This window comes from Lagenorhynchus albirostris, chromosome 11 (assembly GCF_949774975.1).
Source record: "Lagenorhynchus albirostris chromosome 11, mLagAlb1.1, whole genome shotgun sequence".
Taxonomy (NCBI): domain Eukaryota; kingdom Metazoa; phylum Chordata; class Mammalia; order Artiodactyla; family Delphinidae; genus Lagenorhynchus; species Lagenorhynchus albirostris.
This window is the reverse complement of record NC_083105.1, coordinates 47,078,559-47,591,550: the sequence shown is the minus strand read 5'-3', so window position 1 is coordinate 47,591,550 and position 512,992 is coordinate 47,078,559. Positions and strand designations below refer to the sequence as shown.

Below are 512,992 nucleotides of genomic sequence, written 5' to 3'. Positions count from 1 at the left end.
TGCGCGGGCTTTCTCTAGTTGCAGCGAGCAAGGGCTACTCTGTCGCAGTGCACGGGCTTCTCATTGCGGTGGCTTCTCTTGTTGTGGAGCACAAGCTCAAGGCACACAGGATTTAGTAGTTTCAGCACGCGGGCTCAGTAGTTGTGGCTCGTGGGCTGTAGAGCGCAGGCTCAGTAGTTGTGGTGTATGGACTTAGTTGCTCTGTGGCATGTGAGATCTTCCCGGACCAGGGCTCCAACCTGTGTCCCCTGCATTGGCAGGTGGATTCTTAATCACTGCACCACCAGGGAAGCCCTATATTTCTATATACTAGCAATGAACTGGAAGTAAAATTAAGAAAACAATTCCATTTATAATAGCATCAAAAAGGATAAAATACTTAGGAATATGACACCTAAAGCTCAAGTAACTAAAGAAAAATATAGATAAATTGGACTGTATCATTAAAAACTTTTATATTTCAAAGGACACTATCAAGATTGTAAAAAGACAACCCACAGAATGGGAGAAAAATACTTGCAAACTATATATCTTACAAAAGCAACCAATTAAAAATTGGGCAAAATATTTGAATAGACATTTCTCCAAAGAAGAAATATAAATGGCCAATAAGCACATGAAAAGGTGCTCAAAATCATTTGTCACTATGGAAATCAGAACCCGCTAGGATCACTGTAATAAAAGACTCAGACAATAACAAGTGTTTACAAGGATGTGAGGATGTGAGGAAATTGAAACTCTCATATGTTGCTGGTGAGAATGTAAAATGGTACAGCTGCTAAAGAAAACATTTGGGAGTTCCAGAAAAGTTAAACATAGAGTTACTACATGACCTAGCAGTTCTACTCCTAGCTATATACCTAAGAGAATTGTAAACAAAGGTCCACACAAAAACTTGAACCTGAATATTTATAGCAGCATGATTCATAATAACCAAGAGTGGAAACAACACAAATGTTCATCAGCTGATGAATGGATAAATCAAATGTGGTATATCAATACAATGGGTTATTATTCAGAATAAAAATGAATGAAATGCAGAAATCTTCTACAATATGGGTGAATCTTGTAAACATTATGCTAGATGGAAGATGCCAGGTACAAAAGCCACATATTGTATTGTCCACTTATGTGAAGTGTCCGTAATAGGCAAATCCACAGAGGTAGAAAGTGATTGGGGTTACCAGGGGATAGGTGTATGGGAGGTGGGGAGTGATGAGGAAACCATTTCTTCTGGGGGGTGATGAAAGTGTTCTGGCGTTAGATAGTGGTGATTGTTGCACAACCTTGTGAATATACTAAAACTTGTATGCCTTATGGTGTGTGAATTATATCTCAATTTAAAAAATAATAATGCTAAGTGTTACCATTTACTGAAGACTTAATGGCCCCACACTTAGCTAAAGGTAACCCAGTGAATGCATGTTATTATCCCTACTTAACAAATAAGAAAACCTAGGTTCAAGGAGATTAAATGCTTTGCCCATAGTCACATATACAAGGAAGCATTTGAGCTGAGACTCAGGTCTAACTCCAAAGCCCCAACATTTAATCACTCCCAGCACCAAGCTTCCCCGATCAAAAATTGTTAATAGTTCCCATTACATATCTGTTAATACTCAAATAAAATATTTATGTGTGTATATATAAACACTACTTCAATATATATGCTATAGTAATATATAGAAAATATGTAGTAATATAGATGGAGTATTGTATATATATGCAGTAATATGTATACTATTATATATACTATATAATATGAAATATATAAGTAGTATATAATATAGGTTATATAATAATATATGTATTACCCACAAATCAATAAAAAAGGTTAAGTCAACGCAATAGAAAAATGGGCAAAAAATATAATTAAGTAATTCAGAAAAGGAAAAATCAAATGGTGGCCAAACCTTTGAAAAGATGTGTGAAGTCAGCAGTATTCAGAGAAATGCAAATTAATACAAGACCATTTCTCATTCATTATAATGACAAAATTTAAAGATTTCTAATACACAGTGTCACAGAGAGTGAAGGGGAATTGGTACTCATACATTGCTGGTGTGCAGTAAGATTAACAGCAATTTATAAGAATTTTACGTTTATCATTTAATCAAATAATTTCACTGCTAGGAAATACTCTCATGTGTACATAAAGATATTCATTGTTTTTGATAGTGAAAACTTGGATGTAAACTAAATGCCTACAGATACGTACACAATTTTATGTAAATTTTTAGAAAGGTTATTAACAGGAGTTACTTTTGAGGAAAGCACTGAAATTGGATTGGGCGTTGGGGAAGATGGGTAAAATGTTAACAAAACCTTTCCCCTTCCTGCTTGATAATTAGACCCTTGGTTAACTTTCTAGTTCTGTTTCTCAGGCAACTTGATAAGGATAATGTGTCAACCATGCTGCTAGGCAACACTGCACATAGGATAAATGACCCCTGTTTGGTAAAATACATCTGGAGTGAGAGAACTTCTCCATCCCTAGCAGGAAGTCCTATCTTTGGATTTCCCTGAATGCTGTGACTCTAGTAATTAGAAACCTGGAAGCTATGCCTATGAAGTTGTTACAAGAGATATCAGCTCCTGTAGGGAGTGATGCCTGTAAACCAAGGCAGCTTCCATGCTTGCAGGATGGTTGCCTTGCTTCCCTGAGTCTAAGCTGCACTGCTCAGGGGTCTACCACCAGGAATCCTGGGGGTGCTCACCCACACCCTGGCAGACATCTGTGGTTCCTGCTCTGTACCCTTTGGAGTATCCAAGTGTGGTCTACACTCGAGTTGTGAGTCAATGTGTAGTTGAACCTAAGAAGACTGCCCCCACCCCAACCTGTGATGGGCATGGTTGGAAGGGCCTTTATGACAAAGTGAAAATAAATCTGTAAGTTAAAAAATTAGTCTATACACACCCTCCTTTTCAACGAGTAGAATCTGCATGCTGTTCCTTAAATGTACCCTGCACTCTCCTGTTTCACACCCTCCATCTTCCTTTGTTAAAATATTTCCTTTCTTCCAGGCTTAAATTTCCCTTTCCCACTCCCAAGTAAGTTCATCTTCCTCTGAAGTACCATGGCATCTTGCTTCCTTCTCTTTTGTGTTGTAGTTCACATACCTCAAAAGGGTAAACTGGAATTGATGAACTCCTGGTTCCCGCTTGGAAACTATACATATATATATAAATATGTGGAAACTGATGTTAACCCTATACTTGTATTACCAGCCTTCAGACTTTTCACTCTTGGTAAAGAGCAGGGAGTTAGTTTTGTTTGTCTTGATAATAGAATGTAAAGCACTTGGCATGCCTACCATACAGGAAGTGCTCAATAAATGGTCGCTGTCATTTTATTGTTCTCTGCCACTTAACTTCCAGCACCTGCACCGGGATCTATTCCACACCAAGGCACAAGTCTAGTTGCAGATCTTGGCTTTCCCTTCATCTACTCTAGCCTGTCCCAGTGCTAGGCACAGAGTCTTGCCCAGCTCTGTCTCCAGATATCACAAAGAAGCACAAATAAGTCAGGTGGAAACACTTGGATTTGGCCTAAAATGGAGGCATTTATGTGGGTCTAATTATGCTGGGTTTGTTCCTATACTTAAGATTTTCAGAGATTAGACAGATTTATAGTTTGTTTTTTACTGAGGTTTCGTGACCAGAACTAAGCTATTTTTATATCTCTAAAAGGCAACCTAAAGTCCCAGGACCACCCTCTCCACTCTTCTAGAGTAGGGGTCCACAAATGTTTTCAGAAAAGGACTAGATGGTAAATATTTTAGGCTTTGCAGGCTATACATCCTCTGTCACTGCTACTCAGCTCTGCTATTGTAGCATGAAAGTAGCCATACTGAAACAAATGAGCACTGTCTTTTAATGAAAATGTCTTTAATGACACTGAAATTTGAATGTTCCTTCATTGTTTTTCATCATTGAAAAATGATGAAAAACATCCTTAGTTCACAGGCCATACAAAAACAGGCAGAGGGCCAGATGCAGCCCCAGGGCCACAGTTTGCTGATCCTTTTAGTATTTCTAAGACTAGGAATATACAAGAGTGGCCAACCCCAAGAGGGAGCTCTAGGATTTTTTCTGCAAATTCGGAATAAAAACCTGAGATTGGGCCTTAAATGTCCCCATGGCCTGTAATGTCCCCAGTTGACTAGGTTAGTCCAAGTTACTCTATACAAAGCAGATTTGCTGAAGAACTGTGATGCAAAAGCACACGGACTTATTCCTTCCATTTAATTTCACCAAGGCTTGTCACCTTGCTGTCTCATGGGTGACTACAAAAGCATTAAATCATGAGGAATTCACTTCCTAACCTCCTAAACTCATTGCAGTTTTGTGTTTTCCTTCACTTTGATGCCCCTCATCAGAGACCTTGGGGCCATATCCAACTGGGCGGTTTTCCGGGTTTATCTTATTTAGTAGAAGTCACCACTTTCTTTTCCTTGAAACTTCTCTCTTTCCTCTTTCCATGTTATTTTTTCTGTGTTGTTTCTTTTTTTATATACCAGTCCTTTGGTCAATTTTCCTTAGTTTCTTTTAGTGTTTCCTCTTCCTCTGTTTATTCTATATTTTTTAGTCTCTAGAATTGTATCTTGAACCAGCAATTTTTTTCTCATGTACCCATGGCTTCAAATACAGTTTTTATGCTGACCGTCTGAAGCCTGGATTTCTAGTCCAAATTCCCATGCTGAACTCCAGACTTTACATTCATTTACTTCCTAAACAATATATTTGGATGTTCTGTGGGCATCTCAGTTGAACATGTCCAAAACTTAAGTTATCATCTTCCATCCCTATCCTCTCCCCATCATGAATTCCCTCCTTTGATAGCATCAGAACCAATCCAGTTTTCCATGTTGTCAAGGGTAGACAGTCTTTTCCCAACCTAGGCTCCTCTGGTGAGAACTGCAGTCGCTACTCACAGAGGTGAGTCCTGTGGCCCTTCCCCCTGGCTAGAGATGATTGGATTTGGGTGGATGCTTAGCCCAGTCTGAATCAGATTATCTCCTGGGATTATCTTCAACCATCACTGATGCTTGAACTAAAACTGGTGCAGCTATGTGCATGGAGAGGAATTTGAAAGTTGTGTACAGAGAGAAATTGAAGTTGATACACAAGGAAAAGCAGAAAGAGTAGAAGAAATGGCCTTAGATAGAGTAATCTTGATTCTGCCCTCTCAACTCTCCACCTGCCTGTGCCTTGCCTGCAGGGCTGCCTGTGTCTCTGGATCACCACCTTCTAGATATAAAATAATTAGCCTCTAAACTTTTGAGATTAATTCCTATGTTAAATTCCCTCTGTTGCATTGTCTGACATGACTTTTATGCTCCTGGCTGGACCTTAACTAATGTAAGTGTCTTTGTCATAGAGATCTACATCATTTACTTTGAGAGCTGCCTATGTTTCACTTTTTTGAATGTTCCACCATATATTTAATCATTTGGCTATTGATGAACATTTAACTTGTTTCCAAGTTTTTTGCTGCTACAGTTAGTGCTATAATGAACATCTCTGCATATATATGTATTTCTATAGGACAAAGTAAAATTGCTAGAAGTAATATTGCTAGGTCCAAAAAGGGTGTATGTATTTTTTTTTTTAATCACTTTAAAGCAATTTATTTTTTGGCCACACCACGCAGCATGGGGGATCTAAGTTCCCCAACCAGGGATCGAACCCATGCCCCCTGCAGTGGAAATGCAGAATCCTAACCACTGGACCTCCAGGGAATACCCTGGGTATATGTATTTTTAAATTTTAGTGATAGTGCCAAATTTCTCCCAAAAGTTTGTACCAATTTATACTTTCTACAACTGTGCATTAGAGTGTTTCCCTACTCTCTGGCCAACTCTTCATCAGTCTTAGGTGAAAAATATTTCATTGTTTTGAATTACATTTCTTTCAATTCTGAGTGAGAATGAATATCTTTTCATATACTTATTGGCCATTTGAGTTTCTTTTTTTGTGAACTGCCATGCAACTGGTCTGATTTCTTTCTTTTTTCACTTAATATTATATAGCATGAACTTTATCTAGAACAATAATAAAAAGCAACACCGTAAGTAAGGACTGCACATTATTCCATTCTATGACTGTACCATATTCTTTTACTATTGGATACTTAGATTAGATTGTTTCCAGTTTTTTTCTTAACAGTTATATATTCTTAGATGAGGAATTATCAGGACATAAAGGGGTGTGGATGTGTGTGCGTGTGCATGTGTGTGTGTGTGTTTAAGGCTTTTGATACATGTTGTCAGGTTGCTCAAGAAAACTTCTCCCCAGTTTGCACTTGCACCAGCAGACTATGAGGGTGCCCATTTCCCCATACAAAGGAATTCAGCTGAGAGGTGACTTCTGGAGTTTGTATCAAGAATTTCACATGCAAGACAATCGACTTGCAGCCCAAGTCATCTCCAGAATTTCAGGCTGGAGGCAGCTCAGGTCTCCAGCATAGCATATTTCTTTGTCCATCACTGACATTAAAACTACAGACCAGCCCCTTTCAATATATTCTCATTCATTCCACAACTATTTATTGAGCATCTATTGTGTGCTAAGAAGCTTTTTCTTGCCCTAGAGCTCTCCCATCCCAAATGGTGAGAGCCACAGTTACACATAATTAGAAATACCATAATATTTAGAAATGACTTGGGTTTTGGAGAAAGCCCAATATGGACTGTGTGAACTGGGACGGGTGCTTAATTTCTCTGAGCCTCAGTATTCTCTTGCATAACTGAAATTATAAAACTGATTTCAGGGGAATGATTTAAAGGGCCTGACTGCCCAGCACATTTGGGTGTTACCATAAGGATTAAAAGTGCTGGCTCTGAAGTCGGACTACGAGGTTTGAATCTTTGAATCATGGCTCCATTGCTTACTGGTTTTGTGATCACAGGCAAATTATTTACTTCTCTGTGTCTTACTTTACTCATGTTTAAAGTGGGCATAATTATACTTACCTCATAGTGTTATTGAGAAGATCAAATGAGATGATATATATAAAATACTTAGCATAGTACCTAGAACCTAATAAGTGCTCAATTGATATATTTTAAAAACAGCTTTATTGAAGTATAATTTACATATTGTTATGGGCTGAATTGTGTCCCCCACTTCACCCCTCAAATTCATAGGTTAAAGTCCTAACCCCCAGTACCTCAGAATGGAACTGTATCCACAGATAAGGTCTTTGTTTGTTTGTTTATTTTTGCGGTACGTGGGCCTCTCACTGCTGTGGCCTCTCCCGTTGCAGAGCACAGGCTCCGGACACACAGGCTCAGCGGCCATGGCTCGCGGGCCCAGCCGCTCCGTGGCATGTGGGATCTTCCCGGACCGAGGCACGAACTCGCGTCCCCTGCATCAGCAGGCGGATTCTCAACCACTGTGCCACCAGGGAAGCCCCACAGATAAGGTCTTTAAAGATGTAATTAGATTAAAATGAGGTCATTACCGTAGACCCTAACCAATATGACTGGTGTCCTTATAACAAGGGGACATTTGGCGACAGATGTACAGAGGGAAGATGATGTAACGAGACTTCCCTGGTGGTGCAGTGGTTAAGAATCTGCCTGCCAACACAGGGGACATGGGTTCAAGCCCTGGTCCAGGAAGATCCCACATGCCATGGAGCAACTAAGCCGGTGAGCCACAACTACTGAGGCCACGTGCCAAGAGCCCGTGCTCTGCAGCAAGAGAAGCCACAGCAATGAGAAGCCCACGCACTGCAACAGAGAGTAGCCCCCGCTCACTGCACTAGAGAGAGCCCGCGTGTGGCAACAAAGACCCAACGCAGCCAAAAATAATAATTAATGTTTTTAAAAAAGGGAAAAAAAAGATGACGTAAAGATAAAGGGAGAAGATGGCCATCTGCAAGTCAAGCAGAGAGGCCTGGAACAGCTCCTTCCATTATAGCCCTCACAAGGAATCCATTCTGCTGACACCTTGATCTCAGACTTCAGCTTCCAGAATTGTCAGAAAATAAATGTCTATTGTTTAAGCCACCCAGTCTGTGATATTTTGTCCTAGCAAACTAAGACACATGCCATAAAATTCACCCATTTTAGTGTATAATTCATTGATTTTTAGTAAATTAACAGAGTAGTACGATATAATATTATTTTCATCACTCCTCAAAGAAACATTGTCCGTACTTTCAGTCACTCCCCATTCCCACCTTTGGCCCCAGGCACCTGCTAGTTTCCTCTCTGTCTCTATAGATTTGCCTTTCTGGACATTTCATATAAATAATCTCCAATGATTAGGAAATTTTTTATATTGAGTCAGCCCATTCTATAGCTTGATAATCTGTTTATTAAATCTTCGTATATTGAACCCAGATCTGTCCTGTAAACTGAATATGACATACTGAATATAATATATTCATGACATACTGACATTCATGACATACTGAATATACTGAATATAACATAATATAACATATAACATATAACATATAACATGTTATACAGTAACATATTCCTGATATAGTTTATTTCCAATATAAGTAAGACAAAAATTATTATATATACCACAGAATAGTTGGAATAGGGCTGAAATATTCAGTCAAAATTAGCACTGTAGTCATAAATTAAGAAATTATAAGTTTGTTTTTAGCAATCAATAGGGGAAAAGTTTGACAAAAGAGACTATGAGGGAGAGTGCTTTTTTGAGCTGCAGAAGGATCGAGACAGTCCAAGGAGGATTTCAGTCGAACTGCTAGTGAGAAACTATTTTTTCTTTGGTGAGACCTGAACAGACAAGCTCGTCCCCAGAGCCGCTCAGGCACATCTGATAACTAATTGGGACATTCTATCAGGCCCACGTGTGCGGGGCCACGCCTAGGCGGCAGAGCATCCAAACTGCCAAAGACAATGTTGAGGCTGCACAGAGATGGGGCTTTGTATCACGCCCCTTCTGTTGAAAAGATCCACTTAGATGAAATCTAGCTAGGGCATTATGTCAAAACTGCAAGTGAAGAGGTCTTTGCTTTTCTCACCTGGAAGACTTGGTTTCCTGTTAACTTTACCATCCCGTAGTAACTGCAAACTAAAACTATGCACAGCTGTACATATGCATGCATATGGAACCATTTATTCAAGAATACTTATTAATTGTATGTGCCACATGGTACTGTTCTAAGCACTTGGGAATATATCAGTGAATAAACAAGGGTCCCTGTGCTTGTGGCATTAGCATTCTAAAAGAGAAAGTCAGAAAATAAACAGTAAACATAATAATAATAAATAAGTTAAAGCTTCAAGTCAGAAGGTGTTAAGTTAAAGAAAATCAGAGCAAGGTAAGGGGGTTAGGATTGCTGGGGGTGACCATAGACGAGGTTGCAATTTTATTTTTTTGCTTTTGAAAAAAAAACTATTGAGGTATAATTGACATACAAAAAGCTGTACATATTTAAATATAAAGCTTGATGAGGGACTTCCCTGGTGGTCCAGTGGTTAAGAATCCCCCTTCCAATGCAGGGGACTGGGGTTGGATCCCTGGTTGGGAACTAAGATCCCACATGCCACGAAGCAACTAAGCCTGCGTGATGCAGCTACTGAGCATGTGGGGCACAACTACAGAGCCCACATGCTCTGGAGCCCACACAGCACAGCTGGAGAGAAACCCAAGCACCACAACAAAGATCTGTGTGCCACAACTAAGACCTGACGCAGCCAAAAATAAAATAAATAAATAAATAAATATTAAAAAAGAAAACAACTCGATGAGTTTGGAGATATGTATAGATCAGTGAAACCATCACCAATCTCGATACCATAAATGTATCTATCATCTCCAAAAGTTTCTTCCTGCCCTCTATGCTTTCCTTTTTATTTATTTATTTATTATTTTTTTGACTGTGTCAGGTCTTAGTTGTGGTACGCGGGATCTTCGTTGTGGCATACGGGATATTTTGTTGCAGCACGTGGGCTTCTCTCTGGTTGTGGCGTTCAGGTTTTCTCTCTCTAGTTGTGGTGCGTGGGCTCTGTAGTTTGTAGCACGCACTCTCTAATTGAGGCGCCAGGGCTTAGTTGCCCAGGGGCATGTGGGATCTTAGTTCCCTGACCAGGGATCGAACCTGCATCCCCTGCATTGGAAGGCAGATTCTTTACCACTGGACCACCAGGGAAGTCCCTGCTTTTCTTTTCTTTTCTCTTATCTTCTCTTTCTTCTTTTCTTTTCTTCTCTTCTCTTTTCTTTTTCTTTTCTTTTCTTTTCTTCTTTCTTTCTTGTGATGAGGTTACAATTTTAAATAGGTGATCTATGTAGGCCTTACTGAGAAGGTGGCCTTAGAACAAGACATGAAGGAGGGGATAGACTTAGCAATTATCTCTGGAAACAGTGGTAGAAGGAACAGCTATAGTAAACTCCCTAAAGAAAAAGCATTCCTGCTGTGTTCGAGGAGTATCACAGAGGACAGTGTGGCTAGAGCCGAGTGGGCAAGGGTAGAGGAGTGGAAGATGAGCTTAGGTGGATAATAGGAAGCCAAGCCACGTAGGGTCTTCATGTACCTTGCAAGGACTTTAGTTGTTATTCCAAGGGAGATGGGGACCAGACGAGCAACATGACCTGACGTAAGTTTGGAAAAGACCCCTCTGGCTGGACTGGAGGGGAGGAAGGATAGAAGCAGGAACGTTGGTTGGGACCCTATTTCAGAATCCAGACAAGAGATGATGATGGTCGGGGTTGGGAGCTGGGGATGAGCTATGTTTGTGCAACTGGAGATTCATATTACCCAGTGAATATTCATAGGCACTGTGCTATGTGCCAGGATGCTGTGGTGGCCAGCCTAGTGACACTGCCTCTCCTATCACTATAAACAGCTCATGGTAATGATTAACATGGACAGAGGGCTTGCTGCAAAGCCAGGTCAGCTTGAAGCACTTGACAGGTATCTTCTCAGTTAATATGGACCTATCTCGAGAGCTCAGGTACCACTATAGTCCCCATTTAAAGGTGAGGAAAGTCAAACATCAAGAGGGTTAGTGAATAGCCCAAACTTGCACAATCAGGCAAAGTCAGAATTCAGGTGCAGGGGGTTGGGCTGCAGAGTGCCTTCCTTAGAGTTGGGGGGTGTGATGAGGGTTATAATAGGATGATATGGGACGGAGGAGATGACACTGAAGCTGATTCAGTTTGTTAAGGGTGGGATGCATTGTAAAGTTAGGTAGATCAAGTTTTCCTATCAGTCTTCTTTTCCAGCTATTCCTGCACATTAGTAAACAAGTTATCTGTGCAGTTTCTTTAATACCTTATCCATAGAGAAATGACAGTACATCCAGATGTGATCCCTGCTATGCTATCTCATTTAAACTGTAGTGCTCATCCCCCATCCAGTTCACATCTGAGCATGTAGTCCTTTCCATGATTATCACCCAAATGGAGTCACTTCACAAGTCAAAAAAAAAAAATCTAAACAACAATGGCATATCTGATAAAGAGTGCATTTTTGATTATACTACAAATTGGACAAATGTTTTAGTCTTAAGTGATACTGGAATAGAAAAAAGATTCAAATTTTTTTTGTTTTTTTTTGAGGTACGCGGGCCTCTCACTGTTGTGGCCTCTCCCGTCGCGGGGCACAGGCTCCGGACGCGCAGGCTCAGCGGCCATAGCTCACGGGCCCAGCCGCTCCGCGGCATGTGGGATCTTCCCGGACCGGGGCGCGAACCCGTGTCCCCTGCATCGGCAGGCGGATTCTCAACCACTGCACCACCAGGGAAGCCCAGATTCAAATATTTGACATCCACAAACTCGATCCACTTCTGTCCAGAACTTTCTATTTAGTTTACTTCAAAATAAGATGGGAATTTCTTGGCATATGATGTCTAGAAGTAGGAGAATGCACTGACTTCTTAAACAGAGAATCCCCTGGACTTCCAGGGTCAGAGCCAGCTTGGCCCACTGAGAGGTGACCAGACCTTGAAGCCAACTGACTTGGGATTAACCAGGGTGATGTAGTTGATTGCTCATCAGTGGCATTGGGAATGAATTTGCACTGCCTTGCGTTTACGTGACTTTCTTTCTCAGGGACAATGTTGCCATAAGTTGTTTTGTGAGATATCAACAACTTGGCAAGGAAAAAAGTCTTTGACAAAGTACTGTAGCTATTGGAAGGGCAAAACTTTGGGAAATCCCACCCAAATTCCTGCAGGATGCAGACAGGTGTCCACAAAGAGCATAAGCAGAGCAATTCACAACCCCTAGAATCATGCATGGTTCAAGCCCGTATCACGTGCACAAGGAGCAGTACTTTGCCCTCAGAGCCAGGGGCCCTGAAGGCAGTAAGAGAGGAACACGAGAACTTGTTTCCCCAGTTGGCCTTTGTACCCTTCTATTCCAGTATTTCTAACTTAAGTCATTAAGTGGACAAAAGTCCAGTGTACTCAGTGGTTCCAAGCCAACATTTAGTGTCACAAAAGTATTTAGAGCTAGTAATGGACCCAGTGACAGTGACGGTTTCAAAGCAAAATTGGGAGGGAAGTGGCCTGAATGCTTGATGAAAGGTGGTACATCTATAAAAGCCAAGGCCATAAGTATGGGGGGACAGGTGGGGGAAAAGCATGTGTGCAGGGACATGACCACATGTGAAACGGACTGGGAGGGGAAAGATGTCTGAAAGTCAATACAGGAAGGGAGGGGTGGGAGGAGAAGAGGGTGGGTGACTGGCTGGGGGCTCCAGGCAGGAACTGCAGCCTTTCTTTAAATGTCATATGGGTCACTGTCCGAAGGTGGCATCTCTCACTCTGAAGGATTCCTATGAAGATTAAGAAACCTTGAAATACATTTTTTGTGGAAGGTCAGTTCACATCTGTTTTCTATTTGTCATGTTCTGTCAGCACTTCTCTGAAAACAGAGCCATTACACCAGCCCTAGAAGCCAAAGGCAGCTGGATCCTCTAGGCCTGGCACCTTCCAGGCCCTCAGTCCCACCTCAGTGGAAGAACAGTGAACCCAGCTCCATGCCCTCTTACGGACACCACCGCTAACCCTCACCTGTACGCTGTGCTTCAAAGAGCAAACAGGGACAAATACTTCAACCCGGCTCATGAGCTGTTCTCCTGCCTGTAAAACAACATAACAAGAAACAGTTTCAAGGCTTTTCAATCCTCTGATGTGTTTAATTTGTTATCTAGCAAGCAATAAAAAAGAAAAAGAAATTCTCCTGATTTTTATATTTACAGTCCGCTAGCTAGTGAACTGGAGTTTGCCCAAGAGGCTTATTGCAAAGTGATTGGTCGCAGGGAAAGACCCAGAACTCAGTAATACTCACCGTGGCCTTGTGATGTTTATCAGAATGGTGAAGATTTCCAAATGGTGCTTATCAGTATGTGAAGGCACTTATCACAAGTAAGGAAAGATCTCCATTGATTTGGTTCAAAGGGCAGTCCAATACGCACAGTGGGTCATGTTCCCTGCCCACCTCCCTGCAACCCTCCCACCACCATCAGATGACCTAGGTTGGCTTCACCAAGGTCTGGGTTTGATATTACAAGGCACCTAGGACAGTCCACTTTCCTCTCAGGTCCATGTGTAGCGACTGACTTCCAATGCTTAATTTTGATGTTAAGAATACACTCGGTGGGAGATGGATGGTTAGTTCCCAGTTTGGTCAGGGCTGAATTATAAGATCTTGGCTGAATACCTTTGAGGCTTTGGAGCAGATGAGAAAGGATGACCAACTGCTAATGCATAAGGGCTACGTGGGTGGGAGGCTAAAACTCCTGTGACTAAATCCTTTGTTTTTCAAGTCTAATTATCTGTGTTCTCCACTAGGAATTCTGTGATGTTTTAGGACTAGCTTTAAAGTGGAGAAATATTTAATTTTATCAATCACTATCCATGTGCTGTGTTTCCAGGACTGTTTATTTATTGGTGTCTCTGTAAAAATAACAGCAACCACTTGTCATTATGGAAAGAGTCCCAGTGGAAATCAGTAGCGCTTAGTTTGATGTTGGCACTTTTGTTGCATGCCTCCCCAGAAATGCTTTACTTAATATTTTTACAGTAGAAAAAAAAGTAATCAAAGCTTTTGAAGCCAGATGTCCCTTTAAAAAACTGCTGATAGGGTATCTTTTCTCAAATAGAAAGAGATTTCAGTTAAGATGATCAAATAAAATCAGTTATATTTAAGTTACTGGCTTGTTTATCTTTGTCAAATAAAGCTGTGTATTCTAGCACAGAAATCAAAGGTCATTGTTCTGACAAGGATTCTGGTGATTGTCTTGTTTTAGGGAAGCCATTTTAGCAGTGACTTCAGCCTTGGCAGGTGATAATGCTGTTCTAGTCCTGTTCGGAGGTTGGAAGAGTTCCAAAATCTAAGTCAATTTTGGACTGCAGATACTCTGCTTGCAATTTGTATAAGGCACTTTTTACCTGTTTTCTGATCTGCACCAAATCTTTTTTTTTTTTTTTTTTTTTTGCGGTATGTGGGCCTCTCACTGTTGGGGCCTCTCCTGTCGCGGAGCACTGGCTCCAGATACGCAGGCTCAGCGGCCATGGCTCATGGGCCCAGCCGCTCCGTGGCATGTGGGATCTTCCCAGACCGGGGCACAAACCCTTGTCCCCTGCATCGGCAGGCGGACTCTCAACCATTGTGCCATCACGGAAGCCCCTGCACCAAATCTTGATTGACAACTCTCTATCCCTCTTTTTCAAAGGTCGATAATAGGGAATTCCCTGGCGGTCCAGCCGTTAGGACTCCGAGCTCTCACTACCAAGAGCCCAGGTTCGATCCCTGGTCAGGGAACAAAGATCCTGCGTGCCTCGCAGTGCAGCCAAAAAAATAAAATAAGACGTCAATAATAAATAAATGCTGCTCTAAAACATTTACCTGTCAACAAAGTGATGTATGTGTCGGAGGGAGTAAACAACCAAGAATCAGAGTGACTTCAGTTGGTTTTTCCTCTATGTATTTCCCTTGGTAGAATCCATCCTCGTGTGATACTTAACTCTTGTTTATCTGTTTCATATCAAAGTACAACCTACATAATCTAAATATATTTGGGCTAATCCTTCAGCCTTGCTACCTCCTCATCATCAATATTGCCATTAAGTTGTAAATATGGTTGGCCTAAGTTTCACTGCAAACATTTCTCCTGCCCACCTCTCCAACCATTCTTTCCTTGGGACCCAATTCAAGTGTCACATCCTCTGAGGCCTCGCTTTCTCATTCTCAATCATCCCTCCATGAATAGATCCTCCCTTACTTAGCATACACCTCTACTGTGCTCATCCTAGTTTATAGTCATGTGTTTATGTGTCATTCTCACTGGTTCGAATGAGAACCCCATCAGAGCCAGGGCTGTGCCTCGTCCACCTTTGTATGCCAGCATCTGGCTCAGTGTCTGCCATTATAGAAGGCTTGTCTAAATGCTTGTTGATCGAAAGGGTGCCACGTGCTGGGCACTCCAACGGGATGAAGGATGGAGAAGGAGTCTGTCTCTACTCCCAAGGAGCGTAGAATGTAGTGGATCACAGAAGACCTAGCCATAAATACAATATAAGAATGTGTGTGACAGGTGGCATTATCAGTGAAACATTTGAGATGGGCCTGGAAGGATGTGGGAAGAAGCTTACAAGCAATGGACCTGCATGAGCAAAGGGAGAAAACATGAGGTAACTTCACGTTGTCTGGTGAATTTCAAGTTGTCCAGGTTACAGTAGGTCAGTGTCCAAAAGCAGTGGGAGATAAGGCTGGAAACCTAATTGAGCCTGGATGGCTGAAAGTCATAAGTTTTGGATTATCTTTTTCAAATAATGGAGAACTACTAAAAGTCTCTGATCTACCAAGAACAGTGTGGGGAGGATGGATTGTCATTGCTTTGAGGTTTAAATATAACTGGATTGCTGAGAAGAACATGGATAGGAACCTTGACTAACTGCATGTTTCATTCTTTCAGCTACCAAACGTCGAGCAGTAGAAGGGCATAATCACAGCAGTGTTTTAGAAGAATAATTTTCTGAGGTATAAGGAATGAGATATGAATGATGCGTAGGAGGCAGGGAGGCTAGTTGGGAGGCCAGGAGTTTTGAGGATCTGAAGAAATGCTTTGGATGTCAAAGGAAAGGGGTGAAGTGATTTGCAAACTGCGTTGCTGTGAAATCTCCATCAACAGTTAACTAGTCAGGCACCTGGATGGTAGGGGGGAGGGGGTGGAAGGCAAGATGATGAGTTGTGTTTCAGATGTATTAAATCTGAGGTGCTGGAAATACATCCAGGAGGATATTTCCAGCAGATCATTGGAGATATGTGAAAAGAACACGAGGAAGAGACATTAGAGACTGAGAGATATTTGGCAGCTCTTCACATAAAGGGATGGATGGCAAAAGCCACATGACTTGGTGAGCCCATGGAGGTGAATGGGGACTAGAAAGAAAATTCCAGGAATTTTAGGAAAAGCTTTCATTTAGGGAGCAGAAGTAAAACAGCCAGCAACATTGGCATTAAGGATCTAATAGTACCAGGAGCATAAGGTGCTAAGGAAGCCAAGCTGGATGTGGTCTCTACAGAGGTGATAGAGAGAGGCATAAAGTTCAAGGACAATGAGGATGGAGCACACACCTGTGTATCTCATAACTGGAAAATCACCAGGGACTTTCAAGAGGAAACTTGCAGGTGAAAGATAGGGACAAAACCAAACACTAGCAAGGGATTGCAAACTCAGATGCTTATAAGGACCTGACAGGTGATAGAAGTGAGCAAAGAGGGTCAGAGGAGACTGTGATGACCTACTGATCACAGGCCCCACCCACAGCTGCTGTACCCAGACCACTGTTGCCACGTGGAAAGGGTGGCCCAGGGCAGCCAGCTGTCTGATCTTTACAGAGAATACCCAAATCCTTAATTTTTAAGTGAAATTTCCCAAATGAAAAAACTCTGTGGGAGTCAAGTGAAACTCTTATCAATTGTATCTGGTTTTTGAGCCACCAGTTCTAGCAACCTCTGCTAGTTTTGAAGGCATTGATGACAGGACAGGAATCTTTTGTATATAAGGCAGTGCAAGAGTAACCAGTCTGATGGGTGTTTTAGAGACTGGAGTGCTAGCTGGTGTCAAAGGGAAGATGAAAGATTCTGGGGCAAGAGGTCCAAGGAGCAGGTGAGAGGCATGAGATCCTGAGGGAGAAGAGACACCTTTTCCTTTCAGATGAGAAGTATGAAGAGAGTGAAAAACAGAGAAATGTTAAATGTTGGGAATGGGGGTTGAGGTAAATGAGGGAAGTTTAAAGACTGTGAACTTAATGTCATCAATGGACTCTAAGAAGTAGAGATTACCTGCTGAGGATGAGGAACGTGAAGACTGCACTTGGGCCTTGGGAGGGTGAGGAGTGTTTGCAACAGTCCCCAGGGTCAGGATTCACCAAGTGACAAATTAAACAAATAAAGACCTGGTTGAGATTGATAGCATACATCTACAGGGATTTTCCATTTAATCAGCACTTTTTAAGTGGCTTCTGCATTCTGGGCAGTGAGCTAAGCCCTGGGATTTCTGATCAGGTTAAGCGGGTAGATGAAGAAATAAGTAATTACCACAAGGCTGTAAATGTCATAAAAGGGGTATAATCAGGGTGCTATTGAGAAAACAGGAGAAACATCCTGGAAGGCTTTCTGAGGAGGGGGCATTTAAGCCTATGTTTGAAAGTTAAGTTGTAGTTGCTATGAAGACAATGGGGAAAGTCAGAAGAGGCATTATATAGAAAATGCTAGAGGTAACAACAAGCATGGTGTGCTCTGGGAATTTCAGCTAATGCCACGTGTCTGAAACACAGTGCCCTTTGCAGAGTGGGAGGGGATGAAAGTGATGAGTTAACATGAAGAAATACGAATGGTCATGGAACCTGGACTTGTCCTATAGATGAGGAAAAGCCCTGGAAGGATGTCAAGCATGACAGTGACATCATCAGCTTGTTTGTTAGAAAGAGCATGCAGGCTAGAAGCAAGAAGGTCAAGAAGGAGACCAATTTCAATGTGCAATTATGTGCAAAAAAAATTCAGCCACGGAGGATATATCTTGATTGATTGAAGTTAATAATGGCAATCTCAATCTCTTCATCCACTGATTGATCTAGGGTTGGGACATGCAGCCCACTTTAGGTTAATAGGGTATAAAAGGATGTATATAAGGAGCCTCTGGGAAGCAGTTCTTTGAAAAGAAGGAAATGCTTGAGAAGCAAGTTTCTCTTGTCCCTTTCCTTCCTCTGCTTCTGGATGTTGCTCTTTGGAGATATAATGTTTGGAGCTGCAGCAATCATTTTGAAGTCTGTGAGATCTATTTTCATCAAAGAAAGACAGGAGCCAGCGCTTCTTTCCCTTTCCCCTTCCTCCTTGATGGACCACTCTGGGCACCATGATTCCATAGGGCTTGACCAAGCAACTCACTGTTTTCTCATGAAACCAGAGCCGATTCCCTAATGCACCACTTTACCTTTACTATTTCTCCATTCCTGACTGACTTCCTTTTTACTCACTCATACTGCTCTGGAATTGTATTCCCTTCTTTTTTATATATAAATTAATTAATTAGTTAATTAATTTTTGGCTGCGTTGGGTCTTTGTTGCTGTGCACGCACTTTCTCTAGTTGCGGCTAGTAGGGGCTACTCTTCGTTGTGGTGCACGGGCTTCTCATTATGGTGGTTTCTCTTGTTGCGGAGCACGGGCTCTAGGCATGCAGGCATCAATAGTTGTGGCACGTGGGCTCAGTAGTTGTGGTTCCCGGGCTTAGTTGCTCGCGCATATGGGATCTTCCTGGACCAGGGCTCAAACCCATGTCTCCTGAATTGGGAGGCGGATTCTTAACCACTGTGCCACCAGGGAAGTCCCCGGAGGAGAATTTTAAGAAGACAGTGACTCAAATATTGCCACAAGAATGAGAAGAATAAGGAAAAGCCTTTGGAATTACTTAGAAGCAGTCACTGGTGTTCTTTAAAAGAACAGTTTCAGACACTCCAGCTGCTAGCCAGAATAAAGTAATTGCAACCGGGGTTAAACTTGAACAACTAGAAAACTGGATAAAATATATGAAACAACTGTTTTCAGACTTTGGACAACAGGTAGTATGGAACTGTGATCCCTGAGAAAAGGTGGCCCTAAGATGGCCCTGGCTTTCTGCCCTGAGACACACGCCTGGCCATGGAGCAGGAAAGTGGGTCCCATGTAAACCCCAATGATTGTATTGAATTGCGGAGACAAAGATCAGAGTTCAGGACACCTGAAGCTGCTGCAAGCTGTAGGGCAGAGTTGCAGGGAGGAGGAAACTACTTAGAAAGAGAGTTCCACAAATCTGTATGGGCTCATTTTGAGTCTTTGCTGAATACAGTGAAACTCCACAGTTTGGGTAAAGAGGTTGGGGAGCTGTGAGCTGAACAGTCCCTGAGCTTACACAGGGCAGGATTGCTCAAGTTCTGACTAGCCAGAGAGGCTAGTCTGGAATTGTATTCCCTTCTTTTTTATATATAAATTAATTACTTAGTTAATTAATTTAACTAATGATCACTAGGAACATTCAAATAGAGACCCGAGAAAGGCCATGCTTTAGTGGTGTTACTTAACTAGTTCTAGAATAAAGGCTACTTTATGTCTGCCCTAAAAAGGCTTAAAAACAAGCCCCCAATGGATCAAGTACCCTTTACTGTCCGTCACAACAAAACACAACAGTCTTTAAAGAAAGGCAACAAAATCTAGACACTCAACAATGTAAAATGCAAAATGTCCAGTAAAAAATTACTAAAAATGCCAAGAAGCAGAAATATGTGACCTATAACCAGAAGAAAAATTACTCAAAGGAAACAGACTCAGGAATGATAGAGGTGCATAGAATTTGCAGACAAGAATGTTAAAGCAGTATTATAACTATGTTTGACTATTTAAATGAAAACATGATCAATGAGGAGATAAATGGAGGACATTAAAAAAAAAGTGAAGTTTCAACAGAGCTGTGGAGAGGGATGAAAGACTGAAAACAGGGAGGGGATGAGGAGGGCAAAATGAGGGTAGTGGGCAAACACCAGTTACTTCAGAAGTAGGACTTCAGTAGGGACTTCTCTGGTGGCGCAGTGGATAAGACTCCATGCTACCAATGCAGGGGGCCCGGGTTTGATCCCTGATCAGGGAACTAGATCCCACATGCATGCCACAACTAAGAATTCACATGCCACAACTAAGGAAACTGCCTGCTGCAACTAAGACCTGGTGCAACCAAATAAATAAATATTTAAAAAAAGAAGAAGTAGGACTACAAAGACAGAAAGGGACAGCAGGGCCTATCAAAGTCTTGGGTTATTGGTTTATCTTTTCTTTCTTTTCCCTAGAAAGAAACTGAGAAGCTAAAAATGAAAACTAAAGAGAAGGAGGTTGTTGGGAAGGAAATGTTTAATTTGGTTAGAAAGAAGAAATTGTGTGAGGTTAATGGCTTTAGGAAGCTTTAGGAGAGAAAACTTTTATCTCTAAAGAGAAGAGGAATGATTTTTCCCTGAGGTAATGGAAAGAAGGTGGATATAAAATAGAGACAGAAAGTTCAAGGGAATTAAACAAGGCCAAGGTAATGAACGGAGTTTCAGTGAACAGTAGGCAAAATCATTCACTAAGAGGCCAATGAGAAGAGGTCAAGGGAATCCAGTGAGTGAGCAAATGAGAAGAGGGAGCCTGAACCGGTAACTGTGGGAAACAAGCCTCAGAGAAAATATAAGATGAATAAAAGGATTACAAATGTGTATCCCCAAAACAGCCACATTTCCCCAAACACTGTGAATTGATTGGACACCAGAGTCAGTAAGAAGGGAACCCTAGAATGCATAGGAGGAGGGATTTGAGTTTAAATGTTAAAAGGAAAATGATTTCCCTTTTTCTTTTAGTATACTAAATCCTAGTGAAAACTTTCTGGGAGAATAATGATGTGGAGGAGTTTAGAACTGTGAAGAAACTGTGGACTGGGAAAGAAGAAGGAAAATGAGATGTGGGGAAAACTTTGGATGAGCTGGACAAGAGTAGAAGGGCTGTGAGCATCAGACTAATAATTTTTTTTTTTTTTTGCCGTACGCGGGCCTCTCACCGTTGTGGCCTCTGCCGTTGCAGAGCACAGGCTCCGGATGCGCAGGCTCAGCGGCCATGGCTCACGGGCCCAGCCGCTCCGTGGCATGTGGGATCTTCCCGGACCGGGGCACGAACCCGTGTCCCCTGCATCGGCAGGTGGACTCTCAACCACTGCGCCACCAGGGAAGCCCTAAATTTTTGTTTTTGAAAGCACATTCGTAAACTTGGGTAATAACTTTGCGTAAGCGACATTTGGTTGCAGTAAAAACTACAGTTACATTTCTGTATTGTGTGGCGAGGTGGAAGCGTCAGGCCAAGAGTCAGAAGGCTTAATGTTGTGTCTGGTCTCTGACACTGACCATCTCTATGGGCTAGTAGTCTCATCTCTCTGCGTCTGTTTCTGCATTTGTAAAATGGGCAGAATGCCAATTATGCCTATTCCAGATGTATTTGCACAAATCAGATTTGAGTACATGAAAACACTTTGTATGCTGTTAAATGCTATGAAACACAAGATAAGTGTAGACTATTTTGTGCTTTCTACCCAGCTCACAATGACTCATCTTTCTCTGAGGGTTGCCTTTCCATCCACTAGTATGACTCCAGGTCCCCAGCTGGATTTACTACATCACCCCACTCACCTACCCACAATTGATTGGACCAGGACTGAACACCTAATCCTAGATGGACCAATCAGGTTCTCTCTTCTGAGAATTTAGAATTGGGACCAAGACTATCCAGTTTGAACTGAGCATTTGAACAGAAATGTAAACTCTGGAGCAATGGATTGGCCATCTGCTGCCTGCTGAGGGCATGGAGATGCGGAGAAAGCCGGTCTAGGGAGAGAATGAAGCTGATAGACAGGAAGAGTTTGAGATGAGAGGAAGAGAGAGAGGTTAATACTTCTGATAGCTGCACAGTTCTGGGTTCTTCCTCCCGAGGCCTGACTACTTTGCTGTTTCCATAAAACACTCCTGTGTCCTATACATAAAATCCTTTGTTGTTTTCTTTCTTTGTTTGTTGTTGTTGTTTTGCATAATATGGCTCAAGTGTTTTTCTGTAATTTTCAACTAAAGAATCTTAACTAAAGCAATATAGTGGGTTGAATAGTGCCCCTCTCCAATAAAAATCATATTTACCCAGAACTTCGGAATGTGACCTTATCTCCTATTTGGAGATAGGATCTTGGCAGATATAATTAATTAAGATGAGGTTATTATACTAGATTACAGTGGGTTTTAATCCCATGACTTATGTTCTTACGACAATACAAGAGGACACAAGAAATACACACAGAGAAGAAGTCCATTTGAGGATGAAGGTAGGCAGAAATTAGAGTTATGCTGCCACAGGCTAAGGAATGCTTGAGGCCAACAGAAGTTTGAAAAGACAAGGTAGGATTCTTCCTTAGATCCTTCAGAGGGAGCATGGCCCTGCTGACACCTTGATTTCAGACTTCTGGTCTCCAGAATAGTGAGAGAATAAATGTATGTTGTTTTAAGCCACTCAGTTTGTCGTGGTTCATTATAGCAGCCCTAGAAAACCATACAAGTATTATAGGACAGCTTACCTCAGAATTACTGTTTTCAAGCTCTGTTATAGAAAGGGTCAGACTCTACACTAAGGAGAAACCCTTGAAGCTCTACAGCCCCCTTCTGAGAAACAGGCCCCTTGTGGTCTGTTCTGCATAAAGCTGTTCTATTTCTTGCCATGTGAAACCAACCCTACTACTCCAGCTACACTTGGTTGGAGCCAGAGTCCCATGGGAATGAGCTAGTCAGAAGGAGGCCAAAAAAAGCTTGGTGTCAGACTGCCTAATAAGGACACTGTGTATTGGACAGTGACAAATGGAGTCAACCAGGAAATGTAAATACTAAATAAAAGAGTAGGCAATAATCCAAACCATGCTGAGCCTTTGTTTCATTTCTCCATGAGCCTACAGATCATCCCTGTCTAGGAAGCTCTGTGACCAAGAATGGCTGCCCAGGTAACAGAGGGCACCTCATGCTGCTCCGTAAATCCCAGCACTAAACCCCCGCTATCAGAGTTCATCTGGGCATGCTTTCTGCTTCAACCTGTCTTAGTCTGCTCAGGCTGCCGCAACAAAATACTATAGACTATGTGACTTAAACATCAAAAATTTATTTCTCACAACTCTGGAGGCTGGGAAATCCAAGACCAAGGTGTGGGACAATTAAGTGCCTAGTGAGAGCTCTTGTCCTGGCTTGCAGATGACCACTTTCTTGCTGTGTCCGCACAAGGACTTTGGGTGCACAAAGAGAGACATTTCTCTCCCTCTTCTTTCTTTCTTTTTAATTTATTTATTTTTGGCTGCGCTGGGTCTTCATTGCTGTGCGGGCTTTCTCTAGTTGTGGCGAGCAAGGGCTACTCTTTGTTGTTGCGGTGACTTCTCTTGTTGTGGAGCACGGGCACTAGGCGTGCGGGATCCAGTAGTTGCGGCATGCGGGCTCAGTAGTTATGGCTCGTGGGCTCTAGAGCACAGGCTCAGTAGTTGTGGCATACGGGCCGAGTTGCTCCGTGGCATGTGGGATCTTCCCAGGCCAGGGCTCGAACCCATGTCCCCTGCATTGGCAGGAGGATTCTTAACCACTGCACCACCAGGGAAGCCCTCTCCCTCTTCTTATTAGACCACAATCCTATCAGATTAGGACCCCAACCTATGACCTCATTTAACCTTAATTACCTCCCAAAAGCCCTGTCTCCAAGTGTAATCACACTGGGGGCTTAGGGCTTCAACATATGGATGGGGGTGGGACACAATTTATTCAATAGCGAACCTTAAAGGATCTAACTAATATAGGCTAAGCTTACAGTACTCAAGTATGAATATGATGATCACAAAGATTTAATATGCATTTTGGGGGATGGGGAGGAAGCAAATGAAAAACTTATCCCAAACTTTGCAACTACTTCCCCTCCTTCACACCCTGGTGATGTCACACAAAAATCCCTAGTCCTCTGAGGTCTCCCTTCCAGGATGTCTTCTGGAGAGCTTATTTCACAGGATTGGCCCAGCCCTGCTGGAAGGCAAAAAGCATTCTGGTATACACAGGGTCAAATTGATTTTTCTCCTTACCATTTTGTTAGAATCTTTTCACCAAACAGCTGGTTCATTCTGATTCCAATGCAGGGGTCACACTGAGAGACAATCTTGGATAATTTCTGTCACCTTGCCAAGTCACAAAGGGCTTCTAGGTTACAAAAATGAGGATATACACACACATATATATATATGTACATATACGTATATACACATATATGAATATATATTTATACTACATATCTATCTATATATCTATATTTATATCTATATCTATTCATACTTCCTGTGTGCCTGGTATTGTACTAAGTGATCTATATATATATCAATTCATTTTATCCTTTCAACACTTTCATGAGGCAGGTAGTGTTAGTATGCTCATTTAACATTGCAGAAAATCAAGACACAAAGAGTTTGAATAACTTGCCCAGGCTCATACATCTAGTGTTAATGCGAGGACTTGACCCACACAATCTGGCTTCAGAGTTCATGCCCTTAACTACTATACTTTGCTGCCAAATTAATAAACCATAGTCCCAGCTATGAGAAACTGCTAGTGTAGTGGATGAGCAAAACATATAGGTAAGAAGATTGGAATCAGAAAATTATTATAGGAAACATGCTATTTTGAATGAACCATCTCTCAGCCTACTAATTTCTATAGACTTTGATGGCCATGTAGTAACTGCCAGTTCCAGAAGTAAACACAGCTTGCCTTGGAATAAGGTTATATCAGTAAAGGGCTCTGTGTGTTAACATTATCTGTCTCTGGACAGTGGGCAAACCATCTGGTATATGTGGAAAGAGATGTAAAGTCTTTCTCATCAGAGTCCGTGTGTCCTGAGCAAAGAGTTGGTTGTCTGAAGTCTTGTCCCCAGGACAGAAAGGAAAGAAGATTGTACTCCTTCCCATAGCTCATACTAATCAAGTGCCCCTGTGTGCTCCAACAAGAGGTTCTTCTTAGTTGGATGAATGGATGTGTAGAGAGGCAAGAAGCCAGGACTTATGGGCTCAAGAATGTGTAAGATTTATTGGAGCTGCTGGTTAGAACACTGCTGCTTTCGTGAACTGGACCAAAATGCTCTCACACCAAGCTTTCACCAATAAAATAAATAGCCTCAGGTGTCTATCGACCTAAGAGGACCTGCTTGTAGTTGATATAATTGCCAAACCACTCACTGGGAACTTGACAGATGAGTCCTTTAGATTCCAATCCAAGATGAGGATTTGCAAGAAAAAACTAAGACTAATGCTTTTTAAAGAGAAATAGAAATACCCATTTTCTAAATCATTCATTCATTCAGCAAATATTTATTGAGTGCCTACTGTGTGATAGGCCCTGTTCTTGGAGATTGAAATACATCAGTGAGAAAAACAGACATTCATGCCCACATGGGACTTGTACTCTAGTGTGGGGAGATAGATGATTAGCAATGGACATAATAAATAAGTAAATTATATGGTGTATATGAGGAGGTTTTCAGTGTTATGGGAAAAAAAAGAAGTAGAGCAGAATAAGAGGGATTGAAAGTGTTTGGGGATAGTTGCAATTTCAAGTAGAATAGTTAGGGTAGATGTTATTGTGAAGGTAACATTTGAGCAAAGACTTGAAGGAATTGAAAGGATCAGCCAAGTGGACATCTGGGGAAAGGGCACACCAGGCAAAGGAAACAGCAAGGTGGGAGTGTGCCTGGTATGTTTGAGGAATAGTAGAAAGCTAGGGTGGCTAGAGTAGTGGGTGAAGGATGGCAGGGGCGGGGGACCATGGAAGATCAGGAGAGGTAGCAAGGACCTGATCATGTGCTGGCTCATAGGCCACTGTCGGGGCTTCTACTTTTACACTGTAGAACTTTTACTCTGAATGAGATGGGATTCCATTAGAAGAGCTTTGAGCAAAGGAGTGACAAGTTCTCTCTTATGTTATAACCAGATCACTTCGACTGCTGTGTTGCAAGTTGATTGCAAGAGTGGAAATGAGAAAACCAGAGAGAATGCAATTTCAGTTATCAAGAAGAGAGAGGATGCTAGCACAGACCAGATTGTAACGGTGGAGGTGGTGAGAAGTACTCAGATTTTGGGTAGAATTTGAGGGTAGGGCCAGTTGGAGTTGCTGTGGATTGGATGTGGTGTGTAAGAAAGAAAGAAAGAAAAAGATGAGTCAGATGACTATAACCATCAAGATGGAGAAGACTGCATGTGGGGCAAGTTGTTGGATATACAAGTCTGGAGGTCGGAGGAAAAGTCTGGTCTGGAGATAAATGGAGGTAAATGTGGAGTTGTTGGCATACAGATGATATTTAAAGCCAAAGGCTGGTTGTGACCACGAAGGAAGTGAGTTTGTATAGAGAAGAGGTCCAGGTAGTATGACTTCAATCTTAATACCCCAACATTAAGGGATTGTGAGAAAAAGAGGATTCGAAAAAGGAGACCAAGATGGAATAACCAGAGGTAGGAGGGCCACCTAAATGCTAAATTCTGGAAACCAAGTGAAGAAAGTATGTCCTGGAGGAGGTGGGTATCAACAATGTCAAATGCTGTTGAAAAGTCAAGTAAGATGAGGACCGAGAATGATCATTGGATTTACCAACATGGAGCTCATTGGTGATTTTGTTAACAAACATTTTACTGGAGTGGTGGGGAAAATCCAGATTGGAATATATATATATATGTATATGAATGAATGGGTGCATTTTATTATGTATAAATTATACCTCAATAAAGTTAACTTAAAAGCACAAGAAGAGAGGAAGTATGAAATAGGATAACCAAAACTTAGAAATTCCACAAATACCCATCAATATTCAAATGGGTAGATAAATTATAGCATATTCATTCAAGGGAATACTATAGACTAAGCAGGGGTCAGCAAGCTACAGCCCGAGAGTCAAATCCAGCACAGGGCCTATTTTCAACAAATTGCACTGGGACATAGACACAACCATTTGTTTACATAATATCCATGGCTGCTTTAGTGGGCTACAGCAGCAGAGTTGAGTAGTTGTGCTAACGTCCTATGGCCACAAGCCTCAAATATTTATCATCTGGTCCTTTATAGAAAAAGTTTGCCCATCTCTGGACTAGAGCAATCAGAATGAGTAGATTATTGCTATTCATAACAACATGGACTAATTTTCAAAATACAGTGTTCAGGGAAAGAAGCCAGATACAAAGCAGTACACACTGCATGATTCTATTTGTCTTAAGTTCAAGAACAGGAAAACTAATCAACGGTGCTAGAAGTAAGTACGCTGGTTACCTTGGGGTTACTGACTGGGAGGGGTCAGGTGGTGAGTTTCAAGTGTGTTGATGATCTTCTAATTCTTGATCTGGGTGTTGGTTACCAGGATTGTTCACTTGGCGAAAATTAACTGAGCACTTAGGATTTTCTGCACACTTCTGAATGTCTAAAGTAAAGTTTCCTAAAAATTAAAAATGGTAAGAGAGGAACTGGAAACAAGGGTTATAGCAACTCCTTCATGAAGTTTTGCTGCAAAGGGGAGGAAAGATATGAGGGGTAGTTTACAGAGGAAGGAGGGTTAAAGAAGGGTTTTTTTAAGCTGAGAGAAATAATAGCATGTTTATATGTTGATGGGAGGAGAAAACTGAACGTTTTAGAAGGGAAAGGGGAAAATGCTAGATTGATGTCCTTGACTAGGTGAGAGAGGATGCAGTCTGGTATGTACAAGTAGAGGGATTGCCTTTGGACAAGCACAGAGGGAGTTCATCTATGCTAACAGCACATTTTGGATAATTGAAGGCACCTACAATCTGGTGCCTATCTTTATACATAGTGAATAATAAGTCCTGGCTACCAAGGAATTCCTTTATGATTTTCCCAAAGCAGTTCCCAGTTGGCCACTTGGTAAATAATAACATCACTAACAGTCAATACTTCACAGGTGCTTTCACACAGATCTCATTCAACACTCATCTTCTAATGAACACAGCCTATTTTCTGTCTTTCTGATGAGATGGCACAGCCCAGCCCAGAGTAGCTGAAGTAATAGCCTAGTTGCTGTGACTAAGCCAGGAACGTAACCAAGGTCTGGGTATTCATTTGCTAGAGCTGCCATGATAAAGTACCACAAACTGAGTGGCTTAACAAAACTCTATTGTCTTATAGTTCTGGAAGCTAGAAGAGTGAGATTAAGATGTTGGCAGGGAGACAGAATCTGTTCCGTGCTTCTCTCCTAGCACCTGGTGGCAATCTTTGGCTTTCCCTGACTTGTAGATACATCACCCTGATCTCTGCCTTCATGTTCACATAGTGTTTTCTCTGTGTGCTCTGTCTGTTTGGGTCTAAATTTCCCCTTTTTATAAAGACACCAGTCATATAGTGTTGGAGGCCCACCCTACTCCAGTACGACCTCCTCTTAACCAATCACATCTGTAAAGACCTTGTTTTTAAATAAGTTCATATGAATATTTTGAGATACTGGGGGATTAGGGCTTCAACATATAAATTTAGGGTTGAGGGGGACACAATTCAATCCATGACAGTCTTGAAATGTCACATTTAGTGTCAACCTTAATGGTAGTAGGGTAAGCAATTGCAGATGAGGTAGGACTGAGAATCAGTGGGATTAAAAAGGCCTTCTTTATGCATCTAATACCTGCCAATCCCATCATTTGAACCTGTTGTCTTTGATATGATTCTGATGTGACTGTTTTGACCTGTTCTAGAGGGCAGAACCTTGAAAAATAAGAGGTAGTGACTAGAAGGTGAAGGTAGTTGCAGGGGAGGTGTTCCTCTAAGGCAGCGACCATTTGTATTGAATACATATTTGTCTTTTATGAAATAAAAGCAGCTTCCCCAGGCTTTACCCCTAAGATCCTTATTCTGCAGGCATGGAGCCCATGAATCTGCATTTTTAGCATGCTTTAAGGTGATTGGGATGCCACAGTCTGACAAAGATTTTCTTAAAGAGCCAGTGGTTCATGGTGTGGGGAAATTGCAGCAACAAGACACTGGGCCTTGGCATCTAGAGAGAGTGGACAGAACCATAGAACCCCTGAGGTCAGAGCTCCAAATGCCAGACGACATCCTTTAAGTTCACCTCCTTATTTTCCAGATGAGAAAATAGAGCCCAGAGATGGTGAAGCCAGGAAATTTTGAGCATTTAAGAAAAGAGAGAGACACAAAAACAGGACTTAAATATAATAAGAGGATTACAATGGATAAAATGAAAAGAGAGAAGAGAAATGTGAGGCGCTGTCCCTTAAGCCGGTGTCTAGACTAGATAATGTCTCCTTTCTCTTTGTCAGGTCACAGGAGTTGTCATGCTTCAGAGTGGGCCACCTCCATGCTTTTGAGGCAGGCCTGGGTTCCTAAAGCAGGTATTTGCCCACAGGATAAAGGATGGGTCGATTTTGAATATTTATTTGTTGGGATTCACTGCTTCTCATGGCACGGCATTATCCTTAGCATGCAAAGATAAAATAAGAACCCAAGAAAAACACTTTGAATGTGGGATTAAATTAATCAATAATCTTCAGTTAACTATGATTAGACTTTGGTAGATAGACTTGCTGCCCAGATTCTGAGTATAATAATCTGTATCTGCAGAGTTTCTTTACTGGTCTTTCACCTTCTTGTCCTTATCTTAATGCTCACAGTAACCCTGTGGTAGGTACTACCCTCACTGGACAGATACTTTAAAGATGAAAACCTGATCATACCCTTTCCCTGCTTATAATCCTTCAGTGATTCCTCACTGCCCCCCCATTGGCTCATTAATCCTTCCTTGAGGAAACGTGTTATAAGTTAATAACCTAAAAAGAAGAAAAGGAGGGGCTTCCCTGGTGGCGCAGTGGTTGGGAGTCCACCTGCCGATGCAGGGGACACGGGTTCGTGCCCCGGTCCAGGAGGATCCCACATGCCGCGGAGCGGCTGGGCCCGTGAGCCATGGCCACCAAGCCTGGGCGTCCGGAGCCTGTGCTCCGCAACGGGAGAGGCCGCAACAGTGAGAGGCCCGCGTACCGCAAAAAAAAAAAAAAAAAAAAAAAGAAGAAGAAAAGGACAACTTGTACAAGGATGTATGTAGTAGCTTTATTCACAATATTAAAAAACTGGAAACAAACCAAAACCCAACAATAAAGGGCAGGGCTAAGCAAGACCTGCTCTATCAATACACTGGAATACTCAGTACCTACTTTAAACGACAAGAATCTGGTCTGTGTTGAGGCATGAGCATGTGTCTAAAGGTGGGAAATGTGAAATAAACTTAACAAACAGGATGATGAACACCCTGCTTTCACCTCTGTAAATATACACATGTACATACTGACAAAGACTAGATAGTAATAAAAAGTAATAAAATGTTTGGTATTGTATGTGAATCAGATTTTCTGTTTAAGCGTGACATAAAAATTTAAACAGGGAAAATAATGCCCTTGGAATTTTCTGCTGGGGGCACTCACATGGGATTTTATACAATGAAGAGAAAACTAGAAGCAGAACTTAAAAACTTAAGACCCCAGTACAACAGGTTGGGCTAAGGACACGGTGACAGATTTTTTTATGTTGGGATGTCAGTGTTTGCATCAATTCAAGTCAGGATGGGGATGGGGCAGGCAGCCCACAGCCTATGGCTGTACTTAGTGTGCTCGTAGATGCACATACACCCTTGGCCCGTGGTCACATTAGGGACTGCTGAGCAGTAGCTCAAAACCACTGAGAAGTCACAGAGCAGGAAAAGAACTGCCCTATTAACTGAGAGAAACTGGTCAGACTCGATCAAGCAGAACATTAGTGTGTGATGTCAAACTGACCTTATGTACAAAGAGGGTCCAGGAACATTTCACCGAGTTCTCTTCTCTTTATTGGTATTTGTCACCGTCAAAGGCATAAAAGCATGGTGCTGAAGGCCCACTATTAGTGCACCCACGTGGCTGAAGTACCCAAAGTTTAGTATCTGTTCAAATGTGTTCATTAGGTCTCTTCCTAGTTCTCTTTCAGGACTCTTCCCCTGACCCTAAATCTTACAGTATGTGCTGTTCGTGTCCTTCATTAAACAATATTATCACTAATTGAATCTTCTTTAGGTTTATCGTTTCACTGTGTACAGGTGAGGAGTGGGTTGATGGTCAAAATGTTGCCCTTCTAGATTCTCTGGGTTTTCTGTCTTTGTAAATCTGGATCCTCAATCTTGGCTTACCCTGGATTGGTAAGGACCTAAGAAAAACTGACTCATGCATCCCAAATTCAGGTGAATCTGATTTGTATCAGAAAATCAGTTTAATCATTTACAATGAGAAATGTAGAGGCCAAGTGGGGTGATATTTATGTTGGCCCGTTTGTGAGTTCTCTTCCCACAAAGGAAACCAAACAAAGACTAGAAGTCTGTTGCTGTGTAAATTATTGGTACGAGGAAGGGGGTCTCAGAGAGATTTGTTTATAAATTGACCTGCCTAGAATTCCCTGATTCCCTTTAACAATGTCTATTCCTCTAAGGGTCCAGTTCACACCTTACTTATTCTGTGAAACTTCTTCTATCCCTGGGCCCTTGGGAAAAATTAATCACTCACCCAGCCAGCTTAGCATAACTTTTATACCTATTATAGCACCAATCACTCGTATTCTAGTAGTTCTTGATATACCTGTCTCCCCTGCTGTTTAGATAGTTGGGACAGGGACAGGGTCCCTGTCCGCTTTTGTTTCCTCAATGCCTAGCACATAAGTGCTCAGTGCAGAGTTGCTAAGTGAATGAAGGAATGAGTGAATGAATGAAGTTCTTTCTCCCTCTACCCTAATGACCTTCTATATCAGGTTTTATTAAATGGATGTAGATAGATATTAAGAGCAACTGTATATCTGTGTGTGTGTGTGTGTGTGTGAGAGAGAGAGAGAGAGAGAGAGAGAGAGAGAGAGAGAGAGAGAGAGAGAGAAGAATGAATCCCATTCCCTAACAGGGAGAGACCTATCAAACATTATACCATGGGGAACCCAGAAAAGCCAGTCGTACGCAATACTTGATGCTTTACGTTTTCTCACAGACTGATCTACTCATTTGATCCTTCTGTTATTCTCTGGCCTCATCTTAGGCCCTGGCTTCTGTATGCTTTAGCCTGCTTCCTTGTTTTATTGAACAGTTTGACCCCCTACACAAGCATATTGATTTGGACTCTCCTGACTCACCTTTTCCCCATACTGCTATCAGAAAATCAGTATCTCTGCTGATCCTTTAGATCCCTACTTCTCAAAGGACTAACAGCATTAACATCACCTGTGAACCTGTTAGAACTATAGACCCTCAGGTGCCAGAACTACTGAATCAGAATCGGAATTCTAACAAGACTCTCAAGTGATTTGTGTACACATCAGAGTTGGAGAAGCTCTGCTTTACATCCTTATGATGACCGCTGCTCGTGGCAAACAGTTTTCCTTTCTATCTTGTCTCCTGTTATCCGTAAGATATCAATACCCGTTGTATTAGTTATCTATGACTGCATATAAAATCATCCCAACTTACTGGCTTAAAATAACAGACATTTACTATCTCACAGTTTCTGTGCATCAGGAATCTGGTTAAGACTTATCTGGATCTTGTAGCTCAGGGTCTCTCATAAGGCTGCAATCGAGGTGTCAGCTGGCGCTGTAGTCATCTAAGGCTGGGCTGGGGAGGAGCCACTCCAAGCTCACTCGTGTGACTTATGGTGGGCCTCGTGTCTTCACGGGCTGTTACTTGCCTGGTTGGTCTCTCCATTGGGCAGCTCACAATATGACTTCATAGAGCGAACAAGTGAAAAAGTAAGAAAGGGGAGGCAAGATGGAAGCCAGAGTCTTTCTGTAATCTCAGGAATGACAGTCCATTATTTTTGCCTTATTTTATTTGTTGGACGTAAGTCACTAAATCCAATCTACACTCAAGGGGAGGGATTACACAAGGGTGCAAGTAGCAGGAGGATGTTCGGGGGCGATCTTAGAGGCTGCCAACTACATCCAAGTGCATTTTCCTCTAATAACTTGGCTGACTAGTTTTCTTTTTTTTAAAATATTTATTTATTTATTTTGGCTGCGTTGGGTGTTAGTTGCAGCACGTGGGATCTTTCTGTTGTGGCGTGCAGGCTCTTTGTTGCAGCACGCAGGCTTCTCTCCAGTTGTGGTGCGTGGGCTCCAGAACAGGTGAGCTCAGTAGTTGTGGTGTGCAGTTGCCCCGCGGCACGTGGGATCTTAGTTCCCTGACCAGGGATCAAACCAGTGTCCTCTGCATTGCAAGACAGATTCTTAACCACTGGACCACAGGGAAGTCCCTTGGCTGACTAGTTTCTACTTCAGTCATGAATTGGTATGGCCATACCTGAGACCTCAACACCACTTGGAATTTTGTTCTTCAAACGTTCACCCTCTCTGCTCTCTGTCATGACTACTACTTGTCATTCCCTCTACTTGTCCCACAACTTCACTCACAGCAGACATGACTTCCTAGCCTCTTCATCCCTTCTTGTGCTAGTCTATTAATATCCTTCCTGTCTTTGTGGGGACTCAAAGCCCCACACAGGGTGTTTCCTATGAGCGGCTAGTTATGTACAGGCTTATTAAAAACCTAGGAACACCTACACTCACCTATTTGATTTGTGGGATTGTCACCTTCCCTTCTTCCACTTCAGGAAAGAGCTAGCATTCTCTGGTTTTTCTTCCATTTCCAGGTTGAGGAGCATGCCTGAAGGAAATTATAAAATCATGCAGACTGGGTGTACTATAAATAGATGCTATCTAACATCATCTGGGTAACACCTCTCTTCAGAAGTGCATCCCTACAGAATTTACCCAGCAGCATTTCCAGAACTTTCTCATTCTCCTCAAGTTCCCAAATCTACCTTCACTATTCTTAGTTTGCCTTTAGCTTTCCCCCAGTGGAAGGCCATTCCCCACTTTGGCTATCTCCGCTTGAGAAAGTTCTCATCTCTTCACTCATTATTTTTTTCTCCCTCTTGTCTCCGAGGAATAGGTGTTGATCTTCCTTTCTGGGTCTAAACTCTTCACGTGTCCTTATATTCCATCCTATCCCATTTCTTCTTTGGCTTTGCTCCATCTGTTCCTCTCTCTCTCTCTGTATTTCCTCCTTCCCTTTTGCTTGCAAACATGTCCACAGTAAAAGCAACCTGGACTCAGTTATTGCCTCAAGCTACTACTTCATCACTTTCTTTTTACCACTAAGTTTATTTTAATTTTCAAGCATACAGAAAAGTAGAATACCATAATAGATACCTATATTCTTGCACCCAGATTTAACAATTGACCATATTTTCTTCATCTTTCCTCTCCTGAAATATTAAATCAAATGATAGACATCTTGACATTTCACCCCTAAAAACTTTAGAATGCATCTCTTAAAAATATCATCATAGGTTAGGGTATGGTAACGGGTTAGGGTTAGGGTACGGGTTAGGAGTAGGGTATGGTTTAGGGTACGGGATAGTGTTAGGGTGAGGGTTACAGTACGGGTTAGGTTTAGCGTACAGAAAAAAAAATATCATCATCACAATTAGCAAAACTAATAATAAAGCCTTCATTTTATATAACACATCATATTTAAATTTTCCCAGTGATCTCAAAAAATGTGTTTTACAGCTGTCTTTTTCAAGTAAAATTCAATTAAAGACGATGCATTGCTTAGGATGGCTTAATTCTCTTTTGATTTCAACAGTGCTTCCCACCCTCTTTTTATGTCATTGAGTTGTTGAAGAGACTGGGCCCATTGTCCCTATTTAATGTCCCACTTTCTGGATTTGTCTGATTGTTTGGTGTCATTAGATGTTCATCTACCCCTGTATTTTCTGTAAAATGGAGATGAGATATAAAGGCTGATTTCAAGTTAAATATTTTTGTTGGGAATATTCATAGTTAGTGCTGTGTGCTTTATATTGCATCACATTTTATGCACATCACTTCTAACTGTCTCACTTTTAGTGATGCTAATGTTAATTACTGATTTAAGGAGGCAACAGCCAGATCTTCCCACTGTTAAGTTATGATACACTTTTTTTCCAATCAGTAAATAACCAATGCCTGGAGTGATACTTTGGCCCCATGTAATGCCAAGAAGTTTTTAAGACTCTCATATTGCTGCCTTTTACCCTATTCCCTAATTCTTCTTCCCCCCGCCACCGAACGAAACTCTTCAGTAGGTCACTAGTGACTTCCTTACCACGAAAACCAAGAGCCTTTGGCTTTTCAGGAAGATGGTGCCGAAAGCAAAGACGGAAGTCCCTGCTCTTTACCCTCCTAAAGCCAAAGGCTTTGAAGGCGAGGAAGGCAGTGATGAAAGACATCCACAGCCACAATAAAAGAGAAGAAGGGAATGTCATCCAACTTCCAACAGCCTAGGACACTGCAGCTCAAAAAGCAGCCCAAATACCCTCAGATGAGCACACCCAGGAGAAACAAGCTTGACCATTACGCCATCATCAAGGTCACCCTGACCACTGAGTCAGCCATAAGGAAGATAGAAGATAACACACGCTTGTGTTCATTGTGGATGTCAAGGTCAACAAGCACCAGATCAAACAGGCTGTGAAGAAGCTCTGTGACACTGATGTGGCCAAGGTCAACACTCTCATCAGGCCTAAAGGAAAGAAGAAGGCATATGTTCCACTGGCTCCTGACTATGGTGCCTTGAATATTGCCAACAAAATTGGGATCATCTAAACTGAGTCCAGATGGCTAATTCTAAATATACCTTTTCACCCATATTTAAAAAATAAAGAATAGGGCTTCCCTGGTGGCGCAGTGGTTGAGAGTCCGCCTGCCGATGCAGGGGACACGGATTCCGTGCCCCCATCCGGGAAGATCCCACATGCCGCGGAGCGGCTGGGCCCGTGAGCCATGGCCGCTGAGCCTGCGCGTCCAGAGCTTGTGCTCCGCAACGGGAGAGGCCACAACAGTGAGAGGACCGCGTACCGCAAAAAAATAATAATAATAAAAATAAAGAATAAAAAACAAAACCAAGAGACTTTGTTCATCTTCCTTGAGCTTTCTGAAATATTTTATATTATTACACCTTTTTCAAGAATGTCTTTTCCCCTTTCTTCCATAAAGTTTCTTATTTCAAGTACCTCTCCCTCTAACTGCTTATTTACATCTTTATTGAATGCTTTCATTGGACTGTAAAGAGGTCTGCTGTTTGTCTTCAACTTGGTCTCTACACTGTCCGCTTTAGTAATCTTACCCACATTCACAGCTCAAGCAGATTGCTAAAAAAATGTGTACCTCTAGCTTGACATCCTATAGCTTTTTGACATTTCCACCTGGAGTCCCATCAGGTATAACTTAAACTCAACCAGCATAAAAGAGAAGTCATCTTTCTCTGTACTTCTATCCTCTCAATATAGGAGTTTTGATTATTTCAATGTTCATGTTTACATTGTTATGTTCATGTAAATACTGTTCACTGCTGAGACACAGTGTATTTTAATTACACTTACTTTTATATAATAATAACTATAATAAAAATTACCTTGTTTTTTAAAATTTTATTTATTTATTTTTAACTGCGTTGGGTCTTCGTTGCTGCACACGGGCTTTCTCTAGTTGCTGCGAGCGGGGGCTACTCTTCATTGAGGTGCTCAAGCTTCTCACTGCAGTGACTTCTCTTGTTGCGGAGCAGGGGCTCTAGGTGCATGGGCTTCAGTAGTTGTGGCACGTGGGCTCAGTTGTTGCGGTTCGCGGGCTCTAGATCACTGGCTCAGTAGTTGTGGTGCACAGGCTTAGTTGCTCTGCAGCATGTGGGATCTTCCCGGACCAGGGGTCGAACCCATGTCCCCTTCATTGGCAGGAGGATTCTTAACCAATGGACCACCAGGGAATTCCCATGAAGTAATTAACATAATCTCTTTTTCTTAATAAACATATTTGCTTTCAGACAGGCTTTTCCAAGCTAATCTGCATTATTACTGCCAGTTTATTTCTCCATAACATTTTTGACCAAATTATTCCGATGTCAAAACCTGTTATTGAAGTTAAAACTCCTTAGCATCCCTTTCAAATTCTTCGATATACAGTTTCAACCTTCCTTTTTACCCTTCTCTCCCTATTCTTCCCTACATTTGTGCTGTCTTTCAATCCACCCCTGTTGGATGCCCTTTTCTGAACCTCCCTTATGTTCTCTACCATCATGAGTTATTATTATTCATGAGCTTTTCCCCATGTGTGCCCACAGGAACCTTAGCCATTTTCTAAAATATATCTGAAATTCGACTCTCTCCTCGAAATCTCCCTGTCTACCTCAGTCAGAAGCAATCTCTTTCTGGCCTAAGTTCCCAGGATACTTAGTATACTACCTTATGATAACATTTCTTTAATGAGCAAATGAATGTGGCACTTCAGCATCAGTATTACCTTTAAAACTAGATTCTAGGGGGAATTCCCTGGCGGTCCAGTGGTTAGAACTCTGCGCTCTCACTTCGGAGGGCCTGGGATCTATACCTGCTCAGGGAACTAGGATCCCACAAGCTGCTCTGTCACCGCCCCCCACAAAATAAAACCTAGATTCTAAACTCCCAGAGGACAGAGTTCACATCTTATACTTCCTTCTAGTCTCTATAGCACCCAATGTACTATCTGATAAATGAAGAAGTGACCGTTGGAGTGGGTGAATAGAGGAGGTAAAGAGTGGACAGGGAAATATATTGTAGAATGACAAAGTGGATAAATGAAAAATAACTCCAGGAACTTATTCTGGATTGTCTGGAAATGGGCTGACTGGACCACACACCCATCTGTCTCACCAGGAAGAGGAGCTGCACTCAAACCCAACTTCCCATGTGTGCCTGTCAGTTTCCTGTTTGCTCTCAGAACCATCTCCCATCCTTTCCCTGCTCCGTGCTGTATCACAGGGAACTACGTTGTCCAGGATGTCACACTTTGGCTTTTTGGTTGTTTCAGGTAGTTTTCATATTGTTGTTTGGCTATAGTTCACTCACTTTCATTGTTGTACAATATTCCACTGTGTGCACGTACCAAATTTATGTATTTATTCAACTATTAATGGGCATTTAAATTTCTCATTTGGGGCTATTATTAGTAATGCTAACATGAACATTCTGTTACATGTCTCTTGTAAAAATATATGTTAGCACTTATTTCTTGGGTTTATATCCAGGACTGGAATTGCTGGGTGAAGGGCATGTGTATATCTAGTATTTACTCGATATTTCAAATATCCAAAGTTGTTCCAGCAGTGCATGAGAGTTCCTGATGCTCTAGTCCTTACCAAGGCTTGGTATTGTTAGATTTTAAAACTTTTTGCAAATCTGATGGTTATGAAAGGAGAGCTCATTCTGCTTAATTCACTGATTACTAGGGAGGTTGAGTCCCTTTTCTTAGGTTTATTGATTATGTATTTCTTCTTTGAAGTCATTATTCATATCCTTGGCTAGTTTTTCAGTTGGTTTTATGTTTCCTTTGATGTGTAGTAGTACTTTACATATTCTGGATATTACACTTCGTTAGTTATACTGATTCTCTCAACACATATTTATTGGGCATTTACTATGCTCAAAGGATACAGCAGTGAACAATACAGACCAAAAAACCACTCTTAGTTTATGAAGCTTACATTCTAGTATAGGGAGAGAAACAATAAACACAATAAATAAGTAAAGCGAAGGTATATTAAATTTTACATACTCTATGATAAAAGCTATAGAGAGAAATAAAGCAGGGAAGGGGGTTAGGGAATTCTGGGGAAGGGTTGCAGTTTGAAATAAAGTGGTCAAGGGAATTCCCTGGCAGTCCAGAGGATGGGACTCTGTGCTTCCACTGCAGCGGAACTAATATCCTGCAAGCGGCGTGATGCAGCAAATAAATAAGTTAATTAATTAAATAGTTGTCAAGGAAGGCGACTTTTGAGTATAACCCTGAAGGAGGTCAGGAAACAGTCCATAGAGGAGTTTGGGGGAAGAGCATCTTAGATAGAATAGTAAACGCAAAGGCCCTGCAGGTAGAACATAAATGGTGTGTTCAAGGAACAGCAAGGAGGCCAGTGTGGCCAAAGCTGAATAGGGAAAATGAGTCATAAGACATGAGATTTGATTTTTTGTTTTGGGTTTTTGTTTTTGGTAAGAACACATTTAAAAAAATTTTTTTTATTGGAGTTGATTTACAATGTTGTATTAGTTTCAGGTGTACAGCAAAGTGAATCTGTTATACATCTACATATATCCACTTTTTTTTTTTAGATTCTTTTCCCATATAGACCATTACAGAGTATTGAGTAGAGTTCCCTGTGCTATACAGCAGGTTCTTATTAGTTATCTATTTTATGTAGAGTACTGTTTATATGTCAATCCCAATCTCCCAATTTATCCCTCCCTGCCCCCCTTATCCCCGGTAACCATAAGTTTGTTTTCTACATCTGTGACTCTACTTCTGTTTTGTAAATAAGTTCATTTGTACCCTTTTTTTAGATTCCACATATAAGCAATATCATATGATATTTGTCTTTCTGTGTCTGACTTACTTCACTCAGTATGACAATCTCTAGACCCGTCCATGTTGCTGCAAATGGCATTATTTTGTTCTTTCTTATGGCTGAGTAATATTCCATTGTATATATATATACCACATCTTCTTTATCCATTCCTCTGTTGATGGACATTTAGGTTGCTTCCATGTCCTGGCTATTGTAAATAGTGCTGCAATGAACATAGGAGTGCATGTATCTTTTCGAATTATGGTTTACTCCAGGAATATGCCCAGGAGTGAGATTGCTGGGTCATATGGTAGTTCTATTTTTAGTTTTTTAAGGAACCTCCATACTCTTCTCCAAGACACGAGATTTGAACAGCAAGGTGGAGAAGGTATGTGTGCAGAATGTAAAGGATGTTTGTAGACCATTATAAGGACTTGACTTTTACTCTTGGTGAGGTGGGAAGCCTTTTGAGAAAAGGAAAGATTTGAGCAAAGGAGTGACACAATCTGACTTACTGCTTTAAAAGGCCCATTCTGGGGACAAGGGGAGGAGTAAACTGAGTGGCTTTCAGAATGATCCAGGTGGGGCTTCCCTGGTGGCGCAGTGGTTAAGAATCCACCTGCCAATGCAGGAGACGTGGATTCGAGTCCTGGTCCGGGAAGATCTCACATGCCGCGGAGCAACTAAGCCCCTGCTCCACAACTACTGAGCCTGTGCTCTAGACCCCGCGAGCCACTACTGAAGCCCGCGTACTACAACTACTGAAGCCACGCGCCTAGAGCCCCTGCTCCGCAACAAGAGAAGCCACCGCAATGAGAAGCCTACCACTGCAGCGAAGAGTAGCCCCCGCTCACTGCAACTAGAGAAAGCCCACGCACAGCAACGAAGAGCCAACGCAGCCAAATATTAAAATTAAAATTAAAAAAAAAAGAATAATTCAGGTGAAAGATAATGGTGGCTTGCGCTAAGGTGATACTGAGGTGGTAAAAAGTGATTAGAGAAAACTAAAAGATAATCCATGAGTAATTATGACCATGTTGATGTTGGGTGGCATTTGTTGGGTAGTTATTGGTTAATTTTTGTTTTCTTACGCTAGAAGAAATTTCTCTACTAATGTTTAGGAGCTGGGACTCTGGATGGAGAAAACAAAAATGACCAAGACATTGGTGGTGATTGGTATGACTGTAACAGTAAATACACAAAAATGGTAATGGCTTGGGCTAAGGTGGTCCCAGTGAAGTTTGCAGAATCTGGATTTATTTTGAGAGTGTAACTAACAAGATTTGTTGATAAATTGGGCATGGAATGTAAGCAAAAGTGAGAAATCAGGAGTTACTTTAGTGTTTTTTTGGTTCTAAAAGGTTAGAGTTTCCATAAGTTGGTAGTGAAAAAGCTTCAAGAAGACCAGATTTGGTAGAGAAGATCAGGAGCTCATTTATGGACTATTGAGTTTGAGCTGCCTTTTTGATATTCAGGAGGAGATGCCCAGCTGGCAACTGGATATATGAGCTTGGCATTCAGGAGAATTTAAAGGGAGTTTTATTAGTCACCATTTTTGATGTAATAAACAACTCTGAAATCTCAGTGGATTACAGCAACAAACATTTATTTCTTGCTCTTGTCACATGTGGGTGACAGGTTGATTACAGTTCTGCTCTAGGCTGTGGGCCAGCTATGTGTCTCATTAGAGTGTATTCTAATTTGGGGCCTAAACTGAATAAACAGCCACTGTCCAGCACATGCCATACTCACGACAAAGGGCAGAATCAACAGGGGCTAAACTAAGCAATGCAATTCACTTTAAAGCTTCTCTTTGCATGTGGCTATATCACTTGCTTCCATTCCATTCCATTAGCTAAAGAAAGTCACATAGCCCAGCCCTGCATTGGGACAAGGATGTATATTGTGCACAGAAAAGGCAATTCAAATGGTATGTATGTACAATTCTCATAGAAGGGAGGGAGCAAATAGTTGTAAACCATAATTCAATCTCCCACTATGTGAGTACATTGAAGAGAAGAAATCCAAAGACAGGTATTCCAATGTGCAGAGGTCAGAAAGACAAGGAAAAACCCACAAAGGAGACTGAGAAGGAGCAAATAGTAAGGTAGGGGGAAAACCAGATTAGAAGTCAAGTAAAGAAAGTGTCTCAAGAAGGTAGGAGGGATTAACTACGTCACATGTTGCTAATAGGTCAAGCAAGGTGAGGACAGATATTGACCATTAGATTTAGTCATGTGGAAATCTTTGGTCATCTTGACAAGAGAATTAATGACATGGTGGGACCAAAACCTGATCAATGCAGATTCAAGAAAGAGTGGGAGGAGAGAAGTTAGAGATAGTGGATATAGGCAGACTACTCTTTCAAGGACTTTTGCTAAAAGGGGAAGGAAGGAAATGGATGAGTAATTGGAGGGAAAAGTGAGGTCAACAGTAGTCTTTTTTTTTAAGATGGGAGAAATAAAACCATGGTTTCATGATGATAAGAGAGATCCAGTAAAGAGGGGGAAAACTGATGATGCCAGAGAGAAAGTAGAGAATTACTGTACTGAACAGGCTAGAGGGGATGGGCTCTAGTGCTCCATGGAGGACTGGTCTTCATCAGGAGCATAGACAGTCTATTCAGAGTAACAGGTGAGAAGGCAGACCATATTGTCACAAGTGCAGGTAGGTGAGTAGATATGATTATGGAAGCATAGGAAAATTCTCTTTCGATTGTTTCTAGTTTTCAGCTAAGTAAGATGCAAGTCATCAACTGAGAGTGAAGATAGGGAGAAGTTGTGAGACGTTTGAAACTTAGAGAAAAGTATGAGTAGTCTAGAGGAATGGGAGATTGAATGCACTAGGGAACAATATTGATTGGTAGTAGAATTAAGGGCCTATGTGAGGTTAGTGATGATTGTGTGGGTTTTTTTCTCCCACCACAGTCAGCTGCAGAGGTGTGGGTGCAGAGTGAAATGGAGAATTAGGTGTGTCCAGGTGACAAACAGGCAGAAATTTAGATTTAATCAGAATCTGTCAAGTTAAAAAAGAAAAGCAAGAGAGACACGTGTATGCAAGGGAAGTTTCATCACAATGGTTGGTCATGTAAGTCAGATAATAATGGAAGTAGAACATGGCACAGATTAGGGGTAATAAAATGATGGAAGAATCATGGATTATAGGTCTAGGTATATTTGACAAATTTTTGGAGACAGGAATAAGCTTAAAAAGTAGAAAGTCTTGGTCAGAGTGTGATGCTTAATACTGACACTGGAGGAGTTGCATTTACGGGTAAATGACAAGATCTAGAGCAGCACTATTTAATAGGACTTCTTCTGATGATGGGGATGTTCTCTATCCACTGTCTAATATGCCACTGGTGGCTACCAGTCACTGGAAATGGGCTGACTAAGGAAATAAAATTTAAATTTTATTTAAGTTTAATAAATTCAAAATTAAGAGCAACATGAAGCTAGAAGCTACCATATTAGACAGTGCAATTCTAGAGATTATGACCATGTTAGTGAGTAGCTAAAATGGAAGACAATGTTATTGGAGAAGAGGAGGCCAAAAACTTAGCAGCTAAGTTATTGGAAAGACCACATCAGTAAGTGGATATCGAAATCTGTAAGAATTATGACAAGAATAGTACTGAAGTGACAGTGAACCACCAGCTGAAATCTTCAAGGAAAGATAAGTGTCTTAGGATGGGAGGACAGGTATAACAAAGAGTAAAGTGAGTGCTATAGTCAGATACCATGTTAATCAAAACTGAGGGTTGGGCTTTCCTGGTGACACAATGGTTAAGAATCCGCCTGCCAATGCAGAGGACACGGATTTCAGCCCTGGTGCGGGAAGGTCCCACATGCCGTGGAGCAACTAAGCCCGTGCGCCACAACTACTGAGCTACTGAGCCTGTGCTCTACAGCCCACAAGCCACAACTACTGAGCCCCTGTGCCACAACTACTGAAGCCCATGGCAAAGAGTAGCCCCTGCTCACCGCAACCAGAGGAAAGCCCGCACGCAGCAACGAAGACCCAACACAGCCAAAAGTAAAATAAGTAAAATAAAATAAATTAACTAAAAAAAAAACTGAGGGTTTTATGGAGGAAAGAAGCAGAAAAGTTTAGAACCAGCAATGCAAGGCAGACACCTACCCCTTGTCTAGGTTCAATGGCATAATATATGCTTTGAAAATATCTTTGTCCATCGCAGAAGAGAAGTTTGTGGATTGTCTTATCACATTTATTTATTTATTTATTTAAATTAATCAATTTATTTATATTTTATTTTTGGCCGTGTTGGGTCTTCATTGCTGCGCGCAACCTTTCTCTACTTGCGGCAAGCGGGGGTTATCACTTATTTATGATGGATTTTATTGAATGACAGTTTTCCTTCTTTTTTTTTTTTTTTTTTTGCAGTATGCGAGCCTCTCCCTGCTGTGGCCTCTCCCGTTGCGGAGCACAGGCTCCAGACGCGCAGGCTCAGCGGCCATGGCTCACGGGCCCAGCCGCTCCGCGGCATGTGGGATCTTCCCGGACCGGGTCACGAACCCACGAGAGAGTCTGGCAAGCAGACTCTCAACCACTGCGCCACCAGGGAAGCCCAAAAGTTTTCCTTCTTAAATTTGAAAAACTATTCATCATTTTTATTATTCTCATTTTTATATCTTAATTAAGATATCCTTCTGGGAGTTCCCTGGCAGTCTAGTGGTTAGGACTCTGCGCTCTCACTGCTGAGGGCCTGGGTTCAATCCCTGGTGGGGGAACTAAGATCCCACAAGCCGTGCAGTGTGGCCTAAATAAATAAATAAAAGAAATCCTTCTCTACTCCAAGGTCATAAACGTATTATCTTATGTTTTCTTTTAAAAGTTACAGGTTTGTATTTAACGTTAAATTTTTAATTCCTCTTAAGTTTATTTTTATGTATGGTATGTGACAGAAAACAAATTTTATTTTTTTCATATAATCTATTGATATTTTCTGAAGCACAGCTGTTGAAGTCTACTGTTTCTTACAGTATTACTGCCATCATATTACTTTCTCTAATAGCTTTTGAAATTAGCTCTTTATCCCAGATGATGTTCATTTTATTATAATGTACATAGTTGGAGATTTATACTGATACATCCTGCATAGTACTCAGTGTGTATGTGTGTGTCAATTCTACAATTACTTGGTTATTATTTCTTCAAATATTGTTTCTTCTCCGTTCCCTCCATTCTTCTGGAATTTTTATTGAATGAATTTTTTTTCAATCTGGTTTCCGTATTTCCTAATTAACTGCTCTTTCAAAAAATATTTTTATCTCTTTGGTTCCCTGTGCTATTTCTAGATGAATCTCTCAGCATTGTCTTCCAGTGCAGTAAAGTCAGTCTTCAACTGTGTCTAGTCTAGAGTTTATCCTGTCTATTAAATTTTTAATGGTCATAAAAATTTATAAATTCTAATAGTCTCTTGTTGCCTCTTTTTTATATCCAGATGTTTTAAATTTTATTTATACTTATTTTCATAAATCCTTATTAATATTAATAGAAGTTATTCCTTTATATCTTTTAGTATCCTAAATATATTTGTTTAAAAATAATTTTCAGACTGATCTATACAATTGGAGTGAGTTCATGCAACAATTGTTTACTTTATGTACTTTTTTCCCCAGTGTTTTGTTTTCACGTGTTTTGGAATTTAGATTTTCAGACTCATTTTAAGTAAGAGGGATTTTTTTTTTGTTTGTCTTGTTGTTGTTTATTTGTTTGCTTATTTTCTTCTTCTACTTCTGTGCTCACACCTCCTTATCTAGCAGTTTTGTGGCTGCCTCCAGTCAGACTCTGTTTCCTCCATCCAAAATCACGTCCTGTATTAGCCCTTCAAAGTTGCTGTAATAACTATGGGACATCAGGGATGTTGCAGATGCAATCACTGAGACAGTGGTCAACTTTGTTCAGTTCGTAGTTGCTGTGTCTTGTCTTTCTACCTCCTCAGGTTCACAGCTCTATATAATGCCATAACCTCAGGAAGAGGGTTGGCATCAGCTTTGTTTTTTAGCCTCTTCTCATAAGTGGGTGAACTGTAGATTTGGAAGAGATGGGGTGCATCAAAGCTTCATCTTGACCAAGAAGTCTTCTGATAGTTTTTTTTTTTTTTTTTTTTTGCTGTACGCGGGCCTCTCACTGTTGTGGCCTCTCCCGTTGTGGAGCACAGGCTCTGGACGCGCAGGCTCAGCGGCCATGGCTCAAGAGCCCAGCCACTCCGCGGCATGTGGGATCTTCCCAGACCAGGGCACGAACCCGTGTCCCCTGCATCGGCAGGCGGACTCTCAACCACTGCGCCACCAGGGAAGCCCTCTGATAGTTTTATTATTTTATTTTATTTTATTATTTTTGCGGTACGCGGACCTCTCACCGCTGTGGCCTCTCCCGCTGCGGAGCACAGGCTCTGGACGCACAGGCTCAGCGGCCATGGCTCACGGGCAGAGCCACTCCGCGGCCTGTGGGATCCTCCCGGACCGGGGCACGAACCCGTGTCCCCTGCATTGGCAGGCGGACTCTCAACCACTGCATCACCAGGGAAGCCCCTATAATTTTATTTTTGTAACATTTAAATCTTTAATTGATCTGGGGTTTATTTTGACATAGTTTTTGAAGTAAGGATCTCCTTTCCTCCAAATAACCATTTATCCCTACATCATTTATCAAATTATGTATTGAATTGCTAATTTCTGCCACTGCTACCTTTTAAATAGCCTTCAAATCTGTCTTACTCTTTATCTTCCCATTGGTACTGCCCTAGTTTAGGTCACTATCATCCTTCCAACTTTCACCTAGATTGCTTCCATAGCCTCCTGACTCTTTCTTGGTCTTCAATCCCTTATACATACTGCAGTCAAAATGACCTTTGTGTAACACAAAACTGCTCATGTTACTCCCTGCAGAAAGCCTTCCAGTGACCATGCCATTCCTTTAAGATGAAGTACAAACCATTATATCAGCTTATTTCTATAGCTTCATCTCTCACCATCCATCCTCCGCACCCTCATCTCTACTCTCCACCCTAAGGCCCCTGAATGTACCATGCTCTGCTTCATTTCCAGGCACATGTTGTTCTTTGCCTCTGCTCTACCCCACTACATCTTTGATGACTAACCTCGTCTATCTTGCAGGTTTCACTATGGTGTTACGTCTTTCCATAAGCCTTTTGTGATCTTCCTTGAGCCCAGATTAGGGGCTTCTCCTATATGATATTTTCCCAATTATACTTTTCTCATTATAGTACTAATCATGCAGAATGCAATTTCTTATTTACCTTCCTATTTATTACTCTTCTAGATTATAAGCCAGTTGAGGGAATTTCGTGTTCTTCTGAATCCCTAGCACCTAACATATGGTAAATTTCTACAGATATTTTTCGAATTCATCAACTACATGGTAGATAGCAGGCACTGTGCTAGGCTATGGAAATACAAGAGAACACAAGAAAGACAAGATTACTCCCCTCACGTAACTTACACTCTAGTGAGAGAGATAGACAGTGAACCAAACAAATAAACAAAATAATTGCTGCTTGTGTTAGGAAGACAGTAAACAGTTGCTTTAGTAAGGAAGAGTAGAGGACCCTACTTGAATAGGTTGGCCAAGGAATTCTGCTTTGAGGAATTGACATTTAAGCTAAGAACTAAAGAATGAGAAGGAGCCAATCATGTGAAAGCCAGAAGAAGGACATTATAAGCAGAAAGAAGAGCAGATGCAAAAATCCCAAAACAGAAAAAATCTTGGTGTATTCTAGGAACTTTGGCTGCAGAGGACACTTTGATTGCAGAGTTGTAACTGGTGGGATAAGGTACATGGTATAAATTTGGAGGCCTGAAGCAGGTGGCCAGTCATGCAGGGTCTTTTTGGCCATAGCCAGGGACTTGGATTTGTTCCAACAGGCTGGAAAATCACAGAAGAGTTTTAAAGAGGAGAATTGGCATGCTCCAATTACATTTTCAGAGTTCACTCTGGCTGTGTTGATAATGGAATGCAAGGAGGTTACCATGGAAGTGCAGGGACCAGTTAGAAAGCTACTGCAGTAATCCAGGAGAGGGAGAATGGTGGCTTACACTAGCATAGTCACAAGTGGAGATGGGTAAAAGTGAATGACTTCGGGCTTCCCTGGTGGCGCAGTGGTTGAGAGTCCGCCTGCCGATGCAGGGGACACGGGTTCGTGCCCCGGTCCGGGAAGATCCCACATGCCGCGGAGCGGCTGGGCCCGTGAGCCATGGCCGCTGAGCCTGCGCGTCCGGAGCCTGTGCTCCACAACGGGAGAGGCCACAACAGTGAGAGGCCCACGTACCGCAAAAAAAAAAAAAAAAAAAAAGTGAATGACTTCAAGATGTATTTTGGGGGTAGAACAATTTAGACTTGCTGATGGATTGACTATGAAGGATAAGGGAAAGGGAGGAGACTAGAACAATTCCCAGTTTTCTGACTCCAGACTCCAGTGGCTGAGTGAATGAAGTCACTATTTATAGAAATAGGGACAATGGGGAGGAATGGCTTAGGGAGGACACAAGGAAATCAAACATTCTATTTTGACTATGTTAAGATTGAAATTTTTGTGAGGTAACAAAGTAGAGATGTCAAATTACTAGTTTGAATATATTAATCTGGGGCTTAGATGAAAGGTCTAGCTTTGACATACTAATGTAGGCTTCCTCAGCATGAAGCCTTAGGAAATGGATGAGCTCCCCAAAGGACAAAGTTTAGGTGGCGAAGAAGGTGGTATTTAGAAACCAAGAGCTAGAATTCCCTGGAGGTCCAGTGGTTAGGACTCAGCGCTCTCACTGCTGGGGCCGGGTTTGATCTCTGGTCAGGACACTAAATTCCCACAAGCCTCGTGGCCAAAAAAAAGAAACCAAGCACTAGATCAGTTACTAGGGGTGTCCCTTCTAGGCGGTCTTACTAGACTGAGCCAGGAATATACATATATTCACACATACATTTACATCTGTGTTTGTTTCTGTATCTACCTATATTGAAAATGGTGAGTTCACTCTGAGTTCATGTTCCATTTCAGTCCATTACCACAGAGCTCATTCTAGCTTTCCTCCTTCCATATTTATACCTCTCTTCTCTCACAGTGAAAAGCTTGACTGTCATTATCCTCAGTATTCTGCTAGTTTGCTTGATCACCCTGTGTGTGGCCAATCTCCTGACACCTTTAGGCTGCCACCTTGACAGAATGCTCTCTTTGTGCAGGCCTGGCCTTTGGGCAGTTCTTCTGGTCAGGAAGGAAGGAAAGTTCATTTCCTTTATTGAGGTTCTGCACATGTTTTATTATATATATTCTTTGGTATTTTATTTGTTTGGTTGCTATTTTTAAAACGCACTTCAAAAATATTACATTTTCTGTTTATTGCTTATATTTGAAAAGTCTACAATATATAGTTTCATTTTTTATATTTGCCAATCTGAGGTTAGAAAGTTTTTATTTCATAGCTTTTATTGGTTACTAGTAACACTGAACAGTTTTCAAATGTTTATTAGCCATATTAATTTATGTTTCTGTGAATTGTATGCATCATTTGTTTCTTCTCTGAGAATCTTTGTGGTTTTTTAAAAATCAACTTTCTTGAGTTCTTTATAAATTCAGGAGAATAATTTCCTGTTTGTTTCAAATATTTTCCAACTTAATTGGTTGGAATCTTTAAAATTTTTTTTTTTAATTTACAGAATTGAAAATTTTTATATGGTCTAATTTTTTTCTTTTGGTCTGCGTTGGGTCTTCATTGCTGCGCATGGGCTTTCTCTAGTTGTGGTGAGTGGGGGCTACTCTTTATTGCGCTGAGCGGGCTCCTCACTGCAGTGACTTCTCTTGTTGTGGAGCATGGGCTCTAGGCACACAGGCTTCAGTAGTCGTGGCACATGGGCTCAGTAGTTGTGGCTTGTGGGCTCTAGAGCGCAGGCTCAGTAGTTGTGGCACACGGGCTTAGTTGCTCAGAGGCATGTGGGATCTTCCCAGACCAGGACTTGAACCCAGGTCCCCTGCCTCCGCAGGCAGACTCTTAACCACTGTGCCACCAGGGAAGCCCTGGCCTAATGCTTTGATTTTTTCCTAGTTACCTTTTTTTTTTTTTTTTTTGCGGTATGCGGCCTCTCACTGCTGTGGCCTCTCCCGTCGTGGAGCACAGGCTCCGGACGCGCAGGTCCAGCAGCCACGGCTCACGGGCCCAGCCGCTCCGTGGCATGTGGGATCCTCCTGGACCGGGGCACAAACCCGCGTCCCCCGGATCGGCAGGCGGACTCTCAACCACTGTGCCACCAGGGAAGCCCCCTAGTTATCTTTAAGATTCGAATTTCCTTCCCTCTCCAGAGGTCAGATATTCACCTATACTTTATTTTTGTTAAAGATTTTAAGAAACTTACATTTTAAGAAATGTTAAATATTTTTCTTAAACATTTTTATTTTTGTTAAATATTTTTAGAAATTTTGTTAAACATTTCTCTACCCATCTGGAACTTACTTTGTTATATTTTTAGCTAGTCTGTAGAAAATTCTAATATTAACAGTATTAATCCTTTACCCATCAGAGTTGTCACCAATATTTTCCCTGGATTTTTATTTGCCATTTAAATCTTATTTTGATTTTTGACATGTAGAATTGTTCATTTTTTGTAGTTAGATTTACTAATCTTTACTCTAGTGACTTCTTCTCTTTCTTCTAAGCTTAGAAAGAGACCTCCCCTATGCAGAGATTTAATAAATGTACACTTATATTTTCTTTTCTCTCTTCCTTGCCTTCCTTCTCCCTCTCTCTCTCCTCCTCTTTTTCTTCTCCTTCTTTTTTAGGGTTTGCCTCAAGTCCAGCTTTAAGTGAAATGAGTCACTAAGAAAGCCCCAATGACTTTGGTCTCTTGGGGGTCTTATAGACCAAAAAAACCACAACAAAACCTATGGGATTGGGATGGATTTCTCTGCAACACAACTCCCTCCCTTCCCCTCTTACATAAAAAACAGCTCAGTGTCAAGCTCCCCAATACGTGTATGTACATCTGACAATCCATAAACTGCTGAAGTGAAAGGTGGCCTTTAAATATTCTGTATATAAATTTAGCCATTTATACAGAGAGAATGAAAAAAAAATGGCCCGATTCTGCTCAGATGCTGCTTGTTTCTCCTTACACCATGGGGTTCTGTTCTATGTCCTTTCCTTTGAAGTCAGAGGGAGCTCTGTGCAGGACGGCAACTCGAACACCGGCCTCTATACATGAAGGTGAGAACTGCCATTACGATAAACTACTCGGCGATGTGGTGGAGGGAACATTGGTCTAACGCACTTGGTGGCTGCCCTGCAGATCCCACTGTCTGTAAGAGCTTTGTTCAACTGGAGCAAACAAGAACGTTTTGAATCTTGACATACAAGGGCTCATTCAGCAGAGCATCCCCCGTTATGAGAGGAAGTGCTGGGCAGACATTGCAGTTTTTAGCCAGCACACTGAGGGCATTTCTCTCACATTCTCTCCATCTGTAAAGAGACTGTTTTCAAGACCCCAAAATGGTTTTCTATAGATTGGAGAGATGTATAAGCATTTTTACTTGTTTGTACTCACATATAATGGGGGGCAGACCACAGTCATATCAAAGTAGCCCAGTCTTTTCAATACAGAAAGCAAGAATTCTTCGCAGATTTTAGCTGAGGGTGTTATTTGGTGAAAAGCACAACTTGGAGTAGAAACAATGAGAGAAACTTTGACATGGAGAAGGTATTGGAAATGAAGAATCAGGTACATTTGCTTTCTATCTCAGGAGAATTATTTTGTTAATTAGCCCACAGAGACTTTCCTACCCCTTTCACAATGAGTTATGTACCATTTTTTAGGACTCCAAATCAAATGATGGTTTCATGTTGTTATTCTGTAAACATTGGAATGAATAGAGGTCAAAGAGCAAATTGCCTCAATTTATGGGTAATTTTTCCACGCATCCCATGCCCTGACTTTGAGAAGTGATGCCCCCTTACTGATTCCTTCATCATATCCTTTTGCTTCTGTCTGCAGACCCTTGCTTAAGCTGTAGCATACAGCTTCAAGGCCCCTGACTTCCAAGGACCCCTCTCAGAGCAGAACACCAGCATTTTGTATTTATAATTTCTCCTGTTGGATAGCATTGGAGTGGAACAGGGATTTTTTACTTACAGTTTTGAATTCTTTTTCATAAAACTTGTATCCACTTCTGCATATAGAATACCCTTTCTTTCCACAGGCCATCAGGTGGTTAGCATATAGGCAATATTTAAATCCTTGAGACTGGATAAGATCATTAAGGGAAGAAATGTAAATGGAGGGAAAAGGACTGAGTTCTGGAGCACTCCAAGTTTAAGAAACTGGGAGAAGAGAAAATATATCTGGGAGATCACACTGAAATAATACACAGGGAGCAGCATCATTCTTTGAAATAATTGTTATGTTGTAATATAATAGTCATAAACTATTCTAGTTTGTGAATATGCCTAATTTGTATAAGCAGTCCTCTACCAAAAGCTTCTTAACAGTTACACCTGCTCTCAGTTTATCCTTACTCCAATCCATTCAACATACTGCTTAGGTTAACTTTGGATTTATTTTAGTTATTTGTGCCTGGATGAAACAGAAAAAATTGGGTAAGTACCACGTATTACATTTATATGATGAAATACAGTGCAGTTACAATTTTAATAAGAAAATATTTGCAAAATAATGTTGAGTGAATTGAGCATAATCTCAACTTACGCACACACACACACACACACACACACACACACACGCAGATATATAACCAGAAAAAATGCTATAAGTTTATCCATCAAAAGCATAGCATATTTCTGAATGGTGGGTTTCCAGGTGACTTTTATTTTATTTTTCTGCTTTTCTGTGTTTTGCAAATTTCCTTCATGAAAAAAAATTAACCGTGTTCTTTAATTTTGTTGCTTCACAGTCAGGAAAACAGCTTTGATTTTTTTTTAATTGAATAAATTTGATGTGTAAGTTTAAGGTGTACAGCATGTTACTTTGATACATTTATATATTGTAATATGATTGCCAATGTAGTGATATTTATCACATTACTTAATTACAGTGCAATATCTTTGTCTATATTCTTTGTCTATATTCTTTGTCTATATTGTGCCCCCGGTACACAATGTTTTACTCTGTTTTTTACAGGTTTAACTTTTTTTTTTTTGGCTGTGCTGTGCAGCTTGTGGGATTTTAGTTCCCTGACAAGGGATTGAACTTGGGCCCACAGCAGTGAAAATGCTGAGTCCTAACCACTGGACCACCACGGAATTCCGAGGTTGAACTTATTTAGATTCCATTTATAAGTGATATCGTCCAGTACTTGTCTTTCTCTGACTTATCTTGCTTAGCATAAAGTGTGCAAGGTTTGTCCATGTTGTTGCCAATGGGAGGATATCTTCCTTTCTCATGGCTGAATAATATTCCATTGTGTATCTATACCACATCTTTTTTTTCATCCATTCATTCATTAATGGACATTTGGGTTGTTTTCATGTCTTGGCTATTGTGAATAATGCTGTGATAAACATGGGAGTGCATACCTTGTTGAAATCCTGTTTTCATTTCCTTTGGGTATATACCCAGAAATGGAATTACAGCTTTGATTCTTTACTGCCTAAAAAGATAATATTCAAGTATCTTAATTTAGTAGTCAGACCCTTCAGACGAGAGGCCCAACCTACTTACCCAAACTCTTTTTTTCAGTTAAAAGGTCAAGGTCTTCTGGATGTGCTCTGTACTTTCCTACCTCTATACTTTTTTGAGAGCTGAGATCCTTTTTATTTCCCTCCTTTTCCTATAATTTCTACAAGTCCTTTAAGATACTATTTAAGTTCTGCCTCTTACTTGGTCCCACGACCATTAACGATGGAAGAGGTTTCAAAGATTAGTGGCTCTGTTATTTAGCATTTACCACAGGATGCTTGGCATTATATGGTTCTATGAGTCCACAACTTAGCTCCCCAACTGGCATTTTGATTCTTAGAGGACAGGTTCTGTGACTTAGAGTTCTTGGTATCCCTTGACACCCCTGTGTCTTGTTCACAGTAAATGTGTAATAAGCATTTGCAATAGTTTAGATCCAAGGTTATTTCAAATATATACCTATGTATATATACACATATATTAATATGTATACAAATATATACATTTAAATTTTGAAATAACTGGATATCTCTCTTTGCATATATGTTTGTATCCTCAGAATGCATTGAGCTTATTCAACAGTTAATTTACTATAAGGGGAACATTTTAAATACTTGTAGTTTTAAACTATTGCTTAAGCATTCTTTCTTCCCTCACAGAAGGTCATTGGTCTTCTCTTCAGGGAATGTTCCCTTCTTACTGTCTACTAAAATACAATGTAGCTTTACTTTTCTTCTTTATTCCCTGGTCCCAAATATAATCTCCACATGTCCTCTATCTTTTTTTTTTTTTGCGGTACACGGGCCTCTCACCGTTGCGGCCTCTCCCCTTGCAGAGTACAGGCTCCAGACGCGCAGGCTCAGCGGCCATGGCTCACGGGCCCAGCCTCTCCGCGCCATGTGGGATCCTCCCAGACCGGGACAACGAACCCGCGTCCTCTGCATCGGCAGGCGGACTCCCAACCACTGAGCCACCAGGGAAGACCTGTGCTCTATCTTTGTAGGTGAAATACGTCCTGTCTCAGTGAAATCCAGCCCCGAATGAATTTCCGTTGGTTTAGAGAGCAACTTGAGGATTCTACATTTTGGCACCATTCAATTTCCTTGGCATCTCTCCATAGTCACCATTTAGAAAACTCCTGGTCGGCAGGATTTCAATCCATCATATGCTCTGTGGAGATTAAAAAAGGATTGAATTACATTGGCTTGAAAATGTGATGGAAGATGAAATTTGCTTTACAAGGAAAGGAAGGTTTTTGAAACTCAAATTGTTCCAATAGGACCCTTATACAGAGATCGTTCTTGAAGTAAAATGGCATGTATGTTGAAAGTTCTTTTTTATTTAGGTTGCCACTATGTAAATATCACAATATTTAAAATCACACAAATGGAGAAAGTTGCAAAACAATATGATTATATTTATGGTCTTAAAAATATGGGCGTATAGGGCTTCCCTGGTGGCGCAGTGGTTGAGAGTCCGCCTGCCGATGGAGGGGACGCGGGTTCGTGCCCCGGTCCAGGAAGATCCCACATGCCGCGGAGCCGCTAGGCCCGTGAGCCATGGCCGCTGAGCCTGCGCGTCCGGAGCCTGTAGCAAGCTTGGATTAAGATATTAAGAAAAGCCCTAAGCGCTGCAGAGCTTATGATGCATATGAAATAGTATCCTATTATTTACTTTAAGATTAAAACCATCTTAAAATGAAATAAATATAAAGGAAGTCCCAACAAGTTCTGATTTTTTATATCAATGCATTTGTAAAGACATCAAATTCTTTACAAAATTTTTTTTTTGGGTTCTGGTTTGCTGGTGCCTTAAGTACATACTTCATCTGCCTCTTGGGTAATTCTGTTTATATAAATGTAAATGCACAAAAATAGGTCTGGAAAGGAGCATGCCAAATCATTAACAGTGGTTCCACCTGAGGAGAGGAGTGGGCTGGGGAATAGGGAGCATTGTATTTTTTTATTTTACTCTATTTTTCCCCCTAATCATCTATAGTCATTTACTTCATGCACAGTCATTAAAAACAAACAAATTAACACACTGGGAGAGTAAAACGCCTCACCTTTTTCTTTCTATCAAAATTTCATATTAATATGCTTATATTTGATAAATGTGAATGTAATCTAGAGGCAGCTGAAATCATCCTCCAAGTTGAGTGTATTGATTCTTCTTTCTCTTTCATCCAATAACATGGTTAGACAGCTGCTCACTATTAGTTGTTTGTTTTTTGGGTTTTTTTTCCAGATAATGCAGCTAGTCATCATCACCACTGACATCCATTGAGCTCTTCCAGTCTGCCAAGCACTGGTACAGAGCGCTCCATGTATTAATTTGTTGAACTGTCACAATAATCCTGTGAGGTAGGTATTATTATTAATGTCATTTTACCGTTGAAGAAATAGAGGCTGGTGAGGTTTAACTATCTTGTGCAAGCTGGGTCACACAGCTAGCAAGTGATGGAACTGAGCTATGTCTCTGGCCATCTGACTTCAGATTCTGCATAGGAAAGAGGAAGGGAGTGGAACTAGTTCGTGGTTTAAGGTTTTTACTTTATTTCATAGTTGGCATATACACTTTTGTCTAATTGAAAGGTGACTAAAGGCATCTGGGTCTGGTTGATGTGTTGGTTGAAAATTACTATTATTACGAGGATGATTATTATAGTATTTAGTAGTTATGCAGTGCTTTATACTTCAAAGAGCTGTTCTTTATAATCATTTATTAGCTATGTCTCACAACGTCTCTACAATATAAAGATGCACTTATCATGCATTTTTGCAGATGGAGAAACTGAGGCAGAGTAAGATAGGCTATATCTTCATAAGAAAGTGTGAAGGTAGTATGCAACTCAAATTCCTGAGACTCCATTCATGGTTCTTTCTCAACTGACTCAAGGATAACTGTGGAATCTTAGCTTAGGTTCTCTAGGAATCAGACCCTGAGACAAGGATGTGAATGAAAATGGTTTGTTTGGGAACTGCAGCTAACATCCTTAAGGAAATGGGATAGTTGTAAAGGAAGTAAAGTCAGTCAATTAAGAGTATGCTGTTGATTTACAATGTTGTGTTAGTTTTGGGTGTACAGCAAAGTGAATCAGTTATACATATACATATATCCATTCTTTTCCAGATTCTTTTCCCATATAGGTTATTACAGAATATTGTAAATCAATCTTATTTCAATAAAAATTTAAAAAAAAAATTCCTGAGACTTGCTAAACAGCTCATTTTAGACAACAACAGAAGTTTAATTCTTTAAAACTCTTAAAGGAAAATGTAAGTTCCAAAATTTTTTCCCAGTTTTAATTAAATGTAAAATATGCTGATGACATATTTGAATGTTGATGGAATGTTGATTGACATTCCTCTATTTTTGAGCTTTTACTGCATTTGTGTCAATGTGACATTTTTGCTCAAATTCAGCCTTGCTATCTCCCATTTCTCCACACAAGCATAATTTGACTACAGATATTGGTTTCCACTGTCAATATTATATTGCTTCAAAGTGCTTCCATTGTCTTTAAAAGATGCCTTTTGTTCACCAAATGCATAAGACTCTTCATGATAATTTGCAATAAAAACAAACTCTGTGAAAGAATTATATTGGAATTAAAGGAAGTCTTAGACATCTGGCACTTTGTACACTTCAAAACTGAAGATTATAAACATGTCAGTATGACTTGGGTTGGGAGGGGGAGAGAGATGAGAAGGATCTGTGTGGGTTTAATATAGCAGCCTATAAAAGGCTTGGAAGAGATACATGCACTCTTCTATAAATCTGGTAGTCTCTTTGAGTTGGGAGGCAGTCATGGCCATAGCACATGGGAGAGGCTCAATAAATATTAATTTAGTGGTTAAGACCATGTCTCCGGAGACAGACTGCCTGGGTTCTAATCCTGGCTCCATTACTTGCTTGCTACCTGAACTAGCTGTGCTTGTGTTTCTCCATACAGGAAAAAAAAAAAAAATCACAATCCATAAAGTTAGTTTATCATGAAGCTTATTCAACTATTTGTTATTATTTGTCATTTCTGTTTCCAAGGCAGTTGACAAATAACATTAGCTACAATGCCTGTAGAATGTTGGTGGTAATCATATTTATAATGTGATGTCTGCACTTGCTTGGCTTGTTTAGAAATGGCACAAGATGGTACCCCATGATTTTCTACCTCAGAAAAACAATTTAAAATTACCTCAGAATACACTGAACTAAATCATTAAGAACACATGTAAAATCTACAAGGCAAAATTCTATACTTGTTTCTCTAAAACATCCATATGATCCCACACACCAGTGGCTCCAAACTCAGCACTTGACATGAAGATTTCACACATGAGTGGAGCCAACTCATTGTACGACCTGAATGGAGAGTTGCACCTGAGCTAAAGATGCCAACACCTTGTGGGATGCATGCCCAGTTTGCTGGTGTCCAAATTTTCAAGAGATGCCAGAAATTGGGATTTTTATTTTATGTGACATTTCTCATTTTAAAATTTTTGGATCAGTTTATTTCTTGATACAGAACTCTGTGGGTCAAACAGCACATTTGAGGCCATTTGTCAAATCTCTGCCAACTATACTAGTACATATCTATGAGTACACTGTGCTGTTATTCAAATTAGCAAGTGTTTTTTAAGCACTTGTGCCAAGACATGAATAAAAGGTAAAGAAGACAAAATATGACAAAGCCTTCATGAAACTCACAAGTCTAGCAGGGAGATGGGCAATAATGTCACAGAAGAGAGTGAAAAATAGTAGAGTGTGGAACCCAGGACTTAAGCCTGGTGATTTAAGTATTTGATCAGTCCTACGTTAAAACAAACAAAAAACACAAAGAACCCCATTATTTGAAAGGTTGGCAAACTGGTGGACACCCAAGTAGATGGTTCTTTTGTTTAACAAAACACCTTAATGGATTTTTGGGGCGGGAGCTATGCATAGACAGGGCTACAGCCTTGCACAGTTCCAGGGGGACCATTCCTATTGTCGCCTGTGCAATTGGCACCCCCTCGAGCACCATTCAGGTTGTATTCTTTGTGAATGGTACCCCCTGGAATTGTGCAACTTGGCGACTCTGTCAACAAAGATAGGCCTGGAGTCTGGTCTGAGAGGAGGATTGAGAGCTAAATCCTTCTACATAATAAAGTGGGAGGAATTTTAAGTCTTTGCCTAGTGGGTGGAGGCAGGAGGGTGGAGGGGTGCTTGTTATGGGGAGAAGAAAGGGTTTGGAGAAAAGATCTCTAGGATGTGGATGGGCCAACAGTTTGGCAACAACCTGGAGCCTATGAACCTGTTGAGAGATTTCTTGTAATTTTTAAGAGAAACACATATAATCCTCTGTCATCCTCTTTAACCTCCAGTAGATGCTGACAAATTAAGTCAAAAGGCTTTTTCTTTGGCATCAGCTATAATTTTTGAACCTCTTATGTATGAATCAGGAGATAACCAGGAAAGATTCAATGCTCAGGCTCACATAGTAACACTTGGCTAAACATATTAACATATTAAACATATTATACATATTATGTATAATATGTTTAATATATAACATATTAAACATATTATAATAACTTGTCTTTTTACTGTTTTTCTTAAAAAACTCAGAGCACTTACACTTTTATTTCTTCATTTGTTCTAATGTTCCAGTGTGGGAGGGGCAGATTTATGATAACATTATTTATAGATGGAGAAATTGACATAGAGATTAAATTGCTTACTGAATGTTGCATAGTTGTGGTGGTGAAGCCCACAGTGGAATTTGGTTCTCCAAGCTCCTGCTATGAGGTGGAGCGATCATGAGTTTTGGAATTAGAGGGATCTTTGTTTGAACAACCCTGATTTCTGCCCCTTAATAAGAATGTGGCCTTAAGTCAATTACTTCACCTAAGCCTCAGTTTTTCTCTTCTGTACAATTAAGGCCATGAAACCTCATGGTAGTGCAGTGAAGATCAATTTAGAAAATGCATGTTAAGCCCTGGCACAGAGAAGTTCCCAAGTGAGATTAGTTCCACCCCCAACCCAGTATTATCTGGTTAAATTTCAGTACAAATTGAAAGTAATCAAAAAAGAATCCTCCATTAATTTTTTTTCTAGCCTCCTCTCCCACTGAGAGCAAAACATGAATAAAAATGCTTCAATACATCATTTAATTCATTGGGAAGAACTTTTGCTTCAGTAGAGTTATTTCTGTTGGGGATAATTAGAAAAAAAAAAAAGAGGGTTATGTGGAAGACAAGATAGTAGAGTGCAGAGGTTCTAAAACTGGAGAATGTTTTAGAATCACTAGGAAGGCCTGTCTGAACACAGATGGCAGGACCCCACGCCAGACTTTCCGATTCACAAGTTCTGGAGTGAGGCCTAATAATTTGCATTTGTAACAAGTTCAAAGATGATGTTGATGATACTAGTCCAGGGACTACACCTCAGAGAAGCACCAGTATGGTTAAGTGAAATTCTGGGGGTGAGGTTCAGCACTCTGTGTTTTAACATGACCTTCAGGTGATTCTGATGCACTCTCAAGATTGAGAACTGTTGGCACAGTGGTGAAGAGCAGCTGAGGAGAAAGACTCACATTCAAATCCTGGCTGCACCATTTACTAGTTAGATGACCAGATTCAGTAACAAACCTTTAGCACTCCTGCGTCCAGCAGGGAGCCTGACAATGTCTGTGATTCAGGATTCCCTCTCACTATCCCTCTAAGCCCTTGGTGGAAAGAGAAGTTAGTGAGTCCTGCCAACCCAGGCTCTGTTTTTTACTTCTTCACACTCCAAGGCACGAAAGGCTGGTAAATTTGGGTATTACAGAAGTATTTACAAACACTTCTGTGATCACACACACAAAAATAACACAGCGCTGTAATAAAAGCCAAAAGCAAAGGCATTGTTTGCATCTTAAATTTGTAATAACGGGTTCTGAACTATTTCTATTTCCCCTGCCTTGCTTAGTGACAATTTTGAAAAATCTTCCTCTTCCTCCCCCTCAGTTTTTAGAGATGTTTTGCAGATAGTATGCATGCTAAACACCCCCATACCCCCCCAAAATCTGGACTCAGATACAGAAACTACCTCAGATGTTCGGTGCCTTCCTGATTTTGTGGCTGAGGAATCCCTTTTTCTTTTTCCCCCTCCTTTCCCTGCCTGGCATCTGACTCTGGGTCCTCAAACTGTCTCAGCTCACAGCGTCACAAGTATCCAGGCTGGCCCCAGGACATTCTTTGTCTCACCTACCTTCATTTTTCCCATTGCAAAAACCTCTACTCTTTATTTCCTTAACTAACCTTTTCTATTGTCTATTGCTAACCCATATTTTTTCAAATTACCCCCTGCTAGAGTGACTCCACTGGAGGAAAAACTGTTCCTGTTAATGATGAGGCATGAGAATTGTTGATTTTTACTCAGTCGTACTTTGGTACTAGGTACACCACTGTTTATCAAGCATTTTTATTTTGAATTCCCGTAACAATCCAGAGATGATTATATATGTGCATACACACAAACACACATCAAATATATCAAATATATTACAAATGAGGAAACAGGCTTGGAGAGGTCAAGCAACTTGCCCACGCTGAAAAAGTAAAAGTATTAAATAACAGGATCCAGGTAGTAAGATTCCAGAGTCTCCCAGCTCTTGGCCTCAAGTGATGATGGAATATAGGAATATAATTTGGTTCCTGCCCTTGAAGAACTTAAAAATCGTGTTAGGGATAGGTGAAATTTATACACACAACATGAGTGAAAATAAAATCAAGAACCGAAGTTTGTGGTGTTGGGTTTGGTATCTTTGACCGGTTTCCTCCTCTGCAAGACGTAGATAATAGCACCAACCTCAAGGGATTTGAGGACGATTAACTGAGTTAAGCACCGAAGCGCTTAATACAGTGTATCACGCAGTTAGTGGTCAATAAATGTTAACTATCATTATTTTTAAAGGAGGTAGATTGGAGTGGTAAGAATACTGGAAGAGTCGGAGGGCAGGGTGTAGGCGCTGGATCCTTGCACCTAAATTTTCTGAGACCCGGGTTTCCTCCTCTGTACAATCAGGTGGTCTGAGTGGAACATGTCGAAGAGTGGTAAAGGATACAGCCAGAGTTTGGGGAAACGAGGGGCCACGGGGCAGAAAGAGTCAGCGACCAGCCCGGGGGCGGACTTGCGGGATCCCTCGGAGAAGCCCAGCCCCTCCCCGCCCCGCCCCACTTCGCTCCGCCCCGCCCCGCCCCGCCTCGGAGGCCCTGGCAGCTCCAGCCCGGGAGCAGTTCCGGTGCCAAAACCCTTCCCTCCCCCGCTCCCCCGGAAGTGCTTTTCCAGGGTTCGGGCCGGAGAGAGGCCTTGTAGGTACAGACGCTGAGGCTCGGTCGGCTCCGAGGAGGGCCTCTTTCCCGGGTGGGAGTCCGGGGTTCCGCGCCCGCCAACCCGCGCCTTGCCCCCTCCCAGCTCCCGGGCCGACGGTGAGTGGCCGGCGGAGTGAACTGCGACGGCCGCGGGCCGCGTCGGGGCTGGCGCTCTCGGGCCCCCGCTGCCCGCTCCGGGCTGCGGGCTGGGCTGTCGGGGTTCGAGAAAGGGGGTTGTTGACCGTCGCGGTCTTCGCCCAGCCCTCGGGGCGGGAAGGAGCGGGCGGTGGGGCCGTGGGGTGGGCGGGGCGGAGCCGGGGAGGGGGTTCCCGGAGCTGTTGTTGCTGTTGGGACTTGAAAGTAAGAATGGGCTGGGCCTCCGTCCATCCAACCCCCTCATTTCTGCTCCCCCAAATCGTCGCGCTGCCTCTCGGATTTGGTTTTCTCTGTCCGACCCGGGTCTGGGAATCTGGACGTCAGACCCAGTCTTGGGCTCTAGTTCCCGACTGCCGCGACCTCTGGGTCTGTCCTCGGGCTCAGTAATTAGCTGGGGTCCCAGAGGTGGTGTCTCCTTGGTCCCAGGGCGGGGCGAAGCGTGTGTAGATACCGGAGATCTTTTGCAAGGCTTTACATCTAGACCCGCTTAGGTGTTGCCTACGGTCGATTTGGACTGCGCTTGGGACGGGTTCTGGATACGTAGGTCAGTGTGGCACCACCGTGCCTCCGATGATCTTTACTCACTCGAAAGCTTACTCAAGCTGTTGTTGAAGTCACTTCTTAAAAAAACAACTTGCTTGAGGAAAATCGGGACCTCAGGTAAATTCCCTTATTTTCTTGGCAGACGTAAAAAATGATGCTTTCTCTAATCTACATTCCTAATTCTGTGGCTCTCAGAAGTCACAGTTGGTTGATGAGCTTAGTCTGCGTTTGTTGCACAAATTGACTGCAAAGGGTTGGAGAATTATTATGCCCCCTCCTTCCCGAATTTTGTATACTTGGAATTGTCATTTTCCTTAACAGTTCATATTTGGAATTGTCATTTTCCTTAACTTTTAAAGAAAAATTGTTCTCTGTAACTCCAAGGAGGTTCCTTAGACTGTTTCAGCTGTTCCTGCAATGCAGAGGTTCACACAGGTGGGCAGAGGTGTTTTGTTTTTTGTCTTTAGTTGTTGTTGTTTTTTAATTTATAGTATGAGGTGTTTACTTTGGATAAATCGAGCATTTCCTAGAGGAGAAAGTGATGTAGGTAGTTGTTTTTAGTGAACAGATTTTAGGTAATAAACTACTCCTGAAAGGTTTGTAGGAATTAGGATTTTCCACATTTAATGGTGATTTTTAAATTATGATCATAAGGGAATGCAGTTACTGCAGATTTTGACTACCAGTAGATGACCATTGTTTTTGCAGTGTAAAGTATATGCACACCATCTTTGTGAAACCAGTGACACTTGCCTGCACTTCTCATCTTGTGCTTATATTAGGACTTATGCTGTAGTTTTTTGGGGGTACTTATCTCATTTTCTCACCTCCCACAACTGGAAGGGGAGGTAGTCTCATGAATTAGGGAAAATAGACTGAAGTGACAAGTTCAGGGAACTCTCTTATGCAAAAGAAGATTTATTTCAGGGTTGTTGATCTTCAACAGGCAAAGGGTGGATGATTTTTAAAGTCCCTGGAAAAAATTGTGGAGTGAAGATTAGTTGCTCAACTTTTAGATTTAGATGAAAACTGTAGATTCTTAGCTATTTGAAATGCTCTAATTGTTTAGAGCCTATGGTTGGAATATTGGAATTGAGAGAATCTGGAAACGGAGTCAAGTTAGATACGGTTGTGGATCTGTACTGAAGGTATGATAGTTAATGTGTTTTGAAGGGAGGGATTTCAAGAATTGTAAGAACAGAAAAAGGTAATTGGGGAGAATCAGAAACCCTTAGTAAATTTAATTATGTTTAGTTCAACAGATACTGAACATTTACATTGGAGATTATATCATTCAAGTCAATTCAACAGATATTGCTATGTTAGGCATCAGGCTATGTTAGGCAACCATGTAGGAGCAAGTAAAGATACAGCCCTTACAGCTAAGCTTCATGTTTTTGGCAATAATTTTTTTAACGTTTGTCAGAAATCATGGAGAGCATATTAAATATTTAGGCATATTAAAATATTTTTCTAATTGGAGGTGAGTTCTTTGTGCTTCATGAAAATCACTGCTAGGCATTATAGGATGCAAAGATTAAATCTTGGGTCTTTAGGAATTTGAAATCTAGAAGGGGATGTCAGATATTTGTATAAAAATTTACAGCATATAGAAATATACGTTAATACTACATGAGTGGTTTGATCTAAAGTTTGGAGTTGTACGAAAGGAAAATGGATTCATTCTTAGCTAGAGTAACATGGAAAGTGGTGGAGGTATAGGTATATTATAAATATATATATAATACTTATAAAGTTAGCTCTGAAGCTCTTATTTATTGAGCATTTAGTGTATACCAGGCTCTATGCTAGTTGCTTTACATACATTTTCTAAGCCTCATAACAACATCTAAGCATATTTCTTAATAATGAGGGCACTGATACCCTGATACCTGGGTAACTTATCCAGGCTATGTAGCTAGCAGGTAACTGAGCCCCAATTTGAATCCAGGTCTGCCTGGTGCGAAAGCCTGTGTGTTTTCGCTACAGCATGCTACCTTGCAATAAACCAGCAGCTTGAGTTCAACACTGCAGAAGGTAAGACTTTTCTAAGCCAAAAGTTTAGGGGCTGGGAGTAGGTGGATGAAGAAAGCTTTTTAAATAAAGGTTATGATGTGAGCACAAATGTGGAGGTGGGAGAGTTCATTGTGTCCTCAGAGGAAAGTTAGTGGACCAGATTACCTAGAATATAGGGTTCATTTTTGGGAATAAGCGATGAGGTTTGAAATTTAAATTGGGGCTGGATTGTGGAACATGTTTAAATGCTGTATTTAGGAGTATTTGGGAAGTAATGAGAAACTACCAAGGTCTAATAGTGTAGTGTGTAGAATGATTTGTTGTAGACAGCTGACTTTCAATAGAGTATAAATAATAGGCAAGGGCAGTGGTATTGGTATGATTTACTAGGTGGATGGGAGGAGGGATTGTTGGGAATGGTTTGGAGGAAGTGGAGGTTGAAGATTACACTCATTTTAAGTGTGGGTGATGGCAATGGTGGTACTATTACTAGAAATATGGACAAGAAGGTGCATAATGAGATCAGTTTTGAATATGGTGAGTTTTTTATATACTTGCCAAACACTGGAAATGCTCAGAGATTTTTGGAAATATGGGTTTGTAGTTCATGAGAGAGGTCAGTGCTAGGCATACATTAAACGTGTGTAGAGAATAATATAAACAGATGTATTAGTTGAATCTGTATATGAAGATGAAAGAGCCAAGGGAGAGTTTAGATGGAAAGAAAGAAAAAAAACCTTTATTTTAGATGGCATTTATTTAAAACAGAAGGAAAAGACACTAAATAGATAATTTTATTCAGTGGGTAAAAACTTGATAGTCTGTGTACTGCTCACTCACACTGCAGATTCAGATGGAGTAGAAAAGAATCCGATCATTGAAAATCTAATTGGGAAACAAAACTTTCTTGCCGTTAATAGTAAGAATACTGTGCTATCATTACTCTATTTCAGAGAGGAAGAACTATTTCAGACTCATTTGGTTCAGGGTGTTAGTCTTTGGTTACTGTAGAGCTGTTTGTTCCTTTTGGACATTTGTTGGCAAGTGATATGGAAGCAATTCTCTGATACTGCTTTTTATTCTCTTTATTTTCTTTAAGTATTCTCTTTATTTATATGTATGACTTTCAATTTTGGTTTCAATATCAAGAACTTCTGATTATTCAAAGATAATTTTTGTACCTTCTGTTACTACTGGCTGCTAATAGTGCTTTTCATAGAAAATGGTATTTACATATTTTTCTTTCAACTCTCTTTTATAAGTACTTTTGATTAACATAAGTAGTTTTGTCTCTAATGTTTGGACTATCCTAGAGAGATAGAATGATAAGACACTTTTTATCCATCATATAATGATATGTATATAAAAACTATATATTTTAATTTGGAAACTAAGAACTATAGATTTATAGAACTTGGTGTGGTTTTCTGTTTAGATATTTAATTTAAGGGAACCTGTGTATCAATGTGTAAAAGATTGTAATTATTTGCAGAATGAGGCTTAGAGTTGTAACTTTTTGAGGGCAAGTTGATTATTTTTAGACTGAGTTACCATGGAAGTGTTTATTTCCTTCTTGATCATTCATACATTCCTTTTGTTTTTAGGAATATGGCTTTCACTCTGTGAAAGCCAGGCACTTGGGAACACGGAGGAGTCCTGTGTCAGTGTTGTCGGAGGCAGGGGTTTGTGTGTGCTTTGTCTGGGCTGGTTAGCTTAGTTGCCTTGAGCCTGCTATTCATGAGGCAAAGGTCAGGAGTTCCATTTAGCTTCAGTCTGAGTGATGGCCAGGGAGTACACCTCTCACTCCTGCCAGCTGTCTTGGAAATTCCTCGGTTGTCCTTGGTCACAAAGGTGACTGGGTTGGGATGGATCTTTTTACCACTGGAAGAATATTAGAGGAAATTTAGCATGATGGTTAGGAACTCTGACTCTGGAATCAGACAGACCCGTGTCAAAATTCTTGGTCTGTGACCTTGGGAGAGTCCCTAAACCCCTCCAAGCCTCGATTTCCTCGTTATTGAATAGGTTAATATTTGGTTTGGGCCTGTGCTACCATTGCTTTCTTTTTCCAAGTGGGAGTTAGCTGCTTTGACCCGTGGTTCCCAAATGTTGGACTGTGGAGCGGTGTCAGTCCATGATAAAGTTTTCACTTGTCTGAAGTGAAATGAGAATGAGTGAACTTCTCATAAACCTACACTTATTTAATTTAGAAGATAATTTTTTTTTCTAAAATTATCTCTTACCATTTTTGGTATAAGCATATTAGGTTTTTTTTTAATGAAATAATGGTGATAGTAATTGGTAGTTATTTTCTTTTTAAATGTCTTTGGCAGAATAAAAGTTGGCAACTCTGTGTTCGTTCCCCCCGCCTCCCACCTTTTTTGTCACCTAAAGATTACGACTTTGTGAAATCTGAAAATCTTGGTTTAAACAGAGCCAGGGGCTTCCCTGGTGGCGCAGCGGTTGAGAGTCGCCTGCCGATGCAGGGGACACGGGTTCGTGCCCCGGTCCGGGAAGATCCCACATGCCGCGGAGCGGCTGGGCCCGTGAGCCATGGCCGCTGAGCCTGCGCGTCCGGAGCCTGTGCTCCGCAACGGGAGAGGCCACGACAGTGAGAGGCCCGCGTACCGCAAGAAACAAAAACAAAAAAAACCAAAAAAGAAAAAACAAACAAACAGAGCCAGGAGATTTGGGGGAGAGTACTCATCCAACATATTTATGCATATTCAAGTTAGGTTTGGGGTACATTCTACCCTTCGACTACGCTACAGGGGCTGTATTGTGATTCTCACCTCCATTGCATCTAATTTTGTAAAGTTTTACATTAATACTTATGGCACATTTCAAGGAGCAGTTCAGATTGTTTTCAGTTGAGTTCAAACAAGTTGCTCCAAATTATTTGTTTAAAGCTGTGTTTCTCAACCGGAGTCCCACGAGGAGACCAACGAACCGTGGGGGCCGCTGCTGTAAGTCATCCTCTGTTGATGAGCCAGGGAGACAAATACCTCGCCTTTGACATAGTGAAGTAGCAGAAAGTGGCTTTCCTTTTCACCTCTCCTGCAGGATCGTTGAAGCTAGAGTGAGAAAATCTTCGTTTAATATAGCATGTAAACCTTGTACACATATTGGTATTCAGAATGCTTTCTAGAGAAAGAGAATGGTTCAGTACTTTGCATAATGGGTTATGTAAGTGAAGCCCCAGAAATCCTCCTGGGGACACAAAACAATTATTAGCATAAGTGTTTATTGAAATTGCATTCAGCTGTTTAGATGAGAAGCTTATTGACCCCCTGGTTCACTTAGAGTTGGGGGAAAACTTAAATTGCAAACCTAGCCTAAGTGACTGTTAAATTAAGGCTTAATATTTGTTTCCTTCGAATGTTTTTGGTTAGGTAGTTTAAAAAATTCGAGTGCTATAGAAATACTTAATTTGTGTTAGAATGCCTAAAGCAAAATGTTCAGGTTCAGCTGAAACAGCTTAGGCCCTCTGTTCTTTGATTTTAAAGACAGTGGACGTTTGCTGCGTTAGGTATTAAGGATGCTATTGTTTTATAGAGTTTTGTTGTACATCATTGTTTCTGTTAAATAAAAAAATCATGTAGAATTCATTTATTTTAAGAATGCTTAAATTTCTCCTCCGAAGTGCTGCTGATGGCAGAAATGAATGGTATGTTCAGAAGTCTGGAGGTACGGCCCAGAGTGTCCCGCTATAAGTAGAAAATTTCATGATGCCTATAGCGTTTTGTTTTTAAAAATTCATATGAATTTTGCATTTTGCTATTTTATATGTATGTAAACAGTATTTTAAAGTACTGCCAACTAAAGTTGGTGCCCCCAAGAAGGGTCATGTGTTCATCCTGTGGATTTTTGTATCCTTTTGATGTGGCTTGTATTACAATTTAGTAGCACTGTGTTTAACTATTTAATTTTAGCTCATTAAAAAAAAAATCCTGTGTTCTGATGACTTTGGTGAGACATGGGAGATGGTGAAGAGGTCCTCACACTTTCTACATATTTCTTAACAAACAGCAAACTATTTTAAAATACTACTAAGGAGCTGTAGTTTCATAGAAATAAAATGACTTTGAAAGGAGATTTAATAATTATAAAAGTAAGAACATCTGAAAATTTAAGATTATTCAATTATCAGTATATTTCTAATGTTATGAAAATATAGCAGCATTGTCTAAAACACTTACTGCAGTGATGGAAATATTCTGTATCTGCATTATTTAATATAGTGGACCTCAAATGGCTACTGAGCACTTAAAGTGTGTCTAGTGTTACAGAGGAACTGAATTTTAAATTTTATTTAATTTTAATTAACTTTAAGTGTGAACAGCCCCTTGTGGCTACTGTATTAGTGCCACTCTCTAGGGTTAGGAAGACAAGAGGGGGAAGAGAGGTTAGGAATCTTCATGCCTCCCCTCAGCTCAGTTATAGGCAACGATTAGGCACTCAATAGGTAGTTGTTAAATAAAATAATGAATCTTTTTTAATTCTTTCAATTTTAAATACCAAGGTCTGGGACATATTCTAGATTTTTAGGGAATGATGACTAACCTTTCAGTTTTTTTCTTGTGTTGATTTTTAAGATTTACTTTTATTACAAAAGCATATAGGATAATAAATGTACAACTTAAATAATTATAAAATGAACTACCATGTACCACTAACTAGCTTAAACAGTAGAACACTGCCTCTTTGAAGCCCCTTTGTACTTCTCACCACTTGTGTTCTCTGACATGGTTCCTAAGTAACCACCGTCTGAATTTTGTGTTAATCATTCCCTTGCTTTTCTTTTTAATTTTGGTGAATGTATTTTTAAAAAATCCATTTTCTTCTCTCTTCACATTTGGAAGATAAATTCTGTGTAGTTTTCCTTTATCTTAGTTCTCCCTGACTCCCAACAAATTAGATATTATTGTTGTTTTAAACTGTTGCTTTGATTTGCCTATATATTTACAAGTGTCTTTGCTCCTTTCCATTTGCATCTCAGACTTCCTGTCTGGGATCTGGGATCAGATCATTTTCTCTCTGCCTGAATATGCTTTAGAGGGTCTGTTGTTGAAAAACTTTTTATTTGTTTGAAAGTACCTTAGTCTTATTCCTGAAGGTAGCTTTTCTGAGTGTGCATTCAATGCTAGCAGTGTTTTTTTTCTTTATTATAGATCTTATTCCATTCTCTTCTGGCTTTTATTGCTGTTGAAAAATTGGTAATTCAAATGTAATTTGTCATTCCTTTAGAGATACAGTTGGCCCTCCGTATCTGCAGGTTCTGCATCCTTGGATTCAACCACCTATGGGTTGAAATATTCGGAAAAAAATTCTAGAGAGTTCCAAAAAGCAAAACTTGAATTTGTTGCATGTTGGCAACTATCTATATAGCATTTCCACTGTATTAAGTATTAGAAGAACTCTAGAGTATACACGAGGACATGCACGGGTTATATGCGAATACTCACAATTTTATATAAGGCATTTGAACATCGGAGGGGTATCCTGTGGCATCGTGGAACCGTTTCCATTTGGATAACCGAGAGACGACTGTATCTGTTTCATTGTAGCTAGTTTTAGAATCTTTTCTTTGTCCTTGGTGTTCTGCACTTTCATTTTGATATGTCTAGAAGACGGTTTCTTTTATTTATCGTGCTTGGTATTCAGTAGGCTTTGAAATCTGAAGATTGGTGTCTTTCAACAATTTTGGAGAACGGTTGGCCATTTTCTCCTCAGATTCATTTTCTATACTTTCTATCTGAAACTTGTATTTGAAGTATGTTATATCTTTTTACTCTATCCACCAGGCCTCTTAACCTGTTTTTTATATTTTCCATTTCTGTATTTTTCTGTATTGTGTTCTGGATAATTAGTATCTCTTCTTCCCAGTTAGCTAATTCTAACTTCAGGTTTGTTCACCTGTTTTATTGCATTTTTTCACTTTATTTTAACAATTATATCAATTTTTTTTTATTGTGGTAAAATATACATAAATAGAATTTACCATTTTAACCATTTTAAAGGTACAGGTCAGTGACATTAAGTATATTCACATTGTTGTGCAATTATCACCACTGTCCATCTCCAGGACTTTTTTCATCATCATAAACTTCATGAAGTCGGTACCCATTCAACGATAAGTCCCTGTTCCCTCTTCACCCAGCCCCTGGCAACAACTATTTTACTTCCATGAATTTAACTATTCTAGGTACCTCATATACGTGGATCATACAATATTTGTCCTTTTGTCTGACTCATTTCACTCAGCATAATGTCTTTAGGGTTCATCTGTGTTGTACCATGTTTACTGAGTTTCTAAAAATTTCATTTACTATGTTGTCTTTATCTCTAGAAGTTCCATTCAGTTCCTTTTTAAGACTGTTTATCCTTTTTTTGTAGTTATTCCTTTTTTAGTCATGTTCTCAAGATATCTTTTATTTCTTAAAAATCTATTAAATATACTTATTTTATATTTGTCTGATAATTCCAGTATCTGAAGTCTTTTTTATTTTTTTATGAAACTTATTTATTTTTTATTTTTGGCTGCATTGGATCTTTGTTGCCATGTGCGGGCTTTTTCTAGTTGCGGCGAGTGGGGGCTGTTCTTTATTGCGGTGCGCAGGCTTCTCATTGCGGTGGCTTCTCTTGTTGCGGAGCACGGGCTCTAGGCACGCAGGCTTCAGTAGTTGTGGCACGTGGACTCAGTAGTTGTGGCTTGTGGGCTATAGAGCGCAGGCTCAGTAGTTGTGGTGCATGGGCTTAGTTGCTCTGTGGCACATGGGATCTTCCCAGCCCAGGGCTCAAACCCTTGTCCCCTGCATTGGCAGGCGGATTCTTAACCACTGTGCCACCAGGGAATACAGTATCTGAAGTCTTTGCAGATGTGATTCTGCTGTTTGTTTCGCTGGCTCTTGCTCATGGTGCTGTGTTTTTCTAATTTGTTTTGTAATTGGACTGTGAAGTTCCTTAGAACTTTCTCTCTATTAATTTTGCAGAGTGATTTTTAAAATATAGTGTATAGCTTAGAGCTTATAAGTAACCCCCTGGAGATTAGTATCCTGTGTTCTTAGAACTTTTTATTTTGAAATAATTTCTAACTTACAGTAAAGTTGCAGGAGTGATATAGTAGACTCTTACACCCTTTACCCGTATTTACCAATTTTTAACATTTTGCCATATTTGTCTTACGGCACACACACACATTATTATTTATTTTTGTGAACCATTGAAGAGTATGTTGCATACCTTTTTTACTTCTTAATACCCCAGGGTGTATTTTCTAAGGATAAGGCATTCTCTTATATAATCACAGTACTGTTATCAAATTCCAAAGTTTAACATTGATAAATACTTTAGTCTGCATACACTTTATATTCCAATTCTGTAGATTTGATCATATCTTGTATTTGGTTGTCCTTTCTTTTTAGTCTCCTTTAAAGTGGAAGAGTTCCTTAGCTTCTCTTTGTCTTTTATGCAGTTAAAGAATATAGGTAAGTTATTTTATAGGAAGTTTTTCAATTTGGATTTGCCTGATTTGCCTCATGATTTCAGGTTATTTATTTTCAGCCAGGTATGCAAAAGGTATGTGTCCCTCTCAGGATGTCACGTGGGGATATACATATGTCCGTTTGCCCCTCATTAGCGATTTTAATTTTGGTCAGGGTGTTGACTGGTTTATTCACTTTATAGTTACTGTTTTTCCCCTTACAGTTAGTAAGCAACCTGCAGGGAGATCCTAGTGTTGTGTTTTTCTTTTTTTTTTTTTTAATTAATTTATTTTTAGCTGCTTTGGATCTTCATTGCTGCACGTGGGCTTTTTTTTTTTTTTTTTTTTTTTTTTTTTTTTTTTTTGCGGTACGCAGGCCTCTCACTGTTGTGGCCTCTCCCGTTGCGGAGCACAGGCTCCAGACGCGCAGGCTCAGTGGCCATGGTTCACGGGCCTAGCCGCTCCGTGGCATGTGGGATCTTCCCGGACCGGGGCACGAACCCGTGTCCCCTGCATCGGCAGGCGGACTCTCAACCACTGCGCCACCAGGGAAGCCCCTTGTTTGCTTTTTTAAACTTAACATTGTATTAAGTATTTCCTGTGCTATCATCATACTTAATTTTTGCTATTAAAAGAAACGTTGCAGAAAACACCCAAGAGTATATATTTTTTCATATTTTTAGTTATTTCCTTATAGCAGATTCCCAGGTGTGTGATACTGAGCCAGAGGATCTGAAGGTTTATTAATCCTGAGACATTCAGTCAAATTGCTTTTCAAAAGGGGACAGTATTACTAGTACTGTTTCACTGTATCTTTGTTAGATTGGATATTAGCGTTACTTTTCGCCCCCTAACTTAATAAGGTGAAAAGGTACTTCATTGTTCTAATTTTAGAGTGCATTTCTTTATGTAACAGTTTTTCCATGAAGAGTAAAATTGATTGTAATGTCAAAATGACATGAACTTTTAAAAAGGTGATTTTGCTTTTAAGTAATTTGGAAAAGCATTTTAATATCTGTGCCAGTGTTCAGCGGTTCTGAGCAGGAAGTTGAATCACCAGATCCTTCTCTTTACCTTGCCTGTAACCTCTTCAGTTTATAGGTTTGTTACCTACAGAATGCTTACCAGTTTCTGCTTTGCTTCCTCTCTTGTTTCTGCGGTTCACCTCCTAGTTACTCTCCTCAATCTGGGTCCTTGACCTTTTCCTCTGTTTGTTCCCTCTTCAGAGAGCTGTTGCTCCCTCCACTGGCACCACACCAGCATCTCATTGACTTTTCCTACTTTCTTGTCAGCTTTAGGTGCCAGGTCACTCTGATATGTTAATACATTACCTGCATTACTGTAATGTTATCCTTACAGCGTAACCCTGGGAGCCTGCAGTCTCAGTAGTATTGGACGTCTTCACTTTTTTTATGGCCACCACAGAGTTATATGGTTAATCATGTATGGAGTATGTATAGTGTACCCAAATAAAAAAATAACAGAATAACAAGGAAATTGTGTGCCTTTTACTTTTCTGTTTTGGAAGAAAGCATTACTGTATTCTTAGAGTAGTAGTCAGACCATCAGGGTATTAACAAAACCCTTACAGTAAAACAGAAATTTTAAATTGAATGTCATTAAGTGCCAGCACTGTGCTTAATTTTATTTAGTCGTCATAATATTCTTGTAAATTTTTGAGGTAGCTACATGTGAAGATCTCATATGCGATGTTGAGTAGAAAGTTGGAAAAGTTGATTAGCAGGGTATCATAAAAAATGATATATATTTTTAATTTTAACTCGAATATACATTCCTTCACCGTTTTTTTCCCGCTATAGGCTCAGGGCTTTTCTTTATGGATGGGTCCTTTCATTAGAGTTCTGAGTTGTCTTTTTAGCATAATCCATACCCATGAGGCATTTATCTATTAAGTATTGCTGTCTAATAGAACAGAGAATTTATTTTATTTTATTTTATCTTTTTAGTTTTTTTTATTGGAGTATAGTTGCTTTACAATATTGTGTTTATGGTACAGCATGGTGAATCAGCTATACGTATACATATATCCCTCCCTTTTTGGATTTCCTTCCCATTTAGGCCACCACAGAGCATTGAGTAGAGTTCCCTGTGCTATACAGTAGATTCTCATTAGTTATCTATTTTATACATAGTATCAATAATGTATATATGTCAATGCCAGTCTCCCAATTCATTCCCCCGCCACCCCACCCCGGTATCCATATGTTTTAGAACAAAGAATTTTAATGTATTAAATAAAATCCTTCTACAGTTTTATGCTTTTTCCGCTATTCTCTTAAAGTTGTTTTACATACATACAACTATAATAACTTCCAAAAAATAAGTAGCCTTTGAATCTTCTTGAATTTTTCAACATAATTTTCGGAGAAACAACCCCTTTCACGCTCATAATTCATCAGTTTACATAATCTTAAATTACATAATTACAGTAACAAGTGCAGTTGGCATACATGGGTTTGGGAACAAACAGCTGGCTCTTGTTAAGCCTCCAGCTCATTTGGTGAGAGTAGAAGGGTGAGGACACAGTAAGAAAGTGGTTGACTTAGAGGACTACCAGGTGCAAGTGGTCAGCCTGTGATGGACATCAGGAAGTGATTTATGGAGGAATTTAAGCTCTTTATTTCTCTAAGCTGATAAAGTAGAGGTCCTGTTAGATGAGTTTCTATTGAATTATTATTCTCATTTCTGTTTTATAGAGGAGAGCACTGAGGCTTCAGAGTTAAGTAAGACTCCCAAGGTCAGGCAGGTAATAAATGATGGAGCCCTAGGACTTATGAACAAATTGGACTTAGGAACGTGCTCTCGGAATGGAACTCGTTCGTATGGAGGGGACTTACTGTACTGTAATAGGTTTATAATACTTTTTCCAAATTAATACATAAAAAACAAAAAATAAAACATTTTTAATCTTACAGTACACTACCTTGAAAAGTACAGTAGTACAGTACAACAGCTGGTATACAGGGGCTGGCATCGAGTGAACAGGTAAAAAAGAGTTACTGACTGGAGAGGGAGATGAGGAGGGAGATGGTAGAGCTGAAGGATCGTCAGCAATAGGAGACAGAGGGCAAGCTGCAATTTCACTCACATCCTGGGCTTGAAATACAGATACTGTACTACTGTACCCTGTATAGTAAAGTACACAAAAACACAACCACTTGTAGAGGATGCACGTACGTGACAATGTACGCACATGACAGTGTACGCCAGTTACATGAACTAACTTATGTGATTGGACGTGTGAACGCATGTTCATATCTTTGAACGTTTGGAGCTTGAAGGTTCGTATGTAGGGGACTTACTGGATTTGTATCTAGATCTGTATAAGGCTCAAATATAGCATGTCCTTTTGCCTCCTGTGCAGGTGCTAGATGCCTTTTAGGTCATCTTATTTACCCAGCCATTAAGTACTCTCGAGTGGTCTTTAGGTATGTTTGGGGTTGTGTTTTTGCAGTTATCCCACATCTTGGGCCCTTCTTTCATTTTCCTCCTTAGTGTTTCTTTTGTACTAACTATGTAAAGAATGAGGGTGCATCCCAAGGTGAAAATTAGGCTTACAATCATTTGTTTTTATTTTATATTGGCTATGTATATGTGAGAACAAGACTAAGATCTTGCAGTGTTTTAACTGCAAGATTGTGAAATAAAAGAATGTAAAGGGGAAAAATGGAGTGGGGAACAGACATAAACTTTGCTCTTCCTTCTGTTAAATTTCCTTCTTAGTTTGGAATCTGATCAATCTTTATCTGTCCATTACTTGTTATTTCATGAAGCATCGGTTGAGCCATTAGGATCTAAAGAAATGGATATGTATACAGTTAGTGTAAAAAGTTATATTTCAGACAGTATGTGAGGCTTTTAGGCTATTTAAATCTTGAAAATAGCTTAAAGAATTCTCAGTTCTACCTTAGGTGGTACTCGACTCAGGATTGAAAACCATTGATATGAATTTAAATGTTCATTTGTGTGGTTGTTAATCTGTAACTTTGGTATGATTATAATTAATATTATGATTAGTATTACTCTTTAGTTAAGTTTATCAAGTACCTTGGACACTCTTGAGCCATAGTAAATGGTTTACTAGTAAATATAAAATAAAATAGAATAAAAATGAAACTTATCAGTTGGTAACATTCTTCTCCTTTCCCTTTGTAAATATCAAGATATATGAACTCCACATATTAATTCTAAGGCACTTTTTCCTCCTACTTTCTTTTTTTTTTAAAATAAATTTATTTATTTATTTTTGGCTGAGTTGGGTCTTTGTTGCTGCGCGTGGACTTTCTCTAGTTGTGCCGAGCGGGGGCTACTGTTCATTGCGGTGCGCGGGCTTCTCATTGAGGTGGCTTCTCTTGTTGCAGAGCATGGGCTCTAGGTGCGCAGGCTTCAGTAGTTGTGGCTCGTGGGCTCTAGAGCACAGGCTCAGTAGTTGTGGCTCACGGGCTGTAGAGCGCAGACTCAGTAGTTGTGGCGCCCGGGCTTAGTTGCTCCGTGGGTGGGACCTTCCTGGACTAGGGCTCAAACCTGTGTTCCCTGCATTGGTAGGCGGATTCTTAAGCACTGTGCCACCAGGGAAGCCCTCCTCCTGCTTTCTTAAGTGTAACTTTATTTCGTGATTTTTATTTCTTTTTCTTTTTTGACATTAGTCCAGGTGAATCTGGCAAAGGAATATACTAATTTTTTTTGATATGCCAGCTAGCATCTTTCACTTACTGAGATATATTCTAGCCTTCAGAATACTGTAATCGGTTATGACAACAAACCTTTGAGCTACATTTTTTAAACAAGTCATTAAGTCTGTAAAATTTAAATTGTACATAGTGATATAGCTGTGTGATTAGAGGCTAAGTCATAAATGTCATAGTGTTGTTAACAAGAGACCCCAGGGCTTCCCTGGTGGTGCAGTGGTTGAGAGTCCGCCTGCCGATGCAGGGGACGCGGGTTCGTGCCCCGGTCCGGGAAGATCCCACATGCCGCGGAGCGGCTGGGCCCGTGAGCCATGGCCGCTGAGCCTGTGCGTCCGGAGCCTGTGCTCCGCAACGGGAGAGGCCACAGCAGTGAGAGGCCCGCGTACCGAAGAAAAAAAAAAAAAAAAAAAAAAAGAGACCCCCAAAATGGTATTGTTTTTCACAAAAAATAAATACGATCCTCTTCCTAAATGTTACCATGTTATGTACCCCCCCGTCAAGATTTTTTTTCCCCTATTTTCCTGGTTTTATAATTGGACTCGAATCAGCGGAAGAGGGAACCAGATTAGTATTAGCTGCTGTTATATTAATTGTTCTCTTTAGCAGCAAAACCAAAAATCATATGAAATAGTAACATTTAAAAATAAGCTTGAAAAAGAGTTTGAATTGTTTCTTTCAATTGCTTGAGTTTTAATTACTGAGGGACTGCTACGTTCAATCTTACTTGGAATTTAAGAGATAAAGAGAAAAATTCTGATAGAAAAATATCATAAACGTTCTTTTGACATTTGAAACATTGCCCATGACTTTGTCCTCCCCCTTCCCCTTGTTTTCTAGCCTTTTGGATTTGAATGATTTTGGCCCTTCTTAGGTTCTTTACAAAACATTTCTGGTGCATGTACCCATTTGAGATCTAGAACCTAACCAGAAATTCCAGCCAGATAGTTTTGTTTCCTTTTGGCGAAGCACGGTTTTCAGAGTGCTGACAAAATTATACTGCATCCAATTTTATTTCTGTAATAAAGGTTGCTTTGGGTAAGATAAATTCTTCACCTCTTTCTTCGCATATTATACTTTGTTTTGATTGATGCAGAGTTGCCATAGTTGTACCTCTTCTTACTAAAGAGGAAATGAGCCCTCTACCCTGTATATTGGTTATTGGTAACCTCTAGTAGCCCAGATTCTCAGTCCTGATTAACGTTGCCTACAGATGAGGAAAGTAGAACTGTTTATGCATCAGAGGATTGGAGAGAATTGTCTAAATTCTTTAACAAATTTTTAGCTTACTCATTTTTAATAAAACGGTAATATGTGTACATGATTCAAAATTCAAAGGTGCAAAAGGGTATATTGTGAAAACAAGTCTCATTTCCCATCTCCCTGTCTACTGGGTCCTCTTCCCTGAGGCAACTGCTGTTTGTAGCAAGTTTCTTCCTACATTTACAACCATATCCACTCTTTTTATTGGTTACATAGTATTCATTGTATTGAATATACTATACATTCCATTTTTGGTTGATATGTAGGTTTTTTCTTATCTTTTCCTTTTATAAATAATGCAGCAGTGAGTATTGTATACATATATCACACCTGTGTAAATGTATCAGTACTTTGAATTTTAGAAGTGGAATCTCTGTGCCAATAGATATATGCATTAAAAATTTTAATAGGTATTACCAAATTATTCTTCATGGTATATTCATTTCTAAAGTTAGAATATTGGTGTTATAATATATTCTTTGCAAAAGTGTGATCGCTGGTTGGTAATATGCTGTTTATAACCAGATTTATTTTCTTTCCTTTTATTAATTATGTGGTTGTAAGCTCGGTTCACTCATGTTGCACAAGCTACTGGCATTCACTTGTTTACTTTGTCACAAATCTATTGTTTTAATCACTAGCAGTCATTGTAATTTGACTCTTTTATATAGGTAGTCTCTATCTTGTAAATGAATTTTTTTTTTTAATGAATTGTTTTAAAAAAGATTGTGGCTAGAGGCTTGGGATGGGGGAAATGGGGAATTAAAAAAAAAGGAATTTGGGATTAGGAGCCTGTTTTTCCAATAAGTCATAAAAATGGTATTTAGCTTATTACTAGGTCAGGCAGTAAAAAATGTTGTAACTCATTATATAACAATATATTCGAATCACCCTTTATAAGACTGGTGGAAATTCATTCATCTTGTTGCATTCCTCTCTTAGGGAACTGGGTCTACCCAAAATCTAGGCCCTTGTTTGTGACTTCCATTACCTGGGACAGGAGAGTAGGGGTTAGATAGGGTGATGCTTGGGGAGCAGTGAATGAGTTAGGGCTAAAAGAAGGAGAAATAGCAATAGAATGAGCTTAAGGTGCTTTTATTCCTTCCATTTGTTGCTACTCTGCAGTGCTGGGCCAAGATAAGGGAGGGAGCCAGGAAATGGGAAAGATGGGATTTTTTTCCCTTTCTTTCGAGTATCAGTACTTTCCTCTTTTACTAGTCCCATTCACAGGATCCTGATACCTGGGATTCAGGTGAGTTGAGATGAATTATAATTTGACAGAGGTGATGGAGAGGGATGAAAGTGAAAATACCTGTACTTGTCAGGAAGGTTTATAGAGTCTGAGAATAGGGATACAGAATGTAAAAGAAGGTTTCTAGTGATAAGACAAAGAACCATCTGTATGTCAAGTATTTATAGCTTGTTTTTTTCTTTCTTTTTTTTTTTTGGAGGCAAGTGGGTGGGCAGTGTTGAGGGCATTTTAAGCATTGTTTTTGGGGGAGAGGCTCGTAACATCTTGGCTCCATGTGTATTTTTTTAAAGAGTATTCTAACCATTTTTCCCTAAAGTGAAAACATACACAAAGGCTCTGATTTAAAGAGAATGTTCTATTATATCTCAGTTGGTTTAAAGGTATCTGTGCTGGTCTCACTTGAAGTGGTAGCAATAATTCTCTTTCTATTCAGTTCCATGGTGGGGCAAACCAGAGTTGACTATACAGCTGTTGTCCTTAAGACATGTCTAAATTTCTCGGTCTATTTATGAGCATCAACAAACACTTTGTGCATACTTTGTGCCATGGGTTGAATGGGTTTATTTTCCTTTAATTTAGCTTAAAACTAGTAATGGAATTCCTGAGGTTTTGAGAGGAACAGTGTTAGCAAACTTAGTTTTGAAACTAAAGGCAAATTAAGATACCAAGCAAAACAGAAGGAGACTATTGCTTTAGAAAGGGATCTTAAAACTCTGCTGACACTTGCAAACCCAGTGTCTTATATTTATATAAGCTTTAGATAGGAACTGCTGTTTTTCTAAAATTGTTGGTTTAAAAATAATTGTTACATTAGTGCATTTAAAAAGTTGCTTCTAACACACTTTTGGTATGCTTGAGCTCAGCCTTTTCAGCAGTGTATTTCAGACATTTGAGCATCAGCCTTTTTGGTCTTATTCTGTCTCAGACCATTTAAAATAATTAAGACGGATTGTGGATGTCAGGAATTTGATAAGCTTCCATTAAAATCTAATGTATTTTTAAAAATTGCTTAAAATGGCCTTTGAACCTGTTAAAATATGCTACCATCATCTGAATTATGAAATTTAGCTGAGTACTGCTAAAATGACAAATGATAGCACTTGACATTTTGATGTTTGTTCTTTAAGTGTACTGTTTCATTGCCTTTGGAAGATATTAGCAGCATGTACTCTGAAGGATTATAGTAATTAAAAATAGGACTTTCCCTGATTAAATCTATATAATTCTAACTTTTTTTGTGCATCCCACTAATATTCATTTGTGACCTCAGCTCTTCATGTGAATTTTACCCATGAGATTTTTTTGAGTGCCTGCTATGTGTTAAATCTCTCTGCATATTTTGTTTTGTTGTTAGATACCTCTTACTATTTTAAAACTTCTCCAGGACAAGAGTTACATTTTCTTACATTCTTTGGTAATTCTGTACTGTGCAATGCGATGACTGCTTTGTTATGGTGGGTAGATACTTAGAGCTTATTTGCTCATTTGGCCATTTAACAGATGGTATCCTCAGCCTCTACAACTCAGTGCTTCCTTTGTTGTAGAGGCTGAGGATACCAAGTCCAATAAGAACCTGCCTTCAAGTTGGTTAGACTTTGATAGGAGATTCAGAAAATAAATCAGAGTACCATGTGTCATTCATAGTTTGAAGTTATCTTTGAGAGGTCCACAGCTCTACCTCTGATAGAGAAGATTTTTGTACTCACTCTGAAGAATGGAAACTAACATTTGTAAAGTGTCTAAAGGTTTCTATATCAATTTATACTCCTAAATCCTTCAACATGAGCATGCCATCCATTTTAAACATGAGGAAACTTAGAGAAGTTGCATAATTTGTTGAAAGTCATTTAGATAATAAGTTGTAAAGGTGGGATTCTAACTTAGTGTTCTTTCTTTTATACCAGGGTTTCTTAACTTTAGCACTATTGACATTTTGGGCCAGGTTATTCTTTGTTGTGGGGGACTGTCCTATGCATTATAGGATGTTCAGCAGTATTCCTGGCTGAACTCCGGGCCGGGAGTAGGGTAAAGAAAGGAGGCATCTGGAGCACAAAATTTAAGGAATCACTCACTCTCAGGATCTTTTAAGTGCTGACTCAGCATTTAATCCTCACAACATTTGAGAACGTTCTCCCATACCAGCCTGTTGATTCTAGGTTTTCATTCAGTATTCTCTGGTAAGGACATGAGGACTAAATGGCATTTAGATGTTCCTTGGGAGGTGAAGAGCAGTGATGAGCTGGGGCTTTTTGCCTAATTTGTCTCTCTCATCCCAGAACATATACTCTTGGGCAAAAATGACTAATAAGAAATGGCATTCATAAGTGCTAAGTAAACACCTTCTAAGTAGTACAGAGCTTAGAATCTTTAGGTGATATGTTACAGAACAAAGAACCTAGTTGCTTCAAACTAATGAAAACTTAGAGCAAAAATTGTACATTGAATACACTCAGTCTAATTAATTTGGTCCTGGTGGTCTAGCACTTACCTGCTGGTATTGATTTTATACTGTTAGAAATTGTGTTAATTATTTTCTTATGCCTCTGCTTCAGTATAAGTATATTCTTGTTGTATGGATACATCCATTAATACCTTTTGATTAACTGAACTGTAGCTTGCATGCTAAACAATCTTGGTAGTTTGTGTAGTTCTCTAGAATGGAGTCTTTCAAAACTGAAGGATGTAATAAAAACTTGAATTTTAGGAGAACTGAGCAATAGTGCCTAACAGAATTATTAATAGTATCTAGATTTGGAGTCTTAAGTAGTTAGTTTTAACTTACATTTAACTTTCTGTTAAGCATGACTATTTGACCCATGATAATACTATTTTTTTCTTTTCTGTTTCTTTTTTGTCTGCGTTGGGTCTTGCTGTGCATGGGCTCTCTCTAGTTGCAGCAAGCGGGGGCTACTCTTCGTTGCGGTGCACGGGCTTCTCATTGCGGTGGCTTCTCTTGTTGTGGAGCACGAGCTCTAGGTGCATGGGCCTAAGTAGTTGTGGCATGCAGGCTCAGTAGATGTGCAGTGCGGGCTCTAGAGCGCAGGCTCAGTAGTTGTGGCACATGGGCTTAGTCGCTCCGTGGCATGTGGGATCTTCCCGGACCAGGGCTTGAACCTGTATCCCCTGCATTGGCAGGCGGATTCTTAAACCACTGTGCCACCAGGGAAGCCCATCTTTTCTTTTTATATTGGTAAGACTGGGGCTAGATTACAGAAGTCCTTAAAAAGCTGGTAGAGTAGGCAGCTCTTGCTATTGGGTTGGCCAGAAAGTTTGTTCAGGTTTTTTGGTGCAAGGTTAGGAACTTTTTGGCCAGCGCAGTATTATAGGCAATAGAGAGCCATTAAAAATTGTCTCTTATTTCTAGACCCAAATTTAAAGGGCTTACGTGGTTAGTTCAGGCCCACTTGGATAATTGTCCGTCATAAGTCAACTTTCTTAAAGTTAACCTAATCATGGGAGTGAAATCCCATCATACTTGCAGTCCCAAGGATTATGCAGGGTAATACACCAGGGAGCAGGGATCTTGGGTCTTTGAATTCTGCCTACCGCCGACAGTCCTCATTGTATAGCTGACAGTAAGTATTGCAGTTGCCTCTGTTGTGTCAGTCCTCCTTAATACATTTATCAGTGGCCACAGATGGTGAGCTTCTGCAGCAGTGGTAATAGATTTCCCTTTGGGCTCCTAAGAGGAGTTTGGGCAGATGTAGTTAGCAGGAAGTAGCCAAGTGGTGGAGCAGTGTCTCTACATTTTCCTTTTCAGTGCTAGGAGGGAGATGGGTAATGGTGGCTCAGATGTATTATATCAGTCATGAGCAATGTATCCCATAAGTTTTAATTTATATTTTAAAATATACAGGTAGTCTAGTTACATCTTAACAAGAATACCACTTAAAAAACTTGTAGTGGAGCATAAAAGTTATTAGACATGGAGCTACGTTTCTGCCAATAACTCGACATTTTGAGGACAGATAGCATCCCTATTCCAATTTGAGATTGGGTACAAAAATATCCTAGGGCTGAGAATAGGCATAGTAAATTGCACCAACAAAAACCTTTTGTGAATTTAAAGTGGAGGAAAAGTCTTCATTGAGTGTGCATGGAAAAATGTAATATAAACTCTTCATGCTTTAGTATAGTAGGTGGGACCTCATATTTTATATTAATTACTCTATATAATTAATTTTCAATGCAGATTCCAAAAGTGTTTTTGCACATGAGTTACTTACCTTTTTTTTTTCCTGTTATCTTCATCTTTGGTTACTTAGAATCCTCCTCCCCCTTCTGTTCCAGAAGTGTTGCATTAGTTTTTCTTTTCTTATTTTTATCTTCATATTTACTTTGATTAATGCTTTTACTTTAACCTTAAAATTTCTCCTAGTGCTTTAAAAAAAATTATGAGACAGTAACGTTATCTTCAGATGTCTCTTATTTTCACTCTAGCACTGTTTGAGTTGGCCTTTAAGACATGCTTATTTTGCATAAGTTTCTCTTCATGGAGAAGAATCACTTTATAGCATTAACATTTCTAGGAATTGTTTCAAAATTTAGTTTATTGTCTTAATAAGACTTCCAGAAGTCTGTTTTTTGTCCTATATCCCCAAAGAATATATTTGATTTTGTTGTTTTACTTGAGTTCTGTAGCATTTGGTTTGATCCCAGATATTTCAAAAAATTATAATTACCTTTTAGTCTTCTTTCTAGTTTATCCAGTAATTTAGAATAGTACTGCAAATACAATTATGCTGATAAGTTGGGAAAGTACTGATATGTATTCTTCAGTGGAAATAATTTTAATAAGATATTAATACTGTTAACTACTAAATATATTTAAGGAGATTGCTTAATAAATGTTAATACTGTATTCAGCTACTAGATAAAACTTTGTGGTGGAAGCAATAAAACATTGTATGAGTTAATTTTTGGTAAGTTATAGAAATTTGTATAGCCTTTTATACAGTCACCAGTGAAATGTAACTGAAGTTAATTAGTGTCTAACCCTGACTATTAGAGTATACAATTTTGATGGTCAAATATTTAACTAGTGTGATCTATAATCATTGAAACAAACTAATAATACATAAAAGTCGATGTTGTGTGTGTGTATGAACTGATACATTTTCAGAGAATTAAAAATAATAGATTCCTGAATGGCTAATAAAGTACTTTAGTGATTGTTACTATTCATTATTGATTTTCTGAATATTATTGATAAAACACTGATCCCAATTTCTGTTTTACTCTTGATATCCACTACAATTATTTCCTTGGTGATAGGCTTGTATAATTAAATGTTAATCTAAGGCATAATCAAAGATGTGTGCTAAAGATCACATAACATATCCAAAGGTAAGTAGAAATAGTGATCCATCTACAAATACGTGGCTGCTTAGTGAAGTGGTTTAAGAGCCATGGATATTATCAAAGACTCTACTGAGCTGGACATGGCAGGCTGAATTGCTAAGTGAAAGAGGTCATTCAACTAAGAAATGGTTAAATGGCAGAGCTGGGCTTAAGACCCTGATCCTGCACTTCAGGTACATTGCTTTTGTACTGTGCCACAGCTGCCTTAGAGGGCTAAAGGTAGCTTTCGGCTCTTTTGTGCCTCCATTTAGAACTCCTTTTCCCTCCTCCTCTCGGTCACACATGAAAACACAGGAAAAAATATTGAAATAAAACTTGGTTACACCCTTCTGTATACTGGATAAATTGGATCAATTAAGTTGTGGATCCTCATGGAAGGGGGAGGGAGCGCCTGGCTACTGCTCAGGGGTTTTAGATGGGAGTGTAATGGGAGAGCATGAGAGTGTTCTGTCTTTGGGTGTGGGAAAAGAGAAAGAAGTGAGAGAGGATGTAAGGAACCATGACTCTCAGGTGCTGGACCAATGAGTGTTTTTCAATTTGTGATGAATATTAATTTAGATTGGGGTACACTAGTGAACATAGTTACCATTTGTAGATGTATAAAAACTAATAGGATCTTACCAATTTAGAGAAGGAAAATTTTAGGTTAGGTGTAAAAAGTAATATAATTCCTGAGAAAGCTTATAATAAGTTTGTGACTAATAACTATATGGCATAATGACTTGTGCATTCCATGATTGTGTTTATTTTGTAGTGTTTCATTTAGATATATTATTTTTCTTTGATTTTCCATCTCTATTTAGGTAGCGATCAGCATACAATCAAAATAATTTAGATAAAACAATGAAAAATTTCTATATATGAATTCCTTGGAACCGTGACTTTAGCTTTGAAATTTGTTGCTTGGGCAGTACCCTCCCATTAGAATGGCCTATTGGCTAAAGGAATAGTCCTGGAATAGTAACATATCTCAGTTTAGTGGGAAGGCCATGGTTCTGGCTGTAAAAGTTCTGTGGTCTTAACTGAGACCCATTTGGCCGTTGTGTATTATAGCATACTTACTTTAAGATGGGCATCTTTTTTTATAGCATCCTAATGTTTTTGGTTATAGGAAATTGAGGTTGATAATGAAGTGCAGTGTAAAATACTTAATACATAAAATAGTGTATAGTGTAGTAATGCATAGATTATAGGACTGGGAATCAGAAAGTCTCAGCTGTCCTTATGTAGTTTATGTCCTTATGTAGTTTAAGTATACAGCAATATTGAGAGAGAGAACAAGAGAGAGACAGGCAGAGACAGAGACATTGATCTTTCTCCTTTATTTCTTCAAATGTTTCTCTACTTCTTTGAGACCCAGTTCAATGCCTTCTTCCTCTCTCAAGGCAATTGTTATCTTCCTCTTCTCTAAATTTACCCTTTATATTTTGTAGTTTAGTACTTAGTCATTTAGTTTTTTATATTTTTCATGAATTGTTTTCATGTCTTGGTCTTGGCAACCCCACCACACACACTTCTTACCTCTCCTCTTGCACTGCTAAATCTCAAACTCTTTGAGTGCAGGAGTCTTGTCACATAGGAATTTCTCCGTCATGTTCTCTGACACGTGGGCACTCAGTGGCAAATACTTGAGGTTTTCTTTGGTTGCTCTATCTCTGACTCTATTTCTTGTTTGATTATATGAGTGTGCAGTATAAACAGTATAACACATATGATTTTAATGCTCTTAAACCTTTGTGATAGTTATTTAAGTATTTATAAATTTGTTATGTAGTTGATACATGAAAATGAACAACTATATGTTGTAGATCAGCATAGGCCATTAGTACTGCTGGAAAAACAAACCAAGGCTCATAGTTTTTATATGAAAAGAACTTTATTAATTAAAAAAAATTCAGTAGATTCTGATGTAGTTGCTCATGGTTTTAATCTTGTGCTTTGAAGTATTTTCTTTTTCTGGAATGAAGTTCTTGGTTGCGACTGTGTAGAAGAAGTATGTTAATTAGATTATATTTAGTTGGTGAATTTGTGCCCACAAGAATGTGACTTTTAAAAAGTTGTAAGTTGTGCTGGGTTTGGCAGCACATATACTAAAAAGTTGCAAGTTGTACAGTTCTTGCAGATAAGATTGTTTCCTGTTTTCTTTTGCATGTTTAGTACTTTTATATATTTTTCCATGAGTAGCCTTTCAGTTTGTCCATTTGTATCATTTGACACTCAGACTTTATTTAAGTTCAGCTCTACCATCACTGGGGCTTACAAATGTTAGTCGTTTGAAATGTCAAAATTTGGATTTGATCCAAGAGTTACAAATAATATAAGCCTTTATATAAATATATCCAAATATATATTCTTAGGGGGGAAAGGAATAAATAAAATACTGTGTTTATAGAGTGGTTTTAAACAGTTAGGCTTTAGAATTGCTATACGCCCAAAGTATTTCTCCAGTGAATTGCATACTGTATCAGTTCATGAATTGTGCTATAAGAAAGGTGTTTTTTTTTAAAGTGACAACTAGATTTAATAAATTAATATACGTTTTGTTTAAAGATGTACAGTGCACATTCTGTTTAATCCAGGGTTTTAGGGTATCCAGAAACTTCTGTTTACGCATATACAGACCTCAGACAGCAGTGATGTCAGAAGATGCAGGAAGGGCAGCAGAGCCTTGCACTGCTGTTCTCTGAATGCTGAGAACACAAGTCAGATACATTTAACTTAAAAATAATACTGAGAGATCACTGGGGAAAACCTCCGAAGAGAGAAGTCCACAAAAAAGGACACATAAAGGCAAGGGGAAGCTCAAGGTAGTTGATACAACCACTTTATTCTTGGGATGAATGTGGAGGTGGTGGAGACGTGCTTTGTTTGCCAGATTTCCATTCATAGTTCATGAGGCGTTGGCCCACAGGGTACTTGTCATTTTTAATATGTTCATAAAGGGACTTAAACTGGCAGACCTGGAAGGACAAGATTCCTGTCGATACCACGACTATCAGTAAAAGTGGAAAACCCCGCCAGTGGACCAAGTTTTGCATTTCCGCAGTTAACACCTAGTAAAGGAATGGTGCCGGATGTGATGATGTAAGGTACACGTTAGGAAAGCAAGAGCACAGAGATCACTGGCGCTGCCAGTTTCCGAATGATATAGTGAAGGTCAGTGTTCCGGATGCCATCTGCCTAAACCTGCTCAATTACAGTTTTAAACCACCACTGAGGATCCATCAGTGTTATATAGCTACAGATTCTCACATGCAGGATTCCAGGTGCCCAGTCCTGTGATGGGAAAAAAAGAGGAGTTTGATCCAAGGGAACCCTCAGGGGAGCAGCAATAACCAGCTCAAACAGGAGCCACAGAAGAAGCAGGACGACTCCAGCCAGCAGCACTGCAACTATCGAAGTCTTCATTATCATGCAGGACTACCCTTTAACCTTCTGAAGATCATTCTGCATCCCTGTTGCCAGCACCGTCCCTGCCTTTATGGTTAGCCAGCAAACGTAGAAACCATAAGCAGCTGTGTAGAGCTCATGGATTTTGGCAGTCCCTGTCCAAAATGACATTAACCCACGGCTGGCAAATACTGGTAGAGTAAGGCAGATGAGCCTGGCCATCAGTAAGGTTCTTGCACGTGAAGAAAATCAACAAAAATATCCTGAGTGGAAAAATTAAAGGCCGACGGTAAGGCTGAAAGCCAGCAGGCCCTCCCTGCTGAAGTATGGCTTGGTGGGCTGCATACACACCTTCCCCCACCACAGGAATAGCGTTACTATTTCAAACAGGCTGGTTATTGTTCACTGGTTGGTTTGCACTGTTCTCATTTTCTTCCTGGTCTTCCACCAAATAGGAATGAAGATCCAGCAAGTTTCCAGCAGTAATGGTCCCTGCTCACACAAGCTCCTTCAGCCACTGCTGTGTGTGTCCCTGTTCAAGTAACACTGGTAAGATAACCTGAAGCAGAAGCAGCTCAAGGGACAGTTCACTCAGTGGAGCATCACTGCGGAGCGTGACGCTGTACGGAAGAAAATTAGGCAGGAGACTCTTAATTACGCGAATAGGTAGACAAAGCACCAGGAGCACGATGGAGCCAAAGAGAACCACTGACAAAATAAATCTTGGGAGATGCTTATAAATAGTCAAGTGAATCATTTCTTGTACTGGATTTTTAGAAATCTGGATCATTCAGATTCCTTAGAAACCAAAATACACCAGGTTGAAGTACCTGTCTCAGTAACAGAATGGAGGCAAAGTAGAAAACAGACACCATTCCTACTAGTTAATGCAGAAACATGATCTTTCAGAGAAGCAACAGACATTTCCAGGGAACAGATATCCAGTCACCGGCCACAAATGAGAGGGAACACTTATTTCTACCACCACTAACAAAGAGACCTTTAACAACAATATAGCAGACTCCCAGCTAGTGACGAGACCTGTGAAATTTAACAAGAGTTGCCAAGCCATGATAAATTATCAGTGTTATTGCTAAAAGTACATACCCTACTATGGTTGTGATTAGGCCTTCAAAATGAGATGCTTGGAGGTGTTCTTCAAATCCAAAATGAACAAGGGAGAAATGACCAGTGTGGTCAGGGTAAAATGCAAAACCAAGAAAGAACGGTATGTATAAAGACACCACCCAGATGACATGTTCTGGAAACACTAGTCATCCATCAAGTCCTAGCATTCTTCCCCATGTAAACTCTTTGTAGCTCTGTCCCATTCTAAAGCATTGCAGTTCATGTGACATCAGCTGCATTTTCCCCACCTGTGTTTTCTTCCTCCTTGTTCTCCTCCTCCTCCTGTTCCACCTGCTCATCCTGGGCATCAGGGTTTTCTGGCATCAGTGCGTTCTTGGCTGGTGGCTTAGCATGCTGGTCGGCGGCAACATTTTCAGCACCATTTCCTCCCGCTGGAGCCTCATTTTGGTGATGCCTGACAGCACTGAAGGGCAGAGCAGCAAGTAGCATGTTGACCTCAATACTACTGAAAATCCTAAGAATTACAGAAAGCTAACACAATAGTTTGGGGGAAAAAAGGCGTATACTCAGTTTAGACAATTTCAGATCGTTTTAACAATTTGACAATTTTCTGTTTTGCCTCTGTACATTTTAATTTATTTTAAAATTAAAGTGATATTTGTACATATGTAGTTTTAAAAATCAAATAATATTCAAGGCTTATAAAAATGGCAGGGCACCATCTCTTCTCATGTCCAATTCCCAGCCTTTAGGGGCAGTCAGTTTCAGTTCCTTCAGCTGTTCTGATGTGTCTTTATTTTTCTAAGTCAGTTCTGTTTTTTGTTGGCTTTTCATTTTAGACAATAGCTACTCACTTTCCTTCTAAGAAAAATGAGGATTAGTCATCTTAATCTCTCTGCCGCCTGCAAACATTTATACATATTTCCCTTTCTCTCATCTTCCTTTTACAGGATATCAGGTTTTGGGGGTAAATTCTTTAGTATATAAATTATTATAACTATGCAAATATTTTTCACAGCCTTGTCACAAAATTCACTGTGATCGTATTTCCTTTCTTGTCCAACTTAATGTTTTCTGGAATAATTATCTGAGTTTGAAATTTTATGTACTTTGTGCCTATTAATTAATTTGCAATTCTCTGACAAATATAAAATACAATATGGTTGGACACATCAGATAATCTGTCAGTTCCTTTTTCTTCTTGGAGACAGCCTTCTGCCTCCTATTTAGAATGCAGACTTTCAAATAATTCTCCTGTTTTTCTCTAATTATTTTGTCTTGCTTTCAGTGTTGACCTGTGTTCCAAAGATCAGGGTCTGTGGTACACCCTCTCCAGGGATGAGGAGAAGATTGGTTTTGGGGTGAGGCCACTTAAATGAACTTTCAACCACTCATCTCGTTTCCAGCCGCACCCTGCATTTTTGTCTTCATTATGCTACCAATACCTGAATCTCTTCAGCATGAGTCAGCTTGCTGCTTTTTTTTTTAATTGTGGTAAAATATACATAACTCAAAATTTACCATTGTAACCATTTTAAAGTGTGCAGTTCAGTGGCATTAAGTGTATTTACATTGTTGTGTAACCATTACCACTGTCCGTCAATCTCCAGAACTTTTACATCATCCCTAACTGAAACTCTGTACTTATTAAACAGTAACTGCTTATTTATCCCAGCCCCAGGCCACCATTATTCTACTTTCTGTGCTTATCAGCTTGATGGCTTCTTCCGTTCAGGTTTAGGTTTCGGCTTTCTTGGTCTAGTTAGTTTAGTTACCTCTTTTTTCCTAGCTTCCGAAATATTGTGCCTTCTCTTATTTGCTGTTGTCTTTCCCCATTCTCTTATCCTTATGGATTTTTTTTTTGCGGTACGTGGGCCTCTCACTGTCGTGGCCTCTCCCGTTGCGGAGCGCAGGCTCCGGACGCGCAGGCTCAGCGGCCATGGCTCACGGGCCCAGCTGCTCCGCGGCATGTGGGATCTTCCCGGACCGGGGCACGAACCCGTGTCCCCTGCATCGGCAGGCAGACTCTCAACCGCTGCGCCACCAGGGAAGCCCCTTATGGATTTTATACTTCTAAAAATTCCTTTAATTTTTTAAGGTGAGGTTTCAGGAAGGGGTCAGGGCCAGTCATGATTAACCGAAGGTCTACTACTCCCCACCTCCATTCCTTATTATTAGTTTTAAAATTTAGGTTTTTCTAAATTAGAAATTTAAATGTAGGTATGTCAAACAAATAAAGGCAGTTTTGTAGCTATACTGGCTATAAAATTAAGCTGGATAGATAGTCCGCTTCTTATTGCTGGTTCCCATTGTGTTGACGGCGGGTTTGATCACTCAGACCTATTGCAGCCCCATACTCTTCCTCCAGCAAAGCTAAGATGGTTCCGCAGTGCTGAGACATGTTTTGAGCTACTGCAGCAGTTTCACAGCAGTGACCCTTCTGTGGGGAGATAGACTGTTAGCTACAAATTTCTGTACAAGTCTGTTATTCAAGGTGTAGTTGAGGTATTTCCTCCTCTGTGCAGCTTCTCTGAGTGCCCTAGCCAGAGTTAATAATGCCTTCTGTGCCATAGCACTTGTAAAAATTCTGTTTTATTCTAGCGAGGTTAGATCTGTCTACACTAGATATCTATCTTATGATGGTCTGTCTCCACCTTTCTTAGACCTAGTATTTCTCAAGGTTAGGAGAATACTCCCAATTTTGATACAGTTTTTGATCCATAATAAATAATTATTTACCTAATGAGTAAATAATCCACCTGGATTGGTTGAATTTCCTATTTTCTGGAACACATACTCTCATTGTGTCCTGTGTCACCAATGTCCACGGAAAGCTGTTCAGTGCTTTTTGCTTGATGCTGCGGGTCAGTTCTGTGTAGTGATTAGAAGTGTGGCTGCCAGAATACCTAGGTTCAAAAAAACAAGCAAGTTTCTTTTTTTTCCGGCTGCACTCGCGTGGCACGCGGGATCTTAGTTTCCAACCAGGGATCGAACCTGTGTCGCCTGCAGTGGAAGCGCAGAGTCTAAACCACTGGACCGCCAGGGAAGTCCCAAAACAAGCAGGTTTCTAATCTCTCTCTGTTTCAGTTTCTTTACCTATAAAATAGAGAGATTAATAATCGTAATATCATGTAATGTCGTAAAGATTAAATTAATACATCTAAAGTGCTGGATCAGTGCCTGCTGATACAATGTTTTGTAGTCAATCTTTTTCATCTTTATGGGGACATTGCCTGGTATGATATCATTAGAACTTGATGGAAATAGATGATATGCAAAATCAAAGTAAAATAGCAACTCTAGTTACTATTAAAATATTTAGCTCTGAATTTTCTATATGAACGTGTTCTGAAATGATTTCCATGGACAATAGTAGATTAAGGCATATAGATAATAAACTGGGAGAAGTAATGTCTTCAGTGTGTTATATACCTACTAAAATACTGTATTCTTTAAATGTACTATAAAATAACCAAACACATGGAAATATATTTTAAACACATGGAAATACATTGAATGGTAATGTTAACGTTCATGTTCTTCTCTCCCTAAGAAGAGTTTTATGCAGCCCACTAATGAATTCGATATGTGGCATAACTGTTGTCTTCTAATTTGGGAGCCTGCTCTGTTTATTTTTCTCTTCTCGAAGTCTCTGACTGTGTGCTAAGGGGAGAGAACCCTCCATTCATTCAGCAGTCATGAGACTTGCTTATGTGCCTAGGCATTGTGGGTAAGGGAGAATAAGGCACAATTGTTTTTCTTAAGGAACCATAATCTCTTCATCAATTCAGTAATATTAAAATCAGATGTTCTGGCAGAATATATTCACACTGTTTGACCAGAATTCCATTTATAATATTTTATAAATGGAATAAAAATGTGCACAGAGATTTATGTACAAGGTGTTCATTAAAATACTAATTATAAAAGCAATAAAAAAGATAGGACTTTTGGTACATCCATTATATTTTCCAGACTTTCAATTAGAAACATGCTAATACTTAAATAATTAAACTTTTACTTAAAAAAAATCTGTCCTGGTGGATTTACATGGGAGGATGGAAAGAGGGTTAGGTCAGTTGAATTGCCCGATCCATTAAAAGGAGTGGTAAAGTGCTCAGGTCCATGTTAGAGCTCCAGTACCACCACTAGTGTATGTATGACTCTGGCAAGTTGGTTGTTTAAAATTCTGTAAACCTCGGTGTTTTTCCTGTCTGTATAGTGGGTGTAATAGTAGTTTTGAAGTTTGTCGTGAGGACTAAATGAAACAGTGTATGTAACCTTAAAAATAAAACAAATAGTTCAGTAAATATTTGTGGCTTACTGTTATTGTTTTTCCTTACACTCCTTTCCTCCTTAATAGTTTTTCTGAGTAACATTCTTCCAGTCAGTCTAAACAAGGAATGGCAATATTTTGCTTGGTCTGATAATTTCCATTGCTTTGTAATAGCCATCTAGAGGTTTTTGAGGCCTTTGCTAACCTCTACAGAGCTGTCACCTGTTACTTGCGTAGGCCAGTTTTGAAGAAGGGGAAATAGCAGTACATGTGCCTTGGGTTTGCCATTTTTGCGGTAAACCTTCTTTGTCTCTTTATACACATACTTATTCCCTGTTCTCTTCTGGGTATCATGTACTTTTTGTTCTTGCACTTTATTTTGATGGGGAGTCTGTTGGCTTCCTTTTTTTTTTTTTTTTTTAATGTTTTGGCTGTTAACGGTAGTTTCATAGCATAAGTTACTCTTCATAACAGGGTAGTCATCCAAAGCTAGCCTTAGTTCTTTTTTAGACCTGCTTCTCCGAGGCCTCTCATGAAACATAAATATAGCTAGTTTGTGCGACTGACTTGGACATGCCTCATTTAAAGAAGAGTTTGATTTTTTGTGAACTTTTTCTTCTTACTCTCCTGAGTACAGAGCTCCTTCTGTGTTTAATATAATGTGACCAAATACAAAGGAACTTTTCCATGAGGGATTATGGTGTCTTTTTAGAGCAGGTAGATTATGACCAGAAAATTCTTTTTTGTTGTTGTTAAATGGCATAAATTTAAATACGTGGTGTTTAGTATAAGTTATGTTCCGACAGAATCCGGGAAATAACAGCCAATAAATTATGACTGGTGATTAATGGAATAGCCCTCAGCACTTAGGCAAAAATGATTTTACACACCTTGGGAGTTATGGATACTATGAAAAGTTTTTACATTTCTTGATGATTTTTTCTACATTGATAAGTCCAGGGTATTTATAAATTATCGTAAGTCAGAACTTTATATTAAAAAGAGTATTAACAGTTGAGTTTTGAAATTACTTGCCTTGGATTTAGTACTTTTTGTCATTTTAAATCCAGGAATTAATACCATATGGTGTGCAATGTGCAATTAACTTTATTTTGAATCTGTTTGAAGAACAAGCTGAAGGTGTTTTAATGACATCACTCAGCTAAATCAGAAGATAGGTTCCTTGGGTAAGTTGCTTAACTCTCAAGGTCCTGTAACATAGCTCTAACGTATTATTGTCATGAGCCCTACAATTTTGTGGCCTTTTTAATTTTCTTTCACAAATCTCTGTCGAAATTCAGTTTTTTTCTTACTGAGTTTTTAATATGATAGCTATAGATTAGATGTCAATATACATTTCTAAATGCTTGATTCTTTTTTTTAAAATTTTAATCTGAAAAGACTATCACTTTTTAAAGACTGCTCTTTTGTTTAGATTGCTCTTTTATTCATTAAAACATTCAACTCTATATGGTAACTGGCTCCTGGGGTTAAAAAAGTACATATTTAACCCGCCATTTTCACACTCCCCACAAACCTTATATTACATTTATATTGACAAGTAATAAAATGAACAGATTTGAGTTTTAACATTCTAAACAGTGGAAAAAGCATTACTGAACTATAAAATGGCCATGCAGAGAAATCTGGCAGAGGGAGAGGAGTGTATTTTACATACTGAAAAATCAGCCTGTGGCAATCAGGCACTGACTTGCTCTGCACTGTTTTAACAGAGAATTGAATGGTTTTGTTATACAAATATTTTAGAGTTATTTGCTAAAACAAAATAGGAATGTTTAAGGCCTTTTGATGATAATTAAAATTTTTTGGACCTTAAAATAACCCTTAAGAGGAGGAGGGACTCCTTGGTTATAGAACCCCAAGTGAAAAGCTCCTGCTGGGAAGAAGGCGCTTGGGAATACAGTGAGGTTGATTTCAGGCATGTTGGGATAATTTCTCTTAACCTTAATGATACTTACTCCTTGCACATACGTATTTTCCTGTGTCATCACTTCTCCTTGTCTGTGTTCCTTTGAAATAAATCTAAAACTGATTAGACATTTCTCATATTCCAAATTAGGAAAATTATTATCCAAAATTTATAGAAATAAGGTTTCCAAAACTTCACAGAATAAATCCGTTGGTTGAAAGTGAACATTACTTTTGTGTTTCTTTGGAGAGATTAAAAACAGAATCTTTTTCCCCTGTGGGGGTGGGGTAGGTGAGAATGGATGTTCCCCCTGCCTGATTGTTTCCGTCACAATTCTTGGTGGCAGTAAAAACCAGTAAAAGCGTATCGTGTATTTTAAAAGGATATTGGATAGAGCTCAGTGGCTCATCAAATTGTTTTGAGAGTTAGAGAACCAGATTCAGGGCTGAGCAGCCAGAAACAGTGCCCGAAATCACATTGCACAACGATTCCCATGAGGTTGCCAGTGCCATCTAGAGACAGACTGACAGACGCCACAGCCTGCCCCAGTGACAGGGCTAGCACTGGTTGACTATAAGTGCTGTCACCTCTGCCCCAGACTTGACCTTCCTGCAGTTGCTCCACCATTAGTGTGAGAGAGAGTTCTTTCTGGTCTCTTATTGTCCTGCTTGTTAGTTGCCCATTTCTTCTCTGGGCTGGGCATGTGTGTTTGGCATAGCCCGTGTCGTGGCCGTGTAGGACATGCGGAAAAGTGTCTCATCTTCTGAAATCATGAGATGGTGTGAAGTTCTTAAATTTAAGATGTGGAAAACTCTTTGATCTTCTGAAAACATAAGGTGGGGAAGTTCCCAGACTTAAGAAGGGAAGTTCAGATGCTAGGCAGACAAAAAGAGTGATAAACGTTGACTGCATGTTTTAGATGTAATGTGTGCTGAGCCCTCACTATGTGCTAGGTACCACGCAAACTGTCTTGCAGGTGTTATCACAGGCCATCCTCACAACATTAGAAATGAGGTAATAGGCTGAGAGAGTAAGTAACCTGCCCAAGATCATACAGTTAGTGTCGAGCTAGGACACGAACTCAAAGCTGATTCCAAAGCCAGTGCTCATAACTGTTGTATTAAACTAACTCTTTTAATACCCCCTCTCCCCATATATTTAGCTCAAAATCCTGTAAATAAATCTGCTAGATAAACTCTACTAAGTTTATTAAAGTCATATGTATGGTATATCTATGTATTTAGGCATTTTAAAGGAAATGAAAATTTGTGGCTTTAATTTTATCTATTTTCAACTAATTGAATGATTTTTTTTTTCATTTTGTGGCTATTTTTCTAATTCACTTTGCCACAGGCTACAATCTGATAAAATGCTTGCTTTCTGAATATCAGTGCTTAGAAGCCAGTTAAGAGAGTGTAATAGAAGTCAGCAAGAAGGAGAGGGGACATAGAGTGACCAAAATAGAGGCAGGGAGGAAGAAACATCACACACATATACACACACACAGCCCTGGGAGAGGGAGAGACAGAGACAAATATATATGGAAGGAATGGGGGGACACATGCATGTTATTCTATATAAATATTCTATATAAAGCAGCATCCTTTATAGCCTTTTTTATTTGCATTGGTAGGTTGAAAACAATGAAATTCCTCCTCTGCTTTAGGAAAGTCATTAAGGCCTTTTTTTTTAAAGTTAGAATCAGTGCTTTCTTTAAACAATAAGTTTTAAGCCTTTATACCAGTTTGCATTTTAAATTGACTTACGTACTTCTATTTTAAAGCTAAAAAAAGTGATATCTAGGAGTGAAACAGGAGCTGTTATTTAACTTGGGACATATCCAACTTGGTTTGGGGGGAAAATCATAAAGGCACACTCTCGTAGTTACCATGATGTCACCGAAGCTAGAGTATTTCTTCATGAACCACAGCTCTTGTTAATTATTCCTTTAGTATGAGTCTGTCTGTTCTGCATATTTTTCTTTGCTACCAAGACAGCACTTTATAATAATGTTATTTTGTTCACTTGTGCCTTTGGGACTAAATGGGAGGCTGTAATTTTTGTGAAATTGAGTAGATCAAATGCCCTTCCACATACATACTGTTGTAAACAGTCTAAATGTGAGTTGGGTGATAGAGAAATACTTAATGTAAGGTAAATGTCCATGATGTTGAAAGTGATTTTTATTCTCTAAGTATTATATTTTTAATATTGAATATACTATGCTTTTTGTCCTTACCCTAATCTGATCTTTCCTAGAATATAGATTTAAATTTGAGAACTCTTATTTCTCTGTGAATTTTTTTATTTTTGGTCCAGTGCAGGCTGTATACAATGGGTTTTTGTATAAATGCAATTGATGTTATATATATACTCTGCTATTCCACTACTTAACTTTGAGATTTATTCCTCTTTTATGAACTGGTTTAGTGGACCAGCAATCGTCAAATGGGCAGTAGTCCTTTTATTAAGCTACCAGGTTGAAAACAGGATATTGGCATATACTTTCTTATCTTTATGAACATTAGCTAATGGTGCATTTAATTAGTCATCTAAGTAAGAAATGCCATAATGGGCCAGAGCAGTGATCCATCCGGCACAGACTGTCCTAAAAAGCTGCACCAAGGAATCAGGTTACTTATTGGAATTCTGTCATCACTAAAGGATATATAGGCCATTTCTAATTTCCCTTAATTTATATACTGTACTCAGAATTCATGCATTCATTTAAACTCTTCAACATTGCGATCCGTTCTGATTACATATGCTATGTATGTATTAAGCTAAAACACCTATTTTAGATCTGTTGGAATTGGTAATTCTAGGGTAGAATACCATTTATAATATGAACTTCAGTTCTTTCCTTGCTCATATGCTTCTTCAAGTTTCTTCACCTATAAAATATAAAATGATTTCAGTTTTTTTTCCCAGTCTCAAAATCTGTTATTTCTAATATGGCCAAATTATAAGATTTTTCACCCTCCTTCTTACCATTTTTTCTTTCTACGTGCAATTTAAATATAGAATATTAGGCAAGTTCTTTATGTATAATGAAGGAGGACCAAGTTATAGAGGGCCACTGAATTCCTTTGAATTATCTGATGTGGATTTTAGGAGAAACAATATTTCATAGTTGTAGTTCAGAGAAAACAGGTGTAGCTTATATTGATTGCTTTGTGATATGGATTTATTGAAAATTCTTTCATGAGACATGAATTCTACTTTTAATTTTGCTGGAAACTAATTTCCAGTTTGAAGGCATTGGTCATTCTTTCTTTCATTGTTCTTTGTGCAGTGCTTACCATGAGAAATTAGAGTTTGAGTGTGGCGAAAAATTGTATCTGTTACATTGCTGAAAAATATTTAGAGTCTATCAGAACTACTAAAGAATGAAGATAGTATTTTCCTCCTAGCAGATAAAGGAGGAATTTAGGGAAAAAAATGTAACTCTTCTAGGTTGACTTCTATTTTTGAAGTTATTGGTTATCCCCTAGAAAATGAAAGGGCTGAAGTGAGCTTTATAAAAGTTGTTTCCACTTTTGAGGAAGTTAATGCAGTTGGGTAACAGTTTGTGGGGCACATACATATTACAGCATCTTCAAGAAGAGACTATCAAGTACTGAAGTCTTTTGGTGTTCAAGTAACTCAACCCCCTGGAATAGAGTCAAAGTAAATCTGCTTTAATACCAAGTTCCTCTCCATAGTGAATATTTTATTGTGTGTGGTATTAAAATTCATGAAAAACAGTAAAGCCACAGGTTCTGTGTTATTTATTTGTATATATCTCTTCATTACGTATAATGTTGAACACATAGAAGAAAACTAACCCAGGAGATATTTACCTTAATGTTCTACATAGACTCATATGTTAAGAGGCTTTTTTTTTTTTAACTAAGAAGTATATTTTATTGTCATAGCCAGAATGTGAGTAGCATGTTTATATATAAAACAAAGTTTAAAAAAGTAACAGTTATTCATATTGTGTGCAAGAGGAAGGAAGGGAAGGAGAGAGAGAAAGAGACAAACACTATAGGGAGAGGAGGTGTGTATGATAAAGTTTCAAGAAACAATACATACTCCATATGCTGTGTACTTCCATTTTGTTAAAATGCAAAACAAAACAGCAAACACCATAGGTGAAGGTTGCATTATTTATAATTGGTATCCTGGAAGAGTGTGTCCTTACCTTCCCTCCCCTTTCCTTCATCATTCTTAACCATTAGTGCAATGATTTGAGATTGTGAGGGAGGTTTTTTTTGTGTGTTAATTTATGCTGAAAATTCCCAGGACACAATCAAGTATTTAGAAGACTAGCATAATGTATTTAGGTCTTTGGGGAACTTTTAATCATGAATCTGTTGAGTCTCTGCTCTGTGTAAAGCAGTAAATTATTTAAATGGCGTGTCTTTTAGTCAATAGGGATAATTTGTTCCAAGCAGTCTTCACTTTCTCCAAATAACTGAAGACATTAGTATAGTAAGGCCACAGTTCCTGGGTAATGTGTCTTTTTTTAAAAAAAAAATTTATTTAGGCTGTGCCGGGTCTTAGTTGTGGCACGTGGGATCTTCATTGCGGCATGGGGGATCTTTAGTTGTGGCATGTGGGATATTTAGTTGCAGCATATGGACACTTAGTTGTGGCATGCATGCGGGATCCAGTTCCCCGACCAGGGATTGAACCTGGGCCCCCTGCATTGGGAGCATGGAGTCTTACCCACTGGACCACCAGGGAAGTCCCAGGGTAATGCGTCTTGACAGTTAGGTAATCACCTTGATTTTTTATTTTGGAATAGGTATGTTACTTTCATTGTACGATAAGCAGTGGGTGCATCTAGTAACAAATTAAATGTACAGTTTAGAAAGAAAATATTCCTACAAAATATTTTCTGATTAATGACATGTTAAAAAATCAGATTCTGTTGAGTATAAAGAACTGAAGCCAATAAGTGTTATCTCATAGTGTCAGGAACTATGTTCTCTCATGTTCTACATGAGAGAATTTTCCGGAAAAGGAAAATTAGGAATTATAACTAATAATTTTTTTGTAAATTTTAAGAAGTTAATGAAAAACTTTAATGTATGTATGTGTATGTATATATCTATACATCAGGAGAGAAAGAGAAGTATTTCAGACATCCAGAAAACTACAGAAACTATTTTGGTAAATATCTGTTACCCACTGTATTAAGTCTTAACATTTCTTCCCTGACTTCTCAGCGCATATGGAATAGCCATCAGTCACTTAGAGTTGAGTCAGGTTAATCATTATGAATGAATACTAATTAGTGAGCTATGCTGTGCCTCACTTACTCTTACTCAGTTCCCTTAGAGCTAAATGTAGCATATTCTTCTGATTCATCCCTAATGCTACATGTTTCTTATTAATGTACAACAGTGAACCTTCCTCTTTTGTCCTCTTATTTAAAACAGCTGTGGAAGAATGGAACAAATTTCTCAAATGAGCAGCCTGGATTTACATGTTACTCCTATGGGGCAAATGTGGTATTTGTGACTAATAGTTTTATTCCAGTTTACTGCAGATTATAACAGTGAAAAAGAAAGACTGAGATTTTGCATTTTGGAGCTGTCTTTTTCTGGTTTGGACAAGTTATTTAACCACTCTGTTTTGTCAATACCTTTCCCATAGGGAAGCTCTGAGAATTAAGCAAGCTAATGTAAATTTCTGGCATACAGAAGTTGCTCAGTAAAAGGTTGCTTTAATATCACTAGCCTTTTTTCAAGTGGTTGAACTTGCTGAAAGTCTGATTTCCAGATGAATGGGGTCATTTCTGCACAACAATATTCAAGAGTTCTCTTCACGTCCCTCCCCCAAAAAGCAGATTTAACATTAGATTCATCATCTAACTCTTAGAACCCCAGCTGATTGTTTTCATAATACTTCTGGTTTATTTTTTTACGTAAGGTCTGATAGGCACATAACAAATGCTTTGTGAGCCTTAAACTAAGTGAAAATAGATTGTTCAGATGAAAGGTATGTGGATAAGTCAGTTTTGGGGCAATTCTAGAGAACTCTTGCCAGAACTGGTATCTTTGTTTTGGTCTTCAGAGACTATTAAATATGATCACTGAGTCATACTTGCTGTTTTCTCTGTCCCCTGGCTATTTCTCTTAAGACCCTGAAGCTTGGCCACCACACGCAGGATGTTTAAAAGGCAGCGTAGGCCTTAGCCCAGGAGGAGTTTGTTTATTTAAAGAAAAATAATTAAGTTCAAACATCCCTACCATGTCATAGCTAGTCTAGTCATGTTACAGTTAGTGAGTTCTTTTGATTCTCTCTGGTGGTCATGGTGCCTAAAAGGTAACAGATAAATGTGGAAGTAGTTAAACTTTTTCTGAGATTACTTGGAATTTTATAATGTAATCTCAAACAAATCCCTAAAGGAGTGGGAGGAAAGGGAATGCCATTTATTTTGCTAGTTGTTTTTTAATGGGACTCATATAATTCAAGTCTTTCACCACTTCTTTCTAGGGTTATGATACAGATGATTTAAAAACAAAAGAAAAACTGAAAAAAAAAAAGCCACGCACACTATGGTAGCTATATCTTCATTAATTCTTTGAAGTTTGGACCATAAGAATCTTTTAAAAGAAACAGTATAACTTCATAGATATTTAGATACAAAGATACGAAAATTGATTACATTTGTGTTTCAAATGATTATCATCTCCAAAATTTATTACTGACGTATCCTTACATATTCTCTGCCAGATGAGGAAATCCGAGGCAGATATTTTGGGCTTGCCTGGGGTACCAGGGTGTATCTCTTTAATTAGATAACTTTTAAAAACCAAGTCCTAAAGGAAGTGAAGGAGGAATTAGTACAAGTCCTGAGGCACTGAAGTGAGAACATGCTTGATGTGTTTAAGGAAAGAGGTCAATGTGCCTAAAATGGAGTGAACAAGAGGGAGAGTGGTAGGAGATAAGATTAGAGTTGAGGAAGGTAAAATCAGATCGTGGTCCTTATGGTCTTTGTAAGGATTTTGGCTTTGAAACTGGTGAGATGTACTCAATTAGAGGGTCTGAGCAGAAGAATGACATGATCTGATTTTCTTTTGAAAAGGACTATTCTGACTGATTTGTTGAGGTGAGCAAGGGAAGAAGCTAGGAGATCAGATGGAGAACTATTACAGTAATGCAGATGAGAAATAAGGTGGCTTGGACCATCATACGAGTGGAGGTGGTAAAAGTGGTCATATTATGGATATCTTTTGAAATTGGAGCTCCCAGGATAAATACCTAATGAATAGTGATGAATACTTCTGCGCATGAACTCTGGTTGATCCTTTTTTAATGATGTTAAGGTTAATCACTGGGTTCAGGTTTTGTAGCCTGATTATCCATTATAAAGTTTCCCATCAACCTTTTATCTAATGGTTTTAGCAACCATTGATCAATTTTTAGATTTATTATTTCATTAACTATTACAAAATGGGTATTCTCTAATTCTGTCATTCCTTCTACATTTATTTTTTGGAATCCTATAAAAGAGGGCTTTCACTTACTGACTGCCTGGTTACTCTGGGGGTACCTTTCATATAAGAAAGGCTGGATAAATACTTGATTCTTTTCTATTATCAATTTTCAGGATAATTAGTTCTTGCTCTAGTGACAACCAAAGATGATGGATTTTTTAAAAAATACATTTAATGTTTCAGTCAGTGGTAGTCATTATCATTTTGATGTTCAAAATGTCATTATCGTTTGATGTTCATTTGACTTTAAAACGTGTCTTCAAAGTAGAAACTATGAAACAAGATATATTCTGAGGAGTCTAACTTGCATGCCTGTCCTTTCCAACTTGCTTTCTCTTTTCTCTGTAGACAACCATTTAAAAATGATTTTGGTTTATTCTTCCACCGCTTGTTGAAAGGAAGAAAAGCAGTTCTGTAATAATATTCGTATTCCTCCCCCCAATTTTTTTTACTAAAAGAGCAGCATTTTGTGGAATATTAATTCAGCTACAGGATGGGAAGTAGGGGGTACTACTGGGTTGCTTGAGGGTTATTGTTGAGATCAACTTTTCACTCCTTATAATAGATTTATTCTTATATTCCTAGCTGTCTCCTCAAAGAACATACATGTTTGCAAAAGAAAAAGACCCTCACCCACACTATTTGGCAATATTTAGGAAGATCACACGTCCAGCAATTCCCCTTCTAGGAGTCTTTCCCAGAGGTTGCACTAATAAAATTACAAAGTAATAGATGCCTTTATTCTGTTCCTTGAAGTTCGGGGACCATGTCTTGATTGTCATTTATTTATTTATTTTTTTGTGGTACGCAGGCCTCCCACTGTTGTGGCCTCTCCCGTTGCGGAGCACAGGCTCCAGACGCACAGGCCCAGCGGCCATGGCTCACGGGCCCAGCTACTCCGCGGCATGTGGGATCTTCCCGGACCGGGGCACGAACCGTGTCCCCTGCATCGGCAGGCGGACTCTCAACCACTGCGCCACCAGGGAAACCCTTGATTGTCTTTTAATTATGGGCTTTGTTTGTTGGCGAAAAGAAACAATACTGATGATGTAGTTGGCATTAACATTAATGGTGTATGTGTGGAAGAAATGGCATTTTGAGACTGCCATTTTGACATACTGTCAGGTTAAATATTTCATCAATTAACATTAAATCATTCATAAAGTTATTCATTCTTTCGATGAATATTTACTGAACACTTAGGGCATGGCAGTCATTGTCTTAGGTGCTCGAGAGATACCAGCAAATAAGACAGAAAAAAATCTCCTTTGGAGCTTAGATTTCTTATAGATGTGAGGGAGAAGCAGACAAGCATAATAAATAAGCAATTAACTTACTGTTTTCAAATGTGCAATTTTAGGGAATTCCCTGTCAGTCCAGTGGTTAGGACTCGGCGCTTTCACTACGTGGGCCTGGGTTCCGTCCCTGGTTGGGGAACTAAGATCCCGAAAGCTGCACGGTGCAGCCAGAAAAACAAAAAACAAAAACAAAAAGCCAAATATGCAATTTTAGGGTTCCTTTTCTATGTCTTCCTTTCCTCTTTTTCCGGTCTGTAAGTGGCATCCTTAGGAATTGCAAGAGTGTGATGGGTGAAAGGGATTGAGGACTGAAGCGGTTGTAGATTTTTATACTGAGAATGTGTAGCATAACTGTATAATTGTGGTCCCTCCCACCTCATTCTCAGCCCAGTTAATGTTTTTTATTAGAAGGTTGCTTAAGAACTGTTTTGATAGTTCCCTCTAGTCACTAATATTTAGATAATTGTCCTTAAAGATTTTATATTTTTGTTATAATATGTTCTTAATTACATCTTTATTTCAGAAATGACCATTAAGAAGTAGATGCCCAGATGCCAAAGTAATGAAACAGTCAATTTGTCATAAAGTAAGATGCAGCTGTGGCTTTTCAACCAGATTAGTAAGTGTGGCCAAATTTTTTTTTTAACTTTATACTTACTTTATCTACTTTGAAAAACATTTAATAAAAAATATAGTGGACTTTTAAAAAAGTGTCAACTTGTATTTCTGTTTTTCCTTTGGGTTGTAGAACAAATTCTAGCATATATCTCTAGAAAATGTATGTTTTTGCTTTACTTTTTTAAGAACTATAAAGTTAATATTATAAAATTTTAGTTTTGAGGAAATATATGAAAAAGAGTCACTATAATAATGCTCTCCAAATACAGCCACTCTTACAGTTTTTGGATATTTGTTTTCCCTTCTGGTCTTTGTTCTACACATTTTAAAAAAAAACAAATTATGATCATAGTGTTGTAAAGAGTATGCTTCTTGTATATCTTTTAAAATTAAATTTGTTAAGATGTTTCTTCCTGGGAATAAAAATACCCTTCAGAATAGTGTTATTGGAGTGATGAAAATGTTCTAGAATTAGGTGGTGGTGATGGTTGTGTAACTGAATTTTACACTTTAAAGGGATGACTTTTATGACATGTAGAATAGCTAAAAAAAAAGGTACCCTTCAGAATATCAAATCTTGGCAAGAGTAAAACCCAATTAAGTACTAATGTCTTAGAATATGAAAATGTGCCACTCATTATTATGTACTTAGCAAAAATGATTTGATAGTAGAGTATTTTTATAATACAATAATACATTTTATAATAAATATTTTAATGAAGATAATAACATACTTTTATTATTTGAGACTTAATATTTCTTAAGCTTTGTTAATACCAAATGTCATAATAATCTAAATGTACTATGCTAGCATTTTGTAACTTTTCATTTTCAAAAGGCTTTCTATTTGAAACTAACATTTCAACTTTTCTACCTGAAATTTTTTTAGGGACAAAATTGTATCTATTTTTCTCAGAAGAGAATTCCACAAGGTAAGACATTGTTAATATAGTAATAAAACAAATATGGTTGAATATAGGCTTAATTGCTCTGGCTTTTTTTTTCTTTTTATCCTTTTCCCTTACTTATTTCATAGCTTTTCTGGATTATTACAAGATTCTCACAATTTGTTAGCTATTCCTTTACAACCTCAGAATTTGCTAGCAAGACACAAGTCATCTTATTTGAAGTTAGGATTAAAAGGGTATGATTAAAGTAGTCACCTTGAAACTCAAATACTGCTTTTCATAGTCACAGCTTATTCCTAGCATCCTTAGGAGTGGGTTTGTCCATTTTGAGAAAAAAGTTCTTTTCTTTCATTGGGGCCCATTTACCTTTTACTTCAATGGATAGTACTATCTAAGTGACATTAGGGAGTAGTGGGTTCATAGAAGCTCTCTTAGAGGCTTTAAGTTAAAGGAGATTATTTTGCAATGCTTCCACCTATGGAAATTTTGTAGCTCCTATATTTAGTTTAAAAAGTGGAATGCTTCCTACCAGCTAGATAATAAGAGATTGAGTAACAGGTAGTATTAAAGAAAAAAATCCTGAATGATCACCTTGACAATGGATTTTAAATCATCATTGATGTACATTATCATTCTCTTTAGACTTCTGAAGGATGAAATGTTCAAATGAGTAGATAGTAAAATTTCCTTATCAGTGTGCCTACCCTATGCCAGATACTTAAAATCAATTGCTTGGCAGCATTAAGAGCTTACTTTGGTTAAGTTTTCTCAGGAACTTTTGGCATAGGTAGTAGTGGTCCTTGCAGAGTAATTCAATCTGTCAACTGGAAATGCTTATAAAGTGAATTATTCAGATCAATAACTTTCTCATTTTTTCTCCTTTTTCAGTATCCTATGTCTTGAGGGTAACATTCACCCTCAAACACAATTTTTCCACCTGCTTTTGAAACTGCCACAGATTTAGTTAATCAAGTCAGTTTTTATCCTGATAACTGAAAATAAAGCGTTAAAATAAAGGGGACCCACTAGCTGATAAGGAGGAAGGGAGAGCAAATTTCCAAGTTTTCATTTACAAGTTTCTTGTGAAACTCTTTTGCCCTATTTTTTTCTTCTACTTAACAGGGGGTTAAGGGAGGGGATCCTAGAACCTGTGTATAGCACTATCTGATCTTCCAGGGCACTACTCAAAGGCATTACTTCAGGAGAAATCCAGATCCTTCTTTTCCTGGACCACAATGCTTAAAGTAAAAACAAAAACTTCAAAAAATTTAATCTTAGTGAACTTGATCTGTTACATCTTTGTCACTGTTCTTTTGGCAAATAAAATGTAAATCTCAGACATCAGTACAATGTATGTTATGATACAATGATGATGAATTATATTGTCTGTACCCTTAGGGTTCCCCTGTACCTGTTCAATAAATATATATTTTTGTACATACCAGGTGCTTTCATAATTTTTTTAGAGTAGAAAATAATCTAAAAAAGATTATTCACGTTTATATAGTATTACCCTGCTACACAGTTAAAGGTATTAAAGGGACAGTGACAACTTAAATTATTGTTAACCCTACACTTAAAAATGGCTGAAATGGTAAATTTTATGTTATGTATATTTTATCACAATTTTAAAAATTACTGTTTAGAATTTGGGGCAGCTTTGTTTGTTATGAAAGAGGATGGCTTTGTCTGAAGTACCAGTTTGTTGTTGTTGTTTTTGCCTCTGTCAAGAGGCCCTCTCCTGCCACTATTCTTCTAGGTCCCAGTAGCCACACTTCCCTTTACCCTTTGGACTGTGAGGTGGTAACAGCTCTAGCTCTCCACTGTTGCTAAGCTGGGGGAATTCCCCCTTAACCCTACCATAGTTGTGTAATACAGGTTTAACTTCTGGTATCCACTATTGACAGTTCAAAGACAAAGGAGTAAAGAAATGCAGAGAATTTCATGTTAACTAGTCCAAAATTGTATCTCAAAACATGTTGCTGCTTATGAGACACAATGTAATTTAGATGCATGCAGAATTTAAAATGCACAAAAATTTGCATCTTTTTATACTAGCTATTGTACCTTGTTTTGGAGTGCCATTTAAAAAGAAAAATATCAAGCTGAGAGTTGAAGAAAAAGTAATCCTTACAAAATACTACTATACTCAAATGGGAACATGGCCTGAAGTGTCAGGGTGATGATAAGGTCCCACAGACAACCATGGATTTAAATAAAGCAGTAAGAATTCCATAGACGGGAGAAAGGCCAGGTATCTAAACAGTCACATGATTATCTTCTCCAATATTGAAGTACCAGTTTTTAACCTCAAGTACAGGAGTATTGAGTTAATGATATTCCTCAGTTTGTGTCATACCCATTTATCACTGGTTCGTTAAAGGACTGTTCTTCCATTTTCTTTTATAACTAGTCCCTATACAAATGACCTTTAAATGTGTTTGGTGTGTATTGTTTTGTTTATATCTTATAAAAGGTTTTATTATTTTATGTGCCTGTGTTTTAATTATACATTAGGTCTTAATCTAATTCTTATAGTCCCCTCCACCCTCCTCCGTCTTATTTTTTTCTAAGATCTGACCATGTTGCTGAGTGTTCTTCTAATTTGTTTTGTCCATCTGGTACACTGTATTCCAGGTTGTCTATTAAAACGAAGCTATTAAATGTAAAATTTCTTAAATGTGTAAGGCACATAAAATGAGCATTTACGAAAAGGTCAATTTGTGCTTATTTCTTAATATTAGAATTGAAGTTGAGGAATGCGAATTAGATCCTGTGGAAGATTAGAGGAAATATAAACATCTGTTTAGAAGGCTGTCTATCTAGGAGTCCGTTAGAACAGTCAAAGAAAAGAACTGTAGGGCCTAACAAAAACATAATTTTTGTCTAGAAACAATATATTAAAATGCTTAGGTCTCAGTGTTAGCTGGTAAAAAGCCTTATGGTTGAAAGATAATACCAGTAATGTTAATAGAACCTCCCCATTATCTGTTGCTTGTTATTTTCTCCATTAAATTATATATGAACGTTCATCTTATTTCTTTCTATTACTTCACTGAAGCAGAATCATGTTCTGTGAATTTCCATCACTGAATCTAACACAGAGTAAGAACAGTACAAATGCAAGATTCTAAATTTGGGATGCAGAAAGACAGTTTCATCTATGGTAAGCACAGTATCAGCAGAAGTAACTTCTCTCGGATCCCCTAACTAGAAATTGTCAGAAAGTGGGAAGTTTAGAATGTCCAAGTCTGTGGTGATGATATGCCTTGTAGTCGAGAAGAGGGGAGAGGGGAAAACTCCTAGGAGAGGATAAAGTGGGCCCTGACATTACATTAAGGAGGATAATGACAGCACTGATCAGATCAGGGATGGGCTTCTATCAGGTCGAAAAAGCTAACAAGGTACCTTCTGGGAGCACTTTCTTTTTGTGAAAGGGGGATCTTAGGGGCACTTAGTTCTGGAGGCCAGGCAGAAATGTGGAACTGATTCAGTAGTAGTGGAATGGAAAAGGGTAAGGGAATTCACATTTGCTAAAAGCCAGTGTTGAGGCTTTTTGAAAGAAGTAGTTATTTACATGTCAACACTTAAGTATTTGTAAAATCTTTGCTGGGAAGACTGGACCCTCTTGATATTGATTTGGTATCCCATGCATTGTTGAATACTCCCCACTCTTTTTAAAAAATAACAATTCAGGTAACATAGTCCCTTTCTCTGATTTCTTAAATTTTTGAGTATTTTGTATGGCATAATAATTTCATGATTTTTACTTTGTTATGTTAACACATGCCGTAAGTAGGACAGATAGTATTATCATTTTACAAATGAGGAAACCAGTAGCAGAATTAGCTTTAGATTCTTTTTACTAATCTACACTGCCACCCTATCAATGGATATTTTGCTCCATATAGAAGGTGTAATTACAAGGATAGTTTTAACATGAAAGAAATGTTTCTAACCAAAAAGAACCTCATAGCCTGAGAAGTTTAAAAAACACACATATACAAACAAAAATAAAACCAATAAGTAATGTAGATGGTATTCACTTAACCTTAACATTCACTGAAACAGCACTTAATAAATTAATATGGATTTTGTCCATCAGTTATATAGAAAATTATTTCATAAACTTTCCAACTTATAACAAATACCATAAATTTAAATTTTTTTAGTTTTGAACATGCCTGTTAACTATACTTAAAAATTAGGTGTTTAATTTTAACAAGTGGGGATTAGAATCCTTTTGTGGGTATGGAACAAGCAGTTTGATCTCACATTATTTCAGAATACGGTAATCCCTCCCTCCCAAATAATTTGTTTGCAGTATGAAAATCAGGCAAACTGTATTATAAACCTGTATCTTTTATCCTGAGAGACTTACTTTGGTTCAGACCCAGCTTTAGTGGTACAAGCACAGATCAAGATTGGTTTTGAGTAATCCAGTGCTATCCTAGGTCATTCTAAGTCTGGAGGGTCCTCAGATATACTAATCATTTGGTCTCAATACCTAGTTTACTTTAGAGCCTGTGGAAAGATTTCACATGTAGATGGTGGGATAAAGGGATACAGATCAACTCATAATCTATTAAATAGATTGGAGTCATAGCACTTCGAAGCTTAGCAATGTTTTTGTTGTTCAGAAATAGGCTATGACAGGTCTTCTGACTGATTTCTTATTATATATTAAGGCTTCAGATGTTACAGTTCAATTTAAGTAAATTTTAACTTTCAAAAATGTGGATAGCTTCATCATTTTATAAAAGAATACAGTTATTTCAGATACATTTTTGTTTCATGTTCCATTCTTCCTTAGAATTCCATATGAGCTTCCTTGATTTTATTTTTTAGCCATTTGCTTTTAGATTAAAAAAAAAATAAAAGAAAGAAAACCTCAAAATAGGTTGAAACTCGACACAAATTGCTGCCACAGAACAAAAGTGCTGATCAAGTTAAATCAACCCCTGCAATGTGTATTGAAAGGAAAACCTCTCCTCTCTCCCCCAATTTGAAGAACAAGCATATTCCCTGCCAAGAAGGGCTGACTTTAAATGGAGCAGCTGTCCATATTAGGAGCATAGGGTTGCTAAGGTGACCATGGCTGTTTGGAGAAGAATGCAGCTGAGAGGGCAAGTTCTTGATGTGTGAGCTGAGGGAAGGAATGTGGTGTGATTGTGCATCATTCCTCGTAATCACATGCTCACAAAGTGCTGTGTGGGCAGCATGTAGAAACTACAAGTCTGAGTGCTGGAGCTTGTGTGTGGTTAAAATCGTTTTGTTTTCATGTGAGCCAGAGACTTACAGTTTAGGTTGAAAACATTTATCTTGTATATATATGTGTGTGTTTTGGGTAAAGGGAAGGATGTTTTTGATGGTGGATGAAATGGGAATGGATTTATTTTCCTTGATGGACATATACCTTCATATTGTTAAAAAAATTTATCTTGGGATAAATGTTCTTTCCAACTCATTCCTTTCAGTCATATATACAGTGTTAATAGTTTCCCAAGTACATGAGGTGTTCCTTGTAATTGCGTTTATTTCTTTTCCATTTTTAATTTCAGAATTATTTGGAAGTCCTAAGAATATGTTGTCTATTTGCTCCATTTCTTCTTCTTTTTTAAAAGTCCTTACTATTTCTCCAAGGGATATATTATCTTAATATATTAACTGTTTCTTCCCTAAAGCATCCAAAGATAGGTTCTGGATTTTGGTAAAAAATATGATTGAAGGAGCAGTGGGAAAGGTCAAAGAAACATCCCACTTACCTGAAACACTATTTAGATTTTACCACGGGCATCATTGCTAATATTTGCAATGAGATACAGACACAAATGTTGATGCAGACACTTACTGAACCATGAGAGTGTGTTTTTTAAAATTCTTGTTTCCAAGTCCCTACAATAACGTGTTGATCTTAAGTGACACTATAAATATAATATTTAAGATGTGAAGTAGTTGGAACATTGACAGCTCTGTGTTACATTAGCATTATATTATTTTGTTCATATAGTCTACTGGCTTTGACATGATTGCTCAATTGAATTATTTTTAAAATATGGAGGGAAGTTAAAAGATTAAAACATTTGATCTTTGGATTCAGTTGGTTAGTTGACATATTTCATGTATATCTTGATAACTTTTGATGACATTCTCTATAAGCTGTATCCTTTTCTCCCAAACACAGTAGAATATAATTGGTTTACATATATACCTCATAATAGTCCTTAACTTTAATATAGTTAAATATATGTTTTTTTTCTTTATAGTTTATCTTAATCTTTCCTTAACTTTAATATAGTTAAATATATGGTTTTTTTCTTTATAGTTTATCTTAATCTTTTCCTATTCAGAGGTCATAAAGATATTCTTCTCTATCAACTAAAAGCTTTATGGTTATACTTTTTACATTTAATTCTTTTTTTTTTGTGGTACGCGGGCCTCTCACTGCTGTGGCCTCTCCCGTTGCGGAGCACAGGCTCCGGACGCGCAGGCTCAGCGGCCATGGCTTACGGGCCCAGCCGCTCCACGGCATGTGGGACCTTCCCGGACCAGGACACGAACCTGCGTCCCCTGCATCGGCAGGTGGACTCTCAACCACTGCGCCACCAAGGAAGCCCTACATTTAATTCTTTAATCTCTCAATAATTGATTTTTGTGAGAGGTATGGATTATGAATTGATTCTTTCTGTATGGATAATTGGTTATTCCAGCACTGTTTATTGAAATAGTTCTTCATTTCCTTCCTGATATGCAAAATTCTCTGTTTCATAAATCAAGTTTTCATATATGGGTGGTTTCCTTTCTGTACTCTTTCTTCTGTATCTTTGGTCTGTTTGTCTACCTCTGAATTATTACTGTACTTTCTTAGATATCTTCAGATACTCATGGTTTTGTTTCCTGTCTTGTTTCTGATCTCAAAGGAAATGCTTTCAAATGTTACCATTTATAATTACACTTGTAGATTCAATAACAAAAAAAACAACCCAATCGAAAAATGGGCAAAAGACCTAAATAGACATTTTTCCAAAGAAGACATGCACACGGCCAGTAGGCACATGAAGAGATGCTCAGCATTGCTAATTATTAGAAAAATGCAAATCAGAACTACAATGAGGTACCACCTCACACCAGTCAGAATGGCCATCATTAAAAAGTCTACAAATAACAAATGCTGGAGAGGATGTGGAGAAAAGGGAACCCTCTTACACTGTTGGTGGGAATGTAAATTGGTATAGCCACTGTAGAAAACAGTATGGAGGTTCCTCAAAAAACGAAAAATAGAGTTGCCAGATGATCCAGCAATCCCACTCCTGGGCATATACCCAGACAAAGCTATAATTCGAAAAGATACATGAACCTCTGTGTTCATAGCAGCACTGTTTACGGTAGCCAAGACATGGAAACAACCTAAATGTCCAACAGATGAATGGATGAGAAGTGATGTATATATATATACACAATGGAATACTACTCAGCCATACAAAAGAAGGAAATAATGCCATTTGCAGCAGCATGGATGGAACTAATGATTATCATACTAAGTGGAATAAGTCAAAAAAAGAAAGACAAATACTGCAGTAATGTAAAATATTACATAGATGAACTCATCTACGAAACTGAAACAGACTCAGATACAGAGGACAGACTTGTGGTTGCCAGTAGGGAGAGCAGGTGGGAGAGGGAAGGAGTGGGAGTTTGGGATTAGCAGATGCAAACTATTATATATAGGATGGATAAACAGCAAGGTCCTACTGTATATATTGCACAGGGAACTATATTCAATATCCTGGGATAAAGCATAATGGAAGAAAATATAAAAAAGAATATAACTCAGTCACTTTGCTGTATAGCAGAAATTAACACAACGTTATAAGTCGACTATATTTCAATAAAATTAAAATCAAATTACACTTGTAGTTTTTTTTTTTTTAAGAGAAAAAACCCTCCTTTATCAAGTTAAGGAGGTTTCATTGTATTCTTAGCTTGTTAAGGGTTGTATTTTGATTGTTTTAAATCATGAATAGATGTTAAGCTGTATTGATAGGCTTTTCTGTAACTCAGAATGATCAAATGTTTTTCCCCTTAACCTGTTAATGTGGTCAGTTACCTTGATTTTCAAATTAGGCTAACTAAGCATTCCTGGGATAAACCCAATTTAGTCACGCTGGATTATCTTTTTTATAAATTACTGGATTGATTTGCTTATGCTTTGTATAGGATTGTTTTTTACATCAGTGTACATGAGTCTAGCCTGTAATTTTCTTTTTTCATATTGTCCTGGTTGGATTTTTTAAAAAATCTCTTTTTTAATGATTATAATTTTTTTAAAATTGTAGTAAAATACACCTTACATAAAATTTACATTCTTAATCATTTTAAAGTAGTTAGTGTTAAGTATATTTACATTGTTCAGCCAGTCTGCAGAACTTTTTGCAAAACTGAAACTCTGTGCCCAATAAAAAACTCTTCCACATTTCCCCCTCCCCATGTCCCCTGACAAACACCAGTCTACTTTTCTTTTTATGTGTCTGGCTGCTCTAGTTACCTCTTATAAATGAAACCATACAGTATTTTTATTATCTTTTTGTGCCTGGCTTATTTCACTTAGTTCATCCAAGTTCATTCATGTTGTAGCATGTGTCCAAAATTTCCTTTTTAAGGCTGAATAATATACCACTGTATGTATAATACATTTTGTTATCCATTCTTCTGTCAATGGAAAGTTATGTTGCTTTCACCTTTTGACTATTCTGAATAATGCTGCTACGAACTTGGACGGGACGTGCATATATCTCTTTGAGACTCTGCTTCAGTTCTTCTGGATATATAACCAGAAGCAGTATTGCTGGATCAAATGGTAATTTTATTTTTAATTTTTTGAGGAACCATCTTCCTGTTTTTCACAGCAGCTGTACCATTTACCTTATACCAGCAATGCACAAGGGTTCCAGTTTCTCCACATCCTTGCCAACACTTCGTGTTTTTTTTCCCCCCAATTTCCTGTTTTTTTGATAGTAGCCATCCTAAGGGTGAGAAGTAATAGCTCATTGTAGTTTTGATTTGCATTTCCCTAGGGACTAGTGATGTCGAATATCTTTTCATGTTCTTGTTGGCCATTTATACATTTTCTTTGGAGAGATGTCTAATCAAGTCCCTTGCCCATTTTTAAATTGGGTTATTTGTTTTTGTTGTTGTTACGTTGAGTTGTAGGAGTTCTTTATGTAGTCTGGATATTAACCCCTTATCAGAGATACGATTTGCAAGGATCTTCTCCCATTCCATAGGCTACCTTTTCATTCTGTGTTTCCTTTGATGCACAGAAGGTTTTAATTTTGATGTAGTCCAGTTTATCTGTTTTTACTTTTGTTGTCTGTGGCTTTGATGTTATGTCCAGGAAATCCTTGCCAAATGCAATGTCATGAAGCTTTTTTTCTGTTTTCTTCAAAAAATTTTGTAGTTTTTAGGTCTTATGTTTAGGTCTTTAATCCATTTTGAGTTAATTTCTATATACGGTGTAAGATAAGGGTCCAAGTTTATTCTTTTGTGTGTGGATATACAGTTTTCCCAGCACCATTTGTTGAAAAGACTGTTTCTTCCCCCACTGAATGGTCTTGGCACCCTTTGTCCTGTTTGGATTTTGATATGATTTAGAAAGTGTTATCCTTTTTTACTGTTCTCTAGAAGAATTTGTTTAAGGTTGTAATTATTTGTTGTTCCTTGACTATTTGGTAGAACTTACCCATAAGAAAATCTGGGCTTGATACTTTTTTAGTGGAAAGATTTTAAACTATGGCTGCTTAATTTTTTTTTTTTTTTTTTTTTTTTGCGGTACGCGGGCCTCTCACTGTTGTGGCCTCTCCCGTTGCGGAGCACAGGCTCTGGACGCGCAGGCTGCGCGGCATGTGGGATCTTCCCGGACCGGGGCACGAACCCGTGTCCCCTGCATCGGCAGGCGGACTCTCAACCACTGCGCCACCAGGGAAGCCCAGCTGCTTAATTTTTTTAATGATTATTCATCTATTCAGGTTCTCTCTTTTATTTTATTTATTTATTTAATTTTCTATTTCTTTCTTTATTTTATTTAATTTATTTATTTGGCTGTGTTGGGTCCTCGCTGCTGCGTGTGGGCTTTCTCTAGCTGTGGCGAGCGGGGGCCACTCTTCGTTGCAGAGTGCGGGCTTCTTATTGCGGTGGCTTCTCTTGTGGAGCACGGGCTCTAGGTGCACAGGCTTCAGCAGTTGCAGCACGCAGGTTCAGTAGTTGTGGCTTGCAGGCTCCAGAGCGCAAGCTCAACAGTTGTGGCGCACAGGCTTAGTTGCTCTGCGGCGTGTGGGATCCTACCGGACCAGGGCAAGAACCTGTGTCCCCTGCATTGGCAGGCTGATTCCCAACCACTGCGCCACCAGGGAAGCCCAGGTTCTCTCTTTTAAATGGTCAGTTGATTTGTCTTTTAAAAATTGATATATAATTCATATACCGTAAAATTCACCCCTTTAAAGTGTAAAATTCAGGGTTTTTTTCCTAAAGAATAATCACAAAGTTTTATAACTGTCACCACTATTTCCAGAACATTTCCATCATCCCAAAAAGAAACCCCATACCCATTAGCAGTCACTCCCCATTCTCCCTTCCCTCATCCTCTGACAACCAGTAATCTGCTTTCTGTCTCTATAGAGTTTTCTGTTCTGGGCATTTCCTATAAATGGAGTCATATATGGCCTTTTTTGCCTGGTATCTTTCACTTAGTGTCATGTTTTCAAAGTTCATACATGTTGTCACTAGTGTTAGCACTTCATTCCTTTTTATGATGGAATACAGTTCCATTGTGTGGATATACCACATTTTGTTTATACATTAATCAGTTGATGCATATTTGTATGGTTTCCATTTTTTGGCTGTTATGAATAATGATGTTGTGAACCTCCATGTACAAGTTCTGTGTGCACATATGTTTTCAAATTTTGGGGGTGTATACATAGGAGTGGGCCTCCTGGGTCATATGGTAGTGCTATTATGTTTAACCTTTTTAGGATCTACCTACCTGTTTTCCAACTCAGTTACATCATTTTATAGTCCCACAAGCAGTTTATGAGGGTGTTTCTCCACATCCTTGCCAATGTTTACTGTTGTCTGTGTTTTTGATTATAGCCATCTTAAAGGGTGTGAAGTGGAATCTTATTGTGGTTTTGATTTGCATTTTCCTAATGACTAATGATGTTGAGCATCTTTTCAGTTCTTTTGGCCATTTGTTTATCTTCTTTGGAGAAATGTCTATTCAAATATTTTGTCTATTTTAAAATTGTATATATATATATTTTTTTAATTTTTGGCGGCGTTGGGTCTTCATTGCTGCGTGCAGGCTTTCTCTAGTTGCGGCGAGCAGGGGCCACTCTTTATTGTGGTGTGTGGGCTTTTCATTGTGGTGGCTTCTCTTGTTGCCAAGCATGGGCTCTAGGTGCATGGGCTTCAGTAGTTGTGGCTCATGGGCTCTAGAGTGCAGGCTCGGTAGTTGTGCCACATGGGCTTAGTTGTTCCGCGGCATGTGGGATATTCCCGGACCAGGGCTCGAACCCATGACCCCTGCATTGGCAGGCTGATTCTTAACCACTGCCCCACCAGGGAAGGCCCTGGATTTTTTTTATTGTTGAGCTGTAAGATTTCATTATATATTCTGGATGTTAGACTCTTTTCAGATATATGATTTTCAAATATTTTTTCCCATTCTTTGGATTGTCCTTCCACTTTTTTGATAATGTCCTTTGAAGCACAAAAGCTTTTTATTTTGATGAAGTGCAGCTTGTCTGTTTTTTCTCTCGTTGCTTGTGATTTTTTTCTTTTTTTTTTTTTTGCGGTACGCGGACCTCTCGCTGTTGTGGCCTCTCCCGTTGCGGAGCACAGGCTCCGGACGCGCAGGCTCAGCGGCCATGGCTCACGGGCCCAGCTGCTCCGCGGCATGTGGGATCTTCCCGGACCGGGGCACGAACTCGTGTCCCCTGCATCGGCAGGCAGACTCTCAACCACTGCGACACCAGGGAAGCCCTTGTGATTTTTTTTTTTAATTTATATTTTTATTTTTGGCTGCATTGGGTCTTTGTTGCTGTGCGGGGGCTACTCTTTGTTGCCGTGCGCGGGCTTCTCATTGGGTGGCTTCTTTTGTTGCAGAGCATGGGCTCGAGGTGCACGGGCTTCAGTAGTTGTGGCACTCGGGCTCAGTAGTTGTGGCTCACGAACTCTAGAGCGCAGGCTCAGTAGTTGTGGTGCACAGGCTTAGTTGCTCTGTCGCATGTGGTATCTTCCCGGACCAGGGCTCAAACCCATGTCCCCTGCATTGGCAGGTGGATTCTTAACCACTGCGCCACTGTGGAAGCCCTGCTTGTGATTTTGGTATCATGTGAAAGAAACTTTTGCCTAATTTAAAGTCATATGATTCCTAACTCTTAAATATAGGTCCTTTATCCATTTTGAGTTAATTTTTGTGTATAGTGAGGCAGAGGTCCCACCTCATTATTTTATAGTTGGAAATCCAGTTGTCCCAGCACCAGTTGTTGAAGAGACTATGCTTTCCACATTGAGTTGTCTAGGCAACTCATTGAGCTGTTTCTTGTTGAAAATCAGTTGACTAAAAATGTATGGGTTTATTTCTAGATTCTCAATTCTGTTCCATTTGATCTCTATGTCAGTACCACACTTGCTTATTTGATGCTTGATGATGGTAGCTTTGTAGTAGTAAGTTTTTTTGTTTTTTTTTTTGCGGTACGCTGGCCTCTCACTGCTGTGGCCTCTCCTGTTGCGGAGCACAGGCTCCGGACGCGCAGGCCTAGCGGCCATGGCTCACGGGCCCAGCCACTCCGCGGCATGTGGGATCTTCCCCGACTGGGGCACGAACCCGTGTCCCCTGCATCGGCAGGCGGACTCCCAACCACTGCGCCACCAGGGAAGCCCTTGTAAGTTTTGAAATCAGAAAGTATGAGTCATTTCTTTTTGAATCATTTTTAACAGATTGTATTTTCTATATTTTTTCAAAATATTCCTAATTCAAATTTATTGCTGTAAAATTGTCCATAATATCCTCTTATCAGTTGAATCTCTGTAGCATCTGTAATGATGTTCCCCTTTTTTTTTAGTTTGTTTTTTTTTTACTCAAATAGTTTTTTCAGAGGATTATCATATTAATCATTGTTTTAAAGAATGAGCTTTTGACTCTGTTGATCATCTTTTTTGTAAATGTTTTCATACTTCTAAGTCCTGCTGTTTATTATTTCTTTCCACTTTCTCTGAATTTTTAGGGTTGTTTTTTGCTGACCTTTTAAAAAAGACTTTTAAATTTGCATTTTTAGTCTGTAAATTTGCCTTTAAGTAAATTTGCCTTCTTACCTGCTTCCCCACATGTTTTGATATATAATATTCTTGGTTTTGTTCATTTAAAAAAATTCTTATTTGCTCCATGAATTATTTAGAAGTGTATACTTAATTTCAAAATATATAACTTTTAAAATGAAAACTTTTATTATACAGTTCTAAGTTGATTTCATTATGGTCAGAGACCATAATAAAATTTGAGAGACTAATTTTAAGACCTAGTATATAGCTAGTTTTCATAAATGTTCCATGTGCATTTGGAAAGAATGTGAATTCTCCAGTTTTTTATTACAATACTATGTAATATGTCCATGAGCTTATTAATTGTTCAATTCACATCTTTAATGTTTGTCTATATTTTGTTTTGGATTTTGGTTTGGTTTTATTTTGGAACTTTTCTATCAGTTTCTCTACTGAGAAAGACATGTTAATGTCTCTCACATAGTAGTAGGTTTGTCAGTTTCTCTTTGTTGTAGATATGTTAATTTTTATTTTATTTATTTTGAGGCTATGTTATTAAGTACTTACAGATTTAGAATTGTTCTTTTTGTTGAATTGAACTTTTTTATCATTATGAAAAGGCTTTCTGCGTAAAGACATTTTTAGCCTTATGGCTTTATTACTGTTGTTGGCTATTTGCTTGGATTAATATAGCTATTCTAGCTTCCTTTTGATTGTTAGTATTTTCCATTCGTTAGTTTTTCATTGGTTCTGAGTTTTGGTTTGTATTTTGTAAATAGGGTATGGTTGACTTGTGTTTTGGTTCTGATTGATAATCTTTATTTTTTTACTGGAGAATTTCAGTCTTTTGTGATTGCTCTTAGATTTGGATTTATTTCTGTCTTTGCCTGTAGTTCTTATGTTTGTCCTACTCCCCCTTTCTCCCATTCTTCCGGTTTTTTGTGTTGAGCTATGTGTGTAATGCCTTCATTGAGCATGCTTTCTTCTCATTCCATCCCACCCCACAGCATCTTGCACACATGCATGCTTATTTATAAGTTAATATATTCTTTATTCTTTTAGTGTTTTTATCTGTATATTTTAACATGTATCCTTTTTTTTAAGGAAAAGTCTAAATCAGTATCTTTAACCTGTTCCTGAATAACATAATTTTAAAATGTTGATTGTCCTCCCAACCTGGAACACCATCCTCTATTGTTATAGTTTTGGAATATTTCTCTCCTGCATACATACATATTTATAGACAAATTATTGTTTTAGGTAGTCAATCTTTGTTTAAATTTATTTACTCTTTTCTTGGTTCATTATCCCTTTTTGTATTTGAGACCTTCCCTATGAGGTAATTTTTTTCTACCTGAAGTACATCCTTTAGAATTTTCTTTAGTGAAAGTCTTTTAGTGAAAAGGACACTTTTTTGTTTGTTATCTGAAGATGTCTTTATATCGAAATATCCCCGTTCTTGAAAGATAATTTCTCTGATGTCTCTGTGTGTAGAATTCTAAGTTTTCTCATTACATTGAGGTCGTTATTCATGTCTTTTGACTGTCAGTGTCACTGTTGAGAAGTATAATTGCCCTTTCTTTGCATATCTCTTTTATTTATTTTTATTTATTTATTTATTTTTGATTGCATTGGCTCTTCGTTGCTGCGTGCAGGCTTCCTCCAGTTGCAGCAAGTGGGGGTTACCCTTCTTTGAGGTGCATGGGCTTCTCATTGCGGCGGCTTCTCTTGTTGTGGAGCACGGGCTCTAGGCACGTGGGCTTCAGTAGTTATGGCACGTGGGCTCAATAGTTGAGGCTCACGGGCTGTAGAGCGCAGGCTCAGTAGTTGTGGCGCACGGGCTTAGTTGCTCCACAGCATGTGGGATCTTCCCAGACCAGGGCTTGAACCCTGGGATATATACAGGGAAGTCCCTGTATATATCTTTTATTTGACTGTTTTCAAGCCTTTTTGCCCCCCTTTGGTGTTCTGCAGTTTTATATAATGTATTGAGATGTTCTTTTCTTCTACTTCATTATTTTATTTTATTATTTATAATCCTACATGGGATTCTTTGGGCTTCCTGGATCTGAGGATATCTTTGAATAATTATGTTAAATTCTTGACCTTTATCTCTTTGAGTAATGCCTACTATTTTCTTTATTTTTGCCTTCTACAACTGTTTTAAAAGGTATAATTTTCTCTTTTTTTCCCCCAAAGGACAGGTTTTCTTCAGTCCTTAAGGATTCAGCTCCTTACATGGGCTTTGGCAGAGGTCATGAGGCAGCATCTGTAAGTCTAAATCAGGATGGGGTTTATGGTTTTTCTGGGCTTTATTAGAATGACTCTTGACTTCCCTGTTGTCAGTTATACAACTCACACAGCAGTGTAGTTTCACATACAGTTTGGAAACCATGTAGGTATTATAGACTCTCACTTCATAAATGTCTCTCATACCTCTTCTTTTTTTTTTTTTAATGTTTCATTTTATTTATTTATTTAAAAATTTTATTTATTCATTTATTTATTTTTGGCTGCATTGGGTCTTTGTTGCTGCGTGCGGGCTTTCTCTAGTTATGGTGAGCGGGAGCTATTCTTTGTTGTGGTGCGTGGGTTTCTTATTGCAGTTGGCCTCTCTTGTTGCGGAGCACGAGCTGTAGGCATGGGCTTCAGTAGTTGTGACGCGTGGGCTCAGTAGTTGTGGCTCCAAAGTGCAGGCTCAGTAGTTGTGGCGCATGAGCTTAGTTGCTCCGCAGCATGTGAGGTCTTCCTGGACCAGGGCTCGAACCTGTGTCCCCTGCATTGGCAGGTGATTCTTTTTTTTGTTTTTTTTTTGTTTTGTTTTGTTTTGTTTTGTTTTTGCGGTACGCGGGCCTCTAACTGTTGTGGCCTCTCCCGTTGCGGAGCACAGGCTCCGGACGCGCAGGCTCAGCGGCCATGGCTCTTGGGCCCAGCCGCTCCGCGGCATGTGGGATCCTCCCGGACTGGGGCACGAACCCGTGTCCCCTGCATCGGCAGGCGGACTCTCAATCACTGCGCCACCAGGGAAGCCCTGGCAGGTGATTCTTAACCACTGTGTCACCAGGGAAGCCCCTCTCATGCCTCTTCTATATTTCCAGTGATCAGCTTCTTAATGGCCTTGTCCTTGGGTACATATCTGGTGCAGTTAGTACAGTGAATATGCTGCAAGAGGCAGCAGCCCTTTTTGGCATGACCATTGTTCCTTCTTTCCTTGGTCATTGGAGATGAGGAGTTTATAATTCCAGTTAGACATACATTAGACCTTTAATTTGTTTTCCATGTTTCTCACCCCTTTTCATCTTTTTCCTTCTCCACAAACTCATATAAGAACTGGCTTGTAGTTACAAATTCTCACAGGAGATTTTTCTTCTTCCTTTTACCAGCACTAAGATTAAAGAAGGCAAGTTTGCTTCTGCCAGATAGGTTTACTGCTCATTCAGTTGTATGCCTTTTGGATTTTCAGCTAAATGCAAGGTTCTTTGATTACATCTCCATATTCGGAGTCTCAGAATATGTATCCTGTCTCCAGCACTCTGTAGTTTTCAAAGCGTTGCTGTGAGGTAACATTAAAGTCAAGAGCCACCTTCCATAGTGTCTGTATGTTTGTGCCAAATTAAGAAGTTTAAAAATATTAAAAAAAAAATTTATACAGCATTTTTTTTTTAATAAATGTATTTATTTATTTATTTATTTTTGGCTGTGTTGGATTTTTGTTTCTGTGTGCAGGCTTTCTCTAGTTGCGGCGAGCGGGGGCTACTCTTCATCGCGGTGCACGGGCTTCTCATTGTCATGGCTTCTCTTATTGCGGAGCACAGGCTCTAGATGCACAGGCTCAGTAGTTGTGCCTCACAGGCTTAGTTGCTCTGCGGCATGTGGGATCTTCCCAGACCAGGGCTCGAACCCATGTCCCCTGCATTGACAGGCAGATTCTTAACCACTGCACCACCAGGGAAGCCCTATACAGCATTTTAGATTCAGACAGTCCGGGCACCTAATCTACCATGTTGCCCGAAATGGAAATCCTTGATCCATTTGAAATAAATATACATTTTAGATAAGGTTTATGTAAGAAATATGGCATTCCAATCATCAAGCCTCCATTAAAAAAAAATCCTTGGCACTAAGTTTGGATAATTCATCCCCTTTTACTTGCTCAAGCTAAAATAAAATGTTTAAGGGGTGTGTGTTTGTGTGTGTGTGTGTGTGTGTGTGTGTGTGTGTATGTGTAAGTAATAGTCATATATATGATACTTAACATATTTATTTTTAACATTTTTATTGGAGTATAATTGCTTTACAGTGGTATGTTAGTTTCTGCTTTATAACGAAGTGAATCAGCTATACATATACATATATCCCCATATCTCCTCCCTCTTGCTTCTCCCTCCCACCCTCCCTATCCCACCCCTCTAGGGTGGTCACAAAGCACTGAGCTGATCTCCCTGTGCTATGCGGCTGCTTCCCACTAGCTATCTATTTTACATTTGGTAGTGTATATATGTCCATGCTGCCACTCTTTCACTTTGTCCCAGCTTACCCTTCCCCCTCCCCGTGTCCTCAAGTCCATTCTCTATGTCTGCATCTTTATTCCTGTCCTGCCCCTAAGTTCTTCTAGGTTTTGTTTTGTTTTTTTAGATTCCATATATATGTGATAGCATACAGTATTTTTCTCTTTCTGACTTACTTTACTCTATTTGACAGACTCTATGTCCCTCCACCTCACCATATTATATAATATATTTATATTATATAATGTTAAAATATAAAATAATGTGTATATTTGATTTCCTGATTTAACCAACTACAGCTAACCTCAGGTCTGTTTTGATTTAGATAAGATGGTTTCTGCTAGGCTTGCTTAATAACTGTGCCAGTGGAAACAGTAGTACTTATTTTAGGTTGGGAGCCCTGCTCAGGTAGTAGTGAGGTAGGGGAAAAGGTAATTATACCCAGGTATTCTGAATTATGATAAAAGAATAGTTTTTCCATTCATCTCCTTTTTAATGCAAATGATTAAGTGGTGGGGAGGGGGAGGGGGGCGTTGGAGGGTGGGCAGGGCAACATTATAGGCCACCTTTGTCTTACAGATTGATTTTACAAGAAGTTTGTTAGTGGACTGTCAGAACAGCTGTATGAGGACACATCAACCATGGCTGCATTTGATATGAAACATAAAAACTTGGTTAGGATTCTTCACCTTAAGTTTTTTCTTTTGGGAAAGGTGATACTGGTAGCACCTTTGTCTTACAGAGGCTTCTGCTTTCCTTGAGTATTGCAGCTTGCTTTGTCCTTGAATCCACGGAGCTGAGTCTCCCAAAACAGCCTTATAGCTTTCCTTTTCTGTTGAGAAAAACCTCTGAAAAGATTCCTCTTCTCTGAATCTGTTAACAACGATATGATTTTTTTCTTCTTTTGTTTATTAATATGGAGAATTACTTCATTTTTCCTAACATTAGACCAACCTTTGATACCTTATGTTACCGGACTCAGTTTGCTAATATTTTAAGAATTTTGCGCTAATATTCATGAAGGATATCAGCCTATAATTTTTTTTTTAATACAGGCTCTGCTCTTTTTTGGATTTTAGTGTCAAGGTTATACTAGTATCAGAATGAGTCAGAGAGTCTGTCATACACAGTGAAGTAAGTCAGAAAGAAAAAGACAAATACCGTATGCTAACACATATATATGGAATTTAAGAAAAAAAAATGGCATGAAGAACCTAGGGGTAAGGCAGGAATAAAGACGCAGACCTCCTAGAGAACGGACTTGAGGTTATGGGGAGGGGGAAGGGTGAGCTGTGACGGGGCGAGAGAGAGTCATGGACATATACACACTAACAAACGTAGTAAGGTAGATAGCTAGTGGGAAGCAGCCGCATGGCACGGGGATATTGGCTCGGTGCTTTGTGACAGCCTGGAGGGGTGGGATAGGGAGGGTGGGAGGGAGGGAGACGCAAGAGGGAAGAGATATGGGAACATATGTATATGTATAACTGATTCACTTTGTTGTAAAGCAGAAAGTAACACACCATTGTAAAGCAATTATACCCCAATAAAGATGTTAAAAAAAAAAAAAAGAATGAGTCAGAGAGGGTATCTTCTTTAACTGTTCTTTGGAATACATCATGGAAAATTATTTTTCTTGAACATTTGACAGAATTCATCTGTTTAAGCCATCCAGGCCTAGAATTTCTTTACTGGAGGATTTTTTGATTCCTGATAGTTTTTTTTTTAAGATTATAATACTATTCATATTTTTATTTCTTCTTGAATCATATTTGGTAAGTTATTTTTTTCTAATTTAACATGTTTTGTTACAGTTTTGCTTGTAATATTTTCTTATCTTTGGAATCTAATTTGGAGCAGTTTTCAAAGTATGTTCTGTAGACCTTTGTGGGTCCCTGCGACTGGGTAGTCTGGGAGGTCAAAACTATTTTCATAATACAGATTTTTTTGTATTTTTTCACTTTGTTGACATTTGCAGTGATGCTGCAAAAGCAGTGGTGGATAAAACTGCTAACACCTTAGCAATGTTAAGGCAGTGATACCAAAGTGAACAATTATATTCTTCATTGCCATGTATTCGTAGTTTGTTGTTGTTTTTTTTAATCCAGTTTCATTTAAGAATGTCTTTGATGAAGCAGTAAAAATATTAATTTCATTTCATTTTGCCTTTGAGTACACATCTTTTTAATATTATGTGTGATGAAACGGGAAGAATTCATAAAGCACTTCTCCATACTGAAGCAAGATAGTCGTCTTCAGAAGAAGTTCCTGTTCAGTTGAGTTTTGAACTTAACTACCTACTTTTTTCTGTAACACCCCTTTTGTTCTTGGAAGAACAGAATAGGAAGACTTTGGTTATTCGAACTTATGTATTTGACATTTGTTTTTCTCAAAAACGAACTTAAGTGAGCCTAACATTTCAAGAAAAATAGCTGTATTTGTAGCCAATGGTTAAAAAAACAATCAAACTTTCAAATGGAATTTGCAAGTATGGAAAACTTGTATCTAACACCATGAGCTTGACAGCTTCCCGATACTTAAAGACCTTCTGGTGAGATGGATAATGATATTAAAGAGTGTGATTTTTTTTTTTTCCCACCTTGATGTTGTATTCTGACTTGTGTCAAAAATCTGAAAACCAGTTATTTTCCAAATGACCAATGTATGATGATACAAAGTCACATATGCGTAAAAGATCCATTAAAAGTGCAAGATAAACCAGTGGATTTTAATGTAACAGAGTGCGAAAAGTTCATTTATATAGTTTTAGCAACCACATTGTAATTAACCTTTAAGAAGGTTATTTGTTGAGTTTAGGTATAATATCAAAAATATCAACAGTTACGTGATTTTTTAAAAGTTATTAAATATTCTTTTTTCTGATTATATATCTGTGTGAGGCTAGATTTTCTTTATATGCTTATATACCTTAACCAAAACAGCATATCACAGAATCAGTCATAAGAATCCACCTGTCTTCTCTAAAGGCAGACATTAAAAATATTTGCAAAAGTATAAAATAATGTCACTTGCCCTACTAAATTTCTTGGAAAATAGGTTTTTTAAAGTTATTTTTTAATAAAATATGTTTGTTAATGTGTAATAGGCTTATTCTTTTAGATAAACTAATATTTTAAACATTTTCATATTTAATTTCTAATTTGGTAAATATTAATAGATACAACACAGCTAAACAAAACCTGTTTTTGAAAAATCCTCAAATAATTTTTAAAACTGTAGAGGGTCCACAGACCAAAAAGCTGGTGAACTGCTTGATGACCTGTATACAGAATACGTAATGATGTTTCTTTTTTATTTCTGATATTTTACATTTGTCTCTCTTTCCTTAAAATAAAAAGGGAACAAAAGAAGATGGCATGTCCCAATTGTGTATTTAAAAAAAACTGTCTCCCTTACATTTTTCAGATTGTTTTTCAAAACATCTGTAAAAAGTGATGATAAATACATCTACCATCGTGTTGATTAATTTTAAAATGTCATAGGCCTACTCTAGTCTCTGCATGAATTTATTTCTATATTTTGTTATGCAAATCCCTACAAAATAACATATAAATTTCTTTTAAAAACTAAGGCCCTCTTGGGACTTCGCTGGTGGCACAGTGGTTAAGAACCCACCTTCCAGTGCAGGGAACACGGGTTCAAACCCTGGTCCGGGAACATCCCACATGCCGCAGAGCAACTAAGCCTGTGTGCCACAACTACTGAGCCTGTGCTCTAGAGTTTGCGAGCCACAACTGCTGAGCCCATGTGCCACACTACTGAAGCCCACACGCCCTGAGCCTGTGCTCCGCAACAAGAGAAGCCACCGCAATGAGAAGCCCGCGCACCGCAACGAAGAGCAGCCCCCCTTTCGCCACAACTAGAGAAAGGCCACATGCAGCAATGAAGACCCAATGCAGACAAAAATAAATTAATTAATAAAAAAACTAAGGCCCTCTTAGAAACAATGACAGCCCAATAAGCAGCACACCTGATGCCCAGATTTTGGTTTCTAATACAGTTCTCCAGTGAAGGGAACCAGGGTTTCTTGGAGAAATGTCTGCTTCTACGACTGGGGCAAGAAATACATAAGACCAGGCTGGGGACTTCCCTGGCAGTCCAGTGGTTAAGACTCTGTGCTTCCAATTTGGGGGTCGTGAGTTCAATCACTAGTTGGGGAACTAAGATCCCACATGCTGCTTGGCCAAAAAAAGAAAAAAAAATCAACTTGGAGCATCTTGTAGTGTCAGAAAGTAAGAAGGTGCTTCAACAAACAAACCCACGGTAATGGGAACATGACAGAGGGCTGAAAGAGCTCTCAGTGGCCAAAGTTGGAATAATTTGAGCAAGAAAATAAGTATAAAGTAGTATTGGATTATAACCTAAAGTATAAAGTCAGTATCCTTGGTTCCATACTAATATAAATAAATGATTGAATAAAGAAGTGGAAAAGAGAAAATCTGTGCAGAAGACCTCTAAATAATTTAGGTTGATCGTTTATCTTCAACAGGGTAGAAAATAACTCCCCACTCCTTAAGTGTGGGCTAATGACTTTCAAAGAGTACACTAATGAAAGGATCTTGGGAGAAGTAATTTTACAGTGGAGAAACGGCAAACACTACCTCAGCCAGGTGATCAGGATCAATATCAATAGTGATAAGTCATAGTGATAGGATACTTCCAGGAATATGATATGATGAAAATGGTACTTTATCTCTGTGTTCTTCTCCCCTAAACCCCATAACTCTTCATCTAATCATGAGAAAAACATTATACAAATCCCAGGAGAGGGCCTTTCTACAAAATACTTGACCAGTATTCCCCAAAACTGTCAAGGTCTTGCCATAAACCCTACCCTCAGTGTGATATTCTACAAGTGGGAGGGAACTCAAAAACCAGAGCCTCGCCCTGAGGAGTGAAGGTTTCAAATCCAACATCAGGCATCCCAGCTTTTAAGAGATACATTTGAGAGATGAGACCCGAAAACATCTAACTTTGAAAACCAAGAGGGCTCATGTCCAGAGACCCACAAGACTGTAGCAGTCTGAGAAACTGCTGTTAAAGAGCTTGTGCACTCGGACTCACCTACTTCAGGAGCCAGCTCAGAGGCAGCTGACTTGTGCCCAGACTTGCTAATATTAAAGTGCTGGCCTGAGAGGCAGGCATCTAATTTAATGCACACACCTAGGAGCCTGCTGGAATGTTCTCTGAGGACAGAGACTGGCAGGTGCCATCTTCATGCTCTCCCTTTGTTATGCTCTAGAGCACCAGTATTTCCCAGAAAGGAGCATTCACATGCTGGTGCCTCGATTTTTGTGGCCACTGCCTTGGGGATTCCTCTTGATCGCCTGGCTCTAGAGGACAGGGGAGCTTGTGTCCCTGGTCCCATGAGACTGTAATAATGTGTCTCCCAGAAACCCCTGTCTGTTACTCAAACTTTTGTAGCTGCTGCCAGGGGACACCTCTACATTATGTGGCACTGGTGGCCAGTGGAGCTTATGTTCATGAGTCTCACAGGACTGTAAGCAACGGAGAAAGAGTTCTTAAACAGTTCCAGGGCACAGCAAGAATTCAGAGCATAGCAAGAGGCAGCAGACCCAGGAGCTCATCAGTCTTTCTGTGAAGGAGACCTATTAGCTAGTCATCATGACTGTGGCCTGAAGGGTGGGTCTCTAATTAAACACACATCTTGGGACTGGCTGTAATCCTTTCCAGACACCTCGGAGGGTGGATACTACCTTTGAGCTCATCCTCTGCCATATTCCAGAGCACCAGTGTCTCTTGGAGGAGAGCTTTACACGTCTGGTGCCCTGGTTTTCGGAGCTGCTGCCCAGAGGACACCTTTTGATCACCTGGCTCTGGTAGCTGGGGGATGGGATGGGGAAGCTTTCATTCCTGGGTCCCACAGGACTGTGGTATTAGGAAAGATGGTTTTTGGCAGGCTGCCAGCCACTCCCAGAGCACTGCAGAAACAGTGGATTGAGACACATACACACCCATCTCCCTGACCCTGGCTTTCTGTGAAGGAAGCCTCTTGTCCTGGAGCTTTGGCCTGAGGGGCAGGCTTCAGATTTGCTACACATTTAGTGGCCTGTGGAGTGGCCTGTGGTCTGTACTCTCAAGGAACGTATGCTGTAGTTGCCATCTTTGTGCTCTTTCTCTGCCTTGCTCCAACTCACTAGTATCACTGAGTAAAGAACATCTACCCTGTCCTGGAGCTTGAATTTCTGCAACTGTAACCCAGCAGACACCTCCAGATCGCCTGGTTCTGGTGGCCAGCAGGTGTTATGCTTGTAGTCCCACAGGATTGCATAGGTATTCATACTTTTAAAAGCTGATGCCCAAGTTTCTGACTTCAAGTCAGCCTGAGTCTAGGTGCTGAAATCCTCCCCTTTGGGATGCTGGCAGGTCTTGGTACATCTTCTACTACTGGGAGCTATTAAAAATACGATAGGCTTCTTAGAGAAGCACAGAGGTTTGAGGGACAACCAAGAGCCGAGGCACAGTTGAACAACAAGTTTCATCTCCTACACAGGGCCATTCCTTCAAGACTGGGAGAAGTGGTTATTTCATCTGCTGTATAGAAACCAACACAGAGAGTCAAGCAAAATGAAGAAACAGAGGAATTTGTTCTAAATGGGAAAATAAGATAAAACCTCAGGAAAAAACCTTAATGAAATGAAGATAAGTAATTTACCTGATAAATTATTCAAAGTAATGATTATAAAGATGCTTACTGACCTGGGGAGAAGAATGGATGAACACAGAATGTTAAAGAGATGGAAAATATAAGAAAGTACCAAATAGAAGTCACAGAGCTGAAGAATACAATAATCAAACTGAAAAATACACTAGAGGGATTCAACAGCAGACTAGATGAAGTAAAAGAAAGGATCAACTAACTCAAAAACAAGGCAATAGAACTCACCCAGTCAGAGCAGCAAAAAGAAAAAAAGAATGAAAAAATGAGGATGACTTAAGGGATTGATGAGACAACATCAAATGGACTAATATTCACATCACAGGGCTCACAGAAGGAGAAGAGAGAGAAAGGGGCAGAAGTCTTAAGAAACAATGGCTGTAAACGTCCCTAACCTGGAGAGGGAAACAGACATCCAGATCTAAGATGCTCAAAGAATTATTAAAAAAAAAAAAAAAGATCCTAAGGAGACAGACCCTAAGACACATTATAATTAAGATGTCAAAAAGTTAAAGAGAGGGAATTCCCTGGCAGTCCAGTGGTTAGGACTCCACACTTCCACTGCAGGGGGAATGGCGTTTGATCCCTGTTCGGGATACTAAGATCCCCTATGCTGCAAGCCGTGACCAAAAAAAAAAAAAAAAGAGGGACTCTTAAAAACAGGAGGAGAAAAACAACTTGTATGCAGGGAAACCCTAATAAGACTACCAACAGATTTTTCAGCATAAACTTTGCAGGACAGAAGGGAGTGGCATATATTCAAAGTGCTGAAAGAAAAAAAAATATGCCAACCAAGAATATTCTACCCAGTTATCATTCAGAACTAAAGGAGAGATAGTTTTCCAGATAAGCAAAAGCTAAAGGAGTTCATCACCATTAAACCAGCCTTACAAGAAATGTTAAAGGACTTCTTTAAGCTGAAAAGGGGCACCAATTAGTAGCAAAAAAAGAAAGAATGAAAGAAAGGTAAACATATAGTAGCGGTAATAGATTAATCATTCACAAAGGTAGTGGAAAGTTTAAAAAACAAAAGTAATAATAACTGATTACAATAATTAAGGGATATATAAGATAAAAAGATGTTAAATGTTGGGACTTCCCTGGTGATGCAGTGGTTGAGAGTCCGCCTGCCGATGCAGGGGACACGGGTTCGTGCCCCGGTCTGGGAGGATCCCACATGCCATGGAGCGGCTGGGCCCGTGAGCCATGGCTGCTGAGCCTGCGCGTCCGGAGCCTGTGCTCCGCAACGGGAGAGGCCACAACAGTGAGAGGCCCACATACTGCAAAAAAAAAAAAAAAAGATGTTAAATGTGACATCAAAAGCATAAAATGGGGTGGGGGTAATAATACTGAGCTTTACAATGGGATCAAATTTAACCATCTTAAAGTTGATTGTTATAGATATAAGTTGTTATATGTAAGCCTCATGTTAACCACAAACCAAAAATCTATGGTAAATATTCAAGAAAAAGAGAAATAAGTATACCACTAAAGAAAGTCACCCAACCACAAAGGAACAGAGCAATAGAAGAAAGGAATAGAGAGGAACAACAAAAACAGCTGGAAAACAATTAACAAAATGGCATTAAATCATACATTTATCAAGAATTACTTTAAATGTAAATGGACTAAATTCTCCAATCAAAAGACACACAGTGGCTGGAACAAGACCCCTCTCTCTATAAGCTGCCTACAAGAGATTCAGTTTAGGTGTAAGAACGTACACAGGCTGAAAGTGAAAGGATGGAAAAAGACATTCCATGCAAATGGAAACCAAAAGAAAGCTGTAGTAGCTCTACTTATATCAGACAAATAGACTTTAAAACAGAAGACTAGTAAGAGACAAAAAGGGAAAAGGACGTTACATAATCATAAAGGGGTCAATCCAACAAGAATAGTAACATTTGTAAATATTTATGCACCCAACATAGGAGCACCTAAATATATAAAGCTAATATTAACAAACCTAAAGGGAGAAATAGACAGCAATACAATGATAGATGGAACTTTTAATATCCCACTGAAACCAATGGATACATCATCCAAACAGAAAATCAGTAAGGAAACATCATCCTTAAAATACATATTAGACCAGATGAACTTAAATATTATTTATAGAACACTCTATCCAGAAGCTATAAAGTACACATTCTTCTCAAATGCATATGGAATATTTTTTCAAGATAGATCATATGTTAGGTCACAAACTAGTCTTAATAAATTTAAGAGGATTGAAATACTAAGCATCTTTTCTGACCCCAGTGGTATGAAACTGGAAATTAATTATACTAAGAAAACTGGAAATATCACAAATATGTGGGGATTAAGCAACATGCTACTGAACAACCAATGGGTGAAAGAAGAAATCAAAAGAAAAGTCAAAAATACTTTGAGACAAATGAAAATGGAACATACCAACATTTACGGGATGTAGCAAAAGCAGTTCTAAGAGGGAAGTTTGTAGTGATAAATGCCTACTTCAAGAAGTGAGAAAAGTCTCAAACAACCTAACTTTACACCTCAAGGAACTAGGAAAAGGAGAACAAATGAAGCCTAAAGTTAAAAGGGAGGAAATAACAAAGGTTAGAGCAGAGATAAATTAGAGACTAAAAAGACAATAGAAAAGTTCCATGAAACCAAGAGCTCGTTCTTTGAAAAGATAAAATTCACAAACCTGTAGTTAGACTCACCAAGAAAAAAAAGAGAGGACTCAAAAAAATAAAATCAGAAATGAAAGAGGAGATGTTACAACTGATAACTACAGTAATACAAAGGATCATAAGAGACTACTTTGAATAATTGTCACTAACAAACTGGACAACTTAAAAGAAATGGATAAATCCTTAGAAACATACAGTTTGCCAAGACTGAATCATGATGACATAGAAAATCTGAACAGACTGATTACAAGTAAGGAGATTAAATCAGTAATCAAAAACTTCCTAACAGACAGAAGTTTAGGACCAGACAGCTTCACTAGTGAATTCTACCAAACAGTCAAAGAAGAATTAATACTAATTCCTCTCAAACTCTTCCATACTTATTTTATGAGGCTAACATTAGCCTGATACCAAAACCAGACAAGGATGCCTCAAGAAAAGAAAATTACAGGCTAGTATTTCTGATGAAAATTGATGTAAAAATCCTGAACAAAATATTAGCAAAACAAATTCAACAACATACAGACCATGATCAAGTGAGATTTATTTCAGGGATTCAAGGATGGCTCAACATCTGCAAATCAGTCAGTGTGATACGTCACATTAACAAAATGAAGGATAAAAATCATATGATCGGGGCTTCCCTGGTGGCGCAGTGGTTGAGAGTCCGCCTGCTGATGCAGGGGACATGGGTTCGTGCCCCAGTCTGGGAAGATCCCACATGCCGCGGAGTGGCTGGGCCTATGAGCCATGGCCACTGGGCCTGTGCGTCCGGAGCCTGTGCTCTGCAACGGGAGAGGCCACAACAGTGAGAGGCCCGCGTACCGCAAAAAAAAAAAAAAAAATCATATGATCATCTCAATAGATGCAGGAAAAGCATTTGACAATTATGAAAAGCAAATGAAAAGCATTTAACATCCATTTAGGATAAAACCTATCAAAGGGGCTTCCCTGGTGGCGCAGTGGTTGGGAGTCCACCTGCAGGTGCAGGGGACGCGGGTTCGTGTCCTGGTCTGGGAGGATCCCACATGCCGCAGAGCTGCTGGGCCCGTGAGCCATGGCCGCTGGGCCTGCACTTCCGGTGCCTGTGCTCCGCAACGGGAGAGGCCGCGACAGTGAGAGGCCCGCATACGGCAAAAAACAAAAACAAAAACAAAAAACAACAGCAAAAAAAACCTACCAAAGCAGGTATAGTGGGAACATACCTCAACATAATAAATGCCATATATGACAAGCCCACAGCTAACATCATAGTCAACCATGGAAAGTTGAAAGCTTTTCCTCTGAGATCAGGAATGAGATGAGGATGTCCATTCTTACTACTTTTATTGAATATAGTATTAGAAGTCCTTGCCAGAGCAGTTATGGAAGAAAAAGAAATAAAAGCATCGTAATTGGAAAGGAAGAAGTAAAACTGTCACTATTTGCAGATGACATGATATTATATGTAGAAAACCCATAAGACTCCATCAGACTGTTAGTAAAAAAACAAAAATAGAATTCAGTGAAGTTGCAGAATATGGAATCAATACACAAAAATCATTGTGTTTCTGTACACTAGTAATGAACTGTCGAAAAGAGATAAAACAGTCCTATTTACAATTGCATAAAAAAATAAAATACCTAGGAATAAATTTAACCATGGAGATAAAATATCTTTATACTGAAAATTACAAGAGATTAATAAAAGAAACTGAAGACGACACAAATAAATGGGATATTTAGTGCTCATAGATTGGAAGAATTAATATTGTTAAAATGTTCATATTATCCAATATACATGTTCAGTTCAATTCCTATCAAAATTCTAATGGCATTTTTTCACAGTAATAGAACAAACAATTCTAAGATTTCTGTGGAACCATAAAAAACCCCAAATAGCCAAAGCAATTTTGAGAAAGAAGAACAAAGAGGGAGGCATCATGTGCCCTTGTCTAAAACTACATTATAAAGCTATAGTAATTAAGACAGTGTGATATTGGCATAAAAACAGACACATAGATCAATGAATGGAATGGAATACAGAGCCCAGAAATAAACCCACACATATATGGTCAATTATTTTACAACAAAGGAGCCAAGAATATACAATGGGAAAAGGACAGTCTCTTTAATAAATGGTGTTGGGAAAATTGGACAGCCACATGCAAAAGAAGGAAACTGGATTGCTATCTTATGCCATACTTGAGAAGTAACTAAAAATGGATTAAAGACTTGAACATAAGACCTGGAAGCATTAAAACTCCTAGAAGAAAACATAGATGGGAATCTCCCCAACATAGGTCTTGGTGATGATTTTTTGAATCTGACACTGAAAGCAAAAGCAACAAAAACAAATAAATAACTGGGATTACATCAAACTAAAAACTTCTGCATAACAAAGGAAGCCATCAACAAAAAGAAAAGGCAACCTACTGCGTGGGAGAAAATATTTGCAAATCATGTATCTGATAAGGGGTTAATATCCAAAATATATGAAGAACTCATGTAATTCCATAGCAAAAAACCAATCTGATTAAAAAATTGGCAGAAAATCTGAATAGACATTTTCCCAAGGAAGACATACAGGTGGCCAACAGGTACATGAAAAGATTCTCTACATCATTAATCATCAGGGAAATGCAAATTAAAACCACAGTGAGATATCACCTCACACCTGTTAGAATGACTCTTATGAATAAGACTAGAAATAAATAATGTTGGTGAGGATGTGGAGGAAAGGGGACCCTTGTGCAGTGTTGGTGGGAGTGTAAATTGTTGTAGCCACTATGAAAAACAGTATGGAGGGTCCTCAAATTAAAACTAGAACTACCATATGATCCAGCAGTTTCACTTTGGGATATTTATCTGAAGAAAATAAAAACACGAGCTCAAAAAGGTATACTCCCCCCACCCCCCATGTTCATTGCAGCATTATTTGTAATAGCCAAGATATGGAAACAATGTAAGTGTCCATCGATGAGTGGTTAAAGAATAAGTGGTATTTATATACAATGGAATATTATTCAGCCACAAAAAAGAAGGAAATCTTGACATTTGTAACATGGATTGACCTGAGGGCATTATGCTAAGTAAAATGAGGCAGAAACAGACACATCAGTAAAAGATCTTTCTTATATGTGGAATCTAAAAACAAACCAATCACCCCCCGACCCCCAGCTCATAGGTAGAACAGAGTAGTGGTTGCTAGAGGAAGGGGGTGGGGGGGGAGAAATGGACGAACTGTTTTTGTTCTTTTTAGTTTAAATAAATTGAATTTTTAAAAAAGGAAAAACAGACAAATCCTATTGGAGGGCCATTCAACAAAATACTTGACCGGGATTCCCCAAGACTGTTGGGGTCATCAAAAACAAGGAAAACCTGAGAAACTGTATAGCCAAGAGGGGCCTACAAAGGATATGACAATTAAATATAATGTGATATCTTGGATAGGATCCTGAAACGAAAAGACATTATGTAAAAACTAAGAAAATTTAAATAAAATATGGACTTTAGTTAATAATACTATGTTTATATTAGTTTATTACTTGTAACAGAGGTTTCATACTAATGTAAAATGTTAATAGGTAACACTGGGTGTGGGGTATATAGGAACCCTACTGTCTTCTCAGTTTTTCTCTGAAATTGTTCTAAAAAAGTTTATTTTTATTTTTAAACATCTTTATTGGAGTATAACTGCTTTACAGTGGTATGTTAGTTTCTGCTGTAGAATAAAGTGAAACAGCTATGCATATACCTATATCCCCATATCCCCACCCTTTTGCATCTCCCTCCCACACTCCCTATCCCACCCCTCTAGGTGGTCGCAAAGCACCGAACTGATCTCCCTGTGCTATGTGGCTGCTTCCCAGTAGCTATCTATTTTACATTTGGTAGTGTACATATGTCAGTGCCACTCTCTCACTTCGTCCCAGCTTACCCATCTCCCTCCCCATGTCCTCAAGTCCATTCTCTACGTCTGCATCTTTATTCCTGTCCTGCCCCTAGGTTCTTCAGAACCTTTTTTTTTTTTTTTTTTAGATTCCATATATATGCGTTAGCATACGGTACTTATTTTTCTCTTTCCGACTTACTCCACTCTGTATGACAGACTCTGGGTCCATCCACCTCACTACAAATAACTCAATTTCGTTTCATTTATGGCTGAGTAATATTCCATTGTATATATGTGCCACATCTTCTTTATCCATTCATCTGTCGATAGACACTTAGGTTGCTTCCATGTCCTGGCTATTGTAAATAGTGCTGCAATGAACATTGTGATACATGACTGTTTTTGAATTAATGGTTTTCTCAGGGTATAGGCCCAGTAGTGGGATTGCTGGGTCATATGGTAGTTCTATATTTAGTTTTTTAAGGAACCTCCATACTGTTCTCCTTAGTGGCTGTATCAATTTACATTCCCACCAACAGTGCTAGAGGGTTCCCTTTTCTCCACACCCTCTCCAGCATTTATTGCTTGTAGGTTTTTTGATGAGGGCCATTCTGACCTGTGTGAGGTGATACCTCATTGTAGTTTTGATTTGCATTTCTCTAATGATTACTGATGTTGAGCATCTTTTCATGTGTTTTGTTGGCAGTCTGCATATCTTCTTTGGAGAAATGTCTATTTAGGTCTTCTGCCCATTTTGGATTGGGTTGTTTGTTTTTTTGATATTGAGCTGCATGAGCTGCTTGTATATTTTGGAGATTAATCCTTTGTCAGTTGCTTCATTTGCAAATATTTTCTCCCATTCTGAGGGTTGTCTTTTCATCTTGTTTATGGTTTCCTTTGCTGTGCAAAAGCTTTTAAGTTTCATTAGGTCCCATTTGTTTATTTTTGTTTTTATTTCTGTTACTCTAGGAGGTGGGTCAGAAAAGATCTTGCTGTGGTTTATGTCAAAGAGTGTTTTTCCTATGTTTTCCTCTAAAAGTTTTATAGTGTCTGGTCTTACATTTAAGTCTGTAATCCATTTGGAGTTTATTTTTGTGTATGGTGTTAGGTAGTGTTCTAATTTCATTCTTTTACATGTAGCTGTCCAGTTTTCCCAGCACCACTTATTGAAGAGGCTGACTTTTCTCGACTGTATGTTTTTGCCCCCTTTGTCGTAAATTAGGTGCCCATATGTGCATGGGTTTATCTCTGGGCATTGTGCCCTGTACCATTGATCTATGTTTCTGTTTTTGTGCCAGTACCATGCTGTCTTCATTACTGTAGCTTTGCGATATAGTTTGAAGTCAGTGAGCCTGATTCCTCCAACTCAGTTTTTCTTTCTCAGGATTGCTTTGGCTATTCGTGGTCTTTAGTGTTTCCATACAAATTGTAAGATTTTTTGTTCTAATTCTGTGAAGAATGCCATTGGTAGTTTGATGGCAGATCTACAGATTTCATTGAATCTGTAGATTGCTTTGGGTAGTATAGTCATTTTCACAATACTGATTCTTCCAATCCAAGAACATGGTATATTTCTCCATCTGTTTATGTCATGTTTGATTTCTTTCAGCAGTGTTTTATAGTTTTCTGAGTACAAGTCTTTCGCCTCCTTAGGCAGGTTTATTCCTAGGTATTTTATTCTTTTTGTTGCAGTGGTAAATGGGAGTGTTTCCTTAATTTCTCTTTCTGATTTTTCGTTGTTGGTGTATAGGAATGCCAGAGATTTCTGTGCATTAATTTTGTATCCTGCACAACCTTACCAAATTTATTGATTAGTTCTAGTTGTTTTCTGGTGGCATCTTTAGGATTTTCTATGTACAGTATCATGTCATCAGCAAATAGTGAAAGTTTTAATTCTTCTTTTCCAACTTGTATTCCTTTTATTTCTTTTTCTTCTCTAATTGCTGTGGCTAGGACTTCCAAAACTGTTGAATAAGAGTGGCGAGAGTGGACATCCTTGTCTTGTTCCTGATCCTACTGGAAATGCTTTCAGTTTTTCACCATTGAATATGTGGGTTTGTCATATATGGCCTTTATTATGTTGAGGTAGTTTCCCTCTATGCCCATTTTCTGGAGAGTTTTTATCATAAATGAGTGTTGAATTTTGTCAAAAGGTTTTTCTGCATCTATTGAGATTATCATATGGTTTTTATTCCTTAATTTGTTATTGTGGTGTATCATATTGATTGATTTGCGTATATTGAAGAATCCTTGCATCCCTGGGATAAACGGTGTATGATCCTTTAAATGTTTTGTTGGATTCTGTTTGCTAGTATTTTGTTCAGGATTTTTGCATCTATGTTCATCAGTGATATTGGTCTATAATTTTCTTTTTTTGTGATATCTTTTTCTGGCTCTGGTATCAGGGTAATGATGGCTTTGTAGAATGAATTTGGGAGTGTTTCTCCCTCTGCAATTTTTTGTAAGAGTTTGAGAAGGATTGGTGTTAGCTTTTCTCTAAATGTTTGATAGAATTTGCCTGTGAAGCCATCTGGTCATGGACTTTAGTTTGTTAGGAAGATTTAAAATTATGGTTTCAATTTCATTACTTCTGATATGTCTATTTATATTTTCTAATTCTTCCTGGTTCAGTCTTGGAAAATTGTAGCTTTCCAAGAATTTGTCCATTTCTTCGTGGTTGTCCATTTTATTGGCATATAGTTGTTTGTAGTAGTCTCTCATAATCCTTTGTATTTCTGCAGTGTCAGTTGTGATTTCTCCTTTTTCATTTTATTGATTTGCATCATCTCCCTTTTTTTTTTGATGAGTGTGGCTAAGGGTTTATCAATTTTGTTTATCTTCTCAAAGAAGCAACTTTTAGTTCTATTGATCTTTGCTATTGTTTTCTTTATTTCTGGTTCATTTATTTCTGTTCTGATCTTTATGATTTCTTTCCTCCTGCTGACTTTGGGTTTTATTTGTTCTTCTTTCTCTAGTTGTTTTAAGTGTAGGGTTAAATTGTTTATTTGAGATTTTTCTTGTTTCTTGAGGTGAGATTGAATTGCTATAAACTTCCCTCTTAGAACTGCTTTTGCTGCATCCCATAGGTTTCGGGTCATCATGTTTTCATTGTCGTTTGTTTCTATGTATTTTTTAATTTCTTCTTTGATTTCTTCAGTGATCTCTTGGTTGCTTACTAGCGCGCTGTTTAGCCTCCATCTATTTGTGTTTTTTACAGTTTTTATCTTGTAATTGATTTTCAGTCTCATACCGTTGTGGTCAGAAAAGATGCTTGGTATGATTTCAATTTTCTAAATTTTCCAAGGCTTGATTTGTGACCCAAGTTGTGATCTGTCATGGAGAATGTTCCATGTGCACTTGAGAAGAAAGTGTATTCTGCCACTTTTGGGTGGAATGTTCTATAAATATCAATTAGATCTGTCTGGTCTGTTGTGTCATTTAAAGCTTGTGTTTCCTTATTTATTTTCTGTTTGGATGATCTGTCCATTGGTGTAAGTGGGGTGTTAAAGTCCCCTACTATTATTGTGTTACTGTTGATTTCTCCTTTCATGGTTGTTAGCATTTGCCTTATGTATTGAGGTGCTCCTATGTTGGGTGCATAAACATTTATAATTGTTATATCTTCTTCTTGGATTGATCCTTTGATCATTATGTAGTGTCCCTCCTTATCTCTTGTAACAGTCTTTATTTGAAAGTCTATTTTATCTGATATGAGTATTCCTCCTCCAGCTTTCTTTTGATTTCCATTTGCATGGAATATCTTTTTCCATCCCTTCACTTTCAGTCTTTATGTGTCCCTAGGTCAGAAGTGGGTCTCCTGTAGACAACATATATGTGGGTCTTGTTTTTATATCCATTCAGCCAGTCTGTGTCTTTTGGTTGGGGCATTTATTCCTTTTACATTCAAGGTTAGTATCGATATGTATGTTCCCATTACCATTTTCTTAATTGTTTTGCATTTGTTTTTGTGGCTCTTTCTTCTTTTGTGTTTCCCGCTTAAAGAAGTTTCTTTAGCATTTGGTGTAAAGCTGGTTTGGTGATGCTGAATTCTCTTAGCTTTTGTTTGTCTGAAAGACTTTTGACTTCTCCATAGAATCTGAATGAGATCCTTGCTGGGTAAAGTAATCTTGGTTGTAGGTTTTTCTCTTTCATCACTTTAAGCATATCCTACCACTTCATTCTGGCCTGCAGAGTTTCCACTGAAAAATCAGCTGATAACCTTATGGAGATTCCTTTGTATGTTATTTTTCCCTTGCTGCTTTTAATACTTTTTGTTTGAATTTAATTTTTGTTTTTTTTGATTAATATGTGTCTTGGTATCTTTTTCCTAGGGTTTATCCTGGGACTTTCTGTGCTTCCTGGACTTGGGTGACTATTTCCTTTCCCATGTTAGGGAAGTTTTCCACTGTAATTTCTTCAAATATTTTCTCAGACCCTTTCTTTTTCTCTTCTTCTTCTGGGACCCATATAATTCGAATGTTGGTGTGGTTAGTGTTGTCCCAGAGGTCTCTGAGATTGTCTTCAACTCTTTTCGTTCTTTTTTTTTTATTCTGCTCCTTGACAGTTACTTCCACGATTTTGCCTTCCAGCTCACTTATTCATTCTTTTGCCTCCATTATTCTGTTATTGATTCCTTCTAGTGTGTTTTTCATTTCAGTTAATGTGTTGTTCATGTCTGTTTGTTTGTTCTTTAGTTCTTCTAGATCGTTGTTAAACATTCCTTGCAGTTTCTCAATCCGTGCTTCCATTCTATTTCCAAGATTCTGGATCATCTTTACTATCATTACTCTGAATTCTTTTTCAGGTAGATTGCCTATTTCCTCTTCATTTATTTGGTGGTGTTGGTTTTTACCTTGCTCCTTCATCTGTGACATATTGTTTTCCATCTCTTTTTTTTTGATGATGATTTGGATTGTGTTCCTGTTTTACTTGTTGTTTGGCCTGAGGCTTCCAACACTGGAGTTTGTAGGCTGTTGGGTAGAGCTGGGTTTTGGTGCTGAGATGAGGAACTCTGTGAGACTTTACTCCGATGAATATTCCCTGAGGTCTGAGGTTCTGTGTTAGTCCAGTGGTTCAGATTCGGAGCTCCCACCGCAGGAGCTTCTGCCCGACCCTGTGCTTGCAAATTAAGATCCCACAAGCCATGTGGGGTGGTAAAAAAAAACAATAACAAAGCTAAAAATAAAATTAGACTAGGAAACTAACAGATATGTTAGAAAGGACTTAAAAATAAAAATATAGATGACTCAACAACCAGAAGGTAAGTCAGTACCACAATAGTAAAAAGAGGAGGAGACAAAAGAAAAAAACAAGGAAGAAAAAAGGAGTGGGGGAAAGACCTTGTCTTTGGAGAGCGGGACCTAAGCAAGGGTGAGGTTTAGGCTTAGGCTCAAGGAACAGAAGGGGCCCTGGCATGCCCCCCACCCCTGGTATCAGAGGGCAGGGGACCTCCTCACTTGGGAGCCCAACAGGCTTCCTGGGTTTGAGTGGGTGGGGCAAACACCCTCCTCTCCTCTCCTGTTCCTCCGGTTTACAGTCTGGGAGCACCCCTCCCGCCTGCCTGTCCTGATCTCCCGGCCTCCCTCCTGTGTCCCCAGGACCAATGCAGGGGTCAGAGGGTCCTTGGAGGGCAGGGAACCAGCCTGCAAGCTCAGCAGGCTCCCTGTGTCCGAATGGGTGGGGCAGTCAACCTCTGCTCCTCTCCTGCTTCTCCCAGAGGGCCCCTCTCCTATTCTCCCCTTGGCCTCCTTCCTATGCCCCGAAGGACCCATCTGACCTGGAGGGGGCTTTGGAGGGCAGGGAACCGGCCTGGGAGCTCAGCAGGCTTCCTGAGCCCGAGTGAGCAGGGCAAGCACCCTCCATTCCTCTCCCACTCCTCCTGGATGGCCTGTCCCGTCTGCCACTCCTGATCTCACTGGCCTCCCTCCTGTGCCCCCAGGATCCATGCAGCCTGGATAGGGCTTTGGAGTGGGGGGAACCAGCTTGGGAGCTCAGCAGGCTCCCCATCCCCAGTGGGCCAGGCGATCACCCTCCGCTCCTCTTCCGCTCTTCCCAGAGTCCCTCCCCACTGCCTCTCCTGATCTCCCCCACCTCAGGGATGCCGATCTTGCCTGGCCTCCACTTCTCCTCCACTGTCAGTCCCCCAGCATCCTACCAGTTTACTCTGGGGTTCCTCCCATCTGCTTGGGGGTTAGAGTCCCCCACCAGCGGCCTGCACGCGCCCTAGTTGTGGGGAGACGCTAACTCCGCATCTTCCCACACCGCCATCTTTCTTTTTTTTTTGCTGTACGCGGGCCTCTCACTGTTGTGGCCTCTTCCGTTGTGGAGCACAGGCTCCGGACGCACAGGCTCAGCGGCGATGGCTCATGGGCCCAGCCGCTCTGAGGCATGTGGGATCTTCCTGGACCAGGCCTGAACCCATGTCCCCTGCGTCGGCAGGCGGACTCTCAACCACTGCGCCACCAGGGACGCCCCCGCCATCTTTCTTAACACATTTTTAGTAATTTAAATAGAGATGTTGATTTCAAATAAGTATTTTTTTTCTATTTTCAGAAAAATTTTGCCTTGGACACTTGAATGATTATTTGGTTATTTTTTTTTATTACTAAAGCAAGTGTCACCGGGGCCATATGTTAGGAAAACAGCATTTATTGCCTCCAATCCAGATATTTTATTGGCTGGCAACAAGGAGGGGTAATATGTTATGAATACTTTCCCTTACTAACAGTCATACTTAGTTGTGACAAATAAACATATTATTTTGTAGCAGTTTAATTAAAGTGAAAAATGTGTATGGTAGCAAACCCAAGCTTAAACAATTTCAGCCTTATCAATAGGAGGAATTTAAAGCCTTACTTTTTTAGCTTTATTTTTGGCTTATTTATAGACGAAGGGAAAAAAATGAGCTCTTTATTCTTTGAATTTTTAGACAGATTTTTGGATGAACTAGTGTAAAGAAAGAAAATATTTGGAGAAACTAATATGTTGTTAATAGCTAAACCATTATTTCGGTAGCCTGTGATTTTCCAAACTTGTGTTTTCCACTTATGTAACCACATTCCTCTTTTAGCTGAAATAACTCCCAAGTAACTAAATCATAGAAATGTCAAATAATTAGACCAAAGATGTTGGTTTTGGAATTTCACACAGCAGGTAGTTCAAGTGATAGTCAAAGATAATAGTAGTTAATATTAGGAACCTTTTAAGGTTAAAAATTAATAGCTTAGGGAGCGGTTTAGGATCAGAAACTCAATATAAACAGTAGTCTTGGTCCTCGAGTATTCTCCTTCAAGTAGGCCCATACCAAGACTGCAGGAACTTCAAGTAGTGACCTAGCTTGGGGGAATACAGCTTGGATGGTGACTTTTAGGCAATTGGCTTGCCCAGATAGACTCTTTAGGCATCACATCTATAATAACTACAATCTAGATGGCAGTCTTTGAACCTGTGTAGGATGAAAAGGAAGATATCTGATGCCACGTAAATCTTGTGAGTATACTTGCCCACTTTGACAGCCACATGATAGCATTGCTTCTCAGAGAAATCTTCTGGTATTATATGCTAAAATTCAAAGCGTTTTTCCTGAAATAGCTGTCAGTGTTTACGCAAATCTAAGTGATAATTTTAAGCTCTATTTTAAAGAATGAAGGTAGCCAAAATGTACAAACTTTCAGTTAGAAGATAAGTACTAGGGATGTAATGTACAATGTGATAAATGTAATTAACACTGCTGAATGTCATTCGTGAAAGTTAAAGAGAGTAAATCCTAAGAGTTCTTATTTCAAGGAGAAAAAAAATCTTTTTTCTTCTATTTGTATCTATGTGAGAAGGTGGATGTTCTCTAAATTTATTGTGGTAATCATTTCATGATACAAATCAAATCGTTACGCCATACATTTTAAACTTATACATGCTGCGGTCATTTATATCTCAATAAAACTGGTAGAAAAAAGACAAAAAAATCTATTAAGTAATGTAGTAACTAGTGGAAGTATGAGATTATTTGTTTGTAGTTTTAGTGATATGTTTTAATATTGTAGGAATTCAGGGGCAAAATGTATCAGTATGTATGTGCTAATTTGAAACATCATCCAGTAATATGGTATTTATTCATTCAACTAAAACTATTTGAGCATTTAACATAGGCACTCTCTAGACATTGGGGATACAGCAGTGAAGACAACATAGAGTTTATAGTTTGTTCTGGCTTTGGCGTAGAGACAGGGAATCAATAACTTAATATATAGCATGCCAGCTGATAATAAGTCATTTGGAAAATAACATGGCAGTGTAGAGGAAAAGGGGTTACCATTGTGGGGTAAAAGTTTATGTGTTTTCTGTAGAGTGCTCAGGGAAGTCCTCTAAAAATTGATTTGTGAGCAAAGACTTGAAACAAATGAGGGAGCAAGCTGTGTGGGTATTTGGCAGAAGAGTTGTCCAGATAGAACAACGATTGCAAAGGCCTTGAGGTTTAGTGTATGCAGAAACAGCCAGGGGGCCAGTGTGGCTGGAGCCAAGTGTGAAGTACCTGTGATCACCACTGGAGCCAGAAGGGTAGAAAACAATAACAAAGTATTTAGGACCTTGTAGGCCAGCCATTAAAAAGTCTTTAATTTTAACTTTCAGGGGAATAGGGGGAGCCATGCAAGATTTTGTAAGGAAAAATTATAAACGACTTTGAAATGGGCAAAAAATGATGAGTGGGCTTCCTGTCTTGCTCATTCATTGGGTTCATCTCTGTCTCATTTTCCTTCCTTTATCTTGTCTATGTATTTTACTTAGAATTATTTGAATATGGTTTTTAAAATTTCATAGAACCATTACTTTATATTTCTAAGTATTTAAAAGCTTTTTTTCTTATGTCTTTCCCTTTGTTCTTCTTAATGCAAAGTATTTCAGATTTAGTTTAGTTCTTGAAATTTACTTCAATTGAAAGAAACTCAAGTCATCTCATCCAGCTTCTCATCCAGTTGAACATGGGTAGTGATTGAGAACTCAGCATTTAAAGGGAAATCAATTCTTTGTTAGATGGAAATCTATTTTATTCTCGTAGATGTCTGTGGTTCGGTCCAGCTCAAGTCCATTATTCCATAAAACAGAAAATTTAAGACAGCTGACTTACTCTTCCTTACTGCCAAATATTATCTTCTCCAAACTAACTTACCATGGTTTCTGCAGTCTTACCTTATTGATATTAGACTGTTCTTTGTATCCCATCTCACCTTGAATCATTGTCTTCTCTAGGCCCCTGTGATACCACACTCTTGGTGATTTTCTTCCTGTTTCTTGGACAGTACCTCTCCAGTCTCCTTTGTGGGCTTCTCTTCCTTTTCAGTTTCCTTAAATGTTGGTGTTTCTGAGTTTCTCTAGGTCTTTTCTTCTCACTGGGCAATCTCATCTTGTCCTGTGCCTTGCATCCATAAGCTGATGACTCCTAGATCCTTATCTCCAATTCAGATCTTTCTTCCACTTCCATACTTGTATTTCTGTTTGTCTTTTGAGCATTTATACTTGGATATCTGACAGGCATCACAGTACGTTCAAAATTGAGCTTATGTGCTTCTCTAAACCTTGTGTCCTTCTTATGTTTTCTAGCTCTGTGAATGGACTGTTACCTAAATGGAAAATGTAGGTATGCTCCTTGACTTCTGCTTTTCTTCCCAGTCTAATCAGTTATCAGGTGTTACTGATGCTTACTTCTGAGTATTGCTCTAATCCATCTTTCTTTCTCCATCTTCATTGCTCACTACTCTAATTCGGACCCCAGATTTCTTCAACCGCCTCCAAACCTGTAACAGTAATATGAGGTAGGTGGTGGTGTTTTTAACTTGCCTATGGGGAAACATAGATTCAGAGATGTTAAGAACTCAGCTCTGTCTGGTTCTAAAGCTCATGATATTTTTACTGTATCATGCTGCCTTGCTGGCATTATCAGAGATTGATACTGCCTTCTACTGGAGGAATTTAGAGTGATTAAAATGAAGCATTATTTTAGATTCTAATGTGGTATTTTAAAATGCATTTAGATAGCAGAGCTGTTGTAGGCCATCTATCCATTACATGAAGGTGAAAATCTTGTCTTAGTCACATTCTACCTTCTATTTAGCAGGGTTAATAGTTAGAGAGAATTCAAATTTGGAATTTGCATATGCAAAATTAAAAATTTTAAGGCTTTAACAAGAATATGAGACTAATATTCTTTGTAGCTAACTGCTGAATTAAGTTCATTGTTTTCTTTGGGGGGGCGGGTGGGAGTTTGGTTTGTTTGTGTTTTATTTTTTATTTATTTATTTGGTTGTGTCAGGTCTTAGTTGCAGCTTGCCGGCTCCTTAGTTGTGGTATGCAAGCTCTTGGTTGTGGCATGTAAGCGGGATCTAGTTCCCTGACCAGGGATCGAACCTGGGCCCCCTGCATTGGGAGCACGAGTCTTAACCACTGTGCCACCAGGGAAGTCCCTGCTTGTTTTTTAAAGAGAGTTTAAGGTTGATAGCTTTTCAGCCAGCTTTCATGCTGATGAAGAAACATTTGAAAGTGGTACAGAGTAAAACATCTTAGAAATTCTGGCTGTTTTCTGTAGAGATTTGTTTTCTCCACATGTGTCTTAAAAAATGAAAGGAGATATTCTCATCATTGCTTTCAAATTCTATTTCATCATACGTTTTGCTTAGAGGGAATAGCCCCAGTGACCTTAGCTGTACTTTTGAATATAGCTCTTCAGAATTTCCTTTACCATGGATGTTTGATATCCTGAGTTTAAGATCAAGGTAAATCTGAAGGAAAACAAACCATGAAACCTTTAGGGATAGAGTTCATATTATCTTTGTTAAAGTTGTATATAGGGACACTAAGAATTCTAAATTTGGCTTCCAGTAAAATCTTGATTAATTTTTTTCCTTAATTTCCCCATTCGAAGATGGAGAAAATAGTTCCCAGCAGTCTGCAATACGATTGTTCTCTAGACAAATATTTATCATGGTTCAAAAGAATATTGGGTCTTGGACACTCAAATCCTGTTACTTGATTGTAACTGTCTTCTAGTGTATAGGAAGGAGCAAAGAAAAGATATTTTAAACATCCTTTCATTACTGTTATTTGTAATAAGTTGATAGTCTTCGTTGACTATATTTCATTGATTTTCCAATTTTAGTCACTGAAATTTGGGTGTATCTTACAGTCAGTGGCATCTCGTAGTTTAATTAACCACTTCTGTTTCTTGGTGGGATATAAAATATCAAGTCTTAAAATGAGTTGTGTCTCGGTTTTGATGAAAACAGTTTATATCTTCATTGGTATTAGAAGTAATAACAGTGATAATATTATAGTCTCCATTCCTGAGAATCACTATTTTGGTAGCCTCTACTTTCTTAAACATGACCAAGAACTGGAAAGTAAGCAGAAGAGGCTTCTGATGTTTACAGTTGCTGTTAAGAAGCTCATGAAGTAAAGACCATGTTCTTGAACGTAAAATATTCTGTGATCTCAGTAGAGGGCCTCATTTTGCACCTGTTCTTAATAGGCATGGGTATCTGATTACAGAGTCCAGGATTCAAAAGAATAAACTAAAAAAAAAAAAAGCACGTACATATTTATTAAGTGACAACTCTAGGACCTGCTATCAACTGAGAATGAGGGTGACCATAAATAAAGTAAAAATTCAAATCTATCTTTAAAAAACAACACAAACCCCAGAACAGGCCACATAGCACTGTTTCAGGAGGGTTAGACAGCCCGACACACACAAATCACCCTGATTACAGCTTGGAAGAGGTTCTTTTTTTTTTAAGATTTTTTTTTTTGATGTGGACCATTTTTAAAGTCTTTATTGAATTTGTTACAATATTACTTCTGTTTTATGTTTCGTTTTGTTTTGTTTTTCTGGCTGCAAGGTATGTGGGATCTTAGCTCCCCAACCAGGGATCGAACCCACATCCCCTGCATTGGAAGGCGAAGTCTTAACTACTGGACTGCCAGGGAAGTCCCTTCGAAGAGGTTCTTTATCAAAATTCATTCTGTCTGATTCCACTGGCGCTATCTTTAAGGGACAAATGTATTTTATTTTTTTATTTTGATTGTGGAAACATTTGTTGTTGATTAAATTTTCCCCTCTTATGGTTGAATGAGGTTGTCAGCATATTTTGCCCTGAAAGTATTGAAAAACTTTTGTGATACTCACCTGTCAGACGTCTGAAATAGTATTTGATTCTCTTGTTCTAATGGTCTCTACTCCTGTTGCTAAATGACATCAGAGTACCATTTTTGGTCTTTGGGCTAAAGACTGGGCATGGGCATAGGTTGTAGGGAGGTGTTAGAGAAGAAAAAAGTAGAAAAATTTAGAGAACACACTGTCATCCTGATGTATTTCTAGAAGCTCTCATTGGGCAGTTGTGCATGTCTAGCTGCATTATTTTTGTTTGGAATAAACCCAGGGTACGTATCCCATAAATTCCTAGTGTTAGGGGGACTTTTGGGACATTCCCCTAAGTCATGAATTCTGAACATAACATTGCTGACTGTGAGCACCTTTAGCCTAAGAGTAGATGTTCGTGTATCATCAGGTTTCCAGCATTTACTAATTAGGTTTTGCCTACTTAGGTTCTCCTGGCAGTTTCTCTTGGCCACTGTGTTCTTCACACTCTGCCCTAACCTGTTTTATATGTTGTCTGCCTTTGGGCTCTGCTTAGACATTTATAGCTTTTCTTTCTGAAGAAGGCTTTAACAAAGTATTGATTTGTATATTCTTTAGTTAACGATGTATTGTTGATTATAAAAGCAATTCACACTATAGAAAATATGAAGAGAAAAGTGCTTTTCATCCTACTACCGAGTGAACCACTGTTAACATTTTAATGTGTTTTCATCTAGTCTTTTTCTAGGCTTATGTATTTTGTTTAGGAGTGGGAGAGAGAAAAGTAAGTGTGTTATTTTTTAAAATGAGAATCTTCTCAAACTTGCTACTGGGCATGCAAAGTAATTTTTAAAATAAAATTTTTTTTCAGAACAATTTTAGAATCACAGTAAAGTTGCAAAGGTAGTACAGAGATTCTCATATATCCATTATTCAGCTTTCCCTAATATTAATCTTATATAACTAGAGTATACTTGTCAAAACTAAGAAATTAACACTGGTATAATTTTATTAAATAACTACAGACTTTATTTGGATTTTTCCAGTTTTTCCACTAATGTCCTTTTCTGTTCCAGGATCCAATCCTGAATACCATATTGCATTTTAAAAGAACAGTTTTGTCTTTTTTTTCTGCTTAACTTTTTATACCATGAACATTTTTCTTTGTCATTAAATATTCTTTAAGCAGTGCTTATTAATGGCCCCAAACAGTTCATCAAATATTTACTCTGATGTAAATATTTCTGCTTAACTCTTTTTTTCTTGTATTTTGTGAGGGTGGGGGATGTTAGAAAACACACACATCAAACATTTTTATTAGTGGGGTACTTGAGTTAGCTGAGTTTAATGCTAGATTGTAGCAGTAATTTTGAACGCATTGCTCTAAAAGTAGAAAATAAATTATCAAGCTTATATTCCTTAGAGAATTTAAGAGCATTTTAGATTGAGACAAGTGCAGAAAGTCATGAGTGACCTATTCATGAAGCAGTTTGTTTTGAGGATTTTTTTTAGAGTTGCTTGGCATTTGGCTTAGTGTATTTTGAGCAAATTGAATGTGTATGTACATTTTATATATACACAGTCAATATTTAGACTGTTAATAAGAGTCTAGTAACTAGCATGATAACCACCTGAGTTTGAAAATGCAGGTTTATGGTATATTCTTCTCATACACCGGTATATTCAGTTTTGAAAATTAATCTTTTTATTTACTTTTCTGTTATTCTTCATTAATATTTATTTAGCTCTAGGCTAAGCGTATTATATAAAAAGTGAAGTTGCCTGGAGATTTTCTTGTATGTCTTGTAGTGTTTTATTGATGTTTATAGTTGGATTGATATTGAATAATTTGTATATTCATTTAACATGAAATTGAAGTTCAAATGGTTTGCATTTAGTGTTTTGTTGTTTTGTTTTTTTTGCGGTACGTGGGCCTCTCACTGTTGTGGCCTCTCCAGTTGCGGAGCACAGGCTCCGGACACGCAGGCTTAGCGGCCGTGGCTCACGGGCCCAGACGCTCCACGGCATGTGGGATCTTCCTGGACCGGGGCACGAACCCATGTCCCCCGCATCGGGAGGCGGACTCTCAACCACTGTGCCACCAGGGAAGCCCAGTGTTTTGTTGTTTTAAAGAATAAAGCCATAAAGCCAAATTCTTTTTAAGAACTATTAGGTGTATCATACTAAGAAAAACATTGTAAAATTCATATTTGGATTTTACCTTTTATTGTTAGTCAGGTTAGTAAAACCTCATAAGTTAAATAGTTATTATGCTAGGGTTCAGTGCCTGCTAGGGGACTAGTGTCTATTAGTAAATTTATAAACTAGAGGTTTATTATGAGGGTTAAGCAATCATTGGTTTAATTTGACACAGTTGTAAGAATAATATGTAGAAATAATAACCGAGTTGAAAAATACAAACCTGGAATTCTGATGTATAATACTTAGAGAAAACTGAATGCACTGTCTCCATAAGATCAAATATATGTATTCCAGTTTTCAGAGTTAATGATAAATGCTTTCTGGAGAATGCATATACTTTATTACTGCTACCTTACAATCATGTGTCGTCTTTTTGTGGTGCAATCTGTGAATTTTTAGTAGAGAGAGCTACATGATCTGTCATATAGATTGTTCACCCTTTGATGTTGCTGGAGGACAGTACTTGATTTTCTTGTACATATTTTTATATTGCAACATAGAGCACTTAAACTAAGACTTTCTTTGGGAGTTCCCAAGGCTGATGATATTTTTTCCTGTAATTTAAGGTGCTGGGATTGTTGCCATTGGTACTGATTACATTATTCAATTAGCTAAGGCAGAATGTAACTCATCTGCTGGGTTAGCACATCTGTGTGTCTGTTTTTATATCTTAGGGCAGAGATTATGGGCACCCAGATTTAACTGTGTAAATTTCATCACCAGTGTTTCTGGGTATGAGTATGTTCCAAGATTATAGGTGATTCCAGGATTGAATTATGACTGGTGTTATTAAAGGTAAAAGTTGTGTTTTGTATCATAAGCCATTTTAGTACCATTTTCTCAGTATTTGCTAAACACACACACACGCACACACACACACTTCTTGATTGATAGAAATATAGATGGTAGATAAAGATATACATACAGATTCTCGGATTTCTGTTCTAAAAACCCAAATGCATGATTGAAAGTGACTTTGTCAGATTCAGTGTGAAATATGAGGTTAAAGTGGGTAACATTTTCCAGAAATGAAAGAAGGGAATCCGAGGTTCAGGTCATCATTTTACAGTGACACTCACTGCAGGTCTGGATACTGTTGGGAGAATGTTTATGTTTATAGATAGATGCTGTGACTTATAGGTTAGACTTTAGGCATCATAGTAAAACACCATTAATTTTATTCTTAGGAATTAGATGTTCTCCATGTATATATTCTAGACTTCATGCTTCTATAGGAAAGTATTTTGGTAGGACATTAGTGGTGTCTTTAAGATTGTAAGGGAAAATGTGAACTGTCCTCAGCAGTGCAAACTGGCGCTTCATGAAATGGCATGAACCTACCTTCCTGCCTATCTTCTATTATTTTCCCATGCATACCGTACATTCCAACTAAAAGGAACTATTTGGTTCTGGAGGCTGCCATGTTTTTTTAGGTTTCTGTGCTTTAGTATGCACTCTTTTTCATTTGGATTGCCCTTGCCCTAGAAAACTCCCATCTGTCTTTCAGGACTTGACTTAGTGGTCACCTTTCCTAGGAAGGCTCCTTGATCACTTCCCTTTCCTTCTGCTCTGAGTTACATGTTCTGATGGCACTGGCACATGGATACATGGATCTGTAACTCTGCCATGTATTCCTTTGCTTGTCTGCCTCCCTCACTAAACAGTAAGCTCCGTAGAATCAGAGAATGTGTATGTCCTCTTTATTTCTTTAACATTTAACTCAGTGCCTGGCAAAGAGAGTTGATACTCAGAAAATAGTTGTTGCATGCTTTAATGTATATATGGAGAAATGAATGAACTCATTTTTTATTCTCTCCTTAATATTGATAGCTGTTTACAATCATTTTTATTTACTAAGTAAGCTTTTGTTAGCTTAATTCAAAAACTGTGTCTAAAATAAAGAAATGTTTCTTTATTAATATTTTAGATTTATCCATAGGAAAATGAATTGATGGCAGTTTAAATATACATAAGCATGTGCTTAATCTTTCTTGATTATCCTGGTTTAACTTGTCTCTTACAGAAAAAACAAAAATGAGAGGAATCTGGTTTAAATTGCAGTACAAGGAATTTAGATTAGACATAAAGAGTTTCCAGAAAATAAAGTACCAGATATTGAAGTGATTTGTAAGTAATGTAATTGATTTTTTTGAGAGTTAAAAAAAGGGGGAGTTCATAGAGGGTTGTGAATTGCAAAGTGGTTCACCAACATTGCCTTTAGTAGAATAAAAAACTTAAAGGAAGAAAATCTATTTAGAGGTATGCAGATACAACCATATTCATGGATAGATGCTTAAAAATACTTGGGTACTTTTTTGGTTTACTGTGTACATATATATTTTTAAATTTCAGCTAACCAAGGAAACTATGTTGCATGTATCCTTACTTTTTTACAGAATGGCTCTCGTTTAGTGACTAGCAGAATATACTAGAATCTCCCTCCTTAGCCTTTTTTTTTAACTTCTCTTTCTTAGAGTAATATAAATAATAAAAAATCCTTAGCAGTGTTAAAAATAAACAGAAAACTAAGGTATATCAATTAAAAAAAAGACCTACCCACATAGTTTAAAAACAATCAACTAGACCACTTACACAAAGAACAAGGTTTTTGAATGCTATCCTCTTGATTGTCTTAATGAAATTAAATACAGCAGTTAGCTGTGCCCAAAATATAGAGTTATATTGCTATGCTTCTAACTATAGATATTCTGTCCTGGCTGTATTTGAACAGAACTACTGTAGTATAAGCCAAATTCACCCTCCGTGCTAGTGAACTGAAAGAGCAAATATACCTTCCTGAGCAACAGATTTATAGTCATGCTAGTGAATAGAGTTCAGTGTTCTCTTTGCTTGTCATTCTGCAAGAATCATATTGGAATAATTTAGGACAGCTTTACTAAATTTATTAATGTAACTCTTGTTATGAAGATGGTGTTTAAATTGTAGGCTTTTGTACTTGCAGTGCAAAAGCCTTCTTTGTGATATAAGAGACAGGATTTTACATGTAGTGGTGATAATGCCTGTCTTTCTAAACACTGTATATTTTTCTAAATGCCTTTATAGCCAGAATTTATTTTTCACAATAACTCTGTGAAATAGGTGTCCTAATCTTATAAATGAGAAATTTTAGGCATAGAAATTTTGACTGAGTGCCAAAGGCATACAGTATTGTTTTATAATAAAGTATTGTTACCATTTCAATAGCTTGCATTTACTATATGCTGAGCTCTGTTTTAAGCTTTTTACATATATTAATTAATAAGAACTTGGGCTTTGTAGTCGGATCTGGATTTAATTCTGGCATCGTGCCATCACTGCCATTTGCAGCATCGTGGATGAACCTAGAGATAATCATACTAAGTGATATTTCCTCTTCTTAACCTTGGAAAATTTACCTAACCTCTTCAAGCCTTGGTTTCCTCATTTGCTACAAAGAAATAATGATAGTACCTGCCTCATAGGGTGGTTGTATGGATTTAGATAATCCAAGTGAATCTATGTCTGGTATAAAGTAGGGGCTTTAAAATCAGTTTGCTATAATAAATAGAGTGTTAGTAGACTGTATTTACTGTAATTTTTAGCTTTTGGTAATTTTCCTGGTAAAATTGTATTGCTCTTGAGTGTAAACTCATAGTTGATTATATATATATATATATATATATATATATACCTGTTTTATAGAAAAACATCCATGTTAGAACAAGATTATAGCTCTATATAGTGGCTATAACTACCTCTTCCCTCTCACTACCTCCCAATCACCTTTCAGTTCTAAGCCTTCCACTAGTCCGAAGAAACCAAAGTGGATACCTGAGGCTTTCATGTTCCAAAGTCAAGACAAGATATCCTCAGTCCATTGGGTTGTGTTCGTTCCAGGAGTGCTGTGGTATATCAGTTGTTTGGAACTCAGAATGTATTTTCTTAGAGAAAGTATCCTTTTAAATAAGGCACATAAATTCTTGTAATTCCTGATATAACTGATATGTGTATATTTGCACTGAAAGCAGTAAAAAGCAAGCAAAAACATGACAGCACTCTGGCAGTGCTAATAAAGTAATTTAAAACAATGAAACTGAATATATACTGATCCCCAAAAACAGGCCTGGAGAGAATTCTGGGAAGATGGAGTAGGAGGCATCAGGAGTCTGCCTCCCCACCTAGATAACAAATACAGTGGCAGAATCTGATGTAACTATTTTGGAACTATGGAGCTGTTGAAGACTTGCAACTGTCAGGAAAAGGCTCAGATGTAAAATTGCAGCCATTCTCTGCTGCCACCTTTGTGCAGCTCTCACACAGCTTTTGGAGCCAGTGGAGGCAGAAAGTACCCTCTTCTCCAAATATCAAGGATCTGTACCTGGATCAGAGATGCTGCTTCTGGTCAGAGAGGTGCAGACAAAGAGGTGGGCAGCTATTGTTTTTGCACATACCCTATTGTTGCAAGCCCCTCCCCCACCTGCTAAAGTGACTTCCAGGAAATTTAAAAGACGGGCACCCTTATATGATCCAGCAATCTCACTCCTGGCTGCATATCCAGAGAAAACTCTAATTCAAAAAGATACATGAACCCCAATGTTCAGAGCAGCACTATTTACAATAACCAAGATGTGTAAGCAACCTAAATGTCCATCGACAGATGAATAGATAAAGAAGGTGTGGTATATATAAACAATGGCATACTACTGAGCCATAAAAAAGAATGACATAACGCCATTTGCAGCATCGTGGATGAACCTAGAGATTATCATACTAAGTGAAGTAAATCAAAAAGAGAAAGATAAATCCCATATGATACCACTTATATGTGGAATCTAAAATATGGAACCACCTCAACATATTGAAAGCTGTATATTGTGGGAGTCCTAGAAAGAGAAGAGAGAGAGAGAAAGGAGCAGAGAGAACTTTTGAAGAAATAATGGTTTAAAACTTCCCAAATTTGATGAAAAACATGAACATAAACATCCAAGGAGCTCATTGCACTCCAAGTAAGATTAAGTCAAAGAGACATAGAGCAAGACACATTATAATCAACCTTCCAAAAGACAAAGACCAGGAATCTTGAAAGCAGCAAGAAGAAAGCTAATCATCACATACACGGGATTCTCAGTAAGATTATTAGCATATTGCTCATCAGAAACTTCAGAGGCCAGGTGGCAGTGGGCTGCTATATTCAAAGTGCTAAAAGAAGAAAAGTCTGTCCATCAAGAATCCTGTTATCTGGCAAAACTATCCTTCAAAAGTAAGTGAGAAATTAAGACATCCCCAGGTAAACAAAAGCTGAGGGAGTTCATTACCACTAGACCTGCCCTGCAAGAAATGCGCAAGAGAGTTCTGCAAGGTGAAACGAAAGGACTCTAGACGGTAACTAGAAGTTATGTGGAGAAATAAAGATCTCAATAAAGGTAAATACAGCAGGAATTATAAAAGCTAGTACTATTGTAACAAAGATTTATAATTTTTTATTTTCTACATGACTTAAAAGATTAATACATTTAAAGGAAAAAAAATTATTAGTATAAAAGCTCATGTTGTTGTAACATTTTCTGGGATAGAACATATGTTAGGCCACAAATTAAGTCTCAAAAGATTTTAAAAGATAGATAGCATACAAAGTATCATCTCCAGCTACAAGAGGATGAAGTTAGAAATCAACAACAGAAGGAAAACTGGAAAATTCACAAAACTGTGGGAATTAAACAACATACTTTTTTTTTTAACATCTTTATTGGAGTATATAATTGGTTTACAATGGTGTGTTAGTTTCTGCTTTATAACAAAGTGAATCAGTTATACATATGTTCCCGTATCTCTTCCCTCTTGTGTCTCCCTCCCTCCCACCCTCCCTATCCCACCCCTCTAGGTGGTCACAAAGCACCGAGCCGATCTCCTTATGCTATGCGGCCGCTTCCCACTAGCTATCTGTTTTACATTTTGTAGTGTATATATGTCCATGCCACTCTCTCACTTTGTCACAGCTTACCCTTCCCCCTCCCCATATCCTCAAGTCCATTCTCTAGTAGTCTGTAAACAACATACTTTTAAACAACCAATCAAAGAAGAAATCACAAGGGAAATTAGAAAATACTTAGAGACCAAAGAAAATGAAAACACAGCACGCCAAAACTTATAGGACACAATGAAAGCAGTTCTAAGGGGATTTTTGTAGTTATAAATGCTTATGTTAAAAAAATAAGAAAGATCTCTAGCTTTATAATTTAAGGAACTAGAAAAAAACAAACTAAAACCAAAGCTAGCGGAAGGAAATAATACAGGTTAAAGGAGAGAGAAAGGAAATAGAGAATAGAAAAACAAAGTCAGTGAACCAAAAGTTTGTTCTTTGAAAACATCAACAAAATTGACAAATTTTTGGCTAGGTAGACTAAGAAAATAGGAGGAAAGACTCAAATTACTAAAATCAGAAGTGAAAGTGGTGACATCACTATCAAGTCTACTGAAATAAAAAGGATTATAAGAGAGTACTGTGAACAATTGTATGCCAACAAATTGAAGAACCTAGATGAAATGGACAAATTCCTAGAAATACAAAACCTACCAAGACTAAATCACAATAGACCTATAAGGTAAGGAGATTGAATCAGTAATAAAAAAATCTCTTGAGTAGAAAAGCCCTGGCTTGGGACCTCACTGGTGGTCCAGTGGCTAAGACTCCACGCTCCCAATGCAGGGGGCCCGGGTTCAATCCCTTGTCAGGGAACTGGATCCCACATGCCGCAACTAAGAGTCTCCATGTCACAACTAAGAGTTCACATGCCGCAACTAAAAAAGATCCCACATGCCATAACTAAAAGATCCCATGTGCTGCAGCTAAGATGCAGTACAGCCAAATAAATAAATAAATATTTTTTAAAAAAAGAAAGAAAGAAGGAAAAGAAAAGACCTGGCTTCACCAGTGAATTCTGCTAGTTAAAGAACTACTATCAGTCCCTGTCAAACTTTTCCAAAATATTGAAGAGGAGAGAACACTTCCTAATTCATTCTATGAGGCCAGCATTACCCTGATAACAAAGTCAGACAAAGACATTACAAGAAAAGAAAACTACAGACCAATATCTCTTGTAAACATTGATTCCAAAATCTTCAACAAAATGCTAGCAAACTGAATTCATCCACATAATAAGGGGATTATATACCATGGTAAAGTGGGATTTCTTTTTGGAATGCAAGGATGGTACAACATGAAAATTGATCAGTGTAATACACCACATTAACAGAATGAAGGAAAAAAACACAATCATCTCAATTGATGCAGAAAAAGCATTTGACAAAGTTCAACACCTTTTCAAGATAAAAGCATTAAAAAAAACTAGGCATATATGGAAACCACCTCAATATAATGAAAGCTATATATGAAAAACCCACAGCAGACATCATTCTCAATAGTAAAAAACTGAAAGCTTTTCCCCTAAGATCAGGAACAAGGCAAGGATGCCCACTTTCACGACTTTTATTTAACAGGGTAGTGGAAGTTCTAGCCAGAGCACTTAGGTAAGAAAAAGAAATAAAAGTTATCCAAATTGAGAAGAAAGAAGTAAAATAATCTGTTTGCAGGTAAGATGATCTTATATGTGGGAAACCCTAATGATTCCACAGAAAAAATACTTTCAGAACTAATAAATGGATTCAACTAAGTAGCAGGATACAAACTCAAAATGTAAACGTTAGTTGCATTTCTGTACATCACAATGAACAATCTGAAAAGGAAATTACAAAAACAGTTCCTTTTACAGTGGCATCAAAAGGAATAGAATACTTAGGAATTAAAAAATATATACAATGAAAACTGCAAAATACTGCTGAAGAAATTGAAGACATAAATAAACACATCTGATATTCATGGATTAGAAGATACAATATTATTAAAATATCAGTGCTGTCCAAAGAGGTTTACAGATTCATTGCAATACCTGTCAAAATTCCAATGATGTTTTTTTCAAAAACAGGAAAACCTATCCTGAAATTCATATAGAATCTCAGGACCCTGGATAGGCAAAACAGTCTTAAAACTGGATTACTCACAATTCTTGATTTCAAAACTTACAACAAAGCCACATAATCAAAACAGTGTGGTACTGGCATAAATACAGACATATAGACCAGTGGAATAGAACAGAGAACCCAGAAATAAACCCTCACATATGTGGTAAAATAAGTTTTGAAAAGGGTACGAAGACCATTCAGTGGGGAAACAAGTCTTCAACAAATGCTTCTGGAACAACTCAGTATCTGCATGCAAAAGATTAACTTGGACCTTTACCTAACACCATATACAAACATTAACTCAAATTGGATCAAAGACCTAAATATAAGACAAAAAACAGTGAGATTCTTAGGAGAAAACATAGGGCAAAAGCTTCACAACATGGATTTGGCAGTGCTTTCTTGGATGTGACACCAAAAGCACAGGCATCAGGGCAAAAGTAGACAAATTGGACTTAATGAAAAAAAAATTTTTTACTTCAAAAGATACTATCAACAGAGTGAAAGAGGCAACCACAGAATGGGAGAAAATATTTGCAAATCATATATTTGATAACGGATTAATATCCAGAATATATAGAGAACTTATGCTAAAAGTCAACATCAAAAGGACAGCCTGATTCAAAAATGGGCAAAGGACTTGAATAGACATTTCTCTAAAAAAGATATACTGTGGAAAACAGTATGGAAGTTTCTCAAAAAATTAATAAAGTAGAACCACCATATGATTCAGCAGTACCACTTCTGGGTATGTATCCAAAATAATTGAAAGCAGGGTCTCGGAGAGATATTTGCTCATCCATGTTCATAGCAGCATTATTCCAATAGCCAGAACATAGATAAATGTCCATTGACAGACGGATGGATTAGCAAGTGTTGGTATATATTCAGTGGAATATTTTTCAGTCTTAAAAAGGAAAGGAATTCTGACACATGTTACAGCATGGATGAACTGTGAAGACATTATGCTAAGTGAGTTAAGACAGGCACAAACTGATAAATAGTGTACAATCTCAGTTATACGAGGTATTTAGAATAGTCAAACTCATGAAAACAGAAAGTAGAATGGTGGTTGCCAGAATTTGGGCAGAGGGGAAATGAGTTGTTATTTAATGGGTATACAGTTTCATTTCTGCAAAATGAAAAAGTCCTTGAGATTGGTTGCACAATATTGAATATATTTAACACTACTAAACTGTATGCTTAAAAATGGGTAAGATTGGGCTTCCCTGGTGGTGCAGTGGTTGAGAGTCTGCCTGCCAATGCAGGGGACATGGGTTCGTGCCCCAGTCCGGGAAGATCCCACATGCCGCGGAGCGGCTGGGCCCGTGAGCCACGGCCACTGAGCCTGCGCATCCAGAGCCTGTGCTCCGCAACGGGAGAGGCCACAACAGTGAGAGGCCTGCATACCGCAAAAAAAAAAAAAAAAAAAAAAAAGGATAAGATGGTAAATTTTATATGTATTTTACCACAATTTTAAAAATTAGAAAAAAGAAAAAGAAGATCTGAAGGTGAGAAAGAGTTTCTAACAGGATTTTTAATATTTTCAAGAGCTTTATAGGTTGGCACACTGATTCTTTTGTATGTTTAACTTCATTTCAAAGCTTTTCCTTGATATAGGATTATAGATGGATTACTCTCACTTCTCTTAATCACATTTACTATGAATAAACTCATTTTAGGATAGGGGTTGTGGGATGCTTACAAGAGGAACAAATAAAAAGAGGAAGAGAGATTTTTCTTAGTCAATTGGCTAAAATCTCTTGAGAGAGCTAGACGAACATCACATAAGAGAAATGATTTATGGTAGAATTACCTGGACAGTTTTATAAGCCAGAGACAAAGCATGATGTATGCTTCTGGAGAAAAAAAAAAAGCTGTGCTAAGGAAAAGGCAGTGGGTTGCTGCCCACCCTAATATGGGGTGTAGCAGCAGCTCACAAGGGGTGTAAGCAAACACCTGGCTGAACCGCTGATTTTATATACAGGTTATATAAGTCCAGAACGAAAAATTTTGTTTGTGTGTGGGTTCATGGTTTTGGAAATGTTCATTTTGGGTATCAGTCATATTTGTTAACTCAAGTTAATATATAGATTAAAATGAGACTATTTGGAGGTCAGACAGCAGAAGCAAGAAGAACTACAATCCTGCAGCCTGTGGAACAAGAACCACATTCACAGAAAGAGAGACAAGATGAAAAGGCAGAGGACTATGTACCAGATGAAGGCAGAGGGCTATGTACCAGATGAAGGAACAAGATAAAACCCCAGAAAAACAACTAAATGAAGTGGAGATAGGCAACCTTCCAGAAAAAGAATTCAGAACAATGATAGTGAAGGTGATCCAGGACCTCAGAAAAACAATGGAGGCTAAGATCGAGAAGATGCAAGAAATGTTTAACAAAGACCTAGAAGAATTAAAGAACAAACAAACAGATGAAGAATACAATAACTGAAATGAAAACTACACTAGAAGGAATCAATAGCAGAATAACTGAGGCAGAAGAACGGATAAGTGACCTGGAAGACAGAATAGTGGAATTCACTGCTGTGGAACAGAATAAAGAAAAAAGAATGAAAAGAAATGAAGACAGCCTAAGAGACCTCTGGGACAACATTAAACGCAACAACATTCACATTATAGGGGTCCCAGAAGGAGAAGAGAGAGAGAAAGGACCCAAGAAAATATTTGAAGAGATTACAGCCGAAAACTTCCCTAACATGGGAAAGGAAATAGCCACCCAAGTGCAGGAAGCGCAGAGAGTCCCATACAGGATAAACCCAAGGATAAACACGCCTAGACACATAGTAATCAAATTGGCAAAAATTAAAGACAAAGAAAAATTATTGAAAGCAGCAAGGGAAAAATGACAAATAACATACAAGGGAACTCCCATAAGGTTAACAGCTGATTTCTCAGCAGAAACTCTACAAGGCCGAAGGGAGTGGCATGATGAAAGGGAAGAACCTACAACCAAGAGTACTCTACCCAGCAAGGATCTCATTCAGATTCGATGGAGAAATCAAAAGCTTTACAGACAAGCAAAAGCTAAGAGAATTCAGCACCACCAAACCAGCTCTACAACAAATGCTAAAGGAACTTCTCTAAGTGGGAAACACAAGAGAAGAAAAGGACCTACAAAAACAAACCCAAAACAATTAAGAAAATGGTCATAGGAACATACATATCGATAATTACCTTAAACGTGAATGGATCAAATGCTCCAACCAAAAGCCACAGGCTTGCTGAATGGATACAAAAACATGACCCATATATATGCTGTCTACAAGAGACCCACTTCAGACCTAGTGACACATTCAGACTGAAAGTGAGGGGATGGAAAAACATATTCCATGCAAATGGAAATCAAAGCTGGAGTAGCAATAGTCATATCAGATAAAATAGACCTTAAAATAAAGAATGTTACAAGAGACAAGGATGGACACTACATAATGATCAAGGGATCAATCCAAGAAGAAGATATAACAATTATAAATATATATGCACCCAACATAGGAGCATCTGAATACATAAGGCAACTGCTAACAGCTGTAAAAGAGGAAATCGACAGTAACACAGTAATAGTGGGAGACTTTAACACCTCACTTACACCAATGGACACATCATCCAAAATGAAAATAAATAAGGAAACACAAGCTTTAAATGACACAATAGAGTAGACAGATTTAATTGATATTTATAGGACATTCCATCCAAAAACAGCAGATTACACTTTCTTCTCAAGTGCGCACGGAACATTCTCCAGGATAGATCACATCTTGGGTCACAAATCAAGCCTCAGTAAATTTAAGAAAATTGAAATCATATCAAGCATCTTTTCTGGCCAACGCTATGAGCTTAGAAATGAATTACAGGGAAAAAAACATAGAAAACACAAACACATGGAGGCCGAACAATACATTACTAAATAACCAGTAGATCACTGGAGAAATCAAAGAGGAAATCAAAAAATACCCAGAGACAAATGACAATGAAAACACGATGATCCAAAACCTATGGGATGCAGCAAAAGCAGTTCTAAGAGGGAAGTTTATAGCTATATAAGCGTAGCTCAAGGAACAAGAAAAATCTCAAATAAACAATGTAACCTTACACCTACAGGAACTAGAGAAAGAAGAACAAAGAAAACCCAAAGTCAGTAGGAGGAAAGAAATCATAAAGATGAGAGCAGAAATAAATGACATAAAAGCAAAGAAAACAGTAGCAAAGATCAATAAAACTAAAAGCTGGTTCTTTGAGAAAATAAACAAAATTGATAAACTATTAGCCTGACTCATCAAGAAAAAGAGGTAGAGGACTCAAATCAATACAATCAGAAATGAAAAAGAAGTTACAACAGACACCACAGAAATACAAAGCATCCTAAGAGACTACTACAAGCAACTCTATGCCAATAAAATGGACAACCTGGAAGAAATGGACATATTCTTAGAAAGGTGTAACCTTCCAAGACTGAACCAGGAAGAAATAGAAAACATGAACAGACCAATCACAAGTAATGAAATTGAAACTGTGATTAAAAATCTTCCAACAAACAAAAGTCCAGGACCAGATAGCATCACAGGTGAATTCTATCAAACGTTTAGAGAAGAGCTAACACCCATCCTTCTCAAACTCTTCCAAAAAATGGCAGAGGAAGGAACACTCCCAAACTCATTCTATGAGGCCACCATCACCCTGATACCAAAACCAGACAAAGATACTACAAAAAAAGAAAATTGCAGACCAATATCACTGATGAATATAGATGCAAAAATCCTCAACAAAATACTAGCAAACAGAATCCAACAAAACATTTAAAGGATCATACACCATGATCAAGTGGGATTTATCCCAGGGATGCAAGGATTCTTCAATATATGCAAATCAATCAATGTGATACAGCATGTTAACAAATTGAAGAATAAAAACCATATGATCATCTCAATAGATGCAGAAAACGCTTTTGACAAAATTCAACACCCATTTATGATAAAAACTCTCCAGAAAGTGGGCATAGAGGGAACCTACCTCAACATAATGAAGGCCATATATGACAAACCCACAGCAAACATCATTCTCAATGGTGAAAAACAAAGCATTTCCTCTAAGATCAGGAACAAGACAAGGATGTCCAATCTCGCCACTGTTATTCAACACAGTTTTGGAAGTCCTAGCCATGGCAATCAGAGAGGAAAAAGAAGTAAAAGAAATACAAATTGCAAAAGAAGAAGTAAAACTGTCACTGTTTGCAGATGACATGATACTATACACAGAGAATCCGAAAAATGCCACCAGAAAACTACTAGAGCTAATCAATGAATTTGGTAAAGTTTCAGGATACAAAATTAATGCACAGAAATCTCTTGCATTCCTATACACTAATGATGAAGAATCTGAAAGAGAAATTAAGGAAACACTCCCATTTACCATTGCAACAAAAAGAATAAAATACCTAGGAATAAACCTACCTAGGGAGACCAAAGGTCTGTATGCAGAAAATTATAAGACACTGATGAAAGTAATTAAAGATGATACCAACAGATGGAGAGATATACCATGTTCTTGGATTGGAAGAATCAATAGTGGGAAAATGACTATACTACCCAAGCAGTCTACAGATTGAATGCAATCCCTATCAAATTACCAATGGCATGTTTTATGGAACTAGAACAAAAAATCTTAAAATTTGTATGGAGACGCAAAAGACCCCAAATAGCCAAAGCAGTCTTGAGGGGAAGAAACGGAGCTGGAGGAATCAGACTACCTGACTTCAGACTATACTATAAAGCTACAGTAATCAAGACAATATGGTACTGGCACAAAAACAGAAACATAGATCAATGGAACAAGATAGAAAGCCCAGAAATAAACCCACGCACCTATGGTCAACTAATCTGTGACAAAGGAGGCAAGGATATACAGTGGAGAAAAGACAGTCTCTTCAATAAGTGGTGCTGGGAAAACTGGACAGCTACATGTAAAAGAATGAAATTAGAACACTCCCTAACACCATACACGCACAAAAAAAACTCAAAATGCTTTAGAGACCTAAATGTAAGACCAGACACTCTAAAACTCTTACAGGAAAGCATAGGAAAAACACTCTTTGACATAAATCACAGCAAGATCTTATTTGATCCACCTCCTAGAGTAATGGAAATAAAAACAAAAATAAACAAATGGGACCTAATGAAACTTCAAAGCTTTTGCACAGCAAAGGAAACCATAAACAAGATGAAAAGACAACCCTCAGAATGGGAGAAAATATTTGCAAACGAATCAACAAAGTATTAATCTCCAAAATATATTAACGGTTCATGCAGCTCAATATTAAAAAAACAAACAACCGAATCCAAAAATGGGCACAAGACCTAAATAGACATTTCTCCAAAGAACACATACAGATGGCCAAGAAGCACATGAAAAGCTGCTCAACATCACTAATTATTAGAGAAATGCAAATCAAAACTACAATGAGGTATCACCTCACACCAGTTAGAATGGGCAACATCAGAAAGTCTACAAACAACAAATGCTGGAGAGGGTGTGGAGAAAAGAGAACCCTCTAGCACTGTTGGTGGGAATGTAAATTGATACAGCCACTATGGAGAACAGTGTGGAGGTTCCTTAAAAAACTAAAAATAGAACTACCATACGACCCAGCAATCCCACTACTTGGCATATACCCAGAGGAAACCGTAATTCAAAACAACACATGTGGGCTTCCCTGGTGGCGCAGTGGTTGAGCGTCCACTTGCCGATGCAGGGGACATGGGTTCATGCTCCGGTCCTGGAAGATCCCACATGCTGTGGAGCGGCTAGGCCGGTGAGCCATGGCTGCAGGGCCTGCACGTCTGGAGCCTGTGCTCCACAACGGGAGAGGCCACGACAGTGAGAGGCCCGCGTACCGCAAAAAAAAAAAAAAAAAAAGACACATGCACCCCAATGTTCATTGCAGCACTATTTACAATAGCCAGCTCATGGAAGCAACATAAATGCCCATCAACAGATGAATGGATAAAGAAGATTTTGTACATATATACAATGGAATGTTACTGAGCCATAAAATGGAATGAAATTGGGTCATTTGTTGAGACGTGGATGTATCTCAAGACTGTCATACAGAGTGAAGTAAGTCAGAAAGAGAAAAATATCGTATATTAATTCATATATGTGGAACCTAGAAAAATGGTACAGATGAACCAGTTTGCAGGGCAGACAAAGAGACACAGATGTAGAGAACAAACGTATGGACACCAAGGGGGGAAAGTGGCGGTGGGATGGGGGTGGTGGTGGGATGTATTGGGCGATTGGGAGTGACATGTATCCCCTGATGTGTATAAAATTGATGACTAATAAGAACCTGCTGTACAAGAAAATAAAATAAAATTCAAGAATTAAAAAAAAAATTTTAAACTAAAATAAATAAATAAACTGCTCTGACTTTCTGAGCACTCCTTAAGTTTTTTGGTTGGCACCACTCATACAGCTTTTATTACTGTCTCTTTTTTTCTCAATAAAAGAAATTCATTTCATTAAAAAATAAAATAAAATGAGACTCTGTAAAACCCCTAACATAACGCCTACTGTAGTATAGCTATTTAGTAAATGCTAGTGCTCGTGCTTCAGTGAATTTGATTTTTTTTCTGTGTTGTAGAAAGTGAATAAATTAACCAGAAAATTTTCAGAAGTATATTGAAATCTCTTAAAACTCTAGATTGTAATTTATTGCTGTAATTTATATCATTATTCTGTGACTATGGCATGCTAGTTCATACTGTTTTCTCATGACTGACTCTTCTGATTTGATTCTGGGGGTGTCTTGTGGATTAGAAGATACAGAGGGTGGATTCTAAAGACAGTCCACTCTTCGGCAGAGGGACAGTGAGGTTTAAGAGATGTGACTGGATATGGAGAATTAGCCTGCCCTTGGGTAAAATGGGGTTTTAGAGCTGGAAAGGAACCTTGGAGGTAGTTTAGTCTAACCTTTCATTTTATGGCTGTGGAGATAAATATAGAGAAGTGTGTTGTCTAATGTCATAGCTGTAGTGGAGAAGCTAAAATCAATGGCTTCTAAAGGTCCTGATATCCAGACATCATGAAACGTAAGCTACTGCATTTTTACTTTTCTTTTGAAAAGGCTGTATTGATGGTACCATGTACACATTATATTAATTTTTAGAATAGATCTTATAAATTATATATATTTTAATCAAAAATTCAGTCTTTTTAGTTTGTTTAAATAGATGAACTGAACTAACAGTGCTGCCAGAAGTCTCATAAGGAAAACTGTTTTTAAAGAAATAACAAATTCTTGACTTTTTCTTGCTAATTGTAGGTTAAGTCAGCAAACAAAGAAAACATGGTGTTTTGAAGTATGATTAAACTCCTGATGCTGCAGCAGAGGCTAAGACTATTAATGGCCAGATCTAGGTAAGTTGAAGTTTACTTTTAAAAAAGTCATTAAGTGCACCAATTACATTTTTTAAACTAGAGATTTTAATAGTGTTTTCTTGAATGCAGTTTTTTTTTGCCTCCTTATATGTTGTCACCTCCCACTTCCCAAAAATTAGGACAATTGGCTTTAATTAAACATGACAGTGTTTACTAATTTAAAATACCCAGCACACTTGTTGCAATATTGATCTTCCCAAACAGAAGCTACCTTTTGTTCTTGAATGTACCCTTATTACTTTCCTATGTGGCTTTCTTGAGGGAGTATAGTACGTCTTTTTGTGTTTTTGCTGAGTTATAAACTTGATGATGAGATCACGTGGTTTCTCATCAAGTGTTTACAGGTATTTGTACATATTATTGGGTGTTACATAACTCAGACACTCTCCAGGTATTAATCTGATTGTCATAAATGCAGACTATCTAGTGTCTTGCCTTTCCCCCTGCCTGGGAATTCATGCTTCAGGAGGAGGAGTCAGAGATGTGGGTGAAAACTTCACATTAAAAATCTCCTTCTGTGCTGGAAGATTGACTACAACTGCCTGTAGTCCCAGCTGTTTCACAGTCTTACTCCTACTAAGCCTATTCTTCAGCCTTACTGAGGCCTCCTGTTCCTTTTTGCCTCCCTCCGTTTCTCCCATTTCATCAGCCCTCTTCTTTCTTGCTTCTTTCCTGACCAGACCTGATGGCCCATTACTTCAAACCCCTATATTGCCAATATCCTTTAATTTCCTTGTCTTTTTACCTTCTGACCCTGGGTCAGTTGAACTGTCTACCCTCTGGACTGCTGAGTACAGCTAGAAAAATAGCATAATCTTACTCTCCAGCTTCTGCTAAGTCTCAGCATAGCCTACTTAATAATCCTGCTACCTTTCTTGGGTAGCTTCTCAGAGAATAATCCTCAAGTCCTTCATTGTGCAAACTTGGCTTCTATTTTACCAAAGAAATTTAGGATGATAGGTGTTACCTATTTCTGCTTCTCTACTGTGTTCCACCCATCCTTATTTTCTGCTCTCTCTCGTCAGAGGACAAGGCACTCCTTCTGTGGGCAGACTTCTTAATCTGGGCCCCGGAACTCATCTTCTCTAGCCTCCCCGCTTCGTCTTGATCCATCCTGTAGCCGTCTATGTCCTTTGTTTTTTTCCTATATTCTTTAACCTTTACTGACATACTGATTACTAACCTGCATAAATCTATGTCACCTTAAAACAATAAGTAACTCAAGCAACATATTTTCTTTTGAAACCATGTCCAACCATACCCTATCACTTTAGGCTTGCCTTTCCAACTGTGTTCTTGAAAGAGCCTTTTCTATTCTTTGGAGGACTACTTCCTTATCTTCCATTTGCTCACTGCTGAATGGCTTCTGCCTCTACCTAACACTCCACTATGGATAGAACCTTCCTTCTTGACACTTTCTTTTCTTAGTTTGTACTATTCTGATTGTTTCTCTTCTCCTTCACTTGTTTTTCTCTACTCCAGTATTTGCGCATTTGTGTTCCCCAGAATTTTAACTGCAGACTGCTCTTTATACTGTCCTTGATCAGGGTCTTCTGTTTTACAGTTTCAAATACCGTGTGTCCCAATATTTTACCTCTTTCCTCAAACCCATTCTGATGTACTTACCTCTCTATTGCAAGTCTTCCTTTGGTAGTTCTCTGGAATCTCAATTTAACATGTCTAAAACTGAACTAACCACCATCACTTCCTCTCGAAGACCTGAGAAAGTTTTTCCTATTTCAAGTAATGGAACCAGCACCCTTCATCTGCCGCCCTGAAAACTGCCTCTTACTTCCTGTATACCTAGCCAGACACTCAGTGCTGCAGACTTGTCTTCCTAAGTATTTTTAAAATTCATTATTTTCATCTTTATTCCTACTATTGCTGCTCTGGTTTTAAGTCTTTGGCATATTCCATTTTTCAGTAGTCTCTCACTGGCTTCCCTTCCTCTGAGCTAAACTTCCACTTAAAATTACCCTGCAGATGGAGGTATCTAAAATGAATTCCTGACCACCTCACTTTCCTGCTTAAAATACTTCATTGGCTTTTCACCTTGTGTAGGATGAAATTCATTCTCTTTGGAGTGGCATACAAGGATTTTGTGTCACATGGTAGGCTTTTCATTAACTATTTTTGTACTGAACTGAAGCATTCAATGTGAATAGAGCCCCCAGGTAGGTTGTACCACCATTCATATATCCCTGACAAAATCGGAGGTGCTGCCTTAACAGGTCGCCTGTGAAGGTGTCAAGTGGAAGAATGCTTTTTCTACTTCTTTTGAGAAATAGTTGAAAAATACTTACTTGAGGCATTATTTTTTCAGGCAAAAGCCACACTGTAGTAACCATTTAGCTCTTTGTATTCAGTGGTGAGGCTGGATAAGTAATTTCAAGAAGACTTTTTGTTTCTATCAATTATCTGTCTGCTTTAAAATTTTTTTTGAAATATTCTTTTGGCCTCCTCATCTTCTAATTTATTAAACATTTACTAATTTTTAAAAATTAAACATTTATTGAATATCTGCTATGTCAAACAGTATGCTTATTGCCTTAGAAAATTCAGAAGACACAGTTCCTATCTTCTTGGAGATCACAGTGAAGTGGGTGGTGAGACAGGTCAACATTACAGTAAAATGTGATAAGTGCCATGATAGAGTCATGTCCATTTGACTACAGGGGCATTGGAAGCAGGCTAGCTTCAAGTTAGTTGGAGTCCCAGATCCCTAGGTTGTTGTTCAGGATGCTTTATGGTTTGTCTCATGCTTGTGTTACAGCCTACCCTGCACTCTAGTCGTACTAGATGCCTCACTTTCTCCTGAATACATTGCCACCTTTCATGACTTTTATCGTTGCACCTAATTTTTTATCTTGTCTCAAGTGCCTATTTCTGTTTTTTGTCTAGCACACTGTTTCTGCTCACCTTTTAAAGTACCAGCTCAAATGGTGCTTCCTGCCCTTCCTAACCCAGAAAGTTAGTTGCTTCTTTCTCTGTGCCCACGGAACTCTTCTTATATTCTGATATGAGGTTTATCATAATGCATTATCTGTTGACATCTGTCTTTCCCTTTAGATTCATGGCTCTTCAGAGGTACATCCTGTGACTTAGTCATCTTTATACCATGATACTTAACTGGCATATTAAGACACCAAATATGAATCTTGTTTTTCTTTTATGTAACAAGATTTTATTTATCCTTATGTCATCACACATTTTCCCTATATAAATTTATTTGTTTACGTTTTTAATTGAAGTATAGTTGATTTACAATGTTGTGTTAGTTTGTGGTGTACAGCAAAGTGATTCAGTTATATATGTATATATATATAATTTTTCATAGTCTTTTCCATTATGTTTTATTACAAGATATTGAATATAGTTCCCTGTGCTAAACAGCAGAACCTTGTTGTTTATCTATGCTATTTATAGTAGTGTGTATCTGCTAATCCCAAACTCCTAATTTATCCCTCCCCTACCTCTTTTCCCCTTTGGTAACCATAAGTTTGATGCTATGTCTGTGAGTCTGTTTCTGTTTTGTAAATAAGTTCATTTATATCATATTTTAGATTCCACATATAAGTGATACCATGTGGTATTTATCTTTCTTTGTCTGACTTACCTCATTTAGTGTGATAATCTCTAGGTCCATCCATGTTGCTGCAAATGCCATTATTTCATTCTTTTTTATGGCTGAGTAGTATTCCATTGTATATGTATATATACCACATCTTCTTTATCCATTCATCTGTCAGTGGACATTTAGGTTGCTTCCATGTCTTGGCTGTTGTAAATAGAGCTGCTATGAACATTGGGGTACATGTATCTTTTCAAATTAGAGTTTTCTCTGGATATATGCCCAGGAGTGGGATTGCTGGATCTTACGGCAATTCTCTTTTTAGTTTTTTAAGGAACTTCCATACTGTTTTCCATAGCGGCTGCGCCAAGTTATGTTCCCAACAGTGTAATAGGGTCCCCTTTTCTCCACACCCTCTTCAGCATTTATTATTTGTAGGCTTTTTAATGATGGCCATTCTCACCAGTGCAAGGACACCACCAAATATGAGTCTTAATTTAACTTTACTATTTTACTTATCACTTCTTTTGGTTTATACACTAGTATCCTTTTTTATCTGCTTGATCCTTACACCTGCCAGCATTCTTTATCTTCCTTTAGTGCAGTTCGTTCAGCTCACAAGAGACTTAGAGCACCTCCTGTGTGCTAGGTATTGTGTTAGGCACAGGGAATGCAAGAATGAATAAAGTCCATCCCTGCTGGGAAGGAGCTCAAAGTGGAGGGAAGTAGATAGATAGGTAAACAGTCTATCACAGTTTTTACTGAGTAAACAGTGTGAAAGATGCTGTGATACTGGGAAGCTCAGGGTGCTTTGGGGGTACACAAGGAATATAACTTGCCCAGTTGGTGGGAGTCAGAGAAGGCTTCCTGAAGGCACTGTACTCTGAAGTTGAATCTTGAGAAAGGAGCAGCATGGAAGGGTGTGAGAGAACAAGATGCTCTGGGGAAACTGTTTAGTATGGCTGGGTAGGACTCAAAGCAGAGAGGAGGGAAGAGGTTAGACTGTCTTTGTAGACAGAGACCAAATTGTGAAGGACCATGTGTCATACTGATGAGCTTTGCATTTTTTCCTGAAGGTAGTGAAGATCTGCTGAAGAATTTTAGGCAAATTTTAATCAGATTTATGTTTTTAATGTTTAATAGCTTCTTATGCTTCCTTCTTTCCCCCTTTTTTCAAATACTGTCACATCCATTCTCATTCTTTCTCTTGTTTGTAAGTGAAGTTTTGAATTTTTCCTTTGTTCACTTGCAGTATTCTTCAACACTTAATGTCACTGTAACCACTTATCTCTAACCTTCTGTGGGAAGGGATTAGATAGACACACTCTTTCAGTTTTGCCAGTATTCTCTGTGTTAAGTTACAGCTTGAATTTTGAGTTGTCTTTCTCTCTTAATGAACTATTCCAGATTTGTTTTTGTGTCTTATTAACCAATTTTGTCTGTTGGGATACGTAAAGAATACTACAATGCATGGTATGAATCAAAATACTTGCCAAGCCAGAAGTCTAGCATCCTTTTGGAAATTTATTAATAAAGAGGGACTGAAATTCCTAATAAGCCATAAACGGTTAATTCCATGAATGACTTTATTTTAATAGTGTTATGTGTGAGAACTTAAATTGGTTTCTTTTAGATAATTTTAAAATAGGCAGACCTTTGCAAATTAAATTTGAGATTTCTGTGAAGTCTCCCTCACAGAATTATTCTTCTTGTTGCTGAGTAAAATTCTCCAGCTAGTTGTGTGAAATCTAGCTCTAGCCATTTATTTCCTTAGGCTTAGTTTTCCTCATCAAAATAACGCAGGGCTTATGTTAGATGATTTCTAGTGTCTTTTTCTGTTTTTTGACCTTTGTATCTTACATCTAATAATTTTTTGCAAATTATCTTTCATGTAGTGCTCACATGGTCTTCTGAAGAAGCCATGGGTAGCTGTTGTAGCTGTCCAGATAAAGACACTGTCCCAGATAACCATCGGAACAAGTTTAAGGTCAGTAAAAACTGGTTGAGATGTAGCTCTCACTGCCTACCTGCATGCTCTTCTTTTACTTCACTTAATTAACATGTCTTATTATTTCCTCACTTTTGTATTCAGATCCTTATATTTTCCTTTTTTGTCCATTCTGCCTTTTCTTGTTTTAACAAATGATGACAACATTTCTTACTGACAGTGTGAAATCCTCTTTTCCTTTTCCTTTGGTCTTCCATATCCAGTTAGAGCCACACAATTCTGATAATACTGTCTTTTTTTTTTTTTAACTTGGAAGACATTTACGTTTATTTTTACCTTTCGACATCACCAATCATGGATATGAGTGCCTAAATCTTGTATCTCCGTCAGGAAAACATAGCACTAATGAGTGACTGTTACATCCTCTGAAGAACTCAATCTTTGGTCACAGTGATAAGAGCCCCTGGATTCGGTCCCATCAGCCCTCTTTGAAATGACCTACTGATAATATTGTCTTTAAAATGCCACTTTGTAGGTGCCTCTTCAGTCCTGTCACTAGCTCCCAGTCATTGTTTAATGCTTGGACAATTTCATAACTGAACTCCATCTTCAGTCACCTCTGTGATGCATCCTGCAGTTGACATCAAATTAATCTTCCTCCTTCATCATTCTAAAACTTCAGTGGTATTCTGTTACTTAGATGCTAAGTGCTCCATTCCTTACTCATCCACAGTCATTAATCTCTCATATTGTGACCTCATTCTGCTGTAAATCATAGCCACTGGATCACACAAACCTAGGTATAAGTCACAGCCCTCTTGCTTCATAGCTTTGTTACCTTTGGCAGGTTACATTATCACTAAGTCTTTGTTGATTTGTGTGCAGTGGAGAAAATACTGTTACCTGCAGTTTAGGATCAGTATTAAATGACAAAAACACAAGTAAAGCACTTTGCCCAACCCAGGGGTATAGTGAATTCTCCCTAAGTGTTATCTGTTCTTTATAGTCTCTGGCCATTTTCTGAAACTGAGCAGTGCAAAGCCTTCCCTTACATGAACTCAATGCCAGTCCTGTCCTGATCTCTCTGAAACATACCTTCTTTGTCTCTGCTGTAGCACTGCATCTTCAGGATGTGCCCCCTAACTCCTGACCCACCAGTTCTCCCTCTTAACTTTATTTCCTGTCTAAATTTAATTATACCCAAGGCCCAGCTAAAGTCCCTCCTCTTTTTATGTGACGGCTTCTCCAACAACCCTCCGCCACAGTTCCTGCATTTCGCAGCCTCTGTTGCACTCATTTGTTAGTTAAGCATTTACAGTTTTGTGGTGTTTTTCGTGTTTGTATATCTTATCTCCTCAGTGGGAATGTGAGTTCTTTGTGGATATGAACTGGGTATTACACTGCTACATAATCCATGCCCTAAACACACAATTGGTTGTTGAATGAACTAACAAAGGAACCAATAACTGAACCAATAAGCAATAGTACATTTTCCTGACAAATTAGTGAAATATGTGCATAACTGTCAAGTGGGAGCATTAAGTTAGCACTAATTAAACTTTATTTTTTAGGTCATTAATGTGGATGATGATGGGAATGAGTTAGGTTCTGGCATAATGGAACTTACAGACACGGAACTGATTTTATACACTCGCAAACGTGACTCGGTAAAATGGCACTACCTCTGCCTCCGACGCTATGGCTATGATTCGAATCTCTTTTCTTTTGAAAGTGGTCGAAGGTGTCAAACTGGACAAGGTAGGTAGAGCCTTTATTTTTTTTTTCTCCAAACATTATCATATTTGAAATAGCATTCTATAATTCAGTTATTCTATATGTAATGTTTAATATTTTACTTTTATCCAGAATAAAAAAATTCTCAAATAAGTGGATTATTTAAAAAAGAGACATCGGGCTTCCCTGGTGGCACAATGGTTGAGAGTCCGCCTGCCGATATAGGGGACACAGGTTCGTGCCCCAGTCCGGGAAGATCCCACATGCCGCGGAGCGGCTGGGCCCATGAGCCATGGCCGCTGAGCCTGGAAGTCCGGAGCCTGTGCTCCGCAACGGGAGAGGCCACAGCAGTGAGAGGCCCGCGTACTGCAAAAAAAAAAAAAAAAGAAAAAAAAAGAGACATAGTACACTATGTATTCATTTATCAAGCATTTATTAAGCATGTTTTCTATGTCCAGAATTTTGGCTTATATTAAATTTAAGATTTGCAGTAAGTAAATGATTAGTCCCAGTAAATTGCCTCTATGTCTTTACTGTTGTAACTCTGGGAAAAGAACCTAAACTTTGGAGTCAAACAGAACGTACTTTTATTTTTTGCTACCTACTTCTTGAAAGTCCTTGGGCAAGTTGCATGACCTCTGACGCATCAAATTTCTTCTGTATCAGAGGGCAACGGTAATCCAATAATTAAACAAGGTAATGATTGTAAACCACAGAGCAAGGGCCTGTCAAGTGATAAGGAATTCCCTTGGTAATGGTAAGTTGGGCTCCCCCTGCTGTTAAAAAGCAGACTAGAGTAAGTTTGCAAATCTTGTTTTTGTCTTCCTTATTTTGAGCCATCACCCATGGACAAATGAAAATTATTCTGTGAACTTTGGGTTTATGTTTTGAAACAGGGAATATAATTAATTTATCAGACATTTATATTAAAGCCTTTTCTTGCTATTGGTGCATGGAATGCTTACTTTACAAGTTTGTTCTTCGACAGGTGCTCCTGTGTCTTTTTTAAAGATGCAGTGACCATTTTTTTCTTCTGGTTTGTATTTGTAGGAATCTTTGCCTTTAAGTGTGCTCGTGCAGAAGAATTATTTAATATGTTGCAAGAGATTATGCAGAATAATAGTATAAATGTAGTGGAGGAGCCAGTTGTTGAAAGGAATAATCATCAGACAGAATTGGAAGTCCCCAGAACACCTCGAACACCTACAAGTAAGTGTCCATTTTCCTTCTTCTATTATAAACTATAGATTATGGTTTTTTAATCTATAAATTGTTAGGAATTACCATTGGCTAACGTAAGTATAGTGGTTGTGAGTTTTAAAAAACTTAGCTATAATTATAAACATTTTAAATATTTTAAATATGAAAACATTAAATGTTTCATATTATTTAAAATGTGAGTGGAAAGTTAGAGTGGAGGTGGTATGCTGTTTTGCTCTGGTTTCTCATATGTCTTGCCAGAAACACCTTCCTTAAACCTCTCAGTGCTGATTGTATTCTCATTCATTTTTATTCTCTGTGCCCTACCCCTGTATCCTTTCTTAAACCAATAAACAAACAAAAACTCAGCTCCAGGGTTTGCTGCTCAGAACTTACCTAATGGATATCCCCGATACCCCTCATTTGGAGACGCTTCATCCCATCCTTCAAGCAGACATCCTTCTGTGGGAAGTGCACGCCTGCCTTCAGTAGGTGAAGAGTCTACACATCCCTTGCTTGTGGCTGAGGAACAAGTAAGCATGTCCTACTGTCTAACATATTGTGTGGGGTTAGAGTGTTATTGTGCCAACACTTGAAGGTTTTAGTTTGAATTTTAGCTGTCGCTATTTGTTTATGACTTTTGTAGTGAAGACTCAGAGGAAATAGCATGTATTTTCTGTCATATACCCAAATATATATAGGTGTTGAGGGAAACTTAGCATTACAGTAAGTTTGTGGGTTCACAGGAGAGGTGCATCTATAGATAAAGACGGACATAACCAATGGCCAATTCAGTTACAGTAACCTCCAATGAAAGCTTTTTATGTTACAGTTTTTATAGTTAGTGGACTACTAGCAATAAGGCAGATTTTGTTGTGTTTTAACAGAGCAATTTAATATTCCTGACTATTATATTTTCATTTTAGGAATGAAGTTAGCTGGTTAACATTGTCTATGTATTACTTAGTTATACTTATCTTTTGTCAACAATATGGTTGTTTATCATGAAGAAATTTTTACTGTTTTGAAATCCATTTGGTTGTGTTCTTTACTTGTTAAATGAGTTCTTATTTACTATAATTAAATTTCCCTTAGTTTTGAATTTTATTTTTGAGGTTTTCAAATGTTATGTATAGACTTCTGAACTTTTTTTATATTGTCCCCCCCGCAAAATACCACAAACTTTTCTAAGTAGCATTAATTTCCTGGTATCTATTTTATATCTATGCATTTTACAGAACTCTTATTGAATCTAGTAGGGTCTGTTTCTTTGTATAGTCAGATCATCTATAAATTATGATAAATTTCTCTCTTCCTTTTTAATACTTGTTATTTCCTATTTCTAAATCAGGTTTTAATGCATTGATGAGAATTTTAAAACAACATCAAAGTAATAATCCCCATTTGTTCCTGAGTTTTTATTTTTTCTACAGAATGCTTATCATGTTTCACCATCACATGTATTTTGTTTTGTTTTGTTTTGTTTTGTTTTTGTGGTACACGGGCCTCTCACTGTTGTGGTCTCTCCCGTTGCGGAGTACAGGCTCCGGACGTGCAGGCTCAGAGGCCATGGCTCATGGGCCCAGCTGCTCCGCAGCATGTGGGATCTTCCCGGACCGGGGCACGAACCCCTGTCCCCTGCATTGGCAGGCGGACTCTCAACCACTGTGCCACCAGGGAAGCCCCATCACATGTATTTTAAAGCAGTTATTCTTTTATCAAGCTAGGAAGACATTTCTACATTTCTCCCACCTCCTCCCAACCTTTTTGTTGGTTAAAAAAACAGGTACAAAAGCTTTGAAGTAAGAATATACTTAGAAAGTTAATAAAATTAATAGATATAGTCAGGCAAATTTTTTTTCTTTTTAAAGCAAGTTTACTGATTCACTTTCCTCTTTTGTTTTAGGTACATACCTATGTCAACACTACAGGTGTACAAGAAGAACGGAAAAACCGCGCAAGTGTGCATGTCCCATTGGAGGCGAGGGTTTCTAATGCTGAAAGCAACACACCAAAAGAAGAACCAAGTAATATTGAGGACAGGGACCCTCAGATTCTTCTTGAACCTGAAGGAGTCAAGTTTGTCTTAGGACCAACCCCAGTTCAAAAGCAATTAATGGAAAAAGAGAAACTGGAACAACTTGGAAGAGATCAAGTCAGTGGAAGTGGTGCGAATAACACGGAATGGGACACTGGCTATGACAGTGATGAACGAAGAGACGCGCCCTCTGTTAACAAACTGGTGTATGAAAATCTAAATGGGCTATCTCTCCCCAGTGCGTCAGGGCTCAGGAGAGGTCGTCTGCCGTCCACCAGTACCTCAGATACCCAGAATATCAACAACTCAGCTCAGAGAAGAACTGCATTGTTAAACTACGAAAATCTACCATCTTTGCCTCCCGTTTGGGAAGCCCGCAAGCTAAGTAGGGATGAAGATGACAATTTAGGACCAAAGACCCCATCTCTAAATGGCTACCATAATAATCTTGATCCAATGCATAACTATGTAAATACAGAGAATGTAACAGTGCCGGCAAGTGCTCACAAAATAGAATATTCAAGGCGTCGGGACTGTACACCGACAGTCTTTAACTTTGATATCAGACGCCCAAGTTTAGAACACAGGCAGCTCAATTACATACAGGTTGACTTGGAAGGTGGCAGTGACTCTGACAACCCTCAGACTCCAAAAACGCCTACCACTCCCCTTCCACAGACCCCTACCAGACGCACAGAGCTGTATGCTGTGATAGACATCGAGAGAACTGCTGCTATGTCAAATCTGCAGAAAGCACTGCCACGAGACGATGGTACATCTAGGAAAACTAGACACAATAGTACTGATCTGCCCATGTGAGCCCAGAAACCATTACATTGTTTGCACCTTTGTGAAGTTTTAAAAAATGAAGATGCAAGTGCTTCATTTTTATTTCTAAACACTAACTCCTTTTATAGACTGATAAAAAATTTTTTTCTGACTATTTCATGTGCTTCTTTAAAGGGAAATTAAAATGTAGAGCAGGTACTCATAAAAGAACACTAATTTCATTCTATACTACTCATTACTGTACAGCAGCATTCCCATTTTCACAGTGCCTATTTAAAATGAGAATTGAAGTGAGTGACATGCTGGTCAATTTTTATTAAGATTCTGGACTCATGCATATCATTCACGTCTAAGTCATGGTTGGCATTTAAAGCATATTATAAAGCCTCTTGATAATGTGCATTGCTAACAGATAACTCTAGGCTTTGAAAGTACTATTTGTAGATTTACTATTCATGGTATGTGACCTCCAGCATGTAACATGAGGAATCCTTTATTTCATTAATTGTAGGCTTTTTGACTTGAGCCAGGACATATGTATGGAAATAGAAGTACCACACCTCCTATGTACCAGTCAGTTCCTTAGCCTTCAGCGTTTCTAGAAAGAGCCCTACGTTCATGAACATGGTTTGCTGTTGGTGTGTTGAAAGGCAGGAAAGAGACGAGGTTTTCTCTTTACTCATCTCATGGTGTCATTTGAAAGGCATGCCCAGATATCTTAGTCAGAATTACACATAGGCTCAAGAATCAGTCTCAGGTCACTTTATCCAAAAACATTTGAAAATCTGAACCATGATCTCTTGAAAGTTTCTCTCCTACAGATTATTAACAGTAACATTGTTTTCTGGAGGCATTTGTGCCATTAGATTGCCATTTACCTTCAAGTTTTTCCTTTGGTGTTTGGGATGTCTAATTTTGTTGCTTCATGTCTTTTTCAATTTAGGATGTTTGAGTTTGTATATAGTTTTGAAATTGGATTATGTGTTCATTTTTGTTTAGTTTGCATTTTTGTCAAATTGTGGTTTTGAAGGTTCATTTGGAACTTACTGTTATTCTGTAACAGGGTTGCCCTTGTCCAGTATTTATTTATATGCCGTTTACTTTTCAAGTTGATAAAAGCATTCTCACAATTTTAAATTTCACTTGTGTTCATAGGTGATCTCTTAAGCAGCTGAGAAGAAAAAAAAAAGGAAGCTACTTTTAACATGCAAATTTCCCTAAAGGTACTGTGTTTTCTCTGTGGGCACTCTCCCAGCACTTTAGCAGTGATCCCCTCAGTCACACGGCTGCAGCTGTACTTTGCCCACTGTCGTGCTCCTCAGCTCTGCTGTCCTTTCACTCATAGCTGGATCTTGGGTTATCCCTTTATTTTAATAGAATGTTAAAATTGTTGCCAGCATAGCAGGTACAGTGGAAGTCTTATAGCAATGACATTGTGTCATAATTTAGGATTGAAAATGAATTGAAGTTTATATAAACTGATGAGGGTCCATATGTCTAGCTCTTGGAAAATCAAGAAGTTTCCAGTTTCCCAAATCCTAGAGTAGATAAGAGCAGGTAGAGTGGAAAGAAGGTTAGATATCCTTGCAAAATACGTCGCTGTCTCCTCTAAATATGAGGAAATTTGAGATTTTGGTCTGGATCTACCAGATGTAACTAAGGTTAATTTAGCATGAAAAATTTCAGTCATATAGCATCCAATCTGTTCCATAAATGACCTAATTATAGGACAGTGAATGGATTAGCAAAATAATACGGTGGGACCATTATAAAGAAAATAAATTATTAAAGATGTCTTTATCATTTTTAGTGCCACTGGTTTATGTGCATAGCAGAATCTTCTTTCTTTTCTGTGAATTTGGTGCTTACCGAAGTGTTCACTGTTCTCTAAAAAGAGAGCAGTGGTATAGGTATGCAGTTTCCATTTTAATGTATTGTTCCATTTATGCTTTATTCTGAGTAGATTGCTAATTGTGCCAAATTTATGTGATGATTTTTGTAATGTGGAATAAGAGTTATGATGGAACCAGTGCACATGGTTTTCTCCGAAACAAGCAGTCAAGACAGAACGTTAACCTCCAAACAAAAGGGCTGACCTATTTACTCATTTTGGAGGTTGGATACTTTCTTTTCTTACTTTTCCTCAGCCTTTTCATTTTTCCTTCCAGATTCTGATTAGTTTTTATATTTTTTAAGCAACTATAATATAACCATTGCAATTTATTCTTTCAATACTGTGTGCTTTAAAAATGAAAATAGGACCAATTTGTCTGCTAAGAATTTGAGTTTTAGGTACTACGAGTATTAGGGAAGATGTATACAACTGGTATTAATTTCTAAATGTCTCTGGAAATCACCTGTGTTCCTATTTAATTAAAAATAACATAGAACACTATTTGTCCTCTGCAGTAGTCTAGTAATGGGCATTAAGCTCTGTCCTGGAAGAATTGTACCAATTACTGGGTGCATTTTAGAATGAGATATTTTATTGGGATATAATTGTGGCCATATGTTTCAGATTTTCTGAGACAGACCTAATTTTAGATATTCTGTTCTGTTGATAGATCATGTGATCCCACTTTTTGGTTTTGGAAATATAGTCATTGATCATATGCTTTTCCCCTAATAGAATCCTGTTTTATCCATATAGATCGTAACAGCTTTTATCCCAGACCAGGGCTGGAAACTGATATGGGTATTACATGTGTTTTTTCTTAGTGTGTTTTATTTCCCAGGTTCATCTTCCTTTCAAAATGAAAATATGGTGCCTTCCCTCCCTCCAGGAAGATTGGCAAATAGTTCCTTTTATTTACTGCTGCTGTGGAGTGATGAGATATGCACTTTACTTTTGAAGACTCAGCAAAAAGCTTTTCACTTCTCAGTATATCCAGAATAGATCACATTTTGGACTTCAGAAAATTTGCCAAGCAGTCTTTGTTTTTACAGATATTAATGTTGACCCCACAGTTCAGTGTTGTGAGTCAAGCTAGTGTTTGTGTATCCCTCCCCCACCAAAAAAAATCCGTGGCGCAAAGTATAAAAATGTACCTCAATAATGTTCTATTAAAAATGGGACAGGGGCCTTATGTTTTCGTAATTTCCCAATAATGTGCCACCATATTTTTGCCTCAAGGTAAAGGTCTTAACAAGCTAAAAAATACATCCCATTTCCCCTTGTGCTGTTCCTAACCCATAATGTCCAAGTGTTTTGTGCAATGTGTAGTGTGTGTGTATAAATATATATATGTATATTTGTATATACATATATATATATCTATATATATATATATCTATATCCTTGAAATAGACATACCATCAGAGACAACATTCAGAAGTAACTGATGTATTGGCATCTCTTTCTAATCTCTGATATGTGAGGTATATGGTACTAAATTACCTTTTCCCTGATGTTTGCCAAATTTGAATAAAGGCATTGGTACAAAATCACAGAATGTATAGGAAATGTTTTTGGCTTGAAAAATTAACAAATATTTTATGACATACCACAATATACACTGCCCAAACCAGCACCCTATTTTTCCTGTTCTTTACGTCCCTTTTCCCCATCCCTACATCCTCTTTTTTTTCTTTTTTGGTGTAACACAATTCTTTTGTAGCATCATTACAATTGCAGTTCTATGACAATTGGACAATAGCAGCATGGAAACGGACTGGCATTAATAGTACAGTAGTCACCAGTGTGCCACATTTGCATTGGTAAATGCAAAATACACATTTTATAAAGGACAAATTTTGTGTTATGTTTTTATTTTCATTACATTGTATAATATTGTAAGATTATGTATGTCCTAATTTGCATTATAAATGTTTTTTTCCTACGTACAGGCATAAATATAGCAACTTTGTATAAAGGTAGCTTATTAGATTTTTAATTTTGTCTTTTATAAAAAATTGTCTAACAGTGGGACTAAAAAATTGTCTAACATTGCCAAATTGTAAATGAAATATGAATTTTACCCCCTATAGTTAATTTCGTTTATAAGCATTCCATATTTCTCTAATAAAAGACATAAGTGATACAGTACTATGCATAAATTGTATTTTAATGCTGTTTCATATCAGCATTTTAAATTTTGGTTTGCATTTTTAATATTGGCAAAATTTACCACTGTTGATTAAACCTTGTTGTATATGTAACAACATCTTTTGCCCTCTAGCCCTCCCCACCCTTGTTCTCTATTTCTCCCTGTCAGTGCCAACTTCATACATTTTGTAGCATGGCAATAAAATATAACTTTTACACTGAGGCCAAGTGTGGCTTTTTGGAGGATGTGGACATGGGAGGATTACCCTCTAGTTGTTCTTTGCATATGACTTTTTGCCATATAAGCCATGTTTCCAGGCATGAGGAAGTTATCTCGTATATGATGTGAATGTACTTTTAAGGACAAGTGTGAATGTGCTTTTAAGCTTAATTTTTGTCCTAACAAATAAGAACTAATTTTTTATTTTTGGAAAAGTCAGAGTTCTTGAAGTACAATCAAACCTTTATTAACTGGAGTACTTAAAGAATAAGCTAATAATTGAATTTAGTTCAACAACGGCTAAGCAACACTTTTTAAAAATCCTTATTTATTGTAGAGTATTAATATACCATCCTAAAAATTATATATAAAATATGGTTTAATTTTAGATGATTTAGCTTCTTGCAATGACTTACTGTTGTCATTCTGGCATAAATCTCCATGACGAGGTACTCAAGTTGATACTGGAAGCTGAGCTGACTATACACTAACCTTAAGCATTAGCGAAAAACTGCTTTGTTGAATAAAATCTGATCGGAGTTCTTATGGTTACTTCCCCCCTTATTGCCTAAAGTAGATTGCAATAAAACCCCAATAAAGGGCTTCCCTGGTGGCACAGTGGTTGAGAGTCCGCCTGCCGATGCAGGGGACACGGGTTCGTGCCCCGGTCTGGGAAGATCCCACATGCCGCGGAGCGGCTGGGCCCGTGAGCCATGGCCGCTGAGCCTGCGCGTCCGGAGCCTGTGCTCCGCAACGGGAGAGGCCACAACAGTGAGAGGCCCGCGTAATGCAAAAAAAAAAAAAAAAAAACCCCAATAAAAGTTTGGTTGGATGCCTATTTAAAGTTTCACTGTATTTATACCTCACACATTTCTTGAAACTTTATAAGAGGTTTTATTCCTTAGTCTCATATCACTGCCTCCATTTTCAAAGTTCAAAGTGAAATGAAATTTTACGTATTTGACAGACTCTCACAGTTTTTATCTTCTTGGTCATTTAAACTAGTAGTACTCAGGGCTGGGACTCCAGACCTGTTTTTTGTCACTGAGTGGCACTGCAAAGCCTATTTCGGTATAGCTCAAGATGGAGATTATTTAAACAGTAAAGGGAATAGACAAGTCCACAAATGATTGGGTGCTTACTGTGTACCAGATACCATGGAACACAGAAATTGGTTAAGATGTGACAGAGACCACATCTTGCAAAACTTAGGTGTGTGTTCTCAGAAATTAAAACCTTTTTTTGGATTATTTCTGTATTTTTCCTTTGAGCTCCGTTGAAGACAGTAACTGTTCACATATTCTTATTTAATGAATGAGCACAAACTAGGTCCTGTGCTAGTAATAAAGATAGTAATTCTTGTTCTCAAAAGAATTTGTAGTTTAGAACAGCCCTTCTAACTGAGGGCAGTGCCCTTCCTCCCCCCAGAGGACTAAGCCCTAAGATATAAATTAGGTATAAGGAATTACCATCTCTGTGATACCTCTAGAATAGTAGTAGCTATATACTTAGGAGAATTGAAAAAAATTATTCCAGTGCTGAATATGTGATGTGATAAAGGCACATACAAAGGAAGGGCATCTAACTCAGCCTGAGAATGGAGATTTTCGAGAAGGGCTTACAGGAGGTAATCCCTGAGGTGTTTGATGAGGGCAGGAGGGGAGAGGATATCTTAGGGAGAAGAAATACCATGTGCAAAGGCACAGAGGTGTAGAAAGATCACGATGTTCAGTGGTGGCCAAGGTTCCATATGCCTGGAGCATAGGATGCAAAGGCAGTCTGGGGGGATAGAGAAGGGAGAAATGAGAGACATCACATAGGTATAGAATGCGAACGAGTTTCTGTTTTACTCAAAATGAGGTGAGACAATTTGAAGGGTTTAAACATTGGAGAAATAACATTTTATAAAGATGACTGAAATCAATATGGAGGATAAAATAGAGGACATGGCATTTTAATAAGGCAGGGAGACTAAAATGGAAGCAAAACTGGATAAATGCTTTTTCAAAGGCATTGTTAAAGGAGTGTTTAGGTTATCTGTTGCTGTGCAACAAGCCACCTAAAAACTTGGTGTCTTAAAACAAATCATTTTGTTATTTCTCACATTGCTATAGATCACAGTAGGCAGGCTTATGGAACCCACCCCAAATTACAAAACTAATACATGGAAGAGTTGAAATCCAAACCCGCGCAGTCTGGTTCCTGAAGCTGTTTAGCCTCTGGCATACAAGAGTGACACCAAATGACACAGGAAAGGAGGAAAAGTCCAAAACACACGCAATAGAGAAAGGACAGATTGCTGGGAGCTCCCTCATAGGGGGCTCCTCCTGGCTGTCTCTGGCCTCTGCTCCACAGGTGGCAGAGCCTGCCTCCCAGTTCCCATCCAAGAGCCCCTGGCTATGCTTCTCCCCACCGCCACTCCAAAGACCAGCAGGGAGGGGGCGCTGGCTTCTCCATCACCCATAGTCTCAGACTTGCCTGCCAGAGGACATATTTCCACATGTGATTTTGCCTACAATAAAAACATATGTTTTCAATATTGTGCAGGTATCTTAGCGCCTTGTTATTGTGACTTCTCATTACACTGCGATTTGAGATCTGCCGGTTGAGGTACATTTCCTGAAAAAAGAGCAAGTTTTCCCACAGAGAACACAAAACTCTTGATAGATTTATAATAATTTGTCCAATCTGAACACCCCTTTTCATGATGGACCCTGCAAATAGTGTAAACTGGGGTCAGCAAACTTTGTCCGTAAAGGATCAGATAGTAAATATTTTAGGCTTTATGGGCTATAGAGTCTGTCACAGCTACTCAACTCTTCCATTGTATAACTCTGTATTGTATTGCCCAGTATAAAAACGAGTTTGCTTGTGTTACAACCAAGCTTCATGGATGTCAAAATATAAATTTCATATAATTTTAATGTATCACAAAAGTTTTTATGTTTTCAATCACTTAAAAATATAAAAATCACTCTTAACTCTCCGGCCATACAAAATCAGGTGGCAGGTTGGATTTGGCGCCTCATGGTTTGTCAATCCCTGGTGTAAACTAACCCTCTTAGCATATATCTGAAGGGTAGAACAATTAAAAATTGAAAATATCAGGACTTCCCTGGTGGTCCAGTGGCTGGGACTCTGCCCTCCCAATGCAGGGGGCCCAGGTTTGATCCCTGGTCAGGGAACTAGATCCCACATGCCGCAACTAAGAGTTCGCATGCTCCAACTAAAGATCCCACATGTGGCAACGAAGATCCCGCATGCTGCAACTAAGACCAGGCGCAGCCAAATAAATATTTTTTTTAATTGAAAACACCCACCAATGTTAACAATTGCCACAATCCAAGAGCTTGCTAAGAGATCAGTTACTCAAAGGGAGAAAAAGGTATCAGATGCAAAGCTAAACATTTTTTTTAAGTACAAAAATTTTGCTTTAAATGTCCTAGGGGTCAACTTAGAGAAAGTAGAAACTGTTCTTAACAAACGGAAATATTTGGGATTGATTTTGCTCTTTACAAAGACATTATGTAAGAGGATATTAGTCATCTCTACAACTGTGTGTTGGGGGGAGGGGAGAATGAGTGAAATGCAAAACCTCCTGAAAGTGAGCAAGCCGGACAAAGTAAAAGTCTCCATCAGAGCTCACAAAGACCTTGTCCTGGACAGCCCAATTGAGAACAGCGTTTTACAATCCAGTAAAAGAAATATGTCTTCCTCCATCTTAATAAATAATGTTTAAAATTAAAATAGCAATAAAATATTATTTAGGAATATAATGGTAAATGTTTAAAAAGCTCAAAAAGTTGAGAGTGGTTGCTTCTGAGGAGAGGAATTAATGTGGTTGGTGAATTATGTTTTCCATTATTAGTGTTATTGAGCCCAAGCTCGCGCTGCTTGCTGCACAACAGGCCAATAAATCTGGGGGCGAGTTGTTGGGGCAGGAAATAATGACTTTAATCGCAAAGCTAGCGGACCTTGAAAGGGGTGGGCGTGGGGGGGGTCCCCTGCGACGTCAACCAATGGCTGAGCGGGACTGCTACCAGCGGCTCTCTAACAGCCACGTGCCTGCCCCACCTCTATTACATTAGTATACAACACTTTAAACTCTGTACATGTAGTACTTTAAAGCAACCTTTTTTAAAGGTTAAATATAAGAAAAAAATTAAACGTGCGAGAAAGAACTCCGTTGCTATGGCAACACCCACAGCGCAGCGTCCCTCCCACCTTGGTGAGTTCTACTCCAAACCTCCGGGCCTCACGCAAAATCTCCAACCCTTCCCTTCCTGGTCCCCAGCGGGTGCCTCCAAAGGGAGCGGAGCGCCAGCCGAGGCCCCGCCCCTCCAGCGGGACGCGCAGCTTTCCCGAACCGCTGGGCTCCCCTCAAACGCTGTGCCCTCCCTTCCCCCAAGGGCGGTGCCAGGGCGAGCGGCGCGCCGGCCGGGGCTCCGCCCCCTGCGGCAGAGCGTGTGGCGTCACTTCCGGTCTCTCTTACTTCCGGCCTCTCTTTCCTTCGGCCTGGGGCGCGAGCTGGTGAGGAGTTGTCGTGTGTCCTGAACTCCTCGGAACCATGGTGAGTCTGGCCCTGTAGGCCCTTGCCCAGGGCCCGCCGTCCTCGGCCGTCCTCGGCCGTCCCCCGCCGTCTGCTGCCTTATCTGTATCCCAGCGCCGCGGGCTCCCTGTGTCTGTCCCCGGGCCCGCCGCACGTGGCGCAGGCCGCGGCGTGTGGCCTGCGCCGGGCCCACAGGGGAGGCATGGGCCTGAAGGCCAGCACCTTGTTGTGACTCGGCCTCTCCACAGCCCCAGAACCTCGAGGCTCGGAGCTCACCCCAAGCGAAGAAATTTCTAGTGCACCGGGCGGGTCGGCGAGACGGGCTTCCCCCTCCCTCTCGGGGCGGGGCCTGGAGCGGCCAGAGGGCGAAGATGGCAGCGAGGCCGCAGCGTCCCCTCGTCCTCCTGGCGGTCGTTGTCGCGCGAGTGGCCTACCACCCCTGCCTGCCTTATCCTTAGTTTAAAATCATCTTTGCCATCTTTGGTCTCGCCATACTTACAGTCGATCTCTTTGGGGTAGAATTTTTATTCCTGAAGCGCTTAGAGATCCAAAATGCAATGTCACCTAAGTCCCTCCTTCCGCTTTAAATAAATGACTGCTCCGATGATGGATAGCTTCATTTGTTTAAAAAAGTACCCTGTACTGTAAATTAATTTTCTCTTAGGTATCTACTTGTAAGTCTAGTGGAAGGCATCTAAGTATATGTGTTAAAGAATACTGGTATTCAAACTGAGTCTTGGTTTTCTTTTTTAGGCGTCCCTTTCCCTTGCACCTGTTAATATCTTCAAGGCTGGAGCTGATGAAGAGAGAGCAGAGACAGCTCGTCTGGTAAGACTTTATCTCATTCTTATAAAGATACAGTAGTTTTTTGGGTTTTTTAAAAATTTTAAGACTGTGAAGTTGATTTTGACCATCTCTGATGTTTATTCCAGTCTTCTTTTGTTGGTGCCATTGCTATTGGAGACTTGGTAAAGAGCACGTTGGGACCCAAGGGCATGGTAAGAAAAACAGGCAATTTAAATTTTTTAATGTTGTTTTAGAGCCGTTAGAGATATAAAAACTTCTTTTGGATGCTTTGTTGTCTTTAAAACTTAACTGTTAATTGTAAAAGTTAAGATATGGATATATACTCCTTACTGAAAAGCAGAACAGAACCCATATGGCTAAAGTCCCCTTCGATCACTATCCCCAGTGCCACTCACCTCCCCAGTGACAAACACTGTTACCATTTGGATATAAATCTAACCAATGTCTTTATTTTTATGTAGATGTACAGGTATTTTATGTATTATAAGATATTATTTTATGTATTCTCCCTGTAATAGATAACATTGTTTTGTTACGTGATAGATATTATTTGTATGTACTTTCGCTGTAGCTTGGCTTTTTTAATTCCTTTCAGTATAAATAGATATACTGCCTCCTCTCACTGTCAAATAGTATTCTGTATCTTGCTTCTTTTATAGTTTGTATTTATTACTGTATTGTGAGGGACCCTTAGTTTGCGTTCATTGCTTTTGCTATTACAGTATCGGAACAGCCTTGTTCATGTCTCTCTGTTCTTCTGCTGTCTTTAGGGATAGACAAAGGTTAGGACACCAAGGTTTGCTTTTGGGGGGAGTGTATGCAATGAAAAAATTTAAATGTATTCTGCCAAATAACCATCCAGAGTATTTACACATTAGCAATATATGAGAGTACTCATGAATCTGTGCGTTCTTCCAGATGTACTTATATCTTAACTTGAACCAAATATGTTCCTTTTAGGACAAAATTCTGTTAAGCAGTGGACGAGATGCTTCTCTTATGGTAACCAATGATGGTGCAACTATTTTAAAAAACATTGGTGTGGACAATCCAGCTGCTAAAGTTTTAGTTGGTGAGTCTGAGGATGACATTTTGTTAACATTTGGAAACAATTTTAAATAGGCTGTGTTGACTGTCCTTTCTATTCATTGATTATTTACTTTTTAATTGATTATTATCGTTATTAAAATGCAAGCTTCTCGATGTGGTATATATACACAATGGAATATTTCTCAGCCATAAAAAAGAATGAAATAATGCCATTTTCAGCAACATGGATGGACCTAGAGATTATCGTACAAAGTGAAGTAAGTCAGAGAAAGACAAATACCATATACTATCACTTATATGTGGAATCAAATATGACACAAATGAACCTGTCTATGAAACAGGAACAGACTCACATACAGAACAGACTTGTGGTTGTCAAGGGTGGAGGGGGAGGGATGGATTGGGAGTTTGGGATTAGCAGATGCAAACTATTACATATAGAATGGATAAACAACAAGGTCCTACTGTGTAGCATAGAGAATTATATTCAGTATTCTGTGTTAAACCATAATGGAAAAGAATATGAAAAAGAATATATATATGTGTACAACTGAACCACTTTGCTGTACAGCAAAAATTAGCACAGCATTGTAAGTCAGTTATATTTCAGTAAAATTTTTTTTTAAATACAGTCTTCTGGAGTGCCATGTACTTACTGATGGTAAAACTACTGTATTTCAGGCTGAAAAGTTCAAAGAATTTGTCAGGTGAGGAAACCTAGATAAGTGAGGTTTAGATTGGTAGTGGATATATTTGGAGAATTAGGTAAGCTACCAAGAAGTAATTTAAAAAGCAGAATCAAATGTAAGTGAGTTAATAACTAGCTTTTTTTCCCCCCAAGATATGTCAAGGGTTCAAGACGATGAAGTTGGTGATGGCACTACCTCTGTTACTGTTTTAGCAGCAGAATTACTAAGGGTAAGAATATCTGAGCAACTTCAACTTCGTCTTATTGGGGGTTTTTTGCTACTGTGGTTTTGAGTATCAGAAGTAATCAACTTCTTACTACAGATTTAGTATTCATGCTTGTCTTCCACTGTTTATTAATAGGAAGCAGAATCTTTAATTGCAAAAAAGATTCATCCACAGACCATTATTGCGGGTTGGAGAGAAGCCACAAAGGCGGCAAGACAGGCTCTGTTGAATTCTGCAGTCGATCATGGGTCGGTATACCAAAACACTACTGTTTCAAACATTTAATGTTTAAATGTTCTTTTCGAAATACAGTCAATGCAGGAAGTCTAGAGAGCAGTGAAAAGCATACACAAACATGATTCTATTGGCTCATCCTGCCTCAATAAAACCCAGAAAAACCCCACCTTACCCCCCAGAGGTAGTAACTAAAGTTAAAGTTTGGGTTTCCAGGGGTTTTTTTGCACGTATAATCACAATAAATAGTATCATTGTATAGAGGGTTTTTTAGCCTCTTTAACCTAGTTGAATAACTAGAAAAGTTTCGAGGTGTCATTGTTCTCTGTAATATTAGTTTTAGTAGAGGTATGCATTTGATTTTGTGACTGCTGTAATTCATCTATCTATAATTGGAGATTTGTGTTTCGACAGTTTTTAGCTTTATAGTGTTGTGACAGACTTGTTATTTTAAAAAGTAAGTATAATTGCTGTGTCCAAAGATATGTATGTATTTAAAGGCAATTTTATTTACCTTACAAGTAGTGCTCTAGAAAAAATTCATTAATTTACAGTCCCACTAGCTGTATAACAATGCCTCGTTTCCCATGTTCTTGAAATTTTTGTTTGCTTGTGTTTCTCTTTTGGTAGTTTGCCAGCTTGGTGGGGAAAATAGTATCCTTTAATTTGTATTTCTTGATTACTGATAAGGTTTAATTTTTTTCATGGGACTTAGAGCCCTGACTGGTTGAGGTGAAAGTCTATTGACAAAAAAGTATCTGGATAGATTTTGAAAAGTAAAACAGGGTTGATAACTTCAGAGAAGCATTTTAAGAACCGGCCTGAGTTTTTTTGTTTGTTTTTTGTTTTGTTTTGCTTTTTTAGTTCTGACGAAGTTAAATTCCGTCAAGATTTAATGAACATTGCAGGAACAACATTATCCTCAAAACTTCTTACTCATCACAAAGACCACTTTACTAAGTTAGCTGTGGAAGCCGTTCTCAGACTGAAAGGCTCTGGTAATCTGGAGGCAATTCATGTCATCAAGAAGCTAGGAGGAAGTATGGTAGATTCCTATTTAGATGAAGGTATGTACATATTGAATATGGGAAAGGAAGCCTTGACCAGTTGTTGAAAGCTAAGTACTGAGTGAATCCACTTTTAGTTAGTCCGGACTAGTGACACTTTGCAAAGCCAGAAAACTTATCTTTAAGGACACAAATCATATTGCAACCATTTTTGTCATCTTAATTCATTTGTTATATTGACAGTGTGCTTGATCTTCTCAAACTATCCCAGCATTTCTTTCGATAATCTCTAGGTTTTACTTTATACCATGAAGTAAGTTAGTCTCTAATAAAGAGAAGTAGTTGGTTTTGTTTTTGTTTTTTTGTTCTGTTTTGTTTTGTTTTGTTTTTGCGGCACACGGGCCTCTCACTGTTGTGGCCTCTCCCGTTGCGGAGCACAGGCTCCGGACTTCCAGGCTCAGTGGCCATGGCTCACGGGCCCAGCCGCTCCACGGCATGTGGGATCTTCCCGGACCGGGGCACGAACCCGTGTTCCCTGCATCGGCAGGCGGACTCTCAACCACTGCGCCACCAGGGAAGCTCCGAGTAGTTTGTTTGTTTTTTTTTTTTACTAGAAGTCAGCTATTGTCAAATGGCACTTTTTCCAGGATTACATGTATTCTCTAGGAAGGGTTTGGGTAGGTCATACCAATTAGTTGGCAGGTGTTGAGAATATAGTTTCTGGTGTTCTTGAAGAGTGATAAATGAGTTAGCAGCTGCAATTTCCTTAATAATAGTATGTTTTGTTCTTAGAGTGTGGGTTTTTCAAAGCGTCTTCACAGTGTATTCACAAAACAAACGGTAGAAAGTGTAGGCATTTTATTCTACAGAGAAGGAAAAAATGGGGTAAATTGTGCTTTACAGTTTCTGCTCTACCAGTTCGTGATTTGGAGTCTGGGTTTTGTTGCAAAAATGCATGTTGTTTGTCTCTGTTTCACAGGAGTAACAATTCTGAAAATATTCTTGATTGAATTTATATGTAAGGGCTGTATAGCATTTCTAAAAGACTAATTTGATAAAGCAGATTACCTTAAAAGATTTATTAACACAGCCTTGAAATATTTAATACAATACTATCCTTATATTGTAGGCTTTCTGTTGGATAAAAAAATTGGAGTAAATCAACCAAAGCGAATTGAAAATGCTAAAATTCTTATTGCAAATACTGGTATGGATACAGACAAAATTAAGGTACGTTAAACTACATTTCTTGGAATTCTAATTGCTAGCTGCTGTAAACTTGGGCTGGTAATCAGTTGCACTAATAAAAACCCTTATAGGGTTTATATACATTTGAATGTATATTCTTATATAGTTTCTTAGTTTCTGATTTTATATATATAAATATATGTTTATATTGTACACATACATACACACATGCACACATAGTTTTTGGTGTATTTACATTAAAAAGTTTAAATATGCTATGAAACTTGCGAGTAAGGAAAGTGATGCTATTTTTTATGATTTCCTTTGTCTTAGATATTTGGTTCCCGGGTAAGAGTTGATTCTACAGCAAAAGTTGCCGAAATAGAACATGCAGAAAAGGAAAAAATGAAGGAGAAAGTTGAACGTATTCTTAAGCATGGGATAAATTGCTTTATTAACAGGTCTGTGTATGCTTGTGCTGACAATATTTATAATAATCCAAGAAAGGATTGTTTTCTGCAAAGATATAGGAAAATTCTTTTATATTGAATTTAGTTATTTAGGAAGTGTTTTTTTCCAAATGTAAATAAAATTGTACAGCAAGGCATTTGCCTTACAATGATTTTAGTGAAAATGTATGTTAATATACTTTATTAAACCTTTTTGTGTCAACAATAACAGTTTTCTGTTTTGGCAGTTACATTATTAGTTTGGGCTGTAGTATACCTGTATTTGGAAGAGAGATTTAATTCCACATTAAATGATGGGGGTTTGAAGTAGGAAAAAGCTAATGGTAGCATAGGAATAAAACAAGGATGAAGAGGTGAAAGGTATTAAGGGTTTTAGGGCTTATCTTTAATTTGTGTGAAGAAAATATGTGTAAACCTTCCCCATGTATTCTTAATATTCAGTATCTAAGGTTTTTATGGATTATTATTTTTTTTTTATGGATTATTTTGAATGGAGAAAAATACCAAGAGAAACAGGGCATTTCAGTGAAAAGGCAGTAGTTAACTTTGAGAGAGATTTACCATTTGATGGAAAATAATTGTTTTAAGCCAAATGTATGTGGGCTTTTAGAAGTTAGTTACTAGGGACTTCCCTGGTGGTACAGTGGTTGGGAATCCGCCTGCCAATGCAGGGAACAGGGGTTTGAGCCCTGGTCTGGGAAGATCCCACATGCGGCGGAGCAGCTAAGCCCGTGTGGCACAACTACTGAGCCTGCGCTCTAGAGCCCACGACCCACAACTACTGAGCCCATGCGCCTAGAGCCCGTGCTCCGCAACAAAAGAAGGCACCACAATGAGAAGCCTGTGCACTGCAATGAAGAGTAGCTGCTGCTCGCCGCAACTAGAGAAAGCCTGCGTGCAGCAACAAGACCCAACGCAGCCAAAAATAAATTAAATAAATAAATTAAAAAAAGAAAAAAAGCTAGTTTCTAAACTTCTGTGAGATCTATGATTCTGATAAGGCACATTTTGCTTAGCAGTGCTTTATACTAGTTATGAAATTTTTTTCTTTGGCTTTTTTTAAGTTACAAACTTTTAAACAGATGTCCTTTTTACTCCTGTTGTATGAGTAACATTTGCTCATTTTGGGACGTTTGAAAGTATAAAGAAGGAACAGAATTCTCCCAGAAATTCTTTTATTAAATTGATTCGTGGTGTGTGTGTATGTTGTTTCAATTCTTCATTTAGTTGTGATCATATGGTATAAACTTTTATAACATGCTTTTTTAACCTAACAGTATATATATTTTACTTAAAATTACAAATTTTTCATAATTGGTAAGTTGAGATTTACACAAATACTCTCTTCACAGACATTGGAATGTTTTCTACATAAAAATTCTTACATATATCTTCATTTAATTAATATCTGAATTTTCTTGCTGTAGATTCTCAGGAGTAGAATCAAAGCATATAAACATAGATAAGAGTTTTGGTTTTTGGTTTTTTACTAAATTTATTTTTTTAATTTATTTATTTTTGGCTGCGTTGGGTCTTGTTGCTGCGCGCGGGCTTTATGTAGTTGCGGCGAGCGGGGGCTACTCTTCGTTGCGGTGCGCGGGCTTCTCATTGTGGTGGCTTCTCTTGTGGAGCACAGGCTCTAGGCGTGCGGGCTTCAGTAGTTGTGGCTTGTGGGCTCTAGAGCACAGGCTCACCAGTTGTGGCACATGGGCTTAGTTGTTCTGCGTCATGTCGGATTGTCCTGGACCAGGGCTTGAACCCGTGTCCCCTGCATTGGCAGGCGGATTCTTAACCACTGAGCCACCAGGGGAGCCCATAGATACGGGTTTTGATGCACTACTGCTAAATTGCTTTTCAGAATTATTGGTTCATTTTATACTGTTAATGGCAATATATAAAACAATACCCATTTTCAGTACTAACATGGATGCACTAGTATAATTTATAAAGTATTATACAATAATAAGTAAGAAATGTTATCTTGTTCTAATTTGCATTTCTTCGATTACTGGTGAGATGAAAATATTTTCATGTCTTTTAGTCTAATGTATTTTATCTTGTGAAGTAACCACTTTGAACAATATTTTTTTATATTTTATTTATAGGCAATTAATTTATAATTATCCTGAACAGCTCTTTGGTGCTGCTGGTGTTATGGCTATTGAGCATGCAGATTTTGCAGGTGTGGAACGCCTCGCTCTTGTCACAGGTATGGGAAAAAGGCATTAATTTCTAACATAATAATTACTCTTGGATTTACTGAGTGTTAGTGTATTTAACTCATTGCTAAGAGGACAAAGAGATTCAAGGATCCTAGAATTTAAAGTTATTCTGAAATCTGACATACTTTTTGATATCTTTACATTATTTTTATTTATTTATTTTTTTTTTTGCGGTACGTGCGCCTCTCACTGCTGTGGCCTCTCCCGTTGCGGAGCACAGGCTCCGGACGCGCAGGCTCAGTGGCCATGGCTCACGGGCCCAGCCGCTCCGCAGCATGTGGGATCTTCCCGGACCGGGGCACGAACCCGCGTCCCCTGCAATGGCAGGCGGACTCTCAACCACTGTGCCACCAGGGTAGCCCCTGTGTTGTTTTAAAGATACTGTCTTTTCTCACAAACCCACAGGACCACTGTTCTAAACATAGTCTAAATAAACTGAAGCTTAAAAAAAGGAGTCTTGGGCTTCCCTGGTGGCGCAGTGGTTGAGAGTCCGCCTGCCGATGCAGGGGACACGGGTTCGTGCCCCGGTCCGGGAAGATCCCACATGCCGCGGAGCGGCTGGGCCCGTGAGCCATGGCCGCTGAGCCTGCGCGTCCGGAGCCTGTGCTCCACAACAGGAGAGGCCACAACAGTGAGAGGCCCGCGTACCACAAAAAAAAAAAAAAAAAAAATAGGAGTCTTTTTTTTGTTTTTTGTTTCTTTGGCTGTGTCGGGTCTTAGTTGCGGTATGCTGGATCTTTTTTGCGGCACGCGGGCTTCTCTTCATTAATGGAGTGCAGTTTAGTTGATCCGCAGCATGTGGGATCTTAGTTCCCCGACCACGGAACGAGCCCACGTCCCCTGTGTTGAAAGGCGGGTTCTTAACCACTGAACCACCAGGGAAGTCCCAAAAAAAGGAGTCTTAAGTCTTACCTAGTTTATTCATTTAATTTTAGTGCTAAGTGAGTAGTTGAATGCTTTGTGCCCTGTGTGATAGTGCAGTTGGAATAGTAACCTTTATTGAACATTTAACTATATGCCAGACAGTGGGTCAAATACTTAAGCATTACTTCTGTTAATTTTTAAAAATTTATGAAAGTAATAAACGTTGAATAAGTGTGAAACATTCCAGCAACGTATGATGAAAAGTAGTTTACTCCAGTATCCTTCAGTAGAGGTATATGAGTTTTATAATCCCAGTATAGACTAGGAAGTGTGTCTACAGGTATGTGTACATCAAAGAGACATAGAGTGCAGCTGTTCACTTAAATTTGTTCTAGTAATGGTTTTTAAAGTAACCTCTATAAACAGCCCTTGAAAACTAAGTATAACAGTCTTTATCCTCTAACTTTCAGGCGCTTGAAAATGAATGAATAGGCTGGAAAGTTGGCTTGCTATCTGGCAGTGAGAATTAAGGAGAGTGGGGTTTTAGACGTAAAGCCACTAGGAACATCAGATTCAGTTCAGAACTGCTCTGTGTATTAGAAGAAATTAAATTATACTAAGTAGATGGTAGGATTGGTCTCATTTCAAAATAACTTCTTAAGCCATTTTTAATAATTTGAGAAGTATAGTGTTCTGACCTAAAAAGAGACATTTTACTTTCATTAATTATTTGGAAATGGGTTTACCTGATTTAAAAGTTATTACATACTTGATGTTTAAGGTAATAAAACTTATGATGCTCATGTTTACTTAATTCTTCCCTTAATGCAACAGAATTAAAGACATGACATAAGAACTGTGAATGATACAGCACATTCATGGGATAAGTTGATAACATAAGGACTTGATAACATGAAATTGCCACATACACTCAGGAGAAAATTAACTGCACCAAGCACACCAAACTGTATGGCTGTGAAGTAGACTCCATGGTGGCTCCCATCCTTAGTAACATCTGTTGTCAAGATGTGTGAAATTGCTTCTTGCAAATGTCTAGAAATATTTTGTAAGCAGATGCACATGAATGAGTATAGGATAAGTGAAAATTCTCATAAGCCAAATTGGTCTCATTTGGGGGATATGATGTCCCGAACATCTATTGTGTCTCACATCTAGATACAAAGCAGTCTCAGGAATTTGCCAACCACAAGTAAGAAGAGCTTCAGCTATACAGATTATGAGTATAAATTAGTGGAGTTGGGAAGACCAGAGTCCCTTTTATAAATTAATTGTAAAATAGAAATAAAGCATCAGTTATTCAGCAGATTTATCAGTAAGGTGTAGGGAAAGGGGTTGGTTGATGATTGAGGGAATCTATTAAAAGAGAGAGTAATGAACTAGAGAAAAGGATTTAATTTTATTTATATATTTTTTGGCCAAGCCGCGTGGCATAAGTTACCCAATCAGGGATTGAACCCATACCCCCTGCAGTGGAATTGCAGAGTCTTAACCACTGGACTGCCAGGGAAGTCTGAGAAAAGGATTTTAAAATTGAAACCTAACTTTTGCTTAATTAAGAACCAGGAAAGGAAGTGTTTATAGCATGGAAGATGGAGGGAAAATAGGAATAAAAATAATACCTAAGGAATAAAATGAATTTAGTTTTTTTTTTGTGGTACGCGGGCCTCTCGCTGTTGTGGCCTCTCCCTTTGCGGAGCACAGGCTCTGGACGCGCAGGCCCAGCGGCCATGGCTCACGGGCCTAGCCGCTCCGCGGCATGTGGGATCTTCCCGGACCAGGGCACGAACCCATGTCCCCTGCATCGGCAGGCGGACTCTCAACCACTGCGCCACCAGGGAAGCCCGAATTTAGTTTTTTGACTTCTCCTTAAGTTTGCTCTGGGAAATCCTCAGTATACATTTCCCCTTTTTTCTAGGCCCAAGTGCTCACTATTTTAAGCAGTTCCTAGCGTCAGTACATCTGTTGATATAATAAGATTAGTTAAATATTTTCATGTTTTGTTTCGGGATATTGGATCATAAGAGTACTGGTCTCCTATATTGAATTCAGAAGAGAATCTGAATTTAAATTCAGGCTTAAAGGTAAATGTCAGAATCTCAATTGAGGTGGTATTATTACACAGTGTGTCTGTCCATATAGGTCTGAAGCCAGATTGCTTGTATTTGAATTTCAGCTTCATATTTGTTCAAACTATGTAACCTTGGATAAGAAACTAAACATTTCTTTGCCTCAGTTTTACCACTTCTAAATGGGGTGATGATAAATGAAGCCTGTCTTATTAGGGTTGTTGTGAAGATTAAATAATTAGTTTGTATGAATTTCTTCAGAGTGCTTGGTGTATAGTAAGCAGTCAACTTAAATATTGTGTTTTCTGTTCATTACTGCTTGTTAGAAAACAAATTTTAAACCTGTTATGCATTTAATTAATGTATATTTTTGTTCATAGGTGGTGAAATTGCATCTACCTTTGACCACCCAGAACTAGTGAAGCTTGGAAGTTGCAAACTTATTGAGGAAGTCATGATTGGAGAAGACAAACTGATTCACTTTTCTGGGGTAGCCCTTGGTGAGGGATTATGTAGATCCTGGTTTAGGTTCCTAAATCTTTAGTAGGCTCTTTTGAAGTGAAAGAAACAATTACTCGTTACTATAGTTACTAGAATGTATGTCTTAGTTCCTGAGAAATTCTAATTTCAATCTCTTGAGGGCAGCCTCATGTTAACTTTGTGAACAGTACATATTCAATATAGTTGTTTTAGATAGCTTAGAACTGTTAGGAATGTGGATTGTTAGCAAAGAGAAGGTAGCAATGGAAGACATGTCAGCTTTCAAAACCGAGTATAACCTATATAAGTAATAGAAGGCAAACTTTTATGTGTTATAACTAAGTGTTCACTATGACATAAGAATATTATTATTTTTTTAACTTTAGGTGAGGCTTGCACCATTGTTCTGCGTGGTGCCACTCAACAAATTTTAGATGAAGCAGAAAGATCTCTGCATGATGCTCTTTGTGTTCTTGCCCAAACTGTGAAAGATTCTAGAACAGTTTATGGAGGAGGTAAGCATTTGAAAAATATTGAACATATTTTATTTCTTGAAGTGTAGTAGTGGCTTTGGCTTTAATGTTTCTTATAGGAACTTCATATTGTTTTCGCACTTAATAGTTAATGCTTAATATATCTTAAGGGAAGTCTAATTTAGTGTCTGGGAGACAGCTAAGCATAATGATATGTTCTTGGATTTTTAATCTGTAGGCTGTTCTGAGATGCTGATGGCTCATGCTGTGACACAGCTTGCAAGTAGAACACCAGGCAAAGAAGCCGTTGCAATGGAGTCTTATGCTAAAGCACTGAGAATGGTAAGTTAATGAAAAAGAGAGCCTTGAATTTAAATTTTGTAGGCATTGATGGTTTTTAAATGAATCCATTCTTCTCTCTTGGGCAGAAAATACTTAACTTTCTTGGCTTTAAGAATTGGTTCACACTGCTTAAATTTGATTTTGGAGTTTATCCTCTTTATGAGCAGTAATTAAAAGGAAGCAGGTTTTACGTTGTCTCTAAATGTATAATTTTAGAAAGCTTTTCTTATAGTTAGTAAATTAATTTTCTTTTAGTAGAATAGTTACCATGTCTTCTTCACTTCATAGTTGCCAACTATCATAGCTGACAATGCAGGCTATGACAGTGCAGATCTGGTGGCACAGCTTCGAGCAGCCCATAGTGAAGGCAATACAACTGCTGGACTGGGTAAGAAATTAATTGGGACCATGTGGTCTTTTGTTTTTTTTTTTGGCTGCGTTGGGTCTATGTTGCTGTGCGTGGGCTTACTCTAGTTGCAGAAAGTGAGGGCTACCTTTTGTTGATGTGCACAGGCTTCTCTTGTTGCAGAGCACAGGCTTAGGCACATGGGCTCAGTAGTTATGGCACACAGGCTTAGTTGCTCTGTGACATGTGGGATCTTCCTGGACCAGGGCTCGAACCCGTGTCCGCTGCGTTGGCAGGTGGATTCTTCACCACTGCGCCACCAGGGAAGCTCCTGTGGTAGTTGTTCAGAGTAACTCTTGACCAGGTTCTTTTTTTTTTATTTTTTAAAAATGATGAATTCTCATAACCATATAAAAGATTCCTGTGACCTTTGCCTTTATAGCCGTTATACATTCTAGAAAAACGTTTAACTTCATAATCTCTACACTGTCAAAATTTTATTATTCTCTAAGGGGGGGGTGTAACATTAGTTAGAAGATTTTTAACTTGTTTGTTATGTAATGACCGTAGGATTTAAGTATATAAAAACAGTACTTACGTTCTCAAATGAGTGTAAACGTTACTGTATCTCTTATAATCAGTATTAACTCCTAATCTCACAGTAAACTTATTCTGAGACATTCTTTTTTTTTTATTGTGGTACGCGGGCCTCTCACTGCTGTGGCCTCTCCCGTTGCGGAGCACAGGCTCCAGACGCGCAGGCTCAGCGGCCATGGCTCACAGGCCCAGCCGCTCCACGGCATGTGGGATCCTCCTGGACCAGGGCAAGAACCCGTGTCCCCGGCATCAGCAGGTGGACTCTCAAGCACTGTGCCACCAGGGAAGCCCTATTCTGAGACATTCTTGAGAGTAGATCTCTGTTACATAACATAAAAATGGCCAAAAAGAGGACTTAATTCAGATTGGAAAATTTCGCAGCAAAATGTCTAGGACATATAAAAGGAACAATTTTAGAGGGTAGATAGTCTTGCCACTGGACAAGAGAGAGGTTAAGGAATAATCTGTCAGAAAATGAAGGGGCATTCTAATAAGAAAAGTAGATGACTTCTAAATTCTCTTCCAGTTCTTAAGAATCCATGGTGTGTTCAGTGATGAGCAAATTTTCTGCAGTTTTATTTGTAGATAGAGAAAGATGGGTGATACAGTGTTGTGTATAAATTTTTCATTATTTGACATAGTTACTCTCCGTTGATACAGATGATCAGTAGTTGACCTTCCAGTTTTCTAAAAGGCTTTCCTTGAGTGATAGTCTGATGCGAATGCTCTAACTAAATTGAGTAGTTAGTTGTAATCTTATTTTTTATAAGTCAGGATTAATTTTGTGACATCATTAGGTATGTTTTGTAACATCATTAGATATGTTAAGATTAGTTGTTTATTTAGTAAATACTTTCCAGATATGAAGGAAGGTACCATTGGAGATATGGCAATGCTGGGTATAACAGAAAGTTTCCAAGTGAAGCGACAAGTTCTTTTAAGTGCAGCTGAAGCAGCAGAGGTGATTCTACGTGTGGACAACATCATCAAGGCAGCACCAAGGTATCGTAACACTTTAAAGAACATTTCTTAGGAAAAATTAACATGGAAACAAAAAATAGGTATATTTTTGATAATTGTAGTTGATGGCAAGTGGAGCCATTTTGTTTAGATAACAGTGTTTTGCAAGGTATTTAAAATATGTAATCACACAACTCTTAGATTTAAGCCAGAAAAGCTTAGGTGGGGAGAAGGGTGTGGGTAACACAGGGTAGCCCTCAAGATTGAAAGGGCACATAAAGAGCCAGGCTTGGGAAGGTCAAAAACCAGAGAACTTGGGGGTGGGCGTGTAGTAGTAAGAACTGATGTCTGTTTACCAGGATGAGTTGGGTTCAGTCATCTTCTGTCCTGGGTACACTTTTTCATATATACATTCTTAAGCACATAATATGCAGAGTTCCCTACATGTTCCTATTCCAGCAGCATTTTTTTTTTCTTTTTTCTTTTGGCCGTGCCGTGTGGCATGCGGGATCTTAGTTCCTTGAGGCTTTGCCCTCTGCAGTGGAAGCGTGGAGTCTTAACCACTGGACCGCCAGGGAAGTCCCTCCAGCAGCTTTTCTGAGATGAAAATTCTTTTAAAAACTCATTCACACAAAAATGATTGGCCAGAGAAATCTTAACATTTGAAGATTCAGTTAATAATTTTAATTAATTAAATTAACTACTAATTGCTAATTAGTAGTTACGAAAACCATTTATTTTACCTGTTAGTGGAAGTTCAGGGAGAGGGAAGGGGATGGTGGCTTGGACCAGTAGATAGAGGTGAAGGTGGTGAGAAGGGATTGATAATAGATGTATTTTTGAAGGTAGAGCCGGCAGAATTTGATGATGGGTTGGATATAAGGTCTGTGATGAAAGGGATTGGATAATTCAAGGGTGTTTGGGGCGGGGGGAGTGTCTTATAAGGTTTTTATTCAGAGCGCCTTAATAATTGCCACATTTCTCCAATACGTTAAACACACTTCCATTTCTTCAAGGGTAGAAAGAAAAAAAGAACAATTCTAAATAAATTTCATCAGAAAAATCTGAATTGTGGTTTTTTTTTTTTTGCGGTACGCGGGCCTCTCACTGTCGTGGCCTCTCCCGTTGCGGAGCACAGGCTCCGGACACGTAGGCTCAGCGGCCATGGCTCACGGGCCCAGCCACTCCACGGCATGTGGGATCTTCCCGGACCGGGGCACGAACCTGTGTCCCCTGCATCGGCAGGTGGACTCTCAACCACTGCGCCACCAGGGAAGCCCTGAATTGTGTTTTAACATGACAGTATTAAACATTTTTAGTTCAGGAATAAAACATGGAAATTCCCAGCAAACAAAACAACAGTTACAAACAAAAAAAAAGAAAAAAGAGTACTGGGGCCCGTAATTCAAGGTTTTTGTTGAGAAAAATAAGTGTTTCTCTTAGGTGGAGGAAGGCTTTGGGAGGGAAGATGGGGGTTTTCCGTTTTTGGACATTTGAGATGTCTGTTGAGAAAGCGGTTAGTTGGATAGTTGAGTCTGTAGTTCAGGGGAGAAGTTTGAGCTGTAGTTACAAATTTAGGAGTTGTCAGCCTGTACGTGTTATATAAGGCCATGAGACTGATTGAGTCCCCAAGAGAGTGAACGTAGCTAAAGAAGGGAAAGGGTTTTTTTTAGGACTGAGTGCTTGAGAATTCCAGTAATAGGTTTGGGAAGATTCAGAGCAACCATCAAGGGTCACTAAGAAGGATTGTGAAGTATAGGTAATTATTAAACTGGATGATGGATACATGAGGATTCATTATACAACCAATTATACATACTTTTGAAATTTTATACTTTTATACATACTTTCGAAATTTCCCATAATACAAAATGCTAAGGGAGCGGGGTGCCACTGAGATAGGAGGAAAACCAAGGGAATGTGTGTTCCAGAAGCCAAATTAAGGAAGTATTTGGGGAGGAGGAGTGGTCAACTGCCAAGATGATGCAAATAGGTCGAGTAAGATAAGGACTGAAAATTGATCCTAAAAATTCGATTTAGCAACAGAGGTCGGTGGTAGTCTTAACGAGCAGTTTTAGTGGAATAGAGGGGGCAGAAGTCTGAAGTAAATTCGATAGAGGCTGGGAAAAGAGGAGTTGGAGGAAATGTACGTAGACTGCTTCTTCGGGGAGTGTATTGTGAATGGGAGTCGAGAAGTGGGATAGTAGCTAGAGGAGGTATGGGTCATTACTGTGACAATTCAGTGTGTGTAAGTGGGAGCAGTTTCATAGATAGGAATGATCGATGCAGAAGAGGCGTGCAGTCCACCAGCAGCTGCTGGATCTGGAGAACAGAGGAGGACAGGAGGGAAGTAGGAATGTTATTAGGAAAGTATGCCCTAAGTGGACTAAGTTCTTTGTGCAGAATCCTGCAGCACTCCTTTCACTGGCTCTCTTCTATGAATGGCAACTATCCTCTTACTATTAAAGGAAGGAAAGAGTAGAAAATAATGATTTGGATGTGGAGAGAAAGGCTGAAACGCTATTCAAATCTGTCGTGAGTGGAAAGGACTGGGCTGAAAAATCTAGATTCTCTGCTCCTGGTATTGGGAGGATAGGGTAATAAGGAGCACTCATACTTTGAAATGGAAAAGTAGTGAGAGAAGGAAAAATTGACACAGTTTTCCTGGAAGCAGTGCCGCCAAAGGTGGTTAAATACAGTTACAGTGTCTGATGTCTTCTAGCAGAATGATAGCAAAAGGAAACTGAGTTCTATAAGTAAAATTTTCTGACTTGGGAGCAAGGTCACATAGCTGCACCCACCCTCAGAAATCTTTGTTATACCTTAGTACCTTCAACCACATTTGAAATATAAACTATAGTACCTCGTTTGATCTGATATCACTGTTTTCAAAGTTTAAGTGTCTCTTTTAAATATATTAGAAATTTGCGTAATTTGCAGTAAAGAGACATGAGTAATTTTGTTTAACTCAGCCTTCCCAAATGTACTGGGCTATGCACTTCTTTTCAAACTCATTATTAACCTCCAGGGAATTAATTTTTCAGATCAGTGCTTTGTGACAGCTGCTTGATAACTTCTTCTATATTGACATTCTTGGGTCATACTCCTATAAGCTACCGAGGTTGGAAGGTTTATACTGTATGATCCCAGTATGCTGTACTCTCTGGATCTGTTTTTATGCCTTTTCTTCTTCTCAAGTGTTGTGCTTGCCTCTGGAAGCAGTGTTTCCACAGTCATTAAGTAAAAAATTTCGCTAGTATCCCTACCACGTCCCCTTCCTGATTCACTATGTATGGTCACCAGAAAATAAAAGTTTTAACATCACAGATGTGAGAGGTACTGTTGGCATACTTTAGTGAATTACCTAACCCCATCACCAGCTTATCTATTGGCATTTGTTTTTGTTCATTTAGAATAGTGATCCAGAGGTTTTAATGTAGAAACCCCAAAACCTTGTCATTTTACAACTTCTGATTGAGAGAACCATCTTTGACTAATTTAGTAAAATTCACTAACATATTGGTTAAAAACATGAATTAACCATTTTCTGGAGAATACATATTTGGTAAGTAGGTTGTTTGGATAAGAAGCTGAGAACTGCTGAATACCTACAGGCCTTCACATTCCACAGATTTTTCCTGTCCTCTTACTAATACAATAATTAAGGGATGTTAATTGTGAGGTAGAAACATTCTGTTTATACATTTAAAATTGGTTTTAGTAAAAGTAGGATTATAGCTGTGTTTGTATTTAATATAGACCTTTGGTTACAATCATGCTTTTCATTGTCACCGTTGCCTTTGTTTTCTTAACTGTACGTTTTATGATTCTTGCAGGAAACGTGTCCCTGATCACCTCCCCTGTTAAGCATTCCCATATACTCTTGAGCTCTGGAGCAGTTCATAGTAAAGTTGTGTTTGAAAGACCTTGACCTCCTGAAAGAAGACTATAGAATTGAAGTTTACCTGTGGCTGTTATATCCTTAAGATTTGGACATTTAACTGACCTTCTATTTTAACATGGGTCTAATTTATTTGCTATTTCATTTTCCATAAGATTCAGTTGATTTAAGAGTTCATTTCTCATACTGTGCATCAAAATAAAAATTTGAACAGTTATCTAGTTCTTACCTGACTTTAGTGATTTGTATCCCGTTTTAACTCTGCTTAATGGGAGTGAATGATTATAGTTTCAGTGTAGAGTTTCCAGCTTAACTAATGATTGATGTTACACATTTTTGAAAAAAATTATCCTGATTAATGTAAGTCCAAGTGAGATGTGATAAACTTACATTAATCTTTTTTTTTTTTTTGCGGTACGTGGGCCTCTCACTGTCATGGCCTCTCCCGCCGCGGAGCACAGGCTCCGGACGCGCAGGCTCAGCGGCCATGGCTGACGGGCCCAGCCACTCCGCAGCATGTGGGATCTTCCCAGACTGGGGCACGAACCCGTGTCCCCTGCATCGGCGGGCGGACTCTCAACCACTGCGCCACCAGGGAAGCCCACATTAATCTTTTGATTCTCAATCATACATAACATTTATTAACCATTTTGTTTTGTGAAAGTACCATATACTTTAGTACCCTTCTACTTTTCTATAGTCTAAGTACTGTCTCTTACATAGGAAAAAATTTATGGTGGCTTCTGTTACTTCAAGGTGAAAGATATTTTAAATGTTGGTAGCTACAAGCTGCTTCAGGCACCTCTTTTTATAGGGTATGGATATAGTTAGACGTAAGCATTGTTGTTTGTTGTTTTGTTAGGGTTTCTTGTTTTTGTTTTTGGCAAATGGATCCTAGATAGAGTGTAAGTATGTGCCGAGTTTGATGGTTTAAATGTGAATTTAGATTTGGAGGTTATTGATTTGTCAGTATACAGCAGAATGCACAAGAAATTAAACAAACACCCAGCAGTAGTTTTTACTGAGTATCTCTGCTAGCATCATGGAGAGAGATTTTATTTGCACAGAGGAGTGAAAGTGTTTTCAAAGAAACACTGATAAACCAGCCTGTTCTGTTTTTGTCCAAAAGTGTGTCTCAGCATTTTAATACTACTTTGTATAAGCTATGAAAACTGGAAAAATTTATTTTTTGTTGTGATAATAGCTTATATCCTCCAACGTTCACATAAAGGAGAAACTTCTGAGATCATCAGAGAATTATACAGATTTTTACTTTTTTCACTTTTAGAAACATAGCAGTATGTTTGCTATGTAATTTTTTAAAGTACTTTATCACACATCATAACATCAGTGTTCAGCCCACAACTCAGGTAGGTGGAACAGTTGAGCGTATCATGATCTAGAAAATGTGCAGAGGTTTCAGTGGGAGAGGTAAGTGGCTTAAACATTTATCCTGAGGGACCAGGTAGCTTGGAGTAGGATTTTAATCTAAAGTGTATTTGGGCTCATTTTCTACAAAGGTCTTAAAAAGGATACACCAGTAAGTATTAAAGTTAATCTAAAAAGAGGTAGAAATGTTGGAGCTTAATTGTATATCCAAGAATACACCCATGCTGCTTTTCCTCTGAATTCATATCCTTTGAAGCCTTTATAGATCTTTACATCATAGGCCTAGAATATCCCGAGTTCACAAATGACAAAGTTTTTTCCATTTCAGAGATAAAGTACCAACCTAGGGCCCTCTAATTCCTGTAAGAGTTTTAAGATGGAGTTTTTTTAAACTCAAACAGTTATGTAAGCAGTAAGTTTTTATTTTTGCAGTAAGTTATTATTTTGCGACATAGAAATGGAGATTTTTGTAATGTACATTAACAGTTAACTGTGTAGAAATTGTCTAAGTGCTTAGAATTTTAAAATCCATTTCAGTAGCCTTCTGTTTTTCTTTGAAGAAGGATAATATGTGTGCTGGTTTTTCTTTTACTCTCCTCAAGTCAGAATCCATTCTTTGCCTGCTTGGAGGCCATGGGACTTATCCCTGCTAACTGCCTCACAGCTCCCTGTGGACTGGTTTCCTGTGGTTTAATTCAGGAGGCACTGGTAGGATTTGGGGAGAGGGAATTGGTATTTTCTTCCTGGTTTTGCTCTTTGTCTCTGGAATTGGCTGCATCCCTGTGAGACCTACCAGTATAGCTCTCTGGGCAAGCCCTCTTTTCATGACTCAGCTCTTACTGCATTTTGGTAACATTTCTGTTCCCACTTTCACTCAGCCTTATGGGTGGGGCTGGCGGCTGCTGTGACTCATGCCAAATACAATCACTTGTATTACCCTGATCTTTCTCCCCTTAATTCTGTTTAGTAACAGTTCCTTTGTGAAAAGTCTCTTTGTAAATCGTTTGAGGTGAATGCATTTTCTTGTCAGGACCCTGACTCATAGAAGTCAATAGGATACTTTGTATGAAATTCTTTTCCGAAGTCTGCCTTGTCTTGTACCTACTCTGGTGTTTTAGAGTATTACTAGAGCAGAAATGTAAAGAGGACTTAACCTTTTTTTAATCATAGTATTATTGTAGAACGTTGTTGATTCCCAATATGAATAAAGAGTAAAGATTTTAAAATTCTGAGTGGTACATAACACCTCTTTCAAAGAGGTATTGAAAAGACTATATGAATAAATCTACACAAGACCCTGAGGATAGTGCCTGACCTACAGTAGTGCTCCGTAAGTGTCAGTGTGTCCCCCTGTCCTGTGGCCTTGGTGCAGGATAAAATCTCCAAAATTCAGGGCTTCCCTGGTGGCGCAGTGGTTGGGGGTCCGCCTGCCAATGCGGGGGACGCGGGTTCGTGCCCCGGTGATTCCACATGCTGCGGAGCGGCTGGGCCCGTGAGCCGTGGCCGCTGGGCCTGCGCGTCTGGAGCCTGTGCTCCTCAACGGGAGAGGCCACAACAGTGAGAGGCCCCCGTATTGCAAAAAAAAAAAAAAATCTCCAAAATTCAAGTAATGTGGTCGAATTATACCAGCCACTGGGGATTCAAAGATAAATATCACCTGTTTCATGTTCTCAGAAGTGGACAGTCCAGAAAGGGGGAAAAGCATGTAAACTTGTTTTTTAATGGCATTAATATTCTTTCTAAGATAGAGTACAAGGTGTATCTTTTTTGTTACAGTGGCAAAGGCAGTAAATTATCTAGCATGACACACACCCGTGTCTTCAGTCTCATGTCTCTTGCCCTCATGACACGAATGGGTTTAGTGCCAAGGAATAGTCTCACATTTTCATGTACTTTGGTGATTTTGCAAATTCTAGCATAACAGGCAGAGGGCAAAGTATATTCGTTTAGATGTTTAAAAAAATGAATCCTTGGTAATCTTATCTGTGTTTTACTGTATATGTAAACCAGAAGTGTTTGACCACTTTGCAGTTATATTTCTTATATTCAAGACTGGAGATAATATTGAAAATTCTACTGAGAAAAAGCTTTTTTTGTTTAATTGCTACTTACATTTTTTTCCTTCAAACAAGGAGTTATACTGATTGTACGGTAAATATAAGTATTGTACTGCCATGGTATAACACTTAGTAAAAGAACATGTTAAGTAAACATTAGCCATCACCTGGCAATCACTGTTCCATGCACTTCATACACAGTAATTTGTTTAAACCTAACGGGGCCCTGAGAGACAGAAACTGTTACCACCTTACTGATGAGAAAACTGAGGCACACAGGTAGGTAACTGACCAGTAAATATACAAAGGTAGAATGTGATCTCAGGTAGTTTGAAGCGTCATGCTCTTAACCATCGTAGTACACTGCCTCCAGGTTACTGTGTGTAAGATATGGGCTTTTAGTTAAAGTTGAGTAGTTGATTTTTAGAGTACCAGCTGACTTTTCAAGTGTGAAATTGCAAACTTAGTATTGTTTTAGGACAAAAACCTTGGGAATGTCCTTAGAATCCACGTTAAAGATTTTAGTTGGCATCATTCATTTTTTTTTATATATATATATATAACTCCTTTAGATTATTGGAGCACTTTTTTATTATTTTTGGCTGTGTTGGGTCTTCGTTTCTGTGCGAGGGCTTTCTCTAGTTGCGGCAAGCAGGGTCCACTCTTCATTGCGGTGCGCAGGCCTCTCACTGTCGCAGTCCCCCGTTGCGGACCACAGGCTCCAGACACGCATGCTCAGTAGCTGTGGCTCACGGGTCTAGTTGCTCCGCAGCATGTGGGATCCTCCCAGACCAGGGCTCGAACCAGTGTCCCCTGCATTGGCAGGAAGATTCTCAACCACTGGGCCACCAGGGAAGCCCCGGCATCATTCATATTTGTGGAAGCTAAAATCCTACATAAACTTCTGGAAGAGATTTTCCTCTGATGCACTTTGGGTTTCAGAACTTTTAAAAGTAAAAATGTTGGGGATTCCCTGGTGGTCCAGTGGTTAAGACTCGGCGCTATCACTGCCATGGCCCGGGTTCAATCCCTGGTTGGGGAACTAAGATTTTCGCAGGTCGTGTGGTGCACCAAATAAAAGAAGTTAACTTTTGGTGCTTCAGCATTTTTCCCTTTTTAAGTTTATAATTACGTTAGAATTTCAAGAAAACATCAGAGGGTTATGGAAATGTAAATATGCACTTACGTAGTCAATTTATAAAATTGATTGAAATCCTATAGTGAAAACTTGGACAGCAAAATTCATGGTGAACACTTAACCATGTTGTTTAAGAAGTGTTTATTTGTTGTGTATTGATTATTTTAGAACAAAACAGTTTAATTTTGTGTCAGAATGTTTATAATTTGATATCTGTTTCAGACTAGTTAGCTCATTAGATGAAAATTCTGTAGGTCAATAGCTACAGCTTATGGCTTCCTTGGAAAAGGTGGGCCCCGTAATCTTAGGAGGGGGAAGAGAGGGTCAAAAGAAAATCATAGCCATTGTGAAGGATGAGCTGTGATTCAGCTCAGGAGGCAGTCTTGTTGGCAGAAAGTTTCTAGTATCAACTGAGTATAGTGTAATTGCAGTCATTAGGAGTGAGTAAATAGACTGAATCCTAGCTGTCTAATAGAAATCTGGACTCATTATTAAAGGAGTTAAGTATTTGACAATTTAGTGATTAAAAGGACCCTTTAGCAGTCTGATCAATGGGTTGTAGATACTCTACAGACTGGGAGGTGGTGACAGGAAGAGATTATGTGAAACCATGAAACTTTTTCTTCCTCAGGTTTAGCGAGAAATAATTGTGGTAGGAAAACATGAAAATAGTCTGCTGTATAATGTCATTTTAGAACCAAACTTTGCTGGGTTAAGATGCTTTTATGGGAAAAGTACTTTTTAAAAGCTAAATTCAGTATGTTTTAGTTAAGATGACACTTTTGTGTCCTTGACTACTGAAAGGGTTCAAGAACATAAAGGATTGTGTTATTAAACTACCCACTGACAGCAGTTTGTTTAAAATTGATGTATTCATGGGGAGAAGAAAAGGTCATGATTAACATCCTTCAGAGAAATAGCGGCCTGACTACCTAGGTTTATACACCGACCATCAAAAGATTTTATCTACAAAAATCAAACCAGAGCAAGGGCAGAGATACTGAGGCTGAAGAGGCAGACACTTCCTATATATACCACAACCTGCAATTCCAATTTCCAAATGGTTGTTGCAAGCGAACAGATTTCTCACCTACAACTTTTAACCTAATATGATTCTGGAAATGCCCTGCATGGCAAGAGATTCAATTCAATTCTGGTTCATTATGTGAGTAAACAGGAGGGCTCTGCTCCACAGAGGCAGCCATTCACAACAAGGCTTGATTTTGATGTGACCTCACTGCCAAGGAGAGATTCTGTTTTCTAGATGACTTTCAGCATTGCCCGTGACAGTCTACAGGTGGGTCAAGGAAAATGAGCGAAATCAGCATGAACCACTGTCAAGTTTTAAAGTGGCAGCTGGATTCCACCAGGGGGCATTCCCAGCCGGGGTGTCTTCTCAGCAGCCACTAAATTTCAGGGGAAAAGCTTCATCTTGAGCCTTCGCAACAACGAAGAGTCTGAATCGGACTGACTAGGTAGACATGTCATTTTTAAGTGGCCTGAATCGGTAATGTCTTCTTACCATTATGGTCATTCATAGTAAGAAAATACATCCTGCAAAGGGGTGGAGACAGGCCCCCTGAACTTTTAGATGAGCTCTGTAACAAATACCTTGTTTGAGGGGCTCATTGGCCTCATGACCAGCCACTCCTGGAGACTGGAGGAGGCCAAAGGGTCCCAGCCTTTCTTGCTCTTAAGTGTTTCAAAATACCTGCTCAGAGGTTGATTTTCTTGCAAAGAAGTTGTCATGCCACCTATAGCACACAATTTCTTCTGGGAGAGATGTTGGCTTTGAGTATTTTCTTCTTGGTGTGAGGTAGGCATTTCATTTGACTATTCCATTTTCCACTGGCAGAGCTGCCCCACCTGTCCTGCAGCAGTCCTTTGCATTCTAATGGAGAGGTCTCCAGAAGATGCTGGAGTTGGGTCCTTGGCATTGAACTACACCTGAAGCTTCTCAGGAGTTGCTAGGCGGAAGTAGAGGAGGCAGGGCAGGCACTTGTGCCTCCTGGCTTTCCTGCCTGGCCAGTGCGTAGCGCCTGGCTTTTCTGGGGTCAGGCTCTGGGGTCTCCTCCGCCCATCTTCCCACGCGACGCACCCCTTTGGCCACCTTGGGCGCATTCCTGCAAGGATTGTGGTCATAGATGACCAGCTTCAGGCTTGACAGGTGGGCCAGGCTGGGGAAGTAGCGGATGCTGTTCCAGTCCACATCGATCACCTCCAGGGAAGGCATGTGAAGCAGCACAGGGGGGAAGTCTGTCAGCAGGTTGCCTGAGAGCCAGATGGTCCTCAGCTCCCGGAGGCGCCGGAGCCGGCCTGGCAGCAGACGCAGGGCGTTGGAGCCAGCATGCAGAGTCTTAAGGAGACTCAGCTCACACACCACATCTGGCAGCTGGGTGAGGTAATTGGCCTCGACCCACAGGGTCTGGAGATTCTGGAGCAGGCTCAGCTCACCGGGGAGGTCGCAGAGTTTGTTGTTGCCCAGGTAGAGGATGCAGAGCTGTTTCAAGGTACATACTACCTGGGGCAGAGCCTTGAAGTTGTTGAAATCCAGGGCCAGGATCTGCAGATTTTGCAGCTGCCCCAGCTCCGGAGGCAGGCTGTTGAGGCGATTGTCACTCAGGTAGAGCTTGGCCAGCTGCTGGAAGGAGCACACGTGCACGGGGAAGCGACGGAGCATGTTCCCGCTCAGATCCACTGTCTTGTCCAGCGGCATCTCCTGGAGGTCTCTGACCATGTAGTTCTGGCAGCGGTCAGCCGGGACGAAGGCCGCGAGGGCCCTGATGGTGTTCCCCATGGCAAGCCACAGCCCGCCGACCCTGGGGCTGCTGCCTCTGCCCTGAGGCCTGTCCTCCCCTCTCTTTATAACCTGGGGATTGCGTGACAGAAGCCAGTCACTGCAACAGAGAGAAGTGCTCCTGATAGCAACTTGAGTGTTGGGTGACAGGCAGGGTCCTGGAGGCGGGGTCTCACATACTTGCTTTCAGTCACCTAAGCCCCAGTCCTCTTTATCTACATTTTTTTGTTTGTTTGTTTCAAACGGAAAATAGCTTCACTGTTTTTTCTAATGATAAAACGTTGAGACATTACATAAAGGTGGAAAAGAAGAAAGTGAGAACAACCATAGTTACACCCACCAGTGATAAACACTGTAAACGTTTTATTTAACAGATGTCCTCCAGCCTTTTGCTACACATAATCAATTTGTTTAAAAAAAACATACACTGTTTAGGAGTCTTGTTTTTTATCAGAACATATGGACATATTTTTATGTTTGCAGGTATCCATGCAATTATTTTAAACACCTGCAAAGCATTCCATTATATGGATGCACTGTAATTTAAACAGGTCTGTTGTTGGGCATCTAGGTTGCTTACAATGTGTCGCTATTATAAATATCCTTGTACATACAGCGTGAGCAGTTATCCACTAATTTCTTTAGGAAATGTCCTTAGAAGTGTTACTGGGTCAAAGATATGCATTCTTTAAAGGCTTTTCATTGGTAGTGTCTCCCCCCTAACCCCACCAGATCTGAACGAGTGTATATGCTCCACAAGTGTCCGTTTTCTTATTTCTTCATTCTTACCAGTTAGTAGTTTTCTACACTTAAAAAAATTTGCCTTTGACAAAAGACAAGTAGAAAAACAAGAAAGAGAAGAGGAAAATCAGCCTTCTAAAGCTTAAGTAAATGAGGGTGTATTCCTACAATGTGTCTGTGTGGGATGTGGCTCACTGCCTCAAAGGTTTGAGCTTCCTTCCATGGAGCTGAGTTACTGTGGGAAGAAGCTGTCCATCTGGGACATTTCCTAGTACTAGTCTAGGGCAGTCAGGCTAGTTCTGGCCAATGGAAAGTGAGCAGAAGTGGTATAAAACATTTCTAGGCCTGGTTCATTTAGAACAAACCTCACCTTCCTCCACACACTTTCCCTATCTAATACCCAGGGTGACCTTAGAAGCCACCAAGTACGTGGAAGTCATATGTTGAAGTCCTGGGTATCCTGGATCTCTGAATAAGTGCTAGGGTCAGAACACCTCCCCTCCCACACACACTACCACCAGTTGGATTGAGGTAAATGAGAAACTTCAATTGTGTTAAGCGTGGAGATCTGGGGGCTTATCTCTTAACTTATCTTAATGAATAGAGTAGTTGTTAAAAATAAGGAGATAAATCCTTATATACTGATGTGCAAAGATATTAAGGATAAATAAAGGGCAAAAAAACAAGTTTCAGAACTCTTTACCATTCCATCTGGGGAAAAATACACATTCTTGCATGTGCCTAAAAGTATCTGTAAGACAAAACAGTGATTATCTCTGGGAAATCTGCCTGAAGGTTTGGGGGTGATAGGAATGCTGACTCTTCCATTTACACCCTCTTGTATTGTTTGATTTTTTTTTTAACTATATACATATATTACTTTCAAAAACTCTATTCCAAAAGAAACGAATTGTTCCCATTTCCAGAAGAAATGGGTTTCCATTTCTAGCAGCCTGCCTGCTGTCTGGATAGAGTGCCAGGTTTGAGGGGAAGGCTTCATGCACCGTTTAGCCTCCTCCAGTGCCTTTACTGCTAAATTGCTTATAATAGACTGAACAGAGCAATACAGGAGCATTCCATGTGAATGACCATTCTACAGAGCTATTTGGCAGTGCGGCATCACTACCCACCTTCTTTCTTCTCAGTCATGACTAAAGCCAGTGTCCTTGGACTTTCTAAACATTAAACGTCAAGGGCTTATCTTAAGCCCTCTCTTTGCTTTGCTGATTTGTCCTGTAATAACTAGCCTCTCAACAGGTACTGTGCTTTGGCTCTATATTTAGCATGGTCAGTGGTGACCACAAATGGTCATGAAGCTGCTGCCCTGATGTCCCTAAAAATGATAACAATAATAATGATTGCTACCCATTATTATTTATAACTAAGTGCTAAGCACTGAACTTGTGCTTTACATACACTGTCTTTTCTCAAAACTCCTGCCAGGTAAATATTTTTTATCCTCAATTTTCAGATGAGAAAACTGAGGCTTAGAGAGGTTTAAGAATAACATCAAATATCTATTGAGCACCTGTTGTGTTCTAGATGCAGGGAATCTGGTGGCTAACAAGATAGATAGGATCCTGATCTCACAGAGTATACAGTTCTATCAGAGTGGAGTTAGGTCACACCAGTTGACAAACTACCCTCACACACACTTCCACTCAGCACTTTAATGCCAACCCCTAAATATGAGCAGGTGGCTAAGGATAACCACACATGAGACAAGCTGCCTCCGTGAGAGGTGGAGATTGAAATAAGCAGAGTAAAAGAAATCAAACAAAAACGATGGACAGAGCAGAGGAAATTCTTAACTAATTTTACTACAGTATCTTCAGAGAGTTAACTCTAACACTTGTGTGCTGCTTACAGTATTATTAGCTCACTTAATTCTTACAACCCTAAAATGTAGGCACTTGTGAGATAATAGAAAATATATATATTGGTTTCTACCCCTGTTTCCTGGTACAGAGCTCGTAAAACCCTTGTGATTTCCTGTGTGATAAGACCACTAGGAGCATCCCTTGTTCTAATATTTGGTCTTTGAACCCATCCAGACACAGCTCTCCTAAAACCCTTGTAAATTCCTAAGTGATAAGAACACTAGGATCATATTTGTTCTAATGAGCAACTCGGGGTGGGCTCCCGGGTGACTACTGGATAGGGGCTGGTCACTGGAAAGACCAAGTCATGATTAGAAGCTTGGAATGTTCATTCCCGCTCCGCCATCCTCCAGAGAAGGCAGAGGGGCTGGAAATAGAGTTAATGATGGTTCATGCCTACGTGAGGGAAGTCTCATAAAATCCCAGTACTAGGGGGCTCCGGGAACTTCCAAGTGGGTGAACACATCCACACTGGGAGGATAACACACCCCAATGCCACGGGAACAGAGGATCCTGTGTTCAGGACCCTTCCAGACCTCGCTCAATGTTTCTTTTCATCTGATTTTTCATCTATATCCTTTATCATATTCTTTAACAAACTGGTAAACCTAAGTGTTTCCCGGAGTTCTGTGAGCCGCTGGCAGGAGGGTGCATTGCTGTGCCAGGGGAGGGTGGAGGGTCCCAAAAGAACCTCCAGGAACCAGCCAGCATTTGAATATCTGCCATGACAGAAGGCCAGTTTCCACCAAAGGAGAACTAAAACTGTGCATCTGGAGTGAAGGAAATCACCTCTCTCTCCTGCTGGACCCAACCCCCAGGGGATCTAGGGGGAGGGGAGGGGAGGGGGAGCCTAGGGAGTAAAAGAAAAGACTGTGTATCCTACCTCCAGTGCCAACTGCTTTCTCTTTGTCGGTCCTCAAGCCACAGGCCAGGCCTCAGCTGGGCAGAAATAAGTTTGAAATTGGATGAGATGTTAAAATGTTGAGGTAGACTTGACTAAACTTTTAACTATCTGAAAGTGTCAAGAAAGCTGTAGGATCTGCCCAAGCTGCTCTCCAGGGCTTGGGGTAGGAATACGCAAGGAGTGTGTGTGAGATAGGAAGAATATGGCTGATCTTCACTACACTCTACTGGATTCAGTACCCATGGTAAGCTGGTATAAAATTAGCAAAGTGGCCCCTAGAAGAACAGCCTATATCAAAAGGAGAACACACTCTCGTGCACAGATATACACATCCCAATGAAAAGACAATCCATGTTGCAAGAGACATCCAGAAAACTCTTGAAAACAGAAAACATAAAGTGAATTGTGTTCCAGTAATTAGCTTTGAGGTACAGCTGGCTTTTCCTTTGTTAAAATTCATGGGGACCATGGTGCCGGATGCTGAGAAGGGTGTCCACTGCCAGAGTCCTGGGCCTTCAAGAAGAGTGATCCAGAAGCAAGCTTATCCTCCTCAAGCCTGAAACCAAGCCTAGACTCCTGCCTGACCATGGGCACCTGTTGGTTTTGACTCCAGACTCCTCCACTGGGGTGTCTGCACAAAAATTTTGTCTAGAACTAAGCGATGTCGGGTCTTCGGAGGCTTCCAGGTTCAGTTCTAGTATTAGGGTTCTTAATTGCAATGCAATAAAAAAAAAAACATCTTTGGATGATTCAGTGAACAGGAATTTATGACAAGGTGTTAGGATGCTCACAGACTCCCTGGGTGCCCTGAGGAACCTGGCTTGGATGCTGCAGCCAGGATCATGTCCTAACTCAGTGCAGAACTGGCACCCCTGGGCTCAGCCCCTCTGCTTCTCCCTTTGACTCCCTGGTGCTGAACGCTACCCCTAAACCTGAATGTAGCCACGTTCCCCCTGACCCCCCGAAGGGATTTTTCATAGGCCCTGCTTCTTTGCATCACTGGCAGTTGAATCTGATGGAGAGATCTCACTGGCCACATGCACACCCTAACGTAAGAGAGGCTAAGGTTGAGGTTTTGGATTTTGTGATGGGGGGTGGCCTTTTTCCACCACCAAGATTCCTAAGGTGAGAAATTCCCCAAACACAGGAAGGTGAGTTGTATACTGACAGCCGAAAAGAATCACAGATACCCATCACAACTAGCCTGTAGTTTTAACTCTGACCCTCCCGTGGCTGTCTGACCTTGCACAGTTAATTTTTCTTCCTATATCTACAGGACTATTGGAGCAGTTTATTAAAGCAGACTTACTTAATATGGAATATATGTGGATTTCCCAGAGCTGGAACATGGCTAGTTTCCTAAACAATTGTGTAATGTTAAAAGACTGAATGGAAGCATTATAATCTTAAGGCCTTCAAAAGAATCCAGGAACATTCAGCATGACAGCTGTATCAGCAGATGACAATACTACTTGGGGAAAATGGTATGTCAATTAAACATTAATGGGTAAGAACTGTTTCCGTCAGTTACTAGTAAACGTTTATTGAAATGAAATGAAAGCAATCTATCAAAACAGGACTCCTACTAGGTAGCATTTTGTTAGCCTGGTTCTGTTATGTACTTAAAAGGAAAAAAGAAAAGATTTCATATTACTATAATCTATAATGTAGATTTATGATTAATTCTGACTTTTACTATCTTATTATGGTTTATGAGATGGCAGTACAGTTTAGTATTAAAAGCAAAAAGGTTTTGGCATTAAAGAGACCTTGTACAGTTTGAACCTGGACTCTGTTATTTATTAGTTTGGGGGCTTTGGGCAAAGTTTCTGTGCCTTGGTCTCCTCATCTTGGGAATGAGGAGAATTCCCATGAGGAGAAATGGGAATCACCTTGGGCTCCACCTCATTGAGTTACTGCGAGGATTAAATAAGATAATGTACTTAAAGTAATTAGCACAGCATCTGACTTACTAACCATGAGCAGGTATTATTGCTGTGCTTTCTTAAGACACTGTGCTGGGCTCATTGAAGAGTGAGTGAGCTGCAAATGTGTCCTCTGCCTACAAGCTGCCTACAACCTGAGCGAGTGCATGGCTTAGCGACCCCCTGTCAGCTGAAGTAGAGCTGGGGTTTTGGAAGACTTCTGGGAATGTTTGCCCAGCATCTTGAACAGGACAGACACACAGTTGGCACTTGGTAAGTGTATGTGAATTACCGGAATGGATAGACTAAGTATCTGATGAGAGGCAATTGTATGCTTACACAATAAAGCCAAGGTAACCTGGGACCCTGTTTTCACATGGTGTTGCATCAAAAAAAAAAAGTCATACAGCATCCCAAAATAATGAAACCCAATTTAAATCTTTATCATAGTCACTTGGGAAACTGACAGAGGACAGATCACTTTCACGATGCCCAGCATTTCTTCTTAAGACTCCCTCTGCCTGCCTTTCCCTCCTCCATCTCCCACCGAGGCGCTCTCCCTGAGCACTGCCTCCATACTGTTCCAGGGGCTACGGGAGATGGTGCGGCCACCCTGCCTCAGCTCCCCGCCGTTTTCCTATTCCCACTCCCTGGCAGGCTGTCCTGTCTCACTTTCTCCTCGCTCTCTTTGTAGCCATTCTTTTTCTCCCCCAAACAGCTGTCAGCAGCCCTGTGAGGGCTGTCTCCAGATTGCATTTTCTCAATTTGCACAGTAAAGACCCAAAGCAGATGGGAAACCTCATTTGGGCACTTCCTGGGGGGCAGCCCAGACCGAAAATACCAGGCAGATCTGAATATCCCATTGCTTGTGTGGTTCTTGTTGCTCTGCAGATGGTTCCCCTTTCCAGGAGCCCTGTTCTCCCTCCCCTCTCCTTCCACTGGATTTCAACACCAGGATTCCCCAGAAAGCCGGTTTCCAAGGCAGAAAGGATCCCATCCTTCTTACTGACAAAGCAGAAGGGCAGTCCCGGAGACCCCTTCCCACTGAGGCTCCGCCTGTGGGAGTTGAAATCATTTAACCCTTTCTAGTGGATTTTTTCTGCTGTCTGGGTTTGTCCTGCCCTTGTTACCAAACTGAACTTCGGTCCGCTTGCCCTCCCTGCAGCAAAGCCAACCTACTGACACCAAGTTGTGGTGAAGGAACGTAAGTGCTTACTGCAGGACCAAGCAAGGAGAATGGGCAGTTCATGCTCAAAAGACCCAAACTCCCTGATAACTTTCAGGGAAGGGTTTTTAAAGATAACATTTGGGGTGAGGGCTGCAGGTTCCCTTGAACCAAAGGGTGTATGTTTGTGTGTGTGTATATGCGCATATCTGTATGTGTGTGTATTTATGTGGGTATGTATGTATGAATGTATTGCACATGTATGTATAGGTGTGTGTATGTGTGCATCCCTGCAAGTGTGTATGTGTATTTATATGTATATATGTGGTTTGCATGTATGTAGTGTGTGTGTGTGTGTGTGTGTATGTATGTGTGTTCCCTTGAAAATCTTTTCAGGCCAGCTCCTGTTCTTCAGGTCTCAGCTTAATGGGTATTTTCTCAAAGAGGATCTCCCTGACCACCTTATTTGAGCTGGCTGCTTCCACTCCCCAGTTTCTCTCCACTTAGCTCTTACCACAATTTGTGATTGTTTTATTTACTTCTTAGTTCTCTTTTTTTTTTTTTTTGTGGTACGCGGGCCTCTCACTGTTGTGGCCTCTCCCATTGCGGAGCACAGGCTCCGGACGCGCAGGCTCAGCAGCCATGGCTCACGGGCCCAGCCGCTCTGCGGCATGTGGGATCCTCCCGGACCGGAGCACGAACCCATGTCCCCTGCATCGGCAGGCGGACTGTCAACCACTGCGCCACCAGGGAAGCCCTACTTCTTAGTTCTCTTGCTGCAGGAGACCTGCCTGAAGGCAGGGCTTGTGCCAATCCTATTCACTGTTGAATGCTTAGCACTAACGACAGCACCTCAAACAAAGTGGGCATTAATTTACTCAACAAATAAGGACAGAATTCCCTGCCTTCCTGGAGCATTTGAATGAAAGAATGAGTAATGTATTACTCTCAGTTTGATAATGTAAACTCAAATTGCTGGTAGCCAATGACTTAATATATTTATGAATCCATAGATTTTTTTCCCTTACCATCGATGATCACTGAGGTAAAAGAGAGTGGCTCTGAGAAAGACTCAGAATTTATTGAGAATAGTTAACAAGATATACACAGGGTTGGAAAAACCTGGAAAGGAGCTCATATTTGCTTGGCAACCTGTAGGATAAACTCCAATTTTGTGCTTTCCTAGAGCACAATGCTGGGATGAAGACGAAGATTTCCCCTGAGAGTTCAGCCTACCACTATGAAATGTGCCTGCTCTGTGGACTTGCCCACAGCTGCATTCCAGAGAAGTCTCCCAAAGTACTCTGTGAAGTTGATTAGATTCTCACTCAATGTCGAACTGCTGGAACCTGTTCAGTAGCATTGCTGAGCTAAGACAATTATTCTGAGAAAGGGGGCTTCAGAAGTGAGCAGTGAAGTGAAACACAAACCCTGAAGGAGTTCCATCAACTCGATTCACAACTCATGGGTGGAGAGCCAGGGGGAAATGAACAGAAGTAGGAAAGGCAGCCTTTTTATAGCCTGTGTGTGAGTGAAAGGAACCAAAGCCAGGAAGATGGACCTTGAGGGGACTCAATCCCTACGAACCAGCAATGAGGGATACGCTCTCTGAAGCTGTGTTTCTTGACGGCCCTGGATAACGAACGGGCCTTACTGGTGATTACAGCCTAAGGCCATTTCAGTGACCATCTGCCCCCTGCTTTACGGAGTAGGATTTGCTATCAGAACATGGCTCAGTCCTTCTTACTTCATTGGCATGTTTCCTGGCTCTATAAGGCTTAATGCAGCCCTTTGAGTAAATAGGTCCTTCTAGTTTATCAGCCTTTGCCAGTGGTTTTTAACTAGTGGTGGGCTTGCCCTTCAGGAGACAGCTGGCGATGTCTGAAGACAGTTCTGGTTGTCACAGCTGAGAGAGTGCTCCTGGCATCTGACAGGTAGAGGCCAAGGACCCTGCTAAACATTCTCCAATGCACAGGACAGCACCCACAGCAAAGAGTTATCTGGCCCAAAATGTCAATAGTGCCAAGGTTACCCTGGGTTATCCTAAAGCCGGAAGTTTTCTTGCAGGGAAATGCATCACTGTAACTGGAAAATGGGTACAACAGCTAGTATTTCATCTTCTTGACTAGAATACATTTTTTTTTCAGTTGTAGGGAAGATTTTCTTTCAATTTAATAAAGAGAGGTAAGATTGACTAGAAATACCCCATATTTAAGTATATTTTCAGGAATGTCCTTTGGCATTTTTGATACTCCTAGATCTTCCTGATAAGTAAAGGGCTGGTAATAGGAAAGCAGCTTTGGGTTTGGACCTGTGAAATTTGAATTAACTTAAACCTTATAAAGGAATCACGAAGTCTCTTGGAAGCTGTGTTTTGTTTTCTCAGGGAATGGGGGGTAGGAGAGTAGCAGGTGTATAGATCTTTTAATGCATTTTCCAGTAGAAATTATGCTATAAATGGTGATATCCCAGGTTAATCTCTAAGGGTTGTCTTAACCCACAGAACAGAAGTATGCTGGTGATGCAGTGATGGCAGTCTTACTGACTATTGTGTGTAAGATGGTTTCTGAGGAAACGGATTCTGAGCTGCAGCTCAAGCGTCCGTCCAGTAGCTAGAGGTGATTTCAGAGGATGGTAGATGCTACTAAACTCTGGGGCCACCTGGAGCTGGGCACATTGCTGCCTCAATGCAACCAGGATTCTGTCAACAAGGAAGAAAGGAGAGGTTAGGTAGGAAACCAGCATTGCCTGCCATGGGGACGTCTGGTGTGTGTGGGTTGGCAGTTAGGTTTGGAATTTTAGTTCGACCGTTTCCTGTCTTTCTAGCCTTGGGGAACTTGCTGAACCTCTTTGAAAGTCTTTCTACATTTATCAACTGGAGATGATAGTAATATCATGGTGGAGATTAAATGACAGTAAATACCAGGAACACAGAAGCTTAATACATGTCAACTTTCCCCCCTCCGACTGCAAACTTTCTTATCAATACTTGGTTGATACCACCTCACATCTTTAAGGCATGTCAGTATTTGCCCAAGTTTGTGGTCAGCTCTAGCCACATGGTTAAAACTACTGCCAATGTAGAACCTTCTAGGATTAATGGAACAAGCTCATAACTTTGGGAACCAGTGAGCTATCAAAAAGCCTGGAGCGTTGCAAGCAACCACTGAACAAGGACAATGAAACTGGTCCTGGTGGCTCTGGTGTCTTTAAGGTCATCATGGCATGGAGAGCTAAGGGAAGCTTGGCGCAGCTGGAGGCTGTGACATCGTCTCTCCATGACTGACACCAACCATCCTCCACACACTGCTGAGTTGATGTTGAAAGAGATGAACTGAAACAGGGTGGGACTGACACCACGAGCTCACTCATCCTTCTCTATCTTTTCAGGATTTCTTTGATCCAAATTAAGTCCAGCAGACATCATCTTGGAGAAGCAGGGACCTTGGAGGAGTTCATGGAAGGCCACCAATCGTAAGTTTTTGCTTGTAGACATCTGTGATGCTTCCCTCAGGAAGTCTATTTATAGGAGAGAATGACAGAAGAGCAGTTATGTGATTACAAGACTATATTATGTGAGTAGATTGGGGATCTGGAGACATCTGGCTCTGAAAGGCCACAAACCAACCTGGACTCCCCAGAGGCTGTGTTTTTCTCTTGTTGGAGAGTTTCTTTCTTTAATTAAAAAAAGGTGTTTTTTTGGCCCTACCAGGGATCGAACCCAGGCCCTCAGTGGGGAAAGTGCGGAGTCCTAACCACTGGACCACCAGGGACTTCCCTCTCCCATTTACTTTTGGAAGGAACAGTGGCATGGGCTCAATATTGCTCCATCTCAGGTGTCTTTGAGACGGGAGGGCTTAGTCTGAGTCCTGGTCAGTTAGGATCGTATTGATGGGATGGGGTTGATACTGCGGGAGGGGCTCCAGACTTGGACTCTGCAGATCTGTGTTTGCATTACTCTATGGCCTTGGGCAAGTTGTTGAACTTCTTGCTCTTCTTTCCCTCATCTGGAGACAAGAGGGTTGGACCAGGTGGTCCGTAAGGTCCCCATCAAGCTTGGCAACAGGGACTTCCCACTGCATCACTTTGGAGTCATCAGACATGTATCACTCAGCTGCAAATGCAGGGAAGTGTGGGGTAAATGGAGTGGGGACTGTGCTTAGAAAAACATCGTTGTTTTTGCTTCAGTTTAAATTCTGGGACACTAAGTTAAAATGGCAAAGAGCTTGACCCAGTCTCCTTTTGTGTAACCCCCTCCGAGACAGTTAGGGGGGCCAGCATGACAAATGAAAAGAAGATGTATAGGGTTTGGAGTCAGAAAAATTTGAGTTTGCATATCAGGTCTACCATTCAGTGGGCAGAAGGTAAACAAATTCTCTGAGCCTTAGTTCACTTACCTGCAAAATTGGAATAATAACACCTGCAGCATGGGATTGTCCCCAAGTCAATACAATAATGTGTTTAAAGTATTTTGCACACAGGAGATGCTTGAAAAGGGTTAATATTATTATCCTCTTATTATTAATGTTATTATTAGCTGTTGGGTTATGTTTATTCTGAGGAGTTCTAATAGATGCCCAAGTGAGCTGAGCCCTGAGCCAGCTCTGGGGCTGTTTCTCTCAATTCCTGGGCCCTACCTGGCTTCCTGGTTTGGTGTTGGGAAGACCTAAAACTGACCGGGCCAACTCTACATCCTTTTGCTTCACTATCTACTCTCCCAACTCCTCCCACCATGATGATTAAAACATAAATTAATCCTACGGTCTCTCAAGCAGATATTTGCTTCCTTACAGCAAAAAAAAAAAAAAAAAAAAATCCCTTTATCGGCCTTAAATGGTATTCTTTGAAATGTTGGCAAGATGCTATTGTTTGAATAGTCTTATGTCCTCCTTATGTACAATGTCTTATGCCTCCCTTCCTGGGGCAGAAAGCAATATCACATCGGCTTCTCTCAGCTGGGGAATGAGCTGGCGTTTTACAAGTCCTTTGATTAAAAGTTTTCGATGGTGGTCCACAAACCTGCAGAAAATGAGCCCTAAGGCAAACCAGTGGAAGTGGCTTGTTGTTCAGCGGCTATACCTTGGGACAGAGCTGGCTTGCTCCTTTGTCAGAAGAACAGCCCTGAAAAGAATGCCTTTCTCTAAAAATAGGACAGTTGGAGGCATAGCTGCACCAGCAGATAGTCTTCCTAGCGGCTTTGGGACAGGCCAGCTGATAAAGCTTTCTGCTCCGGGTGCCCCAGATTACTCACAGCTGTTTTCTAGACCAAAGGGCGCTGGGGATGCTGGCCTCACGCCACACGTCAGGTGCTCTTCATCACACACACCCGGGAGGCAGCCGTCGGCTTCATCAGCTATGGAGCCTTGCCCGCCCTCTAGAAGGGATGAGGGAGGGTTGGCAACCTGAACAGCAGGCACATTCCAAAACCCAGCAACCCCTCTGTTTTACTTTATATGTACATATTTTTTTCTTTTTTACTTCAATCAAAAGTTGGGTTGCCCTTCCATTAGAAGTTGGGAGATGGTATAATGCGGTGGTTAAAGGGGTGCGCTCTGGAACCAAACTCCTGGATTTGAAGCCTGTGTTTTATTTGGTTTTCTAATTAATACACTGTATTTTTAAGAGCCGTTTTAGGTTCACAGAAAAATTGAGCAGAAAGTACAGAGAGTTCTTATCTACCCTGCCGCCCGCAACCTCCCCCATTATGGACATCCTACACCACAGTGTATATTTGTTACAATCAATGGACTCACATTCACACATCATTCTCACCCAAAGTCCATAGTCCAACTGGGGTTCACTCTTGGTGTTGTACATTCTTTGGGTTTGGACAATGTATAACGACATGTATCTCCTGCTGTAGCATCGTACAGAATAGTTGCACTGCCCTAAAATCCTCTGAGTTCTGCCTATTCATTTCTCCTTCTCGTATAATAGGCAACCACTGATCTTTTTATTGTCTCCGTAGTTTTGCCTTTTATGTCATATAGTTGGAATCATGCAGTATGTAGCCTTTTCAGATTGTCTTCTTTCACTTAATAATATGCTGTTAAGTTTCTTCCATGTCTTGTCATGGCTTGATAGCTCATTTCTCTTTAGCGCCGACTAATACTCTATTGTCTGCACGTACCACAATTTACCCATTCACCTACTGAAGGACATCTTGGTTACTTCCAAGTTTGGGCAGTTATTTATAAATATCTGTGTGCAGGTTTTTGTGTGTATATAGGTTTGAGTAAACATCAGGGAACATGATTGCTGGACTACATGGGAAGAAAATGCTTAGTTTTGTCAAAAACTACCAAACTGTCTTCTAAAGTAGCAATAACATTTTGCATTCTCACTAGCAATGAATGAGAGTTCCTGTTTCTCCACATCCTTGCCAGCATTTGGTATTGTCACTGTTGTGGATTTTTGAAGGCTTAGATGACCTGAGGCAAGTTACTAAACCTCTCTGCCTTGGTTTCCTAATTTGTGAAACCCGGAAAACAGTAGCACCTCCATTATTGGGTTTTCGTGAGGATTAATTAAAGTAACCCATGTAAGGCATGTAGGACTGGGCTGGCCTATGTAAATTCTCAATAACCATTAGCTGTGTTGTTTGGATTAGGTTGGATTTCTGTTCTAAAAAGCACTTGAGATTCTTGGGCACAAAATGATGTTTAGGTTAGGGGTGGATTCCACAAAGCTATTTTAATAATAAGAGTCAACCGCATGCCATTCACCATGCTGAGGACTTCATATACCATTTCATTTGAATATTACAGAGTAGATACCAGCATTGCTGTCCATTTTCAGATGTGGAAATTACCACCTAGAGAGGTTGAATTAACTTAGCTAAGGTCACCCAGCTCAGAAGTAGAGTTGGGACTTGAACCTGAGTTTATGCAGTACCAAAATCCAGCACTTAGCCCCTTGCGACACTGTCCCTAACCTGGCGTCCCTGCCACCTTGCACCTTTGGTTTGGAAATTTAGATTTACAGGGTTACAGTCTTCCCAAACCATTCTCTAGTTAAGCAATAAGCCAGGCCCACGTGTTAGAATTAATTGCACCCCAAACTTGACACATTAACATGATTATATTGAAGTCCAGGTCAACTGTTTTGTTCTCCTGAGGGCTCAGCCAATCTCTGGTCTTTGCACATGCTGCTCCGTGCTTCCCCCACCTCTTCATCTGGCTAGCTTCCACTCTACCCTCAGGTCTTGTCTTAGACATTACTTCCTACAGTGAGACTTCTGGGTTAGGTGCACTCCTTTGCTGCCTTAGCACCCTCTCTTTTCCGTATTGTAGCTCTTGTCACCCTGTATTATAGTTTTATGTCTGGCTCCACGAGTGCAGATACCCTATGGGTCTTGCTCACTGACGTATGCCCAGCCCACAGGACGTGGACTTAATGAGTATTAGTGGAATGAAAGACTGAATGAATGCAAGGGGCTGGTGTTGGGCTGCAATATGAGTTTGGTGTATTCTTCTTACAGGCCCAGTCTCTGGGGTTGTCAGCCTTGACACCCAACTGCAGAAATTCACAATGGTGTTTGACTTAGGATCATCCAGCTTCTGGGTCCCTTGGTCCTATTGCTTCAGCAAGGCATGCAGTAAGGAATGACATGGATAGGGGAGTTGTAGCACTTGAGTAGACTCTTGGGCAATGAAGTCCTTTTCCCCAACTCACTTACTCTGCAACAAGGCATGGGCCCCAGATGGGCTTAACACAGTCTCTGGTCTCTATGTTCTTCAGGGGTGTCCCACAATGACCTTCCCAGGGTCTCACCTCGGGGTAAATCAGTTGGTACTTGATGGTTTGGCCATATTGGTTGTTAAAATGTAAACTGATATTTCCATATCAGCTGGTAAAGAACCCTTTCCCAGAGGCTGCTAAGTATTCTTTCCATTGCTCCAGTTTCCCTGCCCCTGTCCTAGGACCCCTCACCTCCCCACAATCCAGGAAACAAGGTGGTAACACCTGGTACAACAGGAAGCTCCCAAGACCCTGTTTCAGCTCCATGGCTGGCACCATATTGCTTCAGTCTGAGTCTTTACATAATTTGAGTATTACCCCTGATATGGTCCATCTTTATTCTTGGGAAATGGCACAGGAAGGAGGGGAGAGAGGTGAGGGGAGCAAGAGAGAACTCAGGCAGTGTCTCTGCTCCCCTGGCACTTGCACAGAGCTAAGAGGATGTAGGAATTTGGACATGCCAGGTGAATGACTAGTTGTTTACATGTGGTGTCCAGCTACCCACTGCACAGACAGCTGCTCTACACCCTCCTTCACTAGCTCTCTGTAGAAGGTTTCGAGAACAACAGCCACCATACACTGAGGTCTTTCTGTGTGCTCAGCACTCAACTAAATGGCTATTTACTTTTCCTGACAACTCTGTGAGTATGAACAATTATTATCCTCATTTTCCAGATGAGGAAACAGGTCTGAGAGGTTAAGTTGGCACCCAGGTCACGGAGCTAGTAAGTGACAAAGTTGGGAGTCTGACTCTGGAGGCCCCGCAGGGACTGCATTCGTAGGGAGTATCTTAGTTCTAAGGTAGAGGCCCAGAGGCTTCTGGTGAGGGGAAGGCGCTTTTCAAGAAACAGTGCAGAAAAATGGAACAGGTTCATGAGAAGGCTGCCACAGAGCCATGTCACTACGGTGGCCAGAGGAAAACTTCCCAAGAATCCTAGGTCCTGTGGATGGCTGCCCTGGGGCTCTCCATGGTCTGAGCCTCTGTGCTGACAGAAGTGAGTCAGCTACAGTCCCCAGAGTTCCCTCTGGGACACCTCCCCTGAGGGCAGTGCGTTCAGAAGACTGAACCTGTGACCTGTCCTGAGGTTTCATGCTACCTCAGTCTCCATAGCAACCCTGGCTCTCTGGGTAGTGCCCCAGGGCAGGCTAGGGTATTACAGAGCTCCTGGCTGGGAGCTCTCGGTCAGACTCTTGCTGGATGTCCAAGTAAATACCTGTTGCTTTGAGTAAAAAATGTGAAACTCACATCTAAGAACAGAAAATTCTTGAAGGAAAAAAAATCTTGAAGAATATTCTTCAGGGAATTCCCTGGAAGTCCAGTGGTTACGACTCAGCACTTTCACTGCAGGGGCCTGGGTTCCATGCCTTGTTGGGGAGCTAAGGTCCTGCAAGCTCTGCAGCACGGCCAAAAAACAAAAACAAAAATTCAAACCTTTTGGGACTTCCCTGGTGGCACAGTGGTTAAGAATCTGCCTGCCAATGCAGGGGACACGGGTTTGATCCCTGGTCCAGGAAGATCCCACATGCTGCGGAGCAACTAAGCCCGTACACCACAATTACTGAGCCTGTGCTCTAGAGCCTGCGAGCCACAACTACTGAGCCTGTGTGCCGCAACTACTGAGGCTGCGTGCTGCAACTACTGAAGCCTGCATACCTAGAGCCCGTGCTCCGCAACAAGAGAAGCCACCGCAGTGAGAAGGCTGCGCACTGCAACGAAGAGTAGCCCCTGCTCACCGCGACTAGGGAGAAATCCCGCATGCAGCAACGAAGGCCCAACGCAGCCAAAAAATAAATAAATAAATGTTAAAAAAAAGAATATTCTTCAATGAAGAATTTATATTATACCTTGCTCATAATTAAGGGAAAAAAAGATGAAAAGGAGAAAAAAAAAGACTGAAAGAAAGCATTTTTAAAGTGCTGATATGGTTTTTATAATAGGCAATTTATTTTTCTTTCCAATTTTTCCAAAATATGTAATGTGTTTACTTTTAAATGAAAAACATAGATATTTAAATTCCCCCTTAAGTTCTAGGATGGCTTATGTCTTTCTTTAGGAGTTAGAAAGGGATAGATGCCCAGGAGGAGACCAGCCAACCTCCTCCGCCCTTGGTGACTTTTAGTAAATCACCTGATTGCTTTGATCAATTTCTCCTTTGTAAAACGGGGAAAACAGTAGAATAGTAGGACTTCATAAGATTAGGATGAGCAGGGAATGGGTTAATCTGGGTAATTTTTATTAGGTCTGGCTCATGGTAAATGCTCCTGGTAAGTGTCAGTTATTCTGATCACTGGCTAACTAGCGCATGGTGTTAGTTATTCTCATAATCGTCAGTGTTATTATGACCACCAGAGGGCACTCCTGGCTCTGGGAGTCTGCCTGGGGATACGGTGTTTCATGGGACACCAGGATTCCAGTGTTGTGTGCCTGTCCTAGGTAGGTAGATGTGAGAAGAAAGCACACAGATGCCCCTTCCTCCCTTGTTGATCTCTAAGTTTCCGGCCATGTGCTGAGAAAGAAATCAGCTTTAGAGTTGGAAGGGCTGACCTTCTCTAGCAGTGGTGGAAATTGACTATGTCGTCACTCCCAGCAATGCACGTGGCATTCAGATCTTTCCTCTGGAGTTCCCACAGACAAGGAGGGCAGACGTTTTCCCTTCAGTACCTGACAGGGACCTCCTGGGGATGGTGAGGGTGGATGGCGGGAAGGTGAGCGGGCCTGACAGAGGGAAGTTAGGTGTGGTGGACAGAGGAGAGGCCCATATTCTGTTTTACTGGTCGCTGGCTCTGGGAGGCCACATGGTAAGAGGGTAGAATCCCGGATTAGTTAAATTCCTAGCAATTTCATGCAATAACGTGGCTTCATTCTCTGTGAGTTGGTGACTCCACGACCTCTCTCCAGCCCTGAGCTCTCTTCTAAGCTCCAGACTTGTCTGTCTATCCAGTTGTCTATTTGATTGTCTTCTTGGATGGGGTTTAATATACATGAAATAAAACTGTTCCTCCTGACTATTAACAGCAAGTACCAACTACTACTGCAACAAAAACAAAACAAAGAGTGAGCCTGTATTCTCAAAATGTCATTCATTTACTAAACAAATACTCCTTGAGTGTCCACCCAGTGCCAGACAGTGGACTCATCTCTGGGGGGTGTGGGCGGGTAGAGCAGTGAACACAACAGACGCAACCCCCCCATCACCGGGCTACATGAAGAGAAGCCGAATGTCTATGGCAAGGAAGCTGACTATGCTGCTCTGCTGTGCACTGGTGAAGAGCAAAACACACAAAAATATGAGGAGTGTTGTGCTCGCTTCTGGGCACACATTTGAGTAGAGCCATTGTGAAATTATGACACATCCAGCAGAGAGAGATCAGGATGTGAAGGGACTCAAGATCATGAGATGCAAAGAACAATTTGGGTCTTGGTTTGACAAGATTTGGTCTCAAGAAAACACTGTGTGTGTGTGTGTGTGTGTGTGTGTGTGTGTGTGTGCGCACGTGCACGCACATGCGCGTGCTCTGGGAGCTTGTATAGATGCACCATAATGGCATTCTTCAAATGTCTGAGGCTAGTCCCGAGTGTGGAGAAGGATGGACTACTTAGGTATGGACCCAGAGGCAGACTGAGAACCAGTGGGATCTGGTTGCAGCTTTCCTTCCAGGGTGGAGAAGGCCATTTCCCGAGTGTGACGTTCCAGCGTACAGTGGCTCGCTTTGCGGAGGTGAATTGTCTTTTCCTTGAGGGATTCGGCTAGATGAATCTTGGCAGGGATATTATAGGGAGAATGCTATCACACAATGGGGCACCGAACTAGGTGATGCCAAAATTTCCTTTCCACCCCAAGGTTCTGGGAACTGGCAGATCAATGGCATAGAGACCCAACACGAATGCATTCACTGTCACCAGCCTGGTGCCAGCGGGCTGTCAGCAGCCTCTGAGGTCTGTTCCTTGGTGTCCTGCAGATGAAGAGACTCTCTATTCAATAATGTCCCATTGATTCAAAAAGAGAGGAGCAGCTAGATCTGAGGGGCCCCAAGATATGATGACGCTGAAGCCCCCAGCTCGGCTCAGACTGGGGCATTAGGCTTCTTTTGCTGCAGCCTTGCCTTCTCTGTCCCCATCCTGATCTACCTCCCTCACCTGGCTAACATCCCCAGGCACCGGCTCACCTCGGACTGGAAGGAGCTTGTTCAGTCACCTCCTTGATCTCAGATAACACACTCATCTTTATTGCATTTTCCCTCCTGATAAGCCTCTTAGCTGCCGATTTCTTGGTTGTTCTCTTTGGTAAACAACCTATTTGGGGCTTCCCTGGTGGAGCAGTGGTTGAGAGTCCACCTGCCAATGCAGGGGACACGGATTCGAGCTCTGGTCTGGGAAGATCCCACATGCTGCAGAGCAACTAAGCCCGTGAGCCACAACTGGTGAGCCTGCACTCTAGAGCCCACGAGCCACAACTACTGAGCCCGTGCACCACAATTACTGAAGCCCACGCGCCTAGTGCCTGTGCTCCGCAACAAGAGAAGCCACCGCAATGAAAAGCTCATGCACTGCAACAAAGAGTAGCCCCCGCTCGCCGCAAGTAGAGAAAGCCCACACGCAGCAATGAAGACCAAATGCAGCCAATAAATAAATAAATAACAAAAAAACCAACCTATATGGAAGAGATTTTAAATGTTAACAGAGATTTTAAGAAATAAGTGTGTGAGACGGGCTGTCCTCAGCCCCAGTCTGGTGACGCCCCTGGGATTACCGAGGCTGTGTGGGCCTGCTGTTCAGTGTAAGGAGGGTCCAGGCCACCCACAGCCCTGGGGGTACCGGGTGGGCCTGGGAGGTTGTATGGGACACCCTTTCCCCATTTTGGGCTGCTAGGGAATGCCCCCGCTTTCATCCCTCTCTGTGGCCTTTGCCTTTGCAAGTGGAGTTTGCTATATGCTGTTTTATCAAATGGGCTTAAGGCAGAAAATTTAAGAAATTATGTACCTAGATCTTTGACTCAGCAAGAGTCATTTTTTGCTTCGGGGAAGAAACCTTAAACATTCTCAAATCTTACTTTTGTTCTAAAGTCAAGCCCATTTCTTTAAATAACAATATAGTTAACAATTATTGGGCCATAACTTTGCACCAGACCCTGAATTAATTGCTTTAAATAAAGTATTTCATTTAATTGTAAAAACAACCCGATGAGGAAGGTACTGGCATGAATGTCATTTAACAATTGATGAAATTAGGGCTAAGGCACATTGAGTAGCTTGGCCAGGTTGCACAGTTAGTAAGTGTCTGAGCCTGACTAGAACCCGCTACCCCAGTTCTTAATCACCATGCTATTTAATAACATGATGATGTAATAATGAGAGCAAACATTCATCAAGTGCTTACTATATGATAGGCAATGTACCATGAGTTTTGTATGTACTAACTCATTTAATACTCACAATAATAGGGATTACTATTATCCCCATTTTATCTGTGAGGAAACCAAGTCACAACAAGGTTAGGTAACTTCACAGATAGTGGTGGATCTGGGATTTGAACCCATGTAATCTGAGTCCAGAAGCTCACATTCTTACTCTCTATGTTCTCTTCTTAACACAGGTTGATTAGGCCACATTTGAAGTTTAGTTTTATCAGTGGAACATAAAGTAAAAACAAGAGCTCACTCTGTTTTCTGCACCCTTGGTATAGTGTGGACCACAAAAGACGAATAACTTACTTAACCTTTACCACTGACCAACAGAAGTGCACCCTGTCTACTGAACACCACATCAGAAAGGTGTGAGCGTGGTACCCAGCCAGCCTCGTGTTGTGGATGCAGGGTGGCTGTGATACCCACATGACCCACGTCTGCTCTTTTTGATTCCAGGAGGCCCTGAGGGATGGGATTGTGTGTATCCGCAGCTTTCAAGTTCTAGATGTCACCACCAAGTCTGGATGGCTCTGGATCGTAGGAGCTGTGTTTATATCAGAATTGTACTACATGTTTGATGGGGTACCAACAGGGTGGGGTTTGCAAGAGCTGTGCATGGGGGTGGCATCGACCCCCTTGGCCTTGGGTAGTGGGTGAGGAAGCTTCCAGAACCGCCCTGGTGGCTGTGGGGCTGACCCCCATAAAGGCTGATGGGACAGAGGGAGAGGGTCACTTCTAATCTGACGCTGGGCTTTCTACTCTTTGTTCTCAAACTCCTCAGGGCTCCTCCCGCAGACTCTCTGAGTATCCCTTAGAGTATATTCTGAGGAAAGCGACCCTGGACTTGGTGTTGGCTAAAACACAAGCCAATGCCCTTCTGGGAAAGCACTACGAACAGGGGAGTGTTCTTCTCTCTTGTATTTGGTGCTTCTCCGGACATCCGGTCTTTTATGTTTCCTTTATGGCTTTTAGAGGTTTTATTTCCCAGGCAGTGAGTGGGTTTGATCTACTTCCCCGCCATCACTTGCCCCTACTCCAGCAGGCTTTACCAACTATGGCTTAGCTGTTTCTTCTTCTCCCACTTACTGACTTGCCCTTTTCCCTAGGAGAGTGAAGTCGGCTTTTAAAAATTACACATCCTCTCCCCTCCCCTCCCTGTGGAGCAGCCCCTGTTATTCAGTGCTCCGTGCCACTTGCTCTGGAGCTGACCTCAGAGTGACTGATGGGTCCTGAGGTCGATGGCTGGAAATAGCACGAGGGCTCCAGGCTGCCTCTGCCCATAGACAGTGACAACCAGCCTGCTGGTGACTATGACCAGCAGCTGCAGCTACGCAAACCCCAGTGGAGAGGCTCAGGTTTCTCCAGTGGGAATGACACAGAAATGACATGCTGTTCTTGGGTCATCTGGGATGTGACAGCCCTACAAGGCCTGCTGCCAGTGGGGCTGTCAAGCAAGGTTGGTTAGTGTCATGAGTCCCTGTATCTCGAATGATCTGCACTGTTGTTGAGCCAGGGAGAATACTGAGACTGTACAGTTCTCCCGGAGACACAGGTCAGAAAAGAAATGAATGCAGGTTTAACATGTCTGATTGGCAGCGTGGGGCTGCTGGGGTCTATAGCAATCCATAGAAAGATGCTCTGAGATTATTGGCTTTGCATCTTCTTATTCTTTCCCTCTTTGCACAGTTTAGGGAACTCACAGTGGTTGAGGTCTCCATGGAGCTGGTGATGCTTTAGTAAAAGAGTTGCACTCTCAACTTACCCACCAGGGCCAAATAGGCAACGCAACTGATTGAAGTGGGCCTAGCATAGGGCAATGGGGAGTGGTGGAGACTGTGGTAAATTGGAGAATCCTGGCCAAGCAAGAGCTATCCGAAAGTCAGACTCAGACCACCAACCACCACTTTCCCACCACAGACCAAAGCTGTGAGTCTAATTTTGTCTCAGACTGCTAAGTAAAGGAGCTTATTAGTAAACATTATTCCACTTAATGTAAAAAAAAAAAAAAAGACAAAAAACCAGATTCAATAAAATTACTTTGTTTCTACTGGTGCACTTTCTCTTCATGGAAACTTCCAGGATGCCCCAGTATAAACACTTGGGTAATGAACATGTCACGTGACCTTACACAGAGTTTAGGCCCTAAAGTCAGCAAACAGGGAGAACGCTGGTATAGTGAAAATTACCATTGAAAATCTCTTAAGAAGGTTACACGGCAGGCACTTTATTAGTACTTTTTCAGCAAGTCCACATGCCTGGATGCTAAACGTTGGAAGTCTTTCTGTTGAACAGCAGATGAAAGGGTTGGCTTGTGTTTAGGAGCCAAGTTGTTTGGGAAATTCTAGTGCTGTGCCTTTAAGCACCGGAGTCACTCTCAGCACATTGGAATTGGGGCTGATCGAGTGGGCTTTACATCTTGCATTTCGCACTCGCTCTGAGGGCTGTGTTCCCTGGGGAGAGGGTGAAAGTAAGGGGGGTCTTTCCTTTATGTGTGTACACAGTGCTTCTCTTTCCTTTGCCAAGCTCACTTGGTTGAATTCATATGGGTCACACACATTCAATATGATTTCAGCATTCGGAAGGATACACATGTACACCTCACATGTGCGCAGAGAAGAAGGAATTGGCAGTCTTGCACTGTATCCATACACTTGTTTCAGGCTTTGACTAGTGGCAAAATACAATCCTAGATTGTAGACAAGAGTTTAAGCTTGTTTCAGTGAAGGCAGGGATCATGCAGGCAGGTTTGATTGCAGGGAAGGTGTTTACAGAGAAATAGGCTCTGGGGTTGGGCTATTCTTTAGGGAAACAATGTATTTGCCTCATAGTTTATGTACAGACCTGATTTTGCATCCTTCCTCTGCCCATTAACAGCTCTGTGACACGAGTACACTATTTCACTTCCCTGGACCTCAGTTACCTTATCTGTAAAACGAGCATAGTGACACCTCACAGTTTGTTAAGAGAACTAGATATGATAATGTACGTACAGCATTTAAACCATAGCATTTGGCGCATAATAGGTGTTCAATAAAAGCTGGCTCCCAAGGTTCCCCACTAGTCTCTGAAGGCTGTCAGTGGGGCTGCTCGAGTGGTTATGGCAACTGACTGCTCAACTACATACAGAAATTTCTGTCCTCCCCTAGTTCATTGTTTTTTGGATGCAGAATAGGGTAGTAGAATCAGCAATGCACCTTAGAGACCTGGGTTGAAATCCCAGATTGAAATTTTAACTGTTGTGAAACCCTTGGCAAGTTATTTAACTTCTCTATTTCTTCCTACACAATGGGTAGTAGTACCTTGTGAGGGTTGATTGAAATGATGCATGTGAAACACGAGGCGCACCCCAAGTACCCAACAGGTGTTAATTCTCCTCTCGCTCGCCCCACCCCCCTTTTTGTTTCTTTCTGCCGCTTGGGTCCATTTTCTTAATATTCATCGTGAACGTCTCTTCCTTCCTCCCTGTGTATAGAATCTTCAGAAATGTTATTGGAACCAGCCTTTGAGAGGGACCTTAAATCACTTAGTCCAACCACTCATTTCAGAGCTGAACAGGATGAAGTCCCAAGGTCTGAGTAACTTGATTGAGTCCACACAGCTAAGGTTGTGGTTGCATTTGACTGAGATTTTCAGTTTTCCTGACTTTAGATCCAGGTCTAATTTGGTTTATTCATTCATTCATTTTTTTCCTTTATTTCAAGCATTCATTCAGCTAAGGTTTTTTTGTTTTGTTTTGTTTTGTTTGAGTCATTTCAGACACTGTTGTAAGCACGGGGATACACTGGTTGAATAAGACAGTGAATGGAGCTTACATCCCAGTGGGCAGGGCATGGCTGCCTCCTAGGACAGGTCAGCATACGCCCCGTTTCCACTCTGCCTACGAGACTGACCTCTCACAGCTAAACCTGAACCTTCTTCCTTGGTATATAGCCTCTGAACGGGGACCAGGGGAGGCAAACTTATGTTGAAGGCAGGTGAATGTGTCATTTAGGAACTGGCCTGTGTTCTCACATTCTTTCATGATGAAAGTAATCAGAATCCACTTTTACTGGCAAAAAATATGACTGATCCTTTGTTCGAAGGTGTTTTCTAATCTTGAAAAGTGCTTTTCCCTTTGGAGTTTGTAGGGTCCCCTGACCATGTGTATGAATAACAAACTTATCATTAGTGTCAAGGATGCTGCCCATTTTGGAAAGCTTTGTTTCTTGAGGAATAATGAGAAGGTGAAATTAGTTCTTTTCTGAAACCATCTGCAACTGTCTCAAGCATGGCAGCTGATTCCTAAGGACAGGGCCTGGGTAGCAGTAAATACCTGACATCCACCATCTTTGAGCACAGCCTGTTACAGGAGAGTAAAGACAGACTGTGGGAAAGTCCCAAAGGCCCAGGGCAGTCTCAGCCAGTGAGACAAGTGACGCTGGCCTCCTAGCATAGGCCCTCCTCCTCTCCGATCCCGGGCCCTAAATATAGTTTGGTCGTGGACTCCACCACTGTGGATTCGATCCTGCCTCCTTCTGAGTGTGGAAGGGTTCCAGACTATCCCTGTGACACCATCACCTTTTCTTCTTTAACAAGAGCACCTTATGTATCAAGCTTTACTCTTGCAGTTTAATCTCAGCCTGATCAAAGAGATGGCTTATTTTTAGTGGGCTTTTGTGCAGAGGTGTGTCGGAAGAGTTTACACACTCCAGGCACCAAAGGGGAAAAATCACCAGTTGAAAGGTAACAAGAGGGGGATGCATTTAGGAGAAAACTTTATTTAGTGGGGAGGAGCATGAGTTTTATGAGGCTAAGGGTCGGCTTTCTTTTTTCCCATTCATACCACTCTGTCTTTCAGTTCTCTCCATTGCTATTTTGTTTCAAACCAGTGCCTCTGATTTACAGGAAATATGTAGAACTTATTAGATGTGATTGTTTAGTAGGGAGTATTGGGGGGAAATTGGCTCACTCTATGGAGAAAAATAAACCAGATCCCTACCTAAAAGATAACAGAGGGCTTCCCTGGTGGCACAGTGGTTGAGAGTCCGCCTGTCGATGCAGGGGACACCGGTTCATGCCCCGGGCCGGGCAGATCCCACATGCCGCAGAGCCTGCGCGTCCGGAGCCTGTGCTCCGCAACAGGAGAGGCCACAGCAGTGAGAGGCCCGCTTACCGCAAAAAAAGATAACAGAAAAAAGGGTGGGAGAATATTGTGACATGATGTGGAGAAAGATTTCAAACAACTTTCAAAAACGTAAAACAGAAAAAAGGATGAACTTGATTATATCAAAGTTAAGGATTTCACAGCAAACAATACCATGGACGCTTTTAACAGACACACAAAAAACTGGAAAAGACTATTGCAACGTCCAAAATTAACAAGGGTCTGCTGTCGTTCTGGAATATAAAAGGGACTCCCAAAAACAAACAAGAAAGATATAGAATCCCCGTTAGATAAAAGGGCAAAGAATTTGAAAAGGCAGTTTTCAGAAGAGGAGTCCCCAAAGAATGAACAAGTATATGAAGAGATACTTGATGTCATTAATAAATCAAATAACTGTCATGCAGTAACCAGTAATGTATAATTGGCAGGTAAATGTCAGTTAAACAGCAAGTAGGTGCCACTTTACACTTGTTAGACTGGAAAAATTAGAAACCTAGGTGATGCCAGGCTTGTGGTGGGGAAGGGGCAGTGGAGGTACGATGTGCATGGTGGGGGTGCCACTCGGTGCCGTTATTCTGGAGCGCCATCTGGCAATAGCGGTCAGGTTAAATATATTCCCACCCTGTGACCCAGTGACCCTGCTCATGGGTTTACACCCCAAAGAAACTCCTACGGGGCCATAAAGGAACGCCTCTGAGGTGCTTACTGTGGGGGGTGGGGGGTGGAGGCAACCTGGGGAGTGGATAAGTCAGCTCCCAGACATCTTAGACCGTGCCGGACTTAGAAGCAATGGATGAGACGTACACAGGGAACTTGGGAGGACCTTAAAACATGGTATGGAGTGAAAAACAAACCAACAAAGAAACAGATGAAGCCTACAGTATAAACATTTACAGAAGTTAAGAACCCTTGCACATAAAACAGTAACACACCTTTTGTAAGACTGCAAATAAAGGGCTTTACATTAAACAAACTAAAATGGTTGGGAGGGGGAACAAGATTGGGGATGAAAGGAAGCAAACAGACATACAAACAAGCAAACCAGCTGAACTTCAGAGGGCCTTTTGATATTTACCTAGACCTGCAGAAGAGAGTGACAGATGGGTGAGGAGGGTGAGAGGGACGGATCGCCCACCCACCCAGTTTTAGCTGAAACTGTAGTTGCTAATGTTTCATGAATGATTATGAATAAAAGTCCAACTGGTGACATCATCCAGAACTGCACTAGCCCTCTGATGTTAGCCTCCTGGAAGTGCTGGAGAATGCATGAGGTGGAGGAATCCGTGAGTTTGCTTGGCCCATGGGGAGCAGGTATACTGATCCTACCCATTTTAACTATTTTCTACTGAAAAATAAAGTACCAGATTATCCATCTAGAAGATACGGTTTATTTCTTTGGTCCTAAGTAAGACATATATAAAGGCCAAAGCTGGATCAGGTGTCTATCCATGGTCTAGCAGTTTATTGGCACAAACCCTTGCATAATATTTGGCAAAATCTATTGTCACCCTTTATATAAGCTACATTCTCAGAAAATTATAGTCATGCTAGCAATGGTGTTCAATTAATCTTACTGGTAAGAGCCATCCAAGGAATTCTCTAAGGGTGAAACTCAGGGTTTCCATCCAGTTTTTCGGGATTTGACATATCAGATCCTTTAGCATCGAGGGAGGAATGGTGATTAGTTCATAGCTTGTACACAGAATAAGAATTTCACCAGTTGCTGGGTTCATCTGTTCTCTTTTAGTTCTATTTCTTTCTCTGGATTATCTCTCTTCATTAATCTCCTTGGTGGTTGTCTCATTTACACCTTCCTGTTGGCCTAAGTCAGATTTCCCAATCTGATTATTTTTGGGCTCCACAGTTGTTGTGCCTGTCTGTCCTGTGCATTGCAGGATGTTTAGCAACATCCCTGACCTCTTTCCACTAGATGCCAGTAATGCTCCCCAGTGTGACAACCCAGAATGTCTCCAGACATTGCCAAATGTTTCCTGGGTACAAAAGTGCCTCAGGTTAATAACCATTAACTAGACAAAGAACTTGGAACACATCAGCATTTCTGTACAAAAGGTATTTTAGAAATGTTCTTATCCTCTTTCAGGAGACAAGATACAGCATTCCTTTTGCTGCTTCTGTTATGTAAATATCTAAAACTAGAAGTTCAGAAAAGATGGTTCCAGGGAACCATCTGGCCAAATCTACTTGTGGTGAAAGGAAGAGTTGGGCCCATTTTCTGAACTAATTCAGAAACAAAACACAAAAACTGACTCTCCACACATTGTTAACAGGGTACTTAGGGCAAACGTGTTTTTTGTGCCTCTGTTTTCCAGGGTAATTGCTTCCGTTTTCTTTTTGCCACATCTAGAGTTCTCTAAGATTTGCAATAGGAGAACAATTCTGGTATTCTTGAATTGGTTCCTTTTACTCAATAGCCACTGCCATAAATACTGTCTTAAAAATTAGGGTTCACAGAAAGCATGCGAGGGGACTTCCCTGGTGACACAGCGGTTAAGAATCCACCTGCCAATGCAGGGGACATGGGTTCGAACTCTGGTCCGGGAAGATCCCACATGCCGCGGAGCAACTAAGCCCGTGCATCACAACTACTGAGCCTGTGCTCTAGAGCCTGTGAACCACAACTACTGAGCCCACGAGCCACAACTACTGAGCCCGCGTACCACAAATACTGAAACCTGGGCTCCTAGAGCCTGTGCTCCGCAACAAGAGAAGCCACCACATGAGAAGCCCACACACTGCAACGAAGAGTAGCCCCCGCTTGCTGCAACTAGAGAAACCCCGCGCGCAGCAACGAAGACACAACACAGCCAAAAATAAAGAAATAAATAAATTTATGAAAAAAGGAAAGAAAGCATGTGAAAGGATTGAGGATCTACCTGAGAGTATTCCATAAGACAAAATGAGGAAGATCCTTGCTTATTCCTATTGATACCACAGCACTTCAGAAAATGACTGATGTTGATCAGATAGATGATGATTGTGAAGAGGAAAAGGAATTAGATTCTAAACTGGCTCCTGCTTAGGAATTTTTTACAGTTGTAGTTATTATTCCCCCTTAACTGATATAGGACCAGGTTTAGGGAGATTAGATGCCCTAAGAGGGTCCTCCAACTGCAAACCAGAGGTGCTAAATCCTCTAGAATTATAGTGGAAAGAACAAAGGCAATTGATTTTTTTTCTAGTTCCATATTTTGATTGAGGAGATTAATACGTAAAATGGGTAAGGAGCAGAATTTATCACCATGATGATGAGGCCGGCTTTTGTGGGGAGTGAAGGTTTGAGAAAAACGCTGGAGAAAAGGAAGATGTGGTAGACATTGGGAAGCATATGAAACAAAACAAAAATAGACGCCCAAAGAGAAGTGGCAAGCTGTCTGAATGAAAGAGCTCAGCAGCCTGGAGAACAGGGGATCCCGATAAGCAAATTACTCAAGTGGAAAGGGAGAAAAGGATGCCTTTTCTCTGCAGTTCGTGGTGAATCCACGGGGGCATCAATTCCCAGTCGGGCCAGTCACCCACACAGTGCTGCCTGGGGCTCCCCGCCTTTTCACATAAACTCCCTCAGCTCCTCACGCGGCCAGTGAGGTGGGGCAGAGAAGAGCCCATTTCACAGATAAGGATAGGAGAGATAGAGGAGGGGGCCTTGTTCAAGTTCACAAAGCCACTCAGAGGGAAGTCACACACCGGGTTTCTCATCCTCATTCCATCACACCACATGGTTGCCTGGGCTCAGCAGACTTTATGATGAGAAGGTCTTAGAACAATGAATGAGGATTGAATTAATTTCTCTGGAGAAGGAGGAAGCTAGAGGGGAAACAGTAAATAAGAGGGGTGTATAGTTGAGTGAGTCTTTTCTTTAAACTAATGGTAAATTATATATTTCTCCATTCTATTGAAAATATGTTTTCCAAAGCTTAGCTGAACTGGGCTGCAATGGATGCCTGGAGCTGTGGAGGCGATGCCCCAAGAAATAGACGGTACCGTTAAAGAGGGGAGAGAGTAACCTTCTTTGTTCTGGAGGGGCAGTCATCCCTAAATTCTTGGATGACAGAGAAAAAGCTCCTGGGCTTTTATCTTTGCTGACCTGGGGATCCTGGCATCAGGGCAGAGTCATCATCTCTGGAGAACAGAGAGAGAATGCAGTAAGTAGGGCTTGGCCTCATTGCACCTCTGGCTTGTGGATTACGTTTAATGCAGAGCAGAGATGAGCCTGTTCTTGGAATGGATGAGCCCAAACGACTAAGCCGCTGGACGTTGTGACCATTCATCCAGCGGGTGGAAGTTTCCAGAGCTCAGGAGAAGATGGGCTAGGCAGGCAATACAATCAGTCACAGGAGAAGAAATCATTTTGTTTTTGCAACTTCAGTCTGCATTGGGTAAAAACTCATGTAAGAGTGAAGAGAGAATTTCTTCATCTGATCTGGGCAACTGCTGGCTTGAATTTATAGCTGAATTCAACCACCTGGGCTCATTGAATGAGCCATTATTCAGTTTTCAGTGCAAGGAGGAAATAGAGGCCACCTCAAATTTTGATGAAATATTGAGGAAATTAAATAATTCTTTGGACAAAGATGCATAAGGGATGGAGGGAAGCAGAGATAAATGAACTCTCCTGGTCCTCCACAAAATGTATGATTCTATTTGTGTATAATATCTCACTTTGGATTTAGGAACACAAATTGATTATATTTCAAAAGCAGCTAAGTAGAAACTTATTTGAATTTGAGCAATAGATAAAGCCAAAGAGAAGAGAATAGAAGATTTCAGTTGAAACATCCAAGAAAATAGTGTTAGGAGGCTGGGAGAAGGTTAGGGTTCCTGCGTTTTAGCAGTGTTGCATTGGGGCCTGATTGCATAGTCCATATATAATGCTCCAGGAACATGGGTGCTAACACTATTGACCAACACAGAGAACCATCAACGTAGAGCATTTCTTCCAACATTATTACCTTTTAGTCCTTTGAGAAAAATTAGTTCAAGAAAATGTCATTGCTGTCATGTAGCTGGGATGGCCCAGTTGGATGCAATGTCTTGTAAAAATGTGCTAATGTTATAGCACATGATAACATTGCATAATGAGAGGAGCTGGGGAAGGAAGGAGAGGGTTCTGCTAACTTTCATCTGTCAGAAAAATGAAGAGGACCATGGCTAGGCTTCAAGTTGGAGCACTGCCCTCCTGTACACATGCATATAAGGTCCAGGTGGACTTAAGCAGGGAGGACCCAGAAAGGCCTCCAAGGCTGGAGAGACTTAGGCCTGGCTCCCGTGGGGCATCCTCCGGAATTCTGGGCAAATTGCTGGTAGATTCAGGGCCCTACAGAGAGCACAGCATTGTCGAAGTGCACTGGACAAGAGTGTGGGCTCTTGAGTCAGATAAACCTGGGCTTGAACCCAAGCCCTGCCACTTCCTAGCTATGTGATTTTAGTCAAATTACTTCTCTAAAGCCTCTGTTTTCTTCATCTTTAAAATGGAGATAGGGACTTCCCCGGTGGTCCAGTGGTTAAGACTCTGCGCTTCCACTGCAGGGGGGTGTGGGTTTGATCCCAGTTGGGGAACTAAGATCCCACCTGCCGCGCGGCCAAAAAGAAAAATAATAATAATAAAGAAAGCATTGGTCTGCTAAGGTATGTTATTTGGATAAAAGAATAACAACTAACATTGAGAAATGAAAGACTCTTTTAAAAAATAATAAAGTAAAATAGAGATAATAGTATATCAATTCATAGGGTTCCTGCGAGGATTAGTGGGATTATCTGTTTTTACATGCTATTGTGAACACTCAATAAGTGGTAGCAATTAGGGCTATTTTGTTTTTGAGCTCGTAGTCAAGCTTCATCATATGACAGAAATAGTGAGGGCAGCACTCATTAGCATGGCCTTCCAGTTAAAGTTGTGAGCTGCCAACAAACAGCCACCCAGGAGCTCCTTGGAGGAAGTTAGTCAATGTCCCATCCCCATCATACAGTCCTGGACCCCCTTAACCTCCCAGCTCCAATACCCTACTTCATCCCAAACAACCTGGCAGACACAGTAACTGGTCCCATGTCATGACACGATGGGGATTTTTCTTTAAGAGTCTGAGTGGAACAGTTTGTTATTTGGTTATTGGTTATTTGTTATTTGGAAACCTTGTTATTTGGTTCCATAGCATTTGGTTATGCAGGTCTCATGCCCTCGTGGCTTCTCCGGTGTTCAAGACCTAAGAGTGGAGGCAGAGAGAGACGGCCACGGCTGAGAGGGCATGGGGGACACAGCAGGTCCCATGCCCCTTTCCTCGAGGCTGGGAGGAGCCCGGCTGCATTTACTGACACTTTGATCGCTCTGTAGGAGGCTTTGCCAATGCCTCGTGCTTTTAAAACTGTGGCAAGAAGTAAGCAACAGAGTTGGCAGAAGAAAATGTTACAGCCTGAAAGGTGGGACGGATGAGAATCACCGGAGAAGGAGCAAGACTAGGGGGACGAGAAGAACAATAGGATGAGGGAATAAAGGGGGAAGAGAGAAAAATGAAGTCCGGGAGGTCGGAGGTCGGAAAGGAAATTGAAGGGAGATGGAGCTTCCTGATGCTGATGAGGCTTAAGAATTAGGAAAGATAAGAGTTATAGAAAGTGGAGTGAGATGGTTAGAAAGCCTCAAACAAGGAATCAGCATTAGGAAGGGGCTTTTGAGGCATCGTATGATCCATCTGCCTGTCTTTATAACTGAAGGAAAGAAGAAAGGGAAAAAAAAAAGGGAAGAGAGAATCCTTTGTTTCTCTATTGGCAAAACTAGGGGATTGGACCATGATCTATAAAGCCCTTTGCAAAGCTAACAATCTATGAATTTATAAGGCGTATATATTTATATATTTAAGGTTCCTTATTTGGTTAAGATACCTCACTGTGGTCTGCGTAACTTCCATGAAAGTCACTTTGTAGTGGGTGGCGTGAATGTGTTTGATTTTCTCAGGTCTCAGAAAGTCAGGATCATAATGCCCTTCAAAGTTTTAAGTAGCTTATACGGTATGATCATTTAAAAAAAAATTGACCAGCCCCCAGGGATGTTCTGGAACTAATACTTGAACTTTTGGGAAAGTAAGAATCTGGGCTAGAGCCAGGTCCTAGAACTTTCTGGCCTTCCTTTGGGTGACTCCTCCGTTTGCTCGTGGTTAAACTCTATGATATCCGTTTCCTTGGTGTCCAGGTTTTCTATTAAATACAGCACATCAGGAGAGACTCGAGAACCAGCCACAATGTTGATTCCACCGGTCTCTGAGGATGTTTCTGTGTCAAGTAAAGGAACTGGCTCAGGGCTCACGGGATCCGGACTTAGGCCTGCCAGGGAGGTGCGGCTGGACTCCACCAACCTCGGGAGGCTCCACCTTTCTGGGGACTTGTCACTCTCATGAGGGTCCTCCTCAGAGGCAAACTGGAGGAGGTTTCTCTCAGCTTTGGCTGGAACAGTCTGGGAACTGGGGTCCCTAGAAGGTGCCCCTTTCTCTGAGGGGAACGGGACTGACCCCACAGGGTCCTCCTGCTGCCCAGTCCTGCTCGGCTGAACCCCAGTGAAGTCAGAGCTCTGGATAGAGGCAGTGGAGTCGTGGTGGTCATCCTCTGCCCTGGACACTGCCGCTTCGGCTGCTGTGACCAGTACCTCAGGGACCCGCGGCGGTTTGGTGGGGTAGCCCCTCACACTGGACGGTGGAGTCAGGCTGGCCTGTCGGAGGGTGGGCAGCTCTCCCAGGCTGGCGTGCAGCTTGGGGCTCCCCTCTGGGGTGCAGGGGTGCTTCCAGGTGGTTGAGGCATGGTGGGGACTTCTCGAGGGCACGTGCAGCAGGTCCCTGGCTGGGCTGAGGTCGCCCGGGGGTAAGAACGTGGAGCTGTCGCTGGCCTGTCTCCTGTAGCTTCTCCTCCTGGGGCTGGAGGCGCGTTCGTGGGTGCTCAGGAACCTCTTGACTCTTCCAATCATGGAGCGGCGATGGCCATGCTTCTCGTAATCCCACAGCCAGTCCTCGCCAGGCAGGTCGGACCCCGACAGCCTGAAACACACAAGGACAAAATACAGGCAGAGCAGCTTCAGGGGCCTAACTTTGTGTTGGGGCCAGAGGCTCAAAGGTAAGGACTGAGTTCGGTATTTTCACATTACAGATTTTGAAAGGGAGGAGGGAGGGGGACTTTAACTGGAGATAATCTAGCAGAGGTTCTCAAACTTTTGGGTCACTGGACCCTTTTAAACTTCTAAAAAATTACTGAGTACCTTGGCGAGATTTGTTTATGTGGTTATAGCTATTGCTATTTACTGTGTGAGAAATGATGACTGAGGAATATGAAAAAGCACAAGAATGTGCAAGCACTCATTCCATTAACTAAGTGATGACATCACTACATGGCCTCTGGAAAATTCTACCGTACCCTCACAAAAGGACAAGAGTGAAAAAGGCAGATAAGTTTTATGTTACTATGAAAATAGTTTTGGCCTTAAGGACTTGGGTCTTGGGGTCTTGGTTCTTGGGGATTTCCAGAGGTCCCCAGCCCATATTTTGAGAATCACTGATCTAGAGACTTAGACGTTAAAAAAAAAAAAAGATATAGTATGTGTTCTTTCTCCCTTGTTACAGGTGAACTAAAGTCATGTTTTCCCAGGACCCATATAACCCCCCAAAACAATGGATCACAGCTAAATTCAAGACAGTCCAAACAACAGCTAACATTTACCGACTATGCACCTTCCATGTATTAATTCATTCAATTATCACAGTAATCGTGTATGTTAGTATCATTATTATTCACATTCTGCAGGTGAGGAAACTGAGGCCCTGAGAGATTCATTAAGGCCATGTAGCTAGTGAGGGCTAAACCCAGAAGTCTGATTCCAGAGCCTTTGTTCTTAATCTCTTCTATATAAAGTCTGCTACGTAGGTGTCAAGAGATGAGGTAGAGCCCGGGGGCAAAATAATGTGTAAAATACAGTCCTTGCCCAGAGGTCATTTGCTGACATTCCTGGTCCATGCTTTGCACTTCTGTACTTGTGGGAAAGAGTACATCCATGAAGGGGATGTGGACTCACAATGCACTTGGGCTCCGCTGGTGATTAAGTCTGATGGATTTGTTGTTGCTAAGAATATCCTGCTGAATTTTTAACATTTGAGACATAAAACAAATAATCCTTCCATTTTTAATCTTCTCCTTCAAGGCTGAGATAAAAGGATAACTGAGAAAACAGTAAGGGATGTTGGTTAGTAAGGCAGGCTCCTGCCTCAGATTCTGTGGTTATTTGTCTCACATCTCTGTGGATGTACAGTCTTAACGAAGTTCCAGGAGAAAATGCTTAAAGCCCTGCCCGTGATCAGGCCAGCCTAGTCCAGTGTTCGCACTGACATCCATGGTGACAAGATGCTTTAACCAGGTGCATTTTATGGGACATAAAGGGAAAACTTGGAACAGCATAATATTGGTGTAACCTGAAAGGGCAAAGTGAGCAGCCAAAGAAAACGTTGTTCCTCCATGTTTATGAATAAAAGATGGATGATTGAGATGATTAACTGGCTAAATGTCCCGGGATAGCATTCGGTTACAACCTTGTGCTGTTATTCTAAAGCCTCGGCAGTGCCCTTGGCTACCAGATAGCCTTCTGGCCCACCTTCCACTGTTCACGGCTCGGATTCTGTTACATTGACTTGAGAAACGCAGACTCATGCTTCAGCAGCCTTGGTGACGCTGCTTGTTGCATTTCATTAGGTCAGATCTCCAGTCACACTTCAGGAACCCATTTCGTTACGGAGGACACCAGAGCAGTTGGTCACTAAGATTGCTGCGCCAGATGTGCTCTGGGAATCCGAGGTGGAGCTGGCAGTGTCTCTTTATAGGACAGGCCTCTGTCCTCCATTTGGGATCTTCACGTTTTATTTGCCTTCCTTAATTACTCTTTAAGCCACACAACCTTGTAAGAATGACAAAATCTTCTAGGAAAAAAATGTTTGTATTACGGTTACTTCAAAACTTCGTGAACCCTAAGGAAAAAACTTTCTAACTATGCACTGATGTAGTGGATATGTACACTCAACTGAGGCAAAGGATTAAGGCCTTGGGTCACACACTGGAGAAAAACAAACCAGTTGCAGAGAGCAAACAGGCCAGTGCTCTTGCTGATGTTCTACTGATTCACCCACCGACGTCGGGCAGGACTGCCCATGAGGTCCTATTGCACCTTCCTGCCTCTGAGACTGTGGTGTGGACGCGTGAGATTTATCCACATAGCCAGCTAAATGCATTGAGCATCTGCCATGAACACATTTGTTGCATTAAGTTCTGTATAACATAGTTTAGAAGGAGGAAGAAGGCATGTATATAAATAGCTAAACTGGGGGCAAAGTAAGTTGTTGAGCTGGTCTTTGACACTGCAAAGGAAACAGATAAGCAGAGAAGGGACAGAATATTGCAGGTGGAAGAAGTGACTTGAGAAAATTAGACAGCAGGGAACTTCAGGTGTTTGTGAGGAATGGGAAATACTTGGATTAGTGTACAGAATAGTGTCAGGCATAAAACTGGTAGCCTTGGACTGCGTCATGAAGAGTCTTATATACCAGGTAGAGGGATTAGGGCTTTCCCCCAGAGGCAGTGGGCAGCTGTGGGTTGTCTTTGCGAGTGGAGGGCATAACTAGAATTGTGTCATTTGGTAGTCGTGTCCAAGTGGGAAAAGCTACATGGAAAGCAACACTGTTGAATGTTCTCATCCAGAAATGCTTTGGATAAGAAACATGACTTGGGAACTTTCTTTCTTTCTTTTTTTTAAATAAATAAATAAATAAATTTATTTATTTTAAAAAAAACAAGAAAACTGGGAAAGGCAAAGGAGAGAATTAAGAGACAAGAGACAGGTCTTGGCAGGGTGAACATTTTTAAAGGATTATTAAGAAATAAGGCAAATAAAATGAATATTGATAGGAATGAAGCAAAGAGGAAAATGAGAGGAGAGAAGGACTTCCCTGGCGGTCCAGTGGCCAAGACTCTGCTGTTCCACTGCAGGGGGCATGGGCTCAATCCTTGGTCGGGATCCCGCATCCCACATCCCACATGACGTGTGGCACGGCAAAAAAACAAAACAAAACAAAAATCGGGGCTAGCAACCTGGGAGAAGGCGAACGTGAGTCCCAGAACCAGCTCTGGAGATGCTGCTTGGCCATGAAAGTTTTTAAAGGGGAAAAAGGGGAGGTAATCTCAATGACTTGGGAACTTTCCACACCATTAGTCAGAAAGACCCATTAGTGGGTCTTTGGAAGAACACTTGGTGGTCTGTGATCTTGGGGGGCAGTTTTCTGAATCTCATGCTGGAGTGATGAAGGAAGTCCTCCAGCTCTTCACGCTATCAAAGTGCAGAAGTGAAACTCCCCAGCGTGACAGACCTAATGACCTTTCTTCCAAATGTTTCTGTGATGGAGGTTTCATTGCCAACACACAAGACCCATCTCCTTTCTCTGGTTCCCAATATGACAGCAGAAACTGAGGTTTGAGGACAAAATGGTTTAAGGCTGAAAACATGCAGAATAGAATACATTAAAGATTATTTTTTTCCCAGTTGAAAGGATGTACCTTTTAGGTCCTTTGAGACTTTCTGCTCCTCCTTATTTGATTTCTATTTTATTTTATTATATTTTAAAGGGAACTTTATTATTTTTATTTATTTATTTTTGGCTGCATTGGGTCTTCATTGCTGCACATGGGCTTCTCTAGTTGCAGCAAGCAGGGGCCACTCTTCGTTGTGGTGCGCGGGCTTCTCATTGCAGTGGCTTCTCTTGTTGCGGAGCACGGGCTCTAGGCGCGCGGGCTTTAGTAGTTGTGGCACGAGGGCTCAGTAGTTGTGCACGGGCTTAGTTGCTCTGTGGCATGTGGGATCTTCCCGGGCCAGGGATTGAACCCGTGTCCTCTGCATTGGCAGGTGGGTTCTTAACCACTGTGCCACCAGGGAAGCCCCTTATTTGATTTTTAAAGACCTTTAGTATAGGATTAGTACAATCCTGAGGTCCAAATATAACACCACTTAAAATGCCCCAAAACAATTATAGCAGAAACATTGTATGATAGAATGTAAGCACCCTCATTATATTGCTATATTTTAGAGAAGATCAGCTGAAAAACCTAGGTCTGATGTTCTGGAATTCACTCAGACTGAGATAGGCAGGTAATTAGAGACCGGAGGATGTGCATGGAAAGTGCCATGCAGCCATTAGTGTCCAGCAGGTGGAATTTGAGAATTGCCTCTGTGGTGAGGAGAATGATTTATTTCGGGGGCTTGCAGAGCCAGGTTTACTGCTGCCTAGGCTGACCCCAGCTGTATGACCTTCGGAGAGTCACTTAACCTCCCTGTGGCTTAGCATCATACTTGAGTACAACAATACTTACTTTACCTGCTTTGCAAGGGTGTTTGGAAGTTCAAAAGGAATAATATACATGGAAACGCTTTGAAAAGTAGACGATATAAAAAGGACTCTGTCAATGACTGGCACACTTTCAGAGATGGTTTCCAAATCATCATCGACTACGCATGGTTAGAGGAAATAATAGTGTCTGTCCAAAAGTCACTCCCTTTTCTCCTTCAAGCGTGTCCTTTAAAAATGCTGCTACACCTCGAAGCTGCCACCTAACAATTAACATGTTGGAAGGGATGACTCCAACAGTTGTTTATTGATGAGACTAGGGTACTGAGTAGGTGGAGGGGAAATATAGGATGGGAGGAAGCTGGGTTTTTTGAGAGAAAGAAGATAAGACCAGTCAGGTGGTGGCACAATATACATCATCAATGCAGAAAAAGTGAGAATGAGAAAGGTTGTGGCACGTATTGGGCTATTTGTGAAAGGGAGGAGAAGTGTACGTGGCGGGAGAGAGAATAGATCACGTTAAGCTCGGCGGGCTAGTTGGTTCTAGTTGAGTCTGGAAGGAGGCAGAGCATGCATTATTTCTACAGGTCAAATCGATGTCAGGATTGGGATGTGTTCTGATTTCAATCTCAAGTGTTAAAAAAAGACCCCCAATTTTCAAGATGCCTATTGAGCACCTACAAACCGTCAACCCCTCAGTCTCCCTTGCCAATGACTAATGTCTGAGGGCTCCAGCAGCTGTGATTTAATTAAGGCCTCTTGAAAAGATGCTTGGATGCTCAGGGGTGCAGAAGAATACTTGTCACCTCCTGTTACCATAACAAAGAGGCAGGACACAGGACTGTGGAAGATGGCTGTAATGTATTTTTTTCAAAGCAAGCTTTTTGCAAAGGAAACCCCTTCTCTTTAGTGTGATCAAGTAACTATAGAGCTTCAAAGACTGAAGAATAAAACTAGATGATCCTTGTCTTTCCTTCTCTGTGGCCACTTTTAAAGTGGAATTTTGACAATTTAAATTCCAATGATAGGTCATTTTAACAGAACTGAAATGAGGAATTTAGGAAAATGATACTTAATACGATGAATTCTACTTCTCACATCAGATTTATTGTTTTCAAATTGTTTGTGTACTCAAAGTCAGGCGGCTGCCTTGGAGGAAGCCAGTAATTGCCAGAAAATCCGTCGGGGCAGAGGCACATGTGCAGGAGCCTTTATTCATGGACAAAGCAAAATGTACTCTTCAAACCCATTAGAGGCACACACTGTAATTTTTAACCTTCTGCACTACAGAATCACCGTCAAAGCTGTAGCCAGGGATTTATAAAATGAGTAAATTACCCTCATGCTAAGCTGGGAGGGGCGGGCTGAGTGTTGTGAGAAAACTCCAGTGGACAGAACGTTGTATCCACCCAGCAACACTCCCCGCCGAGCCCCTTCCCCCAGCGCCCTGCCCCACCGGCTAGGAAAGAGTTTCAAGCTGTGGAGCATCAGTGGAGGTTGTTGAGGCCAGAGAGCTGGACACCACCTACCCGCTGCCTCTCTGTTGCCTTTCTGATAGTTTGGACCAAGGATTATGGCAAATCTGGTTAAAGAACAAGCATATCTAGCCTCACATTACCATTAGTCTCACCTGGCCTCCATTGGCTGTCACAAAAAGAAATTGTGGCCCAAAGTTAAAGTCCCCACCTTTCCGTACTCTTGTATCCTATGAGAGTTTTGTTAGAAAAGTAAAGTAAGCCATCTATACCTCTCATACCACTTAGAAGGTGAAAACTAAGCACCAGTGGTGACCCCATGCCGGTAAATGAAAGAATCCCTGAGCAAGTTCTAAAATTATGAACTTAATGCACATTCATCTCCTTGGGAGTTTCCATCTCTCCTTTCCCTTCTGGTACATTAAGTGAAAATCAATGTTCCAAGAATACGTTTTTGTAGAAGTTAGTGATTCAGAATTTGAGATATTTTTGGCTGTTTATGGCACAAGCATGCAATAGTGTGTGTGTGTGTGTGTGTGTTTGTGTGTGTGTGTATATATAATCAGACTATGTTTTTTCTTGTAAAGTTAAAATATTTGAATATAGTTGGCTAAGAAGGGATTACTGAATAAAATATCAGTAATATTTTAATATCAGTATATTAAAAATATCAGTATATTTCTAGAAATATATTTAACCACACTTTAATAAAGTCTTTGCTTGCTTGAAAATGTATTTTGATATATTTGAAGTATTATATCACTAAGAATACTTCTGACTGTACTGTAAACTCCTAAATGCTTTGTGCACATTAAATACATGTACGTTTCACTGCAAAAAAAGTACTGTACTATTTCTACATATTCTTAGGACCGTGGGAATGAAGATAGATACGTAAAAGTCATTATTTCTGGGTATGTGGTTGTAGTTTCACAGAACCAAATAAATCTTAACTTCCTCAACCCCTAACCAGGAGGAACTCTTACAAAAATTTGAATATTACTCCTCTTTGTTAAGTGGATCCTTAATTCACATACCCATTCCTTAAGATCACTACCAATGTGAGGAAATTTTGACATATTTGAACCATGGCAGAAAGGCCAATAATACAACAGTGTTTTATGAACTGGACTGCAGTCAGCAGTTTAGGTTGCCAGGCTGAGAGCCTGCCTTTAGATTAGCAGGGCAGAGTGAGCACAGTCCCACGAAGACACCCCTCACGACACACTCAAGTGATCTATTTCATAAGCAGCTGCAGACTCTCTCCTCCAGAATTTCGAATCCTTTACCTGTTATGGATGGATATTTCGTTAGGGTTTTTCCTATGCCTTTAAGGAATTATTGCTGTTTGGATTTCCAAGACAGGATTTAAAGGGAGTTATGAGACTTCAGGTCTTTAATTTCCATGTGTTCCATTCCTCAGAGCCTTAAAAATCTGTGCTAATGGATAATCCCAAGTATTTAAAAAATAATAAGAATTTTGGAGAGAACTCATGATATTATAATGTGAAGACAAGCATTCTACCTCAAGCTAGCTGTGGTAGGCTGGGCTGGGACCTCATTTTAAAAAAAATTATTTTCAGCAATGTTGGCTTGCATTTGAGCATTCTGGGTTTGTTTTGGTTAAGTGAGGTTTATCAAGCATAAGTGTCCACCGTTTCCCAAAGAAGACCTTTTTCATTTTAGGGCTTGTGCATGTTTTCCTGATAGGCAACTTCTGGACAACTCTTCTTCTGGCTGCTTATGAGTGTTTTCTTAATCTTGGTTACTAGTGTCTCCATGGTTAAGCTAATGAAAAGATTCCTTAATTAAAATAGCAGATCAGAAAGCATTCTATATTATGACAAAGAACAAACTAAAGAGCTTCAACTGAAATTATCTCAGGTGTGGTAATGGGAACAGAGTTCAAATAGGAAAGATTCTTTTTCATTGTTCAGTTAATTCATAGGATGGTTTATTAAGTGGAGATTAGTAGTTTATTACAATAATTAACATGGTTTATTAAATGCTTAAGACAAGTATATCTATGAAAGCATTTCTATTCTGGGTGCTCAGTTCAGATTTTCAACTGGCCTTTTTTCATTCAAAGTGGTCATTCTGAAGCTGATTTTGTCTAATTGAGTGCTTTTTATTTATTTATTTTGGCCACACCATGTGGCACGTGGGATCTTAGTTCCCCCATCAGGGATTGAACCCATGCCAGCTGCAGTGGAAGGACGAAGTCCTAACCACTGGACCGCCAGGGAATTCCCTGAAGTTGATTTTTAACATGCCACATACAAAGATTGGGAGATGGAACTTCAGCATTGGTTTGGTGTTAGAAATGATAAAATGCTGTTTTAAAACAGAAGCTTTTGGTCTTAGATTCAACAGACAAAGATGGGCTTTGTTAGTTATAAATTCCTTCGGATTAAGACATGATGATGCTTGGATGTGGTGAGAACATTGGTTCCTGCTTCACTAGCTGAACAGGCACCATCTCCCCATCGCCCTTTACAACATCCATCTTCAGCTCCCTCCCTCCAGCTCAGGCTCTGAGGCCTCCTCTCTCCCTGCCGCCCCTGCCCCATGTCTTCTTTAGGCCCTTCTCTGTCAATTCCTCTGGCTCCTGTGTCTTCCCTCTCCTCCAGGGAGCTCCTTTCACTCTGCCTGTCCTTTTTTGTTCCTTTCTCAGAGCAACAAGAGTTATCAATTTATTTCTTTATTACATCTTGCTTCATCTTATAAAGGATTTGAGGTAGCTTATACAAATAAACACAATGCAATAATATATAAAGTTAGGCTAAGATGATAGAGCTAGAATAAGGAACACTAACAAGATGAGACCAAAAGAAACATGCCAAAAAATCTCACAGACTGACTAAAGGTGGTCTACAACTTGGGTTTTCAGCTTTCAGCAGCCAAAATGAAAAGACCCTCCTCAATTATAAAATTCACAGTCTGTAAGAGAAATAGTGTAAGAGTTACCCAGAAGAGGCAAAACTTTCTTTTTTCCCACAGATGTCTGAGATAAATTTTCCCCCGTAGGACCTCTGATAAAAGGGATGCTAAGTCATACAGTGGACAGAACTACAGTAAATACCACAGGGAGTCTTAATGGGTCTGTCCAGACAAGACCGGGGCATAACGGTAAAGTGAAATTCAGTAGAGATGGTTAAAGTAATTCCAAGGATTGGTGGTGGGGTGGGGAGGGCAGGTTCCTCTTTCCCTCTAAACATGCTTAAGGTGTTCCCATCCTAAAATGTTATAAAACAAATAAAAAATATGACATTACCCTCAACTATGTCTCATTGGATACTGTCTGGTCTATTTCTTCCCCCCAGTCCAGACTTCTCAAAAAAATAGTACATGGATAGTTAATGAGTTAAGGAATTATTGTGACTTTTTGGTCTTTTTTTTTTTTTTAGGCATGAAAATGGTATTGTGCTTATATTTGCTTCACAGTGGTTCAGTGGTGGGTACTGTAAAGGTGGGTGGGAAGATGGGTGACACCAGGTTGGCCATGACTTGATAGTTGAAAGTGGGTGATGGCTACGTGAGGTTCATTATAGTTTGTCCTCTACTTCTGTATATGTTTGAATTTTTCCATTATAAAATTATTTTGAAAACAGTTTTCGTTGGCAATCTTGATCTCCTTGCCTCCCAGTTTAGCTTCTGCTCAGCACTCTCACTTAAGTCTCCAATGACCTTAAAATGCAAACTCCTATGGTGTTTTACAGACTTTATGTTGAAACTTCCACCCTCGGTCTCCATGACAGGGCATTCTCTGGGTTATTCTCCTGCACCTGTAGTGATCATTCGTGCTCTCTGTCAAGGACTCCTTTTCCTCTGACCACCCTTTAAGTGACAGTGTTCTACCCTTTGTATTTTGTCCTACTCACTTGACACAGTTCCTGGGTGCTCCCACTCACTCTTTTTTTTGCGGTACGCGGGCCTCTCACTGTCGTGGCCTCTCCCGTTGCGGAGCACAGGCTCCAGACGCACAGGCTCAGCGGCCATGGCTCACGGGCCCAGCCGCTCCACAGCATGTGGGATCCTCCCGGACCGGAGCACGAACCCGTGTCCCCTGCATCGGCAGGTGGACTCTCAACCACTGTACCACCAGGGAAGCCCGCACCCACTCTTTAGGTTGTAACACACCCATGTACTGATAGCAGTCAAATGCATCCCCCTGCCTAGACTTTGTCTCTGTGCACCCTGCCCGCTGGCCACCTCCATGTGAATTGCCCACAGATGGCTCAAAGGCAACCCACGCAAAAGGAAGCTCATCATCTTTCCCTTTCAGCAGCTCCTCCTTGCTACTCTTTATCATCCTTGGTTCATTACCAACCACCCCATCATACTTCACTCCTTCTCCTTTCTCGAATCTGTCCCTTCTGCCATCTCCACTGTCCGCATCCCTGGAAGCGCCACCCTAGTCTGGCCCTTATCCTCTCCCGTCTAAACTATACTAAGGACATGCTCACTGGCTCTCTGGCTCTGGTCTTATCCCCAGGCATCCATCTTTCAGCCAGCTGCTAGGACAACCTGCCTAAAACACAAATGTGACCATGTCATTTAATAGCTTTGGAAAAAGGCTGAAACTCTTTACTCAGGCTGTAAAGTCCCCCATAATCCCCCCTTACCTCCCCCTCCAGATTCATTTCTTGGCTTTTCTGCTTGCATATCAAATTGTTACTCTAATAGAAGCACAGAGTAGAAAGACAGTTGCCAGGGGCTAGGAGGTTGGGGGAAATAGGGAGAAAATAGGTAAAAAGGTACAAACTTTCAGCTATAAGATGAATAGGGTTTGAGAAACTAATTAAAACATGGTGATTATAGTTGATAACACTATTGCATAATTGGAATTTGCTAAAAGAGAACTTAAATGTTCTCACCAAAAAAAAAAAAAAAGATAAATATGTAAGGTGATGGGTGTGTTAATTAACTAGATGGGGGAATCCTTTCACAATGTATACATATATCAAATCACCACAATGTGTACTTTAATTATCTTATAATTTTATATGTCAACTATACCTCAAAAAAGCTGAAAATTTAAAAAATTGTCACTTTGAATACACTATCATTCCTTTCTGTCTTTGCTCATATGGCCTGGAATGTACCTTCTGCTGAATCCCCTCACTCTTGTGTGCTAGCTCTAAATTCATTCTTTTTTTTTTTTTTTTTTTTTTTTGCGGTACACGGGCCTCTCACTGCTGTGGCTTCTCCCGTCGCGGAGCACAGGCTCCGGACGTGCAGGCTCAGCGGCCATGGCTCACAGGCCCAGGCACTCCGTGGCATGCGGTATCTTCCCGGACCGGGGCAGGAACCCATGTCCCCTGCATCGACAGGTGGACTCTCAACCACTGCGCCACCAGGGAAGCCCCTAAATTCATTCTTAAAGATGCACATTAGACTCCCCAACTCTAAGGGCCTTCTTTGATTCACCAGACCCTGTGAAGTGTACCTTCACTGTGTTCCCATAAGACTCTCAGCGTTTCTCTATTGCTGCATTTACCACATTGTATTGTGACTTGTCTCCTCATTATGTCTGTGAGCTTAAAAGGTGTGTTTTTTTGTTCGTTTGTTTTTGCCTGTCTGTAGCATCTGGCATAGAACCTACCATATACTAGGCCCTAAAAGAAAATATTGCCTGAATAAATGAATGAGTACGTTCCACATGTGAAGATACAAGGAAAAACGTGATAATTTAAATTTGCACTTGAGATAAAAATGAGAGGGGGGAATTACTTTATTTCAGTAATGTATATTTGGTAAATGTGTAGAAAATAGGGCAATATTTTGGCCATGTTCCTGAATATAGAGAACAAAAGAATTGTCTCCAAGGAATTCCCTTTTTATATGGAAATGAGTAGTGTGCTGAATGTGAAAGAATGTAGGAGGCAGCCTAATTTCTCAGGTTGCCCTTGGATAGTACTTTTGCTCAGTTATTGAAGGGCATTGCCTCGATTTTGGAATTTCTGGGTCATGGGAATTGTGATTACAAACCTGAAACATTGATATGAAAAGATGAGGCAAATCTGATTTCTGAATTAAATATGCTGGGAACATATGTTCTAAATAGAATAAGAAAAAAAAAAACTCATCCAGGAAAGGATTTTTCATGTGCATCAAGCAGCAAACACTGAAATGTTTGCATCCATACCATGTTGACACTAGTCTTCATCCTAATGCAAAGAACTCATTGGCTCAGTCATCATCAACCACCTGTGCTACAGTAATCCTTACTTCTACCTTCCCTTTTCCCTGAGCCTCTTTCAGATTGTTTACTTGGTATTGATGTTGTATTTGAGTGAACAATTCAATGCTTAGGGAATTAGCTTTTAAGATTTTAGAGGACATCTATTGTTTCTGCCAGGCCAGAAAACCATTCACCCTTCTCCTGGTAATAGCACCGTGATTTTTCTTAAGGTATCATTTACTCCGTATGGCTGGTTGGGGCTGACCACACTCCTTGGTCCAAAGATGGATGCACGAACCAACCTTAGCTAATCAAAATATTGTGTCTTCCTGTTGATAGTTATTGGTTCAGGAATGGGCATGTTAGCCAAGTCCAGCCAATCATAATAAATCCAGTACTTTAGTTTTAAGAGTTAGAAAGGAGGTGTGCTCTTTCCATAGGATTTGCTGAGAAGATAGGTTGGACATCTGGAGCTGCCGGCTGCCATCTTGCCTTTCTGCTGTCAGGAGGGGAGAGCCTCCTGAAACCTGAGCCAGTGGAGAGAAAAGTAGAACTGAGGGACAGGGAGGGCAATGCGGGTCTTGGTGACATATCTGAGCCTCTGGATCCAGTCACACCCAAAGCTAGACTACTTTCTGAATGTGACCCAAGAAACCCCTTGTTGCTTAAGTTAGTTTGAGTTGGTTTTCTGTCATAGGCAACCAGAAACATCTTGTCTAATAGCACAATCATTGAAAGAATCGACACTGATGGATCAGAGGGCATTCCTGTGAATGCTGGCTTCCAAAAGCCTGAATTCCTGCAGTGACCTTTCCTGGACTGTGAGGCTCCCCTTTAGGGTCCTCATTCATGCAGAAAGTCAAGATCAAGTGAGCTTTTGCCTAGTTGTTTCTTTAATCAATTGGTTCTAGCAGTGTCCAGTTAAACGTCTCAGAAAAGCCTCCCCTAATAGACCCTGGCCTTTGCCTGTGCCTGGTCCATCCTGCTAGTAAATAGGCCATCTTAACTACAGGATTCTCTCTGACAACTGGTAACTTTTTGCTCCATTCTTTTTTTTTTTTTTTAAAGTAGGTGATGAGTCTTTATTTATTTTTAAAAATCATAGACCTGTTTATTTTCACTAACATTTTGTGACTCTAGAACTAGAACATTTACTTCTTTTTTTAAAATTTATTTATTTTGGCTGCGTTGGGTCTTCGTTGCAGTGCGCGGGCTTTTCATTGCAGTGACTTCTCTTGTTGCAGAGTACGGGCTCTAGGCGTGCAGGCTTCAGTAGTTGTGGCACACAGGCTCAGGAGTTGTGGCTCGCGGGCTCTAGAGCTCAGGCTCAGTAGTTGTGGCACACGGGCTTAGTTGCTCCGCGACATGTGGGATCTTTCCGGACCAGGGCTAGAACCCGTGTCCCCTACATTAGCAGGAGGATTCTTAACCACTGTGCCACCAGGAAAGTCCCTTCTTTCTTTTTAAATAATTTTTATTTTTTAGGCCGTGCCGTGCACATGTGGGATCCTGGTTCCCTGACCGGGGATCAAACCCGTGCCCCCTGCATTGGAAACGTGGAGTCTCAACCACTGGCCCACCCGGAAAGTCCCTTTTGCTCCATTCTTAAACACCCTACCTCCTGGTTTCCTCTCAAGCATTTTATTTTCTTTCCCAAATTTCCAAGGTTAGTTTAATATGAAAAATAGCTTAGATTTGTTTAATCTTTCTGTGCCTCAGTTTGACATCCACAAATAAGAAATCTGTACTAGTTGATAATAATGCTGTACATTTATATCTAGAGTGTTTTTATGCTTACCATCTAGTTTAATCTTCCCAGTAATCATTTGGGTTATATATTTTCTCCAAGGTCTTGTAAATTCCTAATGCATGTTTCTGTATTTAGAAATAGGAGAAATATGTATTTTAATTCTTTCTAAAGAACATGGACACTTGCAAAGGAATGTAAAATTATGATGATTAGGATGAATATGTAGATCAAGATAAAAATCTTGAGGACCAAAATAAATTATCATTTTAACCATCATGCAAAAACAATTCAATGGACATTAGAAATGGAGAACAAGTGGTACTTGCAGTCCAAATAGAGTCATTACAATGATTCCCCGGCCCTATCAATGGTGCTGGTCTCTTTTCTTTTACAAGGCAGATCTTCAGATACTTTGCATTAATTAATGATGGGAGTGGAGGGGAAGTTTAAAGCTTACTCAGTGATCTAAAAACAAACTCACAGAAAAACCTCTCCTATTAATTTTCAAAATTGAGAGGGTTGCCAGATATCCATGAAACTGCCACTGCAGAATATATTGGGTTGGTCAAAAAGTTCCTTTGGTTTTTAAGTAAAAATAAAAGACACATTTTTCATTTTCACCAAGATCTTTATTGGACAACGTATTCACCCTTTTATTCCGCTACCTTCTGCCATTTTTCACGTAACTTCATAATTCCATCTTCCCCAAACTTTTTATCTTTTTGAGCATAGAACTGTTCCAGGTGCCTTTTACAGTCTTCCAGGGTATTGAAATTTTTTCCATTAAGAGAATTTTGTAAAGACCAAAATAAATGGAAATCCGAAGGTGCAATGTCTGGTGAATACGGTGGATGAATCAGAACTTCCCAGCCCAGCTGTAACAGTTTTTGCCTGGTCATCAAAGAAACATGCGGTCTTGCATTATCCTGATGGAAGATTATGCGTTTTCTGTTGACTAATTCCTGATGCTTTTTGTCGAGTGCCACTTTCAGTTGGTCTAATTGGGAGCAGTACTTGTTGGAATTAATCATTTGGTTTTCCGGAAGGAGCTCATAATAGAGGGCTCCCTCCCAATCCCACTATATACACAGCGTCACCTTCTTGGGATGAAGACCGGCCTTTGGTGTGGTTGTTGGTGGTTCATTTCACCTGCCCCACGATGTCTTCTGTTCCACATTATTGTACAGTATCCATTTTTCATCGCCCGTCACAATTTGTTTTAAAAATGGAACATTTTCGTTACATTTAAGTAGAGAATCACACACGGAAATACGGTCAAGAGGTTTTTTTCGCTTAACTTATGTGGGACCCAAACATCAAAGCGATTAACAACCAAGCTGGTGCAAATGATTTTCAACACTTGATTTGGATAATTTGAGTATGTGGGCTATCTCCCGCGTGGTATAACATCGATTCCTCTCAGTTAGTGTCTCGATTTGATTGCTATCAACTTCAACTGGTTTACCCGACTGTGGAGCATCGTCCAGTGAGAAATCTCCAGCACGAAACTTCGCAAACCACTTTTGACACGTTTGATCAGTCACAGCACCTTCTCCATACACTGCACAAATCTTTTTTTGCGTTTCAGTTACGTTTTTGCCTTTCTTGAAATAATAAAGCATAATATTCCGAAAACGCTGCTTTTTTCCTTCCATCTTCAATATTAAAATGGCTATACAAAATTTCACCAATTTCGGTATTTTTTAAATGCACACTGATATGACAGCTGTCACAATACAACCTAACAAAATTGTTTTGAATGAGGACTAAAGACAACTAAGCGCTACTAGAGCCATCTTACGGAAAAAACCGAACGAATGTTTTTGCCAACCCAATATTACAAAAGGCTGAGAAGTGCACAGCAGGAAGTTACTGTTTATGGAGACTGAGCAGTCTGCTGGGGTGGGGATGAGTACCTTGGTCTGGAGGAGGTCCTGGACAGGAGGGCCCAGGCTTAGCAGGCATCTAGAAGCCGAAGCAAGGAGTAGGCAACCTTCACCAAGCTGTGCTTTGAGGGCAGCAAGGTGAGCGTCCCGGCTCCTGCATCATCTCATTATTTGCCACAATTCCTGAGATTCCACTTTCAGTCATCTTTTTCTTTGGGTCTTGAAGAGGTTTCAGCCTCAGAGGTTATTTTGGAGGAGCACCCCAAACCATTATTTTTGAGGATTAGGAGACATTGAGCTAAAAATAAAGCCTTATAGGGATAGGATTGAAGCTAGATATTCTCATACTGGTATTAAAAACAAGACAACAGGCCCAAAATAGAGTCACTTATGCTAAGCCCCATGTCACCAAACGGAGACATGGTTTCGGTTCTTCCAGAAATGGAATCTTAAACCAATCAATCAGGATTTGCCTGATCAGCACTGCTTAGGTAGTCTGCCTTCTAGACCCCTGCCATCTCCTATAGGAAAGTGACCTTGTAATAACTAACCCACTTTTTTGCCTGGTGTAACAGCGTTTTTCCTGCCCCCTTCTGCCTACACAAGTCTTTCGCTTGTATGGCCCCTTGAAGCTCCTTTCTCTTTGCTAGATTGGATGCTGCCCAATTCATGAATTGTTGAATAAAGCAGTAAGATCTTTAAAATTTACTCAGTTGAATTTTGATTTTTAACAGTAGAGAAAGAGGAGGGCTGAACTGTATTGGGGGAAGAGAAAGAAGGTCACAGGTGGCAACTTTAGACACGATCTCACTTCACAAATCTGCTTAGAACTGACCTCAGGGAAGAACGAACCATAGTTTTGCCGAAAAGTTATAAGAAAAACTCCGTAGAAGTTTTTCTTTTTTCTGTAATTTTTTGGAGGGGCTCTTTTTACTTTTCTAAATTTGTCCATACTCTTCTCTTTAAGTTACTTGGAAACTGTAGCATCTGCCTTCAGCAAATATACTTGAACTTCCCCCACATTCACACATTTCTCCAAAATCAGATACATTATCAGATTTAATAAAATTATTCAAGAACTGTGCATGATTTACTGCAGGCCTCAGCCCCTTTATTTAAAGCTCATAGTACGTAGGGACAGATTGTTATGTTAAAACAACTGAACAGACACTGGCTTGTGTACTAAACAAGTCAGTTTGATCAAAATATAATCTTAGAGAACACTTTTGATAAAATTTATCTTAAGGCTTGCTTGTCTCAGAATAGTCTAACACAGTGCCTACACATGGTATATACTCAACAAATACTCGTTAAGATGCATTTCATTATGATAGTCATAATTGAATAATAAACAACTGTATAATTAAAATAGTAAACTACTCTTCAAGTTGGAAGGAAAGACAGAGGATAGTTTCACAACTACTGGAGAATTTGCTGTGGTATAAGAGCAAGGTACAATGCAAATTACCTCAAAACACACATACACACACACCATATTTAAATCAGAAACTACAGTCTCTTTAATTTCTCACTCTCTTGGACATATTAATTATGTCTGAAAATTTGAAAAGGCTACCATTGTAAGATATTAATAATTGAGAGTTCTTATGAAAGTAACTTCAGGACCACATCACGAAAAATCAGAACAGTGACTTCTCTTCTAAATATTGATGATTTTAAAAAATGCACTTACCCCATTTCAACTGTTGACCCCAGAAATGAGGGTATGCAGTAGTCAGCAGCTGCCAGTGTATACGGTGGTCGAGCAGCAGAATCGTCCCAGTAAATGTCCTTCTTCATTTTGGGTAAGCTCATGTGCATTTCATCCACGGCTAAAAGGGAGACCTAAAATCATCATTATAGTGTTAGAATAATTCAGATGTGAATTGTATTTATAAAGAAAGAATAAGTTTAGTGGGTGCTGGGGTTTGGAATGGGATAGAACACAGTGTGAATGAGTGAATATACCAATGTCTCTAGTTCATATTTGCTTCAACCAGTGCTGCTACAGAGAGTTATACATGTCGTTCACTGCATAAGAGCACTTGGCAATGGGGATAAGTGGACCCATAAAACTGCCCAGACTAGATTCATCAAGCCGCGTACCCCAGAGTGGAGTGCATCTTATCTGGAGGCAGGAGAGACACCTTTTTCTTCTTTGCTCAAAGTTTTCTAATTGTCTAGTGGCTCTCCTGACAGCAACCACATAATCCCAGATATTGCAGGAAGCCAAAGATTTCAATATCCCATTTCATTGATTCCATAAACATATTTATACTTGATATCATTTCTTATGTGCCCTGAATTTTTGTTTGTTTGTTTAGAAAAATATATCAACAAGCCTATACTGTTTAGGGTTATAGTGGTCTTCTCCTTTTGACTTTGACAAACTGATGCATGAATAAATTATTAATCCTCTGGAAATCTAATTTTTACAAAGAGTGAGTGGTGTAGGCATTACACTTCCTCCTCAACAGGCTGACAATGTGATTGTTAGAGGTCAATACAGAGGTCGTGACCTGCCAGTTGACCTGTGAGCTGGACGAGAGTAATCGGAGGCTCCTCTCCCCTGTCCTTGGAATGTACATTCTGCCCACTGTTCCCACAGTGGGAGCTGTTTCAAGGACACAACCTTGAGAGAGTAATGTGCTGTTGAGACCATCTGGACTGAATACATGACTGAACCCCAGTAAGGCCTCTATATCAAATTTTAGGATTCTGGCAGGTAGATGTGGAGGTCTACTCATCTTGTATCCACTGAAGACAAGCCTCTTAATTAAGTTCCTAGCTTGTTAAACCTGCCATCTACCAATCTGCCATCTACCAATCTGGAGCGGTCTGCCTTGCCCTGTGTGTACTGGGGCCAGTTTGTGAACCAACGCAAAATGTTTTAACTTGTGTAAGAACTGAGTAAGGGCTTGAAACAGATGAGCAAGTTGAAGCCCTTTTCTCAGCCTGTAGTTCTCTGGGAAGAGAATGGGTTGAGGAGTCTTGCCTAAAAGCAAAATTCTCTCATGCTGCGTCTTCATGAAAAATCTCTCTGAAATAATGCTTCAGGGTAAAGGCTCTGGGGTCCATTTGGCGTGATTGAGGGAGATTTGAGACACAGGCTGGTGTGACCCATGTTTCCAGTGTCCAGCTGCTGGACATCTGACTGCAGGGACCTACACGATGTGAGTTGGGAACTGTGTGGCTGCCACTTTATGTCATTGTTAATTTTTTTAGGTGGCAATAGGAAACAGATTAAAGAATGAATTAAAATATTGGTCTGTACTGAGATGGAAGTGGCTATGTAAAGTTAGTAAAGAAACCTACAAAGAAAACTGGCTTGAAATTGTATTTAAAAGGGACTAAATTGGGCTTCCCTGGTGGCGCAGTTGGTGAGAGTCCGCCTGCCAATGCAGGGGACATGGGTTCATGCCCCGGTCCGGGAAGATCCCACATGCCACGGAGCGGCTAGGCCCATGAGCCATGGCCGCTGAGCCTGCGTGTCCGGAGCCTGTGCTCCGCAATGGGAGAGGCCACAACAGTGAGAGGCCCACGTACTGCAAAAAAAAAAAAAAAAAGGGACTAAATTTTACTGGAACTGAGATCCAGGACCCGTGACCTCAAAACAACATACTGAATAACCAAACCTCTTTTGTTTGTGGCTAAAGCACTCAAGTTCAGGGGCCGGCATTCAGAGTCTGTTTAGATTATTAATGTTTGTAAAGGAAAGAAAAACTCCTCTAACCTGCAGATTTCTGTCAATGCACCAGTTAGTTTCAAAGTCATCATCATCTTCTCCAAAAGGGTTGATAAGTTGCTCAGCTACCTGCAATTGAGAACATAGAATAAGTCCACTGTGATGCTGTGAAGACTAAGAGTGAAGGTTGAAGAGGATTCCTGTTTCACTGTCTGCTTTCTTGGGTCACCTTTCATAATAGGAAGCCTAGAGTGGAGTGGGTTGTTCTGCAGATGCAGATATTTATCAGCCAGTGAGAATGGACTCAGACCGTGAGTCACGCACCTGCAGAGTCTGCTCTCCAAAGACTCTGTCTATTCAGCTGGTGACAATGCAGGCCCCAACTAGGAGAAGCCATGGGCTGTTTAGGAGCCAAATGACTGATTCTCAGGTACAAATCAGCCAGCAGATATCAAAAAAGCATTGTGATAGGCACTGTGCTAGGCACTTTGAGGGGTACGTAGCCTGTGCTCTGAAAGAATTTACAAAGGGCCAGGTGATGAGATAAAATGTAAATGTGGGCAAGGTTAAAGAGCAAAGAAAGACTTCACAAAATAATACAAGGAGATTTCATAATTATTGGACATGACTGCTAAATGAATGAGTCACAGAGCTAGTAAGTCATAAAGCTGGAATTTTTCTTACTTAGTTTTACCTTAAAGGCTTTATGGCTATCTAGTAAGTTACTTTGAAGTTAAGTAACTTCTTATCATATATCTTCTAACAGTTGGTAAGTATTAGATGTTCTTACCATGTTCCTGAATTGAATACCTTTCTTGATGAGAGATTTATATGCTAAATATGTCTCACCTGTTAGTCTCTATTTTCATTAATTCCCTTTGATTTTTATTACCTGGACACGTGTGTGTGTGTGTGTGTGTGTGTGTGTGTGTGTGTGTGTGTGTGTGTGGTTTTACATTGGGCCTAGATGTAAAAAACTTACAAGTGTATAAAACAAAGGCGCCATTGATTAGTTGAGTTCCTAGATTCTGAGACTATTTGGTAGAAAATCTACCTACTTTTTTTTAGGATTTAAGTCTAACCACTACATCAAAATCACCTGGAGAGCTTTTAAAGAAAATTGATGCCTGGGTCCGCACCCCACCCCCCTCCGAGATTCTGATTTAATGGGTGTGAGGTTGAGCCCAGGCATCATTATTGAGTAGAGCTCCCAGGAGTTTTTGATGTGTGGCCATTGTTGACAACCACTGACTTAGAGAAGGACATCCCTTTGTTCTAAGGGACAGCCTGTGGCAGGGCCCATGCTCCTGGATCAGTCACAGCAATATCCATTGTCAGAGTCCTTCATTGCAAGTTCCAAGGGGCTGTCTACCTTTCTTGTCGGGGGTTTTCCTTAAATTAAATGGGCCACTGGATGGGTCCTGAAAATATTTTTGTTACATCCAGAATTTCACTTTTATGGGATCCATCCTGCATATAGTATTAGAGTCTACATTTAACTACAAAAATGATATCCATGTTTCTGAATTGACTGTGTCACAAAAGTATCCTTTACTCACTTGGAGGCTCCATTTCCAGCAAACAACTGAGTAATACACCATTCATAAGATTAAGATGGGTTTTCACACTTTGAAAAGATTTATAAATATTAGAATTGTCAAGACAAAACTGTTTAGAAACTGAGATCCAGCCCACTGGGTGGGAAAACTCCCTTCTCTTAGGGTTACCTGTCTCTTAATAGGGCTAAGATTGTCTTTTCATATTTTGCCTTCAAAATATTTTATAAAGGAAAAGACTGTTAATATTTTAGAGAGCACTTCAGAAGGCAGGAACTGCTGGCTCTTCCTTCCAGGCTGGCCAAACATCTCATGTGGACAGAAAGTGAAAAATAAAAAGCTCAGCACAACTCAGGGGAAAGGACAATAGAAGACCAGAGTGATTGAGTGTTTGGGCCAATTGTGGTGAGTTTGTGTTTATAGAAGTAGAGTCTACTTTTTTCTCTAATGGGAAATGAGAGCTATTAGTTTCTATTACTCTTTCTCTGTCTTAAATGGGTAAAAATAATTGAATCACTGTCATCTGGTTAAAACTGTTTTTGCCATTTGTAAAGGAAATGCCTTTACTCTTTGGAGGATAACTTGAAGTACCAACATATTTATTTTTCCTGGTTAAAATTCAAACCAATGAAAGTAAAGGCATCTGCAGAGAAAATGCTTCCACAACCTGGAAGGCCTCGACGATGCACTGTGGCAGTTTGGAAGGTCAAACATTTGAAATTCTATTTTATTAAAATTATCTTCAAACTGTCTTTAGATTTCAGTTAACTTAATGAAGCCATTGTCTTTGATCTTTTTCTGTCACATACAAAAGAGATGGAAGAATCAGGCCTCTGACACCTTTACATACATCTGGGGTTGGGGGAAGATGGTAGTGGGAACAAATAAAATTCTACACTGATGATTGGACTAGTTGTTTTCACTGCTCTGACCTGTTTTTAATTTCCTGGCAAACCAAATATTGTCATTAATCCTGGGGTTTCTGGCTTTGATTCCGATGAATTCCTTTGAATCTCAGTTCTGGTTTTGAAAATGGAATGCATTTAATGTCGTGGCACAGCTAGTGGGATTTCAGGGGATAGAAGCTAACTATCTACAGAGCTGAGCAGAACCAAGATAATAATATAATATTAATGCTTAAGTCTGAGATACAAGGCTTCTTATTTACTCTCTTTTACTCTGCTTAGTTGCTTGTTGTGGTATAAAGTATCAGTGCAGGTACACTCATTACTTTAATTACATTATTGTAATCCTAATGCGAGCACACAAAGACTTAAAACAATCAGTGGCCATAAAAGAGTAGCGTCTGCATAAATGAGCTGCTTCAGACCCCTACAGTACAGTACTCACCACATCCCTGCCACTTTAATGCCTGGTTGAAAAGTAATAACATCTCCGAGCTATTAAGTGTTAAATCTACCTTTGACTCACTCATGAATGAGTGATTCAGTAAGGGATCAGTGTGCAGGGTCTGGAACATGACAGAGATTACAGAGCAGGTCTCAGGCACTAAGACTGTTGGCTACCTTGAGCCATCCTGCATAGAAGAAGAATTGTAGGAGCGTAAAGATCGGAATGTAAAGATCTAAGTCATGCCCTGAGTAGCCTTTGGTGGGATCCAAAAACTGGCGTCCAATCAGGCACGCAAAGAAGAAGGTGTAGACAGCTAGCGTGACAACCTGAAACAGAGAGAAACCCGAGTGAGAGCACAGCGCTGGCTGCCCGAGATAGACAGCATGCCAAAGTGGGCAAGTAGAAAGAAAAATCACGTGCCAAGGATTTGATACCTGGGTGTAGACCAGCGGAATCCCAACCCAGTCATAACCAAATAAGAGGCTGCACCAGGAGCGAAATCGGTTCATTTCCTAAGCCAGAAACAAATTAAACACGATTTACTAAGGTGATGGGTGTGGTAATAAATATTTACTGGGATTCAGAATATGGCCATGACTTTTAGGAATACACCTGTAAAATGAAGAGAGAGACTTTGAAAGGCTAGAAACTGGTTCTGAAATCCACTCCAAAAGGAAAATTTTGAAAATGACAAGCTATCAACATAATTCAACAATGTGCAAAAGGGATTAAGTATAGTTGGACATATAAAAAAATATTAAGATAAATCAGGACTATATAGAAATATCCCCTACTCTGTTGAATTCATAATTTCCAACATATATATTGGCCCCAAGTGGTGGTAGGAAGGCAGTGGTTAATATTTTAAATAAATCATTTCTAAATTATGTGGAGAGCAGATTATTTTTTGTTTCCTCGATTGCTTTTGAAAACATGCTTACTGTAGATCTTAGAAAAAAGAACTAAATACATCCTAAACCGTTCCCCCAACAAATGAAGACTTTAGAATGCTTCATTGACAGAAAATCTATCCCTGTTTAAAGCAGGAAGGACTGGGATCCATTGATTTCTTTTTTCTCTATTGAACACAAGTTATTATTTAAGACTGGGAGAAAGAGTATACGTTAAATTGGGAGCTATTTTTAAATCATTCACTCCTTTTAGCCTAATCGAGGCAGGAGACTGTCATGACACAAATCTCTCTAGCCCTTCTATAAATTCGTTTCTCAAATGAATTCAGGATTATTTCATTTAGTGAAAACATGGTTTTGTTTCCTGGAGCATCTGGAAAGCTGGGTTAACCTTGGGATATTCCTATTTTGGGGAACTGACTTGGGGGGGGTTATTTCTACTCCAGATTTGGTCTGGGATCCTGGAGCTAGGGATGGCAAATATGCCTTGAGGGCGCCAGATCCTTCCGAGCCCTGGCAGACATTGCTGATCAATCAAAGAACATTTTCTTACAGAGCCTATTACAAAGCCTACTTCTGGTTAAAACAGAGCCTCTAAGCAACCACCTGCAATCAATCTGAGTTAAACTGGGTACTATTCTCCTCCTGCATTTGAGGGTTCTGATACTAGCCCAGTCTTTCTGGTTCCTTTGGAACCAGGATTGAACAAATTGGACTCGTCCAGGTCCAACCTGTTGCATCCAGGTCCCTGTTGGTCTCTGATTAGCATCTTTTACTGACAGTTTACTATGTACTTACAGTCATCAATGATTGCAGATCAACACTGTCTCTGATTCTACCTTCCTTCCGGGCTTTAGCTGCAAGATTTCCAAACCAGATGAATGGAACCCAGTATTTCAGATGAGGAGATTTGAGGTGTTCAAATAATTTTCTTTCATCTGCTGTCATAAAACCTTTACACAAAATAAAAATAGCTAGATTATACAGACTTGGTTTAGCGCTAGTATATTACCCTATATATTTCAGTGTCTACTATGTGAGCAAATAATGGGGGATATTCAAGAAATACAAAGGTTCCTGTCTCAAGTAGTTTTTACTTGTATCAGAGATAAGGAATATGTACTCACGAGCGCACGTGCACACATGCACACACACACACAAGTTATATATCGGTATAGGAGGCAATGCATGTGAGCAATCCCTAACAGAGGCGGCCAGTAGGAAGTGAGGTGACATTAAATGTGGACTAGGACATCTGGGGAAGGTCTCTTCTTTAGGTTTTGGTTTATTCATCTAAAATTGGGAACAAGAATACTTAGAATTGTTTGGATTAAAAGAATAAAACGTGATAACGTATACAAAGCACTTAGTACAGTGCCGAACATGTGAATCGCATAACATTTCATCCTGACCCCTCCTTTCAAACTCCTAATTAACCAGGACCTCTTCTTTGAAGCCTTCCTTGATTCCTTCCTTCTCCTTCCCCGGGGATTTCTCCCCTTCAAAGCTCCACCACGGTGCTTTCTCTTGCCTTGTATTATGATAATGTTAGACACAAATGTTTCCCCTGCTAAGACCCTTTGGAAGGGCAAAGAGCATATTATCTTCGTAGTCCCCACAGCATTTCGCATATACTTTTTACAAATTTTATTATTTATTTTATTTTTGGCTGCATTGGTCTTTGTTGCTGTGCGCGGGCTTTCTCTAGTTGCAGTGAGCGGGGACTACTCTTCATTGCGGTGCGCGGGCTTCTCATTGCGGTGGCTTCTCTTGCTGTGGAGCACGGGCTCTATGCACGCCAGCTTCAGTAGTTGTGGCACATGGGCTTCAGTAGTTGTGGCTCGCAGGCTCTAGAGCACAGGCTCAGTAGCTGTGGCACATGGGCTTAGTTGCTCTGTGGCACATGGGATCTTCCTGGACCAGGACTCGAACCCATGTTTCCTGCATTGGCAGGCGGATTCTTAACCACTGGGCCACCAGGCAAGTCCCATTCTTTCTAATGGCTGCATTCTAGTTAACTGTGTACAGTATTTTATATAAGTAGTTCTCTTTTGAATAGAGTTTTAAGTTGTTTTAATTTTCTTGCTACTAAAAATAATGCTGCAGTGACTATCCTTGTACTTACCACCTTGACTTTTTTTTTTTAAGGATTATATAGGGGCATGAGGAATCATTTTCTTTTATTTATTTTTTGGCTTCATCGGGTCAGTTGTGGCACGCGGGATCTTTCATTGTGGCACACAGGTTCAGTAGTTGCGGCGCGAGGGCTTAGTTGCCCCACGGCATGTGAGATCTTAGTTCCCTGACCAGGGATTGGACCCGTATCCCCTGCATTGGAAGGCAGATTCTTAACCACTGGACCACCAGGAAAGTCCCCCCACCTTGACTTTTTAAGTGGAATTTAAATGTTCAGTATGATTTAGTATAAATGTTTTCTGAATTAAAGCTTGTTTCTAAAACTGATTTTTGTTAGATATGAATTTTGAGTTACTTTTGATTGAGAAATGCAATCATTTGCTTATGAAATTCTAACACATTCAGATGAAAATCAACTTTTGCCCTAATGTGACACAGTTTGTATCCTTAACCATCTGTAATCGGTTTATGAATCTGGTTTTCCTGCTTAAAGTAATCCTCCCTCCTTACCATGCAGACTGAGTTTTATTTAAGAGGTGTTGCTATAACAGAAAAGAACTCAAAGGAGAAGTGAGATATGCCATTTTGAAAGTCACTGACCCATAGAGCTTTGGAGTTACCTAGATCCTTGATGTGATCCAGGCCAGTGCTTTGAGAATATGGTCCACAGGTCGTGGGTGTCTGAATCACTTGTGACACCTATTATATATGGAGAGGGCTAGGCTCTACCATCACCTGCTAAACCAGACTCAATCGGGCAGGAATTCTTGACCTAGTGTTGCACCTTTGCCTTATCCTGAGTGCCTTTTAGAAAATATCAGTGCCTTCACCTTATCCCTTGAGATTCTGATGCAATTGGTCTAGAGTGAGGTCCAGGTGTAAGCATCCTTTTAATCTTCCTGGGTAATTTAATGAAATTGGGTCCAGGCGTTTACATGTTTACCAAGCTCTGCAGGAAATTCTGACCTACAGCAATGTTCAAAAATCACTGCCCCACTGAATGAAGATTCTGTTTATTCAGTATTTGAAATAAACAGAGTAACAACTACAGAGCCAATATTTACCAACAAGAGGCTAGTTTTAGATAAAACTCAGGTTATTTATATTAGCTTTGAAGGGGTCTGCCCATGCCTGGGGAATTGGACTCTCTCTGGTGGTCAAAGAATGAGTCTGAGAATTCTTGTCTTGTTTCTCAGTGCATTTCAAAGTTGTTGCATGATCTAGATAATCTGTTTGGTTTTTTTTTAAGACTTGCAGAGTATGATTAAATCTGATGATAAGAAGTTAATAGATGAACTTGACCTGTCTTGGCTCTGTGCTTGAAGACTTGCAACACTTCACCTTTTCCCTGGAAGACTATTCTCAGACATTTCATATCAATTGTCTAACAGTTATAGTCTTGGGATTCATAGTGCAGTTTCCAAAAATGCCTGCATTTATATACTGGCTGCAATCTCTGTCATTTGACCAAAGAATAACTTTACCTCTGGTTATTTTTTATTCAGGAATATGGATCAACTTATGCTGGCAAGTCCTTTCTTGGCTTCTTAGCAAAAAGCAAATATGCAGAGTGAGGGTTAATTTAATGCGAACCCTAAAGCGAGAGTTAGGTAACCTCCCCCCAGTCCCTGCTGTGTAGCACACCCACTGATTGGAAAGGGACATGTAGAGCTAGGAAAGCAGGTGGGGGGGGTTAAAATGTTCAGCCCAAATTTATCGCGTACTTTACTAGGTGCTGTGAAAGATGAACTAGACATTATTGTATCCTCCAAGAGTGTACAGGCAGAATAATTTTTTTTTTTTTTGGATATGCGGGCCTCTCACTGTTGTGGGGTCTCCCAGTGCAGTGCACAGGCTCCGGACGCGCAGGCTCAGCGGCCATGGCTCACGGGCCCAGCCGCTCCGCGGTATGTGGGATCTTCCCGGACCGGGGCACGAACCCGTATCCCCTGCATCGGCAGGCGGACTCTCAACCACTGCGCCACCAGGGAAGCCCGGCAGAATAATTTTTGTTATTTCCTGCAGGGTTACACATCTTATCCAAAGTAACCCCATCTTTGGAAATTGAGTTGTTGGTCCATTGAAAGAAAAGTCTAGATTGTTAATCAAATCAATTCAAAGAGCATTTGTTATTACATGGAATGTTATCCTCATCAGCGCCTCAGGCCATTTTAACCAGAGACTGATGATATATTCAGAATGTGGTCATTATCCTCATCTCTAAGGCTGTGTTAACCACAGGTATTGATTTGCTACAGTTTGGCTGTACCATCAGTTGGCTGGTCCTCACACTACCCTGTCTCCTTCACATGTCTGTCTTCATGCCACGCTCCCTCAGACCCTATCCACACCCTGACGTTGCTATTTTATTCAATATCTTGCCATTACATTTGCCTTGAATTTCTCTTGCTATCTTTTTTCCTTCTGGTTTTCTGGCTAGTTCAGCTCTGCTCAGCAATTTTCATATTGCATATCCCGAAGAACCCTTTCTAATATTTCAAATCAGAGTAAAAAAAAATATATATATATATATATATATATACACAAACACACACACACACATATATGTTTGTATTTACTTGTGTCTTGAATTGTGGCTTGATGGAGTAGGATCTGCTACTTTAAGGCAAAATTTTATTGCCTTCAAACCGAAGGACCAATCAAGTCCATTAATAAACAATATTCCGGTAATCGCAGATTCAGTTGAAACTGAGGCAGATGTCTTTTGCCTTTAAAGCAGAGTGCGTACATGAGGCTCTGTTAGGAGAAGAGCTAAAAGCTCTGCTTCTCAAAACTTTTAGGCAGGATGGGTTTATTGCCAGTTCTTTCTGAAAGAGAGAGTTGTGCATTCAGCATCTGAGCCCTTCTCAGAGAGGACTCTTTCAGGCACATTGCAACAAGCCTGGCTCATTTTCCTCTCTGTACTTTCCAAATGAATGGAATGAAGCCACCAGATTCAACTGCAGCCACTCTTTAAATTCAGTGGTAGACATTTAGAAATCCCTGTCAACCGGGAAAATCAAAGTGAGGCAAAATGGGATTCAGAGAGAGATGGAATCACACTGTGAAGGCATTGTGGAGGGCAGCATTGAGCTACATATATATTTTTTTAACCATGAACTATAGTAAGATATATTTGTGGTTCCCAAAACAATTCTTGGCTCTTCCGTGTGAGGTACTCTCTGATATTTTCTGTTCTGTTCCATTCCATTCCATAAAAAATGCTGGCTCAAAGCCATTAAAATGATTTAAGAGCCCAATAATAAGTTACAACCCACAGTTTGAGAAGCTTGAAGTAGGATATGGTTGATTAAAATCAGTTTCTGGGTTAGCAATGCTGAACGGAGACAGAGAAACTCCTCTATTTTCCTAATGAGTCAAACACGAGTGAAACATCTCTAGTCAGCCGTATTCCTGTCTCTAAATTAGTATCCTGTTTGGTAGTTCACTGCCTTCTACACATGACGCACAGGAAATATCATTCACAAAATCAGTGCTCTTAACTCCTGGCCTGTCCAGGTGGCCCAGAATTCCATTTGCTTTGGATAAATAGATCTGAGGCAATTTGCAGATAAAGTTGGAGGAGTTAATAGATGCACTGTGGTGCAGTGGTTCCTAGACTTTGCTGCACATTAGGATGGTCTGAGGAGCTTAAAAACTCCTGATGCCCAGGTTGCACTGTACACCTGTTGAATCCTAATGTCTGGGGGGTGTGAGCCACCATCAGTATTTTTAAAAGATCCCTAGCGACTCCATCTTGTAACAAAGTTTGGGAACAACTGCACCTAGTACAGAGTCACACAGCAAGCTGGCCATTTTAGCATCCTTGTTCTGGCTCAAACATAGTGTTCTGGGAAGCTTGTTTAGAAGTGGATTTCTGGGTCCCAAGCCCCAGAGGTTCAGATTTCATAGGCTGTCTGGGAACCTGCAATTTAAATAAACACCCTGATAATTCAATGAATGTGGTGGTCTACGATCATCCTTTGAGAAGCATTGATTGGCAAGCCATGATTTAACTCCTAAAACAGAGCTGTGGTGAACCTTCAAACAGTGGGCGGAGACTGCCCATCCATGGCACTAATGCAAGGAGGTGTGTACTTTCTCTCCCATGAAGAGCCAGCGCGCATAGGTGAGTCAAGTTGCACTCACAAGACGACATTCAGTCTGTTCTGGGCTCATCACGTGAGACTATAGGGTAACTGACTCAGCCTGTGAAAGTTCAGCCAACAGGAAAAACTGGCACAGCCATGAATACCACCATCCCCTTGATCATCTCTCCTGTAACACAGAGCAGTGAGAGATTTCAGAGACCAGGGAACCCCAGTAGCACAGAATGCATCAGGAAAAACGTGAACAGCAGATCACAGGGCAGAAAGTCAATATTATACAAAATCCATTCGATTTTACTTAGCGAGAGAAGATTAGAGATTAAATGATCTAAGTGTGGGGCTAGCCTTCCAGACAGTGCATCTAAAGTTAGAACTTTTATCTCAACAGTCACTTGACAATTGGGAGCTCGTTCGGTTGTATTTATGCCTGTTAACTGTATGTCACTAAGAATCCTGATGGGGTCTCCACAGGCTCTCTCTCGTCAGGGCAGAAGCTCAAGGAACTTCATGTTAAGATTCCAGGCCTTTAAGAAAACAAAACAGTGTCCTTTCCTTAAAATTTACTGTCTTTTAACCACTCTTACAGGCTACCAGGCACAGAAGGAAACTATTTTAGAGAAATAGAAATGCAATGGAGTGATGTGAAGTTCAGCTGTAAATATATTTATGCTTGTCTCTGAAAGTGATTCATAGAAGGAAACACTTGTAGTAATCTTTACTGATCCTCGAGGACAGGGACCTCGCTTTCAGCTGTGCTCCAGTGCTCAGCACAATGCCTAGCGTACCGTATACACTCAGTAAATCTTTGTTAAATGAGCAAAAGCATGACAGATTTAGTAACAGATTTAGTAACGTTTCTTTTAGAGGAATGCATATAATTTCCCATTTCCTTTTTTTGTGCTTCTGGTGAAAGATTTTGAAGGAAAATGTTTTCTCTCCTGATCACTGTGAAACCCCAGATAAAATGTTTTGATTCAGTCTCATACCATAACGTAAGCACCCAATTAAGGCCATCACTTAAATTGGCAAAGATCTGGAATTGTGCACATGACTTGACTTAGAATGAGTGACATCTTCCAAGGCAGGTGATTGAAACGACTGGCATTTTCCAGGGCAGGCTTGTAGCCAAGAGGGAAAATAACAGAGACTCCTGGGTTACAGCTCCTCTGCGAAGTAACTGTTTGATAACAGACCAGTTCAGGGAATTTCCAGCAGAATACACATTATTTTGCATTTAGCTGTTACATTTCTATTTTCATGGGAGCATAAATAAAGAAATTTTAATTTGAGAAATGTAACCTGTAACATCAAAGCATATGTATTTCCCAGAATAATGTAACTTGAGTGTCCAGCTTAACAGCAAGGAATGTCAGGGACCGGCGGGTAACTGACCTAGCTCACCAGCTGTAGTCAAGCAATGGCCAGATGCTTCAGAAGGAGGTGCTGACCTTCATTCTCTCCATCCTCTCACTGTTTTTGTCCTGCTAGTCCTGAATCTTTGTGACAGGGACCCTCCCTGAAGCAATACAAAGAGCTTGGAGGGCAACTCCCATTGCCTTAAAGCCCCCTGTTTCTCAGAGTGTGATCCAGGGACCCCCTTCCTCAAAGTCTCCAGGGGCTTGTTAAACACACTCATTCCTGGACCCCAGCCTAGACCTACTGAATCAGAATCTCTGGGGGTGGTGTCTTCGGATCTGCGTTTTTAGCAGTATTGATTTTTTTTTTTTTTTTTGCGGTACGCGGGCCTCTCACTGTTGTGGCCTCTCCCGTTGTGGAGCACAGGCTCCGGACGCGCAGGCTCAGCGGCCATGGCTCACGGGCCCAGGCGCTCCGCGGCATGTGGGATCTTCCCGGACCGGGGCGTGAACCTGTGTCCCCTGCATCGGCAGGCGGACTCTCAACCACTGTGCCACCAGGGAAGCCCCTAGCAGTATTGAGTTTTTAACACTATCTAAAGTGCACTGAAGTTTGAGAACAGGTACTTTCCCAGACAGGTGGGTTTATGTAGGGAGTCACCTGACAAGAGGTTTTTTTTGCGCCCTCAGCATTGCCTCCTGCCTTTGCCCCTACAGTTTTGGGGCCCCTGTGCTTTACCACCAGCCCTCTCTGCCCTCAGGCAGAGCAGGTGCCCTGGCTCTGGGCTCAGGGCACCTGCCAAACATTTTCCGCCATCCCTGAACTTCCTGTTCTTCCCAGAAACGTTGGCACAGGCCAAGGACAGACAGAGAGAGGTGGAGACACGTACCCAGTTGGGAGAGCTTGGAAACTGACCCCACGTGCAGAATGAATCAGCCTTCTCTGCTGGGGAGCGGGAAGTCTGGTAAGTCTGTGCGGCCAGCCGACAGAGAGTCTGCCCATCCATGTGGGTGGCCATGAGGCAGACCAGGAAGGACCCTGCCTGTGAATCATGGCCCCCAGCTTGGAAGGCAGTGGCTCATAACCTTTGTCCCACCACCTAGCATGCAAACCTTGTGTTTCTGTTGGGCACGTGCTGGTCCACTACCCCTTCTTCTGCCTTTCGAGAAAACACTTAGGGGTGAAAGAGAGTAGTAGAGACCTTTACACTGCAGTCATCAGTGATGGCCCCAGAGGGCACCTGCCAAGGCTTCAGCCCCCTCCTGTCGCCCTCAGTACTCTTCCTCCTTCAGACGCGGCACAAAACCTGACCACAAACTTGAAGTGAGAGCGATGCTCGTTGTGTCCAGGCAGGTCTAATTCAAGTCCCCTAGATGGTAGTCTCTGAGCAGACTGCTCAGAGGCCACCATCCAGAGCAATTCTGGAGCCTCCAGCATGGTCGAAACCTTGAATTCACCCTTTTCTTAACTGTTGCAGTTTTGTTATTAGTAATGAATTATTTGACGAATGCCAAAACCTTTTACCCCGGGGGTAAGAAAAAGTGTTCAAAAAATAAGCATCCCAGAAAAGACTCCTTACTTCTCAAACTGCAGTATATAAAAAGAGCAACATAAGATCATGTTTAAATGCAGGTTTTCCAGGCCTTACATACAATGGTTCTGATTCAGTAGGTCTGACGTGGGGCTCAGGAGTATGCATTTTATTTTATTATATTTATTTATTTATTAATAAACTTTATTTATTTATTTGTGGCTGCATTGGGTGTTCATTGCTGTGCACGGGCTTTCTCTAGTTGTGGTGAGCGGAGGTACTCTTTGTTGCAGTGCGTTGGCTTCTCATTGCGGTGGCTTAGGCTCTAGGCACTTGGGCTTCAGTAGTTGTGGCTCGCGGGCTCCAGAGTGCAGGCTCAGTAGTTGTGGTGCATGGGCTTAGTTGCTCCACGGCATGTGGGATCTTCCCGGACCAGGGCTCGAACCCATGTCCTCTGCATTGGCAGGCAGATTCTTAACCACTGCGCCACCAGGGAAGTCCCAGGAGTATGCATTTTAAATAAACAACTCAAGTTATTCAAGATGTAAAGGGCGCATGGGTTTGTGGATCACACCTTGATACATACTCAAGTAAATGCACCTCAAGGAGCAAATGATTCTCCTATGCCCTTGGAATGGTTGGGGGTACTGGTGGTACGGGAGAGAGGAGTACTTGAGTGTTCCAAATGCCTTGGAAAGGGGGAAGTGTCGATGCAAGTACTGACCGGTGTTTGTGTAAGTTTGATAGAGAGTGAGTGTCGGTATTATGAAAAGTGCACCTAAAGGAAATGAACTCAGATCATTCCCCCATTCATCTCGCCGTTTCTACTTGCCCCTCAGACCTGAGCACAACTCAGGCCTTGCTGAGCTCACGTCTAACCAGAGGCCCTAAAGGCCTCTCTGTCACCAGCCACCCCCTCTGCTTTTAATATGATGGTGATGCTGAGAGGATAGATTCGCTCTGAGAATTGGGCCTGGAGTCTGATTGCTGTCAGAATGCGCTTTCTTCTTTCCAAGAATGTGTCAGGACTACAGAAATGTCACCTTTCTTCATCCAAGTAAACTTTAGCTGTCACTCATCCATTTGGAATGGGCCAAACGTTTCTCGTTTGTTTTTATGACTTTTTTCATAGGTCGAAATGCTTATCACATTTGATCCTTTAGACATTAGGGTAAGCAAAATAAATTATCAAGTGGCATTTTAAACTTGGTCATTCTGATGCAGTATTCCACTTTTAAATTTGGAGGAAGGGTGGCAGTTAATTTTATCTTAAGTTCCGACTGGTTTTACATCATAATATACCTGTACATTTGCCAAGCCCTTTGTACCCTTCATCTGAATCTGTAACCGACTCCTTGCTCCCCATTACTTTCTCACATCTTGCTCTGTAGCCCTAACAACGGCCTCTACACTCCTCCTTCCTTACTTCCACCTTACCTTTCACAGTCTCCTGGTCATAGGGGATCAAGAAGACCTAGGATGTCATATCAAATGAGTCTTCTAAAGTGACCAAAGGACTATGTTATGCTGTTGTACTAGATGATTTCATTATTAATAGCAAGAACTCATGTCACACCATGTGCCGGGTACTGCTCTAGACACTGCAAGTATTAACTTATTTAATCATCACAACAAGCCTATGAGGTATATGAGGTAAAAGGTATTATAAATCACTCTAAACTCACTCTATGAATGAGGGAACTGAAGCATTAGAAAGGTAAAGTAACTCAGACAAGGTCATGTAGCCGGTACGCGATAGAGAAGGATTTGAACTCTTACTCTGTGTTCTGAGTCACTCTCTATGTCGCCATCTGAGAAGACAAAACCAAATCAAACAAAAGCCCCCAAACCTCCCAAAACAAACAAAACATGCTACTCTTAAATATATATATATATATTTTCAAGGACATTTCAGAAAAGGAGACTGGATAAAGCAACCTAATTCGAGACTGTACTCAATATAAAGGGAGAATCATCTCATGGTTCCTATATCTACTATATATTCATTTATACATTCCAGCATACTCTCAGTTGGATCAAAGACAATCCAGCACAAAACCCCATATTTATTCTGTACGTGCCAACAATGATCTCATTTAATCCTCGTCCCCTTGAAGGCTGGTTTAACAGCTTCTTTGCTAAGTATTAACACACCAAAGAGCACCATTCTTCAAACGTGATTTGTCCTCAGCATCCTGTGTCCAGAAGCCCAGGTACAAAACTGCATCTACTCTGAGGAACAGGAGAGACAACAGAGCCCCACTAAAGCAGCCTTTTACTGCCACCTCTCAGGCTCTGCCTAGATGAAAAGCCGCATTTCTGGTTCCTACCAGAATCTTCTGTGTTTGGTAGGTGCTGGGGGAAGGATTAAGTTAGGAGTTCTGAGCCTGAATTGAAATTTTGGCTCTCCCACTAATGAGCTATGTGATCCAGGACAGGTCATAACCTCTCTGAATCTCTCATGGTTTTTTTGAGGTCCATATGAAATAATATTTATGAAAGTGCATAAACTGTAAAGTGCTAGAAAATGTAAGATGATATTACAGAAGGTTTGAATAAATATGATAATTATTATATTATGGGCCATGTGACTGTTTACAACTTAATTTGAGGTTGACTGTCTGCTGTTTGCTCTGCCCCCCAAGTAAACTTCTTGAGGGCAGGAACCATGACATTCATTTTTACCTCTTAAGACTGTTTCTTGCACATGATAGGTAATCAGTAAATGTTTCTTGAATGAATGAATAAATAAAAGGCATTTTCCAAGGAACTTTGAAAGTTCTGATCGAGGTCAAGAGGAGACACATGGAAGGAAACGTCATTTACAATACCTGCTTCAACCACATGGTCCATCGTCGGAAACCTCTTGTACACAGCCGTGCTCACCGAGCGGAAGATGAGCAGGGACGTGAGGTTGACGTAGCGCATCAGTGTCCTCCTAAGCAGGCGCCCGTGCTCGTCACTTCCGTGAACACTGCTGGAGATGAGGAACATCAGCCTGTCTGGCCAGGGCAGATTCACAAACTGGTTCCACCATCGGTTCACCACCAGAGTGACATAAAACCCTGTAGAATAACAGGAAATTGTAAAGCAATTTCTTACTGTAGACATATTGTTGACACTGATGCTTTCAGTAGAATTTTAGTTTTTTTAGGGATCGGGGTGTAAAAAATATGTTGTTATCCATATCTGATGATTTTGCCCTCCAGAAAAAAAATGTAATTTGTGCCTCGCAATGCTGTAGCACCCAGTAAGTGGGTATTAGAACTCAAATACTGACGGCAAAAATGGAGAGTTAGTGAAAAGAAAGCCGAATTGTCCAAGAGCAGATTATTACCTCAAACTTGTTGGTGGTTAATTTAGCGAAAGCAGCCTTGAAGGTAAACCTTATGGATGATTCTGGTTCTATTGCAAGCAGTGACTTTTCAGGCATGCCTCTCAGCTTGGAAACACTCCCATGCAGAGTCATTGGTGTTATCCTAACGGAGACAGCTGTGTGGCTGCATTCTGCATGTGACCTATACTTACCAAGCACAAAGGTTACTGGAATTTGTTCAGCATATCTGTCACAGTAAATTGATAATTTTTCAAAGTAACGTTTTTGGGCTCCTGTAAGTAACAATCTGGAGCAAAAATAAAATGCACAGCCCTTTATGATATTATACTTCCGCACCTGCTTTGCAAGTGACATTCAGTGCAAACAATTAAGCGAAAATAACCTCAATTTTTTTTTTTTAAGGAGCAATAACTTTTTCTTTTCTACCTAAGCTGATGTATCTCAAAACCTTTTTAACTGCTGAATGTTTTAAGTACTAACGTTTTTAGTACATAAATGTTGTTGGTCATTACACAGTGGGACATAATAACCATTTTATTTTTAAATACTTCATATTTAAAAATTTTTTATATGATTAATGCATTGGATTTAGAGCAAAATACTTCATAAAAGAGTCCATTTTCCAATTATTCATCATATGTACTTAAAAAAAGAGTGCCTTAAGTGGATGACACTTATTAAGTAATTATTGAATAATAACCCTGGATTCGACATCCTGATCTTACTTTTTCATGAATATGCTACTTAGTACATTCTTAATTATACATGTTGTACTTCAAGGGATGTTATAACTGTTTTTTTTTTGTTTTTTTTTGTTTTTTTTGCGGTACGCGGGCCTCTCACTGCTGTGGCCCCTCCCGTTGTGGAGCAGAGGCTCTGGACGCGCAGGCTCAGCGGCCATGGCTCACGGGCCCAGCCGCTCCGCGGCATGTGGGATCTTCCCGGACCAGGGCACGAACCCGTGTCCCCTGCATCGGCAGGCGGACTCTCAACCACTGCGCCACCAGGGAAGCCCTATAACTGTTTATTTTAAAGCCTACAGTTATTTAAGGGACTTCCCTGGTGGTCAAGTGGTTGAGATTTTGCCTTGTAATGCATGGGATATGGGGTCGATCCCTGGTCAGGGAGCTAAGATCCCACATGCCTTGGGGCCAAAACACCAAAACATAAAACAGAAGCAATATTGTAACAAATTCAATAAAGACTTTAAAAATGGTCCACATCAAAAAAAAAAATCTTAAAAAACATTTTCAAAATAAAAAAATTAAAAATATACATTTAAAATATAAAACAACACAGATTTAACAATTAGTAGTGAAATTTTTATAATTATGTTTGGTGGGTTTTTATTTCTATAGTATACATATAAAAATTTATATTATGGATCTGACACAAACCCATTTTCTGGTATTGTTAAACATAAATCCATTTAATGAAGCTATTGTATTTATGTTGCAAGGAGGAGATTCAGAATCAGAAGAACAATCTCAAGGCAGGTTAATAATAATGATCAAAATCCAGAAAAAAAAACAGATCAATTTGAATAAATGAATGAATGCAGCTTTTCCAAGGAAGGAAGGAACCCCTTGGAAACACTCATCATAGCATGTGTCAGAGGCCTATTTGGGTCAGTAGAACTTTGAAGAAGGACACAGAGAGATAATGAGGTGACAGTGAGCCACTGACCAGACTGCAGATGAAGACCTGGGAGCTGGTGCTGACCAAGAAGGTGTGTGGGTGCAGGGTGGGCTTGGAGTTCCTGCCTCAGCTTGGAAGAGGTGTCAGAAATTCTGAAATCAAGAAAAGCTGACAAGAGAGGCATCACCTGGTGGACAGGCCTATCAAGGTCATGCTGATGAAAAGTTACAGCTAGAATGGTTTCTGGTACTCAAATAAAAATGATCAGAGAGAATTTAAACGTGGAGAGCACAGACCGTAGGGTTTAACAGAGCCAGGTTTGAATCCCAGATCTGCCACTTAACAGATTTGGATTTGGAGCATATTTTTAAATCTCTCTGAGTCTCAGTTTTCTCATTTGTAAATGGGGATAATTAATACCTATTGATATGTATCAGGAATGTTATGAGGATTAAAGAATATATGATATATGAAACCACTTAGCATATGTTGTCACCCTTAATCAATAATAAAGTGGTTGTTACTATTAATAGTTGGCCAAAGGAAAAAATATTTAGCTGATAGACACATAGAAATTTTACTAGCTAGAAAGTACCACAGCGAGTATTTTGTCAAATCCATCCCCAAATAAAAAGAGGTATAGGGCTTCCCTGGTGGCGCAGTGGTTGGGAGTCCGCCTGCCGATGCGGGGGACACGGGTTCATGCCCCGGTCCGGGAGGATCCCACATGCGGAGCGGCTGGGCCCGTGGGCCATGGCCGCTGGGCCTGCGCGTCCGGAGCCTGTGCTCCGCAACGGGAGAGGCCACAGCAGTGGGAGGCCCGCGTACCGCAAAAAAAAAGAGGTATAATCAAACTAGTGAATTCTTGTTCTGTCTTATGTTTTTTTTGCTAGGTATAACTATTTGCTTATAACAGGATTAAAAAACTTAGCATCATTAGTAGACATGAGAATGAAACTATGTCTGTATTTGTCTACAGATATGTCTGACTTTCTCGACAGATTCAACCTGTAGTTCTTGGTAGAGCTTTGATCAACATATAAGGGTCTATTTTAAAAAACTTTTACATTTGAACTTTAAAAAATGAAAAATGGCTTGAACTAATGATTATTGTTATAAATGTAAGCCCTCTTTGGTCTTTAGAAAACATATGTGCATACAATTTTGTGGGGTATAAATAAGATATTGGAGTCAAAGTTAAGGCCCCATGGAGCATTTCTGGCTACAGTGCAACTGTTCTAAGAGCTATTCTATTCTAAGAGGCAGTAGCAGCAATAAATTCACATTAGTAAAAATAAACTAATTATCCTGAAACGTCATGTGTCTTCCACCATTTCGTATTCTGAAGGAGTAGGTGACACATAAAATAAATCATCAAAATAATACCGTATTTAGAAGACAAATCTGAAAAATTATTAGAGGTTTTTAATAAAACTTTCCTTGTAAAGATATTTTGCCAAAATGTATACCAATATATACAGTTGTTTGGAACTGTAGTTTTGATATGGAGCAAAGTAACTCTTCCTATTCTACTTTTGGTCATTATCAGCTATAGCCAAATTAAGGTCCCTCTTCTTCACATGGTGTCCTGTCGCTGCAAGGAAGAATGTAGGTGAAAACAATGATACACAAATTTATCCATTGTATGCAGAAGAAAAAGAACAAACTGATGAACACAGTAAAGGTGGAAATACAGCCTCAAAAACCTTTAGCTTTTCTATTTTAAGTTTTAACTTTCCCCAGAGAAGAAATGTATGCAATCAATATTAATTAAAAAAACTAATAAAACTTCCCTTTTATAATACTGATAAAATTTTATTAAGACTATAATTTTTAGTTATAAAAGTATTTCTTGGACATGATGTTACTCATATTTCCTGTCAATCTGACAGGCAAAGTTTGTGAGGTTATAAAGAATAAACGTCTTTTATGAATATAATGTGCCCTGAACTCAGAAGATATAAAGAAAATAAATTAGTTTTCAGGCCTTTTCTTTAATTGAGATATTGGTAAAGTTGGGGGCACCAACTTGGATAAGATTTCGTCATTCCAGGAAAGAGGAAGGAAAGTTGCCTGATACACACTATTCACGAACATGTTAACTATGTAGGTAGTCGCTGCAAGCCGTCAAATCAGAAACTCAAACTATGAATAACATAGTTCAGAGAAGCACAAATAATTATTTGTCTGTGGACTTTGCCATTCAAAATCATAACTTAGTGAGGTTCTAGGTATAAATCTTTCATTTTACGCCTATAGCAAAATTCTTGAAGCACAACTAATACCTCATCATGACCAATTAAAGTGGGGCTGGAATGAGAGCCACCTGAACATGACGGTTAGAGTCTATTTAACATCCTAAAAATGGTTAGGTGTGGATTAAAATACCCAGTCCTGGGGAGAAGTAGGCAACAGAGGATCATGCAAAGGAGGAGGTTACATAATGCAAAAGTCAGCGGCAGCAAAAAGGGCTTGGATTTTTGAGACTGTATTCATATATGCTATCTAATGGCCATTTAAGGACACATGCAAAGGAAAGTACCTGTACATAAAACTTATTGCTGTGTAAAGTACAGCAAAAACAATAAATTCCCTGTATAGTAGTTTGTAGATGCTGCCTCTCCACTTGAGGAGTAACCTATGAAATCCAAAAAAAGTCGCATTTGCTACTTTACTGGAGTAAGTGACAGTCATCTTGGATAGTTTTTCTTTTTTTTTCTAGAAGAGCAAGAAGACAACACACAAGTAAAAAGCAATGTTTAAGACAGCGCATAAATCTGTATCTCAAAAGAAACCCTAACCAGCAGCCAGTCAACCATCTCTACTTTTTGCCTTTCTCAGCTTGAACAATTTGGAATTTGGAGATAACCACCAACTCAGTGCTAAATCTTTTAGTAGAAAAAGGGAAGAAAGGAGTGTCTGGAAAAAGAAATATTAGAAATCTTAAGCTTGCCTTCATTTCTAAATATTTTGAGATTATATAGCCATTACTCAATAAATATTTGAATGACTAAACAAGATATATGAGAGATGGTGTATTATGATCTGTCATATATTTTCTGAATCCATGGGAAGATCTAAGGTATTGATATGCTATATTAATTGACCTTTTCAAAAGCAGTGGTCAAACTTATTGTTTGGGGCTTTATTTGCTAAAATGTGTAAAGAGGTATTTACTTCACCCTTAAATTTCCTAAAAGAAAGTTATGGCTCTCTTAGAAATCAGGAGAAGCCAGCCCCTTGTGGGAATTTAATTGATGCGTTACTTTTGGTTGTTTTAATTTAATTGTCTCTCTAGTGGAGCTCTGAGTGCATAGTTAGCAATCTGTGCACTTCACAAGGTAGACAAAACGTCGGGCCACAGTGATACTAAGTAAGGTGCATTTTCCCATTGAAAAGTCCCACATAAAATGCTTAGGGATGGGGCACCTTCTGTTTGGAGCTGAAAAAATGAGGCCATTATTTAGGACTCTTTCCACCTGGACTGTTCCATGGATGTGGGTGGGTTGAGAACTGGGCCCCAAAGCCTAGTTTTTAGTGGATTCTCTGGAATTCCATTGCTCTTCACCAAGACACTAAACATTCAGGTTTTGAGAAGATGCCCCAAAGCTAATCTTTGTTTGAAAATCCTGCTTCACAGCTTTCTAACACAAAGCATACACGGAGAACATGAAATTTCTTTGAAACCTTTTGCTTTCAAAAGGATCTATGAGGAGTCTTACAGAGCTACTTAGACTGAAATGATCGAGTTTTTAGGTAGAACTGTACTAGACATAAGTAATAAATCCTATAGCAGATTTCTTATACAAAGTAGCCTACAGCACACATTTTATCATAAACAAGGACATTTTCTGTCTTTATTTAGAGGTAGAGGAAAAACCCAATTCTCATTTGCCTAGTTTCCCTAAAAAAAAAAGAAAAGAAAAGAAAAAAAAGTGAAACTCTGCAACTATATTCTGGAGCGGTATTTTTTTTTTTTCTAATCACCAGCCTAAGGCTTCAACTACTGATGTTAACAAAGAAACCAGAGATTTTTTTGGCAAAAGTAGGTATCATTACGAAAGGTTGGGACTCAGGCCACAAAAGCAGTTTCATTTTTCCATTTTCACTTTGTCTCTTTGTCTCTTTGTCTAATGTGAATACAGCCAAAACTGGGAGAGGAGCATAATAAATTAAACCATTTCATAATTTGTTCTCACGGGCACTGGACTTTTGAATAACAGTCCTTAAATAACTCTCTTTCCTTTAACAGTTCACCCTTCTGGTACAGCTCTGTCAGAAAAACCAAGATCACATCGAGTAGAGGTCAGAGGTAAAACGCATAGGTATACTCTGTGCACTAACCTATTTGTTTGGTTTGGAGTCTCCGACAGGAAAGACAATCTCCAGGCTCCCCCTGCAGAGGTGCCTTCGGGTCGGTGTTGTACTCTCGGCTCACCCTTCGCTCATGCGGAGTCTGGAGAACTGTTTATGCCAATTTGTCCACTGGTGACGGTGATAGCCGGGAACAAACAGGAGCAACAGCTGCTGATGTGGTTTTTTTCTCATCTATAATTATAACTCCACCTGTCGCCCAAAGCACCACTTTGAATGAGAAGTCGGAGGTAATGTGAAGGAGCTTGGGTCACCTAAGTCTGTTATTTTCATTTTGACTCTCCCCTGGGATCAAGGGAGAAAGAGCCATTTGCCCCTAAAGTGCTCTGAAGAGGCTCCGCCAGCCAAAAACAGGGAATTGGGACAGTCTGTGTGTGCTTAAAACAAGAATAAATTCTTGTGAAGCCTTAAACTGGGGCAGACAAGAACATAAACAGGATTTTCATTCATTTGAGAGGTACTGAGAATGCTCTACCATTAAAAACAATAAGCGTGAGAAAAAACCCAGGCCCAACTGGAAAGGACCCAGAGAAAGGATCACTGAAGAGTCTTAAGGCCAGGAGAGTGCCATCATAGTGCTGACCACTAGGGACTCACCATTTCTCAGTTTCTGCCTCATTGGCTCCTTATTAACCAGGATGGCTGAGAAGTTAGAGGCCTGCAATGTGAGTCACAAGAGAGTCTAGAATGGGCTTTCTGCTGAGATGGAAGTAGGCTCGTGCAGCAGTCCCAGAAGACTTGCACAAGAAGAGTTTCAGACAACAGAAAATAATCCTAAGCGACTGTGCAGTGGGTTTCCATTGAAAGTGATTTTTGCTGGATTTGGAGGACGTAAAGTTGTAAGCATTGAATCTTTGAATGAGATTCATCCATCTGAAGATGGCAGAGGAGTAAGACATGGAGATCACTTTCCTCCCCACAAATACATCAAAAATACATCTACACTCCTACTGAATGCTGGCAGAAGACCTCAGACTTCCCAAAAGGCAAGAAACTCCCCACGTACCTGTCCGAGTGGCTGACAGCGTCTTGGTGCTCTGGCCAGGTGTCAGGCCTGAGCCTCTGAGGTGGGAGAGCCGAGTTCAGGACACTGGTCCACCAGAGACCTCCCGGCTCCATGTAATATCAAATGGCAAGAAGTCTCCCAGAGATCTCCATCTCAACACTAAGACCCAGATCCACTCAACGGCCATCAAGCCCCAGTGCTGGACACCCCATACCAAACAACTAGCAAGACAGGAACACAACCCCACTCATTAGCAGAGAGGGTGCCTAAAATCATACTAAGTTCACAGACACCCCAAAACACACCACTAGACGTGATCCTGTCCACCAGAAAGACAAGATACAGCCTCATCCATCAGAAAACAGGCACCAGTCCCCTCCAACAGGAAGCCTACACAACCCACTGAACCAACCTTACTCACTGGGGGCAGACACCAAAAAAAATGGGAAGTACAAACCTGCAGCCTGTGAAAAGGAAACCCCAAACACAGTAAATTAAGCAAAATGAGAAGACAGAGAAATATGCAGCAGATGAAGCAGCAAGGTTAAAACCCACCAGACCAAACAAATGAAGAGGAAATAGGCAGTCTACCTGAAAAAGAATTCAGAGTAATGATAGTAAAGATGATCCCAAATCTTGGAAATAGAATGGAGAAAATACAAGAAACGTTTAACAAGGACCTAGAAAAACTAAAGAGCAAACAAACAGTGATGAACAACACAGTAAATGAAATTAAAAAATTCTCTAGAAGGAATCAATAGCAGAATAACTGAGGCAGAAGAAAGGATAAGTGACCTGTAAGATAAAATAGTGGAGATAACTACCACAGAGCAGAATAAAGAAAAAAGAATGAAAAGAATTGAGGACAGTCTCAGAGACCTCTGGGACAACATTAAATGCACTAACATTCAAACTATAGGGGTCTCAGAAGAAGAAGAGTAAAAGAAAGGGACTGAGAAAATATTTGAAGAGATTATAGTTGAAAACTTCCCTAATATGGAAAAGGAAATAGTCAATCAAGTCCAGGTCTTCCAAAATATAACAGAGGGAGGAACACTCCCAAACTCATTCTATGAGGCCACCATCACCCTGATACCAAAACCAGACAAAGGTGTCACAAAAAAAGAAAACTACAAGCCAATATCACTGATGAACACAGATGAAAAAATCCTCAACACAATACTAGCAAACAGAATCCAATAGCACAATAAAAGGATCATACACCATGATCAAGTAGGGTTTATCCCAGGAATGCAAGGATTCTTCAGTATATCAAATCAGTCAGTGTGATACAACATATTAACAAATTGAAGGAGAAAAACCATATGATCATCTGAATAGATGCAGGAAAAACTTTTGACAAAATTCAACACCCATTTATGATAAAAATCCTCCAGAAAGGAGGCATAGAGGGAACTTACCTCAACGTAATAAAGGCCGTATATGACAAACCCACAGCCAACATTGTTCTCAGTTGTGAAAAACTGAAACCATTTCCACTAAGATTAGGAACAAGACAAGGTTGCCCAGTCTCACCCCTATTATTCAACATAGTTTTGGAAGCTTTAGCCACAGCAGTCAGAGAAGAAAAAGAAATAAAAGGAATCCAAATTGGAAAAGAAGAAGTAAAACTGTCACTCTTTGCAGATGTCATGATATTATACATAGAGAATCCTAGAGATGCTACCAGAAAACTACTAGAGCTAATCAATGAATTTGGTAAAGTAGCAGGATACAAAATTAATGCAGAGAAATCTCTTGCATTTCTATACACTAATGATGAAAAGTCTGAAAGAGAAATTAAAGAAACACTCCCATTTACCATTGCAACAAAAAGAATAAAATACCTAGGAATAAACCTACCTAAAGAGACAAAAGACCTGTATGCAGAAAACTATAAGACACTGATGAAAGAAATTAAAGATGATATAAACAGATGGAGAGATATACCATGTTCTTGGATGGGAAGAATGAACACTGTGAAAATGACTGCAGCAGTCTACAGATTCAATGGAATCCCTATCAAACTACCAATGGCATTTTTCACAGAATTAGAACAAAAAATTTCACAATTTGTATGGAAACACAAAAGACGCTGAATAGCCAAAGCAATCTTGAGAAAGAAAAACAGAGCTGGAGGAATCAGGCTCTCTGACTTCAGACTATACTACAAAGCTACAGTAATCAAGACAGTATGGTACTGGCACAAAAACAGAAATACAGATCAATGGAACAGAAGAGAAAGCCCAGAGATAAACCCATGCACATATGGTCAACTTATCTTTGATAAAGGAGACAAGAATATACAATGGAGAAACGACAGCCTCTTCAACAAGTGGTGCTGGGAAAACTGGACAGCTACATGTAAAAGAATGAAATTAGAACACTTCCTAATACCATATATAAAAATAAACTCAAAATGGATTAAAGACATAAATGTAAGGCCACACAATATAAAACTCTTAGAGGAAAACATAGGAAGAACACTCTACAACATAAATTACAGCAAGATCCTTTTTGACCCACCTCCTAGGGAAATGGAAATAAAAACAAAAATAAACAAATGGGACCTAATGAAACTTAAAATCTTTTGCACAGCAAAGGAAACCATAAACAAGACGAAAAGACAACCCTCAAGATGGGAGAAAATATTTGCAAATGAAGCAACTGATAAAGGATTAATCTCCAAAATATATAAGCAGCACATGCAGCTCAATATCAAAGAAACAAACAACGTAATAAAAAAAAATGGGCAGAAGACCTAAATAGACATTTCTCCAAAGAAGATATACAGATTGCCAACAAACACATGAAAGGATGCTCAACATCACTAATCAGTAGAGAAATGCAAATCAAAACTACAATGAGATATCACCTCACACCGGTCAGAATGGCCATCATCAAAAAGTCTACAGACAATAAATGCTGGAGAGGGTCTGGAGATAAGGGAACCCTTATCTTGCACTGTTGGTGGGAATGTAAATAGATAGAGCCACTATGGAGAACAGTATGGAGTTCCTTAAAAAACTAAAAATAGAACTACCATATGAGCCAGCAATCTCACTACTAGGCATATACCCTGAGAAAACCATAATTCAAAAAGAGTCATGTATCACAATGTTCTTTGCAGCACTATTCACAATAGCCAGGAGATAGAAGCAGCCTAAGTGTCCTTTGACAGATGAATGGATAAAGAAGATGTGGCACATATATACAATGGAATATTACTTAGCCATAAAGAGAAATGAAATTGATTTATTTGTGGTGAGGTGGATGGACCTCGAGTCAGTCATACAGAGTGAAGTAAGTCAGAAAGAGGAAAACAAATACAATATGCTAACACATATATAAGGAATCAAAAAAAAATGTTCTGAAGAACATAGGGACTGGACAGGAATAAAGATGCAGACGTAGAGAATGGACTTGGGGACAAGGGGACGGGGAAGGGTAAGATGGGATGGAGTGAGAGAGTGGTAAGGACATATATACACTACCAAATGTAAAATAGATAGCTAGTGGGAAGCACCTAGAGGCATGGGATAGGGCTGGTGGGAGGGAGATGCAAGAGGGAGGGGATATGGGGATATACATATATGTATAGCTGATTCACTTTGTGATACAGCAGAAACTAACACACCATTGTAAAGCAATTATACTCCAATAAATACGTTAAAAAACAGCAACAAGCATGTATGTTTGATTGCGGTGTGTGTGTGTGCTTGTGTGTATGTGAAGAAGAGCATAGACAATTACTACATGTGATGGCATACAGTAGTGGAAACTGATAACACACTGATTCGTTACATGTGTCATCCTTCCACGGTCAGCTAGAAACATGCTTAGTTATTCAAAACGTTTTCTCTTAGTTTTATTGTGCTTCCATACTTTCCTTCTTGAAAGAGAGAGTTCATCAGCATTCTTTAAATAATGCAGTAAATAATTTCGGGGTCAATTCCCAGAAGATTTCCAACCTTCTAAAGTAACGTGTGCGCTAAGTGCTGTGCCTTAAGCTTAAATAAAGTGACTATTAAAAATAAGAAAAAAGATGCTTATTCTAAAATTGAAAGTAAATACATTTGAAATTTTTTCTGTAGTATCTTAAGTTTTATATGTACTTGACTGGTTTCTTTATCAAACTATAAGTACCTTAGAGCAAAAATAGAGTTGTTGGTGTCTGATTTCTTGCCCTTATCCCTGTACATAGCTCCAGCACAGAGCCCTGTGCATACTGGATATTGAATATCTATTTCTCATCTGATTATCACCTTGTCACTATGATACTTCTGTTAGTACCTTTGGGGGAGTTTGTGAACATTTTAAAAGTGTATCTACACTGCTGCACGTTTTATATTTGGGTTGCCATGAGAAGTGGCTGGATAGACCCAATGTTACATTTAGAAAGGTTTGCAAGGCTGATCAATGCTGTAGAGTTTGAGCAAATCTAAACCCAAGTGCTTATGAAATAGAAATGTTGGAGCTATTTAAAAACAATCTTGCTCTTGGGTGTCTTACTGGATGTGTGGTGGCCCTGAAACGTGGCATGATTCCCGGCAGTTATGACTGCATACCTGGGGGAATCAGCTTCCTCTATGGGGCTCCGTTGGCTGGTCCCACTTTTAAGCAGGGTTAATTACATTCATCTTTCCTATTGGACAGTTTTGAGGAATGACTAAGTAATAGTTGAATTAGCATTCTAAAATGCAAATTAGTCGATAATGATTGGATTGAATGAACAAACTCCCATTGCTGGGCTCTGAGTCTGTTGGCTATTTCTAATAGGTACTGAGATGCCATTCAGAAATTAATTCATTAGAGGGGACAAGCCAGTACAGCCAATTTCAAGTATCCGACAAATACCAAATTTCAAAGTTAACTGTTCATATGAATTTTTGAAGAAAACTTTAATTTCTTGTTTAAAATAGACATCTTTTTTTCCCCAGATTCTAAAGGTAATGTGTATTAAAAAATAAAATGTAAAACAACATATAAAGAACAGAGTGGTACTGTATCATGCCACCCTAGAGAGGTGATACTCATTTAGCATAAAGTTCATCTTTTTAGGCTTTTGTAGAAGATATTTTAAATCCTATAATTAATAGCAAACAATATAAGAGACACGCAATGTCAGGGCTCTATGAAATAACTATACCAGCCGTATTTTCTTTTGAAAGCAAGTATCAAGTTTTCCAGTCCTGGCCACTATGATTTTCAACAGCCCTGATAAACACATTTGTCTTTGATTCCAGTAAACCTCCAGTGACAGGACAATTCACAAAAAAGAGTAACTGATCATTTCTAAGTGATGGAAATGCTGATATTCATCCATAGATGTCAAGATAAATCACCCTTTGTTCCTTAAGGAAACAAAAAGCAAGTTTAGGTAGGCAACACCACTTCCTAAAGGAGAGCCAGCTATTCATTTCCATTGATGTGAAAAATCTTTTGCCAAATTTCTCTTGAGCACTTGGTTGAACATAGTCTTGTGTATGTGAAACTTTGCATTCAAATAGTAAGCAAATGGTAGAAATTGTTTTATTTTGGAGGCTTTGATTCTGACTCTAAGACTTTTGGACATTACTAAATGGGGAATAAGAAATCAGTAAACATTTTTGAACAGGCAAAGGGCTTGACAAAAATCTGTGTTGCAGAAAGGTGAGTCTATGAGATGGGAATGTGCTGGATTTGAGTGGGCGGGGATTATAGGAAGGGAATCAGTTTGAAGGTTATTATGGTTGTTCTGGTATGAACTGGGGTGGTTGGCAAGTGGAATGCAGAGGAAGGATGGTATGAGAGAACCCAGAGGCAAACTACCACTGGAGGAGAAGGAAAGGAGGGAGATGGGGGAGGGAGAGGAGGAGGAGGAAAGAGAAGTCTGATATGACTCTTGCTTTGTCCTTTGAGCCCATTTGCACATGAAGAGCAAAACCTACAGAATATGATTTCAGATTTGTTCAGGTGACATGGTTCTTTGCAGGACACCATGTAATTTTGATGTGTTTTATTTGATCTTGCAAATAAGAACATTTTTATCAGCAAAAATGGATGGAAACTAAAATCACAAGTAGGAGCTCATGTGTCTATAAAAATCAAGTTGAATTGAATGTGATTGGCTGAGCCTCAGTTTTTCTGCTATTGCTTCTGGTACTTATTCACTTTGCTATGTGCTGGATCTGTCTAGAAAAAGACAGTGGTTAGTGCTAAAGATTCAAGAAAAATTCATAGAGCAAGCTTTCAATTGAGAACATTCATTCATCAGTTTTTTTCAACAGCAGAATACCTTGGTTCAGTTGGCTTGAGAATCATTCACAGTGATATTTTTTTCCCTAAAACTAAATTTTTATTGGCTTAGTGGAACTGTGAGCTTCTTGAGAACTCGTGCCTTACTCTTTCTTATTTTTTTCCTATTTACTGGATACCATGATGGATGCAATAGCTGCATAACAGGCAGCTGCTTGGGATAAACCATGTGTCAATCTAGGTGCGGAGGTTTCTGATACATGTTCTTGGAGACAGAACTCTGCCAAAAAATCAAACTGAAGTGGGTTTGATTTGTTTTTCTTTTTCAATTAATTTTTTTTCTCTTTGATTTCAGGGAAGAAACAGTGAACTCCTAAGACTAGAAAGACTATTGAGTTTTATTACAGATGAAGATCTAAACTCATACACTGGTTATTTTAGGAGTCATCATTACTTTCCTTACACAGAGTAATTGCCAACTCAACAAAACAGAAATGCATTAGTTCACATTCTGAAGGTTATCTTTTCCTAATGGAAGGTACAGAAACTGTTCTATTTTAGGGATGAAAGCCTAGAGTCTAGAGAATTGCTACTACAGTGCTTAAAGTGTATCCTGTACTTTATAATCAATGATATTTCTCAAATGGATGGTACCGCTTAGCTCAGGCACATTCCAGATGGATAAAGAAAAAATTGCAAGATAAGACCAATTAAAAATCAGTTTAATTTCATAAGAAAAGGCATGCAAATCCAAGTATATTGTTTATTCCAAACAGCTGTGAAATTCTGTTACTTCGCCACCATAATGGTGGAAGATGGCCATTCTGGAAATTATATTACTGTGTAAGTAAAGGGAAGATATAGAGATATGGGGAAACAACTATGCATAAATGCTTAAACAATTATAAAGCACCTTTGCTTGTGTGATAAAATGCATGTGAAACTGAAAAACAACTGTTGGTTCTGGTTCTCCAATATGGCAGATTGTACGTTCTGAAGACATTTTTCGTTTCTTAACACATACTAGCTCCTTAATAATGTTACTGCTGGAAAAGGTCGTAGATTTGGAGTAAGAGAGTGAAGGAGAAACTCAGCTTTTGCTCCACATAATTTTGTCTTGTTAGAACAACATCCATGTTTTCATATTTAATCATATGCAATAAAAAATCTTATGTGATGCCACTTCCAAATTTATACCTCCAGCCCAAATTTTCACCCAGCTCCAGACCTATTCTTGATACTCTCCTAAGCATCTTAAGCCCAACATGCCCAAAGCTGACCTCCTCATTTCTTCCCTAAAACACGCTCCTCCTGCCACCTTTTATCTCAACTGGTGAAAATTTCTTCCTTCCAAAAGGTCAAAAGCCTTGGAGTCGTCCTCAGCTCCTCCCTTTCTTCATACCATAGTCCACTCTGTCAGTAAGTCCCGTTGGCTGCACCTTCCAAAACTACTCAGCATCTGTCACCTCACTCTCTCCTCTCACATCCCTGTCTCCACTCCTCTCACCTCATCAGGGCAGCAGATCCTTCTCCCATCTTATTCTAGCAGGAGGTCTCCTCGCCTCTCTATTTGCCCCCTTCAGTCTCTTCTGACAAAAAGGTGGAGTGAAAGGCAAGTCAGGTGAATCATGTCACACCTCTGCTAAAACCCCTCCCTGGCTCCCTCCTTCTCTCAGCTTAAAGCCCAAGTTCTTAAGCAGTCCAAGGTCTGTCACGACTTGCTCCCATTTGCTCTCTGATCTCGTTTCCTATTACTCTCACCTCTCCTATGGACCCTCTCCAGCCACACTTGCCTCCTCTCCTTCCTTGAACACACCAGGCATGGTCCCACCTGAAAGCCTTAGTCACGGCTGGTCTTCCTCCAGGTATCTGAGGGAATGGCTCCCGCACCTCTTCCAAGTCTTTGGTCAAACATCGTCTCAGGGTGCTGATCTCTCTACTAAAAGCTGTATCCTGGCCCTGCACACCTCCCTCCCTCCTGATCCCCCTTCTTACCCTGCTCAACTATTGCTTTTTATCCACACCACTTACCTCCCTTGACTATACCATATAATTCACACATTTATTGTGTTTATTGTCTATCTATCCCTACTAAACCGAAGGTTTCATGAGGGCATGAAGCTGTATTATTTACTGATGATAATAAAGTGCCACCAGTAGTCCTAGTTCAATTAATATTTATTGAATGAATAAATTTAAAAAGAGGCTAGACAGTATTCCACTTTTTCTCGCAATTGTAAATGTCATGAGGACAGATTCCATGACTATTTAAAAACATTTTTTTAATTGATGTATAGTTAATTTACAATGTTGTGTCAGTTATATATATATATATATATATATATATAATTCTCCAGTATGGTTTATTATTGGATATAGTTCCCTGTGCTATAGGGTAGGACCTTATTGTTTATCTATTTTATATATAGTAGTTTGTATCTGCTAATCGCAAACTCCTAATTTATCCCTTTCCCCCTTTGTTAACCATAAGTTTATTTTCTATGTCTGTGAATCTGTTTCTGTTTTGTAAATAAGCTCATTTGTATCATATTTTAGATTATACATATAAGTGATATCATATGATATTTGTCTTTCTCTTTCTGACTTACTTCACTTAATATGATAATCTCTAGGTCCATCCATGTTGCTGCAGATGGCATTATTTCATTTTTTTTTTAACATCTTTATTGGAGTATAATTGCTTTATAATGTTGTGTTAGTTTCTGCTGTATAACAAAGTGAATCAGCAATATGTATACATATATCCCCATATCTCCTCCATCTTGTGTATCCCTCCCACCCTCCGTTATCCCACCCCTCTAGGTCACAAAGTACCGAGCTGATCTCCCTGTGGAATGCAGCCGCTTCCCACTAGCTGTCTGTTTTACATTTTGTACTGTATATATTTCAATGCTACTCTCTCAGTTCGTCCCAGCTTACCCTTGCCCCTCCCTGTGTGCTCAAGTCCATTCTCTACATCTGCATCTTTATTTCTGTCCTACCCCAGGTTCATCAAACCATTTTTCCTTTTTTTTTTTTAGATTCCATATATATGTGTTAGCATATGGTATTTGTTTTTCTCTTTCTGACTTACTTCACTCTGTATGACTGACTCAAGGTCCATCCACCTCACTACAAATAACTCAATTTCATTTCTATCTATGGCTGAGTAATATTCCATTGTATATATGTGCCACATCTTCTTTATCCATTCATCTGTTGATGGACACTTAGGCTGTTTCCATGTCCTGGCTATTGTAAATAGAGCTGCAATGAACATTGTGGTACATGACTCTTTTTGAATTATGGTTTTCTCAGGGTATATGCCCAGTAGTGGGATTGCTGGGTCGTATGGTAGTTCTATTTTTAGTTTTTTAAGGACCCTCCATACTGTTCTCCACAGTGGCTGTATCAATTTACATTCCCACCAACAGTGCAAGAGGGTTCCCTTTTCTCCACAGCCTCTCCAGCATTTATTGTCTGTAGACTTTTTGATGATGGCTGTTCTGACCGGTGTGAGGTGATATCTCATTGTAGTTTTGATTTGCATTTCTCTACTGATTAGTGATGTTGAGCATCCTTTTGTTTGTTTGCTGGCAATTTGTATATCTTCTTTGGAGAAATGTCTATTTAGGTCTTCTGCCCATTTTTTTTATTAGGTTGTTTGTTTCTTTGATATTGAGCTGCATGTGCTGCTTATATATTTTGGAGATTAATCCTTTGTCGGTTGCTTCATTTGCAAATATTTTCTCCTATCCTGAGGGTTGTCTTTTCGTCTTGTTTATGGTTTCCTTTGCTGTGCAAAAGCTTTTAAGTTTCATTAGGTCCCATTTGTTTATTTTTGTTTTTATTTCCATTTCTCTAGGAGGTGGGTCAAAAAGGTTCTTGCTGTGATTTATGTTGTAGAGTGTTCTTCCTATGTTTTCCTCTAAGAGTTTTATATTGTGTGGCCTTACATTTATGTCTTTAATCCATTTTGAGTTTATTTTTGTGTATGGTATTAGGAAGTGTTCTAATTTCATTCTTTTACATGTAGCTGTCCAGTTTTCCCAGCACCACTTGTTGAAGAGGCTGTCTTTTCTCCATTGTATATTCTTGTCTCTTTTATCAAAGATAAGTTGACCATATGTGCGTGGGTTTATCTCTGGGTTTTCCCTTCTGTTCCATTGATCTATATTTCTGTTTTTGTGCCAGTATCATACTGTCTTGATTACTGTAGCTTTGTAGTATAGTCTGAAGTCAGGGAGCCTGATTCCTCCAGCTCTGTTTTTCTTTCTCAAGATTGCTTTGGCTATTCGGCGTCTTTTGTGTTTCCATACAAATTGTGAAATTTTTTGTTCTAATTCTGTGAAAAATGCCATTGATAGTTTGATAGGGATTCCATTGAATCTGTAGATTGCTTTGGGTATTATAGTCATTTTCATAATGTTGATTCTTCCCATCCAAGAACATGATACATCTCTCCATCTGTTTGTATCATCTTTAATTTCTTTCATCAGTGTCTTACAGTTTTCTGCATACAGGTCTTTTGCCTCCTTAGGTAGGTTTATTCCTAGGTATTTTATTCTTTTTGTTGCAATGGTAAATGGGAGTGTTTCCGTAATTTCTCTTTCAGATTTTTCATCATTAGTGTATAGGAATGCAAGAGATTTCTCTGCATTAATTTTGTATCCTGCTATTTTACCAAATTCATTGATTAGCTCTAGTAATTTTCTAGTAGCATCTTTAGGAATCTCTATGTATAGTATCATGTCAGCTGCAAACAGTGGCAGCTTTACTTCTTTTCCAATTTGGATTCCTTTTATTTCTTTTACTTCTCTGACTGCTGTGGCTAAAGCTTCCAAAACTATGTTGAATAATAGGGGTGAGAGTGGGCAACCTTGTCTTGTTCCTGATCTTAATGGAAATGGTTTCAGTTTTTCACCATTGTGAACAATGTTGGCTGTGGGTTTGTCATATATGGTCTTTATTAAGTTGAGGTAAGTTTCCTCTATGCCTCCTTTCTGGAGGATTTTTATCATAAATGGGTGTTGAATTTTGTCCAAAGCTTTTTCTGCATCTATTGAGATGATCATATGGTTTTTATCCTTCAGTTTGTTAATATGGTGTATCACATTGATTGATTTGTGTATATTGAAGAATCCTTGCATTCCTTGGATAAACCCCAGTTGATCATGGTGTATGATCCTTTTATTGTGCTGTTGGATTCTGTTTGCTAGTATTTTGTTGAGGATTTTTTCATCTGTGTTCATCAGTGATATTGGCCTGTAGTTTTCTTTTTTTGTGACATCTTTGTCTGGTTTTGGTATCAGGGTGATGGTGGCCTCATAGAATGAGTTTGGGAGTGTTCCTCCCTCTACTATATTTTGGAAGAGTTTGAGAAGGATAGGTGTTATCTCTTCTCTAAATGTTTGATAGAATTTGCCTGTGAAGCCATCTGGTCCTGGGCTTTTGTTTTTTGGAAGATTTTTAATCACAGTTTCAATTTCAGTGCTTGTGACTGGTCTGTTTATATTTTCTATTTCTCCCTGGTTCAGTCTCAGAAGGTTGTGCTTTTCTAAGAATTTGTCCATTTCTTCCAGGTTGTCCATTTTATTGGCATATACTTGCTTGTAGTAATTTCTCATGATCCTTTGTATTTCTGCAGTGTCAGTTGTTACTTCTCCTTTTTCATTTCTAATTCTGTTGATTTAAGTCTTCTCCCCTTTTTTCTTCATGATTCTGGCTAATAGTTTATCAATTTTGTTTATCTTCTCAAAAACCAGCTTTTAGTTTTATTGATCTTTGCTATCGTTTCCTTCATTTCTTTTTCATTTATTTCTGATCTGATCTTTATGATTTCTTTCCTTCTGCTAACTTTGGGTTTTTTTTGTTCTTCTTTCTCTAATTGCTTTAGGTTTAAGGTTAGGTTGTTTATTTGAGAGATTTCTTGTTTCTCGAGGTAGGATTATATTGCTATATACTTCCCTCTTAGAACTACTTTTGCTGCATCCCATAGGTTTTGGGTCATCGTGTTTTCATTGTCATTTGTTTCTAGGTATTTTTTGATTTCCTCTTTGATTTCTTCAGTGATCTCTTGGTTATTTAGTAGTGTATTGTTTAGCCTGCATGTGTTTGTATTTTTCACAGATTTTTTCCTGTAATTGATATCTAGTCTCATAGAGCTGTGGTCGGAAAAGATAGTTGATACGATTTCAATTTTCTTAAATATACCAAGGCTTGATTTGTGACCCAAGATATGATCTATCCTGGAGAATGTTCCATTAGCACTTGAGAAGTATGTGTATTCTGTTGTTTTTGTATGGAATGACCTATAAATATTAATTAAGTCCATCTTGTTTAATGTGTCATTTAAAGCTTGTGTTTCCTTATTTATTTTCATTTTAGATGATCTGTCCATTGGTGAAAGTGGGGTGTTAAAGCCCCCTACTATGATTGTATTACTGTCGATTTCCCCTTTTATGGCTGTTAGCATTTGCCTTATGTATTAAGGTGCTCCTATGTTGGGTGCATAAATATTTATAATTGTTATATCTCCTTCTTGGATTGATCCCTTGATCATTATGTAGTGTCCTTCTTTGTGTCTTGTAATAGTCTTTATTTTAAAGTCTATTTTGTCTGATATAATAATTGCTACTCCAGCTTTCTTTTGATTTCCATTTGCATGGAATATCTTTTTCCATCCCCTCACTTTCAGTCTGTATGTGTCCCTAGGTCTGAAGTCTCTTGTAGACAGCATATATATGGGTCTTGTTTTTGTATCCATTCAGCCATTCTACGTCTTTTGGTTGGTGCATTTAATCCATTTACATTTAAGGTAATTATTGATACACATGTTCCTGTTACCATTTTCTTAATTGTTTTGGGTTTGTTTTTGTAGGTCTTTTCCTTCTCTTGTGTTTCCTGCCTAGAGAAGTTCCTTTAGCATTGGTTGTAAAGCTGGTTTGGTGGTGCTGAATTCTCTTAACTTTTGATTGTCTGTAAAGGTTTTAATTTCTCTGTCAAATCTGAATGAGATCCTTACTGGGTAGAGTAATCTTGGTTGTAGGTTTTTCCCTTTCATCACTTTAAATATGTCCTGCCACTCCCTCCTGGTTTGCAGAGTTTCTGCTGAAAGATCAGCTGTTAACGTTATGGGGATTCTGTTGTATGTTATTTGTTGCCTTTCCCTTGCTGCTTTTAATATTTTTTCTTTGTATTTAATTTTTGATAGTTTGATTAATCTGTGTCTTGGCATGTTTTTCCTGGAATTTATCCTGTATGGGACTCTCTGTGCTTCTCGGACTTGATTGACTATTTCCTTTCCCATGTTAAGGAAGGTTTCAACTATAATCTCTTCAAATATTTTCTCAGACCCTTTCTTTTCCTCTTCTTCTGGGACCCCTATAATTCGAATGTTGGTGCGTTTAATGTTGTCCCAGACATCTCTGAGACTGTCCTCAATTCTTTTCATTCTTTTTTCTTTATTCTGCTCTGTGGTAGTTATTTCCACTATTTTATCTTCCAGGTCACTTATCCGTTCTTCTACCTCAGTTATTCTGCTATTGATTCATTCCAGAGAATTTTTAATTTCATTTATTGTGTTGTTCATCACTGTTTGTTTGCTCTTTAGTTCTTCTAGGTCCTTGTTAAACGTTTCTTGCATTTTCTCCATTCTATTTCCAAGATTTTGGATCATCTTTACTATCATTACTCTGAATTCTTTTTCAGGTAGACTGCCTATTTCCTCTTCATTTGTTTGGTCTCGTGGGTTTTAACCTTGCTGCTTCATCTGCTGCATATTTCTCTGTCTTCCCATTTTGCATAACTTACTGTGTTTGGGGTCTCCTTTTCGCAGGCTGCAGGTTCATAGTTCCCATTTTTTTTGGTGTCTGCACCCAGTGGGTAAGGTTGGCTCAGCCGCTTGTGTAGGCTTCCTGGTGGAGGGGACTGGTGCCTGTGTTCTGGTGGGTGGGGCTGCATCTTGTCTTTGGTGGGCAGGGCTGCATCCAATGGTGTGTTTTGGGGGGTCTGTGAACTTAGTATGATTTTAAGCAGCCTCTCTCCTAATGGGTGGGGTTGTGTTCCTGTCTTGCTAATTGTTTGGCATGGGGTGTCCAGCAGTGGAGCTTGCTGGCCATTGGGTGGAGCTGGGTCTTAGCAATGAGATGCAGATCTCTGGGAGAGCTCTCATCAATTGTTATAGATCAGGCTGGGAGTTCTCTGGTGGTCCAATGCCCTGAACTCTGCTCTCCCACCTCAGGGGCTCAGGCCTGACATCAGGCCGGAGCACCAAGACCCTGTCAGCCACATGGCTCAGAAGAAAAGGGAGAAAAAAAAGAAAGAAAATAAATACAAATAAAGTGAAATAATTAAAATTTTAAAAATTATTAAAATAAAATAAAATGAAAAAGTAATTAAAAAAAAGAAGAGAGCAACCCAACCAATAAACAAATCCACCAATGATAACAAGCGCTAAAATCTATACTAAGATAAACATAAAAATCAGAAACAAGTCAGTCTCAGACAGCAAACCCCAAGTCTACAGTTGCTCCCAAAATCCACTGCCTCAATTTTGGGTTGATTCGTTGTCTATTCAGGTATTCCACAGATGCAGGGTACCTCAAGTTGCCTGTGGGGATTTAATCCACTACTCCTGAGGCTGCATGGAGAAATTTCCCTTTCTCTTCTTTGTTCACAGAGCTCTTGGGGTTCAGCTTTGGTTTTTGCCCCACCTCTGCCTGTAGGTTGCCCTCAGGCTTCTGTTCCCACCCAGACAGGATGGGGTTAAAGCATCAGCTGATTAGGGGGCTCTCACTCACTCAGGCTGTGGGGGGAGAGGAGTATGGAATGTGGGGTGAGCCTGTGGCGGCAGAGGCCAGCCTGACCTTGCAACAGCCTGCGGCACGCCATGCATTCTCCCAGGGAAGTTGTCCCTGGATCACAGGACCGTGGCAGTGGCGGGCTGCACAGGCTCCCGGGGTGGGGGGTAGGGGTCACGTGTGGACAGTGACCCGTGCTCGCACACAGGCCTGTTGGTGGCTGCAGCAGCAGCGTTAGTGTCTCAGGCCCGTCTCTGGGGTCCGAGGTGATAGCTGTGGCTCGCGCCCGTCTCTGGAGCTCATTTAGGTGGTGCTCTGAATCCCCTCTCCTTGCTCACCCCGAAACAATAGTCTCTTCCCTCTTAGGCAGGTCCAGAGTTTTTCCCGGACTCCCTCCCGGCTAGCTGTGGTGCACTAGCCCCCTTCAGGCTGTGTTCACGGAGCCAACCCCAGTCCTCTCCCTGGGATCTGACCTCTGAGGCCGGAGCCCAGGTGAGCAGACAAGCCTCTCGGGCTGGTGAGTGCTGGTTGGCACCGATCCTCTGTGTGGGAATCTCTCCGCTTTGCCCTCTGCACCCCTGTTGCTGCGCTCTTCTCCGTGGCTCCGAAACTTCCACCGCAGCCACCCCCCGTCTCTACCTGCGAAGGGGCTTCCTAGTGCATGGAAACTTTTTTCCCTCACAGCTCCCTCCCAGAGGTGCAGGTCCTGTCCCTATTCTTTTGTCTCTGTTTTTCCTTTTGCCCTACCCAGGTATGTGGGGAGTTTCTTGCCTTTTGGGAAGTCTGAGGTCTTCTGCCAGCATTCAGTAGGTGATCTGTAGGAGTTGTTCTACATGTAGATGTATTTTTGATGTATTTGTGGGGAGGAAGGTGATCTCCATGTCTTGCTCCTCCACCATCTTGAAGGTCTCTCCTATTTCATCCTTTTTTATGGCTAATATTCCATTGTGTATATATACCACACCTTCTTTATCCATTCATTTGTCAATGGACATTTAGGTTGCTTCCGTGTCTTGGCTATTGTAAATGACACTGCTTTGAACATTGTGGAGCATGTATCTTTTCGAATTAGAGTTTTCTCTGGATATATGTCCAGGAGTGGGATTGCTGGATCATATGACAACCCTATTTTTAGTTTTTTAAGGAACCTCCATACTGTTTTCCATAGTGGCTGCACCAATTTACTTTCCCACCAACAGTGCAAGAGGGTTCCCTTTTCTCCACACCCTCTCCAGCATTTGTTATTTGTAGACTTTTTAATGATGGCCATTCTGACCCGTGTGAGGTGATCCTCACTGTAGTTTTGATTTGCATTTCTCTAACAATTTGTGATGTTGAGCATCTTTTCATGTTCCTGTTGGCCATCTGTATGTCTTCTTTGGAGAAATGTCTATTCAGTTGTTCTGCCCATTTTTTGATTGGGTTGTTTGTTTTTGTTTTGTTTGTTTGTTATTGAGTTGTACAAGCTGTTGGTATATTGTGGAAACTAAGCCCTTGTTGGTCACATCATTTGCAAATATTTTCTCCAGTCTGTGGGTTGCCATGACTCTTTTGTTAATTGCTTTATATCCAATGTCCAGAAAAGTGTCTGGCATCTAGTAGGCACTTAATAAATATTTGAGGAGTGAATAAGTGAACATATATTTTTATTCAGATGTTTAGCCCATATTTTTCATATACATGGTTTTTATAGAATTAAAAAAAGACAATATTTTTCCTGCGGAGGTATAGGTTTTACAGTATTCCAGAATGCTAAAGACAGATTCCATTTAGGGACCCGAGTACTGACTTTGCATTCTCTTTATACTGTGGAATGCTACCACTCTGCATTCTGTGTGGTCACCTGTCTTCTGAGTTTCTGTATCCTTAGCTAACTACTCAGAACTTAGAGTAGGGATGAGAATGATATCTTCTATGTGACCCATTTGGAACAGTGCCTCTCACCTTCTTTTTTTTTTAACTGACCTCAAGGAGATTCAGTTGAGGATACCACTGCACACTAAAAAGCAATAAGGGTAGAGGCAGCAATAACTTGATTCCTTCTACTTCCTGTTGACCACTTCATAGCATCATCTGGTCCAGGCATGGACTGAATGCTAACTTAGCTAGTGACAAATACATTAAACACCCCTTAAGATAACAGTGAAATGAAAGGATGACTACAGTAAATGTTCTTTGATGATGATCTAGCTGGTGGTGATATCATTCTTGTGGCTCATAAGGTGCCTTGGGGTTCTTGACCTTGAAGATCCTTCTGGACTAGGAGATATGATTCCTGGTGAAGATTAAATTATAAAAGCCCTTTAGTGGAATTTTCATGACTAAATCCCAATGGTAGAGCAGTAGTACATGAGATATGTGGATATTCAGATCCACTGTTAAAGTGATATCTCAGGGAACATTCTGATATATTTCAATATTTCTGTGACATAAAAATGGAAGTAAATTGAGAATTAAGTGTATCTTCTCTATTCACTCCTTACCACCCCCTACATACCCTCATAGTTTTGGGATGACTCATGATTCTTATCCTGTTTTTCACACAGAGTCAAAATTAGATTAAATTAAAAACACAAGGGCTTCCCTGGTGGCGCAGTGGTTGAGAGTCCATCTGCCGATGCAGGGGACACAGGTTCGTGCCCTGGTCCTGGAAGATCCCACATGCCATGGAGCGGCTGGGCCCGTGAGCCATGGCCGCTGGGCCGGCGCGTCCGGAGCCTGTGCTACACAATGGGAGAGGCCACAACAGTGAGAGGCCCACATATCCCCCCCCCCCAAAAAAAAACAATAAAAAACACAAAAATGGGTTGCATAAAAGCACACTCAGGACTCAGCTTCTACTAGACCTCATGGAATCCCATTTCCACCTGAAATATGAGGAATCCACCCTGAAGAATGCCTCTAGTAATATGAAAATACATATGTACCAAGTTATTAAATGCAGAATTATTTTAAATTGCAAAATGTTAGAAAAAACCTAAATGCCCATACTTAAGCAAGTGGTTGAATAAACCATGGTGATCCACAAAATTCACCTACTATGCAGGTGCAAAAGAAATAACAATCTTTGTGAATTGATATGGAGTGATTTCCAGCATGTATTGGGTAAAAAAACCAAAATACAAAAGCATATTTATGGCAAATTAAGCATATGGAAATATGATCAACATCATTAGTCATTAGGAAAATGTAAATCAAAACCACAATGAGATACCACATTACACCCACTAGGATGGCTGTAATTTAAAAAACAAACAAATACACACAATAACAAACGCTGGTAGGCATGTGGAGAGCTTGGAACCCTCATCCACTGCTGGTGGAAAAGTAAAGTGATGCAGCTACTGTGGAAAATAGTTTGGTGGTTCCTCAAAAAATTAAAAATACCATACAATCCAGCAATTCTACTCCTAGGTGTCTATTCCAACATATTAAAATAGATATTCAAATACTTGTCCATGAATATTCACAGTAGCACTATTCACAATAGCCAAAAGGTGGAAACAACTGAAATGTTCTCAACTGATGGATAGATAAAGAAAATGTGGTATATCCACATAATGGAATATTATTCAGCCATAAAAAGAAATGAAGTACTGATACATGCTACAATGTGGATGAACCTCAAAAACATTATGTTAAGTGAAAGAAGCCAGATACAAAATGTCACACATATTGTATGATTGCATTTATGTTAAGCATTCAGAATAGGTAAATCCCTAGAGACAGAAAGCAGATTAGTCATTTCTGGGGACCGTGGGGTGGGGGAAATGAGGAGTAACTTTTCAATGGTATGGGGATTCCTTTTGGGGTGATGGAAATGTTGTGGAACAAAATAGAGATGGTGGTTTTACAACATGTGAATATACTAAATACCAGTGAATTTAACACTTTAAAATGATTTATTTCATATTATGAGAATTGTACTTCAATAACAACATCAAAAGAAGAGTTGCTATAACGTGCCCCCTTTCATGAAAGACACAAGGAGAGGTAACAAAATATACATGTATCTGTTCATCTGTGCAAAAGAAACTAAGCAGGATTAAACCTAATGAGACTATTTACTGAGGGATGGGACGGGAGTGCAGTGGAAAGAGTAAGGAAGGGGGAATGGGGTAGTAGGGGTGGGGGAGTGACATTTACCTGATATTCTTTTTTTGTATGGCTCTCACTCTTAGAACCAAAATACCCCCAAAATAAATAATTAAAATCAACCAGAATGGGGGGCGGAGCCCAAATTAGAATACAAAGAGTAACAAATGGATACAATTGTATTACCAACAGACATCATGACCATACTAAAGAAGTTGGGGAAAATCCAACTAAGTTTGGAAAACAGTATTTTGACCTTACATTGTAAGACTAAAGACAGAACTGTGCACAAATATTAGACTCTAGTTAGTAAAAATTTTCCTGCAGTGATATGGGTCAGGAATTCTGAAACTACTTGATGTGTGTACTAGGATTGAGCAAATAGGTAATAGGCTTCTTGCCAAAATGATTGATTCCAAGGAAAATATAAGATGACCCTGGAACATTTTATGGTGTCAGAAGGCCAGGAAGTACTAAAAAATTATGGGGTATATGAAAATGATACAGGAACCAATTTGAAGGAACTCCTGATATTACGATTTATGGCCTTCAGGGGCAGGATACAAACAACCCATGGTAACCAAGCAGGGGAATCAGGTTAACAAATGGTCCAATCTTACTCCCATTCTGCCTTCCAAGCTCATGGCAGGGCCTCCCATTGGCTGCACCCAACCAGAAGCTAGAGGTCAAGGGAGCCCAGTGATGCAGTTTAAACATATCCACCTCGGGGGTCCAGAGCAGGGTGGAGAAGTTTAGAGAATGGAAGGAAAAAAGAAAAGGTATCTAACACTGAGATCGGCTAGTCTAGCCCTCTCATTTTGCAGGTGATTAAAATAAGCCTTGACAAGGGAAAAGATTTATCCGAGATCACTATAAAGGGCAATGTGATAGAGCTGAAACCCCATTAGTCTGCATTTTGGAAGACCTAGGTTCTAGTCTTGATTTGGCCACTGCACTGGGCTGCAGTTTACATATCTATGAATAAAGGAGGTGGACTAAAGCACTGGCCTTCAAACTGGGCTACACACATCCCTGAGCACACATGAGAGTTTCCAGGGGGTAAAGGGACATGGATAGTTTTAAGTGAATCATTTTCCAGACTCACAACTTCCTAATGTATATTCTCTCCTAAAATTACCTGCTTTCCCTTTCATAATAGTCCTCTCGCTTGACAAAAGAAAAGTCTTCCTCTCACCCATCTCAAATATTACTGTGGTGCGCTACTCCAGGATGTGAAAATCCAGGGTCACCAAACATAGCAACATTTTGAAAATGCATAGCTTTTGAGGCAGATTCCTGTGACAGCAAACCAGAGAGGTTCAGTGAAGTAATACCGAAGGGGCAGCCCTTACTGTTGGCAAATGTGCATTCATACATAGTCTTTCTGAGAAGGGTTTGAATCTCATAAATGAAGTTTCACATTTTAAACATAAGGTTGAAAGTGGGTCTTTGTCCCTGAAGGAGGAAAGAAGATTCTAATCCTACTCAAATGATGAGCAGTTTGAGCTCTTCCAGGAACTGGTCGTGCCACATACCAGGCTGACTGGTTCAACCACAGATGATAATATGCAATTACCTCTACCTCTTACACACATCGTCTCATTCTTATTTTATTTTATTTATTTTGGCTGCGTTGGGTCTTTGTTGCTGCACACGGGCTTTCTCTAGTTGCGGCGAGCGGGGGCTACTCTTTATTGTGGTGCGCGGGCTTCTCATTGCGGTGGCTTCTCTTGTTGCAGAGCATGGGCTCTAGGCGCGTGGGCTTCAGTAGTCGAGGCACTCGGGCTCAGTAGTTGTGTCGCATGGGCTTAGTTGCTCCGCGGCATGTGGGATCTTCCGGGACCGGAGCTCGAACCCATGTCCCCTGCATTGGCAGGCGGTTCTTAATCATTGTGCCACCAGGGAAGTCCCCATCGTCTTATTCTTGTATGGCGCTCTGTGTCTTCACAGAAAAACCAGTTCATGGTGAGCTAGATGGAACCAGGAACTTCCAAGACCACTTGTCACTTGCTTTGAATCCGCCTAAACTTGGACACAGGAATTGCCACGCTTGGTCAGCCTTATGATTTATCTTATCCTGTTGTCTGCTTGGAGAGCATCAGTGATCTCTTTGATGCCAACTTTATGGTTAATAATTTCCAAATTTCTATTAGTTGCCAATTGTGATTCTGCCTTCCTTACATTTCTCTAAATAACTCCTCCAATTCCTGAAAATACTATTATGGTTTTGTTAAGATGACAGCATGCTTGCTATAACAATTCAAACAATTCAGAGTGTGTAAAAAGGAAGGACAAGAATATCCCAAATGCCACCAATCAACAATAACCATTAACATTTGGTCTTTCCAGAGCCATTCCATGTCTCAACACACATGCATATTATTTTCCATAAGTGAGACGATCTTATATGGTGCTGTGTGGTAATCAGCTCTTTAACTGAACAATATGCTGTGACATGTATGTTGCCTATCACACGTTTTATGTATGTGTCGACACTCCCTTACTGAAGTCCATTTAGATCGTTTCCAGTTTTTTACTTTCAAACAGTGCTGTGATGAACATCCTTGTGCATATTTCTTTTCATGTTTCTATAAATTGTTCTTTGCATTATTTTTGGATCATAAGACCTTTGAGAATCTAATGAGAGCTATGCGTCACCTCCCTCGCAAAATGCACATATTCATATACCTCATTTTGACTTTGATTTTTTTTTTGTGGTTCATAGATAAGCCCCCTGAAGTCCATCCTTGGCCTTGCTAAGGCTCCATGGACCCCAAGTTAAGAATACCTACTTTAGGGTTAATCCCAAGATGTGAATTTTTAATAGCCTTTAAATTTATTTATATTAATGTATCACTTGCTGTGCAAAGTACTTGTGTGTCCCTCTGTCTGTTTTAATTGGGTCCACCCTCCAGTCTATGTCCAACTCTGGAGGTTTGGTGACATTATAAATAATCAGATCACATAAATTTCCATTGACTGCCATAGGGGCTAAAGGGATTTTGAGCACAAAACAACACATTCCACCTTATTTTATAGGCTTTAAGGAAGTTTCATAAATAAAAACGTTTCACAGGTTAAAAAAGGGAAAAAAATGTATCTGAGTATTTGATTCCTTCATTCAAGAAGTAGATATTGAGTAGCAGCCATGCACCGAGCTTGGTGCTAGGAGCTAGGGATACAAATATGAATAAGACTCCATCTCTGCCTTTAAGGGATTCACTGTCTAGATGGGGAGACAGACATATAGAAAAGCCATTGTCAGGTAGGGAGAGATTACATTCTATATATACAAAGGTGTGAAATAGCACAGACCCAGGGAACTTTGGGGGTCAGTTTTCAGAGGGTCTCGGTCAGGAGAAATGATCCGTCCTCTCTGATGTATATTAGCAAACCTGATCCCTTCCCATGGCCCATTCTCCAGCCCCACCCATCTGAATCTTCTTCCCTTTTCTCTACACAATATTTATTTTACTTCTCAGGGAGACTCAATACTAACTTGAAACTCAGTGAGCTCTAGGATGGCTGAAATGAATCTAGGAAGCCAAATGGTACAAGAAATACTCACGTTACATCCAGGCTGTTTGATGATAACATTCACTTCAGCAAATTTGCAAATATAGATGTCCTAGCAATTAAATCACTCCAGCAGATGAAAAGTTGGAGAAACCACAGGTCAAGTTTACATATATAGATAAGTCGATTGCTTGCTCTCCAATGGAGTGTGTACTTATTGTAAACACAAAGCAACAGGCTACCTAAGAAGCTTATTTTTGTGTTTTTAGCCATACTTTATACCTCTCAGTTCAGACTTAACAGTTCAGTACCCTTAGAAATAAACTATTTCATTTGTCTCCTCTACAGCCCAGGGATCTCTTAGCAGCTTGATTTCCTTTTGAGGTGAACTTACCTATCTGCTGGCTTTCATGCCATTTTAGTCCTCTATCTATATCCCTTCCTCTCATTTTCCCCCATGCCTGTATTTTTCCTCTTTCCTCGCTGACCACCATCTCCTCTTTCTCTAGGCTTCTCACACGTGGATTGCCACTCACTGGCAATTCTTTTAGATCTCCACATTTGCAGCCATCTCCAGTCCCTGCTTACTTGTCTCCCTGAGTCAGGCCGGGATTCCTAGGAGCCGGCAGGAGACCATCCCTCCGCTAAGGTCTTCCCCTACATTTGGGAAATAGGAGGAAGAAGATGAGTGTAATTGTTTCCCTTAATGTCATATTTATTAAGGACAGTGCTTATAAAAATACTGAAGTTATAGTGACCTTGCCTAGGGTTTTGATGTATGGTTGTTCTCAGGATAAAGATTGATTTGTTAAAAAAAAAGTGTTTGTGTGCATGTGCACTTTTCATTCAAAATGAAAGTGTATGTTGATGCACAAAATATGTGTTTCATACATTTATTATTTACAAATAGGAGTCACAGGCATCTGAATCAAGCATTAAGCCTATTGAGAATAGGGCTAAGTGGTAATTAAATAGCACAAAGGAGGATGACTGCAACATCTGTCAGTATCTCTGTCGATCCTGTAGGTTAGTGACCCTCTCTTTTCCAAGATTTCATGGTAAAAAGAAAACTATTTAAAAATTTCTGCAATGTTTCTTGCCCATTCAATGTTCATAAAAATCTTTATATGTTAGTGTCTAATGTTACTCAATTTTGTTTTTGGTGCAAAATATAACTTACTTCCCTTAACTTTCTGTATTTCACTGATGTGAAAACACTTTGTATTGTGTTTTTCAAATCTGGTTCACACCTAGAGCCAGGGATCCTTTTAAGGTTTGAACAGCATCTTATGTTATGCTTTCGTAATTTGTATAAAGTCTCTGTTTTCTCATCAGTAAAAGGGGGATCACAGTAGGGTTGTCACAGGTCACAGGGTTCTAATGAGTTTAAATGAAATTAATACATATAATGACAGCAACAACTCCCATTACTCAAATATCTTCCATGTACCAGGCACCACTTACCTCATTTACTCTTCCCCACAACTCTGGGTGGTAAGTACTATTGTCATCACAGCCCTGTTTTTTTGCTTTTATTTTTAACACATGAGGAAACTGAGAGCACTGAGTATTTGAGTAATGTTCCCAGGCTACAAGGTGGCAAATGGCAAAGCTGGGAGTAAAACGCAGGCAGATGGATTTCAGAGGCTGCACTCTTATTCACTGTGCTGTACTAACTTTCAGATAAAATAGTACCTAAAAGAACTAGGCTGAAGATAGGTAGGAATTTTTATAAAAATTGAAAACGATAATGAAGAGCGTGTGAATATTTTTGTTACTGATGTTCAGTATAGTCTGGCTAAGACATCTCTAATACTTGATAGATGCTATTTCAGTAAATGTTTTAGGTCCTTGGCTTCCTTGTTTTCCTGAATGCTTTTAAACATGTGACTTCAGGTTAAAGGCACGTTAATGGAAAGAACATGAGGTTCTGAATCAGAAAGGGTTGGACTCCTTACCAGTCGTGTGGTCCTGAGCAAGTTACCTGTCTGTCTGAACCCCTGTTTTCTTATCTGCAAGGATGGCAATAACGTCTGCTTCAGTTTCTATTGCAGCAGGCAGAAAGGATTAAATATTCAAACACAGAACAATCAGGAAACTAAGACTGTGAATACAGAGTATGACACACTGACCAGGGCTGAGAGCAGTGCCTTAGCTGCCTCCCTGGGTCAGAATTTTATCAATTCTCAATGTGGTTGGAAATTAATATCAAGATCTCACTGAATTTCACAATTTTGTTGCTTAAATACTTATGTTTAAAATTTTCTATATAGAAAATTGTATATTATTCTCATTCCATAACCCATGAAATAATTCTTAGTGTATCTTTTTGTTATTTTTATTAAGTCTGAACATAAAGAAGTTTTTAAAGGTATGCTATACATATTTCTGATTTGTGATTTTAGTAAAAATTCTGGTGAGCAAATGATGTGAACAAACAATTCATGGAATAGAATATACAATTAGTTATCCAGGATAAGAGAAACAGCTAAGCCTCTCTAGAAATCAAAGAAATGCAAAACACAAAACATATATCATGTTTTACATATGAAAATATTCTGTGCTGCTGAGGGTCATATTCATTTTTGAATATGGATAAATATTTATAAGCTGGATAAAAACCTGTTGGACAGCATTTTGAAATATGTGACAAGAATCTTAAATATGTTCATATATTTTAAGATAATTTCAGTTTCTGGAATCTAGCTTCAAGAAATAACATGAAGTACAGAAAAATCTTTTAGTACAAAGTGTTCATTGTGGCATTGTTTATAAGAAGAAGTTGGAAACAACCTAAATGCCCTACAAGCTGGGAATAGTTAAGGAAACAAGATGTTCTCCACATAATAGATTAATGTACAGTTGCTTAAAGTTATGCTTATAAGTAATTTTTAATGACACGGGAAATACATGGAATATAATTTAAGTGAAAAGCAGGATACGTTTTATATGTATAATAGTATGATCACAACTAAGTAAAAAAAAGTCATATAGATATAAATATTTGGAAATAAATATACCAGAATGCTAATCATAGCTACTTGAGAGGTGGTGATTGTGGGTGATTTGTTTTCCGGCTTCTAACTTTTCTATATTTTCACTTTTTTTCACAACGAGTATATGTTATTTTACAATATTAAAATATGAGTAAGAATTTCGTTGCTAGGGTGGGCAGCAGTATCTAATCCAGGATGATGCCTGACAAGGCAGAGTCCTGTCTGATGTGATCTATATTACGCTGCACCACGGGGTTTGTGTGGGATTTAAATATTCTACTACATGTAACTGGCCAGTGTAGATTACTATCTAGTAAGAAACTGTTTTAGAAAATTTAAATTTTACACTTTTACATAAGAGATGGGAAGGTGCATCATGAAAGGGTTTTTATTTACATTTCCAAAGCATTCACAAATTTCCCTAACTCGCTAGCTTTCCTATGCATCCTATAGCATGCAACTTCTCAGGAATATTTTCTTTTCCTGTGACATAGGATACATTTGTAGATACTGGCACCTTTATCAGATGCAGACCAAGAAAGAACAACAAACGTTAATTCAGTCAGTTGTTTTTTTAAAAAAAGTTTTCACCTTTTATTGGGGGGTGATAAGTAGGGTCCTGGTTTATACCTGTTGTCCTGGCATAATTATTAATACACAGTGCCCTCTTTTTCTCTCCAAATTGCTCTGGTTTAGACAATAAGTTATATGGTCACCCTAGTAATATCAGATATGGGGGGGAGGGAAGAGTGGTACTGTCTGGATGCTGACTCTTGGAGTGGAGGGGTGTGTGGGAGAGGGACAGCTGGCTCTCGACAGCCAGCACACAGGAGGAGCCAGAAACCGTACTCGAAGGGACAGAAAGTAGCCCGTTGCCAATGAACACTGGCCCTCGGGCCGTATTACTTAGTCTAATTAGTCGTATATCTATTACTCGATACTGATTCTGACAGCATTGGTTCTACCTGAAGGTGGAACAGAAAATCTATCTAGTTGATTTAAGATAGCAAAGACACGTGCCTTAGAATCTTTTTCCATCAGCCCACTCTGGTGCCTGGCATTTCTACCATTAGAGTTGTAATGAAATGTTATCAAAATAATTCAAATTTTCATCTGGAGAGAACAGCACAAAGGAGAGGGACGCAGCATGGTTCAGGGGCTGGAAGGATTCCCATACCATCTGCTCTTCCCAGCTGCACGACCCTGGGCAAACAATTCACTTTTCTGAGGTTTAGTCTAAAAAGAGGGAGACAAAACCTGCCCTGCCCTATCTCTGGAGGTAGTAGGGTGAACAAAATGGTCACTGTATGTGAAAATGCTCTGTTAATACAAAAGCACTCTGCAAATGTCAGAGACCCTTAGTATTATGAACTTAGTAAATGAGGTAACACATTAGTTTGAGCTAATAGCACCACCTTGGAATGCAATAAGCATATTTTGGGGGAAAAGACACAAATTGGGTAAATTCTGATGGGTGGTTACAAGGAGGAGAGAGAGAACTGGAGCAGGCTGGCTGATCATCTGAGCCATCTGGAGAGCTTTTTAGAAACAAAACAAAACAAAACAGCAACAGATTAGCGGACCTCATCACAAGACCTTGAGATTCAGCTGACCAGACACACAGCCCCAAGTAAGTAGTTGGGCTTTTGGGGCGGGGAAGCTGCGAAGCATGGTGCAAAAGGGGCCAGACGGGGCTAGAGAGTGATGGGGGGAGAAAACAACAGAACTCTGCTGCTAACAAGTTTTTTTCAGAGCTAGCCTTGCTAAGAAACTAAGGGCTAAAATGAATTTCTGAAATTTTTGGTTACTGTCCTTCCAACCCACTCCCCCCCAGTTCTAGAATATAAACGCCATGTGGGTGGGGATTTTTGTCCCTTTGCTTCACTGCTGAATCTCAAGCACTTAGAATATTTCCTGCCACATTGTACCAGGATAATAAAAATTGCATATATGAATATCATTTGCCTGTATCGACTGTTTTTCCCGCTTGTGTCTGTAAGTTAAAGTTGACTAAGTTTTGTTATTGCAGTTCTGGAGCTACTAAAGGGGAGGGTTGTCAGACCGGGTTTAGGACAAGGGCCTTGATCTAGGTCACGAAATGATAGCTCTCACTTGGGGTAACTGCTGCTTCCATCACCCACCTGAACTCTTTGTTTGTGACTCATCTATTTCCGTTGTCTTAATATCTTATTTATACTCTTCTTTTCAAGTATTTACTATGATTACTGTACCAAAACCAGAATTCTTTTAAAAGTTGTTTTTAATTGGTTATATCTAGAAAAATATGGAAACAGGAGTCTGATCTTTTAATTTTCACTGCAGTTTGCTGCTACCCTGTAGACAGTGCAATATGATACGATTTAAATAATGCAGCTTGGTGATTATTGTTAACTTTACTGAGAGCCTTAAGCTTTTTGGATGAGAAGTGATTTGGATTTTCTTGTGTGTACCTTACCTTCTCTGTTATTTTATAACCTCCCACTGGATGTATAGTATGTAAATTACAGATTGAGGTGAATGGAGTTTGTCAGTTCAATTCAAGAAATGTTTGTTGACCTCCTACAATGTGTAGGTGCCATGTTAGGAGCTGAGGACATGAAGGTAAATAAGACAAATATAACTTCTCATGATACCCTGTATCTGATGGTAATATATATAGTACATTACATATTATTATGTATATAAAGTCAGACATACACACACGCACATACATATACATATAAAGAGTCACCCCAGGATGGTTTGAAGGCAACTAACAGAATATACAATTTAAAGTGTCTTAAACACTGAGCACATTTTTTTTTTTTTTAATAAATTTATTTATTTATTTATTTATGCTGTGTTGGGTCTTCGTTTCTGTGCGAGGGCTTTCTCTAGTTGTGGCGAGCGGGAGCCACTCTTCATCGCGGTGTGCGGGCCTCTTACTATCGTGGCCTCTCTTGCCACGGAGCACAGGCTCCAGACGCGCAGGCTCAGTAGCTGTGGCTCACGGGCTCAGTTGCTCTGCGGCATGTGGGATCTTCCCACACCAGGGCTCGAACCCGTGTCCCCTGCATTAGCAGGCAGATTCTCAACCACTGCGCCACCAGGGAAGCCCTGAGCACATTTTTTATCTCACAAACCAAGAATTTTGGGGGTGGGAGTCTTCACTGTTGCTTAATACACGACCTTCATGATATCATGGCTCTGATCTGCTTTTCTGCACTTTTTTTGGCTTGTCCTTCATGCTCCCAAGGTGACAAGGGGAACAACTGGAAGGGTGAATACAAATAGAACTGTAGTCTGCCAGCAGGGAGGAAGTGTGTGTATTTGTGTGTGTCGGGGGTGGCTGTGTGTGAGTGGGGGAAGTGTGTGATTAACTGTCACACAGATTAAAAATTTTAAGAATATTATAGACTAATTTTGCCTGAGAAATACAATGATTTATTGCCTGCAAAGGAGTAAAGCAGGGGAGCATATGCTAGGCTTGTTAATATGGCATGGTCTTATGGTATTAACTTACTGTTTAGATAAATACATAAAGGTAATACATATTTATTAAAAAACGTAAGCAAAGGCGAACTACTGTTTAAGGTCTGAGGTGTATCCTTCTCATATTTCTATGCATTTACAAGCAAAGAGTTAGGTCTACGCATGTGTAATACATTCACTACAAATGTATATAGAGCCTCAATATCTAGTTTGCTCGTGGTTTTGGCTTGGGTCCTCTAGACTGGAGAAGCAGAGGCAAGGATTAACATGTGGCCTCTTTACTTGGGAAATGCAAGCTGAAGATGGTGAGGGTGAGGAAACAGTGGAAGTGAGGTAAGAAAGATGCAAAGCAGTGTGATGTGATGTGTCACTGCTCTGGCCACATTTCACAATAGGCCTGGTAAAGACATAGCAGGTGAGCAGAAGGTGTGTCTGGAAGGGCTGCAAGAAGAAATCACACTTCAGAGTGGTCCACTGCAGAGAGGGAGGGGAGGGAATTTTTCTGCTCAAATGCCTCCTGCCTTTCACTTCCGATTAGCCAAGTTTCACCTCATAGCAGAGTAACTCTCCATATTTTCAGCCCTTGACAGCCACCCAGGAAGCCAATTCCTATGCTTCACAGTGTGGCATTTCAAGTGATGACTTGATGTTGATAGGACTCTGTGTGGGAAGCAAGGGCTACGCAGGCCCAAAGTTCCAACTTGAACTCCAGCCATCTCAGGGAGCTCAGCAAAGGCAATGATTGTGGTCAGGGTGTAATAAGGGTGTTGAGGTTCCCTTCAGAAAAAAAGAGGCAGTAGAGGAAATCTGAGAAGGTGCACAAAGATTGCATCCAGTAACTTGCTTTGCAAAATGGAAATGTTGCAAAAATGGAAAATCTGTAAAAATGGAATCGTATGCACATTGTTCTGATATTTGTTTTGTTAAAAAAGAATAACCATTTTTCCCTGCCAGGATTTTGAGACGAAACTCATTCTTTTTTTTTTTTTTTTTTTTTTTGCGTTACACGGGCCTCTCACTGTTGTGGCCTCTCCCATTGCGGAGCACAGGCTCCGGACGCACAGGCTCAGCGGCCATGGCTCACGGGCCCAGCCGCTCCGCGGCACGTGGGATCTTCCTGGACTGGGGCACGAACCCGTGTCCCCTGCATCGGCAGGCAGACTCTCAACCACTGAGCCACCAGGGAAGCCCGAAACTCATTCTTTTAAACAAATGCCTAAGATTCCAGAGAATGGATATGCCATAATTTATTTTGCCATTTCCTTATGAGGGACATTCAAGCTGTCCCCAGTTTCCCACATGATAGTAATTATCTTTAAGGAGCATGTACAGTCTTTCTGCAGGACAAATCTAAAGTGTTAAAAGTAATTTGAAACGAAAGATCTTATTTGAAATCAGTCTCCACACTTGTCTGGAGCTTTACTGATCTGATCCTTGCGGCTGCATTAATTATGTCCCATTGCATTTTGCACAGGGTCTGGCAGTTCTGGGCTTATGCCCCTGACTGGGATCTGCTGGGTTTTCAAATGGAGGTCTACAACACTGATAAGGCATGCTACTCTACAGGTGACTCCTAGCCCTGAGCGGAGATTACTTTCCATTTTTGCATATGCACAAAGCCTTTCCATCTGAGTTATCTTGTCAGTGAATAAATGTCTTGAATAAATACAGAAATGAAATTCCATGCATTCTGACTTTGCCCAGCCTGGGTTTCCCTACCTCTATTATTTAGGCAGATATAACTAGTCAGGCAATAGCCTAGGGGTGAGAACATGAGGAGGATACTGTGCATTCCCTAACATTGGGCTTGAAGTGTTCATTGATAAGAAAAATACCACCTCGTGGGAAATTTTACATGTCTCCTACATCAGAAAACACCTTGGGTTTTAGGTATGTTTTAGAGGAAAACTGTTTTACCTTATATGTATATTTTTAATCTTGTAAATGCTTTGACATCTTGACAGTTTTGAAGGTAATGACCCCTTATGGGAAGCAACAGGGACTCCATCTGCTTCTCCTCTTTTCTAGGACAGCTCGTCCTCTTCCCTGTCCAGTGCACTGCTACAGCCTCTGATCTCTCTGGTACCCTTCCCCCACTTTCCCTTAAATGGTTAACTATGGCATTTCTGAAATCTTCAGTTTTCTTGACCTTAATAAGCACATCACTTTAAGAGTCAGCTAACACCTTTAAACAGTAGATTTTATTGTGTTATAGAATATGAAATATTCTTTATTCTTGGGCACTTTTGATTTCTTTCTCGGAGAAGCTTAATAACATAGACCTGCTGTAAAATAAAAATCAAAATATGCCTGAAACTATGTAAAATACTGATCAGACAAAATAGGAAAGACAAAATTATTATTATTTTTAAATATTTATTTATTATCTTTTTATTGATGTATAGTTGATTTAATATAATAGAATATTATATTCGTTTCTGATATACAGCACACTGATACAGTATTTTTATAGATTATACTGCTTTAAAGGTTATTACAAAATAATGGCTATAATTCCCTGTGCGGTACAATATATCCTTGTTGCTTATCTATTTTATACATAGTAGTTTGTTTCTCTTAATCCTGTACCCCTACATGCTCCTCCCCCCCTTCCCTCTCCCCACAGGTAACCACTAGTTTTGTTTTCTATATCTGTGAGTCTGCTTCTGTTTTGCTATATACGTTCATTTGTATTATTTTTTAGATTACATGTATAAGTGATATCACTTTCTCTGTCTGACTTATTTCACTAAACATAATATTCTCTAGGTCCATCCACATTGCTGCAGATGGCAGAATTTCATTCTTTTTTATGGCTGAGTAATATTCCATTGTATATATGTAACACATCTTTATCCATTCATCCGTTGATGGATACTTGAGTTGCTTCCGTATCTTGGCTATTGTAAATAGCACTTCTATGAACACACGAGTGCTTGTAACTTTTCAAATTAGTGTTTTTATTTTTTTACAGATATATACTTAGGAGTAGAGTTGCTGGATCGTATGGTAGTTCTATTTTTAGTTTTTTGAGGAACCTCCATCCTGTTTTCCAGAGTGGCTGCACCAATTTACATTCCTACCAACAGTGTACAAGGGTTCCCTTTTCTCCACATCCTTGCCAACATTTGTTATTTGTAGACTTTTTGATGATAGCCATTCTTACAGGTATGAGGTTATATCTCATTGTTGTTTTAATTTGTATTTCTCTAACAATTAGTAATGTTGAGCATCTTTCCACGTGTCTGTTAGCCTCTGTATGTCTCCTTTGGAATATGTCTATTCAAGTCTTTTGCCCAATTTCTGATAGGGTTGGTTTTTTTATATTGAGTTGTATGAGCTGTTTATATACTTTGGATATTAACCCCTTGTTGGTCATAGAATTTGCAAATATTTTCTCCCATTCAGTAGGTTGTCTTTTCATCTTGTTGATGGTTTCCTTTGCTGCACAAGAGCTTTTAAGTTTAATTAGGTCCTATTTGTTTATTTTTGCTTTTATTTTTACTTTTATTTTTTTTTTGCCTTAGGTAACAGATCCAAAAAAATATGGCTATCATTTATGTCAAAGAGTGTTCTTCTAGGAGTTTCATGGTTTGGGGTCTTACATTTGGGTCTTACATTTAGGTCTTTAATCCATTTCTACTTTATTTTTGTATATTGTGTGACAAAATGTTCTAATCTCATTCTTTTACACGTAGTTGTCCAGCACCATCTATTGAAGAGACTGTCTTTTCTCCATTGTATATTCTTGCCCTCTTTGTTATATTAATTGACCTTAGTGAATGGGTTTATTTCTGGGCCCTCTATTTTGTTCCATTGATCTATGTGTCTGTTTTTGTGCCAGCACCATGCTGTCAGGATTACTGTGGCTTTGTAGTATAGTCTGAAGTCAGGAAGGGTGATACCTCTAGCTTTGTTTTTTTTTCTCAAGATTTCTGTGGCAATTCAGGCTCTTTTGTGGTTCTATATAAACTTTAGGATTATTTGTTCTAGTTCTGTGAACAATATCATGGGTATTTTGATAGGGATTGCATTAAATCTATAAATTTCTTTGGGTAGTATGGCCATTTTAATATTAATTCTTCAAGTCCAAGAGCATGGGGTGTCTTTCTATTTCTTTGTATCCTCTTCAATTTTGTATATCAGGTTTTATAGTTTTCAGAGTATAGGTCTTATACCTCCTTGGTTAAGTTTATTCCTAGGTATTTTATTCTTTTTGATGTGATTTTAAATGGGAATTTTTTTGCTTTCTCTTTCTGATAATTTCTTGTGTATACAAAAACAATAGATTTCTGTATACTAATATTGTATCCTGCAACTTTAATGAATTAATTTATTACTTCTAATAGTTATTTGGTGGAGACGTTAGGGTTTTCTATGTGTAGTATCATGTTATCTGCAAATAGTGACAGTTTTACTTCTTCCCTTCCAATTTGGATACCTTTTATTTCTTTCTCTTGTCCGATTGCTATGGCTAGGACTTCCAATGCTATGTTAAATAGAAGTGGTGAGATTGGGCATCCTTGTCTTCTTCCTGAATTTAGAGGAAGACTGTCAACTTTTCACTGCTGACTATGAGGTAAGCTGTGGATTTGTTGTAAGTGGGCTTTGTTATGTTGAGATATGTTCCCTCTATACCAATTCTGATGAGAGTTTTTGTAATTAATCGGTGTTGAATTTTGTCAAATGCTTCTTCTGTATCTATTGAGATGATCATGTGATTTTTGTACTTCCTTTAGTTAATGTGGTGTATCACATTGATTGATTTGCGACTATTGAACCACCCTGGCATCCCTGGAATAATTCATGGTGTATGATCCTTTTTATATATTGTTGGATTTGATTTGCCAATATTTTGTTGAGGATTTTTGCATCTATATTCATAGAAGATATTTCTCTGTAATTTTCTTTTATTGTAGTGTCTTTGTCTGGCTTTGGTATCAGGGTAATAGTACTCTTGTAGAATGAATTTTGGAGTTCCATCCTCTTCAATTTTTTGGGATAGTTTGAGAAAGATATGTATTAGCTCTTTTTTATATGCTTGGTAGAATTCCCCTGTGAAACTGTCCAGTCCTGAAATTTTGTTTGCTAGGAGTTTTTTTTTTTTTTTTTCAAATTACAAATTCAATTTCACTACTAGTGATCGGTCTGTTCAAATTGTCTGTTTCTTCTTGATTCAGTCATGGCACTTTGTATGTTTCTAGAAATTTGTCCATTTCTTCTAAGTTGCCCAATTTGTTAACTGTACATAGTATTCTCTTGTGATTTTTTTCTTTGTGTACAGACCTTATTTGTTAAAATACCATTAGATTATGCCTCAGGACAAGAGCAAAGACCATGCTCTGCAGAAACTTAGGAATTATGTACAGAATTTTACAGGACACAGGACAACACTTTAGCTGAAGCCTGTCTGCTGACCAGAGAAGGGTGTTCTGAGTGGACTCAGCAAAGAAAAGGAAATCAGGCAGGGAAGGTAAGGTGCCCATCTGAATCAAATTTCAGCTGCCATCAGGGCAAGTCTTGTGATGGTCACAGATTGGAGGCTTCGTTTTTGGAAGGTTTGAGTACAGCACAAGAGTTCCATGTGTCTTTATGGCTACACCCCAGGCTGAGGTCAATGTCACTCAAATTCCTGGCCAGCCAGACTCTGGCAGCAAAGAGTCCCAAATTGAGGATCAAGTTCCTCTGAAAGTCATTCCTTTTGGTAGCGAAGTGGTAGACGCCCTGAAGCCGATCTCCCACATTGTCTGGAATTTTGGGAGCTTCATTTGCCGAGCCTTGCAGCGGTCATGCCAACCCCACTGGGAGCCATAGTAGCACCTCCGCTCTCTTATGATTTTTTGTATCTCTGTGTTATTGGTTGTTACTTCTCCTCTTTCATTTCTTGTTCTGTTTATGCAGGTCCTCTCTCTTTTCTTCTTGGTAAGCCTGGCTAAAGGTTTATCAATTTTGTTTATCTTTTTAAAAAAACAGCTCTTGGTTTCATGTATCTTTTCTATTGTATTTTTGTCTCTATTTTATTTATTTCCTCTCTAATGTTTATGATTTCCTTCCATCTGCAGACTTTAGGCTTTGTTAATTCTTCTTTTTCTAATTCCTTTAGGTGGTAGTTTAAGTTGTTTATTTGAAATTTTTCTTGTTTCTTGAGGAAGGCCTGTATTGCCATAAACTTCCCTCTTAGAACTGCTTTTACTGCATTCCACAGATTTTGGAAAGTTTTGTTTCCATTTTCATTCGTCTCAAGGTATTTTTTGATTTCCTCTTTGCTTTTTCATTGACCCACTGGGTTTTAGTCGCGTGTTGTTTAGTTTCCACATTTGTGCTTTTCCCGTTTTTCTTTCTGCAATTGATTTAGTTTTATACTGTTGTGAAAAAATGCCTTATATAATTTCTATCCTTTTAAATTCGTTGTGACTTGTTTTGTGACCTAGTATGTGATGCATCATGGAGAATGTTCCAGGTGTACCTGAAAGGAATGTGTATTCTGCTGGTTTTGGATGTAATGTCCTTTAGATATCTACTAAGTTTAACTGGTCTATTGTGTCATTTAATATAATACCACTGTTGCCTTATTGAATTTCTGCCTGGATGATATATCCATTGTTGTAAGTGGGGTGTTAAAGTCCTCTCCTATTATTGTCAGCTTCTCCCTTTATGTCTGTTAATATTTGCTTTATATATTTAGATGCTCCTGTATTTGGTGCATATATGTTAATGAGTGTAATATCCTCTTCTTTTATTGATGGCTTTATCATTATGTAATGCCCTTCTTTGTCTTTTGGTATAGTCTTTGTTTTAAAGTCTATTTTGTCTGATATGAGTATTGCTACCTCCGCTTTCTTGTTTTTTCCATTTGTGTGAAATATCTTTTCCCATCCTTTCACTTTCAGTCTGTGTGTGTCTTTAAGTCTGAAGTGAGTATCTTGTAGGCAGCATACAGATGGGTCTTTTTTATCCAATCAGCCATCCTGTGTCTTTTGATTGGACCAATTAGTCCATTAACATTTAAAGTAATTATTGATAGTTATGTACTAATTGCCATTTTATTACTTGTTTTCTGGTTGTTTTTGTAGTTCTTCTCTGTTATTTCTTCCTTTTGTTTCTCCCCTTGTGAATTGATGATTTTCTTTTGCAATATGCTTGAGTAACGTCCTTTTTGTTTTTTGTGTATCTGTGTAGGTTCTCACCAGATGTCCTCTTTATTTCTTTGGAATAGTGATGTTCATATTTTATGGATAATGAGGCACTCATATGAGTGTGGCCTGAATTCTCTCCTGATAATATTCAAAATTACCGATTTTTTAGGATAATATAAAAAGAGTCCTTCAAAATTATTTAGTCACTATTAATAAAAATGCACATGTAGCCTACAAAAACTAGGGATGACTCACAACTTTTGGCTAGGCCTTACTCAAAGCCTCATAATCACAATATGATGGAAATTTCAAGACCCCCAAGAGACAGACTAATTAAGAGTTTGTATTGTTCATTTACTCTTTATAAAGTATTATGGTAAGTAATACTCAGATATTTCTCACACTGCTCCCACATCATTGCCTCAAGGTCAGATTCTATAATTATCTGAGTCATCTGGGCCTTGAGCTGGCATTGCTGGCTCAAGCAATTGGTGACAGATGCCCATTCCTTGCAGCCAAAAGTGTCTGCCTGTCTGGCAACATTTATCTCACATGGGAATGATGTCAGAGTGTTTCTCGTCCTGAAAGATATTTACCTAAAGCAAAAACTCATTGATTAATTTTGATTATGTTAGTGACAATACTGTTATGTATGCAGCTGAACAATTCCTCAGATGTCTGGACTGTATTCAAAAAGTATATCCTGAATTTCTACTCCAAATTTATGTTACTGATAGTTGCTATCAGCCTGAATTTCAGCAGTTTCATGAAAGGAAGCTATGTGGACAGAAATTTAGGACAATTTTGTGATTCATATGCCACTTCTCAAATTCTAATTGTGCCTTTTTTGATAACACAGTTTCCTTTTGGGTCTGTGAAATTAAATTCCTTTTATAACCAAGCTGCACAGATAGGAGAGATGCTTGGTAATCCAAACACATCTTGAGGTTTGCACATCAAAAGCAGCTGCAGAAACTTAAAGTATGGTTCATATTCATCAAAATATGTGTATTCTGAAATTTGGACTTTATTTCTACCAAAATAGTACAGCAACTCCTCAAATCTATAATTCCATTAAGCTCAAAGAAGTTGCCATGAGCTCAACTTACATGGCTGGTTTGAGCCAGAGATCTTCACTTCCTGAAACAAAAGCCATTCCTTTCCCCTGTGGTTTCAAGCTCAGTACATTCAGATGTTTCATCAGACCAGAAAGAAAGCACAATCTCTTGGGTCCCTGCATGTTGAGCAAGTTGGGCCTCTGAGAGCCCTTTCATTCACCAAAGTCCTTGACCTCAAAACAACTCTTTAACAAGTTCCCATAACCTAGCCTTCTGATTTCATTAAAATAAACCCCAACTGTACACACTGCTTTGTCTTTGTCCAGTTTGGTGATGGTTAAGAACACAGGCACAAAACATATTGACAACCATGGTAACTTCCTTTTTTACACCAGGAAAAGAATATTTCTTGTACAGCTCAAGTCACAAATTTGCCTGATGAATGATGCAAGGAGCATCAGGCTTCTCCTTTGTCTTGAATTAGTATCAAAGCATCCCTACCCCCTCTTTCATTTACAGGTACCCCACCTATAAAAGACATCCATGTTTATACCAGACTTCTCAAATTCCTTAGTGGCAGAGACAGCCCTTGAAAAGGTCTGTGTTCTAGCTAATCAGGGTCAGTTAGGTCACCTACTTTATAGCATTCCAGTCTATACATTTGGCACGTGGACTGTACATTTTAAATTTAAAATAAAATAAATATTTTTACATTGTTGTTTAAGTGTGTGTGTGTGTGTGTGTGTGTGTGTGTGACAGTGGTTTTCAAACTTTTTTTTGTTTAATACATCTGGAAGTTCAATATGTGAAGGAAATAAAAGAGAAGCCAGTTGTACTAAAAGGGGGCTGAGACACAAAATCCCCAGGCCTGTTTGAAGCCCATTTTGATGCATAGTCAATTTTTGTGACTAGTCCCTGGGTAAATGAAGAGAAGATATATTATTATTTGCATATATATATATATTTATACCTTTATATAAATGTATATAAATACATATATATGTATGTATATAACCTACCATATTAATTATGTTACTTAAGTCTTCTCTATCCTTACTTATTTTGTTATTTTTTATGATGTGATTAGTCATGGTTTCTGTGGATTTCTTCTTGAATTTCCTGTAATTCTTGCTTTATGAATTTGAATGCTATGTTATTTGGTGCATGGATGTTCCTACATGTGACATCTTAATTTTTCAGCTCACACTTTATTGTTATAAACAAATAATCTTTGTCTTCGTCTCATTTATTGCTTTTTCCCTGAATTAAGCTTTGTTTGAGATATAATTTTGATCTTGGCTTCATTTGCTTGGTATCCCTTTGTCTATTTTATTTTTGTTTTAAATCACTTTGTTTTCATTATCTTACGTATATAGCACATAGTTGGGGCTTGGTTTGATATTCCATCTGGGAAAAGTTTTCAATTAATTGGTAAATTTAATCTTTTTATAGTTACTGAAATAAAAATTATCTTTTATTTTAGTCTACTTGTCATTTTTTGTTATGATTTTGTTTTATATAACTCATTTAATTTTTTGTCAGTATACGGCCTGTATATTCTCTGTATATGCATGTTTTTTGAACTTGAAAGGCATGTATTTTTGCTCTAGTGGATAGCTTAATAACTTTATAACTGTTACTATTTTTAGATATTATTCAAAGCAGAGAGCAGTATATTTCCTGTTCTTCCCCTCCCCATTCACTAACTATACATTTTTTGGTAATGTTTACCTTATTTCTTTTCTCTTTCATCTTCTGTTGGTTGTTTCATTGCTATATTGTCAGGATTTAAAAAAATTTACTCTCTGTTCTCTGACCATAATTCTCACATTTGCTTTAGACTTAATTCTGCAGATAAGTGGATTTGAGGATCACTGCCAGCTTTTTAAATTTTTTTCTAAATTCATGGTTGGCTAAATTTCATCCTCTACTAATGTCCTATAGAAGGGCACATGAAAACCATATTGCTTGCATTTTCAAAAATGTTGTCTATTACATTTATACTTGAACAAGTTTCTCTGGTATCAAATTCTTGGATATAAAATCCTTTGGTTCAGATTTTGATTTTTTTCCCCCCTTATAGAGATCTTGCTCATTTTTAACTAGCTATCCAAAAGATTTTCATTAGCTTTGAAATCCGTTAACTTTACTAGATTATGTCTAGTTTGACTATTCTGTGCCATTTTTTTTCTTTGGGATACTATATGCCCCTTCTATCTATAGATTTAGGTCCTCTTATACTTCTGGAAAGTCACTCAAAATATTTATGTAAGCTTTTTTTTTCTGTCTCAATATCTAGATTATTTTCTTGGTTTTCTTTCTTAATTATGCATATATTGACTTTCTTTTGTCTCTCTAACACTTACATAATTTTCTTTCTAATCCTTTAAAACTGTTTATTTCCATTTCATTTTACTTGCTTTTCTCAATATGGTATTCCATGACTCTAAAAATATTTTATTTTGTTTTTGTTGTTTTCCTTAATAAGTGTTTATTTTCCTTTGTGCTATTTCTAAGTCTGCCTTCATTTTTGAGATAGTTTAATTTTGTTTCCTCCCACTTCTTTCAATTCATATTTGAATTCCTTTTGTGGCTTTGCTTTATTTTAAAAAATTTCAAGTGAAGAGAGTTAGGAAAGTTGAGTTAATCATAATTGTCAGTACTTGCTACATTAACAGTTGACTCATGCAAGTTCAGTCTTATGTATTTCTTCCTTTTTTTTCATATTCCTATACCCCCATAGGCAATCATTCACATATGTTAAATGTGCATCTTTCAATGTGTTTTTGTTATATGTGTATTGTTTTTATGTATATACTTTTTTAATGAACATACATGGTAATGATCATATATCTTTATTTTTCACTTAGCATTATGTTTTTAAGATCCATCCATGTTGCTTTGTGGCCCTCTAATCAGTTGCTTCTAATGTGGCATAAAACTCCATGATGTGCATTTACTACTTTTTACTTACTCACTCTCCTGGTGATAGTTACCAGAGTGCTTCCAACTCCCCGCCACCACAAATAATCCTGCTGTCTTAACCCATTCGGGTTGCTATAACAAAATACCATAGAATGGGTAGCTCATAAACAGTAGAAATTCATTTCAAAGATCCTCTTCCAAGTTGCACCCTTAACTTTTAAAATTTATGGCTGTACATTTGGTTAAAATTTTCTTTTGCTTAATGGCAACATTTTTTAATGAGAATTTTAATTTGCCATTTTTTTCCTATTCTCTTCTTTTTTTCTTACGGCATCTTTGTATGCTGGTTCCTTTTTGATTGACTACTCATCTTTGAAGGAAAAGTTTTTCAAAATATGCAACTTACCAAAGGTTTATGCTGAGGAGGGGCCTCCCCAAACATGTTCCAGCCCAATAGGAATTCTCCTTATGACACAAAGTTTATGTGGATGAGTTCCTTCAGCTTCTACTTCTAAGAGAAACTGGTGGTTGCAGGGCTGCTCACATTGCAGAGTCCATCTTGCCTCAGCAACAGAATGCTTCCTGCATATATGGCATGTCTGAATGATTCCTCTTCCAACTGTGCCTTACCTCCTTCTCTTTCATAATAAATCAAATTGAGAGGAGGCATTGCTGCCAATACACATACTTGATTCCCTTGTTTCAGATGAAGGATTTTTGGTTTTGCCCCTAAGTTAAGTCAGTTGTTGAAGTGTATTTTGTTGATGTTTTCTGAGATCTGTAGCCATCGACATTTTTTATCAGTCTTCCTGTCCTTCACTGTACCTCTGCACATATTGTAGTTTAGGGTTTCAGGTGTCTCCTGTTTTCAGTGAAAATGGATTTTGCATTTTTGTGTGTCATTATCTTTGCTACTGGGTAAGTTCTGAGAGTAGAAGGACTTGTAGAAGATGCTGTATTTACTCCACCATTTTAATTCTGGATGTTTCTCCATAATACAATTTAAAAGTCACTGTTTTATGTATATATTATGTTATCTCACTGTTGAATCTTAAAGTTTAGCATTATAAGAATTGCTTCCAATGTTTGTTAAAAATTTCAGTAATTAGGCCCAGTCCTCAAAGATTCTGATTCATAGGGCCTGGGCTAAACAAACACCTCAGGTGATTCTGATGCTGGTGGCTCACCAACCGCATCTTGTAGGCGGCCGCTTAATAGTATTAACTGACTGAATTACAAGGGCATTTGCGTGAGAACTCTTGGTATATGTAGTAGAAAAGATATTGTTTTTATAAATAAGACTGGCTGAGATAACATATGTAGTGCTAGAGAAGTACTGAGGCAGGGATGTTTTCTTTAGAGAATGGAGAAACATTTTTTTTCCTACCTCAGAAATATTATGTGATCCATTCAGTTGAGTGGTATTTAGCACACTAATTATATGCAATAAATATTGATGAATGGCAACATCAAAATAAGGCATAGTTTAATAGGTAGAAAGTCTCAGACTCCCCAAAAGTGACCCAAGAAATACAAGTTATCTATAGTTTATGTGACCAATCAGGCAAGTACTCCCTTAGGGTCAACTTAACCATATGGTGGATTATCTGTTAATTTGTGGACATGTTAGATACAGTGCATGTAACTTCACCCCTCTTCCTCCCCCCACAGTATTCTTTGTGGCAGACTGCTAGTTCTCTGTTTTTCCTGGGCAGATGACTTTCAATGTAAAGACTACATTTCCCAGCCTTCCTTATAGCCATGTTTGGCCATGTGACCAAGTTCTCATGAACTAATGAGTCCTCCTTCATTTTTCTTCATAGCGTGCCTCATTACCTATCATGTTATTATATATCTATTCCTGTATTGACTGTCTCCTGCACTAGAATGTAAGAGCCATAAAGGCCAGGACATTGTCGTATTCTCTGTCATATTCCCAGCATCTAAATCAGCATTTGGCATGTAAGGGACACTCAGTAAATAAGGGAATGAATGCATAAAAGAATTACTGCAAAGATATAAGGATTATTAGATATTACAGGACATGTGGCTTCCCAGTATTCCTATAATGAGGATGACTAATAGGCCTCATAAAGGATAGTTTATTCTGCTTTGGGTTACCAGTTGAGCTTGAATAATCACTCTCCCTGAGTACACTTATTTTCAAATTCATATTTTCAAAGAGAAGGGAATTGACTGGGTTTATCTCATTCAACAGAATGAAGGATCCCAGATGTGGATCCCTGTTGTTGAAGGTTGACTTTCCTCATATCCATTCTAAACACACAGGGTTGCTTTTGGCTCAGGTAACTATACAGGTCCAGTTATAAATGGTCAACACAGCATGGTTGGTTTCTCTTAATTGTACACGGGCATGAGTCTCGGCAACCTTGTGCAGAAAGACCATCTATCCTCTTAAGAATGTGGTGAATATTGCTGGCACTCCCAGGCTTTCAAATGTTGCTTCATGGGAAGTTGTTTGTGCTGTATTACATGTGTTTCACATGTATTTGAAAGCATTTTTTAGATGTCCTGTTCTGAAGTGTCAGAATGATACAATGAAAATATACAGACTAGTATTCCAGAGACCTGGGTTCAAGACCAGCACATATTAGCTCTGTGACTTTGAATAAATCACCACATCTTTCTGAGTCTCAGTTTCCTCATTTGTGAAAACAAGTGATGAGGTGAGATGACTTAAAGGTCTCCTCCAGCTCCAATATTTTATGACTCTGTAAGTACTTTTAGAGATTTCACAGCATAATTGTGAACATTCCCAACTATATCAAACATCCTCTCTTTGAATGTAGATTTGATTTTTTGGAACAGATAAAATTTATCAGAACCAAGTGTTTTAATACTATATAAGACAAATGTAGATGGTAATGTTTTTAAGGCTTGGAATTATCATGCTTGCCTTTATTTCCTGTATATTCATTTGCAAGTGGCAGAAAATGCAACACAAATTGGCTTAAGCTAAGAGATAATTACTGGCTCATATAACTAAAAAGTTCAGCGTCTCCGGCTTCAGTCACAGCTTGATCCAGGAAGTGAGATAATGTCCTCAGGACCCACACTTGGTTTTCTTATCTCTCAGTTCTGCCTTCTCCCTGTTAGTTCCATTCTCAGGCATGTTCTCCATTGGGTGGCAAGATCATTGCCAGCAGCCTCAGGCTTACATTTAATCTTCTCAGCAATCCTCATAGAAAGAGAGATTCACTTTTCTCAACAATTTCCCATAAGTCTCAGAATTGATTTTTATCAGCCGTGCTTGAGTCATTTGCTTATCATGAACTAATCACAGAGACCAGGAGGATTCTCTGACTGGTTAAGCCTGGGTCACATGCTCACCCCTGAAGTGGCGGGAATTCAGTTCTACTTGAGTCACATGTACTGAATATGGTAGGAGGGTACTTCCCCAAATAAAATCACTGCGCTGATCTCAAAAAGGTAGAATGATGCTGAACATTAGAGAAGGAGGGTGCGGGGAAAGAAAGAGGGGAAGAGATCTACTCAGTTGTTGCATTTGACAAATTCATCCTTTGAAATGTTTCCCCTTTCCTGTTTTTTTTTTTTTGCAGTATAGACACTCACTATCTCGTAGTAGCTTCCTAGTAATTTCCTTGCCTTGAGTCATCCCCCGCCTGCCCCTGCCCCCGCCATCCCAAGTACATTCTAGGCATTGCCACCATGTTATTCTTCCTAAAGCACTGGTTCGATCATTTCACTCTCCAGCTCAAAATCTTTCAGGAACTCTCTTCTGACTACTGTACTGGATTCCATATTCTTCAGTCTGGCATTTAAATCTTCCACAATCTGGCTCCCACATATTTCCAGGCTTATCTATCTACCTATGCTTGTCCCAGGTGCACTGTTCACCATCATGTTTTCCTTACAATGCCTTTGCTTTATTTGTACGTTCTACCCTATCACCATTTCTCCCATCCTAAGTGTGATATCAGATGATGAGCCAGATACTGCAGGTTGTTTCCAATATCTGTTCTCCCCTTTTTCTTTAGTATTAGAACCATTGATTTCTAGCTGGACACGTGGCCACTCAATAGAGACTATATGTTTCAACATCAATTATAGTTAAGTGTTGACCAATGTGGTGTAAGTGCAGTGATGTATACAACTTCTGCAAGTGTTTCTAAATAGAGGGATGTTCTCTTCTGCCCCATCACCTTTCTGCTGCCTGGAATAAGGATGTGATGGCTGGAGCTTGAGCAGCCTGCTTGATGGTAGAAGCTGCATCTTCAGGATGGTGAAGCCACAAGATAGAAGGAGCCTGTGTCCATGATGATGAGAGAGCCACCATATCAACCCTACACTGCCTACACGTACATGAGAGGGATACACTTTATTTTGTTTAAGTTAGTGTTATTTTGAGTTTTTAACTGCAACAGAAACCAATCTTTCCATTAAAATATGTTACTTAGGAAAATTTTCTGGTGGCCAATAACAGGAATCCATTCAAAGAAGAATGGGGGAATTATTTTAAGGATATAGGATTGTTTTCAGAACCCATGGGCAGGGATGAAAGAAGACTCAGGAATAGACCTGAACCTGGGACTGAAACATTGTGGGGAAGCTAGGAGGTCTTCTCGTTGTGTCTCATCTCTCCTTCTCTTCCCTCTTACTGCAGATTATTTATGTACCTGGTGTAGAGAAGCAGTAAATAAATATTTGTTTAATGGATGGCAATTTGTGTGTCTGTGAAATAAACTGGATCCAAAGCCAAGTCTCAAAACATTTCCTTATAAATATGTAGCTTGTTAAAGTGACTCATTTGTAGGGGATCATACATTTTAGAGTCTAAGCCCTTCTGTCAGCCCTTTCTCTCAGCCCTCTGATTTTTTCAGTTGCCTATTCTGACATCAGAAAAAGGGAGTGAAATGCAGAGTTGTGCACAACTGATCTCATGAAAGATACATTAAAGACAACTCTGCTTTGTACAGGAGTTGCAAAAGCAAATTTTTATGTGACACAAGCACTGGTCCACAAGTAAGCATTTTGCTAGACAAGGAAATGAGAGGTTATTTTTGGTACATTTTTTTCCCTAACCAGCTTTTTTGTTTGTTTGTTTGTTTCATTTTGCATTGTTATTATTTACTGTCTAGGTTCTTGCTTTTACCTAGTTTTTGCCCTTGAGGGCTTCTTATGTTCTTGTCAGCTTATTGATATGTTTCATAAGATGTTTTATATATTTAATCTAGCATTTGGTGGGAGAATCAGCCAATCTCTCGTCTGCCATACAGCTGGACACGAAGCCCAGTGTGTTTTTTAAAAGCGTTTTTAAAAAAGTTCATTTGTTTGTAGATTCTACCCTGAGTTCTGAAGACCAGGGCCCTAACTCTGGTGGTCCAAGCTCCCGATCTGTAAAGATGAACTACCTTTACACCTACATCAAATTGCTTTTTATAAAAGGCTTATGAGATAATTAATCTGAAGTCAGTTTGAAACTAGAAAGTACCATGTAAACATACAACACTTTCTGAACTTTGAAAATAAAACAGAGGCAAACGAGCAATAAAAGTTGTAACTAAGGATAGCAACCTTAGAATGATTTGTTCAATTTAAAATATTTAGATATTTGCAGTCCTTTGTTTTCTGGCCCTTGATATGGATGGGAAAGTCTGAAGGTTAAAAAAAATATTACTTTATTTGACATTAATTATATAACTTATATTTTAGTGAAAGAAAAAGAAGGCAAACCTGAGCACACTATAAAATCCATCATCATGTTTTTAAAGTTTGTGAGGAGTCTGTTACTTTAGTATATGGCTGAGCAATCTAACTTAGGATGCTTACAACGCTTTATGTATTTTGCAGGCTGAGATTCTGAGTGTATAACATTCTGTAATGCATCTTGGTCTCTGTGCTGCAAGGACACTAAAGTCCTACTACAGGTAACTACTCAGATAGCTCTTCTCATTCTCAAACTGTGTTAGCAGGTGAAACACCTCTAAGTCCATTCCTAAGAGCCTTGTGGATGACAGGTGGGCCAACATGGGACTCGGGCCCATGGCTACTGCTCACTATTTCCTGTAGATGCATGATATCTTAGGTCCTATGTAGAACACAGCATAGGGCCTGTCCTCTAAACATTTATATACCAAGACAGTGTATCTACATGTATATCATTAACTCATTCTGCATTTTCTGAGCCAGTCCTCCTACATGTCAGGCTTTGTTCCTGTTCTCAAAAAGTTCATAAGGAAATAGACAAAACTACAATTACCGTTCTATGTGATAAGTGCTAGAAAGAGATAAAGTGCTATAAGAGTACAGTAAAGGGCACCTAGCCCACACTGGGGTGGGATAAGGCTGGGTGGCAAGGAACAGGGAAGGGTTCACAATGGAATTGATGCCTGGGCAGAATAATGAAGGATAAGCAAGAATAAGCTAGGTAAGGAAAAGATGGAGGGTCAGGGCATAACAAGAAAAAGGAGCAGCATATGTAAAGACAGCATGTACGAAGGAGTATGGCAAGACTGGAGAACCCAAGTAGTTTGCTGTATGATGAGTTTATTTATTTCACTTAGTTGTTATTGACACATTTGTTTTCTTCACTATGTTTGAGTGCGTGGATGATGGAGATTGTGTGTAATGGTTTCTCTGTTCCTATGTCTAGCAGTAGGCACGTAGATCGAGCATAAAAAATGTTTGATGAATGAACGACATGGTGTAAGGGAGAATAGTTAGAAGTCCATTAATGAGTAGGGTCATGTCTAGTCCCAGTGAATAACAGATGGGGTAGATTTAAGAATTATTTGCAAAATAGGATGGATAGGACTTGATATATTGGAGATGGAGTATAAAAGAGTAAATAATGACTTTCTAGGTTTCTGTTTTTATTATAGGTGGATGATAATAATGATGTTATTAATAATAGCTAATATTCATTAAGCACTTTGTGTCATGAAGTACACTAAGTATTTCACATATATTAAGCCATTTAATTTCTTAACGACTTAGTTACGTAGGTAATCTTATTATCCCCATTTACTGGAGCTATTAGAGATCAACTAGCCCAAGGTCACTGACACAGCTAGTAGGTGCCAAGCTCAAACCCAGGAATTCTGATTCCTATAGCCATCCACATAACCTACTCTTCTTTACTGCCTCTAATAAATGTGATCAATATACAGAGCAGGGGTCCTACTCAATACATATATCACACAAATTGCATGTAACTCTTTTACTAAACATAGAGACACATACTATGATGTGACTGCCTCTTTTGGATCAGATTTTCGGAAGCCTGGTTTGTATTTTCACGTTTCCTCTCTGGAGGACCTAAAGTGGGGTGGAAGTTATCAAAGAGTTGACACAAAAGATGAGAGAAGGCAGGTGCAGAAACGACATTTTCGAATGCTCTAGCAGCTGCTAGAATGCTGGAATCTAGGTTCTATCAGACTACCCCTCCTCCCATCCATCCCCCCAGAGACAACAGACACGCACGAGCGCACCCACACCCACACCCACACACGTTGTAAGGTACATATGCACGCCGTGTGTCAGGTTGGTTCTAGCTGTCCTCAACTCACATCGAAGGTTCATTTTCCGACTCCTGGAAAGCCCAACACACTCGAAGTGAACCCGAGACCGCCTGTCGAGCCCAGGGCAACAAGGCTTAGCGCCAGCTCGCCCTGTTCCCAAGGAAACCGCCCGCTGAGGCACCTGGGGCCCGCGCCGGGCACCTGCGAAAGCCCCGGCTGTCGCCAGGGGGCGCGGGAGCGCGTCGGCCCCACCGGCCCCACGCCCGCCCCGCCCCCATCCCCGCCTTCCCTCCCCGGGGCCGGACCGCTCCCGGCTCCCAGCTCCGCTGCCGGCGCAGGCGCAGTCCCGCGCTCCCCCGGCGGGTGCCCCCCGGTAGTGCACCCGCCGCGGCTGAGTGTAGCGGCGTCGGCCCGCCGTTCTCCTCCGCCTGTGACTCCTTCGGCGCGCGTTGTGTGCGGCTCTGCGCGCGCCCCTGAGCGCCGGCCGCGGCCGCGGTGGGTTAGTCAGGTGAGTGCATCCGCGGGAGGGAGAGGCCCGGGGCGCGGAGCACCGCCCCCCTCGGTGCCCGCGCGCCCGCCGCCCGCGAGTCGGCCTGGAGGGGCGGCCGCGGCAGGTGCAGGTGAGGGCGCGGCGCGCGGAGACCCGGCCGACTGTCCTGGCCCAGGGAGCGCGCTCCCCCGCCTGGGCTCGCGGGCTCCGGGACCCCGGCGGCGGCGGCGGCGGCGGGGGTTCGGCGCTTCGGAGCATCTGGGCGCCCCCTGGGGCCGCTGGTGGGCGTCGGGCGGCGGCGGCTCGTCCCCTGTCCTCCGGGCCCCGGCGCGTTACTCATTAACTGCGCGGTTCCGAGCGCTGAGGCTGGGAGCCCGGCGCCCGGTTACCTGTCGGCTGGGCGCGCGCGGCCGGGAGCTGGGGCCCCGGGGTTGCGGAGGGAGCTGTAAGGAGAGTTCGCGAACAAGTCTGGAGGCCGGCGCTGGACGGGGCGAGGCAGTAGGCGTGGACCGGAGACGGCGAGCGGGGCACCGAGTCGAGGCGTAGAGGTCACCCTCGGGAGGTTTCGGCGAAACCTGGTGGGCAAGAGCCGGCACCCGGGATCGCGCCTTAGGAGGCAGCTCAGTTCAGCCTGACTTTTGTTTCGGGGAGTTGAGGCGAGCTGCACAGACGTAATTGTAATTACACAGCCCTTCCAGCGTGGATAACTCGCTCCGACCGCCCGGGGAAAAGAGAGCTTAATGGACTCTGGAAGTGATGGTGGTAGGTGGAATCTGCAGCACGTGAAGAGTTGTCAGTTGTTATGGGATTTAAAAAAGAAAAAAAATCTGTAATGGCTAAAGGGTAAGGTCTTGAAAATTAAGAGCGCTCAGTTAATACTGATTCCGAAGAGGCAGTTTAGTTTCGTGGAAATGTAGCATATTCCGAGGATACCTGTTTCCTACTCTTCTGTTTCCCCCTCCAACTTATCCCTTGCAGGATAGGGAAACAGCCATGTAATCTTTTGCCGTGGAATGATTACATAATTGGAGGAGAGGCCGATAAGAGGATTAAAAACAAAACCGTTCTATTGTAAATCTGTTGAAAGACCTGGTTTCTGTTCATTATCCTCATTCGTATTTTGTTGTTCTTGCCCTTTTAAAGAAAAAAAAATGGTGAATGGCGCTTCAAGGAGAAAAGAGGCAGAATAGATTTGTAGACCAATCATAGTAAATATTTGATACTGGTAAATATTCCACCAGTTTTATGGGGCCTTGTCCTGTTAACATTTGCTATTTATTTACTAGTGCCGTGCATTTTGATAGGACACTTCATGTTTGGACAGACACGTATCCTAAATATGGTTTATGTGATATAATCCTAAAGCCCTTGTGGAATGTATAGAAATAAACTTAGCAGTTATACAGTTTTACTACAGTAGTGTATGTCTTACTATTAGAAGAAAAGCCTTTTCATTTTTTTCTTTTTCCATTTCAGTAATATTATATATTGGTACATACCTTTGTGAACCAAAGTGGATACATTTAGTATAACTCTTCCTTGTGTGTTTGGCGAACACCTATCTGTGGTATGGAATACCTCTGACTTTTCACCAGGATGGATATTTGATGTTCAGCTGCTTTGTGAATTTGCTAATTCGTGGAGTTTCTAATTAGATCCAGCTGTACTTTTTGAATTGGTGTAGTTATGCATGTGCTTCCTTTGATGATATTATTTTCCTTTAATTTTCACTAAACCCTCAACCTCTGCAACACACGCATAGACACTCTACAAATAATTTTTTAAATTGAAAGAGTCTTAGAAGACAATCTACATCATCATCTTGTTTTTTGATATGGCAGAACAAAAACTTGTAGGTTACAGAATTTCACATGTATTATTGTAGTTAACCTTTTTCCCCCTCCCTTTCTGAGCAGGACTCGCTGAACCAATTTTAATGAAAAACTGTCTATTTTTAAAGTTTTAGCTCCATTACTTACCGTGCATATGACCTTGAGTAAAGCATTTAACCTCTGAGCTTATTTTCTCCATTTGTAAATGGATGTAGTGTTAGGTTGAACCATATGAATTTGCCAGTATTCAGCTGTTTTTAATATGGCTCAACCTAATACGAACTTCATAATGGTGGGATGAGAATTAAATGAGATACTCCACGTGGGAGGTGGAGGAGAGGAACAGATGTTAACGTAACAGTGTGCCATGCATCCTGCTTGTTACTTCAAGTACCTTGACTCCTCTAGTCCTCAGCACATTCCTGGAGTATAGATGGTGTTGTTGCATGTTACAAACCAGGAAATTGAGGATCAGAGAAGTGAAATAACTTGCCTCTGGTTACTTAGTTGTCGGTGGTCCTATAGCTGCCTAATGGCAGAGCCAGGATTAAACACTGAGAGTGACTGCCCCAAATGGAACTCCTACCTGTTTTGCTCCTTCCATTCCTGAACTACACCTTCTGTAAAAGAGCTTTGTGACTATAAGAAGACACATAGATGAAAAGTGTTATTATTATTTGTATTTCTGGTTAAAAAATATCCAAGTTTTCTGATGATGGTGATAACCAGCACTGCTGCTACTACTATGGAGTCTAGAGCTTATGGTGTATCAAGTTCTGGTGTAAACACTATAACAACTCATTTATTCTCACAGTGACCTAGGAATTAGGTAATACTTCATCCCATTTTATAGTTGGGAAGGTTGAGGCACTGAGTGGTTATGGAGCTTAAGGTGATGGATGCTTAAGGTCAAAGCTAATTAAGTGAGGGCACTAAATTAGGAGTCTGGTAGTTTGTCTTTGATGTCCATGATCTTAACCACTACACTCTATACCTCTTCATGCATAGGTTGTAATACTGAAGAATTGATTTTAATTTAGCTTTTATGAGATACTTAATATTGGTGTAATAAGTAATTCTTAATGTATCACTGGAGATTTTTAAATCAAATATTCATTGAGTATCTACTCTGCAAGTCACAGCGGGGGTTAAAGGAAAGACTTTAAGGCATCTGGAAGGTGGGCTGTGTAATCATTCCCATATCTTTTGTAAGTTCCTCAAAATTTAGAAAGCACTTTCACATATGTTGCTGTAATTTTAATTAGTGCCAGATAAGACACAGTGCTAGAATAGTTGGAGAGTGGGGAGGAAGGAAGGATGAGTTGGTAGAGGTACTTTCGTGTTGAGGGAAAGCTTTGAGGATATTCTGAGGGGAGTGCACCTTTTCAAACTAAACCTTTGCCCTATATAGTGCTAGTCAAGGTGTAGTTCAACAAAGCGTAGTAAATTGGTTACTAAATGAATTACCTAAATACACCTGATATCCTAAAATAAAATATCTGAGTTTTTGAAAGCTCCTTTCTAGCTAGTTTCTCTTTTTTTTCCTGTACTGCTGCCCTTACCTTTGCCATGTAGTACGTATCTTTTTTTTTCTTTTATGCTTCCAAAGCATGGAGTATATGCCTCTATTTTGCTATTTATTTTGCTCTTTACATTGTTTGTAAACGTTTGTTGACAATGAGGTGTCTTTTTCTAGTGTACACATGCTTTGGAGGCAGGGCTTTAATTCATCTTACCCCATTTTATAGCTTTAGCATTGGGCCTGGAACCCAGTAGATACTGTGCTGTTTGGTGATGGATGGTCAGTGAGAAAAAATGTTAGGATGTATTGAAATTGATCTAGCAGTAGAAATGGAAATGAGTGTTCAAAGTGGGAATTGAGGGGACTAAGGGAAGGGGAGGGGTTACTTACAACAGGTAACATTAACTTGCCAGCTCTGTTTCCCTTCTGCTTTCTCTTTCAACTTAAAGCTAAATGAGGTAGTTTCATAAGCTTCAATTGTATATAGAAAAAAGTGAAAAAGTAATATTGATTGATCTTAGGATATCAACAACACGAAATTCCATAGCTATAACCATAGGCTAAGATTACTTAGATCAGAGGGAAAAGAATGGAAATTATTGAAATAGTTCAAGTTTGAGAGATTTGTTGCTTATAGTTAACACCTGTAAAGGAGCATACTGATGATAGCTTAGAACCAATTAAATAAGTGAATTGTCATTTGATGTGTCCAGATAATAGTATTGAGTATTTGTTTGTGGGCATCTGATTGACAGATCAGGATAAAGTGTAAAAGAACAACTAAAGTAAGTTAGAAAAACAGTAAGTAAATGTGCATTAATTAATTTCCTGTTGGGAAGAGAATTACATTTGAACACTATACCTCAGAAGGGCTTGTTTTCCCCTTCCTTCTCCTTTATCTAGGATAAACAAGGATCCCTTCTGTTTTGTAAGACAGACTCCTTTCTGTGCTCTTGTTATTTTACCCATCATTTATTCCTTCTTAGGTCTTTATAGATATTATACATTTGTGTTATGCTTTACAGTCTTTAGAACATTTTTACATTGACAGTTAAGCCATTTGATTTCCTCAAATGTAGGCAGGGGAGATAACACCACTGTTATAGATGTTGAAACTGAAGCTCAGAGAAATTAAGTGACTTGCCCAAGTTCACACAGCCAGTTAATAACAGAATCTGAACTAGAAAGAAGGTTTTCTGAAGCTCGTTTGATCAAATGCTCAGGTTTCCCCAAACTTTAAAAATTCAGTTTCATCAATCTTGCTACAGGGTACTTGCTGTTTTATCTCTAATTTTTAAAGGTGGCTGGGAGTCACTATCTCTACTCTTTGCTGCTCTGCTATTTATTCCCTCTCTAAAGAGTCTTACTGTTTATTTATCCAGTCAATATATACTTCAGTGCCTATTGAATATTTAGTTGACATATATTCTTACATACATGAGATAAAGAGGCTTACACTTTTAAGAAGAAGAAACCTGAAAAAAAAAAAAAAAGAAGAAACCTGGAAAACAATTATTTTTTACATTTTTTTTTACATTTTTGTTCCAAGAATTTGTAATTAAATACAGTGTTAGTAACCCCGTAAGTTCTGAGAATTTTCTGAAAACCTTTAATTTTAAGAATCTGCAATAACTAACATCTCTCAATATGTTAGGTTGTACATTTAAATCCTGTGGAATTAGTAAATGGAAATTAATTAATTGTGGTCTGTTTTAATAAGAGTGGGAAGATTGTGAGCTTGACAGACCACCTGACTAATATTTCCCTTGGGTTATGAATTAAATTCACACTTATAAACATAGACTGCTTCCTAAAATGTAAATATGAAATTTTTTTTTTTTTTGCTACAACCAAAATGTTAGTTTGGAAAACCAACTTTATAATTATAGGGAAAGTTAATGAGAAAATTATTTTTTATATATACACCTTTTTGTTTTGTTTTTTCTTCCTTTATATAGTATTTGAATAAATCTCAAAACTTTCTAATTATTGAGAATTTAAAATACAATAAGTAGATGCAAAAGTATGATGAACCTCAAATTTCCCATCATCTAGCCCATCAGCAACGGTCAGTCCTGCCCCATATACTTCCCTGTATTATTCCCCCTCCTGTATTTTGAGCAAATTCCAGGAATTGTATAATTTCATCTGTAAATATTTCAGTATGTATCTCTAAAAGATAAGGGCAGTTAGCTACAATACTATGACACACTTTAAAAAATTAACACGAATTCCTTAGTATCAAATATCCACACTGTTTTTGAATACATAAGGCCACTATAGTAAAATCAGGCTTCTGTTGATTTTTATTTATATGCTATTCCTCCCCTCCCCATCAAGAACTATAAGGGGCTGAGTGAGTATTTATTTTAAACCCCAGCAGGGCAGCAGAATAGATAAGGAAATGATGATAGCAAAGAGAATATAGGAAAAAACCCAGAAAGAACACAAAGTAATAGCAAATGCTCATTTCAATAGCAGTGCATTAGAGAAACTTTAGTTTTTTCTTTCTGAAATTAAACAAGCGTTCAGAGATTAAATAGGATTCTTCTATTTGGATTGTTCTCTTCTTACGGTTGGTTGGGTAAGACTGCCTTAGAGATCCTCTGTCTTGATGTAACCTTTATCTGAGTCTTACCCCTGACCTCCAATCAGTTTTACCTTTTAAGTGATTCTTAGATGTAGTGGAGTCAGGTGTTGGAGTCAGACGCACCAGGGCTTGAATCCTAGCTCTGTGGTTTATTGACTGTTTGACCTCGACAAAATTAATTTAATCTCTCTGATCCTCAGTTTCTATACCTGTAAAATAGACATAAGAATCATTTCAAAGGGATGCTGTGAGGAATAACAGAATAATGTACATAATGTATATGTGTATATGTCACACATATAGAATGTAATAACGTAATGCATATGTGTGTATATGTAGAAATATAAATGAATTGTTCTGAAAGTTTTTCATATATATAGATTAATATGCCTCCGTCTCCTCATTTGCAATGTGTGATCTTGGCATTAGATCAGACCTTCATAATCTCTTGCCTAGCCTATTGCAATAACCTCTTAATCAATTGCCTCTAGTCTCCTCTCTCTAGTTAAAGTCTTCGGGAGTCATTTTTCTCATGACATCACAGTACATCTGTACTTCCTAAAACATAGATCTGAGAATCTCTTGGATAAACTCCAAGCAGCAGTTTCCATGTTAAATGAAGCTTTTATTTATCTGTCGCATATCTGCCTCTCCAGCCTGATTTTCTGTCACTCTTTTTTTTTTTTTTTTTGGTTAGTTTCATCAGTGCCAAACCCTTATTCCTTGACTGTTCTGTCGTATTTCCTTGCCTAGCCCACCTACAGACTCTTATTCAGCATTTCAAATCTAACTTATATTTTTTTCTCCTTGAAACATTCTCTTCCTCCTCTCCCCCGCAACCCACAGGGTAATCATTTAGTGGCTCATGATAGGCTATGCACCTTCTTTTTAGTCCATTTTCATATCTGTGTTCTCAGAACTTAGTACCAGCATGTGCCCTGAGGAGTTGAAGCTGGCAGACATCTTCCATTCCAACTAGAATAAATATAATTGATAAAAATTATTAAGTACACTTATTTTATACTAAAATAATATATGTATAAAATATATTTAATAAGTAAAAATAAGTAAAAAATCATTAAGATTTTTTCTAGACATTCGTTAAATGAGTTAATACACGTGAAGTTCTTAACAACACATAGTTAACTGATATATAGTTAACTTTCAGTAAATATTGACTGCTGTTTTTGCTGTGATAGTGCTGACTTCTGCAGAGAAGAAATAACATGAGATGCGTACTAGAAATCAGAAGCAAATGGTTTTGATCAACTTTTTTTAAATTGGAAATCAGCTTTATTACCTAAAGCTGAGTAATAATAAAGCCATCCAAGCTGTGTTGGTAATTCACCCATAAGAATTTAATGCTGTTGTCCTTTTTACTCATTTTTAGTGATCTTTGACAAGTTTAGTTTATGAATTGGGATAATCTCCACTTGAAATTAGTTTTTTAAATTACTTATTACTGGGCTTCCCTGGTGGCGCAGTGGTTGAGAGTCCGCCTGCCGATGCAGGGGACACGGGTTCGTGCCCCGGTCCGGGAAGATCCCACGTGCCGCGGAGCAGCTGGGCCCGTGAGCCATGGCCACTGAGCCTGCGCGTCTGGAGCCTGTGCTCCGCAACGGGAGGGGCCGCAGCAGTGAGAGGCCCGCGTATCGCAAAAAAAAAAAAAAAAAGTTTAAATTACTTATTACTTAACGCAAAGAGTACTACTGCTTAAAAATAGTTTATGTTATTCATATAAGAGCTCTGAATACAAAATAAATCTTAAAGCTTCCATGTACTATTTGAAAGAGCAAAAGATTTTCAGTCTGGTTGGCAGCTCATTACCAGCTAAGCTAAACATTTTATGGAAATTTCACATGCTTGATAAAGGGACTACATTTAATCTTAAAATAATCTCCTTTTCGGGAGTGAGTGGAATTTAAACAATGTGTTGTAGGTAGAGGCACTGCTCAGAGGTGCTCTACTCTACGAAATACTACTTGCATTTCTCTTTTAATTCTCACCCTGTGAGGAAGAAAACCGAGCTACAGATTTCTAGATGAGAGAACCTAGGCACACGTTGGCCCAGTAACTTGATAGAAGCAGAATTCAGACCTGCCTCTCTTTGAGGTTTGGGTCTTATGTTCCTAGCCTGTGCTCCAGTTTATGCAACGTTTGTATTTTCCATAAATACTTTGCTTTCATACCTTAGACATACCTGGAAAGTCCTTCCAGGGGGTTTATCTTTCTCATTATTTCCTACTCTTCTTTGGGTCTTTTCTTTGGCTTCACTTTTCTGGGAGTCCTTTCCTTCTGATTTATTTGCCCCTCCTGTGTGGTCTCTTAGTAGCCTCTGCATATTCTATAGCATTTATCACACTATCATTGCCACCGTCAGTGTCTCCTACTATATTGATACTCTTTGGGAGCAGAGATGATTTATCATCTCCTTTCCCCAGAGCCTGGCACATAGTAGACTGTCAATGAATATTTGTTGAAAGAATAGTTGAGTGTTTATAGGAAAAATAGGGTGGATGTTGCAGGGATGATGGATTTTTATTTTTTATTTTATTTTATTTTTTTTTTTGCGGTACGCGGGCCTCTCACTGTTGTGGCCTCTCCGGTTGCAGAGCACAGGCTCCGGACGCGCAGGCTCAGCGGCCATGGCTCACAGGCCTAGCCGCTCCGCGGCATGTGGGATCTTCCCAGACTGGGGCATGAACCCGTGTCCCCTGCATCGGCAGGCAGACTCCCAACCACTGCGCCACCAGGGAAGCCCGGATGATGGATTTTAATTCAGCTTAAGGAGAAACATATTTACATGAACCATCTAACAGTGGAAAGGCAAAGCAATTCTAGTAGTAGTAGTGTGGTGTGGTGGTGAAGAGCTAGGACTCTGGAGTCCAACAGACATAGGTTTTATTTATTTATTTATTTTTAAAGTCTTTTATTGAATTTGTTGCAATATTGCTTCTGTTTTATGTTTTGGTTCTTTGGCTGTGAGGCATGTGGGATCTTAGCTTCTGGACCAGGGATTGAACCTGTACCCCCTGCATTGGAAGGCAAAATCTCAACCACTGGACCGTCAGGGAAGTCCCAGACATAGGTTTTAATACTGGCTACCCTAAGCTGCAGCTTCCTCAACTGTACATGGGCTGGAACTATACCTGATATTTAGTAAATGGTCAGTAAATATTAGCTGTTATTATGAGAGAAACCACCCTATAATCCTGTGTGACTGGGGGGGACTGGAAGTTTGATGGCCCAGCTCCCCATACCCTCCTTCTCCCCCTGGATTATTTTGAAGCAAATCCAGGTAATTTTATTTTATCTATAAATACTTTCGTGTGTATCTCTAAAAGGTAAGAATTTTTTTTTTTTATGTAACCATCATACCATTATCTCTAAAAATGGACAGAAATTCATAATAATATCAGTAATATCCAGTGTTCAAGTTCCCTTTATTGTCTTATAATATGATTTTACAGTTGGCTAATTCAAATAAGAATTCAAACAAGGTCCATATATTATATTTCATTATGTCTCTTAAGTTTCTTTATAAATTCCCTCTTTTTTTCCACTTTTATTTATTGAAAAAACCAGGTGGTTTATCCTGTAAGAGTTTCCCAAGGTTTAGATTTTGCTGTTTTTGTCCATATGGTATTATTATTATTTTTTTTTATTTTTATTTTTCGGTACATGGGCCTCTCACTGCTGTGGCCTCTCCCGTTGCGGAGCACAGCCTCCGGACGCGCAGGCTCAGCGGCCATGGCTCACGGGCCCAGCCGCTCCGCGGCATGTGGGATCTTCCCGGACCGGGACACGAACCTATGTCCCCTGCATCGGCAGGTGGACTCTCAACCACTGTGCCACGAGGGAAGCCCCATATGGTATTATTTTTAATATGTTCCTCTAGGCTCTGTATTTCCTATAAACTGATGAAGATGTTATTTTTAGTATGTTCCTCTAGCCTCTTTCCTATAAACTGATAAAGACCTACAGGCTTGATTGGATTGGGATCTTTTTTTTCTTATTAGGGGGGCAAGAATGATTCATGGATGGTGGTAGTGTTCATTTCCTGTTTTACCACATAATTCTCATAATGTCTGATTTTCTCCCTTTTTGTGATAATAATGTCATCAGTGAGTTCAGGTACTGTCATTCTGATCCATTAATTATAAAGTACCCCAGGTTTTACCTTAGGGTTTTAATAGTTATTGATAAGTGTTGCCTAGACTCATTATTTCATTAGGATTGCAAAGTTATATTTATTAAATGGGATTCTTTTAAAAGAAGGATTTTTCCTCATAAACTATTTAGTTCTTTAATGTATAGGAAAGTCAGGCTAAATACTGGATTCTTTCCTTTATTTTACCAGTTTTCAAAATAGTGAATTTGTTATATTGCACTGATCAAAAGGGACCAGTGAGAGGCTTCCCAGGTGGCACAGTGGTTGAGAGTCCGCCTGCCGATCCAGGGCACACGGGTTTGTGCCCCGGTCTGGGCAGATCCCACATGCCGTGGAGCGGCTGGGCCCGTGAGCCATGGCCGCTGAGCCTGCGCGTCCGGAGCCTGTGCTCCGCAACGGGAGAGGCCACAACAGTGAGAGGCCCACATACCGCAAAAAAAAAAAAAAAAAAAAAAAGGGAACAGTGAGATTTTTTTGTTTTGTCTTATTTTTAGTATAATCATGAACTCATGGGTTTAGAATTATTTTTTGTTCTTTACAGGTATTATCCTTTTTGATGTTCAGATTGTCCCATTTTTGGTTAGTGGGAGTCCTTTTGATACCACTCCAGTAGTCTTTGATAGCTTTCTTGCTTCCTGGTAAAACAAGATGTTGCAAGGACTTTTTGTGCATTACTGCCCCGGGCTTGCAATCAGCCATTTCTCCGAGGAGTCCTTGTTCTTTTTTCATAGGAAATGGTATTACTCTGGGTACAAGGGGTACTCATTGCTCCTGAGTTGGTTGCTGTTGTTATACCTTTTCAGTGGATAAAGGTAGACATCTTTTTAAATAAAAAAAATTTCCTGGGCTTCCCTGGTGGCGCAGTGGCTGAGAGTCCGCCTGCCGATGAGGGGATGCGGGTTCGTGCCCCGGTCCGGGAAGATCCCACATGCGCGGACCGCTGGGCCCGTGAGCCATGGCCCCTGAGCCTGCACATCCGGAGCCTGTGTTCTGCAATGGGAGAGGCCACAACAGTGAGAGGCCCGCGTACCACCAAAAAAAAAAATTTCCTGATATTTCTGATTCAAATTTAAGACTTCAGAGTTTTAAATTCCTTAATTTTGTATTTGTATCTCTTTTCTCATATGTTGAAAATCTTTGTTCTGAATGATATTAATGTAATTTGTTTTATCTTTTATAATAGTTTCAGAATAACAGTATCAACATTACTTACTAATATGATTACTGAAAATAGTGTATGATTTTTTTTAACTTCCTTTGACCTTAGAGTATATTCCACTAGGGATATATACAGTTTTATTACTATGTTTTAAAATCATTTGAAATAGTTCTTTTTGATGTTGGTTAAAACTACCATGTTAGTACACAGCTAGATTCATTTGTTTTATTTTTAGATATTCTTTTTTAAAATGTAATTTTGTTTTATCATTTACGTGGTTCCAAGTTCAAATTCAAATCTACAAAGCAGGGTACATTTGGAAAAGTATAGCTTTTATGCCTGTCTCCTCTTCCTGTTCTCGCCCTTTCCTAAAAGTAACAGGTTTTTTTTTTATTAGTTTTTGGTGTATCCTTCCATTTCTAAAATATAAGTACATATGAAAAAGTATATATATAATTATATATATATAAATAAATTTGTATTTTCTCCTTTCTTAGATAAAAAGTAGCTTACTACTTTTACTTGTCTTATTTTCAACGCTTTTTTTATTGAGTGTGAGAGTAAAAGTTTTCAGTTTAATGAATGAGGTGGGGGTTTTTTGTATTTTATGATGAAATTATATGGTATATTGGTGCTTGTGTTTGGGAATTTTTTGAAGTTCTGGGAAAGTATTAGTCATGATTATCAAAGTACTATTGTAGGAAAGAAAAAAATTGGGAAGAGAGATTGGATTCAGATCGTAGAAGACCTTGATTTTCCGGATAACAAGTTTGGAATTTATGCTATAGACAGTGGGAAATCAGTAGAGGTTTATAAGATTTCTTTATATTTTTCAAGTGAAAAACTTGAGTGGTACACTTTTTAGTTGTCATGTAAATTTTTTATATAATTGTGAAGTTGCATGAAATATTTTTTACTGATGGAGAAACTGAAGCATACATGTTATTACTAACAGCTGACTGGTAACAGGTGTTTATTTGTACTCTGTGCCAGTTACATAGTACACTACTAAATACTTCATGTGGAGTGTCTGACTTAATCCTCACAGCAACCTGGAGAAGGGAGGGAATATTATTGTTCCCATTCTCATCCCATTAGAGGAGAAATTTAAGGCTTAGAGAAATGTAATGCATTATCCTGGATTGGATCTTGGGCCTATCCAGAACATTATTAGGATAATCAGTGAACTTTGATTGGGGTCAGTTGTTTAGATGGTAATAGTGATCAGTGTTAACATCCTGATTTTGGTGATGGTTTACTTAGGATATATACACTGAGATAGTAAGGGGTAATGGGCATCATGCTTAAAACCTATTCTCAAATGGTTTGAAAATGTTAACAGTTTCATAATCTGGGTGAAATATGTTCAGGAGCTCTGCAACTCTTATGTAAATTTGAAATTATTTCAGAATAAAAGAAAAAAAACACAGACTCATCCAAAGTCAGAGCCAGTATGAGGCAGAACAGAACAGTTAGTTGAACTACACACGTGTCTCTATCTTTACTGCCTCTTCTCCTTATTCTAACCAAAGTCACATATGATAGCAAAGTTAAAAATATCAAGCAGGGCTTCCCTGGTGGCGCAGTGGTTGAGAGTCTGCCTGCCGATGCAGGGGACACGGGTTCGTGCCCCGGTCTGGGAAGATCCAACATGCGGCGGAGCGGCTGGGCCCGTGAGCCATGGCCGCTGAGCCTGCACGTCCGGAGGCTGTGCTCCGCAACGGGAGAGGCCACAGCAGTGAGAGGCCTGCGTATCGCAAAAAAAAAAAAAAAAAAAAAAAAAAATCAAGCAAATTTTTATTCCTTCCTCATTGTTAAATATTTATTAATTACTCACTGTAACAGTGTTAGCCATCACTTTCAAGTTTATTCTGAATCAGATTGTTTGCCTTTTGTAGTGTTTATTGTCTGAGATCACTTAATAAATTTTAAATGTAGTTTCTTTCCTTTGCTGTCTCTTTTCATTGTAAGTTTATAGTTTATAATGGACTGTTAAACACATTTTATAAATATACATCTTAATTTAATTTTAAATGTCACTATCTCAAAATAATTTCCTGCTTTTTTAACATAGGTTATCCTATGATGAGGCATTTGCTATGGCTAATGACCCCTTGGAAGGCTTCCATGAAGTAAACCTCGCTTCACCTACTTCTCCAGACCTTCTTGGTGTGTATGAACCAGGAACTCAAGAGCAGACTACCTCACCAAGTGTCATCTACAGGCCACATCCTTCAGCTTTATGCTCCGCCCCTATCCAGGCTAATGCCTTAGATGTTTCCGACCTTCCTACACAACCTGTGTATTCATCCCCCAGACGTTTAAATTGTGCAGAAATATCTAGTGTCAGGTAGGAGATCATCAAAATGCTTGTTTTAGAGTATTGTATTAAACAAACGAAGTTTGCTTGGTTAACTTATTTTAAGTTTTATTGTTTTAGAAAATTTGAATAATACAAGGTTGTTCATGAAGAGCAATACATGTTAATGCTCAAGAGCAGGGGTCACAAACTTTTTATGTAAAGGGCCAAATAGTAAATATTTTAGGCTTTGTGGGCTACACAGTCTCTGTTGCAACTGTTGGACTCTGCTGTTAAAGTGTGCAAGCAGCCGTAGACAGTATGTAAATGAATACGCTCCGATAAGACTTTATATATAGACACTGAATTTTGAATTTTATGTAATTTTCTTGTGCCACAAAATATTATTGTTTTTTTTCAACCATTGAAAATGTAAAAATCATTCTTGGCTTGTAGGCCTTAAAAAACAGGTGGCAGGCTGGATTTATCCTGCATTTAGTTTGCAGACCCCTGTTCTAAAGTAGCACTATCCAATAGAACTTTCTGGGATGATGAAAATGTTCTGTTTCTGTGCTGTTTAATATGATAGCCATTAGACATATGTGGCTATGAAGGACTTGAAATGTGGTTGCTTTGGCTCAGGACATGCTATTAATTAGATATAGTGGTGAACAGATTGGATAATGCAGTTATAGACGTGTGTTTATGTCAGTTATATTTAAGCACATGCTGATGTTTTTTGAACTCTCCTTTACAGCATCCATGTTACAGACCCAGCACCTTGTTCTACCTCTGGAGTCACATCTGGGTTAACTAAATTAACTACAAGAAAGGACAACTGTAATGCAGAGAGGGAGTTTTTACAGGGTGCTACCATAACAGAGGCCTGTGATGGCAGTGATGATATTTTTGGGTTGAGTACTGATAGTCTGTCCCGCTTACGAAGCCCATCTGTTTTGGAAGTTAGAGAAAAGGGCTATGAAAGATTAAAAGAAGAACTTGCAAAAGCTCAGAGGGTAAGCAAAAAGATATTTTATTCTTCCATATGTTATATTCAAAATTAATATTTATCCATGGGGGGGGCAACTCAAGTGAAATCATTACAGTTCTACACTTATCTTTTGAATATGCACAGTCTCAGCTCCTGTTGGGCAGCATTTAGGAATCTGTGAAATTGAGTAGGAAAGAAGCTCATCTAAGAGTACAAACTAGAAAAAAGAGATTCTTAAATTCTTTTTGTGCCCCCCGCGTACATTGCCTGTTCCCTGTCTTGCATTATCTGTAATGCAAATTTGGTGAGTTATGTTCCATGTGTGGGTTTTTTCCTCTCTGTATGTAATTGACTTTGTGATGATTTACTTGAAGCCATTCAGTCCAAGTCATTATGTTTTGAGGAACTGTTGTAGTAATGGTGCCTTGCGATTCAGCTGGGTATGAATATTTTCTGTACCTTACCTTGGAGAATTTCTTCTCCTAGTAATTTGTTCTGTTTCTCACTTGGTCATCTTTTAAATTTCTATTTATTCCCAAATTTGTGACTATATCTCATTCTTTTTCTGCATCTGTAATTAAATTTTTAAAGGGAAATATATAGCACTAAATATTCATACATTAGAAAAAAGGAAAAGTTTCAAATCAACAATCTAGTCTCCCACTTAAAGAAACTAGAAGAACAGCAAAATAAAACCAGGAGCAAGCAGAAGGAAGGAAATAGTAAAGAGCAGAAATCAATGAAATTGACAACAGAAAAGACGGAGAAAATGAATGAAACAAAGTGCTGGTTCTTTAAAAAGATCAGTAAAATTGACAAACCTCTAATAAGACTGATAAAAAAGAACATAAGACACATTATCAATAGCAGGAATGAAACAGAGGGTATCACTACAGACCCTGCAGATATGGAAAGTATAATAAAGGAATAATACGAACAACTCTACGTACATAAATTTCACAACTTAGGTGAAATGGACCAGTGCACATTTAGAAAATTGAAGCAATAGGGAAAACATTCTATGACATGATTTCCAGCATATTATGACATTTTACAAACATATATTCCCATCTTCTCCCCACCAGACTTTTCTCTCAAGAGCATAACATTGATTTTTGTATCCCCAGTGCCTAGAATAATACAGAACGATGCCTGGCATATATGTCTCTTTATAATGCTTCAATGAATGGCTAATGGTTAAACATCCATGAAGATATGCTAAAACATTTTTGGTTGAATGTATATTTATCAGAAAGAAAAATCAATAGCCTTTTTAATCTTTTCCCAAAGGTAGGGGGTGTGGTGAGATGTGGCTATATTTGGCATCTGTCATTTGGCTCAGACTCTCATCTTAATACAGAGTATTAAGTGAAATAACAATTTATATAGAGGTAAACTATTGAACATATATATCCATCTTTGGGAATACATTGTGGTTACTGATTGATCAGAATATATTGCTAATTTCTTAGCTCAAGTTTGGAGTTATTTTTGAAATCTTTAGTTTGTTGTATTTAGAAGTACTGTCGAGGTAATTGAAATGATAATGATGTGTGAACACATGCATATGGTGAATTTTATTATGAAGAGTACAAGGTAGTATTAATACTTACTTAGAGCTCAGGACTTGAAAAGGACTGTTGAATATGAAAATACTTCCTGAATTAATGGCAACTCGTGAATCAAAATTATGTCAATAATCATTCTGTTTATTCTGATTATTCTTTTAAGAGTGGCCAGAAAGTTACCATTTTTCCATCCTTTTACTCTTAACCTATTTTTGTCTCCCTATTTAAAGTGGGCTTTCTTGAAGGCAGCATATTATTAGATCTTGCTTTTTTATCCTTTCTGATAATCTCTGCCTTTTAATTGGTGTGTTTATGTTAGACTATTTACATTTAATGTGATACAGTTTGGTTTAAATCTGCCATCTTATTATTTGTTTTCTGTTTGTCTCTTCTGTTTCTTTTTCCCTTTTTTCTCCTTTTATGCCTTCTTTTGGATTAATTCCATATGTTTTTGTGATTTCATCTTACCTCCTTTGGCTTATTGGCTGTATATCTTCATTTTGCTAATTTAGTGATTGCTTTAGGGTTTGTAGTATACAACTTTAACTTATCACTCCCTACGTTCTGATACTATTATACTATCTCACACACAGTATAAGAACTTTACAAAAGTATGCAGTTGACCCTTGGACAAAGTGGGGTTAGGGGCATCGACCCCTGTGCAATTGAAAATCTGCATATGACTTTATGTGGTTCTGTATCTGTGGATTCAGCCAACCACAGATTGTGTGCTACTGTAGTATGTATTTATTTTTAAAAATCCACATATAACTGGACACATGCAGTTCAAACCCATGTTGTTCAGGGCTCAACTGTACTTTTGTTTTCGCCTTTCAGTTTTTTTGCTGTGATTGCCATAATTTTACTTCTTTATATGTTTTATTTAAATTCCACAATACATTTAAATTACTTTTTCATTAAACAGCTGGTTATTTTTTAAAGGGATTTAAATATAAGAATCCTCATATTTACCCATATAGTTACTATTTCCAGTGCTCTTCATTCCTTCATGTGGATCCAGATTTCTATCTGATACCATTTTCCTTCTGCTTGGAGGACATCCTTTAACATATTTGTTATGTGTGTGCTACTGATAAATTATTTTCAGCTGTTGTGTATTTTAAAAGGTTTTTTTTTCACCTTTGCTTTTGAAATATAGTTTCACTGGGTAAAGAATTTTAGGTTGATAGTTTTTTTCTTTTAGTACTTTAAAGATGTTGCTCTAGTGTCTTCTGGCTTGCACTGTCTCTCACGAGAAGTCAGCTGTTATCCTTACTTTTGTTTTTCTGCATGTGATGTGATATTCCTCTTTATCACTGGCTGTAAGCTATTTGATTATGGTGTGCCTTGGTGCAGTTCTCTTCGGGTTTCCTGAACTTGGAATTTGTTGAGCAGTTCTCTTCGGGTTTCTTGAACTTGGAATTTGTTGAGCTTCTTGAATTTGTGGGTTGTTGGTTTTCATAAAAATTGGGAAATTTGGGCCATTATTTCTTCAAAAACATTTACTTACCTCCCCTATCTCTCCTCTCCTTCAGGACTCCTATTATGTGTACATTAAACTGCTTAAAGTTGTCCCATAGCTCACTGGTGCTCTATTCATTTATTTTTAAAATCTTTTTTCTCTCTGTTTCATTGTGTATAATTTCTGTTGCTGTGTCTTCAATGTCACTACTCTTCTTTTTTCCCCCTGTAGTATCTAATATGTTAATTCTATACAATGTATTTTTTATCACAGACATGTTAGTCTTCATCCCTGAAAGTTCAATTGGGTCTTTTAAGTATTTCATTTGTTTTGTTTAACATGTTTAGTCTGTCTTCTAGCTTCTTGAACATATGAAATACAGTTTAATAACAGCTAATCCTTGTCTAATACTGCTTTTATCTCTTCAGGTGAAATGCTGGAACAGATCATAGGCCTCACTTTATTGTTTCCCGTTTCTGGAGGATCACTGTCTTTTTTGCCTGATGTCCAATGTCTTAAAAATCATTTCACAATTTTTTTCTGGTTTTGTTTTTAGTTCTGTCAGGCAGGGTGGTAAATATGATCCCTGGTACTCTATCTTGATTGAGAGTGAAAGTTCTATTTCTTTATTTGTATTGTTTGCTCTGCCCCATCCCAGTTAACCCCAACACAGAAGTCTACACTTCAACATACACTTCAATAATTTTGAGCTTCATGAAGATAAGGATTACATGTATTTTTGCTCATGATTATATCTTGAGTACATAATGGCTTCTCAACACATTCTGTTGATTAAATTAATATATACATGTATATGCAGTTACACTGTTGTGTAAGTAGACACACATGCATAATATATTAGTTAGGGATGTGCTAGCTTCTTGTAAGTTACCCCTAAATTTTAGTGACTTAATAGAAGTTCATTTTTATTCATTTAACACTTTAAAGCAAATGTTCATAGTTCACAGGCAATTCTTTGTGAAATAATTCGGGGATCTGTGTTTCTTCTGTCTTGGATCTTTGTAATCTTTTAGAGTTTTATCATATCTAACCAGTGAAGTGAAGGGAAAAGAAAACTTGGAGAAAGCACACCTGCTTCTAAAAAACTTTGACTTAGAAGTGATACACATAACTTTTACTTACATTCCATTGGTGTGAACCAGTTTCATGCTGATACTTAAATGTGTGATGGGCTGGGAAATGTAGTCTTTGGTGGAGTAACCACTTACCAGCAACAAATCCATACTGTGTGTAGGGGGAGCAACCATGTGGTTATTGATTTTCAGGTGCAGGGATGCCAGAGGTGGTGATGTAGTCCTTCACTTGTTTGGCCTTCTGCAGGTCATTGCTGAAGAACAACTTTTGGTGGAATCCTGAGACAGAAGTTGGGTTTTAGTACATCACTTTTAAAATGTAGATTCCTGGAGTCTACCCCAGATTCTCTTGAAACAAAATTATTGTATTGAGGCTTGAGGATATGCATTTTCAATAAACTACGCTACTGATTCTTTTTTTAATATGTATAAATTTATTTATTTATTTTTGGCTGCGTTGGGTCTTCATTGCTGCTAGCGGGCTTTCTCTAGTTGCAGTGAGTGGGGGCTACTCTTTGTTGCGGTGTGTGAACCTCCCATTGTGGTGGCTTCTCTTGTTGCAGAGCATGGGCTCTAGGTGCACGGGCTTTAGTAGTTGTGGCATGTGGGCTCGGTAGTGGTGGCTCGCAGACTCTAGAACGCAGACTCAGTAGTTGTGGCTCACGGGCTCAGTTGCTCCACGGCATGTGGGATCTTCCCAAACCAGGGCTCAAACCCGTGTCCCCTGCATTGGCAGGTGGATTCTTAACCACTGTGCCACCAGGGAGGCCCTCCTTTTTGTTTTTTAATTGAAGTATAATTGATTTACAATGTTGTGTTAGTTTCTGGTGTACAGCACCATATTGATTCTTATATTCACTAAAGTGTGAGACCTACTGATATAAGGTGTTACTTTCAACTTTTAATTCTTCCTTAAAAGATAATGAAAATGACTTAGAAAATAAAATCCAGTGGAATAGCTTGCAGCCAGAGAAAGTCATTCAAAACACATACTCATACAGATCCGTGTTAAGCATGGCCCTACTAACTGTGACCAAGGATGCTTATAAACATTTACTGTGTTCTTTTATGAACAAACATTTCTTGAGTAACCACAGCTTGTATTAGGCCCTGTAGAGGGAAAAATAAATTAGACTTCACCCTACTCTTAAGGTGCTTACTAGTTGGGGAGAAAAGACATGTATGCGTGGTGATGTTTCATTGATCCTTAGTTGTACGTTGTCCCTCATTTTAACATCTCTGAAATCAGTATGAGTTTTAAAATTGCTCACAGCTAGGCAACAGTCATAAGAGTTGTCATTGCCAGCTTGCGTGCTAACTTGCCTGTAGCCGTACATGTTGTTATTAAATCAGTTGAATTATATGAGCTGGGTGCTGAATTACTGGGTTAAATGTCCTAAAAGGATCTCACTATGATAGGACATCAAAACAAAGAGAAAGGTACAAAAGAGAATGACATACGATAAAAATTTGTGTCTCCATCAGTTTAAAAGAGTTCTTCCTATAAGTACAAAATGAAAATTCTAAGTGAAAAAAACCCAAAACCCATCAGATCATAGTTTCATTGCCAGCATTTTTCTTTCTTGATGTATAAAATGTTTATGGTAAAATTAATGAGTCTTCAATTTGATGGAATATACTTGATCATAGAGTCCTGATTTTCTGTGTTTGAAATATCCCTCAAATTTCTTTTCTCTAGTACTACTACTCTTAAGTCTGTGTCTCTTGCCTGAAATACTTCAGTAATCAACTGTCTTCTCTGTCTCCAGTCTTTTTTTTTTAACCTAACCACACTGTTCAAGGTACTGTTTTGAATTGCAGTCTAAGTGTCACTGTCCTGTTTAAAATCCTTCAGTGACTTCCCATTGCCTTTGGGATGATTTCCCCTTTTCTTTGAAGTAAGTTCCACTTTCTTAGCCAAGGCTTTTCAGGACTCACCATAAACCTAACTTTCTGACATTATCTGTGGCATCCACCCCTCCCCATCTTTAGCCACTGTGGAATGCACTGTTTTAGTCTTTACATTTGGCAGGCTCCTACTTTATCTGATATGTGCACATCACTACGATAGCCCTTATCAGTTTTCCTTGTGAATCTGTTTAAAGATTTGCTGCCCTCAGTAGGCTATGGCTTTGTGAAAAGCATGGCCTGGGCCTCGTTCCTTTTCTCTTTTCCAGCACCTAGATGAATGCCTGATGCATTGTTAGCACGAAATTAATGTTTGTTGAAGGAGTGAATTTCGAATAGCTATTTTACAGTATAAGGTACTGATAATGAAAAGTGCAAATGACATTCTAAAAAGTATTCACATGAAATACAAATCTGAGTTCATATGGGTAGATTGATTTAGACCTAGAAGCATAAAGAGTCAGAGATTTATGCCCAGTCCAGGTGGATGAGATCAAATTGGGGAATGAAACAGGAATGAATCAGACCAGTTTAACTCTAGTTTTAGAGTATGGATCAAGGGTAATAACTCTGAAAAGGGAAACTGAGCACATATTGTAGAGGGTCTTTAGTATCAGGGTGAGGTTTACTTTGGTAAATGGTAGGGAATGATTCAAGAATTTGCCTTTGTGAATGACATATGTGTTGCTCTGAGGATTGGAAGCTTCTCAAGGGGACAGTATCTTACTTGGTTTTGTATCCTGAGGGATTACTGTAGTACCTACATAGTAGGAAATGTTGAATGAATTGACTTTTCATATATAATTATAAAATTGTGACATTTTAGAGTTCAGAAGGATCTGGAATTAAACGTATGTATTTACAGAGTTATAAATTAACTCAGGGAGAATTGGCATCTTTATGATGACTTTCTATTCAAGAACATAATATGTCTTTCTTCCTATTTATTTAGGTCTACTTTTGTATTTTGTATTTGAGAGTATTCCATTTTGTGTTGTAGTCTTTAGCATTATGAAGTTTCCTTTATCTACTTTACTGACTTTTGCCCTGCCTAGTCTGATATCAATATTGAGGTCTCTGTTTTGTTTTTATTTGTATTATATTTTTTAGTGCACTTCTATCCATCCTTTTATTTTTAATCTGTATGAATCACTTAGTTTTAGGTGTGTCTCTTGTATAGAGAATAGAGATGGATTTTGCTTTTTTAGCCGATCTAAAAATCATTTTCTTTTAATAAGTGAGTTGCACATGTTTGTATTTATTGATAAGTATTCTGCATTGGGGCTTGTTTCTGTCACATAGCTTTCAAATGTCTACTCTATGAATACAATTCTTTTCACTATGTGCTCTGTTTTCTTTGTGCCCTCTTCCTTTTTTTCCTATTTGGTATTTTGGAAGGTTTGATTTCCATTCTAGTTGTTACCTTTAATCAAAGAATTTCTCTTAGCCTTTCTTTAGGTACTGACTTTGTTCCCTACTATAAGCAATACCATAAAATTAGTAACTATTTCTTTCCTTCTCCTCTATCATTTAATTTTAGTTAAAGGTATTATCTTAATGTTAATCTCTATGGTGTTAAATATGTTTAGGTTTATACTAATTGATTTGTGAGCCTCAAGTTATATCCCTTTATTCCCAGTTTATATTTAAGAAGTTAGTGAATTTAGTTTCATCTTTCTCCTATTTTGTTGGGTTTTTTTTTTCTCTGTACGCGGACCCCTCACTGCTGCGGCCTCTCCTGTTGTGGAGCACAGGCTCCGGACGCGCAGGCTCAGCGTCCATGGCCCACGGACCCAGCCGCTCCACGGCATGCAGGATTCTCCCAGACCAGGGCACGAACCTGCGTCCCCTGCATCGGCAGGCGGACCCCCAACCACTGCGCCACCAGGGAAGCCCTGTTGTTGTTTTTTTTGTGTGTGTTATTTTTACGTTTCTAAAACTTATAACATTTATGTAACTGTTTTCTCAACTTTATCCCCATTAAAAAAAAACAGACTTTTTTTAGAGCAATTTTAAGCTCATAGCAGAAATTGAGAGGAAAGTACAGAGTTGCTATATATTCCCTTTCCCCACATATGCATAGCCACTCCCACTATCAACGTCTCACCCCAGAATGGTACATTTGTTATTGAACCTATATTGACATGTTATTATCCCCCATTTACTTTAGTGTTTACATTAGGGTTCACTCTTGGTGTTGTACATTCTGTGGATTTTGACAAAAATATAATAATGTGTATCTATCATTATAGTATCATATGGAACAGTTTCACTGTCCTGAAAATCCTCTGTTCTCTACCTATTCATCCCTCCCTACCCCTCAGTCCCTGGCCGCCCACTGATGTTTTTACCATCTCCATAGTTTGCCCGTTTTCAGAATGTCACGTAGTTGGAGTCATACAGTAAGTAGCCTTTTCAGATTGAATTCTTTTATTTAGTCATGCATTTATTTTCCTCCATGTCTTTTCATGGCTTGATAGCTCGTTTCCACTTAATGCTGTGTAATGATTCGTTATTCGGATGTACAAAAGTTTAATTATTCATTTACTTACTGAAGGATATTTGGTTGCTTCCAAGTTTTGGCAATTATGAATGTGTAAACATCTATGTGCAGGCTTTTGTGTAGATACAAGTTTTCATATCCTTTGGGTAAATACCAAGGTGTATGATTGCTGGATCGTGTGGTAACAGTATGTTTGGTTTTGTAAAAAAATTGCAAGCTGTCTTCCAAAGTGGCTGTACCATTTTGTATTCCCACCAGCAATGCATGAGAATTCGTGTTGCTCTCCATCCTTGTCAGTATATACTGTTCTCAGTGTTTTGGTTTTTGGCCATTCTGATAGGTGTATGGTGGAATCTCGTTGTTGTCGTTTGCATTTCCCTGATGACACGTAATATGGAATGTCTTTTCATATGCTTATTTGCCATTTGTATATCTTTGGTGAGGTGTCTGTTCAGATCTTTTGCACATTTTTAAATCAGATTGTTTTCTAACTAAGAATTCTTTGTATATTTTGGTTAACAGTCCTTTATCAGATGTCTTCTGCAAATATTTTCTCCCAGTCTGTGGCTTGTCTTTTCATTCTTGTGTATTCCCGTCTTCTAGTTGTAGTTCTACAGTTAAATACATTTGCTTCTCACGCCCAGTTCTTAATGTTAAAGCTTCTCCAGTTTTTTTTTTTTTTTTTCCAGTTTTTTCTTGATTACATGAAACTCATTTGCTGCTTGATAACTCAGCCAGGCTCATGGGGGATATATTTTCTAAAGTTTTACAGTTTTATAATTTTCTGTCTCTGGTCTGACATTTGACAGATACTTTGGCTGGATATAAAATCCTCAACTCACAGTTTTTTCCCTTGAGTATCTTAAAAATGTGATTCCATTGTTTTCTAGCATAAAATGCTGTTGAAATTTGATACCTATCTGATTTCCTTTCCCTTGTATCAATAGTTGACTTGGCTTTATGTTTAACTTTTTTATTATGGTAACTTCACATATCTTCTGTTTGTTTGTTTTTCATGTTTAAATGAATTGGATTTCCCAGGATTATTAGGAAGAGATTCCTGTGAAGGAGTAGGATAAACCAGGATAGCTCTCTCAGTCTCAATTTCTGTTGTTGGTGGTGTATCTGTGTAGCCACTTCTGTCTCTCAGAGGTAAGCCTTGTTCAAGGTTTTCTTGAGAAGGTGGTTCAAGATGATGGTGTTGGAAGATCCTGAACCCACCTCCTTCCATGGACACACCAGATCTACAGCCACATATGGAATAATTCCCTCTGAAAAAGAACTAGTTGAACAGCTTCTCCACACAAAGGATAAAAAGGCCACATAGAGACAGGTAGGAGAGGCAGACATGCAGTCTCACCAGGAATCCCACCCCTGGTGCGGCTGACCCACAGTCAGGGGGGATCTCACAAACACAGAGCTTCTCCCTGAGAAGCAAGGGGTTTGTGCCCCACATCAGGCACCTTGGGACCTGCACTGGACAGATGAGCCCCCAAAATGTTTGGCTTTGAAAACCAACGGGGCTTATGTCCAGGAGACCCAAAAGGCTGTAGGGAACTGAGATTTCACTCTTAAAGGCTCACATGCAGACTCTCTTACCCTGGGACCCAGCACAAAAGCAGCAGTTTGAAAAGTGCCTAGACCATAAGTGAGGAGATTCATCTGCTAATCTTAAAGCATCCGCCAGAGCGGGAGGGGCTTATTGGGACTCTCTCTGGGGATGGAAGTGCTGGCAGGCTCTGTTTTTGCATTCTCTATCTTGCAAGCACTGGCAGGTGCCATTTTTGCACTCTCATACTACCTTGCTTGTGTTCTCCATCCCTGTGCTCTCCCACAGCCTCAGGAAAGCCAGTGGGCACACGCCACCACCTTGCTCTCCTGCAGCCCTGCTAAAGCCAGTGGGTGCACATAGTCCACACAGAGCCTTGAATGCCTGGCTCTAGAGGCCAGAGGGGGGCTTGTGTTTTGGGGGCTCCACGGGACTGAAACAGTTGGAGAGACAGTTCTTGGCAGACTACCGTCCCCAGGGTATCGCATAGATAGCTGACTGAAACACACTCCCAGTCTTCCTGTGAAAAATCCTATTTACTTGTCCTGGAGCTTCAGCCTGTTCTGAAGGGCATGGCATGTTCTCAGGGAATGTAAGCCAGGGGATGCCATCTTTGCTGTCTCCCTTGGTCTTGCTACAGCTCGCAGGTACCTCCCAGAAAGGAGCTTGAGCACTTGTCTGGAGCCCTGATTTTTGCAACTGTTGCCAAGGGGACACCTCAAGATCACCTGGTCTGGAGGCTGGCGAGGTTTTCAATTGTGGTCCTGTGGGACTGTATATATTTTCAAACTTTAAAAGCTGCTGCCTAAGGGTCTGGCTTCTCATCAACTTGAAACTAGATGCTGATTAAGGTCCCGCCCTTTGGAACACTGACAGGTCTTGGCAAACCCTCACAGCTGGGACCTGTCAAGTATAAATCAGGCTGCCTAGATAGTCACAAAGGTTCAAGAGGCAACCAAGAGCTAGGACTTGAACAATAAAGTTCATTTTTTATTTTTTTATTTTTTTTTTGCGGTATGCGGGCCTCTCACTGTTGCGGCCTCTCCCGTTGTGGAGCACAGGCTCTGGACACACAGACTCAGCGGCCATGGCCCACGGGCCCAGCTGCTCTGCAGCATGTGGGATCCTCCCGGACCAGGGCACGAACCCATGTCCTCTGCATCGGCAGGCGGACTCTCAACCACTGTGCCACCAGGGAAGCCCAAGTTCATTTTTTAAATGAGGCCACTCCTCCAAGACTGGGAAAGGGAGCTGTTTTGCATAATACATGGAAACAAGCACAGAGAGTCAAAATTAGGAAACAGAGAAATATATTCCAAATGAAAGAACAAGGTAAAACCACAGAAAATAACCTTAATGAAACAGAAAAGTAATTTACCTGATAAAGAGTTCAAAATAATGGTCTCACCAAACCTGGGAGAAGAATGGATGAACATAGTGGGAACTTCAACAGAGAGAGAGAAAATATAAGAAAGTACCAAACACAGGTCACAGAACCAAAGAATCTAATAATAGAACTGAAAAATACACTAGAGGGGTTCAACAAGAGGAAGAAGATGATGAAGAAGAAGAAAGCATCAGTGATCTGGAAGACAGGGCAGTAGAACTCAGCCAAATAGAGCAGCAAAAAGAATGAAAAAAAGTGAAGGTAGCTTAAGGGGCCTGTGGAACACTATCAAGTGGAACAACATTCACTTTATAGGGGTCCCAGAGGAGAAGGGAGACAGGAGGGGGCAGAGAACTTTTTGAAGAAATAATGGCTGAAAACTTCCTCAACCTGGGGAAGGAAACAGGTATCCAGGTCCAGGAATCACAGAGAGTTCCAAAAAAGAGCTCAAAGAGACACCAAGACATATTATAATCAAAATGTCCAAAGTTAAAGAGAATATCAAAATCAGCAAGTGAAAACCAGCTTGTTACATACAAGGGAACTCCCAAAAGACTTATCAGCAGATTTTTCAGCAGAAACTTTGCAGGCCAGAAGGGACTGGCATGATACATTCAAAGTGCTGAAAGGAAAAAACTTTCAGCCAAGAATACTCTACCCAGCAAGATTATCATTCACAATTGAAGGAGAGATCAACAGGTTTCCAGACAAGTAAAAGCTAAAGGAGTTCACCATTATACCAGCCTTACAAGAAATGTAAAAGGACTTCTTTAAAACTGAAAAGAAAAGGCACTAATTAATAACAAGAAAACCCATGAAAGTGAAAGAAGGTTTTCTCCATCAGCCTAGTGTCTCAGTGCTTAGCATTACATCCTAAGATATTTTTTTTTCCTAATAATACTTCTAGTGATCTGTTTCCTTTGGAACCTTGCCACTCCTTCCTCCTTTAATATCTGAACCTTCTCTCTTGCTATCTCCATTATTCCCATCCTGCAATTTGATTTTATATTCCAAGAGTTCTCCCCTTATGGTGGGGCTCTGTCCTTCTGGAAAGGTCTCTTTGCTGGATGCTTTGAGATTCCTGAGTGTTTAGAGCTTCACTGTACTGTTAGCTGCCTCTGTACTGCGTATGATTTTTGCACTCATCTCTAACTTGGAGCCTGTGAAAACCCTTCCCTTTTTCTCCATTTGTTCTCACATTTTTTTCTTCCAGTTTTTACCAAGGGTATAGTCCTCTGCTTTGGGGGCATTTGTAATGATTTTTGGGTTCTGAGGCTTTATACAGTATCTCTGTAGTCCCTTTCACTTCCTGCTGCTCCCTTCCACACAGTGACTGATCCTGTGGTCTGGGCAGTGTAGCCACATTTTCTCATGGTCTAAGATATGTTGGGATTTTCTTTTACCTAGTTTTGTTGAAGATGTAGTCATTTGGTTCTTCTGATATCCCAGTTGGAATATTTGGTTGTCGGGAATTGTCAGGGGATTCAAAAACTATGCTGCCACCACAATTAAAGAATAACTGTATTTGTGGCTGATATATAGAGAGTTTGGATTTTTTTTTAATCTCTAAGTTTGAAAGATAAATTTAGGGTAACATAAAATTGCATATTTAACATCTTAATAAAGGAATTTTTAGCATCTATTTATGACCTATTGAGGAGTCACGTATAAATGTAGGATTTTTGTCATTAATATTCTTCTTAATTTTAAATGTAATATACATTGTTTGCCTCTGGTTGCAGTGTTAAATGGGTATAGTCTCCTAATGGAAATTTTAGGCTAATTGCAGTATGGTACATGGAATTATAGGTAAACAATTTTTAAAGTAAACATGAAAAAACTTCACTGAACATTTATTGAAATGAATCAGTGTAATTGAAGAAATTCCTTGGTTGATAGAAATAAATATGTTCAGAGAAAAGTTAAGGAAAAAAGAATGAAGTTATTTGTTTATTTTCACATGTAATGAATAATTATACTTAATCTTTGGATATTTTATGAAAAAACATGAAAATTTAATATGTGAGTTAGAATTATTTGTAATTTTAGACTTGCCTGATTGTTTCCACATAGCAAGTGCTAAATAAACACTTTCAGTGTGAATGTTGTAGGTGGGGGCAGTATTAATATTTTGTAATTTTATTAATAAAAATTGTATAGTCTGCTGAAACTAACTTCGAACTTTGGAAATAAAAAATAAAATGATCAATTTCTCATAGGAACTGAAGTTAAAAGATGAAGAGTGTGAGAGGCTTTCTAAAGTACGAGATCAACTTGGACAGGAATTGGAGGAACTCACAGCTAGTCTATTTGAGGTTGGTCTGTTTACATCTTGGCCAAGAGCAACGTCATGATTTTTATATATTGATAGATTTGTTTTATGAGGGAATCTTGAAAAAGATATGCTTAGCTTCATGCATATTTATAAGTCCTCTAAAAAGATAAAATCTTTAAGAAATGTAAAGTCTACAACTTAAAATGATATGAAAAGAAAAAAACACTGTGGGTTACCAGAATCAGGTGGTTTAAAAATGTGTATGTGGAAAGAAAGGAGGTAAATTTTAATTTTGATTTTACCAACTATTTAGGGGCTGCTTTAGAGTATCTTTATATGATTCCGTAACAAAGATGGCAAACCCTTGAGGTAGTCTTCTGATAGGGGATGATTTGAGGAAAGTTAGAAGGCACACATCTTTATTTCCAGCCTGCCACAGGATCAAAATTCCTACCCAGTTCAAGCAGTGTTTCTCAGTAGGGGGGCCATTGACTTTGCTGGACATTTAGAATCCTTGGTGTATTAGGGTTTTCCAAGAAACAGAACCAATAGGATGTGTGCATATACATATATACATTTACATGTATGTAGAAAGAGACTTATGTAAGGAATTGACTCATGCAGTTATGGAGGTTGGCAAGTCCCAAAATCTGGAGGATGAGTTGGTAGGCTGGAGACCCAGGAGAGATGATGGTGTAGTTCCAGTCTTGAGTCCAAAGGCTGACAGACTTGAGACCAAAGAAGAGCTAATGTTTCAATTTGAGTCTGAAGGCAGGAAGAATACTCTTACTCTTTGGGGATGAGCCTTTTTGTTCTAACAGGCCTTCAGCTGATTGGATGAGCCTCACCCACATTATGGAGGGCAGTCTGCTTTACTCAGTTTACCAATTCAGATGTTAGTCTCATCCAGAAGCATCTTCACAGAAACATGCAGAATGTTTGACTAAAGTATGTGGCCCAGTCAAGTTGGACACACAAAGTTAACCATCACACTTAGCCCAAATTCTAGTAATACTCCCTCATCATTTTGACAGCTTTTAAATATCCTTGTGGAGGATGGGGAGAGGGTATTATTCTTGGTTAAGAACCACTACCTTTAGGTTATAAGACCTTTAGCCTTCAGAAGTTGCTTATTAAAAACATTGATGTGTTACTAGAATGACTAGTGTCATTATCACTTTACCAGTATTTTCCTTTTTTCCCTAAAAATTTGTTCCTAAAAATTTTAATGTAAAAAAAGATTTTGCCGCCTGCCGATGCAGGGGACACGGGTTCGTGCCCCGGTCCGGGAAAATCCCACATGCCGCGGAGCGGCTGGGCCCGTGAGCCATGGCCGCTGAGCCTGCGCCTCTGGAGCCTGTGCTCCGCAACGAGAGAGGCCACAACAGTGAGAGGCCCGCGTACCGCAAAAGAAAAAAAAAAAAAAGATTTTGGAGGAAAAATTTCTTTACCTTTTGTTATTTTTGTATATGCAGAGTCTTTTTTAGTTTTAGCTGTATGTATTTGCTTACCTAGTTGTAATCCTAATATATTTTGTACTTTAAATAACATCTTTTCATGTTACTACATAGTGAATGTAATGATAATCATAATCTATCAGGTGTACATTCCACAGTTTCTATCATTACAAGTAATATTGCAGAAGATATTTTCAAACATGGGCTTTCCGTGCCCCATCTGCTCCACAACCCTTTGCCCTCTCCCCTGTCTTTTTGGGTGTCATTTGCTTTCATGGACATTTAAAAACTAACTTATTTTCTTGTTTAGTTAGCTAGTTATCAGAGATGAGAGGAAGATAAATTTAAGCATAGAGGTAGTGGGAAGTTAAAGATCTGGAACAGGAGCTGTGTAACTTGTTACATTTTTATATGTAGAAGGACTCGGAAACATAAGACTTTTCTTCCAGCAATGTCTGGTTAGAAATGTTTATAATATATGGATAGTAGATAAGCAAACAAATATATTATGCTACTTACGTTAATTTTGATTTCCTATCTGCCTGCCCTTAATTTTAACCCTGCTTATTTCCATCCATCTGCACTTAAATGTGCATTTTGTTAGATGAAGTAGGAGGAGAACAAACAAACTTTTCCCTCTCTATAGTAGGATGTGAAGTACCAGAAATGCAGTTCATGCAGTGAATGAAAAAGTTATCTAAAAAACATAGTTTTGGGATCCGTAACTTATCCCCAACCTAACAATGGCTAATAGCCTTAACTGTGTATACTTTCTGGGAAAGAAACTACACTGATTAAAGATGATTTCAGTAATGAAGAAAGTTGTATTCAAACCAATACAAATTTAGAAAAAAAGGGCAAAACGTTTTTCTGTGGTCTCAGTTGTGCCTTCATGATTTCGGTTTACCATTGTCTTATGAAAAGATGTTTTTGCCTACATTTTATGTATATGTGTCTGTAGTTTTTTTAAGAATTAAAGATTTTTCTGAATAAACTCAATTTGTACAATTTTGGTAAACTTGTAAACTCAGATTAGGAATTTATTATGAATGATGAATAATCTTGAATATAATTATACTTTGTATTTAGCAAACGTGAGTCTTAAATGTATCAAATACAGGACTCTAAAATTTTATGTATGTGTGTGTATATATGTATATATATATTTTTTTCTTCTAGTATTTTAGATTTTGAGATAATGTAAAATATAAAATGAAGTTGGTTGAAAGAATGCTTTACAAAGTAGTCTACATTTAACATGGAAAAAAAAGATATGTAGTCTTAAGATGTTTTTATATTTTTTCAGCCAGTTTTAATAAATGTCTATGATATGCTTAGTTTTCTCTCAACAATGCCATATGGCACATATAGTATAAATTGTTATTTTGTCTGTGAAGAAAATGAGGCATATTAGAGTAAGGAGCAAAGTTGGGACTCAGATTCATGACCTTGATCTTGCTTTAAGTGCTATGAAAGTCATAAATGGAACTTCCATTTGTCTCAAGCCACAGAGACAAATTTGAGCATGGACCTTCATTATGATAAAGATACCTACTATTTATTGAGAGTTTCCTGTGTACTAGACACTGTTCTAAGAGCATATGTACTTACTTACAAATTATGCACATACACTAACACACATATAATATGTTACATACAGTATAAAACAAAAGTTTTAAAAAGAGTGAGATAATAAAAATGCTTAAATTTTTTATAATAGTACAAAAATATTTTATTCTCACTAAAACATATTGTGTGTGTGTATATTTATTTAGTGAGAGCAGTGTGATTGAATATGTTACCTTGTTTTTGAAATCTTCTTTTAAATTTATGATCCAGATGAAGGTCTGGTCTAAATTCCATTTTTAAAATTTAGATGTAATGCTGCTGCTGACTCACAGATACACTGATCCAAAAGGAACAAGTACTTCTTTTCCTGTAATAAGTCATTATACTGTATTTTCAGTCCCATTGCCAGTTATGTGAAGGCTTTTCCAGAACATTCTCTAGTGAATTTTTGTCTTCTCTAATACCAACAAATTGTTTTTGCAAATTAATCAGAAGATGTTTAAACACTTTTTTAAAAAAAAGAGAAGAAAATCCCCTTCATTTGAATCACTGCTAACCAGATAGGAAAAAAATTCTGTTTTCAAAGTTTGTAAGTATACAGACATGAATATTTGTATAGATCAGAGGTCTGCAGCCTACAGCCTGCAGGGCAAAACTGGCCTATATATACTTTTGTACAGCCTAATGAGACAAGATTGGTTTTTACATTTCCAAATGGTAAGAGGTGGGGAAAAAAAAATCAAAAGAGGAATATTTGGTGACATATGAAAACTATATGAAGCTCATATTTCAGTGCCCATGAATTTTTATTGGAATGACCTCACTCATTGTTTTACTGTCTATGGCTGCTTTCACACTGCAGCAGCAGAGTTGAGTAGTTACAATAGAGACCATATGGCTTACAAAGCTCAAACTTCTTACTATCTGGCCTTTCTAGAAAGTTTGCTGACTTCTCTTATAGATGATACTTATATCATTTTTCAGTTTCAGAATGAGAGTGATAGAAAAGTTTTCAAACTTTTTTGAATATATCCTTTGATGTCTTTTGTCAATTTGCTAAAACCTATGAATTATCATTTTAGATACTGCTCCTGCCTCATTCTAGCTCTTTTCTCTTTCCTTTTTGGACTCCAATAACATGTATGTTATACCTTTTCAATGTATCCCTTATATCTCTAGGGGACAAGTCACCCCAAATCCCAGCTCACTTTCCTGGATTTACCTGTTCTCCTGGATCTTGGTCCCCTGATTCTTCACTCTTTTGTTAGCTCTCTAATGTCTTCAAACACATTTTTAAAAAATGTCCCACTTTTAAAAATTGTTCTCTGTAGGAAGTTTGTTTCAAGTTGCATAGTCCGCTATTTATGAAACCAGAGTCCATTTCCAAACATTTAAACAAATATTCTCTCCTTAGCACGAGTTACTTCTGCATTCGTAGTTTAAATGTCACTTATCTTGGTGGGTCAGATAGATATGTTTATTATTTTGAAACTACCTGTCAAGTAGTGTTTTATTGACAGCGACATCACAGAAAAATCTAGCACAGCTGAAACATTTGTTATTTTTAAAAGAAAAATGCTTACCTCATTATTAAATTTGATAGCTCTTACAGACTTTGACACAAGATAACCAGCATAATTGTGCATGGCATATTCTCACAGTTAATCTCATTATAAAGCATTGATAGTAAAGCTTCTCTTATTTAAAATAATATAATCTGTAAACTCACATTCATGGGCACATTCAAGCTGCAGTTCATTACAGTACTCTAAGAGCAAATGGACAAATGGGAGTGCCACCGTGGAATTCTGGTGTGGAGAACTTCTACTCTCCCCTGAACAGTCAACAGACCTCGTGAGGGTTCTGTTGTCAAATGATTAAATGTCTTTGAAGCTGATTTCCTTCCTTCCTTCCTCCTTCCCTCACGTCCTTCCTTCTCATGAACTGTAAACTGAAGTTCTAAAATACATGTTCTTAAATCCTGGGGGATTATCTTGAGCACCCTGTATACTGTTCCAGTCTATTCTTACTCTTTATAGGGATTATTCCATACAGGAGAGTAAGCTTTTTAAAGTACAAGTAAGATCATGTCACTCTCTTCCTTAAAAAACCATAAGGCTTCATAGTGGATTTAGAATAAAATCCAGAATTTGTACTCAGATATTTTATTTGATTATTAGAGTGTAATCAGAATGTAAGCTCCTTAAGAGCAGGGACCTTGTCTCTTTTCCCAGTGTATTATCAGCACCTGGAACAGTACCTCATGAAGAGGTGTCATGACTAAGTGTTTGATGAATAAGTGATATATGAATAAAGGGGAATTAAATACCTAGAGTTTCATATTTGTGGTACTAAAAAGTTATGATCTTATTAAAGGGTTAACTCTGATTTGCCTTTTTAGATTGCTCTGCACAAAATTGTCATTTAATATCATTTTGTGAATACTTTTATTGGAAGCTCTAAGGTTTCTCAACTGTTATTCCTATAAACTGCAACATTATTGATGTGTTAGTATTTTTACTTGTCCCTTCTGTATGCTTTTGCTGTGGGTAGTAATATGAATGAATTGTGTGTGTGTGTGTGTCTGTGTGTCTCTGTGTGTGTATATACCAAATTATAAAAACCTAACTGCAAAGAAGTTGGATTTGACATGTGGGTTATGTGTTTTCCTTCATCACATTTGCAGTCCTTACACAGGGGTTGATCAGAATGATCAAACTCAACTTGGCTGCCTCAGTGGTAATAGATACTAAAAGAAGGTACCTATTCCTTATTCCTAGAAGTTGGTCTGGCTGATGACAACTGCTATTTCAGCAGTTTACACTGGATACTTAATTTTAGGCAAAATTTTGTTAGTGTATCTTTGCCTCAATCATAGACACATGTTGAAAGATTTTTGAAAACAAATGCTAAATACTTTGTTTCCAAAATTTGAGATGTTAACTTTTTCAGGAAGCTCATAAGATGGTGAGAGAAGCAAATGTCAAGCAGGCAACAGCAGAAAAACAGCTAAAAGAAGCACAAGGAAAAGTAAGTTGCTGCTGCTTTTAATACTGTAAAATGTAAAGAAATTAGTGATTACTATTTTAAAAATACCTTAACATTTATTGGATTTGTTCTGATTATAAAAGCGGTGCTTACTTTAGAAGATTTTTAAAACTACAGGAAACTATAAAGAAGAAAATAGCTACTACATATATATAATTAATAATGAATGTTTGGTGTCCATTTATATTAGAAGCAAATGATTTAACGCCTTGTGAATCACATGTATTATCAAAAGGGTTACATAATCACATTTTAAAGTTAATATTTATTTTCTTAATTCACTAAAAAAAAGCCAACTGAAATGTTATTAGATTTTACTATTTTAGGAACGAACAGCAACTAATCATAAGCTATTTTTTAATATATTTTGAAGATTTTGAAAATTCACATAAGTGAAAAGTTAGACATTTTGATAATTTAAAAAATTCCATCTGATGTGAATAGCAGCTGAATCCAGACTGTATGGAAACATCAAAAAACTTGGTTTTAAAAAAAAAACCATTTGGTTTTACTTTCCTTTTATTAATCCATAGGAAATACAGATTAAACTTATATTTCATCTTTGAAAGTAACCGAATTGCTAACATTTAGCTGCATCTGTCATAAAACATATTCAGTGTATGTGACTGTGTTGATTTCTTTTCAAGATTGATGTACTTCAAGCTGAAGTAGCTGCATTGAAGACACTTGTATTGTCCAGTTCTCCAACATCACCTACACAAGAGCCTCTGCCAGGTGGAAAGACACATTTTAAAAAGGGGCATACAAGAAATAAAAGTACAAGCAGTGCTATGAGTGGCAGTCATCAGGACCTCAGTGTGATACAGCCAATTGTAAAAGACTGCAAAGAGGTAACTCGTCCAGGACTGTCCCCTCTGACTCTGTTGATACTTATTAATTCTCATCACTGAGGTGTTGGTTATGATTTTTGCCAGCAAAATTTTTAGTACAAAATATTCAGTATTAAGATGGGGGAGGCATTATCTAGAGCTGGCTGCTTTCAGGGATTCTTCATTTCCCTTCTCTACCTGGCTGACTTTGGAGTACCTGCTGGAAACTTGGTGAGTTTCTTAATCTCGATATTTCATTTAGGGAGCAAACTGTCATGTGTTGTATAAAGGAGAGTGGGTGGCTTTAATGATATGACTAGTCAAAATTTATTGCTAGGGTGCTCTAGCAAAATATGAATATAAGAATGTGTGAAAATATTTAGGTGATTTTCTTGAAGAATGGCACATTGCTTTTACTTAAATTCTGGGAGAAGCAGAATTTTGTATCAGTAAGGTAGTCCTAGAGTTCAGATAATTAAGCAACAAAAAATAGAACTAATGGTAGCCGTATCATTTTAAAAGATATGTTATAAAGATAACTGAGATAATAACTGGAAATATTTTGAGGTTTTTTTTTTTTTTTTTTTTTGCGGTACGCGGGCTGTTGTGGCCTCTCCCATTGCGGAGCACAGGCTCCGGACACGCAGGCCCAGTGGCCATGGCTCACAGGCCCAGCCGCTCCGTGGCATGCGGGATCTTCCCGGACCGGGGCACGAACCCGCGTCCCCTGCATCGGCAGGCGGACTCTCAACCACTGCGCCACCAGGGAAGCCCCTTTTTGAGGTGTTTTGAGTAAAATAGTTTTTACTTACATATGATGAGAAAACATTTCCAAGGGGATTGATCACTAATTAATGAGCAGCCTTCTCCCATTTTTTTCTTAAAAACTATATTTTACATTGTGAATTCAGGTTCATCATTATTCATTAAGAAGCTGTGTGTGCTTGTTCAGATTTTTGCATGGAAGCCAGGAGTTTATTAAATTGAATAACCAAGGTTGTTACTTATTTTAATTGAATTGCATTTTTAGTTATTAATAAAAAAGATGCTAGTGAGAGAGAAGTTCAGTACTTGGTCAAATCTGAATGTGACAAAATCTGAAATTCACATTGGTTTCTATTAAATATTTAAGAAGCTTTTTTAGTCATAACTTTAATTCTGATTTCTTTCAATTTAGATAGTATTTATTTTTTGGCTGTGTTGGGTCTTCGTTGCTGTGCGCAGGCTTTCTCTAGTTGCAGCAAGCAGGGGCTGCTCTTCATTGTGGTGCTCAGCCTTCTCATTGTGGTGGCTTCTCTTGTTGTGGAGCACAGGCTCTAGGCGTGTGGGCTTCAGTAATTGTAACACGTGGGCTCAGTAGTTGTGGCTCGTGGGCTCTAGAGCGCAGGCCCAGTAGTTGTGGTGCACGGGCTTAGTTACTCCACGGCATGTGGGATCTTCCCAGACCAGGGATTGAACCTGTGTCCCCTGCATTGGCAGGTGGATTCTTAACCACTGTGCCACTAGGGAAGCCCTAGATAGCATTTTTCATTGCTTGGTACAACTTGTATTTTTGCTATGGTTTCTCAGTGTGTGTAATTATGTACCTTTTTTCCCTATTGTCTACACTAAGAAAATTTAAATATTTTCTCATGGAAAATTTTAAAGTTTTGTTTTTAATTTACAAAATTCCTTAACATATGAATAGGCAGTATATAACTTTTTGCTTTCCACATATATCCTGTTTTCTGATACATGTGAAAAACTTGTCAAATAGTTTCATTAGACAGCGGAAACACATAAATTTGACTTGTGTAAGTCTTAGAAAACGATCTAACAATTGGAAGGAAAATGAAACATGTCCATGTTTCTGCAGAAAATGTGATGGGGGCATTTGGTCATAACGTATCTTCTGAAAGCATTTAAAACACACGTGCATGCATGCACACACATGTAATGAGGCAAGGCTTTGAGATCAAGTCACCCAGATGTCAACTTTTACTGATTCCTTGCTCTGTAACCTTGGTCAAGTTATTTTATTTCTCTAAACCCTAGTTTCCTTGTCAATAAATGGAGATTATAATATTTATCTTGCTCAGCTTTTAGGATTAAATGTTTGTGAAGTGTTTACCATAGTTCCTGACAGAGTCAGCTCTTAATAAATTAATTACTGCCTTTAATCTAGAATCTTTCCTTAGAACACTACTTACCTACTTTGAGCTTTATATCCATCAAAGGGTAGACTTTACAAAGAAAGTGAATTTGAAAATGTAAGTATTACTTATCTGCTAATATTTTTATCCTTTCACCTTTAGCTTTGATTCAAGGAATTTATGGATTGGGATGAAAAATATTCACATTGAGATTGCCATTATACACCTTAAAGGAAAGTCTGTAGGAAACCTGGGGTACAGTCAGCCTTTTGTTACTTTTGTGTAGACTCCCTGCACATCTGATTGAGCTGTGCTAGAGGCCATAGCTGCAGTCAGTGCTTCATTTATAGCGTATCCAGTGCTTCTGGCTTAGAGTGCCAGGCGAGTGAGAGACACTACTCTGTGTTTGGGTGGCTGTGAGTGGATGTAGCTTTGTATGTTGACAGGTAGTGTTGAGCTGGGCTGAGGGAATCTGTAGAGAAGAATACTTGGGAAAATTTATTAAATTGGATGGGTAGAGAAAGGACAACTGGAAGAGTGAATAGGAAGGTGGGTGCCAGCCTGGATTATTACACATAATTCAGATGGTAGATACTGGATGTTGAAATGCCAAAACAATCTAAATAAATGTTATATTTTAAGATAGTCTATTTAGGAGGCTATGTGTGTGCTGCTTTTAGTCTTGCAGCTTATACAGTAAATATTTTGGAAATTCTTTTGGAAATGCCTTAAGGTAATAGCAGAAGAATTGGTGTCACTTTTGACCCCAAACGAGGTTTCACGGTTTAGTCAGTCTCTGTTTATTCAAACATGTTATTTTTAAATTCTTTTTTTTAAATTATTTAATTAATTTATTTTTGTGTGCGTTGGGTCTTGGTTGCTGCGCGGGCTTTCTAGAGTTGCAGCGAGAGGAGGCTGCTCTTCGTTGTGGCACGCAGGCTTCTCATTGTGGTGGCTTCTCGTTGCGAAGCATGGGCTCTAGGCGCACAGGCTCAGTAGTTGCGGCGCACAGGCTTAGTTGCTCCGCGGCACGTGGGATCTTCCCGGACCAGGGCTTGAACCCATGTCCCCTGCATTGGCAGGTGGATTCTTAACCACTGCGCCTCCAGGGAAGCCCCTCAAACACTTTATTTAATTAACTTGGCTCCAAATTACTTTTTGATTATTTTCACAAAAGACTTATCATCTTTTGTATTCAGAACAGTGTGCACTTGTATCTTTTTTTTTTTAATTTTTTTTTGCGATACGTGGGCCTCTCACTGTTGTGACCTCTCCCGTTGCAGAGCACAGGCTCAGCGGCCAAGGCTCACGGGCCCAGTCGCTCCGCGGCATGTGGGATCTTCCTGGCCCGGGGCATGAATCCGTGTCCCCTTCATCGGCAGGCGGACTCTCAACCACTGCGCCACCAGGGAAGCCCTGCACTTGTATCTTAAGGGGAGCTCCAACATTGTTATTATTTTTTTTTGGCGAGGTGGATAATAGTAGTGTCCTTGGACACCATAGTGGATACATTGAAAAGCGCCAGCTAGTCATTTGGGAGTTTGGATTGTTTTTTTAAAAGAAAAATTGCAGGGCTTCCCTGGTGGCGCAGTGGTTGAGAGTCCGCCTGCCGATGCAGGGGACACGGGTTCGTGCCCCGGTCTGGGAGGATCCCACATGCCGCAGAGCAGCTGGGCCCGTGAGCCATGGCCACTGAGCCTGTGCGTCCGGAGCCTGTGCTCTGCAACGGGAGAGGCCACAACAGTGAGAGGCCCGCGTACCGCAAAAAAAAAAAGAAGAAGAAAAGAAAAATTGCTGCAATGGAATATTACTCAGCCATAAAAAAGAATGAAATATTGCCATTTGTAGCAACATGGATGGACCTAGAGATTATCATACTAAGTGAAGTAAGTTAGAAAGAGAAAGACAAATATGATATCACTTATATGTGGAATCTAAAAAAAGATGCAAATGAATTTATTTACAGAACAGAAACAGACTCACAGACGTAGAAAACAAACTTACGGTTACCAAAGGGGAAAGGACGGGGGAGGGATAAACTAGGAGTATGGGATTAACAGACATACATTACTATATATAAAATAAACAACAAGAATTTACTGTATAGTACAGGGAGCTATATTCAGTATCTTTTAATAACCTATAATAGAAAAGAATCTGAAAAATATATGTATAACTGAATCACTTTGCTATATACCTGAAATTAACACAATATTGTAAATCAACTATACTTCAGTTAAAAAAAAAGAAAAATTACAACTGTGTATTATAACTAATCAAGAATGGTTCAATTATTATTTTAAATAAAGAGTATTTCTTTTTCAGTAATATTTAAATTAGGTTTCAGTTTTATAAAGTTATTTTATGTTTGTACTTTTTAAAAAGTTATTTTATGTTTTCTTTTGTCAGGCTGACTTATCCCTGTATAATGAATTCAGATCTTGGAAGGATGAGCCCATAATGGACAGAACATGTCCTTTCTTAGACAAAATCTATCAGGAAGATATTTTTCCATGTTTAACCTTCTCAAAAAGTGAGGTAATTAAAAACACATTTTAACAGAAATGCATTAGAGTTGTTCCTATATCTTTTACTAAGTCATGTTACATATTTTAATATCTCTTACATAAATAAGTTATAAAGTGTCATATTTTACCATTTTATCCATTCCATATTAGGATCGTAATAATTTCTTGGCATTCACTTACTGAACCTCTTTCCTTATTTGAGCAGAGGATCACTTATGCTGCAGTGTGTTGCATTGGAGTGAAGTATTAAATATGTAAGGGGGTAGGACTTAATTTTTAGTCCAAGGTTCAGTGCAAGGGAAGTTATGTACACTCTAAAGTGTTTGTTGGGTTTATCTGTATGTGATTAAAAAGAAGTCCTATTTAGTTTCTTCATCTTTAAAACAGGGGGAAAAAATGCCTTCCTTGCCTGTGTCACAGGATTGTTAAGATAAAATGAAGTGAATTAAGTAGATAGAAAAATTTTTTTTTAAAATACTACACGGCAGTATACAAATGTAAGGTCATAATTTTAATTTGTTCTTACATGTGGAAAGTTTGTCTACAAATATCCTATTAATCAGTGTTTGAGAAAGTTAATCCTAAGAGTCTTTTGTTAAGTCTTTAGAGGATTTAATTATATAACACTGCTTGTAAGGAAGAGTTAAGATGAACAGTAAAATGCTTTTGATATGTAGATATGTCAGTCATTGTGGCTCTGGTTTTAGGTAGGCTGTTCAGTATGAGTAATCTTGCCAGAATGAAATTCTGTTTCATCAATTGTTTATCAGTTACTACTGTCTCCATCTGGGCATTTAATATTTGATAACTCAGTTAATTCTTTTGTAGACTCTTGTGCACATAAATACATGATCAGTAAATATATAGCTATAATTAACACATATTGCTGTGTTATGAATGACCAATAGGAAAAAATAATGCATAAATTTAGCAAAATAAAGCCTTAGGATATTCATTGTGAAGTGACGTAACCAGTGGATGTTAATTGTGGGTAAGGGGTGGCGTGGAATTAATGTCTTTAATCTCCTTCTAGATAATAAAAGTTATTTAGCTATAACTGAATTGCCTTTCATAACAATGTTTGAATTATAAAAGAATTCAAACCGAGATTATGTGGTTTCCTTCTTTTTCATTAGCTAAGGCAAATCTAGTGGACCTTGGGAGAAATAATTTTTAAAAACCAGTTTATTATAGAATAGAATTTTTATATTTTCCTGCCAGCATAGCATCTAATACTTCTTTGTTTTTTTTGAAGTTGGCTTCGGCTGTTCTGGAGGCTGTGGAAAACAATACTCTAAGCATTGAACCAGTGGGACTACAACCTATTCGATTTGTGAAAGCGTCTGCAGTTGAATGTGGAGGACCAAAGTATGTTTTCAAAACCATGTCTTAGGGAAGATACTGAGCTTTTAAAATTTTATGTGTTGTAGTTATTTAATATTTTCTGGTTTTAAATGTTAAATCTCTTGTCAGTTTTCTATTTAAAGTCTGTGCAGCCCAAAGACCAATCCCTGGGCAGTGTGGGGATTTCAAATTTAGCATCAGTGGAGAGCCCTTCTAATTACAAACGTATATGTGGGATCCAGGTAGATCAGGTGTTAGAAACTTCTTTAAAAACCGCATGTTATAATCCATTAGTTGATTATGAAATTTCTTTAGTGGGTCATAAGGAGAATTTTTGTTTGTTATATGTACAGCTGTGTGTTCTGGGCTTTTGTGTAAATTATTTCTTTTTGAGGCTTGCCATCAAAAATAGTTTGAGAAGACAGTGAATTAGACCAAGTCTTACCAAGCATGAAAACAGGGTACCAGAAGGCTTGGTTAGTCCTATCCTTTACTACTCTTGCCATAAAACTTTCTCACTTTGGTAAGTAAACAGCTCTGTCTCCCATATGTGAGAGATATTTGGCAGTTTTATACCTTCAGGGGTGACTCCCACACTTCGTAGCAGGGCAAGCTGTCTTCCAACTGGTCCTGGGAGGAGGAAAGACTGAAACCAACAGTACATAAAACGTTTGCCACAGCTGTTTAAAAAGTGACTTCAAAAGATTTTGAGGAAGCTGCTTAGTTGGTGGTGAAGAACTAGATCGGTATAGGGGACCGAAGAGCCCGAGAGAGCTCACAGCAAGCAATAATTGAATCCCATCAGGCCATTTTGAAGGCAGAGGAGGAAATAGCTGGTTGAGATTAACTACTAGGTCTGTTAAAGCCAGTCGTAGGAGTTGTGTAGTTCTTGTTTCCTGTTATGCACGTCACACTCTCAGCAGCATCACACAGTGTTGGTATTTGGGTAACTTAATCCTGTATTTGCTCTGTGAGCCACACGTCTACCTAGAGTTATGTCCTGTTTGACACTCCCCCATGCCACACCTGTAGTATGGTGGCCTCTGAATTTTGGGGAAGAGATTTTCATTCCTAAATTCTATCCTTCAACAAACACCTGGGTATTTTTATCCTGGTCATTAATACTTTTTGTACTTTTAGTTTCTATGTTATACCTTATTTTAAATATAGCAGTTTTTACTGTAGGATTTTAAATTTATACTTGCATTATATATCACACATTAAACATGTGCAAATGATAACAAATCAGAGTCTCAGTTAAAGTAGGTTTTTACAGTATTTTAGTAAAATAATTATACAGATTAGGTTTAGAGAATAATTTACATCGTTAAGAATATTGTTGTTCTTGCGGGAATGGGGCCAGAAACCAAGGTGTTTGTGGTGCATATTGTGTGGAGAATACTAAAGAAGACGTTGTCCTCTTTTATGAAACGTGAAGTATGGCTCTTGTGGATGAGGTTATCAAGATAAACACTAAACGAATGGCACAGTGCTCGGGGAATTTTGTGGAAGGCAAGATCATTCTACTGGTGGTGATCAGGGACTGTTCTTGGGATTTGATTTGATCTGGGCTTTTGAAGCATGGGTGGAATTGGGGAGATAAGGAACAGTACATATGACTGAATAAAGGAACAAGAAAACAGTGTGTTCAGAGGATGGTGAGTGTATGGAGAGGGAAGATGTGAAAAAAAGGAATTAGAGGTGACTGATTAGAGGGATACCGTGAGCTTTTGGAAATCAGTAGGAAGGGCTCTGGTTTTGGAAACAAGATGATACGTCTAGATTTAGACACGTTGACATCCCTAAGTGAAAATGGCAAGCAAGGATTTGAAATCTTGGGACTAGAGCTGTTAAGGGGTACTGAGGTAGTGTGGCATGTTAAAAAAAACATTGGAATTAGAGGTCAGAAGACTTAGTGTTGAATCCTGGCTCAAATAAAAATATATTGGCTTTAGAAATGAGATAACTTAAACACTTTTTTATTATTTTAAAAGTTGATACTTAAAACCACTTTACTTGAGTCCTTTCAAAATTAGAAAAATAGTAGACAAACAGGTATGTCTGCTTCCAAAAGGTGATTTTTATCAGTTTGATGGTTGCTTTTTTCTCTTGTGTAAATTGTGCTTAAAATAGTATAGTTCCAAAGACTTTTACCACTTGTGCCTTAAATTTCTTGATTGTCTATCCTCCCCAAGCTAGTAGTTAGTGCTTTTAAATATTGCTATAGATCATTAAAGGAAGTTTCTAATAAAGGAACAATGAGGCTAAATCTCTTTGAAAAGGTAAGAATTCTTTTGTGATTTGAATGGCCACTTCCAGAATTACCCTTTTAAATGCACATTCTCCGTGTGTTTGCTTAATATGGAGGCACATTTGTATCATATTTCTGGTAAGTATAGCTGAAAATTAATGTTCATTTAATATATTTTTCTTTATTATATAATTTATAATGTTGTATAAAATGCTATTGGCCACTTTATGTTACTTAGAGCTACACTAATTTTGCATTGCCAAGGAATGATAGCTATCTTCAGTCAAGCTTCTAATTTAGGAGGTTGACACCTGGGCTGCTGTGAGTCCAGCCTGATCCTGTTGAGCAGTGGAGTGACAGGTGGCCTGTCACTTAACCAACAGTCATTGAATGTCTGCTGTGTGCTGGGCCATGCTTGGTGCCAGGCATTTAAAGATGAATAAAATACATTTACTGTTCTCAAGAGGCTTTCAGGGGGACTTCCCTGGCAGTCCAGTGGTTAAGACCCTGCACTTCCAGTGCAGGGAGTTCAGGTTCAATCCCTGGTCAGGGAACTGAGATTCCACATGCCAAGTGGTGTGGCAAAAAAAAAAAAAAAAAAAGAGGCTTTCAGCCTAATCGCAGCCAGAAAGCCCTCATACCAAATTTTACATGTTGTAGTATTCAAAGAGAAAGGTTGGTATGTCTAAATGTAGTGTACCCTTGGTGTAATTGTTAAGATTCAGTGTATTTGTACGGTAGCTTATTCCTTTGTACTTCTTAGGCCTAGGTGCCACGTTAAATGCATATGCATATATACCAACCCAACACACCAAAAAGTATCCCATCTGGAAGCTGTTCTCCTGCAAAGCTGTCAATAACATGTTTTGAGACCTAAGCAGTCACTTTTAAGTTTTTTTCAACTGAGAGAGAAGTTGAAGTCCCAATGGAAAGCTGAGAGCTGCCCTGCAGCTGATTACTCATTTGTAAATGTGCCCCAGGACATATATGAACACATTTAGCTTCTATTTCTAGAACCATGGTTAAAGCTATGTCTGTAAGCTTATACTAGAATGTAAGCCCCAAAGGGCAGGGCTTTTGTCTTTTTCATCATTATAGTCCAGCATCACAAAGTGCCTGGTACATGGTCGGTTCTCAGATATTAGTTGTCTTAATGAATATACAACTTGTCCAGAAGGTAGAGGCAAAATGCTTTTAATTTAAAAAACTAAAATTTATCCTTGTTTTACAGAAAATGTGCTCTCACAGGTCAGAGTAAGTCCTGTAAACACAGAATTAAATTAGGGGACTCAAGCAATTATTATTATATTTCTCCTTTTTGCAGATACAGGGTAAGTAATTTAACCACAATTTTCTTTTTTTAATTAATTTATTTATTTTTGGCTGCATTGGGTCTTTGTTGCTGCGCGTGGGCTTTCTCTAGTTGCGGCGAGTGGGGGCTACTCTTCGTTGTGCTGCGCGGGCTTCTAGTTGTGGTGGCTTCTCTTGTTGCAGAGCATGGGCTCTGGGTGCGCAGGCTGCAGTAGTTGTTGCTCATGGACTCAGTAGTTGTGGCTCAAAGGCTCTAGAGCGCAGGCTCAGTAGTTGTGGCGCACGGGCTTAGTTGCTCCTGATTAACCTCAAGTTTTAATAAAGCTTGCTTTGATGTGAGATATTTGACTGTTTAACATATTTTTTTCTTTTTGGCATAGATCACTTCTGTATGTAACTTTTTCACGTATATTCGATATATTCAACAGGGACTTGTGAAACAGCAGGATGGTGAGTGTTCTTAATTCATTATAAAATATTTGCATGAAATTCAGTAAAAAGTATGGAACATAATAGTAAGCGCAAGTCAGCTTTATCATTGGTACATTTATATTGAATCTCTTTTGTAGGTCTAATAAAATGTGTGAAGAATTTGGGAACAAATGCATCTTTTAAACATGTTGTATTTAATCCTTATATTTGCCTCATTTTACTCTAATTTTAAGCAGGATCAGTTTTAACTTTTAAGGGGTATATGATAAACCAGATGGTAAGTGTGAGAGGAGCATAAAGCCCATTGAATTTACTCCTTAAGAAATAAAAATGAACAAGCTCTAGACATGGTCAGATTTATTTTATTTTATTTATTTTTTAATAGATTTTTTAGTTTTGGCCATGCCACGTGGCATGTGGGATCTTAGTTCCCTGACCAGGGATCAAACCCATGTCCCCTGCAGTGGAAGTGCAGAGTCCTAACCACTGGACCACCAGGGAATTCCCCAGATTTATTTTAATTACTGGAACCCACAAGGCACTAACAATAAATTTTTTTCTGTATTTTTCTACTATCATGTGTAAGTTAATAAAGCAGTCCTGAGCATAATTCTGAGTGGAATAAAGATGACTGTGTTCTAAATTAGCTGAGACATGCGGATGATATATCCAGGATAGTCAGCCCAGGACTCTGCTGGATATTTTTTAATGTAGTCTTTCATGGCATTTTTAATGTAGTCTTTCATGATTACTTATGGTTTTATAGCCGAATGTCTTAAATACCAGGCGTAGAAACTAATATGGCCTGACAGCTCAAAAGCAGTGTTTGTTTTGTGTTTTTTCTTTAAATATGTATCATTGTTTTAAAACAGAAATAGCAGATACTAGGCTAGGGACAAGTCCATGCCAATTTTGTATTTGAAGTTGTGGGAAATTTTCCTGTTTTTGTTTTTCTAAACATTGAAAATTTTCTTATACTTAAAAACTAGTAGATGCCTACTATCTTTCTGTCATGTAAACCAGTGAATCTTAATTCTTTGGAAAAATCAGTCGTGTTGATAAAAACTTAGTTTAGCGTTTTCAAGCTCTGGTACGTTGAAAATAGTCATTTATTTATAATCCCATATAATTAGGTTTTAATGCATAAAAGAAAAGAGGTGAAACCTGTCTCTAATTAACGTTGAATTTCAAAAGGCCACAGAGCATAAAAGCAGTCTTTAAACTATACAGTACTTTTTATGACTTTAATAAAATTTAAATCTTTTTTAATACCTATTGGTAGATAATATGATTTAAGCTGAAGAACAGATGATTTGTGTTGTCAAGCATATTTTTTCTCCTTGTTAAAAAAAGAAGTTTTATGTAAAAGAATGAAATTAGAACACTCCCTAACACCATACACAAAAATAAACTCAAAATGGATTCGAGACCTAAATGTAAGACTGGACACTATAAAACTCTTAGAGGGAAACATAGGAAGAACACTCTTTGACATAAATCACAGCAGGATCTTTTATGGTCCACCTCCTAGAGTAATGGAAATAAAAACAAAAATAAACAAATGGGACCTAATGAAACTTCAAAGCTTTTGCACAGCAAAGGAAACCATAAACAAGACGAAAAGACAACCCTCAGAATGGGAGAAAATATTTGCAAACGAATCAGCGGACAAAGGATTAATCTCCAAAATATTTAAACAGCTCATGCAGCCCAGTATTAAAGAAACAAACAACCCAACCCAAAAACGGGCAGAAGACCTAAATAGACATTTCTCCAAAGAAGATATACAGATGGCCAAGAAGCACATGAAAAGCTGCTCAACACCACTAATTATTAGAGAAATGCAAATCAAAACTACAATGAGGTATCACCTCACACCACTTAGAATGGGCATCATCAGAAAATCTACAAACAACAAATGCTGGAGAGGGTGTGGAGAAAAGGGAACCCTCTTGCACTGTTGGTAGGAATGTAAATTGGTACAGCCACCATGGAGAACAGTATGGAGGTTCCTTAAAAGACTAAAAATAGAATTACCATATGATCCAACAATCCCACTATTGGGCATATACCTAGAGGAAACCATAATTCAAAAAGACACATGCACCCCAATGTTCATTGCAGCACTATTTACAATAGCCAAGTCATGGAAGCAACCTAAATGCCCATCGACAGACAAATGGTTAAAGAAGATGTGGTACATATATACAATGGAATATTACTCAGCCATAAAAAGGAACAAAATTGAGTCATTTGTTGAGACATGGATGGATCTAGAGACTGTCATACGAGTGAAGTAAGTCAGAAAGAGAAAAACAAATATCGTATATTAACACATGGATGTGGAACCTAGAAGAATGGTACGGATGAACTGGTTTGCAGGGCAGAAGTTGAGACACAGATGTAGAGAACAAACGTATGGACACCAAGGGGGGAAAACCGCGGTGGGGTGGGGATGGTGGTGTGCTGAATTGGGCGATTGGGATTGACATGTATACACTGATGTGTATTATATTGATGACTAATAAGAACCTGCAGTATAAAAAAACAAAAAGACAACTAATACTAAACTTTCTTTGGGTTATTTGTATGGAAATATGTTAATATAAATGTTTCAGACTTTACATGAAATTTCTAAAAATCTTATCTGTGCTGCTATAATGTTATAAGTCATAATTCTAGTTATTACTTTAAAATGTATGTCTCAGAAACAACTAAATTTCCTTGTCAATTGCATTATTATGAACTTTCATCAGATCTTTAACCATGGTCATTTTTAAGTCTTTTGTCATTTACAGACAGTTCTGGGTGTACTCTGATGCTTTTGCAAAAATGTTCCTATAAAAGGGTTTCATCTTCAATGAATTCATGGAAAAGACTCTGACAAGTACAGGTTTCTGGTAACTGATCCATCCATACTGCTGAACTGAATGAATGAGCATTTTCAGAACTCTAATGGAAAACTGATGAATTCATACAAGTGCTAACAAAAGGTCAAGATGGAAAAAAAAGTTACATGGGACTGAGTGAACTCATGAGGATGCTTATAATTTTTGTGACTTTCTGTTTGAATAAAAAAAAAGAAAAGAAAAAAGAAGTTTTTGTAGGGAAGAATGAAAGGTACTCTACTTTGTGAAAACAGGAAGAAGGGATCATGAGTGGTTGTGGTGATGGTGATAAAAGTGATATCTTGTCTGGTTCCTCTTACCCTTTCACTTCACAGCATTTGTTACACATTGTATACTGAGTGGGTTTGTAGTAAATTACTGTTAATTTTACAATCTGTTTATTATCTGTGCCTTGTGCTAAAAGGGATTTAAGGCAGTTAAATATAAAGCAGGGTTTCTCAGCCTTGGTACTATTATTATTTTAAACTGGATAATTCTTTGTTGTGGGAGGCTGTCTTGTGCATTGTAGGATGTTTAATAGCATCCCTGGGCTTTACTCACTAGATGCTAGTAATGAAAAATATATCCAGACATTGCCAAATGCACACCTGGGGACACATTCTCCCAGGTTGAGAACCACTGATCTAAATCAATCTAATCTGATCATATGTCAGAGAGAGACCTTTTATTATCTAAAACATAGAGCAAATTTCTTCCCACTTATAGAGGGGACTTTCAGAAGCACAGATAATTGAAATTTACAGTTCATCCTCTGCATTTATTTTTATTTCTAATTGAGCCATACACAGAATCTTTCCCTATTATTACTCACAAAGAATATTACTAAGTTCTCTGGGCTGTCTCTTGTTTTCCTTTTTTTTTCCTGTTTACTCTGTTGGTTTTAATGAAAAGTGAAAAATGGCCAAGATACAGCAAACTATAGCAAGAAGATGCATAAGTTAGATAATAACTCTTGTGTAACTGAGCATTGAGTGTAGTTACTCAAGAAGGCAGCAGCATTGCCAGTTACTCAGGACATTGAGATGCCTACCTTCTTTTGGGCTAAAATGGTAGTCAGTCATTGAAGTATCTAACAAATCGTTGTAGCAAAATTGGTAAATACTGCTTATTTATTCGTAAAACTGGGATGCTCACAAGTACATGGAGAAGTTAGTGTGAAGCAGTGATAGCATGTCTAAGCATTAGGTACATCATTAGGAGATGCCCAACTGGAATTTCAGCTAATCTTAAATTTTCAGTGAAACAGATTAAAAATAATTAAGATAATAGTTTATGACTTATGTGTTTCTCTTTTCTGTTTGTATAGTTGATCAAATGTTTTGGGAAGTTATGCAGTTGAGAAAAGAGATGTCATTGGCAAAGCTGGGATATTTCAAAGAGGAACTGTGATGCTCTGCCTGGGACCATGCATGAACCTCCCTGAAGACCTGGAAAATGACTGAATATTTTTATGGTTACTTGATATTTATTTCCTTTCAAGGAGTGGGTCCAAGACTTTTTCCCTCTTTTGCAAATTACACTGAAAAGTACTATGATTTCTTTTAAACTGACCTATGCTGTGTTTGCTTATTTAGTTGAACACACTATAAAGAATTACAGGTGTACTAGTGATTGTAATTTATAGTTGCAAAAAAAAAGCTAAATAAATAAATATTAGATTGAGTGTATTTTTGCTTTCTCTTCTAGCTCTGACATGATATATAGGGTCAGCTGAATATATTGAATTGTAGTTTTCAAACTTCATAGCAGCCTGCAAAAGACAAGAGAAGGGTAAGTGAACAGGATCAGCTTCCTTCCCCCCCACTACAATGACTCTATTTTTCTCTGTTTTATATGTTAGGATTGAAAAACATTTTATTTAAAGAAAGATTTCTTCTGAAAAGAAAGTTACTTTTATTCATTCTGTTCTCTGTAACTTAAAGAATCCCTTTATTATGGTGATTAATAGAGGACAATCACATTTTATTCTAGAGATGCATTCTTGAACATCTTGATGTAGTGTATTTATACTTTACATACATTGAGCACTGTAGTAATCATTGAAAGGGTATAAAGATAAATTAGGAGTTTGATATGTGCTCAGGGGAGTTGGAAAGGGTGTGGGTTGAAAGAGTGATACTTGCAAAGGATACACTGATCCCAGAGCCACTCGATCTGTCAGTTTCAAATTGTAAAACAAATGGTGTGGAAAAGCAAAAAGAAGAAATGAGAAACCACTTTAGTCCCTCCATCTAGAGAAAGCTACTCAATATTTTTGAAGAATAGACTTTCAGATATTTTCTACCTATGTGTGTACATTTCTGAAACAAAAAGTAGACTTTCTTTTTTTTTTACTTAAAAATTCTACAAATCTGGATCAGTGTAAGGTTTTGATGATAGGATGTTAACTAATTGTGTTTGGACATTAGTTTGTTTTAAATTTCTTTTTCTTGTCATAATGCTGTGATGAGGATCCTTTTGTATACTTCTTGGAACATTGTTGGCTTATTTCCTTCATGTAGATGCCTAGAAGTAAAATTGTTGGGTCAAGCAAGGTACATGTGTGTTTTAAAATATTTGATCTGCATTGCCAAATTGCCATCTAGAAAAGTTGAACCAGTTTATATTCACAGCAGATGTGTGTGAGAGAACTGGTGTTCTGAAGGTGGTATTACTTTCAGTCCTGTCTCAAAGGTTTGGTCAGCCTTACGTATAGAAGACTCAGTCACCAGGATGGATGGAAGCGCACAGACAAAAGGATATTTGAGAATGGTATGGTAGAAACCATCATTACCATGCCCAGCTCAAGAATATGAAATTGAACATGAAAAGAAATTTGAAACTAGAATTTTATGTCTTGATAGTTCATGTGAGGGCATAATAAACATGTGCTCAGACTTTCAAAGCTTCAGAAGATTTTCCACACAAAGATGCAAATTAAAAACACTTTGGGAGGACTTCCCTGGTGGCACACTGGTGAAGAATCTGCCTGCCATTACAGGGGACTCGGGTTCGAGCCCTGGTCTGGGAAGATCCCGCATGCCACGGAGCAGCTAAGACCGTGTACCACAACTACCGAGCCTGTGCTCTAGAATCTGCGAGCCACAACTCCTGAGCCCACGCACCACAACTACTGAAGCCTGCATGCCCTAGAGCCCGCATGCCGCAACTACTGAGCCTGTGTGATGCAACTACTGAAGCCCATGCACCTAGAGCCTGTGCTCCACAAGAGAAGCCACTGCAATGAGAAGCCAGTGCACTGCAACGAAGAGTAGTCCACACTCACTGCAACTAGAGAAAGCCTGTGCACAGCAACAAAGACCCAGCGCAGCTGGAAAAAAAAAAAATTGGGGGAGCTTCCCTGGTGGTCCAGTGGTTAAGATTCCATGCTGCCAATGCAGGGGGCACAGGTTCGATCCCTGGTCAGGGAACTAGGATCCTGCATGCCGCATGGCATGGCCAATAAATAAATAAATTTAAAAAAAAAAGAAAACACTTGGAGAAAATACTAAAACTAAAAGAGAAACAAATCCAGGAGATGCTTTGAGATTTGGGAAGAAAAGTGATCAGATACGTAGAGAAAGTTTGTTGATAACTTTAAAAGAATAAAAAGTAAGGCTAAAGAAAATTTTAAAACTTCAGGTAGATCCTTAACAATCTAGAACTAAAATTCTTTACAATATCAACACAATGGGAATGGGAGAAGACCAGAGAGCATGGGGATATATTAAAGTTCTTGTTAGATGAAAAATGGAGATAATCAGTTAAAAGTGAAGAGACCAAGTAGAGAAAGAATATGATACGGAAATAAAAAGTAAGTAAAAATATAGTCAAGTTGGATTAAAGTATATGATAACAAAGCATAAGGACATGGAAATGTTGGAATAAAAGAATGGAAAAAAGATGCCAGGAAAATACCAAAAGAAAGCTAGAGTGGTTATACTGTTATCAGAAAAGAACATGATAGGACAAAAATATTATTAGACATAGAGTTGGGTTTTACATAATACTAAAAATTGAGTGCACCAAGAAGACTTAATGAGAAAATAGAAATAATAAAAATGGAGAAATTTAAAAATACTAAGAGCTGACTAATAATGAATATCAGAACTTACAAGGATACAGAGAAAGTGCTTCAAGGAAAAGTTTATAGCTTTAAATCCTTATTTATATTTTTAAAATGAGCTGAGTGTCCAATTAAGTTATAGGAGAACAAGATGAAGGAGATAAGAGCAGAAACAGAAAACAAGAATGCAGTAGAAGATTATCAAAGCTATTGAGTCTTTGAAAAGATGAACAAAATAGACGAAAATTTCTGGCAAGTTTATCCTGGAGAAAGAGAAAATGTACAAATAACCCATACTGGGAATGAAAAGGCCTATGTCACTGCACATACTAATGGATGTTATGAACAACATGGCAATAAGTTTCAAAATTTAGGCAAAAGGGAAAATTCCTAGAAAAAAATGTGTTATATTTTGGTTAAGAAGAAGTCAGAAGCCTGAGCAGTACTACTACTATTAAAGGAAAGGAAGTAGTTAGAAATCCTTCTGTGAAGAAAACTCTAGGCATAGGTGGTTTTACCAAACTTTATGGGTATTCTAATCTTAGATATATTCTGGAGAACAGAATGTCTCCTACATCAGAAACCAATATAACTGATAGTAAAACTAGATGGGGGCAATACAAAAAAGGAAAATTATAGGCCCGTTTTGTCGTGAATATATATGCAAAGGCAAACTGAATGTAATCTACTGAGCAAGTGGTGTTTATTACAGGAATACAGAGATGGTATATTAGAAAATTTATAAATATTTGCTGCATTTACAGAATAAAAGTGAAAAACCATCTGCTCAATAGATGGAGAAAAACATTTGATAAAAATACTCATTAATTAATAACTTTTAGTAATCTGTAGATGAAAGGGTACTTCTCAGCTTGGTAAAGGGTATCTTCAAGCATCCTATAATAAACATCACCCTAAGAGAGGAAACATTAGAAACATTCTCTTTGAAATGAACAACAGAATAAAGATGTCTTCACTTTTATTCAGAATTGTACTATAAATGTTAGTGCAGCACCATGAGGAAGATAAAGATATTGGAAAGGAGAAAGTAAGCTGTCATTATTTACTTATGATGTGATTATCTACATAGGAAATTTAAAACATCTTCCATCAAATTATTAGATGGCTAAATAAGGGATCAGTATATAATTGTGAATTATACTTACATACACCGACCTCAAACAATTAGAAAATAGACTTTTTAAGACCAAACAATTGCAAACATAATTCTAAAGTGCTAAGTAATCTAACCAAAGATTAGATTTGGTTAGATTACTGTGTAATCTGTACACAGACCTGTGTACAGAAAGTTAAATAACGTCACTAAAAGACAGTGAGGAGGACTAGATTGATCCTATGTTCATGGGTAGAAAGACAATATGAAAGATGTTAATTCTCTCCAAGTTGATATATAGATTCAGTGCATCTCCAAACTAAATCCCAGCATTTCTCCTTGAATTGACAAAATGAAATTTATGTGACGCGGTGAAGGATGAAGAATGACCAAGGCACTTTTGAAGAAAAAGAAAGGAGGGATAATTTGTCCTGTGAGAAGGACTTCTTATAAGGCTGAAGTACTTAAGAGTGTGATGTGAGTGCAGAAACAGGAAAAATGGCCAGTGGAATAGAATAGAGAGCCCCAATGCAGACCCATGCATAGGTGTAAATTTCACATTGACAGAGAAGGCATGGTAGATCAATGATAGGACTATTAAGCAGAGCTGACAAAAAAAGAGGAATATACAGAATTGGATCTCTTCTTCACACCATACATAAAAACAACTGTTTTAAGTGTCCTGAAACTTTAGAAATTTTGATGTAGAAAATATAGTTAAAACTATAGGTGAAACATATTTCAAAAACGTAGGTGAATATCTTCGTGATCCTGCTTTAAGAAGGACTTCTTAAACTGGAAGCAAAAGAGACCATGAAAGATAAATAAATGTAAAAGAAAATAGTGCTTTGTTATAAATTATTAATTTAGACATATTAAAGCCAAACTGTAAACTGTAAGAAGAAATTTGCAAAACTCATAACCAATATCGATTAATATTAAGAATATATACAGAAATTCTACAAATCCATAAGAAAAAAAACAACAGAAAAATGGCCGAAAGACTGAAACAGGTCCTTCGCAGAATTGGAAGCGCATATGGGCCAAACACATATTAAGAGGTTTTCATTTCTGTTAATAATCAGATAAACTAAGTCAAGACCTCAGTGATATGTTTAAATTTATCCAACTAGCAAAAGTTAAAAAATGCAACACAGTCAAGTTTTGAAGAGAATTTCAGTCAACAGGATTACTCATATTGCTAATGGGAATGTTAATGTGTATCTACTACTGAAAAACCATTCATTTGAAAAGTTGAACATTAGTTGCCCATAGCCTAGCAATTCCACTTTTAGGCACATACTCGAGAAATACTTGCACAAAGTGTCCCAGAATACATATATAATAATGTCCTGGGAAAAACCCAAAGTCCGTCTACAGGAGGGTAAAGTATTGTGTGCTCACATGGAACATAGCAACATAAATTGAATGAAAAAGTAAAACACTCAGAAGGCTACACATGGCATAATACTTTTCTCATGAAGTTCAAAAACTAAAACAATTGTTTAGGCATCTGTGTATATGAGACAAAACTATTAATAAAAAACCACAAGATAGTAATAAAGTTCAGGATAGGGTTACCTTTGGATGAGGGGGAGATAAGGAGAGAGAACTGAGAGCAGCAAATATGTGAGTAAATCATTGTTAATGTTCTAGTCCCTGGATTGGAAGATGGGTTCATTTGTCATTTAAAGTAAATGCATGAACAAATGAATTAATTGAATCATGCACAGACCATGATGGTGGGGTGTTACAAACCAAGGATTATGACTAGTCCAATTATATAAACCTGAATTCCAAAACCTAAGGGATAACAGGACCTGTTGATGAATTGGAAGAAGGAAAGGAAAGAGAAGTCGGTTCTGAATCCTAGGCTTTTGGCTTTAGCTATTGCTGCAATTTACTGAGATGAGCAAACCTGGGATGGGGCATATTACACATGGTGGAATAGAGACAAGAATTTAGTGTCTGACACATTGTTTGAGATGCCCGTTAAGCATCAAAGTGGAAATGTTAAGTAGGTATTGGATATACAAGTCTAAATTCAATGATATGGTCAGACCAGCAGATAAGTTTGGGAGTAGTTAGCCATGAGATCAGACGAGAGCTTTAGGGATACTTTGGAGTAGGAGAAGTACGGCACCGGGCCCTGAGCTATGACAGAGAGAGGAAAAGCCTATGAAAAAGACTGACTACAGAGGAGCTAGTTGGAATGACAAGGCGGAGGAGAGGGTAGAGTTAGGGTGCTGACTAACAATTTAGATTCTTGAGAGTATTTCTATAAAGAATTTAATCGCCCTGATTACCAATTCTGAAAAAAGAGGGAAAGATTTTGATACATTTCTATAAGTAAGTTCAGAGCTGGGGAGAGATCCTGGCCCAGTGGAGAGAACTCTGGATTGGGAGTTGCTCAGAAGACATACATTCTGGTTCAGGCTTGGTTCCCCCAAACCTGAGAGGTTAGGCAGGTGGCCACTCCTCTCTGACCTCCTCCATAAAGCTGGATCAAGCATTCTCCAAGCATCTCTCCCAGCTCTGAAAACCCACAGCCTTTGACTAAGCATCTACACTGAAAGAACAAAGGTTTGTTCAGTCCTGGAAAGAAGTTGCAACCACCAACCTACCCACTTCCACACCACCATATAAATCCTGTGTTTTTTTGTTTTGTGCACTCAGAGTCTAAAACGGGTCTACTTTTATTCAGAAGCTTTTATTTTCAAAGATTTTCTTCACTGTTTTTCCCTACATAGATTTTTTTCTTTCCTATAAGGCACAATGTTTAAAACAGTCCAAAGCAGTATGAATATGTATTTGTGTTTAACGTTTGTGCTAGAAAATACTTTTTTGTTTTCCTCATGGGATGCAGTACCATCTTAGGAGATGCTAAGTTTCTTGTCTTTGATATGTGGGCAAATAAAGACCCAGTAATATCTACAATTTGTAGAACTTCTAGAAAGAGAATTCCTCCACACTAAATCCATTCATTCTTTCATTCACACATATTTGAGAGGCTTATATGTGTCAGGAGCTGTTGTAGGTGTTACAGGAGCAGCAGTGAGCAAGACAGGCAAGGTCCGAATTCTCATGGAGCTCTCAGTGTAGTGAGAAATGGACAAAAAGACAAATGTTAAAAGATGGGACACGTTCTCTATATATAATTAAAATGGGATAATGGCTAGAGAGAATGAATGACTACTTCAGATTAGGTGGTGAGGAAAGGCCACATTTAGGACTTGACATTTTTAGGCAGGGCTCTGAGGAGATCCATTCTTGAGAAGGAAGGAGAGTAGGGAGAGCATTTTAAAGCGGGTGTAAACCCCTGAGGAAGAAACAAAAAACGGCAAGAAGAGCTGGTGTGCAGTTGGTGGTAGGAAGAGAAAATTGGAAGGTTAAGCAGGGCCCGACTGTGTAGGTCTTTCTAAGTCATGGTTGGAAATTGGGAGCTTTCTGTGACATCTGTGGTCAAGCTCTAGCTGGCTGTTTCTCAGCACAGCTTTTAAATACTGGAATCCCCAGATTTTTGCCCTGGGCCCCTTTCTCTTTCAATATTCTTTAGATCGTCTCATTTAGGCTCACGGTCTTAAAAACTTTATGTAACCATTGCTCATAACTGTGCATCTCCAACCCTGGCATTAATCCTTCCCTAGCTCCAGACTCTTGTATCCATTTGCCTATAAAGTCACTCCACTTGGATTTCAAATGGGCATCTCAAATCTAACATGGCTGAATACCTGCCCAGTTGCTTAAGCAACAATCTAGGGCTTATTCTTGATTTCTCCATTTCTGTCACCACCACCCCAGTCCAATCCATCAGCAAGTCCCGTCAACTCTCTCCAAAACATATCTTGGATCCATCCACTCCTCTCCGTGTCCACTACGTCCACTCAGTCCAAGCCATCATCATCTTTCACCTGGACTCCTGCAATAATCTCTTACTTGGTGTCCTTGCTTCCACTCCTGCCCTTCTACAATCACTGACAACACCCAACATGATCCTTTTAAAAACAAAAATCAGAATGTCACTTCCTACTTAATGTCCTCTCATGGCTTCTTAGAAAAATAAATCCAGGGACTTCCCTGGTGGTCCAGTGATTAAGACTCTGCCCTTCCACTGCAGGAGGTGCATGTTTGATCCCTGGTCAGGGAACTAAGATCCTGCATGCTGCATGGTGTGGCCAAAAAAAAAGGAAAAATAAATCCATAAACCCAAACTCAACCCAAACTCATTAAGTTTCCACAGTGATAATTGTTAACAGAGAAATAATAAAAATCAGCTTGGAAAACTGCATGAACCTATTTAAAATGAAAAAAAATATCAGAGAAGAGGAGCAAGCTTGCTAAAGAATAGAAACCCTTGCCAAAGGCAGCTGTCAAGGAAGTACAAGCCCACAAACAGTCTGAGTTCAAGAGGAAGGACTGTGATATGAATACAAGAATTCTGGAGGTATCAGTCTCAGGGACAGTCTTAAGAGAGACAAGGTTCCCATCATTACATCCCCAGATTTAACCACAGCTGCTCAGCTTTGATCAATTTATCTGTTGATGTTCTTAGGAAATGTCAATACCAAAACAAATCCAAATGACAACTACGTTAGATTGCTATTCAAGAGGATGAGTCTCCATTGAATTTGTGCAAAATGGGATGCCCAGTAGAACCGGAAAATCTTAGACCATTGGAGATGTAAAGACCAGAATCAAGGAAATATGGGTAATATTTGTTGTTTCCTGTGAGGGAGAAACTTCCACTTAAATCCCAGTTGCCTCCAGCTGCATTGTGCTCAGCTGTGTGCTCTGGACTCATTAATTAATACAGAGGTATTTTCTAGCCCTTCCAACATCTTTCTTCCAAATTCTCTTTGCTTTCCTCAAACCCTGTTGGTTGTTATAATTTAGCCTCCAACCCAGATGTTGCAAACTGAAGGCTGAATTGCCCTTTCATACGTGTGCTATTTGTCCTTGACAATGTTTTGGTGTATTGTTCTGTTTGTTTTGTTTTTAAACATATTCGTTGCAACATTTAAAAATGAGATTTAAAATTAAAATCTGCATTTCCAGCTTCTCTTTTAAAGTTGGCCCTTTCAAGAACCTTGAGTCCATATCCTTGAGTGGCAGCATGTGGAGGAAGCCGAGTGACACTCCACCTTTTGGGCGGCTCTACCCTTAGGGCAGGTACTCTCTGGTTTGCTCTCTGCTCCACCACCCCTAAGTGTCTCCCTGACGGAGACACAGCTAAGGGTCAGTTGTCGGTTATAAATATGCTCTCATGGTTGTTTTTTTGCTTATTTTGACCCATTTTACTCACTTACCCGCCTGGTCCTATAATTATTTGAGATTGGGACTCCAATTCTCACCTTTGTCTCTCAGCTTATTAAATGGAATCTAATTTCTTTCCTATCACTCATTACTCTGCTGCTGCCTATGTGAAGTCTCTGGGTGAACTGTTGGATAGAATCCAGAATCATCATCTGGCAGAGGATATAGTATAGTGACTTAACTTCCAACAGCCTCCAGAAAACTTGGCTGGGAGCTTCCAGCTAAAACATAGGCTACATGTTTTAGACATCTTAATTCATACTGCACCTAAAGGCATGGAAGTCCTTTTAAAAAATCACATTTGATTTCTCCCTTGCTCCCCATATCCAGTTGGTAGCCAACTCTTCTTCGTTCTATAGCATCTTCAGGCTTTGTTACTGCCTATCTGGATTCGCAGTAGCTTCTCAGCTGGTGTAAATTTAGTTACTGCCCCAATCAACACACTCTAACACAGCTTCTTTCTAAATTAGACTTAATTATATCATGCATCACAACTACCCAAATAGAAAATATCAATAGATATGCTTAGAATGAATATGCATGGAATCAAATTCAGATTTAGCCTAACATTCAAAAGCTACCCAAACCCTTCTTCAGCCTACTTCTCATCTTTTTTTCTCACTCCACCATCCATACACCGTAACTCCAGTCGCTGTACCTGGGCTTTCTCCCCTCCAAGCCATTGCTCATGTTTTTAAAAACATGTCCATTGTTTAAGTCTCTTCAAATCCCAGCTCTTTATGATACCTTTCCAGATCTTCCCAGATGAAATTAACCTTTCCTTCCTCTGTTTTCTTGGGATGTTTTCCCCAGCTCTTATCAGAGTCTGCCTTTTTCCCCAGCTCTTATCAGAGTTATAGTTCCTTGTATTTTTCTCATGCCCTACATTTGAGCCTATGGAGGGCAGGGACCATAATTTACACATCTTTTTATTTCCTGCACCCAGCAGAGAGTTTAGCACAAGTTGAACTGAAACAAATAGAAAATCTATTTCTTGCAGCAACTTAATGACTTGTCCTTAAAGATCTGGGGTCCAATATAACTTTCAAAATAGGATTCTAAGCCTCTTTTTTTCCCCAGGATAAAATTAATTTTTTTGTTTAAACAGTTTATATGTGTGAAGTTTTAAAATACTTATTGGGAAGTATACCACATCACCCATACCAATTCTAACAAAAATGAAATAATCTGACAAATGCAGAATGTGGGACATTGTATAAGACAGTGCTCCAGGACTGTTAAACAAGTGTCAATGTTATAAAAACCAACCAACCAAAAACGACAAGGATATATATATATATATATAGATATATATATATATATAGAGAGAGAGAGAGAGAGAGAGGGACACAAAAAGCAAAAGTGAGAAAATATTAGCAATTAGTAAATCTAGATGAAGAGTATAGGGTATTTCATGGTACTATTCTTTGAGTTCTTCTATAGGTTAAAAACTTTCAAAATAAAAAGTTGGGGAAAAAGGAAACAGGAAGGAGCTGAAAGGACTAGTTTGATTTCCTAACTGTATTCCTTTTAGTATATTATTAGATAAGTTAATAGCTAAATAGTGAAAACAAAACATTTATTTGGGTATACCTTTCTATTTAGGAGTAAAACCAGCTAGGAGTGAACCATATAGTTGGTTGTAAGAATTACTAAATCAGAAACGCAGTTTTATTGCTCCTTAGAGGGACTTCTCATACTTTATGCTTTCTACTTTCAAAGAAAATAAACTGGAGGAAATGGACGAGGTGCGTATCAAGGAATTTTTTTCACTGTGAGTAGATTTGGAAATATTTAACAAATCCTAACTTTTCGTTATCACAAGCCTCGGTATCTATGAAAGTGATTATATTGATTTGCCCTCTTTCTCTAGGTGAAAAAAAACCCCCTATATCTTTGCTAGGCTGTAGCTAAATCGATCTGGTTGATGGAGGCAGAGAAATAAATATATTGGTGTAAAAGGACAAATAGGAGATAAGGCTATGTATTTATTGCCCATTTATGTAATTACATGTGTCACTAAGGACAAAGGTCCTTAAAACAAAGACGAAAGGCAGAGTAGAAACAGTTCCCTATAGAAAGAGAGATGGATTTTCTACCACTTCCCTCTTCATGAATTTTTCTTTTGCGTGGTTACATATCCTTCTGGTTTTGTGATCACATTTGAAAACTTAACCATCTTTTTGGGCACAGTTTGATGGCTGAAGATATGCTTCACTCCAATAAAAAGAAAATGAACATTTTCCAAGAGCATTCGTAGGCTTCGAGCTGAGAGGACAGCACTTAGTTCCTGAGGTCTGATAATCATTCTGTGCGGAAGTAACTACCAGGACCACGGCACCATGGATGTGGTAGGCGAAAACGAGGCCCTACAGCAGTTCTTCGAAGGTAAGAAGCCCGTTTCCAACATCTGAGAAATGGTACTGCTTACTATCACTGTCTTTACCTTTTGGGAATTCACTTGGGCTTTGAAAGAAATACTATTGTACTAACTGTCGTGAAGTCAGAAGTGCATGTTTATTTGCTGTGTTTGTAGCAAAAAATCAATGGTATAGGGCTTCCCTGGTGACGCGGTGGTTGAGAGTCCGCCTGCCGATGCAGGGGACGCGGGTTCGTGCCCCGGTCCGGGAGGTATCCCGCATGCCACGGAGTGGCTAGGCCTGTGAGCCATGGCCGCTGAGCCTGCGCGTCCGGAGCCTGTGCTCCACAACGGGAGAGGCCACAGCAGTGAGAGGCCCATGTACCGCAAAAAAAAAAAAAAAAAAAAAATCAATGGTATAGGCAGTGATTTTTAAAAATTCAGGATTTCCATCTTACAGCTTAGTTGTTAAAAGAATCAAGAGGTCAGCATACCTATGTTATTAGAATTTGTCCCTGACTTGTGCTAGATTTTTTTTCTAATCCCTATATGTCATAAGACTAGATTTTTCTTATCTCTCAAATTATTGAATACAACACAGGAGAAATGTAAGAGTTTACTTAAGATGGTTTTTCTGTTAATATAATTAAATACAAAACAGCCTAACAGTAAAGGAACACCTCTTCCCCCATTCCATTCTTTGTTTTTCACAACACTTTAAAAATGTGTAACTATTGAATGATGATTTTTTTTTTGAGGTTAAATATATTTTTCCTCAAGCGAAGGCTTACTATAGGACATGGTTACAAAGATTTTTTTCCTAAAAACCTGAAATAGTGGTACCCCTTCTCATATTCAGTTGGGTTGAGATTCTCATGGTGGGTCTGCTGAAAAGGTCAGGAAAGGCTTGCCTTCTTGTGACACCTTTCAGGGAGCCATTGGGAGACTGCGTGTTAGTGCAGCTGCAGTTCCTTACCAGTTAGTCATGCTCAGACTTCCACGGGAAGGGAAATGTTGCCAGAGCTTTTTGCACATTTCCAGGTATTTCCCAGGAGGGAGTATGAGAATAATTGAGCGCAGACCAGCTCACTCACAGAATCCAGAGGGCAGTTAGCAGCATATGGAGAAAGTGCTTTTGGCATTTCTTGTGATTAGCAGAGTGCCTGACAAATACTAGACGTTTAAAGAGTGAATGGAATTGACCCAACACCATATTGTATCGAACACTAAAGAGTGTTTATGTCAAAGAAACAGTGACGTCACTATCAGAAGAAATTAGTACAATACAGTAGGTTCTGTGGCTCGGGTTTTGCCACATGGGATAAGAAGGAATATGAGACCTAGAGAATTATGATGTTATTTCAGCCCTATGATCCATCCCATCATGTTCTGTCTCTGACAGTGCTCAAGTCAGTGTGTCCACTTGGGTCACACAGTAGGCACACTAATGTTGCTTAATTGTTGTTGCCTGATTTTATATCCTATGTAACTTTCATTTGAGCAGTAGGTAGCAAGCTCCAAGCTACAGTTATATCTGCTTTATTTTTGGGAAACCACCAATTGATTTTATAAATACACAAAGTCTAGTTGATTTCTTTACAGAGCTAGAGAAGACCTGAAAAGTTCATCTGGTCTACCGTCCGTTTTTTGGAAGTGCTGTTATACCTATAGGGTCACTATACTGTCCTTGTTTATGCTATTTTCAGAAGTCTTTGGGGATATAGTTTCCACAAGTCCTCTGTACAGCTGATTACAAAATCTGATTTATTTTATTATTATTATTATAGTATCTTTCTTAGCCCAAACTAAACTCTGGCTCTTTTGGAAGCCTTTTTAACTAGGGAGGAGTAATTTCTCCATGGAAAGAGAATAAAATAGTCAGTGTACATTATCTTTGAATGAATAAATGGAAAAGGTGGTAAGTTTTGGAAATAAAAAATGGAAGCACTAACTTAAGTTATTCCCCTTCCCCCGAAAGTCACACAGCTGGTTGTCTATTTTTTATTATCTGTTTAGCAAATATCGATCACTGACGGTGTGCCAAGTCCAACAACCACATCTTTTAAATGATAGCCTGGAGGGCTTTGAGACATTTCCTTTAGATCATGGTTTCCTTTCTGAAATATTCCTTAGAATGAGGACAGCAAGACTGGATCTGATATTCTCATGAGGAGGGCCAGTTGTTCTATGTTGTGCTCCTGTCGATACGTCAGCTTCTAATTAAATGCAAATTCATATAAAAAATCAAGGTCTGAAAAGCAAGAAAAGTTTTTGTAATTTATTACCCACCTGAAAACTATTTTTGCTTTGCTTTCTCAGACTCTTCATTCTAAGAATCTGGATCCTAAATAATATATGTTTTTCATATGAACACTTTCGTATTAAAAACTATCTGTACTGACAGTATCATCACGAATTAAATGGCCTTGAACATCAGATCTCATGCTGATCATGCTGAATCTTTATGGTGTGTCTCAGGAAGATGATGAGAAGAAAGCGTGGTTCCAGGTAGCTGGCAAACCTCATTCTGTTGCCTGCCACTGATGCAATAGGTAGGCCCATTAGCTAAAGCAGAAGAGGTGGATCAAGTTCTCTAGGGATCCCAACATCCACTGGAACTCAGATACCATGTGAAATGTTTGGCTTTTTCAGCAAAGCTGATACCACTGCAAGAGAAAGGTTGTCAGAGGAGAGGCACATTATTTTATTTCTAATAACTAAAAATTGGTTACAACTTAAAATTCTAATAGTGGTAGATTAGTTAAATAGATTATGGTTCTTTCATATAATGGAATATTTTGTAGCTATTAAAAATGACAATGATGGGCTTCCCCGGTGGTGCAGTGGTTGAGAGTCCGCCTGCCGATGCAGGGGACACGGGTTCGTGCCCTGGTCGGGGAAGATCCCACATGCCGCGGAGCGGCTGGGCCCGTGAGCCATGGCCGCTGAGCCTGCGCATCCGGAGCCTGTGCTCCGCAATGGGAGAGGCCACAACAGTGAGAGGCCCGAGTACAGCAAAAAAAAAAAAAAAAAAAAAAAGACGATGATAAGGAAAAGTGTTTATGATATACAGGGGAAAAGCAGATTACAAATTGGTATATATAATAGAATTGAATATATATGTATTTTTCTAGAACAAAGTTTATTAAAACTGATGTGAAACAGTTGCTATATATACATACATGCATACCTATATATGTAGAAACAATTGGATGAATACACTACAAGTATTAACAGTAGTTATTTCTTAGTGGTAGGAATATGGGGATTTTTATTTTCTTCTTTATACTTTATTATCTCAGTGCTTCAAAGTTGGAATGCATGATGTCATAGTCAGTTTTTCTTACATAAAGGAGACTGGGTTTAATTACACAAAACTCCTCTGTTTAAGAGTTTCTTTTCTGTGTAAAGAAAAATTGTATGAAATGGATGAAAAAGAAGATTATTAGGTGTCTTCCATAGAAAACTGTACCTGGATCATGTCCTTTGGGCTGTCAGATTCTATGGGATTTTCACCCTTTGTTGTCTTAGAGCTATTTTGAAACTCTGTAAATTGTAGATAATTGATATCAATGCAGTGAATTTTGTCTATAGATATGTAAATGAATTATCTCCTTTTGGGGATCAATAGTTTCAGTAAAACCCAGTTTTCCATTTATTTGTAAATTCATTCCATGGCGTAGCCAGATTTAGATTATCTATCTTCTTACCTATCTCTATCTATATACATCTGTCAATCTATCTCTATTTATCTATCTAGATACCTAGATCTAGCTCTGCTGTTTGAATTCTCCTTGAACCACTTGTAACATCTTCCTGCTTCCTTCATGAAGTAAATAAAAATCTTTGACATGTGTTCATCTTACATTTATATGAGTCATGATTTTTTTTTAATGTGCTAGGATTTACATTTATTGAGCTAACATTTATTTTATTTTATTTTTTAAAGGGAACGCTATTTATTTATTTTGGCTGTGTTGGGTCTTCGTTTCTGTGCGAGGGCTTTCTCTAGTTGCGGCGAGCGGGGGGCACTCTTCATCGCGGTGCACGGGGCTTTCACTATCGCGGCCTCTCCTGTTGCAGAGCACAGGCTCCAGACGTGCAGGCTCAGTAGTTGTGGCTCACGGGCCTAGTTGCTCCGCGGCATGTGGGATCTTCCCAGACCAGGGCTCGAACCCGTGTCCCCTGCATTGGCAGGCAGATTCTCAACCACTGCGCCACCAGGGAAGCCCATGAGTCATGATTTTATGTTTAAAAATATATATCCTTTAACACTAGCCAAGTTTTAAGTTAGTTAACTTCGACTTTGTTTTATCTTAAGTTTGCACCAGATTAATAACGTTTGCTGAGCATTTACCATGCATGAAGCACTGTTCCATTCACTTTACATTCATTACCTCATTTACTTAGACTTTGTTTTATCTTAAGTTTGCGCCGGATTAATAACGTTTGCTGAGCATTTACCATGCATGAAGCACTGTTCCATTCACTTTACATTCATTACCTCATTTACTTCTTACAGCAACCCCTCAGGTAAAAAAGGAATAGAAAATGAAGTATGGAAAATCTCATTCCTCAGTTTACCTCACTTGTTTTCCATAGCTGTGACCTTACATTCTTAGTTTGGTTCCTTATGGGTATTTCTTTTGGGCTACCGTGATAGCAAGATTCATCTTTTATTTCCCAGCTTTTTAGAACAGTTTATAAAAACTAATTTGAGAATATTTAATTGTTCATTATATTTAATCTTTAAAAAGAAACTTTCTAAATTGGTGAGAAGCTGTTTAGCTCATCCTCTTCATAAAGTCCTCAAGTAGGTTCTCAAATGCTTTTTGGCTTATCACGAAAGCAAAAGAGGAGATGCCTGCCCTGACTGGGCAGAGTGGGAAAAACTACATACAGTTGTCCCTTGGAAGCCGGGAGGAGATTGGTTCTAGGATCCCCTCTGATACCAAAACCCCCAAATGCTCAAGTCCCTTACGTAAAATGGCAGTAGTATCTGCATATTAACCTATGTACATCCTCTAGTACATGTTAAATAATCTCTAGATTATTTCTAGTACCCAATACAATGTAAATGCTATGTGAGTAGTTGCTAGCATGTGACAAAATCAAGTCTTGCCTTTTGGAACTCTCTGGGATCTTTTTTCCCAAATATTTTCCATCCTCGGTTGGTTGGAATCTGCAAATGTGGAACCTGCAGACACAGAGGGCTGACTCTCCTGAAGAGATCACATGAAAGCAGAAGAGAGAAACTAGCTGAAGAAACTCCCACTCACCCATTGAAGTTTGGGAGGTGAGGGGTAGCTCCTAAAACCAGAAGCTGTGGATGGACAGGAACCACTGGACAGCTCCTGAGATCTAAGAGGAAGAACAGTCCCTTTAGGAAGCTGCTGTCAAACAAGCTTCAAGGTATTTTCTGCCCTCCTCTCTGCCTGAGATTTAAATTTCTAGTTAGCTATTTTTAAAGTAGGGTGGTAGGGATGCAGGGTAGGCAAAAACATCTGCTACCCATGAGCTGTACAGGAATATTATGGAGGTGTCAAGTTTTTGGGAAAATGAAGAAAATGCTGAAGATTCTGGAGCAGAAAAGCAGAGACTCAAGGGACTGACCCAGATGGAATGGATCTAGAGAGGCTTCAAGGGAGGGTTGGTAGAATTGTTGAGCACAAGAGGGATGTAGCTTGGAAAAGTGCCCAGATGGTGCCGGCACATAGTAGACAGTAATCTTTATAGAATAAAAAAATGAATGAAGAACAGTGCACAGACTATTCTGTTCAACAGTTTGAACTCTAGGTTCGGAGCACCCAGCAAGTTCAAATATGGGAAGAAGAAAACCTTGCCCAGTAAGCAGAGCAGAAAGCAGCAGAAAGGTTCAGTGAATAAAACAAACAGAGGCCACTGAGACAAGTGCTGCCAGTTTGTTGGAAGCCCCAGATTCCATTATTACCAGAGGTAGAGTCATAAATGTCTTATGTGGTTCCTGTGTATTACTTCTCCAAAAGTGAAACCAACTCTGATTGGTTGATGTTTCTGAATTCCTGTGATTGGAATCAGAAGCTCTGAGCAGCTGAATGCAGTGTAGAGGGCTGGCCCTGGGCAAGACTGTATTGCAGGTAAAGGGTATCTTTGGCCTCCGGCAAGTCTCTCAGTCTTTGTCTTTCTTCCACTTTAAGACCACCAATTTTTCACCCTCTCACATAATCAGCATCTTTATGCCCTCTTCTTCTGTCCCAATAAAACCTGAGTTTGCACAGAAGGTACAAATGGCAAAGGATCTGATGACACCTTACATCTCTATAGAGTTTTGTATTCAATGTGCTTTCACAGAAGACAAAGTCGTTTTGATCATACAAGTCAAAAAGATTACCTTCTCGAAGAGTAGGTTCGGTTGATCTCTAATGGTGGAATTTTAGACATCAAATTGCATCCTAGAAACGCTGAAATTATCCCACAGAGGCAGGTTCTCCTTGTTTATTGATCAGGCCACCTCTGTTTCTGTTTTTGGAGACACTATGGACTTCCTAGGGGACTGGGAATGAGAATACGTCAGGGACAAGAAGAACAACCCAAATCATGCAAGCTGCTTATAATTATTTGAACACTTCTATCTGATGTTGGCAGGTGATTAGAAATTGTGTTGATTGTCATGAAGCATCCAGAACAAAGAGGCGTGGGCTTGGTGCCATTAAGTAAGAAAAAAAATCCCTTTTCTTCTTTCACGCTGGGATCCCCAAGGTGAAGCCGATTTCATTAGAATTTAAAATGTGCTGTAACTAGGTCAGAGCTAACTTCTGTCACCTGCACACACCCTACATTTGAGGACTGCCAACGTCATCAGCAACTGGAGGGAATCCGGGAACAAAATCACTCAGACAAACGCTTCTAAGAGGAGACTACACCACCTTCTTTGGTGTTATTGATGTTGTCATCTTTTCAGCTTGGGAGTTAGAAGTCAGCTTCTGGAAGACTCCACAATATCTTGGAAGCTAAACATTGACTACATGGACAATTGTGGAAAAAATAGATAACATAAAACAAGAAATAGTTATCACCTGTAATCTCACCACTTAGTGATAACAGCTGTTCACATTTTGGTGTTGATCTTGTGTGTATTTTTTTTTAATGGGATCATACTCTTTATATTCTTTAATAATGGAGTTTTTCATGGAGTATAGAGGGAAACATCTCTTCTTGTCATTACTTATTCATTTATAACAGGAGTCTGAAAGTAATGGCCCACAGGCTAAATCCAGCCTGCGGCCTGATTTTGTAAATTAAGTTTTATTCACTCATTCATTTAAATATTATCTGTGGGACTTCCCTTGTGGCACAGTGGTTAAGAATCGGCCTGCCAATGCAGGGGACATGGGTTTGACCCTTGGTCTGGGAAGATCCCACATGCCACGGATCAACTAAGCCCGTGTACCGCAACTACTGAACCTGCACTCTAGAGCCCGCGAGCCACAACTACTGAAGCCCGCACGTCCTAGAGCCCATGCTCCGCAACAAGAGAAGCCACTGCAATGAGAAACCCGCGCACTGCAACGAAGAGTAGCCCCTGCTCGCCGCAACTAGAGAAAGCCCGTGTGCAGCAACGAAGACCCAACACAGCCAAAAATAAATAATAAATAAGTAAATTAAAAAAAAAAATTATCTGTGGCTGCTTGGATGCTGTGATGGCAGAGTTGAATGGTGGCAACAGAGACCTTATGGCCCTCAAAATCTAAAATAGTATCTGGCTCTTTATAGAAAATGTTTGCTAACCCTTGATCTAAACCTAATTAATAATAACTATTATTTATTGAGCACCTACTGTGTACTGGGTATAGAATCATAATCCTCCATAAGAAGAACATTCCAGGAAAAGGGAATACCAGTGTGAAGTCCCTAAGCTTGGAGTGGTTAGGGGCAGGGCTGGAGTGGGAAGGGGCAGGGGACAGTGTTGAATGACAATGGGGTGGGCAGTCGAAGATGACGTCAGAGTTTGGATTTCTATTCTCAGTGTGATAGGAAACCAGTGGAGGGTTTTAAGCAGGAGAACAGGCAGAACTTGCAGATGGATGGGATGTGGGGGTGAGGCAGGCAGAGGAATCAAGGGTGATGCCTAGGTGTTGGTGTCAATAATCGGTGGATTTAGTACAATGTGTTCAGCTGTGGAATAATGGGTGCAAGTGCACTGTGTGTGTGTGTGTGTGTGTGTTCATGTGCATATGTGTGAAATCAAGAATTCATTTGGGACACTTTACGTTTTAGCTACCTTTTAGAGAACCAGGCAGAAGTGATGACGAGGCAGTTGGATGTTTGAATCTGGAACCCAAGGGAGGGGTCTGGGCTGTAGATATCAATTTGGGAGTTATCCGCGTATGGTTGGTGTTTAAAGCCCTGAGACTAGGTGAGGTCACCAAGAAGGGAGTCGGACAAGAGGACCCCACGATAACATTTAGGGACCCAAGTGAGAGCAACCAGCTGAGGATGTTAAATGAGGTGGGAGGAAAGCCAGGAGAGTGTGGTGTTAAGCTAGGAAAGAATAGTGTTTCAAAGAGGGTGTGGTCAAATGTTTTAAATGTTTCTGAAATGCCAGTTAATTGAGCATAGAATTTGGGAAGGAAGGTTGTGGGTGACCGTGACAAGTGGTTTCCGTGCAGTAGGGGAAGAAGAGAGAACGGAAGGTGAGTGGCTCATATGGATAATGCTTTTGAGAAGTCCTGTTGTGCCAGGAGCAGAGAAATGCGGCAATAGCCAGAGGAAGTGCGGAGGCAAGAGGGTTTTTACTTGATAATTTTCTTTTTAAGACGGGAGATACGAAAGCTTGATGTGCAGATGGAATGATTCATTGTGGAGGAATAAATGTTTGATGCGGAAGAGGGAGGGGGATAATTGTGGGAGGGGAACCTTGAGAAGGTGGGTGAGGATGGGGTGGAGAGAGCTTGCCCTTAGGTACCAGGAACACTTACTGTCTTGCAAGGGAGGAAAAGAGGAGTATCTGGAACACATGCAGGTAGTGTGGTAGGTTTCAGGGTGGGAAGCTGAGACAGGTTACTTCTGCTTTACCTGTGAAGCCAGGTGGTGGGAGTGTGGTGGGGGACTGTTGGGGGCTTTAGGAGGGAGGATAAATTATGAAATGATCTTCTTAGTGTATTAATTTCCTAGGGCGGACATAAAAAATTACCACAAACAGGTGGCTTAAAGCAACAGAAATTTATTCTCACAATTCTGGAGATAAGAAATCTGAAATCAAGGAGTTGGCAAGGCCACAAACGCTGAAGCCTCGAGGGAAGAATCCACTCCATGACTCTCTCTAGCTTCAGGTGGTGCTGATGATATCCTTGGTATTCCTTGACTTGTAGACTAATCACTCTCATCTCTGCCTCCATCTTTACATCACCTTCTCCATGAGTCTCTTGTATCTGTCACTTCTCTTACAAGGACACTCATCATTGCCCTTAGGGCCCACCCTAATACAGGATGATCTCATCTTGAAACACTTAACTTTATTATACCTGCCAACACCCCTTTTCCAGTTAAGTTTGCACTCACAGGTTCTGAGTGGTCATACATTTTGGGGTCCATTTTTCAACTCACTACACAGAGTAAAAAGCAAATCGGCCAGGAAATAGTAAGAATGCTAGTCAGTGCCATGTTCATTTGAGATTTGTGGTTAATTACTTTAAGTGAGGTTAGTCACTACATTTGTATGATTTTCTCAGCAACATTCAGCTACTCGGTGCAGTCTTGGAGTGGGTGAAGAATTGGGTTTAACCAAAGTCAGGATTTTCTCATGTGAGTTCCACAGGTGGAAAGAAGAAAAGGGACTTACAAGTCTTTGCAAGGGAGTAATTAGAGTGATGGACCCTGGAATTTAAGCTGGGTAACAGAGGAGTGGAAGGGGATGAAGAGGTTTGGAAAAGTGGGGATAAGGTTCATGAGCAGAGGATCTCAATAGGTGAAGGTATTAGAGTAGGGGTATAAATGTCGGAAAGGTCAAGCTGGTCAAAGAACATGACACTTGAAACTGAGATTTCAGAGAATGGTGCGATTATTGGTGATGCCGAGGTTTAGGAGAGGGTCATGGGAAGTGGTGGCTGAGGTAGGATAGAGGTGAGGAGTTTAAGAACCTGAGAGGCTGTGATATTATTGGGTGGATGTTGAAGCAACCAGCAGCAATGGCAGGAGTAGTGTTAGAGGGAGGGAGGGAGGTACCAGATGCTGAATGTTCAATGAGAAAGGAATAGTGACCAAGAGGTTGGTAGATGCTATTATTAGCAGGAGGTGGCCTGGTCATTGGCATATACCAAAGCTCGTGAAGGAGGGAGGAAGAAAATTGATCTGGAAGCAGCAATGCAGAGCAAGGAGAACACCTCTCCCGTTTTCAGGCCCCAGGTATATGTGGGAAAACCTTTATTTGAGATGTTCCATAATTTAACCATTTCTTATCATTGGACATGTAGGCTTGTGCTAGGTTTTTCCCTGTTAAATACATACCATTATAACAATTTCCCCCCAAACCCTTAGTTATTAACTTTGTATGAATCTCCCCAAAATATAATTGTTGGAACATAGTATTTTTTTTTTTAAATTTTGGTCTTTGGTATTGCCAAATTATCTGCTAGGAAGTTTTAAAAAAAAATCCATCTGCAGACTGTCCCTATCACCACTACCTGATATTAATTTACATTTTTTGACATAAAAAAAGTTACTCTCTATTCAGAGTCCTTAACTTGGGATGAGATTCTGGAGGGGACTTGAACCCTCTGAAATTGGGTGGAAATGTGTATATGTGTAGGCACATACTTACAGGGAAAGTCTCTGTAGTTTTCATCAGATGATCAGTGAGGTCTGTGGCCCACAAGAGCTTAGAAACTCTGCTCTAGCCCCAGGCTGTTGGCTGCTTCTCTCACCTGCCCTGCCTGGAGCAGCCCACAGTTGAGGAGGGTGTGCTCTGAACCAGGCGGGAGATTCTGGACTGGAGCATGCTTTAACAATCAAAGAATCTAGGAACAGATTCTACTCAAAATGTTGTTAAGGGATGGGAAAGGGAGATTTGATAGCATGATTAGAAGCAATGATGAGGGACTTCCCTGGTGGAGCAGTGGTTGGGACTCTGCACTCCCAATGCAGGGGGCCCGGGTTTGATCCCTGGTCGGTAACTAGATCCCACATACATGCCTCAACTAAGAGTTTGTATGCCACAGCTAAGGAGCCCAAGACCTGCAACTAAGGAGCCCGCCTGCTGCAACTAAGACCTGGCACAACCAAATAAATAAATATTTTTTTTAAAAAAAAAAACAATGATGAAAAAAATCCCTGTTTCATCTTCATCTTCTGAGCTGTAACAGTAGCAGTAATCATTTACACCAAAACTATACTGCAACCAGAAAGGGAGCAAATTCTTAAAAGTCTGTTCTCAGTTTTAATGGTGGATATAGAAAATCAGATGCCGTCTCCCTGAGCAGTTGACCTGGCCAGGAAAAGTGGTTATTTCCTCTACTTTGGGCTTCCTTCTATCTCTGGGGCCACATCAGTGGCATTTGAAGAGATGCTTCCAGGGGTCCAGGTGGTGCCCAGTTTGATAGGAGGAAGCCCCTGGCAGTGGGTCAACATCTGTTGGTTATCTGCTTCTAAAAAGATTCTGGAATTAGGTTAAATTAAAAGATACCTTAAAAAATTGATGTATATAAGGGAAGGGAGAGAGTAACAGAACTTCCTCAGGGGAACAATAGTGAAATTAAGTTATCTGTGGGTCAGCAAGAGATTCAAATCTCTTTCCTTGACTCTACCTCTCCTTCCAAATATTCATCAATCTTTCTCCTCCCTTTCATCGCCAAACTCTGAAAAATACCCACTCTCTTCATTCTTCACATCCCATTCACTTTTCAACCCAATCTTCTCTGGCTTCTGCTCCAACTTACCCTTCTGAAATGTCTCCTAATTGCTAGATCGTATTAAAGATCGTCGGCCCTCATCCTCCTGGTGTCCCCTCTTCATCGACGTTTGCTCACAGAAACTTTCCTGTTTGATCCCATGGCATCTTCGCCTCTGATTCTCATCCAGTGTCTCTGTTACCTCTCAGGGGCGCTCGCTAGTACACCCTCCTCCTTCTTTGCCCCAGGGTCCTGTTTTGGAAACTCTTTTATCTGAGCACCAAAAACTCACCCTGAATGGTTTCATTTACTCCCATGGATCAGCATTTCCCCAACCCTATTGCCACATTCCAGACCTATAGTTACAGATGTTTAATGTACACTCGTATGTGCCGAGTGTGCCTTAGTTTCACCACAGCAGTACGTTCAAAGTGGAACCCATTATCCTTCCCCTCCCTGATTCCAGTCTTCGCTGCTTCCTATACCCCCTTCGGTGTTCACCAAACCTCCCAAACTAGAAACCAGGGTGTCACCCTTACGGGCTCCTCCCATGCTCTACAGCTAATTGTTTACCAAACTGTTGCTAAATGTTTTCAACTGCAGCCTCCCCTTTGGATCTTCACCTCTTGCAAGAGCCTCCTAATTTGTTTCCCTGAGCTGACCACCTTCCACTTCACTATTGGCTCACGTGAACGCCATTACTTAAACATTTCTGTTGACTCTCCATTGCCTGAGCTTAGCATATGGTCCCAAGGTAACATTTCAGTGTCCTTATCTCTGAGACTCCCCCATCCTCACAGTTGTGAGAGGCAGTTTGATGTAGTGGATAGGAGCTTGTTCCAAGGCCAGAGTTCTAATCCTGACTCTGCCCCTTGCTAGCTATGTGATCTTAGGCAAGTTACTTAATCTCTCTGTGCCTCAGTTCTGTATCTATAAAATTAGATACTACTACTTCCTATCTAATAAGGTTATTGTGAAGGTTCAGTGATTCAATATGCATGAGGTTCAGAACAGTATCTCAGTTACTATGTTTATCACCATCATCATCATCAGTATTGTTATTAATGTTTCTATACCCCAGCTATGCTGAGCTTTTCATGGTTTCTTAAAAACACCTTTTTATAACACTGGGTGTTTGTGCTGTTTGCCCCAAATGCACTTTCCTACTTCTTCATCCTGTGAAGCAAAATTCTCCATGATTCTCCAGCACTTTTTCCGTACCTTTGGATGTGCACCTTTCGCGCTGAGGTTTAGTTTATAGGTCTACTTGTCTATCTCCCCAGAAGATAGTGAGTACCTCCAGGTGAGGACCTGATTTTGTCTCATTATCTATGCAGGCTTATTGTCTTGAATGTAGCTGTTACAAAAAAAATGAAATATTTGTTAAATATGTGTTAAGTCAAAGAGATTCTTGACCAAAACTTCTGATAGAAAGGCAGGCACCTTTATTGCATCATACAAAGGTTGTGCTCCTTTTCTTATGTATATATATATATATATATATTTTTTTTTTTTTGCTGTACACGGGCCTCTCACTGTTGTGGCCTGTCCCGCTGCAGAGCACAGGCTCAGAGCACAGGCTCAGAGGCCATGGCTCACGGGCCCAGCCGCTCCGCGGCATGCGGGATCCTCCCGGACCGGGGCACGACCCGTGTCCCCTGCATCGGCAGGCAAACTCTCAACCACTGTGCCACCAGGGAAGCCCCTTATGTATATTTTAATATCAGAATCAACTCTGGTGGGGGGGAAATCGCAGCTCCTCATAAACATTTTTTTATGTAGATTACTCTTAGATCTGTGACCCATGGCAGATATCTTCCCCTAGGTGTGATAACTCTTTCCCCTAAAAAGAACTCTTTATTAGCAGGAAGGGAGTGGAGGTGGTGTAGTGTTCAGTAGGAAACATGGCAGAGATGCTATCTGGGGATGGAGAGAATTCAAAAACCAAGTCCCTCCATGAGAGGTTCAGGCTATAACTCAAAATGGGTTATAGCTGAGATTCAGAATCATTACCTGGGAGTCACTGGGAGATACTAGGAGAAAAACAGAAGAGTAGACTCTCTAGTTTTGACGAAAGTAGAGATCTAGGCACCAGGAAACCAGTCAAGGTAATGGACCCTGGGTTGCAGGAATGATCTTGGAGTTTATCTGATCACAGCATCTTTCCCATTTCTGAGGTTGCATTTCACAGGCCACCCATATCAGCTCTGGAAACTGGGCACCAGTGCACATCATGCACACTGTCTCTGAGCTCCCGACACCAGCCTGCATGTGTGGTGATGAGCGACTTAGTAGTCAGAGCATAGGCTTTGCATCCAGATTTCCTTGGGCTCAAATCCCTCCTCTACCATGCACTCGAGATGCTGCTTTAGCAAATGACTGGGTCTCTCTGAGACTGTTTCCTCATCTATTAAATGAAGCAGGTATTACTTCATAGGAGAAAAATGAGAATTAAGTAAAATGATATACGTGAAGTACTTTGAATAGTGCCTGACCTACAGTTATTGCCCAATGAAACAGTATTATCAGTCTTTTGTAATTAAGAAAAATGTTTATTCTTTTAATGGAGCTCCCGGAAGCCGTCTGTGATCAGTAAGGAAACCTCTACCATTTAACGAATGCTTGACTTTATGCTAGACCTTATACAAAGGCCTTTAGCTGTATGTATTCTTAATTTGTACAACAAAATGAACAGGCAAATGATGTTATCATCATTTTAGTGATGAGGAAACAGAGATTCAGAAAAGGTTGCCCAAGGTGACACAGCTATTATGTATCAGAGCTTAGAGTTGGACAGATGTCTGTCTTTCTCCAAAGGCCTGTGCTCCTTGCCACTCTGCAGTGTCCTCCAAACAGGTTGCAAGGGGGCACCTGCAAAGTTAGCTGGAACTTAATGGCTCCTCTTAAAATAACCAGAGCTTTTGTGTGTGTGTGTGACAATGTGCGCGTAATTCCGTTGTATAGATGAAATTATTCTGGGATGTGAGCTGTTGGAACTTAAGTGCCATGTGGCATTTTTTGGCAAAGCCCAGCTCTGGCACCCTAAGATGAAGTGCTAGCAGTAAAAAGGCAGTGGTTTATGTTCATGGAGCAGGCAGCTACAGAAACTCAAAAGATAAGGCTACTAATAAGCATGCAAAGATATAAGAACACCAACACTGACCTGTAGTACTGCTTGATGCAAAACTAGAATCCACAGAGGGAATTTAGGAAGTTGGGTTTGCTCAGAAGCGTAGTAGAAAATATTAACCCTCAATATTGTCCTTTTTGGTACCCAGGCTCAAGACATAAAGTCCAGTAAGGTGGTACCCCAATATTTGACACCTTGGTATTAGCAATATAAGAAACCATTGTCATGTAAAGCAACGGGGAGTAATGTGTTCTAAGACTAACATCATATGACTTGATAATTGGAAATAGTATCGCTCTCATGGGATTAAAGTGATCAATGTCCTCAAGTATTAGAAGCCAAGAAAAATGCTTCCTAGAAATCTCTAGGATATGCACTTGATGGCAGAAGCCTTAGTTCAGGCAGACCTGGGTTCAAATCCTGATTCCTCTGCTTCTTAATTTTGTGACCTTGGGCCAATAACATAACATTGTAAGTTTCAGTTTTCTCCACCTGTAAAATGGAGATAATAACACCTTCCTCTTGGCGTTGTGAGCATTAATGATAAAATATTAAAATGATGAAATAAATGATAGTTATTGATTTTTATTATAACGTTTGCAAGTGTGGAGAAACAAAATTGCTTGCTCTATTTATTTTGAAACAAGAATGAGTAAAAGCTACATATATATATTCATACTTTTTTTCAAAGAAACACTCCTGTCCCCAGGGAGTTATTACAACTTTTACATGTTCAGATTAATTCCAGAGCCTTTATAATCATAAAACCCATTTATAGCCTTTAGTTGCCAAGCAACAAAGGACAAAGTACTGAGTATTTCTTTTTATTGCAAAAGGTTCAGCTTTTCCATGTTGGTCTTGAAATCAACATTTTTCAGAAAAAAACAGAACAGTGAAACTTAATACCATATCTTTAAGGGTTAGTGGGCATTCCTTGTTTGGAGGTTGAATCAAAGCTGAAAGGAATAAGTTGTTATTGTCTTTTCTTGACTAGTCTACAGCATTTGTCCCAATTTTATAGGAAATCTGTAAGAGGTTCTGAAGTTGGGACACTGCAAACTCAGTTTAAAGAGAGAACTTGTTTCATTTTACCTCTATTCTGTGATGCTCTACCTGTAAGAAAACTAGTTATTTGATCTGTCAGTTGTCTTTCGGAAAAGGCTAGGGTGGTGTAAAATACATATGAAAAATGTTATCTGCTGACCTCAAACAGGTTATTCAACCATGCATTGGCAGGGTTTGAGAAGTTGGCTTTGAAGCACATAACTAAATTCCCTAATTCTTTGAAAGGTATCAAAGCTTTTAATTACTTCTATTATTTTTGTCTGTGGATAATCAGTAAGTAAAGGTTGGGAACCCCAAAAGAATCGAAAGAATATATTACTGTTTAACATCCTATAAAATATCCTAGTTGAACTAATATTTTTAAAAGCTTATAAAAGCATGTATGGAAACAGGTTTTTAAATTTGCATAGCTATTTCTCTATTCGTGCATACTAAAACAATACAAAAGCAGATCGGAGTATCTTGATGGGAATTTTACTTTCTTGGCCCATGTGCATTCTGTGTGTGCAGTGGGATTCTGTGGATGGAAAGTGTGGAGACAAGGATCCTCGTTTGTTTCTTCCTGTGTGGGTTAGAGAAGCTTGCTGCTTTGAAACAAATCTGTAAAGTCACATAAGATGTTTATATGCGGGAAGAGCCAGAAATGACACCTACAAACTATTTCTTATAAATTCTACAAGGTAACAACTAGTCAAGGTTCTTCTGCTGAGAGTAATGTCCTTTGGGACGATTTTTGTGCCTGAATATAAAAGTGTAAGAGCTAGCTATTAGCGTGACTAGGCTAATTCCGATGGACCAGAAGAGGGACACTATTATCCACACATCTCAAGAAGTGCTGTGCCTTAAGAAGCATTTGGAGTACTACTGTTTCTTCTTTTTATTTACATGGGCATAAGACAGACACACACACATCTCTCTCCCTTCCCCTGGGAGAAGCAGGCTTCTGTGTGAAGATCTGAATGGACCTTTCATGGTGGTGAGGACGACAGGGCTGTAAACCATGCTCAGGACCTGGTTCTCCTTTTACTGGCTATTTATGGAAATGTTGGGGAAAAACCCCAAAATCCATACCCAGCCACCAATTTTTAGAGTTCCTTATTTTGCCAGTTCTTTCCTAACCCATCTTTGAAGTTTCCTTCTCACTCTTCCATTTGTATTATGCTTGTTTATAGAGTTTGAAATTTTACAAACTCTTTCACTTCCTTCAACTCATTGGTCCCTCATGCAACCCTGAGAGGAAGACTTTTTATGGTGAAAGAAACGGATCCTTAAAGAAGTTGACAGATGTGTCTAAAATCACAGGGCTGGTGGCCAAAGCTTTGTCTTTTCCTTCCAAGCCCAAAGCTCTTCCCATCTGCATACCACTTTGCCTTCCCAAAGGAAAAAGTGGGTAAGGACATGTATTGCCTTATTGGCTTCCATATTCTAGGGCTCGATGTCAGAAAAATACTTAAGTCAACATGGTAGATCTTTGGAGAAAACTCCTCTTTTTTATCCTCTCCCTCATTTAACTCTAGTTACTACATACTCTACTGGCCACTGGCTACCCAACTCCTCTCCAGAGCAGAGCCAGCAAGCGCCTATATTTTAGGCTTTCCCCTAACCTCCTACTTTGATGAAACTGATCTTCCCTGAGTTTAGCAGTTGTTTTACTCTTCTGACTCCTGTGTTTGGGGTAGGGGTGAGGAACAGAGAAGGAATAGGAAGGAATGAACACTTAGTATGTACCAAGCACTAGTAGTATTAAAGGAAAAAATTCAATGACTCTTGTTAAAGCATGATAAGGAGGACTTTATTCAAGGGAGGGACTGTCGTTGTAGGCAGTAACCACTGGGATGGAATTTTGCAGTGGGGGAGAGAGATTGGGCTCAACTCCAAATACAGCAAGTGGGAAATTATAGCCAAGGAGCAGGGTGAGGGGGAGATTCTTCATAAACTGGCCTAACAAGATTCTTCCTGAAAGTAGGCTCGGTGCTCTGACACCACCTGGGGGCTGGTGGAGGATGAGGAACTCGATTGATCTCGAGCGTGATCAGATATGAAGGACGAGGGATTCTGGTTAAACTGATTTATCATAATTCTTGCTAAAACTGGAAAATGAAGAGAGAAACATGGAAATAGACCTCACTGAAAAGTTCAAGGGAGCCTGAATACCATCCGGTCAGGGAGAGAATCTGTTAGTAGTGGGATTATAGATAGATGTTATCACTTTTAGTCTGCAAGCAATGCTTTAAGGTGATAAAACCCACCTCCTTTTTTTGATAAGAAAACAGTCCCAGAGAGTTTCAAGACCTGGAATTTAACCCAAGTCTGCCTGACTTGCGATTTCCCAAAGCTCCTGCTTTCCTTGCCTCCAGGTTACACGGGGCTCCCTCCTTCCAGAACACCCTCGCCCCCCGCCTTGTCCACCTGGCTAACTGCCTTTCACTCTCGGGGTCTCTGCTTTGGCACCCTCCCTTCAGGGCTAGCACATATTCCATAGACCTTTGCATTTCACCCTTCGAAGCATGTATTGCCTTTTTCTGTGTCCGTCTCCTGTGGACAGCTAGAAGGAAGGAACTATGTCTGATTCATTCCTGTAGCCTCAGCAGCTAGGGACTGGCACTCAACCATATTTGCCGAGGCAATAAATAAACTCCAAGCCTGGTCTCTTTTCAGGATCCCAAGTCTTCTGGATTTCCCTCCTTTATTTCTTGCATCGGAGAGGACATGAGCCTGTCCTACACCTGGCTGAAGACTCAGCCCTCAGCCAGTGCTCTGCTGGGCTGTCCCCTCCCTATGAGGGTTGGTAGGAAGGAAGGCATTGCTGAGGCAGGCAGGAACCCTGAAAGCCACATGGTGAGAAGCTTCCTTGTCTTATTTTCCTGAATTTGTGCAGGGTCTGCCCATGAGGCATTGATTTAATATTCAGCACTGCCTGTTGCAGATAAGCCAACTCCCCTGTAAAGCCTGTGTGTGGTGTCTCCTCTTTGGCTTCTCTTCCTTTGGGATGTCTTCCTCTTCATCCTTCTCTTTCTCCTTCTTCCTCTTCCTCCTTCATTTTGGTCTTTGGCAAAATTAGACTTTCTAATAGAACAAATCACAACAATAATTCTTCAAACCCTGGGCATAAAATAAATGAGAGTCCTTGATGAATTCCTATACCATTTAAAAGAAATGTGCTCGGTTTCAGTTTCCCAAATTTGTCTTTCATGGTTAAAAATTAATATTGGTTAACATGCAGTTGATTATGTTTTATTTCTCTTCTTTTGTTTTATTATTCCTGTATGTATTAACATTAGTATGTGCTTTTGAAGAGAAAATGGACAAAGCTTAACCTTCATGTTGAAGGGCTGGGAGGAGGCTTCGTTGTAATGTTCCAAAACTCCTGGAAAACTGAATCCCCAGGCTCCCAGAAAGGCCAGAGGATCTTGCTTAGTTTATATTTCAAATAATTAATTTAAAAGGAGAATAAGTATGAACCTGATAATCAGCTAGTGAAGACACTGAAATACTTTCATGAAAATTGAGATACCTAATGCAGTAGACAGACCGTTTCCCTCTCCTACCTTAAATCCTACCAATTGTTAGATTATTCACCCAGGAGCTGTGCCACAAGGGCAGATCTTAAAAGGTACCGAGCCAACCAGCCGTCATTTATTATTTACACTGAGCGACCCTGGGTTTGTGAAAAAGCAATACAGGACACAGTCACATGGAACTGTAATGTTAATGCTGAAAGATCTTAGATCTATATTTCTAAGTTATAAATGGCAGGCACCATCAGCCGTTCCACCTTCTTTCCTCCTAACAGAAGCTTAATCTGTTCAGACAGAGGAGAGTCCTTGAGCCCAGGAAGGATAGGTTCTAATGTAATTGATCTAAACCAGTTATCCTAATCTCAGTGGCCTCCTCCCTCTTCCCTTGCCCTCATAATTCAGCAACCATAACTCTTCCAACAACCTTTTTATAAAGGGTAAATTCCTATGCTTTCTGAAGTACTCAACAATATTAATTATAGTTTGATGTGTCCTTTAAATTTCTATTAGGAATGTTATTGTTTTTATTAGTTTTTGACTGGTTTGCTCCAACCCAACTTTCTTTCATTATTTTGCATGATTTTGCAGAAGGCAGGGTGGTTCAGGAATATGTATGTTATGTTACAGTAGAAAACACTGCAGTAAGAACCCCTGCAATAACAACTGTGTTATTGCGACTTGAGCAAGTTACTTAAGCTTGCTGAGGCTGTTTGCTCCTCTGAAAAATGGGAGTAGTACTAGACCTATCTGACAATAAAATTATTGTTCGGATTAAGTGAGAAAGTAAATGTAAAATTCTTAGCAAGGTATTGGTACGTAAATTGTGCTCAACAAATTTACCAAGTATTATTATTATTATTCTCCATTGACCGTCTCTCATGTGGCTTGACTTCTGATTCTTTCCTGCTTTGTTGGATCTCCGCCAGACACCCTACTATTTGTCCACATTCCTCTTAAGGTATGGGGCCCAGGTCATCAAGATTGGACTTGTGCCTAGAGGAACAGGGACCTTACCCTCCCAGTTCTGTCCTCAGTGCTTTCATTATTATAAGCCTACATTAGTTTCTTTGTCTCCCCAATACTTCTTCATGATGACAAAATTAAACTGATGTCTTTATCACTTATTTACGCAAAGGCAAGTTTCCCCATCTCATATTTACATAATGGAAAAAAATCAATGGAAAGCTGAATGCTTAATCTACTAAATTCCATCGTGTCAGAGTCAGCCATCAATCCAGTTGCCAAGATTTGACCTGACTCTTTTTTTTTTATTGGCGTATAGTTGATTTACAACGTTGTGTTAGTTTCTGCTGTACAGCAAAATGAGTCAGTTATACATATAAATATATCCATTCTTTTTTTTAATTCTATTCCCATATGGGTCATCACAGAGTAGTGAATAGAGTTCCCTGTGCTATAGGTTCTTACTAGTTAACTATTTTATGTATGGTACTATGTCTATGTCAATCCCAATCTCCCAATTTATCTCTCTCCCCTGCTTCCCCCTTGGTAACAAATAAGTTTGTTTTCTACACCTGTGACTCAATTTCTGTTTTGTAAATAGGTTCATTTGTACCATTTTTTTAGATTCCACACATAAGCGATATCATATGATATTCGTCTTTCTCTGTCTGACTTACTTCATTCAGTGTGACAATCTCTAGTGACCTGAGTCTTTTATACTGTATTTTTACCTTGTTCATCTCTTTCAGGCCATTTGCATACATGGCAGGTTTGCCTTTTCTATACTTGTCCAAATCACAAATAGCATTATTGAGAAGGATGAGAGCAGAGTCATTTTATAGTACATTTTAGGATTTTCTCCGGGTTAGCATGTTAGGGTTCAGTTCTCCCAGATACAAATTCACCTAATTCTAATGTAATTTCTTTTACCTTTCTCTGTCTTAGCTACAAGTATAGCCATCCTTGACTGCCCTCCCCCCAGTTGGATTGGAAGGCCCTCTTATGTGTCTCCTGGGCCTGACGTACCACATTGTGTTAGTCCTGCCTTTTTACTGTCTGTGCTCCCGTCCCCTGGCTTGAGGGTAAGATTGCGTGTTGCTCACTGTTGTATCCCAGTGCCTAGCACATGCACTTCATTAAATATTTATTATTGGATGGGTGAGTTAACAATTTTGTTAAGTGTCTAGTTGAAATCAAGGTATACATTTTCATGCACAGGCTCTTAATCTGCTGATCAGGAAAGCAGATGAAATCCATCCACAGCACTTGTTCTTGGTGGGCACTTGCAGGCTCCTGGATGTCTTCTGCTGTTCTCAGAGGCCAGCAGCCAAGTGTTCAGCAATCCTTTCTAGAATTTTGTGTCTGTGACAGTTATTGAAAAGCCATGTGGGTGTTGCCATCCTGTTACACAAGGTGCTTGAACCATTTATTTACTCAAGTTGAATAAAGGTTAATTTTCATTTTATCTTGTGAGTATCAGGCATGTAAGTTTCAGGTGATTCATATCATGTTAAAGTCCAGAGACAGTCTTTTAATTTGGTCACTGTTTCCAACAATGGGTCATGTTAACTCTGCTTGAAAGAACTGATTAGCTTCTTCCTGGATCAGTGCAGGACTACGTGTACAAGGAAGACTGGGGAGACTTCTGGGATTCCAGGTCATTAGGTGGAGGTTTTCTTGCGGGCAGTGCCCTGCAGTTCACTTCTCTCTCCAAGAGTGCAAAAACAGGATTGACATGACATGACCTGGAGCAAATGAACCCCTCCAGCTCCTTCCAGTCTCCTCAGCCAGTTCTCTCCTGTTGCCTATCTCAAGGCACCAACACCACCTCCTACCCAGCCACCAAAACAGAGATGGGAGAATCCAGTCAGTAACAAAGTCCAGTAGGATTCTCCTCTCAAATACTACTCACAGCCAGGGGTATGCTGGTAAATGTTTAACAACCAAATCTTTGGAAAGAAATTCTCAATTTGTAATATTTCCATGGTGTAAATCTTCCCACTATTGCCGATTTCAAATTACTAACGTGAAGACTCTAAATATGGAGTTGGGAAGAGATGTGCCCAAGCTTGTACGAGCTGGCTCCAGCACACCACTGCACACTCTTCCACCTTCCTGACCCCACTTCCACTGCACCAGATCAGAATTTCATGGCATTCAAGGCTCCAGGATCTGCCCCTGAGGACAGTTCAAGCCTCATGGACCCCGTTCCTGGAAGCTTTACCTGGCACCCTTTTGCTCCTGTTGAATCATTTAGGTGACCTGTAATGCTCTGTGTACACTCAGTTGTCACATCGAGCACTATGGTATGCCTTTATGTCAGTCTTTCTCATTGGTTTATGAACCTCTTGAGCACAGCAACTGATGGTTATGACAAAGGGTAGTATTTATTGAGCTGGGAACTGTGCTAAGCACCTTATATGCATTATCTCATTTAATCCTCACAACTCCGTGAAGGAAATGCTCTTATTATCCCTATTCCATAGGTAAGGAAACTGAAGCACAGAGAGGGTAGGTAATTTGCCCAAGGTTGCACAGCTGGGAAATGTTTCGGCCAGAATTGACCTAAGGCCTGATTGTAGAACCAGGACCCTTAACTACTAAGGCACCCTTGTCTTTGTGTCTCTAGCACTTGGCACTGTGCCTGCTCCACAGCAGGTGCCCGTTGATTGTGTGTTGGGTGACTTAGTGAGGGAAGACTAATGCTGGCAGTGTCCTTGACTAGTCTCTTTGCTCTGGTCTCACCCAGCTTCACTCCCAAGAGCAGGCAGAAAGGCCTTTCAGAAATATAAACCTGATCATGTCTGATGAAAAATTGCAATGTCTTCATAACCCGTAAGGCAAATTCCTTACCTTGATACCTATGAACCTTCATGATCAGGTTTCTGAGATACGCCAGTTTCTCCAGATACACCTTCCACCATTCATAATCACATTTATTCATTCAAATGTTATTACTCATCTGAGAAATTCAATATTTATTGAATAACTACCACATTCCAGGCCTTGTTCTGGGTGTGTAGGATCTGTATAGAAAGAGGCAGTTTCTACCCTGGAGGGGCTTAAAGTTGAGTGGAGAAACAGACACGCAACATGTAATTTCTACAGTGGCTGAAATAAAAGTACACAGAGCTTGCAGCGGGGTCCGTGAAGGGCGCTGTTCTGTCTGTGCCGCGTTCTTCGCCTGCCTTCCAGCTCTGGCCAGACCGCACACTCAGTTCCACGGGAGTCCTGCTGCTGACTCCATGAATTCATTGGCACATACTCTTTTCAGTTCCTGGAATGTTTTTTTAAGTCACCTTCTGCTTATCCTTAAAAATTCCTCTCAAGTGTCACCTGCAGGAAGCCCTTGCCCCAGCCCAGCCAGCCTAACAAAAAGGCTCCTGCAGTAGGATGCCCACTGCCATCCCGGCACTTATCACCCTCTGCTGCTGCGGCCAATCTTCCTGTCCCGTTTGCTGGACTGTGAACTTGTCCCCAATTTTATTCCTGGACACATGGTGAACACTAAGTCAATGTTGAATAAATGAGTGAAACAATTAGTCTTTTAATGATTGGAAGTGTCTCTGGGAAAATGTTATCTCCACTAGCTAACTGAACGGGCTGTGGCTCTCACCACTGACATTAGATTTTAAATCCAGTTTTATTTTCAGTGGATTTTCAAGACAAAAGTAACCTTAGCAAATGAGGGTCTGGTTTCTCCTCCGACTTCTCCTCTGCTTCCCCCTTCCTCCTTCTTTGGAAAAGCATGAACATTTCAGCTCCAGTTCCTCATGAGCCCTGGCACATCAGAGGGAAACTATATGTTTAACTTTAAAGGGCAATCAAAGGGGGAAGGGGGAGACACTCATTGTGGCTTTTTAGAATCTTTAAAATACCTAGAGCTGCTGTAACAGACAAATTTTGTCATCTTGCCTGTCGTTTGAATACTCTGGGCAGCGCTGTTTTGGGACAAAGGGCAAAAGAGTAGATCAAGAAGGGAGGGGGGTGTCTGGGTTTGGGGATGTGATGTGGGAAGGGAGTCCCTAGGGTGGAAAGAAGAAGTGTCCTTACACAGGACTGGGGGGCGGTGGCGGCTGGGCAGGTGGGTGGGAAGCAGAAAGGGAGGTCCTTGCTGGGCACATCCTATCCATACCTTTGGAGAAGCCCTGTTTCCCCAAAGGCATGTGTATGTCTATCAGCGGGTCTTGCGGATGCAACTTAGATTTGTCTGGGGCGTCCCTGGTGGGTTGATCCTCATAACCACGCACTTTTTTCTTGTCTGTCTTGTAAGGCCAAGGGCAACAGCACAGGTGACCATTCTGCAGCTGTTGCGTGCCTGGAAGGGAAGGCAGAAAACTGGGGTGAAGAAGCGGGGCCCTTGTTTCCTAGAGCAGTTCTCCGGCACTCCCCGGAGGCCTGGGTAGCTTCTACTTTTGTGAGCAAAACTGTGACAGCCCTTCCCGGCCACAGAGAGAAACGTAGAAAAGGTTGGAATCGAGGTCTGAAACTGAGCCTCCATGACGGGGCGGGATGCCCGAGGACACACTCTTTGCAGGTTTGGGTGTTATAAACCAGCGTTTAAGACATTTAGAGCAAAGTGATTATTTTTAAAAGCATGCAGTTTATTTTAAGAGGCTTTTGAGAGTTGCCCTGTGTGTGCAGAGCCTCCTGAACACCGTTTTATCTGACACTGTGGATTTATCTTGTTGAGGAATTTCCTTAGGGTCTGGAAAGCACACCTGTGACTTTGGAGTCCTAGAGAAAGTCAGCTACTCCAGGGCTCATATATCCTTGTTCATTAAGAGGTTTGCACAAGCCACACGGGCAGGTCCTGTATGCTGTGGACCATCTCTTATTTCTACCTGGGGATGGAGGTTGGAGAGGGTGAGTGATGTAAAGCAAGTGGCACAAAGGTCAGGTCTGAGAATCTATGGGCCACTTCCTACTTCTATGTGGGGAATTGTGTGTATGTGTTTTTTGGGCGGGGGGTGGTGCTGTATAAAGCAGATGGGACACCAGCAGGGGCTTCAGTGGGAAACTAAACAGATCTTTTCCTCCATCTGCTTCTCTTAGCAATTGGCTTGACCAAAGCCCAGTGAAGTAGTAATGTCAAGTTGCTTGTCTGCAGTTGGCTGGCATTGTTGGGAAAGGAAGAGGAACATGGGGCGAGGTGGGGGAGTAATGGGGCGGGGGGTGAGAACACCCTCAAGAATCAGGGTAGGTCTCGTTGGCTTCCCTGCAGGTCACTTACTAGCTGTGTGACCGTGGGCAAGCTAGTTAACCTGTGTAATCACTTTGCCTTCTCTGTACACTGGGAATAATATTAATGTCCACCCCCTAGGGCTGTCATGAGGATTGACGAGGTCGGGCAAAGTGCTTCTTCTTTTGCTTGGTCCAGAGTAAGAACTCCAGACTCCCTCTGAAAGTCCCTGAACAACCGCGATAGCGTGCAAGTTGACCTCCCTTCTTCTGTTCTTGTTCCCTTATAGTCCTTTCCCTCAAAGCAACCAGAGTGACCTTTTATAAAAGCATATTAAAGCATATTATTTCACTTTCCAAAGGCTTCTCGTTTCTCTGGCCACCTCCTCTCCCCGCCCTACCCCGCCCCGTGCTCCTGTGCTCTGGCCACACTGGAATGATTTGTTTCTCAAACACGCAAGCACAGTCCAGCCCTGGGCTCTCGCGGTGCTGTTCCCTCTACCTGGCATGCTCTGCCCTTGATCTTTGCATGGCTGGCTCCTTCCTGAGAAAGCCCTACACGCTGAAAGGAGCTCCTTCCCCCACCATCTATCATGCCACTCTGTTCTGTTTTCATCACCACCCGAAAAGATCCTGTTTATTTATTGTTTCTCATATGTCATGTAAGTCCTTCCCCACTGTTGCTACCTTTCCCTCCATTAGACTCCAAGCCTCCTGAGGGGATCGTGTTCATTTTTTTCATGGCTGTGTCCTCAGAACCTTGTACAGTGCTTGGCACATAGTAGGTGCTTAATAAAGAATGAATGAGCCTTGTCTTGCTCTTTCTTCCTTCAAAGTCTAGCTCAAGACAAAACTCCACTATGAGGTCATCTCTGACCATCTCAACTTTTAAAAATATCTTCCATCCATTTCCCTCTGAGTTCTTGTCACTGAATGGAGTTGGCAATCTCTCTTCTCTTCCCTTTCCCTTCTCTTTTTTTCTCCCTCCCTTCCACCTGTCTCTGGCACCCATCAATTTTTACCATTTGGGAGGTGCTCAAGATTTTTAAAATTTTGTTTTAATGCCCTTGGATGAATTAGCAAGCCCAAAGATAAAGATGAAATGGCCCTCCTATACCTCCTATAACCAGTGCAGGGATCTAGTGCAAAGGTACCTTACCCATGGGAAGAATTCAAGGCTCTGGATTACATGAGGGTTATGGGTGTGCAGGATAGACAGCTGAAGTATTGCATATTTAAATTATACCTGGAAAAAAAGTCCACAAAGTTTAACAAAGTTCTCATTAAATTATCGATAATCTATTTCAGATTTCATTACAATGAAAGAAAAAACTTTTGGCTTACCACTGTTGGCAAAAGCAAAAAGAATACCAGTTGTTTCAGATCCTATTCTATTTTATTTTCCTGGGCATTTTTACATTATTACACTTTAGAATCATTTTGTTATTTTAAGATATTTTTTATTGTGGATGTTTTAAATGTATAGATTAATTTAGGGGTGTTGACACATTGTGTAATAGCGAGGTAATGAAAATACATATTTCTAATATTAACGAAAATAGTTCTAATTTTCTAACCATTGAACGTGATGCTGTTATTTAATGTAGGTTTTCTATCACATATATGTATACGAGAGATATAGATACGTGTATATGTATGTGTATAAATATATATAATCTGAAGCATGTATTCATTGGAATCAATATTGAATGTTTAATGCCTTCTTGGCATCAGTTGAGAAGGTCAAATACTGTTTTACCTTTGATATATGAATTCCAATATTGAATTATCTTTTTGTTTCTTGATGAATTTTTCTCTTAATGGAAATGTTAAATTCTATTTGATGGCATCTTATTTAGGATTTTGGTATATTATTCACAAATATTAGTCTGTAGTTTTCTTTATGCATCTCATCTCTGTCAGCTTTTGGCATCAGTTTTATGCTGGCTTCGTAAAAAATTTTGGGTACTTCTCTTTTTTTCTATGTTCCAGAATTGTGAAAATGGCAGAGGAATTATCATCTTGTTAAAGTTTTAGAAGCATGACCCATGATGCCATTGGGACTTTTATCTTTTATGCAAGGGTGGGGGGATGGTCATGAGTGGAAATTTTCTCTATTTACTCCAGGGTTTGTCAATTTAGACTTTTTCTATATTTTTTCGTTTATTTTAGCAATTTGATTGCCTACTTTTTTAGAAAATCATTTTATTCAAAATTGTGCAAAATAATTTTCCAAAGTGTATAATAGGGATTTTAAAAAAAAAGATAACTCATTCTACATTCTACCATCTAACTAGTGTCAACTATGGTGGAATATTATTTCATCATCTTTCTATGAATAGCTGCAGATAGAAGGATGGATAATTAGATAGTAGAAATAACTTAGTAAGAAATGGATCTTAGCTCACATGCACTATTTAAAGAAAATATTAAATATAATATAAAATATTAATTTTAGTTGAATTTAATGGGATAAAAAGAAGGGAAACTGAAGGAATTACAGAATTTAAATAATTATTTCTTTACTGTTAGAGATATCAGTTCTAAAGGAGTCTTCCAAGATTAAGAAAGGGGATTTAAAAGTTACTACGAAGTTGGAATCGTTATTTTTTTATTAAATGGTTCAGGTTTAGGGTAATGAAGATGAACTCTGAGATACGAATAATAAGGTGATTAATACCACATCTCTTCCCATTTTCCCTCGCCCTACCTTCTAATCTTTGTTGCTGATATTTTTTCCTTTTTAAGGGTTTATTACTTTTACATTTTGATCTGCAACCATAATTCCCTCAGATATTCCCTATATTTATATGATATATATTTATATATAATATATATAAATGATATATTTATATATTTATGATATATTATATTTATGATCTATGATATCATATATCATATATGATCTATGATATAATATATTATATCATATATCATAATATATTATATATATGATATAATATATTTATATATTTATGATCTATTATATATATTCCCTATATTTATATGATATATATATCCCTATATTTATATAGATATATTCCTTATATTTATATGAATTCACTGTTCATCATAGTTTTTCCTCTTTGATTTCTAAATTTCTGAGTTCTTTATTTTGATTCATGTTTTGCTTGGCTGAATTTCACTGTCAAGGAATTATTTTCAAGAGGAAGTCATGGGGGCTTTATACCCTGAACTTTTAAATTTTGGAATTGTCTGTTGCCTTTACTTTTGAAAACAAATTGGGTGGGTATAAGATTTTGCAAGCCACCTTCTCTTGAAACGCTGTAGAATTTATTAAATGGCTGCAGAGTATTGATATTTCATTGAATGAATGTCAATTAATGGTCATTTATTCTCAAAGATGCAGATGTAGAGGATGGACCTGAGGACACAGGGAGGGGGAAGGGTAAGCTGGGACGAAGTGGGAGAGTGGCATTGACATATATACACTACCAAATGTAAAATAGATAGCTAGTGGGAAGCAGCTGCATAGCACAGGGAGGTCATTTCGGTGCTTTGTGTCCCGCTAGAAGGGTGGGATAGGGAGGGTGGGAGGGAGATGCAAGAGGAAGGGCATATGGGGATATATGTATACATATAGCTGATTCACTTTGTTATACAGCAGAAACTAACACACCATTGTAAAGCAGTTATACTCCAATAAAGATGTTAAAAAAAAAGGGTCATTTATTCTCAATTTTCTGTTATTAAGTGTATTATCGTAAGTGTATTAAGTGGAATTTCTGGATCAAAGTATACATGCACATTCTTTCTTTTTGGAAACGTATGCTGAACACTTTTCAGACAGATTATTTAATATATACTCCTATCAGCAGTGCATAAGAGGGTTATCTTATTTCCATCAGCATTAACAGTGGATTTTATTAATTCCTTGAATATATGCCAATTTGGTAGGCAAAAAGAAAATTTTCTCATATTTTAAATTCTGTTTCTTACTAATGTTTAACATGTTTTGTGCATTTATTAACCAATTTGATTTTTTATTTTATGAACTGCCTTTTAAAGCCCTTTACTATTTTCTTTTGGGGTGTAGCTGTTCCCTTATTGATTTGAAAGAACATTTTGGATATTATGGATATTTACTCTTTTTCATGTATATTGAAAATATTCCTCACTTGGTCTTTAACTTTTTTCACGGATTAAAATGCTTATGATCACCAATGGATACTAAAACTATTAGATAAAAATTTAGTGCGGAACAAAATATTTGCACAATCTCAAAGTATCTTGCCACAAATTACAAAAAGAATAGTAGTAACTTTATAGTGGAGAAAGTTGGCAGATAGTACCTTAACCAAGGGATGAAAATTAACATCAATAATGAGACACTGTGATCCTCCTGATATAAGGCACTAAGAGAGACATAATATCATTTGTGTAATATTCTTGCCAAACATACAAAACTTGAATTTAACCTTGAGAAGATATGAGGCAAACAAGAATTGAGAGACATTCTGTAAAACAGTTAGCCTACACACTTCAAAAAAAATCTAAAGAGGCATGACAGCTACATGTACTGTGTTATACTGGATTAAATTCTGGACCAGAAAAAAATGCTATAAATAACGTTATTGAGACAGTTGGCAAAATTTGAATATGGAATGTAGATTGTACAATAAAACTGTGTCAATGTTAAGTTTTCGGATTTTGATAATTTAACTGTGGTTGTGAAGATAATGTTTTTGTACCTAGGAATATATACTGAAGTATTCACGGGTAAAGGCACTTGTTCTCAAATGGTTCAGAATGGTATGTATAGGAGGGTGTGTATCATTGTGTTTTGTGTGTGTGTGTGTGTGTGTGTGTGAGAGAGAGAGAGAAAGAGACAAGACAGAGACAGAGAGAATAATGCAAATGTAGCACAATGTTAATAATGATGAATATGAGTGAAGGGTATATGTGACTTCCTTTGTATTCTTGTAGCTTCTCTTTTTTTTTTTTTTTTTTTTTTTTTTTGCGGTACGCGAGCCTCTCACTGTTGTGGCCTCTCCCGTTGCGGAGCACAGGCTCCAGACGCGCAGGCTCACGGGCCCAGTCGCTCCGCGGCATGTGGGATCTTCCCAGACCAGGGCACAAACCCGTGTGCCCTGCATTGGCAGGCGGACTCTCAACACTGCGCCACCAGGGAAACCCTGTAGCTTCTCTTTAGGATAGAAATTATTTCAAAGTAAAATGTGAAACATTCTTCTCCCCTCAAAAAAAGGATAAAGTAAAATTTTATCAATCTTTTTTTAAAAATAGTTTTTGGCTTTCATGCCATGCTTGGAAAAACCTTCTTTATGTCAAGATCATAAGAATAGTCACTGATGTTTTCTTTCTATGGTTTCATTTATTTATGTTGAAATCTTTGATCTATCTGCAGATTTGGTGCGGAAGCAGGAAAATGATCCAGGTTTTTTTCTCCCAAATATATAATCAATATTCCCCACAACATTTATTGAATAATGAATCTTTCCTCACTAGTGTCAAAGGATATGCTTATCATGCATCTATCGTGCGTGTGTATATATATATATATAATATTTATATAAGTATAAAATATATGTTCCATATATATGTAATATTTCTTGATATATCCTGGACTTGTTTGTGTTCCTTTGATGTGTTCACTTGTGTGTTTCTCAGTACTTATTTACCCCCTTCCTCCCTAATTTTTCTGGTCATTTTTATGTATTTATTTTTCCAGATGAACTTTAGAACATTTTCCTTGAGGATTATTTGATTTCAGATAACATACAAACCAATTCAAAAGGGTTTATTGGATGTATACAGGACTTTGTCATGTAATTAGAGTAGAAGGGGAACAACCAGCCTTATTAAGGGTAAAAAATCATGAAGGACCTGGGTAAAGGACCTGGCAGAAATATTTAGACTATCACTCCTGTCCTCTGCCTTAGCTATTAGGTGACTTAATCTCAACCACCAGCTTTAAAGTCTATTAGTTTGAATTTTGGGAGAAATAACTGAAGTGGTCACTGGCCAACCAATGGATTTTTTCTTTCTGATTCAGGTGCCTGTAAAGGTTGCAGGAGACTGTTTTTATAAGGCGAAAGTTCTCAGAAAATGACTGTGTATTTGGCAGACATCATAAATAATGTCTAGTAAAAGCTTTGCAATATTGAATCTTTCAGTCTAAGAACAATGAAGTTCTTTCCATTTATTGAAATCTCTTCTTATGACCCTTCATAGAGTTTATTAGCTTTTTAAAAAAATATGTTGTCCCTAAATATATGTTTAGATATTTTAGGCTTTTTGTTATTTTGAATGGAATCTTCTTTTTTTTTCATTATATTTATCTGAATTTTTGACTGGTTATTTTTTTGTACATACGAAAGTAATTAGTTTTTATATTTAACTTTAACCATTTATTTTATTGACTTTTCTGATCATTTCTAATCGTCAGTTGTTTCTCTTGAATTTTCTAGGTATAGAGTCATGTTATCTGCAAAGAAAGATTGTTTGTCTTCTTTATAACATATTTTTATATTTTACATTCTTTTTTGTTATGTATATATTTATTTATTTATTTGGCTGCGCCAGGTCTTAGTTGCAGCATGCAGGATCTTTAGTTGCAGCATGTGAACTCTTAGTTGCGGCATGTGGGATCTAGTTCCCTGACCAGGGATCGAACCTGGGCCCCCTGCATTGGGAGCGCAGAGTCTTAGCCACTGGACCACCAGGGAAGTCCCTATATTTTATATTCTTTAAAAATTCTAGTGTCTTTGTTATGGTCAGAAAGAAACCAATAAGCTTATTTTCATTTTGTAAATCAAGAAAAAGGACAGAACTATTGTGTTGCATTTTGGGAAGTCTAACAAAAATGTGAAGCAAGATATTGAACTTCTTGTTGAACTTAACTGGAAGTAATCTATCAGACCAACATGCCAATCATCAGTCTATCCATTCATCCAGCCAGCCAGCCAGCTAGCCAATAAATGTTAATTGCTGCCTTTTTCATAACATAGATACAATAAGAAAGACACAGTCGTCGCCCTTAAAGACATTAGATAGAGGAATAAACACAAAAGCAAGCAATTATAATCGTGTGTAAGGCAAAGTACATGGTGTTAATTAATGCACATAAAAAAGCACCTAAACCTGCCTTGGACAGTCAGGGAAGGCTGCTCGAGGAGGGTAACATCTAAAAAGATTTCTGAAGGAAATATTTGAATGGAAGAAAGGCCACACTGTCAATAAATGCATTATGCCATTTAGTTGCTTTGAAATTTTAGCGATTAGCCATTCTGAAAAATTCATGAATCTCAAGATTTTCAATTTGCCTTTGCAGCTCAAGGGGCCAGTGGCACTCTGGGGAACCCGACGCTGGATACAAGTCTGCTGGAGGAATTCTTGGGCAATGATTTTGATTTGGCGGCCTTGTAAGTAATGAGGGCACTGCTCTCCATTTGGTCTTTTTTTTTTTTTAATGTTTGACTTTTTTCTTAATATACATTTATTATTATTTATGTTTGGCTGCGTTGGGTCTTCGCTGCTGCACACGGGCTTTCTCTAGTTGTAGCGAGTGGGGGCTACGCTTCGTTGCGGTGTGGTGGCTTCTCTTGCTGTGGAGCACGGGCTCTAGGCACACGGGCTTCAGTAGTTGTGGTTCATGGGCTCTAGAGCGCAGGCTCAGTAGTTGTGGCTCATGGGCTTAGTTGCTCCGTGGCATGTGGGATCTTCCCAGACCAGGGATTGAACCCATGTTCCCTGCATTGGCAGGCGGATTCTTAACCACTGCACCACCAGGGAAGTCCGTCCATTTGGTGTTTTTAAAATTGTGAAATAATTAAATGAACTGGGAAGTGTTTCCTTCTTTTCTGTTTTCCAGAAGAGCTTGAGTAGAGTTGGTCTTATTTCTTTTACAAATCTTCGGCAGATTTCACCAGTGAAGCCAGCTAGGCCTGGAGTTTTTTGTTTGTATGTTTTTGTTTTTGTTTTATTTAGTTTTAATCTGAAAGCCCTCACCTTCCAATTCAATATCATTAATAGATATGGGGCTATTCAGGTTATCAATTAGTAGTTATCAACTTAGGCAGTTTATATCTTTCAGTGAATTTGTATATTTCTGAATTTACTGGCATAAAGTTGTTCATCATATTTCCTTTTTATACTTTTAATGTCTGTAGAATCTATAGTGAACAACAAGTGTTGTTCTTGATGTCAGTAATTCATGTCTTTTTTTTTCTTGATCAATCTAGCAAGAGGTTTATCAGTTTTCCTAACGTTTTAAAGAACTGGCTTTTGGTTAAATTTATATTCTTGATTGTTTTTCTGTTTTCCATGTCATTGATTTCTGCTCTTATTTTCTAATATTAATATAGCCATGCCAGCTTTCTTTTAAAAAAACTTACATGCAATAAAATTCCATTTTTGTCTTGTGTATGGTTTTGTGAGTTTTGACAAATTCATAGAGTTGTACAACTACTGCCATGATTACCACACACAACAGTTCCCTCACCTGAAACGTTCCCCCTACATTTCCACTTTGTGGTCAACCCAACACACACCCCTAACCTCTGGTGACCACTGATCTTTTCTCTGTCCTTATAGTTTTGCTTTTTCCGGAATGTCATATAAATGAAGCCATATGGTATATATAAGTCCAGTTTCTCTCACTAAGCATAATGTCTTTGCTCATTCTTTTTTATGGCTGAGAAAAACTCTGTTGGATTTTTGTAACAGAGTTTGTTTATCCAGTCACTCAGTCAAGGACGTTTTGATTATTTCCAGTTTTTGGCAATTATGAATAATTTCTATAAATATTCATGCACAGGTGTTTGTGTGATCAAGAGTTTTAATTTCTCTAGGGTAATACCTTGGATAGTCTGCTGGGTTGTGTTGTAAGTGGAAGCTTAACTTTATAAAAATTGCCAAATTTTCTATACCATTTTACATTACCACTAGCTCTATATTCTAATAGGCGTATAGTGGTATCTCATTTTGTTTTAATTTGCATTTTCCTATCAACGAATGATGTTGAGTCTTATTTCATGTGGTTGTTTGCCATTCGTACGTTTTCTTTGGTGAAGTCTTTTTTCAAATTTTTTGCCCATTTTAAAAAATTAAAGTTTTCTTATTTTTGAGTTTAGAAAATTCTTTAAGTATTCTGGATATAAGAACTTTATTGGGTATGTGATTTATGAATACTTTCTCCAAGTCTATAACTTATGTTTTCATTCTCTTAACAATGTCTTTCCCAGAGCAGAAGTTTTAAATTTTGATGATATCCAATAGATCAAATTTTTCTTATGTGGTTTGTTGTTTATATCTAAGAAATATAGATATTGCCTAATTTAAGTTCCCAAGGATTTTCTCCTGTTTCCTTCTAAAAGTATAGTTTTACATTTAGGTCTATGATCCATTTTGAATTAATTTCCGTATAAGTTTTGAGATATAAGTTGAGATTAATTTCTTTGTGTATAGATGTCCAGTTACTTTCAGAATCCCTTGCTGGATAACCTTTCTCTATTGAACTGTCTTTACACTGTTGTGAAAAATCAGACGACCATATTTGTGTGGATCTATATCTAAACTCTTTATTCTGTTCCACTGATCTATATATCTGTTATTTTGTCAGTACCACGTTATCTTGACTACTGTACTTTTATCATAAGTCTTAAAACCATATAGTGTAAGTTCTCCAAATTTGTCTTCTTTTGTAAAATTGTTTTGGTTATTCTAATTCCTTTGACTTCTCACATAAATATTAAAATCAGCTTGTTTATATCTATACAGTGCTGCTGAGGTATAGATTAGGATTGTATTAAGTTTAGAGATCCATTTGGGGAAAATCGACATCTTTACAAAATTGAGTCTTCCAATCCTGAACGTAGTATACCTCTCCATTTATTTAGGCCTTCTTTGCTTTTTTTCATCAGCATTTTACAATTTTAGCATACAAATCTTGTATATATTTTGTTTAGATCTACACCTAAATGTTTCATGTTTTTCTTTGAGTTATTGTAAGTAATAGTGGTTTTTAAATTTTTTTCAAATTTAATTCCCAATCATTCATTGCCAGTATACAGAACTATTACTGGTTTTTATATTTTGGGCTTAGGTCCTATAATCTTTTTTTTTTAATTTTTTAAATTAAAAAAAAATTTTTTTAATTTGGTCTGGCCACATGGCTTGAGGGATTTTAGTTCCCTGACCAGGGATCAAACCTGGGCCCCGGCAGTGAAAGGGCCGAGTCCTAACCACTGGGCTGCCAGGGAATTCCCGGGCCCTGAAATCTTAATGAAGCCATTTACTAGTTTAAGAGCTTTTTGTAGATTTCTTGGCTTTTTATATCTTGACAATCATGTCTTCTGCACATTGGAACAGTTGTATGTCTTTCTTTCAAAACTGTATGCCTTTGAATATTTTTTCTTGCCTTATTGAACTGGGTAGAACTTTGGCTATGTTGCTGAATAGGGAAATAGAGAGATCAGACATCCTTGTCTTGTCCCTGATCTTAGAGGGCAGTCACTCAATTTTTTGTTATTATGTATGATTCAGCTATAAGATTTTTTTGTAATGCCCTTTATTAGGTCAAGGAGATTCTCTTCTACTCTTAGTTTGCTGAGAATTATTTTAACATGAATAGCTCTTGAATTTTGTCAAATGTTATTTCTGTATTTATTAATATGATCATATGTTTGTTTCCCCTGTCTGTTATTATGGTGGATTACTTTGCTAATTTTTGAATATTGAACCAACCTTGTATTCCTGGGATAAACCTCAGTTAGTTTTAAAGTATTATCTTTTTATGTATAGCCGGATTCAATTTGCTAAAATTACTTTGAGGATTTTGCATCTATTGGTCTCCAGTTTTCTTATAATGTATTTTTATGGTTTTGATATCAGGATATTGATAGACTTCTAAAATTAGTTGGAAAGTGTTTTTATATCCTTTTAAATTCTCTGGGTGAATTGTGTGGAATTGGATTTATTTTTTCCTTAAATGTTTGATAGAATTCACCATGAAATCTTCTGTGCCTGTAGCTTTCTTTGTTGGAAGACCTTACTATGAATTAAGTTTATCCAATAAATTCAGGACTATTTATGTTATCTCTTTCTGCTTAAATAAGTTTTGGTAGCTTGTTTTCTTTTTTCCCCAGGGAATTGATCCATTTCATTGTCAAACTTATAGGCAAAGAGTTGTTCATAGTATTTATTATGCTTTTATAGGCTTTTACAGGCTCTAAGGAGTCTACTGATATTCTCTTCTGTTTCTTTTTTTTTTTATTTTTTTTTATTTTTGTCTATGTTGGGTCTTCGTTTCTGTGTGAGGGCTTTCTCTAGTTGCAGCGAGCGGGGGCCACTCTTCATCGCGGTGCGCGGGCCTCTCACTGTCGCGGCCTCTCTTGTTGCGGAGCACAAGCTCCAGACGCGCAGGCTCAGTAGTTGTGGCTCACGGGCCCAGCTGCTCTGCGGCATGTGGGATCTTCCCAGACCAGGGCTCGAACCCTGTGTCCCCTGCATTGGCAGGCAGATTCTCAACCACTGCGCCACCAGGGAAGCCCCTCTTCTGTTTCTTATATTGGTAATCACTTTCCTCTCTCTCTCTCTCTTTTAATTAGTCTCTTTAGAAACGTATAAGTTTTGTTGACCTTTTCAAATAAGTGTCTATTGGTTTCATTGATCTCTATTGTGTTTGTTTTCAATTTCACTGATTTCTACTCATTATTTCCTTCTGATTGCTTTGGGTTTAGTTCGCTCCTCTTTGTTTCGTTTCTTAAGGTGGAAGCTTAGTTCTTGATTTAAAGTCATCCTTTGCTTTCTAATTTAATCACTCAATGCTATACATTTCCCTCTCCATATGGCTTTAGCTGCCTTCCTCAATTTTTGATATGCTATATTTTGATTTTCTTTCAGCTCAAAATATTTCCTAATTTTCCTTGAGATGTCCTCTTTAACTCTGGGTGGCTGGAATTGGGTTAATTTCCAAATATTCGGGAACTTTCCATGTATTTTTCTGTCACTGACTTGTAGTTTAATTCCATTATGGACAGAGAACATACTCTATATAATTCTAATTCTTTTAAATTTGTTAAGGTTTGTTTTATGACCCAGGAAATGGTCTATCTTGGTGAATGTTCCATGTGCACTTGAGAAGAATGTGTGTTCTGCTGTTGTTGGGTCAAGTGTTCTATAAATGCTAATTAGGTCAAGTTGGTTGACATTGTTTTTCCGGTCTTCTATAGCCTTGCTGATTTTTTTCTACTTCTTTTATCTATTACTGTGAAAAGAATGCCAGAGTCCTCAGGAATGATTGTGGATTCAGAGTCCTCAGTTAAGTTCTTTTTTTCTCAGCACTGTCTTCTGTCTTCCAACCTCTATGGTTTCTGATGAGAAATAGGCAGTTATTTGAATCATTGTTCCCTTGTATGTAATATATCATTTTTCTTCACTTACAAGATATTGTTTTATCTTTGGTTTTAAGCAATTTTATTATAACATGGCTGGATATGGGCATGATTTTCTTTGAGATTATACTGTTTGGGATTTGCTCAGTTTTTTAATCTGTAAATTTTTGGTTTTTTACTACCTCTAGGAAGTTTTTAGCCATTATTTCTTCACATTTATGTTTCTGTACCAACGTCTTTCTTTCCTCTGTCTAGGACTCCAGTGATACAAATGATAGATCTTTGATATGGTAGACAGGTCCCAGAGGCTGTTAATTTTTCCAATCTTTTTTTTTCCTCTCTGTTGTTTATACTGGATAATTTCTATTGATTTGTCTTTAAGTTCACTGACCCTCTTCTGTCACCTCCATTCTGTCATTGAGCCTACCTTGCCATTTCTGTAAATGCCCTTCCTTCTCTCCCTCATGAAAGACAGAGAGTGGAACAAGATGTGAATCTCAATAGTAACGGGGAAACCTATTTGCAGGTACTTTGGTACCTGGCTCTTGCTGCTCTTTGCCAACAAAAACATCCTTGCCAAAATGACTGTGGGGAAGAAGGGAGGCTCAGCATTTTGCAAGCTAGTTAAACACACACACACACGCGCACACACACACACACACACACACACACACACACACACACACACACACACACACACACACACACACACACACACACACACACACACACACACACACACACACACACACACACACACCTGGTGGGTTGCCACATGTCTGAGCCCACACTCTGAGCTGGCTCTTCTGCTCCAGGCACTGCATGGGCTGAACCCAGGCACTGATCACCCTTGTGCTGCCTTCATATTCCTCTCAATCCATCCACGCAGCTGCCATGAATTCCTGTGAGAAGTGTGGGCAATGGGTATATCCTTACCATCTCTGCCTACAAAAAACCTGCCAGAAGTTGTCAGTTTCCGTCCCCTACAAGACTTTTCCTCAAAAGAAGGTAGACCTGATTCCATCAGGGTTCTGTTTAATCATCTGGATCACTTTTATAACTGGCATAAAGTACTTTAGCTGTTTGCAGGGAAAAGTGAACAACCATTAAGTCTTATTCGAAGAGCTGTCCTTCTACCTGGGAGTTCAGAAATCTATCATACGATCTTAGTCTCCATGATAATAATGGTCCTTCCAGCAAGACCAGAGATATCTCCCTATAGGCGATCGCTACTGAGATTCCGACATGGTTTGCCCAATCAGATCACTCTCTACCCTTGGGAGTGGGTGTCTGGCATTTGTAAGTGAGGTAGAGGAAGGAGTTAATACTGTTGAGTATTTACCAAGTATTAGGCATTGTTCTTTGCACTTTACATATTTACTCATTTAATTGCATATTTGATTTTACACATTTCATTCTCTTATCAACTCTTCCAAATAGGCACAGTATTATCCATATTTTACACATGAAGAGGCTGAAGTGCAGAGAGGTTGAGTAACTCTTCATGTCAATAAGTGGCAAAGCTGGGATTAAAATGTGCCTGGCTCTGGAACACCTGCCCTTTCTTCTACATTTGTCTTTTGGATTAATTGATGTTTTAGGGGATGTTTTAGACTCCGTGACTCTCAGGGAAATACATTAAGTGGGTCTACATTTATCTGCCAAAAGGTGTGACTCAGAATGGATCCTGAGCCATAGTTTGCAAAGATTGTCAGAGTTCAGGCCTGTTAAAGAAAAGTCCTATGATCAGATAAGCTGCTGTTGCCTTATAAAAATGGCTCAGGTGCACGCAGTTAAGTGGAGCTGCAATAGAAATCCAAGAGAGAACAAGTGGAAACAGTCCCAGTCCGTGACCATGGATTTGTTGGGCTCGTCCAGTGATCATTGCATCTGTACAATGTATTCAAATACCCCAAGTGTTGAGTATTTCTAAATACCAGGCTCTGCAGGTTAGTTGCAGGTTAGTTGCATTCCTCACAACAGCGCTGGGATGCAGGTTTTCTTGCCGGGGCTCCCAGCTAATAAATAGCAGAGTTGGGATTCAAACATGAATTTACTACAAAGCCTGAGTTACTTCCTCTCTACTATATTGCCCATGAATTGTGCCTTTTAAAAGTATCAATGACAACCCTTTAAGTGATTTAAGAGAACATTAGGCTGTAAAATTTCTAGGAGCAAATTTGAATCTCATAGGCAGATTTTCAAATCTCAAAGATATTAAAAAATGGAATTATTGGCTCTGTGAAACAGATGTCCCTAAATGCTCTATGGAAAACTGGTCCCCCGAGATGCTGTGGGAAAAAAAGTTCCATGATCAGTAATAAATAAGTATGTGACTCACTGGCTTAAACAAAATTAAATGTATTTCTTTACCACAGGACTTCTCAGGGCCTTTGATGTGCTAATATGCAACTGGGAAAGGGAAACGTTAGGCAGTGTTCTCAAACTTATGTGGCCATGGGCCCCTTTTGGGAGCATGTACCCACGTATGAGCATTGGGATGTGCTGCTCAGGACATTCTCATCCTTCCGTGTGAATCTAATTGGTATGTTGAACCGGGGGCAGTTCTGTCAGCACGGGAAGATTTCTGACAGTTGCTCTTAACCCTGTATTTCCGTGTGTGGTGGAGTCCAGGGCAGCTGTCTGCCCAGGGGGAGTAGGAGCGGGCAGAAGTCCTCTCTGATCCCCTAGGTTAGCCAGCCTGTTACCTACTAGGCACAGAGGTGAGCTAGGTGAGCTGTGGGGGCTGGACACACCGGGAAATGTCCAGGCATGGAGTGCCGCCTGGAGGGCAGGAGGCTAGAGATTTAGGGGAAAGCATAAATTCCTGGAGGTTGCAGTGAAAAAGGACAAGAAGTGTGTGTGTGTGTGTGTGTGTCTGTGTGTGTGTGTGTGTGTCTGTGTGTGTCCGTGTGTGTGTGTAGAAGAAGGAAGGCTCTGGAAAAGTCACCAGTGAATCTTCAAAACAGGTTTGTTTCATTCAAAAATGCCCAGAGTTTCACCTGTTTCTGTCCTTTGCTCAAACTGCAGGCCAGGTTGTAGCAGCAGCAGCAGCATTGCCTGGGAGCTACGACTGTAGCACCTCAGGCCCCACCCCCAAAATGCTGAATCAGAATCTGCATTTTTAACAGGATCCCCATGGGATTCACAGGCGTATTACAGTTTGAGAAGCCCTACTTTAGGTCACGTGCATATGCCTCCTTCCCAACCACTTCCCAAGACCCAGACCAAGTCATACAGTTTGGTTTGAGTGTGTTCAGTGCGAGTAGACAGTATACCGAGCTTTAGGCTGGCCTTGAGGTGCTGCAGATGGGGTAAGAGGGAGCTAGCTGAAGACATTGAGGTGACAGCTCATCACAAGTTCGAATGGGTGACTTCATAGGAGGGGAACCTAGAGACATATTAGGTCCGTGAGGAATCAACTCCGGGTTTCATTTCATTTCATTCTAGTGGTTGAGCTTAAGCATCTAATATTCTGGGTTTCACTTAGGACATATCTTATTGAGATTGGAAGGAAAAATGAGTTAGGCATCAATGACCAGCTGCATGTTTTACTTCTGCCACCAGTAGAGTGGGGCTGATAAACTGTTTACCGTGATGTTGCGGAAGGGAGTGAGGTAATCCACATATTCTATGAGATGAGCTTGTTAAAGGCTGAGTTCATTGACCGGTTTGATTTCTGGGTTCAAACGGATGCAGCAGGAGAAAAGGTAAACAGAATCCTGGGCAAAAACATTACCAGTGACTTCTAGATTCTAAAGATTTTGTAGAAAATGAAATCACTTATAGTAATTAGTTTGATTAGGATATTTAAATATCTGTATTGAAAACATTGTGTTCTTTAGAGCATAAACGCTGGTGATAGATCACTTTACTCCAGTTTGACTAGATGCCAGGTGAATACTCTCGGGTATGTTACTTAACCTCATCAAGCCTCGGTTTCATTGCCTGTGGTGTAGGGGCAGTAATAGTACCTTTTCACATGGTTGGTAGCAGAGATTAGATGAAGCAACACCTGCAAGGGTTAGCTCAGTGCCTGGACCAGAGTAGGTCCTCCATAAAGGTTGTCTGTTTCTAAAGCAGCAGGGGAGAGTGGTAAGAGGGAGGGTCAGGGTTCTCGCAGTTTGCCAAGATAGAGCCGAAGGGGAGGGGTGGCAACTTGCTTTTCTTGCTTCCATTGCCCTGTCATGAAATGATTTTCTTGGGCTACTTTATTCACTGATGACATTTCTGCCAAGGCCCTTTCCCATCCCAACTTCCGGGTAGTGGGTACAAACCCTATGCAAGCTTGGTCAAGTATTTATCAAGTGCCTACTACGTGCTCACCAGTGGGCACTCTGCAGGAGATACACACACACACACACACACACACACACACAGTATTAAGACATGCTCTTAAGTGAATGTCTGCGTGGGAGGACATGAATCATACACATGAAAAACTGGAGAAAATACTTTCAGTAACAACTATTTTTATGCTGTAATTGGGTGATGGGGTACAACAGTGAACAAAACAGATGAAGTTCCTGCTAATAGTTTACCAAGGGCAATGTGGTGGAAAACGGTCTGCCCTGCAGGGCACCCAGGCATTTTTCTTTGAGTTGGTGGTGTGTGGTAATAATGATAAATAGCAGATTGACTTTCTGTGGATTTAAGTATTGTTTTTAAGTTCTCAGCAGGCAATGCATTTCCTTATCACCTGCTCCTGGGGAGAGCCATTCCCATCCCTTCACTCTTGGTGCTCCATTGTTGTGATGCGACTCCAGTGGGAAGAGAAAGGCAATGGTGTATAGTATAAAGTCATTCAGTAAAAAGATGAAGAAAAATAAGTGTAAGGCAGGGGAGTAGAAAGTGAGGGGTGGGAGAAGGCTACCATGTTAGATTGGTGGTCAGGAATGCCCTCTCTTGATATATGAATTTATATAAACAACATATTTATGGCCACATGTCAGGTAAAAAGCAGTAATTCATACTTATTAAGTAATAACTCTGTACCAGGCAGTGTGCTGAGTTGATATCAATGTGCAATAGAGCTTTAGAGAAGGTGTAGTTTGTATGTGAAGACCCCGGGGGAGTCATTGGAGAAAACTGAGGATTGGACTGTTGAATTGTGAATAGTCCCAGATGGGTGTTCACGGGAAGCCCTGTGTCTTAATACTGTGAGTCCTGCAGTCCTACCTAGTGTTTAGTAGAGTTATGAGCACGTACTAGGCACTCAATAAATGCTTGATCAAGCCTGGCTGCGATCTGAAAGAAATCCTGGCTGCTTTGGTTGCAGCATGCAGATGTCATGGATGTGCTAACCTCAGCCAGCTGGAGAGAAAAGTCTGTTTTGAACTCCTTTTGGTTTACATGGCATTCAACCCCCAGGAGACCACACTTTGCCATTCACCCTCCAAAAAACAAAAGCAAGTTGTGTGTCTGAGAGGAAGGGATTTAGAAAGCAAATTATTCATTTTATAAAATCATTTTATAAGAATTTCTTGATTTTTATAACCATTTCCTGTAGAAGGTAGAGATAGAGACAGCCCCTCAAGGAGTGACCAATGGTTCTGTCAATTTCTAGGTCCCTTCATGGAAATCCCTTCAGCATAATAGGAAAATTCAGAGCACTGAAGGCCCAAAACAGTCTAATGTGCATTGCTGACATCATGATTGTGAGTAGGGAGGAGTTAACTGCTTAGAAACAGTCTCAGACAACAGTGTTTTTCTTAAAGTTAATCATTGCCCTTGTTTTAAACAATTTGCTTAGTTTTGAAGGTAGCTATCCTTAAATCTTACGTGAAATTTTCTGAAAAGGAATGCAAAATTTCTCCCAATACAGTAAAATGCATTGAACACGAAATGCAATGAAATAAAGGAGTAGCCAGAGTGAGTTTGGGAAGGGAGAGTAAACTGTAAGGAAAGTATTAAAACTTTTAAATTCGCATTTTAAAACCACCAACACATGTTCCTGCTACTCAACACAGGGACCTTTGGTTCTCCACAAGGACCTGCTGGGTGGGGCATGCATGCCAGTCTGTGATGTGACGTGCCATATTTCTCGAGTGTATTGATAATTTGCTTGTGATTTTCAGTTTTCATGAACGTTATTGAATTCAGTGGTGCTGCAAATGTAAAGGAAAGTAAACAACTGCCTTGAACCTTGAATGTGGAATTGTGAGATCACAGAGTCAATCACAAAATTTAATTTGTAAATTTTAAAACAATTAATTTATTTTTGGCTGCGTTGGGTCTTCGTTGCTGCGTGCGGGCTTTCTCTAGTTGCGGCGAGCAGGGGCTACGCTTCTTTGCGGTGCGCGGGCTTCTCATTGCGGTGGCTTCTCTTGTTCCGGAGCACGGGCTCTAGGCGTGCAGACTTCAGTAGTTGTGGTGCACAGGCTTAGTAGTTGTGGCACACGGTCTTAGTTGCTCCACGGCATGTGGGATCTTCCCGGACCAGGGATCGAACCCGTGTCCCCTGCATTGGCAGGAGGATTCTCAACCACTGCGCCACCAGGGAAGTCCTTGTTTGTAGATTTATACATGTAGAGTGATACGAAGTTGAATGGTGCCATATATACGGCTTATAATGAAAACCAGTAATCCTTTGCCCCACTCCTCCCCATGTACCCAAGTTTGGCTCTCCCAGAGGCAGATACTTTCCAACTCTTTTAGATGTTTCAACCACCTTTTATCTGAATAATGGTTTATATTACTGTTCTTGCTTTATACATCTTAAGAACTTACTATCATCTTCCAGGAGGATTTAACTTTCTTATATCATATCCGACACCCACTTCTATCCCCAGCCTCCCAGTATCATAAAATTGTATAAGAATTTTTGGTTAGGTTTATATTCAGGGATTACATTACTATCACTGTGTGTTCACATATAATTTACTACGATTATATTTTCTTTCTTGAGTTTTTTTTTTCTCTGCTTTTATTTGCGTTTATTTTTTTCAGCATTTATTCCCGGGCCCTAAGTTTTTGTTTCTTCAGTCTCTTCTAGGATGTCTTTTCTTCTGTGCAACCTCTTCTTCTGGTTTAGGAACAATGTGTTCTTTTTCAGTAAGGATCATCTCAAGGTGGAAGGGAGAGCTCATGTATGGATTGATCCAACCATGAGCTGTGTAGATCCTGCGCCGAATCTTGGGAGTTTTGTTCACCTGGATGTGCTCAATGAGTCCTTCCATTTTTCGCCCAATAGCTCTACAATCTCCCTGGATCCGTTTCTCCAGAGAATAAAACTTTCCAATTTCTGTTGGGATGATAGAGGTAGTTGCCTGACTGTACAGGTGGGAGAAGTTGATTTAAGGGTCCAGCTGTTCTTTAATTAAACTGTCAATCAATTCTTTCACTTTTAGCTCTACCTTACCCCTGAATTCAGAAACTGCTGGTGATGCCAATGTCTTGGGCTTTTCTGGAGTTGTTTTCAACTTGGACAATGTCTTGTTGGTTCCTACATCCCCTCTGCCATCCCCAGGCAGCTTTTCCCTTCTGGTAATTCAGTTACCATCCATCCTATTTCTGTCTGCCATACTGTTACTGAAATGTGGTCTGTTGTAGTCTCTATTCACGTACTCTATGTCTTTTTCTGTTTATGTCTCTTTATTCCTTTACTTTTATTTCGGTGGACTTTCTGGAGTTTCATTTCGGCAGAGTTTTTTCGGTGGAGTTTTTGGAGGAAGGGAAATGTATGTTTCTATTCCCTTGTTAATAAAAAGTGAATAAATGATAAAGGACCAATTTGAGGAGAAAACATAAGTTTTCTAGTAAATAATAAAAACAGATTTCTCTCTTCATTGCATGATGTTGAAATCTTAATGAACCAAGAAAAATATGATAGCTTACTCTCTAGCAAGAGAATCAAGTGGAGGATGGTGGTGATTATATATAACTTAGAACCACAGAGTTTCTGAGCCATAAGAAACTTTTTGAACAGAAAAGGTAGCGTTTTTTTGAACAGACATTTTCACACTTAGTGATGGTACTCATTTTTTAAAATGAAATATTACTTGCACCTCAATATATAAAACAGAAAAAAAGTTATAAAATATTTCCCCCAGGCATTTAAAATTTTTCTTTTGTAAAACACCTGAGCTCCTTCCAAGAGCTTGGAGATTCCCCAGAGCACAGGTGGAAAACCATTGCTTTAGTGGTGACATTTTATACTGCTTTAGCCCAACCATCTCTCTGGCGTAAGTGCTTTGAGAATGTTAAGAAGACACAGTAATGTTAATTAAGCTTTGTTGAGCACTCACTGTGTTTGGGGCTGTATGTTGTGGGCTTTACACACAGTATCTCATGTAATTTTCACTGTGATGCTATGAGGAAGGCATAATGATTATTCCCATTTTATAGGTGAGGAAGTGGAGGCCTGAAGAGGTTAAGTACTTGTTCATGGATACACAGCTAGGAAGTGGAAGAGCTGGGACTCAAACCCGGGTCTGTTTGACTCAGAGCTCACTCAACACGACACTGGGCATGTTCTGGTGGGCTTTGGCCCCCAGGAGCACCTGGAACCCTCCCTAGGGGTGCTGTACACAGAGGGCTGCTACCAGTTTGTGAAAAAAAAATATAATGATGGAATAAGTTACAAACAAAAGGAATGCATGTCTCTAATCCTCAGGCAACGCCAGCTCCCAGATACCCCACCCTATTCTGCGTCAGACTCCAGCTCTCCTCCACAGATCAAAGGTGAGTGGGACCCACCTCCCTCCCACACGTCTGGCACTTGCTTCTCTTCTTTTGGACTCTGCATGGTGAGAAAGATGGGCCTTTCTCACTTGTGTGTTTCCCCAGGTGCTTGCTGCCCGACTCTGACACCTGCTGCCGGGGGGATGCCAGCTGCTTTCCTCCTCTCAGCAGATGCTCCTGGGATGCTGCCTGCACACCTGCCGCAGGGCTCGTCTGAAATGAGCGACTCTGCTCATTCCCACAGTACCTTTCACAACTGCTACCCAGACGCCCGTCATCTCAGGACCCCTCTGGACCAGTCTGTGTCCTCCCATCTGGGAACTGGTTGTTCTTACCATCCGCAGCCTCTGTGCCACAGTCCTGGGTAAAGGGCAAGATATTTAGTTATGAAAGACCAGCCAGCCCCTCTACCCCGCAGTGCTGGTAAAGAGTGAACTGTGGAGTCCTCTCCAGGAGATGGCAGTGTTGAGACATATATCAGACCCCCAGTGCCCTTGGCTTCAAACCAACTTTTAATCAACAATCCACTGAACCCAAGGCCCTCATTCAGTGGAAAGCTAAAATGTCAGAAATGTATAGGGAGATTCGGGTGCTGGAGAAAGCACTGTTTGCATTTGCAGCCTCAACTAGACCACTCAAGTGATTTGTGAATGAGCTCTCTGAAAAATATCTGTCAACTGTCTTAATTAATATTCTTTTCTTCTCTTTCCCTTCCTCTCCGCCTTCCCTCTCTTTCGTTCCTCCTTCTGGATCTAGAGGATGGCAAAAAGAGTAAAGGCCATCAAAAACTGTGATAAAATTCTATATGAAAAACATTTTCAGGTATAAAATATACCCTTAAATTTTAAGTATCTTCTGTCTTTGTCTCAATGAGTCCTCTGCCTTTGGAAATGTTGTCAGTTTATTTTTCAAATAGGTGAATCTCAGATCCACTGGAGAGTGAAAACTAAGTTTCAGACTAGTAGGGCTCATAGAATAGGAGCTTGCCCGTCCACTCCATGTATCCACCTGGTGTTGCAGACTAGTAGGACTCAAGGAACCTTAACTAACTAGAATGAGTCTTAGGAAGAGGCCCAGAGCAGAGTCCTGGGAAATTAAATTTGATTAACTTGGAGAGAAAAGAAGAATCCTAACCTTATTTTGGGTTCTTAATTTTAGACCCTCATTGCCACCGACCAAGAAGAGAAAGTGCACACAGGCGCTGGAAGACTCCGGGGACTGTCACGTGTGGGCCCACCACTCCAGACCAAGTGAGCCAATCCGGGGCCTGTCACTGCCATTAAATCATGGATTTTTCCCAGCCTTGCAGTAGCCCTACAAAATTAGTTTCTCTCTCATAGAAGGGCAATGATAGGCTCTGGGAATTTATTTCTTCCCTCTTGACATAATGTTTCATGCAGTGTTAGGTAGGGTCATACAGGTGCTCCTGGGAAGAGATGCCATTGTCTCTCTGGTGGAGATGAGATGCTGGTCCCTTCAGTTTTAGGGGCAATTGTGTCTCAGAGGACCAAGGCTCCAGGCCTGGGGAAGCCGTGCCGTGTGGCAGCACCTACAGGAGCCCGCTGGTGTGCTCGTTGCTTCGTTCAACTCCATCCTTCTCAACTCAGACGTGCACACATGTAACATGGGGAGCTTGGTAAAGTGCAGATTCTGGTTCAGTACGCCTGAGGTAGGGGCTGAGATTCTGCATTCCTAACAAGCTCCCAGGCGGTGCCCATGCTGCTGGCTCATGGGAGGGACTCGGAGAAGCAGGACTTTAGAGCAGCGGTCCCCAACCCTTCTGGCACCAGGGACCGGTTTTGTGGAAGACAGTTTTTCCATGCATGGCGGGTGGGGATGGTGGTTCAGGTGCTCATGCGAGCGATGGGGAGCGATGGGGAGCCGCAGATGAAGCTTTGATCGCACGCCCGCCGCTCACCTCCTGCTGTGCGGCCTGGTCCCTAACAGGCCGTGGACCTTACCGGTCCACAGCCCAGGGGTTGGGGACCCCTGCTTTAGAGAATTTCTCCAGGGCAGCAGGAAGGTAGAAAGTTGAGCTTCCCTAGCACTTGCTTCCAATTAGCAAGTTCCCAGTAGATCTTTGAAATTCTGGAAAATCATTTTAAAAGTCTTTCAGCAGCATTATACGATGCCCAAGTGGTCAGCCCCCCTCATTCTTTGTCTTATATATCATGGGACATACCATGTTTTGAGCTTAGAGACCTGATCAAGTTGAGAACAAACTGAGACTTCTGAGCCTGAAGGCTTGAACTTCTGAATCTCCAGAGTAAACGCTGTGACGCTTATTAGGGGAAAGGAGACTCCTCCGTGCCAGTGCTATTAGCCACTATAAATACTTAATGTAGGCAGTGAGAATAGTGCCCCAAATACAGGGTACCAGGTCATATCTCTTTTACTCCCAGGCATCAGCTTGGCAAGGATCCGAGATTTCCCTCTCGAGGCTCCCCTCCCTCTGTGGTCCCTACACTCCAGGGGTTTATGCTGCCTGGACAGGAGTTGCCCGTGGCTTTCTCCCCTGCTCCGGTTGCTGCCTTTGCCCTTCACAGCCACGTGATGAGAGCTGGTCCTCTGTGTCCTGTGGAGCCTGCTGGTCCTTTCAGGGACGTCTGGCCTCAGCTCCATCATGGGCTGTGAGGGTCCTTCAGTGGACGATGACGTCACTTGGCCTTGTCCCACAGATCGTAACCCCCTGGGCATGCTGTGGTAGCACTGCACGGGGCATGCAGCCATTGTATAAACCAAACCTCTACTGCCTTCTTATCTTTTGCATGGATCCACCATGGCCGGCAGCTGCTTGATTTTTCTTATTCAGCCTTAGAAACGCAAAATGCTAATTCAAGCCTTGTTTCTGGATAATGTAGAGCTAGCTCTCCATCCACCTTCCTGTGCATGGTTACTCTAATTTCTTCAGGTATCCCTGCATCCTGCCTGCAGCTTCTTTATGCTTCTCAAATACAGAAAGCTGGGTAAATTTCTAGCCAGATGAGGGACCCATCTGTTCACTCTCCCACAGATGCAACAGCTCCCTGAGCGTACTGGGCAAGTCACCCAAACCTTCCAAGAGTTTTCTCATCAAACCAGATTGCTCCTCAAATTCTCCTGGCTGTTTCAGAGTTACGCTCCATCCTGTGATGATGTTCTGTGGCCTGTCCCTAGAGAGGGTGTTGAGAACAGCCATAGAAAAGTAACTGAAATGTTCCAACAGATAGGAAATCTTGCATCCCTTGTTTAAATCCTATTCAAAGGTCACTGAAAAGCCACCTAAAGATAACTGGCTCCAGACAACAGTTCCAGAATGAAAAATGAGCAGGTTCCCAGGGGAATTAAAAAAAAAAAATCCAAATGCCATGTTTTCAGCAGAAGTTTTCCAGTGGAGAACTCGTATTTGATGTTGCAGAGGCCAAGGGTTTTATAAAGGTCCTGGGGAAATGGCATACGGGTAGTGGAAGGAGGGGCTAGTCTTATGGGCAGGATTTTGATGGGAGAAGATGTTCTAAATCAATGAGTAAGACTTTTCCAGTGACCTTTTCCCCAGCAGTTCACTTTGGCCAAGGATGCCAAGAACCCCCTTCATAAGGATCACAATGTAGAATTACTGGGTTGCTGGGGGCAAAGGTAAAATCTTGCCTAGAGAGAATGTAGCTGCTGGGCAGGCTCCTGCCAGCTAGCTGGTTCCTGTCCCCCCATGGTCTGGACCCCAAATACAAGAGGGTTCCTGATCAGGTTAGGATCAGGTCCCACCTGATCCTAACTCTAAATAAAAGAGGGCTCACAGCCTCATATGGTTTGAACTTCCAATGCATGAGGGTTTTTCAGCCCCAGAGTCGTAGCTTTTGGTCCACAGTGAGAGGTGCCTGGGCTGAAGTCACACTGTAGAGTCAGGAAAAGCCTCATGTCTCCAGTAATCGGGGACTTTTCAAGCCTGACTTTTCTTGATTATCAAATGAGAATCACAATTTCTACTTCACCCATTTCCAAGACTTTTAAAAAAAGTAATGTATAAGAAAATATTTCGAAAGACATTCAAATGCAAGCTGTGAATTTTCTCCAAAAAGTTGGGACTTGGGCAGTTTGCTACCTTCATACTTCTGTTTCTCTCTTCTGTTACATTTTCTCAAGAAATCCTCACTGTAGCATGAAGAGAAGAGAAGGTTTGAATCCCATCTCTTCCACATGACAGCTGTGACACTGGACTAGTTATTTCAGGTCTTTGAACTCCAGTTTCCACATTTGTTGAATGGGATTAAGAATTCTTACCTTGTAACCACTTTATAAATCTGTTTGGCTGTATCTACTAAAAGATATCCAATGACCCAGTGATTCCCCACCTAGGAATATACCTAACAGAAGTGTATACACATGCCCACTAAAAGACATGCCCCCAAATATTCATAGCAGCACTAGTTGTAATAACCATAAACTTAAAGTAACCTGAATGGCCATCAGGGATAAACTGTGGTATATTCATGCAGTGGAGTACTATACAGCAACGAAAATGAACAGACTACTGCCATTTGCAACAACAATGAGTGAATCTCATAAACATGATGTTGGGCAAAAGAAGCCAACACATAAGAGTACATATCATATTATACCATTTCTATAAACTCCTCTATGGTTTGGATTTCAGAATAGTGATTATTCCTGGGCAGGAGAAAGTAGTAACCAGAAAAGGGCATGAGCGCTTCTTCTAGAGCGCTGGAAGTGTCCTATTTCTTGATCTAGTGGTAGTTACCTAGTATAATTCATTTTATAAGAAGGTATCAAATTGTGTACTAATGATCTGTGTACTCTCCTTCATATATATTATACGTTAATAATGAACGTTTATTGAAAAAAAAGGGATCCTTACCCTGAAGATGAGTTAACGAGTTGATGAGAAACTATGCCAAGTGTCTGGGACAGTGCCTGCAGCACAGAAAGCACGCAGGACCAGTAGGTATCATTATTATTATCATTAATCTTGAGGTCCCAGATTGCCATCCCTGGGGCTCACCAGCTGATAGCTAGCTCCCAGGGAAGCCAGGACTATGTCAGTCCTATGGAATGGCTGCCCCGAAAATCTTGCTGCTGTGATGGGAAAGGTCTGGAAATAGCTTTATCCTTGAGGACAATGTCCCCTACCCACTGCCCACCCTCCCTACCAGCACTTGGAGGAGTGGCACTGACCTTTGGTTGATTCCCCTGGCGCCTTACTGCCATACTTGAGTAGGAAAGGGTCCCAGTTAGCTGGTGTTCACTCAGGCCCATGACATTAATTATTTCACATTAGATAGAGTTACCATGGAGGCCAAGAACAGAAGTACTTGCCAAGGCTTGTTAGGAATAACTGAGTCACCTGAGTTGAAACAGATATGTGTGATAATGACAGTGCTGCTAATACTAACCAAAGGCACCATTGTTTAAACTCTTACTGGTGGCAAACACTGTGCTAAGCACTTACCGACATGACTCGCTGAATTCCTTCAACAGTCCTGGGAGGCATCATATTGTTACTCACATTTTGCAGGTGAAGAAGCTGAAGCCTAGAGACATTAGACCATTTTCCTAATTGTGTAGCCAGTATATGTAGAGTTGTGATTCAAACCCAGTTCTGTCTGATTGCAAACTCCAAGCTCCTGAACTTCCTTTATCCTTTCTCCACTGGAGGAGGGAGGAAGGAAAGATGGAAGAACTAGTTTCTCCCTTTCTCTGAACTTGGTATAAGCAGGCAAACCATGGAAGGTTTTTTGTTTGTTTTTAAAAGCTTTTGAGCCAGGTAACTTTTGGAGGAGTGAGGGCATGAAGAGCTACTTGCATTGCTGACCTCCTGTATCCTTTTTATTTTATTTTGGCTGCACCGGGTCTTAGTAGCCGCACGCAGGATTTTTTTTTAGTTGCGGCATGCGGGCTTCTTAGTTGTGGCATGCATGTGGGATCTAGTTCCCTGACCAGGGATTGAACCCGGGCCCCCTGCATTGGGAGCGCAGAATCTTACCCACTGGACCACCAGGGAAGTCCCTGACCTCCTGTATTCTTAGCTGGGAAAAAGTTTTTCAGGATTTTGAGAAAATCCTTTTCCAAAACGGTTGTTTACAAAACCCCCAAAACAGATGTTCTGCTTAGGTGACAGGAAATAGTGATACCCCAAGAAAAACACAATTTCTGTGACATTTGGGATCCAAAGTAACCTGAGGCAGCTCTGCTATTTACTTAAGAAGTCCTCAATAAAAGTATAAAGAAAGAAAGCTAGGTGAGTGAAGGAAAAACCAGCCACATGCCCCTGCATTTTCCAAGCTGTGGGCTAAGTGCACATGCTGTATAGAAGCTGGTGTCATATCCCGTGTTGTTGCTTACAGCCGACACCTGATCTTATGTACACACACTATTTCCCTTTTACTCCTGATATCAGGCATGAGTAAAGGTAGGGGAGCTCACAGAAAAGGGTAACAGCAAACATCCTAATGGAATTTACATAAACTTCTGCGGTTGAATTGTACCATTTGGTACAATTAGACAAACTCAAATTAGACAAACAACTTGCAAGGATTATGCAAAAATAGTGGCTTGCACTTGTGAAATTGCTGTTATTGGACCATTTTTGAATACAAAAGTAGCAATTTCATATAGTTAATACTACCTTCTAACAAGATATTCTGTGTTACTTTATCTTGGTATTAGCTTTGAAAGTTCTTTCACTTGTATTATGATATTCTCTCTGCTTGTGTGATGTTGCAAGATGGGCAGGACACCTGTTTCAATTTCCATTTTGCCGTTGAGGGAATTAAGACACTAAGTGAATAAATAACTCATCTAAGTTCAAAAAGTAGAGACCACAGGATCTTGGTGCCACAAGGGACCTATAATAGATTAGAGTGTATTGGTTGCAATTAACAAAAACAAAGAAAAAAAGGACAAAACCAAAAACAAAAAAACAAAAACCCTCAAACTGCCTTAAGCAAAAACAAAACAAACAAAAAATCAAAATGAGGGGCTTTACTGGCTCCTGTAACCCAAGATTTAGGAGTGGATCCCAGAACTCAAATCATGCCATCAGGACTGGGTGCCCTTCACTCTCAACTCTGCCTTCCGCTGTGCTGGCTTCATTCCCAGACAGGCTTTTCCCTCATGTCCCAAAATGGTCCCAGCAGCTCTTGGGGATGTGACTTATAGGTTCAAACCTCATGGAAAAGAATCAGCATCTTTGAACTCGTCTTCCCTAACATGCTGAGAGCCACTTTGCTTGGATTGAATTAGGCCATGTGTCTACCTGGTGCAATTACTGATGCAAATAATGAATGCTGTAGTTTGATTGATCAATCCTGCGTCCCCTCCCCTCCTCAGGCTGGGAGTGGACTTCACCTGAATCACACAAACTGGGAGTGAGGAGACGCCATGACAGAAATAGGGTAGACAGATACTGAGGGAAAAGTTTCTGACAAGTGCTTGCCATGGTACCTTAGAATCGCTGACCCCAAGCTGCTCATTTTACAGATGAGGAAACAAGGCCAGCCACATGCCCCCTGCCCCCCACACTTGTCACTCCCCACACGGTCCCTCTGCCTCATACATGGCCTATGCATTAGCTCCATGCAGCTGTCTGTGAGTCTAGGAAAAACAGCCTCGGAGGAAAGATTTAATGCACTGATTTCTTTGCAGTGACAAGTAGGAGTCACAGCAGCGAAGTGCAAGACCACGACAGTGAGAGACAGAACATGATGCCTGTGGACCAGTGCTCTCCTGCTTTGAAGTGGCAGCCATACCGAAGCGTTCCTTGGCATAGTTTATTCAACAGTCAATATGAAAAACTGTAAGTGGCCTTTGGAACCCTGTGCTTGGCTGGAGAATGAGGGGAGAAAGGCAGTGCTGACTCTCAAAACCAAAGCCATGTATTTGAGCTTTGATGCCACCCCTGATCAAATGGGATGCATCAGCCAGAAAGTGTGTCTTACTCCTTATATTTTGCATTTTAACAATAAATAGTTGGTTTTCTGGCCTTCAGGAATCCAGACCTGTAATTCTAACTCATAATTTACCCACTAAATGATGGAGGAAGAGGGAATCTTTCTGAGATCACATGCCCAGTTTAAACTAAAAGCTGGAAAATGGAGATTTCCCAAATCATTAACATTTAATCCTGCAGTTAGTTAAAAATTCCATAGAATATTTTTGGGGGGCCACATTAAATTGTTAGCTGCCCCAACATCTATGCTGCAAATCAGTATTGTCAATTTATTGTCAATGCGGCCTGCAGCGATCATAGTTGATGGTGGCTTTATATTAAGAGACTGAAATCAAACCATACAAAATATCCTTAAACTGGAAAATTTTCATCCTATTCTTATGCCATTATAGTTTCGAGAAATAAATGTGGACTTATGCATTATTGCTCTTAAACATCCTTCAAGCCTTCTCTTTATTCCTTAGGATATAATTTACCTACCCAACTCTTCTAGAATTTTCATTGATTACAAATGCCTTCTTGAAACACTGAAGCGTGTTAATGGTTAAAGAATAGGATTTTCAATTAATAAGCATAATATGAAATGAGAAACGCTGGGCTACAAACTTGAGGGTCTTCAGGGTATTTTCCAAACTCAAATATAGCTTCATTAAGAGCAAAACGTATCACTAGGACTTTTATGTTGGATGAACTAGACAGAAGAAATCTTTTCCCTAAAATCTAAGGAGTTAAACAGACTTTGGGAGTTGGTATGTTTAATAGGAGACAAAAAGAAGCAAGTTGCTACTTGTTTCATTGAAATGTCACAACTTGTATCTTTGCCACTGTGTGCAATAGAAGAAGAAAGGAAGGATCCATAGATCTTGGTTTTGAGTCAGCCTTCATCTGATGATTTTTTGGCAATTCTTCTATATTCTATCCTAAGTACGAGTACCAAGGTATGAAACTGTCACACATATGCACAGTATTTTAATTGAAGCCTATAATGCTTCCTAGTCTGTATGTATTTGAGTTGATCAAGTTTTCAAGGTAACATTTATCTCTCTTCTTACTTGAGTAGGTTTTTTAAGTTTATTTGGACAGCCAATCTATGCTCCACTGATCTGGAAAAAAAGGAGAACACAAGTAGTATCAACTCAAAGGTGTAGAGGCAGATTTATTTTGAAGGCTTAGCCGTAATTCACTTTTCTTAAGCAAAAAAGGAAGGCAATATTCTTCTGGATTAGAACTCAGGCCATCTTGAATTCACTACTCACATCATTGAGACAGAAAATCACTTGTCTCTTCTTAGATTATTATGTCTAACTTGTTACAAAAATATCATTTTCCTAAATAACCTAAAAGCAATAAAGTTAGGGGATTAAAGTTTTATTACATCTTTTTTTGGGGGGAGTGATATTTACAACATGTGTTAAAAAGAGCTTTAAAAAGGCCAGTTTAGTTGACTTTATAATTAACTTTTGATATCAAAAACAGAATTGCTACTCTTAGGTAGGTAGAATAGTTTCTATAACCAGAGATTTGTGTTTAAGATTCAGAATACTCTTCAACTGTATGTGTTGATTCAGTTTCTGCTTACAGCTGTCCCTCAATTTCGGGCTAATGCTCATATATGAGCTGCAAATCTTACCTTCTTTCCTTAGAGTTTTTGACAGTGAAACATGGAAGATCACAGAAAGATATTTCCTTTTATTTTTCTCAACCAAGAGAATTCTTACTACCCTCTGTAGTAAAATGTATACAATTCAATCCATCCAGCCTTTCCACAAGCAAATTACAGATTAGTTCTAGAAACCTGAGTCAGTATGAAGTTCCCAGATGGCATAAGACATGTGGTCTTTATCAAATTCTTCATTCAGTGGTCTTTGCCTTTGCTGCTGGCGGGCACTGTGGTTGTCGGGCCTTTGATCAGCATCTTGAGGGTAATCAGTGACCTAGTGAGTTGATCCATTGGTGAGGTGCTTAACTTGCAAAGAACACAAACACTCTTTTCCCAGGAGACCCATTCATATTTTCTATCTCTGAAATTAGAGGAAAATTTAGAAACTCTATGTTGTTCATTAAATGGCAGCCATCCAAATTGAGATCCCAGGAAGCAAAGATCCACAGAGTAACCGAGAGCTAGCAAAGCAGTTGAGTACTGCCCTCCTCTGTGTGTTATCTGAGGAAGGAGCTCCCTTCCTGAGGAACATTTAGGAAACTTGATGCATTAAAAATCATCCAGATATGTTCCATATCTACAACATATATGGAAAAAATTACCAAAGGAGTTTTCAACTTCTGTATTTTCTTCTCTACTTGATAATGTTACATGTTTAATAGGTTTTATTTTTACTAACATTTAAAAGTATTTAAATAAACATATAATACGCAAAGCATTGCTATTGAAAATGATTTGATAAAACAAATAAAGCAAGAGTCTGATCAGCCACCCCACCATCATCCCATTTTTTTTTCTTGCAGAAGTAAACAGCATAGTAGGTATTCAGTGCTATTACCAGATCAGGAAGATAAAAAGGAAATGACCATACTTCAGTGAAAACATGTTTTCAGTCAGTAGTCTGACTGGCTCTGGTTACTTTGGTTTAAAGCTATTGCTGGTAGTTCTGACCAGTCTGCTTTTTTCATATGACTGCCAGGAGGCTGAACATTCATTCATCTGAGTGATATGCATTCATTCATTCGTTTGAGTGTGGTGTTGCTGATGCAATTAGAGATTTTTTTTTAAGGAGGAAAGAGATGAATTCTATCCCAGCTATTTCATATGTCTGATTAATGTACTAACTTCTCAACTTCTAGCCTCCGTCTTTCTATTGTACAGTGGAGTCAAATTAGAAGTCTAGGGAGCACAAAGGGAAAAGGCAGGCTGAGGAAACAACGCTTCCATCTGGCAGGAATTGTGCTTCTTCCTCGTGAACATAAAAAGCTGGGAGAGCGCCAGCTGTACTCTGAAATACTATTTTCATTTCCTTGGTGAAAATTAACGAAATTGATTAAATATAGCAACAGGTACTTTCCACAATATATTTTCCTGAAATGGTTGTATAATTAATATTGTTCATGAAAGAAAATGTGTAGAAAATATTTGTAAAACCGGTTTCTTGCTTCCACTTTTCATAGACCTGATATAGGCTATCGAGTTGTTACAGACAAAGGATTTAATTTTTCACCAGCAGATGAAGCTTTTGTTTGCCAAAAGAAGAACCACTTTCAGATTACCATCCACATCCAAGTTTGGGGAAGCCCAAAATTTGTCAAAACTCAAATGGGTCCAAAGCCAATAGAAATGTTCTACTTGAAAGCTTTTGGGATTAAGGTAAGTCTTTTATTTAGTTCAGTTTAATTCAGCCAGCATTTACTAAGTGTTCCAGTTGTCTGTTGCTGCATAACAATCTACCCCCAAACTTGGCAACTGAAAATAATCAGTCATTGATTTGGGTCACATATCTGTAACTTGGTCAGGGCTTGGCTCTGACAGCTCATCTCTGCTCAGGAGTCATCAGCTGGGGCAGCTCATCTGGGCCTGGATCCAGTTTCCAGGATGGCTCACTCACATGTCTGTCAAGTCTGTGCTGGCCATCAGCCAGGAGCTCACAGGGGGCTGTAGCTGGGAGGCCTTGGCTCTTCTCCATGTAGATTTCTCTGTGGGACAGCTTGTGCTTCCTCACAGCATGGTGAACTGGCTTCTAAGAATAAGGGCTTCAAGGCACAGGAAATGAAAGCTGCCAATTTCTTAAGCCTGGGCTCAGAATCTGGCAGAACCTCACTTCAAACTACAGTATTAAAGTCTTTTAGTGTATAAATCTTGCACTTCTTTTGCTGAGTGTAATTATTTTATTATTTTTGATGCTGGTGCATTTTCTCATGCAGTAAGTTCATAGTTTTCACCGAAATCTCAAAGAGGTCTCTAACTTAAAAAAGCCAAGCTAATCTAGTCAATGCCCCCGCTTTTCCAGTTTAACAGAGGGGAAAACCAGGCCCAGTAAAGTCACACAGTTCATCCAAAATATTAAATGATAGAGCTGGGATTAGAATGCAGGTAGGATGACTTCTGAGTGATCAACGAGTATTTATTACATTATTACCTGAGATCCAGCTCCTTAGGGTGAGGAACATCCATTACCTGCATATTGTTTTTCTGACCTGGGCTCAGGCACTGAGTCTCCCAAAGTGGGGCTTGACTGCTGAACACACCAGCTGATCTTGCTCCAAACCAAACCAAAAGAAAACAACAAACAAACAATAATGAAGTATATTTTTCTGAGTACGGAATTAATATGAGTCCATTGTGAACATTATGGAACATAATAGAAAAGTATGAAGAAGAGTAAAATTCATTCATATTTGGGATCCACCACTTGGTAGCCTAATTTTTCCTCATTGTTTTCTATTATTAAAATTACTCTCATATTAATAATATTATACTGTGAAAATGGCATTATATAATATCATTGAAGTCTATAAAATATTATTTACAAAAATGATATGGTTTTCCATTATATCGAGATACTACCATATTAATTCCTGTATTATTGTAAATTTTGTTTATTTCCAATTTTTTATTGTCATTGATAAAACTGCAATGAACATCCAGGTACATCCATCCTTGTATGAGGATAAATTCCAAAAGAGGGGTTGCACATCGGACATAGGATCGGTATTAAAAACACTTGATGTTGGTGGCCCAGTTGCTTTCCAGAAAGACTGTTACTATGCAAATACCTACAAACCATATATGATAGGGCAGATCTCACCAGGCCCTTGCCACTGTCTTCACTAATAGCAAGAGTTTGTAGCAACTACTGAATAAATGTCATTCCTATATTTTATTTATTTTATTGTTTTTTGTTGTTTCTTATTAGAATGCAAGCTCTGCAAGGGCTGGGATTTCTGTTAGTCTCGTCTTCTCATCTGTAATGCCTAGAGCAATGCCTGCTGCACAGCAGGTGCTCAACAAGTATTTATAAAATGAATGACTGACTGAATGAATGAGTACATGTATCCTTTGAGCTGCCTTGCTCCTGTGTTTTACTAGTCCACTCTATATTCCCTGTTTACCTGAAATCCTCTGTTGTCTTGTGTTTTCTTTGTTTAGTTCTACAGGTATTTGTTTCTTTTCTCACCAATAACGCACTGCTTTAAGGTGCCCTACATCCCTTCAGCGACTTGCCCCTCCTGCAAAGTGCCTAACATGATGCCTTGGGAAACTTTAAGTATTTGAAAATTATTTACTAATGAACTTTTTAATTAATAAAGAAATTAATTATTAATTACTTTTTGTTGTTCTACACAGGTAGAGGCCACCAATCAGATAATTGCTATTGAACAGTCCCAAGCAGACAGAAGCAAAAAGATTTTCAATCCTGTTAAGTAAGAATTTCTTTTCTGAATTCCCTTGTGAATGTTTTGGGAAGAAGGCCTATTGCCAAATTTATTTTGTTTATTTAAAATGAATTCTGCTGTAGGAACTAAATTAGTAATAATATGTTAATATTATGAACACATGCTTATCAACAAAAGTAGGTAAAACCATTGAAATAATCGCAAAAAAGTCTTATAAAAAGCTCCACTTTAAGGTCATCATTATTTATATGATCATTTATTACTGACAACCTTGCTAACAACTTTGGTTCCTGGAGATAGATTATGATTAGATCTTTCTTTTAATTTTTCATTTAAATCAGCGTGAGGCTGATTGAATTGATTTCAAGGCTCTGGATCCATGCTGTGCTTACAATTCATTTTTTCTTGTTTTTTTTTTTTTAAGCAGTGTTGATAGATTGCCTAATGGGTTCCAAAATAGAAAGCATACAGGACTGGGATTATTCAAAACAATGTGGTGGTCCAAAGCAATATGGCAGTAAAGCAAGAGGTTGCCCTACAGAATGAATGGGATTTGCTTTTCGACTGATTTGGCTGGGATGATTTGACCCTGAGTCAATCCTATTTGGGGGAAGAAGATGGTCTTACAGCCTGGACAGGCCAGCGGGAGCTCAGCCTGAAGCTCAAGCAGGAGCCGCAGTACAGACAGCTCTGCTCTTGCCTGGTACATCCGGGTCTCCCTCGCTGCGAGGCTGTGTGTGCTCTTCCTTGGGAGCACGCTGCCTTCCACAGCCAGGTCAGGAGAGGGCAAATACGTGAAGGAGATGCGAAGGAGTTCATGAGGAGCCTAGAGGAACCACTTCAGTCAGGAGGCGAGTGTTCTAGCAACTGTGGCACAGGTGAAACAGCTTTTCTCCTGTTGTCACGGTCAAAGAACCCATCTGTGGGAGCGTGCGACCCTTACGAGTCTGAAACTCCGGGCTTGAGCTGCTGCTGGATGAACGTTTCTAACTATTCAGGAATTACTCCCTGGCAGCCATTCCTGACCAGGCTGTGGGTACTTTACTAAAAATCAGTGTCCTGCACAGTGTGATGAGAGCAGGGGACTGAACATACCTGAGAAGCTAAGAATGAGTCCGATGTGATCAAAGACTTTGTGTTCTCTTACAGTCTCTCGATATTTTTGTTGTTTGTTTTAGAATCGACCTGTTGGCCGACCAGGTAACCAAAGTAACGCTGGGCCGGTTACACTTCAGCGAAACCACGGCAAATAACATGAGAAAGAAGGGAAAGCCAAACCCTGACCAGAGGTACTGGCGTGGTGTGTATGCCTCAGGCTGGCTGGTTACGTTACCTGATGGCCCAGGGCCCTCCAGCAGCCCCTCTGATCCCGTTGGTCCTACCAGCCGGCAGGCCGGGCCTCCCTCAGTTGCTTCCCTCCCTTCTCTGACTCTTTCCATTTGTTGACCCATCTCATTTACCCTTAGACATCTTTCTTCTTCCATCCTCACTCCCCACAATGCCTCCTCTCCTGCCCAGCGCCCGGTCATCTTGTCTTGATTCTCTCCATGATCCTCTAGAGGGACCATATGTTCATGTCTCAAGGCTGGCCGAGAGTTGAGGATTGACTGCATTTCTTGAGAATTCTGTGTGCTGGCCACTAGTTTAATGACCTGAGCCCTGCAGCTCTGCTGTAGCATTTTTTTGAAAAGAAAATAAATTTGCATTAATGATTTATACCTGTGGTTCTCATAATGTGGTCCCAGGACTAGGAGAGATGGCATCACCTGGACACTTACTAGAAATTCAAGTTGTCAGGCCTCACTGAGAACCTACGGGATCAACAACTAGGGGTGGGGTCCAGCAATCTATATTTTAACAAGCTCCCAGGTGATTTGATTCATGCAAGTTTAAGAACCACTGGTTTTAGAACATAGGTTTTGGAGTTGGAGGGAATTGAGTTTGAATATTTCATACTGCCATTTACTAGCTGGGTGACCCTGAGCATGGAACTTAACCTCTCTGAGGTTTCCTATTCTGCAAAATGGGGACAATATCCATATTTTACTCCAATAAGGTTGTTTCGGGGTTCTAAATGAAATAATATAGATAAACTGCTTAGCCCAGTGCATGGCACATTTTGAGCACCCAGTAGATGATGGCTAATCATCATCATAACAATTACTACTATTACTGACTTACTTTAGATAAAGGGGAGAACTCTTGCCCTCCAGGGATTAGAGACTTTAGAGTGTTACAGAAGTTGGTGAAGTGTTGTTTTTTTTTTTTTTTAATGCAGTTCTTAAAGCAAAAGCTTTTCTGATAGGGATAGTTTTTATTTTGACTTTCAAGAAATGGTCTAATAAGGACCTAACTGTATATAGCACAGGTAACTCTACTCAGTACGCTGTAATGACCTATGTGGGAAAAGATTCTTAAAAAGAGTGGACATATGTGTATGTAGAACTGATTCACTTTGCTGTACACCTGAAACTAACACAACATTGTAAATTAACTATACTCTGATAAAGTTTTTTTTAAAAATGCATCATGCTTTATAAAAAAACAAAAAGAAATAGTCTTATCTTAAAAATGTCTCATCAATGGTACACATGAAGAAGCAATTAAAATCACAGTGAGGGGCTTCCCTGGTGGTGCAGTGGTTGAGAGTCCGCCTGCCGATGCAGGGGACACGGGTTCGTGCCCCGGTCCGGGAAGATCCCACATGCTGCGGAGCAGCTGGGCCCGTGAGCCATGGCCGCTGAGCCTGCGTGTCCGGAGCCTGTGCTCCGCAACGGGAGAGGCCACAACAGTGAGAGGCCCGCGTATCGGGGAAAAAAAAAAGAAAAAAAAAAAAGTCACAGTGAGGAAGGTTGCCTTGATAACAATTGGAAGGGAGGGTTCTGGTCTTTGACTAAAGTCATGGCCAGAGGATGTGAAAGGTGCAGTTTCCATGGCCAAAAGCAGATCAGGGTGGAAGGAGACTGTGTGGCCGGGCAAGCCCTGCTGGGTCACCATCCATTATGGCCTAGGATGTGTGGCTTGGATGGCTCTGGACAAGGGGACCTGGAAGGTGGCTTTTTGTTGTGCAAGTGCGCGGCAGCAGTGCTGTGTTGAGGGCCCAGGAATGCAGTAGAGTAAGGTCTGCACCAGGCCAGCGCAGATGGGCTGAACCCAGGCCCCCAGCAGGATGTCCGCTCAGTGAAGGCTGCTTTGGGCCTGCAAAACAGCTCACACATCCCTCAAGCCGGGCAAAGGGCAGACCCAGAACAACAGCGAGTGAATCAACTCCTCTCTGGTTTCGCAGGAGGGGCAACTTAGAGCAGCAGAGAAACTCTTTAAATACGCGAACCCATCTGGGTAAATTCACTCTTGATTAACTGTTGGGTGGCATTCGATTGCACAAGTTATGTCTCTGTTTCCTGATGTGTTGGCATTGGTCTGCTATTTCTGAACTAGATACTTCATGTTGGTGGTCGGACTGTATGCTGCTAACCAAGACCAGTTCTACCTGTTGTCTGCTCACGTCTCTGAACGGATCATTGTAAGGGTAAGCTCAGTTCTTTGACTTTTCTGGATCCCACCTGCTTTTTCACCTGTAAGTAGAGTTTGCATATTCAGTGGAATGCATGAAGTATGCAGTTTCCCAATTGCCAATGATGACAAAGATAATGATAGCAATAGCAGATACTGTTATTTTTAGTTTTTACGCAGTGGTTCTCAACCAGAACTTTTGTCTCCCAAGGGTCATTTGGCAACGTCTGCAAACATTGTTGGTTGTCACAGCTGGGGGTGCTACTGGCATCTAGTGGATAAAGGCCAGGGATGCTGCTCAACACCTTGTGATGCACAGGACAGTCTCCACAACAAGGAGTTATCCCTCCCCAAACGTCAGTAGTGCTGCAGTTGAGAAAGTTTTTACAGTATGTTCTAGGCACTGGGCTAAATAATTTCTATATGACATCATTTTACATTGTTTCATTTTTACATCACATTCTTTATACCCAGAGAAGCTAAGGCTTAGGAGGAAGAGACAGTCATCCATGAGCACAAAGCTGATAAATGATGGAGCCCAGGTTATAACCCAGTTCCTCTGACCCCAAAGCCCACAGGGTAGGGAAAGAGGTAGGAAGGCATTCCATGCCCCAAAGTGATTGGTGGCCCCAGGGACATCTGGGCCACTGCGCAGCACAGAGTAATGGCTCAGCACGTTTTGCTGAATGAATGATTGGTCACAGCTGTGGACGGGAGCTGTTGGCAGCTGTAGCAGCATCTGTCAGGGGCCGGGCCAGCCAGCACAGAGAATGCCGGGGCCATGAGGTAACAGGTGAGCACAGGCCTGGCAGCCCTGGGAGGGACTGCTTTGTTATGGATCTTTGAAGTGGCACAGGGGGGCATGCACGCTCCAGTAGGGAAAATGGTTTACGATGGGCACGTCCACTTACATGGCTGTTAAACTTTGGCCTGGGGACAAGATCTGCCCATCTGGGGAAGTGAGTCTTCCCTTGCTTGCCTTGAGCTATTCTGAAACAAAGGACCCTCTGTGTAATTCTTCTAGTCAATAAAAAATAAGGCATCTATTAGTGGAACTCTTGACACTGCATCTCAGAGTTTCAGTGGAAGTAAAGTAATGATGGAAATGAGGTAAAGCACTGATGCTGAGGGCCGGTTATGTGCCTGCCAGCATGCACGCCCTGGGCTGTGTTTTTATGGGGCCTGATCTAAGCTGTGGCAGAACAGCCTCCCTCGCGGCAAAGGCAGGTGGGGTCCCCTCCTTTGGTCATGAGCCGAGGGCAGAGGTTCCTGCCCTTCCCTCAGAAGGGGTCAGAGGGGTCTTTGACGCCTTACCTGATGTAATCTGGGATTGCTTTGCTGCGCTAACAAATCCGGTTTAAGTCAAGTCTGGAAACCTAGGTTGCTTACTTTTTCTGATTCCTCACAGGAAGGAATAAAGACAGACAACGCCTTTCTTTTCAGAGTTAGGGTAGATTGGATATCATGAAAGTGCCTCTCTGAGCTGTGGAATTCATGCTTGAGTCAGGCAGTCTGCTAGTCACCTGCATACTTAAATAATTTACCTGGTGTTGAGGTTTCTCCATTTCCTGCTGACAGCCCCTGCAAAGCTATACTTTGGCTGCCGTGCGAGTCTACACAGCAGCATCGTGAGAGGGGCCACACCCCTGGACATTCCGTTACCAGCACTCTCTGTTAACGGGCACCTTCTCGTATCCAAAGCACAATAATTTCACTCATAATGATGACTTTGAGAAGTTGAAAGTGTCTGCAATTTATGTTAAGTATGAATACTAAAAAAATAAATAAATTAGTATAGATTTGGTGTCATATTATTCACTACGTTTTTATTTTTTTAAAATGATTGTATTCCAGATTCAATGGCTTTCTTCCAGCCATAATTTTTGGTTAAAGGGAATACCCTATTCTATATGTGTGCTGGGTAACACAAGGGTTACCTTAACAACAATGAGGAAAAAATGATAGTAATAATATCTTCCCCTCAAACTGGAAGTATCTTATTGATGTTACTTCATTCTAACCCCAAAACGCTGAGTGAAAATGAATGCAGACTTTTGAATTTGTTTAATCATATAATGTTTAAACCAACCAAGAGAAAAACTGAATTTAAGAAATGGCATTATTGGTTGAATCAGTGAGTTTTAGAAATGTCCCCAGAGCACACGTCTTGCCCCTGAGATTCTAGAGGGCACTCTAGACAGGTGCCCTCATACATACATACATAAACAGGTATATGTATCATGGGTTGAGCAGAGGGCAGACCAGTCTACATTCTATAAAAAAGCTAGATGTGCTCTCTTGGGTCACGGTCTGGGTCTGTTAGTTTGAGTTCTAGAACGAAGGAAGAAAAATGTGACAATTAAGACATTACAAGACCTGACCACATTACATGGAGACCTGCAAATTGCATTCAGCAGATCCAGATTCATTTTGAGACCTAAGAGTCATTTCTCCCCATAGCAGAAATTAACATAAGGGCAATTGTATGAAGGCTGGAGTAGATGAATTCTAGGGCTACAGGAGGGGTTCAGGAGACCAGGCTGGTCAGAATTCTCCTTGGAGAGAGAATGGTGGGCAGGACCCAGCAATTATTCATCCGGGTTGTCAATCAAAACAGCTTTGGAAATATATTTTGGTCCCATACTGTAAACTGACCAATTTAATGGAAATTAAAATTTACTCCAAAGAACAGATTTATTTCCCAGGTCTTTGTTTTGGGGAGCATTCCCCAGCAGGATTCCTTCAGATTCTCCTTGTTAATGACTAGGCTTCCCTTCAGCTCTACTTTTCTTCTAAAACACATAATTAAACCTGGTTTGAAGTGTGGCAAGCAGGAGGGATGATTATTTTTGTCTGCCTTTCAAAGACACGCCAGGGTTTCCTAGTTTTGAACACTAATAAATTATTCCAGTTATCTTCCAGAATAATAGAAATGGGAACGTCCCCCAAAAGTCCTCCTTTATTGCTCTGCAACCGCAGGGTCGTGAAGGTGGGAAACCAACACCAAGGGCCAGGAGAGACAAGGGAAGCGATGCAATTTCAAGGATGGCAAGGTATGGAGGGAGAGCAGAGCCATTTCAGGTGCCATCTCAGTTTTCACTGGCTCTTGCCCATTTCTGACCACAAATCTCCCTTCCCTTTCCCAACACACTAGAGCTACACACATACACGCACGCACACACACGCACACCTCCTCTGGAGTTCAGTTGAATTTTTATTTACCCAAAGGAATCAGTGTGTGGAGCAAGGTCTGTTTCACTCTGCAGTTGGGATTCAACAGAACCGTCTACTAACTATGAAAGGGGTAACTCGTGACCCCTTTCATAGTAGTAGCATGGAAGTAGTGTATGACATAAAGAAGTCCTTCTTAAACTTTATGGAGAATAAGAATACCCTGGAGAGCTTGTGAAAACACAGATACCTGGGTCCCACCTCCACAATTTTTGATTCAGTAGGTTGGAGATGTCTGAGAATATGCATTTCTAACAAGCTTCCTGGAGACGCCGATACTGCTGGCCTGTGGACCACACTTAGAGTAGCATCGGTAGATAGCATTTCTAGGCCCATTTTCGATAGTCTTTGCACAAGGTACAAGAATGAATTTCTTATGAACTGCCTTCCTCAGCTCAAGCTTTCCTGTTATGCTCTTTGACTGCTCTTTAGAAGCCCAAACAATGGTAAAACAAAGAAATTCCAGCTTTCCATTCCAAACTTGAATGGCCTCAAATTACTACTAGTGTTTCCTATTCCAAGCATCTGCAGGGGGCACCATTTACATTGTATTCTTTGTGAACAGAGTTCCCTTGGAATTGTGCAGCTCTGCAGATGCGTTACTGAGAGCAGATTCATTGAGTGTAGGTTGAATGGTTGTTACTCTGCACAGCAGAGTGTGTGGAGGATGAACTTGAGACTATGCATCCTCATTTTTACGAAGTGTTCATGCATACGTGATTTCATTTAATTCCCACAGCCCTGTGAGAGATAGGTAGAGAAGACACTATTATCTTTATTCTTCAGGGGAGAAAACTGGTACAGAAAGGTCAAGTAACTGTCCCAAAGTCACACAGCTAGGTTGTGTCACAATATAGACGAGAATGTTCGGGTCTTCCCTAAATATATGAGGCTGTGTGATGAATAATAAAAGTATTTTAGAAACTGTAATTCATTCTGATGTTTGATAGCAATCAACCACTATTGGGCCACATCTGAACACAACTTCATGACTCCAGAATGTTTTTCTGTGATTCCATTTCAGTTTGCTTTGACCCATTAACATTCTGGATACCAGAGAAGGGAAATAAGTTCACACATTTTATAATAACATTTCTCATTACTGATGAGGACTCCTCCTTAGGGCTCTATATTTAAACCATTGTAGATATGTGACCCTTTCCAAAATGATTTGAACATGTTTTAGAGATTTGAGTTTTCATTTGATGCAATCCAAGTGAGATGGTTGTAATTGTTCCCCCAAATCGAATCTGCTTATATCTGCTGTTCCAGTACTGTCAGGTTACAAACAGGATAATAATTATCCCAAAGCTCATTAAGAAAAAGAAAATCCATCACTGTCCTATTCTCTTCCTTGAAGTGGCTCATTATGTTCAGAGCAGAGGAAAATGCATCAACATTTTACATGGCATACCTTTGGATTTAGTTGATTGCTCGCTATAAAAGGATTTGAGTCAAAGCCAATTTGCCATTCACAACCAAGGAGGCTCTAGGGATCTTGCGGAAAAGCTCTTTGTTCAAGTGAATTCACACAAAATAATGTTCAAAGTTGTTACTTTATATTCTTTCCCTGCTTTTGTCTATCCAGTGTCAATAGTTGAGTCTTCCAAGCAGCTCAGGGTTCAGACAGGTAGGAATGAAACAGGAAGTTGCACACACCTAAGTTTTTTAACTGAACCCAAACTTAGACCTGAACTTTGAGATTTCTTTTAATTATTATTTGTAAATTGGTAACGCATGCCTATGGTAAAAACATTCAAATAATACCAAGAGAGTAAGAGAAGGATAGGTCATAATTTAAAAAACAAATTAATTTCGTTGTGAGGATTTTGGTGGATTCATAGATCCCTACTTAAAGATTTGTGGAAATATATTCAGTGGCAACAGGGAAATGGGGAGGAGGGAAGGCAGTACAGTGGAAAATTCTTTGGCAAAAAAAATTTATTTAACAGTAAAATCTCCAGAACTTTCTCTAGTCTGATAGATTCACTTGGATTTTCTTTGAAGACTGCATTTGGCCAGGGCTTTTTTAGGCAATACCGCAAAACTCAAAATTAGAATCATTATTTAATAATCAAAGGAAGCATAATCGCAGCTCTAGAACTCATTAACTTTGTGGCCTTGGGCAATCTGTTTATTCTTTCAGAGTCTCAGCGTCAGTAAAAGGAAGATAATGGTCCTATCGCATAGAATTGGGGTGTGGATTAGCACACAGCAAATGCAGCTGTTACAGTTCTTCTGTCAGAATCATCTGTGTCTAGGGAATAGCTGAGGTGTACTAAATATATTTGTATTGTCATTTGCTTGTCAGTTGTGTATGAAATCATAAACATGAAGGTGTTTTGAAACTATGGAAGGGCTAGCTAAATGCAAGGGTTTTTTTGAAATTATCTGAGCTTTAATAAACTTGTGAGATTTTCTGATGTAATATTCTGGTTTTAAATCATTATTATTATTCTCCCTGAAAAAATACTCATTTTGAGTGTTCTTCTTCTCCTTATCGTCCACCTACTATAACTGACACATTCTCAATTCCATATAGAGACTGGACATTGCAAACCATGACACGCTGAGCTTCTGCTGGTGGGGGCAGAACAGTTAGGAGAGTCTCCCTGGCTCTCCTGGGGTCACAGTTATTCGGATATGTCAGAGTGTCCCATCCAACATGTGATTCTCAAGTGAAAGACTTGGCTAACATTCTGTTTTCCTTTGAGGAATAAAGCGATCATCTATTCCTGCATCTATAACTTTAATTGTAATATATTTATGTATTTTCTCCAGGCCTCCAACCCTGGGCAATTTGAAAATGACATTGATGCATTATGGCAGCGAGGACAAGTTCCAGAATCTGTTGTTTGTCATGGTCGAGTGGGCATAAACACAGATGCACCGGACGAAGCCCTGGTTGTCTGTGGCAACATGAAAGTGATGGGGACGATTATGCATCCCTCTGACAGCCGGGCGAAGCAGAACATCCAGGAGGTGAGCGCGGGGCGGGCCTCGGACACCTCCTCTGACACCCGAGTCAGGAGTTCTGGGCCCTCCTGGCCCCCGACACGCCTGGCACAAGGCATCTCTCCGTGTCACCTGTTGGTGTGAGACGAACATGCTGCTTAACAGTTACAAGTGTTGGAGTCGTTAGGCATCTCTGCTGAAATTGTAAAGCAGTTCCTACCCAAGAGAATGCACTTACCTGCCGGGAGCAGTGGCCATGACAGCACAGCACTGGCTTCAGAAGCAGGAAATCTCTGAGTTATTTCCCACAGGCCGTTGCCTTTCCATTGTCAACTGCTGGAGCTTGCCTTTTCCTTTCCATCTCCAAACTTCCATCTCCTTGTTCATCTTTCAAACGCTGTCTCAGTCCAGTTCCTGCCCGTGTTTCTCCTGGACCTCTCCAGCCCCTTCCTCCCAGAGTCCCTGGCACCAGGCCTGCCAGCCACTGTCTTCCCCACTCAGCATCCTTCTCTGAGGAGCAGTTAGAGAAACTCCACCTCCTCATGCCTCACTCGGGCAATCCCATTTCCCCAGGTTACGGGTCAAGACTTTCTCCTCCTGCGGGGAGGCAGGCGCCTAGTGGCAATCAGAAGTCAGGCCCCGAAACCAGGAGGTGGCTCATCCACTTCGGACTTGCCTGGATAAAACGCCTAACCTCGCCGAAACTCAGTGTCCTTATCTGTAAGGTGGAAATGGTGCCTCTCTGCCTGGACCCACAGAGTCTTTAATAATTTTTAACCCATTGAAATAATAAGTACTGAATCATCTCCGAAAGTCACAACTGCTGTGAAGACCTAAGGGATCCCGATGACGATGCCAGGTCACTCCTGGTTCCACCATTCAGTTCTGTGTCCCATTCAGTGCGTCTGCCACCTCCCCACCTTGTCACTCACACTGCTTCTCCTGTAAACATTTTCGAGGCGGGGTGGCAGAATAGTTTTTAAACCTCCTTTCCTTATTCTTTCTTAGTTAATAGGAGACTTAATCTGTAAATCATTGGCCATTCTTCCAGACTGCATTCCTTTCCCAGTGCAAATCTGCACTGGTTTTTCTAAACCAGCCAAGGAATGTCTCGTTGGCTGAGAGGATTCCAAAGAATGGTTGTAATTGTAGACTTCTATACTGATCGCGAAGCTGCGGTTCGTGTTCGAAGAGCTGTGACCTCCTAACCTGATGGGAACTCTCAGGGCTAGAAGGTTCTCACATACATTTCAAGATACAAGTCTTAGATACCGTGCCTCTGCCTTTTAGAAAGAAATGAACTGGCTGTGTTTCAGATCACACCAACTTAAACTTATCCTTGCAACTGGCTATACAATTCTCCACCAGGCCTTATCTAAATGTAAATGGAAGATGACAAGTGGGGAAAGTCCTCCACCACCCCTCCTGCCACCACTGGGCTTTCCCCAGAACTTCTTTTACTAAACGTCCTCAAATGGTGTTCCTTGGTTTGAAGAAAACATATTGTCTCAAAATAACAAGGTTCCCTAGAACTTCTCAAATCCCTCTAGGAAGACTTCTCCATGAAGTGAAATGTCACTTAATCCAGGCTCTCGACATGAAGTTCCTGTATCGCCTTCCTGCTCACAGAAGCAGGAGGAAATAAAGAGGAGGTGGTCTCCGGTTAGAAGGCAGAGTTTTAGTCCTGATTCTGGCACCCACTCGCCCAGGAACTTTGGCCCAGACACGCTCTGTGACTCTACTCTTCTCTGAACAGGGAATGCCCATATTTACTCACGTTAAGAACTTTTTCTAAGCTCATATACGGGAAACACTTTTTAGCTGTATAAGGCTAAGCAAATAGATATTACTATTATTTACTTGCAAAAAATACAAATTACATGTAATTCATCTATTAAGTTATTTCACATTAATATATTTGTCCTTAATAATTTGTCCACATTTATGAAATACATGTTTCTAGAAATCTTGTCTATCCTATTCACCATTTATTACAGACAAGAGACATGATGGTAATGTTGATGATGGTGCTGACAGATGTGTGAACTTCATCTTCACCTCTCTCTGACTCAGTTTTTCCAACTTTTAAAAGAAGGCCATTCTTCCAAATGTGCTGGGAAGTGAACCTTTGGTTGACCTGATTGCAAGCGTAGGACTGGAGGCATTTCCCATCAAGGACGCACGGCAGCCAGAGCTGGCTTCTGAATTAGCTGCTGTGAGACAACTGTAGTGGCCAAACATGTTGCCTGATACCGTGTTGGGAGGATGAACATCCGTTGCTGCCGTGCCTGACTCTGCGTCTCCTCGCTCAAGGCAGCGAACGTGGCTTTGCAGATATTAAGCACACAAGCACTCTGCGTGGAGAGGCCTGGAGGAGATCTCTGGGGCTCATCTGGACATACATCTAAGACACAGAGACAATAAAGCAGATATGACTGAAACCTGTGAAACGGAGGCACTGGGAAATGAGGTCAGCTTCGGGGAAGAGCAGTTTCACTTACCCAGACTTGGTGTTTACAGAGGTGATGATAGACTGGAGAGGAAATGCAGCTTTTACAAGCAAAAATCAGGGTGAAAAGGGTATGCTGCAAACCAAAGGGGCGTGAAGAACAGCAATGTCAACGCAAAAAAAAGGAAGTTGAACGTTGAATGCACCAAATTCTGTGGTGAAGGCTCAAAATAAGGCAGCAAACGGCTAAAAAGAAAAGGCAGGGGAAAAAAGATCAGTTAAGGTGAAATGCTCAAAGGTAATGTCTCCCAAGCGCACCAGCAGTAAACTAGTTAAAGACAAATGTGTGAAGAGCTCAAGAAAGTCAAACATGCAAAGTCTCCCCCCAGGGCCACGAGCCAAATGCAGAAGTTCAGGGTGAGCCAGTGCCATTCAAGCTGCTCCTGATGGGAGACTGATAGTCCGGGCTGCGGGCCATGGGTAATGAGATATCCCTCCCTGAACGGACTGGAGTTCACGGTCTACAGTGTCTTCTCTGCGGTGAAAGGCTTGAGTTAAGATACAGAAACCTTGGGTGTGAGGCAGCATGACAGCGATGGCCCTTTGCATTCATGGTCAAAACTTTCCAAAATTGCTGTGGGCAAGATCAGATTAGACACCCAAGTTCACTTCCTACCCTCTTACTCAGCACACATTGATGAGCAAGGCATGGTGTTGAGTCGTGGCTTTTGTACAGTTCTTAGTAGAGGATTCCAAGGAGGCACAGTCCTTGCCTCAAGTGTTTTTCCTGGGCCAAGAGTACAGGCCATAGGGAGCATGCAATACAAGCAGTTTATATTTAGCTTTGGAAAGTCTACAACACGGCATTAGAAATCACAAGAGCATTTCCTTAGAAAAAGATTGTTACAGAAGGTGTTTAGGTCCCCAAGCCAACCCTCAGAATTTTGTGTGGCCAAAAATCTGTCTGAAATACAGTGGTGGTAGTACTAGCGAACCTAACTGCTATGTCTAGGAATATGTCTTTGGGGAAAATGCAGTCAAGGATCCAACTTAGACAGCAGGGGTCATTTTCCCTCTGTGTAGCCTGGACAGTTGGAGTGAAGGGCACATCCTCCTCTGCTTTCCCCTTGCAGCAAAGGAACTGACACTGCCTCTGCTTTGGTCTCTGATGGGGCCTCATGCAGGAACCAAGGGGATAATGAGAAGCAGGCAGGTGGGCACGGGACCCCTAGAGTGCAGGGAGTGGGGAACAGGGCAGGGCCTGGCTAGTGCAAGGCCAGACTAGCCGGCTCCTGACTGACCCCCTGCCTTCGATTCTGTTAGCATCAGGGATTGTTCTGCCATTTCACTACCTCCATTCTTTCATTCCTTCTTTTCTTCATTCAAAGTTTGGGTGCCTGTTACCTGTCAGACACTGTGCTAGGCACTATGCAGGTCCTAAGACAAACAAAACACAGGCCTCACCCTCAGGAAAGGAACTTTCATTAAAATTTAAGCTCCAAATAAGAAAAACTCATTGAATCTCCAGGGCCTGGCATAGTATCTGGCACATAGTAGCTACTCATTAAATATTTGTTGAATGAATGTAGGAGCTCAGAGTGACAGGTGTATGCACAGGGCAATATGAGATTGTGACTGTTCCTTCCTAGCATGGCCTGCAAGGCCCTCCCTGCTCTGACCTTGATCTTTACAGTCTAGTTACGCCAAACCCTGCCTTGGTTGTGCAGGCATAATTCAGGGGATTTGCTGCCTCAGGACTTGGCTTATGGTGTTCTTTCTGCCCAGCATCCTTATCTTAGTCTTACCCTTTCCACCCTCTTCCCCACCCTTCATCTTTCCCTGACTAACTCCTATCTTAAAGTTATTAATTTATTTTATAAATATTAGTTAAGTACCTACTACATGCAAGGAATGGTACTAGAAACCGGTGATGTGGTGACGAACAGAAAATCATGGCCTCAAATATGTCCTTGCCCTCACGGGGTGTTTTTTCTGTAGGAGAAGACAGATAATAAAAGTGACTCACTAGTTGTCTGGTGGTAACTTTGATTAATGCTATGAAGGAAAAGAACGGGTGCCATTAGCACATAAGGCAGAGGGAAACTTCCTAGTCTTGGAGGTCAAGCAATCCTTCTCTGGTGAAGAGGTGTTTTAAATGGGGAGAGGCGGCGGTAGAGGAGTGGAAGGGAAGAGCTTCTGAGGCAGGGAAATGCCCTGAGCAAGGGCCTTGTAGTGAAAGGGGCAGAGCGTGTTTGAGAACTGAAACAAGCCGAGATCTCGGTTGGGCTTCACCATCTCTGGGAAGCCGCCTTTTACGGTCCCCAGATAATCTTTTAGGTGCTTCCTTGGAGTTGCCATGATTCTCTGTTCATAACTCCATCATCACCCTGCATTTCTCACACTGTAATATAATCTTATGGGATGAGTCTGTTTTCCTGTCTAGACCATGAACTTTAAAAAGGCAATCATTTTGAAGTTCCAACACTCAGGGTAGTGCCTGGTATGTTGAAGGTGATTGGTAAATATTAGTCTAATGAAGCAGTGAATGAAAGAACTGAACCAAGCTTTTGATAACAGCAATGATCAAAACAGCAGTGAGCTCAAAATTAGACTCCCCAACAAGTACCTGAACTAAAGTTAGTCCATTTATCCAGTTAAGCACAAAGTCACAACATTTGATAACCCACCAAACTGGTGAAGGAAAGAGAACCTTTATGATATTGGAGGAACTTTCCTGCTCACTTGACAGAGTGGGTCCAGGGAGGGGTTCAGGGCCAAAGCAGGGGTTTCTTAAAACAACAGAAAAGCATTTCTGGTTGCTCCAACATATGGATGAATGTCCAGGCGGTATATTTTTAATTGCCAAGAGACCACTGGTTTCATAATCCAGTTATGTTCTCTAAAAGAAAATTTAAGGACCCACATAGGACTGCCAACTTTTTACTTGTGGAATAAGGTCGTTAAAAAAAATCAATCATGCTATTACCATGAATTCATTAAAAAAAAAAAAAAAACTCAAAAGGGAAGCCTTTGAATCAGCACATTTAGCTTTAGGAAAAATCCACTATATTGTCTTTATTGTTATCATTTTGCTGGGACCCAGTGAAATTTTTTTTGAGGAACTTGCAGTGACAGTTGGGAGTGCTTTTAACTACCTGTGAGAGTGGTTGGCTCCAAGGAGGACACCATCGCTGACCAGGGGGGTCTGGGGGAGAAGCCATCTGTAGGAATGTAGCCTGGATTTTGAGGGACCAGCAGATGGGTAATCCGGGCTAGCAAACTGCCACTTGAAACAATTTTCTCCAGCAAGATGTCCATAAGCAATTCAATGATGTACGATATACCCATTCTTAATAGGTTGTTACTTAAACTAAGCACTGCATTTTTAATTTATAAATACAAGGTCAGCCTGTATTTCTTAGCTGCTTATATTGCATGCTCAATTGGAAATGATACCTTGCTATCCTGGACAGAAATTGTTTCTCTCCAAGGTGATCAACCTCCATTCTCAGAAGGACGGTTCAACTCTCAGTGGACAGAAGTGAGGCCAGAGTAATGAATGAGGGAGGTTTTGCCCTGTAATTTAGCCATATAAACTCTGGCTCAGTTTATAAGTCAGTGGATGGAAGTCGCCGACACGAACCTTGAAACTTTTGCTTCTTGGAGGAGAAAAACATAAATTTCTCTTAAAATAGTTTGGGCAAGAGGAAAGGACATTCCCAGCATTCTTCATCTGTCTGGGCCACTCTGGGCCTTGATTCGAATAGCAAATATCTAAGCGGGTGAAATCTGATCTTCTTTAATTAAATTAGGTTGACACAAATGAACAGCTGAGAAGAATAGCCCAAATGAGGATTGTCGAATACGACTACAAGCCTGAATTCGCATCTGCGATGGGAATAAACACTGCCCATCAAACAGGTACACACACAGCTCCCTTCTTTATTTTATACTGTCAGCTATCAAAGTTCTAGTTCCCTCTTCACCTGGAGGCTGCATGCTACAGCACTTGACGACATCCTGTCGGTCTAACTTGTCCTCTTTGAAAGCCATAATCACCAGAGCAGGAAAAGTTAAAGAAATTTCTGTCATCTTTCCTCAACACCCCCATCCCCACTCCTGCCCCCTAAGGTACTGGTGGAGGATTTTGAACACATTGTCTCCTTTCACTGGAGGCCTCTTGCTCATGGGATGAGGGCCGAGGGGCGGATGGCAGCGCAAACTGTATGACAGGCAGCACTGGGCAGCATCGGGATAGAGAGGGAAGGTGGCGGGACAGGCAGGTCCAGGTCAGAGAAGTGCAGAGTGATGTTCATACTCCAGTCCAGGAATTCTAAAGAAAAAAGGACCATTTAGAGGGCAGGGCCCTCCTGCAGAAGAAGAAAGAAAATCAAGCCGATGCCCTAGCCTCACGTCTGTGTACAGGGATCTGAAGGTACTTAACCCCTTCCAACATTCGGCTCAGAGTCTCAAGAAAGAGTGGAGAAAACAACACTCCCTCTTTTAATCCTCTAGTGGTCCTTGGCTCCAAATTCCTCCTTTGCTTTTTAAATGCCTCGTAGATCAAAGCAAATGCTGAGGGGGGATAAGCATCTATTCGCAGAGGCATCCTGTGTAGTTGTCAGGGTTCCCATTCTGAGGTAGGCGTGGGAGGATTTTCTCCAGAAAGGTCTTTTCCTGACAAAACCTGTTGGAGTGTTTGTGTCTAGGGATGATCGCCCAGGAGGTGCGAGAGATCCTGCCCAGAGCCGTGAGGGAGGTTGGCCATGTCACCTGTGAAAACGGAGAGATGCTGGAGAACTTCCTCATGGTGGATAAGGTAACCCTGAACAGATACCTACCCTAGAGCTCTAACCGCACGGGCAAACCCCCTTCTGTGGTATCACAATGCACGGAACATCCACTGAGTTGTGGAGTAAGTAGGTATCAGTTATCCCACACTGGTCATAGGTACCCAAAAGAAGTCTCATAAGCGAAAAAGGAAAAAGGACTACGCAACAGTAAGCACTGGAATCCAGTGAGTCTTGTGGGAGGAACACCGGCCCTGGGACAGTCCACTGAGCAGAAGTGCCCTTCAAACAGGGACCAAACATCAGGAGAAATAGTGACAGCAAGTTCTGATTAGACTTTGTCTTGAAAAATGGAACTAAAACTTACGAAAGTGTCATTTCTCTCACATAAGATCATTTAAGTTATTAAAACAATGTGCTCCTCCTTAGAATGATTGAAGACTGAGTGAAGTGTTGAAATATTATGTTTTTTTTGGAGCATAGTTTTTCAACAAAACTATATGTTTAACGTCCGCAGCACAATCATAAAGTGGGTCATTTTTACAAAGATATTCATGAGCCTCATCGTTTTTCCTCAAGGGCCTTTCAGAATTCTTTGATATTCAAATCATTCTCTTTGGAAGGAATGTCACCATCCTTGTAGATTATTTCCTCTTCGCTTGTTAAGGAGTCTACGCCTGCCATTTCCTCGCTTGCCGACGCTTTGGTTGTCATCTGAGTGGTTCTCCGAGATCACGTCTGTGAATTCTGTGAAACCTGCATCTTTTGCGAGGTTTGCAGATTCACTCTGCGGCTGATTTGCTTTATGTCACGTTATTATATTTGCTTCTGGAGGGAAGGCTGTTAGGCACGGGGATTTCAGGGCAGTAGGTAGAGATGTGTGAGTGGAGACTAATTCGTAATTTGTCAGTTCCTCGGGGCAGTACTTCCCAAACTTCAAAGTGTACACGAATCAGTAAGGGAGTTACTAAAATGCAGATTCCGGTTCAGCAAGAATGGAGTGAGGCCTGAGATCCTGAATTTCTGGCCAGTCTCCAGGTGAAGCCAGTTTTGCCAGTCCTGCTGGTCAGCAAGGCGCACTTGGAGTAGCAAGGTAGCGGGTATGTCTGCATGTTGGGCCCTTCCACAGTCTCCTACCTACAAGCTCTTGGACAACAAATACTTCGATAACAGCGCCGGATGGCCTGCTCACTGGGCCGCAAGGGCCGAGTGGCGGAAGTCAAGTTACTTCCTCCTGTCTCCCAGGACCACATCCTCCACAGAAGAAATTCTTTGGTCTCTCACAGCAAGGCTATCACTTCGCTTGAGAGGTGTTACCATCAGAAATTTATCTTTTTTTTAACTAAAATAATTGTTTTGGCCATGCCATGCAGCGGGTGGGATCTTAGTTCCCTGACCAGGGATCGAACCTGGGCCCCGGCACTGAGCACGCTGAGTCCTAACCACCGGACCACCAGGGAATTCCCCAGAAATTTATTTTTAATAATAAAACACAAGTTTTTTATGTAATTTGCTTAAAATATAAACTATTTTGTATATACTAAAATATAAGATCTATTCAGAGGTATCTGTAAAATAAAATCACCCTCACTCTCTTGCATTTTCATAAGCTTCCTAGGTTGAGAGAAAAGAGCAGGGGCACAGCTGTCAGCCTCAGGGTACGGCCTTGGGAGTGTGTCACCAGGCGGCCAAGGTGGGGCTCTTGGGGTTTCATCTGGTAGCAGCTGTATCACTTCTGGGTGTGGCCCTTCCCTAGAACACTCAGGAAAGAGATTTCTATGTTTCCTGTGTAGGTAACGCCTGCCCGGGGCCTTAGGACCGTCACTGTTCAGCAAAATAATTAGTTCTCCCCTGGCCCAGTGTTTTCCCGTTCCCAGGTGAGTTGAAGGGAGACAGTCAAGATGATTAGCAACAGGAGTTCCGAGGGCCAACCCCTCACTTTCCCAGGGGAGGTTACACCCGAAGTTCATTCCTAGGAAGTCAAGTGCAGAGACCTGGGAAAGCGGGGCGTGGCATTCCCGTTCCAGGCAGCCAGGTTCATTCATCACCTGAGGAGCAATCCATGCCAAGGGGGCACTGAGTTTATAAATAAGTAAAACTGACAGGAGTCCAGAATGGAAAAGGGGCGATTCTCTTAGTAACAGGATCTTGTAGTGATACAATCTGTGGTGACGTCACTAAGGCCACACCTCCATACTCCGAAGGCTGGCTTTCTTCTTTGGCTCACTTCTGTGGATAGACTTCAATTGCTGGTTTAATCCTCAACACTGTGGAATATCCCTCTTCTACATTATAAGTACTTCCCAGAATACCCTTTATTCTCTCATTAAGAACGCAGGGTATGTGGCTCCTGTTGTCCCGTGGTGCTCTTTGTTAACTGATAAGAAAGATGTACAGATAACCTCTTGCTTTCCTGGACTCTTCCTTATTCACGTGGGCGCCATGGCAACCTTGATTGCCACGCCCAGGGCTGTTGGTTTTCAAGACCTTTTCTAGGATTTCCCGGGCTTTGTGTGCTATAGTAACAGGTGGAGATCCAATTAAGATACAGTCTCTCCCTCTGCACTCCAGTTCTCTTCCCCCAAATGTCTCTTTTTTATAAGGAAATTCTCATTGAAGCTAAAATGCAAACTAGAACATGGAAATGTTAAAATGTTGTGCTCCGTGACTGCTGTATCATTTCCACATGTACTTTGCAACGTGGTGCCGAAACAGGAAAGAGAATGGCTGGATCTTTACAGCCTGTCCATACAACCAGCGAACGCTGGAGATCAGAGATGTCAGCCAGAGTTGGTACAAGCCACTTTTTTCTCTTCTTAACAGGAGAAATGACCTTGCAAGATAAACTTCTCTTATACAGGGTGATTTACTGCTTCTCATAAATTTCTCATGGTTCGCGTGGCCCAGTGAAAGCTCAGCCAGGGGAGGTAGAGTGAAAGGACTCGGGGCTGATACTGAGAGCAAGGGGGCCTTAGAGTGGACACCATCGTCTCCTCCTGCATTCGACCACTGGGGCTCTGCTTTTTGGCGTGTTCATCTATCTCTTTACTTGGCAACTTTTAAATTTTGTTTCTGTGATTATTTGAGAACAGGTGGTTACATTTCCTGAGCATTATTATTAGGTGTACTTGGTGTAAGAAAAATGCACACAATAAATGTAAGAACTGCCTTAAACAAATTCACAACCGAGTCTATGTAAAGATGAGGTTCATCTTATCATTCACTAGCCTTGAATAATCTGTATGTGTGTGTTTCTAAGACTGCATGTCACAAGCCGCCCTGCCATAACTTAGTATGTGGCTACTTTTTACTCATTGATTCTATTTTTCCTGCAACCATAATGTGGCAGGGATTGTCTATTTGAGTCATGAAAGGGTAAATAACACTTGGTTCCTATCTTCAAGTAGCTGACAGTCTAAGCAGGATGATGTGACAGGTACACAAGAAATAATGCTCTGAGTTACAACGTGAGACGTCATAAATCTGTGGGATGCATAAAGTGCCGCATCAGTTCAGAGGAAGGAGAGAGGCTCTCTGGAGACTAGGCAAGTGTTCTCAGATGGAAAGGAAGGGGGGAGATGGAGAGACAAGGGAAGGAAGACATTGGTGGACCGTGGGGACTGAGGGTGTAGCTGGCGGCAGTGGGGAGAGCATCACAAGAGGCCTCCCAAGCCTTCCTTTTTCTCATCCACGGGGTCCAGTTAGACAAGTCCTGCTGTTCTTACTGAGGTACTATCTCTTGTATATCACATTCTTTCTTTATTCTCTTTATTTTCTCCATTTTTATCCCTAGCTATTATAACAACCTCCTAACTGACCAGCTAGCTGCCAGTAGAATCATTTTCCTTCAAACCAAAACAAAACGAATCTCTGATCCTATAATCTCCCTTTCCCAGTTTTGGCTCTTCACTGGCTTATTATCATAACCCTCCACAATCTGGATGGAATCTTCTCTTTCTGACTCATTTCCTAACACTCATACCCCCCAACCCCCAAACACCTTCAGAATATGATGTGTCTGCGCACACACGCACAGTCTTGTTCCTAGCTGCTCCCCCGCCAGCCTTTTTTCTGTTCCTCACACTCCAAGTTTGTTTCTGCCTCGAGCTGTTCTGTTGATTGTTCTCTGCCACGGAGACTCTCCCTTCAGATGATCTCATCATTTGGATTGCAAAGCAAGACCTTCCCTGACCACCTTGTCTAAGAGTCTCCATGGCACTCGATTTCACTTTGTAAGATCCAGGGCCACCGCGAGGGTGTAGAGTGCCTTTGCAGTAATTAGAAAAAGGAGCTCCCTCTGGCTGGCGCAGACCTCGTCCTCCCCCTCAGCTGGGTCTCTGTGCAGGGGATACACTGCAGACTTGCTCACAGCAGCCTGGAGACTTCTGTCCCTAACGGAAATGATCTTGTTTACTTGCCTACTTGTTTTTTGCCAGTCTCCCTGGGTAGTTGTATGAGAACAAAAAAATCTTCTATATTTTTCAAAACTGTACCTCCAATACTTTATATGAGGTGTTAACCCCAGGGCTTAGAGTACTGGAGGAGTTCAACATATCTTGGTGGATCGAGTGAATGAATTCCGTGATGCCTGGATTGCTCCTGTCCTCACACTGCCTTAGGCCTCTGGATAGACAGCTTCTAGAGTATGCATCACATTGTGTTGTCATTCTCTATTTGGTATCTCCTCCACTGGACTGTGAGCTTCTTGAGGTCAGAGAATGTGTCTGGTCAATCCTGTGTTGTTTAGAACAGTATCTGATACCTCGTGGGTTCTCAATAAGACTTTATGTTAATGCATGAGTTTTTGAATCTCAGTGAAAGGAAGAGACGTGGTTCTATCAACGTAAGGGAGTTTGAAGGAGAAGTGGTTTTCTAGGGGAAAAGATGGGTTCAGTTTCGAGTTTGAGATGTCAGCTGAACATTCAGATGAAAACATCCAGAGGTGACTGGGAGTGTGGAACATGAGAGAGAAGTTGGGGGTCAAGGGGGAGCTACAGACAGGGGTGAAGATATTAATTCATAAGGAAAAGGTCATGGACGCAGGTCACAGATGGAAAGCCTGTGGCCCAGTCTGGCCTGCAGACGTTTTTCCCTCACGGTGTTTTAAAAATTTTCAAATGTGTTGCTTACCTTTAAAAATTAGGAGATCTTCACACACATTTTGGATTTCCAGTTCCCTTGAAACATCAGATCTGGTGACGTGGTGCTGAGAAGCGACTCCCCCAGAGGGGCTTCGGCAGCCTCACATCTCTGCTTCCTGGTTTTTTAAAAAATTTATTTATTTTATTTATTTATTTTTGGCATGTTGGGTCTTCATTGCTGCGCGTGGACTTTCTCTAGTTGCGGCGAGCGAGGGCTACTCTTCCTTGCGGTGCGTGGGCTTCTCATTGTCATGGCTTCTCTTGTTGCAGAGCACGGGCTCTACACACGTGGGCTTCAGTAGTTGTGGTGCATGGGCTCAGTAGTTGTGGCTCACGGGCTCTAGAGCACAGGCTCAGTAGTTGTGGTGCTCGGGCTTAGCTGCTCCGTGGCATGTGGGATCTTCCCGGACCAGGGCTTGAACCCATGTCCCCTGCATTGGCAGGCGGATTCTTAACCACTGCACCACCAGGGAAACCCTCTGCTTCCTGTTACCTGCCTGGCCCAGCAGGCGCTTGAGTTCATATAGGATAAGAAACAAAGAGGGCTAAAGACAGCAGAACACTTCCAGGAGGGTCTATAGGAGAAAGAGAGGCCCTGGGAAGGCCGAAGGATTGGGTGAAGGTAGGAGGAGAACATGGGGCAAACACAGTGTCAAAAAGCCAAGAGGGCAGAGAGGATCGATAAGGAAATGGGGAGGAGATGGAGGAGATGGGAGGAAAATGAACCTCACCGAAATCTCTTTGATGATTAAAAATTCCCTGATCGTACATGGCACGCCAGTTTAAGAGCATGAATTTCAGCATCAGATAAAAGTTTGTCCAGAACTTGGCTCAGCCAGTGTGGGGGATCATAAGGTCATCTTTAAAGCTATTCAAAACAAATTATTTTATTCTTTACAGTTCTACAGTAAACTAACTTTAGTATGGTGAGTTGGAATTCTACCTTAATCACTTTTTCCCCCAATGAAGCAGTTGCTTTCATAAATGAATTTTTTTTAATGCAGATCTTCTTAGGACCACAACTTTTAGGTCCACAACACAGTATAACTGATAAATGGTTAATCGTTAATAAATTTTTTTCAGGTGCCGCTCAAAGATACCACCACTTTGGGTGTCTCTGAAATGACTTATTTTTTTTTATAGAGTGACAAATACTATTTTTCATTTTTAAATATAGAAAAACTGAGTTATAAAAAATTATATTAGTTTAAGTTCATATAGCCAGCCCAGAATCTAAATGGTTTTTTTTTTAAAGGTCCTACTCAGCAGTTAGTTTAAAAGTCCCTTCTTTTCTCATCAAGAGAGGAAATAAATTTCATTCATTAGTTGCAGTGATGTTCCCCACAGGAGGTTAGTATTCCCTGTTGCACTCACTGATTGATTTGACTCCAAGCCAAAGGATTAGAGTTAATATGCTATTAAAACCAACCCTGGATATTTTAACAACTGATCACCTGTTTGTAGATCATCTTCTTTCCCAGGAACTTCTTACACTGGCAGCAGGGAGAAAATTCTCTTGTTTCTAAATTTTAGAGAGAAATATGCCATTTATTGTTTTCTTGGAAAATTTCTTTCTGTAGTTATGTCTTCTTAAAAAGTAATTGCTATTTATTTTTTCCCATGCATTTAAACAAGATGGGTTGATGGATGGACAGACAGATGGAGAGACGTGTGATAAAGGAAATAGAGCACTATGCTAATTGTGGAATTTACGTCGGGGGGGTATATGGGCATTTACTCTACAATTTTTTAAAAACTTTTCTGTATGCTTGGAAATTTTAGTTATAAAATGTTGGGAAAAGGATAATTGTTCCAGACATCTAAAACTGCAATTTAAATATTGTGTCAGAAGGTGATGGCAATGCTTTGAACATCAGATAGCCCCGTTTATTCAGGCCTTCAATGATTGAGTACCTGGAATTTCACATTTTATTTACCAAAGTGGAATTTAGTTAAAATGGCTGAACTTATGCCAAAGTTTTCAAAGAGACTATTTTTTAGTAATTTCTTATAAAGTGTTTAAGGATACTTCAGTCCCTTTCTGATGATGCTGACTTTTCTTCACCTGTGAAATCTGGCCACTAGGTCAGAACTTCTTCCTCCCTGTAGGTATAGTTTAGTTCCCTTGGGCTTCATCCATGAAGTTCCCAGTCTACTGAGCTCGGTCTCAGATATTCAGAGTCTGTCACTGCCTTCAAGCTACTCAAACTGAGTAAGAGCACTGAGAGTAAGTAAATAAACTTTGGACTAGAGTGGTAGCTCTCAAGATGTGAAATCTCTTTCATTTTTTTTTTTTTTCTCCAGTAGATTTTCCTCTTTCCTCTTTATTATTGGAACTTTAGAGTGGAGGTACTACCCTCTTCTTTGTACTGCTCTTTTTCTTCATTACATTTTTTTCTTCTCTGCATTCTCATTTCCTCTTCCATCCAACTCCCCACAACGATGGCAGCCACGCTAATGTGTTTCATATATATCCTTGGATAGTCAGGCTTTCTGGAACATTATTAGTGTTGTTTTTGAATCTGTTTTAAATTTCTTTGAATTATATACATCTGCTCAGAGTCTGATACGTGGAATTCCTTGGCATATGTCCTTACGTTCTCCTCCTCGAGTGATGGCCTCTTCCAACTCTGCTGACCACAGCTGTGCGGTGATGAACGTTCTCACACAGGCCTCCTTGTGAACCTGTGGGAGGTTTTCTCTGGCACGCATACTGGAGGTGGGGTATAGGATACACACAGCCTTAATTCTATGAAATGCTGTCAGATTGTTGGTCAGCTCCAACTCATAACAGCAGCACATGAGGTTGACTGCTTCTCTGTATCCTCATCAACACCTGACATTATCAGACTTTCTAAATTTTTCAATCCTAATTGGGGTAAAGTGGTATCTTACTGTTTTAATTTGTCTTTCTCTGGTGAGTAACAAAGTTGTGCATCTCTTTCTTATGTTAGCTATTCAGATTTCTCCTTCTATGAATTGTTTGCCCAGTTTTCCATTGGGTTACCTGTCTTTTTCAGGATGAGAATATACTTTTCCACTTGATGCTGTTATTTTATTTTTTCCCAGTGCCCTCAAAGATAAAATAGACCAAATCTATAGCAATGGCTTAAGATAGTAACAATTATTTTCTCTTTCAATGGTTTCCTTCCTGGTGCTAATTACAACTTAAAACTATATCATATACTTCTGGTTTACTTGCTCTTGGCCAATCTCCCCACTAAGGAAACATGCTCTATGAGGGCAGAGATCCTGTCTACCTTATCTAATTGTTTTCTCCCTGTACTTAAGACAGTGGTTAGCACATCATAGGTGCTTGATAAAGAACTATTGATTCTGTTCATTAGCTGAATATTGAGCTACGTGTGCCAGGTACTGAGTTGGCCCTAAGACACTGCCCTCAAAAGGAGCTCATTGGTCACCCAGAAAGAGAAGAAATCAAAGAATTACAATAAACGGTGCCATGTGTTAGTTCAACTGGAAACTTGCCTCAGTCAAAGGACTCAAGCCCTTCCACAGAAAATTACAGTTAAACTGAGATAACAAAAATTAAGCAAGAGTTCTAAAGCAAACAAAGGGCAACAATTAAAACACATAATTTGAAACAGTTTTATGAACTTGTGCTCTCCCCATTTAAGGCAGAGGTCAAAATACAACATCCAGGGAAATGAGCCCAGGAGTTGTCCTCTTTGCAAGAGAACTCTGCATGGGAGGGAAAGCTCACCTCCAGGGATCTGTGGGAAGTTCAGCTGAAGTCTGAGCTGCTGCACCATCTCAGCAGCCTGCTTTTCTGGTTTGAGGATTCTAGTTTTTTTTTTTAAATCCATGTCAAGGCCTGGTGAGCTTTGTACACTCTTGGACAAAGATCTAAAGCTGAGTTTATCCAAAGCCTAAACAATTGCCAGGCACACCCATTGGCTAAAAGACCGTTTTTCTCCCTTTGACAATCACTTTCATAATACTCAATTACAGGCTGTTTTAGTCCCATGATTTTATCATAAAAACATCAGTCCATGCAACATCAGATGCCACAAGGAGAGATTTTCAAGTCTGTGACTCTCACTGGAAAAGAAAGAAGAGCCTATTTCAACTTCTCAAAGCATTCTTTGCTCGCAGGCTTTGTTACCCTTACTCTGTTTTTGGACAGAGGACAAGCTGTAGTTCCCAAAGAGAGGAGAAATCAAGTCCACTGCCTGGCTGCTCCCCAGCATTGGGGCTCATTTATCGTCAGTCCTGCAAGGGACCCAGGAGCTTGCAAACTGCCTTCTACAGAGTCTAAGTGTTTCCTAGGGGATGAAGGGGAACTGAAGGGACGGTCATCTGTTTCCATCAGTGGAGGCCACGTGGCTGGTCACAAGAGAGTCACTAGCCCATCGCACTGAGGATGTTGAACACTAGTGTTTCTTTCCTTAATTCACCTGCATTTCCTAACGTGGAAAGGGAATTTGGAATATAGACTTTGCTTTTCTGAGAAAAACCTCAGGTAAAAAAATAAACTGGACGTTTGGCCACTTTCTTCAATTTCACCGGAGAGCAAGGTTATGAGTGCCTCGGGGCATGCATCACCACTGTAAGAATATTCACTCATTTAATCTTCAAGTCTGTCCTGTGTTACTGCCCTGTGCTGGAGAATCTGCTGTGGACAAGAGGCCGGCCCTGTCTCCAGGGGTTTGTAACACTGGTAAACATGACACCAAGTGAAAGGAAGGTGGGCGGAGAGGGAGGACAGCTGGTTTAGGCAGAGGGAGCAGGCAGAGACGAGGGGATACATGATCCATGTTCTGTGACCGGCACAAGGTTCAATATGATTAGAGCACAGCGTGTGAAGGGGGCTATGTGAAAGGAGAGGCTTCAACAGAGACACACTTTAAGCTAAATAACGTCTCTGATTTCACAAACACCTCCCTGTTCTCCTGTGCACTTATACTTGCCAAACTGCCCTACGTGTCCTTTCAAAAAATATGCTCACGCTGTCCATAAGTCCCCTCACCCCAAAGCAAGTCTTTTAAACAGTGGGTGAAGATTCTCATGTGATTTGAAACAGTTGCCACTGCCCCCAAACCCAATCTCATGAGCAATTTTTGGTGGCAAGCTGGTTTAATCATTTTTACATCACAATTATAAAGCTACATTTTAGTTGAGGTAGTGGATTCCATCTGAAATGGTTAATAATAACTGGACAGAGTTGATTAATTAAATTAGATTCAATTATAAAATAGTTCTTAACCAACAGTGGGTGTCAGATGGGGAAGCTTTTCAAAATGCCCCAGCCTTATGCCCTTCTCTGTCCTAACGAATACGAACCTCTATCTGCGAGTTGGACACTTAGAAAAAGCTCCTGAGGCATCTAGGTGCACATTCGTGGTTAAAATGAACCCCTGGAGACCTCACCACTTGCATTGAAAAGGTTATTTTCAGAAAACTCTATGTTTTTGAACATATTTGTACTGACTTTACTGTGATGATAGAGGACAAGAAATCAGAAGTCTTTTAATAAGAAGCAATCCCAATAACATGTCCTAGAAATTAATTTTTTTGGTAACCTCTGATTGGATCCATAAAGTCAGGGCCATCATTACTATCAGGAAGGTAGTAGTAAATTCCCTCTCCACCTCTATTTCCTCTTAGATAGGAAAACACATGAATTATCTTCTTTCCCGTTGAATCTACTGGGAAGATGTATGGTGTTGTCATATTTGAGTTGCAGAAATCAGAGCTGGCTTATCATCATTATTGACACATAACTGGACAATTGCAGCGATCGCTTCTATGCCATTAGCAGCATTAAAAGTCCTGTGGGGAGACATGGCAGAAAGAACTGGCTGTGGTTTAGAGGGGACATTAATATCATTCTCCACTGTCTGCTTTGGTTTGAGCTAAATCACAAATTACTGTATCGAGCAAACATTTTTTTAAAAGAGGGAGGAAAAAAGGGAGCCAGTTGCCAAGAGAAATTAAAAATATTATTAGGTATGGTAGTGCCAGTGAGGATGGAGAGAAGTAGGTAGATTCAGGAGATTTAGGATGTTGAACTGACAGCACTGTGTGATGGATTTCCTGTGGGGGAAGGAGTCGGAGATGATGGCTGGGAACCTGTGCTGGACTGCTGGGTGGACATCGACTGACCATGTGACCGACTCTAAATATTACAGTTATAATTCTACTATAAGGCTTTCTACTAAACACAGTAAATAGTCATATGACATTTACTATGATTTACAACCATAGAAAGTCATTCTTATCTTCATGATTTCTGCCTTATTTTTATAACACAAATTTAGAAGGAAAATCTATACCAGAATTAGAAAATTTAGAACAGCTTGTGTCAAGAGATTTTTTTTTTTTGGCTTTGTTTTTGTTTTGTGATTTATTTATTTTTTAACTTTTTTTTTTTTTTTTTTTTTTTTTTTTTGCTGTACGCGGGCCTCTCACTGTTGTGGCCTCTCCCGTTGCGGAGCACAGGCTCCGGACGCGCAGGCTCAGCGGCCATGGCTCACGGGCCCAGCCGCTCCGCGGCATGTGGGATCTTCCCCGACCGGGGCACAAACCCGCGTCCTCTGCATCGGCAGGTGGACTCTCAACCACTGCGCCACCAGGGAAGCCCTTATTTTTTAACATTTTTAATGAAAAATTTCAAACATATACAAAATAAGAGAGAATAGTATTGAAACACATTTATACATTTCACTCAGATTCCAGTTATTAATTCACGTCCAATCTTGTTTTATTTAAATAAACTCTCCTCCCATACAGCTACATTTTTTTAGCTTTGTTGAGATAAAATTGACATACAGCACAGGGTAAGTTTAAGGTGTACAACGTGATGATTTGATAAACTTATATATTGCAAAATGAGTACCACAATAAGGTTAGTTGACATATACATCACTTCATATAATTAATTTTGTGTGTGTGTGTGTGTGGTGAGAACATTTAAGATTTACTTTCTTACCAACTTCCAAGTATATAATATAGTATTGTTAATTATAGTCACAATGCTGCACATTAGATCCCCAGAATTTATTCATCCTAAACTGAGTTTGTACATTTTGACCAACATTTCCTCATTTCCCCCACTATCTCAACCTTTGGCAACCACCAATCTATTCTGTTTCCACATATAAGTGATATTATACAGTACTTATATTTCTGTGTCTCACTTATTTTACTTAGTATGACACCTTCGAGGTCCATCCATGTTGTCACAAATGGCAAAATGTCCTTCATTATCATAGCTGAATAATACATATGTATATACACACACACACACACACACACTTTCTTCATCCATCCACTGATGGACACTTAGGTTGTTTCCATATCTTGGTTATTGTGAATAATGCTGTAACGAACATGGGGGTGCAGATATTTCTTTGAGATAGTGATATCATTTCCTTTGGACATATACCCAGATATGGGATTGCTGGATCATATTCATATGGTAGTTCTATTTTTAACTTTTGTATAACTTCCAAGCTGTTTGCCATGGTGCCTACGCCAATTTACGTTCCCACCAACAGAAGGATTCCCTTTTTTTCAGATCCTTGTTATCTCTTGTCTTTTTGATAATAGCCATCCTAACAGGTGTGAGGTGATATCTCATTGTGGTTTTTATTTGCATTTCCCTGATGATTAGTAATGTTGAGTGTCTTTTCTTGTACATGTTGCCCATTTGTATGTCTTCTTTGGAAAAATATTTATTCAGGTTTTCTGCCCATTTTTAAACTGGAATATTTGTTTATTGCTATTGAGTTGTGTGCATTCCTTATATATTTTGAATATTAAACCCTTATCAGGTATATGGCTTGCAAGTATTTTCTCCCATTCAGTAGACTGCCTTTTAATTTTGTTGGTTATTTCGTTTGCTACACAGAAGTTTTGGTTTGATGTAGTCCCACTTTTGTTTGTTTTGTTTGTTTGTTTGCTTTTGTGGATTGTACTTTTGGTCTTGTCCAAAATATGGTTGCCAAGACAAGGAGATTTTTCCCTGTTTTCTTCTAGGAGTTTTACAATTTTACGTTTTACATTTAAGTCTTTAACACATTTTGAGTTAATTTTTGTAAGTGGTGTAAGATAGAGGTCCAATTTCTTTTGCATGTAAATATCAGATTTTCCCAACACCATTTATTGAGGAAAATATCTTTTCCCCATTGAGTATTCTTGACTTCCTTGTCAAATATTAATTGACCGTATGTGTATGTTTATTTCTGGGCTCTCAGTTTTGTTCCATTGGTCTATGTATCTATTTTTATGCCAGTACCATACTGTTTTGATTATGATAGCTGCTTTGTATTATAGTTTGAAATCAGGAAGTGTGATGCCTCCAGCCTTGTTATTTCTCAGAATTGCTTTGAATATTTGGGATCTTTTGTTGTTCTGTACCAATTTTATGATTAGTTTTTCTAGTTCTGTGAAAAATGCCATTGGAATTTTGACAGGGATTGCATTGGATCTATAGATGGCTTTGAGTAGGATGGACGTGCTAACAATGTTAATTCTTCCAATCCAAGAGCACAGGATATTTTTCCATTTATTTGTGTCTTCATCATTTCTTTCACCAATGTCTAATAATTTTCAGTGTACAGATATTTCACCTCATTGGTTAAATTTATCCCTACGTATTTTTCATTGTTTTTAATGCTATTGTAAATGGGATTCTTTATTTCTTTTTCAAATTGTTCATTATTAGTGTATGGAAACTAGCTTATTTCTGTAAGTTGATTTTTCATCCTACAACTTTACTGAATTCACTTATTAGTTCTATTTTTTGATGGAGTCTTTAGGATTTTCTGTATCCAAGATATCATCTTCAACAGAAACAGTCTTACTTTTTCATTCCCAAATTGGATGCCTTTTATTTCTTTTTATTGTCTAGTTGCTCTGTCTAGGACTTCCAGTACTGTGCTGAATAGAAACAGGGAGAGTGGGCATGTCTTGTCTTGTTCTTGACCTTAGAGGAAAAGCTTTCAGCTTTTCATCATTAAGTGTACATGTTAGCTGTGGTCTTGTCATATATGGCTTCTATTATGTTGAGGTATATTTTATCTAGACTTAATTTGTTGAGAGTTTTCATCATGAAAGGATGTTGAATTTTGTCAAAATCTTTTTCTCCATCTATTGAAATGACCATGTAAGTTTTATCCTTCATTTTGTTAGTGGAGTGTATCACATTGATTGATTTGCATATATTGAACCATTCTTGTATCCCAGGAATAAATCCTTCTTGATCATGACATATGATTCTTTTAATGTATTGTTGAATTCAGTTTGCTAATATTTTGTTGAAGACTTTTGCATGTATGTTCATCAGGGATATTGACCTGTAATTGTCTCTTCTTGTAGTGTTCTTATCTTGCCTTGGTATCAGGGTAATGATGGCCTTTTAAAATGAGTTTGTAGTGGATGGAGTTTCCATTTTTTGGAGGAGTTTGAGAAAGATTTTTATTAATTCTTCTTTAAATGATCATCTTATTGTTTTCTAGCTGTTTTGTAGTTCATTTGTTCTTTTCTTTCTTTGCTGTCTTCGTTTGTGAATCAATGATTTTTGTAGTGTTATGCTTTGATTCTCTTCTCTTTACCTTTTGTGTATCTACTGTAGGTTTTGCTTTGTGATTACCATGAGGCTTACATAAAATATTTTATAGATTTAAGTCTATTTTAGGCCAATAATAATTTAACTTTGATCACATACAAAACTCTTCCCTTTTACTCCCCCCCCACCCCATGTTTTATGCTTTTGGTGTCATAATTTACCTCTTTTTATGTGTGTACCATTAACAGATTATTGAAGCTATAGTTATTTTTAATACTTTTGTCCTTTAACCTTTATGCTAGAGTTAAAGTGATTTATATACCATTATATAATGGTATTAGAGTATTCTTAAACTGACTATATACTTACCTTTACCAGTGTGTTTTATCCCAGTGTGTATGCCTTTAAACTCTATGAACTAAGCCTTAAATCTATAACATTCAGCTTCTGAATCCTTTCCAAGTGGTTGCTTTACAGTGTTTGAAACCCAGAAAACTTCGGTTTGCATGATGAGAATCTCAAAGACACACAGCCCTGAGTTTGATCCCCAGCCACAAAACAGTCTTTCTATTTTGGCCTTGAGCTCATCACTTTACAACAGTGGACCAGCCTCTATGAGCCCCAAAGAGCGCCATGACATTCTAAACTTGTAAACACAGAGGGGTGGGGAAGAGGAGTGGTTATGGGATTGGGGTGTGAGTTGATGAGAGCTTTCCAGGATTTTTGTATGGCTAAGAAACAGACACACATGTTCCCCAAACAACTGACGTGTGTGGGTGGGGGAAGGGGTGTCTGGATCCCTGTGGTTTTGGTTGATCTCTCCTTTCTTGCTCTTTCTGACATGTCAGTAACTTTCTTTGAATAGGAAGAATTAAGTGCTTTAAATTTTGTTTAAGCTAAAATGTAAATTGCATGTAATAGCTTATGGGATATTAAGACAGAAATCAACATCTCAAGAATCATCCTCTCATTTATAAATGAAGAAACTGAAGCTCAGAGAAGTTGTTACATTTTACCCAGGATCTCACATCTAGCAGGTGGCAGAACTCAGAGAAAAGGCCCTGTCTTCTTTCCTCCCTCCTTCATCTGAGCAATTTGATGCACATTTTACCAGGGAGAACTGAAGTCATTCCTTCTGATTTAGTGATGCAAACACAAATCAACATTCAGAAGCCTGTTCTGACTTTCTTTACATGAGTTTTAAATAGAGCATAATGGCCACTGAAAATAAATCTTTGGATTGGAAACTTGACAGTGTCCTTCAGCTCTGTTCTCTCTCTTGGAATACAAGGACATATTTCCATTTTATTGCAAATTGAACATAAGCAGTTTTACTACATAGCCAGAAGTTTGGCAAGACCACTTTAAATTTCAAGCCTCCAGATTTATCTTGAATGAACTTGAGGCTGTGTGTGTGTGTGTGTGTGTGTGTGTGTGTGTGTGTGTGTGTGTGTAGCCGTTTTCAATGGAGTTTTCCAGCTGTCTTTGGATGGGCCATGGACAGTTGTCTAGTGGTCTCAAACTGTATGCGCTCTGAATTTTTCATTTTTAGGACCAGATCTTTATGGAAAATGTGGGTGCAGTGAAGCAGCTTTGCAAACTAACCAACAACCTTGAAGAAAGAATAGAAGAGTTAGAAATATGGAACAGAAGGCTGGCCAGGCTGAAGCGGCTCAGTAGTTGGAAGTCCTCTGCCAGTGAAGTGAGCTCAATCAGGTACTTCCAGGATTGCCATAGAAATCTGGAGAAAGGAGAGAATGGGGTCTTTCCATAACTAGATCACTCTGAATGGTCTGTTCTACCAAGCAGCAACCATTACTTTCTTTTAATTCCCTATTCTTCTTTCAGAATGTTTTGGAACACAGTTGTTTTATGTGATAATTTTCTTACTTTTTCTGTTGCTGCTTTTAAAATAAAACAAAATATAATGCATCTGTTTAAGAGTAGTGATTATAGGAAGTGCTACATTTTAACAAAAGGGTGGCCTTTCCTTTAAGGAGGAAAGGTGGCCATTTCTAAATTTAGAGAACCATGTTTGGTCCTCAGGGAAAAAACTTTTATTCTATTTTTTTTATTACTTAAGGAGGCACGTGCACATTTTCTGGGATATATTTTGAGAAAAAGGGAAATGTAACTTTTAATGCATTTATTTATACTTACTAAGTTTCTTGTACACAAAAAGAACTCTCAATTGCCTCGACTCTTCCTTTTTTAAATTACCACTGAATAATAATAATTTAAAAAAAGCATACTGCTGTGTTAGTGACAGTCTGGGCCTTTGTCATATAACTCTTGGAGAGGCAGCTGAATCAAAACTAATTTTCTCTTTCTCTTTTTAAAGCAAATGTAGCAGAGCTCTTAGTGCATCTTCTCCAAAAAGGACCATTCCCAAAAAACCCAGCAAGGTAAATAGACTTAAATTTATAATGAACAGAGGTGATATTTTCTATTCAAATAGTCTTTAGAAAAATTGATCAGGAATTTTTTTCTTCATTTATTTGTTGATGGGTTCCCTAGGCATCCTTATGCACTTAAGGCATTTAAATATTATCCTTTTAATAGATATTAACTGGTTTTTCAAAGAGGAGTTTAGAGATATGAGTATAGAACCTGTTCATTTCAGAAATATTGTTCTGCCGCTTTTTGTGTGTATAGTCCCCATCAGGTGAAATTCATCAGCAGATGACTCTGGGCTGCAAGATCTGTGTGGATGCCTTGACTTGACTCAGGCCCTTATCTTTGTCTCCAGAAGATCTCAAAGGGATGTCAGTTAATCCACAAATCCCTTTTCCCTTTGATATTTAGTACTATATATGCAAATGGAGACTAGGTATTCACTTGCTTGCAAAGGATAAAATGTGAAAGCTATATTAATGAATAGAGCATTTCATCAAACAGGATAACATTTACATTAAAGGTGAAGGTTAATCATTTATTAACTTAAAGGACACCCTCTCCATTGCAGAGAAGTGTCAGTGAGGGAGAAGCTGCAATACTCTCTTCCTAGCTGCCATTCATAGATAGCTGTGAACCTCAGCTCGCTCCCTCAGATCCACTAGTTTTCCAAAGGTGGCCTTTCCCGGAGGAAGGTATTTATGACCTTAACCTATATCCTGTTACGGGCTGACCTGATGTTTGGGCCATTGTCCCAATTTACTCTCTACTCCTCATGTTGTACGTCACTGAACTATTCTAAGAGGGTTTAGAAAGTTGAATATTCTACTAAAAACTACTAAAATGTTATGCTGTGGACAAGCTTCTTGCTATACCAGTAGGCATAAATACATGGATAAATGTATATGTAGAAGTGTTTTGGGGCAAGTTCACTTAATTGCATTGGGAAACAGATAATAATAATGTCTACCTTACAAAGAGTATTGATAGGATTAAATGAGCGAAAGCCCTTAGCACAATGCCCAGCACATAGCAGGTTGCTCAATAAACACAAAATACTAAAAATATTGTGTAGGGAAGGTGCTCTTTGTACTAAGGGGATAGAGGGAATTGTATCTACATCCATGGAGGCCCTGATTGGTACAATTTGGCTCCTGTGCAACCTCTGTAGCACCCATCTTGCACACAAAGAATCTTTATTTTGCAGTTTTCTCAGAATATTAACTAGAACATACGGTCCATGAGAACAGGCTCTGTGTCAGCCTTCCTCATTCTGTGTCCCCAGGGACAGACACAGAGCAGGTACTCAAGAAATATTTGTCAAATGTATGAATGAATGGAGAGCCCAGTCTGAAAATATTCCCTGAAGGCTTACAATCTAAATTTAAAGCATTAAAGAGATTCAGTGTCTTGGGTGTATGCGTGGTGGGGGAGTTGGGGTGTGGACACAGGCTCAGGGACTTATATGGACATCCAGACATTAAAGAGCACCCATTCAATTCAGAGACTTCATGCAGTCACTGTCCTACGCCCCTGTGCATGCAAAAGTTAGTAAGATGTGGCCCCTTCTAAAGAATTTTAAGGTAGCCAGGGAAGATCAGAAGAGAAAACAAAGAACAGTTGTACCCGGATGTGATAAATATTGCAGAGGCTCAGAGCACCGTGGGAGTATCATGGGACCCGGGCCTTCAAGGGGGCGTAAGCTTTGGCTAGAAAGTAGCAGGTGCTGCTAGAGAGGTTTCAGATGGAATGGCACAAGCCAAGGTCTGGGAGCTGGCACCAGCTTCCTTGAAGGACTAGGTGGGAGTTTGTTAGGGAGGAGAGTCGAAGTTAAGGCTGAAAATATGTTAGGCTGTTTCTGGATCACCAGTTAAAGAGTTCATTTGGCAGCCATGAAGACTTTTTGAATAATAACAATAATATCTAAGTTGTATAGTGCATCCTTTCTTTACAGACAGAAAAGGGAGGCAGCATGGCATTGGGGTTAAGAGCACAGATTCCGGAACCAAGTGTTTTTTGGTTCAAATCCTGGCTCTGTGACTTACTAGCAGTGTGATCTTGAGTAAGGAACTTAGCCTTCCTGGGACTCATGTTTCCACATCTCTAAAATAGGGATGATAACAGTACTTGCCTTATAGAGTAGTTGAGGATTACTGTGAGGTTAAATAAATTAGCATACATAAAGCACTCAAGAGTGTGTGGCACATAAGTGCTATGTAAGTGTCCACCGCTATTTAGTATTTTCAAACCCACTGTTTCAGTGGTTCTCATACTTTGGCATGTATCAGTCTTCCAGGGAGCTTGATAAAATACAGGAATGGTGGTGTTTTGCTCTCCCTGTACTGTCTTTCTAGGAGGTTTTGGCTATTTCTCCGAGGTTAACTTGCCCTTCCATACACCAGCCCCCTAGGTAACCTTTATTCCTCAAAGCCTCCAAGATCCTTGGAGCATTGAAACACAAGTGTATGGGTGGAGAGTGGTCCTCCTGGGTTGAGTGGGGGCATTAATGAGCAAAGTGCTGGCTATGAGCAGTTGGTGGGCTTTACCTGATGGTGAGAAGCCTGGCTGGGCCAATGCTGGCCAAGATGATGCTCATTCTGGAGGAAGATTCAGGTCTCATCCAGTCCAAACGGTTCCTCTCCTTTCCTTCTCTTTCTTTACTTCCAAGAGGTAGGTGGGTGATTCCTGCTGTGTGTTGATGATTGGGGCGAGGTGAGAAAGACCTCAGGGTTCGAGTAAAAATTCAGAGTATGTGGAGAAGGGAGAGAGGGAAGGAACAAACACAGGCTTCTTCTGAGAGCCCGCCTCCCCCCACAATTCAGGGTATTATGAAAATTAGTAACATAGAGGTCAAATGGATCATACTGAATAAATGATGTATCATCTCAATGAGTATGTTTATTTTTAAATTTATTTATTTATTTATTGTTTTAATCGGGGTATAGTTGTCTTACAATGTTGTGTTAGTTTCTACTGTACAGTGAAGTGCAGTTCCCTGTGCTATACAGCAGGTTCTTATTAGTTATCTATTCTAAACATATTAGCAAACACAGATACTTTTCATTATCTCACTTCTTACAGATTCACAGCCCCCCAACTCACACTACATGGTAACCTATTGAATCAGAATTTTTCAGGGCATTTAGATTTTTTAACAAACTCCATAGTAATTCTCATGCAGACTTGAACTTGAGAAACATTTCTCTGTTAATCAGGTCCACCCAGTAACTCTGAAAGGTAGGCAGGTATGATTTTATCTTTCCTATTTTATTGATGAGGAAAATGAGGATCAATGACACTTAGATGACTTGTTCAGGGCTTGACTCCAGGTCTGACCCCAGGTCTTAGGCCATTTTCCTATACAAGGTCAAAGGCTTTTGAGCAAAAGCATGGAGACTTAAAACAATCTGGCAGCTTTGGGGAGTAGGTTGGAAGGGGAAGCTCTTATTCTGAGATTAATACTACTTAATTCTAATCAATTCAGCAAATTTCATTGCATTGAGTTCTTTCTTTGCACAGCACACTATTAGGATGTCCTCAAAACCGTTCCAGTGGGATGTAGGAATGGTATAAACCATCCACTTCTTGGTATTCAAAGTGGCTTCCTACTGCACTTATGGATGACTCAGTTATGATAACCCTAAAATTTGGGTACTTGTTAAAAAGCGTGTGGTTAATTCCGCCCCCCCGACCCCCGATATTACATTGAAGAACATTTTCTTTATGCAGATAACCTGCCCAAGAAATTCAAAGACCAATTTTAAACTATTTCTTAACTACCACCATCCTCCAATTCCCTTCCAATCCTGTACCCGCAGAAGGAAGCAAACATAATACTCTGTATTGCATTAGTAGGAAACTCATATTTAAGGAGCACCGTATTTAACTGGGCAGAAAGCCTCTCATATCTCCAGCGAGATTCCTCACCAGTTGCACAGCTGTCTCTCCTATGGTTCTTGGCTCATTCCTTATGTGCAAGTTTTTAATGCCAATATGTACCAGTCCTAAAGGTTTGTCTCACTCACTTCCTAGAGAGTGTAATTTACTTATTTTCATATCCCCCTATAACGTTGCTCATAGTAGTGCTTAATGAATATTTGTTGAATGGATATAAGAATAAATAAGACATAGGCCCAGAACAGTCCTCAAAAATAGGTGGCAGCACTGGAAAAAACTGTATATGATTTAAGGAGTAATTAATAGTATTTCATGCCACAAAAATCTTTTCTACAATTTGTCATGCTGCCTGAAGTTCTTCCATTGGGATTTATTCTATTATGTCTTGAAGACTTTTTGATTTTCAAAAGTATCCTATTAAAAGAAATGGACCTCTGGGTTCTGACAGTATATTGTCTGGTAGGTCTTCTCTCATAAAACTTCAAGAAAAAGCACTAATGAATGGCACAGACAGTTGTCCTGCAGGGAAGAGAGAGTGTAGCCTGGAGTGCCAAGAAAAGGGAAGAACTTGGCTTTGAAAGGACTTTGTTTTCAGAGGCAGAGAGGAGGAGGGAGATGTAGGCTGAAGGGAGCAGCGAAGATCCCCTGGGGAGTGAGTCTTCAGGCATCCTTCTCAAAGTTGGCATCACTGATTTTTCATTTCTCATTGCTGAATTTTTTATAGGTTTCTTTTTCAGGAAAAAAACAGTCGTGTCCCAATTGGGTTTTCCAGACCTTGGTTATAACTCTCATTGCTGTGATGGCATTTTGGTAAGAAAAACATCAGTGTTGTGCTATGTCAAGCTCTTTTTCTCTTCCCATCTCCCTTTTCTCACACATGAACTGGGGACTGACTTTCTATTTACTTTGAAGACAAGGAGCCCTTTAAACCAGACATTGGCCTTTGATTTAGCTTAGAGATACAGGAGCCCTTTATAAACTCATACTTTGAAGAAAAGAAGCACAGGCTTTCTGCTCTTAAATATGAGATAAAGGATGATCTTTTTTTTAATCAACTGATATTTCTTACCAGCTCCCTGTGCCTTTCGTGTGTGTGTGTGTGCGTGTGTGTGTGTATCTTTTTTAGCCTTGCAAATAACTTTCTCAAAATCTTTGCTCTCCTTCCTATCTACTTAGGCGAAAAGAGTGAGTAGGTAATCAGGTACAATCCACTCTCCCATGGATATTCATATTATTAGAATTCTTCTGGATTTTATACCAAAAGAGACTGAGATTACCCCAAGATATGTAATATGATGAAATGGTAGCCAAATGTACTAAGCAGTTAAAGCAAATACATTTGCTATGCAAGCATCACGTGCCTTTTGACTGCCATCCCTCCTTCGCAGGGAGGAGGGGTCATCCTTTACTGGGATGAGGGGTCTTTATCAGGTCTCTGGTCTTCAGGCTCGTGCTGCTGCTATGATGGCTCCTCAGCCTTTGAGCCCTGGTCATCTTTCCTATGTCCTCCTCGCCTTCTTGTTTTCGGTCTGTTTACATGGTGGAAGGGGTATTTATCTATCCCTCCAAAAATGCTTTGTTAGCGTGGAAAAGGACTAGCTTCTGGGCCTTGTCTCAGAGGAGACAATTATCATCAGAGGCTAAGTAAGGGATGGTCCCAAGGATGCTTCCAGTTTCTTGATCCAAAGCAGCTTCTCAGTTATAGGAGACATTGTGGTCTCTCTGTACCCTTCTCTCCCCTCAGCATTTTAACTTTTCACTTGCTACTGCCCACTGCAGGAAGCATCCCCAAGTATTTGACACCACTACATAGAATTCCCAGTAGAAGCTGGTGTACTTTTCTCACTCTCCTAAGTGAACTTGTCTTCTTCTGGGATTCCCAACTCAGGAGAATGTGAGCATCTACTTTTCACAGACATGCTTAACATTCTCTAGAGACACAGATTCCCATGAAAATCCAATGCAAAGCTTATAGGAAGTCTAATTTTGATATGAAGAGACTGCTTTTTAAATGTGCTTATCAGATCGTACAAATTCCAATGTTGTTGACCTCTAAGACCAGAAATGGGAGGTATTGGGCTTATTGTCTTGTTTCCAGCCTGTGGTGTACCTGAGAAGGGTCAAAACCCTAAAGAAAGAAGCAGATGTCTATTTCATTCTATGATCCTAGAAGTTGCCCAGGCCATGCAATGATGCAGATGGTAAACAAATCAGAAAGAGTATTTAAGGATTAGTAATAGGGAGATAGAAAATGGGGAATGTGGGAGAACAAAGTCAGGGAGACTGGACCACAGCAAGTAGTTGCCAGGGCGATGCCACAAATTCTGTCTAACGGCATCTTTGGAGCTCAGCACCACTTTTCCCAGGCAGGGCTGTGCCCACTGGGCAGTAACCAGCTGCTGCTGAGAACACTCTGGGGATCCTTTATTCATGAGCAGAATTCAAATGTGTGGCACATTTCTTTGTGTCTATTTAATGATGGTAAATCCACGACCTTTGGTGGGGAAAGATATCAATACTAATGAGGAGTTGAGTCTAGAGAACCAGATGTGACATCAAGCCGGCAAGAGGTCACGTAAGGTCCCCTGTGTCAGGCCCAGCGCACGGCGGGATTGTAGAGAGAGTTCTAGAGACACCCTCGAAAGAGGAGAATGCTGAGTGTTTGGATGTGTGAGCAATATTGGGAAGAGCTTCCCAAAGCTCAGGACCTTTAAGGTAAGCTTCCTTTTGGCTATATAAGTGCTGATAATTGGGGGGAAAGATACACTCATTATTTTGAACTCATGTAGTGTGGAAATAGATGCTTTATTGTACTTTTTTCCTTCCTTTGTCCAATTTGGTGTATTGTGCTCTGAAAAGACAGGCAGCAGGAAGATGTCAGAAGCGGCCAAAGGGTTTGGCACCTACTGCTGACTAAACCTGTGTGGCCTTTCATTTCCCAACACCACAGTGTGGATGCCCTCCACCAGGGGGATATGAACTTTGCTCTGAGTTTTTCCTGCAAGGAGCAGAGAGCTGCCTCCAGTGATTTACATGCTTCCTCTTGTAATCTTCCACTAGTGACAGACGTTTCTGAGACAGCTTGCCAGGGCCAGGGGGCTGCTTTGTGGAAAAATCCGTCAGCCCGGAGTAGCCAGGGAGCCTCTGAGCTCCGGGAAGATTGGGGGCTTTTTCTCACCAGGGCTGAGAGGCAGAACTGTGCTGGCTTCCATGGCGCTTCTGTCAGCCCTGGCCGCCTGCCCCCTCCTCTCCCATCTGTGTGGCCTGGGAGAGGACATCTCTGGCCAGCTGGTTGTGTGAGATATATCTGGAATCAAATCTGCCACATAACTCTTTCTTTCTTTCTTTCTTTCTTTTTTTAACAGTGGCTTGACAATAGTCTCCCTTTACATACTTAGCTTAAAAGATCAAGACCGATGTACCCCAAGTCTCCCTTTGAGGTGAGAGTTCCAGTCTTGTTTTCCTTTGGGGAGAAGGATTCTTGAAGGCCTCTTTCATTAATTATTTTGTTCTCCTCCTCCAGCAACCTCACCAGCTCCCAGGATCCGGCTCTGCCACCCACAGCTTCCCCCTTGGGTAAGATCGTCACATTCCTCACCCTCAAACCTAGCCTGGGTTTCATGTGAATTGTCAAGAGAAGAACCAGCCTTTCAGGTTAACCTTGTCACTCTCCTCCCCTCTGTCCAATGCCTTGCAGCACCTAATACATCTCTGGCAACCACACAACCCCCCTTCCAAGTACCAGAGATCACTTTCTGTGAGATCCTGCCATGTCAGGAGACTTACTGCTGTCCCAACTGGAGAACAAGAAGAGTCCTCTCAAGCCCTGTGCAAAGACAGCCCAAGGAGAAGGAGCCCCATCAGAGGCCATGGGCAGGTAAAGAATGTTCAAAGAGTAACAACTAGTGCTTTGAACCTGAGGTTTTTCCCTCCTCACTGTTTACTTGGATGGTCTGTTAATGGTTCCACTCTTCTATTTGGGGTGGCAAGATCTTTGAAAACACAAATACACAAACTTGTAATCACTTGTAATATTGAGTTCCCCACCCAGGGATGAAATTTTGGTTGATTCAAGTGAAAGGGTCTCATTTGTTCACTGCCAACCAAGATAGTAATAGTAGCACAAGAGAAGTAATTATGTGAAGATGGGTAGATCTTTTGGCTCACTTAGAACTTATAAGATGATGTGGCATCTGGGCTCTCTGCCCAAACCAAGCAGGGCAAAATGTAAAAGGCTATGAAGATTCTGATGAGTTCAGGGTAAGCTTTAAGTCCCTGAAAAAGGCTTCCACTTTCAGATTATCTTCTTCCTCCTTCTTGGGGGACACACACACACACACACACACACACACACACACACACACACACACACACACACACACACACACACACACACACACACACACACACACACACACACACACACACACACACACGCTCTCTCGCTCTCTCACACACACACACACACACACACACACACACACACACGCTCTCTCGCTCTCTCACACACACACACACACACACACACACACACACAGATGCTCTTTAAGTAACAGAATTTTCATGTTAAAAAAATTGGGACTTCCCTGGCGGTCCAGTGGTTAGGACTCTGTGCTTCCACTGAAGGGGGCACGGGTTTGATCCCTGGTCTGGGAACTAAGATCCCACATGCCGCGTGGCCAAAAAAATAAATAAATAAATATAATAAATTATGGAAACTTGATCAAGGACTAAAAGTGTAATTATCTCTGTAAGATCAAATACTGTACATCCCAGTGTATACTAAGTTATTGTTTCTAGAAATCTCCTCTGTATACACACATTTTAACAAGTGTCTAAAATAATGATGATGATGATGCTAATAACAGTACATACATATCAGTGTGACTTATCAGTTAAGATGCTGTGGTAACAACAACTCCCAAATCACTGTGGCTTAATGTGACAAACATTTATTTGACTCTCTCTATATGTCAAATGTCGATCAAAAGAGGGATCTTGTTCATCACGCCATTCAAGACTCAGCTGATAGAGACTCCTTCTCAGTACGTATTTCCACAGCCTCTATAGAGGTGGTAAGAGAATGGGGCAAATTGTGCACTGGCTCTTACAGCTTCCATGTGGGTGTAACACAAGTCACTTCTGCTTACATGTTACTGGCCAAAGCAAGTGACATTGGTCATGTCTAATTTAAAAACAGTTGGTGAAGTGCAGACCTAACACATGCCTGGAAGAAGATGAGCCAGAATATTTTTGAGTAGACCTAATGACTAATGACATGTAGACTATGGTCAGTGGCTGAAGTTTGGGGGCAGAAGTGTAATTTCCTTTGATATTATTTCATATTCGAGGCTTGAATAAATAACTTCTACAAATCATCACCATCATCAGTAACACCACATAATGACGTATTACTATTGTATGCAAGGCACTGTCATAAGTAGGCTACACGAGTAAGTCCTTTAGTCCTCACAAGCTTGAAAGATAGATAGGCACTGTTATTATCCCCTTTTTTTTCCAGTGAGGAAGCTAAGGCACAGAGAGTTTTCCCCTGCACCTATAGGAGGCAATGCTTGTAGTGTTTTTCTCATGAAAGCAATTTTTCATTGAACTTGGGAACAGATGCATCACTATAGAGTGAGGATAAAAGTTCAATGTGAAGGAAGAAATTTTCAGTTTTGGAGATCATATCCTCAATAGTTTTAAATATGGAAAAATCCATTACTGTCTCAGAAATGCCCCAGAACCTCCCTTCCCTTTTTAAAGCACGTGGAACCTTGTGGCTGGTAACCCTTTTCCTCACCTTGGGAGTCCACCTTGAGGATACTGGGTGTCATTTTCTGAGAGCAGTGCTCAAATGAGACCATCTGACCCATGTGAGGTGGATAACAATGAATCCTGAACAGGAAGAGGTTGGGAAACTGGCCCAATCTTCATTTTCAGAAAGTTTTTTGACCCTTGAGCAAATTCACTCCTATAGCAACCAGCTCTTCACATCAAGGGGATATTGGGAAGAGTAGCCCTTATCAAACCACATGAAGGTTTATTGCCATCTTCTCTGGGACAATGAGTGTCTGCTCATCTTATGTTTCCATAACGATGAGAGACACTGAAGAGACTCCTAAGAAAGAAGATTTGCTCCAAGGTGTCTGGCTGTGTCCTCCTAGACACAACTATCATCAGCTTCTCTGGCTAAAAACGGAGTTTAAATTCTGCTTTATCAGGCTCTCTGACACACTGGGAAAGTTGTTTCCCTCTTCCCTCTTTCAACTTGAGAAAAAAAACGGAAAGGATTTAAATGTTCTATTTACTATAACCTTCAGGAAACTTGAAAACTCTGGGGGATTTAGAGTCACAGAAGGTCAGAGAGCAGCTACACCAGTGGCTCCCTGACTTTTTGACCCCGAGATTATGCAAATTATTTTTGTTAATTCAACAGCAACATTTGAAAAATGGTACAAATCTATGGGAGAGATTGTTACTTTTCAAGTCCACAGCCAACACCACAGACCCCTTTATGTAATCATCTGGGATTCCAGAGTCCCCAGGTCAGAAGAATCTCTGATTTATACCAATTTACCCATTTTATGACTGATGAAATAGAGGCTGAGGACTTTGCTTAAGATTCTGCAGTGAATTATGAGCGAAGTAGAAATCGAAATCTGGGTCCCCTGTTCCCAGCATTCTGCCTCCACTTATTTGGGCTTGGTGTGTGCATGTACCTGGGATCAACTCTAGAAGATGCAGAAAGTATCTACTCTATGCCTCTAGAAAGCCCTTTCAGCACCCTCTGCCCCCTCCCCTTTGCCTACAGCCATTAAAAAAAAATGTTATGGAAATATAGTTGATTTACAATGTTGTTAGTTTCAGGTGTACAGCAAAGTGAGATAAAAATATATATAAGATTCTTTTCCATTATTTGTTATTACAAGATATTGAGTATCTTGTAATAGTATAGTACCTATGCTATACAGTAGGTCCTTGTTGGTTATCTATTTTATATATAGTAATGTGTATATTTTAATCCCAACCTCCTAATTTATCCCTCCTCCCCTTTCCCCTTTGGTGCTATAAGTTTGCTTTCTATGTCTGTATCATCTTTTTAGATTCCACATATAAGTGATATCATATGATATTTGTCTTTGACTTACTTCACTTAGTGTGATAATCTCTAGGTCCATCCATGTTGCTGCAAATGGCATTATTTCACTCTTTTTATGGCTGAGTAATATTCCGTTGTGTGCCTATAGCCACTGAGATGTTGTCCCCAGTGTGGGATATTTCTGGGGGCCCGAAGAAAAGCATTTCTCCTCTGCTGCTGCTCCATCTTTTGCCTCTGTCCAGGGCAACATATGACATCAGGGTTCCTAAATCCAAAAGAAGAGAAAACCAGGCAAATATTCTTTTCAACAAGATGTTTCTGAGGCATTTAAGACCAATTACAAATTTAAAAATAAAAATTTTTTAATTAAAAAAAACCTTAGAGTAACTCTCAGTGAGATGTGGAGTAATATTTAATAGTTTACCAAGCCCCAGAACACATTTATGAGCCTCCTTCCTGAGGAGTAAGACGACTAGTAAAATAAGTACAGGGAAATCAGCATGTTTATGACATGCTGAGCTCAAGCCATTATTCTTCCTTTGGGCCTAAGTTGGTTGCTTAAAATGTCTTTCAGAAAGGTTATCCCCTCTTCTCACACTTTAATAAAAGGTTTGCGTAAGACTAATAGGAAGTGGAAAGTGGGTATTTCAAAATATTCAGCTTCTACTCTGAGGAACTGAGTGTGATGCATCAGATTTTAATCTATGGAACTAATAAAGATTTAAATAGGCAGCAGAGTTAGATATTAAAAACTTAAGAGCCTGTGGGAAAAAGCATCAGTGGAGTTCTACAGATTTTAAGAGATTTCGTAAAGACTTTTAAAATCTCACAAAGCAAAAGGCATCTGTAATTCATGCTTATTTTGATTTGGAGACCAGACCTCTGAGAAGAGTCAATGATTGAAAGAAAATGTTTCCCCGTGTTAAAGGACTCAGTCGTCGATTGGTTGGGCTCATTGACTTTTTCTTGGCCTGAGCCTGTTTCAGTCATGAAAGAAAAAGGTATCCAAGATGTACTGGGAATCAGCCATCAGTGCAGTTTTACAAGTAGCGCAATACACACATTCTACCACGACAGGATATACTTTGGTTGGACACCATCTTAAGTCTCTCCTCTCCAGAAGTTTCTGATTTAGTTTATGGGGAGATCTCATCTGCTGATTGTGAAATATATCTCCAACTTTACGATGGAAACCATTGGGAATGTATATTAACTTTATAGGGAATATTGCTGGAAGGCACTTGTAAAATGAGAGCCACCCCTGTATGACTACAGGAGAATTTATGGTTTTCCAATAACCAGCCTTTCGGAATTGAATAGTCTTGCCTCAGAGAAGTGACAAAGTCGAGGTGTTTTACAGGAGACTCAAAATTTATTTCCAGTCCTGCTTTTGAAAAGCCATTTTCATAATTCTAAGCTGTAAGATTATCTCTCCTCAACTTCACCTTTTTATTACTGTTAAAAAACACTTTATCCCATTAGATGCTAAATCTTAATCACAGGGTTCTACGTCTCCAGGAACCCAGAAATACACTTCTGTGGAAGTAAGACAACTCTGTAGTTCTATTGCCAGACTTTACAATGACGTTTTTCCTGAAAATTCGGCAGGAAAATAGAACAAAAGGTAGGGAAAGAAAACAGACAGGATAGAGAAGTCGGGTTTCCCCTTCTCTTTATGCCTCATTTGCCTTGTAAATAAGCCTTCTATGGAAGCAGTCATAAGCAAAACTCATAGCAGGAGACATGTGCTCGAAAATTACTATTTGAATAGCTGGAATCCAAGAAATCTGGAGGCCTTTTAGACAGTACATACATTTTTAGGTAAAGGGAAATATTCAGTTTTCTAGAAAATCACCATATATCAAGGTCCATTTCTTCTTAAAGGGAAGCATCACGCTGGGGAGGAATTTCAGGAAACTTGCCTCACCTTCAAGTTGTCTCACTCCCATTTGCTAACAGGATGAAGAAGCCCAGCTCCCCCGAGTCCACTCCTAGCACCCCTCTGCACCCATCCCCTAGGGGTGTCTCCTTTGAGTGTGGAAGAGGAAACATTTTTTTAGAAGCTACATGATTGGCTTTCCCTCCTCCCTTCCTCTTTCCCTGACTCTCCTCCTTCCATCCTTCCACAGATATGTAGTCAGCCCCACAGTTGAGCCTGGCATTGCCTTATGTGGGGATACAATAGTGAACAAGATGCAGTCTTCCAAAAGCTCACAGTTAGGTTTCTAGACAAGAAAACCAGCCCTTCCACTTAGTGTGAGAAGTACTAACCTGGACAGATACTTAGGAGCGACTAACCCCCAGAAGTCTGCACCGTTACTTTGCTTTCTACTCTGAAATTCCATACAGAAACTTGTTTTAGCTCTTGTCTCTTTTTCTTTCCCATGAAAGCAGCACATATTGTTTTAACTTACGTCTCTTGTTAAATAAGGTTAACGTCTTTGTGTTTTGCCCCAAATTATATTGAAAAACATAGATATTGTTTAATGAAAATGAAGGACTGCAATAAAGAGTACATATACTTGAGAAAACATCTGCAAATTTAAAAACTGACTGCAAAAACTTTAAAATTCTTTTGTTAGGTTTGCTGAACAACTCACTAAATGGTTGCTTTTACCATCCACTTTAAAAAGATACATTTTTTCCCCCATAGCCTTAACAACAGTCATCTGAGTGGTTACCTTTTCAATATTGCTTTTAAAATGCCTTTTCAGCTCTGACGGGTCATAACCACTCCCCTGGCTTCCTTCCCCACAAGCGAGCTCTGGCCCCATACCAGTGATTTGAGTCCTCTCCTCAGCTGGCTGCAGCTCAGTTTTTAACTTAAGCTCGCTTTTTTCCTGAGTGGATCACATTATGCTTGGAGTTATAGATGATTCAAAGAATGTTAGTAGAGGTTCCCTAGTCTGGAGTTTTTGAGAAAGGGCAAAGATACAAGAAAAGTAACAATCCAGAGATAATGTGCCCTTTGGTACAGTGATAGAGAAGGTATCACTGATTGATCACCACTTAGAGGATTCGGTAATAATACATGCCATGGCAGTGGAAGTGGGGGAGCTGTGAGCTGCAGTGATCTAATCCGGGATGGTGTCTTAGTCGGCTGGGGTTGCCATAACGAAATGCCACAGACTAGGTGACTTAAGCAACAGAAATTTATTTTCTCACAGTTCTGGAGGCTAGAAGTCCAAATTAAGGTGCTACCAGGTCTGGTTTCTTGAGGCCTCACTCCTTGGCTCGAAGATGGCTGCTTTCTCTCTGTGTCCTTACAAGGTCTCTCCTCCATGCAAGCAGGCCTCTTCATGTCCTAATCTCCTCTTCTTATAAGAATGCCATTCGGATTGGATTAGGGCCCACACTAACAGCCTCATTTTAATTTAATTATCACTTTAAAGGCCCATCTCCAAACACAGTCACATTCTGAGTGAGTTACCAGGGGTTAGGGCTTCATGCATAAGAACTTGGAGGACAAAATTCAGTCCGAAACAGGTGGCTTTTTGGAGAAGGGTGACAGTAAGCTAGCTCTGTATGAAATGGCATAGGGATGTGATGGGTTGAAAGGTGGGGGAAACATTCAACTGACAGAGACAAACTAGGGCACACATTGGGTTTCTTCCCATCCTGAACAAGCTTCAAGACTGACAGACTTTCTTCCTCTTCAGGAGACAGGAGCACATCATTCTTGGCAGGACAGGCGCTAACCAACCTTGACTGGGGGAGCGACTGTAAGTTTATATTTAAGTGACTCTCTTCTTTGTTTTTGTGGAGCCAGGCAGAATACTAACAAGCTGTGAAAGCATTACTGGAGTAAGGCACAGGGACGGAGGCTGCACTCTGCCACAAACACCCGTGGGAGTACATTTTGATAATCGAGGCCTCCCTAACCATTAAGGAGGCATTAGAAATGGTTGCATACCGCTAGGCCTTTTGGTTGATCTTCATGGATTTTAATAATTTATTTGAACTTCCTGCTCTCTTCTTCTATTTTTCTGCTGAATTTTTAGTTGGTTTTCTGTTTTCTGATTTTTGTTGAATCTTTCTTTATTGGCCAGATTGCATATCACATTGCGCTCTCCATTTTCAATAAATCTCAATTTGGTAGGACTTCCACGATCCAGGCATTGTTTTGGATATTATGAGGCTGTCTATTGGAGCTTGGTTTTTTTTTGTTTTTTGTTTTAGTTTTCTTAAAACTTACTGTAACAACAACAAAAGCCTTCTCCCCTTTCTTCTCCTTTTTTTCCCCCATTTGAATGCAAATGGAATCCATTTATCTAAGAAACTCTTATTTCACAATCTGCAATTTGGAGCCTGCGCTGGAGCACAATGCTCTTTTTCTCTGCAGAAAAGTTTACTTTATTTCTTCTCAATTCAGGGATTGATACAACCATCAGTTCTATTCAGATTATGGAAATCCAGCAAATAATAGATCGTCGGTATTGCAGTAGAAGCCTCCAGTGCGGGTGGGTAAGCCTCCCCATTATCCCCTGATTGTTTCTGGAATTTACTCAGGGCTCTGGGTTTTTGAGACTGGAATGAAAGCTAATGCTACCCGGTAAAACCGATGTGTGCTTACATTGCTCCTTAAGTGAAAACACATTTGTTGCATGGTGGAAGAGGGAATCATAAAATGGTTGGTATTAGCAAATGTCAATAAACCACGGCTCCAAAGATTGCAGTCTCCTGGTTTAATGGGTAAGTCCAAAGCTAAAAGCTTAGGGGGCAGCTCTGTGGCTGACTCTCTGAGGCCACATACCATAGGCACAGAGCTGTTAGTTAATTTTATAGAAAAGAAAGACATTATTACTGATGGCTCCAAGTTATGAGTGAGCTGACATTTGTATATTTTAATAACAAGGGATATCATTATTTTAATTGCTGAAAAATATAGCTTATCCTAACCTTTTCAGTTAAGAGAAAAAAATCTGGGTACTGCAAAAGTTATCAGCAATGTTCATCTCTAGTGTATCGCCTGCATCAAGGTAACAATGCATCTAGACGCATAGAGGGCAAGCATAGAAGCTTCAGCAAACACAATATGCAAGTTGTAGGCATTAAGAATAAGGAGTTATTTTTCTTTATTTGATCAGTATTTACTGGTTTAGTTAAGCCTGCTAATATTTAAGCCTGCTAGGTTAAAGGCAAGGCTGTATATTTTGAATTGGTGTCACAAATCCTACGGATTCTCAGCGTTATTTCTTTTTCAGCCTAATGTACCTTAGGCTTCAGGCTGATGGTCCTGACTTTTGAAAATAACCTGTATGGTGCTTTATGATTTGTTTATGACCTTTACATTCATTATGTCATTGAATTCTCACAAAATCACATGAAGTTGGTATTATCCCCATTTTGCTGTTACAAAACTTGAGGCTCAGTGAGCTTGAAAAAGTCAGAGACAGACATAATTGGTTTGGTAGAATGACGTAATGAAGAGTGAGATGATTTGGGTTCAAATTCCAGCACTTTGACAAGATGTTTATTCTCCCTGCGTACCTGTTTCTCATCTGTAAGATGAGGATACTTACTAGCTAAGGAGTTGGGTGCCTGGAAGGCACACAGATGTTGGGAGGCACATAGTAGGAAAAGAATTCTATTTACCCAAGCTTCCTCCAGTAGGACAAAGCCCTCCCGATCCCAGTTCAGATCTATTGCTTTTATTTTTGCTTTCTTATTTTTAACAGCCCAGTTTAATATTCATTAACGGAAATTTTAAATGATTGGCTCTTTCCCCCATTTATCTGGTTTTAAGTTATTTCTCCATATAATTCAAGGGATGGCCAGTCATAAGAACTTGTAAGCCTTTTTGCTAGGGTTTTCATTACAGTAGGGATCAGTGGAACTCCCCCCTTTCCCTAAGCATCCCTCGTCAAGGGCAGGAGGAATGTCTGTATAAGCATTTCTGTCTTGCAGTTTTCTCCATTACTAAATGGTAATTAGGACTATAATAATTTTAGTTGATTCCAGTTCTGAAAGTACATGATATTTCCTGCTAATGTTGCCTAAAAGGGAGTGGTTTACTGTAAAAAAGCTGGTATTTATTATTTCCAATTTTCTTTCCAGAGGGATTGTTAGTTTGAGGACTTTGCCTCATTTGTCTTCTGAAATCTGTATCTCCTTAAGGGGAACTGAAGTCATTTCCTATTTGTTTAGTTTTGTGCATATGGTCTGGGATTTGACTTTCTGTCATTTCTTCTGTGTATTTTAACAAACCATAAATCTTTGTGGTATATTTCATATATAGTAAGATCCGAAAGAGATCACTTTGAAATTTAAACTTGATTTTCTGTATCAGTTACGTATTATAGAATATTTCACAGTTTACATAGTATACAAAAAGTAGAAAAAACCCTTTTGAACCCTTTCCTGAGTATTTTAATTTGTGGTTTTTTTTCCATAATTAGGTCTGGAAATTACAATTACCATATTCCTGTTAATAAGTACACACCTACCAATGTCAAATTCTCTCTGGAAATCAAGTAAGTGCATAGCTGTAAAAGACAATTCTGTTTTTATCATTATTTGAATAACAATACTGAATTTCCTTCACAATTTGATCAATAAGTTAGGAGGTGGAAAGTTATCAGTTAAAGAATAATGGTTGGGTTGAGAGTTAGGCCAGCTCGAGGGAGGGGTTTTCAAAATGAAGGTTGGGGCCTTCCAGGCTCCCTCCAGTGGAATGGAAAGGCTCTGTGCTGTATACTCATACCTACAAAGTGACAATGACCCTGGGTTTGATGCTCTCAGACTGCCCCTGGCTGTGTCCCTTTGAATTGGGGTGGGAACTAGAGTAATAGTGTGGCCCTGGCCCCCTGGATGTGGGGGGCTGCACATTTTTGTGAGCTTCTGGGAGCAATGCTAATGCAGACACCACCCCCTTCCCCCAAGGGAGTTGAAAAAAAGAAGTCAGAGTTTGGAGGTGGGCAGACCAGTGTTCAGATTTTGTCTCTGTCACTTACTAATTCTGTAATCTTGGGGAAACCAGTCATCCTCTCTGAGCTACTGTTTATTCATTTGTAAGATGTGTTTGACATTATACCATAACAAGGAGAGCTGCTGTGAGAATCACAGATAATAGTGAAATTAATAACTACCATTTGCTGAGCACAGACTATATGCCAGACACTCTACACTTTACTACTGGGTCATATAATCCTCTCAACAATCCGCTGAGGTTGGCATTTTTTTTTCTGGTTTATATTTTTCAGATGGGAACAGTTAGTTTAGAGAGGTCAAAAAGCCTGTCCCAAAACTCATAGCGAGTAAGTGGTGGAGCTGGGCTTCAAATCAGCCCTTCCTTTTAGCCATCACTTTCCTGCCTCCCCAGTGACATGAGATATTTAAGAACATTGCCCCTTCCTGGCACACAGCAGGCACTTCATATTATGACTGCCTTTCCTCCAAAAATCACAAAACTCTAATCTATTTTATCAGCTATTTAAAATAATTATGGTACTTTAAGACTTTTGCAGAAATTATGCAGTGAGATACCATGCAGATAGATGGTGTTTATTTTGTGTCTCTTGATGTCAGTTTCTCCTTTGTCCCTTCCACATTTCCTCTCTTCTCCCTTTCCTTTCTCCCTTTCCTCTGTCCTCCCCACTTTCCCTGTTTCCCCAGCCCTGTTACTCTTCCTCCATCAGTCCCTCCCCCCTCCCCACCCCATCTCTTCCTCTGTTTCACTCAGACTTCATACTCCTTCTCTCATCCACTTTGCTTCTACAGTGAGCTAATGACACACGCCAACTGCTTGCCTTGGAAAGGTTTGTTTCAAGCAGCTAAAATTCCATGACTTAGAACCCACCATATTTACAGGCAGAGCAAAAGCTAAATGTACTATTCTCTAGCACTCTCTAAGCAACCTGGAATATCGTTTCCTCATTCGTTCCTAGCTTCGATGGAGGGAAATAAGTGAAGTGATATATCCCCTGAAGTGGCAGATGGTCATCTTGAACCACTAAATCAGGCTTTCTATTTTTTTTTTAATATACATTTACTTATTTATTTTTTGGCTGTGTTGGGTCTTTGTTGCTGCTTGTGGGCTTTCTCTAGTTGCGGTGAGTGGGGGCTACTCTTCGTTTTGGGGTGTGGGCTTCTCATTGCAGTGGCTTCTCTTGTTGCAGAGCACGAGCTCTAGGCATGTGGGCTTCAGCAGTTGTGGCGCACAGGCTTAGTTGCTCTGCGGCATGTGGGATCTTCCCGGACCGGGGCTCGAACCCGTGTCCCCTGCATTGGCAGGCGGATTCTTAACCACTGCGCCACAAGGGAAGCCCCTAAATCAGGCTTTTTAGATTAAGAACCATTTTTTTCTAACATGGGTGATCTTAAAATAACACATATACTCAACCGAGATTGTAGGTTGTCCCACTTGTGCAAAAATATTGTTTCCAAAGACAGATGGATCTCATCTTGATGATGATTCTTGGGCCAGCCTCCAGAGAAGAACCATTCTTTCTGACAGGTCTTCCACCCTGATACTTGAAGGGCTTATAATTCCTAACAGGGCTCACCTGCACATCCCTACCTGTGTTGTTTGCCTCTCTGATTCAAACAATACCTACTCAGAGCAGGAGTCTGCAGAATCTGAAATCCTGGAAACTTCAGATGGAAGCAAATTCAGCTGCCGGTGAAAAGAGAAGGAATACATCCAAAAATTATTTAAAAATCTAGGAAGATAAGAAGTTCTGATGTTGAGGTGATTTAAGTCATGAGATTAGGTTTTAGAGACTGTCATATGTTATCTCAGTTTTAGTTTTAGTCAGTTCCAGGCTACTATAACAAGAACCCCATAGACTGGGTGGCTTAAACCACATTCATTCCTCACAGTTCTGGAGATTGGGAAGTCCAAGATCAAGGCACTAGCAGATTCGGTGTCTGGTGAGAGTCCACTTCCTGGTTGATAGGTAGCCGTCTTCTCTCTCTGTCCTCACACGGCAGAAGGGATGAGAGACCTGGGCTCCTTTTTATGAGGTCACTATTTCCACTCATGAGGGCTCCACCGTCATGACCTAGTCAACTTTCTAAAGGCTCTACCTCCTAACACCATCACATTAGAGGTTAAGATTTAAACATACGAATTTTGGAGAGGACACAAACATTCAGTCCGTAACAGTAGTCATCTGAGATTGAGTTTCTGTTATAATGAGATGTGAACTAGTATATTGGCATCCGTGAGCTTTGTGTAATAACATGCCTATTTGGAACTTTGAATGGATTTCCAAGGTATGTTCCCATTAGTCCCTCTTCTTATCAAGATGTAGCCTAGTGGGAGCTGGTAACTTCTTTTCCATTTGCCCTTTCTTTTCTTTGTCTCTTGAAGCACAACAGAGCCATTGATAGTCTTCCAGTGCAAGTTCACCCTTGGAAGTATGTGTTTCCATAGTAAAAGGGAAGCCAAAGGCATGCAAAGCCACCAAGAAGTCTCCCAGGAGATGACACAGGTAACGTTTTCCAGCTCCTCGGCATTCCGTCCCCATTCTACAAGAAGTGTATCTACAGTTTTGGCACAGCCTCTGTTCTTCACTGAGAGAGATGCCATGAGCCACAGGCCAATGTTTCCCTTTGCTGACTCTGATCACAGAGCTTTGTTCAGCATCTTCTGTGCATCCTTCAGAAGCTGCAGACTTTTCCAGCAACACCATCAAAAGCTGTTGTCACAAATACCTCTTCTACAGCAGTCAAGGGAATGCTTTTTCAGCCTATGTTCTTTCCAGCTGAGTGTAAAATACAGTTATTAAATGGATCTCTCTTTCATTCATTATTTAGGGATATCAGCACATTTGGAGCCTCCCTGCAGCCCCGTTCTTTGACAGCGCATACCATTTCCGGGTAGCTGCGCCCGTAAGCTCTCTTTTTTTCTTTTCAGTGAGAAAGAAATGGGCCATTAGATAAATAAATAGATAAATAAACTTTAGCTACAATTAATTCTTACATTAATCATTCTCTCTTTTCTTTTCCCCCTTGTTCTGACAGGATTTAGCTGACTGTTCAACGGATCCTTATTTTGCTGGGATATTCTTTACAGACTACTTCTTTTACTTCTATCGACACTGTGTCTAATTTATTCAAGTTTGTTTGGGGACTTTACCAAAGAAAAATACTCAAATACAGTTAACGGAAACTTACAACCTCTTGCAACTTCTTTCTTCTCTTTGTAAAACATTCACATTTATTGCCAAAGGGCTTTTTCCAGGCTTTGGCTTCCAACAGTTTTGAGACATTAATGAGGAGAATAAAGTGTTTGCTGGAACTTGAGATAATGTGGTGTTTGATTTTGCCATGACTATGAGGAAAACGTTTCCTGGAGTAAACAGCACTGTTGGATTTGAAAATACTGCTTCTGTTACTAAGGAAGCTGTGAAGTCAAAATGGGTAGGTTTAACTTTACTTTGTCTTAATGTATCTCAATGCTTTTGAGAAAAACAAAAAGGCCTATTTCAGCCATGTCAACTTGGACCCACTAAACACAGACTCTTGAGAATTTGTGATAACCAAATGTGTGTTGGGGGAGGGGTGGGTGGTGTCTGATGCTGAGCTCACATTTAGGCAAACTATTGCTATGTGTAGGTATGTGTGTGTGCACACGCATGCACACTACATACACTAGCGTAGAGAATGTAGCTTGCTAATAAATTGGGCTTAAGAAA

General features: G+C 39.8%; 6 protein-coding genes, 1 long non-coding RNA gene, 1 other non-coding gene and 2 pseudogenes across 33 annotated transcripts; 5 read left to right on the top strand and 5 right to left on the bottom strand.

The window, feature by feature from the left end:
* Positions 1–35,171: 35,171 nt before the first annotated feature.
* LOC132529061 (large ribosomal subunit protein uL23-like) lies at positions 35,172–35,802 on the top strand (annotated as a pseudogene).
* Positions 35,803–61,486: 25,684 nt separating this feature from the next.
* On the top strand, positions 61,487–182,678 carry FRS2 (fibroblast growth factor receptor substrate 2). 18 transcript variants are annotated; one of them, XM_060165389.1, is made up of 13 exons: positions 61,487–61,623; positions 88,132–88,225; positions 90,054–90,126; positions 104,286–104,381; positions 105,270–105,312; positions 120,808–120,879; positions 123,696–123,790; positions 167,016–167,110; positions 172,598–172,689; positions 174,222–174,408; positions 175,435–175,593; positions 175,954–176,117; positions 177,491–182,678. In XM_060165389.1, exons 9-13 carry the CDS (start codon positions 172,624–172,626, stop codon positions 178,439–178,441), a joined length of 1,527 nt encoding a protein of 508 aa, XP_060021372.1. In that variant the 5' UTR covers positions 61,487–61,623; positions 88,132–88,225; positions 90,054–90,126; positions 104,286–104,381; positions 105,270–105,312; positions 120,808–120,879; positions 123,696–123,790; positions 167,016–167,110; positions 172,598–172,623; the 3' UTR covers positions 178,442–182,678. The 18 variants fall into 18 exon arrangements, with proteins under 18 accessions (XP_060021372.1, XP_060021387.1, XP_060021377.1 ...); XM_060165404.1 differs by lacking the exons at positions 88,132–88,225; positions 90,054–90,126 and having other exon boundaries at positions 177,491–178,437; positions 179,567–182,678; XM_060165394.1 differs by lacking the exons at positions 88,132–88,225; positions 90,054–90,126 and adding an exon at positions 118,089–118,232.
* Positions 87,088–89,254, bottom strand: LOC132529933 (E3 ubiquitin-protein ligase MARCHF6-like; annotated as a pseudogene).
* Positions 173,024–173,150, bottom strand: LOC132530103 (small nucleolar RNA SNORA25). The gene has a single exon (XR_009543661.1). It is a non-coding gene; the product is annotated as a small nucleolar RNA SNORA25 (small nucleolar RNA).
* Positions 182,679–187,108: 4,430 nt separating the features above from the next.
* CCT2 (chaperonin containing TCP1 subunit 2) lies at positions 187,109–205,385 on the top strand. 2 transcript variants are annotated; one of them, XM_060165372.1, is made up of 17 exons: positions 187,109–187,246; positions 187,979–188,053; positions 188,158–188,223; positions 188,993–189,104; positions 189,715–189,789; positions 189,924–190,000; positions 190,133–190,245; positions 191,096–191,298; positions 192,368–192,468; positions 192,760–192,887; positions 195,002–195,105; positions 198,450–198,569; positions 198,936–199,064; positions 199,261–199,364; positions 199,653–199,752; positions 201,168–201,309; positions 205,104–205,385. In XM_060165372.1, the coding sequence occupies exons 1-17, from the start codon at positions 187,244–187,246 to the stop codon at positions 205,132–205,134; spliced, it is 1,683 nt and encodes a 560-aa protein (XP_060021355.1). In that variant the 5' UTR covers positions 187,109–187,243; the 3' UTR covers positions 205,135–205,385. The 2 variants fall into 2 exon arrangements, with proteins under 2 accessions (XP_060021355.1, XP_060021357.1); XM_060165374.1 differs by lacking the exon at positions 189,715–189,789 and having other exon boundaries at positions 187,110–187,246.
* Positions 205,386–211,709: 6,324 nt separating this feature from the next.
* On the bottom strand, positions 211,710–212,549 carry LRRC10 (leucine rich repeat containing 10). The gene has a single exon (XM_060166563.1). It carries the CDS (start codon positions 212,547–212,549, stop codon positions 211,710–211,712), a length of 840 nt encoding a protein of 279 aa, XP_060022546.1.
* A 4,346-nt stretch (positions 212,550–216,895) lies between these two features.
* On the top strand, positions 216,896–386,988 carry RAB3IP (RAB3A interacting protein). 3 transcript variants are annotated; one of them, XM_060165369.1, is made up of 13 exons: positions 216,896–217,558; positions 218,061–218,272; positions 222,555–222,638; positions 349,683–349,958; positions 350,665–350,923; positions 364,589–364,684; positions 370,623–370,700; positions 371,366–371,569; positions 376,090–376,218; positions 377,464–377,576; positions 381,035–381,134; positions 381,495–381,564; positions 385,762–386,988. In XM_060165369.1, exons 2-13 carry the CDS (start codon positions 218,226–218,228, stop codon positions 385,842–385,844), a joined length of 1,539 nt encoding a protein of 512 aa, XP_060021352.1. In that variant the 5' UTR covers positions 216,896–217,558; positions 218,061–218,225; the 3' UTR covers positions 385,845–386,988. The 3 variants fall into 3 exon arrangements, with proteins under 3 accessions (XP_060021352.1, XP_060021353.1, XP_060021354.1); XM_060165370.1 differs by lacking the exons at positions 216,896–217,558; positions 218,061–218,272; positions 222,555–222,638 and adding an exon at positions 336,215–336,352; XM_060165371.1 differs by lacking the exons at positions 216,896–217,558; positions 218,061–218,272; positions 222,555–222,638; positions 349,683–349,958; positions 350,665–350,923 and adding an exon at positions 360,483–360,585.
* On the bottom strand, positions 243,598–287,178 carry BEST3 (bestrophin 3). Of its 6 annotated transcripts, none has more exons than XM_060165354.1 (10): positions 287,072–287,178; positions 285,270–285,445; positions 281,281–281,375; positions 280,584–280,817; positions 269,419–269,573; positions 268,144–268,221; positions 267,883–268,035; positions 264,849–264,929; positions 262,809–262,960; positions 243,598–245,485 (listed from the first exon to the last, which is right to left on the bottom strand). In XM_060165354.1, the coding sequence occupies exons 2-10, from the start codon at positions 285,419–285,421 to the stop codon at positions 244,555–244,557; spliced, it is 2,031 nt and encodes a 676-aa protein (XP_060021337.1). In that variant the 5' UTR covers positions 285,422–285,445; positions 287,072–287,178; the 3' UTR covers positions 243,598–244,554. The 6 variants fall into 6 exon arrangements, with proteins under 6 accessions (XP_060021337.1, XP_060021338.1, XP_060021341.1 ...); XM_060165355.1 differs by having other exon boundaries at positions 285,270–285,365; positions 287,072–287,168; XM_060165358.1 differs by lacking the exon at positions 285,270–285,445 and having other exon boundaries at positions 287,072–287,171.
* Positions 386,989–394,695: 7,707 nt separating the features above from the next.
* MYRFL (myelin regulatory factor like) lies at positions 394,696–512,595 on the top strand. The gene is made up of 26 exons (XM_060165353.1): positions 394,696–394,783; positions 397,121–397,315; positions 430,320–430,410; positions 443,996–444,063; positions 444,169–444,427; positions 445,222–445,313; positions 451,702–451,852; positions 455,126–455,321; positions 457,299–457,375; positions 458,527–458,637; positions 460,787–460,877; positions 466,874–467,074; positions 473,309–473,417; positions 474,206–474,315; positions 490,512–490,675; positions 491,301–491,364; positions 495,975–496,060; positions 498,616–498,690; positions 498,774–498,826; positions 498,948–499,127; positions 506,012–506,074; positions 506,725–506,812; positions 508,751–508,825; positions 511,666–511,786; positions 512,112–512,186; positions 512,319–512,595. Exons 2-26 carry the CDS (start codon positions 397,270–397,272, stop codon positions 512,403–512,405), a joined length of 2,733 nt encoding a protein of 910 aa, XP_060021336.1. The 5' UTR covers positions 394,696–394,783; positions 397,121–397,269; the 3' UTR covers positions 512,406–512,595.
* On the bottom strand, positions 464,837–471,243 carry LOC132529107 (uncharacterized). Its single transcript, XR_009543381.1, has 3 exons — positions 469,549–471,243; positions 467,286–469,451; positions 464,837–467,179 (listed from the first exon to the last, which is right to left on the bottom strand). It is a non-coding gene; the product is annotated as an uncharacterized LOC132529107 (long non-coding RNA).
* Positions 512,596–512,992: the final 397 nt, after the last annotated feature.

Excerpts from the sequence above, each read along its gene's own strand:
- FRS2 (XM_060165392.1), top strand. The coding sequence starts at position 172,624 with ATGGGTAGCTGTTGTAGCTGTCCAGATAAAGACACTGTCCCAGATAAC. Across the intron at positions 174,409-175,434 it reads AAGGTGTCAAACTGGACAAG|GAATCTTTGCCTTTAAGTGT; the intron begins GTAGGTAGAGCC and ends TTGTATTTGTAG. Across the intron at positions 176,118-177,490 it reads TGCTTGTGGCTGAGGAACAA|GTACATACCTATGTCAACAC; the intron begins GTAAGCATGTCC and ends CTTTTGTTTTAG.
- CCT2 (XM_060165372.1), top strand. Across the intron at positions 199,065-199,260 it reads TAGAACAGTTTATGGAGGAG|GCTGTTCTGAGATGCTGATG; the intron begins GTAAGCATTTGA and ends TTTAATCTGTAG. Across the intron at positions 199,365-199,652 it reads ATGCTAAAGCACTGAGAATG|TTGCCAACTATCATAGCTGA; the intron begins GTAAGTTAATGA and ends TTCACTTCATAG.
- LRRC10 (XM_060166563.1), bottom strand. The coding sequence starts at position 212,549 with ATGGGGAACACCATCAGGGCCCTCGCGGCCTTCGTCCCGGCTGACCGC.
- RAB3IP (XM_060165369.1), top strand. The coding sequence starts at position 218,226 with ATGTTTGCCCAGCATCTTGAACAGGACAGACACACAGTTGGCACTTG. Across the intron at positions 364,685-370,622 it reads TCACAGCTAGTCTATTTGAG|GAAGCTCATAAGATGGTGAG; the intron begins GTTGGTCTGTTT and ends TAACTTTTTCAG. Across the intron at positions 377,577-381,034 it reads GTTGAATGTGGAGGACCAAA|AAAATGTGCTCTCACAGGTC; the intron begins GTATGTTTTCAA and ends CTTGTTTTACAG.
- BEST3 (XM_060165354.1), bottom strand. The coding sequence starts at position 285,421 with ATGACTGTCACTTACTCCAGTAAAGTAGCAAATGCGACTTTTTTTGGA. Across the intron at positions 264,930-267,882 it reads TCTATGCAGGATGGCTCAAG|GTAGCTGAGCAACTTATCAA; the intron begins GTAGCCAACAGT and ends TCTCAATTGCAG. Across the intron at positions 245,486-262,808 it reads GGGTCAACAGTTGAAATGGG|GCTGTCGGGGTCCGACCTGC; the intron begins GTAAGTGCATTT and ends TGTGTGTTTCAG.
- MYRFL (XM_060165353.1), top strand. The coding sequence starts at position 397,270 with ATGGATGTGGTAGGCGAAAACGAGGCCCTACAGCAGTTCTTCGAAG. Across the intron at positions 430,411-443,995 it reads GATTTTGATTTGGCGGCCTT|GCAACGCCAGCTCCCAGATA; the intron begins GTAAGTAATGAG and ends TCTAATCCTCAG. Across the intron at positions 499,128-506,011 it reads CCATCAGAGGCCATGGGCAG|GAGACAGGAGCACATCATTC; the intron begins GTAAAGAATGTT and ends CTTCCTCTTCAG.